The 490,325-nt window shown below is 42.3% G+C and overlaps 13 protein-coding genes and 5 long non-coding RNA genes across 40 annotated transcripts; 9 read left to right on the plus strand and 9 right to left on the minus strand.

The window, feature by feature from the left end:
- Positions 1 to 389: 389 nt before the first annotated feature.
- Positions 390 to 31,816, minus strand: LIMS2 (LIM zinc finger domain containing 2). 3 transcript variants are annotated; one of them, XM_027464492.3, is made up of 10 exons: positions 31,657 to 31,816; positions 20,079 to 20,238; positions 19,219 to 19,285; positions 18,673 to 18,793; positions 8,179 to 8,328; positions 7,191 to 7,341; positions 6,285 to 6,377; positions 5,392 to 5,440; positions 5,130 to 5,205; positions 390 to 4,364 (listed from the first exon to the last, which is right to left on the minus strand). In XM_027464492.3, exons 1-10 carry the CDS (start codon positions 31,665 to 31,667, stop codon positions 4,217 to 4,219), a joined length of 1,026 nt encoding a protein of 341 aa, XP_027320293.1. In that variant the 5' UTR covers positions 31,668 to 31,816; the 3' UTR covers positions 390 to 4,216. The 3 variants fall into 3 exon arrangements, with proteins under 3 accessions (XP_027320293.1, XP_005029833.1, XP_071898560.1); XM_005029776.6 differs by lacking the exon at positions 31,657 to 31,816 and adding an exon at positions 31,023 to 31,186; XM_072042459.1 differs by lacking the exon at positions 31,657 to 31,816 and adding an exon at positions 25,915 to 26,101.
- Positions 10,021 to 18,220, plus strand: GPR17 (G protein-coupled receptor 17). 2 transcript variants are annotated; one of them, XM_021278816.4, is made up of 3 exons: positions 10,021 to 10,428; positions 12,152 to 12,313; positions 14,910 to 18,220. In XM_021278816.4, exon 3 carries the CDS (start codon positions 14,944 to 14,946, stop codon positions 15,976 to 15,978), a length of 1,035 nt encoding a protein of 344 aa, XP_021134491.3. In that variant the 5' UTR covers positions 10,021 to 10,428; positions 12,152 to 12,313; positions 14,910 to 14,943; the 3' UTR covers positions 15,979 to 18,220. The 2 variants fall into 2 exon arrangements, with proteins under 2 accessions (XP_021134491.3, XP_005029831.3); XM_005029774.6 differs by lacking the exon at positions 12,152 to 12,313 and having other exon boundaries at positions 10,022 to 10,428.
- A 745-nt stretch (positions 31,817 to 32,561) lies between the features above and the next one.
- SFT2D3 (SFT2 domain containing 3) lies at positions 32,562 to 47,041 on the plus strand. The gene is made up of 3 exons (XM_038183897.2): positions 32,562 to 34,032; positions 36,625 to 36,713; positions 40,409 to 47,041. The coding sequence occupies exon 1, from the start codon at positions 32,997 to 32,999 to the stop codon at positions 33,588 to 33,590; it is 594 nt and encodes a 197-aa protein (XP_038039825.1). The 5' UTR covers positions 32,562 to 32,996; the 3' UTR covers positions 33,591 to 34,032; positions 36,625 to 36,713; positions 40,409 to 47,041.
- Positions 36,878 to 103,574, minus strand: WDR33 (WD repeat domain 33). Of its 2 annotated transcripts, XM_027464455.3 has the most exons (23): positions 103,415 to 103,574; positions 86,058 to 86,282; positions 84,651 to 84,719; positions 84,106 to 84,210; positions 83,331 to 83,426; positions 82,698 to 82,849; positions 80,844 to 80,941; positions 55,704 to 55,830; positions 54,517 to 54,671; positions 54,304 to 54,382; positions 53,672 to 53,782; positions 53,126 to 53,220; positions 52,891 to 52,899; positions 52,150 to 52,236; positions 51,770 to 51,909; positions 51,272 to 51,424; positions 49,897 to 50,943; positions 45,125 to 45,227; positions 44,383 to 44,845; positions 40,609 to 40,775; positions 40,386 to 40,478; positions 39,336 to 39,521; positions 36,878 to 37,540 (listed from the first exon to the last, which is right to left on the minus strand). In XM_027464455.3, exons 2-23 carry the CDS (start codon positions 86,259 to 86,261, stop codon positions 37,308 to 37,310), a joined length of 3,972 nt encoding a protein of 1,323 aa, XP_027320256.2. In that variant the 5' UTR covers positions 86,262 to 86,282; positions 103,415 to 103,574; the 3' UTR covers positions 36,878 to 37,307. The 2 variants fall into 2 exon arrangements, 1 of the variants encoding a protein (XP_027320256.2); XR_011811371.1 differs by lacking the exons at positions 36,878 to 37,540; positions 39,336 to 39,521; positions 40,386 to 40,478; ... (4 more) ...; positions 51,272 to 51,424; positions 103,415 to 103,574 and adding an exon at positions 102,951 to 103,102 and having other exon boundaries at positions 52,150 to 52,899.
- A 371-nt stretch (positions 103,575 to 103,945) lies between these two features.
- On the minus strand, positions 103,946 to 107,227 carry POLR2D (RNA polymerase II subunit D). Its single transcript, XM_027463898.2, has 4 exons — positions 107,068 to 107,227; positions 106,061 to 106,241; positions 105,482 to 105,577; positions 103,946 to 104,546 (listed from the first exon to the last, which is right to left on the minus strand). The coding sequence occupies exons 1-4, from the start codon at positions 107,138 to 107,140 to the stop codon at positions 104,468 to 104,470; spliced, it is 429 nt and encodes a 142-aa protein (XP_027319699.1). The 5' UTR covers positions 107,141 to 107,227; the 3' UTR covers positions 103,946 to 104,467.
- A 4,119-nt stretch (positions 107,228 to 111,346) lies between these two features.
- On the minus strand, positions 111,347 to 125,881 carry AMMECR1L (AMMECR1 like). Of its 3 annotated transcripts, none has more exons than XM_027463894.3 (7): positions 125,589 to 125,874; positions 123,813 to 124,257; positions 118,377 to 118,487; positions 117,787 to 117,901; positions 116,976 to 117,066; positions 115,893 to 115,989; positions 111,347 to 114,777 (listed from the first exon to the last, which is right to left on the minus strand). In XM_027463894.3, the coding sequence occupies exons 2-7, from the start codon at positions 124,217 to 124,219 to the stop codon at positions 114,666 to 114,668; spliced, it is 933 nt and encodes a 310-aa protein (XP_027319695.1). In that variant the 5' UTR covers positions 124,220 to 124,257; positions 125,589 to 125,874; the 3' UTR covers positions 111,347 to 114,665. The 3 variants fall into 3 exon arrangements, with proteins under 3 accessions (XP_027319695.1, XP_027319696.1, XP_071898561.1); XM_027463895.3 differs by lacking the exon at positions 125,589 to 125,874 and adding an exon at positions 125,182 to 125,385; XM_072042460.1 differs by lacking the exons at positions 111,347 to 114,777; positions 115,893 to 115,989; positions 116,976 to 117,066 and adding an exon at positions 117,076 to 117,359 and having other exon boundaries at positions 125,589 to 125,881.
- A 469-nt stretch (positions 125,882 to 126,350) lies between these two features.
- On the minus strand, positions 126,351 to 148,009 carry SAP130 (Sin3A associated protein 130). Of its 5 annotated transcripts, XR_005267777.2 has the most exons (22): positions 147,871 to 148,009; positions 147,371 to 147,488; positions 146,972 to 147,207; positions 146,438 to 146,596; positions 145,250 to 145,361; positions 143,684 to 143,808; positions 142,772 to 142,896; positions 142,061 to 142,211; positions 141,764 to 141,854; positions 141,392 to 141,496; positions 140,149 to 140,290; positions 139,763 to 139,884; positions 134,832 to 135,134; positions 133,705 to 133,876; positions 132,385 to 132,489; positions 131,274 to 131,635; positions 129,782 to 130,030; positions 129,356 to 129,481; positions 128,318 to 128,421; positions 127,951 to 128,083; positions 127,528 to 127,641; positions 127,279 to 127,303 (listed from the first exon to the last, which is right to left on the minus strand). XR_005267777.2 is itself a non-coding variant. In XM_072042455.1 (21 exons), the coding sequence occupies exons 2-21, from the start codon at positions 147,480 to 147,482 to the stop codon at positions 127,145 to 127,147; spliced, it is 3,168 nt and encodes a 1,055-aa protein (XP_071898556.1). In that variant the 5' UTR covers positions 147,483 to 147,488; positions 147,871 to 148,009; the 3' UTR covers positions 126,351 to 127,144. The 5 variants fall into 5 exon arrangements, 4 of the variants coding, with proteins under 4 accessions (XP_071898556.1, XP_027319691.2, XP_027319692.2 ...); XM_072042455.1 differs by lacking the exon at positions 127,951 to 128,083 and having other exon boundaries at positions 126,351 to 127,303; positions 129,782 to 130,027; positions 133,705 to 133,873; XM_027463890.3 differs by lacking the exon at positions 127,951 to 128,083 and having other exon boundaries at positions 126,351 to 127,303; positions 133,705 to 133,873.
- Positions 147,589 to 190,428, plus strand: UGGT1 (UDP-glucose glycoprotein glucosyltransferase 1). Of its 2 annotated transcripts, XM_027463887.3 has the most exons (41): positions 147,589 to 148,115; positions 148,865 to 149,002; positions 150,463 to 150,545; positions 151,127 to 151,257; positions 152,233 to 152,345; positions 153,468 to 153,642; positions 154,464 to 154,560; positions 156,342 to 156,420; positions 156,549 to 156,649; positions 157,475 to 157,574; positions 158,680 to 158,740; positions 161,679 to 161,770; positions 162,441 to 162,591; positions 162,863 to 162,982; positions 163,668 to 163,753; positions 164,678 to 164,813; positions 165,556 to 165,687; positions 166,789 to 166,953; positions 167,133 to 167,253; positions 168,051 to 168,149; positions 169,493 to 169,516; positions 170,042 to 170,136; positions 170,800 to 171,006; positions 171,594 to 171,725; positions 172,660 to 172,790; positions 175,322 to 175,417; positions 175,735 to 175,837; positions 176,306 to 176,385; positions 177,131 to 177,320; positions 180,183 to 180,341; positions 181,329 to 181,414; positions 181,775 to 181,859; positions 182,909 to 182,997; positions 183,516 to 183,620; positions 184,158 to 184,242; positions 185,510 to 185,692; positions 186,897 to 187,057; positions 187,538 to 187,652; positions 188,367 to 188,483; positions 188,821 to 188,980; positions 189,437 to 190,428. In XM_027463887.3, the coding sequence occupies exons 1-41, from the start codon at positions 147,604 to 147,606 to the stop codon at positions 189,460 to 189,462; spliced, it is 5,121 nt and encodes a 1,706-aa protein (XP_027319688.3). In that variant the 5' UTR covers positions 147,589 to 147,603; the 3' UTR covers positions 189,463 to 190,428. The 2 variants fall into 2 exon arrangements, with proteins under 2 accessions (XP_027319688.3, XP_071898555.1); XM_072042454.1 differs by lacking the exon at positions 169,493 to 169,516.
- LOC113844426 (uncharacterized) lies at positions 148,433 to 165,663 on the minus strand. Of its 4 annotated transcripts, none has more exons than XR_011811374.1 (4): positions 165,525 to 165,663; positions 160,243 to 160,346; positions 152,441 to 152,580; positions 148,433 to 148,599 (listed from the first exon to the last, which is right to left on the minus strand). It is a non-coding gene; the product is annotated as an uncharacterized lncRNA (long non-coding RNA). The 4 variants fall into 4 exon arrangements; XR_011811375.1 differs by lacking the exon at positions 148,433 to 148,599 and adding an exon at positions 151,251 to 151,786 and having other exon boundaries at positions 152,441 to 152,560; XR_011811373.1 differs by lacking the exon at positions 148,433 to 148,599 and adding an exon at positions 151,251 to 151,786.
- A 25,004-nt stretch (positions 190,429 to 215,432) lies between the features above and the next one.
- HS6ST1 (heparan sulfate 6-O-sulfotransferase 1) lies at positions 215,433 to 398,894 on the minus strand. The gene is made up of 2 exons (XM_027463893.3): positions 397,980 to 398,894; positions 215,433 to 222,422 (listed from the first exon to the last, which is right to left on the minus strand). Exons 1-2 carry the CDS (start codon positions 398,495 to 398,497, stop codon positions 221,714 to 221,716), a joined length of 1,227 nt encoding a protein of 408 aa, XP_027319694.2. The 5' UTR covers positions 398,498 to 398,894; the 3' UTR covers positions 215,433 to 221,713.
- LOC106020113 (uncharacterized) lies at positions 325,584 to 331,113 on the plus strand. Its single transcript, XR_002406463.4, has 3 exons — positions 325,584 to 326,662; positions 326,748 to 326,828; positions 327,973 to 331,113. It is a non-coding gene; the product is annotated as an uncharacterized lncRNA (long non-coding RNA).
- On the plus strand, positions 397,406 to 408,290 carry LOC106020114 (uncharacterized). The gene is made up of 3 exons (XR_002406465.4): positions 397,406 to 397,515; positions 400,652 to 400,698; positions 407,025 to 408,290. It is a non-coding gene; the product is annotated as an uncharacterized lncRNA (long non-coding RNA).
- On the minus strand, positions 401,342 to 437,151 carry LOC106020112 (uncharacterized). 2 transcript variants are annotated; one of them, XR_005267778.2, is made up of 4 exons: positions 436,330 to 437,151; positions 433,836 to 433,908; positions 405,967 to 406,075; positions 401,342 to 403,479 (listed from the first exon to the last, which is right to left on the minus strand). It is a non-coding gene; the product is annotated as an uncharacterized lncRNA (long non-coding RNA). The 2 variants fall into 2 exon arrangements; XR_002406462.4 differs by lacking the exons at positions 433,836 to 433,908; positions 436,330 to 437,151 and adding an exon at positions 429,528 to 429,903.
- Positions 437,152 to 437,482: 331 nt separating this feature from the next.
- On the plus strand, positions 437,483 to 440,232 carry LOC119713032 (PHD finger protein 7-like). 2 transcript variants are annotated; one of them, XM_072042512.1, is made up of 9 exons: positions 437,483 to 437,909; positions 438,116 to 438,207; positions 438,398 to 438,499; positions 438,643 to 438,767; positions 438,882 to 439,044; positions 439,132 to 439,238; positions 439,491 to 439,607; positions 439,812 to 439,936; positions 440,042 to 440,232. In XM_072042512.1, the coding sequence occupies exons 1-9, from the start codon at positions 437,864 to 437,866 to the stop codon at positions 440,134 to 440,136; spliced, it is 972 nt and encodes a 323-aa protein (XP_071898613.1). In that variant the 5' UTR covers positions 437,483 to 437,863; the 3' UTR covers positions 440,137 to 440,232. The 2 variants fall into 2 exon arrangements, with proteins under 2 accessions (XP_071898613.1, XP_071898612.1); XM_072042511.1 differs by having other exon boundaries at positions 438,882 to 439,238.
- Positions 440,233 to 442,591: 2,359 nt separating this feature from the next.
- LOC140003196 (PHD finger protein 7-like) lies at positions 442,592 to 445,479 on the plus strand. Of its 3 annotated transcripts, none has more exons than XM_072042507.1 (8): positions 442,593 to 443,152; positions 443,359 to 443,450; positions 443,641 to 443,742; positions 443,886 to 444,010; positions 444,125 to 444,481; positions 444,738 to 444,854; positions 445,059 to 445,183; positions 445,289 to 445,479. In XM_072042507.1, exons 1-8 carry the CDS (start codon positions 443,107 to 443,109, stop codon positions 445,381 to 445,383), a joined length of 1,059 nt encoding a protein of 352 aa, XP_071898608.1. In that variant the 5' UTR covers positions 442,593 to 443,106; the 3' UTR covers positions 445,384 to 445,479. The 3 variants fall into 3 exon arrangements, with proteins under 3 accessions (XP_071898606.1, XP_071898608.1, XP_071898607.1); XM_072042506.1 differs by having other exon boundaries at positions 444,125 to 444,287; positions 444,375 to 444,481; positions 445,059 to 445,479; XM_072042505.1 differs by having other exon boundaries at positions 442,592 to 443,152; positions 445,059 to 445,479.
- A 2,359-nt stretch (positions 445,480 to 447,838) lies between these two features.
- LOC140003197 (PHD finger protein 7-like) lies at positions 447,839 to 450,708 on the plus strand. 3 transcript variants are annotated; one of them, XM_072042509.1, is made up of 8 exons: positions 447,839 to 448,399; positions 448,606 to 448,697; positions 448,888 to 448,989; positions 449,133 to 449,257; positions 449,372 to 449,534; positions 449,622 to 449,728; positions 449,981 to 450,097; positions 450,302 to 450,708. In XM_072042509.1, the coding sequence occupies exons 1-8, from the start codon at positions 448,354 to 448,356 to the stop codon at positions 450,624 to 450,626; spliced, it is 1,077 nt and encodes a 358-aa protein (XP_071898610.1). In that variant the 5' UTR covers positions 447,839 to 448,353; the 3' UTR covers positions 450,627 to 450,708. The 3 variants fall into 3 exon arrangements, with proteins under 3 accessions (XP_071898610.1, XP_071898609.1, XP_071898611.1); XM_072042510.1 differs by having other exon boundaries at positions 447,840 to 448,399; positions 449,372 to 449,728; positions 450,302 to 450,426; positions 450,532 to 450,708; XM_072042508.1 differs by having other exon boundaries at positions 449,372 to 449,728.
- Positions 450,709 to 453,085: 2,377 nt separating this feature from the next.
- LOC113842274 (PHD finger protein 7) lies at positions 453,086 to 455,956 on the plus strand. 3 transcript variants are annotated; one of them, XM_072042573.1, is made up of 8 exons: positions 453,086 to 453,646; positions 453,853 to 453,944; positions 454,135 to 454,236; positions 454,380 to 454,504; positions 454,619 to 454,781; positions 454,869 to 454,975; positions 455,220 to 455,336; positions 455,541 to 455,956. In XM_072042573.1, exons 1-8 carry the CDS (start codon positions 453,601 to 453,603, stop codon positions 455,863 to 455,865), a joined length of 1,077 nt encoding a protein of 358 aa, XP_071898674.1. In that variant the 5' UTR covers positions 453,086 to 453,600; the 3' UTR covers positions 455,866 to 455,956. The 3 variants fall into 3 exon arrangements, with proteins under 3 accessions (XP_071898674.1, XP_071898673.1, XP_071898675.1); XM_072042574.1 differs by having other exon boundaries at positions 453,087 to 453,646; positions 454,619 to 454,975; positions 455,541 to 455,665; positions 455,771 to 455,956; XM_072042572.1 differs by having other exon boundaries at positions 454,619 to 454,975.
- Positions 455,957 to 468,544: 12,588 nt separating this feature from the next.
- On the minus strand, positions 468,545 to 473,163 carry LOC106019684 (uncharacterized). The gene is made up of 2 exons (XR_001194718.5): positions 473,045 to 473,163; positions 468,545 to 470,578 (listed from the first exon to the last, which is right to left on the minus strand). It is a non-coding gene; the product is annotated as an uncharacterized lncRNA (long non-coding RNA).
- Positions 473,164 to 490,325: the final 17,162 nt, after the last annotated feature.

Raw genomic sequence — 490,325 nt, forward strand, 5'->3', positions numbered from 1 at the left:
GGTTTTTAAATAAACTCTGAAGAAAATCAACCACAATGTCTTTTTCAACACGTAAAGTGAGTATTCACTCCAGATCGATGCAACTTAAACCGTCCACTACAGTCTGTAAATGATCATAGCACCTCATCTACTTTTCATATATGCAATACAAATTGTATGGCAGTATGGCATAACCTCGAAGAAAATGATATCCCTTTTCTGCATATCTTCATCAATTAACACATCACCATTGAAGCAACACATCCAAAACGTAAATTCAACACAACATTGAATCAGATCTGGGCAATCCTCAGAGCTCCTCATGATGTGTAATGCTCCATTGGTCAGCACTGCAATTGTAAATGTACTATATGCAAATTGGTTTACTTTTCTCTGTGTGTGTGCACAGATTTAAAACGTATTACAATTAACTTTATTACAAGAACACAAACAGGTATAGTATTACAGTATTTCAATCCACAGTCACATGTTAGGTTAGACAGTATAAGCAATGTGTGATAAAACGAGAGCTCCACACTGTGCAGAATCTACACTTATCATCAAGGCCTGAACCACGACTAATAGCTGCTAATTCCTTTACTCAGTCTGTGGCATCCTTAGCACTTCATGGTGCTTTACAGACTAGTGCAACTGCATTTATTACGTTTGTCTGCAACCTATTCCTTCACCATCGAACCACTGATTTAACAGCGTCAGTCACATCATCTAATACAAAACACACAACATCTAGAAGCTCTCTGTACAGAAGGCTGAACATTTGCCTACATTGCACAGACTGTTGTGAGAATAAAGGCTGGGATGCAAACCCTAGATAGCAGATTAGTTTGCCATAAAGAAAGATAGCAAGTGATTAACATACCCTTTTAATACAAATAAGCTTCACATGCTGTGATTTTTAAAAGCATAACCATTTTCAAGTGTAGTCAGTGAATATTAGTCATTGTAATTCAGTATAAATATGAATGTAAACTATAAATGTATATAATGAGACAACAGCTTTTAGTCAGTATACACTTCTGAGCCAAATTCAGCCTTGATATAAATTTATGCTCTCCAGTGGTATGACACCTAGGATGAATTTGGTCAGAATGTCTATTTACAGCAATGAAAAAAGCATGCAGCTTATTTCCGACCAAGACCTTGCCTTTATTTAAAAAAAGTAATGTCAGCCTGTCAACACACTAGGCAGAATTTTAAAGTCTGCATTACCTTCTACTTATTTTCTAAAAAACTAGACTCAAAAAGGTAGAGGGAAGATGCACTTCTTTGAAGTATTTATAATTATTTGTCCTACTCCCTCAATTCCACTATCTCACAAAAGGTACAGCAACGTTAATTATTCCATCTCTGCACATGGCAGGATAAGACAGGTAATTGTGAAAAAATAATAATTTAAGAGATGCTATCAGATCGTCACAATATGCTACTTACAGAGATCAATGGCTATGATGATTTTTCCCTCCACTAATTTTGAGAAATGCTCTGAAGGGCAAAATCCAAATTGTAAAGAACTGAACAGCTTATGAAAGAAAATGATATCAATCAACTATCCTTTGAATGCTGAAGCATATTTGGTCTACTGAATTTCTAACATGAGACAAAGTGAGAGCACACACTAAATCTCTACTCGCAGTAGTGATTCCATTTGCCTCTACATGCATGCATTTTCCATTGCTGAACTTGAGTGGCCACTAAAAGAGTATTTCCTACTGCCAGCTAGTTAAACAGCCATTCTGCATTTACCAGTAAACACACAGCTTTGTGTTCCTCCACCATTTTCCCAGGAAGCTGAAGACACACAGCTGCTCAGATTTGGCATTAGGTGTGGCCTGTGACTAAGGTTACCGGAACAGACCTCCACGCTTTATGCTGAGAAGAATCTGCATAACATAGTGAATTGCACCTACATCAGAAGTTTTGCACTTTACTGTGTCAACCAAATGCCAAAGAAGAGGCTTACAAAACCAGTCTTTTCAGTGGCCACATACTACTGCACTAAAAGACATGCTGTTCTTTGTGCCCTTAACTAAAAGACCATTTAAAGGCTAGTGAGAGAACAGGGACAAGTCACATGTTCTCCTAAAGCAGTGACAAAAGCAGCTACTATTAGTGTAATCTGCAGTGCACATTGGTCAGAAGACAACGCAGGAGTTCTACCATCAGATTAAAGCCTATCCCCTCATCAGTGTTACAGTGGATGCAGTATACCCCAGTTAAGAGCTTATGGTAAATTAAGACAACAAAAAAGCAAAGCAGCTGAAGGAAATTGAATTAGGAAAGCCAGTATCTACGAGATGGTGGGATTCTTACCTGCACAGAGTTAAGCAGGATTTCTCACCACTGCTATGACATATCGCTGGTGCAGTTTCATGGGTAGTGGCTACAGCCTGCATGTTAACAGCTATCAGTGCTTTAGCTATCACCTTGTGTAGATCCATTCTGAGCAGAGTATGATGGCACTGAAGGCTATTCTAAGGCAGCTTATTGCCCCCAAGGCAGTTGCGGCTCACACATGCCAAAAGTTAGGAAGCTTTAATTTCTTGCTAACTAATTCACCTGGGGCTGCAGGATGCTGCCAAGGCCCACCTGCTTTGTTCGTTTGACCTACTAAACGATACGCTTTTTGGCAGATTTAAGTCACATGTGGGACAGCAGTCCTCCAGTGCCTTCTATCCTGTTCACTTTGCAAAAAGGGCAGATAGTCTCCAAATATTCATGGAAAGGGATTCTTAGGTTGCTCAGCTAAGTTCAGCAAAGGAAACCACAGGACATACCACCAAAGGTCTCAGTAGCTCACAGGTGGACTCAGAACAGCTCTGCTGATGGCTCACCACTAAAGAAGTACTGAGAATGTTCAAGACCAGTACATTTCTCAGCACCTTAGGTTGTACTAGCAGAGGCAGTAGGACCACTGAAATTGCACCAGCGATAGGGAAAACTATGGAGCAGAAAGAAACTAGGAAGGAAAACAGTACTCTTAAGAGGTACAGATAGAGGTCTGAGGTCCTCTCTTTAAGTACGCTCAGATCTTAAGAAGAAAGTTGACAGGTAACTCTTACTTGATTGAAAAAATTTAAGAAAAATATTTATTTTTTTCTCCATAAAATTGCATTTGCTATCAACTCTAAATATTAGAAATTCTGTCATGTAACTCTGCTTTCTGTATAGTGACCTAAGAGTATATTTTTGCCTTTCAAATAAAGTGAGAAGGACTGGATTTGAAACTGAAGCACTTAAATTAATACCATATTATAAACTGAATTTCACAAAAATTTTTTGCAAAAGAACAACTACAGCTTTAGCCACACTGCCTCAAAAAACGTCAGCTGTGTCAGTGGACAGGACATGCTTTGTGTTGACCACTGGAAGCTCTGGTACCCATGATGTAGTAGAGAACAGACTGAGAAAAATGTAGTGTCAGTTTCTCAAAAAAAAAATTGTCCTTTTCCATAGCCACCTCCTCCTAATGGAGAGCCCACTATTTTGAAGAGGCTGACTTGGTAACTGCAATCCTGTTACTGTTGAACAGGGAAGCAGCAAAGAAAACTTCTTCAGCTTGGTCCTGAGTCAGACAAGTAGGCAACATAGATGCCATCGAGTACAATAACTATTGGCTCCTGGGCTTAGTCAGTAAACCTACAAACCAGAAGCATGGTACAGCATCCATATATGCTCAGGAGGAATCTGGACAATGCCTACTGCATCTTGCATGTAACAAGGAGTGACAGCTTTCAGAGAATTTGCCTGGATATTAAAAAAAAAAAAAAAAGTCTTCACCCAGGGTAAGAAGAGAAATATTTATATTTTAACCCCCTCCAAAAAAAAGAACAAACCACATATTTCTTCCACCCCAACTCTCACCCAGTATTTCCAAATTCTTTAGACTATAGAGGACTGGAAAGAGAAGTACAGTTCAGTTGAGGAAGGAAAGATTGTGTACAGCTCAACAAAGGCAAAAAAAAAGTTATTAGCAAATTAATAACCAGCCTGTAAACTGCTCTTTGTGCAAGTGTTAATAGAAAATTGCTTGAGAAAAGGGATAGTAAAGATGCAAGCCACATTACCAGAAGCAGGGGAAGGTACTACTTATCTTTGGTTTCACTTGTTCTTAGTTCTTTCACTTGTTCTTAGTTCACTTGTTCTCTCTGAAGTCAATAGCTGCTGTGAGCAGCATCTTACGACTGTAAGAGTACAGTCACTAGGCTGACAGACCTGTTTAAGCAGAGTTTAAATCCAGAGCTTTGGGGTGTGCCTTCTTGGATGCCAGCTCCGACAATTTCTTCAGGCGTTTCTTCAGCTCCAGTGGGAATTTCTCATAGCATTTCTTGCATACAGGCTTCATGTCAAACTCCACAAATTTATTCCTTTAATGGAAAGAACAGAGGGCTATTAAAGCACTATTTTCAAACTATATCCCTGACTAAATTAAGTCTTCATGCATCTACATAAATGCAGCTGCTTGCTTTCTACTGCATTTGTAAAACACCTCACCTCCTTGTCTGGTCATGCAAGTATAAAGATCAGATTTTAATCATGGAATGAGGGCCTTTAGTATTGCTAGCTTAATAAGGAGCAAGATTTTGCTATGCATTTGTACTTAACAGCCTAGAATAACAATGTTATCTTGGAATGGAAATGGAAATGGAAAGGTCCCCTTTGTGATGAATTAGAGCTCCTTCATGTGCAAGACCGGTAGGGCCAATCCAGCATAGCAGGTTAAGGGGTTTGAATGTGAGAAAATAAAATGTAGGATCACTTTGTTTTCTATTCCTCTTCTACATATTTGGGTAACTATTCTGAAAGAAAATGTTATGTTAATCTAAGCAATTGCAAGTACTGTCAGTGACGGGAGCATACAGACTTAGGAACCATGGAAGCTACAGGTATTTAGAGCTTTTCAATCTTCTCACAGAACAGCTTCTTCCTTCATGAACAGATGGAAAATAAAGTAGAGAATACATTGAGTCCCAGTTCTGTTGCAGTTCTGAAATCCAAGGGATTGAAAATACCCACTCCCACAGAGAAAAACATCACTGCTCAGTGGGTCATTGCCCTTCAGAGGGGCACTGGCTCATGGCACCCCCAAGCTGATACCCTGCCTCAGGGGCAAACTATAAACACTGACTTACTTCAGTGTAAGCTTGATGTTGCAGGTGGAGCAGGAGAAGCAATTCACACACCAGGCCTTGTTAAGAGCTGATACCACTGCAAAAGCAAAAGCACAGAATAAAAGGAAACTGCCAGATTATTTGAATTCAGATTTGTATCCAAATTCAAATGAGGCCAGATGTGTAAAGAAACACTGGTGCCTTGCAACTGTGGGATTGCAACAGCTGCACTAACAAATAGAAAAGGGACAGCGACCCAAAACAAGTAGGGAACAAATCTTACCATCTCCCTCTATCACGTGGCTGCAGTTGTAGCAGACGTCGCCAAAGAGCTGCACAGCAAAAGAAATAAGAACAGGAACTCATGTTACTGACTACTCATGCTCCCCAAATCACACAGCTGGTGGGAACACTAAATTCTACCTAGTGAATTACCAGACATTGCAGTGGCCCCCAAATATAGCAATTTAAGTCTTCTGAATAACTTTTCATACACTTGCCAAATTTTCTATGTTCATTTGGATCTCATACTACTAAATACTACAAGACCTTTTTTGTTGATGCCTCACACTCTACCACTGTTATGTGATCTTAAAGTCCTGTACATGGGACAATTTGAGTATTACAGGATCTGTAAAGTATGATACTCGTTAAAGACAAACATCTCCTGATGTTACACTGTAAACACCAAAACAAAACCTAGAGCTACTTTCAAAAACGTAACACTTATCTCTTACAAAAGAAAGAGACTAACGAATCTGAGAGAAGAAAATAACAAATTCATAGCTGCCCACTGTCATCATACAGAAAAAATACATTTGTATTGACTGGTGAAACATACTTTTCTTACATGTTAGGCAGCACAACAAAAATCTCAGGCCCACAGAAGTCAGTAATTAACAAAGAAGTCCATACAAATAGCTTCGGAGTAGAATTAAAGGGATTTTAATTGCTACCTATAGTCAGTATTTCTTCTCTCAATGGAACAAAAAAAGTCAAACTCCACAAGACATTTCTATTCTGTTCTCAATATCACTTTTCACATCTACCAAGAAAACCTATTTTTTTTTCAGTTAAATCTCATTAGTTTCTTAATGCTATGTGCCTCTACAAATTGAGATTAAAAAGCATTTGGCAGCCAGAGTGTGTGCCCACAGAATAGATGGCAGAGTTTACCTGGTTATAATGAGTTTCACAATAAGCCAGTCCTTTTTTCTCGTAGTGTCGGTGCCCCAAGAATGGCTTCTCACATTTGGCACAAACAAAATGCTGTGAAAGAAAAATGACACTCAGTGGCGAGCAATATGACTTTTCTATCACCAGGGAAAAATTTGCATAGGTACTGTTCTGGCTGCAAATCATAGCTCAGTAGAGGAGACTTAATGATTTAATAAAACTGGGACTGGAAATTATGAGAGTGAGAAGAAAGAGGAAATATTTAGTCTGTTATTAGTAACTAAGAATTACATTAAAGATAAGTAGAACACTTGCTGAAAGGGAATCACATTGTGTCAATACTGACAGACTTGTGAAATACTATCTTGCTTGTTTCAGAGAAAAGAAACAGGAACATAAAATAGGGTTGGTATGAATGCAGTCCAAATAAGCAGTAGCATCTATCTCACAGTTCAGCCTTGGGAGGTTTGTCACCAAAAACATAAATCAATACAAAACTTCAGAGCAAACTGAGACAACTCAGCTGAAAGTTATAGAAAAAATGACCTGAAAAGGTGAGAATTGCACTGCTTTTGCCTACATTACAAATTCTAACATTGTAACAAACCTTCTAACTAGGGGTGGAAAGAATGTATGTTAGTATATCCAAGTAAGTAACTATTTAAATTTGTTAGTAAGTAAACCCTATTTTGTGAACCATATTCTGCAGGAAGTTTTGCAGTGCAATTCTGATGAACCTGCTATACTCATTCACTCACATAAGGTGAAGACAATCTGAAATATAAGCAATTGCTTCCTGTCTAATTCTTATGTTACACATCATGTAATCATCTACAGCTTCCAAACAGTGCTAGTCCTCTTCCAAAATGGTTCCTGAAGGACATTTCAGATTCAGAGAAGCCTCACCTCAACATGCCATTGCTTTCCCAGAGCATTGACCACTCGTCCCTCAATGGGCCTGCGGCACGCTCCACAGATGGGGATTCCCATCTTGTCATGGCAGGGCAGGCAATACAGTTCTCCCTTCAGTTCCCGGGCCTCAGCCGTCAACTCCTTCCTGAAAACACAAATGCGTCCCTGAAGTAAGAACACCAAGTGAAGCTCCTTAAAGCCTGAGATGATACCTTGGAAGACTAAGCTTGAAAGTTAATATATTTTGGCAATGTTCATGCTGTAAATACTACATCATTAAATTCAGCTAGTGAAATACAGCTATTGTTGACTGTTTTTTTTCTAAATTTTCTTTCTCAGGTTGCTAGATAAGAGAACACACATGGAGTATCATGTTTCCAGCTAGATACTCTGGCAGAAATAATGAGGTGCACTCACATGCAATGATATTGTGTCACACAAAGACTCAAGTTTCTTTGAATGGGATAGCTCAGGTAAAAGGACTATTCCAGCAGTGGTCAGCAGCAACCAATTTACTTTATTCCTCAGCACTGTTACCCATACAAGGGTAGTACAAAGCTCTCTGAGAAGTATCTTATGTCAGACAGGTATCAGCATGATAATAATAGACTGTGCCAGAAGATAGACACACCTCTCCAAGTCTTTTTTTTTCCACCTATCCAGAAATGCAAAATGGAACTATTTTGAGTAGACTGGTAGCAGCTATCTTTGTACAGCACTTTGATTATAATCTGCACACAGCCTTTGATGTAAGTTCACACCAAGGAACTGTTATCATTTTCACTACAGGACAGAAGAACAACAAACAGAAAAATAAAACTGCAGTTCTGGCCTTTCCCAATGTCTTCATATTTTCTCAAATAATTTCTGTTTGTTCAACAATGTGAAGGCAGCAAAGTTTAGGCCTTGGAAAGGGCTGCATTGCTGACTGTACTGTTTGTCTCTCTTCTTTGTCGTCGGGGTTTAGAATACAAAAACATACCCACAGTGAGTGCAGTTGAAGTGATCTGGATGGTAGGAATCGTTCCTAAACATCAGCGGCTGCTCATCAATTATCAGATGGCACTTCTGACAGATGTACTTGCCCAAGCCCTTAGCTTTTTCACGGTTATGGCATGGCCTGCACAGATGCCTGGTTAACAGAGGAAAGAAAGAAAACATCAGGACATTCTTCCTCCTAAAAAAAATGTATACTGCATGCTGTAAGATGTACTTTATGTAACAGGAGAAATATCTTCTGAGGTAAGACTGAACATCGTTTAGTTTAGTATCCTGTCTGTCACACCAGTTGCACAGAAAATAATATGCAGATAGAACAGTCTCCAAGCTATATTTCCTCAGAACACTCCTCCAACAGTCCCTGACTTATATACCATATCATAGATGTTCTACATCTACCGTCACCTGACAGTTTTCCAGGTAGTCCTTCCAGCTCTTCTAGATCCAATCCTTTCTGAGAGGTGGACAAGGAAAGGTGGCAACATCCTCTCTCTGTTAATAACTATGGCATCCAGCCATATCAGAGGCATTACAGGACTGGGGGAAGGGGAGGGGGGAAAGTTGAGGAATGATAATTAAAAACTATTAAACCACAGCACATTGCTTGAATGCCTTTACCATGGCTGAGTTCCTTAGTTTTCAATAGCTCGGACAAACAAGAAGCTATTGAATCCTAGCTCCTCTGTCCTAAGTTTTAATAAAAAAAAGAACTATGCAGTTTTAAGTGGCAAACGTAACTGTTTCCATCTCTTGTTCTAAAACATTATAAGCACAGCCCTGAATAGGCAGATAAGCCGAATTTGTGGCAGTAAAACTTGGGGAAAGGCATAAAAGGGACTTTGGTAAAGGCTGAAGGAATCTAGCAGTTTTATCTCAATTGCTTAGAAGCTCAGGGAAGAAACTGTTTGGTTTATTTGCCTACCGCTCTAGCAGCAATGCTGCAGGCTGGGAAGAGTTTATGGTAAAACAAAAATGAGAGAGGAATGAGTTCTGCTGGTTTCACAATCACAAAACAGAGATCCTGCTTACTTCCTTTCACAGTATCACTATGAGAAACTCTGAGCACTACAGGTCATTCTCAACAGACACCAAACAAAAGGAAAAGTTCAATTGGAAAGGGCGGATTTATGGCTGAGATGGTGGGTTCACTGCAGGGCCCCTTCCAAAATTCTCGTATGATGAATCCCTTACCCTTAGATCTGTAAAATGGGGATCAGGATACAACACAGATGTTGTTGTGAGACGTCAAACATTTGTGACCCTCAGCTGGCAGGCGCCTGTCTAAGTGCTAAGTATCATTATTATTCTCTCCAAATCTGAGCCCTCCTGTCAGCAAGAGTTTCTCTCCAGGGCTGGAACTACTGTCTGCCCAGACGGAGTCCAGAAAAAGCAGACAGCATCCCATTATAAGGAAACATGCAGCTGTGCTCATCTCAGCATAAAGGCATCAATTTTATTCGGCACTGTCAAATGGAGCGTAATTATATGGGGCAGGACATAGGGACCCTGAAGCAAGTGTCCTGAAAGAGCCCCCTCTCCTTCAGCTGAATAAGGTGCCTTCACCCATTTGCACTGATAAACCATTATCAACCCCTCCTCGTTCACAAACCCTCTCAGCCGCCCCATAGACCCTCCTCTATTGCAAGCAAAGGGAAGTGTTGGACAGGCTGAGCTGTTACCATAGCAGCCGCCCCTCTCCCTCTCCCTCTCTGCACTCCCACCATTATGGAATTATCCCATTCTGAAATGTCCTGTTGTGTCTATTAATACCCGACTTCCCCCAAACAATACTTCTCTCCACCCTCCTAAAATAATCAGGGGACTCCAAGAAGTCTGTGTTAAAGGCTGGGAGTTCAGTACTAGCCATTGTAGCTACCACAGGAGCACCATGAACACTGGAATATTCATACAGTATATTCATATCTGTAGCAGCAGCAGCAAACCCCATGCCAAGGGCTCAGCTGGGAAGAAGACTGCTCTTCAGTGCAGGGGTGTCCTCTCCCCTGCTCTGTTGTGTGACTGAGCTGATAACGCACTATCAGAGCTAGAAGGACACTATATAGAGGGGCTCCCTTCTCCACCCTCAGCAACTCTGCAACTCTGTGCTCTTTTTGGATCATCTCCTTGTTTCACCACTGCTGCTTCTTTTTGGTTTGCTGCCATCAGAAGGAGTTCCCTGAGATTTTCCCCAGAAGGACCCTATACTCCACCCATAGGACTGCACTGTAAAGAGGTAAGAGACAAACTTCTGTTAGCAGAATAATGAAGGAACTTTCCTAGTGGCATTAGTTTTAGCTGGTGTCAGCGAGGTGGAAAGACACACATGGAGAGCCTGATGAATGTAATTGAAATGTTTGAAACTAAGAACAGGCAGCGTCTTTTCAGGTTCAAATAATAACATCACTGCTCCAAAACATAAAACTTCTCAAATTTCTGTATTTCATGTCCATCCGTTTGTGCCTGGAAAACTGACAGTTACATGGTGTGCCCTGCACACTCTGCCACTGCTTTGATGCTTATAAGGAACTAATATTTCAGCTGAAGGGGGGGAGGCTCAGCAGAGAGTGGTTTTCAGGAGAATAATATCAGTCAGAACTGGACTATTTCTAACGAAAAGTACTTTCACTGAAAGATAGGAGACACTCTAATTTGAGAAAACACTACAACCGTAAACATACAACGCCACAAACTGGCATATTCCCAAAGCAGAAACTGCTCTAGCTGAGCATGGGAATAGTGATTTCTGAAATCCACCACAAACCTCAACATATACTTCACACTTACCTGCAGTGGACACTGTAACAGAATCTCCAAATTAGCTAGGGAAATAACATATGGTAAGCTAATTGTTTTTTTCTGTTTATTAATTGTTGCATTAATAATAGGTAGAACATCTGTTAAAAAAGGTAACCATGTTGTATCTACCCTGACAGCCTTGTGGATTTTTTCTTGCTTATTTCTGAGCTGAAGAGAAAGAGGCACAGAAAATCTGGTCAGTGTGCTTGCATTTCAAATGAGAAGTGACATTCCTCTCACAGCTCAGTCCTGGGAGGCCTGGGATAATGGCTTACTCCAGAATAGTGCTCTGTTCAGCAACACGTAAATCACTTCATATTCACACAACACCAAGGGTGCAAGCGGACAATGAGCCAGACTCCTAAAGAAGTGTTCTGTCTGTGGAGTCAAAGCCTCTTGCACTATGCTATGTACCTTAGCACAAACTACACATTCTAGGCCGTTTGGGAAAGTTGCTAGTTTGCTGTCAGCACTCATATAGACGAGTACAACAGGTTTTCTAGGACTGAAGAGTACGTATTTTTGTAGGCATAACAAGCAAACAAGAAAGAAAAAGCCTAACAAGTAAACAGTTATTTAAATTGATAGGATGGAATCAAGCAAAACAAAAATGCAGCTTTAAATAACAGTAAAGGGCTTTCTACAGTCTGCAACTACAAATACATAAAAACTTTTCTTTGTATATTTGTAGTTGTCATTTTTGTAATTATTTTTGTAAAGTTGCAGCTTTCTGTTGAAAACCACACAATTCTAAATATAAGCTCAATAATTAATTCTCACATCACATCAGCAAATTATCACTAGCAAAACTTTTTTCTGTTCTAGTGAAGTACAACATCACGATTTTCTATGTCAACAAACAGAAATGTAAAGAAAATAAAAAAACGTGATATAAATTCCTTTCTAACTCAAAACCTACACAAAATCAGAAAGAGACCCTCTTCTCTTTTCTACAGTTTTGAACAGGCAATGAAAAATATCTTCCTTCACCTTCATCTAAAAAGTAAATAAGGTAACAGCAGCCTTCATGTGAAGGCACTCGCTTGCAGGAGACAGAACCAATTTAAATTTTATTATCTGCTCTAAGACTCCCCCTTCTTGCCACTGGCACACTGGGCTTCTAGATAGTCTAACATTCTCCCTTCTCCTCCACCCCACAGTATTTTGCAGTGAAAACATGTCCAGATAGAAATCAATGGCAGAGTCAACACTGACATCACCGAGGAAAAACCCCTGACTTAAATGCCTTGGCTATTCCAGAGCCTGCACTGACAGCTAGCTGAATCTGAATTCCAGAGATCCTCCTCAGGAAACAAGCTCAAGTAAGAACATGGTTGATGTATCAGGCTGCTAAACCCCTAGCATCTACCTTCTGACCAGGGAATACTGCTTTCCTGAACTGATTTAAATGACTGTCATCAAGGCGAGCGACATCCCTGTCATTTCCCCTCACTTCAGCTATTTCAGCTGGTCTAGGCCAACATTTCCTGCTTTTTCAATGGTGTCACAAACCCTATAAAGAGTAATACTTAACCATCAGACCACCTCATCACTGACAAGTGTGTATGTATGTACAAAGACCACTTCATTACATTGTTTACACATGAAAAATAAATAAAGAAAGAAGATAGGTACCACTGTAGATTAACAGCCAGTAAAGGCATACTTCTTTGCTATGCAATATAAAAATACATATTTAAACTAATTCCATCCAGACGGGACAAGTATTTGAGCATACAACTTTAGTAACACATAGAAACCACAAACACTTGCATTCAAAAAATACTTGCAGGGGCTCCTCTGCAACCCCCAGGAAATTCACACAGAAAACAGCAACAGTGAGTTTTCTTTTTTGTACGTGGAAGTAGCAGGAACTGCATAGTAGAAGACGTCACATATTTTTATAAAATGAAATGTTCCCTGGAAAAAAAGTCATCTTTGCACATGCACTTCTAGTGATGCCAAGCTAATAAGTGGTTGCCTTCTCTAGGACTATGAACTAGCACACAACCAGCAGTAGGTAGTAATAACCCAGAGTCAAACCTAGTCTTTTCTGTGCCACAAACATACAGTGCAGCTAGGCAGTGCCTGGAGTAAGAAGGCCCCTCTGTGGCCATGTGAAGAAATTTCATTTTCTAAATTTTCTTTGTTCTCCCTTCTGTTGACTTTTGTCTCTTCAACTCTGAACTAAGCAAAGTGGTCCAGCACATTCATTTCTAACTACTGTAGTTTTCTGCCCACCTGAAAGTGACAGCAGCCGAACAAAAGTCATTAATTACTTTTTCCAATATACTGGTCTGTTCTAATCACCCATTTCAGTTCCTCCATCAGCCACCAATATCCTAATTGTAAATTCTACTGGCAAGTTGGATGCATTGTCTAATACCTTGGATCAGCTGTCTAATGATATAAGATTTCAGCACATAGCACAGCTTTTGCCCAAGACTACATACTCTAGGTAATGATGTCAGCCACCATCTTAAAATGTCAGTCTCAGCAGAGGAAAATGGAGCAGACCGATCTTAAAGAAAAAACATTTTCATGGGTGCCAAAGGTGTCAGAGAAACAACAGAAACTTTATTGCTTCCCTAGGCAAAGCAGATACTCAAGCCAACGGAAATTCTTTCTGTCTGTAGCTTTCACTACTTCAGTGTTTTTAATAATGCTTTTCCAATACTGTTGTATTTGCCACTCCTTTGATGACTGCTAAAAAAGTACACAGAAACAGGAAGCTGGAGTACAACATTGCCTCAGCTTTTTTCAGCTTCCTTAGTTACTTATCCTTTGAATATGAATTGAATATTATGGAGCAATGGTCAATCAGCACAACATACAACAGTGAGCTCAATGGAGGTATTGCTGTGGATACAGCAACACATCTGAGGAATCCAAGAAACAGGCAGTGCTGGGAAGTCAGACTGCCTGCATTGCCCTACCACCTGCACTGACAGATGAGAAATATACAAAAAGCCCTGGGTAGGTGCTCAGAAAAATCTAATCGCCTTTTGTTGATGCTGTTCAGGACCCTGCAGACACCAGGGAGACTGGCAAAGTTGAGCCCAATTTTACCACGCTCCAACTTGGAAAAGCTCCTGGATAAGCTACAGTGGAGCTCAGGCTTTGAGGGAGAAAGAGAGAAAGTTATGCTGGGAGAAGAAGAAAGCTGTAAGGGAAGGATGGCACTTTGACAGTAACTGGCAGCATGGGCATTACAAGTAATCTTTTCTGAATCAATGCAGTGCTTTTTGCTGTTCAAATGAGATGCTGCGACCCACCCAAAAAGTTTCCCTTTATATTGGTTCTCAGTGTGCTTGCCACAAATACAGGACATCAGACTTAAATAATTGTCATCAAAGATTTTCAGGAAACCTGCTTTTTTCCTTTTTTTTTTTTTCTTTTTCTTTTTTATAGCAATACCTGACCTGTCTTCTACTCCTTTTATGAACAGGACTGTTGCAGGTCACCTTACAACAGGTGTGTGTTCAGAAAAGCTGATTCATTAGGATCTCTTCAGTCCTAAATCAGTCTTTCAAATTAAACAGAGCAAGTACTTTCTAGCTAGACATGCAGAACCCACTTCTACTTTTCCATTAACCAGATACATAAGCATGTGACTATTACTCAGCTGATCTCAGCACAGGCTGGTGACAAGCTCATAACCAGCTAGCTAGCTCTTTATGGTTGCTTCTTCAACAGGAATTAATGGGCTGGAATACCAGCTGAGCAGGAGGTATTCAGAATTTTTATATAAATGATTAAACTCAAACTGACATGATCTATAAAATATCTGTATCAGCAAACATGAGACATCACTGCTTTCCAAGTGTTTTGTTGCGTTATGTTCTCCCTCTCCCCTCCTTCTCCCCTCCTACCCCCTGAACCAGGCTTTTTTGTAATATATTGTCTCAATTCCTTCAGGTTTTTCTTTTGTACTTCAAAACTGCGGTGAAAAATGAATGGCCCAGCAGATCCCTCAAGCTTACTTTTCAACTGCTCAAATCAATCAAACTTCTCTTTGGAAGCTTCAGAGCAATGTGGCAAAGAGACACACCTTGAGAACATACTTTTTGCCACTTTCTACTTCCTAGACTTCATCTTGGCTTTTGTTGGCAACGCCCTGGCTCTTTGGCTCTTCATCCGGGACCAGAAGTCTGGCACACCTGCCAACATTTTCCTGATGCATCTTGCAGTGGCAGACCTGTCGTTTGTGCTGGTGCTTCCCACCCGCCTGGTGTACCATTTCTCCGGTAATCATTGGCCATTTGGCGAGATCCCGTGCAGACTCACTGGCTTCCTTTTTTACCTCAACATGTATGCCAGTATCTACTTCCTCATGTGCATCAGCGTTGACCGTTTCCTAGCCATTGTGCATCCTGTGAAGTCCATCAAGCTTCGCAGGTCCCTTTATGCCCATTTGGCATGTGCATTTCTATGGGTCATAGTTGGTGTTGCAATGGCACCTCTGCTGCTCAGCATGCAGACAGTAGAGATGAACAACACAACCATCTGCCTGCAGCTCTACAGAGAAAAGGCATCACGTCATGCTCTTGTGTCCTTAGCAGTTGCATTCACTTTCCCATTTGTTACCACAGTGACCTGCTACTTACTAATCATCAGAAGCCTCAAGAGTGGGAACAGAGTTGAGACACACCTGAAGGAAAAAGCTATCAAAATGATCATCATGGTCCTAATGATCTTCATGATCTGTTTTGTACCTTATCATGTCAACCGCTACATTTATATTCTCCATTACAACGGGACCAAAACTTCCTGTGAAACGCAGCGCGTGCTAGCACTCAGTAACCGTATCACTTCCTGCCTCACGAGTCTGAACGGTGCCTTTGACCCAGTCATGTACTTTTTTGTAGCTGAGAAATTCCGTGATGCTTTGTGCAACCTGTTTTGTGGTAAAAAGACTGTAATATTGCATCAAACGTATGAGGGTAAGACAAATGAAAGCTCGCTAAGTGCTAAATCTGAGCTGTGACTTTTACCGCTGCTTCAACATGAGAACATTGCTCCACCAAAATCAGCAGAGAGTGCAGATATGCAGCATGACAGTCTACCCAAAGTGAAGCTCACTCCTGAGGAGGGAAGTTCCGTCATTTTAATGGAACTAAAATTAGTAAAAACCCCTCTGACAACTGAGATCACATGCTCCTGTCCTAGTGAAACTGCAAACACAAGTACAGTCCTACTGATTTCCAAGATGTGAAATTCATGGCTAAACACTTCAGAATAAGGAAGGGAGCAAAGAGGCTCTTAAATGGACAGCTTCTTTTTTCAAAAGGACTTAATTCCCAAAGCATTCAGCAACGACTCTTCCTATGCACAATGCATACAGCCTACTTTGGAATTGTACCAGCAGTAGAGACCCATTCCTGAAGTAGATCTGCCTGAAAAGAGAGCGTGCTTGCACATTTTGTTCAAGTTGCAAATTCAAAGTGTTTATACATCACAGATAGAAAACTGGTACTAAGTCATGGCAATAAAAAAGCAAAATATTGCAACGCTCCCAACCAGGACTGGAATTCAGATAGTACTCACAATTTTTTAACTGCTTCCCAGCATTCAGAGTTGGAGATGAGCTCTAAGATTCACACTACTACTTCTATCTGCCCTCTGCCATGGCCCCATGTCTTCAGACAGAAGCCAGGCAACATTCACTACACCTTATCTTTTATGTAGCTCCATGCAAAACATCAGATGTCTTGATAACACTCAAACTGAAAAATGGAAGAAGGCAGTTTAGGAACACAGCATTCACCTTTACTAGAATCATAGAATCATAGAATATCCTGAGTTGGAAGGGACCCTTAAGGATCATCAAGTCCAACTCTTGACACCGCACAGGTCTACCCAAGTTCAGACCATGTGACTAAGTGCACAGTCCAATCTCTTCTTAAATTCAGTCAGGCTCGGTGCAGTGACCACTTCCCTGGGGAGCCTGTTCCAGTGTGCAACCACTCTCTCTGTGAAGAACCCCTTCCTGATGTCCAGCCTAAACTTCCCCTGCCTCAGCTTAACCCCGTTCCCGCGGGTCCTGTCGCTGGTGTTAATGGAGAAAAGGTCTCCTGCCTCTCGACACCCCCTTACGAGGAAGTTGTAGACTGCGATGAGGTCTCCCCTCAGCCTCCTCTTCTCCAGGCTGAACAGGCCCAGTGCCCTCAGCCGTTCCTCGTACGTCTTCCCCTCCTACTACATACTATGAACTTGTGTCTTTAAAATGGTGAAGGTGAAGAAAAGCAAATATAGGAAAAAATGATAGAATCATTTAGGTAGGAAAAGACCTTCAAGATCAAGTCCAATCATCGACCTGACCTACCAAGTCTCATCACAAAAGGACGTCCCTTAGCGCTACATCCACATGCCTCTTAAATACCTCCAGTGTAATGAAGTCCCATGTGCCCAAAGGAGATCCTTACCTTTGAGGTGTTTTACATTTATTTAATTTCTGCAATTTATCTAGAAAGACTATTTATTCACTGCAGGTAAAGTAGGGATTACCTTAACTAGCCTCACTGATATAAATTGCATCCAGTGGAATACATCTGGGAATGACAAGTACATCAGACAAGACCAGGTACAATGAGAAAGTGGAAAAAGGACCTATGAGTTTCTGATAGTATTTACTAGCAGAAAGTTTCTATGCTCTAGTGATAAATGTTCGCAGAAATTACGATAGGTGAATTATATTTTGGACAAACACATACCTAGGCGCACACATCCCTCTCCTATGCTTTTAGGAACAAGCTACTTACCATTTTAGGTTTGGTCCATAAATTATGAAACCAAACCTACTTTTTCTTTCGTGAATTGTTTCAATCCTAGCTGCTTTCCTAAAAACACCCAGGAACTCTCCTAGGTGGTATGACAACAGCACAAATTCTAACAAGCTAAGGTGTCAAAAGAAAATCTATTATGCCCAACTCTAAAAACTAAGGCACAGAAGTTGCATGCAGGATTGGACAGAAAAGGGATTGAGGAAATCCCACTGCACAGGATACAAATACAGAACCTTTACCTCCCCAGCATTCAGCTAGTGACAATATAAACTCCAGGAAACTAGTAAGCTTTGTCCAAGACATATGACAGCCAGAAATTAACTGTGAATTGTGCAACACTGGGTGCTATCTGCTAGAGAGTTTTGTTTTCTTAGATTTGTTTTTGTACAGGCTTCCATGTTTTTAGTTTCTTACTTCTAAATTAAATGCATTAATCAACCTCGAGACCTGTTTTTATGTTTCTGTATATGTAAAATGAATAGTTTCTGAAGACCAGTAGAATCTTATGCTGAATATGCTTTGATGTAACCCTCATGTTATTCTCTTGGACTTTTGCTATGCCTTGATTTGCTGCTCTGCAGCTTACTTGACAAATAGCCTACCCAGCATCACATAATCCCTTTTTCCCACTTGCTACCTGACCTATAATTCCTTTATTTTCCAGAGCCTATCCACTTGCTACTAAAATTTGAATTTCTGCTTTCTATGCATTTCATTGAATGAAGAACACTATTCTTCATTCCATTTCCCATCTCCTAACAAGCTACTCCTTATAGCATCTCTTCTACCTTTTCAAGCTTTACCTCCCAGTATACAGTCAACCGAACACTCTCCACATCTCACTACTGTATTGACAACATAGTGACACAACTTCCAGAGCTCCTGCTCTATCTTACCTGCCAGCATTCTTCACAAAACCCAGGTCAGCAAGTGCTACATCACAGAGCTCACAGCGGAAACACTCTGGGTGCCAGTTATTGTTCATTGCCTTGATAACACGCCCAATGATGAACTCACCTACAAAAGAAAAGCAACACCTTGAGATGCAGGCAGAAAACAGTTTTATCAAAAATGTACCACCTTTCATAATTCTCCCCTTTTGAATCCACAAGAACTGCTACATTCTAACTTCAGAAAAAATAATTCTTCCCACAGTCCCAAATTTGGGGATGCCCCAAATCACTGCTGATGATATGTTTTGTTTCTCTCCAGAGTTTCTGCTCCTTAAAATGACTCCAACAATCCCAGCCCAGGGCTGGACAGCACTCAGAGATGGAAGGTTTGCACTGCCCTGTAGCTGTTACTCCATGGTGTTGACAAGGATGCGTATGCTGCAAGGTAGACGCTGCTAAAAGAAGGGCCACTCGCCCCTAACCTTGAGGTTAGCTGTAGTAAATCCATAGCTGGATGAGGCTACACAGATCTGTATTTGGACACCTTACCACATTCCCCACAGCAAGGAGCAAACAGCATCTGAAAGTCATGCTCGCAGTACTTCCGACCTTCAAACTGTAAACAAAAGAGAGAAGTAGTCCTCATGAATAAGTGAACCACGTTCAGTTCAAATAGTTCAGCATGATTTTCCATTGAAATGATTAATTGGTCAAGGTAAGTCACATTTTAGAGTTCTAGTCTCCCTTCTCACCTGTTTTTAAACTCCCAAGTTTTTTCTTAAGGCAACATCCAGATACAGTTTCAGCCTTTTAGTGAATTCATTTAGCAAACAGTTAAATCAATAGCAATGCTCTTACGAAAAAAAAAACAAAAATCTTGAGGTGTCCCAAGATCTTTTCCTAGACTTTTCTTTTTTTTTGTTTCCTCTTTAAATCATGTATTTGGAAGTACTCTTCCTGCATGAGACATACCCACAGCAAATTAAAAATGCAGCACATTTAAAATAATGTATTATTCAAAATATATGCTTGCACAGATTCTCCAAAAATATTTAAACTTTGTTTTTAAATGGGTTCACCAATGTCAGTTGCCAGTTGGAAAAGTTTGTTACAAAATATCTGGAAATAAACACAAAAAATCACTTGAGTCTAATGAAATATTAAGAAATATTTAGTGTTTTCTTTTTGATATGTCTCTTATGCAGAGAGCAAACAAAGTTTTTGTTGTTACTGATGAACAGAAGGAGTATTTAAGAAAAAAGAAAAATAAAGAAACTAAGTTGGAAATCCCTCAAAAAAATATTAACATAGAGGAAAGATGAGAATTCTTATTTCTGCCACAATTTTCACCTAATTCCTTGCCTTACTGATGATACTTCTCTTCTCTTACACACAGTCTATGACCTCACCTCATAAAAAAGTCCATCTGGGAACTGACGAAAGCACTGAGCACAGACAAAGCAGTTTTCATGATAGAGCTCCCCATTGCTGTTCACAATCCTCTCGGCAGGATCAAATCGAGTCTGGCAGCGTTCACATACTGCATTTGCAAGAGCATCAGACATATTACTGGAATAAAGACAAGAGGAAGAACATGAGCAAGCCACAAGCTAACCACGAGTATACTTACACCATCGAAGTTTCCCCAACATCTAGAAACACAACATTTCCATCGCTTTAAACTCCCTTTTACACAAAAAAAAAATAACAATGAGCAAGTCAATTCAGCACTGACATCAGTTAGGAATAATGTTCTTGCGACTCACACAGGGTGGCCAGCTCCCTTGTGGCTAAATGAACTCATGTAGCAGAGATATCTATTGCACACTTTTGGCTGCTTCACCAGTCTTTCACCCCATTATGTCATCCTCATACCAAATATCCACAATTTAAAACAAACCAGTAGTTCTGCGAGCAGCAAATCCAATAAATCCTGAATTCTCAGGATTTCTGGTCTCAGGACGCACACTTGTCAGATTTTCTAACGTGTAGTAAGCATCAACCTCCCACTACAGTCTCCCCTTCACTGTGGGAATTAACAGGGTCTTTCCCCTCTACCAAGCAGCTTATGTACATAAGGTACATTTTACATACAAGATGCATTGAAAAATAATTACATACAATGTCTCTGTCTTCCTGACAAATTAGTTGAAACTGTCAAAGGGTTAAAAATGTCTGTAAAGAAAGTCACCCCCCTGACTGGCTTGGCAAGTATAAGTAACATCAGCTTTTTTTCCTCAGAAAGCAAGGCTAAAAACAAACCAAAACAAAACAAGCACCTCACTTCCAAATCATGCAAAAGCCTGTTTCATCTTTCTCCCCTAAAACGTGGAATCAACCTAACATTTTCCAAAGAGATTTTCACATTTGCCACCATGGTAATCGAAGTTCTCTATATAATAAGAGAACGTAGGTTTAAAATCCTGTATCTCGTGTCCAAAACAGGATGGAAAAAACTATGATAAGGAAAGAGTCTCAGTTGCTTGTTTCGATACAATCCTTTCTTTAACCATTGGAAAGACAGCAATTTTATAGGCAAAGGAATACATGTAAATAATTTTCAGCACATTAAAGATCTCAGAAATATTTTGCAGTAGTTTTCCTGAACCACGATATACAATTTATGTATATACAATAAAAGATGGCTTGGTTTAAAGGCTTTTATTTTTCTTTATTTTAATGTCATAGAATTTATTTTCACGTACTAAGCTATTTAAATGGTTTACTTTTGCACACCTAGAGGTCAGAACCATCCTTGCTCAAGATGTGATAAGTTACTGTAGCAAAAAGCTGCATTTCCATTGTTAGAGCTATTCTACAACCTGACCTTCTGCTTTCCACATCTGTCTACGAAGAGCAGTAATTCAAAAACCATGTCCTAGCTGCAGCAATTCTCCTTCCTCCGGTCAGAGGCATCCCTACAAACACACGCTGCCATTCGTATGCCAGCGCTTTGGGCTCTGAGCACCACTGGAAGGAGCAGGCAGTGGGGCCGGCAGCAGGGCTGGCAGCAGGGCAGACCTTGCTCCTGCCTCCGCAGCTCCCAGGGTGACAAGGAGCAAGGAGCTGGCCATCATTTCACATATGGAGTGCCAATTTAGGAGAAAGCTGTTAGAACTTGTTTCCTTACTGCAATAGGAAGGAGCTTTAAAAAATGGACATGCTCCGGAATTAGGGACCAGCAGGAAATCCTGGAACTTTATAAACTACAGACCGTGGGTTAAAGAAACATTTTATCCTGCCAGAGTAGCAGAAGATTAGGTCAACACAAAAATATCAGTGCTTGCACCAAAGCTGAGAGATTGTGCCTCTGATCTCATCGGCTTACTCTCAATTGCCACTCTTCAGTTAAATCATGCACCAAGTATGCAACAGTACTTGAAATTACAACCTCCCGAGCTAATCCTGCTTCTGTCTTGAAGATTTTGATGCCTGAATTCCAAGCCTTGAGCTAGCCAAAAGCCATGATTAAGACAATTTCACATTTACATCAGTGAAAAAGTTACTCTGGGATATGGGAGAAAACGGAGCAAATCTCAGTGAGTCGCACAGTAAGCCCTAACTTCTAAACAATGTAACATCTGGACAGTTCTAATTCAGAGCACTTCTACGATCCAGTTTACCGCACTGCTGCAGAAACACTTGTGACAGTAGCACAGGGAGGGAATGAGCAACACCAAAAACTTCCTTTCGGTGGTGGTGCCAAGCATGAACACAGAAGTTTGAATTCCTGTGACAATCTTAAGACACTGAGATACGAGTCCTTCCCACAAAAGACAGCCGCCACTGTTCAAAGCTTCTTGCGTTCTATTTGCTCACCAATTTTTTGCAACACAGCGAAATATAAAATCCTCTTCTGTTTTAACAATAAGCGGGTGACACAAAGACAGGAAGGGCTTTAGAACATGACCAGCTCAGCATCCTGAGGCTCTCCCGTCCGGTGTAAACCCAACAAAATAGCAGTGCTCAACAGCACGCCTTCTCATCTCTTATCAGGACGCGCCTTACCTTTAACTAATTCTCTTGGTTAAAATGATGACTTTACAGGAACCAGATAGTGACCATTATAATTAGGAGAGGGTTTCTCACGCTTTGACTTCTCAGAAATATTAGTTGTAAAGTATCAGCATTGCTGGCAAGTTCCAAAAGAAAAATCATTGTATGAAGCAGAAGTTTATTAGAAGACCTATTCTGTGCTGACGCTACAGTTACTGTAGAAAGATTTGAAAGCATTCTACCTTCTTAGATCACTGAAGTGAATATGGATTTATTTTCCACAAACAGCTTCGGACATCTTTTGTCTGTCAAATGCCATGTTCTTATATCACATTCTCTTCTAGATTCTGGAAGCTGGGCCTGTATTACTTCCGTAAAAAAAGGTTGGATTTAACCACCAAGACAACTGGTTAAAATGCTCCAGATTCTATAATGTTACCTTCTTTTTCACACATTTGTCCCCAGGGATGCAGCACTGGTGAGAAGCTGAAAGAAAGGGTTTGTGCTTGGCCATAACGCTGGGGGAGCTGGGCAGCAGTCAGTGGGTGCTGAGCAGCTGCACTGCGCATCACCTCCTTTGTGTGTTCTTTCATCGTCGTTATTGTCAGTATTATCTTCCCTTCTTTTTTTTCTGTCCTATTAAACTGTCTTTATCTCAACCCAGAAGCATTTTACCCTTTTTGGCCAGGTTAAACCACAACACCAAGAAACGTCATGTGTCTGTATCAGGGAGCCAGCAGCTGAGAGAAAAACTGGAGCACTCCAGGCTCCTTCCCATCCTCCTGGCATGGCTGAGCATTTGGGGCTTTAAGTCCTTAATGGTGACAAAGACCAAAGGAAAAAAAATAATATTTACTGGGACAATACCAGGCTATGATTCATTTCACAGATAACAACCAATAAAAAAAATAAGAAGGAGGAAGTGTATCAGGTCACGAACTGCTGAAAAATAGCCCTTAGCTACACTTATCACTCTTTCGAAATCTTTGCTCTGTGGTTGACATTTATCTGGATACATTTTTCAAACTAGCTCAATTTCTTTACGGTTATTATTAATAGGTTATGCGATTTTCAAAATTCAAAGTATTTTTATTAAAATTTAAAATGATTTTTTTAAACATGTCCTAAAATATTGGAGGAAAAAAAAAGCATTCCCATGTATTAAATGTGTGATATGCTGTATATTTGATAACCTGAGCAGAGTTCAATATTTTCAGAATTTCTCCTTCTGCCTTTCAGCATATCTTCTTGACTGCACAGCCCCCAACCTCCCAATGAAATAAACATTATATAAATATATTATAAACATTATATTTATATAATATAATATTTAATATAAATAATAATATTTATAATAAATAATATTTAATATAAATAATAATATTTAATATAAATATATTAAATAAATATAAATAATATACAAATGCAACTTACGTCACAATATGGAGAAAAATCTAGAGCTTCTCATCACTCACTCCTTGACCTACCAGCTACAGCAATTTGCTATTTGCAGAAGACAGATTTTAAAAGCAAAACAATGCCACTGCTTCACACACTTGAGCTGAGAACAGACCTCAGTGTCCATACAGGTGGCCTGCAGGGGAAACCACCAGCAGGCAGACCTCTGCGACCAGCAGCAGCAATGGAAATCTGTCGGTATTCACACGGAAAAAATCCTGTGCTACAAGTACTTAGCAGCCCCCCTCGATGTAGTTACTCGATTCCAGTAACCCCTGACTGATTACTTCAATAGACACACACGTGGCAGAGCCTTCCCCCAGCCCAGGGGAGCAGTGACAACCAAGAAGCGTGCATGTTTTGAACAGGTTCTGCCTCTGGCACACCAGAAGCACCTGTTTATTATCAGGCATGTACCGCTTCACCCGCGCCATGGACCCGATAAACGACTGCTCACATATGTGTTCTGTATGGCCCTTCTCCACCTCCATCAGTCAAAGGAACTACAATGACCATGTTGTGATGGGCATTCACCAGCGCTGGTAAAACACATCATTCTCAAATGGGTTCATCAATTTCCACCAAGGAGCAGCAACACTGCTTTTGGATTACTGCCCTGGGCGTGAAGGAGGGACATAACCCAACAACGTCAAATAGCTGGAAGCAAATTACACGTTGAAGAATGCTGTCATCTCACATCATCTCCTTGTTCTTCTTATCATCAGGTCGCACTGGTTTTGTGTTACAGGTCTGTTTCTTTGCTGCTTTTTCAATGCTTATTTTCTTTTCTCTCACCACTCCCTTATGTGCTTCTTGCTCTTCCTGAGCAGCATCCTCTCCTCTCAACGGGGCTGACATTTCTTTACTGTCCTCCTACTCTAATGAGGGATGCAGGGTTCAAACCAACTGCTCTATTGCAGATAAGCATCAGGGCTATCTCTAGCTAAGAAAAGACTGAAATACAAAACTTCTGGCTGCCAGAAGAAAACCTCCTCTGCTACATGCTCTCCACTATTGCCAGTGACGCAGACTTCACATCCCATACTTCTGCGGCAGCTCACAGCTCTCCCACAATGCAATAAATTACTTACATTTGAATTAATCTGACCAGTGTTAAATATTAATTAATTTCTGCCCAAAGTTAACTTCAATGAAAATTGAGGAGACAATTACAATTTTAGTCTGAAACACAGGAAAATCACCCACTGAGCCGAGCCATGTAGGTGCCTGGGTAGACTTAAGAAGCTTTGTCTGGTATGCTCTAAACAATCTCGAGAAGCAGCTCTACTGGAAGCTTCAGTTTCTGATAGACTGGACTCATTTACAAAAAGTAAAATCAACTAGCCTGCAATTTATGGAATAAACAGACTGCTGAGCCCTAAAAATCAAGGTGCAGTAAAATCGTATCAGCATTTTGAAAAATGACTGCATTTCACAAACAGTGAAAGAAATACTTTATTCTCACAGTACCTAAACACTTCACCATTAACAGGACCAGCCCTGACGCTGGATCTGAACAGTCCTGCACAGTGCTTCCAAATGGGAAAGGTTCTCCATTACTGCTTTCCTGTTATTGTTAAAAACCGAAAGCTTCCTTGTCAGGAAAGTCCTTTCCTTCATAAACCTCTTGGAAATAAAAACAGACTTCATCCCCTCTTGCTGTGTGCATACAATTCCCACTTATTAAAAAAAAAAAAAAAAAAAAAAAGAACAACCCACCACCGAAAATGAACATGTATCAAATCTTGGAAATGCTTTGTCAACACCATTCCCTTCACCTCAGAGACATACCCAGGTCTCCCAGCTGCTGTATCTGTCCTGCTGCTCAGGAGCGAGCCTGTGCCACTTAGCCGATCCTGCCGGCGTTGGTACAGTTTGGAGGATGCCAGCCCCTGCAGCCTCAAGCCAGCCATGGCACCCAGTGCCACTGTGGAGGGGAATGCAGAGAGGTGACCGGAGAGAACACCAGCAGCGCTGATACTCAGTGAGTCACCTTCCTTTGGGGAGTTGCCTTTACATTTTAGAAGAGCTAAAGCAGGATGCATACGCTTCTGCTCAGGCATTGTTTCTTACACTTCATCTGCCATTCTGCTACGGTCTTGAAGACCAGACAACCTCTTTCCTGTATTCCACTGGTAATTACCTACTGAAGGCAGCACACGAGGAGTTTGCAGCAGCAACCAGTTCTGTTAGCCTGGCATACTGTACCTGTACAAATTCCATCATCCAGGAGATGACATTGTATTAAAAAAATCCTCAGTCTTCTCGTAATTAATCCATTTAATTCAAGAAGACTCGCTGATCAAAGCAACAGAGAAATACAGAAACACAAACTCAGAGCAAGCAACAGAGCGAGCAGCAGAGTCATGCCTTCCACTTGGATGAAGCATGTTCCAAGAACCAGGAGAGTAAAGGCTCCTGCTCTGCCGACACACTGCAGCCTGCAGAAGCTGTGTGCTGCGGAGGGTCAGGAAGCAGGCAGAAGGCACATAGTTGGCATTCCAGCCTCCAGAGCTCTCTGCCGGGAAGGGAACTGAGCAGGGCCCTAACCAGGAGCTCGCCCTTTCCAACGCTCCCCCTCTCCACCCGCCCCTGCGAGGGAGATAAAGGATTACAGAGCACAAAGGGCTCTGGGCACAGTGGGCAGGGAGGATAAAAAGAATAAAAAGTTGGAGAATACAGAAGTCAGTTTTAATGGAGGACAATGTGCACAGCTGAATCAGTGTCATCTGATCAGCATCACCATGAAACCCATCTCAACAGTCATCACCAACAAATCATTTTCTGGTAAATTACAAAAAGGGAGGATTTTTGTAGCATGATAGCAAAATGCCTTCCATGACTACAGTTTGGCAAGCTGTAGGAGGAAAAATAAGTAAGAGAAGGAGAAGTGATGAGTTCATAAGTATTAGATAAGTGTCAACCAGCAGAGATCCTTTCTGTTCTCTAAACAAAACCAGAAAGGTTTACTGGGATCCACCAGAAAAGGCACAAACAGAGAACATGATCATTTCAGTAACCTAAAGTCTACAATTCAACCTGCATGTCCTTGCAAGTTTCAGGTCTGACAGCAATCTGCCACTACTGGCTCCTGCAGATTGCATTTGTTCCTTATTCATTCCTATGTTACGGACCAGAAGAATAAATGGAACCTTATAAAATAAAAAACAGAAGATGGAAAGGAAGCATAAAAATATCCTCCAAAATGAGTCATTTTGCTGACCTTTTACAGTGATAAAACACTTTTTAATGCAATATTAAGTTACCTTTTTTACTTTTAATACAAAGCAAAATATCAAGCCACTGCACCGTTTTATCTCCCACAGCCTTAAGCAATCTGGCCAAACCTCCCCTCCCCTCTCAAACACCTAAGCTTTTACCATTCCGGCTGCTACAGAGCTATTTTACTGGTTTTCAAATAGCCAATCTTCCACAGACAACAGTGAGTCCCTTGTTCAAAAAACAACATAAGGGGATTGAAGCAAGGGGGAATCAAAACAATACCCATCCTGTCTTCCATCCCTTCAAACACACATGTGCTCACTCACTCCTATTTCTGCTCTTACTGCTCTGCACATAAATAGGGAAAATGTGAAAATGCGTGGTTTTGGTTTTCTTTCCCTCTTGAAGGATCACTTTTAAGGGAGAGGGTCAATGACAAAATCTTACAGCAGATTATGTTCTGGGCCAAAGCAGAGCAGAAAGCAGCTAGATTCCTTTTAGGCACTAACAAGCAGTTCTCCTCAGGGAAGCACCTCTGTGTCCCCAGGAACAGACTATGAGGGATCCTTCAACAAGTTAAAATGCATCTGGAGAGCCTCAGAGAACAGACTTAGCTGGAAAAAATTATAATATTAAAACCACATTTTTTCCAAACCAAAAGTAGAAATGGCTGCTTATAACTCAGATGAGACATCTATTAGTTTGATCCAGGTACTTTCTATCCTGCACAAAGAACCTTTTTTAAATACTACCAACCTTTATACTCTCACCTCCTCCTCATCCATCAAACCTTTTTACTTGCAATTACTTCATAACATGGAGCACAAGCACAGCAGCAGCTCTCTAATGAATTAAAAAGCATCTAGTCAAAAACTGGCTAATTGTAAATAATATACCCTTATTTCTTACCTCAACTGGATTAGGAACAATCAATAAGCATATCTGTAAATGCAGCTGTTCTTCTTTTGTTGACTGCAGGAAGTACATAGGCGTATCCAGATCCCAATTAGACCAAGCTTAGTGATGACAAAGATCTCTCACAAAAATAATTATGCCCTGAAACATGCTCTAAGGGAACGTTTTTCCTTGGGCTTTTTATTATCTTTATACTAATTTCCAAAGGCAACACAATACAGCACAGGCATTTTTTTTACCTTTATGTTCCCTAAGCAACAGCACAGCAGTAAAGTCTTAATAAAATTATCTTCAATTCTGTTTTATTTCCTACTTTGAGCATTTGACAATGTTTTGCCCACTGGTCATTCACTGCTCCTCTTTCTTAGGAATGATTCTGTCACAACCAACAAAGAAAACTAGGCAAAACACAGGAGGGAAAGAGGGAAACAAAAAAAAACAATACTCAAAAAGGCAAAAACTAAGAGACGGAGCAAACACACCAAATCAAGCAAGATTGATTTGAAGCTGTCTTCATGCACTTAGTTGTAAAGAAGTACAGTAGCATTTGGTGCTAAAGGCACCAAAAATCATATAAATTGCATTTTACTCACCACTGCAAAATATAGAAAGGTTGCTTAGAAACATACTGGTTTTATATGTATGTATATTATATATATATACACATTATCTGTACAATCTTATCAATATACATTATCTTATCAATAGACATTATCTTTCAGAGTTTATTTCAAAACGTAGTTAAACAATATGTAAGTTAGTAAAATTAATATATATTTCCCTAATTTCTTTTGTCCTATTATCTTTTGATCTTAGTTGGAACAGCTGTGTTCAAACAGAGGCTGTTCTGTTTTTTAAGCTGCCAGCATCCCTTTAAAACACAGACTACTCTTGGAATTAGGGGCTGTAACAGCTACTTTAACATCAAGATACAGGGAAGCAAAACTGCCCTGACAAGACATGGCATTCAGCTCTAGCATTTGCAAATTCCAGTAATCTGCTCATCAGAGTTTTCTAATAAAACACATCCTCACATACAAGCAATGTAAGCTCACAATAGGATACACACAGTATTTGGATTTCACTTGCTAAATAGTCACTTATTTTTAGTAATTTCATACTATGAATATATAGAAGTACACATCCTTCTTTGTATTTTCTGAAACTGCATTTTTCCCTAATGCTAGAAATCAGTAAATCAAATTATGGTAGCTACTTAAATTCAGAAGACACATTCTGCAGCTAAAAAGGACGGAACACTTCAAAATGAAAATTAATTATTCACCTATCTTAATCACTAATAATGCATCAGTAATCACAGTACCTAACGGTGAGTCCGTATTTGTTCCTATTTGACAAGAAAAGTGAAGCGAAAAATAATTACGTCTCAGCCCTGCACATCCTCCCCACAGTCTTCCTCACTTTACAGAGCAAAACAAAACAAAATCATCCCCTTTGGTGTGTCAACGGTTTCAAGACTAGAGACACATTTATGTCGTATTCCTGCCTCTGGAAGGTTCCCACTGCTCAATGTTGTGGAGAAGCTCCAGCTGTGAAGCAGTTCATCTCCTTCTGGAACCTCAAAAGCCCTCAACGTCAAAAGTTTCAGAACATGTCTACATACTGTAGGCAGATGTTGAGAACTACCACATAACAAACATCAGACAACATCTAGCAAGAGCTCAGCTCAGTGACCCACGGCTTGGTCTGAGGAAGCCTGTTCTCCATGCTGAGCTCCTTCCCATGACTTAGGTGTCAGACCTACACTGCTGGACATGGTGCTCGCCAAACGGCATCAGTCAGGCAAGGTGCTGAGCCGTGCCAATGTTTCCCAGACACTGAAAACCAAAGGCAGGTTTCGTTTTGCTAAGAAACAGCCAGTCTGAGATGATCGCTCTGTCCTAGGAAATTCACAAGTGTTCATAATTGACAAACTTTCCAGTATAAATGTTTTTGAAAACTTTAAGTAACACTTGCATTCATGCAATTGACTTTTCAAAAGCAAAGCCAAGGCCTGCTCACTTTAACAACCCTCTGAAGTACGTTGGAAGGAAAGGAGACAAATCCTGCGTTACTTTGCAGAACTGTGCACTCTACCCTCCCTGCTCAGCTTCCTTGGAACATTCCACCCAGCCTCATGCTTCACGTCAGAGCTTCTTATGAACACAGTAATAATTTCTTATAACTTAAAAGGCAAGTTTCTGAAGAAGCACAGGAGAAAAGATGAGGATTGCTGTGCGCAGTCATTTCCCACTGTCCCCTGTAGTTGCGTGATTTCACCCGAGGTGAACATGTCATTCTAAACAGTCCCACACCAAAGCTGTATGGGAATAAAGCAAGTTGGGTTTTCACAGACAACACTTCCCAGGTCCTCCCTTTCTGGTCTCTATTTAGGAGCTGCATGGGTACCATGACCTCAGCCTTCCTCTAGTTTTGAGAAATTTCTGTGAACTTGCAAATACACACCTATGTGACACATCAAAAGAACAAAAAGTGGTCATTTAGACAGAGAAAAAAAAAATAACCTTAAGACAGGAGGCAAAAACCAAAGGTTTTTAAGCACGTACCACCACCTATCAACAACAATTTGTCATCACAGACAGCAAAAATAACACTGATCAAAATGATAGATGAGGACAGAACTATTCAGCGCATACTTAGCAACCCACCAAATATGAGACACATCAAGTGACTATAAGCAGCAGCACAATCCAGACATCAAGACTTTACACAAGAGAGCGAGTACTTAGAGACAAACTGACCTGTATCAGGGCTTCTGGTCACAAATAACAGTGCTTTAGAATCACGGTGACAGCAGGATTCAGGGTGATGACTACCTTAGATAAACATCCTACTACTGTTGATATTATTTCTTCATATCTTTCAAGACATTTTACAATAGCAAGCTTGTTTCCAAACTGCTTCATAATGTCTGGGTTTTATTTTACGGACGGGAAAAGAAGCGATCAGACACTAAAGCACTTGTGCGACCCCTCAGAAGATGCGAGCAAACGCTGTCCCCGCTGCTTTTCTCGTTTACATCTGTCAATTCAGGGACATTACAGAGCTCCCCGGCGTCAGACAGCGCGGGAGGAGACCCAAACTCCAGATTTAAGGACTGCTCGGACACGTATCCGCGAGGCCAGCCCGAAGCAGAGGTCACGGAGGCAGCGGCCGGAGGAGCCGCTCGCTGTGCGGCGGGGTCGTGAGGCACCGCGGGCTGCCGGGGCCCGAGCCATAGCGGGGCTGAGCCCAGAACCGCTCCGTTCCCGGCCCCGTCCCACCCTCTGCCCTCCCCCGGGCCGGGGCGATCCGCGGCGGGGCCGCCCGGCTCTGCCCCTCCACCGCCGGCCCTGCGCTCCCGCGGAGCCGCCCCGGGGGCTGCCCCGGCCTTACCTGCCCGTCATGGCGGCGCGCCCGGGGCCCCCGGCCGCTCGGCGGGGCTCGGCTCGGCTCGGCTCGGCCCCGGCCCCGGTCCCGGCCCCGGCGGGCAGCGCAGACCCCGCCCCGGCCCCTGGGCGTGGGCGGCAGCCGCGGCCCCCGGTGACTCAGGGCAGCCCCCCCCGGGCCCCGCGCATATTTTTCCTATAAAGGGAAGAAAAATTGAGCAACGAGGCGGCGGGGCCAGGCCCGCCTCCCGCTCCGGTGCTGGAGGGGGAAGGCAGGCGGCCATGGTCCTGCAGCCGTGACCCGGCGGGCAGTTAGCGCTGGGCAGCCAGGCGGGACATTTTCCCGAGGAAAAAATCCTCCTGCCGGCCGGGACGGGGGTCCCACACTCGTTGTGCTCGCTTCAGACCCGCCTGGAGGCCACCTGAAACGCAGCGAGGCGGCAGCGATCCCCCGCCGGGACCCCGCTCCTGTGGCACCCAGCCCCTGCTGCCAGGGACCCAGCCGTGTCCTGGGCGCCCCAACAGCTCCGGCGGGTACCGCGGTGCTAACGGGGCAGGGAGCTGCTGTCCAAGCCTGCTTTAAAACTTCATCTCGTGAGGCAGCCCCTTGCGGTGTGACCCACCGTTGCCACAAATATTCTCCTGAGCTTGGGGCTGCTGATGGGAACTGTGCTCCCTGCGCCTCGTGGTGTCCGAACACCCCATTGTTCAGCCCTCCGGTGAACATTTAGAATCATACAGGTTAACCTAGCACTTGGTATTTTTTAATACTTTGAGCAGGTAACGGATTGAGTATCTTTAGTTCTTTGTTTAAAGCAGGGTAATTAATGGACTGAGATCGATGCTCATATTTTAACGGTTGGTTGGAAACCGGGTAAGAGGCAACCTCGTTAATTAGCAGCCAACAGTTCAACAGGGGTGGGTGTCGGTCTGTGGCTGCGCACACAGACGAGCTCCCAGTCAGCCCATCCGCTTTTGTCTCCCCCGGCACCTGAACGCCTCACAGCGGGCAGCGCCCGCCTCCTGCCAGCCCCCCCCCGAGGCAACGTGAGGCTGCGGGGGCTGAGCCTGAGGAGCCGCGGGGCGGTGCCAGGCTGCTGCCCACCCGCACCGGCCGCCCCCGCGGGGCTCACCGGGCTCGCCCCCGCCTCGAGGGCTCCCCTCCCGCGGCGGCCCCCGAGCGCCGCCGCCGGTGCCGGTGCCGCCTCAGCGCCTGGCAGCACGGCGCAGGCGCGGCCCGCCCCGCCCCGCCGCGGATGGCCGCGATGCGAGCCCGGATGCGGCCGCCGCGTAAGATGGCGGCGGGGCGGGCGGGCGGCGCGCGGTAGCGGCGGGGGCGAGCCGGCCATGGCGGACCTGGGCCAGCAGCTGCGGGACTACCTGGCGAGGCACCAAGCCCCCGGCCCGCCCGCCGCCAGCCCGCAGCAGCAGCAGGAGAAGGAGGAGGAGGAGGCGGCGGCCGGCGGGGCGGGCGGCTGGCCGGGCTGGGGCTGGCCCTGGGCGGCCGAGACGGAGCCGTGCCTGCCGGGGCTGTCGCGCTGGCAGCGGCTGGCGGCGGCCGGGCTGTGCGCGCTGCTGGCCGCCCTCTGCTTCGGGCTGGCCGCGCTGTACGCGCCGCTGCTGCTGCTCCGCGCCCGCAAGTTCGCGCTGCTCTGGTCCCTGGGCTCGCTCTGCGCGCTGGCCGCCGCCGCCCTGCTGCGCGGCCCGGCCCTGCTGCGGCGGCCCGGGCGCGGCTCGGTGCTGTACGGGGCCGCGCTGTGCGGGACGCTGTACGCGGCGCTGGGGCTGCGCAGCGCTCCCCTCACGGCGCTGGGCGCCGCCGCGCAGCTCGGGGCCGCGGCCGCCGCGCTCCTGGACGCGCTGCCCGGGGGCGCCGCCGGCCTGCGCCGCCTCGCAGGGCTCGGGGGCGCCGCGCTGCGCCGCCGGGTGCTGCCGCTGTGAGCCCGGCGAGGAGGAGGAGGAGGAAGGCTGAAGGAGGACGCCCGCGCCGCTCGCCTCGCCCCCCGCCGGGGGCTGCTCGCGGCTCCCCCCCCCCTTCCCCTCGCCTCACCGCCGTCAGCCCCGCAGCCCCGGCCCCCCCCGCGAGTACCGGACCCGCGTGGCTGCTGCGAAGCGTGAGTGAGAGCGGCGGCAGCGGGACGCGGCGGCCCGGCCGCCCCGCGTGGAACTGAGCGGAGCCCCCGCGGACACCGAGCCCGGCCGGGCCGCGGAGCGGGGCTCGGCTCGCAGCCGGCGGCTCTGGCGCTGCCCCCAGCCCGCGCTGAGCCCCGCGGGCCGAACACAAACCCGGGCACAGCCGTCAGCCAGCCCGGACCCGTAGTGAACACGAGCACTGCGTGCCCATAAACTGCATAGAGAAAAGCCGTCTTTAAAATGCCGTCCAGTAAGTGAAACCAAGCGTGGTGGGGCTGCGGGTCACAACGCCTAGCCGTAGCTGTGAGGGGAGTCTGGCTTGCGTGGCGGTGGGCAAGTGGCAGGTGCTAACATTAGGGCTGCCGTACAGCTGCTGTGAGGTACCAAATACTCGGACCACAAAGGGATAGCTTCGTCTTTCCAGAAGACTTTCTTCTGGATATGTGTTTCTTTTTCACTTTTTCAAACTGGTCAGGAACCGCTTGCTGTCACAGCATGACCTTCAAAAACAGATCTGCTGCTGGTCGGAGCTTGCTTCAGCCAGCATAGCTCTGTTTCAATCCAGAAACCAAGCAGCTGTACAAAGGTGGCTGGCGGTCCCTGGTGAGTGCTTGGTACTTCAGTGCATTGCTGCAGGTAGATGGAGTGCCTGGCCTAACCAACTCCAAGCCCCAGTGGCTGTCTCGTTGAGCGTACGTGCCTCACACACAACACAGAGCCAAACACTGCAATACACGTCCACTATCGCTATGTAGGGTTTAACCTATCAACATAATAGCTGCTCTTAATTAAACCAAAATTGTTAAATGGAAGTACTTAAATGTACATAGATTGTCTTAATAAAACTCTTTGTGTACCAAATGTCAGTATAGACATTCAACTACTGGTCACTTTTTTCCTTAAAAATATAGGTCAGAGCCATCTGGAATAGCATTAAATTAGTTTTCTCACTTTTATAATTCCTAAGCTATAGTATATAAAACTATTCTTATTTCTAACATCAGTATCAAAGTACGTGTTAGACAAGGTGAAGCTGTAAGCTAGCAGGTAGAGTGTAAGGATTCTACATGCAGTGCTGGTGAAAGAACTTCACCTGGACAGGACAGAAGCATATTCCCATTAAATAATTTCATCCATTTTTCAGCAGTCAGACTGGGAACCTTCTGTCTCCTCTGATATGCTGTGGTCTTCAAGATTTTATATGAAAGCTAGCTAATCCAGTTAATCTCTTGACTGGTTTTGCACCTTCCATGGCCACAGAGTATCTCAAAAATTCTACCTAATTTAAAAAGCTGGCACTCATGAAGAATGTAACACCAAGTACAATAAGCATTTTCCATTTTGTCTAAATACAGAAACCTGTGTTGCCTGTTACTAGGTACTTTTTTTTTTTTTTTTTGCAGAGGACTGTAGCTTAATTAAGGGCCAAAAGCTCATCCTCTAAATCAAGTATTCTAACTACTAGCAAAGTCACTTTCAGCCGCATATGCAATATACATAGGGCTTATATTAAAACAAAAAAAAAAAGCTTTCTCCTTTGCTGATGATTAAATTGTCAGCATTAATCATCAAAACCTAAAAGCAATCCTACACCAAAAGCAACCACAGCCCCTCTACAGGTAGAGGTAAAAGCAACGTATTTTTTTCCCTCAAAGGAAAAACTGTCACATCAGTTTTTTCCCCAGTCAGTTCCTTTCAGATTCCTTTCATTTAATTACTGTAATTTTCACATGCCATTTTGCACACTACAAGTTAAAAACTAAGAAAAAAAAACTAGCCATGACCAAATCAAGAGAACAGCATTTTAGCATCTACACTTTGATCTCTTTAAAAAAGGTAGATCGTAAGGACTTAAGTCAGTCTTTAAAAAAAAAATGTGACTGCATAAGTCAAGATAAAATAGCTGCTGTGTATTGCTAAGTTGTTGCAGTGCCTTTGTCAGCTACAGAGCTACGTTGCCTTGTTATCATGAATATTCTAACAGCTTTAAAGTAAAAGATGGTAGATTTAGATTAAACATTTGGAAGAAATTCTTTACCATGAGGGCGGTGAGGCACTGTCCCAGGCTGCCCAGAGAAGCTTGTGTTTGTCCTATGCCTGGAGGTGTTTGAGGCCAGGCTGGACGGGGCTGGGGGCAGCCTGGGCCGTGGGCAGGTGGGGTGGAACTAAGTGGTCTTTAGGGTCCCCTCCAACTGAAACCATTCTTTGAAATTCAAGTGGAGAGAGTAAAAAAAAAAAAAAACAGGTAGTGATAGTTTTTGTTATACTATGTCCTATACTTCTAATTTAGGACCTTTCTGAGAGCTGCCTTTAGAGTATGTCCTTATGTAATAAACTTTTCATTCAGGCTTTAGACATTAAAGGAGCCTGGTGACTGGAGATGATTGATATGAACAGTTTATGGGGAAATTGGAAAGTCGTGGTTGGTAAGCAGCTTTATTATGAAATGGGGGAAATACAAATAACTTCTGCTCATCTCCCCCCCAGTAAAACTAGGGAACCATACCCTAAAAGTATTTGGAAATGTTAAGATGAAAGCCATCGACTATCAAGGTTTGCACTTCAGTATTTGAATGGATCACTCTGCTGGACACCCGTATCTTTAAGCGATGTATGCTACGGCCACTGTAAAACATATGCATCCATATTAATCAAGCTCCGAAACTTCTTCCCCAATTCCTTTAAGTGTAAAGTGTTTTGCTCCTGCGAACACATGTATTTGACTCACCCAGATGAAGTGTAGAATGACTTGTCATGCTGTCTTGCTAGTGGGCCAGGTTATAACTCACACTATGTTTATGACAACTTTTTCTAAACGGTGTTCCACGTTTTTCTCTTTCAGGGTGATAGACTAGCAAGCAGCGGTGATTTCCTGTGTTTTGGAATTTTAACGTCAGCACCACTTGTTTTCATAGACAGCTGTGTCTAAAGGTGAAAAAAGTTCTCTATACATGATAAACCAAAAAAATAGGAATAAGCTATTAGTATTTTAAACAGCTGAGATTGCAGGAGGTAGTTCTGTTGTTCCATCTGATACACAAGTTTGCTTAATGATGACACTTTATAGTAATAGGTGAGTAAAGAATCACACAGCGTTGACTTTTTTGTTAATTTTTGCACAAATTACATTCTGTATTCATACAAAAAAAACAATGTAACTCTTCTGACAAACTGTACATATAGAAACAAGTTTCTGTCTGGAGGTGAACTGAAATCTGTGGAGGTGCTCCATGTCTCAACACTAAAAAAAATTCCAGCTCTTCACAAAACAAAGTAGGTAAAAGAAGGTGAGGAAAACAGGGATGGAGAGGACAAAACAGAAAGCTAGCTGCAATACTGCAGCTAGTAGCAGTTGGCTGATCTAGGAAAAGACCCTTGTTAGGAACTAATTAATGCACATTCAGTTATCCCAGTTAAGAATCCAGGTTTGTGTTGTTGCAGGGTTACTTTCTCTTTGAGTCCATAGTAGCAGTCTATTTAAATATTGTCCAGCAAGGACTGGGTGTGACCCAGTCAAAGCCTCTTCTATCGGCCTCTTCCACCACCCCTAGATGCTCCTCTTCTTGACTGACCAGAGTTCATGTTGTTTCCTCTTCCCCAATTACTTCCACTCCTTCCTCCTCTAGAAGGGTTATTGCCTCCTGCAGGTCCTCCACCAAAAGCTTCATCTCTGTGGAATCCATCATGATGGTCTCCATCTAAAGAATTAGACCTCCCAGATTTTGGCACTCTCTGTGATGGTCCTGAATTGCCACGTCCTAAAAATGAAGCACAATGTTACTGATTTTGAAGTCGAAGCCATACCTCTTCTCAGACACACTGTTGCTTAGGTAGCTCTCTGGTGGTACAAACAGTCAGAAATTGAATATAGTTGAGACCTACAGTTTTTTGCCTGCTCCCTCTATCCATTTTTTTGTTAAATAGATTCAGTATCTCCGTGACAGTCCAGAAGATGGACAGCAATCAAACAATTCTTTGGGGATTATAAGAGATTGTCTGATATGTCTGATATGTCTGATCTAGTCAGCAAGTACTTAAATAAGTCAGATCAACGATAGTCATAGTGTCCTCAAAACTGCCAGGCATACCTGATTGTTATCCTTCAAGACCATCTGTGGTTCTTTGTATGTGTTTATTGCAAAATATTTTTTTTTCTCCTAAACACAACATTGCACTGATGGATCAGTTGAGGTTGGTGGTGAGAACAATGAGTAATGTTACTGTTAGATTCCTTTTTTTTTTTTTTTTTTTTCTAGAAATAATGGGAAGATGCTTGATTTTATTACTATGTGTGAATATAAACTACACAAGCTCTTACGGCCAGGAACGTCAGGATTTTCTACTTCTCATAGATCATTTTAGTACTGATATGTAAGTTAAAATCATAATAAAAACAAACAAACAGGTCATTAGCCCAAAATAACAGAAGCAATGTTTTCAAAAAATAAATGGTAAAAGTGCTTTATGGACATACACGCTATGGCTAACTGGGAAAACACAACGTTCTGTTTTGAAAGGAAAAATGGTGATATAGAGGGAGTTTACCAGTGGAGTTTTACTAAGAACATCTATGAAGTAATGATGAAACCTGCTGTTAATACAACATTGCAAATACAGTCCACACAGAGGATTGGCATACACTCTAAACTAGATGAGCTTCAGAACTACAATAACAGAAGCAGGATGACATTGAATGGCATCAAAGGCAAAGCTGTGCAGCAGAGGGCTGACAAAAATGTCAACTGTAGGCTGGCAGCTCAACATTTGGAAGCAACTGTAAAGGATCAGGGTTACTAATGGCTACAAAACAGTGGGTAATCAATATAAGGACATTATTTAAAAAGATAACGGCAATCAGATTTATAAGAAAAGGGGCCAAGAACTGGTGTGGGGCTAAGATTATTTTGGAAACTGTCATAGGCTATGAACCAGCTCTTAGACTCAAAAGAAAATACTTCGTGGGTTGCAGTAGCTAACTGAAGAAAAGTGTCACGTGAATGTTCAGTAATAGTTAAAAAGTCAGATGTGATTATCAGGAGCTATTAGGAAAGAATGGAGGAAATACAATAAAACCAAGTGAACTGAAGAAATTAATGGTTAAACCACATCTTAAATAGTGTGTGCAATTCTTTGTTACCCCATTTAAAACTGAAAAAGATACAGGCAAGGTAATAAGGATAGCAAAAGATACAGAACAGCGTTCCAGAGACAAAAGATGAGCAGATCAGGGCTCTGACATGGAGAAGAGCTAGTTCAGGTTGGAAACATGAAGTTTGATACAGTAAGAGGTGACATTCAGAGATAATAAAGATCAATTAAAACGGAAGACATCAATGAATTAAATTAGTGAATGACAGGCTTCAAACAAGAGAAAAGCAGTATTTTACTTTTAAAAATTTATTTAAGAAAACACTCTGCAACATTAAGTTCCAGAGCTGCATCTGTGTGTTGTGTATGTCAAGAGTTTATGCTTCTTAAAAAAAATCTGAGTGAGACTACTGTTGAAAAATGTGCCAGTGTTACGTAAGGTTTTCAATATAAGGGACTTTTTACCTTTGCCCCTCTCCTCTGGGGGTCCACCTGGAGCATCCATTTCTCTGTGGTCAGAGGTCCCTGGTCCATCGTGCCAGGGACGTTTACGTGGTGGCAATGAGGCCATGTCCATGCCCTGGAGCGAAGAAGAACGTTCTCGGTTAGCTGGAGAATGCCCGTCATGAGGAGGATGATCTGGACGAGGACCTGATCATGAGAAAAAACAGGATCATTAAGTAGTGTTCATCTGATCATTCTCTCTCATTTTCAGAGGCAGTCATATAAATGTACACACTTTCCATGCTATAGGGCACAAAATTTTGAGTTAGAATTGCATAAAGCTTCCCCCACCTGCTAAAAAGGCAAACAAGCAAACACTGGATAAGTAAAAGTTGCAAGAAATCTAAAGATAAGAAAGTTTTAAAAGACGATGAGGAAGAAAGAAGTGAAGGATTTAAAGCTTTCTTTTCAGTATATTTTCACGCATTTTAGAGATGATCACAAGTTCCTTTCACGATTCACGTGTCATTTGTGCTCGTTTTTTCCATGACATTCTAAATTTCAGTTTTGACCCTATATGTAATTATATACGTTCCTTTAGTAACACAAATATTCATATCAATATGCTGTCACATGTTGCAGCTAAAAACACTATTTTTGCAAACAATAAAGACGATGGCATCAAAGCAAAAGATTCCTATTGGCATTAGTATATATCTCAAAAATCTACAAGTTATGCCTCAGTCACCCACAGGTGAAAAACAACATGCAGCTTTGGACTGTGTAAGATTTCAACTTAAGATTTTAAAACCACAAACATTTTTTATTCAGTGAGACTGCTGCATTTAGTGACAGTAAAATTGTGGACAGTTAAGTGTTTTCTAAAGTTAGAAGTCCAAGGAACTACCTTTTGTTTCTCTGGTGATAAAAGACTAACAGTGAGCATAAGTACAGACAAAATAGTGACATTTTTCTTGAAGTGATTATGTTTTAGAAGTCTAGTCTATTATTAGAAGCAAACCTCAAGTTTTTTTTTTTATATATACATTTGTTTAATTTTTTTTTTTTTACCTGGTTCTCTGTTTCCATCCCAGGATTCTGGTTTCCGCCCACCTTCAAAGCGTGGAAATTCATCGGGAGTAGGAAGTAGACCCTTCCGGCCCCCTGAGCAGTAAGAGATGCAGGGAACAAGAATGAGAAGAGACATCGTATTAATGAAACTACTGCAATTTGCCCAAGAAATGTCTTTGGTTCCTTATCCTTGTATCTCAGTGTGGAAGAACGTTCCCCTCACCTCTAAGTGCACCACGACCTCGCCCCCGAACACCATGGTCCCTTCCTCTTGCATTTTCATCTGGAGAGTCAAAAGTGTCATCTGGCCCAAAATCTTCAGGACCAGGAAAGCCATCTCTCCCCCTGGGTCCCCGGCCCTCATGTCTTGAGGGTCCTCCTCTTCTGAAGCTACAAGAAAGAACATGGTACAAAGGTGGTTTATAGGCAGAATTTACATGGATAATCTTGAGACAGCTTCAGCTTAATAATCCTTTTCTGAACTGTTTCACTTAATACTTATAGCACCATACAATCATTCAAATAGGATTTGTGGGTGGAAAAGTGCTTATTTTCTGCCCTTGAGAACTTTGTTTTAATATTTTTCCTCATTTTCTTCTGCTGTGTCGTTTTTTTTCACACAAGAAAAAATATTGTCAAATATATTGCATTAATTTAATGAAAAGGGAAACAAAAAATCACTGAGTGATGATAGGTATAAGGTAAGGTAAGGAAAAAGACAAGTGAATTTCCCTTAGCTGTGATGGTCTTACTTTCCCTTCCCTTTTACTGATAAAAGCAAAGTGAAAAAATGCAAGCAATGAGAGTCGAGGCTACAGTGAACATTCCAGCATAAATTCCTGTTGATTTTGGACTCTTTCGCTAGAACATTATCTTATTCATCCCATTCTTAGAGGATTTTTTTTTAAAGTTTACAGATTCAGGAAATGATTCTAGACTGTACTTGGCTCTGTAGGAATGCTGATCGCTGAGCAGTGTGCACAGTGGCCTTTACAACCTCAAGAGCAACTTATCCAACCGCAATAACAAATAATTTTGTTTTGCAAAATGTAGTTATGAGCCTGAAGTCAGTAATATCCTTCTTGTAAGTACCACGGCATCTTCAGTAATTTGATAGGACTGGGTTCTGCGTCTCATCTGAAATCAGTATAGTTCCTCCAGCATCACACTGGGGCTTTAAACACAGACCTTCAGAGAGGAGAACGGTTCCTTCTTAACTGTCAGTGCCACTTCAGGTAAGCCTACAGATGGCTGCATGAATGCTAGCAGGTCTGGCTTTTACAGTACCAGTTTAAACACTTGTAGTGCTTGTCAGACTGCATACATGCTCTGTGTATTACTGCGACTCCCGAGGTGTGCAGTACCACCAGCTGGTAGGGCTCTCTCAGGTTACAGCTCAGCTCCTACAATTTCTGTGCGAGCACAGGGGGGATGTTTAGGTGGCGCAGGCACAATATTTTGGGAGTCCTCACAGTGCACTCCCACACTGTTCCTGCCCACCCCTCAGTGACAGCAGTGATAATGCTGAGCTCTCTCTTTCCCCGTTCACACTGATGCCGCCCCCCACCTCCCCTCTTCTCCCAGTTCCACACTGGCCAAACTGCAGCACCATAATATTCAGGTGGTCGTGGCTTTGTGCAGCATCCCCTTCCCCAGCTCATTAACGACACAGTGCATCCTATTACAAGCAAAACTTTAGATACTTTTATTTAGAATTTTAACAACATTAACCTTTTAATTACAAATTTAAATATTTTAACAGTAGTCATAACACAATACAATATTTTTAAACTTTTACATTTTTTTTTAATTAAAAACAATAGGTCTGTCTCCACCTCCCAGAAAACAAACACAATACAGAAAGGAGGCTGCTGTGCCTGTACAGCAACAGTGGATGGAGGGAGTGCTGTATATGGACAATGAACCATTTTACATTAACCTGGATTATTTGTGAAAACAAACTGAACAGTTTCAGGTACAAATGGTTCAAATAACCACATAGCAATGTTGTTTAGCCTTGAAACAGCACAGTCCTCTAGATACTCTTTAGAGGGTCTCCCATTTTTAATACTGACTTGGTGTGATTCTGCTTAGCTTGTAAATTACCAAGATTTGCAACACGAGGTCCCATGGCTACCAGGAATAGGGCCTTGCCTTTTATTTCCAGGCAACCTCATGGACAAAGTTTAGCTCTGAAATCTATCATGCCTATGCCTGACATAGCCACAGCTCCTAATATTGTGTTTTGTATCTCCTTTTTCACTTTTTTATATCAGTCACATGTAAAACCCTGCCTTGTATAGGGCTCAGTTCCTGTTTGACTGCTCTCAGATCTTCTTCCTTGAGGCCTAGGACCTTAATGTACAGAGCTATACACTGCAGATTAGCAGGCAGGAAGAGGCAGGTCTCTGCGGTAGAAGCATCGTGTTGATAGGCACAGGTAGAGTAAGAACAGGACAGGGATGAAAAGGACGGGAAATTAGAGAGAAACACACATACATACACTTCCCTCTCATGCTTGATCAAACCAATTACAATCTAAATTCCAAACCAAGTCAGCTAAGTGTGTAGCTGGGGTTCTTAGGTTCACTTGAGCATCTGCAGTAAATGGCATCTAATTCACCTTCACTCAGATTAATTCATTAAGCTTGTAAGCACAATAAGCCTTTTATAGCCCTGTGCTGACTCTCTTTAAACTAAATGGTCTGTACCAAACACTTGCACTGTGACAAACAGACTCTTGTTAGTTCAGAAGTCAGATTCACAGGTCAAAACATTCCTGGACTCTCTTCCTGAAACCTTTTTAAAATCAGGATAATAAAAAAAATACTTCCCAGTCCCTACACATTTCCAATATAAGATCCAAAAGTCTCTACTGAGCTTCTAAAAATGTCGTCTGCTATGTCTTTTAGAATTATATAATGCAGACCATTCAGCTTGGATTCTATTTTAACTTTTGTTTTTTAAATGGCTTTAATTGTTACCTTCTTTTAGTTACTGTTCATTTCTTTTCATACTCTTCACACAAAAGGAAGGTACATCTTTACAGAGCTAGGTAGAAAATAGCTAAAAGAAGAGCTGTATAGATGCAAAGTAAAAGGAATGTAAGAAAATGATTAAAAAGGCAACTAAAACACACAAAATTCACATTATGTGGAGACCACAATATATTTGTACAAGTACACATTTTTATACATGTGGAGTTGGTGGTCAGTGAGAGGCTTAGACCTGGGAGGCCAAATTTAACTCCATTAAACTAGCATAAATCTGGAGCAATTTCAATGACAGGTAATCTTGCCAGCTGAGTAATTCCTCCATATTTACAGTAATAACTAGAAGCAAAGTCATCCCTTTGTGATTTATTTGGAAATTGCGAGCAATGACATGGACATTGCTATAAACTAGATTATTTTTGAGTTCTTCGTTTGGCATTAAGAAATCAGTCAGAAAGAGAAATAAAATACCTACAAGCAAAAACATGAGAAAATAGTCTCAACAGTCCAACAGATGCTGTAGCTCTGCCCCTTATATTTGATAGTAGGATCACTGTTCCTGCTCCTTACAAGTATATTACATCTCATTCTACAGTCTCCACAGTCATCCTGTGGTTTGTGACTGGAGACAAGTCTCAAATTCCACTTCTAGTGTTCAAAAGTCTGTCACTTTAACCTTCAAGTTTCCTCTCAATTTTCATCAAAACGATCTCAAATCTTCATCCTGTGTCACTGGATCTTCTCTACAAATTTCCTCCCTTCTCTTTACTTACTGTTTACAGACACGGAAGCTGCTGTGTACAATGACCATTTTTCAAGTTTTCTTCTATTACTGAATGATTTTATGGACTCTATACTCAGGTATATTAGAGTTTTCATTTCCTTATTGGTTTCCAGTTTATAAATCTGAAACAGATAGACTCCTTAATGACAAGGAAACCAGGAAAAAAAGAATTCCCTCCATTCACCCCTTACCCAAAAACAAGGAGTTGACATATCCTTACCTCTCATCTCGTCTTCCTCGGAACCGTGCATCCTCAGGATCCCGTGGATATCTATCATCTGAAGGTCTCCTTCCTTCCCAAGCACCAGGAGGGCCACGGTTTGAACCCCCTCCTTCAAATTCCCTGTGATCAGGAGGAAAGGGAGGCCCAGGTCCACCTCGTCTCCATTTCTCATCTTGCAATGGTGGGCCTCCTCTCCCCTCAAATTCCCGTAATCGATGGCCAAATCTCTTATCTGGATGGAAGTCGTCACGGAAGTCATCTGGTCGATCAAAGTCATCATGGAAATCTGGGTGAGGTCCTCGTCTATCTGGCATGCCCCTGCTGTCTCTACCATCACCCCACTCCTGGCCACCTCGAAACAACCCTCTCTCAGGCCCATGATCAGGACCACCACTGTTCTGGTCGTGCCTTCTATCTGAGAGAGGGCCCATGTGATGGTTTGGTGGACCACGGGAGTCACCTTGAGGGAAAAAATCATAGCAGATTTCTGTAATGTTTTCTAAAAATGCTCTAGGATGCTCTAGTTTGTACAGTTCTAGAAAGCATACACCACACATTTCACATTAAACAATTTTTGGGGAAAAACTTTTCCTCTGTATTCCAGCCCAAGCCTACGGAAGCTTCCCTCTCAGCAAAGGCCCTTTGTTCTGCTGCACCCTTTTCTATCTAGAAGCGCTGCACTTCAACAGCTTCCTTTTGGAGAATTACTCACAGAAGAACAGACAACGTATTTAATTACCTTTATTGAGACCAGGTCCTTGGTTGTGAGGGCCGAGACGACCTTGTCCTCCCTGCTGCCCCAGTCCTGGTATCAGTGGTGGAGGACCTGGGTTCTGTCCGTCCTATTAGCATATAACAGGAGAAACCATATGAATTAGCATGCATGAGCATTTTTGCTTTTAAGCATTTCCTAAGGGGGTGAGCCAAATTTATTTGCTTAAACAAAGACCACATCTTCTTACAATAGGAACAGCTGATTTCCCAGTGGTTTCAGCCTCATTTTTCAGAGGCTCACATCACTAACACTTTTCTCTTCCTTCCCTGTCTGAGCAGCATATATAATTTTATAGAAAATTTAACATTTCAAAGACTAACATTTTATCCATGACAACCAAAGATGATAAAAGCTCACGTTTTATCTGCCTGTTCGAAAAGACAAGGGAACTGTGTATGTTTGTTTGAAAAATACAAGTACTGTTTTTTATGCTATTATAAAGCTACATGGACCAAAAGCTTGCTTTGGAAATGAACAAAAAAAATGGAACAATAAAACAATAAGAATATTAGCAATGTTGGGGTGGGGGAATAACCACCAACTACTGCTGGTGGTATCAGAGAATCTCTGTTCTAAACTTGTGTAAATGCTTAACATGGAAATACATGAGTTTAATTTTTAATGTGGTGGTCAATTTTGTTTTTCCTGATTCTAAAGTTAAAATCAAAAGTATTAAAACCTTTAGGATGCTTGGCTAAGCACAACGAGACAAGTTGTTAATGGGTTATTAAGCAATGGCAGGTCTAAAAGCAGAAGCTGCAGTCACCTGCTATTCTCAGGCAGAAACACAGTAAGCAGAGGTTTGTGGAACTTTCAGCATCCCAAAGAAAAACTAAAGTAGATGTAAAGTCTTTGGTTATTTTTATCTTCTTTGTTTGTTTGTGGATTTTGAAGGATAAGGTAATGTTCTTTAAATTCCATCACTGTTACGGACCCCTGAAAGATTTCTCTGCAGGTACCAAATTACGCTGGACCCAATATGAAAACATGGCTGGGAAACAACATGGTTGAACTGTCTCATTCTGCCTTTCAGCAGGAAAGGCCAGATAAAAAGTCAACACCTGGGGACTCTGTTTGACTGAAACTAGAAACGGGCATGTACACAACTTACTGCCTAGCAATATTATCCAACAATAAAAATGTATCACTGAACAAGATAGTTGAAATGTGCACGATTGGTACGCAAAACCTTTTATGTTGATATCACCAAAAAAAAATTCCCCCTAAATCACATACAAGAGAACCCTAAACACAGAGTGTTTTTTCCTAAAACATTTCAAGTGAGAGATTTAGACTTGGCCTTTATTTTGGCTGGTAAAAACCTTCCAGATGCAGGCCATTTGCAAATACACTGACAACTACACTTCCTTGTTGTAATTGTACTGATTCAGCTCTCCAGGAATCGAAGTTAAATGATTTTCATGGTCTGAACCTACTTTTGAGAAATCCTGCTATTTGGGTGTATTTTTGTGTGCTGCAGAGTAGCAGGAAGTTCATTTGAGCATGTTTCCTATCATAGCTTGAAATGCCATTTTTATATACTGCTTTTATATTCTTAAACTTTTATATTGAACTGCAGTATAGGTGACCAAAAGCACACAAACATGTACTACAAACATCACCTCTGCATTGAGTATTTTTGTAATGCATTTTGGGGGGAAAACAAAGGCTTGTTTCCAATGTTTATTAAAGAAAAAAGCACACAACTTTCCTAGGGAATGAATGACAACTTGAGTCCAGAACAAACAAAATGCCTGTCTAGGAAAGATCCAGCTCTCACGGGGCTTCTGCCATTCCTGACCAAAACCTTGCTGGAGTTTTATAATTTCTGATGTATTTAACATATGTTAACTAACAATAAAGTCTTGAACTTCTTAAACTGTCACTGTTTAACCAAATCATTATTTCTTAGTACTCGCTACAAGAAGTTCACTAGCGTTTGCCAAAACCCTCTATTCCAAGCAAACTATGCTTTGACAAGATAGACAGAACCATCACAATGCATTTTTACATGCTTTTAATTTTAAAATACATTATGGGTCCCAAAATTGTTACGGAAAACTAACTTGCACAGCTCGGAAGGACGGACTGCACCCAGAGCTGCCACCAGCCCCTGGAAGCAGCTGTGTTTGAGCTGCCTCCTGCTGCTGCACAGCCTGATCGGGGCTCCCTGGGGCGTGCTGAGGTTCTGCACAGTGCAGGTAAGCTGGAGAAGCAAACAAAACTCTTCCACCTTAGTGGCTTGTCTGGCCTCTGTGTGCAAAGAGCACAGCCACTTCATGACAGCTAGCTGTAGTAGTTAAACGTATGCGCCCAAGGGGGAAAGAATGTTTTGTATTGACCCAAAGAAAAAAAAAAATGCATTTCAACTAAAACACAAGTTCCCAAAGTTTTCCACTACGTGGACGAGACTCACCTAAGCAGCAAGTGAGATGCACGTCTAACCAGAAGGATTAGATATGGGACAATCAACTATTCTGAATTAGCAATAGCAAAAAAAGGCTCCAAAGTACTTCTGCCAAACTGGCAACACTCTGTATTTATCTGTCTGCATTTCAGTACCAACGTGCCCGTCTCCAGAACACAATTTTGCCATATCTCAGTCAATTTCCTTCTCAACCAGCTTTCTGTTCCGTTAGGTATTTGCAGAAAGTAGCAGATCCCACGTTCAGGAAGAGATGTGCATCTTGCCTACACATCTGCAGTAAACCTCTGCAGGTAACGGTGCTATCTTATCCAGAGATTAACCTTTACAAATATGCAGTAGTAATTTCACAAGCCCTCGATGAAGCAAATAAATATTCCTACTCTGCTGTTATTGCAAAGGAAGGTCAGTAATTTGTACAAATTTACAGGAGAGAAATATCAAATTTAGGACCAAAAAAAAGTCAAAGCTTACTGTTAAAGATTTCCAAGGTAGGGAACTACCATTATATTCATATTACACAGAAGCAAACAAGACCAAAAAACCTGACAAGAACATTATGATTTTTAAAATCTGTCCATTTTCTAAAGACATTAGCCTCCTAAAGCTAAAAGGAAGGAAAAAATGGTCAACTTTTTTTTTTTCTTTTTTTTAGTATTAAGACTTCCAGAGAGCAGTATTTAGTGAAAATAACTGTTCATCTGTCACAAGCAACTTCCTGAATTCTGACCCAAGTGTTAACAGCAGGGTCAGATGAGGACAGCCCAACACATGCATGTAAACACACACATGCTCTGTGAGGATTTTTAGACAGAGAAATTAGTCCCCTTAGGATAACAGCAAAGCCCACAACTGGTAGCATGCATTAAATGAGTAATACTTGTGGGACCAATTCCTGTTCTTTTAACTTGGATGTTTCTGAAACCTCAGTGACACATTTACAGATGTCCCCAGGAAGTTATTGCTGATACGTCAGAAAAAATACTCAAACGAATACACAATTTGTAGGCTACTCTGATCTCTGAAGTCCAACCACTGACAAAGTCCATTTCAATGTCATCACACATTATTGTGATTGGTGCTGGACTCCACACAAAGTATATCCACATCTGTCCAAAGCTTTAGCTAGAAACCGTTCAGTACAAGTTGAAGAAGTCGAAGAGTTATTTTTGTTTTAAAAAAATCCACATTACTCAAAATCGTATAAGTAGATTTGTTTCTAAACATCCCCTTCAAAATTCACCTTAAAGCTGAAGATAAACAAGAAGTTTTAAATACAAAACCAGCGCCATGATAACAGGGAACTTGTAAGGAGCAGTAAGTACAGTAAGCTCTCTGTATCTCTGGTGATTACGAGATGGAATAACCCTGTAATAACGGTGCTGAAGAGGGCACAGCAGGTTACACATGACAGCACCTGATGGGCTGGTGCTGAACCAGACTTAATCCCTGAAAATGTAATCAGTGCCTGTACAAACAACACTTCTCCAGTATGCCAGGTGAGCTGAGTGCAGGTACACTGCGGAGCTGCTGAGCCCTGCAGGAGCTGAGTGCCGTGGCAGCACCATGCAGGGCCACCTGATGGCCAGCACAGCAGCTCCAGCCCAGTGCCCACCCCGCCAACCCGCTGGTCCTACCCATCCCTGCCCAATACCCGTGCCCCCTCTCCCTGCATTCTGCAGCATGTGGTGCAGTAACAAGCTCAGGTACGCAGAGCCAATCTCTTAACTCGTGGCCCAGAAGGTATAAAGGTGGCGAAACAATTTCTACACCAGTGTAGGAAGCAGGATAGTTATGCTCCTGTGCATTTAGTTTGAACTGGAAAGCTCAACCAGACCTACGCTGATTCCAGGTGTGTCAGCATCTATAGTAAATTCATCCCATAAAGTACTCTGGGACAACTCAGAGTCAAAAGTAATTTGTTTTAATTAACACATTTCTTATGTTCAGTTTGCTTAAATTCAACCTTTCTTAGTGCTTACCTACATCCCTAGGAAATTCCACATTTAAGACAGTTCAGTGTCCTTAAACTAAAAAATCTGGAGTTTCTCTTATGGTTACATTTTTCCTAACAGATACTGATTTCTCTATCAGCATTTCTAGTAATCCTTTTCTCCCGTTACCCCTGCTGTTTCCAAGCTCCATAACTTTTTTCATCATCATTTAGATTCACCCGAGGCGGACCTTGTTAAACGGATCTTGTAAATCCATTTAACCTCCAGACCCTCTGCTCCTGCTCAGCATTTGTACCACATGACATTATCGTTCCTACACTCTGAACACTCTCCTTGTTATACAGATTGACACATACCTGATTAAACGGGGGACGAGGCCCGTCACCCAACAGAGGCGTTTTCTGCTGCTGGAAAGGCAGAGGGCCCTGGGAAGGGTGCGGCCCCCTTGAAGGATTCGGCTGTCCCTGAGGTCCTTGCATGTTTCCTTGAGGCCCTACTAAAGAGCCTTGTGGAGGTCCCTGCTGGCCTTGTGGACCTGGTGGCCCACGCAATTCTTGTGGCGGTCCTAACATTGTACCTTGAGGCGGGGGTCCCTGTAGGCCCCTCATCTCCTGGGGACCATGTCCTAGTAAACCACTTTGCATATGGCCTCTCATTTCTTGCGGATGACCCATCATCATCCCTTGTGGAGAAGGTCCTTGGTTATCTCTGGGTCCTGGTGGACCCTGCATCCCTCTTGGATTAAGTCCCATCAGAGGCCCTTGTGATATAGGACCCTGCATCCCTTGAGATCCTGGAGCTCCTTGCATGCCATGAGGAAGAGGTCCTTGCATTCCTCGGGGACCAGGTGGCCCTTGCAATCCTTGACCACCAGGTGGACCTTGAGGACCCAGGTGACCTTGTGGGCCAGGTGGACCTTGCGGTCCTAAATGAGTCTGAGACCCAGGTAGGCCCTGTGGTCCTAAATGGCCTTGTGGACCAGCATTACCCTGTGGACCTGGAGGCCCCATTGGCCCATGAGGGCCAGGATGTCTCTGCATTCCTTGATGTCCATGTAAATCCTGAGGCCGTGGCATTCCTTGTGGAGGCCCCTGGGGGCCTGGAGGTCCTTGTGGTCCCATGAACCCTTGAGGACCTGCAGATCCTTGATGTAACGGAGGACCTTGAGGTCCCATTTGTCCTTGGGGTCCTGGAGGCCTGAATTGTCCTTGTGGACCAGGAGGTCCCATTTGAGGCATATTCATTGGCATCTGCTGAGGTGGAAGGGGCTGCTGAAATCCTTGAGGCATCTGTGACATTGGGCCTTGCCCTGGAAAAGGCTGGGGTCCATGAAGAGAACCTCCTGGAGGTGGTGGCTGCACTTGCTCAGCTTGTTTTTGTGCAAGTCTCTCAATCTTCAATTGCTGTCCAAAAAAGAAAAAGAGACACAGAAAATCAACTAAGCACAGAAAAACATGAAACAACTAAAAATCAGAAGCAGCTATCTCGTCCTCAGGAGTTTGGAAAGATTTAGTACTGTCCTCTTAATTAACAGAAATACAACTACAGAGAGTCATAAACAGGTATAACTAACTGAAATGTGGAAACCTTACTGGTGGCATCATAGCATCGTGCACTGAATCCAATTCTCATTCAATTAGACACATTTGAGAAAAAGTGAAAACAAGACTGTAAAAGCAAGCTACACACTTGGTGCTGAGCTCCAATGAATAACTGGGTTTATGTACTTACCTCCAAGAGTTGTGGGTTTGTGTACTGAAGTGCTGCCATTTCCTGTTCAATCTCTGCCTGTGTCTTCTTTTTCTCTTCCAGCTTAATATCTTCCTTTCTATCATTCAGTGGCTCAGGTGGGGGAGGCAAAGGAACTTTATTCTGCATCCATGCCTACGCAGAATAAGTAAACTTAATACTAAGGAATGCTACACATGTAATATAACATAACACTGCACTGGGAAAAGGTATGCCAGAATGCTGAACATTATGGATATCCAGAAGCTGAAGATTAGGCTGAATAAAACATCCATATCTTATAAACTTTTAAGGTACAGATACAGGATATTTAACAAAATATTTTATCCTTAAATAATCATTTAACTAATGTGGCAAATTATTTTGCACTGGATGTTGATACAAGAAATTATGTCAGAAATCCAAACACTCCAACAGCCACAAACTTTTTGAAGCTGGGATTGTAAGTGGTTCCAGTGTTTGTTGCTTATCAGTACTTACCTGCTGAAACTGTGCTGGTATTGGTTTTGCATAGGGCACTTTTTTCTGTGGCACCTTTTTTTGGTCCTTTTGCATTACTTCCTCCATTCCCCAATCCAGTCCTGGGATTGTCATTTCAATGTCATTGGACTCATCTTTCCCTTTAACACCAGGAAAGACAAAAGGTGCAATACAGGTTACAGAGTAATCTTGTTATTCTCCTTACAGTTTATTTAACAGAAGAGACCACAAGGTTCTCAACTCTTCCTTTCCATTGAAAATATGCAGTTAAGAACCTCAGAAAACAACAGCTGTGCTACCCAATTATATGAAAGGATGAAAGAGAAGTCAAACAGCATCTGGATGGCTCAGGAAAATGCCTCCCTATAGCTGCTACTTACCCATCTGCTCTTGCTCCATGGCTATTTTCAATTGTTCGGGTATTCCCATCCCAGGGATAACTGCTAGACTGTTGGGTTCCAAATCATCTACAGGAAAACAATAAGTATTTATACTTCAAAAACTTTTTCATTACGTTATAATTTAAATTCTTTCAGCTTCTCACATTCTCACCATTATGCATTTCACAGCTGCTGGGTCAGTTTTTAGATCTCATACATTAATTACAGATATTAAAAGAATTGACAATTCAGATTCATAAAACACCCCAAAAGAACAGACATTATATACTTTTAAGAAAAGCGATATTTAGCGTAGGGGGTCTGAAAAGGAAATATCATCTCATACCAATTCCCATTTTTGCAATAACAAATGCATGTAGTTTAAAATTTAAATCAGATTAAAATAATGCATTTTAATTGTCATTCCCAAACCCAAAGGGGCAAGTAATAAGAAACGTTAATAAACAGATGCAATCCTGGGAATTAAAAAAGGTTGCTGAGGCAATGCTGTAGAGCTGGGCAACCCTGAGCAGCACAAAATTACAAGAATTCTTAAAAGGGAGGAGGGTAAAATTTTAAAGATTTGAGTCAAGTTGAATAATTTGAAAGGTCTTCCTGGTGTAGTTCAGGACTGAGGAAAGTCTTGCAGTCACATGAAGTTTCCAAGAAGAAAAGTAATCTGGAGACAGCGCCAGAGGGAGAGCCAAACCTCCTTTCTGTGACTGACAGAGCACATCTTACCTCCTGGAGCTGTGGAATAAAAGACAACAAATTGTTGGAGTAGTGCTTGCTGATAACACAGAGAATGAGATTATTTATGTAAAAGAAAAAAAAAGATATCTTTATCTAGCTAGTCACCAATACTATACTGTCTCATCACCTTACCCAGAAACTGCACTCTAATGTTAGCTAAATGCCCTAGGCTTGTTCCTAACCCCAAACTCTCTTTTCTCCATGCTCATGGAAATTGCCTTACCATACTCCACACCATCCTCTGACATTCCAGGCAGCAAATTCAAGTTGTAACGATCTCTCATTTTATCTCCAGGACGATTTCGAGTCCAAAACTTGCTGTTGGTGAAGGGAAATGATATGATCTCAGTAGAAAGTCAAGAACGTTAAGTACTTTTAATGTAATTACTGCTTGTTTATTTAAATTTTAATTTTTTGACTATACAAGGGTTCAACTCTGCCTTATCAAGTTCAGCACTGCATCTGAACTCTGAGGTTCAAACAAAAAAATCCCAACAATTACCATATCGAACTGTATAGAACTCACACAATCCCCAAACCTTTCATTTCTTAAGGCTTCCTTAGGTGAAAGGTAAGTGAGACAACACTCTACCTTTTCATGTAAAACACATCAGTGCCTTCCCACTTAAATAAGTTTCTTTCTGCTTCCCCTACAGGTTGTGTATCAAAACCAACCTGATCTGTTCTTGCTCACCAATGTCATGCACCCTTCCAGTTTCTAAATGCATGTACTTTCCCTTAGATCTTTTCTTTAAATACTTTGAAATACCTGGTGTGATCATTTGAGCCTGAACAGAGAATGTGTCCAAGGGGATGCCATGCCAGACTCCAGATCATTCCTTCATGGGCCATTTCCATTCCACCAACTTCCTTCTCAACCCTGATGCATCAAAATATCAATCATGACACACATGAATATCTGCTACAGATACAATATAAAACTTTTGCTATTCAGTTGTTCCTATTCCTCTGTCCCCTACTTTGCTAAAAATTTCAATTCTTTTTCTGTTGCATGTACTTAGCAGATAATTCAGTCATCAGATTTTTTTTTAACTGTATATATATATATATATATATATATATATATATATAATTTTGTTAACTGTATATTTAAAAGCAAAATTACAACATCTCATGAGAAACCCTAAGAAACTAGGTACTTCAATCATTCATCACCCCCTCAGCGAAAGACTACTTTCTGTATGAGCTATTGTATCCTTTAAAATATAACTGCACAGAACAACTTCAGAAGTGAAGCCTATTCACAAACATCCTCATTGACAGAGCAAAATTATACCATACACATGCATTCAAAGGTGAAAAGTATATTTTATGCTTGGTATAATGGCTTGCACATCTGATCAACATCTTTTCCGATACGCTGGTAAAAATGCCACGTACCCAACATGCCAGAACAACAGAGAGCCATCAGACCCCCCACTGGCAAACAGCCCTTCATGAACAGGATGCCAGGCCACAGCTGAAACACAAAATAAGCCACAATCAGAAAGTACAATGCAAGAACTCCTAATTCATGTAAATCAGGATCTCAAAAACTTTCATTTTTAATCCAAACTTACTAATAAAAATTCACAAAACGTAAGAAAAGCTGACCTGTAGCCTCTTTCTTATGACCCCTGAAGACCTGAAGTTCTTCTTTTAGATTACGAATATCAAAGAGCTTGCAGAGATGGTCACGAGAAGCAGTTAGCAGCCAGTTGCCATTCAGATTCAGTTTCACCTCCATCACTGTGTTTTTATGAGCATGTCTGCAAGCACAGAAAGAAAAACACTGTACAGAAACCAGTTTCTCAGATAAATCAGACATGATTATTTACCAGTTGCAAATATTTAGGTCGGCAATAAAGTAGTTCACAGAATCACAGAATGGCTGAAGTTGGAAGGGACCTCTGAACATCATCTAGTCTAATGCCCTCGCAGAGCAGGATCACCTAGAGCACCTTGTGCAGGATGGCATACAGGTGGGTTTTGAATATCTCTGGAGAAGAGACTCCACATCCTCTCTGGGCAACCTGTTGTAGTGCTCTGTCACCCTCCCAGTAAAGAAGTGCCCCCCTTTATTGAGCCGGAACCTCCTGTGCTTCAGTTTGTGCCCGTTGCCTCTCATCCTGTCGCTGGGCACAACTGAAAAGAGACTGGCTCCATCCTCTTGACACCCTCCCCTCAGGTATTCAAATATATGTTAATGAGATCTCCCATCTCCTGTTCTCCAGGCTAAACAGGCCCAGTTCTCTCAGCCTGTCCTTGTGTGACAAGTGCTCCAGTCTTCTGATTGATCCTCTTAGGAGCCCTTCTCCAAACTTCTGGTACTTCTATGTCCCTCTGGTACCGGGGAGCCCAGACCCGGGCAGGCTTTGTTCAGGCCACTAAACCAGAATACTACAGCTTTCTGTGCAAAGGCCCTAGGCCTTGACATTGTTTCTTTGTATTTTAGAGTAATTGGTAGAATTCAGTTACTGTTCATGTTTTTACGGCAGCACAAGAAATTTATAATCTGCCAGTTAAACACATATTTCATTTGTTTTTCAAATGGGAACTGTGTGACTAGGAAATCCATGAATAAAGACAAAGTCAGTTTAAAGAAGGAACATTTAAGTCATAATTTTCAGAGTTCAGACTTGATCTAATCTAGATTTTCTGGCACAGCTAAAGCACTAGCTTTCTATTTGAAGCAATTTTGTACGGCTGAAAAGACACGAGGCAAAAAGCTAAAAAGAGACGGTGGTTTTATGCAGATAGCTTGTACTTGAGCAAAGCAAAGTCTGTGGACATGAACTTACAGAGTGGCAAGACTCTGGCCAGTCTTTGGATCCCAGAACTTGATCGGCTGTTGGCTATCTTTACTTCCTGATACAACTAAACCCTTTGTTGGATGCCAGTCAACACATTTCACATCTGCTCCGTGTCCTGTTAATAATATAAAAGCCATTCATTTAGAAATTTAATTGAAATTGAAAAGGCACCAAAAATTAAGGGCTTACTTAATATACTTAATATAACTGTAATATAAAACTAAACAAAAAAATCACACAGCACAGTTCACAAAACACAAATTCAAGCTAAAGAGAAACTCTCCCAGGATAGTTAAGTAGCGCTAATCACTGGGAGCATCTTCTCAGATTACAGCACATAAACCAAGCTCACTTCAACATAAGCATTCTCTACGATATTTCTGCTGAAACTGGTATTTTGGGGGGGGAGAGGGGGTTGGCCCCATACTATTACACAGTATTTTAAACACAAGCTGAATAAGCATTTCCATAGAGGTGTTAAAGGAAAATACCCTGTGACACTTCGCTTTCTGTAAAGTACTGTAGAAGTGAAAGGCAAGCATGTACGCGTTCCCATCCTATCAGTACTACTCTTTTGTCATTCTGTCAGAAAATAAGTAAAGAAATTAAATCATGGATCTGAAAACTAAATTAGCACATGATGAAAAGAAATCCTATGAGATGGAACCTGTTATCAGGCCAAAAGGATTCAGGTTTTTCTAACAGTCAAGAGTTGGGAGAGAAAAACCCTCATGATATCATTTCAATTTACACTGACTGACTGACCTTGCCAGAGAATCTGTGCTGCTCAGGTGATACAAAATCTGTCACGAAGAAATGCCTATTACTGCTACACAATAAAATGAGGAGATTTCTGAGCTGGAATATAGGAATTGACACAAGAAATAATGAATGATAATTTCTTTCTCTAGTATCTCTCCATGCCATCCCACTTCAATAGAAAACCAACAGCAACAGTCAATTCCAGAAAATGAGGCAGCATGCGATAACTAAAGAAAAAAGCAAGGTGAGAAAAGAAGGGGCGTCTGTAACAAAGAGGCACTGAAGTCATAAAACAGAACGGAAAAATGGTATGGAAAAATGGTAGCATGTTGCATCAAAGCCGAACAGGCCCTATCAGACAGTTCTTCCAGGTGCCTTCCTTCAAGGTGGAACACGTAACTTGAAGCAGCACAACCTTACTCAATATAGGCCTCAACTCAACAAAACATTAGAAATTAATTACTTTAATTTTCCTGAGGGCACAGAAAAGTCCAGCTAGGAAAAGCATTGTACTTCTATCTTACAAGCAAAATTTAAACACACAAAGCACACTTTCCATGAAGTGAGTGCAACTTCTCGACCCAAGAAGAAATGGATCCAACTTTGGTGAACATACAGATAACAACTTCAAGGACTGAATGGATTGAAAGTATGGATGAAGGAAGCCAATTCTCCTCCCCCAGTCACAGCAGGCAGAATTGGCCTCCGAACACGCTGGTCTCAGGGAAGGGCAGGATCCTCAAGCTGCAAAGACTGTACATGTGCTGGTCTTTCCTACCAACATAGGGGCACTCCCAGAGGTATTGTTTCTTCTTTCTCTCAGGTTCTTCTGGTGCAGAAAGAACTAGAAGGTACTGTCTGTCTGGATTTGCTCTGGCTAAGTCCATTTCAAATGAAACAGGAAACAGAAGGCTGAGCAAGTCTTGGTTCTGTGTGTTTATTTGGGAGGAGCAATTCCACCAGTAGTAAGAAAGAACTTTCCCTTAATAGTGGAAAGCAAATTCATGCTTGCAAGTTTTCAACTGACAGTATTTTGTGGGTACCTGGTATCCTGCAGCCCCCAGAAAGACAGCAAGGGCAAGAACAGAAATGTTCTATTACGGTTTATAACTGGCTGAACCATATGAAAATCTGTTCAGACTAGAATACTCTAGTAATATCATAGATAAGAAGAAAAAAAGCCAGGAAAAAAATAAAATACTTGCCCATATGGACATGAATTTCATTGGCCTTGCTGCTCCTGAAATAAAGAGACTTAGAAATGGAACAATGCTTAGAGACAAAGAGCTGCTCTCTGCTTGGTGAGACTGCATCTGGAAAATGAGTGATGCTGGCAGAAGGCCATCTCTGGATAAAAGCTCACCCTGTGCAATGCCTCCTTCAGGCTTTTCTTTGGAGATCTAACATGAGTTAAGCCAATCCAAATACGTATCCCAGGGAAAGAAAGGCTCAGACTGAGCCTTAAAGTTCAGAGCCACTCTTTGAAACAGAGCAACTGATGCACCCATCCTGTAAAAAGTTTCAAAAGGGAGTGATGATGATGGGCAGTACAGGAGTTATGAGCTTCTTGGAAGCCAGATTGGACAGTTATTGCATATCAGCTCCAAACCACAAAGTTAAAGGGTAGTAACAAAATGCCAAGACACTTGGAACCTCCAACCAGAGCAGCTAAATCAATAGGTACTGATCAGCAAGATTTAACCACCAGCAGCTTATGAAAATTGACCACAGCGACCAGAAGAAACCAAGTGTATCACTTGTGGAAAAACACAGCCATCATAAAGACAGTTAACCAGAATTTTCTAGAGATCAATCTTTCAACCAGCGGGCTTTGTATTATAGCAATAGTAGGGAAAGCACAGGACCCTCCTTTTTTCACAATGATCTATCCTGCCCACAAGAGAGGCACCTTGTAGACCAAGTCCTGCCCTAAGTGGGATCAGAGCAGTGAGCCAGACTCACCTGTGGTACAGAATCCCTGTGACCAAGCACCACACTCTGAAAAAATCATGCAAACCTCTGTAGTTTGCATTCCTTACTTGCTGGCTCACACAGCTGGCTCTGTAACTCCAGCAGCTGCATAGACATCTCTGACCCAGCAGAGCCAGTGGGCCAGGATAGGAACTGCACCATCTGAACAGCGCTTCCCCCACCTGTACCAGGGACGCCTGCCAGAGCATTTTCCTATCTTGCAGGGATGCTCAAAAGACAAATGAATTGAAGTGTGGGAACTGTTTATAAATCATGATAAGGAAAGGATTATAAACAACTGAAAGAAGAGGAAGACTGAAGGTAAAAATTTTTGATAAATTGAACTCTTTTAAAATCATGCTGAGAACATCTGAGTATAAAACGATATGCTAACATTTGTCAGTTTTAGTGTACTAAAGCTACTCAAAAACCTAAATTCTGCAGAAGAAAATCAATGAAAACTAATGTGTTAAAAATAAATATATGAAAGAATTTTCTCTAATATTTTTTCATATACATAAGTTTCTGAAAAAAGTAACTGTAGTCACAATCCAGTTAGGTAATTAAAATACTGATTGTTAATACTTCTAGACTACTTATTTGAAGAACCGTTCTTTAAAGAACTCTGAACAGACACTCTGGCTGGTAGAAAAAGAGTATCAAGACGTGACAAGATCACGTATAATAGGTTTTGATCAAATCCAGCAGGACACAAGTATGAAAAAGTGCACAGAAATTTAAGACCTTATTTTGTTCCTTCAACCTATTTGCTGCATGTATGACTTAGTGAATTCTAGATATAGTATAAAAAAATCACTGCTGCAGACCACCGCCTTTTTATCAGCATGTAAACAGATCCATATATTTTACAATACAACTGTGTACAGATACCATATTTAATGGTGTAGCTCAACTTTTTCCTCTACCTCCTTTCCCCTAGGAATGAGCCCCGTTTCACCGGCACGTAAATGGGCAAGCAGACGTTATGGATGATGCTGTAGGATTTCTAGATCCTTCTCAGCAATTTTTAGATGTTTATACACATACTGAGGTGACTCTACCTTAGAGCACCTTCCTGTACTTTTGTAACATTCAAACACAGATGAACGTTTCTAACAGCATATATTTTAAAGAATGAATGTAGACGTTTAACTGCAACAATGCTGTTTCTTTCTTCCTTAGAATTTAAAAAAAAAAAAAAAAAAAAAAAAAAAGCTCAAAAAGCTCATCATTCTCATAGGCTATTTTAAATGGGGGTGAATAGCACTGCATACCCTTTACTTGAATTAGTCAGACTTAAAGTTTTTTCCTCACCACACACATCAGTGCTCCCTTTCCTGTAATCTGTACCCCTGAAAGAAGAAGCCACCCCTCAGAGGAGCAGGCCCTTCATATGGGACTATTTCCAGGGTGTCCACAACAGAGCACAATAGAAACAAGACCATCTGCAAATCAAAGACAACTGAAAACAGCCACGTTAACAACAAGATGTTCTGTTCTCTATATAATTCCCTTAGACTTTGTTAGTTGCTTCCGGATCACTATCAAATTAGATTATTCTGCTTATTCCATTCTTATGGAAGGCTTTTGAAATTGTATCAGGCAGATTCCCTGCTTCCGTGCACATCCCACTTAGGACCTGAGCACCACTTCGCTATCAGAAATGAGAATACTACTCTTAAGTAGCGTTTAGCTAACACCGGCCAGGTTAGCAATAAGGGTAAGGATATTTTAATTCCAGGAACTTCTGTTCGTTGTCCCGTCACGTTATGAGAACTACACACCCCCTGAAAGCTGCCCTGTGAGCAAGGTGACCTCCTGTTCTCCACTCCAAATAGGAATCCTGGAGAAACCCTCTCCATACACAGCATGCCTTCTCTTTTTAGCATAGCGTGGGAGGTTGATGAATAAGAAATTAAACGAAAAGGTCCTTTCCGCCTGCAACAATAATGCTTCAAACTACTTTTAGATCTGTGTTCCCTAAAATTAAATTTTCTTTTCTGAACACAGAATCTGCTCACAGAATCTTTCTCTAGCTCTCTACTAGGTTATAAAAATGGTATCTGGAGAGACTGATAGAGCTTTAATCTATCCATAGGGAATGTCTCCTGTATTGTCAATATTTCTCTAGACCAGCAGCCAAACAGGACATAGTCAAGTCTTGTTCACAAAGCCCATTTTTACAGTTCTATAATCATACTGTCTTATTTTCAGACAAAAGTTGTTTAAAACAGGATTTTATTATTTTTTTGGTAAGCTCTGACGAAACATGTGCGAGTAAACAATAGATTTCCCAGTTCGACCCTACTGAATAGGTAATCAGACTCAAATATGAGAAGTCAAAAAGCCCCCAAAACACAGTTCTGTAGATGAGTTTAGAATTTGTATGTGCTAGTGTATGTGCAGCAGGACTTAACACCACTTGGTGAAGAGCCTGAATTCTGCAAAAACCTACAACAGTTAGCAAGAAAGAGCTTGAACATAATGCTAGTTATGTGCTCACATAGTGGCAAACGCACGGCAAAAATCCTGAAACCATCTTACGTTAAATGCAATTACCAGCAATGGCATGCAGGAATCTGAATTCTTTGTATCAGTTGAAATTCAATGACAATGTCTTAAATAGGGATTTATACAGAGGGGGAAAAACATTTAGGTCCCAGTACATATGGAAACTGGGTCATGCAGAGTTCTGTCTTCAAACAAGGGACTACTCACATGTTAAAGGGAATGTTTAAATTCTTCAGTGAAGGCAGAATGCTGGGCAACTTCCAAAGCTAAAATACTTTGCTTTGAACAGAAACAAAAATTATGCAACTGAAAATGTCTATTTTAGATCTTGGGGGGGGGGGGGGGGGAGGCGGGATTTTTTTTGTTTTGTTTTGTGTTTTTTTTTTCCCTAAATTATTGAATACACTTACAGTAAAATGTACAATCATTATAGAGACACCTTTCCTTTTAAAGGGATTTGCCTTTTTTTTTTTTTTTATTTTCTGAAAATATTTTTGAGCATACCACATCCACACCCAATCAAGTCACTTCCTGTGTATGTTGCAAAACATATGGAGACAAAATAAGTGTGAGAGCAGGTTGGGCAATATCTCTGGAAGTAACGGGAAGAGCATCTGTAACACACAAAGAGCTGTTTAACATTTTCATAGCAGTGAGGACTACATGACTGTCCTCAAAGTACGCATGTTTTACAATTTCTAATCCTAAGACATAATTAAGTTTTATGTAGATTTATCACAGAATTATTATCAAGTTGTTTTAGTTTGTAAAAACATAACATTTTCACTCATTTTGTTTAATTGGTGTTCAGATTTTCAGCTTACCACTATTTTTATGCGCTTAACCAAAAAAATCATGCATAACATTAAGTGGATCTCTGTCAGAGTTTACCTATGTGATGATGCTTCGAAATGCAGCACAATGCTTAGTGGAGTGCAACAGTCACGATTTCTAATAGAGAAGTCATCATCAGTTTTAAATAGGAAGCAGCCAGGAAGCTCAGAACTAGCTAAAGAGAAATTATAGGAGAAATAGGACAGAGTATAAAAGGGAAAGATGCGCCAAATGACAACTGTCCGACACCTTATTCAATAAATACGTTAGTGTGGACAAAGACCAGTTTTTCAACAGCGTTAGAGATAAAATATTTATGAAAACGCAAATTGGATTTTACTTCACGCTTAGGCACACTTGTCTGGGACAATTCCCACGACATTTCTTGCAATTCCTTTTCAGTTACTCATTAGAGAATCAATAGGGCTTCTTTAAAATTAAAAATATAGGACAGTATACTATTTTTTTTCTGGTTACTATATCTGTAAAGTAGCTAGGACAAGATGTTTTCTGTTCAAAAATTAGCCAGCCTACTTCGAAAGCAGCAACACACTTGCTTTTCATTGACAGAAAGCATTTATTTAGAACAGTATTTACATTTAACGGTTTTAAAAATAAATGTACAAGAGACATTAAAAAAGGAACAGTAATTATAAGAGAAATTCTCATCCTTCTTAACATAATCAGCTCACAGGAGCCAAAAAAAACACTCCCTCATGGAGAAACTGTCCCACAGTTTTATACTGCTTGTTTTCTGGCACCTTCCTTTCAAGTGCCTGTTACTAGCCACTGGATCTGAAATAGTTTGCACAGCATCTAACGAGTGTTTGCAGTCTGAAGCCATCAGACAAGATGGCTCTCCTGTTTAATACTACATTGCAGTTACTACACAATGTCATGCAGGAATTGTGTGAGTGGAACAGTGTCTAGGAATAGAACAACTGGCAGGCCCTCAAGGAAAGAAAAAGTGCAAGCTTGAGAGATGAAAAAAAAAAAACAATGATTTTGTTGATCGTTAGTCCACAGTTTCCACAGATTTGTGTCTTTTTGTTTGGGCATAAAACAAATTTGCTGGGCAGCATGTTTTTTTTGTTTTGTTGTAAAAACACCAAACATATCCCAGAAAAGCATGAGCTTTCACTATAAAATGTCCCTAGTGAAATCCTCCAAACATAAACTACACAGGTGTTTTTGGAGTATGCTGGTAGTGTGAACCACCAACTTCAAAAAGAAAATGAAGCAATGTCACAAGTCTAGAATGTCAAATACTTTGAAGCTTCACGACAGTTTACCTCAGAAGTAATTACTCCACTGTTGTTCAGAAAATGCACTTATAAAAAAAGGGGAATGTACTAAAAACTGATGCCTAATAAGCGAGGTAAATTTAAAATGCACTGATCCAACAGTAGCTACAGTGTTGTTGGGGTTTTTTATTTCTTTTTAAATGCATAGTTAAGACACTTGCTCATCACTTAATTACTACGAATGTTTACCCACTTGCTGCCAATCAAAGTGTCAAAATCTCCAGCCTTTCCACCTGCTTGTCAAGCCTTTGCCTGTTACACCTGATCTGTATTAAACACACCCCTAAGGAAAGTCTGAAGTAACACAAAGAAGGAATGCCAAAAAAACAGCATTGATTTAGACAAAATTGTAACTTAACTTGAAGCTATCATAGAAATTTTTTTTGGATCCTAAAATCCATCAAGGCAATTTAGCAAAAGTAGGGGAAAAGAAGGAAACTAGGGCACAATGCAGAATTTAGTACCAGCTGACCTCAAGCTCTGGACTCCGACTGCAATTTCAGTCAAGGACATAAGCAGTAGAGATGGAATATTTAGTTCCAAACTCAGGGAAGAGAAATGTATTTCCACAAAAGCTAACAGTAACCATCAATAACCATTTTCTGAACTTCTTTTCTTTAGCATCCTGTTAGCCCTCTAAATGTCTGCTGGCAATTATGGCTGTCACAAGAGAAAAGCAGAGCTCAAATACCTAGTTTAGAGGCTAATCCCAGTTTCAAACCATTGTAATGACCAACATGAGCAGACAACGTTCTTAGCAAGCTGCTAAAACCAAAGATTAATTTTGGTGGACCACAGCTAAAGAGGTGGTGAGAAGTTTTTATCTAACTTCATACACCCTTGCTCCCAAGCAAACACAGAATCCTTTAATAAAAATGCCCAACCCAGAAGGACTACCAAAGTCTTTCAGTTAACTTGATCTTCCTTGTTCGAAAGAATAGGTTTCAATGTCACTTATGGCTAACACTACAGGGCAAGTTCCTACTTTAAATCCCATTGAGAGAAGAGATACTACCAACTCCCTCCTCTACTAGAAAGATTACTTTTAGAGACAGCGACAATCATCTGGGCAGTCACAGAAGAGGAATGCTTGTTCAGGTGCTTTTCACTTCAAGGAACAGCATATATACACAAACCTTTTTTCTTGCCAACAAAAAATCAGGTAAGCTACATTTGATATAGCAACTTTACCAATATAGAACATCCCGTAAGTACAAGACATTTATAATTTTATGCAAAGAAATAATGATTTTAGATAAAAAAGAAGTTAGGGAACGTATCTTCTTTGGTTCTAGAACAAATACCCCATGAGCAACTGCTCTCAATAATAAGTGAAGAGCTGACCCAGGGGTAAGGTGGGGGGACAACAGAAGGACGGTCAAATTTGGTGTAGTCTCTAAGAAGGAATTTACTGGTTTCAGACAGAAATCCAGGCAATTAGCAAGTACAAGAACTTCAAGAAGGGATACACAGAGATCATTTAAAATGCTCTTTGCACTCTACACTACCACCAGGACTGAGCAAACTAGGAAGCAGCAGGTCTACTGAAGTAAACTGGCGGCAGAAAGCATTGCACATGACGTTGGCCTGAGTTAAAAGCACTGTTCTTCCTATACAGAAAAAAAGCTGAATAGAGTGGAGAATTCTCATCTCAAGGGCAAGGGACCAATTTTAAAACAACAACAACAAAAAAGAGAGAAAGGGCTGTAAATTATGAAGAGAGACAAACACTCAAAATGAGCAGTGTACCAGTAACAAAAATTAGAAAAAAATGGCATGTAACATATGGTGACTTACAAACACGTCTGATCCGTTACTGAGCTTGGGGCTAACAAAGAGAAACAAGGAGATTAAAATGGAAAAAAAAAACATTTTCAGTGCAAAAATGTAATTAAAATGCTGGAGCAAAATGATTTGAATAGTGTTGCAGGAACTTGACAGAGCTAATAGCTTCCACTGAAATTCCGAGCAGCAAAGAAAAAGCTGGGCTCACAAGAGATAGAAACAAGGATTGTTTTGTCATTGTCTTGCTTCAATTTTCTGCATTATTGATGCCCTTTTACCTCCTTTTATTTTCCTCAGCTTTCCTCTATCACCACTACGTCTCTGGACTCAGTTCTCTTTGCAGCCCCCTATTAGTTATGAAATCTTTTGCAAAATCTTTTCCTCTTTCGGATTTAAAAATTACACTGAAGTCCCTGTTTAAGCAGGGGAACCCAAAACTTACTTATCTTCTAAAAATAGGTCCCCTAATTAAGGGACTGCTGTGTAGAGAGTGTGGCTGTATAAATATAAATGAAGCTCTATAAAACACCATGCACACCCATGTACCACTTTAAATTCCACAAGCACATGAATGGATCAAACAGTAAAACTCTGCGTGTGATGGTGCTGAAAACTTACCAGGGATTTTGCACGATAAAACCTAACAAAGAAAGGGTGAGATGTCAACAGGAAGAAACGGGATAAAACGATCCAAAGAGTACTTAAATAATTCTGCTACATGAAAATCAGGAGAAAAAAATGGAGAATGTAAAAGACCACATAGGTGGTTATGAGACAGAAAGGCCAAGGGGACGCATCAATTTAAATAGGGTTGCAAACAGCATTGAAAACAATTAGTGGAAAATGCTGTTTTTCAGCTGACATCAGAAGCAATGTGAACAAAATCAGCAGAATTTGATCTTAAGTGCAGGGGAAAAAAAGCTTTTCTTCACGTAAAAAAAAAAATACAGGTGTGAAACAGATTGCCTATGATATCATATTAAGAGACGGTTCTTTCAAGATTGGAATAAAGGATACAGCAATTAAATAAGCCCTACCACACCATATTAAATACAGATGGATTGGATGCTTCTTTGAATCCTACGTTTCTTGAAATGACTACAGGTTAGATTTTATTTTTTAAACGAATTCTTTCAAATAAATAACAATAAAAAAGACATTTGTTTTGCAACCAGCATTAAGTGTGTTGTTTCCCTCTGTAATGCAGTCTGTGACTGAATCTGTATTTGAATCTAGAGGGGCACGTACACAGTAGCATGTTAAAAAGCTCCAAAACAAGCATAGGAAGAATGATGTGGAGGTTTGCAGGACAGTATCATAAAAACATAACAATTACACATATATAATAAGTGGATATTCTTGTGAATTAAGCAGAAAAGCCTTCAATTCAAAAGCCACATCTACAGCTGGGGAAAATAACTCAGGATGTTATTGTATGCTCCTCCATGGAAGTACCAGAAATATTGTCTTGATCTTTTTTTTTCTTTAAAAAAAGGCAGGGAAGAAATTAAATAATTATACAAAATATGCAAACCCAAATGATGTGGACAAAAAGAAGAATCCAGGATAAAGAATGTCCATCTATTTTTAAGTGCAAGCATAGGAGAAAAGGAAGAGATTATCTCCTCATCAATGCTGAGGAAAAAAAGAAAACTTTTTTTCTGAAACATTCATCTTGCCTGCAGATTTTTAACTCAGGCATCTTTGTTACAAGAATAGACAGAAGCAATCATATTAGTACTAAAGATTTTTATTATTCCTATTCTGGAAATAAAAGTTGAAAATATAAAAAAGTTATCTATGGGATACGATTACTTTTCGGTTTTTAGAGCAGTACGTTATATGAAAACACTACCACAATAGCTAGACCTCAACCATGCAAAAGCCAACAACAGATGTGTTTAAAAAAAAAAAGTGGGTTCAAACCACGAAAAGAAAATGTGAAGTAGATAATCAGTTTAAAATAAAAGGCTAAACATAACAAGTGCTTACTGCATGGATGTGATTCAGAAAGAAGTTATTTCTTAAGGAATCTAAGTTACTCTCAATATTTTTGTACCCGTTCTTGAAGTGTTGTTTTTTTTTTTTTGTTGCTTGTTTGTTTTGTTTTTTAAATCTTACATGAAGAAATGAGAAAGTATATATAAAATACCTTTTCAGACTCAGAAAGGTACAAACCAGTCCACGTAATAAGAATGAGCTGGGACCATATATGAAAGTAAAGACAGAAGCAAAAAGGCAGTACTTTTGGAAAAAATGGAACACATCTGCAAAATAAAAGAAGGAACAAAGTACGCAGGTTAAGAATGTAAATAGTGAGGGAAAAGTCATCACCAGGAAAAGGTTGCTAGCCTGGCCCTTGAAAGGAACTGATCTGTGTTCTTCAAATAAAAAACATTTTACAGTACTGCCTGTGCTGTGTACAAATACTCAGGCTGCGGAATGGAAAAGTGCTGTATTACTCTAAGGAGTCTGGACTTTAGAAATCTTCTGTAAAATAAAGTTATTGATAAATAGAGGTAGTGACTTCACAAGAGATAGTTAAGTCTCATCTCCAGTTATGCAGATAATTCTCCATACATGGCCCCATTCAAATGCTAACAGAAGTAGAGACAAAAAAAACGATCACTTTCAGGGAAGACAGCATCACTTTTGTTTTCGAACAGGCTACATTAAAGTATGACATTGATAATGAAGTAACCACAGAGGAAACTGAAAGAGGTATTTCTTGGCAAAATGATGCAAAAAGATGACAGCTCTGCCAAAATTACATTTTGATTTTTAATATATTGGTTAATACAGCAACCCTGTACTTGGGAGCATCAAAGTGCATTTTAACCTTAAAAATTATTAAAAAAAAAAGAGGAAGCTTTAGCAGGTATAACCCATGTCAACAGTTTATTTTCAGTGCAAGTTAAAATACAGTTATTGCTTTAATACACAGAATACACCTTCATTAGACTAACCTCTGCTTTTGGATCACATATTCCCTTGTGAATTATCTGCTGCTAGATGCAGTGTTACAAGTGTCAACGTGTCATGAACATGGTGACTGCGACACAAGCACTACAGTGGAGGAAAAGGCACAGCAGGTTCGGAAATACCTGGCCTTAAGGAAAAGTTTCTTGATCTATTGGAGACTGGGCTTTAATTATTTGTATGCCTTCAGCAGTATCCTAACCTCCCCAAGATAGCACGAAAGTGAGGTTGTTTGTGCCTCTGTGTCAGTGCATCTTTCTCACAAGGAAACACGGGGGGCTAAGTTCTTAGAGTGAAACACGCAATGCATGACAGATGCATCCTATAGTAAAATAAACAGCAAAAAACATTATTCCTGCTACAGTGTGCAAACAAGTAGACTTTAAATAAAAGCCTGACATACCTCACAGAGTTTTTATGAAGAGATTTTTATTCTAAGTGAATGAAAAGAAACTTTTTCTGAGGGACGGATGTCCTACATGATTAATACAATTTACCACTTTCCACTACCAGCAAATTTATTCAGGCTGGTTGGAACTGGAATTCCATTTACCCGCCATCTGATCAGTAGAACACATTCCTTAAACCAGCAGGATTAGCAGCTGCTACCACACAGATGTCCAATTCACAGTAATTGTCACCAGAGAGTATAGACTATATAACACATTGAAAACATTAATTTGCTTTTCACTCCTACACGAGTCCTCTTGTCTGTGCAAGGATTGCAAAGAGCAGATGTGGCAGGAAAACTATTCTGATGCTCTTCATGTCTACTAAATTAAATATTAATTTCTAAGATTACCAATCTTATTTACTAGTACTTCTAGTAAATAATTTCTACGGAATAAAATACTATCATTAGAACCTTTTTTAAGTTTCAGTGAAGTGCTATGGCTTTCTAGATGCTACCTGATGTAGCTACAGTGATAATACCTGATAGGATGGAGTTCTGCAGACACCAATGCAAGTTCAACCATCGTGCAGAACAGAGATTTAATTACCAGTACTTCCATCTAGACTTACTGGGCACAGGGATCATCATGATGAAAATGTAGACTGAAACATATACAGTTAAGTGCTCGTAGGCAGGAAGACTGTATATTTTCTCGAAGAATTCCTTGATGCAGGAAATGTAAAATGGTAGTTGGAGGGAAGCACACAGCATGTGAAGAAGCCTTTGAGCAAGCAGGATTTTTTTTGCAGACAGGAAGCAGCAGTTACATATCTACAAAAACGGCAGGACAGCACCTGCTATTTAAAGCTGCTACCGTTCCAATTTTTGTAGTGTGAACACAAATTCTAAGTTTAAAATTAGCATTAAAAATTCTGATTACGTTTTTGTAAGTGCCTGGTTTTAAATCATCAGCAAGCGTAACACATACTGCAGAAATGCTTACATAGATGACAGGAATTATATTTTTTCTCCACTTCTTTGGAAACAAGTAATATTCCTGATAAATTTTGAATGGTGTGAAAGAGAACCTACCTTTGCCCAGAGATCTCCAGACTACAACTGTGGAGCATAAATCAATCTAACATAATAAAAAAGGCATCTGAGCAAATTTAGCTTTTTATTTTCCTAGTCTCGATACCACATGCTTACTTTCAAGTGTCAGGAGAACAGGGACTTCCCAATGGAGAAAGTGATCTACAGAAATGCACATTCATTCACATTACTGATATTTCTAACCACTAGAATAGGGAATAGCAAACTAATAATGATTATGGGACTATATGCATTGAGAGAGAACACTTTATACATTCACCTTAAGTAGGTGCAGTTACTGCTAGAGAAGCAAGATGCAATTGTTGCAGTGAGAGTTTAAGCCCACAGAGTGAGATCTGCTGGAAAAAGACAACACTCGGTGATTAGCAGCTATGTTAGCTGACCTAAAATTAAGCAAGCTAGAGTCCTTAGGACAGATGTGAATTTTTTTTTTTTTTTTAGTTTTTATTTTAATCTTCTTTCCTAACTATAATAGCTGGTCTAATTTTTAGTGTTTTTTCTGCCTATGCATCCTGTATGAATAAGACAAGAAGACAGGCCTAAAGAAAAAGGCAGGATTCTTATTGACCAGGCACAAACAGCCAGCAGTGACACACTGCAGCATACCAAACAGCAGACCGTGCCAATCTTCAGAAAATAGAATCATCACGTACTATGTTGTGTCCAAATGTGTCTGGTAGCTGCCCACAAATTATCTCATGTGCAACTGTTTGTGTAATTACAATTCAGAATGAAGAATTACATCTACAGATTTTGATGTGCTTATTCCTTTCTAAACTCATCTTTAATAAACCATAAGGATTCTTGCACTTTCTTCACATGGCACTTCAAATTCAGTTTCTTTGAATTTATTATTCCTTCAGAAGCATGGAATTTTTGAGAAAAATGTAAACACCAGAGTAAATATAGTTTGAACTTTTCAAGTGCTTGAAATAGCATGTTTCAAGACAAAGTAACTTCCGATTTCCTATTTAAGATAATTTACAGTCTCAAAGTTCTAATATTTTACAGTCTTTGTTAATATGCCTAAACATGAAAATCAAATATTTTGTCTTGGAGATATAGGACAATCAGGACTTGGGATAGTGTACTAAATTGGTCATGACCATTCTTATGTTGTTGCTCAACAGAAAAAATATACTTAACACCCATTTCACCTATTCATAAAGAATGATGTTTACAAACATACGAGGTCTACTTATAGCTCCTCTGCAGAACTTAGAAAGATGCTCTAGAGAAACGTACGTTCAAGAACGGTAATAACAAAGTAGATTGGCAAAATGATGCTCATTCAGTTTAGAGTAAAGCAGTATCTTTTTTTTTTTTTGACAGCAGTGTATTTTACCTTTGCACATATTTTAAGGCTTTACAACACTGTATATACAATATATTTCAGGAGTAGATAATTTGGACACAAACAAGGAAGCAGAAAACTAACATTAAAATACAAAGTCTGCTGCTGGGTAATATTATAAAGGCCAGATCTTTATAGATACTGACTGAAGTTAGGTATGTATATAGTACAGTGAAATAAAACTAAAAATTAAATAATTAGGATTTTTGTTCCTTTCTTTCCCTCTGTTTTGCCAGATGGAATTCAGTGTCATAAGATCAGAGTATTAAGTCAGGTTGGAAGGAACCTCAGAGTTCTCTAGTTCAACCTCCTGCTCAAAGCTATAAAGTCAGAAGAGGTTGCTCATGGTTTTATCCAGTTTCATCTCGAAAGCCTCTGTGGACAGAGACAGCACAGTATCTAAAATTCTACTAAACTTTCATTACACCAGTAAGAGAATGCAAAAAACGTGAAAAATCTCCCAAGATAAAATGGGATTTTAAATGTGCTTTCCACTGGACTGGATGAGGAGATATGTTTTGTGTGTGTGTGTGTGTATACATTTTAAGAACTACTAACTAATCTAGAATACTTATTTCTATAATGGCAACATACTTGGAACATCAAATGAGTTTCAGCTCAAACTTTAGATTTGTATTTATATGGTAAATTACTTACCTGTGAATACCAATTATACATCAAGCTGTGCTACGTATCTCTAAATATAAAAGAACTGTGGAAGTTCTCTTTTCAAAAGAAAATGTTTTACTTTCATATGAAATTGGAATTGGAAATGAATTTTCCACTTCATAATGAATTGGAAAAAAAATGAGCATCTGATGAAAAATAGTTCTCAATGAAAATCGGGCCTTGTGTTAAACCAATATTAATGAAAAAGTCTTGCTATGTAAATTCTCAACCTGAGAAGAGTAAATACTCATCAAAACCACGCCTCCCTGAAATCTTGAGGCATGCAGAAAAATAAACCAGAATAGGATCACCTTTGAGAGGACAGAAAGTCAGCTATAAAGAAAATTTCAAATGTACTTTATAAAATAAATATTTACACTTGATTTTCCCTATCATTGTCTAGAAATTACTATTAATAACAACAGAGTCTACATCCTGAGCTACATTTTTCCCCCCGTTTATCTTAGACTCTGAGGAATAGAACATTTATAGTTAAGCTAGTTTATTGAGCATTATGACTCTGTGTTTACAGGAAGTTGTTTTTGTTTGTTTGTTTTTGTTTAAGTGATGGAAGTTTAAAAAGTAAGATTTTAAGGCAACATCAGATGTTCTCTCTCCATCATTCTCAACAAAAAGGCAACGCAAATTGTTATTCCACATGTGGTAGATAGTAAATGTTCATCTGACATCACATACCAGAAAGCAGGGTTTACTTTTTACTAAAGTACACTTTTTCCAATTTTAAGAAGGCAAGGGAACACACCTATCAGCTTTCCTGAATGCAAATAAGTTTACTTTGAGATTTTGTGAACATGGTAGGAACATCTTGTTTGTTCATATTCCAGTCCCCTGTTACTGACAACTTCCAGTTTCTCAGGTCAGGCTCATATTTAAATAGTAATCGTATGCTCCTTTTCAAAGCTTATTTTGGTGAGCAAAAAGATACATAGTATGAGTGTTAAATGAATGGTCAGAACAGGGTATTACATAATATTTATAAAGAATCATTTGATATAACCTTGTATCTTCCAAGACAATATATGCAAGATACTTGCACCCCTTGCTTGGCCACAGCAGAAAAATACTCTGAACTGATTCAACCACTTCCTTATGTGGCCATAGCTGTTCTCTGGAATATCTCTACCTATCCACTTACATATCCTTACTAAAACTAATTTATATACAATATGACAAACATTAAGAAGATACATTTTAAAGAAAAATACAACTAACCTGTGTTTTAGTAGTATCATACATAAACCAGAACTTGAAGGACTAACTATTGTATGAAAATATCATATTGCAGAACTAGAAGTATCAGATGCTTTCATAAAGATAATAATCACAAATAATAAGCTAAACTCTCTGGAATTGATGACATGTTCTATGAAATTTATCATATAAGAAAATATTTTTTTTAAGTTGTAGCTTTCTCCTATACGGCTGAATTGCTGATCCTTAAGACTGTGCTTCTTTGGAAGCTGACACTTAACGGCCCCAGCATTTAAGTTACAGAAAAAAAGTGAAAAAATACTTTTCTCTATCAAATTTGAATTTATAAAATTTCCGTCAGTTACTTTACCTGCAATACACATGCACACACACACTTCCAGCAGTAGAAATGAAAATATTTTCCCCTCAATATTGCTTTCATTAAAAAATCCTTATCTGGAAGTAGCAAAATTAAATAATAGTTTGGATTTTCACTGTAAAATGAATTTGTCACTTGGAATGTTGAGGCATTCTGCTTTGAAAAGAAATGTTGATTATGTTTGCATGCTTATTCTAACCAATCACTTTTTGCAGAACTATGCAGCACGCGTGTGCTTTGTATATGTAGCAAATGAAGCAATCCTGAGCAGGCCTTCAGTCTAATAATATTAGATATTTTAGTTTTAAAGCTGTTAGATCAACAACAACAAAAAAAAGAGAATCCTCACCACTTCTTGGGGAGTGATAAAAACCTTAAGTTTTGAATCAACCTGTACTGACAGCTTTGTCTCTTTACAGCTAGGAGCCATGGCATCGTTTGCTAAAACAGTGCTCCAAACTCATTGCCAAAATGAGAACAGAATGTGTTCCTAACTGCACTCACACTTGAGTCTCTCAAAGTCATGACACAGAACATAAAATTTTAAAGATATTAGGGAAAAAAGTATGTGTATGTGCACTTTTCATCCTTTTTTTTTTTTTGTTTCTCCCTTCAGGATTCTTATTAGTCCCTTTCTCCTGGTCTGCTCCATAATCCCATTTCAGCATGCACCCCAATTTCAGCTTTGGCTCTGTGTCTTCCTATAAATGTAACATGACGAGCAGAACTGTTTTGTTTTGTTTTTTTTTCATAAGAACATAAGATCAGGCAAGCATGAAAGAGAAAAAAGAACCACTGTATTTTAGGGAAAATATTTCCAAGCTTTCCCGATCTTCTGGTGCCTGGCTGTCCTTATGAACATGTAATGTTGAGTATCCTAACTAAAATACTACTCATATAGTAAAATTTGAACTCTCTTACTACTAAAGTCAGAATATTACTCAGAGATTAATATACTAAGTAATTTAAGCATGCAATTAAAATTACATGAAAGAAAATATCAAAAGCTTGGTAAAATCTATGCTTGCCTGGATACACAAAAGCTTTTGAGTACAGTAACTACAGGATGGTTTAAAAAGTCTGTTTAACCTCCACACACAATAAAAAAAAAATAATCAAGAGGCCTGCAAGGAAAGCTTCTATGCACTGATGAGAAATTTTTTTTTTTTGATGACCTCTAACATTTCTTCAGGAATAGCAAATTTCTGTGGGAATCTATTCTAGATTCCATTAAAAAAAAAAGTGCCTAATTTTGAGTACATATCCATGTAAGATTTTATCAAAAGATGAGTTACAACACTTTTGTAAGAGTAACTCCAGAGCATTCTGTTTCTGCTGAGAACCTTTAATAGGACAATTACTATTGAGAGTAGCTAGAAGGAAGCTACCATCCTGAACGCATACAGGCTACATTCTGTTCAACAATTACACTTGCGCAGAGGTATCAAAAATGTTTTTATCTTAGTATCAGTATTTAAATGCCTATACAGTTTGGGATTTTTTTCATTAATGTAAATGAAATCTGATTAAAGTGTTGCTTTTCCTCTCAAAAACCATATGCAGAACATTAGGATAAAACACACCTGCAGCAGTGGTTCACACCATAGATGAGATCCTGAACACTATGCAGGGTGTTGTGACATATGTTCATTTTGAATGGTCACTACAGTATTTACATTAACAAGCTGCAAGAAAGTTTTCACCTAGTCCAGTATTCACCTACCCTCTGTAATTATCAAACACACAAAACGAAGTAGATGCAAGAAACCCTACTGATGCAATTACATAACTTCTTTTACAAGCATCTGTTATCTCAACCGTGCTAAGACTTGGCTGTTCTGTGAAACATTAGCGTTCTCCCAACATTCCCTCCAAGCTTAACAAAATAGATTAGCAAATAAAACCTTCTTTTAGTGTGAAATCTGCCCTTGGACTTGATGTGACAGATTATGCAACTTTAAACTTCAGGATATTTACCAGGAGGAAAAAAATCATTTCAAAGATGAATCCAAAATAATCTCATTCCCACACACAGTGCCTCTTCATTCTTGTAGTACGAAAATATTGACAGAAGTATCTGTTTGTTTGTTTTTAAAAAAAGCATTGTGCTGTGGTTTATCTTTCATGATCTCTAATACATCAATTGAAAATCCTTTATATTGCTTATTTATGAATTTATTTTTTTTTTGGTAACTCAATACTAGATTCTAGATGAAAATCAGAACTTTAAGACTTAGAATGTTATACTTAAACCATAACATAACTCAGAACAGAACTGTAATAAAGACCAAAAACTTACAGGCTTGTCAGAGACAGAAAGCCCCAAGGGCAGTCTTTGATATTCTCACTTCCCCTGTAACTGCTGTAGGATCAGAGCAAAAGCATCATGAAGCTACCCCCTAACGACCACTTTTTCGTTATAGAAACCAATGAACTCAAGTGTAGTTGATTGAAACAAAGGGTTTTGTTCAATCTGGAACACTTTTTAAATAGAAACCCAATAGAAGCCAACATAGCAGGAAGTTTCTCAACTCTCAGAGACACATTTATGTTCAATACAAGCAGAACTCGGTATTTCACTAAAATCTCCTATAGAGAAAACCAAGATGTTGTAGCATTGGAAAAGCGCATTCAGCGATAATACTGAGTTATGAAATGACATGAACATATTTTAGTAGCTTCGTGCCAGAAGATGTTTGATTCTTCCCATCTACCATGTGGACTATACCCACCATCCTAACAAGCATCAGAGTGATTGAACTCAAGAAAGTATCTTTATTCACACTCCAAATCCCTAGCGCTACTTAACTCTGGAAAAAGAGTAAAGAAAAGAGACTAGGAAAATACATTTTGCTTGATGACTTCCACTGATGAAGCCAGAAATTGTGTACAGTATTTCTAACTCAATCTCACAAAGGCAACTGAGAGGTTTCCTAATAAAATTAAAAAGTGAATGGCAGCAAACAACTGAGACTGTGTCAAGAACCTTGCATAACTCCAAAAAAGAAGCATCAGGGCTGGCACTACACATACAGCTGAAGTGCCCAAATATGTCAGATGGAGCAAAAATCATCTGATCACTCTGAAAAGAGACCCTCACATCACAGAGTCATTATTAACATCCTACTGAGATCCCCAACATTATTCGTGTCTAAAACACATGAAAAGTTTGATGCACAGCTGTTTGGAGTGTAACTGTACCTCAACAGACTTAGCTGCAACCTAGTTCCCACTCTCATCCCATCCCAAGATTTGCTTTGGTAATGAAGATTCACAAAGATCAAAGACCTAAAGTGTAACTGGCATACTAAAGCCCAACAACAAAGAAGAGTTTTAACTGATTCTATACTCACATTTCAAATGTATATATATTTTTTTAAGTTAAAAAATTGAAGGACTTGCCTTCTCTACACAGTATCAGCATAAATGCATTTCTTGAATTTAATGGGTTTTCTACCCCTACAAATGTAACAAAAACAGGAAAAAAAAACTCATATGGAAGAGAGGGAAAAAGAAATCGATGCTATTTTCATCTTTTCTTTCACATCATCCAATGGTGTGAAAGAAATCAAATATAATGTTCTATTACATGCCAGGAAAAGGTAACAATTTGAAGCTACGCTGCTTCCAAGGCTAAGAGTTAGCTACTAAAATATGTTTAATATTGGAGGACTAATATGAAGATATGGTTCTGGTTTCTTTCATCTACTGAACAGACCTCCAAAATTTAAGTACAAGATTTGCCATTTCAATAAGGTAGCAGATAGCAAGAACTATGAAGAGATCCTTCACCCTTCACAGTACAAGATACTTAAACAATTAGAGACATTACATGATACTTCATTTGTTTATGAAGACCCAAAAAATAGAGTAGAAGGGAGGAAGGAAGGAAGAAAAAAATTATAGCTGTGGAGATACCTTTTTCAGATATTGTGAGCAAATGAGAAATAATATAGTATAGCTATTTCAAGTGTGCATGTACACAACATACATGTTATTTTGTTGGTAAAGAGATCTACTTAAGCCAGAAAACCTTTGAAGCCTGAGAACATACAGCTAACCTGGACTTCAGAATGAGAACCTTACAGTTCTCCCAAGTACCCATTTCAACTGGATGTTATGTGCAGTGTGAAGGAAAGAAGGAGTGACAATGAAATCGACAACATTGAAAATTGAATTTGTAGCCTCCTAACCAATGGTTTCATGCTGGGAATAATTAAGAAATCATATGTTCACAAATAATCTACCTAAAATGTTTTCAGGAATACAAAAGTACAGACCCAATGCCCAGAGATCCCCATCCATCTGTCAAGTCGCTGATAACATTAATTTCTTAATAAACAGAAAGGGACATCAAGCTTTCACTGAATGTTTTTTGTTTGTTTTTTTAAAAAAAAAAAAAGTTTCAGGTGTAATTAGCACTATTAAAAGCCGTTGACACAGTTCACACAGAATGGGAACTGTTTACATGAGTCCTGGCATTAACTTCACTGCAGTTGCTTAGACTGAAGATCGAACAGTGTTTTGTTATGTGTCATTACAGGAAATGCCCTTCAGAGCCACAGACTATTGACAGGAAAACAACATACTGATATTCCATTGACTGCTTTATATGTCCTCGTATTTAAAAAATAAAATAAAATAAAATAAATTCAACGAGTTAGATTCCTACCAGTACTTTTTAGGAAGTACACCAAATATACTTGTTACCATCATTTTAAAATAACATTATAGAAAGTAACATAGCCAGAAGCTACTGCTGCACAATTAGAATAAAAGCTTTGCTTCAATAGAAAAGACAGACCACAATCAGTTTGAGGAGAAACAAGAAGGTATGTGACTTTGACATGATGCCATTTCCCCCACCTTCAATCTCTTTTAAGGTAATTCACTTTAAGATGACTGACTTAAGGATCCCCCAAAGAACGGAAGATTTTTATCCTATTTACTTTTTCATGTTAGTAAAAAGTCGCTTGATTGATTTGCACATAATTCTAACAAAACAGAAAACCCCATACAGAAAGCCATGGTGGTAGAAACAGCAGGAAAGCAACATAAATCAGTGAAAAGCTAGGCAGCAAAGGGACTCTAAGGAAGATTAAAGAAAAAGGATCCAGAACTTCTGGCATTATGCATGAAGAACAAGACAGGGTGCACTGTTTGTTTTCAATTTGACCAAAATGGAAGCTGGACAGGTAAAACGTTCTGCCTCATGCTGAAAACGTCTTTAATGAGTGATTTAGCTCATATGTATTATTTATTAGCTCGTTGCATAGCCTACTACAGAGAGCTGAAAGAACTCCAGCAAAACCTCTAAAACAAGAAGTCCCACATAATTTACCACTTCCAATTTGTTTTCTCAACCCTTAGAAGTTATGACTAGAATTGCTCGTTTAGACCGCTTTTGAGTAAAGGGAACAATTTCATTGAATAATGGAAATAAATTGTATCAGTTGATTCCAGTGCAAACTGAAGTGTCTATAGTAAATCCGCAGAATATTTTCCTTTCTATACCAAAGCTTATCCCACTACCTTTAAAATTCTTTGTAGAATTGCTTTAAAAGCATTCTCTAGCATTAAAGTTCTTAAGTCTGCTTTTATAAGCTACATTCTTTAATTGGTTGCTAAGAAACAGAGAAGTACAAAGACCAATATATTTGTTTTATCCTTGAGTGATACATTTTCTTCTTTTGTGAAAGTGACTGCAAATTGACAATTTCATTTGAATTTGTAATTGAGTGACATAACCTGAAGAGTACTACAACATACTAAGTGAAGCTTATCTGAACTATACTGTAGTATAACTTAAACTTCACAGCATCAATATTAACCAGAACAGCTGAAACATGGTTTGTGAAGGTAATAAAAACTATTTATCAGGGTATTTGATATAAACACTTTTTGTACATAATGTAATATAGTGAAGTTCCACCAGAATTTTAATTTGCAGATCACTGTAACTTTGGAAGGGCAATTACAAAATAATTTAGATTTTTAAGGCTGTACTAAGCAGTGTATTACCTAAAGGCAAAATGCACGTGGAGAAGCAAAAAGCTGAAGATCAGTTTCTGAAAGCCATACACACTAGACTCCGAATAATTAACGAAAGTATTTTCCACCAAGGAAGCTATTTAAGTGTTTCCCATACAGCTCTCTCAAATACGTTTTCTGATCACTTAAATAGTGCTAGGGAATAAAGCCAAAACTAAACTTGTATGTTTTACAGAAACATCCCCCCCACACTCCCCAAATACCCAGTGTATGTGTTTGTAGGTTGTTTCTTTTTTTTTGTTTGGTTGTGTTTGTTTTGTTTTTTGGTGTTTTTACTTGGCAGACCTTACTTATCTAACAGCAGAAACAAAGTAACCTGGCCTGTCTAATTTTATCCAGAAATGTGAAGTCTTGGAAATATTTTCAACTTATATAACAAAGTACACTGCTTCTACTTGTACAATGTACCCACAAAGATTTTCTTTAGAGAGCTGTTTTGCCAACTAAAAATTGTAGATGGTAATATATATGAACTACAAGACATTAAAGCAAAATTCTATTTAAGATGTAGTCACAGTGTTCAAGTACACCATGTAACAGAAGGAAACGTAGTGTAAGTTCTGTTTTCTATGGTGTAAATTAAATGCTTTACTCCTTCTACTTTATACAGAACATTAAGAATGTAGCAGAATTTGAGTTTTTTGTAATCTTGACAACTCTGCGTGCAGGCAATCCCCATTTCCTCCACACAATTTAAATGTGTAGTTAAGTACAAACCTGGAGGAGGATACAGAACATGTATAGTGCAGAATGACTTATTTTGTAAAGCCTCAAGGAGAACGTCCCAATACTGTTTGAGTGCTTTTGGAATAATGAATCTAAATGATGCCACCTAGAAATTTGCTTGGTAGCTCCTGTAAAGAACACATCTACAGTAATGCCTATACACAGCTTCCAATAGAAAATCATTGTTGCAAGAATGCTGGAGCGCAGTATCTTTTCCAAGTGGTGGTGTTTGAAAGTAGTGCATTAGTAAAGGAAGAGCTTAAGAGTCAAGAGAAAGAGATCTATTTCATAAGAGAAAAGAAAAATCCTTAGTTTGGGAAAGCAGTGAACAAGCTCAAACACCTACAAGCATAATTCCATGTTTTTATTGCATATCTTCTTTGCAGTTTATCTACATGCCTACAGTCCCCAATCTCAAGGTACCCTTTTATATATCCTCCTCCTATATACCTTTGACATCTTCTGCAAGAAAGGAATAGCTGTCAAAACCTATTTTTGCAATTCAGTAAGACTGCAGCAAGAGAGGGAACAAGCTCTACACAATCAGCGGAAATGCACCAGAAGTTAGTGTACACAGATGTTGGACTGAAAAATCCTTTGCATGTGCTATGCATGATGCAATCAAAACGCAGTTGTTTTCTCTAAGCTCTCCTCTTAAGAACTGAGAAATAGTGACTACCTTGCCTCCACGTAAATCAGAATGAAAGGCACTCCCATGAAAAGCATGGAATCCTCAACATGAAAATGTGTGCTCTGAAGGAAAAGCGGTCACAAAGATTGAAGCCTGGAGAAAGGTAAATGTATTGCTGATCTAGAAAAGCAACAGGGGTAGAAAAATGTCCTTCTATCCACCCCCATCGTTAAGAGTTTAAGTGGACAGTAAACAAAGTAATGTCGTTGTGAACTGCGGGTCTGAGCTTAAGGCACCTACAACAGCAGCCAAACAAAAAATTGTTTGGAGGATTGAAGATAGGGATGTAAAACAAAAATGTAGACAAGCTGGTATTTCTGTACTGTGAACACCTAGTTAAAAAAAGGTTTTCCCCCTTCTGAAATACCCCATCAGTACTTTTGGTACACATACCTCGAAGAATTCTCTCCTCATGGCAACGTAGAAAGTCCCAGATTCTAACAGTGCCGTCGTCAGAGCATGTAGCAAATTTATTATCCGTGGGTGAGAAACTGTTACATGAAGACACACAGCAGGGGAAAGAAGTCAGCATTTAACAGATTATCTATGCTTCTCAGACAGGGCAAAATTATACTGTAAGGTGTTATACACTGAAAGATGCATTTGAACATAGGGACTTTTAAGTGAATATGGTGCCTGCCACTTCATCACAAGACATGAATTTAGCATAGGATTACTATTGCACTGCAGTCCCCGGTGAAATGAGAACTCCAGAATTTATTCTTAGCACCTTCCTACCTATGACTGCATATAGTAGTGCCTTCTCTGCAGCATGAGAAGCAATGCCAATGACTTGGGAACTGTCACCCTAGATTTTCATGTTTGGCAATACCAATAGAAAGTGACACTGTGTAGAGGCACAGGAGAACAGTTCTTGGGAAAAAACTCTTCGGCCACAGTTATTTTGCAGCAGAAAAGCAAAAATAAGGGAAAGCTGGTCATAGGAAAAAGCTAGTTGGAAAAAAACAATATATAAAACAAACATAAAACTCATTGTAAATGGAATTTGGAAAAATATCCCTTCTATTGCCAACCCCATTGACACCCTGAAAAGATTTCTACAGACACAGAAGCAGCTTCCAGACTGAGCAGTCAACATCTCTTGATGGAAGTCACTGGAAAAGCAAGGAGTTATTTAGCCAAGTGATTAAGGCCAGAACATCCCCAGCAACTGACAGCACTCACTCCCTTTCTGATGCAGTGAAAGTCCGTGAGAGAGCCCTCTTGAAATCTTAGGATCTTTATGATCAGGAGAGAGCTTAAAGTAGAGAAATTCAATGTATGGCCACAATATAGTCAGACAGTAACTGAATCCAACATAAGCACTTTTCATAACCAAACTAACAGAAAATGCTACACCTATCAAAGAAAAATGGTGACTTTAGTGGAACACGTTTTAGTGGCAGTGAACCTTTACCACCAAGGGCCAGCACCTGAACCTGAAGAATCACTGCTTTAGCTTCATTTGGGGTCTGCAGCTTCTCTTCAGGCTTACTTTAAAAACAGTTCTTCTACTTCCGTATCTTATTAAAGATTATATGCAGGTTTGCTTTAGAGACACCCTTCATTTACATCTTACTGATAGTATCACTTTAGATTCCATTTTTTTTATATGTATAGACATTTGCACATCTGAGGCATCAACACTGAACCAAAGAGAATATCCTATGGTCTTCTTTTCAATGGCTTGCTTACAGTTTCAGGCTTGAAGAACCCATTCAGTATTAACATTAGACTTCTGTATGTGGCAGTCTGCGTTGGTATTTAGTATTACTGGAAGTCTTGGCTTCACCAAGCCAAGCAGTTCTTCACTTTATTTAGTGTTTTATTATTTTGTGAGAACTATGCAGGTGTTTTATTTCTGAAGGCTTTATATTTTATTCAGTTACGTTATTAAAGACTGAATTCTTTATTTGGAATGAAATTGTTGTCTTACACAGTGCGTATAAAAAGGAATAACTGATACACATCGTCACCATATAAAAATGAAAAGAATACCAGTGCAAAATGCGGCAGACAAATACATCTCTAACATATTGCAGAGGCGGATACTGGGACAATACTAGTTCAGAAAGGTGCCAGCAAAACGGTGAGAATGTGGAAACAAAAGAAAATATTGTGTTTATGTGGTGCAGGAAGTTTCCCAGAATCTGACAGAACCCATGCATTTCTTCACCCAGAATACACTTAGAGAACAGTCTAATCATCGCAATAGGTACTACAGAAAATGGTATATTGTGTATAAACCTGGCCTCTCTAATCGCCTCCTTATGTGCCTGGAACATCTTGACGTTGTTCATGTTGGACTGCCAGTATTTCACATATCCCCCATGGTCTGCTGTCAGCATCCACATATCATTGTGTGACCAAGTCATAGCCCTTACTGGGCTGTCGTGAGCCTGTAAATTCAGAAACAAAACATCTAGCAAACTTGTTCAAATACTGTCTGACCCAAACAAACATCAAAGTTTTAACAAGTTCCTACTTAAACTGATTAAACAAAAAAATGAAAACAGTAACGATCCAGTGAGATTCAATAAATTCTTGTTGGGGGGAAAAAAACATTCCCTTGTACTGTATACAACTGCCCTCTAAATAAAGAATATATACATATTGTTTCCAAATTATGTTGTTTTAGTATGAGTAGTGAGTCCCTGAGAACAGTTAGTAAAGCATACGGAAATGGAATGAGAAGCATCACAGTCTGACATAAGGTCAGAGCAAAATAAAAAAAAAAACAAAAAACAACAAAACACCCTGAGGCTCCCATTACCACACTTAGATCACTGGCCCACGATGAGGAGCAGGTGAAAAGTTTTTCCCCAAAACATGCTCCGGGACCTCAAGGAAATGCACAGAGACCTTGACAGATGAATTTACCTGTAATATTGTTTCAAAATTGAAAGTCAGTCCATTCCACAATGTGAACTCTCCACTAGATGCACCAGTAACCAAGCGTCTCCCCTCAGGAGTCCACTGCAAAAAGAAAGATTTAACTGTGCATTTAACTGTATTTATTTAATAATTTAAAGATTTAAATTTTAAATTAAATTTTAAAGATTTAACTGTAGCATTTCTTCACAACCCTCTAAATAAATCTTAAGCTTCTTCCAGGGAATTTCAGAACTACTATTTACTAAGTGATTGGCTAGTGAATGCAAAATAGACAAAAATGTAGAAACCAGAGTTTTTGAATTTTGTAACAAGAGAACAAAGCTAGCCTGCTGTCGAACCACCAACAACAATTTAACCAAAGAGAAGAAACAGTTTATTGGCATCAACACACTCCTAGCAGACAATACTAAACAATACTGTTGACATAATGGAAAAGTTGTTAAAAGATGCTACAGGAGTCAAGGTGCACAAAGACCTAACTGCCTTTTATCTGATTACTAGTCCCCAAAACAATCCGAAAAAAAGATTAAATGCACCCCAAACTCTGAAAGAAGTACTTTGTACTCAGACCTTACCATTTAGTTTCCTAAAATCCACCACAAAAAGCCTATAAGTAGGCACAGTAGTCATCCGTGTATCCTACATTAGTTTTATTTGAAAATGCTTTAACTGATCTGATCCTTTGTTTCTCTCTGCAGTTAAGAATATCACGACCTTAAAATTAGACAATACAACTAAGTAAATCCAACACTATACTCACCCTGACAACAAATACTGGGCATTTTACTTTATTAGTAGATGTCCGAACAAATTTTGTTGTTACAGCATTCATAGGGTTGTTCAGCATTCCTATGGGAGGGACCAACTACAAAAAGAGAAAGAGATTTAGAAGTGACATTTCTAACTAGAAGGAAAGCATGCATTCTCAACACCCATTTCTAGAAAAGCAAGTTTTTCAGTTGCAGGAATATTATCAGGAGTAAGTCCGTGGAAGCAGACTGTATGAAACAGAAGTCTGTATGATTTACCATTTCTAATCTGCAGAACAAGCATCTTCAAGAGCAATGTACTGAGCTCATTGTGTTATGAGAGTTTATGGTCATCAATTAAAAGGCTACCCAATTGCAGTTTCTCATGGACAGATTTCAACAGAACAAAATAATGTAAGGAGAAGACTCCCTTCATATATTTGAGACCTCTTGTGGACAGAAAGATAATCTCAGCTGACAGGCAGAGTTGCTCTGATTTTCTGGACCAATTTTATCTACAGAACGTCATCAGTTTCAGAAGAAAGATTTTACTTACGTCATTATAATATCCTGCATCAGGCTGGATTGCTCGCATATCTCGCTGGTCTCTCTGCCATACTCTATTCTGGAAAGAAAAAAACAACTTCTAGTTCATATCACCACTACTTCACTATTAAACAACAGAAAATAACGTGTGGACAGCCTGGTTGGCAAATCCCAAAGCACAGTGGCCTAAGCATCAAGTAAAGATAACATAGCATTGAAATGCAAAAAACTTAAAAGACCCAGTGATAAAAATACCTTGTGTATGTTAAATTTGACATGCCAACAACAACTTTTTAAAAGTATTTTACATAGTCATTAAAATCGGAAAAGATCTCCAAGATCATCTGGTCCAACCATCACCCTACTATCAATGTCACCCACTAAACCACATCTCCAAGCACCACGTCCAACCTTTTCTTAAACAGCCCCAGGAACACCCCGACACCACTACCACCCCAAGCAAACCGTCCCAATGCCTGACTACTCTTTCTGAGAAGAAATGTCTCAGAATTTTCAACCTACCCCCCACCCCTTTTTTTTTTTTTTGGGAGGGGGGGCATTCCTAAAATATTAAGAATGTTTTAATATTTGGTATTTAAACAGATCTTAAACAATAACTTACAAATTTAAGTAATACAAAAATCTTTGAATTGTTAACATCTACAAACTACAATCATGCACTGGCCACAGCAGACCAAATTCAGTTCATCACACCTTTGCAATGTTGCTGTTGAGATTTGAACAATTCCTCTATCTGCAGATTTGATTCTCTGTCTTCTGAGCTAATGGTCAGCATTTGTAGAGTACATCTTGATCAAAAAATTTTATTTACGAAGAAATGTATACCACCCCATCAGGAAAGCTAAATAATCACTTTTCACAGAACCACTGCTTCAGAAAACTTCATTAAAGTTGCTCTCTGTCTTTTAGGAGTACAGAATAGGATTTTCAGAGACCACAGTTCAAAACAGTGTTATTTACTAAAATGAAAATACATTTTATGGTGATCTGGTTTTGGAGGACAAAGGGAAATGGTTTATTTCCCACTTCAAGAACTTTTTATTTCAAAATAAAAGAATGATTACATTGTTTACACTGAGTTGTGCCCACCAAGAACTCAGAACATTGCACAAGACATTCATATGCACTCCCAAGTTGTAATTCCAAGACAGACAATGTTAAAATTGATGTTTCCAATTTAACTGTAAATCCAGTTGCGTATATGTGCAGTTTTATTAGGAATGACCAAAAACGTGTGTTCACCCTGTACCAAGTTTACAGGCATTTGTCACTTAGTTTGAAAATGCAGCAGGAGATATCTCAATATTCCAGAGTGCTCTACAGACATCTGGAAAACGGAATTCCACATTTCATGAAGGAAAAATGTTTTTCAAACAAAACCAGAAAATTAACCAACCTCCAAATATTTAATTACAGAGGGATTGTAGTCTATAGTCTTTCGGTTCACAGCTTTTCGCATTCGTTTTCCATCAAAAGTAAGCTGTTGCATTGCTTGCTGCTGTGCAAAGTCAGGTCTTTTGTAGAACAACTGCCGAGGCGCCTGGTGCTGGAACCTCGGCATATGGAAAAATCGGGGCGGGGAGCCAATTTCTGTGGCCATGGCTGTCTTGTTTCTGAAAGACTGAAAAAAGGAAAAGAATAGGTTACTACACAATAATGATAAAGCTGCAGTATTAATACTTCCAATAACTTAAGTATAAATAATGCTTCTACCCAGTAAACAGGACTTCTTTAAGTTACATTTGCAGCGTTCTCTGAACAAGTGTTTTTCTTCCTCTGTGTCACATATCACTCACCTTAAAGTGATCAACTTGCTTTGAACAAGTATTGAGAGGAATTTTGTACTGCAACTGATCGCTATTAAGTCTCTTTTATTATTGCTTAACTGTGCAGGAAAAGGATGTCCTCAATAAGAATAATACAGGCAAGAAACAAGCAGCTCCTTCCAAACAAGGTGACACTTCAGATTCAGTATACAGCAGGAAACACCATGGTACTTGCCATTTAAACTATTAACAAGGAAAGAAGTTTTAAAGGACTGCCCTAAAATCTTACTCTAGGATGCAAAAATAAAATTACATTTCCTTTACATAGTTTATAATAAACACACCACAGATCACTTTCTGCCCTAAGGTACGCCTTCAATGCCATTACTGTAAAATAAATCAATGATGCAATTTTCAAGATGCTCTAAGAATAACCAAATATCGCCCCTGTTGAGGTTTAACCCAGCCAGCAGCTCAGCACCACATAGCCATCCACTCACTCCAACTAACCAATCCCAGGTGGGATGAGGGAGAGACACAGGGAAAAAAAGGAAAAAAAAAAAAAAGTGGGTTAAAATAAAGAAGGCTTAATGAGACAGAAAAAAAAAAGGCAATAATAAATAAGAATAAAAATAATGTACAAATCTAGTGATGCAAAATGCCATTGCTCACCACCAGCAGCAATACAGATTTTTTTTTCTGACAAAGAAAAATTAGCCTAAAAGTAATTTTTAATTCTGTAAAATCTCCAAGTGATACCATAGCAAGCTCCTCACAGCTGAAAACTACAAAATACAATGTTTTTAATGTAAATACTGACTTCAGATTAAGTATTGACACATGCTGAACCAGTGAAAACTCAAACTTAATTTTCAGCTAGCAGTCCTCTTGTCCCCAGGTTGTAGTTTGGCATTAGTTTTAAACCAAAATAAATTGAAGAAAGCAAAAAATGCTGAGAAGCCTTACTTGCACAAACGCTAACATGCTTACACAGAGTCAGCGCGTGTTTACTAACAGGAATGAAAATGGAACTGGTAGAATTCAGAACAAGAAACTGAAATCTGCTTGTACGCCCATGAATGCAATTTCCTGTTTAATTAAAGTACTCGGACCCTCAATTTGAGGGAGCTGGAAAGGTATTTCAACCACTGAGCATACAGCTTTATCTTACCTTTTTTAATCTTAGTAATTGGAAAATGTTTCAATTTTTTGAACAGCGAAATAAAGGTCAGAGACGCGTTAGATATAAAAGAGGGTATGAAATAGCGCCGCGGTGCAGGCTGCCCTTCCAACACGCGGTTGTTGGTATGGGGCAGGGCTGACACTGCACGGGCTTTGCAAACCTACAAGTCACACGCTCCTTCCTACTGCTGACCGAATGTGCGTCAGGTGAACGGCAACAAGCATCAATGACGACATCTGGCTGTTAGCTATGAAGACAAAAGTCTGAACTAAAATGACATTTCCTTAAATGAGGTCAAAAAATTTAAGACCGTTGGCAGGAATAGCATCTTCTATTAGACCAATTTGTGTACCTGGAAAAAGAACTTTTACATAAACAAGCCTTCATATTTGCCTGAAAGCTGCTCAGGAGCCAGCAGCCTAATAAGATACAGCGTTTGGAGATAGACCTAGTAACATCCCTGTCACCACACCATTCCTGAAACATTAAGCTCCTGGCATACTTCCTGCGTGAGAAAGTTCTGCCAAGTACCCCAACACTATCTCAGATTCTCCTACAACTCTTAGGAAAAGAAAACTAGAAAAAAAAATCCAGTTCTAACTACTCTCAAGTCTGAAGATACCTTTAAGCCAGAAAAAAAAAAAAGTAACTTTTCAAACCCACACAATATCTGTATTCCCTTATAGGCAATGGAAAAATGAATTTCAAGAACCAAGAGTAAGAAGGCAGACACACACATGCTGCAGCTTCCAAAACACTTTGATCAGGTATTTGCAAGAAGACTTTATATAAAATGCCTTCTTAGAGAAATGCTCCAAAGCAACAGGTTAATTCACCCATCACTCTCATCTTTCAGAAAAACAGATCTCCTGAAAAAAAATCTCTTTCAAGTGTAGGTAAATAAACATTTGCTATGTGAGCCATTTTAGACTGGACATTCCCAAAGCTATTGCAAGCAGACTCTGGCTTAGATTGTTGCAAACACCATTCACTTAACAGGAGTATCAGAGGAAACAAAGGTTTATGGTTATCAAAGACATGTGAATGTTAGTTACACCTCTTCACACTTAGGCCCTGCTCACTGAGGTCGTGGTTGTGACAAAACCATGTGACAAAACACAAGATGACGCAGGATTAAGGAAATTAAGACTTTATGTTCTTTTTTAAAAACATGTTTTCTCCAGCTTTTGAGATCACTGCCTCCATCACAGAAAGCTTCCTACATGCAGTTGCAAACTGTATGAATTTACAGAAGGATTTAACCCAGCTGCTCATAATTATGTCCTTCTAATAATGCCTCAAATATCATGTTTTTATTCACATAATATTCTTACACCCAAGTCATCTTTGCATATGTCATAGCTATAGCGCGCAGGTGTGTGTGTATATACACACAGCGAATGACGTTTCCACAGAAGTTTTAGAAATGAAAGGTTTTCCTGTGCAGTCAGTTACCAGATCAACACGGAACATTCACCTCCAAGAACTCCTACTTGATCCAGACAAACACAGCAGTTTAATATTGAAGCTACCAGTACCCTAACTTGTCTTGTGCTTCTGAGACCAATGTCTCTACAGTCTCTCCCTTAGCTTGCTTGTATCAGCTAAAAAACTGTCTGTAAAGTTAAACTTTAAAGGAAAACACTTTTGCAGTATAACAAATAGTGAAAATTAACTAATTATTTGCATTGCAATAGCACATTGGAGTCCAAAATATGATTCAGGTCATTCAGTGGAAAAAAAAAAAAAGAAAACTTTTATAGAACTAATTCAGCTTTCCCAGGCAGAAAGTACAAGATAGCCCCACAGTGCAAAGTCAGCATTAACGAGTCATTGTTCAACACATCAGTAATGCCCACTTCCTTTGACTGGAGAAACGTTACTAAAAGGAAAGAAAGCTGCAGTTATACATTGTAGGTTTAACAGCTGTGCTTGTCCAATTTCAAAAATCCTATGATGAATAACCAACACCCTGCATTAAGAAACCCTTAAGTATATCTAAATAACAAACATCAGACCAAGTCCAACACGTTATTCGGTGCTGAAACTTTGCAAGCGAAGGCATTCCAAAACATTCTCCCTTTTTTCATACTTTGAAACAACATTCATCTCTGCTCTGGAGACCAGCAGCGGGCACTTCCGTGTCCTGCCCATTCCTGAAACATTCATGTTATTTCTGGGAAACCTCTTGCTAGATCTCACCATCCGGTGTTCTTCCTTACCTGGGAATCTTCTTCCCATTGTAAAGGAATTATGTGGAGGAACATATTCCTGATGCATGCTACTCCCGCCATCTTTAGCAAAATGTTTCAAGTTTTAAAGACCAAAACCCCAGATACGTTCACACCGCTCATTTTACTCTCCACTACATAGGAAAGGAGCAAACCACCACGGCTAAGGGCTTCGAACTGCGAGACTCATCGGCCTGTCTTGGAAGCACAAAATTACCGGGGGAGGGTTAGATAAAAAAAAAAAAAAAAAAAAAAAAAAAAAAGATTCTTTGTTTTTGCAAGTCATCTAGTCTTGAAGCAAACTGTCTTCCTAATGGCTTAAATTACCTGAATTAGGCATTCTGAAAATAGTTCTTCTTTTAAAGAGGGAACAAACCTCAGTAAAAGATTAAATCAACATTTTTGCATCTCCCCCACTTCATTCGCTGAAGCAGATACGCTTATAGTCTACAAATGTTAGAAATACACATTACTAGAAATGCTGAAAAAAAAAAAAGCATGAACAACAACTTCCACTACACTTTCCTGAAGATACACTGGGAATCTGCTTAAAGCAATTGATCCAGCTGCCAATGAATTAAACTCTCCTAACAGAGGTAACTTTGATTCTGCTCCATGTTGCAATTTTTCTGAAGAAAAGATTGATCACATCTCCTTCACAGTACAAAACAAAATTCCACAGGGGAAAAAAAAAAAAGAGGAAAAAATATGAAGAAAAAAGGATGCTAACTTAAAGAGCTAATAAAGAATATGTTATTTTGACCCATTCCTCAAACTACTTTGTGTTTCAATCTCCTGTTTAATTGGAAAATTCTTCATTACATTTACGGTATAAGAATTACCCAAAGTCTGAAAAGTGTACAAGTGTGTGAGGCACTCAAGAATCTCAAACAATTTAAACAATACTTTTTATTACCTTTTAACGGTAACATTAAAAATAATAAAATAAATAAAATAATAACACAAATATAACTAATTCATAGTTAAATAATTAAAATAATAGAAAATATATTTTTTTCATAATAATAGAAGTAACATTATGTTACACGCAGGCTGAGCAATTAGTGGATTGGGAGCAGCCCTGAAGAGAAGGACCTGGGGTTGGTGTTTGGGGAAAAACTGACCATGAGCCAGCAATGCGTGCTCGCAGCCCAGAAAGCCGCCCGTACCCTGGTGTGCCCCAACAGCAGCAGAGGGCAGGAGGGGATCACGCCCCTCTGCTCTGCTCTCATGAGATGCCCCCCCTGCAGCCCTGCATTCAGCTCTGGGGCCCAGGAGGCCCCATGAGAACGTTCAGAGGGCAGGAGCACCTCTCTGTGGAGCCAGGCTGAGGGAGTTCGGGTTGGGCAGCCTGGAGAAGAGAAGGCTCCGGGGAGACCTCACAGAAACCAAGAGCGTAGAGGGAGCCTGTAGGAGAGCTGGGGAGGGACTTGCACGGTAGAGTGCAGGGACAGGAAAGGAGTCACGGCTTTGAACTAAAAGAGGGCAGATTTAGATTACATACAGGAAGAAATTCTTTCCTGTGAGGGTGTGAGGCCCTGGCCCAGGCTGTCAAGAGAAGCTGTGGGTGCCCCATCCCTGGCAGTGCCCAAGGCCAGGCTGGATGGGGATGGGAGCAGGGGTCTTTGAGGTCACTGCCAACCCAAACCTCCTGTGTTGCACCGATTTGCAGTTCTACACCTCGCTGGTGTCTTTCCCAGGAGTTACCGGCTATGTTAATCAGGAACACAAAAGTAGTTCCTTAACAGAACATGACTTTTGACAAAAAAAGAGCATACAATGCAGAGGTAAGAAAAGCTTGCAGTGGTCAGTGACATGCAACAGTACAGTACAAGTTTGCCCAACGTAGCCCCATGGCCATGCAATGACATGCTTTTTAAAAAAAAAGACAAAAAAACCTACAGTAACAGGAGAAAATGCATAAAATTCCTGTCCTTTGAGTATTTTTAAATCTCACACCAATTTTGAATAAAATTTATAAATTTTTATTATAAATAGAAAAAAATATTTAAAATAAAATTTATAATAAAACTAAATAAAAGTGTCCCTAAAACATGAATCACAAAATTGAAGACAGAAATAGTGACCTATATCATAGAAGACTGCTTTTAATCAACATTTTCACAGGATTTCCCCAGGGCTCTGCTGCTTTTAAAAACCACTCGTAATACATAGAACAGAGCAGTGAGTGAATACTTCTATCTGTAACAAGAACTTCCAGAAGAATGGGGTCTGAATTCAGACCATACAAAGTGGGGGCAATGGATTTGGTAGCTTTCCCAGTCCTGGCCATTCTATTCCAACAGATGTAAAATAATAAAATATCTCCTACATCTGCATGAAAAAATACGGAGGTTGATAAAGTCACCATTGACCAAGTCAAAATTTATTACTCTGCTCTAAAGTCTTAACAACCTCTTCCTATTTGGAGAGGCCTGAAATATCTGTTTCATACACAACCCTGAATTTACTACATTGACAGCTTTTTCCCCTTCATTTCAGCTCCGTATGCACACACCCCAAACACATATAAAGAAATGATAGAGTCTGAAACGATCGAACACATAGCATTTCTAGCATACAAAAAAAAAAAAAACACACATACTGTGAGCAAGACCTGGAAAAATACAATTATTTTGATGGTTTTGATTCAGAAGATTTATTCTCTGCAGGAGGAGAAGCAGTGTCAGCATTTGATTGACAAAAGGAAGCCCTACACCTTTCAAGTTTTACATCCAAACACACAAACCCCAAGACTCTCTGGAACACTGGAGAAAGCATGCAAGCAGATAATCTGAAATGAAGACATCTAAAAGCCCAAGGGAGAATGGGCTACAAAGGGAAAAAACTTTACAGACTGGAAGTGTCTCCCAGGCTTTGTTAACCTGAGGATCTTGAACAGTTGAGTCTGCTCAGCCGCACTTAACTTACATGTACATGTAACAGTTCCTTCAAAATCTGCATTTCGAGTGATAAGTAAATACCAAATAACCAAGAAGATCATAGACGTAATTCAGCTTATGCTCAGGCTAACCCCCTGACTCATTCTGTACAGACATGTCATTTGCAGAAGACTGGTGCATAAATACATTATTAAAAAAATCAAAATACTTCAGTTCACTGGACTCTAGAGACATCTCCTGCTTTACTGCTTTGGCCACAGGAGAGAAAACTGCTTCCCTAAGTCAGATGCCCCAGAACAACTCCCTTTCTGCACCCCACAAAAGGGACTCACACAGGAAGTTTCCTGTCATGCACTTCAAACAAGGATGGATGTTGGCAAGGCTGCACTAGACTTCAGCTAGAAGATGCACAGGATTTGTTTTGCTCCTATGGTTTCAATGTTATTGATCTGCTAGTTTTGCCATAAATTAAAATTGACTTGCAATACTTCAATCAGTTTTAATAGTAAAACAACATTCTTCCTCTCTGAACTACCAATTAATTCCTTTAACTTGCCTTCTACGTGGCATTTGACAAGAGCTGCATTTAAATTATAACCCAGTCTGTCTCTTTTACCACTGTGAGTCACTAATACAATAGCAATTCATCTTAACTGGCTGCAATGCTGTCCAGCTTTGTTCTCATGCACACGTGGTTTACCGATGCTGCTTTGCTCTGAAGCTTACTTTGCTAGGAAACAAAATTTGGACTTTTATATCACTTAACACAGGATGACAACACTAAAAACAGCAAAGGAAAGACAAAAGCACAACAGGCCTCTTTCATGCTTGCTAACCCTAAGTATCAAGATATTCTTCTTCAGCTAGGCATTATATCCGGACTTGCTGAACTAATGATAACCTTAGCAAGAAACAAATTAAAAAGACACAGCTGGGTCTGCTAGGAATGCACAAGAGCACAAGGCCAGGACCCCGAGGTCTCCTTGCTCATCTTCACAAGGTTTCTGCTGCCCCATTCCTCAAGCGTTCCTAGGTCTCCCTCAACTCAAGAGCTGTCTAGGTATGCAAACTCCCAAACCACCAGCTTGTCATCACCTTTCCTTCTCATCTCACGTAAGACTGAACTGGAACTTTTCTGGATTCTAAAGACAAATTAGGATTTAGGCACCACAGGAAGAAATACAGCCACTGTGCTTCTATTTGGCTACACAGCTCCTGGCAAGAGAGACCTTAATAAAGGCTCAAGCCCTCATTTTATAAAACACACAATCAGCAGAGAGCAGGAAAAAATAATGAAAAGAAATCCTACAAAAAGTCCTCTGAGAGCTTTATGATCAGTGCAGGGGAAAAAGAACCAGCGGGACTACAGCAGTTTGCAGGACAAAACACAGCAGCTGCTGCTATCTTTGATTCAGGAACAATCTACTGAGATTCAGCTGATAAATGAAGTCCACATCATGTAATGACAGTCCGATGCTGTTCTCACTATGAAACAGAACCGAACATTTTAAAAATATTAAACTTGAGTATTTGAACCCCTAAGAATTGCAACTTCAATGACAAGAAAATATCGAAGATTTATTTTTTTTTTTTTAAAGACTTGGGAATTAATAAGTTGGAACTTTTTACAATGATTTGTCCTTCAAAACCTTTCTCCACTGAAGAGTTAGCAAACACACCCATAACTTGTACAGCTTTTACATAAAAGCAAATGCTAAAAGCAAAGAAAAAGGATTACGGAAATCTACGTGGTGACCCAGAGAACGCTCCTCTTTCCTTCATGTTACTTGGCCAGTCTTCTGCAGTGCTGTTTGTCATACCAGATTCTTTGCCAAATAAAAACAGAAGAACAGCATATTAAATTTCCATTACTAAGAAACTGAAGTCCTCAAGAACAGCAGGAGGAAGCAAAACAACGCTATCATTTGTAATCACGTGAAGAAAAGGTGCATTTACAGAGGAAGTGAGAATCATGATAAACTCAACTAAAAGCAAAAGATGAGATTTTTTCAGTAGTTATTAACTGTAATTAAAAACTCTTTTCTACCTCTCTCTCCAAAAAGATTTTGTACTTCAACAGAACATTGCAAGAGAAAAGAATTTTATTTGTCTATTTTAATGCTCAAAATCATTCCCCAGCCATGTCTACACCCTGGCTAACTCACATCCAGGAGCAGAGACCACTGCAAGACAGAGCCCTCATCTTCTCAACACATCCTTACCTCGTGAAGCCAACACGAGAAGATTCTAAACACTGCTTCTGCCACACTGCCGAATAAATGCCCTGTAACATGCTGGCCCACCGGAATATTCTAGCAATACCCAAGGAGATTTTTTCAAAGGTTTTTGATTCTCTTGATGAAAACGTATAGTAGATGCACACAAAAAATACATCCAAGATGCAGAGTTGTTTTTGTCCCTCCCCAGGCCGAAACCCAGAGTTTGGAGCAGTGAAATAAGCAGGAAAAAATGCAAATTAATACCTTCAGTTGCTATGCCCCAACACAGCTATTGAAGAAACACATTTAGTCAAGAGTAGAGGAACTGGTGAGAACAGTTCAAACTTTACCAAATCATGCAATGTTGCTAAACAATTCCTACAGACCCTGCTACAGAAATTCACACCCCACGCTGCACTGTAGGGTTAACTTACTGGTGAGTCAGGGAAAGCCAGTTTAAAAACAAACAAGCAAAAGAAAAAAAAAAAAAAAAAACACATGACAACCAACCAAAAACACCCTAAATTATGGAAACAGTGCAAAAAAAAACACTTCTGAATTATTCTGATCAAGTCAAGTTATGACCGTGGCATTAGTTACATGGATAGAGACAGAACTGCAGCGCTCAGTTTCCCATTACCTATTCCATTTAAGATTTAAGTCTAGCATATTTGTAAACTTGTGCCAGTTTGCTGTGGAAGGTCGATGTATAAACCCTGTTTGCTACTGGCTGGGCTAGAAACTATCTGAAGAAGAAGAAGCTGACCATAGCAAAAAAAAATAATAATAAAAATAATTGTAATCTTCTGTTCTGTGTGTCTGCAAGTCTGCATAACATTAGTTGAGCCCTTCCAAGCAGCTTGATTTGAAACACGCCTGTTTAAAAACAGCCAACATGGAGATTCTCCTATCAAGGAACCCTGAACACACTTTCTACAGTGATGGCTGATGTATATACCACGTACTTGCACAACTGAGCCCCCAAGTAACTAATTTCAGGTTTTTGTAAGACTTTTTTTTGTAAATATTTTTGGTATTATACAATCCTGTCATACAGTTTAAACTAAGTCTCAGGTCACTTATTTTCTATAGTCACTCTTTCTCAAAGAAATAAAAAGAGATGACACCCTTCAAACATGAATTTAAGACTTCTGACAGCTCTGGCAAAGTCAACTACGCACTGTAGACTTTCTTATTTTGTTAAACAAGACATTTAGTTTTGCTAGCTCAGCACAAAAAGAGCCAGGCCCAGTTCATGTGGTTACATTATAATCACTTGAACGAACAGAATTGCATCGTTTTTACTGAACACTAAATTCAGAAACAAAACCATGTTAACAAATGTGAATTAGAAATACGTTTTCTTTTAGCTGAAATCACACAGGCATCATCTCATCCAGATGCCCTTCCTCATGATTCACAAATCCCTGTGTGTGATTACAAAGCCTGTACGTGACTTTATGTACACGGCTCAACCACTGTATTTAAGCTTCTCTAGTATAGTAAGCAGTGTTTACCATTTAGTGTTGGTCAATAGAAGCACAGACATTCATCTTCTCCACCAACACATTTTTTGGTAAAGAAAATGCAATTTCACATACATCAGTTGTGCACAAAGCCTTTAAGGTTGCCAAATCGCAATTCCCCTCATTACAAGAAGAATCAGGCTCCCCATGAGAACAGCAGTTCAGTAAGAGAACACATCCCCAGAGAGCCACAGGTCAGCAAACTAAGTTCTCCAAAGGTCTAAAATCCCTTGGCATTTCTTTCCTACTTCATATCACCTGCCCTGAGAATATAAACTAGCTCTCCTAGCAAAACCAGCATCCCACTCAGCAGTTCTAGGCCGGTATTTTCATCTTACCATCCTTATATACTCAGCAGCTTTACTGCTCCAGGCTCTACACAAGATATTACCAGAAATAGATCAAGCGTGCTTATGAGGCTCAAATTTGTTGAGACAGAAATATTTGCATCCACCAACAGAAAGAGATTGCAAAACATGGTTTGAGGACTGGCTCAAGTATGAGTTTAACTCCCAGCTCTACAATTTGGGAACTGCACAAACATTTGAGAATGAGTATGCTGTATTAAGGCTTAGAGCGCGCAGCACTTTTACTTGCAGTTTTGGTCAATCTATGATTTTTCTTGCTACAAAATGTGAGCAGTCTCTGCAAAGAAGCATAACAATTTGCTTACAAACGTGACTAAAGAAAAAAAGGCATTTTGTAAGGAAATTAATTTTATTGAGTTTGGGGGAAGGAGAACAATGTGGAAAAGCACAACTCCTCATTTTGGTCACACAAATTAAACGTGGCGATAACTACTCTGTCAACTTCAGTACAAAGAGCCTAGAGAATTGCTTAGATCAAGTTATGTCATGACCTGAACCAAACCTAAAGCTGCTGACACCAAATCAAGTCCTGCCTTGCCCCCAGCTGCATGTTCCCGCCCTGTAATACCCCTCCTTTAATCCAGAGAGGATTTGTGTGACCAGACTGGCCATCCCCTTAAGGAACTACTGTGTTGAGAAACCTTTTTTTGTTATCATTAGTCAAAACCCAAAGCATCTTCTCAACTCGCTAACAGTTCCAGGAATGCCCCTACAGACAGACATTTGATGAGGAAACAAATGAAAAGGAGGAGCAGGGGAAGTCAGTGCTGCAGGCTGCAACGCCAGCTGGGCTGACAAACAGCCCCAGGACAGGCCAGGACAGCACAGAGCAGCAGCAGCACCACGCAGCCACCAGGCCAAGGCACGCACTGCATCCCCCAGTGCCGGGGCGTTACGGAGCCGATCCAAAACTCCTGCCAGCTCCTGCCAGACTCAAATTTGTTGACAAATACTCACACACCCATGGCAGAATGCAAATCGCTGAGTTGCCAAAGCTTGCTAACGAACACCAGAACTAAACCAAACACAGAAAATCCTGTGGACTGCTTGTTATGCATCAAGTCCCCGGCCTCCCTTTACACGGGAGCACACTAACATCTGCTGCATGCCTCTTTTTGATTTGGGGAAGTGATTCAAAGGAAACCTCAAACAAGCGTTTAAACCAAAGAAACACTGATTAATTCAAGTGCGTGCTTTATATTAAGGCTGCACGCTTATCATGAAGCACATAACAGAAGCTCAGTTTGAAGCCATCTCTACTTGTGGTTGCAGAACCCCTTCGGCTCAGGCTGCTGCCTTACTCCACTGGGGGTAGTCACTTTCGGATAAAGTTACAGGGGAGGGACTACACAATCTGAAAGCCAAGTTTCGTGACCAACTGTCTTAAATTACAGCTTGCTACTGCACTGAGATGTTTTTAAGCATTTAGGGATGCATTTTCAGAAGAGCTGACCGAGCTGCTGTATTAGTTAGAAACATGAATAGCGCAGCCTGCCTACCAAGACACAGTCACCGCCACTCAGTACAGCAACAGCCAAAGCTACTGCAGAGCCGGATGGTTCCCAGCAGCAATTCTTTCCCTACTGCCTCAACTGCTCCAAAGCCAGCATTTATAAGGTGGAGGCCAAAGCAGAAAATGGAGACAGAATAGAAGTTACCCCAAAAAGCCTCCCCTTCACTCACAGGGATGCTCTCCCTGTGCAGCTTCTTGGGAAGCTGCATGAACTCTGGAACTAAGAGAAGAGGCAGCAAAGCATAATTTATTATTTTTAACTTTTAAATAAAATTTAAATGATTTAAAAGCACTAACAATTCTCGGTTATATCAAATTCACAGCTCAACAGAATGCATTTTCAAAGCCACAAAAGCTTATATAAAATAAAGTTTATTATCCACTATGTATCATTTTAGCAAAGATTAATTAAATACTGTTCTTCATATCAAAATGAACTCACTAATTAAAAGTAAACAGAAAAGATGAAGTGTTTAGTTTGACGAACAGCATGGAAAAAAACATATTTAAATTAAAAAATTAAACTGAAGATAAATTTGTAAGTCTGTTAGGAAAAAATGTACCAAGGTTGCTTGTTGCAGTATGCAAGCACCCAGAGAGGAACAAATCATTTCATTTATGACTGAAAAATATGAAAAAAAAAAAAAATCATGTTTTATGCATTTATATAAGCACATCCATGTAATTAAACAACATGTGTGTATAACAAGTGTTACCAGGGTTATTCAACAGTGAAGTTTAATACTGTAGAGTAAGTCTTTCTTCCTGCAGGAGAGAAATTTTGGTACAAATAACAGCTACTGAAACTGCTTAGAACAAAACAAGCCCAATTCCTGGCAAGATTTTGTTGTATCTTCCTCAGTACAATTCAGTATTAGTAGGTTTTCCCATATTGTGGAAGTTAGCATTTATTCTTCCTGAACAACAAGGTACCTTTATGAACATGAGATTTTTATTTTACTAGTAAAGACCATCTACATGCTCTTTGTAGATCAGAACCATTCTTACTACACAGAATCGTATTTCTTTGTATAATGTGAGGCAGAGTAGCATTGGAGGAGGGAACCAGTAACAATACCAAGTAGCTTCCTTTCAAAGCATAAAATAATCCCCAGTATCCCTCCATATTCAGAGCATGCATTACAAATAACTGTGATGACTCTAAAATAAGAAGGAACTACACCAAAACCATAAAACAGCTCAAGGGAATGCATCAACTTTGGTTGACAAGAAGCTCTACATGAGCCGGCAATGTGTGCTTGCAGCCCAGACAGCCACCTGTACCCTGGGCTGAACCAGCAGCGCAGCCCCCAGGGCAAAGGAGGGGATTGTCCCCCCCTGCTCTGCTCCTCTGAGATCCCACCTGCAGCCTGCACTCCGCCCTGGGGCCCCAGCACAAGGACACAAAAGCATTAGAATGAGGCCAGAGGAAGGTCAAAAAGATGATCAAGGGGCTGGAGCACCTCTCCTACAAAGACAGGCTGAGGGAGTTGGGGTTGTTCAGCTGGAAGAAGAGAAGGCTCTGGGGAGACCTCATGGCAGCAACCTGCCAGTGCCTAATGGGGGCTGCAGCAGAGCTGGGGAGGGACTCTGTGATAAGGGGCATAGTGATAGGACAAGGAGTAATGGCTTTAAACTAAAAGGGGCATGTTTAGGTCAGATTTATGAAATAAATTCTTCCCTCTGAGGACGGTGAGGCACTGGCCCAAGCTGCCTCAAGGAGCTGTGGCAGTACCCAAGACCAGGCTGGATGCGGCTGGGGACAGTGGGCTGGAACCAACGGGGCTTTGAGGTCCCTTCCAACCCAAAATATTCTGATTCTGTGAACATGGTAATAACAAACTTCATAAGTTTCAAGTTTTATGTCCAGACTTATAGTTAAGCCATTCAGAGGTATGACTGTCTGGGCATGGTGATTAGTGTTTTGTTTTTCTTTTTTCCCTGAAGACCAAGTCCCCTTCAGACAAAAGCAAGAAACTTGAAATTAACAAAAAATAAGAAAAAAAACAGCAAGGAAGGGCTGGAAGACTTGACAATGTCTCTAATCACAACCTCCACAAAAATGCAAGCTCCTACTATGCTTAAACACACTCAGGCCTTACCTTTCCCCACTATAAACGTCAATTTATATTACCCTACCGCAAAACGAAAAGCCATTTTAATCAGTACTTCCCATCACAGTATACGCCGTGTCTTTATACCAAAGGTGTTATCAAAAGTAATACCACACAAGAGAGTCTGGCTTGCTTTCTTTCCTGGTAAGTACATGCTTGGTATCCCATTTCAAGTTTCACAACAGAGTGACTGGTCCACCCAGCCAGAATGCGGAGAGCAGGTTGAACCAGAAATGGCATTCCAGCAAGTGTCGTTTCTGAACACCAGTGGGCAAGAAGGGACTGCGGGTACATTTGGTATCATTCTAAAAGCCTGGGACCCTGGGTTCTCAATGCTGAAGTGAAGTGAGTAACACAAAACCAAGAACTGCTTAGTTACCAGAAGTCTACTTCTCTGCTCTTACTTTCACAGATTCTCTAGGTAAAAGAAAGTTTCAGCAATGTTAAGGTTTTAGTCTTTTGGAAGATCTTCACCATATCCTCACCCCATTATTAAGCTCTAGCAATATTTACTTTAACTGCAGTTTAGTTGTCAATGAATTTTTTTCATTAACCATGCCAAACTGCACACCTGTTTTTTTTTCCTTTACATTAAATTCCCATTAACAAAATGATACGATAACAGCAAGAAAAACATGGCAAATCAACAACAAACTTGGGAAAATTCACAGACACGCTACAGACAGTTTTCCAACTTGTTTTTTAGAATATTCCTGCACAAAGATATGACTAGCTTCCTGAAAATACAAGCTAGAGTAACATTTGGGCAAGATCCTAACTATTTTCTGTTTCAGTTTTAATGAACAAACTACAGAAATTCCCTAGATATCAACCCTGCAGCTAGCAGATGCAACAAGTGAAGTATTTTGCTCCGAACTATCTCAGTGAAAAGTTAAGCTGTATTCTTTTCATGTCCCTACACAACCAAGTATTCTCCCTGTTTTTTTTCACATCACTCAGAAGGCTAAGACATCTGCCAGGGATGGAAACAAAACAGAAACTTTCTCATCTCCTTTGATCAAAGCCTCTTTTTGCTGTCAAAAAATACCTATATTTCAAGTTTAATTTATGATCACGTTATTACTTCCTGTGCTGATCTGCTGCTAACAGGAAAAAAAAAAGATGAGAAGTTTTCCAATTCCCCATTTTAAAACACAGCATTGTTTACTGCTGCTTTTTAGCTGACATTCTTTTACAACTTGAAAGAGCAAGGATGCAGTGAGGGACCCTTCATGTAACTGAGGGAAAATTCTAGTGTCAGATACTACAATTAAAATGTTTTAGCAACTCTAAGAGTTTCTTATCAGATTAAATGATATTTAGATACTGGCCCAGGCTCCCCAGTGCAGCTGTGGCTGCCCCATCCCTGGCAGTGCCCAAGGCCAGGCTGGATGAGGCTGGGGACAGGGAGCCCTGCCCAGGGCAGGGGGCTGGAGCCAGGTGGGCTTTGAGGTCCCTTGCAACCCAAACCATCCTATGGCTCCATGACAAACGTCCACCAGTTATTTTCACACAACATTCTGTGTAGCTCAAAGAGATGCCCCTCTGTGATCTGTCAGTGTTTTTTTTTCCTCAAAATTGATGCCCTTAATCTGGTTAATTCCATCAACTTCTGAAACAGTCAAATGCCCGCAGGTTAAGTCAAGTCCAGCTTCTAAAGTGTGGAGCAGATTGGCAGGGAACTCCAAAAATGCTAACAGCAAATCAATCAAAAGACACAAGTTGTTCTTACTCAGCTGAGTACGCTTAAATAAAATGTATTTTCATCACAGTTTCAGAGCTTCCCCTTAGGAATACTATAGCATAGCTGAATAAGATGATAAGAACTAGATTTAAAAAAAGTATTTTATTTCTTATTATAATCCAGATGATACGAGAACACTGTAGCAAACTGCTTAGAATTAAAAGTCAATTTTGCTGGCAAATAATTCAGGAGGAAGGAACCCCAAGTATTTTGATACAGTATTGTCTACATACTGCAAGCTTTCTGACAGAGGTGGATGTGGTAGCGCCTTTCTTACAGGAAGCATAGAAGCATTTCTGAGTTAGAAGAAGTATAAAAGCATAAACACGGGTTACAATAAGAATGAGGGACTAACAGCTACACAGAAAAACAGGTTCCCAACTGCTGCTCAAAAACGGTGATTAAGAATCTCATGAGGTACAAAACCAGCAGAGTACAGAACTACTTACCTATGACAAGTTTTGTAAGACAAACGCGCTCAAATGAGTATCAATACCGCAAAATATTGTATTTCAAGGCATACAAATATCCAATCATAAAAAGGAATCTAACAGTAAGCAAGAGAGAATTAACACCCACTTTCAAGAAGGTATAAAGTTTAGCGAGTTGTCTCTGGTTGAAAGAAGAGAAGCAGTTTTTGGCAATTACTTGAAGGGGTTATCTACGTTTACTACTCATTCAGACTGGCAAATTACTGATAGAGCGTGCCACCACACACTTACCAAGCCGACCCTCCCTTCCAGAGCCACAAAGTGCCTGCCACATGGGGCTGTACGCAGCCCACAGAGGCCTGAGCTCCCTAACTCGCGTCTCCAAGCAGTCCCAGCCTGGCCCCAAGCCTCAAACTCGAAGCAGAGGAAGAAGCGGCGATGTTTAGAGAAGAAAAAAAAGGGGGGCAGGAGGAGGAACCGAGGAGCGGCAGGCCCGGGAGAGCCACGCGCGGGGCGGAGGCCGGGCAGCAGGCGGGAGAGGCCCAGCCACCAGCCCCCGGGCCCGGCAGCAGACCCCTAAACCCCCTGTACCCGTGGGCGCTGCCCGGCCCGGCCCTGCCGTGCCCGCCGCCCTCAGCGCCGCTCCCGGGGGCTCGGCCCCTTCCCCGCGCCTGGGCCGCGGCCTAAACATGGCGGAAGAGCCGCGCTCCCAGCCGCTGGGCGCCGCCGCCGGCCCGCCCCCGAGCCGCACTCACCGTCCCACCAGCGTCGCGTCCGTCCCGTCCCGCCCGGTCCCGTCCCGTCCCGTCCCGGCGCTCTCCCGTCCGTCCCGGCCCGGCCCCGTCCCGCCGCCGCCTCACGCGCCCCCTCCGCGGCCCGCCGCCATCTTCCTGCCCCCACCAGCGCCGGGGGCGGTGCACGCGCGCTACGTCAAGACGCACGGCGGCGCGAGAGGCCGCGGCGACTGCGCATGCGCGGCGCTGCCGGACGTGCCGGAAGCCGGCCGCCCCGCCCTCGGGCTCCTTCCCCGCGCGGGTGCAGGCGCCAAGCGGCGCGCGCGTGCGCACTGCGGTGGGGGCGGGGCTCCCGGCGCGCAGCCGTGGCCCGGGCCGCACTCGGCGCCCTGTCAGCAGCGGCGCCGCCGCCATCTTCCCTCTTCCCTCCCGTCACCGCGGCTTCCCCCCCGCCCCGAGAGTTTTTTTTTCTCCTTCCAAGCTACCGTTTATTAAAAAGGCCCTCGTAATAAAACCAGGACGCACCATCTCCCGTTCATAAAGCACAGGCCGTTCATTAGAAACGTCTTTTAATTTACACTGAACAGCAATACAAAACCAGGGAAGCTGTGAAATTCCACCTTCCCGATCGATTAAAAAAACATAGAAGCTGACTCTGCCCATCCCTCAATCTTCCAAGAGTCAGGTCACCACGAGTCAAGAAGCAGCGTCCCCATCTCTTTTGGAAGGTCACAAAAAAAAAGAAGTCACATCTACATTTCTGCTAAAAAGCAGAAACACGTAGAACAATCCCAAACCAGGGAGAGGGGCATGGAAGAAACAAATACTTGAGCCACTAAGACTTTTCAGGTGCTTTGGCCCTCACAATACAGCAGTCCTTAACCAAACACACATGGAACAAACCAAGAGGACTAAACTTATCCCAAGTTTGAGAGCACCCGCACGTGCTGGTGCTGGAGTACCCTTCATCCACAGCTCCCTCGCTCAGCCCAGGAGCTGGATTGGTGCAGAGGGCTGAGAAACAATCATAGCTCTCAGATTTTTCTGCCTTATGTGGAAGGATTGAGGGTTAACTTAGTACTGGAAGCTGCGTTTAGTCTGAATGTCGTCAAGAATCTGCTGTAATTCCTCATCTTCAAATCGGCCCTCCAGGCTGCAAGATAAAAACCAATGAGGGTTTATTAAAGGGTTTTGAAGTAGCCTCCCCGCTACCCTCTGTATTAATTTCAGATACCCACGCAATGCCCTCGCTGTAGGTGAGAGAACTGCATCCTTCCCAGAACTTTCTGCTGAATGATTTCAAATCATTGTATCAAAAAGGCAACCCAGGTGCTGGCTTGAACAGATCTCTAAATGAAGCCCACGTAGCCTCAACCTCATCAGTACAGACTTACTATGAAGAACGCAAGGAAAGAGCCTCAGGTTGCACCAAGGGAGGTTTAGATGGGATATTTGGAATAATTTCTTCCCAGAAGGGGTGGTTAGGCATTGGAATGGGCTGCCGAGGGAAGTGATGGGGTCTCTTTCCCTGGAGGTATTTAAGAAACGTGGATGCAGCACTTAGGGACATGGTTTAGTGGTGGACTTGGTAGTTAGGTAGATGATTGGACTTGATCTTATGGGTCTTTTCTAACCTGAAAGATTCTATTATTCTGTGAAATCTTAGCATACAAGGAAGAAAACAGTTCAGATGAGTGTTTGATTTCCTCCTCTTTCTGAGGCCATGAGGTAACAAATCAAAATACGATACTGGAAGAAGTTTCTGTCCCACCTGTACATTACAGAACAGTTCATACGAATGCTCTGTTGTTTGCTCCAACAGAAACAGACAAACAAAACACACATAGCTAAGTGGGCTGAGAACGACAATTTGAGCCATTGACTCATTCCAGTAAATTTTATCTCAAGTGCTTTAGGGATACTTAAAAAGTTTGCTTCACTGTCAGATGAATGAATAGGTGAAGAACAACTCAAGACAGAAAGCTTCTCCATCAACAGAGCCATATTTAAAAGAAGGTATCTGTCCATAGCAACCTTTAGATCACAGGAAAGTATAAACCAGTCCTTTTGCAATACATAAATGCTCACCTAGGAATCAAAGCTTTGGCCTCCTCAGCTGTCTCAGGACACAAGTTAGCCAAACACGCCAGTTCAAATTTATGGAGCTTTTTCTGGAGTAGCAAACTGTAAAGGAAGACAACAACTTGGTGAAATTACAAGACAGAAATATAAAGAAGCATAATACAAACCAAACAGACAACAAACTACCATGCTTATGGCACTGAATTCAAGGTTTTTTGTTTTGCGTTGTGATGTTGTTGTTGTTTATTTTCCATTAAGAAAGACATTACATAATTTAACAGGAAAAAAAATCACCACCATGGGAAACCCTACTTCCCCTAGAATTGCTCTACAAACAGCCTAGAAAAGCCTTCCATTTACTGAAATCTGCTGTCAATCTGCTATCAAAGCAGTTCAAAAGGCAGGACCGAGACCAAGTACAATTCTACATGAAGAATTATGATAAAAGGTCTTGCCTTTCCAGAATGACAATATTCAGATTTATATGAGTCCAAATCAGTAAGCACCACTAAACTGTACTTACATAAAACAAAATTACATTTCAAATTCACCAATATAGTCTTATACCCTAATTCTTCCACTCACCTACGAACACTGGCAATGGTTTCACGGTTTTTGAAGCGGCTGAAACGCGCTGTGTAATTCAAAGTTTTCATGAAGACTTCAGAAAGCTCCTGCTCATCTTCTGCACTCTCATTCTGTTGCTTACGATGCTCAAGAAGCATGTGCACTTCTGAATTTAGAAGAGTTTCCGCAGTTTCAAATTCTGCATTTGAATAAATGAACACCGGCATAAAAACAGGTAAAGCATGGATTAAAAAGTCCACTAAAGGGAGTTTTGTATGTAATTGAGCTTTAGAAAATAAGGAAATAACAGCGTGCTTCGCTGTAATCGTGCAAGCCCTTTTGCCAATGATTAGACAGAATTTCTGAAATATGTAGGTATAAATATAGATTAAAATTACACCATTTTGCATGACTACCCAATGTGTTTGTCTTTTTGATTACACATTATACTTCTGCAGCCACGGCCTCCTGGTTTGTCACACTTACGCAACATGTTTTTTTTTCACCTACTTTTGGCAGAACTTAAGCGACGTGTGACTTGGCTTGGGCATGAAGTATGTTGAAGTGTATTATTCATGAGTGACACCTATGGTCTTGGAGGGACCACTAACGAGTTTTGAAAGTAAATGGGAACGCTGCTGAACGTTTTTAAAGAGCTTGAAACGTTGATCGACCCGGTAAAATTTAGTCCTATCAGAAAACCAGGGGGGGCATCCATCCCAGGGCACCCTTAGCATCCTTTCATGAGAGCCCCCAGCTCGCAAGGCTCTGGCAACCTCTGGTGAGCACGGCCAAGGAGGAGATTTTAGATTACAATCATGTGGGAAAAAAAAAAACTCTTTCAGGACGATATTCCCCCCCACACACACACACCACTCCCCCGGACCTTAAGCAGTAAATACAGCTCTGGGGTGGGCTTACACAGGATAATTTCCTGAAAATAAAATAAAATTCACAGCCGGGGGCTCGCCTCCCTCCCCCACCGCCGCCTCCCTCCCTCCCTCCCGGCCCGGCCGGGCGCCCACCCTTGGGGAAGACGAGCTGCGAGGCGTCCTCCTCCACATCGGCCGTGCGCGGGTCGGCGCCGCCCGCCGCCATCGCCCCGCGGCCGGCAGCGGAAGCCCCGGCAGCGGAAGGGAGAGCCGCGGCGGGGCGGGCCCGGCTGAGGGGGCGGCGAGCCCTTGTGCTTGCCTTTAGGAAATAACCCGAGAGCTCCAAACTGTGCTGGGCCGTGCGTTAGAGGCGGTGCAGCGGGGGGTGTTTGCCCAGCGAGGCGGCAGCTGCGCCTTCAGCCCCCTCAGCCCGCAGCGCTGTGAAGCCAGGAGCTGCAGGCGCCTCTGTTTGGCTTCAGCGACGTGAGGAAAAGTGTAGCAAAACGTCTCCTTAGGAAGGCTGCCCACACCAGAATTTCTCTCTGGGTCGGTGTTAAATACACCCGAGTTTGGGAGGAAGGAGAATTGATAGCACACTTTGGGTGGGAGGTCACTGTCTTCAGACCGCCCAGAACTAGTGTATAGACCTCAAAAATGATAACGAGGCTGAAAATGATAACGTGTCTCCTGATGCTAGTCATGGGAAGGCCGCCGACAAAATAACCAAGTGGTACTTTCCCTAGGGAGCTCACATGAAGGCTTAAGACTTACAGTAATCATCTTACCAGCCCTTACAACGTTGTCCTGTGCCCTTAAAGAAAGGCAAAATCAGGCTGTTGGAGACTTGATCCTGAAACCACTCCTTGTGAACTTGCAGCCATGCCAGGTGAACTGCTTCTTGCGTGCTGCGAAAAGGAACAAGTTAAGTGTAAACTGGAAGAATATTTACGGGATCAAAACGTTGATCTTTAATATTTGCTAACAGAATATTCGAGCATGGCAGAGAAACTGATAGAAATTTCCTAAGTGGTACAAATGAGGACAATAGAACAAAAATATCTCAGGGAACATCTGGCAAATTGGACAATTTCAATTACGTTTACAAGAAGATAAGGAAATCCATGCCAGACTGAGGAAAGAAGCATTTAAAATCACTTGGAATCCCAACGGCTTCTTAATAACCCATCTACTCAGAACATCGTGGTCCTCAGAACAGTAGGTAGCTTGCAGAAGCATAGGTTATGAATTTCACCTTTGTTTTTCCCCAAGGATCTGGTCTACTTAAGTATATGAAAACTAAAACCATTAAGGGAAAGCCAGATACTTGAAGAGTTTAAAGGTACAGCTAAAGAGGCTGTCATAGAAGATAAAGGTTCATTGTCTCGGATGTGTTTGGCTAAGGTCTCAAGAGTTAGACAAATAAGAACATTCCTGAATGGAACCTGATTCTCCTCCACTCCCCTGGCTTTTTTTTTTTTTTTTTTTTTTTTTTTTTTAGAATTTTAAAAATACACTTAAAGAAATGCACAGTACATACCGTTCAGACTCTGCAACTAACCAAGCATAACAGAGTACCAGGCTTCTTTATTTTTTGTAAGTAATGGCTTCTTCCTCACCTACGCTTGCTGCCTGTTTTAACATTTATAAAATAAATTGAAAAATGTGCATAAAAAGTAAGATGCGCTAGATTAAAACAAAGTGAATGACTTTAAGAAGTTTCATGCATGCTGACCAACCACATCCTAAAAATGAACCGAGTAAAAAAAAAAAAAAAAAAAGGAGTTGAACAAATCTTGTTTATCGTGAGCCTGCTATTGAATATTCCAGTGCAGAAAGTACTGACTGTTGCTGGAGGTAGGATATGAGACAGTGGTTTGTTAGATAGACCTACCATGGTAATTTCTTAATTTCCTGAATTTGAAAACACCCAGTAACAACTAACTACATGGATACAGATCTTTACCAATCAAAGCAAAACAAGTTTAGCTAAATATCTCTGTGAGGTAAAATGTAGGAAGAACTTGGAACACAGATGTTCCATTGTCAGTTTAACTGTATTCTGCAATCTTTCCTTCTGACTCAACAGCAAAATAAAGCTCATCTTCCTAGCTATTTTTTAAGCTTTGTACCCATAATTTGCTATTTAGTGTGATGTGTCAATGCCCCTAACTTTTTTTTTTTTTTTTTAAATTTTATTAGCAGTGATAAGATTAGGATATTAAAACCTTAATCTCATTGTCATCAGTATTTCTAATGTGCTAGACTATCAAAATCAATGTGGAGATAACATCACCTGCTTAGAACGACAGCTGCTATCATAGTCATTATTGCACAAGATTTACACGTTTGTTTTTTTAATGTGTTTTTAAAGTATAACTAAACAAGTTTACTTTTTCACATAATTTCACCTTAATTTTTTACTCCTTTTAATATTATATATAATATAATAATAAATACATCTAGTACATAAGGAATACAAAATTGTATTGATACCCAATAATATGATGACAATAAGCGTCTGAATGCAAAACTGTCTTTTGCATGATTTGTTACATTTTTAAATACATATATAATGATATCTAAACATGCTGTCAACTGGTTGTATAATGCACAATTTATGTTAGAATTAATCTGTTAAAAAAAGTGGCCTCACTAACTACAAAAAGAAAAACAATGACAGATCAACAATCTGGATAGCCGTCAGTTTGTAGCATTACATGCTTGTTTTAAGGAAAATGTAACAAAGGTCTTCCAGGCTTTCAGTGTCGAGAGTGATCAGCAAACAGATTCACAGCTCATCTTTTCCTGGATTGTGGCAAAAACGGTTCAGGAATGTTTCTGCTCTATGTACCGTAAGTCAGTTTGAGAGCAATACTCGCAATACATAGCTCAGTATACATATTAATAGAGTTTATTGAGTCACATGGGAAAGATGGGAAGGTCCTGGCTTTAATTTTTATCTTTGAGATGTGGCATTTCTCCATCACAATTAGATAGCTCTTAATATAAATTCCGTTCCTGCTCTCCCCCATATAATTTATGTTTGGAATAAAACATCTCACGTGTTGTTCATTTGAAATATCTTACAGAACTTTCTCCTAACCTTTCTGCAATTTGCTTCCAGAATGAAGCACACGCTTCTGCCTGACCTCATCTTCACAGTGAGCTGCTGAGTGTTATGGCAGTCACAGAAAGCAGCATGCGCACCAGAATCTCTGATGAAAGACACTGGACAAAGATTTGACGTCTGACTGATTAAATGTGACCCCCCCAAAAAAAATGAAGGAAAGAAAAACACAGATGCCATTAAAAATATATACGAAAATAAATCACTGTATTCTAGTTAACAAAGAAGCTGATAGGATATAATTGATAGCATATCTGGGCACACAACTGTGGATGTTAGTTTTATGGTTGACTTCAAAATTTGCAAGTCACCTGGAAATCATGCTAGCTACAGATTCCTTCTTAACCCAACACTTGCAGTGCATAAGAAAATTATCTTTACTAGTATCAGAAGTATAATTAAGGAAAATACATCTTTGCACTAACTAAAATCTTCCAAGGAAATCTAATTGCTAAGTTTTATGCTTTGGAGTTGCCCTGAAGTCACTAAGTTTCTTGGGCATATTTAAGTCAAAACTGTGCTCCTTGTTAGGGCATATATTTATGTTGCTGGTCTTAATCTGTTCTTCACTGGTACCCAGGACTGCATTTCCCAAGAACCACAAAGGTGAACTGTAGGAGCTTTAACTACACATCTGCCATACGACAGAAATGACCAATAGCCTGAAAACGTATGGAAAAACATTTAAGTCAAAGGTATGTGCAACAAAACGTGCGTGTGTCTCAAATCAGTTATCTTGTCCCAAAGCAGCCATTAAAATACTTAATAAGAAACTAGAAATATGTCTTTCTTTTTAATTTTATTTTTTATTTTGAAGATCGCTTGAGGACAACAACCTGTAAAGTACAGATAATCTTTTTTCACTAGCTCATTTTAAAAGACCAAAACCAAGTCAGATTTAGAAATCCAGGATTTGTAGAATGCTAAAGAATTCAACTTGCATGTGCTGTATGTATTTCACCCTCATGACAATGAGTGGAGTTATTGCCAAGTGAACTTTATCTGAGGATACAAAGATTTTGCTGTATCATGAATCATGCTATACTAATGAAAATATTTAAATTTTATTTTTAATTTTCCTATGTCTCTTTACTTTCTTACAGTGAGCCTGCCATGATTATTTTTATGCTTCCAGGCAGCTACCATTTCATTTTTTAGCAACCTCCCTTGTCCTGAACGTATAACAGCATTTGGAGGGCGGCTTGGTGTTTGTACAGATAGCATATTATTCAGCTTGCTAGATGAGAAAGATTTCATTATGTCGCATAAATGCTGTGAGAAACCATTCAAAGAGGACAGTACAAATCATCTTTTTTCCATTATGATTTATTCTCTACAATACTTCATTAGAGGATAGAGTTCAATTATTTACACTCAGAAGTTATTATATAGGTAGGAGGCAACCAAGTGTAATACAAATAATTGGTCTGACATCTCTGCACTGAAGGTCAAAAGAGGTCTCCTGCTTTGAGGAAATAAATTAACCAAAAATAACCCAAAACAAAACAACATGTAGTTTCCAAAATACAAACAGAAAACAGCACTAATAGTCAGTGAAGATTGCAGATGTTTGTTAGTATACTATGAAAACAAATTATCCTGTGCAAAGGTTAAAATGAACTTTTAGATTTCTTACAGATTTTTCTTATAAATTGTAGATATTGTGATACTTTGACCATAAAACCTTCCCAAACTGAAGTGATCTCAGTTGAGATTGACAGTTGAACATAATAAAAAAAAATTAAGAACCTCACAGTGGAAACATTCCAACACTGACAGACTCCAGTGATCAAAGACATTCTTCTGTATTTACTGTAAAACAAAGACAATTCATACTTGCAGTGAGATTATTTCTCAGCTGTGGTTATCATGAGAATAAGCCCTTCTAGACCAAAAGGCACTTGCTTCTAAGGATGAGATAAATCCAGATCAAACCAGGTGACAATTGCTTTGAGGAGTATTTCTAACATGCTGTCCCAGCAAAGTAACCCCAGAAAAAATTATTAAATCGCTGGGTTTTGTGGCCTCCATCTTGAGGCCAAAGTACATTTTGTTTCTAGTTCACTTCTTTCATCCTTATGCATAGCTGCCATGTAATGATCTAGAAATGGGATTATTTCCTGAGACCACCTGTCCTTGTCATACCTTTTTTTTGTGAGCTAATTTAACTATTGACACACTTTTTTTTTTTTTTTTTTTGCCTGATTTTAGAGCTGGACCCTTATGGAACTAAAGCTGAGAGGGCCCGTTTCTTAGGCAGCAGACCAGTGGTTCTGATTTACTAGCTTCTCTCCTCACTGCAGCAAGACAAGAACACAGTACATATTTAGAGGTGTTTTTGTTTTTTTGTGTTTTTATTTTTTTTAAACAGACTGAGCAGGGAAATGGAAGTGGGAGAGGATAAGGCTTCCTCAGTCCCAAACCATCTAGCCCGCTTCAAGCTCAAACCAACCAAGTCACTCAATCGTAAAATTCTGTTCTTTAAAAATGACAGCTAACCCTCCCCACCCCACCCCTTAGTCATCCCCTATTCAAATAAAATTAAATCAGGAAAACACTATACACTGCTGAAGACACAGAACAGGGCAAACAGTTGAAAAAGAAACAATAGTTGAGAAGCCCGGCACTAAATGCCTGCATGACCAGTCTCACTGAGCGTGCTCAGGGGTGAAGTTTTAGCACCATTTTTTTTTGCTCTTTTTAAACCTTTTAGAAATTAAATTCTAACATAGAACACTTGAACAGTAATGGGTGTAGCCCTATGTATCATACTGTTTGACAGCTGAAAGGTGAATGGTATGTCCAGAGCTGACCCCACCCTCCCCCATCACTGCAGGGCACCTGGGAGAGTAATTACAAACCACTCAAGTTTGTAACAAGACCGATTTATTCTCAGCAGCAGGAAATCATGAAACAATCCCTTAATCTTCGATTGCTTTTCAACAACATCACAAGGGAAAAGTGGCAACTTAGAAGAATGACCCAGTACAGGAGGAAAGCTGGGTCGATATTGCACAGTTATCCAGATTAGGACCCCCTCCTTTCCCTCACGTCTCTCCTCCAGCAGCAGAACACGAAACCACCACCAGGCAAAACTGCACCGTCCTGTTTGCTTCTCTAGGACCAGCAGCAGCATGCAGTTCTGAGCTTTCTACCAGCCCTACTCCCTGCCACGCCAGAAGAGAATTTCAGGCTTGGAAAACCAGCCAATTTAAAAAGTCATCATTACCACACACAAGCAAACTTTAAAAGACATATGCAGCCAAACAGCCACTACTCTGCTATGCACTTGTATCTTTTCTCCTCATCATTGCTAACCCTCCAGGAATTTGGAAAAAAATATATTTTGTAGTCCAGTGACCTCATTGAGAGGGTGTCCCTCAAAGAGGCTGCAGAAATAACTGGATGACACACCTTCCTCCTACAGTACTTCTTGCAGTCCTCAGTGATAGGAGAAGTACAGAGTGCACATGAGTTCCATACAGTTCGGGCAGTATATGTTTTCCTCACTCATTGCCTTGATGTGGTAATGGAAAAGCTGTATAAGGTAGTTTACCAACAAAACTACAGTTTTATTCCCCAGGCCTGCTATAAACTAGAACACTGACAATTCTCACGATCAGAAGTCACACTAGAGAAAGTGGCTGTCCTATCAAAAGGAAGGTCCCCGAGACTGTTTTCTTAAATTAAACAAATTTCAGTCACTTGTCTCCCTCGTATGACTACAGTCAATTCCTTGCAATCCCCTCCCCATCCCTAATCCAATCAGGCTCTGTTACAAATGTTTCAACACAAAACTTGGTAGTAACAGAGAAGACTGTCCAGGGTATACTCTAGTACCTCGTCCTTCACATGCACAGCACCACATTTTGCTCTCCTAGAGGCTTAACAGCATTCTATTTCATAGCAGGCTACATTACAAAGCACTGTCTAAAAACCCAGCAAACGGTTAACCAAAAGGAGTTCTAGAGAATTCAACCTATGGTGGAATCTGAGAATTACAGCCTTCTAGGGTTTATTTAAATATTGGATTCATCTGCAATACCATCCAAAGGTTTTTCACACCTTGAACTGTTTTCTGTCCGTGAGGATGGGGTGCTATCCAGATGTTCAACCCTCCCCATATGATGTGTGGGGACTGCAATCAGCTCTTGGTACACAACAGATACCAGAGGTTAAAAAAATTAAAAAGAACCTAAAAAATGTTTTGTTGGACTCCGTTGCCCAGGCTGCCAGGGGAATGCTCCTACTTGATCTGGGGGGTTCCATAACCAACAGCTCGAGGTTCTGGAGTGTCGGTCACGCACAAGAACAGACCAGTCTCAAGTGGCACTTTCACTCCTAGAGGTCTTCTGCACCTCGCGACAGTTCATAGGCATGGAGCCCCGATCCAACTGAACCCCCACGCGGAGGGAAGGCTGAGATAAGGCTTGGGCCCCAGAAGTTCTGTCATGCTCTCATCTTCCCCCCAGGTCAGCTGGAAGGCAGACTTGGCAACGGAAGCTAGCATCATAAAATGGTGCAGTAATAGAAGTAACTGGACCAGGAAGAGGAGGCATCCGCCCCAATGATGTCGTAGCCGTTGGCAGCAACTGGGGGGTGGGACTGGTCATGCAGCCGTGTGTCAGGAGTAATGATTGTAGAGGGGGGGGGCATGAAGAGTGCCGTTCTGGAAACAATGCTGACGGGAGGCCATGTATTCCGCGTAACTGATTGTCACCTTCTCACTGCGGTACCTGCGGACACAGCAGCAGAACACGAACCGTGAGCAGACCGCGCAGTTTGGGCTCGGCAAAAGCCATTGATCCTACATCAGCTTCTGGATCACAGCTAACAATGGCAAAAAGGCCCCCACTGACTTCAAAAGGTACTTCGTTTGCCATCGCCTCATGTGAGAGTTTGGGTAAGTAAACTTTTAAGCTTGATTTAGCTTTGGTGTCCCAAAAGTTGAGCCCTATTCAAGGCAACCATAATTAAGAGGACTCCTGAAGTGGCATATGGGAAACAACTGATTAATTTGTATTCTTTTTATCTACTTCCTGTGGAACAGGGAGGAAAAAAAAAAGGACATGAGCTTGCTGGAAGCTGAAAACTCAACATTTCAGAGACTAAATAACCAGTATTTAAGTACTATTTGCTTTTCAGAAGATCTTCATACTTGAAAGGCTGGTGAAAGCAGATAGCAGAGAGTTGGGTAAGAGGAGGTTTGTTATAGCATACATGTGACTAGGACCATGATATCGAATCAGAATTCACAAAGTCCCTTCTGAGAGACCAGAGATTCCCAGAGGTGCTTATAAGCATACTACACAAGAGGTAACTTCAAAGTGAATTGCACTAAGTCTGTATTACACCTGATTTTAATGAAAACCTTTCTCCAGAGGCAGGGAACAACCTGATAAATTAGGGTGTTTAGGGTGTTTCTTTTAAACTAACATAAAGAGAATTGAAACCTATGGGATAGCTAGGGGTATAGAAAAGCAAATTATGAAAAGCAGCCATATTTGAGAATGGCTTGGTTTTAAGACAGCTGTCACCACAATCCACAGATCAGCACACTGAGAAAAGGAAGTCCGTTTTAAACATACAGAAAAATAAGCCATTTAAACTTTAGAGTGTTCTGCTTCATTTGATCTTTCATGTGGATGATTATATTAGAAGACAGTTACACTTCTCGCTTTGATCCTGCACAGACTGAACACGTTACCAGCCTAACACATTGAATTTATGTGTTTGCCCTTCAGCCTACGCCTAGCACGTGACAGGAGCATGAAGACATACACCAAGCACAAACACCTTAAATTACCCACAAAACACTATAAAATATAAGACAACAAATAAATCACCTTACCTGGTGAGCTTAATCGTTTTCCTAAAATCATTGGTAATGGGAGCCTTAAAGCCACCTTTCCTGAGTAAGGAGTCTATGGTCTGGATCTGATCCCAGTCTATTGAAAAATAAAAGCAAGGGATGATATTCAGCATAAAAACGATGTTTCAAGAGGAGAGGAGATGCATTAAAAGGCCTTTAGAGAAGCAAACTATACAGGAAACTGAGCTTTAGAGATACCAGTGCTGAACTGGACAAAATGGCCTTTTGCATGCACACTGCCTGCACATGCTAACCCCTTTTAGCTCATACTGAAACTGCAGTGGTCTATAAAACAGAAATTTCATTTTCTGTTTGACCTCTCTTCTTACAAAGGTCCGTGCATTGCTGTTATTGCAGGGACCCCAAACCGTTTCATCACGTGCCACTCAGTTTTAGCTCTTTAAGTCTCAAAATAAGGTAATACTTAGCTTTACATAGACAAATTGGGATCAGCCTGATGCTCTAGTGATAGCACAGTGCACTGCTATGTGAGAGATCAGAGTTAAAATTCCTACCTTAGTCTTTTGCCCCAGAGCCAGGAGGATGCGACCACTCCACTCTGCTAGGTGGAGGAAAGGAGGCAATATTTTGAGAAGTTACCATGGTGACCGCTACTATATTTGAATGGGAAGTGTGCTCCAGAGGGGCCCTGTTTCCTGCCCTCATCTGGAGGATGCTACTTTAGCAACAATGAGGAGGAAAGGGACTCTCCTGTTGGTGCTGTGCAGCCTGCAGTTATCCTAGTTGGTGGGAGAAACATAGAAGAGGAAAGACGCAATGCTAAATGAAGCTGGAAGATCCATAGTTTGAGATCCTCTATTTCTTAAGCCCTAAAACATTTTTTTACACTACGATACAGCTGGGCATAGATGTGGGATGAGACAGGCCAGATGAAGACCCAACAGCAGCTGTATCAGGTGTCAGTTATCCAGATTAAGTCTGGTGGATCCATGGCACTACTATGAGGAAAGCATTACAATCCAAACCCAAAATCCACAGATTTATGTTACCCAATTCTGTGACACAACATACTGATGTGGTTAGCTGTCATCTCAAACCCACCTTGTTCCTTAGCAACCTCAGGTAAATATGTGGCTGTGCGTTTGACACCTTTCTCATTGATGAACTCTATTCTGATCCCATGGATCCCAACCTATAGATGGAAATGAACAGCCGAATAAGAGGCGTTTGCTATGACTACGTTCATGATTGATTTGTCATTCCCGCAACACTGTGTACTTCTCTGTCACTGGCCAGTTTGCCTTTCACCTGGATGAAAGACATTCTCTTCCCCGCTCTGTCCTGGCCAGACAGGTCTCACAAGCAGCAGCATAAAGGAACCTCTGCCACCTTTCCCAGAGTCTCCCTGCCACTTCTCCTGACGTATGTCTTCTTCGAAGTCTGACATTTTCCATCTCTTATGCTGGTCCAGCCGGACAAGGATCCCTAAACGAGAGTCACGCCTAACTTAGCCCAACCACAAAGTCTACTAAATCTTCCTTGAACTAAGTATGCCTCTGTGTACAACGTCCTAAAATTATCTGTAGTCTTAACTACTTTTTACTCCCAGTTTGTATTTACAGCATCAAAACACTTCCCAGGATTTACACAGGTTTACATATACACATCTAAACCTATCTCCTCTTGGACCAAATTCATTAAACACTTTCTTGTCTCATTGACAAGATCCCCCCTCAGTCAAAACCATACTGTTAGCCCATCACCTTCCTCCCTTCTTGTTTCCCAGCCCCATTTTTGCTGTTCCCAGCTTGACTACCCATACCCCCTGGTAACGAAGGAGACACATCACTATGTACTAACCCGAACCCAAACGGAACGAGTGATGCAGAGTTCCAAATGCACCTGTTCTCACCTCCCAGTCCAGGTAGTCACTGGCATCCTCAAAGTTAGTGAGGAGGGAGACAGAACAGAAGAGTTTGGGCAGCTCCTCGCGGGTCAGGGGTGGAAATCGGCTGTCCTTAAGTGCACTAGGGGAAGAGAAGATACATTGCCTGAGACAAGTGCCCGATGAAACTGTCAAATGCTCAGTTATTCCCTAGTTGATTATGCCTCCTTGATTATATTTGCTACTGCAGAGAAAGTGATTTCCATCTACTCCTAATCTAGTGAACTGTAACATGCAAACATTTGTACAAGCTTCCTGACACTGCCCTCCACTTACTGCGGCTGGAGAGAAGTTACGTGCTACATAAGATGTCAACACTGCTAGGACGCAAGACAAACCCAACATTAGCTTTAAAACATCAAATTCACTCGTCACAAATATGTCCTGCTAAATCCCAACATGTTGCCTCACCCTGTCACACAATTCCCGTGTTTATCTTACCGTGAAGCATATTACGTTTAACTACATCAGTCCAATAAAATATCTTAACCTTGAACCCTTACAGATCCTCAGCAAATTCAGCAAGTTCAGATTTATCTCATTTTCAACACAGTTACCTGGTTAATGTGTATTCCCTGAGTCCTGAGTGAAGATTCATGGCTGAAAAGGTCCCGATGCAGCCACGAAGCCGCTTGTCTCGCCCCGTCTTCCACGTCACAAAGAGTGGACTGAAAAGGCAAAAAAAGAAAAATGCTGTAGTCTCTAGAGATATTTCTTGGTTAAGGAGAGACCAATAAGGTCTAAGAGAGCCTGTATGCACACACTTGTTTTCTCTCCTTCTCTCTGGTAAAACCCAGCAGGCACGTCTTTGCACCTGCCATCTAACAATAATAAAAAAACACACACTCACAAATGGTAATAAACAACATTCCTCCTCACACCTTTTCAGCATACTTCCTTCTCTCCACCAGTACTCTGCAATGTCTCCAGCAGCACCCTCCTTGCCAGTCTGCACTGCTTTCTGATGAGTAATAGTTATCTGACCCTACCCATCACCTCCGTGAATCATGACCTCACTCAGCAGCGTCCAATAGCTTATATGACAACTGAAATTAATACAGCCAGAAGAGATTCCTTATTTATAGTACTTTGGAACCTGAAAGACCCCCCTAAGCATTCTACAAACCGCCTATTATTCAGGTTTGCAATGATAGCTTTGGTTTTTTTTTCTTCTTCTAAATGTGTAAAAAGCAAGCCTGTTTTTTTACCCAGATATTTCCATGAGGATCCAACTTCTGGGTCCATCCCTAGCACTCAGCTTATGTTCACATCTCCTTCTGCTTACCCTACATTTGATTTACATTTCCACAGATTCTCTCCTGTTGAGCACACATCCGAATCACTATACCCTTCCTACATAAACATCACACAGATTGGCATTTCCTGATCTACCATAAATTTACAGGCATAACACTAGATTCTCAAATTCAGCAGGCTGATTTCAGTCTTTTAAGCCAAAAGTCACAATTAAGTCCCAAGAAAACACGAGGCTCAGAAAAACAGTATTCAAAAGAGCTCTGTGGAGAGATAACCAGATGAAGAAGATAGCAAATATTAAGGGCAAAAAGTTCATTTTTAAAGAAGTGAGTGTAATTGCAAACAGCTGTGGAGAAAAACAGTAAAGAAAAGACAATGGTGGCTGCAGCTCCACAAAAAATGTCTGAACATCTGGAAAATTGTGCAAGGCAACTGCTGATGCTGATCTAATTATAAAAACAGGGTAATTGATCTTCCTTTTTTGGATTACAGAGTACTGAATGGAAGAAGCCGTCACTTCGAACCCAGACATAAATGAGAAAGTTGGTCATTAGTGACAGCAAACATCAGTCTGGGGATTTCTGTGGAACTTTAGGAGATAAATAATACGATAGAAAACACACAGCGTTAAGAAAGTCATGTTCTGAAATTAAATAGTGGCGAAAGTTCTAAAACGTGGAGACAGGACTGATTCTACATCAGAGCATAGGCAATCACTTTCCTCAAATTCCTGAAGCCCGTGTAAGCAATGCATTTTTGCAGTAAACATTAACAACACCAAGAGGTTCTGTTCAGGCAGCAACATCAGCACAGAGAATGGACAGTTCCTCAAACACAGGCAGCAGAGCTTCTTATGCCTACGTAATCAGAACATCATCGGCATTGCAGTGACAAAGCAGTGCCCAGTGATGTTCCCCAGAGCTACACAGGAATTACAAGACTGGATCACCGCATAAATCCAGCGCTCAGGATCTAGTTACCAGCTGTGACCAATGGCAGCAGTGCCACCCAAAATAGCGACCAGTCTGCCAGTGGTAATTGTGAAGTGCTTTGCCCACAGAGGAAGCAGAAACATTCTTCAGCAACTATCAGCCACCTTATGGCTCCTTGACCAAGACAGAGGATTTACTGTCCTAGTTTTCCAACACCACTTCGAGGCACTTTCAGGATATCATCCCTTTACATTCTCATCTAGCTACCATATGTTGAAGGAGAAAACAGAAACAGAGCGTATGAAAACACATTGGAAAGCTTACCAAAAAAAGATACTAAACGTACAAAGGAGATTTCTGAGAAGCTTTACTGTCACAAGCTCAGTGAAAAAATAGCTTAATCTAATTAAAGTTTTGGAACCATTACTTTGCCCAAATAGGAAGGGAGAAAATGAAAAGCCCTACTGATGGAATACAAATCTAGGTAAGTTCCTTCTTTTCTTGGATTCATCTTACAGGTTCACATTTCCAATTCACCTCTTTCCCCTTACAAAAAAAAAAAAAAGTTTCCACTGAGCTGTGACACAGCTTCCTGCATCTATAATAGAAGAGATATTACCAGAAAGGACAGGATAATTGCATTCAGAAGGCTGTCATATTTTAAAAGATCTCATTTGTAACATTTTTGAATGTGGTCATAACAACTGAGGCATAAAAAAAGTGTAAGATTTCATACAAGTACATAAAAATTCCCTATTAAAGTTTTTCACTGTAGAAGAGATGTTGCTGCTTTATCTCAGGAATAAATTCACTTAGCAAATTACAAGTCCAGCTGACAATAGGGCAATTGTTCCATAGACCCTCCCAGAAAAGTGCATTTCCCTTATGCTTTAAGACAAGTCACGATAATCTTTTGCCCACATTCACCCAAGACCACTTCCCAATACTCTGCAGTCATATCCTGGTGAGCTGCTGGCAACCATTTCCCTGCAGCCACAACATCCTCCCTGGGTCTGCTCAGAGCTTGTATGGCTGAGCATAGGCGAGCCCCAGCAACTAAAAGCTAGCTTCTCCAGCTGCAACTGCAAGGGGCATTTAAAGCAGCAAAACATGATTTGTTCATACCAGCATTTGCTTATACTAGGGAAAAAAAGTTACGGTACAGATTGTATAGGGTAAGTGTTTGTTGTCTTGCATGGCAATTAGAAGCTTGCACGGTATAGTTTTAGTATCAGTTAAACTACTACTACTGAATAAACCCAGCAGACTGCTGTACTAAAACAGCAGAAGTAACCAGTTCAATACCTGCATGTCACTCAGGTTCAATATTGTCATTTTTTCAGTAATGTGAATAGCAAAGGTACTGTTTTCTTCAATTACCAAGTTAATTTAGGGGTAACTCAGAATCTTACCACTTCTATACTGGTTTGTGAACCTCGTGGTTAAGACACGCGTGAGGCCCTCCGCTCTGCAGGCACAATGCTATCAGCTCCACAATGATCGTCAAGACTGCTGTCCACGTGCACATCCTCTCAAGCTGGTAACTGGAATTCAGGGTGGTTTTCAAGCCATAGCCCTGTAGCTTTAACATTATCACGCTGTTTATGCAGGATCCTGGCCATCACTACTACTATCTTTAGGGTTTAACAACAACTGAAAAAAATAAGCTATCTGAGAATTAGGTCAGAAGCCTGGGAATCTTTCTGTTCCTTCCAGCATCTGTCTCTGTCCCTCCTGAGAGGCTTCTGGTATATATCTGTTTTGTTCAAGCATCTCTTACATCGACATTTATAATGCCACAAAGGACAACAGTACAAATTATCTATGTATTTTCACTTTGCTTACTCTCACACATGAGAGTAACATTTGGCTTGAAGTTCATTACCTTACCAGCTCAAGCGTGACAAATCATCCCCATGCGCTGCTCTACCTGAGAGCAAACCCATGCCTTTCCCTGGGGTACAAGCAGCTACGTGCTATGACCAACAGCACGGATGCCAAAACACAACAAAATTCAGGCAGGCGTTTGACCAGATGGGGAAGAAAAAGGAGGAGCTGGTCTTGCTTTGGAATTATGACTTTTTTTTTTTTTAAATTATCAGCACAGAAATGCCCAACAAACAGTTTTTAACTTTTCAAAGTTGGACACGCAATTCAACCAACCAACGTTCCTGAAATTAGGCCTTTCTAGAAACTAGTCAACAGGAAGTGCAACAAAATCCTGCTAGACGTTTGATTTGACGCCAAAATAATGAAGCCATATAAGAATAATCTCTATTACTGACTAAAGAACAACAACAAAAAATCTTTACATTTCAAGCAACCACATAATAAACTAATGCATTATTTCCTAAAAGGAGCATAATTAGTTTAGGCCTGAAAAGCATCGGTAGAAATATTTCAGCCTAGGGAGCCCCTGGAACTATTCTGTGTTCCAGTCCAGAGCATATCTCCATTCACTTGTATTTACAACGTTAAACAGCTTAGCCCGCAGCAGCATTCAGAACATGAATCCATAATCCTGCCAGGATAATAACCAATACACAGCCTACATCCGACTGCTGACAGCCAGCAAGGTGGGGAAACATTCAACACAAGGAAAAAGTCCTTGACCTTCTTAAGCCATTACTCCTTTGCATCCATTTAAAAGTCATGAATTTAAATTAAAGAGGGAAACAACTTTGTACTTTATGTGTTGTTCTGGAGGTGGTCCCTAGAGGAGCATCAGAAGGTCTGTCTGTCATTGATCTTCCCCATGCAATCCTCCCACCACACATTTTAACAACGTTAACATTTTCACACTTACACATTCAACTTTCAACCAGACATTGGCTGCCTAAATCTCAGTCAGCAAGATGCCAGGTAACATTTTCATACATCCTGCTCCTCTCTTCTTTTCGTACACACCTCCTTTCTTCATCTCGGTATTGTCCTTGAAAGTCAGCTCTCTGTTTCTCCCTGCACAGTCCAGCTAGCACCATCTCCAAAACACATTTTCACTTCAACTCCTTGCAAGTGTTTCGTTCCCTTCCCTGGTAAATCCATTAACTTGGGCAACCCAACACCCTGGGGCGTCCTTGCCCAATTCTCACTAGCTCAGCTGTTGTTTCAGGATCAGCCAGGAACTCGCTTCAACTTCTTACTTGCCCCCCTTCCTGCTTTGCTAGCAGCAGAACATCTCTTCCCCTGTCCCGTTACCACCAGTGCCCAGCTTAAGAGGCAGAACCCTCTTCAAATGAATCCTTTTGTTCTCTCATTTTCTGAGAACTGCCTGATTTCAGTTTCTTGTCTGTTTTTCTAGCACACTTTTACAGAAGGCAGGTGCAGTTAATTACTTGCAGAGCGAGGAGTCCGTTGCAAAGCAGAGAGCCAACTTCTGCAGAGTATTACCACGAAGCAGGTTTGCACTCCCTGACAAAAGCACGGACTGTCTCATGCAACACATTAGGCCACAAGCTGAAGAAGCACCACACTTCCTCATACATTTGCTTAGCTCTCCTTCTGTAGAGTGGTGTTCTCACTTGAACACTGCTCTTCAGAGCTCCAATCATCTCCAACAAATGTAACGGAGCGATTTTACTCTTTCATGCACTCACAGCTATCCTTTTTGTTTCTGGTAGACCAAGCAATAAAACTTCCCCTTCCTCCTCCCCCTCCCTTCCCTTCCCTTCTTCTACAGGAAAACTCCCTGCCAGTTTTCCTGTTCCCCCATGGAAACCCTTCTTCCCCCCACCGCTGCCCTGAACCAAAGCAGAGCTCTGGGTGCTGGTTTCTCTGCTTTCCCCCAGAGATGGATTTACTCACTAGGGGTCATTGGTAAATCGAGGAAGTCGTGGCTGAGGGAAACCGTAGAGATGACAGTAGAGTACATCAAAGCAGTAGCAGCACATCTCCGCTGTCACCACCAGGTTCTTGGTGCTGTTGGCAGTTCCATTGGGCCGAGTAAGTGGGCTCAGAGCTCCTGAAGTGGGATTCATTCGAGTAATTGGGGAATTTCCTGGGCCCAAAGTCAAGTCAGATACGTTCTCCCTTCCATTGTTTGCGTCTGTATGCTGGTGGTTCTGAAGAGGACCTGAACTGGAGCCTGGTACCGTCGTGGCCTGATTCCCATGACTGTGCGTTCCACTCCCAGACAACTTGGGCTTCTTTACCCCACAACAGCCAGCTGCCAGCTTGGGCTCAAGTGGAGGAACACAGCGTCTTTTTCCCATCCTGCTTCAAAACTTGCTTCCTGGAGCACTGCAGAACCCTGGCAAGGAGGAGGAAACAAACAAAACGAACAAAAACAATACACAGAACAGTTACAGGTGCAAAAACAGCAGCTACTTCCTTGCTTCTGCTAAGTTGCTGGGTTTGTTGCAATAAAAGAGGAAGAAAGCCTTTGCAACACACAGCTTTTTTGCAACATGCCTCTAAGACAGAACACAAATCAATCCAGTGAACAAAATGTGTGCTTTTACACATAAATTGAAGGAGTGCATACACAGCCTCAAATCATGCTTTAAAGTTATCAGCACAGCTTACTGAACACTTGGAAAACAGGCACCTCATCAAACAGACAGAGCCCACCAACAAAACAAACCACAACCAGCATTCCTGTAAAGGAAACGGAATTGTGGAAAAAAATGAAGAAAAAATAATCTGGACTATAGATATGGCCTATAGATATATCCCATTCAATACTTCCTGAGAGCACTTGATCACTCTTGCCTGACAGCCGCACCAATGACAAAAAACATTTAACCACTGCCACCGCATCTCCCCTCCTCGTTCCCAGCAGAAGGGTAAGAGCAGCTCAGAACTGCACCTTTGGGCTTGGTCTCTCAGGGGGGCTGCCCTCGCTGTAGATGTGGCCCAAGCAAAACCCAAAGGTGAGCTCCGAGCATTGGAGCAGGGCTTTCTGAACAGCTGGGCACTGCCCAGGAGCAGAACCTACACTTAATTCCCCTTCCAGCAAAGTGACAGAGCCCAGAGGAGCGCTGCCCAGGTATGCGGGAGAGGGAGGGCTGAGGACCAAGCAGGGCTGGGAGGGAGGGAAGCGGTGCCAGCAGGAAGCAGACACGTGAATAAAACAAAGCAGCGCCGCGTTCTGCCTGCAAAGCGGAGAGCGCTCCTCCATCCCTCACAAAAAGGGCTGGGAGGATGCGGGGGGGGGGCTGGTGCTCACACCAACCTGCGAGGGCAGGCGGGGGTAGGACCCGGAGCGCCCCGCTGCCGGCCCCGCCAGCTCCCAACGCGGCCACGGAGCCGGCCCCCGGCTGCCGGCCGGCACCAGGCCCCCGCCTCGGCCCCGGCACCCAGCGGGCCGTGGAGCCGCCGGCTCAGCCCCGGGGCAGGGCCGCAGCCCCCCCGGCCCCCTCCCGCCGCCCCCCGGCTCGGCGCCGCCCTCCCGCCGGGCCCGCTGCGGGGCTGCCCCCGGGGGCCGGGCCCCGGCGCCGCGCGGCCTCGGCGGGGCCCAGCCCGGAACCGGGGAGGAGGAGGAGGAAGGGGGGGGGGGTGAGGGGAGGGCGCTTGGGCCCCGCTCCGCGCCCGCTGCCTCCCCGCGGCCCCCTCAGCGCCCCGGCCCCGCCGCTCGCCCACCTCCTGCCCCCGCCCGGCCGCCTTCCTCCTCCTCCTCCTCCTCCCGAGGGTCCCGAGGGCCGCCTCAGCCCAGCCGCCGCCCCGCCGCCGCCTCAGGGCGCCGCGTGCCCGGCGGGGCCGCGGGCCGGCAGCGAGGGGAGCGGGGCGCGGGGCCGAGGGCAGGTCCGGAGCGAGCCCGGCCGCCTCCTGCCGCCCGCCCGGCCGCGGGAATGGGCATAGTCCGCCCGCCTCCCGTCGGCCCCGCCGCGGGCAGCGGGGGCGCTCGTTCCCCCGCGCGGAACCATAGAGGCGGGCGGGGGGCCCGCCGCGGCTGCTGACGGGACCAAGGGCGGCGGGCGGGGAGCGCGGCACGTGACGGAGCCGCCGCTCTGCTATTGGCGCGCAGCGGGAGGGCGGTGCCACGCGCCGCGCGGGGAGGGGGGAGCGGGATCCCCCCCTGCGCGGGGCTTGGGCTGCCCCTGAGGAGCGCGGGAGGGGGGGGGGAGCAGCCCCCCCACACAGCCCGGGGAGCGCCTCAGGCTGAGGGGAGGGCGCCTGAGAGCCCTGGGGGAGGCTGGGGAAGGGATGGGGATAAGGGAAGTGAACCGATTTGGTAACTTTTACCACAAAACAGCACCTCTGCGTTCGTGAATCGAGCTCCCTGCCCCAGTGCAGCACACGGGGCTGGCTGCTCCACACAGCTTTCCCCTCGCCCCTAGGTTTTGGGGTGGAGGTTCCAGGGGTAAGCAGCCCACGAGGATCAAGGTGCACAAAGCGCTCACGTACAAAAACGCCCACGTCCTTTATTAATGGTTTCAGATGTATGTGGTACATACAGGTAACGTTACACCAGCTACGGGAAGTACGCTGCCGCCAGAGGTACTTCAGGACAAGGATCCCAGAACACCAACATGGACACACACACGGACACTACAAAAATCACTTGGAAATGATTTCTCCCCCACCCCCTCTTTTTTTTTTTTTTAAACTCCATTTTTCAAATTGACAGCTAGGACTTGTGAACCATAGGAGACTGAGCGTGGCAGATCTCCCAGCGTGGTGGCACGGGCTTAAGAAGGCTGCTTTGGACACTGGAAGGTCAGAAGAACAAGAACTGAATGGGGTCACTGAACGCAGTGTCACCCTGTGCTTCAGAGCACGGCTGTCTGGGTTTGGCTCTTCTTGATGGCTCCTGCAGAATCTACTATAGCTGCTCGCACACCTGGTGGATACTTAACCCCTACGCTGCAGCACAGAAGGACAGCACTGTCCCCCACACGCTGCAGCACTAGTTCCAATTAGTAGGCACTGACACATCAGGAGGGTTAAACAAATGGGACCGCAAAGACTAGAAAAAAAAAAAAAAAAAGATGAGCCTGAGAGAAAAGTGTTGTTCATTATGACAGATCACTGACAATCCCTTCAGGTCACCAGGCTTCACGTGTCCATCTCTTGTCAGCTGTTCCCTAAACTCAGCCATTTTATTCAGATGCTCTTCTTAGAAATAAACCCAAACTACAAAAGGTTTCAACTCCATTCTGTACACGTTCTCCATTTCCAGAGTCATTATTCTGGCTTTAGACCTTCTCCTTTCGCTTTAATTTGGATACCTTCTTGACAGTTCCATTCTTGTTTAGAAGCTTCAGAACACGATCCTTGTGATCCAAGACCTTCAGCATCGAGTCTCGAGCCTCATTGATTTGATCCATCACAAGTTTGCACCTCTGCATATTCCCCTGAAATGAAATACTACTGTCAGTAACAGCAGCTAGCCTAAACAATTGCTCTTCCTTTTTGTAACACCACCTTTAACTGATGATGCTTCAAACACAGAAAGAGTACCTCTGTGATTTAGTTATTTATTTATTAATGACTGCTTTAGCACTCATTAACCACAGCAGGATATTTTGTAATTAAGGCTAGAACAGTTCTTTTGTGCTGAGAGGCCATGGGAACGTACCTGTATGAGTTCATTGATTCGATGCAAGTCATCATCAGTGGCTGCCTTTTTCTTAGGAATGAGTCCCTCCTGTAGGGTAGTCAGTCTCTCATACACGTCATGCTCCAGGTTGGTCTAAAAGACATTAGCACTTCATGAAAAGGTTCGCCACTAGGCCAGAAAACGTTTGCCCACATTAAGAAATCTACGCAGATATGATGATAATCTGTTCCCCTCTCAGCTGCTCATGTTAGTAATTCAGAAGATGGAGCCTCTGATGTGAAGTGTGGCAATATTCATTCGTACTAACATTCTATTTACAGGATTGCTCCACTTCTGAACAAGTATGGAACCTAACCAGAACTGTTTCCCCTCTCTCTCACAATGCTATTCCAGGAATGCAGAGGTTTTGGGGAGTTTGGTGCTAGAATGCAGAGCACCTACCTCACCCCCAACCTGAAACAGAAGCATCCAGGAATGTGGATCAGTGCTGCCTCCTCAGATCAGCCGCACCATCCCAAACAGACGCTTCTTCAGACCTGTGCATCAGCAGGAGGGAGTTGCCAATTTTGATCATCTGTACAAAATACATCAGCTCTTATGTCTGGAGCAAAATCAACACTAAGTTTCCAAGCCACTTATGCCACATTCCTGAGAAAGGGGAAAGCGCATCCCACTCCCTTTGGGCACTACACACCAGCTTATGGTATCCCAGTGTCAGATGAGCATGTACTGAGCTTGTAAAAACCCTGTCTTACACAACTCCGTGCTCCCCCGTGCTGTAGGTAGCAGGCGAGTCCCCTTCACCTACCAGCTGCAGCAGCTGTGCCGCACAGAGATGGACCTTCCACCCTTGCGCACGACAGGATACACCCTTCTGATTGGCAATCTCCTGGAGCATTGCTTTCTTCTCTTCTGTCACCAAGAAATGCAAACTTAGGTTACACAAACTTCACGAATTCACCAGGCCTCTGTTCTCAAACAAAAAACTTCAGCCTAGCTTCTGCTTTTTACACATCCTAGTAAGTGGAAATAAGCAATATTTTGATTGGGGAAGGACCATAGCTACCCATCTGCCCCATATCTGAAGGCTGCTCCCGCTCATTAACAGGTTAAATACGTTTCCAGAATTTTTCTTTTCACTGTTGAGGAGTGTTTCCCTTTTTTTTTTTTTTTTTCCAAAAACGTAGCGCTGTTTCAAGTATCCTGTATGGAAGAGTGGGTGGTCCATCCCATCCCACTGAAATACATATCCACTCCCTCCTTGATGTCTTTAGATAGTTGCAAAAAAGCCGTCCACTTAAAGAGTCTAAGGTGAGCTAAATAGCATAAAAAACAGTGTCTGATCTAATTTTTCCTCTTAATAGAGCAAAAAAGAGATTTAAAAGCCCACAAGACTCATCTGTTAGTTCAGAAGACTTGTTACTTGAAACCTAGAATTTTTTTATTTTATTAAATTGGCAGGTTTGTTAGATAAGAAGATGATCTGAAAACTAAACCGGAGCGTGTCACCATAGCATATCATTTAAGAAGTCCTTTCTTTAGTAAGTTTCTATCCTTCTAAATAAATACATTTCTCAATAAACGTACGATCTTAGACAAAATTGTCTAATTCTATATAGGCTCCTTCCCTTTCTTTCTTCCCTGTTTTGAGAGAGATTCAGGCAACAGCTAGCTAATGAAGCTATTAGCTCACTTGATCAATCCTTGTTTTTCCCGATTGCAAGGAACGCAATTTTTGTGGCACTGCTCATCAACGTGGAGGAGCCAGGAGTGTTTTTCAGACACCAAGTGTGCTGAAGCCGCTCGCCCCGCACGCCCCAGTGTCCGGTCGGAGCTGCAGACTGACCTTTCACGCGGACGTCGCTGTATCTCTGGAAGTGGTGGTAAGCAGCTTTCCAGGGATTGCGGTAATGACGAAGCAGTGTGATAGGCGGCCTCGGGCGCACAGGGACGTACCTCACACCCTCCTCATCTAGAAAAGGATTCAGGAATAACTGCGTTATTATCGTTAGGCAGGTGAAAGCGGGAGATCAGCATGACAGTAACTGTGAGAGAATATGAGGAAGCACCACCTCATACAAAATGGTACTCTCCATTTTGAAAAAGGTCATTTCCCCTGAACATCACTATATAGAAAACACTGAGGATCAGATAGTTGGATTCTGTATTAGTTGCATTTTGGAAGCAGAATGACAGAGTGCCTTTATGAGATAAGGGGAAGAAAGAATACAGACATCCGAAGAGGAAAAAAGGTTAGCAGAGATGACATTACCTATATATTCCTTTGGAGGAGACTTGCGCTTCTCTGCCTTCACCAGCAAACTTTTGGCAGTGGATTTCTCATCGTCGGTACTATTTGTTTCCATCATGTCCCCTTCCTCTGTGGAGATGACATGCTGCTGCTTGCGGGGTTTCTTCCTTGGGGAGGCACCAGGTGGCAAATCACTTGGAGGCATTGAAAGGTTGTTGGCCAGCAATGCCAAAGATGGAGAGACAGTACTTGTGCTCAAAGGAGGGACTGCTGAGAAGAAAGAAAGGAAAAGAAGTCAAGCTATCAGCAGCATAAAGGTAACACTGACATTGCCTGAGTGCCATCACCACCACTATTTGCTGTTTCAGTGCATTGTGAGGAGCGCGCATTCCATTGTAGATGCGCTTCAGCTCCACACCTGTACAAGGGCAGACACTAAGCCAGGACCAATCACTGGGACAATGCTTGTACCCTGAGATCCTTACGTACATGGACAAGGACATGAAGAATGAGAGCAGACAGTTCTTACTCAATTCCTTAATTGTAAAAACTTTTGGAGTTGAACGCTACAAAAGAGAATCTGTGCTAATGGTACTGCAAAAAAGACATCTTTGAATGGACGTTCAGAGCACAGATCACAGTCAATAGCAAGTGCGTTCCCTTTTCAATGCAAGTACAGGGCCAGATGCAGTCAACTCGGGACTGCAGTACTCTCCTTGCAGGAGTTCTTGCCCTGCCAAGTCAACAGCACTGCGTCAGCAGGTTACTGCACACACCAACAGGCCTCTCAGTCTGGCAGCAGAGCGGCAGGTAGCTGGAGGGAATACTCCTTGACATTTGCAGGGAAAAACTCGATCAGCCGTGACTGAGACAAATGTGCTGCATAATCCACAGCAGAATTTCTGGCATGAGATCTCTTAACCAAAATTAACTGTACGGATTTGTATTATATTGGCACTACTGATAACTGTGTTTTAAGCAAGCAATTCGCACAGACTCTTTGGAGCTGGATCATTTGAACACGAACAAAACAGTGCCGACACTGAGTGATTTCACAGAAGGTTAAGGAGAAGGCAAAGAAGCACTCTGGGAAAAAAAAAAAAAAATGCACTCGCCAAGTTGCTACCCTGCAATTCTTAATATTTGAGACAGGAACACCTCAGACATTGCAATGCCCTTTCTTCCTAGGAGTTAGAAGATGATCTGAAGTTTCAGCTTAACTGTCAACCAAACCTTTGCTTTCCATTCTATTCAATGGGCCACTAAGACTTCATACTCTACTCATATAACACTTCATACCTTGATCACATCACCTAAACCATGTCCCTATTCTCTACTGGAGAGCAGTGGGAAGACAACTGTGAGAAAGAAAGCATAAAAGAACTCTGTGACTTGTGTTATGTACTGCCACGAAAGAGAGGCAGTTTTATTTTCAGGATGGTTGTGTTGAAATCCCAAGTTCCCCACTGCATCAACAACAAGAGAAACAACTTGATGCTTAGCAGCAACCTACCAGATACTGGTCGCATAATGTCCATGGGTTCTACTTCCTCTTTGATTTTTATCTCCGGTACTGCAGGCCCCAGCACTGCTGAAAGGGCACCGCTCATGGTGGATGGAGGAGCAGGGGCAGCCACAATTGTGGTAGAAGTCGGTGGAGCAGCTGGGACGGCTCCTGGAATGGTGGACAGAGCTGCTGTGGGCTGTGCGCTGGGGCTGGCTGCTGCGATGATCGTTGGGATGGCAGAGGGGGGCTGCTGGGAGGAAGGGGGCACCGCGATGGTGGGCTGCTCACCGCCCTGGTTAGACACTGCCTCCATAGACACCGTGACCGGAGTGGCCATGGACACGTGAATTTCGGGTTTGGGCTTGGCACTGTGAAATTGGAAAACAAGCACAACAAAGTGAAGTTAATGGCATCGCAGTCGTGACCTTCTAGCACACTGAGCCAAGCCAGATTCAGACTACTTCTGTTTTCCTGCGCCAGTAAATAACACCTGGCTCAGTAATGAGTGCAGTGACAGCAGCAGGTGTCATTACCTCCAACACATTTTCTTCCCCCTCTGTGCCCTCTAACCTTTTGTTTTGGGTGCTGTTTTCTTCCACGCAGTGTACAAGCAAAATCTCATGACTAATTCCAGATAGCTTTGAAACACTCCAAAAAGGAGCACGGCACTTTTGCAGTGCAAACAAGAAGAACTTTACCCAAAGCTGCACTGCCCCTCATCCACTTTGTGGGAGCTCCCACTGTGGCTAATAGTTTTAAAACAATGAGCTATAAAGCAACTGGACACAAGCACTGAAACAGGGTAGAAGATCCATTTAACTTTCTTTAGGATTAAATCCCAAGAAATCTAGAAAAAAACTTTAAAGGCCCAGTCTTTAACACAGCATGGTATTTTTTGTGTTACGTCCCTCCCACCTCTCGAAAGCTCCTAAGGACATCGTTTAAAAGGTTCCTGCCTCAGCTTCACAACAGCAGAGTTACTCAAGGCTGTTCAAAGTTGTCACATGGACAAATACAAAATAAATTTCACAAGAGAAAACGCTTCAATACCAACCACCAGAAGTCAAACACACACAATAAAACCAGTACAACGCAGCTGGTTGTCTTGAAGTCTTACCCAGCAGGCCTTGGTGATCCAGACGTGCTGCGCATAGCATTCTCCACACGCGTGCTAGCTACTTCAGGTGGCTGAGGTGGAATTAAGCTTTTCCGGACTGCCAGCCTGTAAGACATGGACAAATCTAAATTCCCACCTCTCTGATACAAAGGTAAGTACCCCTGAGAGCAAAGGAATCGACCCAAAAAACAGGAGAGGAGCTGAGTGCAATGACCCAGATACAGGTCTGCTACAGAAAGTCTCAGCTTTGAACCGAATTAGTCTTTACGTTTTACTTTCTTTAAAGATAACGGGTTAGTTGATCTGGCCCAGTCTCCCTCACGTTTTGGACTCCTCCAGAAACGCCAGGGCATGTTACTGAGACTGCCAGGCTCCAGGTGTCAGGAAAAAAAGGGAGGTCTGGCCACATCAGTGCCTTCCACTGCTATCACAGGTCTGAGCAAACTATTGGAACTAAACAGTGCTCAGCCAGGCAGCTGCTTTGCTTAGCTGGACTAGGCTGCATCAAAGCCTGACTCCAAGATCTCCAAACCCTGAACAGGGATGTTAGACAGCACAGTGCTGCATGCAGAAAAGCATTTTAGAGGCTGTTCTATCTCCTGCAGGGCTGAAAGTGAAGCTGTTGTCTCAAACAGTCAGCCTCTCAAATAGAAAAATTCTTCAGTGATCTACCTCTGCTTCTTTCATTTATGCTTCAGTTTTACAGCCTGCACCTTTCCTGCCTTAGAAAAAGGTTTCCACCCAAATAAAAAAAGCAATTTTAGTCTCATAGGACACATCAGTTCCCAGCATTTTCAGTTGTTAGTCAGGAGGAAATGGATTGTTAACTTTAATGCTGTCTCCTGCCTCTTTATTCAGACATTCAAAATCAAACTCTGAAAATATTTTGTGTTTTCTGGCTTACGTTAATTCCCCCACCTTTTTTTTTCCCAATCAGTTTTCACAGCAGGGTACTAATCCTGTCCTTACTACCCATCCACAGATTCTTCCAAGAAAAGCACTGAAATCAAAGCACAGATTTCTAATTTTAGTAGACTGAGCTCTTTGGATTTGAGGCTTTCTGGCTTAGATTAATAAAAAACACTTTCCTTCAAAAGGTCACTTGCAAGAGCTAGAGACATCTTGTTACTGAGAGTAAGAGGAAACGATAGCTTGCCCCAGGGGAGAAGAAAACATGTTTCACAGAGCAGCAGGTTACTCACAACCACTGCTGACTGAATAACCTGCTAGAACTTTTCTTATCTACAGAAAACGATTCCATTTAGCTGGACTGGATTGCACAGAAGTTATCATTTGTGTGTCACCTTCAATCCCACTCACCCATCTGTAGTTGGTTTCTTCCGGAGGATGCTTGGGCGCGGGGAAGAGCCCTGGGCTGGGGCACTGGCACTCTGGCTGTGGGTTTGAACAACTGTAGTTGCTGCAGAAGCTGTGTTGAACGTGTTGCTAATAGGATTGGCTACAATGGTGGCTCCATCCGCCAAGACTACTGCTGGGAAGGACAGACATCGATATGGGAGAGAGAACAGATAAGCAGTTACAGAACAGAGCAGCAGTTACTTAAGGAAGTGTGATGACAAAGGAGGTGTCTGCAGAGTACGTGCTGCCTGTGCTCCTTTGACTCCCTCAACCTTTACCAGCAGTGCTTTCACACTACTTCATAACCAGTACCTTCACTACAGGCAATTTGGTAACTAGACCAGCTGCCAGGTAGAAGGAAGATACCCTGTCTAACAGCTGTTGCTACAGAAATACATTGTCCTGAAGAAACAGAAATGGCTAGGGAGATCACCAGCACAGGTGGGTCAACTGGCTAACACTCCTGGCAACTGGACAACTCCTGGACAACGCAGCAACTTGTAGGTGAGCACTGTGAGCTGTGTTTGTGTTCTGACCTTCTGCCAAAGCCTGCCCGGCCAACCAGCTGGTGCTGGGCAGCTGGGGAGGGCACACGACACCCCCACTGGCACCGCAAACAGCGCTCTGCTTGGCTGCCACATTCCCTTGCTTCAGCAAGTCACCGGGACTCCGTCAGGCCAATCATTTTTCATAAAATGCGTTTTCATCACAGTCCAAGACCAATTTACAGACTGCTTAAGGCACCTAGCCATGTTTTAACTGCTCAGGTGATCTAACACACAGCTGGCGCAGTTCCGTAAGTGTTACCTACTTTTCAATGGCTCTCCCCACAGGGCCTTACTAAAGGGAACCGTTTAAGCTCAGGCACTGCCATTCTTTTTCCCACTGAAATAACCTATCCAACCCCACCCGCAGCTCTCCCTGGTGCGCTTCGGCAAGAATGACCTTCCCTGAGGTAAGAAGTGTTCTCCAGGAGAGCACTGGGACGAACGTGCTTTGCACTCTCCCGGGGACACAGACCCTTGCGGGGTGGTTACAGACCTGGGGTCACGTCCTGCCACCTGCAGGCTCAGTGTGAGGGCACTCACCCGAGGTCTTGGGGTCGGCCTGGGGCTGCTGGGCACCGATTGGTGCTGGCTGCAGTCCCTGCGTGCTGATGGGTGCAGCTGGGTGCAGTCCCTGCGTGCCGATGGGCGCCGGCTGGATCCCCTGGGCGCCGATGGGTGCTGGTTGGATCCCTTGGGCACCGATGGGCGCGGGCTGGATGCCCTGGATGTGCCGGGCGTGAGAGGCATCCACGGTCATCAGCTGCATGGGGTTGAGGTGCACGGTGGAGGCCACCCCGACGCCAGTCTGAGCCGTGATGGCCGAGTTGGGCGCCTGGGCTGACACTGCAAGCAGCAACACAGACACCTCATCACTCCTAGCACGGGTTGCCGCTGTCCCCCCCCACCCCTTCGCTCCAGTATTTACTCTCAAAGACTATTTTTCTTTTAAAAAAATAAATAATTTGCCAACCTGCTTGAAGCAGTAGTGAATTTGAGAGCGGACAGGTCAGGTTGTCTGCCAGAAGAATTCAAAATTACTGTTTATTTTCATTCCATATTGCAAGAGAGAAAAGATCGACTTTAAAGTTAAGTTGAAGTTACATTTCCATACCCAGCCTCAGAAATCACAGAATAACACAATTTCTAGGTTGGAAGAGACATCAAGATCATCGAGTCCAACCTCTGACCTAACACTACCAAGTCCTCCACTAAACCATATCCCTAAGCTCTACATCTAAACGTCTTTTAAAGACTTCCAGGGATGGTGACTCCACCACTTCCCTGGGCCAGTTTCTTGAGGAGAATGCTGTGGGAGACAGTGTAAAAAGCCTTGCTGAAGTCAAGGTAGACCACATCCACAGCATTTCCCTCGTCCACCCAGCGCGTCACTTTGTCATAGAAGGAGATCAGGTTCGTCAAGCAGGACCTGCCTTCCATAAACCCATGCTGACTGGGCCTGATCGCCTGCTTGCCCTGCAAGTGCTGCGTGATGACTCCCAAGAGGATCTGCTCCATGAGCTTCCCTGGCACTGAGGTCAAACTGACCGGCCTGTAGTTTCCTGGGTCTGCCCTCCGGCCCTTCTTGTAGATGGGTGTCACATTCGCTAGCCGCCAGTCAGCTGGGACCTCCCCTGATAGCCAGGACTGCTGATAAATGATGTATAGGGGCTTGGCCAGCTCCTCTGCCAGTTCTCTCAGTACCCTTGGGTGGATCCCATCCGGCCCCATCGATTTGTGCACATCCAAGTGCCGTAGCAGGTCACCAACCAGTTCTTCATGGATGGTGAGGGCCACATCCTGCTCCCCATCCCCTTCCACCAGCTCAGGGTACTGGGTATCCAGAGAACAACCGGTATTGCCACTAAAGACTGAGGCAAAGAAGGCATTGAGCACCTCCGCCTTTTCCTCATCTCTTGTAACTAAGTTTCCCCCTGCATCCAGTAAAGGATGGAGATTCTCCTTAGTCCTCCTTTTTGTGTTGACGTATTTATAAAAGCGTTTTTTGTTATCTTTAACGGCAGTAGCCAGATTGAGCTCCAGATGAGCTTTGGCCTTCCTAATTTTGTCCCTGCACAGCCTCGTAACATCCTTATAGTCCTCCTCAGTGCCCCACCGTTTTTTCCAAAGATTATAAACCCTCTTTTTTCTCCTAAGCTAAAGCTGCAACTCTCTGTTGAGCCAGGCTGGTCTTCGGGCACGTGGACACAGACCGCTCCTGCGCCATTAAGATTTCCCTCCTGAAGAGCGCCCAGCCTTCCTGGACCCCTCTGCCCTTCAGAACCACCTCCCAAGGGACTACCAACCAGTGTCCTGAGCAGCCCAAAGTCAGCCCTCCAGAAGTCCAATACAGCGGTTTTACTGGTCCCCTTCCTAGCCGCACCAAGAATAGTGAACTCCACCATTTCGTGGTCACTCTGCCCAAGACAGTTTCCAACCACATCTCCCACCAGTCCTTCTCTGTTTGTGAAGAGAAGGTCTAGCGGGGCACCACCGCTGGTAGGTTCACTAACCAGCTGTGTCAGGAAGCTATCTTCCACACTCTCCAGAAACCTCCTAGACTGCTTCCTCTGGGCTGTGTTGTGCTTCCAGGATATGTCAGGGAAGTTGAAGTCCCCCATGAGAACAAGCGCTGACGATTTTGCAACTTCTGTCAGCTGCCTGTAGAACTCCTCATCCATCTCCTCATCCTGGTTCGGCGGTCTATAGCAGACCCCGACCAGGACACTAGCCTTGTTGTCCCTGCCGATCCTAACCCAAAGGGACTCAACCTTGTCATTCCCAGCCTCGAGTTCTACAACATCGAAAGACTCTCTAATATAGACAGCCACACCGCCACCCCTTCTGTGCTGCCTGTCCCTTCTGAAGAGCCTATAGCCAGGCATTGCAGCACTCCAGTCATGAGACTGGTCCCACCACGTCTCCGTGATGGCAACCAAGTCGTAGCCTGCCCGCTGCACGATGGCTTCCAGCTCCTCCTGTTTGTTACCCATGCTGCGTGCATTGGTGTAGATGCACTTCAGCTGGGCCATTGCCTTATCCCCTGGCCTTGCCATTGTTCGCCCTGGCACAGCTCCAACAAGCCTTGTTTCAGCCCCATCCCCCTTCTTACCTAGTTGAAAGCCCTCTCAATGAGCCCCGCCAGCTCCTGGCCCAGGATCCATTTTCCCCTAAATCTGTGTACTATTTTTGCTCACTATAGCATTTATTAACTTTTTTACACAAGGCTTTTTAAGTATCAATACTTGGTGTTTTCCCAGCTTAAATTACAAGTCTAAATCAATTTTAGAAAGAAACCTCCTTTTCAAGAGAGTCTTTCACAGAGCTAACTACATCATTTAGAAGACCAGCATTGACTGTACCAAAGCAAGTGGCAAGGACAGAGACTCAAGTGTAAGTACCTTAAAATAAAGTCTACTTCTACCCCTCCTTTCCCTGGCCACATAAGCAAAGTAATTTTATTTGTGCAGCTGGACAAACTTCTGAACTTGAGTACAATCCTATCTGACTCAGAACAGGGCTTGTAATTATAGACTGTATCTCACAGCTGAAACAATCATGAAATCTTTGCAGCAAAACAGTGTTCCAAGCGATGCACCTGCCTTGTAAGTCCAATTCATTCATTTGGATTTACAGCTCTGAGCAGCTTCGATTCCATCTTTTCAGATCTACTGTGAGGCATCCTGCTGCGCTCCTCCCAGGGGGCACTCAGCAGTGATGCTGGGCTACCTGCAGCTCCTGAACCCCCAGAGTTTCAGTCATTACAGAACAGTAATGCAATTTCTACAGAAGCACACCAAAATCAAGTGCTAACTTGCTAACAGTGGGCTTGCCTGCAAGCAGCAGCGAGCCTTCTCATCACAGACCAAGCTGGTTTTGTCACAGGATTTCAACAAGAAGTTCTTGTGCTAACAAGCCACTCCAAAAACAGCTGTCAAAAGCCTGAAATACAGCACCAGGTCCCTAATGTGACTTCTCTGTATTAATTCTGTCACAAGTGCATGTTATGTGAAACAATTGTTGCAGGACTGTCTATCCAACAAAATCATTTCTGAAACTATGTAAACACAACCAAGCCCTTGGAAAGCCCGGGGTCTTCTCAACATCCTTCCTCAAAATACCACAGCAGTACTCCTTAGAGCTCAGTGATCTTAAAAGTCTGCACTAAGTTCTCCAGTGGCTGCCCTCAGCAGGGGGTTCAAGTCCCTCCTGACACTCGGAATTCTCCACTTTGAGGTGTCACCAGTTACTGCCCTAATTAGTATTGTCAACTGATGCTTCCAATCAATTTAATAAACCAAATGTCTCTGTCAGTGAGCTACTGGTGAGCCTTCATCTTTTTAGAAGTCAGTATTATCCTGTCATTGGCCCAACATGCTAGCAGTAGCGGAACTCCTGACAGTCTGCTTTGAGGTCTTGCACAACATCCCTGTGGCAACACTGACACTCCTCCAACATCTGTCCCTGCTTCCTGATGCCCTGCAGCACAAAAAAACCCCTTTCATCAGGGGCTCTGTAACCACCCAGTCACTGCTACCAACACCAAGTACCACCACTTACCCACATATCCTCCTTTAAAACGACTCCAGCCAAAGCACAGGAAGGTACAGAGAGGCCCCCTGTCCCTATCACAAGTCATTTAATCATCCTGGAGCCTACCTCAAACCCAGACAGGACTTACAGTCAAGACTTGCAACTGTAATTTCAATGACAATTTCCAACCTCAATGACAAAAAACAGGCCGCAGTACTGCACCAATTCCCTGTGCATGCCTTCCCATTCAGCAAATGGGATTTGCAGCCTCCATGTCCTTCCAACTCCCCTCTGTACTGATCAAGGGTAACGTGCTACCAGCAGACACAGATACTCCATAAAAATCCAGATTTGGGATTGTGGTAATTACTGTATCATAGAGAACTGTCCTTAGCCACTCAGTAAGGTAGAAGTGCTTCAAGCTTTGTCTCAGGCAAATAATTTAAGTCTGGGATGACTATGTAGCCAAAAACATGTATCATGTGAGCCAACCTGCAAACTACTGCACCAGTTCAAACCTGTTACCCTGCCTAGTTCTTTTAAACAGAACACAACTGCTTGCAGTGCAACTTGTTCTCTCAATTTTTGGTTTATGTTTCTCAAACTATGTATTTAAAGATGAGGGAATGAAGACGCATTAAGAGCTCATCTGTTTTGGAGGAGTTGAACTGGTTTTGATCTGTGAAATCAGATCAGGAGAGGCAAAATATCTGGATATCAAACACAAAAATCCTGGGAAAATGATTATTAGCTATGCTTAGTAGGCCTCTGAAGTAGTTTGATACTCCTTATGTTTTCCCTTCAGCCAACAAGAAGTCAAAGACTTTGCGACAAGCTGTCAGAGTCGAGCACACAAACCTCTTAGCTGCTTCCATCCCTAAAGCTTGCACATGAACCAACAACGGAACAAAAGCCCTGGCTTGCCCCAGAGCTCCTCTTACCTGGATACTGGCGAATGGTGGACACGGAGCTGGTGATGGGGGTATAGGTGTGCGCAGTCAGGGGATAGGCAGAGGGCGGGTACGTTGGTAAGAAGTACTGGAACTGGACAGGCACAGACTGCCTGTAGGCATCAAAGAGAAAAAGCATCACACACATCATTTCAACCGTTCATCTTCAACCCCTGCCTTGGGGCCACTTCCTAAGCTTTGTATCTCATCTGTTGTAAGCTATCAAGTATATTAACTCTCATGATTAATTCAGAACTGCTAAATCCCTTGCAGGTTTTCAAAACCACTTTTTTTTTTGTATATCCTAACCCAGAAAAGCAGCAAGGCACTCAGAATCTATTCACACTCTCTGGTTCATAGAAATGTTATCTCCCTACCTGTTGTCGTTCCTGGTTTCCATTGCTACTGGGTTTGGAGATGCCCGGTGACTAGAGAGGGGTATGAGGTTACTCCTTTCTGCTGTGTAGTCAGACTGGATGCGGGGAGAAGTATGCGTGATTTGCTGAGGAACCACTTTAGCTGTGCAAAGACAAACACGTAATCAGTGAACAAAGGACAAATTGGTACAGACACTGCAAAGTTGAGACTAGGTCTCTTAAAAAGAAAAAACACCCAACCCCACTCCCAAGGTATCCCCTCTCCCCAGTAATTTCCTATCCACAGTGATGACATATTTTCTCAATAGGAAGAATGAATGTGGGAAACTAAGTAAATCCACCTCTTTCCCCCCCTCCCCCAACTGATTTGTACCAGAATTCAAGGACATTATAAATGTGTATGTTAAATGCATATTTAACTGTTATTTGGTAGAAGGCTGAGTTACTCCAGAACTCAATTGAAGTTATATTTTGTTCTTAAACAATCAGCTCTATCCTTTCTGTTGTCAAGAACTTATTTATCTAAGTTTTCAAAGCAAAGCTTGACAGAAACCAAGGGAAATGAGAAAAAAAAGGTAGGAAAGTACACATAGAGACAAAGAAACAAAACACCTACAAAAGCTTAACACTGGTGTATCAAGATGGAACTTCACTCCTTGGAAATTTACAGCAGGGAAAGATATTAAAAAAGTTTCAAGAGAACAAGAACATAAGGAGGTGGGCAGGAGAACGGAGGAGATTAACAGCGGAAGCTTAAGCAGTTCTGTTGGAAACATCTCAGGCAGATTCTACATCCAGGCAAATAGTTTCCACATTTTTATACTTGAGCTGTTTTACCCTCAAGTGAAGGCGTTAACACAACCTGACTGGGCTATAACCTGTTGCCTCCAAAAGCATAGGAAGCAACTTGCAAAAATCAGCTATGAAAGCTATACTCTATCACGAAGCACCTTCAACTTCTAGTACATACAGTGCAGGTTCTGAAATGCCAAAAGACCCAAGTTTGTCTAAAAACTCAATTAAGTTAATGAGCCATTTTATTACTTATTCCTCCTAGAGCATCTATTTCTTCCTGGTGTTAAAAAACAAAAGCTGTGCCACAGCAGACTTGTTAATTAGTTTCTCCCAGCTTGTACTGATTTTCTTCCCCTCCTTAATTTGCCAATATACACAAACACTGATAACGTAAACAGTAAAATTGAAGCATTAGTTACACCTTCTTCTTGGAACCAAAATCACTCACCAACTGGGATGTTTGAGGTTGTGACAGCTGTAGCATGGGAAGAATGGGAGGGCATTGTCATGGTGACAATGGTGCTTGTAGGTGCTTGGGTGTGAGAAACAGAACCTAAGAAAAAATAAAAACACAACATACAAGATGTTTCTATGGAGTCCAATCACACAAGTATATCTATACTATCTATACCCAAATAAAGAGAGCAAAAAACCCAACCTGGACAACCCCCTAAAGAATTCAGCAATTTATCTCCTGAACAATGACCATGCACATCCGAATTCTGTCTTTACTGTAAAGAAAGATTCCCGCAACACTAACTACGGGCCATCTCCAATGAGGAAAAAACAACTCCCTCACAACAGCATCATGAGAACTCACCAGCTGTGGTTGCTGAAGCAATGGTATTTGTTGCTAAAATAGGTGCCACTGTTGCTGCTGCCACTGGAGTACCAGTACTGAAAATGGTTTTCTATTAAAAAAAGAGAAAAAAAGCTTCAAGTTAAGAGACCAGTACATTTTAATATTTACTTAGATTGGAATCACATTGCACTGACTATAAAGAATGTTAATTTCTAACCCATTACTCTTTTCCCAAATTTAATCTTATCCAGCCACATGTAAACGAAAGATGCCTGACAGCAGCCCAAGGGCTTCCCCCCTCCTCTTCCAGTCTACCTGGGCCATGGTGTGGAGCTGAGGCTTCTGCGTTCCGATAGCCGGGTGAGACGGCAGCGTAATGCGAGTCGCCGTGTCCCGTGGCTGTGCGGGCCGCTGAATACTGATAGCTGCAGAAGGAGGATGCTGCTGGATAGACAGTGTGGGTCGGCTGCAGAGAAAGAGAAATAATCATGAAGATGACCCTGTGGATACTGAATCCAAAAGACAAAGTGCGGTGACACCTGGCTTTGTTCTCCTCACTGAGAGCAGCGCTGCTATCAAATACATGGCAAAGTGACATAGAAAACTCAAGCTACGCTGTTCTGTCATCAGGCATCCACCCTAAGCAGCTCTGTAGAAAGAGCTTTTTCTGTCATGGATGCTTTACAACATTTGTGTGTCATTTCCCACTGTGTTTTCATAAAGAAGATAGGCTGAATTAGCCACAACTTCTAAAAGAGAAACTCTGCTTTCCAGGAAGCAGCAGCTCACAACTGATTTGTTAAGCCCTTTCTTTCTTGTAAGGCAGAGCAACAGTTTGCATTTATAGTAATTTTTATTCACAGAACTGAAAGCATTTGCACTGTACAAGCATTACTATTTTTGTATTATATCATCCCACATCCAGAGAATAATCAGCTTGCGATGACTAACATGTTTCCTCTTCCTGCAGCCTCCGTAAAGTTAGAGCACTGTAGGTTTCAAAGAATTTGCCTTCAGCATCTTTACCTGAGGGTTGACTCTGTAGCATGTGCTGCTGTTGTAGTTATGACAGGGGACTGAGCTCTTGTGGCTGAGACAGTCGCCACCACAGCAGGAGGAATAGTGCTTGAAGTCGTCACAGGCGGACGAGACTACAAGAACAAACACAAAAGAGAGATCAGAAAAGAAATTCTACAATTTAGAGAGTAACTCAGAATTACTTGACTAAAACTGCATTTTCTAGATTTTATCACTCAGTTTTGGCATTCTAAAATGCTTCCAGTCTTTCTGATTTGATCTGCAAGCTCCTTAGGAGATCCATTTTGATTTTTAAAACATGTACACTAGAGGGAATCAGTGACCAGGTATGTATGAATATAATGCACGACTTTCGAGCATTTTTAGGAGAAAAAAACAAAGGTCAGTTCCCTTCAGAATGGAAATAAACCCTGTACTAAGTATATTCATGAAGTCAAAGATGATTACTTTGAGGTCCTTAGTGAAATCATGAAGTAAAGATATTTGACCCTTGATCCTTACCTTGAACACTAGTACTACTGCAGAGAGAAGATACCTACAATTTTTTCCTTACACACGTACATAAGCTGAGATACCCAGCAGCATATTAAGGTGATTTTTTATTCTATATCAATACAATCATTTAAGAATAACCCTCATCTGCATAACACATTCGGCCTTTCAGAGTCTAAAAATTGTGTAGATCTACAAGAAGTCTTCTTCTCACTTTGTTATCACATTGCAAACGGTTAAAAATCAAACAAGGATGCCTAGTACCAACTCTACAAAGGAAATAAAATCACATGACTAATGCCTCATCCTAGGAAACACATAATGACAGCTTCTGTATCACAAATTGGTGCCAGGAAGAATTCAGAGCAGGTGGCTAGTGTTCTGCAGAGCTGTCTGGCTGCTACCTGCCTGGATTGGTTGATGAATGATGTGCTGAACCGCTGGCTGAGCTGTAGCTGCGTTTGGCAACTGTGAAGCTGGTCTCAGGACTGTAGTTACTTTAGAACTGGACATCACTGCAGCAGCCGCTGCACCTGGGAAGCACACAAAGTGTGTTAAAATACCACATACCCAAATGGCTCCCCTACGACTGCAGAGACAGGCTCTTACGTTAGCTACTACATATTCCAGTTTGAACATAGTTCACTTCAGTTGACTTTGGTTTACATATAAGGCTTGCAACAAAAATACTCGAGATCCACAAAAGTATGTGGGAAGGGCAGGCATTTTGAGTGAATTGGGTTTGTTAGTGCTTCTCGTTCCCCTATAATAACCTCATATTGTAAATCTGATCTTCTTCTATTCCTAGCTATGGTAGTACAAATAGTATTAGTACAAATAATTTTAACAGCTGCATTAGTGGGCTAGCGTGTAAATAAGCCTAATATGCAAAACCAACAACAATCTTCCTGCATCTACTGAAGTTCAGAAGAAAATACATGCACAATAAATAGAAGGAAAACAAAACAACAATAACAACAAAAGCTTGTAAACCTGCAACAGCACAGAACTGTGGTTTATTTGTCTATGGTTTGCTGACTGCTGATCATACAAAATAACTCTAAAAGGTAAGTGGCCTTGAAATCATTTTATTGTCTGGACTGCCTAGCTTCTGTAAGTGTCCCTAATTTAAATTATTGCCTCAAAAGGTAGTATGCAAGCTGAGAGAAAGAGAGAAGGAGCAGAGATAAATGAAAATAAAAAGTTTGTGTTTCTTGTCACATGAGAATCAGGTGAACAAGAATACGTTTTAGTTCAGCTACAAATACATTTTGTATTTAATATGAAAGGAAAAATATAAATGGTACATTGAAATTCAGATCAGTTTAAACTTGAACTGGAAATCCAACCCATGAGCCTTTGAAAAGTAAAACTGATCAGAAATCAGAGCGTGCTGAATACAGAGCTTCTTTTAAGGGGCTGATCTGTTTTCTAAGCCATAGCAACCAAAATCCTGGGAGACAGGAGCCTGCCGTTAGTATCAGCACTAAACCCGAGGGCAAACAAATGCACACAAAACACCAGCATGTGCAACTGCATTCGTGAAAGATCCAGTGTCAGGTGGGTGCAAGAACACGCTTCAGAACTTCAACTGCTCACGTGCCACTGAGAAGTGGTTGGTCACAGGTGAGCAATGCTTACTACCAAGAGTGTGACATTTTGCACAACAGGCCAATCTATACCAACGTGTATTTTTCCCTGAAAGTGTTCACTATTAACAGCACAGAAGTAGAGTAACTCAAGTGCTGCCACCTGCCAGCATTTTAAAAACTGTCACATACTGCTGCCTTAAACGACTGAAGGCAACATAATGCTTAAAAGGCCAGCAGTTGCCTCAAGTCCTATTTGTGCTAGCAGCCTTAACAGCTGGAATACTGGCTGTGTTAGCAGCAAGGAGACTTTCAGAGAAGGCCAGGTGCACTGCCCCCAAGAGGTCCCGCACAGACAGCAGCGACAGCACAGCTAGATCTTTACCTCGGGGCAGGTGAGAAGCTCCAATGTGTAGCGGAGGCCCAGGAGCACTACTTCTGATGATAGACATCTGTACATTGGTAGCCATGATATGGTGCAAGTTACTGGGATGGCCCTGCAGAGTTAAAAGAGAAAGAAATCCAGAATAAGACATGAGCTGCATTCATGAAAATTCATGGGCACACTATCAGCATTACCACATAAGAGAACCAAACACAGAAATGAGATTCCATAGAAATACATGGTGTACAGAGGTTACATGCACTACAAGTGAGCAGAGAAAGAGTGAGATGTTTCTACGGGATGAAATTAAAGACAGCTGACACTGTTCATGGAAGACATTCACATTTCAGAGATCTGCTTTTCTGGCTGGCACTTGGATGAGTTGGCAGTGACACGCATGTCAACCTGAGAGATGTCCATTCTGTCATTAGTGACTCCTAAGGCACAGATTCATTCCACCTTGCCATTAAAGGCAAAAGAATAGTGGCATCCTGGCAAATGCTGTGACAAATTAATTCTATTTTCTAATAAGGCTGGACTTCCCATGGATATTAATGAAGATAACAGCCCATTCTTAGCCAGCCAAACTCAAATCCACTTAAAGGTACTTTGCAACAAAGCCCTGAGACTTCAGAGGGCTAGTGATGAACATTTTGGCACACCGGCTTTAAATTACAAGGACTGGCTCTGCACTCAAAATTAGAAGGGAAAAAAAAAAATCTAAATCATTATCTACACACCTCCATGCCCCCAAATTCTGTCACTAGTGGTTTACTAAGAACACACTGCAGAACTGAACTGCTCACCAATATTTTCTGGTCTGCTCCCAGGAAAGCTAAAGAACGCTGCAGTAATGAATCCCAACAGGTTGTCTATACTGTGAATGCTCCAACTAACAGGGAAGCAGCAGGAGCTTTTGAGGAAAGAGTCAGCTGCATAACAGCTTTTGGATAGGTTTCTGCTATTTCAGCCTCACTGTGCTATGTCAGTCAGATGGTTACAACAAACCGGCAGCTTTCTAAAGAGCTAGTGCTAACCGAGGCTGAGGTTTAGTGCTCCAAGCACAACTGATCAACAACCAGTGCCCAGCGAATCGGGAAGTCTGCCCGCTGCCTTCCCTCCTGCTGCAAGAGCCCTACTTTTACCATTGATCTGACCTTGCAGGGAGCTGGAACAGAAGGAACAAACCTGTTGTCCACTGATTGTTGCCACAGGAATTGTCGGAGCCTGCGGGATGTTGCTTTCCATGGTGACAGTGACTTGCCCAGGAACCTTTGTAGGAGCCGAGAGAGTGGATGGTGGAGCAGGAGCAATGGGCCGGCTGGGCATGGTGGGCTTCAAGGGAGGCTGCAAGAAACACCAAGGCAGGAGCATTAGCAACTCCAAGCAACAGCTCGGTATTAGAAAGAACATTTCTGTGAGTGACAGCCCAGAGAGAAAGCCTGCTTTGCCTGAGGACAAGCATAGTCAGGTGTTTGAAAAATAAGGATGTTGGCTGTTCAAAGCCACTCCATTTTCACATGGGACAAAGGGAAAGAGTAAGAACCGAAAGCAGCGAGGCTCTTGCTATAATTTACATTTATATACAATACCTAGCACTTCAGCAATTAAATACAGAAATACAGATAGGGTTATCTCGGAATTACTGTAAGGGAATAAATAAACCAGAACCGAGCTCCCCTTTCCCTACTCAAACGCGCTTTCTCCCCACGCCCCCGTTACCTTCATGAGCCCGTCGGAGAAGGAGAGGGGCACGGCGGGGCTCAGGTGCGCCGGCGGCGCCGTGACCGTCACCGGGGCTCCGGGCGGGACCGGGTGGTGCTGGGCCAGCATCTGCACCTGCGGGTAGGGCCGCACCACCACCGGCTCCTGCTTCTCCTCGCGGGCGGGCAGCGGCGCCCCGGCGCCCAGGTGCTCCCTGGGGGCGGCTTCCGCGTCGCGGCCCGGCTCATCGCCCGCTGCGGAGAGAAGGGGCTGAGGGCACGGCGGGGACACGGGCACCGCCCGCACCTCCCCCCCAGCACCCCGAGCGGGCACCGCGGGCACGGGGCCGCGCCCCACCAAGCCCCCAACCCCAACCCCCCTCCGCCCGTTCCTCCCCGCCCCCGTTCCCCCCCGTACCTGTGCCCGGGGTCCCGACGAGCCCCGCGGGGCCGCTGGCGGGGCTGGGCGGCGGCGCTGGTCCCAGGGCTGCGGGCGGCGCTCCCGAGCGGGGGAACTGCTGCGAGCTCATGGCCGCCTGCGGGCACCGCTCCGTTACCGCTACGGCGCGCGCTGCGTCACGGCCCCGCCCCCCGCAACCCCCGCCCCTCCCTCCGCGCCCCGCCTGGCCCCGCCCCCCCGCCGGAGCCCGGATGTTCCCTCAGCGGGGCCGGGGCCGGGGCCGGGGCCGGGGCCGGGGCTGCCCGCGCCTCACACCCGGCCTGGGGCTGCGCGGGCGGCCCCGGCCCCAGCCCCGATCCCGGTCCCTATCCCCGTCCCGGTCCCGGTCCCCGTCCCCACCCGCAGACACCGCCGCCGGGCGCGGTCCCGGCTCGCCCCGTGCTCGCCCCGTCCCCGCCGCGCCCCCTCCCGGCCCCCCCCGTCCCCCCTCAGCCCCTCCCCGCCCGCCGCCGCCTCACCTGGCCCCGCTCCGCGCCGCGGCCCCGCCGCCGCCGAGCCCCGAGCTTCGCTTCCGCCGCCGCCCTCGGGCGATTGGCTGCGGCCGGCCCCGCCCCCCGCGCCGACCCCGCGGCTCATTGGCTGCCGCCTCCAGGCCCCGCCCCTCGCCCCGCCATGGCGGCACGGCCGCGCTGCTGCCCCGCCCGGCCGGCACCGGAAGCGCCGGGCCCGGAAGCGGCGCAGGGGCGGCAGCGGCGGGCGGCAGGTGCGGGCCTGAGGGAGCGGGGAGGGGGGGGGGGCGCTGATCGGTACCGCCTGAGCCTTTGTTAATTTGTCACCTCCCGGCCTCGGTGACGCTGCGCTACCGGGAGGTGCCCGCTGCCTCGTGCCGCGCACACACCGGCCGTGCGGGGCTGGCAGGGGGTGACAGGACCGGGGGGAGGGCTCTGAGCTGAAGGAGGGGGGGCTGGAACGGGAGGCCAGGAGGGAATTCTGCGCTCAGGGGGCGGGGAGGCGCTGGCACGGGCTGCACCGAGAGGCTGCGGGTGCCCCAGCGCTGGAGGTGTTCGAGGCCAGGTTGGATGAGGCCCTGGGCAGCCTGGGCTGGTGGGTGGTGGCCCTGCACATGGCGGGGGGTTGGAACTGGGCGATCTCTGGGGTCCCTTCCAACCCAGGCCATGCTGTGAGTGCAGCACGTCTTAAAGCCAGTGGCATACAGCATGTGTGTCCCAGCAGAGAAGCGAGTTTATCTGAAAGCACAAATATACAGGAAGCTGCAATCAGCTTAGCTTCAATTGTAGCTTAGGGGTCATGTTTAAAATCTTTGCCTCTTTTCATGTTTTCAATAGTATGTTTGATTTTTGTTAGCCTAGGTAGGACCCTGATTATTCAACTGATTTATTACATGAAGCAGGCCACTGAATCTTAAAATGCTTTAATGTCCTTGGATATGTAGGATTCTCTACTTACAAAAAGAGACAAGGCAAAGCTAACTTTTTTCCTCATCTTTTTTAGGCTTCCCTATAAAATGGGAATACTTGTTGCAGTTCTTGGAATCTGGTTCAGCTCTTCACTTGTAAAAGGGGATTCTAAGGCTGTGACAACATCGCTAACTACAAAGTGGTCTTCAACTCCTCTGTTACTTGAAACAAGGTAAGTGCATTGTGATTTTCATTTGCAGATCAGTATGTGCTTAGAGGATAAAATAATATAATCTATCTGTTTTTAAAAACTGTAAACTACATTTTTAGCGTTTATCACGAGGTTATTGTACAATGTCTCAGCTTAGTTATAAGCACTAGCATCAGCTGGCTAACTGTCCAGTATGCTGCAGAGGGCTTTGCTTCCATTTCATGTGACACAGACCTGCTGCTGTGTTCCCATGGCTGTGTAATGTCAACACTCTTATATGTCAGCCCTTGAGCAGCAGTCAGAAAAATCCCATTTGCTTCTTCCTGGGTACCTTGACATACCCCGGTGTCCCCAGGGAGTTGCTGCATTTGGGGCAGCAATTTTCGTATGAAAACAGGTGGATGTTGATGGGCTTCACTTAAATGGGCATGGCTCTGGGTGACAAGACAGGGGGGTCCGAGGTGAAATTATTTTTCTGTAATGTTCTCTTTAGAAATTCTGTTTTAAGCCTGAAGAATACTCAAGCAATACAATACAAAGCTCAGGTGTTAATGGCCAGGATTAAAGACCCTGATAATGTCAAACACTCTGCTGGAGAAAACTTAGAGGAACTTGGCAGGAAAGCTCTCCCTAGAAGGCTAGGAAATAGCAAGCAGTAATAATGTGCTGAGGACTTCACTTGTAACCTAACCATTAGGAAAGACTTCAGGTAGGATTGTTCATCTGGGCTGAACTCCAGAATGACAGAGCACTGCAGTGCCGAGTTCCTTCTGGAGCTTGATTTACTAAGCCTGGCACTGTGGTTCATTGCTTAAGTTAATGTCTGTCACGTTAGGTGAGAATGTCTTGAAAACACAAGCTACTGTGGCAGCTAGTGGACTCCAAAGCTTGTGTCATAACATCCTGTAGCGCATGAAGCATGTTACGAGTTTAGACTTGATAAAGTATTTGTTGTTAGCAAAGTTGAGAGAACTATTTTGCTGTCTAACACTCTATAATCATATACTTAATATATGGGGAATTATGTCACGGTCTGAAGTTGTGATTTCTCCTATTGCTCATTTAAAAAAAAAAAAAAAGAAAAAAGGAAAGAAACACCTACAAAGCCAGTAGTTCGAATAAACTATAGGTTATTACAACAAAGTAAGCAAAACTGTATGCTTCTCATAAAAGATGGCTAGTGAAGAAATACATGAAGGAGGAAAGCTGCCAGAACGTACGCCACTGCTAGTGGGCCTTGAGAGTTTAATAGATGCTTTGCGAGGAGGTTCTTTCATGTAGTATGTGTTTGTCCTGGCCTACGCCTACTAATTGCTTTGGTATTGTTTGCTTTTCCTGGTCTGCTTTTTCTAGTAACATATGCTTTTCTGATATGGATAAACATACAGTAGGAGCTAACTTTCTGTAATGCTGTACAAAGTATTAGTATTGTAACTTGGAGAAATCTGAAAGGCCTGGCTATCTCCTCTCTTCTTGTTCAGTGAATTTTTATCAGAAGAAGGTCAAGAAAAATTCTGGAGCTTTGTTGAAGCCAGTCAAAATATTAAGACACCTGAACATGATGGTAAGCTTTCATAACGTTTTTCTTGAACGATGACTGAAAATTGGGACGGTTGAAAAATAAACCAATAAGTTTTGTCTTCCATTGGATTGTTATAATGCTGTACAATCAGGACTGATTTCAGTAATGTTTTTATTGTGAAAGTGCCCAAGGCTTTTGGGTATCCATTTAACAAAAGCAGTAGATAACAAGCCTGAAATGCATTTTACTCACTACTTTGTCTCAGCATTAAGCATAAAACATCATTAATATTTTTTGTCTATGTTTCAGTTTCTAAACTGAATTACTGAACTCCCATGTGAATTACATGGGAGTTATTTACTGTTCTTTATTGTCTGCCTCCTCCCCAAGTCTGTTTACTTAAGAATCTGTATGTGACCATGCTTTCTCATGGATCTCTATTGAAGTCAGCTCTCTTCCATCTGTTGAACTGGTTGTAATGAAAATTAAGGAGGAAGAGTCGAATGCATGTTTACAATTAGTGTCATGGGTTTCTGTTAGTATAAATCACAAGTAAGATTAAAAGTCCCTCTTTAATGGGAATATGGTATAGAAAGATGACTGCTTGTATTCTGACTTTGCAGGTAGCAATTATTCTTCTTACCATGGAATGCTGAAAGTAGCCTGCCAGAGTTTGTCACCTTTGCAGCAGAATTTGTTGAAATTTTCCTTGTCTTTACGCTCTTATTCTGCAACGGTTCAAGCTTTTCAACAGGTTAGTGCAGCACAGGGGAAATCCTCAAATGTTTTGTAGAGCGTTGTGTAAGGCCCAGGAAGGAGGTATGTGTTACAAGACATTTCAGAATATCAAAAATCCTGAACTGACCGGTGCTTTGTACACTGGAGCTAAGGTATGTAGGTATATGCTGGTTTCATTGTGTGCCAAATGCGAGTCCATCTGTATACAGTCAACTAAAGAATTGGGATTTTGAAATGTTTGTATATCTTTGGTACCCTCTGCACTAACAAATGGGTGAAGATTTTTTTGAGGAAAATCTTTACAGCTCTGCTGATGCTTATGGCACCAGTGATGTTCCCGTTACTCAGTTTTACTTAAAGATAGTAACCCATGAATATGTAGTTCGAACTTTTAGAACCTCTACCTGACAGATGCTTATACTTGGTATTCCTTTTTAAACTTGGTTCTCACACAGTTTGCTGCAAGTTGTCTCCTAATATTATGCTTCATTGGAGTAATGTTAGAAGACATCTTCCTTTCTCATCTTGAATCATTTTATTGTTTGCTGTTTAACAAATATAGTGGTTTCTGATATGTAACACCAAAAAAAAAATCACCAAAAACCCACACACCACAATTGCTCACCTCACATTTTGTACCAGAAACTATTACTACAGCTAATAGGCTTGGAAAATAATATTTGTAAAAAGTTAGGACTGAATTTAAGAAGAGCCTGACTGAATTTAAGAAGAGATTGGACCGTGCACTTAGTCACATGGTCTGAACTTTTGGGTAGACCTGTGCGGTGTCAAGAGTTGGACTTGATGATCCTTAAGGGTCCCAACTCAGGATATTCTATGATTCTATGATAATTATCAGTTTTGTGATTTTTATCTTGTCTTTAAATTGCACAATAAATGGGGAAGACAACCAGTTGTTACAGAGTTATGCTGTTAACACTTTTCTAAGGGCAAACATTCAACTTACTTTATTGCAAATATTTTAATACAGATAGCAGCAGATGAACCTCCACCAAAGGGCTGTACCCTGTTTTTTGCTGTGCATGGGGAGAAGACATGTGAATTTGAATCTCTTGGAAAGCTTTTACAGACTGCTTCAGAAAGGTATTTGTTTAATTTCAAAATATAAAATTATCTCTTAACTTAACCTAGATAGACTCACTGCTGTAAAGAGGCTGTAATACACTGGTAGTTCATACCTTCTTTGGTTTTGATTTATCCTCTCCATTTCTTGCACAGAAGTGGTAGTCACTTAGTTCTTGCTAGTCAAGATGGGATTGGCATTTTCTGGTCCCTTTCTCTTTCACGGCATTCTTCCTCTTAAAAACATATGAAAGTGCTTGGACAAATTGGAAAAAATTTGTTGAAGGACAGTAACAATTCTCGGAAATGTGTAAAGTCTTTAGAATGTAGGGAGAACAGAAAGATATGGGCTGCATTTTAAAATGATAGTTAATCCATTCATAAAACTATATCTATTAAAGCAGCATGGTATTTTTTTCCCTATATAATTTTCTCAGTGTTAACAAAAGGAAAACTATTACCATGCAATAAAATTCAAATTCAGATTTCTTTACAGGATGAAGAACAAAATTTGAGTGTAACTTTTAGTAACAAAAATAAACTGTGAAATATAATTCCTCCTAAAAAGAAATCTTGGTGGTTTGTCTTCATAGGAATCTTGCTAGTTCTGTTTTTGAAAAAATAAGTTATTTTTGTTAATATGGAAACATATTGCATCAATAGCTCATAGGCTGTTAACGCTGACTCACTGGGAATATTTTAAATACTTCAATGTATCTGAGACGTGGTTTAAAAACAGAAGTTGAAAATGGTCTTCTCATTCACTTTCTTATTTGTATAGTCAGCCAGGGACAGGGTCCTCATGATTTTGAGTTCCTAGAACATGTGCTGTGTTAGCCTTTTATTTCTATACAGAACTGAATCAAAAAAAAATTAAAGGAAGTAGTTACCATTTTTTAAAAAAAGTATCATATTAGATTAAAAATAGCACCTAGCTACTTGTCTTTTCATATGTCTGTTTTTAATGAAGCTTTATCAACATGCATCAAGTGCTGTCAACTGTGATAATACGTGGGAGTAACTTGACATGTATTCAGCGAAGACGAAAACAGCTATTAAACATGAGAAAAAGAAATGATGAATCTTGCACTGAGTAAGGACACAGTATGAATCACACTGATAATTTTCCATGTTTACTCTTAGGCCAAAGCCATTTCTGTTCAAAGGGGACCACAGGTACCCAGCGTCAAATCCTGAAAGTCCCATCGTCATACTTTATGCTGAGATTGGCACAGAGGAGTTCTACAGATTCCATAAGCTCCTTGTTTTAAAGGCTGAGGCAGGAGAAATCACTTACATCCTCAGACACTACATTGCTGTAAGTATATTTGCATAGCAAAAGTTTGATTCTTTTAGATTTACATTTACATAATGCATTGCTGCTTGATCATAATATGGAATACTGACATTATTATATCATTGCATGTAGCTGAGGACTGGAGACTATTTAACGTCTCCTGATTGTTTAAGTAAGAGAATCGTTTGGTTTTTACAAATGCAGAGCTAGTCTCCAGATAAATTACAGAGTTTAACCTAGAAAAATGTTGTTCTATCAAATAATAGTCAGATATTTCCACAGTCAGGCCACTCAAGTTACTTGATATGAAAAGCAGAGATTAACCTTAGGGTCCAATTTTCAAATGAAAGGCCATTTTGTTACAGAGCCACTTACCAATCCTAGTACAACTTGTCCCATTTTCCATCTCCTTCCCATAACCACTGCTAACCACTGGATTGATATTTAACTCTACATTTTAAAAGCTCAGACTTCTATTTGACTTTTTTCTGAATATTGCTTAATGGTGCTAAAACCTTCAGCAGAGCAGCTAGTAGCCAGACTTGAATGCAAAAAAAAAAAGTTACTTCTAGTGACATCAGATAAAATAATCATACATTGCATACACCACTTTCCTTTTTAAAAGTAACTTGTCTATCCTTGTCATTGTGTGGTAGGTCTCGGTACAGTTGTGTTAGTACAGTACAGTACTGGAGAATCACTCATGTTTGTTTCTCACTTGCAGTTATCGGTTGGGTCTAAAATGGATATGAGCTTGAAATTTCTTAGCTTTAGGAAATGGCAGCTTTTAATTTGTAGATCAAAACAAAGAGTGGCAATGTACTGTTTGCTTTTGCTTACAGAATCCCAGTAAAGAAAAAGTCTACCTCTCCGGCTATGGTGTGGAACTGGCTATTAAAAGTACAGAATACAAGGCCAAGGATGATACGCAGGTGAAAGGTGAATTCTTATTTTAACTACTTTAATGTGAGCATTTTAATTTTATGGGGATATATTTATATAAATATAGATAGATTACTTATAATGTGTACGGGATATATGGGGTTTGTATATATACATTCATATTTACAGGGATATTTAGTTTTATATATGAGTATATATATATATATGTATGTCTGAATTGCAGATATTCGTCCTTCTGATCTGAAATCACGAAAATCACTGTCTTTCTCTTTTTGGGATTACATTCTTTGAATCATATATTCGCGGAGGCACTTGTTTTCCTTATTTCTGAAATGCTGGACAGAACAGTGTCATGACTGCACTAGATCTTATTAATGGCACTATTAATACAACTAATTTTGCACCAGATAACCAGATTTCTTTGCAGATGTACTGCACTTCACTTCCTCTACTTCCAGTTCCCTTAGCTTATCCATCCTCAGAGCAGAATGTTTCATGTTGTTCTTTGGAAAAACAGAATGCTCTGTAGGTTTTTTTGCTTTTGCTGCTCTGTAGAGCACTGATCTGTTTTTCAAACTCTAATGCATCTGCCAAAGCTATTTTATGGTGTGTGTGTGTATTCGTATATGAATATGTATTCAATACATATTCATACGTATGAATATGTATACACACACACAAAGGTAAACAGAATTCTCTGCTTTTACTTATGACTTAAAAAAAAACAAAAACAAAACAACACTTTTTTTTTTAAAGTTACAGATAACAGCTGTGAAGAAGAGAACTTAGATTTTGAACTGAGTTTTGCAGTTTATCCAGCTTCTAGATGCAGATCTAATCTCTGACTTAAAATATCTTATCATGGACTAGAGTATTGACAAACAGAACTACTGGTCTTTATTTTTAGAAAGATTTAATTTTGAGAGGAACGAGAATACTAAAGCAGATGATTCAACTTACAATTTTTGTTACCAGTGTTTAAATTTCCATTAATACATTATCAAGTCATGCAAAAGTGCTGATATTGCTTGTAAAATAGGAGGTTGGAAGCCTTTGTCTCCAAGTGTCTATGTGAAAGTAATTCTGGGGAAAAGTTTCTTATCTGTAAGTTTGTAAAGTTTTACACCAGTATCGATGCAGTGATTAAAAATGCTTTAGAAAATAGACAAACCATGTGGATAAGCTGCAGATTAGAGGTGTATGGTTTTCATCAAACTCCTGTCTGATTCTGGTCAGTCTCTTATGTGTGCCTGTGCTGTTTCTGCATGTCCATAAGCAAGCACTCATTCAACAGGTTGGGACTTTTTGATTAGACTTGAGAATGAAACTTGTAGATTGGAGCTGGTTTGTGTCCACCTAGTTAAGAGATTGTGTGAGTCTTTTGCACTTTTTGTTATTTTTGTTATTTAAGCCCAGAATTGGACTTTACTCAGATACTGTTTTTTATCCTGTATTTTGGGGCTAAAATCAGGATTATGCTCCTGATAGGAGTTTTTCACTTACTCTGCAAAGCTTTCATGTCATGAAAGCTCCTAGGCCCCAGTGATTTCTTCTGCAGCGCCTAAATCTCTGAGTCTCTGAGATTTCCATTTAGTTTAAGCTTTTGCTTCTAAGCAATCCAACTAGGTTTTATTTCAGCTGTTACAGTGTTAGTTTGTACAGTTAGTGTGTCCTGGATACGGGTTCCAAAGTGAACCTGAAACTAGGCTTTTTTCTTGTCCTCAGTTACTACAGTATCATTTTGTTGAACTTACCAAAATAGGCATGAAAACTATTTCTGAATAGTTTGGTAGTGTTTTCCTTCTCTGTGTTTATAGGCACAGATGTGAATGCTACAGTAATAGATGAAAATGACCCCATCGATGAAGTTCAAGGATTCCTTTTTGGGAAACTGAGGTAAGACTCCATTGCTGGGTTAGCCATATGTGTTAGCAGCGTACTTCTTCATATGCTAGTTCCTTCAAATTAGTAGCAGACTTGCTTACAGGAAACCCCAGAATTGCTTTACCCTTATTCCTTTTTAGGCAGTTGTATCCTGACCTGACGGAAGAGCTGAAAGAACTTAGAAAACACCTCGTGGAGAGTACCAATGAAATGGCACCTTTGAAAGTATGGCAATTACAAGGTAATCTGTATGAACAGCTTCAATACAGCATTGCTAAAACTTAATGTAAACCAGTCTTCCCGTGCTCTATAAAAATGAGGCCAGTAGTGGCTGCACGCAGTTCAGAGAACTTGACTGTAAATTTCTGCACTGGAAGCAACCAGCTTTCTAAAGCTTCTTTACAGAGTCCTGTTGAAATACCTTTTGAAAGATTATTTCGTGGGACTTCTGAAGTGCAGTTTGCTTTCTATATTTTGAAGAATAGAAAGCCACTTGTTCTTAAACTGACTAAATGCAGAATAGCAAAGGAAATGTAAAGTTTCTTTCCACGATCACATCCTTGGTGTGGAAAGCTGAGATTTCTCAAGACCAAAAGAAATCTATTTCAAGAGTCTCTGCATGCAGCTATGACCTATTTCCTTGCAAATCATCAGTAGAAGTCTGTGGAAGGGTTGTTCATCCTCTGAAAAAAAGTAATAGGAAATACTGAACGTGTGTTGTAGCCACAGTGAATTTACCTATATCCAATCAAGTGGAATTTGTATTTCCAGCTTGTGAAATAATTCCCTAGGCCCCTTCTGAAGGGTAGATCTTCCTACCCAGACCAAAAAAAAAGTGATTGTCTAGTCTCATTGAAGCTACCTGTAGGTGGTATTGGTTCATACTGAAAGGATTATTTATTTCAAGGCAAGTAATAGAAGGGAAGAAGACAAAAGAATGTATCTAAAGGTGCAGATGAAAAAGTAAATACTTTTTTTTTATGTAACCAATGAGCAAAAAGGTTGAAAGCCAGAATTAAGATGACTGCAATAGCATGTTTTCATTTTATTGTTGTTTCACCTGTAGATTTAAGTTTTCAAACTGCTGCACGCATTTTGACTGCTCCCCCTGTGGATGCTTTGATGGTCATGAAAGATCTCAGTCAGAATTTTCCTACAAAGGCCAGGTAATTCCAATAATGAATACTTGGAAAGTTGTTTTTTTTTCACAGCAGAACATGAGACGGGCAACAGTGGTTGGGTTAATGTCTGCATTTCTATTTAGCTGAAAGCAAACACCGAAGAAGGTTTATGCAGAAATGTTCTTCAGCTTATGATTACAGTGAGGATCTTAGTGTTTCTCTTCAGCAGTTGGTGTGGAGTAGTGCAAAATTTGACAGACATAAGCTGTTGGTGTGAAATGCTTCTGAACCTTTTGTTTTGAGTCCTCAAGAATTTATTGGGTAGGATTTCCATTTGGTGTCTTAAACTTAACCTTTTCACTGGATCCCACTCTTTTGGGATTCATTTCAGCAGACAGCCCAGTCAACTGTGTCAGATGTTGATGTGCAATTCCACTGTTCTTTGCACTTTGTCAATTTCTTGAAATTAATTTGAATGTGCTCAGGTAATTCAGTCATAATGTGGCCTGCCCAACCAGTGAAGAAATAGATTTCTTTTGATAGATTTCATGACCTGGGTTGTAAAGATGATGATGTAGGAGCTGCTCCTTTTTTGAGCAGATGCAGATATACTTGAGTGAAAAAAAAACAAAACAAATTCTGGTCTTATCCCCAGAGACAGATGTTATGACTGTACTGTTGATAACTTCTTAAGGTGTGGATGGTCTTGTCACTTAGCTCACAAATATGACCAGAAACTGAACTTGGCCCTTCTGTGACGGTTCAATCTCTAGATCCAATATAAGGAAAGGAATGGGAGCCCACAATAAAGAGTGAAATCCCTGTATTTTGTGCTGTCAGATTCCACCTCTATCTTTCTGGAAGCTGCCCACTTTTATTATGGGATTAATGTGAAACTAGACATGGAGTCAAAAGCTTGTCTTTCCTGGTACAGTTGGCATGTGAACATTGGTTTTATGTTCTATTGAATTATGTATATATTTCAGGAAAAAATGCTTGGTACTGCAAAGTGCAGGTTCTTCTGATTGTAGCTTTTTATATTAGAATACTAAATATATTGAAAGTACAAAAAGTGGGATAATTAGATATCTAATCTATCCATTAGATAAACAGAAAGATGATTCACAGCATCATGTTTTTATTTCTGCAGAGCCATAACGAAAACAGTTGTTTCCTCTGAACTTAGAGCAGAAATTGAAGAGAACCAAAAGGTAATGCTTCCAGGAAGTAATGTAGTGATTTCGCACTTATATTTTAATATAAATTCAAGCTTTGATAATAATAATTTATTAAAAATGTCAGTTTGCCCCAAATATTGGCATGCTGTTTTCACATGCAATTTTGTCTTAGTATGCATTTGGGAAGCAAAGAAGGGGCTCAATTTTTCAAACATGGGTTAAGAACATAATTTAGGTTGTTTACCCAGATATGAAAATGCTGGTAAAAAATTCTTTGAGTAGGATCAAGAGTTTGTTGAGGAAAGATGGCATGGGTATTTTGTTCTTAGAGCTGCCACTGTAATAGTTCACAGTAGTCAAGTGCTCCAACAGTTATTTGGCAAGCACTTTTTAATATATATGAAAGGGACATTCTGAACTTAGAATCTGTTAACTGTATTTATTTACCATTATAAAATGAACTTCAAATACAATGAAGGTAACACTGGGGAAAAATGTTCTATTTGTTTTTCTGAAAACAGATGGCTTAGGTGTTCTTAGGATATCCACATAGACAGTCTTAATCTTATAATCAGGACAGGACTGCATCAGTAATGAAGTAGAAATGTTGATGTCTGTCACATTAGTCCTTGCTTCTTGTGCAACCACCCCGAGTATGATGCCCTTGTAGTGATGGCTTGTTAGCTCAAAATGTTGATATGGTTAATACGTTTCTTGTAGTACTCTGCTATTCTTTCAAGTCTTTGACATTATATTTGCTTGAATAGTACAACAGATGTGTAAAATCTGAATGTCACAGCACTGCTCATTCTGGTTCACAGTTAAAAAAGAGGTTTTCACTAATTTCAAGTTAGTGATTGTTAGTTTTGATTGTATCTTGAACTTATCAAAAGGAACTGGATATTAAGTGTGGGCACTTTTTAGTGAAAATTATTAGAGTGAAAAGGTAGTTATGTTTTTGGATTATTTTAAAATGTCTAAGGTTAATGGAATGTAGCTTGTTAGAAAGCTATTGCTTTAGAAGTTTTAAGCACCTTTTAATAGGTTTTTGAGGATGCAGATTTCTCATCATGCAGTTTGAGATGGTGCTTAGATATCTGAATTGATCAGCGTTTACAAGGAAACAGCATAATAAATAGGAAAACTTCTGTCATGACTTAAAATGATCCACACTATTTGGAAGAAATGGTCCTAACGCTGTTGTTTTGAGAGTGAAAATAGTAAAGGAATAAAAATTTAACTGTTATCTAAATAAGTCTACATGTGTTTTGAAATGAAAACAAATGTTGTGAGGGATCTGTGGAGGTCATTGCTTAATGTTTCAACAGCTCTGTTGTTTATTTGGTGTTAGCAAAGCACTGAAAAAAATAATGCTAGGAAATCTTGTAATTGGTAATAAAGCAAAGCCAAACAATAGATTTTGGTATATTATCTGTGCTGCTATAAAATGTAGACAGTTATGTCTTTGTTTAAAATCTGATCACTGATATTTCGCTAGTCTCATAGTAAATGCAAAATTACTGGAAGCTACTTACCAGTCCCCTGAGATTCCTGTTCTGAAAGAGAAATCCCTTGTTGTTCAATAGCAATAAAATGAGAAAAGAAGGGATGCGGTTTGACACTGTCGTCTGGTGTGGTTCTGGAAGGGACAAAGTATAGAATGTAAGTGCAAGTTAAAGCTACCTGGTGGCTTTTCTGTTTTGTGCTAGATCAGACTGGTCCTCAGGTAACCCCCCATGGTTTGGTGGATGCGGTTTCATTCCAAATACATCTAGGTTACCAGATCCAGATCTGGCTAGATCTAACCCTGCCCTTCAAAGCTATTCTTTGCATGACTGTCGGTTTGTGTGGATATTACCTGGTAGTAAAGTTCACTGCTTTTAGTAAGTTATAGTTCAGTATATAATTATTCATAAAAAGGCAGAAATTAACACTGCATGTACTCAGCTCTTCTCTGGGAGCTTTTATTATTTAATAAAATATTTAAATTCTTCCAGACTAGATGCTGCTTTCTTATTCTTGGTACTTTATTTGGTACTTTGCTATTCCTCCATTTGCTTTGCTCTTCTTCATGATATTAGGCTTTTTAATGTCCAAATACTGTGTTTCTCCTTCAGTGTTCATTGTGCCTCTTAAGGGAATTTTATAGCTGATACTGCATAGCAAGAGGTACTGGAAGGCAACAATGACATTTCTAAGTTTAAAAAAACAGTATTTTTTTCTTGCTAGAGTTGTGAACTTTGCTTCGGGAGGACTGTGTTTTATTTAACTCTTCTGGTTCAAAGTTGTTCTCTGTGGTGGTTCATCAACTCTGCAACAACTATCTGCTCAGTTGGGGTACTGCTTAGAGGTACTTGGAAGAAATTCCAGTGTATTCATAAGAGTTTTCTGTTTGCGGGATGCCTGATCTTTGGGAGATCAGACTACAGAAACACCTCATCTGCTTTTCATTGATGACATATCCATTAGCCCGTGACTTAGTTGGTACCTTAAACACAGTAGCTAGTTATCCTCGTGAGTACCCTTCAATAATCCAGCATGTAAACATCTGGTTTTCTCAAAACTAAGCTTTAAAAAACTAGGATAGTTAGCTGGATGCTATTTGTCAATCTGCTTTGTGGGCTGTCAGCTAAAAAAATATTAAATGACAACTCTCAAGCACTTCTAATGATGTAATCTGATTTCTTTAAAAAAAAATATCTGCTCAGGAACTTTCCAAATCTGCTAGTGAGTCATGTAGAAACAAATAGAAGTCTCATTTGTGTGTCTATGCGCTAGATAGCTTCGATTGTGTCTTCTGGTATGAGTGTGTGCACAAAGTCTTTATAATAAAGACTGTAGTTGGGAAGTAATATAATGCAACTTGGAATAATAATGGAGATAAAATCCACAGTTTTGACACACTGAACTCCAGTAACATTTATTCTATGCACAGCGTTCTTCTAATGCCCTTCTTTCTACTTTCTTTCAGTATTTCAAAGGAACATTAGGGTTACAACCGGGAGATTCTGCTCTCTTCATCAATGGACTACTTATTGATTTAGACACTCAAGACATATTTAGGTAGGAATGTCTTCAGAAAAATTGTATCATTTAGAATCTTGTATACTGCTTGTGCATGGGTAGTAAAGTCATTTAGACAGTTTTGAATCTTCAAAATGTCTGCATATTTAGGTTAGGTTTAAAAGTTAATTGCTGGAAAATGCAAATCATGTTTCCTTCCATTATGCAAATGAGTTTGTTTTACAAAAATGTTGATAAGAGAAGCGCAATACCCAAGAATATCAGAATGGGAAGTCACATTTATATTGTTGTTGTGCTACGTCCTGTGAACAAGTAAGATTTTGTTTTCCAGGGACCGTCTTCAGATTTTATTCTGAAGATAGTAGACTATTTGATTCTCAAAGAATAAGTCCATGTACGTTTTTAATGTGAAAACCACCCTATATTTTTTATCAAGATCTGTTTCAATAGTATGGAGTTGAAATTACATATGTCTCATGCTTTACTTATCTTTATTTAATGTAGTTTTTTTTCTAGAAATATAATTGGGTGACTAAAGTTGTCTCAAGTTCCTTGGGATGGTTAGAAATAGGTGAAAAATAAACAAGCCTATAAATATCAATAAACCTTTGCACTACTACTTATACCTTTAATCTGTTACTCTTAGGGTACAGCAAGTTATTTGCTGCATCTTTAAAATTCATATATTTTTTTTTAATTTTCCTTCCAGCTTGATTGATGTACTACGCAACGAAGCCCGTGTTATGGAAGGCCTGCACAGCTTAGGAATTGAGGGTCTTTCCTTGCACAATGTTCTGAAGTTGAACATCCAGCCATCAGATTCAGATTATGCTGTGGACATCAGAAGCCCTGCTATTTCAGTGCGTGTGGTTTTTATAAAGAAAATATCTTATTTGCCTTTGAGCGGTGCATTCTTAAGATGTCAGGGGAACTTCTGTTCTTACCTCGATTGCAGTGAAGAAAAGAGAACAGTATGGATAACAAATGTTGTGTTTTAAATGTAATTAGCTCTTCTCAAAAGTTTGTTTTTATTCGTGTAGTACTCAGTATATCATCTAATTATAAAATATTTAGAATCTCAGGCTTGAGCAAGAAGAACAGTCATTTAAATGCCTTTATTTTTTTTGTTAGTGGATCAACAATCTAGAAGTTGACAGTCGGTATAATTCCTGGCCTTACAGTGTGCAAGAACTGCTGCGTCCCACATTTCCAGGGGTGATCAGACAAATCAGAAAAAACTTCCATAACTTTGTAAGTAGTATTCTGACTAGAAATGAAATGTGCTCATGGGTGTTGTGTGTGTTTTGTTGCTTTTGTGTTGTGTTGTTTTGTTTTTAACATCAGGGACATTAGCTTTGGGAACTTAACCTATGTGTACTCTGGATTCTCTGCCACTTGAGATATCTCTTAAAATATTTTGTTTTACTGTACTATTGAGCTATGACTGAAATTATTGCACATGATTCTCTGGCATTTATTAGACTGGTTGAGTGTATGCCACTTACACATCCACAAATTGCTCCACTGGTGGAACAAACTATCATCTGACAAGGGAGAATTTGTATGCATTACAACTTTGCAATACCTGAAGTTGGTTCATGAAATGGTTCATGAAGTTGGTTCATCAGTCCTCAGCTTAATCCTGGGTGTCCTTTTTGTCTCTGGGCAAACCGGTTATATTTAGATCCAATAAAAAGTTAGTGAAATCTCTATGGTAGCTCTAGAAGGTAGATGGTAGAGGACCAGCTTGTATGGGATATTTTCGGTTATGATTCTGGATTTCTTAAAGGTTTTAGGAGAAACTCTGACTTAGTGGGTCTCATCTCTCTGTCAGTATATAAAATGAGATTGATAATACTGCAACAAAATGTGAATTAAGAAGAGTATCTTGACTTCTTAAGGGAATAGAAACCTTTCACTTTTAATTTATGGGTAGGTGCTGATAGTAGATCCTACTCACGAGACCACAGCAGAATTACTGAATGTGGCAGAGATGTTCTTCAGTAACCACATCCCACTGAGGTAATTAACTGTCTTTCTGCTTTTTTTAATGTTCATTCTTGTAACTTCTGCAATTGTAAAGTACTTACTGCTAGAACACTTTAGGAATGTTAAATATCTAAATATCACAGAATCACCTAGGTTGGAAGAGACCTCAAGATCACCTAATCAAACCTCTGACCTAACACTACCAAGTCCTCCACTAAACCATATCTCTAAGCTCTACATCTAAACATCTTTTAAAGACTTCCAGGGATGGTGACTCCACCACTTCCCTGGGCAGCCTGTTCCAATGTCTAACAACCCTTTCGGTAAAGAAGTTCTTCCTAACATCTAACCTAAACCTCCCATGGTGCAACTTCAGCCCATTCCCCCTCGTCCTGTCACCAGGCACGTGGGAGAACAGACCAACCCCCACCTCGCTACAGCCTCCTTTAAGGTATCTGTAGAGAGCGATAAGGTCGCCCCTGAGCCTCCTCTTCTCCAGGCTGAACAACCCCAGCTCCCTCAGCCGCTTCTCATAAGACTTATTCTCCAGACCCCTCACCAGCTTTGTTGCCCTTCTCTGGACTAGCTCGAGCACCTTGAATATCTTGTATTGGTGTCTGGGAACGGCACTTTCTGAACATTTTCCTTAAAAATTCTTAAATGTAACTTTTGCTACCAGAAAAACAAAGTTGAATAAAAACTTCTTCAACAGTCCAAAACAAACTTAAAAGCAAGTACTATGGATGAAAGAGAGATGAAAGCAACATTCTGATGGACTCACCATTAGAGATTGTATGTCGTAATGTTGATTCCAGGTCACACTGCTCAAAATCTTCTATTTAGTCTATTTAGGGAAAAGCCTTTGCTTAAGATGATGATTGTATTCCACAGTTGTATGAAGAGTTGATTATTTATTAGTATAATAGATTCACATTACGGGGGTTTGTTTGATTGCAGGATAGGACTAGTCTTTGTGGTTAATGACTCAGAGGATGTTGATGGACTTCAGGATCCTGGTGTTGCCCTTCTTAGGGTGTACAATTATGTGGCACAAGAAATGGACAATAATTATGCTTTCCAGACAGTCATGTCAGTAAGTATTCATTTAAAATGGAAAAAGGTATTTTTAATATTTTCAACATATATAAGATTAGCGTGGTAAGTTTTTTTCTAATCCTACCTCGTTCCTCATTCTGCCATTGAATTCTGAACTGCTGTATATCTTCAGTGTAATATAATTTTTATCTTGAATAGCTCCTGCTTTGTATTTTTGCCCCATAAAGTGATAAACATGTAGGTACTAGCAAATGCATTTTCACTTGTGGTTTGACTGTTTTAGAAATCTATAAGCTGGGGCGTACTGTAATATTATACTGCTGGTAGCTTCAAGACAATGACTTCTATTCTCAGTTTTGTTTCAATATAAAATTTTAAGTCAAATAAGCAAAATCTTGTGCTTTCAAGAAGGAAACATAATCAGTTGTATATTTTACATGTGAGGCTTACTCAGTTGTTCATGAGCATGTCTTGAGTTTAGAAGGGAAAAGTAGCTCTTCGGATATGCTTACATGATCATCTCTTTTTCCAAGCCCTACTTTTGTAATTAAAGATAAATTTGAAGAATAGTCATTTGAATGACTATAAGGTAAAGCAGGATAATTTTCACAGCTATGAGTACTTCGTAATTTCTAGCTTTGTACTTAAATGTTATTTCAATGGATAACTGTGTTTCAGCAGAAAATGTTTTGCAATTCATGTTAATGTTTTATGTCATTACTGGAATACAGGTGGTAGGTCAGCTTACCTGTAAACTTGTATTTGTATCCCCCTTCCAGATATATAACAAAGTAAAAACAGGAGATCAGCTGAAAGTGGAGCATGTGGTTAGTGTTCTTGAGAAACAGTATCCTTATGTGGAAGTGAACAGCATTCTGGGAATTGATTCTGCCTATGATCAAAACAGAAAGGTAAGAATTTAGGAAATAAAACATTTTTCACCATTTTGCTTCAAAGCTGTTATGAATTTATGGTTATGTATGTTTCCTTCATGCAGCTCTCTTATTTACTAAGCATGCATCTATTAAACTATCGAACTGGTATGACTTTTAATAATGCTTAAAGTGCAAACTTCAGTGCAAAGGTTCAGTGCAAACTTTTATAGAATATATATATTATATTATATTTTGGATATCTACTATATGATTCCTAAAATCTCTGTAGTACAGGAATCAAGATAACTTTCTTGTGACTCATAGATCCTACATTCATTCTGGCATGTAGAATTTAGTAGAGTTTAAAACTGCATCAAAAAAAATTGAGGCACTGAAATGGTTCATAAGAAGACCAAGGAGCTTAACGTTTGGGAGGGACTGGTGTGAATTTTATCTATTATCATCATCAGTATTTGAATACTGTATGAAACAAAGCAATGAAGATGAATTCAAAATGGTCTTCCTATGGTGAGGCATTCAATAATCTTCCTCAAATAATTTCTTTAGGTTATTTTTAGGGTTGATCCTTTCCTATGTGGAAAAAGTTGGGAGAGCAAATAATATTGGATCAATTTTACATGATGATGAGACAGATCTTATTTGGGATTCTATATATAATATATGTATATTATATTCATATAAAAATTCTAGATGAATGAATGAAAATTCTGTCTCCAAGAACTTTGTAACACTTAAGATACTTGTGTTGCAAATACCAATGCTCGCATAGTTCCATGGGAGCTAAAGAGGAAACGCAGGTTTCATATTGTCCATTTTTTTGCTATTACCAGAATATGCTCATTAGAATCAATTTGTCTACACTATGAACTTAATGGGATATTCTGCTAGTCCGCTGCCTAGTTACCTGCACTTCCATAGTATAAAGCAACTCTTTGCTTTGAAATGCTGAAAGACAAGGCCATCATATGCATGTAAGATATAGGAAGTGTTTTACATAATGCTGAAAAGACATCTTAGTGTGTTTAGAACAGATATTTGTGGATATTGCATAGTAACATTGTGAACACCTGTAGTAACAGGCTGACATAGTAAAGCTACTTCCTTCCCTGGATTTAGGCAGCAAGAGCTTACTACGAGCAGACTGGTGTAGGTCCTCTCCCTGTAGTGCTGTTCAATGGAATGCCTTTTCAAAAAGATCAGCTGGATCCTGATGACCTAGAAACTGTGACGATGCACAAAATCCTGGAAACCACAAGCATCTTCCAGCGAGCTGTATACCTGGTAGGTGCTGAGTTCAGCTGTGACTTTTGAGGCAGTTTTTTCCAAATTATGTTTCTCTCTGAAGTCCGTAAATATGCAATACACAGAACAACTTAACTTGCAAAACTTCTTCTATTTTTATTAAGTTATGGCAAATATGTGTGTGATATTTAAATACCACCTTTTTTTCTTTTCTTCAGGGTGAATTATCTAATGATCAAGATGTGGTTGAATATATCATGAACCAGCCTAATGTTGTTCCAAGAATTAACTCAAGGATCTTAATGTCTGACAGAGAGTACCTAGATCTGACAGCAATGAGTAAGGGATGCTTTTAATTCAATTAAACTTGAAATACCTGTTTCAAAGACATTTGCTGTCCCAATGGAAAACTCTAGTGGCAAAGCATTAACAGCACCCCAAGTAACATTCTAGTCCTGATGTTGGGGGAGATGCTACGTACAATAATAGCATCAGTATGTACAAACTTCTCAGAACAGGAATTTGTTTTACTTCTATACAGATCTTTAGGGGATTATGACTATTGAAATTGTGGAACACTAGTAAAAGTCAAAAACAGTACAGTCATGTACTCTATATATAAAGCAACATTTTGTTTCGTACTTCTAACCTACTTTTGAGTTGAGCATGACAGTTATCTCTGGAATTACTTAGGACTGGCTGTGCCATATATTTTAGCAGAACTTCTCATGGATAAAGTATTAAGTAATAACACTGAATGCATGCAGAGACTGCATTATAATGTCAGGACTGCAAATACAATTGTTCAACTACCTTTCTTGAAAAATAGTAAAAGCAATAGGATTTTGAATGTATATTGTTTAAATAAATTAACCTGAACCTAGTGACACTTAAATAATTCTTTCAATTAACTTCTACATATAAAAAATGCAATGTAGTTATTCATTTATGACACACAAAAAAATACATTCTTAAAGTTATTATATATTAGTAATGGAAATTAAATCTAAAAAGCAGTATCACAGGGGACAAAATGTGGGATGTGTTCTTACCATTTTCATAATAGTAGTCCTTTTTCTGTAATTTTACATGGAAATTGTTTGCTTTGGCATCTAAATACTTTTTCTCTTTGTCAGATAATTTTTTTGTGGATGACTTTGCTAGATTTACCACGTTGAATTCCAAAGAGAAGACAGCTGCTGTAGCAAACAGCATGACCTACTTAACAAAGAAAGGTAACATCTGCAGTGGATTATGAACCCAAATTTATTCTTGCATGTTTCCAAGCATGCATACAGTACTCAAGACACTCACTGAACCTTGATCAGGCCTGTGGACAGCGGTACGATCTAAGTGTTAAAAATAAACACTTTTATAGGGCTTGACATCTGCATAGAACAAAAATGTTCCCATCTGTAAACCCAGCCTCCTATTAATAATGGAGTCCCACCCAACCAGCTCTTCCTGCATTGCATAAAACCATCAGAAACGCAGCAATGTTAAGCTCCGATCCTCCAATTACACTGACTAAAAAAATATAAAGGGGGACTATAACTCTTTTTCCTAATTCAAAATTACTAAAAGGTGTATTGATTCAAAAAAAAATAAAATAAAAAAAAATTATTGCCCATTATATAAGGCAACTGCCAACCTGGTCTGTGCTGGTTTTATTTCCCCAGTGCACACACTGCTTTTTTTAATGATGGTATCGCTTTATTATAGGTATACCTGTGTCCCCTGTTAGTCTTAAAACTCTTCTACACTGCTTATTATAAGAAATGTGTGCACAGATATAATACAGAGTTTAATCAGGCCTTTTCTGCATTTTTGTTAGAAATCATAAGTAAGCTGCTGTCATTTGAACCAATTCCTCTTGTTCCTGCCTCTCTTCTTTACTTAGGCTCTCTTAAATTTCCCCAGTACTACTTCAGCCAGCTGCATGCGTGGCCTTAAGTGTTCCCACTGCTTCTGTCTAGTATTTGCCTTTGGTTTGTGTTGCCACTTAAACCTGAAGGAGTTTCTTGCTTTCTCTTTGTAGGTTATTAATTAAACCTCTCTCTCTGCATGCTCCTTTAAGTATGTATTAGTTTGCAATCCCATGGCTTGACAGTTCTGGGTCAAATAAGATACTTAATAACTGGTATCTGATTATAGTAATGCTGTAGCACATTTATTTTTTAAAGATAACAATGAATTTATATGTACAGATGGCTCAGCAGCAGAACTGAAATGGTGCTGTCTTGCTAGTTTTTGAAGAGTGAAGATAACAAACAATTCAAGTCATAATGGCACAGCTTTTTTTGCAAGTGGTCTTAAAAACAATACCTTCATGGGGTGGTGTGTGACTGCTATGACTAGTGCTGTAGTACGGAAATAAAGCATCAGTCTATCTGGTGGTGAGGAGGTGTCAAAATTTATTCTGATAAAATTAAGGTGAACCTGCTGCTTGCTGGAACTGAGCTTCAGTGATTCAATTATGCCCAGCACAGTGCTGCGACTTCTTGATATGCATTAGGATTACTGTCAAATTATTAACGCCTCTTTCCTTTTCCTCTTTTCCTTTCTGCTTTTTGACCAGGAATGTCTTCCAAGGAGATCTATGGTAAAACATGCTTTAGCATTCCGTATGTTGTTGTTTTGGGAATTTTCTGGTTCCTTTGTAACATTGGCTTTAGTACCAGCAAGAAATGAAGAAAGGTGTTTAAATGCATGTTTGGTTCATCACTTTTTTTCTTTAAACAAACCTGATTTTCTGAACTAACAGCTTCAGTACAAAGAAGTGATATATCTGTACCCTAGTTGGAATCAGTACGTTATTTATAGGTTCCTTTTATAATTTCTAAATTAAATCGGTACCAAAAATAAAGAAATCCAGTTTAGAAACAGTCATGCATGCTGTCCCATGTGGGTTTTCTGAATGAGGTAAATGAAATCTGATATCAATACTACTGTTCCTCTCTTGTCAGACTTTTTAGCTTAGCCTTCTCCACTTTTTTCATATATCTTTTTACGTTTTTTTTGAAATCTTTGCATGTGCACCTTGTTTTTCCTCCAAATAAAGAAAACCTGAAGCTTTCCTTCATTCACCTTCAAATATTCCCCCTGCACCCCCCCTTTTTTTCTGCAGATGATTCTTTTGTTAGACCAGTTACTTTTTGGATTGTTGGTGACTTTGATAAACCTTCAGGAAGGCAATTGTTGTATGATGCCATTAAACACCAGGTAAGTAGTATTTTCACTTGCACAGATTAGAAGTGATAATAAAACAGTGGAAAGAGGCTTGAAAAACACAAGTTGTGCTTCTTCCAGTTTTATGACCCTGGGGAGACCGGTTCTCTATTTTCCAGCTTAAGGGGGCTGGAACTTCCCTGACCTTCTTGTATTAGGACAGAATCCCCTCACGGCACTATGCTAATACAATAAAGAAAAGATGTTCTTTTAGGCCTCTGGTTCTAAATTGAAGGTGTCTGTGTTTTTGTTTGGAGATTAACATGAGCACTGCTCTCTGCTCTTATTTGTTCCAGGAAAGTAACTGAATTACAAAAATATGTAGCTTACTCCTAAATCACTCTTTTGCCAGCTCTCTGAGTGCTGGCCGTGGTCCTAAATCTCTTGTGTAGCACGGTATTATCTAGAAGATATCACAGTGATGCCTGTAGGTAAACTAAATACTTAAGTAAAATTAAGTATTAAAAAAAATAAGTTAAATTAGTTCATTCAGCCTTTTAACTTTGTGCTGTTATTTGCCTGATTTGAAATCTGGTTTCCTGGTTAAAATAACTTTTACAAACTTTTGCTATGGAGTTTATTGTCTTATAGACTACTTCTCATTTAAAAGAAAGATGAAACCTAAAACTTTCCTAATACGTGTTTGGTTAAACACAGAAATCCAGCAATAATGTTCGAATTAGCATGATTAATAATCCCAGTGAAGATCCAAACAGCAAGAACACGCTTGTCGCTAAGGCCATTTGGGCAGCTCTACAGACACAAACATCAAATAATGCCAAGAACTTCATCACCAAAATGGCAAAAGAAGAAACTGCGAAGGCTCTAGAGGCAGGAGCTGACATCTTAGAATTTGCTGTTGGGGTAAGCATGTCTGTTGGTGTTTACAAAGGTAGGGTACTTGCTCATCTAATGAATTTCTTATTGTAGTATGTGCAGTTAAGGTAACAATCGAGTGTAACATTTTTTGCATTGCTCTGAAAGTTTGAGCTTACCCAAATAAAACAGTCCATCTAAAGATGCACATGAAAGCTACGCAACTTGAAAAAGTCAAAAGAATGCAGATTCAGGAATCTATTTGTGTGAGTGGTTTCTTGGGGTTTAAGAGAGAACTTCAATCTCATAATCTCTTTAAAAAGCAGAGAAAAAAATTGCATTTCTCAAACTAGCCTTGAAATATTATGCAAGGATCTCTTAAGAACAAATGAATGGAACTACTGGCTTAATTAGCAACAGCTGCTAGGGTTGTGGCCCTTCACATCAGAAATTGTGATAATGTTTGATGATAACTGGCAAGAACGAGGTTTAAGACCACAAAATGAAGGGGCCTAGAGATAAATCTTAGCAAGGCATTAAGATATTCTTGAACATGAACAAAAAGATGTATTTTAAGAAGTGTTCAGAGGGGTATTTTTCTTCCTATTTCAATGACAGGTATTCTTTTCTTTCAGGGTATGGATACCAATATTTTCAAAGAAGCCTTTGAGTCTCCTAAGGTGGATTTTATTCTGTCCCATGCTATATACTGCAGAGACGTTCTAAAGCTGAAGAAGGGGCAGAGGGCTGTGATCAGCAATGGAAGGGTGAGATCAATCACCAGATGGTGAAAGAGATTCTACATGTGGGAAAGACGCAAAGGTTGAGTGGAGAGTTTGCCTTCTTTAGGCCACTTGACTGCTTCCAAGTTCATTTATTCAGACCTGCAGTGACCTCTTCTTTGTACTGTGTACAGTTAGCTGTTGGTGTTGCATACAAACTCAGCTCTGTCAATAGCAGTTGCACTCACATTGGCAATGAATTGAGTCCAGAGGCTGAAAGGGATGATAAATTTGAGTGATTGTGGTGTGATTGTTCATTGCTCAACGTTGGTGTCTTGATCTCTTCTACTACCTCTTTTTACAAGAGCCACTTAGATTAAGCAGATCATGATACAAGAGTATTTCACTACCAGTAATGAAACCTGGCCACATACCAATTCATTTTTCTTCTGCCACCTGCTCGCTAGCTAGGTTTGGGGGGGGGAGAAAGTTCCAGTGGCTGCTGTATACTCTGTGTTCTTCAGTGTGTTAAGGATTTTAGGTGATGGATTGTGGCATTCTAGTTCTGTCATTAGCAAAATAGTAAGGATTGTACAGGTAAGCTTTTAGTCTTTTGAAGGCTAGAGGAGTGAAATTTGCTGGAGTTTTTCTGGACTACTGCAATTGGCCTGGTGTTTTGTTAACCCTTAAAGGCATAATATTGCATGTATAGTTTAATAAGCTATATTTTTGCAAATCAAGCACTCAGTGAAAATTCTAAGCATGCAATTTATGACTTTGGGATATTTTTGTCCTTGTCCATAAGTAGATAGAATTCTCTTAAACTTTGTGGCCATGGACATTAATATTTGCCTGAAAAGTTGACAACCAACCAAGGTTGGGCTTGAGTATTTAATATACCTATGATTTTTTTTCAGTGTGGCCTTTACTTAATAATGCTGATCCCACTTTTTTTTTTTTTTTTTTTTTTTTAATAAAGATCATTGGCCCATTAGAGGATGGTGAGATGTTCAATCAGGATGATTTCCATCTCCTTGAGAATATCATACTAAAGACATCAGGACAGAAAATCAAATCTCAAATTCAGCAGCTGGGATTTGAAGAAGACCTGTAAGTAAACATGAAGAGATTGGTATTCTGATGAAGTGCTTTTCTGCAGCCTAGAGAAAGCTTCTACCAAGTACACACTGGATAGGTGTTATAAACTAACATGTATTCATATGGTCATGGCTCAGCTGCTCAGATGAGCAAGTCAGAAAGGACAGAGATGTAAATTGTCTTGGGTTTAAAGTGTTTTAGTGACTTCTTTTGCAGTTCACAGAATAGTTCATAGAATCTTGTGTAGGTATGGAGCTGCAACTGTGTCCCCCAGATTCAGGAAGCTGTAGTGGGAGTAGTAGCAACCCCTAATACAGTTCTGTGCTCAGAGTTCTTCATTCTTGATTTGTTATCTATATCGAGTAGCGATCTGATGTGGCTGCATGTCTTGTAATGAAGTTGAAGGAGCTGTGCTGGTTGAAGTTTCACAGACTAGCAGAAAGAAACTATATGCTCAATACAGTAGGAATTTACCATAAAACTGTTCATGTGAACATGAAACTGTAAATGCATTGGTTGGTAATCATAGAGGTAGTCCCTGGATCACAGCGACAGCCTGCTGTGTTACCTGGAAATGATCTGTTGCATGAGGGAAAAAAAAAAGATACAGGTGGATTGAAAAAATGAAGAGTGAGGGTGGTGGTGCATTTTACAGGGTCTGGCTAAATTCCTTGCTTGTGTGCTGAAGTTTCATTTGAGGCTTAGGAGACTGATTGGTGACAGCTTTACCAGAAGAGAATCTGTCTATATGCAAAGGAGAGTTGTTTACTGCCGTGGTACGTGTTATGAAGTGGTATGCATTGCTACATGTTCTTACATTTATTCTTGAAAATGCTTTCTTCACTGGATTATTGTTCTGCTTCTCTAAATGGAACAGAAGCCTAACTTCTTGTTAATATCAAGGCCTTCAGACTTATCGTGGGTTTTTCTCCCAGCTAAATCTTAACTGACACACTGCTTTAAACCATCTACCTCCTACATACCAGGCTTTCATAACTCATGTAGGATTACTTATTTAAAAGGAGAAAGAAAGGAAGAAAATGAGATACTGGAGTATGCTTTCTGAATCTGTTTGTAGTTCAGCTACCTGCTGCTGGCTTATCAATATCAGAAACAGTTGAGTAATACATTTTGCTGTCAGTGAGAATCAGAGAATCACGTAAACTGCTTTTAACTTTTTAAAGAGAAACAACAGAAAAAGAGGTAGAGGTGAAATGGTGAAAATCATAGTTCTAGGTAATTCTTACAAAAAGAACAGAGGCAAGGTATTCAGAGGAAAGACATCTTCTGGTTCAAATCTGAAGCCCATAAGCACATGGGGGTGGTGGTGGAGATGGAGGTTATCACTAAGGTATTTTCCCCATTTAGCATTACATCTTTCTGTGATACTGCTTGGCTGTTAGAGGCCAATCAGGTATGTTAATCACAGAATTGAAGGGGTTGGAAGGGACCTTCAAAGACCATCAGGTCCAACCCCCCTGCCAAAGCAGGTTCCTTAGAGCAGGAACCTGTGAAGCATATGGTCTTTTGTGCAGAAATCTTCTGAGATTCTGAATCCTAAGAGGATGGGTTTTAACAGTGTTCCCAATGCTTTCACATTTGTTCCTGTATTGGAAATCCAAAGGGATATAATCCTTTTTGGATAATAGGGTGGGAGAAGATATAGTTAGAATATTGGGTAGTTTTGGACAGAACAGTCTTCTTTTGTGTGTGTTTTATTTGAATGCTGCCAAGGTTTTTTGCAAAATTTTGAGCTGATCTGCTGCATTGGAAAACACCGTAGAACCTAGCAGACTTCACCAGCCTTATGTTTTTGGTATGAACAATTTAAACAGCTGTCAGTATAAATCTTTGAGACCGAATTAATAAAGGAAAAGCTGGCAGACCTTTAAGTACAGTATTGCTTCTTGGTAAAGCTAAAGAAAACTTATGGGAATAATAAAAAGGAAGAAATTGTCAGAAATTTATTATATTTTAATGATAGGACCCCTCTGTCTTGAAAGTTTCTCTATTTCTTCTTAGTACTTAAGATTTACAGTACAAAACAAAAAGACTGCTGTGAAATGATCTGAATTTCTTACAGGTCTAAGAGAGGTTGGTGGAGTTAAGGGATGCAGTGTCTGCAGCATGGTTGACACCTAAAATGCCAGCTGCTCTGTATTTGCTAGTTAAACCCTTTGGTACCCTTAGGGATGAGAAGACTGCAACTCATTTAAATTATCTCACCGGTAGGTTAACCCCTACATATGTTTGATTCTCCAGAGCTACTTCAAAGAATCATTGGAGTAAAAGGAGGAGGACAGTAAGGACACCGTATTCTGGAATAAATTGTGTTTTCAGAAGCACTGATCATCTATTCCATACGACTGTTTTTCTAATTAATTAATTATAAATATGTGCAAGCAAGGAAATGCTTTTGAAGAGAGGTGGTAGAACTTTTAGTTTACGTATTCAGTTCTGACTTCTTTTGCTGCTAGTTGACAGAAACATAGTAGGTACATGCATTTTGTGAATAGCTGTAAACTTCTTTTTTCCTTCTTCAGTGCTAGTGACTTGGTAATGAAAGTGGATGCTCTTCTCTCTGCTCAACCAAAAGGAGAGGCAAGGATTGAATATCACTTTTTTGAAGAACGATACAGGTATAGGATTGCTAAGCAATATGCTCTTCCTTGTCTTTTAACATTCCCATGTTTTTAAGTTACATTTAATGTCAAAAAAAAGTCCAAGTAGCAATAGGGAACTCCCCAACAGTTTTCAGAGCACAGTCAGATTTCATAAGTTATACATCTGTGTACTTATCTCTGTACATGTGTATGTATGTATTTTCTTCTATATCTAATTTCAGGAGATAAATAGCATTTGGAAAGTAATCTGACATCAGAAGGAGACGTGTAGTGTTTTTGCTGTATTTATCCAATATATTTTATAGCTTAACATTGTTTCTTTTTCTGTTTAGTGCAGTTAAACTGAGACCAAAAGAGGGGGAGACATACTTTGATGTCGTGGCTATTGTTGATCCAGTTACCAGAGATGCTCAAAGACTTGCTCCTTTACTTTTGGTATGTATACAGTGTTCTAATGTGTTTTATGACAATTTCAAAAAGTTCTCTCCAGATCTGTTTTGCAATGTTTGTCTTCCTCCTTGACTCTGTAGTGACCACTGGCCTTCCCATAATGCAGCTGAAATACATAATGCATTATCGAAACTCCTCCGCACTATGCTAACAAGATCATGCTTAGATATCTTCTAGTCAGCGTTTAGTTTCACCATTTTAAGTTCAGTTTGCAACAATTTTTCTTGAGAAAGGAAGTCTCTGCATCCCAAAACCAATGCCTGGAGTGTGAGGAAGCATGTAACTGATCTCTTAGCTGCTTGTTTTAAGTAGATGGGTGTGGTGAAGCAAATAATGAAAAGGGATGATTGAAAAACAAGCAGGTTACATGCCTTCTTGAGAGGTCTTGTCCAGGAAAACATTGGTCAGCGTTCCTAGTTAGAATTTTAAGGGATGTCTCTTTTGTTACTTCAGGTTTTGAACCAATTGATAAATATGAACCTAAGAGTGTTTATGAACTGCCAGTCCAAACTTTCTGACATGCCTCTGAAAAGGTAAGCAACACCATTCTGGGGTTAAAAACAAAAGAAAAAAAACAGACACCTGAAAAATAGCCGTATGGAAGCATGTGCTTAAAACAGTGCAGTTGGCAATGACTGTTTGGAAGACTTGTCCCAAGTTACAGTGTAGCCTGTTTGAGCAAACCACCCCTACCAGGTTCCACAACTCTGGGCTGTTTCTCCCAATCCTCTACTCCCACCCTCCCATCCAACCACACCAAAACCAAACCAATCAACCAAACAAAACATCCAAACACGATCCAACAACCCTGAGAAAGAGAGAAAGGTAAACCTGTTGGAATGTGCAAGCACAGAGACATGGTCAGATGTCCTTTGGAAGGTCTCATTAACTGCTTTCAACTCATTTGTACAATGACATGATTTCCCATAGAGAACATAGTATAGAGAATATAGTAATTTGTGGATGGCATGAGGTAGTTCTGGTGGTTTACAAGTTGGGTGGGTCTTTCTATAGCTATGAGCAAGGGTAAATAACTTGCTAATCTTATTGGCTGAGTCGTGTAAGCATTGGTTGCTCCTTCAAGATAAATTATGATTGTTCTAAGCATGATGCTTTGGACAAAGCCTTACATACACATCAGGGAATAAAAATTCCATATTGGGCTTCTTGAAGACATTGGAGCTCTGGAAAAACTGATGATGTCAGCAAGTTCAAACAGTGAAATGTATGCAGAGTATGGCAGAAATATGTTCTGAAATTATCTTTCTGAAATTTCAGCTTTTATCGCTATGTTTTGGAGCCAGAAATTTCTTTCACAGCGGATAACAACTTTGCTTCTGGACCAATTGCCAAGTTTTTGGATATGCCTCAGTCTCCACTGTTCACTTTGAACCTAAATACTCCTGAGAGCTGGATGGTGGAATCTGTCAGAACCCCATATGACCTTGACAACATTTACTTAGAGGAGGTATGTGAAATCAGCACGTTACTATTGTTGCATTTAAATATTGTTGGTTTTCCAGGGGGTATTTTTGTAATGGGAAAGGTTTTTAAAATTTTAAAATGATAATAAACATAAAGGCGTAGATGTTAACACTTATACGTTTGCGGACCCCTGAAAGTTTTACGTGAGGGCTGCAGATAAAGCTTGCTGGCAAATTGCTGCCCTCTGATGCTCACGGATGTCTGGGGACCACAAGTTGAAAAATATTGTAGGTCTGAAGCAGATCCTACAGACATGCTGTTTTGACTGTACATGCCTGTGTGTGTGTATAGCATTTCAGAACGTCCTGAGCAAGAAACAAACTCTGTTGGTCATCTTAAATTACAAATTAAAAAAACGTATTTCTGATTGGAGCTCTGTACTGCTAATATCCTAACAAAAAATAAGACACTTTTTTTTTTAAGCTTGTCTTTAGAAATGCTGAAGTAAGATCTGAGTCTTGTTCCAGTAAGTGATTTTCTCTTACTTTTCCTTGCTCTGAAAAGCCACCAAACAATTTTTAGCTACTTGTTCGTTTTCACAGCTTTCGTTACCGACAAACACTCTTGTGACCCACAAAAGAATTTGCAGTATCAATAAAACAGTGGAACTGATGCAACAGAAATCCACTCAACTGTAATAGTGTTAGGAAGTGGTTGTTATTAGAACAGGCCTTGAATTAGACTGTTAGCATACTGACCTGGGCAGTGTGCCCCTGTGCTTAAGGATATGATGAAGAAGAAAATAAAATCCAAGAAGATGAAATTAAGTATAAAAATGGTGGTAAAAACAAAGGAAGGTAGGGTATGTGTATGTACAAATTGATGATTCTCATTTAATCTTTAACGGGATAGATCATTCAGTGCTAACTATTAACCTCTTGCTGTTAAAAATTAACTCGGACTTTAATAGTTTTTAGAAGTTCTAAAAATAATGGGTTCATAAGTGGTTACAAATGCACTATGCTGACCTGTTACAATGTGCACTAAAAACACACATTAAAAGTTAGAAAATCCGTAAGTGATGCAAAGTGTAAAATTTTGAACTTCAGGGTGTGAAGTGAATAGCCTAAGGAGATGGTTTAATATCATTTTTCCTTGAAATAAGCCACTTGGTAGCTGGCCTTGAAAAACTGCATATATGGAGAGTAAAAAATATTGTATGCAAAAGATGTGACAGCTCTGGAGGTTCAAGTCCTCTGTTTATCCACAGAAAAGTGTGGTGTGGGCAGTGGCAGGACAAGCATCCTCACACCAGTGTGCCTCCTCCATGAGCTGGAGGAGCCACCTCTAGAGGTGAGAGGGAAGCTCAGGCTCCATGCCCCAGCATCCTCCCACACCTGCAGCATGGAAACCCACCTGCTGCACGTGTGACAAGATAGTCATACTCCTTATAAATAGGCCTTCTGCAAAGCAACAGCGTGGACAGCCTTGTGGTCGTTACAAATGTGGGTTACTTCCTCATAGAATATCCTACTGTTAGTCTCTCCTTACTCTTGCATCTCTGGTAGTGTTTGGGGATCTGGTGCAGTGCAGTGGTGGACTCCAGTGCTGCTAAGCCTGCATGACTTCAGTTGGAAGTGTAGGAAATCGGATTTCTTGTGGGGGAGTTTGGGAGCTTTTGTTGTTGTTGGATGTTGTTTTTTTTTTATTATTAAGGTCTGAGACGAAAAGCAAAACAAAATTGTGTAAAGCCATAAATGAACTAGCAACTGGCTGATACAGCCATGCATTTCAAACCTCTGTTTGTTCCCCTCTCTGCCCCCACAACTTAGGTGAATTGAAGCTCAGAGAGTGGGGGTAGCATATGCAATGAGAGATGATGGTTTGTGAGCTTAGACTAATATTTTGCTTATGTGGTGTCCTCAGGGTAAATATGAATATAGCCTGGTAGGGAGATAAGATCACCTGTCCAGTTGATCAAGGGAAAGCAGCTGATGTGATTTTCTTGATTTCAGTAAAGCTTTTGACACAGTTTCCTCTAGGATTCTACTGGACAAAATGTCCAGCATACAGCTAGACAAAAACATCATACGATGGGTGAGCAATTGGCTGATGGGCAGGGCTCAAAGGGTTGTGGTAAATGGGGCCACATCAGGCTGGCTGACAGTCACTAGTGGGGTCCCCCAGGCTGGACATCAGGAAGAGGTTCTTCGCTGAGGGGGTTGTCTTGAACAGGCTCCCCAGAGATGTAGACACAGCACCAAGCCTGTCAAGAGTTTAAGAAGTGTTTGGACTGTGCACTTAGTCACATGGTCTGAATTTTCGGATAGACCTGTGTGATGCCCAGAGTTGGTCTTGATGATTGTTATGGGTCCCTTCCAACTTGGGATATTCTATGAGTCTGTATGCCTGAAGCGATTTGTTCAACTTGACAAGTGTTTTTTTATTGGCAATTTTTGTTTGGTGTAAAAGAAAGGAATCGCTCTTTCTGACGATACCCCTAGCACATTGTAAGAGTAACGTAGAGCAAAATAAAACGTTTGTTTCAGATGATGATAGATTAGATTAGCTTTATAGAGGTTTTGATTCAAAGTTCTGAAGCCTGTCAACAGGCTTCTTGTGAGATCGATCACTTATTTGAATAAATCCTACAATAACTGTAAAAAGAGTTCGTAAAATAGAGCAACAGTCCTTCACTTCTGTTATCCTAGGATCTTACTGGTTGAGATTGAGAGTTTTGATCAGGGACAGTCTTACCAATACATGGTATTTGTCTAATAGAAATACTCTGGTAAAGTAAAGTAAGTGCTAGTTGATTACTATGGCTATTATAGATAGTAACTGAATCACTAAAAAAGAATAGCACTCTACAGCTAATGCTGAATTCAGCAATATCTTCTTATAGGTGGATAACGTTGTTGCTGCAGAATATGAATTGGAATATCTGCTTTTGGAAGGACACTGCTATGATATTACTACTGGACAGCCACCTCGGGGACTCCAGTTTACACTGGGAACTTCAACCAATCCTGTCATCGTAGATACCATTGTTATGGCCAACTTGGTGAGCATTTGATTGAAACTGGCAACAAATAGCTTGGGTTCTCCAGTCAGCACAATTCCTCACGTTAAACCATTAAATATCTTTTAGTATGTATGCTGGGGATATATGGCATTACTTGCATTCCACAGTTGCTTGCAAATATCAGAACCACATCATTCTTCACACTGATGTCTAAAACTCCGCAATAAACTTGTCTGTCTCTTACCTTTTAAAGATGCACTTCTTTCCCTTTAGCTTGCTGAGGAGGATATTCTAGAGTATCTTAAAATTATGCCAATATCTCTAGGTAACCTTTTTCCAGGACAGGTCAGGCATGCCTGTGGGGTCAAAGAAAAAAAAAAAGAATGGGACACTGAGACGTTGCTACAAATGTTTGTATATTTTTGGTTTAATAATCTACATCACGAAATAAAATTCTCAGATCTGGAACCTGAAAACTGAACAAGAAATGTATATAGTACTGGAAATTTACATTGTAATTTTTTAGGTTTTGCAGAAGGGAAATCTTGAAATATACAACCTGCATTACTACTTCCTGCTGTAGCTGAAATACCAATCTGTATAGCTTCACAATAGATAAAAATTATGTTTTTAGAGGCAAACCTTTCACAGGCTGCTGTGTAATTACCAACTAGTGTTTAGAAATTAGCTCATTCCTTCTGCAGAAACAACTTTACAATTGTGCTGTTCCTACCAAGACACTCTGAAGACTTTTTGTCATCTAAAAAATGAAGCTGGACCTTTTAATAATTGTCTTTCTCTTTCAAAAAACTAAGGATTTTGAATGGAACTTGTAAGTTTTGTGGTGTTACCCACACCCATACATGCTTACTTTTCTGGGTTTTAAGGCCTTATGGTTATATTAGTCAGCTAGCTTACAAATAACTATTTCCAGATATAACAGTGGGTCAAAATACATGACTTACAAATCTGTTTTTCTGCATTTGTGTTTTCTGGAAATTGGCAGATACTCTTTTCCCTTTACAGGGTTACTTCCAGTTAAAGGCCAATCCTGGTGCATGGACTCTAAGACTGAGAAAGGGCAGATCTGAGGATATCTATAGAATCTACAGGTAGGACGGCACAAGAGATACCTTGATATTTTCCTTGTTAAACTTCTGAATTAGATATATGCATGCTAATACCTGAATCTAACAGTTCATTTGCCAAAGTGTAATTGAACTGAACAGCAAATAGCATTTTGTACTGTACGTAAGTTGAGATGAAATAAATGAGTTCCTTTACAAAACTCAGTCTGTGTTCAAATATATGTATTTGTTAATCTTGTTGCATGTCTCAAACCTGTCTTACAATACTAAGCTTTAATAATATGTAGAAAAACATGTAGAAGAAATAAAGGACATATTTCTACTTTTTAGTAAAGGCAGTGTTTTCAAAAAAACAAACTAAAAGTGATTTTACTGTATTTTCAGCCATGATGGCACAGACTCTCCACCTGAAGCTAATGAAGTTATTGTTGTTCTCAACAACTTCAAGAGCAAAATTATTAAAGTGAAGGTGAGTATAAAAACTGGATTTGCTCTTAAAAAAGACTCTTTGACCAGTAGTGGGGGAAGAACTGTTGAGGGCCTGATGCTCCCTTCCTACAAGCTTACATTAGAAGCAATTTGCAAAACGTTCACATCGCAACACTTATAATAGAGGGAATTGTCTGTAGACACGGCTTTGTTTCTTTTGACACAGGAGAGAATGACATGTAACTGCTGTTCCTTTTGGATGCATGTGAGAAGCAATTATGCTTAAATTTTACTGACTCAGTTATGCTTATTACTTATTTAAAAGACATGACTGTTTTTCTTATAAAAAGTGTAGTTATAAACATTCCATGTGTCCGCTGAGACAGTATTTTTTGTTACAGATAAAATTTACTCATCTGGTAATATGTTATCTATCAATCTGATAGAATAGGTGAGGATACCTTTTTATTAAAAGGCAATTTATTTATCTACTGTCTTTTAGGGTTGCCTATTATATAACAATGTAGCTGAAAAGCTTAATGAGGATGACTGGTAAATGATGGTTGTGACACATCTGGTTCATGCTTCCTCACAGGATTTACTTGTGTTGGAGTAATTCCGGGATGTTTTCTTTCTTTTTTTCCTTTTTTTTCTCCTTTTTTTTTTTTGCCTTTCCTTTTTCTGTCACACCTACTTAACTGCTTGGGAGTTTCAATGGCAAATAATACTTTCTAGAAATGGAAAGTGATGTTGAGGTTTTGTGTTGTTTTTGGGGCAGTTTGCTGGTTTATTTGATTTTTTTTTTTTCTCTGCTAATTTCCACCAACAAGGATGGTCACTAAATACCTCTTAGCAAAGCATTTTTAACGATCTAGACTAACATGCCCTTGGTTATCTGAGAACAGCTTTGGAATCTATTTTCAAAATGTCAGTTCACTACCAAGCTGTTTCTCCAGACAGCTTAGGTTACCCATCAGCTAACTGGACATAACTGAAATGGATACTAACAGAGCTAGTGTCACAACAACACTCCATAGCTGTTTGCCCAATATCTAGTTCCGCTCACTAAAGCAGTGATATGTTTCACAGGTTCAGAAAAAACTAGACATGATGAATGAAGATCTACTAAGTGATGGTACCAGTGAGAATGAATCTGGATTTTGGGAATCTCTCAAATGGTAAAGCTAATTCAACAATAACCTGCAAGCCTCTTGAAACTGGAAAACATCTTTTTTGATAACACAGCTAGTTCCATGATATTTCATATGCATTTGTTAAGACAGCTTGAGTTTAGGGCTTGACTCATCAAAGCCGTGCATCACTAGCTCCCTGTCTTTCATAGGACCCCTCTGTTTCTAGAGAACTGAGATTACTGCTGTGCCCTGCTTATATTCCCTTACCACCTGTGCTACAGGGAAGGCTACAGGAAGAACTGTTTGTTTCCAAGAGCTGTATCTCAGCCAGGAATCTTTCAATTGAATAGGCGGTTACATATAAGTTACTGGGTCATCCACGCTGGTGTATGCAGTGCTCTGCCTTGTGGACTGTGATGTCCAGACTGAGGAGGAGGACACCAAACCATGCAATTGTACTATATGAAACAAACACCATAGGGATTTTTAATCTGTTACACTCTTTTCTGTATAGTTGGGCCTTAACTATCTTGTCTCTCATATAAACATATTCATCCTTTCAGGGGATTCACAGGAGGACAAAAGAATGAAGATGTGAAACAGGATAAAGATGATGTATTAAATATATTCTCTGTGGCTTCAGGACACCTTTATGAAAGATTCCTACGGTTAGTTCAGAATTTATATTCTGGGGGTCTCAAATGGTAAATGTGCACTGCTGTTCACAAGTAAAAAGGTTAGAATTTGCAAAAATATTAAAAAAAAAAAAAAAAAAAAAAGCTCAAGTCTTTTTTTTCTTTTTTTTTTTTACCTCTGCTGTATTACAGTAACTTTTGTCTGCCTGCTATGCAGACATTCAAAATAGACATAATTTAATAGATAGCATGTTGCTGCCCTAGAAATTTCTCCTTAGAAAATAATTAAATACAGATACTTTGTTAAGAAATTTTAAGTCACAGTTGCTTTGGAAGAGAATCTGAACTTCTGTTCTCAACACTGTGAAAACCAACAGATTTTATATTTTAGATAAAATTAAGCAATATCTAATAGGGTGAAGCTACCCACTTTTTCTTCATGCACAAAGATCAGTAATCTCACATACTATAGTTAGTCTAGTGTAAAATAGCAATTTGTACTCTGTTAAGCAGCTGATCTCTAGCAGGTGGTAGCTATTCCTGTAAATGTTTTATTTTTTCTTTTGATAGCATAATGATGTTGTCTGTGCTGAAACATACCAAGACTCCTTTAAAGTTCTGGTTTCTGAAGAACTACTTATCGCCTACATTCAAGGTTTGTTATTAATTAGAAATTTATTCTGTTGCAGAAAAAGTAAATAAGAAAAATGTTTTGACTTGTGCATCATACTGTTATGTAAACAGTATGTACACTTTCTTGTCTCGTATACCTTCTATTTTGACAAAGCATAGAACTAGCTTTTGGAAATAGTGGGCTCCTGTTGAAGGTAAATATTTAAGAGAAAAGCATTTACTAGTAAAATGATACTTGAAAGAGTTTGAACTTTTTTTTTTTTTTTTTTAACTCGCATGGTAATGGTATAGACTTTGAGATGAAATTCAGGGCTATAAAGATTCATCTAATACATAATTGTTGAAAGAGCATAGGAAAAAAAAATACCAGAGAAGCAAAGGCTTACCAACTAGGTATGGTGAGAGCTTCATAAGGGAGTTATTAAAACCATCTTTTCAGACTGACTGGAGTATGCGAGTGGTGCATGCTAGAGTGCTACAGGCTCCAGAGGAATGTAGCTGGAAATACTTAATGTTGTCTGTGATACTTCATGAATCAAATAGCAGAATTCATACCATAACCGGGACATAAAAGAATGTCAAAACTGTGTATTTCAGGAATTCAGAACTTTTAACATGTAATATTAGGAAGCAGCCTTTCTTAGAGAATCTTGCCAGGTCATGAGCTCAAGGGGAAATAATTAGCAGTGTCCCTGTCACTACAAAAATGGTCTGTGCTGTGACTGCTCTTGGGGTGGTACCCCCTTCCCTTGCTAACAGTCATGTTCTACCAGTATCCCTTGGCTAAATGTGTGCTCTCCCACTGTGAGAGGAGGCCTCACAGATGTGAATATCAACTGATCAGATCCGATAGTGGGACAAGTTGTTCCAGTAAAGGATTTTTCCTGATTCTTTTCTCGTTTTATTATTTCCATGTACTGCTTTGTACAGTTCTAAATAATAACTCTCCCATATTTGAATTCTACAAATTGAGTAATGCATTCTTTTAAACTGATCTATATGGATCACTATAAAATGGCTTATAAGGAATTCTGCAGTGAAAGGATGCCAAAATAGTTGTCTCATGATCGTTGGCTTTACAATCTATATTGATTGTACAGTTTGGGTTTATGTCATCTGTCTGAAGTAACTGTGAAACTGTAGTTATTCTTTCTGCTATTAAATTTCTTCATTCCAATGTTCACTGACTTACTATGGGACTTAAGTCTATTTCTTGTAATGCACTTTTATTTCTCCTGCAGTGTAACAAAGAACTAAGATAAGCTACTTTTTTCCTCCTCCCTCTGCAGGAGTTCATCCCATACATGGCAGAGAAGTATAATTTCCAGTATGAGCTTGTCCAGTATAAATGGCCACGCTGGCTTCATCAGCAAACAGAGAAACAGCGTATCATCTGGGGTTACAAGATCCTCTTTCTAGACGTGCTCTTCCCATTAGCTGTTGATAAAATCTTATTTGTGGATGCTGATCAGGTAACACAGAGGGTGGAATTACTTGATCTTTTTCCTTTCTTCCTCTCTAAGAGTAGTATATTCTTGAATACAATTTCTGTGTTGTTACAAAGGTTGCAAGTTTGGGCATTTCACAGGCATGACTGAAGGTTGATTCTATAACTATAGTATGCTTCAGTATGTTTTTTTCCTGCCTGTTCCCAGAAAATGTGTTTTTGTTGGCCTGTTTCTTACTTTTCTCTGGTTCCTCACTCACTTGCTGTTGTGATTCCAGCTAGTTTGCCAAACAGATTCTGATTTTACCCTGCCTCTTCTCCAGTTCCAGTTCTGTCTGTTCTCCCAGGCTGCAGATCACTTAGCACACACAGTGTTTTCCTAAGTCACCAAACACCCTCCTCCTCCCACTCCCCTGCTTTTGACTTGGCCAGATCTGAATGGCTTTCAGAGGAGTGAGAAACTAATTCCCTGGAGCATGAAGCCGTGCCCTGCTGCAAAGCAAACAATATCTGTTAAGGCTTTGTGTGCGCTTACTGCCTGAATGGTTTGAAAGTACAGGGTGCGTGTGCAGTGAGAACTGCCAACAAAAATTACTTCCAAAACTTTTATGAAATTGAGAAGTATGGATTATCAACATGTAAATATGAAATACCTTTGGCATTTTGGCATAGGTACATCATGATCCCATGTCAGTTAAAACCATTACAACTCATGCTTACGTATCACCTAGGTTAAATTCCAAGCTATGCTGTTCTCAATTTATCCAGTTTTTGCTCTGTTTTTAAAAGATATATTAATGTAGATTGTTTCTGCTAGAGTAGTATTTTAAGAGTAGTATTACTGCCACAGTGTCTGTGTCAGAAAGACATTAGAAAGCCTCATCTCTGAAGGGTTTGCAAACTTTCAAGAGGAAAGGAAACCAAAGGATCATAGCAGAGTTCATTTATAGTGAAAATTTTTGTTGCTTGCTAAGCAACAATTTGGCACTTCAGTTGTCAAGCAAACCCCTATCAGATTACTTAAGTTTAATTGATCCAGCTCCAGTGAGACAGTGGCCTTGGTGCCCTGTTTTTGTACTACATATGCATAATGCAGATGATGGTAGAGAAGAGTAACAGATGATTTGTCTTTTCACTGTTAGCTCCGTTTGAATTCAATCCTAACCAGCATTTCAAAATAACCCTTGGCAGGCTTCTACAAATAAAAATAAAATGTCCTTTCCCTTCAGATTGTGCGCACAGATCTAAAGGAATTAAGAGATTTCAATCTAGATGGTGCTCCTTACGGTTATACTCCGTTCTGTGACAGTCGAAGAGAAATGGATGGCTACAGGTTCTGGAAATCAGGATACTGGGCAAGTCACTTAGCTGGAAGAAAATACCATATCAGGTACTGAAGAGTTATTCCCCCCCCAAAATGCAAGTGGAAAGCTTTTGCTATGAATTAGAATTAGCAGAAAACTAGCTGAGGTCCACAGCACTGCAGTGAACCATTTTTTGCTTACTGTTGCTTCTTTAAGGTTCCATTGCCTCTGGTCCATTGGAAGCACTAGGGACACTGAAGTTATTAAGTATGATACAGCTTTTACAGATGAAGAACTGAAGTGTTAACTAAACAGGCATCTTCATTTGTTAATAACAAATGTTGGAAGAAGGGACTGCATGACAACAAAGCTAAGATAGATTTGTTGAGTATTTTTTTGCGTACGTGCCATGACCTTAGTTAGAACTGCTTTCCTTCCTTATGTTAGATAATCTATTGGTGGCAGTATATCAAATTGTTTTTAACATTAAATCTCAGGGTCTACTGGTGCTGCAGTAATTTACGTGTCAGTCAAATGTCACTGCTAACTATGTCATCTCCATGTAGTGCCCTGTATGTTGTGGATCTGAAGAAGTTCAGAAAGATAGCAGCTGGAGATCGACTCAGAGGACAATATCAGGGTCTTAGTCAGGACCCTAACAGTCTGTCTAACCTCGATCAGGTGTGTATTTAGTTCATTGTACATACGCATGCATGTACTGTGATATGATGCCAAATTAGGACCTCTCCTGTCCCGGCCAAATATCTACCGAAGCCAAATGCCAGTGGCAGTCCCATTACTCCCTGCCATCAAATGAGGCACATGTGCATAGAACCAAACATAGATGGTAGGCAGAAACAACAGCTTCCTCTTACCTGTCTTCAGACTGTCAGTTTTTCCAGTATACTCCAAGGTAAATATGTAACACAGCTGAACTTTAAGAAGAATGTATCTGAATGTTTCTTCAGCTCTGCTGAAGAAACAAAGTTTCTTGAACTGTCTGGCTCCAAGTGGTTTACTGTGTACTGACTTGATAATGTCAGTACAAATACGATATAAGGAAATAAGGCTTATACTGTTATGCATGGAAAAGTAACACGGCATTTTTATTTACTTAAGAATGGTCTTCAAACTCCAGTACACGTTTGACACAGGTTTGCTCTTAAACTTAAGTTCCAACAAAGTAAGATTAACAATTGTATTTTTCAGTTTCGTATTTTTTTCCAAATGACTGGTTGGAATGAAAGGTTGATTTATCACTTTTCACTTGTCCTGGGGAAGAAACCTCTCTACTTACAGAAATCACAAAACTTTTCAATGCTGTCTGGTGGGACAGTTGTTCCCCCAGCACTGCACCCTGTGGAAACTGCTGCTAAATCTTATTCTTCACAACAGGATTTGCCTAACAACATGATCCACCAGGTGCCAATTAAATCACTGCCACAGGAGTGGCTTTGGTGTGAAACATGGTGTGATGATTCCTCAAAGAAGAGAGCAAAAACCATTGATCTAGTAAGTACAGTATGGCTCCCTCACTCTTATGTCACAATAAGATAATGACAAATTTTAGGGCATTTCCCATTCTCAGATGTAGGTGCCTCATCCTATATTTTTACTTCAGTGTTTTCAGTACTTCATTTTTTCCCCTTTATATTCAGTATTTTTCTTAGAGGGGTGGCGCCATGAATTTGTGAAGAGTCTTTACACTGTACTCTAGCTGAAATACTGGTGTGTACTAAGTGTTCACTAACAACAGATTAATTCCACCAGGGGGAAGCATTCCTCTGTTCAGTAAATAGAGCTTATTTATGCATTAAGTGTTTGAACAGTTTGTGTGTTTTGTTTGCAGTGTAATAACCCAATGACCAAAGAGCCCAAGTTGCAAGCAGCAATGCGTATAGTTCCAGAATGGCAGGACTATGATCAAGAAATCAAACAGCTCCAGAGTCTTTTCCAGAAAGAAAAAGAAACAGGAACACCAGCTAAGATGTCAGGACAACACACACAAGGTAATCTTTCTGACTGTCTTCCTTCTGCTGCAATCTCCTTCTTACCTGTTTGGACTGGGGTAAAGCCTGGTGCTCATTCACTGTAAGCTTGCACCATGTAAAGGCTTGCATGGAGGATGTGTTAAATTGTGTTAATTGCCTATTTTAATGGCACAGAAGCACTCTGCCAAGTCAGGCACGTGTAACTTGATGCTGAAACCTAGAGAACAGAGAGATCTATTTCTTACTTTTTTCAGTTCCATTAAAGATCCTCCCTGTTCCTGCAATTTTATGAACTTGGCCTTATCTTAACCCTTAATTACAGTGCCATTATAGATATAGGGGAATTAATTATTCTTCAGTCCCAGATAACTTTGCGAAGAACAAGTGTCTGGGGTTTGAATATTAAGTTTCAAACCAATTTGCAAATTAAGGAAGCTGGAAATGGAGTATTTATTCTTCTCTCCTCTTCTACAGATCAAGCAGCTCATGTGGAATTATGATCCATGGAGAAAAACTCAAGTTAGACTGTTTCATAGACAATTTTTATATTGAAAGCTTGTTTTTTTCCGGTATGTCTGCAAAACTGCTGAATAATTGAATGGGATGATGTATGCATTTTTATTACTTGCCTATGGGTTAATTTCTGCATATGAAATAAGATCTGGATTGCTGGAATTAGCATTACTGTTTTTTGCACCTGTGGTGGCAATGAAAGAGCCCATGATGGAGTTTAGCATTTCAGAATCACAACTTCAAAATCCACTGGAAAAGCCACAGCCTGTTCCTTCAGCTGTTGCTACCTCCACAACTGATGAAGATCCTATTAGCCTCAGATCTAACTTGAGAGCCTGGAAAATGCAGACACAGCAATCTGAACTAGACTAGAACAATCTGAACTGGCTAGAACGTAAGTCCTAACCTCAACTGGTGGAGTTAATTTTTCCAGGTAACTTTAAAAGGCTCAGAATCATCAGGCCTTGAATTGGGATACTGTTTCATCTGCAAGTTTTCAGTCAAAAATGCTTTCTCAGATTTCTTCAGTATGCCTTTCATTTTTTATCAAATTCAGCATTACCTAGTCACCATTTCCTGTCATCTTTTATTGCCCAACTTTTGAAGGTTGGGCTTAATGTAAAGCTATTGCAATCTATGTAAATGCCCATCCCAAATACAAATGCCTAAGCTTACAATGTGAGCAGAACATTAAATCTGACAGTTCAATTAATCCTAGCCCATCTGACTGGAAATAAAAGTGCCCTCCTTCCTTCTTGCTCAAAATTTAAACCGATCTGCAAAACTGATAGGGTTTTACTATTTCTGTGGTTCACTGATTCATGAATGTTTTCTTTTGTTTATGGAAAAAATCTGTGGAAGTTTGGAAGCTTTTCATCATGTAAATTTCTTTATTTTTCTTTAAACAGAGATGTTGTCACATGAATAAAAACTTCGGAGTTCTTAGGTCTTCAGCTTTAGTTCACATTCAGTCCTTTCATCCTTTTTTTTTTTTTTTTGCTTGCACACATTCTCCTAACTTGATTTTTGGGTTTTTGAATATTTTAGTTGCATTTTTTTTCATTTACTGTACAGACAAGGAAACAATTTGCTCCTAGGATAAGTTATATTGGGCTCGTTTTGTAATTCATAGTTGTGGTTTAATTTTTAAAGATAACTGCAATAGTTACTGTTGTACAAACATACCCCTTAAAAATCCTTAAACCCTGCTTCCCTCATTCAGTAAGGTTATTGTCTACTCCCTAGAACACTGAGACATGGAAGAGTTGAAATACAAGAATTAAACTAGCATTTCTATTCTAAAATAAAACGTAGCTCCTTATACCTTGCTTCGTTAGAAATCCAGATTAGGATCATTTCCATCTCCTATGTTTTTATACAGGTAAGCATTCTGTGCTGTAAGAGCTTCACACTAAAGTCAGGCTTATTTTAAGATATTTGTCTGGAAATACTGTATTATATGTGATATACATGTTTTGGAGGAATCTGTAAGACAGCAGTTGTAGAGTTCAAACTGTTCAGAAGGGCAATGCCTCAGGATAGGCAGCTTAAGAAAATGCGCAACTCAGTAACCACACTCTTAAAGAAGATGTTGAGAAGAAAGAGGGTCCCTTATATGTACAGCACTGTCACTGCTGAACGGGTCAGTAAACTAACCAGTCATGCTGCATGCACATTTATAGTAAGTATTGAAAATGGCCTTTCCACTACTTTTCTGGAGTTACCAATCTCCCTCTGTTGAGAGTGACTGCTAAGCAAATGTGAGAGGGAGATATCAAACCATGAACTGAGTATGAGTTTTCAGCTTAGGTATCTTCCGCTTTGTGGGGTTTTCAATTCAAGTAGTCTCCCTGATGCTTTGTAAGTTACACGTGGCTCATGCTTGCTGTCAGATTGTTCTAGTTAAGGCTAAGCAGGCTTGCACTAAAATTCTTTCTAGTGTAGAAAACAGTGACATGTCTGCCAACAAATTAAAATAATTCAATATTACGTTAATTAGCCTGTTTTAAAGAGATAATGTAACACTTGCAATGCTCTTCTTTCTGTGTTCAGCTACAACCCACTTACACCATGCTGGAGCACATGGAATGGCACACAAGCAGGGGACAGCAGGGGAGGCTTATATAGGATGGATGGTGTGTGGGTAGGGGAAAAGTCTGTCCCAGCACTCAGAACAAGGAAATTACAAGTTCTTTACAAAACAAGATCTTCTGCTATCAAACACCTTTGGCTTCACTTTTGTCAAATATTATCTGAAGCTAGAAAATACAGTAACCTCTGAAATCTAGCACAGTATTTTCAAGGCCTTGTTTGGAGTTGGGTAGGAAGAAAATATTTTTTTAAATAAATGTCAGTTACAAAATTATCTTTTTTAAGTATGCTCTCCTCCATTTTAATAGTTAAGGTATGTACTTACTTAAACAGCCATGTCACTACTTGTTTTTTTCTTTTTAGCAAGCTATAGCGAGGAAGAAAAATTCTCTAACAGAGACCATACTCTTCTGTTAATTTATTTTTTTTATAAAAAATTAATAGAAATAAGAAGAAACCAGACACATGTATTGTGAGGTTTTGTACATTTTGCTGTACTAAGAGTCCTGTACCTATTCTTAAGTACATTATAAAATCCACATGGTACTAGTCATTGTGAATGTAAACTACTACAGTTTTTCCTGGAAAGCTACTGTTTATCTGCACGCAAGAGTAACAATGAAAGGAGGATATTCACTTGTTTTAGATCTGTGCGTATGCTTGCTGGTAGTGCTCAACTGGGCCTTAAAAGAAAATCTTCAGCCAAATAAATCCAAAAAGCATCTTATTCCAGGATGATTACTGAAATGGAGCTATTTCTGATCATGCCACTGAGGGCCTGTTCCTGTAAACTTGTAAAACTTACAAGAAATAGAAAATTGAGGTTAAAGAGGTTGCAGCATAAGTTTGGATCGGCAGTCTAGAAAGCTACTTCTGTGGTAAAGTGATGATGCTGTTTCTCATCTCTGGCTCTAACAAGTTTGTCCTGTTGGCGAGATGTTCACACTAAAAACCCCACATTCTTTTAAAAGGAAGATGTCCCTGCCTTACTGGAAAATAAGTAGAGAAATACTGAAGTATGTTGTTAAGCTATCTCTTCATTGAGCTACTGGTGCATTTCTTGTAAAAGAAGGAAATGAAAGGGGGTGGGATTTAAAAAAAATAAAAAGTAACAATCCAGTTGTTTTTTTAGGAATCAAATCCTTTATAAACCATTTGGTCTCTCCACTTCTGTAATCTTTTAAAGAATATGCCATACCTCTGTGGCACCGCTACCTAGTGAACCAAGACAGGGGGAGTTACTCTCGAATGAATACTGAATGAACCTGAACTGAGGTTGCAGGGAGTTTCGTAGCTCAGTGACAACAATAAGATGACTAACAGAATAAATTTCTGTTCTTTACCTCTGTCTCTCATGTCAATTATTTTGGTTCTCATAACTGATGTTTTAACGGCATTACTCTCAGTACGTTTTGTTCACTTACTCTTGTATTCAGCTATGGTACTTTCTAAAATGATTATACAGGAAGAGTTTTAGAGTTCCTCTTCCATGCTGGTCTTGCTAAGAATGGTATTAAAATAACACTTAAAGGAGACTACTGAAAAAGTCTTACATTTAAGGTTACCTTACATTAAGGTAAAGTGTTTATTTTTCCAACTTTACCTACTAATAAAAAATTAGTGCTTCTAGGTTAGTTTTCTAGTTTTATGCTATTAAATTCATAGTAAACAGAAACGTTACTGTTCTCAAATCGTAATTTTTAAAACTGCAAAGCTGAATCTGGATTTTATCAACTCTGAAAAACTCAGGGAAAGCTAAGAAAAGGCTCCAAAACAGAGTCTTTGTTTATCAAAAAACTGAAAAGTAGACGGTTTTGCACAGAAGGTGCAGTTGAATGTCAGAAATGTGTATTTGGTCTTGTACAGTAAGTTGTCTGAACTTGCAGAGGTTTGGAAAGCAAGAACAAATCCTAGGAGACAAAGCAGAAAAGGAAGCAGCAAGAAAAAAATATGCCACATGTAAGCCCCTCCCTTTTAATGTTTATGCAAAAAAAATATATATTTATGCAGCAGTGAGTTGCTGTAGCTGCCCACCATGTCCTGCCTGCCTCTGGACCTCTTGCCACATGTGCAAGGCATTACTTGTGTGTTCAACCTGGCAGTTCACTTCCTCAACAGTGAGCTTAAAAGTAATTTCCAGCAACTATAGCTCACTCTCACCCATAAGCAGAGCAAGCTTTGCCACTGAAAGACTTACTGACTTGCTCTGAATTAATGGCCTGGGGAGACTCAGTTATCCCATGCGCTTTGTAACAGCACTGTGTGGGGATCCAGCCCGCCCCGTGCTGAGGCCACGGCGCTCAGATACAAGATACAGTAGTTAGGATGCCCTTATCATCAGGACATAAAAGCAGTGGCAGGGATGCTCCGGTGCATGTCTCCCCCTCACCTCCCCAAGCCAAGAATCCTCTCGCTCACTGGTTTGGCCTGCCCACAGGCAGCACACACAGACATCCCTGTCCATGCTGTGTGCACTCAGGTTTGCTCTGGGTGCCACAAGCCTCCCTGCCCCATCACCAAAACTTTTCGCCTGTACTCAGCTTGATGTCCTAATACCCAGCTAGATATATGGCTCATAACAAGCCCTGGAGGAAGGGCTGTTGGCTTTAATCCTGTTGTAGCAGACACCTGCCAGCTGCATCACATGAGGAAACCCCATGAATCAGTAAGAGTAGTTACAGGAACATCTCTCTTAGAAGTTCCTGCTGGACACTGACAAGCTTGTCTGGTCACTCCAGTACCACGTGGAGGTGAGTGGAGATGCTCAGAGTGTAGGTGCAAGCCTCAGGGCTGGGACTTGGGAAGAACTGAGCTCCCCCCACCATTGCAGATCCACCCAGCTGCTGCACAGTTCCTCACTCACACGTCTCACCAACTCATAACCATAAAATGTTTTGTGTCTGACAAGTCCAGCCTGACTTGCAGTCACTGCAGAAATGCCTGAAGTGCACCCCAGGAAAGGAATTAAACCTGTGCCCTCTGGAACAAAGACTCAGAAACATGCCAACTCCTTACCACAGCCACTACAGGAGCAACGCAAAGCACAGCTCCCTCGAAGGCAGCTGACCTTCCCACACCCTGCAGCTTCCCCACAGCTGCCTTGAGTCACCACAGAAAGGTTCATCCTGATGCTGTATTTACGTATAACACTTCAACCTTGGCTAGCGTTGACGGTGTAAATATACTAACATTCAAGCCAAAAGAATTCAAGGAAATGCTCTCTGCATCTGCTCTGCCTTCCTCTTAGCCATATACCTGTACTTAGCCAGTCAAAAGCATTGTTGGTGGATTCTACACTCCATCTGTTTTGATTCAACATATGGATCTTTGCTGACTTGAAGATAATTAAAAGACTTCTCCCCCTACTCTCCCTTTCTGTCTGCAGCGCATATGCCAGCTGCTTGTTGGAATCCAGATAATTGATGAGCACTCCCTGATCAGGAAACTCGAAGAGAATCATTTCTGACTGCTAGGGTTTATTGCTGACTGGACTTTATTAGGATTGTTGCTAAGACATATTACCTTGTGCTTGGAATACATGGAATTTGTTCCTCATTGGTCAAATTGGGGTTTGATGAGGAATGAAAGCCATGTTTCTTCTGTGTGAAGATCTGGAATAAAGAATTCTGAAATACACTTGGTAATGGCACAGCAGGGTCCTCTTGTGTGTCTGGGCAGCTCAGGGAAGAGGCAGTGATCAGGAAGTGCTCTGCCTCTGTAACTGCTGCTGTTACTGCACCTCGGCACAAACACGCTGGAGGTGAAGGACACTCCTGAGCACACTGCTGAGCCTGCAAAGCAGGGGGGAAGCACCCTGGCACCCACTGGCAAGCACTTAGCTCATTACTGAGCTCTCCCAGCTTCCAGGGATGGGAGGGGACTGGCTAAGACACACACCCATCTTTAGGAGAGGGCAGGCAGTTACCTAGCTGAATGTCATGCACTGTGTCACCAGCTTCAGAGCTCACTAGTCCCATCTCTGTTGGATGCTGTTGTATTTTTTCACTACTGCCCCTCTACTAACCACAGCCACCCTTGGTACAGCACACACTCACAGCTCCCTGCTACAGCATACCACAAAACGGAGAAACAACTGCTTTGTTTGCTTAAATCGGTTCCCAACAGCAAAGCCATGCATCTCTTTTTGTCTTCTTTTTTTTTTCCCCCCTTCCCTTTTCTGGGGAGAGTTTCTGCCATTCAAATTTGCTACATCTTCTTTCTCTGCTGAAAAGAACATCTCTAAGATCTTACTCTGTTAGATCCAACATTTTCTCCACCTGTGTTACTTACAACAAAGAAAGTAAGGACTTCAGAGTTCAACGCAGTACCTTCATCCTTTAAACTGTTTTCTTGATATTTTCTGGTTTGCTTGGTTGATTTTTGATTTCTTAAATAAAGAAAAGGAACTTTTGGCACCAAAACTGAATATATTATTCCAAGTATTCCAGGATCAATTTCATCAACACTGCACAAAGAAAAACGTTAGCATGTGTATCCACGCTCATTTGCCTTTTGTATCTTCCAGCACAACAGGAGGCTTTCTGCCTGTCCTACTGAGAATTTCTTTTGAATTGCTTGTCTGCTACAATCACTAAATCCTTTTTTTTTTTTTTTTGACTCAAGAATGTAGTTTCCTATTTCTAGGAAGTCCTTGTGTGTCTTATTCCTAGATGTGTAATCTCTAATTTGCTTTACTGAAATGCTTTTTTTTTTTTTATATATTTTTGTTCCCTTCCAGAAAGAGGCCCCAAGAAATCTGCATTGCTGTGTATGATTCACTGCCGCTAAACAGCTGTCACCACAATTACTTCCAGACCTTTATGAAAGCACTGAATAGTACCGATCACTGCAGAACCTTTACAGGAAAAAAAAAAAAAAGATTCTGAAACACCTACTTGATAGGGATTCCCACTAATTATTGCTACTTTGTTAGCAGGTTCTTAATCCTTTTAATGCATGCTCTAGACATTGGCTATATGATAACATTATTTTGGAGCAACGAGGTAGGCTCTTGTGAAGGATTTATATATGCATTTGATGCTGTTATTAAGCCCAAACCTATCATTCCTCAAAGTCGCACTTATTGGATGAGAATTATATTCTGTAAAACCCTCTCAAGAGTCATTTCTGCTCTCAGGACATCACTGATGTCCCAAGAGCTTCCCCTGTGCTGTGTCAGACATCTGGACCAGTAGCCCTTTGCTTCACCTACTGTGGAGCACCAGCCTTATCTTCCGCAGTTACCAAAACCTAACATGACTGGGTTGGTGATTTTCCCATCCACCCCCTCAGACTCTTCTTAAATACCAGTCACTGAGTTTTCCCTTCAGGAGAAAAAAAAAGAAAAAAGCTTAAAATCGTCAGCTGCTTTCCATGTATTGCATCAGACCAATAAAGCTAGGAGTGCTACCAGCAGAGGAACTACAGCACACCACTAGGACTCTTTCTACATACAGCACACACACAGGGAGTACCCTGGTTTTATTTTTAAAATTGCCACCCTCACCTAGTAACAAATGTAAACGGGTTAAGAACTTTTCTCTCAACGTACTACTTCTTGTCCCTAAATTGAACGGCATTTAAGATCCGTTCAAGACTCTGCTTCTCTCTCATTAAATAAGGCCTTATCAGCTGCTATACTGGCAGCCACGAAGGCCAATTAATAGACATGCTGACCGAATTATGCTCTTACCCCAGCAACGTGTCTCTAGCTGAGAACGGAGGCACGCTGGCAAGGTTATAGGAGAAAACTCTTCACTGCTGTTGATCTGTCCAGACCCACGTAAGAACACGCTGTTTTGTTTTCACAGGCCATTTGACTTGCATCTTTTTAAAAAAAGAAAAAGTAGGAGGCTTTATGTCTGCATTTTAATTTTGTGCCTCAGCACGGTGGACTGCTGGCTTGAAAGGTACCACCCGAGTCACCAAACCCGGTACCTGAATGCCACAACTGTTATTGCAAAAATCCCCATTCCCAGATTTACCCAGATCACTTTAAATTGAGGTTTAGATTTCTTACTCCTCCATCCCACTACTGGGAAGCTGTTCGAACCTCAGCACACTGACAGTAATGGAAATCATCTTCCAGTTGCCAACCTAAGCTCACACATGGTAACAGCACACTCATCCTTCCCCTCACGAGAGCATTTGTTGTTAACTTCTACAGCTTTTTTTTTTTTTTTTTTTTTTTTAATCCCTGCAGCCACCCCACTCCTTTCCATGCAGCACTTTTACCTTTTCTCATTAAGAAACAAGCCAAATTCTTTCTCCCCAAAAGCTACCTTTTGGTAGGTGACCCAACTTTCAGCTGGACGCTGGTTACTCAGGCTGACACTGGTGGGCTCAGCGGTAGCTCTTTAGCTGCGTTGTCCCTTTATCGCTACACTGCAGGAAGGCAATCTCAACAGGCTGAATAATGAATGACCTTATTAGCAGATTCTTTGACCTGTAGATGGAGCACGTGCACTGCTGAAAAGAACCACAAGAGCCTACTGACCCCTTGCTAGCAATTCCCAGCAATTTTTATAAATCGGGAAATATTTGTCCCATGTGGCCTAGTGTGACATTCAGCTAAAAAACAAAAAAAAAGTACAAAGACAGAAAACTGGAGCTTGGCAAGCTCTACCCAAAACAGCCACAAAGAGGAAGAACTGTCATGCCCTGCAGCTGCACTGCGTGCACGTTAAGACACGCAATGAATACCATCTACGGGAAATACTGCTACATTTGCTAGACTTTCTGCCATTAAATTATAAAGGCTTTTGGTGAAGTTCAAAAACAGTTACCTTGAAAAGTCTAACTGCTTCCAGGAAAAGGAGCTGCCAATAGATCCACTTCTGGATCTGTTGTTGTTGTGTTTAACATAAAACAAAACAGAGACCACATACATGCACACAGTATTTATTAATAACAAAATCCCATGGAGCCACTTCCATTTCATTTATCATCCACTTCCTAGTGTAACTCAAGAGCCAATCTATTCATTTAAATGAAGATTACCCTGCCTTTTTAGTACTACACTAGAATTAGGACACCTCTTTTACAAAAATTGGTTGATTCTAGGAGAAATGGGCTGGAAACACAGAAATCTTCACACTAGGTTGAGCCAGGTTTATTTGGGCCACTGTCCTGTGTCTGATTATGACCATCACAAGCTTTTTGATAAAGTGGGCAAAAAATTATGTAGAAAGTAGTTTAGAAACCCCCAGCATAGTTTTAAAACCATCTTCCTACCTCCCACTGCATCAGAATGAACTTGGACGTAAAGGCAGAAGTTAGTACTTCTTACAGGAAGATCACACTTCCAAGAGATGCTGCTTTCTCACATTCCACTTGGAGAAACACTTTTGCCTGGGTAACTCATGTGAGACTCACATAAGGCTCTATAAATGAAGCATACATTTTCAAGGCTTTAATTCTGTCCACTGATACTGATTTGCTTTCTTTTCGAAAGGCTTTGTGAACACCAGAAATACAGTGTTAAAGCACACAAAAGCATGCTGTGACTGAGTCCTGTCACAAAAGTACACGCCATCTGAGTCATACATGAGAGCTAAAGGTATGCTCTTTCTACGCTTTGAAGTACATTTTTTGTCTGCTTTCCCAAGTACCTGGCTGTTTATTTTTCTGGACAAACCCACTGGGAAGCAAAATATGATTTTTCTCTTCCTTCGAAGTTCTTGCCTCCCCTGCTTTCCCTCTGCCAGACAGCTAGTACATGGGGAACCTATGGCAATCTTGGACCTGCGGAGCATTGGCATTGCTCCTGATTGCTTAGCACTGCTGATCAAAGCAAGAATTGCATTCTAAAAGCAGGAGAGTGATCTGAAGACAGCTTCAGCCCCAAACGCAAGTGGAATATTTTAACCTCTGGAACTTGATTTTCAGCAGAGCCCAAATGTTTCAGGGATGAAGGTGAAAAAGAATGAAATCTTAGGAAGTTCCTGTTTGTAAGGACCTCACCTTGCAACCACCTATGAGCTTCATATATTCATTCACATACTGTGAATTAAGCTGTAAAGCTTAATGCCCATGTAGCGGAAAACAGGAGAAAAGCTGCACTTACAGGTCAGTAGCTGCTTGGCACATTAACCACAACACTGGCCAGGGCACACACCATGCAGAGATGCTCCCAGAAATGCATTTGCTGCTAGTAAACAGCCCAGAATTTGAGAAAGTAAGCCACCGCTTTGGCTACTTCTCAGTATCCTAAACTTACACTAACTGGTTTTAAAGCCCTTGAATTAGGCATATTTTTTGGCTTATTACCACTTTATGCCAAGTTATACTGGGGAAGCACAGTGACGGCCTTCTCTTCTCACACCAGCCCTACCATCAGGGAGATTCATCAGCTTCTGAGCAGTGCTCACCTGGGGCCAAGGGCCTGCCAGATCCCAGTGCTGTCCTGCCAGCGAGGTGTCTGGGGGTGCCCCAGGAGCAGGGAGAGGACACGGCCAGGACAGGGGGCCCAGGTTGGCCCATGGGTGTCCCGTAGCACAGAACCTTGTGCTCAGCCAGAACGCTGCACTAGAATTTGGCATCATTTGTTTTTCCACTTTTCTTTTTCCCTACCCTCCACTACCCACCCCTTCCTTATTACCCTGCCTTTATCTCAGCCCACAAGTTTGATATCCTAGCTTTTATGTAACCCCAGCATGAGCATCACATTCAAACTCAGCCCCAAACTCCCTTCTGTTCAAATCTTTAGCTTCCTGGGATTAGGGGTATGGGGAAAGAGGTATATGCCTGTACCGCACACAACAGGAACCCACATTTCAAAGCCTCTTTCCAAAACATCATTTGCTGTTTACCCCAGCATGCCCATGGAGAAGAGGACGGATGTTTCACAAACTAGTTTTCCCATGCTTCCTGCAGCAAGAGTTCAGAGACATAAGACTTGCTCCAAAACAAGTGCTCTGCATGGTCTCAGTCTGTATGTCACAGGAGAACAAGTAAATAATTAGAGTTTTACTGAAATCAGTAGGTAGGCCACTCTGATGATAGAAATACAAAGCAGAAAGAGGGACAGGAAAGAATTAATTTATCATCTGATTAGAAAACAATAAACAGCCTTCTCTAACTAACCTAATGGCAGGAGGCAAAGTACTAAATAGCACAGAAATAAAAAGGATGCAAAGAAAAACACTGTGGTTTAAATGATGAACTCATGACCTGAAAGCAGATACATTATTTATTTCAATAATTTATGCCCTTTTTGATTCACTTTTGGCTCTGATTTGCTGTCACTGGTGAGTTACAAGGTTATTAATAACACATAACAATGAATAATGTATTCAGTCACACCAACTGAATTTTGTCTGTTTGTATGGCCCAGTGAGCATTTAAAAATTTATTACACTTGAGACTTTTTCTGAATGGTAGCTAAGACCTGCATACACAGACTAGTTCAAACCTATAAAACAATAAAAAAAAAAGTCTTAAAGTAATTTCTGGAGAAAAAGCAAACATGAAAGCAGTCAATTGCAAATTTCAATTCAGCTGCTGTGAGTACAGATCAAGGCACCAGAATTTTGGAGAGATTTCCATGCAGAATACCACTTCTGTCATTCAAACAGTCTTTCAGAGCCACAACTTGCAAAACTTTACCAACTACATGAATTTGTTACAAACAAATTGAGTGTATTACCCACACAAATTACACAATCCACTGACTTCCATTCTTTTTCTTTGCTTGAAATGGCATTTCATGACAGTGAAAGAGCAAGTGCCATTCATTTAAAGGCTTGTCCCTCTCAATACCATCCAACCTCATCCAATGTGCAAAATACCATATTCGTTCACATAAAAGCAACATCGTGTAACCATACTTGGCATGTCCAGAGCCAAAAAAAATAAATAAAAGAAGTCAATTACACAAGAAGAACATAAAACAGAGGCACATCCTAGCTTTAGAAGGTGAAATTTGGACTAAAAAACCCCACCAACCTAGGATTATACCAATCTCTTTTGCTAGTATTACCAAAGTTGTAAATCAATCTCATCTGAGCATCTCCTAGTGTGTAGACTGCAGGAGGGAGTAACGTAGGTACAGTCTGACCTGATCTAGTTCAAGTATGGTCCCAGAAATGGCTGGCTTCAGCCTCCTTCCTTTCAGCCACAGAATTAACTGCACACCTTGAAAGCAAAGAGGTTGATCCAGCTGATCTGATGAGAATAAATGCTTCTTTTGGGCGGTGGGTTTGTTTTCTGACAGGCCAGCTTACCAAGCAGGCTGATTCTAAGAACACATCATCACCAAATAAAATACAAATAAAAGAGGTAGGAGAAAATAAATTAAAAATGTGTATATAATGGAAGGACATTGTATATAATGGAAGGTGGTGAGCTGGGACTAAATTGTTATTTTTTTCAGCTGCTGAAAGTTAACATGAAATTATATGCAATATAGAAGCAAACATTTAAAGTAAAAGTAAGCATTTAAATGAAGCCAGCCTGTGGTTGTTATTGAGAATACAAATGAACTTGTTGATGCCTGAGCCAAGTTACTGCATTAACAACTGTTAGTTCCATTAGAGCTGTAAATAAACAGTCTACAAAAAATGTCCTACAGACTACCCTGGTGCTGTGTGACACATTCACGTTGCTGGTATTTACTGAGCAATCCCCACTTATTATTTAAACATGCTTGAATATACTACAGCAAAGTATAATCACATTCCAGAACTGCATCAAGTCCCTGCAATGAAATGCAGAGAGAAAGAATCCTAAGCTAATTGCCATTGAACTGTGAGTTAATTAATGAGAGCAGCAAATGATAAGATCAAGCAAAAGACTGCCAACAAATTTCAAACTTAACAACTATGACACAGCTGCATGAGCCTGCCGAACCAGTATTTATTTGGACCATTAAAAGCAAAGTAAAGTAACTTAACAGAGAACCAGGGTCCTGCTGTTGATTTAAGGTCAACAGAAAGACAATTTGTGACAGAGATAAATGCCACTTACCCGCTAGGAGAGGAGTGCTGCATCAACAGGCATAAGCCTCCAGGCATTTTCCGAGACCAGCTCCAGAAGAGGTGTCCATTTTCTCTGTTATCAAAGAACCTGTAATGAAAAACAGAGCTCAGTCTAATCAGTGGTTTCAAGGCAATAATTTCACACCACTCAGCTGAAGCAGAACTTCACAGCTCATCAAGTAGCAAGGGGAAAAATGATTTTTGTCCTAAATGAGTTTCTGCCCCCCAGTGAAGATACCAGCAAAAAACATGTCATCGAGTCTTATCTGAGGCCTGGCTAGTGCAGAGGCCATGCACAGGAAAGGATTTCATCACCAAACTAAACACTCACACTGATCAGAAACTACGAATTTTCATTTTCACTCATCAGCACCCCGTCAGATACTAAAGTACATCATTCTGTGGTAACAGCCTGTGTACATATGCTATTAGTACAGGACATCCACGCGGTCTGTCCGCAACAAACAGAGCACACGCTCACCTGTAACACAGCACATGAGAGCCTGAGCTATGTCTGCTGTCTGTACCTCATGCTGCAGGCACAGGGACACACCTCACCAACAGCTGTGCTACCTGAAAACATCCCCAGCCCGTGTTTATTTTTTCTGCAGTTCAAACAGCATCAAGATGCTCACGGAGAACACTTCAGGCAAAGCTTGCCTGGTTATGAGGTTTCAATCACTCTGTTAAGGCAGAGGCAGGTTAGGGAGCTCCATGCAAAGCACTCCAGCCCCTAGGCACTCACTCGTGCAACCACTCCCTCGGCAAACAGCACCGGGAGGTACAGCCAGCTCTGAGAGCGGTCAGCCACGGCCTTCACTAGGATCCTGACACCTCCACGGTCCCACCAGTGCTCAGCAGACAGCTTGTTGTTGCTGTTGTTTAATCTAAACCCGTAACATTAAAACTGGCCATGGCTGGGGCTGGCGCGCTAATGGGTAATATGCTTCTGAAACGAAAAGCCACAGATGACAAGAAGCACAGCCCTGCAAAGCCCTGCATGCTGTAGCTCAGTCATTCAGCATGCAGTGCCACATGAACAGCGGTACTGGAAGTGAAATACCCCTCCCTGGCTGTTCTCATCTGACAGACTATGGCATAAGCAGAATCTGCAGGTTCTGAGATTCACAAAGTGCACCCGCAACGCACAAGTCTGTTGCTTGCAGTTAAGCAGCTAATACACAACCATTTTGGAAAATACCAATTATTAGCCTGTGCAAAATGAAGTTGCGTACTACTGCTCTACACCTTTTCTGTACCAAAGGTAGCAGCCAAGCTGTAGCCTTGCTCCCATTACTATCTGAAAACAGTAGGACTATTTGGAGAAAAATAGAAAGCGCACAATGGAATTCCCTGAAAACCATGGGCACGGTGCTAGCTTGTCTCTGTAACACTAACACTGTATTCCTTCTTCAAATCCAGGGCAGGGCCAAAAGCCACATGTTTGGCCAGACTCCAGGGAGGGAGGTCAGGACACTGCAGGCATCAGAGAAAACACCGGGCACTGAAGCTGAGAGAGGGGCTTTGCTAACCCCAGTCTCTGCCCATCAGCCCAAGACAGGCACTTCAGGTCCCTCACCCACCTCCTTACTCACACCAACTTTCCTGCACGTGCTGCAGTTTCAACAGCATGGCATGGGAATTGGCTGCAGGGGCGGGAAGGGTGAACACACAAGCTGAGGTTTCAGGCACATCGTGAAATCTGAAAAGGCCAGGAGATCCACACCCGCTCCTAGGCTGATAATGACAGCTGCTGCTGTGGGTCCTGGAAGTCAAAGCTTGTGAGGTGTTTTGTTCCATCCTAGAGGCAGGGAGAGGCAGTTTTCCACGGAGTGAAATCATTCCTGAAAATTTAAATGCTTTTTGGATCAGGACCTTAGTTTCTAAGAAACACAAACACTTGTCTCAGACTGTTTAGGAAAGCAGATCCCAAAACCAAGTGAATGAGAGAGAAGAGCCACTTGGGGCTTCTTAAACCTAGTCCAAAACACTTGAAATAACATCCATGTGATGCACAGAAACAGTAACTTTTCCAGCTGAGCTGCACAGAAAATAGAGTGAGACCACTTCTGCTATCTAAGGCCGCTTTCTATCACTGGCTGAAGATGAACTGTGCAGAGCATGACATTGAAAAGGTTTACCCAGGCTGCGTGCCAGGTACTTTTCTCTATACGTAAGCTTCAGACTACACTGATGAAGGTTTTCAGACACCCTAAGTAGACACATGGATTTAGGATTTCATTTTCAGGACTGGACTTGCACTTTTTTCCTCTACCACGTGGCTCCACACACCCAAGTACTTCAGGAACAGCACCACAGTTGCTCAGCAGCTTAAGGACGGGCAGGCAGGCCTCCAGACATGTTACTCACTCAATCTACTTTCTACATTTTCATTTCCTTTTCTCCCCTCCCTCCTTTTCTGGAGCAGAGCTGTTTTTCTCCCTCTGAGAGAGGGGAGCAAAGAGGTGGTCATGCATGCAAACATTCAGCAGCTGAGTGTGTGTGCCTCCCTTAACTGTGTGACAGGGGCAGCTCTGTCAGGACCTCAGAACTGATGTGCTCACTGATTGTGAGATGTCGCCCTGGGAAAGGCTCTTACACCTGTACCGAGTCCCTTCAATGTCCAAAACCAAGAAATACTCATTACAAGTCAAAAGTATTTTATATTCTTTTAAATCCTTGTTCCCGTTCTTTCTATGGTAGGGGATCAAGATAAAAGTTGGACGCAGCCTTTCACAAGCTCATGCAGAGTTCCTGAAGATTTCAAGTCCTGCTTCAGAGCGCAGCACCTCTTGCTGGCCTCTCAAACACACAGCTGAACACCAAGCTCTCTCCAGCTGCAACAAACTCCCTCCTAGCATTATTGTGGGAAATGCTAGATCTGGACAGATCCCTCTTTGGAGCTCCAAATGGAGCAGGTCACTTTCCTTCTCAGCAGCACACTTCTGAACAGGGAAGCATGAGTAATTTCCCAGCTCTCTTTGTGTTTCTGCATATACGTACTGATGTCCCAGTTGGACAGAACACTGTGAGGACCGAACACAAGCCTCTGTGTTTTCAAGTCTGGCAGCAGCCAGCAGGTATCGATACTTCCTCTCAGCTCTGGGGGAGAAGTCCTCGCTTCCTTTTTAAGTCTTCAGCAGAAACAGGTTTGTATGAAGCCAGTGGAATGGGCCCAGAATATATTCCTGAGTCCCAAAACACTCCTAAGCACAGGAGCACTTGCTCTTGTCGCCACAGGACTGGTGAGGCATAAACACAGCAGGTATTGCTGGGGCAGTGCCAAAGGGAGAGGCGATGGGAAGAGACAGCGTTGGCTCCAGCAAGGGATGGCAGGAGTGGCCCGAACCAAGCTGTTGCCTTTGACAGCAGGTACAGCTAATCCTTGCTTAAATAAACCCTGGCTCTCTTCCACTCCCACAGGATGCAGGCACAGTTTACCTCTCAGAAAATTTACTTATTCCCCTGACTTCTCTACAGGCTCTGGACTGGTAATTCCTTCAACACTGCACTGCTGTGCCAGACCTAATAGCGACAGGAAAGCATGGGGTGATTAAAGGAGCTGAATTGGGGCTGAACAGCAACAAAACTAAACTCTGAAATGGAGCAAGAAATGATTGATTTGTAAGAAGCAGCCCATGGATAAGAAACTCAGAGCAAGCAGGTAGCTTGCAATGGGAATGATGTGCTGCTGAACACACCACTTGGAGTGCTGGGTGTGCTGATACCTGTGAAAGCTTCACACTCCTCACAGGGCAGGTGCAGACACCAGAACAGATTCAGATCCTCTCTGCCATTCGTTCATTTGCAACTCAATACCTACACAAGTCTAGCTCTGCACACTTTTTATTAGTAGCCACATATGAACGTAACTGAAAACAGACCATGTCTGAACACGGACTTTACGTAAAAAAATGTTGAAGCCATCCATTTTCTGCATCTTTGTAATGAAACCTTGCTGCTCAGGGTCTGATGCCTGCAGCCCTCTCCCCTCCTGAGCTAGAGCTCAGGCTTTCTAACCCTTTCCTTCCTTTCCTTTCCCTCAGCTGTCTTTTCCTCCTCCACTGCACCACCTTCACACTTCTTGCTCTGAATCTCAGTGCCAAGCACAATTTTACTTCCCAAACCACCCCATCACCTCTCTCCTGCCCAGCTAGCAGTATGGCCCTGGGTGTTGGGTTATTGTTTAACTGTGCTATCTCCACTGTTTTCAGCCCTGACTTCAAAATGACATTCTTCGCCCTTGCAAGCTCTGAATCCCTAGGATTTAAGGATTCATGCTGCTCATGCACGTGCCCAGACCTGGCCTGCTCCAGCGCACGAGGGATGCAGAGATGCAGAGCGCGAAGTTCTGACAGCTGCTGAGGGCATCAGCATCGCTCAGGATGCAGGACAGGGAGATGGGGTGAGCCCTTGCACTTTGAAGGAAGGTTACATGGTAGAGAGCAGCTGCTGTTCATTTCCAGCTCCCCGAGATGGGCCAGTTTTAAAAATACTCCAAAATAACGAAAATCCCCCAGCAATTCTATCCTAACAAACAGAGGATGTCCACACAGACAGAAGGCTTGGAGCCAGGGCATCTGCTATAGAGATGGAGGTGGCCGCTGATACTTAGCTAAGCTCTCCCACAGATTTCCAAGGAAAATCTTGGCCATTCCCCCACAGATCTCCCTGTGCTCTAGCAGCCTGAGGCGCTGTGCGTGGTCTCACTGCCCACAGCAGCCTTGCCAAGCGCATGTCCCCGTGTGCCTCAGTGAGGCAGCTCCTGGGCAGAAGAGACCAACACCACCTCCAGCGAGCGCTGTGTGGGGAGCAGCCATTGGTGGCACCCAGAAAGATCTGATTTTAGGTCAGAAACTGGTATTTTGTCGTGTTCTAACAGCCCCAAGATAGAGCGCAAATCCAAATGCATCCTTCTCTGCAGATAATTGCCTATAAAATGCCAAGCTGTAGTTTCAGCTCTTTAGCTGCACGAAACAGAACCTTGGGAAGTTTTAATCAATGAAAAGAAGCTAGTGTATTACATGGTTATAAAAAACCCACCTCATAACACGAGAAGAATTTGGGGGGAGAAAGAACAGACCATCTGGAGATAATAATAAATCTGAAAAGAGGCAGGAATTCCAAAATCAAAGACAGGACTTCATTATTCTAGGAGAAATGACTAATTAACTGGAGAGGAAAAAACTCGTGATTCATGCACCCTGATGGGGTTTGAGACTTCAGTCTCCCTCATCAGTGTCATCGCATCATTGTACTCTCAGAAATTATAACTCATTCCCTGCTCTGTAGATCAGGAAAGCATGATAGATTAATTTGAACAGGGTGAGAATAACCGTAGTGAGAAATTTTGTGTTTTTACATACCCCAATAAGCCAACTTTAAAAATACTTAAGGAAAATTTTTTGATGTTAGAAACATTTTTGAGGTCTAAACATAAGTCGGACTACAGCCAGCTTTTCTTTATTCTTAATGAGATAAGTTTGCAGGTCCTTACACTGTTAACAGTGAGAAATTCCTAATCTTACCTTACTGTTAATGCAAAGATAACTGATGCTGCCATAGCCCATGGGTGTGGTAAAACTAATTCTCCTTTCTGCTGATTTAAGTGACAGCTTCCTGAGGCAGGGTCTCATCTTGCTCGGAGTTTTCATGGCACAGTGCAGGCATGTATTATGAACTACTATACAACTGTTGCAGGATTTTGAAATGATACATGAAATCCTACAGCATTAACTATGTATATATAAAATAAAAAACCATACCACCACCAACAAAAAAGAACACCAAAAATTGAGGGATGCCTTTTTTTTTCTTCCTTTTTAAGCCAGCAGCTCCACAGAGAAGGGAGACAACTGAGTTCTTAGAGGAGAAAAACACCCCTCCTACTTCAGTGTTTTAAGAAGGTTGCCCTGCAAGTCTTTATTATCACACACCAAAATCTAACAGTATGAAGCACCTTGCGAAACAGAAGAGGAAGACTAATTTGGCTTATAACCACTACTCACATTTAAACGGGAGCTAGCTGACATGGCTGACAAGTTAGACGTGCCTGCAGTAATCAGGGTGGCAGGAAGATCAAGATAGAGGGAGGGTGAGAAGAAGTAGGCAATTAATCAAGACAACCTTCCAATTCATTTTATCACAGTGCATGATCTCTGCCAGCAGTCTGTGTATCGGCCTGCTTTGGCATATTTCCAATTAACTGTAGATCCAAACTTCTCTGTATTACCTGCTTTATGTATGGCATGGCAGAGTGCCCAGAGCACAGTAGCTGCGGACACTTTGGTTCCTGATCTTCTCCATTATCCCACAGCCCAACCAAAACCCTCCTCTGTTACCTTCAGGTAATACACAGAAGAAAAGAAAACGAAGGATTAATGGATGATAAAGGGTCCTCTAACAATGACTGGATAGTGTGCTGCCTTTCTGTCACCCTCCTCCTTACACAGAGCAAGGAAAACATAAGGAAAAATTAAGCTTTGTTGGCAGAAGCAAGGAAGAATTCTTGGTTATCCCAGCCTTGCTTTCCAGAAGGTAGTAAGACGCTTTTTGGGTATAGTTCAGAGCATGTATGAATCTGTGTGCTTCTCTACGAGGGCAAGAAGGAACAAAAGGTTAATGAACTCGCTGCAGTTATTTAAGCTACTGGGTAGCAGTACCATTGGCAAGAAGTTGCTTAAGTTGTGTTCTCCCACAGAGCCTTTTGCACTGGATCTCAGGCAGTGAACTTTCCATATGTTTACTGACACCAGGGTCAGGAAACAGCAGCACATTGCACTGGGTTTCAGTGACATTCCCTTCGCTGTCAACACAGAACCGTGGGAGATGTTTGGGTTCCCTCCTGAACTTAGTAAGGAAGACATGGTCTGCTGAATATCAGCTAGTCTGTCTTTATCCCCTTCTGCTCATCCTCTCCCATCTTCATCCTCCAGCTTTTGAAACATTTCAGCATCATTTCAGTCACAGAAATTTCTACTTCAATTAAAGAAACCACTATATGAGTGAATATATGGAAATGCAGAAAGCATCAGACACATTACAGGCAAAACTACCAGTTCTTCCTACCTAACCCACAAGCAAAAATGTAAAATAGCTCTTGAGATTCCCAAAGTGAGGAAAAAATGAAAAAAGTAAATATGCGGATTTGTTTCTAATCCTAATCCTGCAGCAGATTTCACTGACACTGTGAATTTTATGTGCCTTTTTTTTTTTTTTTTAATATACCTCCTTTCTCTTGTTAAGATGACCGAAAGATATACATACACAAAACTAAGAATGAACCTAGAGGAGAAAGACCCTAACAAGTGACTGTTCAGAAACAACAGCCCATTTGATGTCACTGAAGCCTGCTAGCTGCCACGCAAGCAGAAAGCTTCACTTACTGCTGTAGTTGTTCCTCCCAGTACACTCTCCCAGCAAACGTGTGGTTTGTTTTTCTTGTGCAAGTCCTTAAATGTACATATAAAAAGTCGAAGCCTGTGGTCTAAAAGAACTATAAGCATTGCTTAAAAACAAAAGAGAAACTAAAACATCCAAATAAAACTCCATGCATAGGTCTTGTATGTTCCTAGAATGAATGATGAACTTAAATGCATTACTTACTCTTAAAGCAATGGAGAGCTGATGAAGCATAGAATAAAGAAGGACCCAACATTCCAGAAGAACTGTATGTAACGATAACTTCCATATGTTTATATAGATAGGGAACAGAGAATCCTCTGAAGGCTTATTGGGGAGTCACACAAACATCTGCAGAACATAGCTGTCAGGCTAACAGACATCTCCACTGGAGGCATGCTTGTACCACAAGCAATCCATGCCACAATTCCTCAGTTTGGGCCAGTGTTTAGGACTCTCCTACAGTTTTGCCAGCAGAGGTTTGCCCCTGTCTTCATGTGCTGCCTTGGCAGAGCTAATTCAGCTTTGTCCCTGTGCTGGAGAAGGCAGCTGTGCTACTTCCCCTGCCTTGCTTGCTATGGCTCGCCTTGCCATGCCAGGGCACCTGCACCCACCAGAACAGGCTGGCTCCAGGCAGACAGAGTCAAAACAGCCCCCACACTATTCGGGTATTGCAAAGACAAAACAAGAAGCCTGACTACTTGCTCAGATTGAATGCTGCTTCCCAAAGGCCACTGACTTCTCTTTTGACGGCTGACCACCAAGAGCTACACACCAGTCCCAGTCCATCAGGGCCAGGTCTTCAGTCAGCACTCTGGCTCCTGATTTTCCATGCTGTCTTTCAACAAGCCTTCCAAGCAAGGAGGAAATTAACGTGCTTCACAACAGGGCTCAAAAACAGTGCAGGAAAAACCATGCAAGAGTTGTGATAGAAGATCCTTCTAATTAGCTAGGTTCCTATCAAGAAATCGCTCCTCAAACAGAACCATCGCCTCCACTCCCAAAATAACTGAATGTCAGTAGTTTTAGCTACTTCAGAAGGGGACTAGACTTGCCCTCAAAGCAGGTGACCACACACTACTGAATGTGCAATACTCTTACAATTATTCCACATCTGAAGAATCCAGGACACCTCACCAGACTCACAACAGGTCTTCCAGTCCAGACAGCCATCTGTCTCTCCCAGTGGCACCGTACCTCACCTGCCAAGATCCAAATTCTCCATTCTTGGAGCAAATCCTCCATTACTACTCTGGAATTGGGTGCTAAGCAGCACAGCTGGTCTTAGTGTTTCCAGGAACGTGAAACATTCGCCTGTGCATTAGCCCAGTGAAATTTAATAGCCTACAAGAAGATACGGCTAATTGGCACGAGTTTAAAAATTCCTATTTAGCATCAAAATATTTGAGATTAAGGAAACAAAAGAACACACGATCAGACGATCAGCAGTAACATGTACTGATGGGGGCTGTTACAGTAGGCAAAACATCTGAGCACTGACTAATTTGGCTGCAAGCTCTTGTTCTGAAAACAATGTCTGGTAATAATAACATGATCCCAAAGAAAGGATTCTACAGGGAAGTTATTTACTCTCTCACAAAGGCCATATGATTTATACATGTTGTCACTGCCTATGCCAGAAAATTGATGACTGATTACCACCTATTCATTTCAGTACCTGGTATCCAGCCTGAATTAACCGGATTAGGCCACATGGAATTTCTTTACTATTTACAGAGAAACTGGGTGTAACATTTGGTTTAAGTCAATACAAGGAAGGAGCTTTTAGTCTGAATCCAGTAAGAACTAGAATATATTAAAGCAGCATGAATTAAATGCTTATTATTTGTCATTACTACTCATTTATAACACAAACATCTGGATTCCATAACCATAGCCCAATAAAATGATATTAGTGGGGAGAGCAAAATAATTATATAAATACCATCTAGCTTGTTAAACATTTGCAAAGCACTGCAATCACTCATCCATTCCCAGCTCCTGAAGCACATTATTTGGCTTTTGTCTTGTTGGCTGGGCATTGAATCCTAAGTGTTGGTAGTCCAGTTCTGCAACTCCCAATGTGCAGGCACAGGATCCCCTATTGAGATATTCCACATCCCCAGTCACTGTGGCCAGACCTTTGGGGTAGCAGTGCCAGGGAGCAGGCAGAGACATGGAAGCAGCACACATCAAAGCACCCAAATATGCTACAGAGTATGGTCTGCTTAATATTAATTTCAAATGGCAATTTTATTCATATTAGGCTTGTAGATTATGCTTGCAAAATATGAATATGTTTAGTTTATTTTCCAAGTCACTTACTTCTCAGATCAATTGAAGGATGCAGGGTTTTTCTAGTGAAGCCTTCATCACTTGCAACCTCTGACAGTTTTAACAGACGTCAATGGTCTACTAAATACTGCTCAAATCATGACTATTTCATTGACCCCTCCTTTTAATTTGAAGTCTATGAAATAATAATTACAGTAAAACTCAAACTGATTTATTATTATGGCTATTTTTTATATGTAGATAGATAGATATAGATATATATACACACACTTTTATGCATGTGAACATGTCTTGGTTTCGCTCTGCAGCAGAGAGGGTCTGAACTGATGTGCCCAGGTTAGCTGTGAACATTTCTGGAGGTATAAACTCCAGAATTTTAACGTACCTACTATATGTAATTTTTTTAAATCCCTACTGTACCACTTACACATCATAAAGTGTTGTGAACTATCATGCACAGTGCTCTCCTGAATTGCCCACTTTTACAAAGTCCATAAAAACATAGTCATTGTTTGATATACATTTAATTTTAAAATCATCTCCGCCCCTCTTTCTACTCTTTGACAAAGAGTCTGTTCAGCATTATGTGGATCCAACCAAAAATGCTTAATGAGGACAAAGGAAGCTGTACTACCCAAAGAGCAATTAATGCAGAAAAACTTTAGCATTACAGTTTTTAAAGCAGACTTGCTCTGCTTTTGCTCCTCCTGGAGACTAAGACAAGAAAGATGCTATTAAAGAGTTAAAGTAACTCCGTGTGAGTCCGTGAGCCAGAGAAACAAACCACAACCCTCTGACAGGAGCTCAGCACCACCTCCTCCGAGAGGGTGCTGTCAGGATCGGCTTTTCCATTCAGGAAGAGCAGGCTGTCACCTGGGGCGGCAGAGCAGCTCGGGGCTGCATATTGTTAGACTAGCAGCAGGATGTAAGGGAGGGCACTCTCCAATTAACCTGAGGCAGCACATCCCCCAGAGACAGGTGCTGGATAATGTACAATGACCAAACAGAACAGGAACATTCTGGACTTGAGCATAAGGAAAGCGAATAATCATCACTGCAACCAAGGCTCCAGCAACAGGAGAGAAAAAAAAAAAAAAAGGCAAACAAAAACAAGCAAAAAGCACTCTAGGGAGCTCTCCCCTCAGCAAGTAATATCCCTGCTTCTTTTAATCCTCCTACAATGGTGTTTTTGCTGCTTTCTCCATCCCACACCAGTTTTTCCTTGCAAGAATCCAAAGTCCTGCCCCTTCCATCAGCTATCCTACCTCTTTTTTGGTGTTCGAGGGCTGATCAAGAGGAAAAAACATTTGAAAGGTGGTGCAGAAAGTGCAGGAAGACCACCTGCGAACGAGAGCATTTCACCTGCAGACTTTGCGTGACTACCAGCACCCTCCAGGCTTCAGGGAGAGGAGGGCATCGGCGGCAAGGAGCACCCCGCTCACACGGGGGCCATGACACAGCACGGCGCTCCCTCTGTCCGCCAGCAGGAGCTGTGGCCCTGGCCCACTCCCAGCAGGGCTGGTTCGGGTACAGACGTGCCCAGCCCAGAGGCAAACACACAGAGCCCACACCACGGCACCTTCCTGTGGCCCCACTGTGTGGCTGTGCCACAGGGATGGGACAGGGCTGCGCTTACCGGCACGCTGAGGCCACCACCATTTTAGGGCTGAGAGGAAAGCAGGCAGCAGGCACTGGGGTTCTGGCTGCTTCTGGAAGTTTCCACGTGGCACCCCCTCTGCCTGGGGCTTTGTGCTTTGGCCCCAGGGGCAGGCAGCCCACAGCTCCTAAATGGAGGCCTAGTGGTGAGGCATCGGCTCCTTGCCCTGCCACATGCCCCAGGGTGTGCGGCAGCCATTTCCTTGTGCATGGGGACCGAGCTGCCGGTACCCTGCAGCTGCCATGAGCCCGGAGCAGCCTTTTCAGAATGCTCATGAGGCACTCTGTCACTTAAAACATACCTGAAGAGCTGCTCTTGCTTGTCCAAGATAAATAAGATTTGGAGCTGCAAGCCCAGTCCCTTTGGAACTTGTCAGCCTCCATCATGCGGCCCCCACCTGTGTTTGAGCTGCGTGATCAGGGGGAGGACTCCTTCAGCAGCCAGCTGTGAGGAAAAGAAACAGCTGAGTGGTTCAATCTAACAGTTCAGCTGAGGAGCCCTCACATGGTTACAGCAAAAGGCACCAGGCTTCATCAGAAGGCTGCAACAGACTTGCAGCATGACCGTAAGTTAATTACTGCAAAGTTTCTGGGCTTTGGCTTCCCTCTAAATCAGGGCAACAGTATCAGCACGCCAAGGGGAGGCTGGCAGTGCTGCAGCACGCAAAATTGGGATCTTGGGAATCGAGTCTGCAGCAGTAGGAACTGATGCAGTGCTTTGTGCCTGCTAGCAGTATTTATAAGTTTCACATGGCTGGGCCTCCGCTGGCTTGAAAGGGATTACTGCTGATTTTCACAGGTGCAAAAAAGAAAACCCAAGCAGCACAGCTTGGAAGGTATATATATAATGCCTCTAGTTCCTCCAGTGTATATGGTAGAAACTGTAGAGTATAATGATGCTCAGGTAAAATCATATTATTTGCTACTCTTGCATAAATAAAGTTTAGGTAGTCTCATTTAGGAAGTAGTAAAGTATTTGTAATTCTCCACTTTCCTATCCCCTAACTTAATATACTACTTTTACTATATCTAAAATAGGTGCAGGTCTCCCTACCACGATTTATTTCAGTTCTGTAACTGAAACATTCAGAGAATGTTTATAAATTGCATTTGGTGAAAGTACTTCTAAACATGAAACAAAAAACACTTCCGTTAATTACTCTGTCATATTTGCTGTAACAACCACCACTCACTGCCAGCAAATCTGTAAACTGGCGTAACTGTGAAAAAGAAAACTAAGAGGACTGGACAGTATTAAAGGTAATTAATTTAAAAATAATTTTTAAAAAAAAAGAAAAATATAGGTTTTAGGAGTTTTCAGGTATTTTTATAACATTGGCTCACATGTAACAATAGCAATAAACATGCTCTGCAGTTCCTGCTAGAATATTTCTGTTAAGACTCTATTGTTTTAGTAGACGGCAGATATTCTCCATAAACTCCACTGGCAGCTGCATCTCTGTAACACAGGAAGGCAAGACATACTGCACTGAAACAGCATCCAAAGGCCAATGCAATGACGACACACACAACAGATGCTCAGTTTTAGGGTTTATTTCATCTGCTAACATTCATTCTTGATCTAGACAAAAGCAATTAGATGATTATTTTCTTAATCTATTTTTTTTTTTCTTGTGGAGGAAAAGAAAAAACAATTCTTTTAACACTTTTTTTTTGTAAGATGTTATAAATAAATATATAAAGCTTTAAGTGTTACTTGGTTCAAATTGAACAGTTGTCGTTTATTTTTTGTTAAGTTCCTGATGTGGAAAAAAAAAAAAAGTGCAAACCATACATATTCAGCCTAATGGAATGACTCCAGCCACAATCATTTCTGGAGAAGCTGAATCTGTTTGATCTACAATATGGAGGATGGAAGGTGGGTGGGGGAAACAACTTACTATATTTTTACCTTCAGCCACATAACTCCTAGCAGATAAAAATGGAGTTCCCTGGTAGGTAAAGCATACAAGAAAGGGGGGAAGGAAGAAAAGAAAGTTCTGCCTACATTGCCCTTTCCCTTTCTTGTGCAGCACAGAGGAAAGAAGAGACAATATAAGGAAAGCTTTAGACAAAAACATGAGAATGAAAAATAATATCAGCAGGAGGGACTGGTGAAAAATCCTACGGCTGTTGCATGTTTGCCTGGCAGACTACAAACAAACACAGAGAAACTTCACGTTGAGAGACAGTGGGGATTTTTGTCTTTTCCTTATGAAAAAAAAAAGATGGAAAGGGGCAATAAAAATAAGTTACATCATATTCCAATATGTACAAAACAAATCATGCTCAGTAAATCATTTGAATATAAAATTATTCATTATTGTACAACTCTCTCAATACAGTCTGCAGAATAGACAACTGGGGAAAAACAGGGAGGGGGAACTGTGGGGCTTTGAGGGATAAAACAGACTAATTTGCAAATCATGTGGCTTTTTTCAGCTTGCATGAAAAATTACAAAGAATACCATCACCTGCAGCTGGGACAATACAGGCTTTAATATCCACGTGCTTATCAGGACTGCATTAATCTTGGCAAGAACTGTAGATGGGACAAAACAAACAGCCACAGATAGCTCAGACTGTGTGCGCAGACACAAGCTCCACTGCCTGCCTGCTGGTTTACCTGGGACTGCTGCTAAATGACCTGTGCTTTAACAGCCTGGCTCTATTGCTGATCAGGCACTGAATCCTACAGTCACTTCTGCCACTGAAATATGAGCTGATATAAAAGCAAAAACAAGAACAAAAAGGTGACACATCAGCCCTGTGATTCAAATCCAGCAAATACATTGAGTTGCATTCCAAGCTATAGCCTTGGAAATACAACATTTAGCATACTCTATGTTGCCAATTGCTGTAGCGCTACCCAGTTTTGTAATAATTCAGAAAATTCTGTGGGATAGGAGGGGTCTGAGTACCTCAAAACATGAATGAGAAGCTAGAGAAGCTTCCAGCCCCAGGATACATATCTACGTCAGGCCCTGTTCTTTTACAGTCTGTCATTACTTCCTGTAGCTGTTCAGTGGTCTCTGTGAAGTGGTTTGATGAGCTCAGTGACACATCCACTTCCTAACTGATGTGCGTTCACACTGCCACCGAGGTGGTCCTTCTGCCTCGCTCATATGCTCACTGCTCTTTCTGCTCCTACTGGACAACAATGGAAGAAAAAGCTTGCTGGGATCTTCCTTCTGCTGCTTCCATTTCCACCCCTGTTTTGTAGGCAAGTACAGGACTATTGGGTGCAAAAACATCAACCTCAAATGCCCTCCATTTACTCCAAAATGCTGGGCATGAAGGGTGAAACTCAAACAAGCCAGAAATTCACACAGATCCTTTGCTGAGAATTTTTTTTTTTTTTTCCCCAATGACTTTGAGCCCAGTGACAGCCTGGGTCTACAGCCTTACAGTCAGTTCTGTATTTGTGACCTGGGAAGGGTACAAGGTGACATCTGACTGGGAAACTTTTGAGTAGGAGGCAAACTCCTTCAGTACAACTAGCTGGAATGAGACAAACGAGCAATAAAATGCTTTCTTCTGCAACAACACCTACCAAGCAGTCAAGTTCATTGTTTAGGTGTCTAAAAGCAAAAAAGACCTCTTCCTTCTTAGCACTGCAGCATATGTTGTCCTTTCCACCTTCCTGAAGCAGGAAGGGAGTCTGCTGGCAAATCCCCACTCATGGCATCACCCTCTGTTGCAGATGTGCATGGGTCTGCACAGCGGAAGGCAGCAGAGGCTAAGAGCTATCATCTTTGGCCTGGTACCAGGTAACTGCTTATCCAAAATGCTCACTCACACTAGTATTGCTGGTTCTATAACCCCTTAGAAATCCCTTACACAGTCCCAGCTCTTCTAAAGGTTCTTCATGGGGTGTCCCTGGAACACAACAGAAACACTGTGGGGATAGACATGCATCCAAGTGTCCCAGGACTGTGTAGAATCTGAATTCAGGAGGAACCATTTGTGGTTGGATGAGATGATCTTGGAGGTCTTTTCCAACCTTAATGATTTTATGATTCAAGCTCAATGAGAGACTGGTCACAACCTTGCACCTGCCTTCACTATACCCATCACTTGCCTCTCCTGACCTGGATCATGATGCATTGAGTGGCCCAATGGGGAAACACCTTATGTAGGGAAGAAGGTGTTGGTGTGTCTGGAAGTCACAGGAAAAACATTTTGGGAAAAAGGGGCACATATTGAACAAGGATGTACTTGTCTGGCCACTACTTCTGCGAGAGTGCCTTAAAGCCATTGTTCTCTGTTCATTTTAAAACTACACATACAATTTGCATGTTGTTGTAGCATCAAATAATCCGTCCTAAACAAAAAATAAATTGTACCACTTCAAACTGTAGTACATAAAAATCACAAAAACAAACAAACAAACAAACAAACAAAAAAAAACCCTACATTCACATTATGTTAAAAAAGTTCCCTTAAACCCACTAGAGGAAGAAAATCATGCCAGGTATGCCCTGCAACCTATGCTCTTGCAGACAGAACTGAAAATAAATCAAAGTGTGGCATACAGCCTTAAACAGACCAGCACAGCAGTCAGGGTGTGGGATGGCTTTTGGGTTATTCTCTTCATTTCTGATATTCATAGTTAAAATTTGTTTCAAAGTGTCCTATACTTCTCATACTTTGGAGTACCTCTTTACAGAGAGGCCATTTGCTTTCTCAATGTACAGATGGAGAAACTGAGGTATTGGCCAGGAACCGGATTTGAATTTACAAATTCCTGCCTCAGTGCTAAGCTGAGGTCAGACCTCCTTTTGTGGGTTGAAGTGAAACTGTTAACAAGACTTCGCAGTTTCATTTCTTTTGCTTGTTACTGTAATATATTACAAAGAAAACAGAACAAGGTCTTCCACTAACATGCTTCTAGGGTCAGAAGCTGCCTCTGATTTAGAGAACCCTGCAGACAGATCCATTAAAATCCAGCTGGTTGCTCAGAGCCCATAACGCAGAAACAACTCAGGCAAAATGGGCCCAATTATGATACTGGTCCTGATCATACACAGTCCCATTTACTAGCACCCTTTGGTAGATGAGAGCAGAATTTGGCCTTCAATACAGAATGGTTCTCAAAGTCAGTACTGGCATGTGCTGTACTGCCTGAGTGTCCACAGCGTGCCCTCTTCTGGAGCCGCACCGACGGGTGCTGTGAGCATGGCTTAGCTGCAGTAACTATTTGTGCACGATGGAGCTGTGACACAGAGAGCACACTGAAAAGCCTTCGGGTAAAGCTGGAAACTGTGCATATGAAACAGTTGCTTTTTATATCTAGCGTATTGGTTTTGTGGGTAAACAGCCTGTAAAATTGCATTTTTAAAATATAAACGTTTTCTTTAGTTACAGCAATACATAAAAGTGCTGGGAACTACCAAACATAGCTCCTCCCAGTCTTGGAAGTCAGAGATGAGCAAATGGATTTGTAATACCTTCTGCCCCCAAGCCAATAACTGAAAATTGCTTCATATTGCTTCCCACATCTCAGCTAGGAACAAACGCTTATGGCCAAGCATATGCATCTCTGGAAGCAGGGGCCATTTTGTAATAAAACCTTAAGGACAGTGACAACCACCAGCAAACATTGGTAACAGGCGAATGCACGAGTAACAACATCTCACTGTGCTTAAAGATGACCGTGTGCTTGAGCACTTTGCAGCACCAGGATGCAGACCTGACCAACATTCATCTGAAATCAGCAGGATTCTTCAACTTCATTGGACTGTGGATCAAGTATGTAACAGGATTATTTGAACCCAATGTGCTGTTTGTAACTTCTGTTCTTAACTTTTTAGTCAGCTTCACTCTTCTGGAGAAGAACATCTCCAGAAGCAAGGTGTATACCTCGGGGTGTACACAGAAGAAACAAGGCAGCTCCTGTGCTTAAGGTGGCTACCTCCTTTGCAAACCTCAGTGTGAATTTGAAACTGTTGGAAGCAGGGTACAGAGGCAGAAGAATTAAAATACAGAACAAGCAGCACTGCAGTGGATTTGTGTGATTGTGTGATTTTTAGAGAGATGCCAAAAAATGACACACTAAAGCCAAATGTATCATCTCTCTGCCTCTCCTTCTGTGATTTCAGTGCCATAATTGACCCGCAGTTACCATGGCCTTTGAAAATCAAATCATATTCCATTTGATTCATATTTTACCCTAGACAATAGCTGGTTCAGGACTAACAGGCTGAGTAATAACGGGGTGAGACATGAAGCAGGCAAAAACTGCTTCATTTCCATGCTTCCAGACAAAAAAAGAAATGCTTGCAACAGCAAGAAAATAAGCCATACTTTAATTTGTTGAGTGGGAAGAGGAATTAGAGAAGTCATTGTTGCTCTTTGACTCAAAAGTCAGTAAGCAGAACTTGGTTAGACTGTCACCATACTGGAGGATTAAACTTACATGGGTCCCTAAAAAACAGCATTAAAAGAGAAAGAGCTCTGCTTTGAAAGTGGTCTGAGACTAAAAAAACATTATCCATGATTCTCGTTTCCAGTTTTTTGAACACAGCTTGTTCGTTTAAAGCAAGAGCTGCAGAGCAGGCACTCTGCCAAAAGACAATGTGCACTGTCTCATAATTAATTCAGACCCATAGTCAGAAATTTTTACAGCTCTGGAAGAGAGCCCCATCCTGTTCCCACTTAAATCAGTTCTAGTGACTTCACTGAAAGCAGGCTTATGTCCATTATCTCTTGACACAACCAAGTAAAAAATAACTTAATAGTACAGGTATGGGTACGTCTGCATGCTTGTTGCAGTTCAGCATTTCACATAGCAATGAACAAAACAAAATCACCTCCTCATCATGTTGCCATTAATGACCGATTATTTGCAGGGTCTTCCTGAAGACTGTCCTGGAGCCTTGTCCTGCAGACTAACAAGGAAGTATTGCTATTTCACTTGTTCTCCCTTTCTCAGTATGCAGGATAAGGTTTTCATTTGTTGTTAGCACATTATACTGATGAAGGCATGAGTGGCAGTTGTGTAGGGTGACATTATGGCATGGGGCTGCATGTTGGAGCCTATGTGGAATTTGGTTGGCTTTGAAATTGGTTTGGGACCTGTCTGTGAAACAAATCTGGGAGCTCTGTGCAAGAACTCCCTATTATTTTTATGAAGTTGCGTATGTATATGTGATACCAGTGCAATGTATCAAAACCACTGTGCTAAGTCCGTATCCTAGGCCACAGTCAATTTGATTTAATGTTTCTTATCCTCTGATGTTTTTCTTCTTTTATTCTTATGGTGCTCTACTTTCTGGCAGTGGCTGCCAGATGAAAGTTAGCGACTGCCCTTGTGCTTAGATCACAGCCTGACACATCCTCAATTTAGTCACTGTTATCATTTACTTACAAACAACGCAATTCCCATCCCACCTCCAAAAACACCCACAAAATAACACCTCAATTTCCTTGTTTTTTAATGATGTATCTTTATATCATTACGGCTCAGGAGACAAACAGATTTAAAAAATCCTACATCTGACATTTGTGTTTGAATTGTGAGGATAAGAAACATTCTTTTGTATTTGGCCTTAAGAGTGGGTAACCGCATTTGTGCATTTTTCACCTCTGTATTATAATGTTGACTGTTTTTTTATTTTTATGTATTTATTTATTTTTTTAAGAATCTCACCGGTCTTGTAAGAAACAGTAAAAAGACCCTATGTTTAAGGAAGCAATCTATCTTCTGTTTTACAGACTTGCTTTTAAATAAAATATTTTTCTGTTGTTTTGAAATTTTACTTCCATGATCTTTTATATGGAAACCCTAGAGTATCATTAATATAAAAGTCTGCCTAGGCTACCACTTTTCTATAATATGGCTCATGTAGTCCTCAGTGGGCAAGCGTCCTTGCTCCTCGGTCTCTTCCTTGGGAAGTGCTTCATTGGACCGGTGAAGAAGCCTCTCTTCCCGATTCTTTATCCTCTGCTCCATCCTCTCTAGCTGCCGTTTGTACTGGTAGCGCTGCTGGAAGAGGTCCTTTGCATAGTCATAGAGCTGCATGTCCAGGTCATTGAGCTCCTCAATCCTCCGGATGGTGTCATTATCCACCTCCACCCCTCCTGCCCTGGTGCTGTTGTACTGCATAAAGGGCCGGATGAATTTCAGATTAAAAGTTCTCTCAAACAGGTACTGAGTCTTTCTCTGGAACTCTGTCAGGCCAAAGAAGGCCATGTCTTTGAGGTTCTTTTTTGCGCTGTCCAGCAGGATCTGTGCTCGCTTGTTCTCTGGGATGAAAGACATGTTGTAGCAGCCCACTAAGCTCAAGTCAGCCAACATCCTCACCTGGCGGTTGTTGGCCAAATTATACGGGCAATCCATGAACTCCTGCAGTGTGCAGCCTGACCAGTCTGTGCCTTCATAGCATGACGGCAGCTCTTCAGGAGTTGGCGTCCTGCCATCACACATGTGCAAGGAGGTCTTCCAAGTAGCTCCTCGTTGGACATGACGCCATTCGCTGAGGTAACGAGATACAGGGTCTCTCAGCAGTGTGATGTAGTAAAATTTTCTACAAGAAGAAGAGAAAATAAAATTAATGCTCTGCTAGCAACTAGAAAGACGCTTGGAAAAATGAGATCCAGAGTAAACATAAAAAAGAAAAGGGTAAATCGACATCGGAGCACCCATTCCACTGTACTCCTGGACTATTTTCTTCTTGCTATCTCTCATACTAAGTACTGTGTGCAACATTAGATCCATGTTTCTCATCTTCATTGCCCACCGTTTAGTCTTGCCAATCAGTATCTCTTTCTCCAGTGCATTCCTTTCTAGCAATGGATTGCAAAGTCAGAACAAATCAGCAGGATTCAACTCATATACCAACTTCAGAGAGCAGCTGCAACTTCAGAAACTGCCTGGCCTTTCACACTAGCACATACTCTCTGACTGAACCAACACCTGCTCTGCAGGACATGCCCATAACTGCTCTGTTTATGAGCTGGGCTATCATTTTCGCTTCAGGTAGCTGCTGACCAGGACACCTACTGCTTGACTGATCTGGCTGCCAGGCTGAAATCTGGGAGTCTGCACTTAGTAGCAGGACAACACCACAGGAACGTAAGTGAAAAATAAAGATAAATCAGGAATGCAATATGCTTTGTAGAAAAAGAAGGTGTGAGATGACACCCAGAAACAGAAACAGTGGAAAGAGTTCATTGTTTCAGATATGGTGTTATCCATTCAAATTTAAGAGAAGCTTTTGATACATGTGACTAAAAAGGGTGTAAAAGGAAGACAGTCAAGAGGAAAACTGGTAATGAAACCCACAATGATCCGAGCAGTCCCTTGAGCTGAAAACATGACAGCTGCTGCCTACAAGGAGACCACCTGGCTTTGGCTCACATTGAGCCTGGATAAAGTTATGGGATTGATAATGATGGCAGTTTGCAATGGCCCTCTCCAGACAGAGGGAAATGGGATATATATTTTTTTCCTTAAATGTCTTGGGACCATCATGTCTCCAAGTGTTTCTAGAACAAGGAAATACCTTCTCTAGTTGCTGAAGTTGGCAAGGAATTAAATCCACATGTGCTCCCAGTGCATGGGGCTGTGTGACACTGCACAGACAAGAGCATCACGCTTTGGCAGGGTAACACACACATCTACAGGCTACTGGAAATACTTTATATAGGGGGTAGCAGCAGAATTATTTCCCCATCAGAAATGCGTCTTTGGAATGCTGATATGGCTCTCTGCCCTGCCAGAAATGCTTGAGAGAACTGAATGTGATGGCCATTATGAGAATACTGCACAGTTTTCTAACTGTGCAGTTAGGAAATTTATTTAATTTTTAACTATTTTTTTAATTTAATTTTAAAAATTAACAAATGTCTGCTCTGGCTAATATTAATGGACCCACATTTTCCTAACACCTTCAATATTTTTCTTCCCAGAAGTAACCTAAATTACTGCAAAAAGAATAATTTGATTTAAAGAAAATACATCAATGACATTGCCCGGGAAGTCTGATTTTAAGGAATGCTTGCTTTCCCAAGTTATTATTGATTTACTGATGGTTTGTTCCAAAGCAGGATGTTTTGGTCTTTTCAACAATGGTGATGGGTGTCAACACAGGCTCCAACTCCTCTCCTCTTTTCTGCCTTCATAACTAGGACTGCTAAAAACATTTGCTATTTTTGGAAAGTTTTCCGTCTCTCTTCATAGCAGGGGTATCACACTGTCTAGTAATACTGTCTAGTACACTGTCTGGCTACAGGGAGGGGGGAGAAAGAAGGGGAGCAGAGTACATAACAGAAACATTTCCCTTAAATTTATCTCATTTTCCTGCATTTACACTGCAGCCTGTAAGGGTTCAACTACCCAGACTGAGTTGCAGCTATGAATTATATAGAGAGTGCTAAGAAACCTCTAACAGATGGGAATAAAATATGACAGTGGAAGGAAAAGGGAAGCAATGATGAATGCCAGATGTTCGAGTGACAGACATTGATGCTAAACACTACCAGCATTTTTTTTGACTTGTGAATTGCACTGGACTTTTTATTTACACCAATGTAATCCAAAGGTTGCATTTTTTCCTGAAGCAGGTCTAAGCCAATTTTTATTATGCTGCTTATACAAGCAACTACAAGTTTCACCTAAGATCAGGAACTCATTTGTGACACATCCAAAGCCACAGGAGGAGCTGATTCCTGTTCAAGCGTGCCGTCTATAGAGGTATGGATAGAGGAAAAAAAGTTTTAGTATCTGCATTTTGTTGACCCCCTTTAAGAGTCTGTTAGTAAATCAGATTAACAAACATCATACAGAACTTTTAGGATCCATTGAAAGAGAGACAACTTCAACATGAACTGTAAAAAGGTGAAGAAGCCAGTATTTCTTTCTTCAGACCTACACTATAAAAGCTACTGTTGAGGTGATGCACTGGTAAATATTTTCCCATGAGTGAACTCTCTCCAATATTCAATTTAGTGAACAGAAAACACAGAAAACACAGCTCTTTCCCAGACCTGTCACATAGAAAAGTGCTTGAAGATGGGAGCTGGCCTACTAATACAGAAAGAAGATGTATCTGGAATATATGCAGCACAACTGGGCATCTTGAGGTACTTTGGGAAGTCATCCCAAAAGGGTATAAAATAAAAGTATTTAGAAAAAAAATAACAAAACAGAGACCACAGTGCAAAATAATAGTTTAAACTGCCTAGGTTGAGCTGCACCACTGACATACAGAAAGTTGTGCTCCTACAGCTGCATTCAGCTTTCTAGAAGGGCATTGGTTTCGGAGGCAAAGGTTCACTCAGCTCTCTGGGAAGCAACAGCACATCTTTAGGAAGACTGGAGCCTCGGGAACCAGAGAGATAAGCCACTTGAATATTAGGTGAATGACCACGGAAGTATTCACCCAAGAAACTCCTTAAGATACTTAGGTTTCCATTCTCGAACTGTAACTTGGGAAATGCAAGAGAAAACTTATATATCTCTCTAGAGTGCATCCATTAGCAGCATCATTATTAACATTGTGAGCCAGAAAGTCAGGAGAACTTAGCGCCAGCATGGCTGAGAACACAGGCAGTGCTGCTTGTCAGCAGTGGTTTGATATTTATGAGGAACCACATGACTAGTAAGTTCTCTTTTGTCATCAGAGATAAAATAAACCCATAAACTACATGGAGCTGTGAGTGCCTCTCCTTTCAGCATGGTGCCCCAGACAGCTACTTAACTCGAGTATTCCTGAAGACTTATTTCAGAAGCATGGTCTTCTCCTACTCCAGATGGTTCCACTCAATACTGCCTCATAAAAAAAAAAAAAAAATCAACCCCAGTTTGGTCATGCAATGCCAACTCTCACGGGCCTTCCTGGAGTTAACAAGTTTGAGAAGGAAAATGGACATTCTAGTGAGTAAGATATTTCCTTTCTTTTCCTCCCTGTGAGAAGCTGGACAGAACAGCATCACTACTCCTGTGGGCTCCTCTTCTACATATCCATGGGGTTGTGAACCCCAGAAGAACAAGGAAAAGCAGAAGCTAATGTCACATCTCTGCCTTTCCTTGCATTATCCTTCCTAGGGGTCCCACTGAGAAAATCCACCTGAAGCTTCTTGAGGCCATTTGCAACTTCAGAATTGCAACTCTGATGTGTATGCAAGCTGCACAGCTTTGTCTGAAGAAAGAATCACTAAAATATTTATTAAACAGAGCAAAATGTAATCATGTTTTTGGTAAGCAAGCCTGTCTTAGAACTGAAGTTTCACGGAGAAAACAATGCAGTATTGCAGAGGACAAGCAACCTTGCAGTTGTAGTACACAAACGAATTCAGTGAACTTGAGTTTAAGGATCCCTTCTGTCAAAGTTACTCTGTATGCCCCTGACAAATCTCTTTCACTGTGCCTCCATTTCCCATGTGTCAAGGGCTGATAATGTTTCCTTTGTCTATTTTGCCAATTTGAAACATAGCATCTTTTGGAGCAGGAACGATCTCCTTCAGTGATTATGCAAAGCCCCCTGCTTCAGCACGGATTGAGGTCAGATGACAATAGTTAACTGAAGGCTATTTTCATGACACAGGCATCAGGGTAGTGCTGTCCTACAGATTTCCCACCCTGGACCTCTCATTCCCTTCTCACATCGCAGCACAAAGCAGCCTCAGTTTGCCAGCACAGTGTTTTGCAGGACCATGTTGCAAATGCAGTCACTGAGCACACCTGTGTTAAAAATACCGTGCAGAGATGAGGGAGTGGTTGAAGCCCCTATATTCTGCCCTAATTCCTGTCAACAGCTTCCTCAGCTAATGAGGGGGAAATGAAGCCCTCCTTCCTGTAAAAACAAAACAAAACCAACCAAAACCAACACTCCTCTTTTGCTAATAACCAGTCAACATAATTCTGATAAAGCAATAGATTCTCAATACATACTACTGTCTTTCTTCAGCTCATTTCCATCTACTTTTTCTTACACTTTGTGATACACCCTTCTTCCTTCCCAGTACTGGGCTCTGAGATCTGCCAAGAATCGCTTATTTGACTGTGCAATCCCCTGTTCTTTGCTGTGATTAAATGCTTCCCTCCCACACAGCCAAAAAATCTTATTTTTTATTTCTAAAGGTTCTTCACTGAGCTTTCAAGTGTCCCTCAAAGGAAAAACAAAATCAATAACAAGGCCTTCCTGAGTACTGTGGTAGCCTTCCATCAGATAAAGAGCAAAATAATGATAGCCACTTCCAATCATCCATGCTTCATCCTCCCTGTTGGCGGGGGGAAGTGGAAAGGAGCTGCATAGGTCAGCTTCAACCATACAACCCCAATCTGTCAAAGCACCATGCCCTCAGGCTACAATTTTTCCACTGCTAAAAAAAAAATACAGGAAAAAAATATCTTTCTCTGTCCTTGCTGAATTAAGTGAACTGAACAGGGTGCCTGCCAGCTCGCAGGACTGAAGAACATTCTGTTTTATTTAGACAAAGTAGTAATATCAAATTTGTGGCTGATTTAAGGCATCTTTGTAAGCCGAGCCCATGTATTATGCGCTTCTCAAATCATTTGTGCGGGTCCTTCTCCAGCCCATCTCAGCTCTCTCTGTGCACAATCACCAGAACAACATCTGCCTCCCTCCAAAAACACGAGGAGGTGCACCGACCTGCCTCTGCAGCGACACGCGAGGGAAGGAGCGGGGCGGTCAGCTCCCATCCTGAGATCACTTAAACTCTTACCTTAAGGGGGTTATTAGTTAACTGCTATATCCCTGAAAATGGACACTGCCTCCTAAAGGAGTAGTTTCAACCAGAACTTACAGGTAAGTAGTGAGTTATGGTGATTCAGGCACCTCAACCAATGGGTGAGCGGAGAGTGTGGCAGATGGAATACAAGAATTTTAAATTTGAATTATAAAGTCATGCTAAATGCTTCCTAAAGGTAACAGATGTACAGAAATCTGCCTTACCCTTCTGCACAGTGCCGTGAGGTGGCCTTCCCGTGGTGTGGGACCGCGGTGCTGAGGAGCGCTGAAGAACCCCACTCAGCAAAAGCTGCCCAGTGCCTGCTTCCTACCAGCGCCCCGGGCCTCCACTTACCGCTGTTAAAGCCCAACTTGGAAAGGCTCCACGTACTTCCATTTTTATTCTACAGTCAGATTTCTGGCATAACAAAACACACTCTCAGTTCGAGATAGGAATTTAATATATGTACAATGATTACTTCCTTTGGTAGCAAATAGCCCTCATTTTCCTCAGTCTATTTCCTCTCATCTGGTGTTCATTTAAGACTCTTCCTGTGTTTCATATACAATAAACTCTTCAGCCCTTTAAAGTCATAGAAAACGAAGGACTACCCAAAACAAATGAAGAAACAAATAAACAAGTCTCTTCTGTTCCCCATGTTTAACTAAAGGTTGCCACACAAAACAGCAAAAGCCAAGAAACTTAATAGCAAAGCCAATCCTCCAGCACACAGACTATGTAAACACATACTTAAACGTTTCTCTTTTCTAGTAAACGAGGGGAATGTCTATACAGCAAGTCAACGCTTGCTTTGGTAACTGGGTTTGTTTTGCCTGGTTGTGTTTGTTTTGCCTGATGGTCTCCGCTCTTGGGACGCAGCTGTACTAAAAGCTAACATGTTTTGAAAGACAACAACCAAGCCCTGCACCCAGGGACTCCTCGAGGGTCTGATTTCACCGTGGGCCAGCTCCAGGCCCAGCAATGCCCAGGCAATGATGCTGCTTGCTCACTGCGACCTGGCGGCCAGCAGCAACCCTAAGACTGCTTCAGGAGCCGGAGGAGAGGAGAATGCCCTCATGCTCCAGATGAACCCGCGTGCTTTTCTTCCAGCCTGAAAAATGAACTCTCACAGACTCCCTCAGCTGGATGCAATCCAGCACAAGGGTTTCTATACGCAAAGGAGTGAGTTTCAGCAGGTAAAATGAGGTCTGTTTCAACCCGGCTTCCTCTTCTTGTGAAGGAAGCAGAGCTGTGGGAAGGCTACACCTCTTCAGAGTTATATGAGTGTCATTCTGCATGAGGATGCTCCAGAAACTACTCGAGTGCTTCTCCTAGCCTTAGGTATATGCTGAGCTGCATCTAACAGGTCACACCAGCTCTGAGAAGCCGATAGTAACTGAGCTGCACCCCCGGCCCTGTTAAGGACACGGGGGAGTAAGAAGGGCCTTTCTCCCAGGCTGGTTTAAATGTAACTTAATGAGAACATCTACTCCTCCGTCCTCAGTACAGGTGTTTTGAGGCAGATTCTGGAGCCTGAGGCAGCCCCGGCAGAGCTGCCTGGCTTCACAGCGCCTGCTGGGAGCTTTGGGCCCGTGTAGCTGAGGCCCGGCTGGACCACCAGCAGCCTGCACAAAGCGCCCCTCTGCTGCTGGCGGCCTTCACGGGCCGTGGGCAGGGCAGCCTCGCCTGCTGCTGGTCCTGTTCACAGCCCCTGGCCACAGCATGCTGACACTACCAGGGGAAAAACAGGGGAAAAATGGAAACACGTGGTCAGCTCTAACTCCAGCGGCTGCAAGACTGTCTGAGATTTCAAGTAGATCTCTACCACATTATAGAATGCAAATGAACCTGATATTACTCAGGACTGGTCTTTTTGATTTAAATGGCTGTAGAGACAGAATCTATTACACACTTCTACCATTTAGCAGGAATTAAAACGCATTATACCCATTATATGCACACTTAAAATACCAGTAGTATTTAACACTGGGTTAAAAAGATAATTTAACTGTGAGTAGGCACACATGAAAAGCGCCACCTTTTTTTTCCTGTTTTCTTCATAAAATGTGAAGGATTTTGAATGCTTTACAATCCTAGCTGACACAGCCTTTCATCATGCAGTGAAAGGTCACGCTGCAGTGCCAGCCAGGGAGAGTGAAGCTCCTGTGTGTGTGTACCTCTGTGTATAGGACACAACACATCTTTCTTGCAAACACGGTAGAAAAGATAACAGAAGCTGACAGTGAAGGAGACAAAAGAACAAGCAGCGGCTCAAGTATTTTACAGAAGAATAACCATCCCTCAATCAGAACAACTTGAAACATGCTCTCCTTTTGGTCTTTGAAAGAGAGGCACAGGCTGAGTCACAGCTTCAAAACCGCCAGATCGATCCCAACAAGATCACCAGGGCCTTCCTCAGCATGGTGGTGGGGAGAAACTGGCAGAAACAATACCAAGGAAAGCTGGGCTACCTCCTCCAGCTCCAGAGACTGCCAAGTGTGCAGGAGCCGTGTGCTGGATCTGGACACCCTGCAGTGATCCAGCCTTTATTTTGGAATCTGATAGGAATAAAAATGCTGGGTGTCTGCACGTGCCTCTGAGCATGCAGTAGCTGCAGCATAGTAACTGCTTCATATGAAACATCTCTGCGCAAAGCTGACCTCCAAAGAAAGGTTAAAAGTGCAAAGAAAATAGTTGGAATAGGTACATATTCCTTTTACATATATATTCTTCTGAATTACAGTGGCAAAAGCTGCAGGGCGGGAGTGAAGGAACGAAGGATGTAGGTCAGCCCCAAGGGCAGACAGGTGGAACTGCAGTTTGTTTGAAAGCTGGGAGGAGACATGGAGCCTTGATACCCACTTTGGGAGTGGCGGCATGGCATAGAGTATTCCAGATTGATGAGATACATGATAATAAAAGGGAGTATTTTATGTCTGGAATCACATGCAGCATCAGGATAAGCATGGTTGGATATTAATTCCTTTTAAGCCATCAGAAGCAGACACTTTAAGGGTCACTGTCTCCACACATGTGGTGAAGATGCACTTCTACCTTAGATCTCAGCATTGCACAGTTTTGATACTCACTGTATTCATAATATACTGCTCCACACACAGCCCTAGCTCGGATTTGTTAGCCATATACCTATCACTAATAGGCTTTTACTGAGAAAACAAATATGGCCCTATCACCCTGGTGTCTCCTGACTATTTTATAACCAATTAGCAGAATAGACACAGACTATATGAGTTTTAACAATGTCTCTGCTTTTCAGTGAAATTGAGCTGGTCTGTAAGCACATGACATCCCTGTTGCACTGTCTCTTGCAAATAAGTTAATCTAAAAAAAGATACACGACTTGTTACGAGCCTTTGGAATGAACTGCCAGTTCATTTTTCAAAATGACAGATGTGATGAAAATTGGCCAAAGGCTTGAAAAAAAAAATATGGGGGTCACGGTGAGGAGAGCAGCTGGGGGCGGAGAGGAAGGCATTCCTGAGCCCTCTGGAGCCTTCGGCTCCTCTAGGACCCATTAAAAGCTTATGTTACTTGCACCGCTTATAAACAAGCGCTTTCTTCTGCCATCATAGCCTTTCTCATATCAAGCGTTTAGGAAGTGTTGACTGCTGTCTTCTAGGGAAGCAAGGCACCAAAAAATTGTGGCAAGTTACAAATCAAACACCTCTTATATATTTTTATTATTTTTCCCAAATTAATTTTCCCAAATTTCAGGAAGTTTGTTGTGATTCTTAAGTGACCTTTGCAGACCAACTAATCAATAGCACATCTGAATGGTGACTGACTGCACTGGTAAGTTTCACTGCCAGAAAAATTACATCAATACTGGCAGAGGACAGACAGCAGAAATGTGGACTGCAAGCCCATGACTATTTTTTGCATTCTTTTCCTTTTATTATTACCCCTGCTGTCATTTAGGTAGGAAATTTTGGGATGAAAAAGCATTGCTGTTCTCCATAAGGAAAATTTTTACTCCCTTCACTTACTGAGTCTATCACAGAGGCTTTCATTTTTACTGGTTTTAACATTAGACAAAATACAGATTCTAGTAACAGATTACAGCCATATTTACTATAAAATAATGTGTTGGAAGGATACTTTACCCATTCATTTCACTTTCTTTCTGTTAGACACACTGAAATCAAGCAAGAAACAAATCAACTGCTGGAGAGGAGAAATGAGAAATTCATAATGAGACACTGAACTTTTCATCTCTGTGTCAAAGATCAATTTGCACCAGATAGGGTGCATAAGATAGCAGTTCTCTTCTTATCAGTAGATCGTCTACCAGGGCAAATGCTGTCCCCTTACAAACTGCCAGTACAGGCTGCCGTACTACCAGGGAAGCTCAACTTCAGTCTCTTCCTCTTCCTCCTCAGGACAGAGGTGCACTAGTACTGCAAGGAAATCTGCACTGTTACTTACTACTGCCTTTGCACTGAGAAATGAGAATGCCAGGGATTCAGGCTTCCCAAATGTCAACACAGACACAAACAATGGCACATTTTAACTAATGAAGTAGGATTTCTGCCTTTGATTCCCACACACTTCACAATGCAGAAGATCAGAATTCTCCACAGGGAAAAAGAAAACCAGAAGCAAGCTGAAATAGTGCAAGGACAAAGCAGAAGTACCTATGCAAAATGGGAAGATATTTTATCTGAATTAGTTGCAAACAAAGCAGATGGGTTGGAATTTGCATTTTCTTTTGAACTGTAAGTCAGCTTCTTCCATGAATCACATGAGCTCCACCAGCAGCGAGGTTCAAGAAAGGTTCGTGAAAAGGGCAACAGCATGACAGACAAGAGGTACTTCTCCTCTAAGAGGACTGAATTATAAAGAAGCCATATAGGAAGATTAAGGGAGCAACAGTAGTCAGAAGAGCAGATATTGATTGCTTATGCAGGATAACTGAATTCCTTGGCAATTGTATGCCTCAGCCAAAAGGGATGCAGCATTTGTGTCAGGCAGCTCCAACTGCAACACAGGCACCCGTGAGGTGCCCACAGATACATCTTGTTCCAATCAAAACTTGATGGATGACTACTTCCATCAGTCGGAGTGGGAAGGCCTGAGAAACAGAATCAGTACACAAAGACTATTGAAAGTAGAATGGCATGCCCCAGACATAGAAGTAAACATTATAGCTTTCAGCCGGCCGGGGTACCTCAACAAGCAACACATCCCAGAGAAGAACGGCGCAAAGAGCAGCACAACCACTCCTGCAAGCTGCTGCAAGAACTTGTTTCTGAAGATCTCTGTAAGCCACGGAGGGCTGCTAGCGAAAGGGAACAGCTACTGCCCAGCCAAGTAGATCGATGTCAACTAAACACGGCAGGGCACTTAATGGCATGAGAGATGACTGGTCCTAATTCCATTTACCCAGCTCCTTCTTAAAATCAGTGAGGGAGAGGTTCCCACACTGCTGCTTTTCCTGTGAATAGTCACGTTAGTGGCTTACAAGCAGCACCAAAGCTCCCTCATCTCAATTAACTGGCTCTCCCTTGCACAGGAATAGCAGATGCTGTCAAGCAACAAATAGATAATCCTCAAGAAAGCAGAGCTACTAATCAGTCGCTTTTACATTTAAGATCATTTGGAGTTGCCACTGCCTAATGCTGTTTTTCTAATTAATTGCACTGGAATGCACTTAAGCAAGCCCTGGATCAAAGAATCAACTGCACAGATTGAAATAAATCCTGTCTGTTGCTAATGCCTTGGAAATGGATGACTTGCTAAGCATTCAAAATCTGGGATACCAATGGTTTAAAACTACAGATAGTGTGAGATTCTTTCAAAAGAACAGAGTTAAGAATAAAGAGGAAAAAGCTTCCTTCTTTTGCCTGTAAAAGAAAATTAAACAAAGGGAATTGTTCAACTACTTTATTGTGAAGTTTGTACATCTTAAGTTCCTTATTCTCTGCTTTCCTTGCACCAGAAATCACAATGCAGAAGTGTCAATTTCAATTGCAGAAAACTCTATCATAGTTATAGATTTATTTTTTTTATTCACTTTTATGAAGGGTTGAAATCTTTTCAAAATAATGATAAATAAAAATGACTGGGGATGGATGTGTTACCAGTTGGTGCAATAAATCACTGTCTCCTTCTGCATGAGTCTCTCCCATGGTTTAGAATATCATCAGAATGCCTTTGATTGATTTACAATTTAGTAATCCAGCCATCATCATCCATAATTCTACAATAAACCATGCCACTTAATGTAGCTGTTACAGATGTTCAGAAGTTCATTCCCTGCCTTTTAAGAGGTGATATCTAGACAGCAGCTGCAGACACCAGGATTAGCTGGGGAAAAAAAAAAATCTGTCTTCAGCACAGTAAAACATCCCATTTTCTTGTAACAATGCCTTGTCTTTAAAGCTGAAAGACATGCTGCCAACCTTGATATATCCAGGTTCAGTTATTAAATATCTGTATGCATACATGCATACCCCTTGCTGTGGCAGGAGTAACAAGATGCCTAGCTTCTTTCTAAAATACGTTATTTCCTGGGAAATCAAGACACTACCAGAAGCCAGATGCAAAGAATCCATGAATGGCTATGCGGTGAAAAGCAGCTGATCTCACACAGACCACGGCAGGACCCAGAAACCTACGATGCACTGTGTTCTGCTGGGGCACAGCATCCAGAGTCAGAGCTAGGGAAGGGCTCACAATTTGCTCGTAGCAGCAGTGCAGAAGCCGGGCTGAGGCAGGCAGGAAGGGCTGCAGCTGGACAAAGTTGGCGCAGTTTGTTATACTTGTACCGTAACCGATACCAGCACTTCCTGAAAGCACAACTGGAGATTTCATGGGCATCATTACTCATTTTTTTTTCACACATTACTGATCTGAAAACAGTAGGTTAATTCTTGCTTTCAGCTTCTTTTGCTTGAGCCTGCAAACAGCACAGCATGAGCTGGCCTGCAATTAACACTTTTGTTAATATTGCTTCTTAAAGAATAGGAGAATCCATAACATGCACAGAACTAGGTGAAGATATTTTATACCACACAGCTCCAGCAGTTTCCACTAACCCCAGCAGCCAGAGTTCATTTAAAGAAAGCACACAGAAAAAAATCCAATAGGAACTGTCAAAGTGATGGTCTAGGTCACAGAAACAATTTCTCTCCTAAGCGAATCACCATACTGAGGAAGCGAACAAAGACTGCAGAATTCATTAGCTGAGCAGCTTTGGAAAGGACTGCCCCAAATCCACCAAACAGATCAGCCAGCATCCTGTGTCTGACAGTGACCTGTCCCAGGCGCTTCAGGGAGAGGCGCAAGAAATACGGGGTGACAGGAGCCCTCTTGTTTCCTCTGAGCTGGAATCTCACAGGCAGACTCATGCTTTAGCTCTTCGGTCGGACATTTGAGCCTTCAAAACTTCAGCAAGCACAGGCTTTATCTAGTGGGTGATCCCTCAGATCAATACAGGCTTAAGGGTTGGCAAGGCTGAGATAATTTAAGGTCCAAAGCTACTGTGGGTATTTTGCAGGGACTATACCCCTGGCCTGTGAAAAAGGGTTATCAGACCCCAGCAAAACACAGCTCCTTCTGCCCCTAAGGGTGATATGTGAGACCGCTTGGCCTGTGGCTGGCAGGAGCACTTAGGACTAGCAGAAAAGCAGCGATGTGCTGAACATGACTTTGAAAAACAGCTTTTGATTAATAAATCCTTGCAAAATGATTTTTTATTTAAACAAAGGCCAAGATTATTGCTTACCCTTGCACCCCAAGTTCTTGTGTCCTAGCTAGCCGAAAGGCTACCAGCTCAGCTCCCCCGCGGCTCCGCTGTCCAGGCACCACATTAAAACCAGCATGTGTGTGCTGCGGCCCCCTGAAGCATCGCCTTCAACGGAGAAAAACCCTCTGCGTCTCTCCAAAGAAAATGCACAGTGGGTCTGCTTCTCCTGCACCCACTGCGGCCTGGGAGCACCCCCACACCCCAGCAGAGCCGGGTAAGGAGGTGAGAGCCTGCGGGAGGCAGCGGGGCTGGCTGCAACCTGGCTCCCGCTAGGTGGCTGCTGCCCGCCCGCAGCTCCCGGGTGAGGAGCTCTCCCTGGGGCAATCCTTCCCTTTCCTTCTCATTTGATTTAATTGCGCTGGTGGAAGGTGGGACAGGAAGCTGTGAGTGCCCTCGGCTCCTCGCTGGGGCTCGGGGCAGCAGAGCCATGCCCGCTGGCAGCAGCCAGGGCCTGGTTGCGGCTCGTGCAGGAGCTCAGCACCAGAGCCTCCTCGCCAGGCCAACCCCTGCACACCCATCTTGCCTTCCACACACACCTGCAGCACTCGCCACTGGTGAGTGCTGCATTTCCAATTTAATCGCATATATTCACTGCTTACTGAAACGCTGCACACAAAGTGCCCCCAGCCCGTAGGTCACATTGTGTACATAACCACGGGGCACTTGGTGTTGTGTGGAGACATCACAATTTTGTACCTATTCAGCCTTTTGCTCAAGTCTCTCCCCCAGGCTTGACTAAGAAACTTCACCTCCAAAGAACCTGCAGAGGATTTTTTGCCCTCATAGGCTTCAGTTACATGGAAAAGTTTTTCTGGCATAGCTGTAGCTGTAAGTAGTAAATAATAAAAGAACACTGTCAGCCAAATAGCAATGCCAGCAAAAAAAGTTGTGGGTAGCTATATATACAATTGTGGGCATGGCTTATTCTGTCCAGAGAAATGGGTTAAGTTATAGAGGCAGAGGAATGCTTGCCAGTGTGAGTTCTCTTCCAGAAGGGGTTTATCAGCACGGTTCTACTGAAATAATCACATTGTGAATGCAGGCATGTCCTTAGTCTCTCTGTCAAAATAATTATCACAGAGAATAAGTTTCTTGTGTTTGGTAGATTTTGAAATACAAATGTGGCAACCTACATCCCTAAACCATGCTGGGATAAGTCTCTGCCCACTGGGATCTGCTGGGCTGTGGCCATGCCTTCTTTCAGATAAACCAGCAAACTGCTGAGCTTGGAGAGGCTTTCAGTCACCATCAACCTGGGACAGATGAGAGCTGGTGATCTTGTTTTAAGAGGCTCCATATCCCGCAGCCCTGAGCCATTCAATCCCCTGACTGTCTCCTTGCATAAGAATTTATTTTTCTTCTGAGTGTTTTGCCAATAGGAGCCGGGGGGTCATTGCAATCCATTTCTTTGAATACCCTGTGGGATCTCAGCCTGGCGTATTTCATTTTCTCATCCCAAAGAGAGGGTGTGTAAAAAAAAAGAGATCTGGAAAATGTTTAGCATCACAGGAACTGCCAGCAATGCTTCCTTTGTTTGCTTCATTTAGGCTGATGACTTTTTTTTTTTTTTTTTTTTTTTTTTTTTTTTTATCATCAGCTAGCTCAAAAAGAGAAAAATTACATATCTCAGGTGCTGGGGTTCAAGTTCCTCCTGTTAGTCTTTCTGAGAAGCTGGGATGATGCTTGTTGTGCATCCTGTTATTCCAGTCAGCCTGGAGACAGGTGCCAGAGCTGGCATGAAAGGCATGTATTGGAGACACACAGAAAGCCAAAGGTAAATTCCTCCCACTCCGCACTTGGGCTTGGTGTACCTGTTACTACATGCATATCCTCCTCATGCCACACATAACAAAGACGAAGTAGAAGCAGCAGTTCAGAGGGACAGAAAGGGGATTGCTAACCCAGAAAATTAATATTGAAAGAATCAGTACAGCAAAGATTTGAAATGTTCACTCTGGGAAGACAAGGTCTTCCTACTGGAGAATCCCCTGAAGGGAGGAACAGCAGCAGTAAATTTGAAAAAAAAAAAATCCAATCACATACTCTATATTTAAAAATTAAAAAGACTACCAGCTGCAATTACATTTATGATTAAAAGATCTAACAGAAGCATATTTAAATTCATTAACTTAGTCCACACTTTACTACTCAGGAGACCAGCTGCTCCTGGAATACAGGGCAGCAAAATACAAACTACATCTTGCTCGTATTTGATCAAAACCTTTTGGAAGTTTCAATGATCTGGCTGTTAACATCTCTTAGGTGATAATTAGGCTCTAGGGGCAGCAAACATTGTTTGGGAGAGAAAATGCACCGTGGAAACATAAGTAGTGGAGCCTTCTGCTTTGCTAAAGAGCCAGTTATTCTACTATATACAAAAAAGGCAGGCAAGGGCAAAATGAGGCCATTTTCAAACAGGGACTCATTTTGGCTGTGTTTATCAGCAATCAGCAGATGCTCACCTCTGTGTAAACAGTTTACTTTAGGTTTTGTTCATTTCTTGCAACACATGTTTTAACCAAGAGATTTTAGCCCTTCCACACTCACTAGCATGGCTCCTCCGGAAAACAGACGCCTCGCGTTTTTTCCATCACTGTTTGACAGCTGCTTGCTAGCAGGTACCAGCTGGGGCTCAGCAGACGCTTTCCCCAGTTCCTGTCCTCCCAAGCAGAGCCCCGCTTCCCCCCAGGGATGCCGCAGGGCCTCTCACTGCAGGATGAGGCAGCGGATGCGGGGCAGTTTTGGAGGTGCCGTGAAGAGCCAGAACCTGTCCGTGGCCCTGAAGCCTGTTAGCGGGGCGGATGCATGAGGACATTCTCTGTTTGTCCCAAGAGCTCACTAAATTAACAGCAGAGGCACTGATTTACTTCCTTTCTATTGTTGCCATGGGACCTATTTCCTTGTGACCCGACAGGAAGAGACTTAATTAAAGATAACTGGGTATTTCTATTTATGGTTGGGTCTGACATATCTGAGAGATGTCTTTCTCTCTCTCTGTATGCTATATCTGTTTTTGGTCTCCTCCATCCTGCAAGACACAAAGCTCACCTCTTCTATATAGACACCTTCCTTCTCAATGGCCTTTGAAATAAAGTTGACAGTTTGAGACAGAGAGCTGGAGTCTTTCCTGTCCTTCTTGCACAGACCCCATATTCAAGTGCAAGAAACACCAAAGGACACAGTTGGCCTTTAAGGCACACAGCTGCAAGTGTGCCCGAACTGTCAAGCAGATGTTTTACTCTTGCATGTTGGTCATGAGCCACTGCAGCAAGCTCTGCATTATGGAACTGCTTGCTCTCCTCCCGAGCCTCTGGGAAGTCACACCATTCCTGGAAAGCTGCAGTTCAGCTTGAAAACAGCAAAGAGCAGCAGATTCATATTCCAGCTATTAGTACTCCACAAACAGCATTTCCTCCCTGTCTGCAAATGTAACTGAAGTGCTGGGCTTCTTTCCACACTGCCAAGGAAGCCCTTGGATATGCACAGGCTACACTGGCACTGAGCTGAAGCTACACTTCATTTCTCCTTTGCTGCTGAAAGACTGCAGAGAGCTATTTTATTTTGCTTTAGAATTCACATAAGGCAGCTGACTTCCATTGACAAAAACTCAAAAGCCAAGAATAATTCAGGTATCACAGCCACAGCTTCAAAATGTTCCCTATTTGAGTGCTAGTCTGTCAACAGCTCACAGCTGAGGGTATGAAGGTGAAGCTTCCTGTAGGGGCTGGAGAAAGATGCTCTTCCGTGATTCATCAGCCTTCCCTCCAGCAAACGAGGATACAGTGACAAGATTAGTTGGAGAAATTGTACTGTGACCAAATGCAAGAGGAAAATAGCAGAAAAAATATGGAAGAGTATGGAAAAATTTACTGGTTAAAAAACACTTGGCAACAACTTTCAACTCTGAAACTATTTTCAAGTAGCTCAGCTCTAGACATGTGGCTCTGGACGTGTTTCCATCTTAGAATTAAAGGCATTCTCAGTTCCACACCCTTATGAATAATAACTACATTTTTTTTTGTTAAATATGGAAACATCGTATGTATTATATCATGTCTTAAATACATTTGAAGATTCCCCTCATTGCCACATTTTTGGGACAATCCTTAATACTGCTCCAAAAGTCAAAAAAGTCCATGCTCAAGTGCATCCCACTACAAAATAGCTTTCCTGATTGGGACCTGGAATTCAGTCCGAACTGAAATGACTTATAAAAAAAACCAAGCATGTTTCATACAATACATGTTCTGTGCACGTGACTTGGAAAATAGTAGGATTACGTTTTATTGAGGAATTTACATGAAACTGTGAGTTAGTTTTTCTCTTTTTAGAGTTCTTGCTCTCAAAGAAAAGGGAAATATTTGCATCTGAGAGTACAATGCCTATAAATACCATGGACACACAGAATTCTATGGATGAAGTTTCCAGTGGCACTTACAGAAATTGGGTACCAATAGCCCCTTGCACAGATAGATGTGCCTTATATCGTTCTCACCATCTAAGAGTCTGTAAGGCCACTATGAGTCTTGAAATTGGGTGCTGAAGATGGTAGATGGCAGATTTATGAGTCACACTCCAATTTTTTAACCCAAAGAACCTTAAAAAGCTTTTACCACCCATTCCTTTCATCTAAAAGTTAGTGGTTATCCTTGACAGCAGATAGCTTTGTCTGCACTTTTATTTATCCCCAATGAATAAATGACTTGTCTTTAAACAAAGATTCTCATCTGTCTAATCCTTAAGAAGTATCAAATATTCGCAGAGAAAAACTCAGAATGATCCAGATGACAGGGTGAGGAGGATGAGGAAGGAAGAGAAGAAGAGCTTGAGATGAGTTGTGATTAAATTTGTTATATTTAAACTTGATTAAATTTGATAATTACATTTCAAAATTACTTAAGAGTATTGAACATAACAGCCTTGGGTTCACTGTTGGGTCAGTAGGGTTGTAAAACAAAAGGCTTCCCTTTTAAAGAGTTAAAATTAAAAAAAAAATAGAGATCTTCTCTTTTAAAAACAGTTCATGCAGGAAGGGATGTTCTAGTTGCAAATGACACAATTAATTTGCTTTTTGTTCAATATCTGGTTGAGGTTAGCTGCATTTGTCATCACCCAAAAGGTTTGTTTTCACATGCATATCTATGATAATCTTTTTCTTTATGTGAATAAGAGTTTCACAGGTCTTATTTAAAAAAAAAGCATTCTACTCCAAAAAGAAGAAACCAGAACTTCTCAGATGATAACCGTTATGGATGAATTACAAACAAATCTGGCCTAGCTGCAGGCTGAACGCTGTACACCTCAGAGTCAATTGTCACTTCTAATACACTGAACATGCCTCTGCTCTGATGGAGAACCGCTGTTGTTACACATGTTTTTCTGGGAAACGGTGCTGACCTCTCGCTGTTCTGTCTGCCTGGCCTGTTGTGCTCACCTCAAACTGTTCTAGCCACTGTTGGTTTCTTGAAATCATTTTGCCTGCCTGACTCTTAAATCAGAACTACTGCATGCACCCTACTGCAAAATTTTCATAGAATCATCAAATCATGGAAAATCCAAGTTGGAAAAGACCCATAAGGATCATCCAGTCCAACTCCCGGCACCACAAAGACCTACACAGAAATGTACATTACCCAGTAATCACACGTGATTTTGCCGTTGTGCCCAGACTCTTATTTAGAAGAATATTCTTTAGGAATGCCAGGATCTTATATCTCCATGTTGTCGCAATGCTGGGCCTTTCTCAGACAGTGACAACTAGGACTCCAGTGGTGATATCACCTTCCAGCAGAAAAGGGCAGATATGATCTATTGAGAATGTGTGGACCCTTCCCAATTCATGTTCAAAGGCATGACTTTTGGAAACTATCAGCTGGAGCTGCTTTGCTTTCTGTGCCCCTACCACTTCTCTCAGGCTGTTAGAACCAAGAACTCTTTATCTAGGAGGCACTGACCCATTTGTCCTGACTTCCAGGGATGCCCCAGCCACCCCATGCTGTGCTTTCAATGGGTTGGGAGTAGAGCTGGGGGCTGCTCCAGGCAGGTCCCTTGTTAGCTTGACAGAGGGATGAGGCTATAAAGGATTGCCGTGGAACACACAGATCCCAGAGCTTAGACAAAGGCTGAGTGGCTCATATCCTTTGGAAGGACAATTTGTGGGGGAAAAAAAAAAAGTCATTGTCAAGACTTGGATAGGGAGACAAATACTGTTTTCTCCACAGAATTATGTCTTATCTGCTGTTATTCCAACATCAACCTTCTGTGCCCAGTTTGTTGCCTGGGACTCTGATGGTCTCATGGCCTTCAGCAGAAGCACAGGGAACTCGCAACTGTTCAACAGCAGCCAAGACAACTAAACACTTCTCACTTACTACTTCACTATGAAGCTAAAAGGTAGCTAAAAGCCCTAGTAGAAAGTCGATGCCTCTTATTTGAATCACTGCTCTGCCACGACAATATCAGTCTCTCAGTCCATTCACGTGGCATTTACCCACCCCAAATTCCCTCCCATCCACATATACAGGCAAAGTGGTTTTTATACTGTTGTGGCTGGTGGTTATAAAAGCCAAAAGATTTATGAATTGCCAGATTCATGCTTTCAGAAAATTTGACTCAGGCCCCTGGAAAACCACTGGACCAGCTGAAAAATTCCACCACAATAAGCTGACCTCATTCTGTTCAGCTCCAAGCACTCTGGCACTGGAGCCCAGGATCCTTCTAGCTCCGTGTCATTCGCTCTTAGTAACTACACAAAAGCTGCAGGAGATGTCCTCTGCCAAACCTCCTTCTCTCACAGCAGCGATGCTGCGGCTCAGTTCATCAGCAAGCAGTCATGATTTCTGTTAGTTGTGGCCCAGTTCTGCTCTATTTTAGGATTTCTAGAAGCTGTTAAAAACTAATATCCTCTCACTCCCTCCTCCTAGAATCTCATTTATCACTCTGCCTCCTGCACAGTTACAATTATCTATCTCTTAGCTGGCAATTTCTTTCCTATGATATAAATTTTGGATGACCCTATGGGTTTGTAAGCACATGGGTGCAATGGACCAAGCTACAAAGTGACAGGGGAAGATGTAAGCAATTGGGACTGCTAGGTAACAGGGAATTGTGCTAATCAAAAGGAAAAAGAATCGTAAATAGGCGGAGACAAAACGTGAAGATCCTCATGCAGCAGCACCCCAACAGCACAGGAGCAACTTTGTGATCTGTCCTGCCTGCAGAGCAGTTCTCTGAAAGAGGGCTATGAAATACCTTAGCTTATTAACAGACAGATTCGCTCTCCAAGTGTATTCAGTGTCACGTCTGCTGACTTGGGGTATTTTTAGTTTATTTTTGCAACTGTTGGCACTACGGTCACCGTAATTACAAGAATGTCAGTTGAACTCAGCTTTGTTTTGTGTCTCAATTAGAACTACTGTTAAGTAAGCCTGATAACCAAGTCCTGTCCCCACTTGTTTAGCCACATGGTGGTGCAAAGATGAAAACAATGCATTTAGTTTACACAGGTGAAATAAGAATAAGAAAATAAGAATTTTGGCTCACAGTATCTGCACAATAAACAATGATACTTAAGACAGTGTGGCTTGATGATCAAATACCAGGCTGTGTTTGTTGTGCCAACGTAAGAAGTTCTACCTGCAATCTTATTTGACTCACAAATGATTGCTAATCTAATTTATAGATATTTTTACATGAAAACAAATGCAAACTGCAAGTAAGATTTGAAAGTGAGAATAGGTGTCTGGAAAGGAAGACAGCTCGGGAGGAAAGCCAGCTTTCCAAAATCACTGTACTAATTAGACTACATTGTTTCTAAATGTCAGATGATGTCAGTTACTGAACTCTTTCCACATTGACAGCTCAAATTTGCACAAAGATACCTGGAAGATAGAAGTATGCATGCACAACGAGGAATTTAGCCTCTCCCAGAGCTGCTGTTTCTCAGGCTGATTGCAGCTCTTTCCAAATCTAACAGGGGCTCTTTCTCACAAGTGGCACCACTCCTGATACGCTGACAACCCAATGGTTCACAAAGTCAGGAACACAATGCTCACGGGATTGTCATTTGGTATGAAGCATTTGTACACTGGGAAACAGAATCAAACACCATCCTGCTTTTTCTCCACGCACTGTGGCACATCCACTGCTACAATCTAAAAATGCAAAGCATGGGTCAGGCAAGGGCTGGAGGTAGCTGCTGAATGCCACTGATCCTGAATCTGCCTTATGTCTAGTAAGTGGCAGAGGTACAAAAGTTGTTTTAAGTTTACAGGCTGTCAGTGGCTCCTGTGGACCAATAAACCAGCAGGAAATCAGTGGTAGCATGTAGAGAAATCCACTCTGATTCTCTTAAATTAACACTGGGGAGCCACAGTAAAGGCTCCAGGGTGTGACAGGGCTCCCCTCTACACAGACAATAATTCAATGATCAGTTATACTGCTGTGAGTCCCTAACCTGGTATCAAGGCAGACCAAAGGTATTACCAGAAGACCTCTGCCTCTGTATGGAAAAGCAATGGAAGGCACACACTGCATAGCCCACCTGGTCCAGAGACCCCACATAGTGCCTAACAGACTGATTATATGACCAAACACCACTGAGCTTCCCATTTCATGTACAGTTCACCATCTTGCTTGCAAACAATCAATATTCCTTCTGCTTTGTGAGCACATGCACACACACAAAAGCAAACAAACAAACAAAGGCAAATTTTCCCTGCTTCTCATCCGATTACTGAAATCTTCCTTGCAGTTCACTAATTTTCCTCTCTCTCAGGTATGAGCACTCCCAACAGCAGGCTTCCAGAAGCAAATTAGGCTAGCTAAATTACTGGAAGTTTACCAAAGGAAAAGGAAATAAAGACCTCAAACACCTTGTGGACTTTTCTCTCCCTCAAATCAGTAGCTTGTTTATTCTAATAATAATAAAGCAGGCAGAAGGATGTAATTAATGTCAAGCACAATTCATTCCTGTTACTCTGAGGTACTAAAATCAAAACCAGAAATCCTGACTTTGAAGCGACATACACACAAAAACACACAAAAAACTTTTATATGTAAGATTTTCTAATTTAGCAACATCCATGTGCAATGTGAGCTGCTCAGCAAATTGAGCCAGGAAATACATTAACTGGAAGCTAATTTAGGGCAGAACTATTTTACCTCATATTTGAAACAGTTCCACCAGGTTATTTCACTGCAGAAAGGCTGAACATTTTGGAGACGAGAATGAGTGTACTAAGGGAAAGGGAGAAAGGAGGAGATTTTGAACTGTGGGTTTTCAGCTAAAATGGAAAGGAAGCTATTTCTGTTGAAACGGACTCTCTCCCACACCCGATTAATGGATAAATCCTGTAAGAAAAATGACTCCGTCCCAAGGCAGACCCAATTATGTTCTGCATTAACCGAAACATATGGGAACATTTCAGTATAAACAAAAACTGCACTGTATGAGCTTTTTTTCTCTGAGCTTTCCAGTTCATTTAACCCTTGCTATGGTGCGCATTAAGTACAGCCTGAGATTACTGGTGTAACACTCCACTGAGTATTTTTTGGCTGAGATAATGCAGCAGTAACTCCCAGCTTTTATATTGCAGCACTGGAAGAATACTTGCATTTTGAACACTACAGACCCTCTTCTTTATGTCAGATTTTTCAGCTGTAGGAGGTGGATGTTACAGTGGGCTCCCTGAGAGCACCCATATCGAACAAAATCCATTATTTTGAACGGAAGGATGGTACCACTTTAAATGCACAACAATGATGATCCTAAATGCTATTCATGGTTGCTTAAGCTTCAAGATCATACGGCTGCTTTTGAAAACACAAAACACTCATACTGAGCAATCCCTAGTTCTTACTTGTTCCCTTTCCTAACTGTGCCCTGGTCCACCCTCACATTCCAGCCTCTTCGTGCATCAGCAAACACCAGCAGCCAGCGATGAATCACCACGACTCAAATCTTTGTGAAAGGTTATGCACCGCTGGGGTTCCAGAGCAGCCCAACTGGCCCGGCCCTGCAGCAAGGCAGCCTGCTTCAGTCCTGCTCTTTCATCTTCTTGCTTTTTCTGCTGAGATCAGCCTTGTTGAGGTTATCAGCTGCAATATCCCATTTTTGTCACGTGGATGAAGAGCTATCAAGACTTAGACCATTTTCCTACATTAACTAGTCTACCTATGCTTCAATACTAATATTTACTGTTAGCTAGTTTACTCATGTTTCAATCATGAAACATTTGTTTTCTCTTTTGAGAACATATTGACATTAAATTAGATAATGTACCTCCAAACTCTCATTCCTTGTGACTCTGCTAATACTGGCAAACACCATCAGCTTGGACAAAGCTGTAATGAAAAGCTCTGTTTTTATATTTTTATGCTCTGTGTGTAGCAGTAAAGAAGCTTCCTAAATCAAAGCAGAAGTTCCTTTTGCCACTGAGAACAAGGAACGATATCGCACAAAGTCAGCACCACGGTACTGAGTGACAAGAAGCACACCAACTTTCATTTCCTGACCAAATCCAGCAAAACCAGGAACTTCTTCATCTCACTGTCATTCATAGAAAGAAAAGCCATAACAGACCATTGCAAATCTTAGTTTTGACTTCTGAATTACATGGGCTGTTGAGCTTCTATGACTTAATTTTTATTTGAATTCAGTATATATTCTTGAAAGAGTCTTGTTTCAATTTAACAATTGTCAGCAATGCTTAACTGACAGTACAACCCCAGTTGAGTCTGTCTACCTTCAACTTTCAGTTAGACTTCTGTCTCCTAGTCTACTGCCAACTCGCCATTCCCCTCAGAGACTGCAAATCAATGACCCTTTAAGGTTAAGCTTGAACTCAACAGACAGCACTCTGCAGTTTTCATCTTGAGGCCTGTTTCCTAGTCTTTTATCTTTCATGTGTTTTTTGTTTGTTTGTTTGTTTTTTTAAATGAATCCTTCCCTGTTTATCTGCTGCCTTCTCCAGCTCTGGGCACCAGAACTGAGGAGGGCGAATGCTACACTCAGAGATGTAAGAGCTACAGGGGCAAGTCTTGAGTACCCATAGTACAGCTCACACAGAAGGATCCTGGCAGCAGAACCCACCAGCATCCCCTGGGCCATGTCAAATGTTGTTCCGATGAGCCTCAGGTTCCTGTGCTTAGGATATAAAAGTGTTCATAGACTGATACCATTTCAGCAAGCATTTACCATCTCAAAAAGAGTGTAAGTGAAGAAACCATACAGATGAAAACACTGACACAGCATCCTGTTCTGTCAGACTGAGTAACAAGAACCCCAAATTGCTCACAACTGAAAATAAGATGCTACAGCAATTGGTTTCTGGATCGGGAGTTCAAATCGGATGTGGGAAAAGGACAAAATGTCATTATCATCCAGCAGCCACTCATGAGCATCAGTCATTAGAGGAACACAGGACTTTGCTGACAGGCGATGGCAGCTCCCGCTCCCATTTTAGTGACAGCCACCTCTGTAAGAAGGTCTGGATAAGTGAATTAGAACTCTGAAACCAAACAATCCTGGGGTACAAGATAACTTACAGGATGGCAAGAGAAGGGCAATGACTTTACTTATAGATCAGACTGTATAAATGCACTTTGTTAAAATAGTGATGGGAAGCAGTTAATGCTTAGAAGCCTGGGTGTAAGTTCATCCCAGAGGGCAGATACCCACAATAACTGCTACCAATGGCAGTTTCAGCAAAAATGATGATACCTCTGCACATGGTTGTCAGTGAGAGGCATGACAGTGGTACCTGCTGAGGAAACCTGGGGCACGGCTACTGGTGCTGCTCCAAGCCTGGGAGGCCAGAAGCCCACAGGCCTTGGTGAACACCCAGTTTCAGGGTTTTGCAAATATCTGCTTTGGTGATTTTAATTTGCCTGATAGGGTGGAGGGGAGGTCAGGGTGTAGCTGTGCCCCAAGCAACTCCCATAAAGATAACTTTATTCTTGATTTTAAAGAGGTCTTTCATTCCCTAAGCAAATGTCTTTTTCAAGCAGGAAGTAATGTGTGATACAAAGGAGGGTGCATGTTCTGTCTTGAACAGCTCATCCTGCTTTGACAGCACAATGACACAATGCAAGAGTCTTCTTCCTTCTCCCTCTGCATGCTCTGCCCTCACACTTTGACTCCCTGAGAGGTTTTCACCTTCTTTTTCCAAACACGTTTTTCTCTTTGTCCGTTTCTGCTTTCCTAAGTAGAGCAGAAACCCCGTAACTCAAGAAGAAAGCTGTCAGACTCAAGGTGTGCAAGTCATCTACAATGTTGATGCAGTGATTTTGGTTGCCCCCTGATCACCACTGCTGTCAGTTCTGGCACTTCCCACATGTTTTGAGATTCACTTTCAGATGTGTCACCTTGGCTAGGGCAGGCTCCTTCGTAGCACCCAGCCTCCTAAAAGTCTCAGGCCCCAAAGCACTGCTGCTGTGGAAATGCCTTGCTTGGAGTGCAGACAGAAGGGCTGGCTGCCCTACTCCCCCTCTTCTCCCACAAATGCACTTTGCACTAGGATGAATGGAGGAGGAGTTTAACTTCCCTCGGTGACCTTCTCCACACCTTCTGAGCCATGGTGTAAATCACAGACATACAATTACGTGCAGTTCTGAGTGAGCAAGCATTTCTCCACAGCAAGTCAGGCTCATTCTAGGTAACAGGAGATATTAGGAAGTTAAATCCTTCAAACTACTGTTGCAAACAGCAGCACTTGACATGGTGACCTGAGACTGGAATAATCTTGGACTCTGATCTAGTTAAACATCCTTGTCTAATAACTGCCTCAGGCTTCCAGACTACAAACCTGGGAAAATAAAGCAGTGTTACAGTAGGAAAAACGCTTACTTGTGACATTCCTGGCTAAGAACCTGCTCACCTGGAGCTGCCAGGTCAAGCAGGCAGGCAGGAAGAACCGCGGCAGTGATGGCCAGGCAGGAATGGACAGCTCAGGCTGCAGGTCAGCTCAGAATGAAGCCAATTGCCCTTCCAACGCTCTCTGTACTTTTGTTTAGCCTGTTATATCTGTGCATGCCGTACTGCTGATGGGAGTTGGGCATGTTGTATCAGGCTTGCTGGGCCTCATGTCTACGCTTACTGCCCGGTTTGAGGAGAATTTGGATCAATTTTCTGGAGTACGCACAGGAAATCCCTGGACGGTGACATTTGGAAATGGGGTCAGGAAAGTCTGTTATCTGCAGGGCTGGGAGCACACAACCCTGCCTGGAAGCAGCATGCTGCCAGCACAGTTGTGAAGAGAACTGCAGGATAAGTGAGAGGCTCCAAGCAGAGCTGTGTTACACTTGAAATGATCACTAGAGTAGGAGAAAGCTTAAGACCAGCAACTCTTAAATAAATATTTAAAAATAAGCAATCTGGAGTGAATCAGTAAAGAAACTGAGGCCATGCTCAAGACCTGAAGAGAATTACTGCCAACAGGCCATGCTTCCCATTGGCGCAGGCTGCCTCCCCCAGACTCTGCCTTTCCATGCCGGGGTGCTCCTTCCTCTGTAAAATCCCACTTCAGCTGGTGAGCCCTCTGACAGCTGCTCCCAGCCCTGACTTAGTGTCTGCCCTGCTGTCAGGGCCAGAATTGCAGAACTGGAAAGCAAAGTGGCATGGACACATGCCACTCCACTGACCTCCAGGGCCCTTCAGAGTGGGGGTCTCCAGGACAGCACTTTCGGCTTCCAGCCCTGCTTTGGTCTTATGCGGACTTCAGTCAAGTGCCATGTCAACCATGGGGATAGGACAGAAAAATTAGAGCCTTTGAGGTTCATTTACTGCGTGAAAGGTATAATATTCAGCGTTGTTAAGAGACCTTTCTTTTGCTTTTCAACAGTGGCAGCAGTTCAAAAAGACCCTTAAAAATTCTTTTTGCGCACCGTCCTAAGAGCTGCAACTATAGACACCCGCTCCTGGACAGGATCCAGAAGTGTCAGCAACAGCCTGAGGGTTAAGTCCCTTCCCTTCTTATTGAAAACAATAGTCTAAAGCTCACCATGAAGCTCTTTGTTCCACATCCTCTACAATGAGGCCAAATGAGACCCCAGGGCATCCCACAGCGATAATCCACCCTCATGTAACTTGCCTGAGGGTCTGTGAATTAACATTTGCAGTGACTGGGTAGGTAAGAACTTTCCTCACAGCCATTATGGCACCGCAACACCCGTCAGAGCCTTCAGTATTCCTAGGGTGGCCATACATTGTGCAATGTTTTTTACAGCCTTTTGCCAAGCACACATACATTGGTAGAGATCCAGTATTCTTCCTCCCACTTCTTCCATGTTTTTCAGGTCTTCTGTCAATTAACTTTCTTATAGATATGCATACCACTTCAAAGTACATTTTTAATGGAAAAAAAAACCACAATATTTTTAACAAGTCTTTAGTCTATAATGGGCATGAACAACCACCTCCTCAACAAAACCCACGAATCTTAATGTTGTTGATTTAATTTCTTGTGACACACTTGCAGTTGCTGTAATTTTGCCTCTGGCACTGGCATCCAGACACAATGGTGAGTCATTGACAATTCCATTTCAAGGGTTAAATTTACATGTTTTACATAATGAGTACACACTTTTTTTTTCCATTCCCACTAATTAAATGCATTGAGTCTTCCATGACTCCACTGTCACTATGTAAATGGAGGCAACCTACCATTGTTGAGCAAGGCACAGGGCTACCGGGTCCAACCCTCTCTGTCAGTCACTCTTTGGAACACAGCCAGGCCTTTGCCGGGCTGCGGAGATGACCCAGACACTACAGCATGCATTTCTGGACCTCTGAGAGGGGGCAAAAGTATAAAGTCTGGAAAAATAATAGTGTCTTTAGGATCTGTCGGAGACCAGGACTGTCTCTGTGCAAGCTGGGAAGCGTCAGGATTTGACTATTTGCCATGTGCCGATTACATATAACAGGGCTTACTAAAATAATATTCCCTACCTTAGCTTCTGCTCCTTGTCTTCAGCAAAATTCTGTGCTCTGAAGTTGTCAGAAAATGTGCAGCCCTGCCTGCCCACACCTGCACATTTCTAAAGTCCTACTGCAAGAATTTCTCCTCCCTAAGTGTCCTGGTTCCCAAGGAACTGAAGGCACTGAAAAGGCATTAAAAGGCAGCAAGCTCTGGGAAGGAGCGGTTTGGAGATATTTCACCTCAGGCTTGGCAGACTTCCGAAAGCAGCAAAAAACACAGTCTAAACCACAGACATGTAACACAGCTATAGAAAGAAAACACTGCAAGCTCTCAGGGAAGAGACAAAGTCTCTGCCTCTCTTTGTACACCTATCACTACATACTCTGATCTTGATTGGCATCCTGTCTCTCTATTGTTATTTAAACAAGCAGATCTATATGTATCTTTAAATTCACTGAGCCCCATCTTGGCAGAACAATTCTCTGGAAATCCTGTGTGAAGGGAAGCATCAAGTGACCTTGTCTGGCTCCTTGCAGTCCTGGGTGGATTTGCCGCTCCCAGGCTGCTCCAAGGTCCCCTTTAACCTTTCACTTGCCACTCGGTGGCACTCAGCAAAGCCCTGGCAGGGCTGGGAAGCAGCAGGAGGGAGACAAAGCACAGCATGGCACGGTGGCACTGCCTGCAAGACACTGCAAGGGGGCTGCTGAAGAAAACACGAACCTCTGCTATTGAGAGCATCCCTACTTGCAGCCAATGGTTAGTGAAGACACAATATAAAATGTACTTCTTAATTGGACTTCTTGCTCTCCAAATGGCCACTAATTATTTTGCCTCCTTACTAACCTCTTCCCCAGATGGCTTTCAAGCTGTATTTCTGGACCTCAGATACATGTACAATACTGACTTAGGAAATAATGATCTTACCTTTAAAGTAATGAAGAAGAAAGGATCACACAGCAATATCAAAGCCATCGAAAGACAAATCCAGGTCAAATGAGAAAAGGAAGAAAGACAGAGGGAAAAAAAAAAAAGTTAAGAGTTGTATTTCACTATGAGCATGCCAGCTAAACAGGAAAAGACATTTTAATTCAATTTACTTTTCTTTCTGAAAGCAAATGATTAAGTTAGAACAATGGAGTAAATGAAATAGAGTTACACAAAGTGCTTCTGTCAGTGGATAAAGGTTTCAAAGATGGATGCAAATAATTTTTCATCAGCATTCCTTCATGACACTGATTTGCTGTCATCAAAGGAGTAACAGGAAGATCTTTTATGTACTATGAAATTTAATGCAGACACATACCATTCTACTTTCAAAGAGTAAGTATAAGTAATGGATGCAGATATAGAGGAAAGGTATGGTATGTATCAATATATCTGTCTGCACACACTTAACAACATTACCCCCTTGGCAAAGCTCCAGTTCCCAGTGGTACAAGACCAGCCTATTGTACTTGGCACGTTATCTCAAAGCCCTGTGCGCAGTTTTAATAGCCAGTCACTTTTCTCTGTATTAGCACTATACTTCCAGCACTCAACCAAGGAAAACGCTTTGGAGACCTGTTAAAACTAAAACAAAATCCGTAAAACAACAAAAGTTCAGTGCAATGAAGGGATAAAAAGAGGAGGGGAATAATGACTTGTATAAAAAAAAGAAACAAAGACTGTTTTAAGGTCAGAAATTCTGGGAGTTTCCTGAGGAATTTATAAAGGATACTGAAAGATTGCTAGTGCTGCTCAAGGAAGCAAGCAGGAGGCTCAAGTCATTTAATTGTCTGTGTCATTACTGCTCCAACACATGGTAAAGGTTTTGCCTTAACCATCTGTGAATAAAGGAAAAGACCCAAGCAAGATGTGTCCCCCCAATCTCATGCCTGCTGCATACAAGTTTCATGAATTTAACGTGTTTTGTTTGATTTAACCCATTCATTTTACAGGCATGCTTATACCGCTTTCCATTTTCACTGATAATTACAACTAGAATATAAGTTTTTAAATGTTAAGAGAAATCTTTTTCTCTTCAAAAATTGTATTTGTATTTATACAAAAAACTTTCATAAAGTGGTGTTAATAAATTTTTAAATTTTTTTCCAGTTGAGTTCTGTTGCTTGAGCTTTAATGGAACATACACAAAGAAATGTTCTTGCAGAGAACTTACGGTTGTAATACAAGGAAAAACACCACAGAGAGAAACAGAAAGCAACTATAATGTGCTGGAGGAGTTCACCAAATGTGTGTCTACCACGGTGGATGGAGGAAGACCTGCGCTCACTCTGTCCATGCCAGCACTGCACAAATATGTTAACCACACACGGTCCCGCTTGGTCTGGGCTCTGGCTGCTCAGAGCTCCCTGCAGGCTCAGAAGGCCCACTTATGGCCACAGCCAAGCAGCCACGCTGACTGCAGGGGGGCAAAACCACCCAGCACTGGGTGGCACCGGTTGTCTGTGATTTTGGCATCTTGGCATCTCTGCACTGGCTCCGGTTCAGTAACAATGTGCTGTGAAACTCACCTCCTCCCCCAGGCCAGCCCTTGGTGCTGAGAAGCCTGCCCTCAAGTCCCAAAACACGTGTGGGGATGGGCGGCCAGACAAGTCTCAGCTATGACACTGTCTCTCACTCATCATGAGGTTATGATGAAAATCAGGGCCTTCTGCCAACGCATTTCTGCAAGCAAGTTCTTCCATCCACCTTTCTTTCTGCTCATGCTAAAAGACAGAGAGGAAATGAAATCTTGGATAAAGTCACTCTGCTGAAGGACCCAAAAGGGTGGAGAGAGCATGGCTCTAAATAAATGCCAGCTATGATCTCATTCCTGAACATCTACTGAACAAAGACGAATGAGAAAGGAGTGAGCACACGTGTCACGAGACATGTTTTTCACTGGGTTCATACAGTCACAGAAATAAGGAACATGAACTTTCACCTTCTAGACTTTACAGGATGCCTGTTACTGTCTTGTTAGTCATCAATATATTGAATTCACTAAGTGAACTCCCTTTTTGGGAGGGAAAGCAGAAAGAATAGAGGAAAGCGATGCAAAAAACTCCCAAACATCTTAAGTGGAAGAGCAAGGTCTGAAAAGCAGGAGAACCCATGGGATCCAGAGTTTGGGCAGAGCTGCTCTGAGGCCTCCTTCCTCCCTCTGAGATCTACACCCAGATTTCTTGTATCTGGGTTAGAGAAGAACTGCTGCTTCAGCTAGTCCTCTGACACCCACAGAGACTTTTGCAAGAACTCCAAGATTACTTATCTTTTCTGCTGTCTTGTAAGGACTGTGAGGCTCCATTTCCCAACTGAGTGCTGGAATGAACCATTACGCATGTGTCCTGCTGCTGTTGGGGGTGGCATGCTGCACAGAGGTCAAGGCCACTTACTCTCTGTATTTCTCGATCCCCTGATGCCCTAAGGTGCACTATTACGGCTGCTCTATAGGAAGAGCAGAAGAAAGGAGCCCTGCAAAATAACTCTAGAAAAACAGACTTCTTTTTAGGTGAAGACATAGTGCTTTGCATCTTACCATGCTGGATTGTAATTGTGGGCAGTACTGCACTACTGGAAGCTTAAACATAAGGACAAATCATAATTACCAGTCTTTATTCCTGTTTCAAATGCTAGATGAGCGTTTATTTATTTATACAGGTAATAATGTCAGCGACAACTTCTTGACACTTAAGAGCGTCTCCTGCTGCAGGGTCACAGCTAACCTCACAAACACCAGTGGATGTAGTCCTTCAGCATCCTTGAGAAACAGGCAAAGACTAACAGTTCCAGTAGGTATGAAAACTGAGTAATACAAGATCCGAAATTCCTGTGACACAGGAGGCAGGCAGTGCAGCTGGGCTGTGGCAGGAAAGCCCCACGCCCCAGACCTGGCCTCGGCAGGCTCCTGGAGCAGTGCTGGTTGGTGCCGATGCCGTGTGCTGATGGGGAAGGGGCAGCAGGGCTGTGGTGGGGAGCTCAGGAAGGAGGGAGGGATGAAAGTCCTGCTGCCTGCATGCCCACTACGCACGGCTTCCTCCGGCTGCTGCCTTGGTGATGATGTGTGGAAAGGGCCAGGGGAAGAGGGGAGCAGGAGCCCTGGGGACAGGCAGCCTGATCTGCTGGGTGGCATCCCGGCCCATGGCAGGGGGTCGGCACTGGATAGTCTTCAAGGTCCCTTCCAACCCGATCCGTTCTGTGACTCTGTGAGGCACTGCATGAGATGCAAATGAAGTAGCTGGCAGACAAGAAACGGGCAGCTGTACCACCAGTACAGTTCAGGCTATTTTCAGCACCATCCCTGCGTTAGCTTGGTCCTGACACACAGGCCAGAGCAGGTATTTATACAACAGCCTTGATCTCAAGAGCGTGACCATGAAGACGGTTGAAACATCAAAGGGACTTTTGCCCTTTTTTATCTTGAATGGCACAGTACTGATGGAAATATGTTCTATTGCTAGAGATGAGCTAAAGATAACGCTGTTTGTATGGAATTGGACATGCACTCTGTCTTGTGCTTGCTCTTAAACACGAAAGAGCTGCTCTCTGTCTGCTGCACTTCTTTCCTGCTGAGCCTGGGGCAGATTCCAGTCATTCCAAAACCAAAAACAGTTCTAAGGGTCCAAGATGCAAGCACATCAAAACTCAGGTTTCCTTTTAATTTATTTCCTTTTAGCCTGTACTAACGTGCACAGTTCCTCCTATGAGAAAAAAAACAAAACAGCATCGCCCGGTAAATCTCCTTCCAGGGGTCAACGTGAGAGCACAGAACTATTGTCCAGGGAGAACAAGATTATTTGCTTAATTCAAAACCACTTCTTTTCTCATTAGCTGGCAGAGAATGGGAAGGGAGTAGAAAAACAAATAAATATAATAAATTTAATAATAGTCACAGGGAAAAGTTGAAATGAAGTTAAATAAATGAAGTTTAATAATGATTTTTAATTACAGGGGCTTTCATTTCACTTTTCAAATGGATCTTGCCCTCTGAAACCTCACTATATTTATGAAATAATGAATAATTCAACACAGCTGCACTTGACACTTTACACACCACTGACGCTAATAGCATTGGTGTGATCAATCTGCAGAATGTCTTTCTTTAAAGTTCCTACATCTGGCTGTTAATACAGTTGTGAATCATGATGCCTTTTGCAGTCTCTTAAGTTTGTTTAGAGATACATGGAAGCAGAACTGAACTACCTCCTCAGCTTCTGCGTGCTGACTTACCCGCGCTGGTTTGCACCATGCATCATTTGGGGCGGGGGATGGAAGCATGAGAGTGGTCTTGGAGATAACGACGGGATGGTAATATACTGGCTGTTAGCTTTGGGCAGGGAGAGGAGAACACTCAGGAATGTGCCTGTAGGAGACAAGTGCTTAGATGTGCCCTGACATGCCAGCTGAACAAGTGAGAGTTTTGTCTCTCTTAGGACAATAATTTCTGGAATCTTACAAATGACAAATTGTTCTTAAGATCTGAACAAGGGATGAAAAGCAAGAGGAACTGCCTGCTCATCTACCACAAAAGAAGTCTGCCCCAGACCCTTTTCTTAGAATATCCCATCACCATCAATGCACTAAGAACTGGTTGTTTGCATTCAACAGGGACAAAGCTGCACTTTGCTGAAGAGGGCTCCTCACAGGCTGGCGGGATGTCAGCAAAGCGCCAGGGATGTACAGATCCATACACATAAAAGAAATGAAGAGACTCCCATTAAAAAGCAGCAACAACATAGCAACCTCCAAAAAACAAACAACAAAGACATTCAAACTTCAGAAGAAACTTTTGCAGTGAGTGACAGAACTGTCACCGAGTTTCATGACAGTGAGAGAGGATATGGCTTTAAAGTTCTGCCTTAATCAGAGTGAAGCAGGGGCTTGAGGGAGTAACACCTGCACTTCATACTACTGTTTTTAAGGAACTGTAAAATTACTGCAAAATTGTGTTATGTTACATACTAACCCATTTTTTTTTAGATCGCGTACTCTTATTTCCATGGGATTACATTCTGGGGACAAACTCAAGACATGTATCATTTATGTACATAATTTCGAGGACAACTGAATTTACAGACATTACAGACATTCAGAAACCATACGTGTGCTGTAGACAGTGGTCTGTAAACTGCTATGCAGTTGACTAACTTCATTTGCATGATTCGTTTCACTAGCAAGTTAACATGCAAAATGTTCTCATTCATTAAGACTGACATGATTGGGGTGCCCTGATGTAGCCACAGAGGGAAATGGGGTGGGATTGCATTTCCTGGGGTTCAGAAACTACTCACAGCTTATCAGCAAAATCTGTTTTTTCTTCTCTGCTTTGACATGATGCTTGACTCTGAAATGTTGTTTGCCACGCAGAAGTGCCAGAAGCAGTGCTGTATGTACATACATCATTTCGTGGGTCCCTTCCAAAACCACATTCCACAACTACCAGGTGAGGAGGAGTTCAGCTTTCTTTCATATCCCGCTTGTGGGAAATCCCACAAGTCTTCAGTTTTGTTCAAACTCGGTCACTCATCCCTTTCAACTCACTCTCCTGACAACTAAACAGAAAGGCCCTTTACAATAACCTGTACACTTACCTGTCAGTCACAATTTTAAAAGGTATTCAATCAGTAATGGCTTTTTCATTTGGGCCTAATGCTAGGGAAAAGCCACGGGTCTCTCAGGAGACTTCAGTTTTTATTAACCATTTGGAAATTTAGACATGTTAATGTAATTTGGAAAAAAAATATATTGGAAGCTTGTGCTCTCATTTACCTGCCAAACCCAAGAAAGAAGTAGTATTAATGCTTACCAGGTAACAATAAAATCTCCTTAACGACTACAGGAAAGAAATCTGTGCTGAGAGCCCTTAGGCATGCTGGAGGGGAGAAGAATCTGCTTTGTGGTGCAATCTCTCAAGAAGTCCCTGTGGCTGGCTCGGAGGCTTTGTAATGTTTCCCTGTACCCAGCTCAGAGCTATGCCCTGACATGGAGCAGAGATTGTGGCTTTGGATCCTTCCTTAAAGCCCCCAGCACTGGACCACCAACTCCAGCAGGGTACTAGGAGGGAGAACAAAGCACACTGCCCACAACATTTTGGATTTAACTGTTTGCACTACTTTTTGCAGGATGACATGCTATCAAAACAGAATTTCACCTGTTGCAGGGCAGGAAAACAATCTTGCTCCCAAGGTTTGGCAGGTGAACGCAAGAAAAGACCAGATGACCTCCAGAGGTCCTTTCCAGCCTCAGGTGCTCTTTGCAAAGGTTGGAAATGTCTTTCTTTCAAAAAAAGCAATAAAAAGCAGGATTAAAAAAAAATAAATCTGCTTCTATAGAAATTGGTGTTACATTTGCAATTGGTCTTATTTGTCTTCTGTGTGAAGTCATTGTTAAAATCTGGTGGAATGCTTTGAATGCATGTAAACTACACACTAACTGATGATTCTATCATTAATTAGGGTTCTTACATTATTACGGCTTGAGTTTGTTATTTATATCTTTGAAACCAGTTTTAAATGCTAATAGCAGAAATAACTTTTTGGAATGTCCTCCATACTGAAATACTGTATCGGGTACACAGGCCCCCTCAAGAGCCAATGTCAAGAATCTCTTTTCAGGCAGGGCTTTAATCTTACAAAACCAGAGGTGCTGTTGTGTTTGCTAGCAGTTATTCACCTGGTGCTAGAGCTGACATCTTGCTAGGCTTGTGCAGACCTAAGTATTAAGCAAATCCCAGCACCACATCTCTGAAGTCAATGAGACAGCACAACGTACTGCGGTCCTGTGACAGTTTAAGTGCCATTTCACTTACAGAGACAACACTTGCTTTCCAGGAGGGCAAACTTCTGGAAAACTGCCTTTGGCTGCAAGTTGAGTACATGAAAACTTCCTTGGGAGGCAAGCTTTGGTGCTGCATGCACCATTTAGTTTCACTGCAACCTGATTTTTCCTATCCAAAGGGAACAAAAAGCAGAAAATCTTGACTGAACAGACTTTGTTTCTTTTTTCTCTTTTGTTCAAAAGAATTGCTGATGTCAAAAAATGTCAAAACATAATTAGAGAGGTCTTTCCTCTTCTTCTGTATGCTTTCTGACAGTATTTAATCATTACCTCCCAAATTACTTTCAGAATGATGGCAAATAAATTGGGGAAAGAAGTGCACCCCGGGACATGCAGCTGCTGGGGATAATGCTGAAGCCTGAGCCGTGCCCAGGCTCTCTGGTTTCAGTGGGTCTTTCACACGTTTTGGCACCCTCCTGAGAGGTGATGGATGGCTCAGGTGAGGTCTCACCCCATTTTGGTATTTCAGTAGAGCCCATCATTACACAAGCTAAATGGTCACTGGTCCAATGTACCAACAGCAAAACAGACTCCACACATGCCTTAAATGTTGAGACATAAAAATGGGATGAAGGACATTGTCTTTAAGGAAACAGCAGGTTACAGCCTGAAGGCAGCACTAATGAAAAGATCAAAACCCAAACCCAAACCTATCAGTGTCTGATCTTTGACTGCAAGGACTCTAACAAAGAGCTACCCTCATAGGAAGAGCTGCCACACAATGTAGCTTCCAGAAAAACTAAAATGAAAGCACTAGCAGGAATTCGTAGCTAGTGTCAGCACTGTGTGATTGATGTGCTTTGATCACATGAAGCGGAATAAGAAACTCTGTTTTGAAATAAATTAACAGAAGATAAAGCACCATGTAGTGCTCCATTCTGGGTTCAGCACCTTACCGGACTGTATTCTGCATCACCTCCAAGTGAGAGAAGATGAAGTTGGCTTCCCCCTACTTTTATTTTTCCCACCTGGAGGCGGAGGTTGCTGCAGGCAGCTGCAATGAGCCAGCACTTGAGGGATTCACTTCTGGCAGACAGCAATCCTTGATACCACTGAGCTGGTTTCCAGCCATGCCTTCCCCCTTCCTCCCCCCAGCCCGCTCTCTGGGCTAGCAGCGCTTGTCACATCCCATGCATCTCGTTAGGCTGGAAGCACTTGGAAGCAGTAACTGTCTTGTGAAGTACCTAGCCCATCCAGGGTGCCATATAAATCAAAACAATCACTTCATCCGATGGAACTTTGTCTTCTGTCGCTAAATGGAAATGTCAGGGAGAAAACCATGGGGAGAGAGGTTTTGTTTTTTTTTTCCACACCACTGAAATTGCCTGGGCCTGCAGGATGGCACGTAGCTTACTCTTATGGGTTGCTAAAACTCTTTTCTTTCCTCCTATCCCTCTAGCGAGTCTTTTTCCTCATCACTTGCAGCTCTGTGCTTCAAGCCTTCCTCAATGTCCCTGCCTCTGAAGTACCCCTCAGAGAAGCCAATCCTCCCGAGAGACTCAAGGCGTGCAGACGAGGGGCTCGGGGTGGGACAGTGGCCCCCGAGCTGCCTGCCCTGTGCTCCTGGCTGCCCGGCCCCTGCAGGTGGGCTGCCTGCACCCCAGGGCAGAGCAGTGATGCTTCCCATACCAGGCCTGGGCTGAAGGAGCTCTGTCGCACAGCTCTCCAAACCTCTTGATTTTGTAAAGCAAGGGAAAAGTTATCAGCTGGCCTACTGTTACCGCAAGGATTGTGGCGCACAAGCAGAGGCTGCATTTTTCCTCCAGATTTCAGTGAGAATTTAGGCAGATTAGATCATCCCCCACTCCATCTTCTCTTTTCATACACATGTACAACTGTGCCTGGCCACACACTGGAAAAATTAATAGGCTTGCCAGCCAGCTGACAGCACTGTACAACAAAACTTGTGATCTACCTCGAGGTTGTCTGGAATAGGGCAGTTTGACTCTCCAGTTTCCAGATATAACAAGACAAGGAAAAGACTGGCCTGTTGAGGAAGCAAAGTCTGGGGTATGTCCTGACAACACTCTTAGAAATGCTAACTGATGAAATGACAGACTGCTCAGGTGGAATTCCCCCTTGTGGACCATTTTTTAGGCAGTTTCATCGCCAACTGGTCCCTGCAGAAAGAGATCATTGAATCATTTTTAGGGATGGAGAGCACAGAAATTGTTTAGCTGTTTGATGGGACACTCCGAAATGCACTTTACCACCAGGAGAATTCAGGAATTGGGATCTGTTTTCATAGATTTTTCCAGGATATGCACCCTCGTCCTACCATCTCTGACAAATTACAGGCATATCACGCATCTTGTTTCACATACTGAATGCTTGCAGGCAGAAAAGGGAATGAGGATTCCCATTCTTCCACGTATTGTCAGTCAGGAAGCAAGCCAGCTCTGCACAATTAGACTCTCCTGCTAGGGAATGCCAAACATCAGATCTGACCTGCTAAGTGGCCAGAAGAGTGAGAAAGTCCTGAGGATTCTCAAAAGATGTTTGCAGAAACAAACACAGAACCTCCCATTTGTTTGCTACAGGATTTCCATCTGCCTCTCCCTGTATCTGCATAGTGGACAATGCGAGGAGTCGAGTGTGCTGCGTTACTACTTTTCCTTATAAAGGCTTCTGGGTTGGTGAATGAGGACACTACGACATACGTGAAAGGAAGAGTGATCTGCTGGCACCGAATCATAAATTTTCTGGAAAGTTTTGATGAAAGTTAATGAGAAATACATGCAGTCATGGTCAGATTAGCCAATACTGACTCTCTTGGACTAGTTACCAGATGAAATCATGCCCTGGAATGCAGTCTGCTATGCCAGAAACATTATTTCTTTCTGGAATTCAAATTTTCAACCCAAGAAACAACCACATACTGTCTAAATTGTAAATACCAGACAAGATTGTCACGTTTTAAGCATGTACTGGAAGTTAAAGGAAAAAGGAAAACAAACAACCCTTATGCCTCTTTACCTAGCTCTGTCAGTTTATCCAAATATTCCTTTCAGGGTTGCAAAATAAAAGGCTAACACCTTTAAAGACCTGGCTGACTTCCAGCACTGACAGAAGTCATGCCTGGCTTATTCTGCTCTGCTGCCATGCTTTCTTCAACCTGAGGGGTCTTCCAGCATGGCACCAGTGGGGAACACATAAAGAGTGAATTTCACATAAAGAGTGAATTTCTCTTGATCCTGACTCAGAGAAACATCAGAGCTTATCACAGTCCCATCCCCACTTGGAGTAGAGAGCCTTTAAGCAGTTAAATAAGGATATTGCACAGGGAAGGTGAAAAAAATAATAATCATTTTGCTAATTGTAGAACAAAGAATACTCAGAGAAAGCTGGTGATTCTGGATCTATTTTTTTACAGATTGCTGGGAAACTGCCTGTGAAGCACACTGCAAACAACAGTATGCTATTTCTGGTCACCTATTCAGAAAAATCAAAGCCCAAAGGTTTTCCAGGTTGTTCTACATCTATTTGCATGAATGGGAAGTAATTTACAGGTCGAGGATGAGAGGTAAGAAGGAAAGCAGGGAGCAATCAGGCTGCTGAAGGACGTGCCAATCCACACACCATGAAAATGCTCCCCTGTGCACAAATGGATATGCTGTAATTCCTGTCTTGCATTTACAACCCTGTTGGCTTTTCCTGTATTTGGGAGAAAGCTACTAGAACATGAACACAGTGGGGAAATCACCGATATGGGTCCTACATCTGCTTTCAGTATGGTATTTGTTTTATGTGAACACAGTCACAGTGTACAAGTTAAAATATGACACTTCTCAGTGGGCATGCAATATTCAGAGGCTGCCAAGGAGTGATGTGGGGCATGGGGCAGACCTGTCTTCCACTCTCTTGTGCTTGGTGGAGGGATGGGGAGAGCAGGGATGTCACTGGGCTGTGGAGGAGCACATGTATTGCTGCAGGAGCTGCATGGTGGAAAGATGTGCTGTGGGGAGTTAGGCTAAGAGAGTCTTTGGGGTTTCCACAGAGGTGGATGGAACTGACCTGCGAACATGTGAAAACCCACAGCTCTTTCTGTGAGACTTGCTTGAAGCCAGTGAGAACTGTGAGCAGGGGTAAGGCAGCCTGACACAGCATTCCCAGTTGCTCTGCCCTGGCCCAAGTCAGCTACTGTGGCACTCGGTGGAGTTTTATCAGTTATTTCAATGGGAGGAGAGCGATGCCAGCACTGAATGTTACTTTATTTCTGGCTATGCCTTAGGAGGGACAGGTCATTCTTTACATTTACCTCTCTGTATTACAATAAAGCACTGTACAAAGGCACTTAATCTTCACTTGGGCCAGCAGGAGCTTTTTGCACTGATTGGTATGTCAGCGACGTGCTGTCTCTGATACTGAAAGGCAGTGATTTCCTTGCAGCAAATATGCATATATGTCATGCAAGCGATGTGTTCGGAATAGGGAGACAGTAAAGAAGGAGAAAAGGGAGCCAGCAGCAATCTTGCTTATCTGTGCTGTGCTGTGCTCACAGTCCAGGAGAACTGATATCTGTATCGCTGAGATACAGCCTCATTCCTCTCGGGACCGCAGTAACTATCTTCACATGGAAAATAGCTAACAACATGCTACATATAAAAGAGCTTGCCACAACTGATCCTCAACCGCTCCACTTGAAGACTATTAATCTAATTTCTTCATGATTATCTTTTCAGAAATTGGATCCAGCTGTTCAGCAGTCTTCAGTGGGAGGTTAATGAATATTGCTGAGCTTGCAGAACATAATGTTGAGCTTCAAAAAAACTTCTGGGTTCATTTTTAATGAAATGTTTTAAATTCTTGGCTTTTATCTATTTTGCAAGCTTCAGAAATAGCCCTGACACTCTTTTAAGTTGCTTACTTGATATTTTTTCTAAGAAGAAACTCAAAACACATGTATTAAAATGCATCATACTGCTGCCCTTTTAGCCCACACTGTACGCGAAATTCAAAGCCTTCCTTATCTCATTTCCATGAAAAATTGATACGGCTCCAATATTTCTTTGCGAATAAGTAATACTGCGAAGAATCTACAAAAAGTCCTATTTTCTTCTGAGTTCACAAGGGGGAAAAAAGGAAAAATAATAATAATAAAAAAAGACTCTTGGAGGAGTAAGGGGCAGGGATCATACATGGGTGATGTATTCCCTCAGCGCCACTTCTGACTGCTGCTAGGAAGAGGTGGCTTTGGTTGGATGCACCATGGCTCTCCTCAGCCTTCTCCCACACTTGCCCCTTCACTAGTGTGCAGTCTCAGGAAGCCTTGCCTCAGCATCCTTCACAAACAAACTCCTCCTGCTTTTTTCCTCTTCCCTGCTGCTGTTTTCACAGAAGGAGCTAGAGACACTGGGAACATGTTGGTTCAGTGGCCCTGCCCCGCTAAGCAACATCCACAGAAAACATTTGGGACTTTGCTTTGGCTCTGGCCTCCCTTCCTGGACTGCATCTCCGGCAGGGCCCTCTCTTCCTGAACTGCTACCAAGAAAAGAGCATTAATTGGCTTCATTATTTAGCCTTAATGTAGAATGCTCACCACTTACACTGATGCTTGCCAGGTCTGTGATCAACAGCTACTTTTATCTTGCACCACCACACTGCATTTTTCCCCCAGGAACAGGAAGGCAGTAGCGTCCTGCCCTGACTGAGCACTGTGCTCCTCCCAGCCCAGGAACTGCTGACGTGCACGTGCCATGCAGCACAGGATCTCTTGTGAAGATGTCAGACAGAAACCTTCGAGTCCCCACGCCATACGATACAGACTTTATCTTTAAGAGACCCTGACTAGTTTGGGTTTCTTTCTCACTTCATGGGTGACTTCTGTGTCACATCTCCAGCGTGGACTTGTGCCACATAATTCTAGTACCCAAAAGTTTACCAGTGGGGTCTAGTTATTCACCTGTAAGTATATCGTTAATATTTCATCCTATTCATCTCATCGAATGAAAGAATGGTTGAGCAGCCTATCAGACACTCTTGACTCAACTCTGTTTTAATTCTCTGCTCTCCTTCTCCATTGCAGCACTACCTGTAAAGTTCAAAATGAGCCCTAATGGGTGGAGACGAGCTTCTGTACAAGCAGCAGCCCTCCCTTGCTCACCTCTGGGACCTTCTCCTGGCACAGCAGCAGGAACAGCTGTGCTGTTCTCTCAGACCAACTTTTCATGGAGCCGTCTTGCCAGCCTTACACCCCTACAGAGCCATTTTGCCAAAGAAGCCAGGAACAGAACTAATCTATGCTCATATGTATTGCTTTTGTGTTTTCCAGCACTAGGCATTTGCAGACAGACCTTTGTGACAAGTTTATTCCTTCATACGTTTATATCCTAAGCAAATGCTAACAGGATAAATGTGCTGTCTGCTTCAATCCCTGCTTGCCTATTTCTCTCCAAAATAGTTCTGCAGGATCTGAGTGCTCTCTATGGCAAGCTGCTTGTCTGGTATGTTTATCTCACAACGAAACACTGGTGAATACAAAAATGACACGCTACCTTTTTGCAGGAAGAAATAAACTGAACTTCAGTCTGGCTTTGCCCTTTGCTGTTTAAAATAATAATAATAACAACAACAACAACAATAGTAACAACAATAATAATAATAGTAAAAAAGAATATGTACTTGGTGCACAGTCCCAGTGACTTTTAGGCAAATCCACTCTTGCATAGATCTGCTGTACACAAGAAGCATTTTTACATCAGTTTACTATCAACAGGAAGCAAAATGTTTGAGAAATGCCAGAAAAATGGCTTCATGAAATCTTGCAGCCTCATAAACTAATGCTTTTAAGCAGCTAAGCATGGGAAATGTCTCAAATGAAACTAAGCGATAGCTCACTGTCAGATGCGCTGACAGGACAGCGCAGTGCCTCAGCCACAAGAAAATCCACCCTGCTATCTGGTTAAAAGCTGCACTAGGCTAATTATGAATCCAGATAATAATTGTGAGAGGAAGATGGAGAGACTGTTCCTTGCAAGTTGTAAAATGCCTTTATCCCACAAGAAACTCCTCTTGCAGCTCTATGGACACATGGCCTTGCATTCAAATGGCCTGATTTCCAACTCAGGCTCTGTGGCAGGGCTTTGCTGGCTCGCTCAACCCTAACTTGTACTCTGTCTTTTAGAAGTACAGCTTTCATCACCAAAACCAAGATGTGAGTGGAAATGCAGGCTATCAAAAAATAAGGCCGAGATTAAGAGCCAGCTTTACACAGCTGCCTTTGGAAGAGTAACACTTCTCATATTCAGACTACAGGGTTTGTGCTGTGTTGAGCTCATGCTGCATAGCACCACGATAGATCTCATATCTGGGGATGTACCATCCTTTTCCTAGTTTGCAAAGGCCACATTTTTAACTTGGAGTGCTAGAGGGCAACTGTGGACTTCAAAATATTGCAAAGATTTGCAATGGAAAGGTCTCATTAACTTGTATTGCATTCTTGCAAATTGAGAAATGCAGCTAAAAATGCCTCTGTACGTAATATTCTCCTCTGCAATACTCAGGATATCTGTACCAACTGCTGTAACAGTACTTGGCACTGCAAATGTAGGCTCCCATCTCGCAGTGTGATTGCTGGATATTGTGGTATTATAAACATTGGCAAGGACATCACAGGTGGAAAGAGACTCCTCATATATAAGGCTTAAAAAGATCTTAGCACTAAATTGACATTTAACTACTCTGTAAGGTTAATAAAATGCCTCACGAACGGTATGTATTTTAAGACCAGCTCTGACACTCGAGAGCAGGCACGCACATTTTTAAAGATATAATGTACACTTTGATTCCGAGTACACATAATGCTTTCTGTATAACAGAGTTGACTTGTCCTCCACAAATATTTCGGAGGTAACTTCAAAGGCCAATTGGAATTTCTTCTATGGAAAATAGGCAAACTCTAGGATTACACAGAGGGAGCGCGACCCAGCTCGGGGGAAAGCTCATGAAGTGCCAGGCTCTCCTTCCAAGGTCACAGGCTCGTGTCCAGCCTTGATGGATGCTTCTACCTAGTGACTGATCAGAGCTCAGTGTAAACTGGGGCACTCTAATCCAGTCCCTAGGCAACAGATATCCATATTAAAAAACAAACCCTTACACAACGTGGTGGACAGTAACCAGCAAGGCCAGGAGAGATGCAAAGGAATGAGGACATGCAAATTAATGACCACTTTGACCTACATGCATCCTCATCATCGTAATAGCTCAGCTAATGTTCTTAAAAGGGCTTCTTCATGCCAAAGAAGAAATGCTCTGCTTAGGACTGCAGGGAAAACAATTTTTCTTCTTCCCATAATGAGTTTACATGGAGAAGAAGGGAACCCACTACACCATGCACCAGCATTTTCAAGGCAATGCTTCTCAGCTGTCCTGCATTTAGACAGAGGAATGACTTACACTCCTTTTGGCCCCAAGGTCAGCTGAAGTAGCTCCCACCACCCCTCCTACCCAGTGATGCTTATTTCCACCCCCAAAACACTGCTTTCAGCGGTGCCAGAACAGCTGTTTTGTGGGGCTGAATGCTGGGCTTGATCAGGCAACTGAGCCCAGTTAAAAATAACCCAGCAAAGAAGTGCTGCCTCAAAAACGCTGGTGCACGCGCTCCCTTCTTCTGGTCAAACTCCACTAGCTATAGTATTGCATCCCTTTTGAAGATTAAAAAACAGGCTCAGAATAGTTAAAACTGATACCCAAGAGACTCTTCTAAGAGAAGACACAGAAATACCACACTACGGAGTATCACAGTCCATCTCAGCACAGGAAGAGTTTATTAAACCTCCAGGGCTACATATCGAAGCACAGACACCCACACAACTCCCACTCCGACTTTGCTCCCTGTTTCAGAGGTTTGCTATGAAATCCTGTGCAGGGCAATGTGACACCTGATGATCTGCTGTGAGTAAATACACAGCAGCCAAAGTGACCACCCATGGGACCTTGAGCATCTCCATCATCAGAGGTTTTAAGAACTTGTTTGATAAATATCTGTCAGGAGCAGTTTAATTTGAATTGATCCTGTCTGGGGAAGCAGGATGGCCTAGATGACCTCGTGTCCTTTCCAGGTCGATCTTATGCAATTCTGGTAAAAGCACAAAGAGAGAAGCCTGATTCTAATCCCAACCCTGGTGATGACTTTCTATTTGTCTTTGCAATTATCACTGGCTTCTCAGACTGCTCTACTTGCTAGAAAGCAGGGATTAAAGCACTTCCTCATTCACATGAACATATAAAGTACATACACAGACAGAAATACATACATGATGTGTATTGCTGGCTGTACTTATTTATATCTACAACCATTTATCTAAAAAACATACACGTATCATTTCTGTAAACAAGAGTCATTGCAGACAGTCATGAAAACAGCAGATGAGAATGAAAATGGAAAAGAAAAGCATTAAGGGTAGAGATACCATAACAGTAATTCCAGAGCTGCTAGTCATGACTGCTATTTTTACAGCCGGGATGGTCTACATGTCAGACTAGTCACATTTTTCTTACTACACAAATGAGCGGTTACGACTCCCGAAGCCAGAACAAATAACTGACTGCCATGGTGTGTTGTAAGCATCACGTTCCAACACATCACGTGTATCACTGGTACGCCTCTTCTGTGCCAACATGTGCCAAACTGAGTAAAACATAAGGTCTAAAACAAAGGAAATATTCTATAGCGTGTGTTGTACTGAGAGAAACCACAGGAAAGGGCAGACATTCACATCAAAACTTCTGCGTAAAGGCCACAGAAGGCAAAAAAAAGCTAGCTGCAGCTTAGCAGCTGCTTTTCAGTTAATTCCTGAGCAGAGTGCTGGCTTGAACTGAACTAAACCAACAGCATGCAGCAGAAACAGAAACCAGAAGGATGTTTCTTGGCTTGACTGTTTAGCTCTTCCTTCAGTGTGCCCCATGCCAGCAACCGAGTGGTAATAGATGGTCTTACGTATTACATATGAAATGTAGTTTGCAAAAATATTTTTTACATGTACAAGTACACTGTGTCGGATTCATACATAGCAACCAGCCTCCATTCTCACAAAATGCAGGGTAGCCAAACCTAATAGCTGCTTGCTGAATTGCGTTCATTATATCTCAAAATATGCTGCTGCTCATTGAAGAGGATGCATAAAGAGGTATCACAGGCACATTCATTGGGGCCAGCTGAGAAATCTGCTGTCCTGCGTGCATCTACATACATTATCTGTGACTGTGCAATATCTGAATATGTATAGACAAGTTTTAAACACCATATAACTACTACACACACACATTTCTGGGGAGATTAGACGTCTGCTCTCAAGAAATGACAGAAAATGATTGGGGAAAATTTATGAAAACTGAAATAATCACCATGCAAATCACCAAAGTGGGTTTGAGATGCAAAGGGATTTAATTCATCAATTTGCACAGATTAGGCAAAACTGAAATTCACTGCATTAAGAGCTCCTATTTATTTCTTAAAACCTTTCTTGGCTAGGAGCCATTAGGTACTTGTAAAAGATTGGAATTATTGGTGTTTGATGGGTTCTCCTGAAAGGATCGGAAGGGAGAAAACGTCAGATTTGAGTCATTAGGATCATCTTCTTTTAACTTCTGTATTTTACAAAAATATACTTTTAAAAGCATAAATAGATGACAAATTGCCTAACCATCACCTAACATGATTCCTGGCCATTTTCATTCTCAGCAAGCATGCTTCCAGGCAAACCGCCTGCACTTTGCAAGTGTTCCTCTTTATTCACACTGACACATACCATAGGCTTAAAGATCCATTTTACAGACCCTTTTGTTTTGTCCTGTCATGTGAACACTCAACAACTCTTCCATAATAGCAAAACAGCTATTACACACCACTAAGCTAGCTCCCCTTCCTTTTAACATAACGTAAGCAGGCAGGCTTGATTCCATATGAAGGATGAGCCACACTGACAGCAAGCCACCGTTCATTAGGCTGTGTGCAAATCTTCCTCAGGCAACACCTGTCAATATTCCTACAAAGCAAGCATCAAATCTTCCCTGCTCTTCTTATCCCACACCACTGCTATTCTCCCCCTAAACATCCCATGTTTTGATGATGCTGCTTTTACCAAAACCAGTGTGGTTTCTGCAGGATGCTTCTTGGAAAAGAGCTAAAATCTTTCTAGCCGATTTGATTTACCTAATCTCTGTTTTTATTGGGCAAGAGATTAGCACCCTAACACATTTCATTAATTCTGTATCAGCAGACCCAATTTGCTGATTGACTGAAGTTATTTGATTTGCAAGTGTTGAGGAAAGAAATGCTTCTGTTGACCTTGTAGTCCAACAGAGAAGAAAAAGAGCGACCTCTGAGACAGTTCTACTACACAGAAAAATGCCCAGAGTAGCCAAAGCAGTAATTCATGCTCTTAAAGGTAGTTAGTTTTTTAAATTACACTTGCAAAGACCTGCCTAATCTTATATTTTAATAAACCCTTTACTCTGTCTTCAGTACTGCTTCTTCTCGAAAACCATGACTAATGGCACTTGAGAAATAGCCAGAACTCAAAGGGCCTGATCCTGCAAAAACTGATCTTGGTAGGTGAGATGCCTTCCAGGAGTCATCACGCACAGGATTGTGTGTGAGAGTCGGGTAACTGCTTATTCCAGAAAAGTTGGCCCAAGTCTAGTTTCTTGCATTATTTTTCCTCTCCATTAACCCATGAACCTGAAAAATGGTTTAAATTGTTGCCTATTATGTCCAAATACAGGATTTCTTTATGTTGCCAGAATTTTGTAAAAGACTCTGAATGTTTGGTATGTCCAGATTAGACCACCAAATTCCAATGTAACAAACTTAAAAATCCTATTGCAAACAGGCTACACATGATTTTAAGATGTTAACTCCTCTACAGTTTCCTCATCTATCTATGACGCATTAGAAGTGCAGCACTGTTTATCATAGTTTATACAGGCAGTAAAAGAGAAATGGCTAAAAATGTGGGTGAGACGAAATGTGTTTGTCAAGAGCAGTATTAGCCATAGACAAATGGCTGAATAATTCCACTATTTTGCAAAACAAACACGTTAACCTTTTCTCCTTGTTTTATAATTTATATCAGGCGCTAACAGTGACTAAAATGTACCTAAAATTTGTTTGGGTCTTTAAGGGTTGGGATGAAATGTGCACAGGACAGTATTTGAAAGCAACGCACAGTGCACTTGGCATTGATCAGATAAGGACCAGTTCTGAGCAGTTTCTTGCACTGCTGGAGGCTCAGATCTATTCTAGAGATTGACATGACTAAAGCATCCACATAGATTTTATAAAATCAGGCAATAACATAGAAGGAATCTTGCATGAAGTAAAAAAGGTTCTCTTCCTTACCTTGAGAAGTTGCAAAGATACCACATGTGGCTTGTACTTTCTGGGATGAACAAATGAAGTTTAAATGATAAGGTTTTCTGAGTTTTCCCTTTTATTTTTATTTTTATTTTTTTCCTAAGCTTTCCTTCCCAGATACTTATAATACAGATCTTCCCTACTTTCAAACATCATGCCAATGCCAGAAATTGTGACAGCACAAGAATCAAAAGAATGAAAGCAGAGTGACTAAGACTCAGTTTAGGCTCTTTAAACGTTCTAATATTTTGTTTAAAACTCCAGTAGTTAATGAGCATTATTCAGAAGGGATGTCCTCGTTAGCAATTCAATAACACTACTTTTTCAGTTATCAAGCAGGATCATACCCATGCTTGAATACCTAGGAGCAAAAATGGGTACAAGCCTAGAGCATAAGAACGTTCTTTGAAAAGGTCACTTTTAACAGACATTCCAGAACTCAACGTAGTGCAGCTGTGCTACCTCTCCCAAGAGTCTAGAATGCTTTCATTCCTTTTAAATATAATTCTAGGGAACTAACAGGCCTTATTTTCTCCTCAGCTTTGCAGAGACCTACATGTTGTACTTCGCTGTCAGTATACAGGTACTCCAGTTTTAGGGCATGAACAGCATCCACATTTGGACATATATTCTAATTGCCTATGAGGGGATAACAAACTTCCTAGCCACATGAAAGAGAAGCCTACCTCTCTCTGTTAACAATATAAAAAGCTTGAAGATGGATGCTGTGCTGTTACTCTACCTGTGATGGTCCAAAGATACACATCAGCCCCGATTAAGAAAAAGTTAGTATGAACACACATTACTGTGTTTAAGCACCTTCAGAAACAGGGACATTTTGGGAATTGCTAGGCAGAATTCAGTTATGATTTACACATGCACAGTGCATTTGCAAATTTCCCCTCTGCTTGCTGCCCCGTGTAACTGCAGGTGCTGGCTGGGGCCCACCAAGGCCCTGTGGGTGCAGAGCTGGCAGCTGAGGAACCAGCTCACTGCCCAGACCCCGTGCTGCTGGCAGGGAGCCTGCTGACACCTCTGCCTGCTCCCTGAGTGCTGAGCTGCCTGCCACGCGTCTCTTTTTGCACTGGGCTTTGCGTTTGTCCTCACCTTTTTGGTTTCTCCCTGACTAACACTTCGCAGCCAGCAGGGATGGCTTGCAGGTTTCCCTGTCTCCCTCCCTTCAATATCCCAGCCCAGGCAGAAACTCTGTTTTCTTTAGTGCTTAAATCTCCTTCCCCAAAGTCCACTTAACTCACCATGTTAACACCACTAAAATCTATTAACAGCATTATTCCAAGGTAGAAGTTTGCTGCACATTTCAACTTCTTTGCTCTAAAAAAGAAATCCACCCATTGTTGGAGGGAGATGACAGCAAGTATTTTCAAATAATCACAGTATTTTGAAACTCTACAGCTTTTGGAAAAACTGTAGGCATGAGAATGACTGGTACATAACCAGATCACAACTCAAGAGGAAAAGAGCATAGGATGCTTGAAACCACATTTCAAACACAGGAAACAGACTTCCCACAGCAGGACAATGAGACCACAGTCAAACACCAGCAACAGGGTACTCTTGAGTAACTGCCTTAACCTCTCTGAGTGACAACAAAAAATAAACTTAAAAAAAACCAACAGGTGGTGGGGGATGTTAGTTTACACTGCGATAATGTAGGGATTCAGAACAGAAGCTGGGAAGGGCTGCATTCATTCATCTTGGAACAGCTGAAAGGAAGAGTGAAAAATAAGCAAAGGTTTTTCTAGATTTGAGAACCCTCTCACTGTTCTCTGCAAGCTCACATGTCTGCTCTCCACTATGAAGTATGGGCAAAAATTATTAAAACAAACAAACAAACTAATGGAAACGTTCAGACAATGCCAAAGGATTGTTGTTAGCTGAGCAGGTCTCCCTCTGCTCCATATGCCATTTGGGGACCCTGCTTCTGGAGCTGCTGCTGTTCCCCTGACCTGCAGAGCTGCAGCTGCTCAGGGTTCTGGTGCGGGCCTGCAGCGCTCACGGGAAGAGAAAGCCTTGGGAGGAGCCGGCAGATCTTCCCCTTGCTGCTCCTCGGGAGCAAAACAAAGCACTGCATTTATTTGTTGTTCCTCTGCAAACAGTCGTGCTGGGGGATGCAAGGCCTTGCCAGAAACCTTGCTGTCACGGCTTTTCTGTTCCGTAAAAGAAAGCATGTGTACTTGTGCATGTGTGTCCACATGTGCTTGGATGGAGAGAGAAGATGAAGTAATGATTCCCCCTGCTTCCCCAGGCCAATTAACATTCCCTTGGAGGTTTTTAATTAAACTGAATGTCCGCCCAACAAAGAAGGCAAGTCTGGGAGGTTGACATCACACCTCCTTAAAAAACACACACAGACACACCTCCCAGATAAAGGCTATTTATTATCTACTCGAGAGACTCTCTGGGATTCCTTCCCCTCCTTTGGCCTCTCTATGGCCAAAGAGTCCCTTTCTTATCTGTCTGACAGGTCCATACAATGCTTAATTGACTTGCCTGGGGTCTTGGTTTTTATTTCTTTGGGGGAAGCAGGGCCTGGGGGTGGTGATGGAGAGAGATCCTGTCCTTTTTGCTCAGAATGAAAGGACTCCCATAATAATGCCATCCATTTGCAACCATGACCCCCTAGAAGATACTGTGCAGACAACGGTTTTCCTCACAAGGTTAGCGGGAGCTGGGAAAAACACAGTATTGAATTCTCAACTACTTTGGCTTTTGTTTTCCTAATGCTATTAAAAGTCTAGCGTTCAGCAGACTGAACTCCCCAAACACTGACGCTGGATTTCACAAACACCAAAAGCTTCAGAGAAGTCGGTCCTGCTCAGCTAGAAGCATGGCTGGCTGCAAACACACTTTGGACAAGTAACAAGAATCACCGAGACACCCAGAATCCCACGGCATGAGCAGTGGTGTGGCCATGGGTAAGCAGCAGGGAAAGCTCATGGAGCTGCCGGCATGAACATGACAGCACTTCAGCCCCAAGTGGCTGTGCCACCGCTGTTGTGCTGCTGAGGAGATACCTTCTGTTCCTTCCGAGGAGCCTGGGACTGATGACATTTTTCCCCAGCAGCACTGGATGGCAGCATGGACCCTGTGAACGGCGGCTGACGAGAGGCGCGGAGCTGCCGCAAGGCTCTTCCCTCACATCTGGGGACACTCGGCCTCACCCTGCTGCAGCCCCACACCGGGCCTCATCTAATGTCTCACCAAGTGAGGACGGCATGTCGAGCCTTTATCCTTAAAAGCACATCGAGTCAGCACACAAGTTGCAATCCCAGCTTTTTTTTTGGCACGTTTAGGGAGGCAACTCCACTCACTAAGGTGCCAGTCATACCCCAAAGCCAGTACGATGGCAAGGAGCAGCGAAGGGCAGGGCCTCTGCGGCAGCTGAGCCGCCATTTCAGCTCACGAGGCCTGCAAACACGTCCTGAGCCATGAGGGGCAGGAGGCAGGGGCCAGAGGCAGGACTGTAAGATACTTCCTTCACACGAAGGAGCACTGCAATATATCACAGAATCACAGAATCATCTTCCGTAGTGATTACATGTATCAGTAAGCATCCCCCACCAGGCTCCCCTCTGCAACAGCCACTTGCAAAACTTTGCCCTAAATCCAGCCTTGGTGGCTGCATGTGGGAACACACGTCTATAAACCAACCAAGGCTGGCTTCAAGCAAAACTTGGTGAAATCTGGTCGCTGGAAATCTGACTGCTAGAAGAAGAGGGAGGTTTCTAGCCATGCTGGCTGGGTCTGGGGACGGGCAGCAGCCCAGCTGATTGCCATGTTGCCTCAAGAAAGCATTTTGCCTCTTAGCCTGTGGTAGTGAGGTTCGGTTTTGCCAAAACATCCTTACTGGATCCACAAGTGAATGCTGAAATGATGCAGCAGAGGAAGAGTAAATGAGCAAGGGGGGAGTGCTGAGGATGCCTTCCCTTTCTTACCCCTCAGAGCTTTAGGGCAGCATTTTGGAGAGGCTGTTGACAGCACAGGGAGGGAGCTATGTGCTGCCGCAGGGAAGGTGACGCAGAGCACTTGCCATCTGTGCACATCTGTGAGCATCATGGGCCCTTAATACACCCTTGGGCTGGGTGAGGGCTGTGCATACTGCCAACTGTATGAAATAAAATGCAGGAAATCCTCCAGAGAAAGCCAGGAAAACTGGGATCCTCACAGCTGCTTGCCGTTCAGAGAACTGGCCAGTAAATAGCAGTTTATACTGGAGAGTAAGAAACTGTCCCATGACTTGCACTTACCGAATATATTTAGTGTCTATTTGTTGAATTAAAATAGATTTCCATAATTAGATAAAAAAATTCCCCCAAAAATGAGAGAGACAGGAACTGTCTGAGTGCATGCTAGAGAAATATCCAGATAATGTAATAAAAATGAAAGGAAATAAGCAATTAAGAACTAAACCATTTCTCTAATTCGACAGCTTAGTATCTCTTCTGTCTTGTGTTCTGAAATTAAAAGATGCTGCTCTTGCATCCCACCAATGCTTTCAATGCTGTTCTCACACAGCAGTGTAATTCAATACCCTGGAACTGTGTCCCATGCTCACAGCTGTACGCTGTGTGCATATGCTATGCAGCATGTTCCCATGTATTAAAGTATAGCAGAGTCTTTATACGGGTCCCCATCCTCACACAGTGGTTTTTGCACGTACCTAAAGGCAGACAAAGCGTACTGAGATCCTCAGGTGACAGCATTCAAATGCAAAGAATAATAATTATAAACAAGTCCCTTTCAAGAGATAAATGCATCATATATTGTATGTTTATATATTAATATATTATAATTAATTCCCTCTAGCACTAATGCTGGCTTGGCCTGGAACCAAAGCAGCTGTCTTGGGGGATTCTCTGCATGGTACTCCCTCTTAAATACACTAGAAGCAGACACTTATCCACTTTTAGGCCTTTTATAATGTTTGCATGGACAAAAATAGAGAAAGAGGCAAAGACGGGAGGCGTGGGGAGAAAAGAATAAAAACAAAAAAAGAAATGCAGCCTGGAAGTCAGGAAAAGCGAGTTTCCCGCAGCACAGCTCCAGGGGTGCTTTCTAAGTCTCTCAATAGTGATTCAGAGAGCTGGCGCTTATTGGAGGAAACCAGGCTAAAGAGATTATCTGAGTTTGCAATTGTATATCGGTTTGGTTATTTTACATGCGGCTTCTGATGTCCATTTCTATTCCAGAGACGGAGCTAAAAAGCTCGGCTTTGTTTGCTGCAGCTTAGAAAAGGGGATGTGGGGAGGCAGCTTTATCAATACCGCAATACAAAGAAGTCCACATTCTCTCCAAAGTCCAGTGTTGCCTTTTTTTGTAACTTGGCCTTCCTCTGCTGGTATATCAAATCTACAAATTTCAAAATATTTTTCACTGTACACCTTAATGTCTTGATATTTAACCTCTCTAGCTGCACCTTGACCCTGGCCAGGGGTAGGAGAGTTTGAGGATCCAGCCACAGTGAAAACAAGTACTTCAAAGAAAGACAAGAAGATCCTTACAGATAATGTGGCAGCAAATACAGTAAATGAATCAAGAGTGATGCAAAACTAATTTTGCACCAAATTAAGTATGCAGCCCTGCTCATAATTTTGCAGAATGGAAGGAATCTTAACACTGAAAATGTTGAAGTTCTCAAACTTTAAGGAATGTGAACAGATTGGCTGACCTGCTACAAATAACTGTAACCTAAGACTATGAAAATAAGTTGCCTAAGAAGAAGGGGACTCAAAAGAAACAGTCTTACAGGTGGAGCTAAGAACTGACTCCTGCAAAAAGATTTCTGTGTCAGAGAAGCATCCTCTCTTACTACCTAAACATTAAGATACATCTGCACTAAGTGCAGCAAGTGGATATTCCAAACTTTCTCACATTATCTGCAGATGGGTTACACCTATCCTTAGCCTGATGTTATGATTCTGTGGGTATCTTAATCTGCCTTACCGTGTATCCTGTGGTTAAACTAGTTTCATTAGAGGTGAAGAGTTCACCGTTTCTGAAGTTTCTCACCTACAACCATTTCCAACTCTCTCTGGCCTACTTTTCCTAAAAGCCTCAACTTACAAAACAAAACCCTTACAACCATATAAAGCACCCCGAACCCTACTAATAGGGCCTGTTAGCATTACTGTACACCCCAGGCCTTTGAGCCAGTCTTCCTCACTCTGCAGGATGACAGCTTCCTTGCTGGTCTGGGTTTGTTCATCCCTGCGTGCAGAAGGCTTGGCCTCTAGATGAAAATGTTAGGCATTACTAAAGGTCTGCTATTTTTCATATTGTTCAGGGCTGTCAAATACCTTCAAGTACGTAGAACAGCATTAATGGGGAAACGGATTTCATGGACTGTCCTGTCACATTGTTTGATATACATATATTAAACTAGTGCAAGCTGACTTTGTCAGTAACATGTTAGTCTGCAAGATGCATCCACAGTGCAAAGAGTCCTGTAAGATACAGAGAGATTAAGGCCACATTGAATAAACAAGGATAAGTGGAAAGTCCATAAACCTCTCTTTGTCTACAATCAGCTATTTATGACACTGCAAATTGAAGCAGCTGTGCGAGAACCACCTTATATTTGGAAAGTCGGGCATAGCCCCAAGTGCAACAGTGACAGTACCCAAAGGACACGAGGTGATGATTTCGTTTTGGCTGTTAGTGAAAACCAGGTGTCCCCGCGTGTATGACCAGTTCTAGTGCTGCTTCGAGGCTGCTAACCACATCCTCACAATTTCTCTTAATGTCCAGAGCTGGATAATTTCTTCGTATTTCAGGACATTCCCCAAACCTTGCATTGATTGGTGCTGATATTGCTGGCTCTCCCTTACAGCATCAAATCCAGAGAGGGTTTTGAAGCACCTTGCTCAGCATTAGAAAGAAAATGGGGCACAGATGAGAACTGCTCAGGTAAAAAAAAGGAGCATGGGCAGCAACATGGTAGCAACAAAAGAATTAGAAAGAACAGCTGCCAACTTCTCAAGGTGTTTACCATTTGTTGGAGAGCAGAGATGCAGCCTATAGCTGTTGTCAGCCCCTGAGAGCAGCAGTAAAAAAGAAGTCTATAGCAATAGACTATAAACTAATTCATACATCATGAACGCCAGTTTCAGGCACAGCTTTCCAAATCTTACTACAGCAGCAGATCAATCTCTGGGACACAACTCTTTAAGAAACCAGGGTTCGTTACCCCTGCTGCTCACAGAGTTAATCCTGTGCAAAAGCACCTGTGCAAAAGGACAAAGCCTTTCACCCAAGTAACATCCTCTAATTCTGTCACTGTCGTCTGCTATAAATCACAGTGCTTCATTGCATCTTCTTCACCACACAGGAAAAAATACTAACTTCCACTGAACTCTCTGTTCCTGGAATCTGAACTTCCTCTGCCTAGCATACCCTGCAGATTAAGCTGTTCCACAGTAGGTTGTGTCAAACTAAACTAATACAGCTCAGATCTTTTTGGATCTATTCCTATAGCTGCAACTAAATTTAAACACCGGTCAGCATCATATCAAGCACTAATCAGAGCCTTCCCTTTTTTTATTTTAGGAAACTGTATAGAATTTTGTCTGTATTTGTCAGGAAATTTCCAATCTTAAACCTTACATCTGCTAAGGTTTATAAATCTCCCCATGTCATCCTCTTCTGCTCCTTATTTCTATTTTTTCTCTCTGTGCTTGTGCGTGTTCGGAGAGCAGTGCTGTTATTATTTATGGCACTCCTTATCCCCTCAGCAGTGCAGACATTTTTATGACTCATGGCCACATTCCAAAGCACAACGTGAAGGGGCTTAATGGCTGTGACAGAAAACTTTTTAGATATCACATGTGTGTCAGTCTAATATTTTAATCATTCCTTGCTTTAGGTACAACACTTTGCCCTCTAGGGTTTGCTGGGTTACAGCACACTGATACATGTTTCAACAGCTCTTTGCTTCAGGAAGGCTTCATCAAAATTTATAGCAGGGCAGTGCGATATCCAAAGGCCCAGTGCACTCCGGACAGGGGCACGAGCAGGCATGAATCTTGCAGCACCTCCATCTGCATCATCCTCCCTGCCTTGCAGTCAGGTCTTTTTGCACAGGAACGGTTAATAGACCTGACTGAGCAGTTGTTTGCAAATTTGTTCCCATTCCCAGTACTGCCTATTAAAGTGAATTTACTAATCTGCTTGCAGCCGGTGTTCCCGAGATGACTGGGATGAGGGGGTCCCCACACGGTGTTGGGTGGCTCTCCTGGGTCCCTTTGTGAAGTGCTGGCAGGGAAGAGGCGGCTGAAGGGGGCTCTGGAGAAAGAGGCACTAAAAGCCGGGGCCAAAGGAAGGGGGTTCAAGGACTTCTGGTCTAGGTGATGCTGCACGTGTCTCCATTACTTATGAAGACATTAAAATACAAGAAGACTAGGATTAAAAACCTGTCAGTTCAAATAGAAATACAAAGCACAGCCTGAGTGAGATGCCCTGGAGCTGCAGGCCAGGCCCGATTTGACCCTTTCCGTGCTATCTGGCTATTCCTCTACAATGGCACCACAGTTCTCTCAAAAAGTGCCTTTTAAAAGGCAACTGAAACCGTGGAAAGCCTTGGGGCACAGATACATAGCCCAACCACTGCCCCTTCAAAGAACTGAAGGCAGGCTCAAATTATACCAGCCGTCTTTTAGGTGATGGGGGTTGCTCCTCAGAAGTAACCAAAATGCTTCACATGCATTATTCCCTGCCATCTGCCCAGCCTGCCACACTGAATAATTCTGCTCTCTTCTGAAAGGTTGGCCTTGATTGTGCAGAGGTGAGGCATGAAAAGGAGGATTAAGTCTCCTGACTCAAACGCTTTGTAGGAAGGACTGATCCAAGGTCAGGCACGCACATCTCTTTCCAACAATGCCCAATGGAAAAAAGGGAACTGCAGATGAAGAGAACTGGCCCAGAGAACCGTTATCTTTTTTTAACCTTATAAAAATAAAACCTGCACCAAAATTAAAATAAAATATGCAGGCAGGGCAAAAATGTCTCTGGAGCATTGGGAATCATTTGAGCACATGCTTCAGTATCTAATCAAAGCCTAGCCCCAAGGAGAAGCCTGAGTACAAACCATACCCCTCAGAGGAAAGACAAGCATGTTAAGACAGGCCCTATTTAGTGAAGACCTTTCCAGAAACTAGTTCCTGGGGCTGCATTTATCCCAAATATGCTGATAAAAAATTGCACTCACAAGATACTGTCAGCCTTGGGATGCAAGCACACCAATCTGCAGGACCCCTGAGCATCAAAGCTCAACCCTGCCGCTCTTTCTGCTGAAGAGCCCAGTGCAGATTCATGTTTCTTAAAGAGTATTTAAGAGACAAGCTCCAAAGTGAGAACCTAACACATCACGTATTTCAATATTAAGTAATACACCCTTCAATACAAAATAAACAGAATCAAAAGGACACTGTTAAAACAGTACAGAACAAAGGAGTTTTACCTTTCTCCTGTTTTTAACATCCCTGAAATTCAAAAAAAACCTACAAGGATATCATAATGACCACGCCTGTCCCCTTGCGTCCTTGCATGTCAGCCTCTGCCTGTACCTGCAGACCTTACAATTCATTTAGTCTGCTTTGGTTACCCCAGCTCCCGTGAACACGAAGACAACGCCCATGCAAAGCAGCTTATTGCACACATCGCAATGCCTTCCTGACCCAGAGCCCCTCATGGTATACAATGAATATAGCAAAATTCAGCATTGAGTAACGAGGTCTCTTTACTTGTAGCTCTAGGAGCCTACAGGGAACACTCCGGACTGGACCTCAAGGGGAGAGAGCTAGGGGCAAGGACTAGCAAAGGCTGACAAACAAAAGCCTTTCTGGGTTACTGCTTGGCAGCAAGGCCTTCAGCATAGCTGCAGTGCACCTACTGCTCAGCCACTGAATGTGACAGAGAAAGACCTGGTCTCCACAGGGAAAACAGAAACACCTCCAGCCTTGAAGGGACAGAGAGGGTTGTTGTGGCCCTCAAAAGAACATCAGGAATGGGCCATCAATCTGTGCTGCTCTCTGCAGTGCCTGTAGTCCTTATGAAAAATCTCCATTGAAAAAAAAAAAAAAAAAAAAAGCAATTCTTACAGCAGGAAGACTTAAAGAAATGCTGTGTTGCAAAAACAGCTTCCCTCCCTCCCTCCTTCCCTCCGGAGAGAAGCCTGTTCTTCCCAGTCTCGTCTCAGATACGCCCTTTCCCTGTGCTGCCTCCGAGACGAGATGCTTCTGCCACCACCGTCTTGATGCAGAGAAACCATCTCTGCCAACAAATTGTCAGAGAATTTCAGTCTTAATAATCATCCTGCCCTGCACTTCAGCCTGATCCACATCCCAGAAGGAAGATTAATCCGCTAAGCCTCTCAGCTCCTAGAAACGATACTTACAGGCAAACAGCTATCCCCAGTCATTCTCCTCCTCAGATGATAATCAGAAAAATGTCTGTATTTGGCTCACTATGACAAGCTGATCTCAAACCTCCTAAGGAGCACAAGCTTGTTGGCTCTAGGGATAACCCTGCTGGCCACTCTGCTGTAGCCCAGCAGCCGAGCAAGAACCAGGCAGGCCATGCAGGGAAGGGTTAATGCAGGGACTATATAGGCAAACCCGGAGCTCAGTGCTCATCCGCAGCCAATCCAGCCTCCGCAGGCACCTGTAGGGTTGGGTAGGGTAATCCTTCAGCTCTTTTCTTCTCCCAGACAGTACAATCACAGGTGCTGTTACACTCACTTCATCACTATTAATGCATTCTTTTGATTTGCAAAACGACACATAGATGTGTAGACATCATGGACATCTTGGCATCTCTATGAACTAGAATCCATTTACAATTAAGCTGGAAGCTGGATCACTTGTTAGGAAGCCAGCTAAAGCTTTCCCTATAAAGAAATCAATACCTTTGAAGCTTCAAACCACCACACCTCAGTTTAGAATAAGTATTTTGTAGAGGCTTTGCAGGGGATGAGAAAAGCAGTGAATAAAGACATGAAACGTCACAGTCACAGCATTTAAGAAAGAATTTGGTACATTTTTTTCTCTTTATTTTTTAAGATTTTCATTTTGAGCAATTCTCTAGAAATTATGCTTTATCCTACAGACTTTATGCTTCTTTTTCTTACTTAGACTGTAAACCATTTGAATGATGAACTACATATTTTTTATGCTTATATAATCCAAGCCACAAAGATATACCAGGAACTGAAGGTAGTAAATTATCTTTTTTTTTTTTTTTTCTTTTTTCTTTTTCTCCCCCATATGTAGGTAATATACATGATTTCTGGCTGAAGAAAATTGCCTTTTGGTACTTTATTCTCTCCTGGAATCAAAAGGGGCTAGAAGAAGAAAGGACAGGCAATAAAATACACGCAACACAAACAATTTGTGATAGGCTATGGCTGCTTCACATTAAGAAGAGGTTAATTAGAGCAGTGATATAAAGCAGGCAGCAGTGGAAACGAGAAGTAGGCCTGCAGGGAGAAGAAATAACTTGCCCAGCCCTGCTAAGCACTCACCAGACCTTAAGCAGAGAGGCTGCACAGCACAGAATGCCAAGGAGTTATTTCCTCTTAAGTCTTCTTAAATCTTCCTCTAGATTTGGTCTCAAACACACAGTACAGCGGGCCAAAATAAGCCCTGACTTTCTGGGAGGGAAGGTGAAATAGAAACGCACAGGTAGCTCGGGTTTTCCATTGAAAGGCATGTGGTTGTTCAGCCTCACCTACACCTAACACTGTATTTTTGGAGCTGTGTGTTGTTTTGTTACAGATTTAGGTGTTTTACACATTTTTGTCTGTCAATGAACGTCATCCTGCACTTGCTGCTGTTTCCCAGAGATTCAGCAAACATCTGCATGGAACCAAAACTACGGAGGAAGAGATGCCCTCTGTTTGACATGTGTTAAGGGAAGCCCTAGGAAGAAACTTTAGGCACCACACTGATGCAAAAATGGAAACCAAAGCAGATGTACATGGCAATAACGGGAATGTAAGAATTTACTGTTCATGTTAAGATAAGCATTTCATAACTAAGGAAGCTGGGAAAATGGCACAGACATCACAGATTTTCACCTAAATATCTGTGGAAATAAACTCTTTTCTTTCGGCAGCTCCATTTTGTTCTCTCTCATTTGGCCAAGTGCTTAAAATGTTTAGGGATCATATATTGTGTGAAGGCCTCAGAGCATACAAGCCAGGCAGGTCATTCAGGAAAACTGTGAGCTCGCAATTTGCTCTAATTAATTCATTTCTTTGTAAATCACTCTGTAGAGCCTCAATTACTTCAACACCTTCCTAATCCTGCTCTCCGGCAGCTTTCACAAACTCACACCTACATTTTGTAGTCTTAACAATGATCCATTTTACAGAGATGTGGTTAATTTCTAACATATTCTCCTACTCAAATTGGGCTCTTTTAAGGATAAGAAATAAAATAAAAGGTCTGTGCTGTAACTAATCCTTCCACCCTTCAAAAATAAAAATCAACTCAGCAAGCTCAATAAAACTAATGGTAAAAAAACATAAGCCTGGAACAACCGAGTTAAACAGAAGATTTTATAACAAACCCTCAGCCCTCCAATGTTGAAATTCAACTACACAGGAGGGCTCCTTTTTTCTCCTCACTTTTCTGAAGGCTTTCTTGATAAAGTTCTGTGACAGGGCTAATTCTGTATAACTAAAGTGCGCTAATTGAAATGCAACCCATCATTTCCTTCTAGGTGATTTGTTCTTAATATCTGTTCTGCATCAGGGTTTTGATACTTAGATGCACCCACTGTGCCATTGGGAGGAAGGAAAAAAACCACCCTATTAGCTGTAGCAGAGATGATGAAAAGCAGAGAAATTAAAGGGGAAAGGAGACAGAAGGCTTCCTCTCTTTAGTCAAGGCCATTCCATATTCCACATGACTCACTGAGGCTGGGCCAGCGCAAACAAGTTGGCACTTGGTGCCCTGAAGGAACAGGCTGGCATTTTGGCACGCATCCTTGAGAGACAGCCTGGGTTTGGATCCCATCCTTGCTCTCCAGCTGACACCTGACTTTGGACAGAGCTCAACAGGAAGCAAGGCATCTGGAAAAAAGCCTGCGATTCCTTATCCAGGGAACAATGAGAAGCTAATACAGCAGCCTAAATGAGACATGACTCAATTAATGAGAGCTGATGGGGCTAATGACTAAACAGATGGTATTCCTAAAAAAAGATGAGGGAGGGGGAATATAGCTGTGGTAATCGACCTGCTGCAGCTTACATGGCAACTCTAACGCTGCCTCTTGCAGAGCACTGAAACCACTGAGAAAAAAGAGAGCTGCTTGCCCCAAATGCAATGTGGAACAAAACAGAAGAGGGAACTACCCTGCATACCCGGACTAAGACATCACATTCCTCCCTCCTGTACACAGAAGATGATTTTACCATAAAAGGCCCCAATTATAGTCACCGATATGCTGGCAGAAATTTTGTGACAACCTTGATTTCTATCTCTCCATACACTTGGTTCTTCTTTCTGTGGCGGACCACAGCAAAAACACCTTGATAAAGCCTTTCAAACACAAAAATGCTTAGAAATGAGATGGTTCGAATTAAGGAGCTTCTAATTGCAGATGTAGAGTGGTGGTGTTAGCATCTCTGTGTAATGGTAGCTTGGGGACAGACAGACTGTACCCTCGTGAGGCAGTCATACATCCTTGGAGCAGCCCTGTGAAGGTCTGGCTGGACTTGATCCCACTTACTATCATAACTCGGTTGATATTACAGGTCTAATGTTATGGGCCACTGGATTGTCAAGGCGAGTCAACATTAGGGGTAAAGAGCAGCCTCTCCTTTCTCATGATATGTCAGGTTCAATTATATTTGTGACATTTTATCATGGGCCTGAGAAAACGTAACGAGCACAAACCCACAAATCTGATCAAGACACAATGCTTCTGGCTCTAACTAGAAGCCCCCTTTTAAGCACTACCCATATGTTCATTCGTCAGCTATTCTTCGATTAAGCTGCTGTGATCAATACATCCAGTGTCGTTAAAGCTTCCTGCGGATTAAATATGCCACTGTAGCATGTCTGTTCTGATAAGAGGTTTTGCAACAATGGGCCCCTCCACGGTGGGTGCCAGCAGGAGGGAGGAGGGAAGGTTCATCCTGCTCAGCGATGCGTTATGACTGACAGGAGTGTCTGCTCTGGGATGAACTTTTGATTTCCTCCCCTATACGCTGAGATAGCACACAGCTGTCTCCCCCCGCTAGCATCAGTCTAATGGAGCAAGCATTAGAGGCAGTCACATCTTTTCAGATGGTTGTCATTTAGAAACAGGCTAAAGGAAAATAAATAAATAAATAAATAAATAAATAAAATGAAACTTGCTATTCCTGAACCTATAAAAATACTTCCCTAAAAACGGCGGTGCCCAGAGCATCCCTTTCCCCACTTAAGTGACATCTCTGGATTTGACACTCTCATGCATGACGTTTCACACAGGCCCTGGAGGGCACCCTGCTGCGGTTGCTGGCAGCCCAGAAGAGCCCGTCCATAAAATAATCACCTCCTCCAGTAAACAGCCCCATTACATCAGGTATTTTGTGCACAGGAGGAATGTCAACAGCGGTGAACTGTTAAGTTCTAGCCAACAAGCGCATGGTATTTCTGTCTGTAGCAGGGGTCTAGGATGTCTGTGAGATTTATAGTTGAGCTGTACAACAGCATTTTTTTTTTTCAAGGAATATTTGAATAGCTGTCATCCATCCCAACTTCCAAATGCAATCATCTATGCCTCATGACTAAAGACAGCCTGTGACAAGAAACTGTTTCAAATGCAAATGGCCCTACCAATTGCCACTAACATACTGGATGGAGTAATGAGTAATTTTATGGTTAAAATGGGGAAGAGGGCTGCTCCTTGGGGATGACCTGGAGTGACCTGCCAGGTGCATGAGATGCTAAAGGAGAGAGGGATAAGACACTGCCCTCGCACTTCTCTTCAGCTCTGACCTCAGGGACAGCTCAGGGAAGTTACAGTGTGGATCCAGCTCATGTCAGTAATTCCTAGTGCTGACTTTCAACCTCTTCTTTCAGTAGGAGAAAAGAAACAGCAGCACTCATCTATCTTGTCTTCAGTTATTTCTGACAAAAGAACATTAAAATCTGCTCAATAAATTCAGAAAGATTCGGGGCTGATGTTGATCCACTTTAGGAAAGAACAAAAGCAAATAAATAAAGTCAAAATTTCTGCTTATGTTTGATACTGACTTTTGAATGGGTGCCCCAAACCAGCCAAGGCTGAGTTGGTTGAACCTTTCTGCTGACAGCAAGGAGCAGGGCACACCTGCCTCTTGGTGGAAGGCGTCCACAGAAAAGGAAAATGATTGTACGTGGGGGAAGGAGGAGGAAAAGAAAGCTCTCGTAACAGTCTGAAATTACAGACTGTAATGCAGGATTTTTTATTGTTTCAACCTTAATTACGCTAAACAACTAGATCAACGCTAATTTTTCTTTCTAATAAGGAAACGGAACATTTTCTGTGTTTCTTTATTCCTATTCAGACTGTACCACTGAGGAAAAGGGTCCTCCACCTCCACAAAAGCACATGGTGGCACAGAGCATGCCAAGCCCGGTTGAAATCAGCTTCTGCAATTCAAAGCAAGAAAGCATCACTGTAAGGTAGATAAACCTTTCTCCTAAATTAAACTGCAGAATCCCCTTCAAATAAACAGCACAGTTGCTTATACTGCAATGGAAAGAATGATTTACAAATACAGCAAATCTTTGGCAAAAAGCATAGAAGGGGATTCTTAGGCAGAAGCACAAGAGAATTAAACTGAACATACTGGCACAGCATCAACAAATCTTTCAGAGAAAGGCTGACAGTCCTGCACAATAAATATGCTCCCTCTTCATTACAAGCCTGTCTGTGAGAACTCTCTCCACTAAAAGCATTGCTATAGCGAAGTTCTATTTATAGCAATCCTCATGGCAATTCCCTACTTCTCCCCGTTCCTACCCCTTTTCAACAATAGTAATGAGTCTCTCTCTTGGATGGTACTAAAACAAGGGTGAAGGTACTGTCTGCTAATTATAAGAAAAGGTATGTATTATACTGAAGGACCAAACAAAAGGTGTTAGAAATAGTGACGTTCAGGTTTGGTGACTGTGAAGTTAGCTCATATACATATAATTTTTCATGATTTTCCCCCCTCCTTTTATTATTATATCCCTTTTCTGGAGCAGAACAAGCCACAAGGCTGCTTATTGCACTCCAGGGAGAATATGTGCAAGTACGCGTCATCTTTTGCATGTACTTTAAAGTGAGTTTTAAGACAGAGTTTTGATGGATTTGTCAGATCCTGACTGACAGATGCAAAGTCCATGCTTTTCGCTTCATGCAGGAACAGGTGCAGCAAAGACAACAGCAGCACAGCATCGTTTCAGCTTCACCTGAGCTGCTGAAAGGCTTGTCTATCTGAAAGCCTGGCCATTTTTCAGGGTATCCTGGTTAGTCCAAGAAAACAAACTAACTACCCATACAGCCCCTTTTTTCTTAAATGTTTTGATCTTTATGGCCATAACATTACCACTGCTGCAACTGATGTTGCAACATGAGAGGCCGTGCCTAGCCAAGGGAAGGTGGTTTGTGTTCTGCAGTTGCTCAGCCCTTGATCTCTGCAAGAGCATGGCAGTTGTGAAAGTGGCAGGTGGCAAGGGACTTGTCTGCAATTCCCACATTTGCTACAAAATGGAGCACTTCTTGATCACTGTCTTTTTAATGAGCAGTGAATCATCCCATCCAGGAGTGAAGATGCATGCATGCAGCAGGACTCTCAGGATTTCTGCTCTTTATTCTCTCATTTTCAAAATCAGATTCCTCCTTGCAGTCATGCTTTTTGTATGGGGTTTCAATTTCTGGGCCAGGGCTGCCTGCATTTGATGACTGTGAAGAGAAAAACAGGGTAGAGACACCATTCCTGTAGTTCTGACCTTTAGGCGTGGGTTTTTCAATTGCTGCAGGAAAAAGCAGTGGAAACAGAATTCTCATTATTTTTGTGCCCCAGAATTTACACTTCTGAACAATGATTCTGCTGATACACAGAGGTTGCTGTGCTTTCAGTTTGCTGGATGCAGCTCCATTTTTAGTACTCCAATGAAAGCAGCTGTGTCTAAATATCTTTCAGCCATTAGCCATTTCCCCTAAGCACTTTACCCTGGTCAAGTGCTGCTCCCTTTGCCCCTGCTTCCAAACATGCTCATGGACCTCACAAACCATCCCAAACCGCAGAAGGAGCTCAGCTGCACAAGACCAACCCAGGCTGCATAGGAGCAGAAGTCTCATTAGCCAAAGGGCAATGCAAAAACCAAAAGCCGAAAGTGAGCGATTTTAAAGGTATCTTAAGTGTTAATACATTGAGACAAGCCAGCAAATAGCTGCATTTCCTATGTGTTTCTCCTGACTCAGTTTTCACTGCGGTAATTCAATTCAATTAGGATCTTCATAATTTATCCCATTAAATTCAAATGCAACCAATATGCTCTAACAATACGTAAACCAAGCAAAGTTTTCACTTTCTTCACAGTCTGGTAAAGGCAGGTGATTGCTTTTACCTGAAAGCTCCTGTTTCCAGGCTGATACTTTCATTACACAATTTGAAACTGTGAATGATTTAAGCTTCACTTCAAGCAGCAGAAATAGCCTGGTGACACCACCCTCCCTGACTCCAGCTGCAGCATTAGTTTATTCTTAGATACCGGTTACAAAGACCTAAGCAGGTGAGTGTATGTGTCATTCAAAGGAAACTGGCCAAATGCCAGGTAGAACAGTTTTCAATGTCCTTTTTCCATCCAGTGGATTTGTAAATTTTCCAAGAACTTCTGTGGTCTTATAAGATTTCGGTTTTTAAGCCATACTAACGTCCACAGAAACAGGCATGTGATATTCAAAACAAAAACCCAGAACCTTCTGGCGTGTGAACAATTTGCCCTGGGGAGCACTGCTGTTACTATTATATGGATTTATTTTCCACTTATAAGCAGGAGAGAAGGCATGCTAGTGCACAATTTTTTCTTTCAGTTAATGGAAAAGAAACTATCATGAAAGAATGAGATGTATCTAGATACTGACCATGCACAAAATCAGGTCCGTTTGAGTTTTGTTTTGGAGTTTAATGAGAAATTATTAAACAATAACAACATTTTTCACTAAAACACTTTGGAATTTCTTATCGCTCTCATAGTAAAGAAGACTCCTCAAAATTACAGCTTTTAAAAGTTATTATTTTTTACCAAGTGACAGTATTTAGTACTACTGCTTACAGATGATAGGATCTGAAAAGTAATTTCTTCCACTTCCCCAACTGTATGGGAAAAGTGGCCTTCTGTGGCTGTCCTAACTAAAACCTGCAGTGTCAGTCCAACAGTAAGTGACACATGAGCCTCCAGCTGTGAATGGGATTTTCATTACAGATTTTCACTTCAAGTGCTGAGTTTAACAATCATGGATTTAAAACAGAATCTCAGAAAATGGAAAAACACACCCAGAACAACACATACAGGATTAATCAACGTGAAAACGCTCCTTTGCTCAATTTCTTTTGACACTCCACAGTTGTGAATTTGCAACCATAAAGAAAGGTGCTATATGTAATGTTACACCTTTAGGTATTGTATCTCTATTTTCTATTGATGTACGAACATGCTACATTAATCTTCCTCCTTTTATTTCAAATACTATTCCTTCTATTTAGCATCTTAACTCTCTAAATGTTTCTTTTTTTCTGCTCCCTAACCCCAGCAGGTACCACTCCTCTGGATGCAGCTCTGGGCCTGCTCACATGGAATAAACAGTTTGGTCAATGAAACCTTCTGAAATGCTGATAAAAAATGGGATTGCATTTTAGTTTCTATCGTGCTTCAAAACCTCAGGAAAAAAAAAAGAGCATCCTAGACAGTAAAACCTGTTAAGAAAATGAAAGATGAAGATCAGCAATAGATGGAGGCTGCCCACAGCTACTTGGCACAGAACCTGAGGGCTGTGTTAAATGCCGCTTCTCAATGGGGCAGCAGATGTGAAAATGAGCAGCACTAAGGGTAAGGCCAGCTAAAGCTGCCTCCCCCCCATATAAAATGCAGGAATTTAAAATGGAAGGTTGACTTCTTGTATTTAATCTCTAACCAATTCAATTTCCTGAAGAGTTCCTTTGAGAGAGGTGGTTAATAGGAAAGATGCTATAGAAATAAAGAATACAGTTGATTGCATATGCAAATGTGTGTGTGAATTTTTTGTTGGGAGGGGGATGTGCAGCTGAATGGGTTAATGATAAAAGTGATTGCTTGTTTTCTTTTTTTTTTTCCTCTTCTCCTCCCAAGCTCCACAGCTGAACGCAATGGGATATGAGTGAGGGAAGGATGGTTGGGGACAGAGATTAAGAAGTACAAAGCCATTTCAGCTGCTTAAAATATTTCTGGCAAGCCTGATAGCACTGGTGGCAGAGGAGCTCAGCACTGCCATGAGGGAGGACTTGACTTCAGACGTGACTCTGATGGAGAGCGCCTTTTCCCTCAAAATGTCCACTTCAGTTATTTGGAAATCATACAAAGAGCAAGAGGGGAGCATGCCAGTGAAGGGAGCAGCGCGGGTTTTCTCCGCTCGGGCGCTAACGGGAAGGATGCCTATGTTGTGAAAGGCTGGGAAGAATAAAGGTTCTATGTGCAAACAGAGAAATAAAAAGGCAGGAGCCCCAGCCCTCCTCAAGCAGCGAACCTTCCCTCCTTTTCTTTTCCATGGTATCTTTGGAAGCTGCTGCTAAGGCACACTGAAAGGGGGTTTTGTCAGCAGCCGTCTTGGCAGATGTCTTCTGATCCCCTTTGGAAGCATTTCAGCCCTAATACAGCTGTCACTTTCCCCCCGCTGCTCAGGCAAAAAATAAGGCAAAATATAATACTAATAAATTTTTGCCTAACTGACCAAAGTGCCACTGACAGCCACCCACTGGGGACTTTGGCCTGCACGGACACCCTGCTGACCGAGAGTGGGGCCCCAGGCTTTAAACTGCTTTCACGCCGCATTAGCAGCCTGCCTGGCGGAGCGGGAGGAATCCTGCGCTCCCGGCCCCGCTCCCCAGCCCTACCGGGAGCTGCCGCCTGCTCCTACCCTTGATCCCCGTCTGGCTGGGCGTGGGGGAAACGAGCCACACTTCTTGACGCAAATGGGAGGCAGAGAGAGGTGAGGAAGCACCTTATGTCCTCTCCTTCCCTCCCTCTCCGCCCCCGCTGGATCTCAGGCAGATAACAGTGAAAGCCAAGGCCCATCTGTGGCTTCCGAGCAGACTTTGTCCCAGTTCCTTGGGCTCATCCCTAAGCCTGCTTTATGCTCCCCGCAGTTTAATGTATCCTGAAGAATTGCCACTCCATCACTGCCTCCTCTCCCATCCCTCCTTGCTCCCTCCCCTGGCTCAGGCCCGGTGCCTCTCCCCTGATTACAAATTCTTCACATCTCAATGAGCATATTTTCACAACCGCTTAGCTCGGAAATGGGCCCTCCCCCCTCCGCTTCACATCCATCCTCCTGCTGAATAAAAACCGGGCTGGAGCAGCTCTTTTCGCCTATTATTTATTTAAAAGCTCTCCATTGCATTTCATACCGAGCCATCAGCGCACCAGGCTGCCTTGGGACAGCAGCACATGACACGCACCAAACCGTCACGTCAACATTTGCAGTGCATTTGATCATCTTCAAAATGCAACTCATCTGCCTTTATTCCCTCACCGTATGCCATACAGAAAGAAGAGGGACAAGTAAGAAAGATGAAGAAAACATTTTCTTGAGGATTATTCACCTATTCTATTTTTTTTTTCAGTGCTAGTAGGAGAATACTGAAGGCCTGTATTTTTAAAGCACAGAACCCATGAAATTACCGAGAGCTGCTGGTTTGTGCTCAGCACCTCTGCAAGGAAGCCACCAGTTCAGCAGGACCCCCCTGAGCTACCTTTACGTACACCTATTAACATTTATTTGTGGCACAACAGTGCCGAGAAAGGCACAAACCCTGCCTCAGACAGAATATACGATGCTCATGGCAGCAGCTCCTGAGGGGGCTCAGGACAAAGCTCTCCCACCGTAAGACCTGGCTTCCCCCTTTGTTCCTCCGTTCTCGGGCACGGGCTGCAGGATGTGGAGCTGGGCTGGACAAAGCCAGCTTGTCCAAGGGCCCGAAACCCTGCTGCATGCTGGGTCTCACCTCCGCTTCACTTTATGGTTTCAGTTTTTGTTCCTCGGGGAACCAGAAAGCATTTGGCAGCCTGCAGGGATGAGTACGCCCGAAGGAGACGTTTCACAGACTTCTGTGCTAAATATTTAGCATGTGACTGCCTGCACAACAGGGGACTGGACCCCACAGCTGAAGGGATCATTTTCAGTCTTAAATTCCCAAACAGATAAAGAAGGAGAAGGATGGGAAAGAAAATAGCAACTTAGTGATGTGAAGTGACTTGCTGAAAGACCTGGCAGATCAGTGGCAGAGCAGGGAACACAGGTCCCAGCCCTGGTTTTGAAAATTTCCCCTCGAAGGAGGCTTGCTGCAGTTTTGGGAGGGAGGCTGGGGGGGCTCGAGCACAAAGGCATCAGATCCTTCAAGGGTAAAAACTCCACTAAATGTGGAAATGCCTTATTTCTTGAAGCATTAGAAAGCTGTGAAGGAAAAGAGTTTTCTCTGAGGCATGAAAGTCCTTTGAGTTGATCCACAGATGGCAGATCCATTTAATTCCAACAGCCAGAGCCAACCTGAGCCAGTGCCTGACCTCACCCCTCACTTCCTGACAGATCCCCCCATCTCCTGCACGGTGAGAGTGGCCTTGAGCTGAGCTGAACTGGGTCTGCAGGTCAATAGTTCTTCTTATTAAGCACCGCAAATCCCATTCTGAAGTTGGAGCAGAAACAGTGCTCAAAACCTCCTCCTAGGATTCACTTAGTTAACAAGTCACTCCAAGTAGGAGAAACCGAGCTGCTCGTCTCCCTCCCTCCTGCTGCCTGACACCGATACAAAGCACCACTCACGGACAGGTCCCAGGTAAATCCCAGATTGCATTTCTCTACTTCCTCAGCACTAAGGTTCTGACAAACTTCCCCTGACACTGGCAAAACATGGCATTCACTGAACACCAGCACAGCGCATTGCTCTCCGCACATGAAAAATGCAACTCTCAGATTAGAGAGAACTGCTCAGTACTGGAATAGAGTAGTACAGCTTCCTCCCATGGGCTGACAGTGTCATTCAATGTGCAGAAGAAATCCTGCTGAAAACGCACAGGATTTGTCCATACACCTGATGCTTAAGTCTTAAGACCTCATTGTATTCAGGACACATATGAGCGAAAGGGTATTATTCTGAAAATGAAGTCTATTCTAACATTTCTTGCACACAGAACAAGACTGACAAAAAGAGGAAAGATCTATAACTGGTTTGAAAGAATTGAGAAAATTTATTTTGTGCTGTTATCGAGGTGGAAGAGGGAACCCGTACGATAGCCTGTACTTCCACTGTCAGGAACGCAGTAACAGTGATCTGTTTTCTGTCCCAGTTTTGGGGCTGATTGAAAAGCAGGCAACTCCCTATATTCAATTACAAGCAGCACTACGGCTGCCTCAAACATACATGAAGTCAGGCTGCTGCTTGTAATTCAGGTACTCTTTGTATTGTACGTACCGTGTGCCATATACACATGCGATAGGAGAGGAAGGCACCTGAGGCTGCTGTTTTTGAGCTGTGGCCCTGTGACAAACCCTTGGAACAGAGCGTTGGGGCTCCCAAGCTCCATACAGATGTTTTCCCTGATGAGCCCAGTTGTAAAGCACAAAATCCTCAGAGATCTGTAAATTAGCTTGTCTCACTGAAATTTATGGGGTGATGTAGGCTTGTATCAGTGGGGGATTTGGCATACTCTGCCTGCAAACAGTGCAGGGAGGATTACCTACCCCTGTAAGTAAGCAGTCAATATAAACACAAGGCCACAGAACTTCTCAAATGGGGCTATGAGCTATGCAGGGTATGACTATCAAGGGCCTAAGTCACTCAGGCACTTCTGGAAATTTCATTTACCGAGCTGTATACTCCTGCATCGTCCCTAACAACATGGACTGCAGAGCGAAGCAGGTGGGAAGTGTATTAAGAGGCAGGGTTTAACAGGTTTAAAAAGGATTAATAGACAGACTGACACTGAGAGGCTGAGGTTCATGAACGACAGTGCCACACCGCATGACATCACAAGGACTTTTACAAAAGCAAATGAATAAATACGCTAAAATGAGGCCATACATAAACCACGGGCTGCAGCTGGCACAGCCTTCTGGAAGGGTGAGAAGATGTGGGCCTGGGAGGGACACAGCCGTGCCAGCAGAAGCCCCTCTGTGCAGACGTGTTTATACTGGCAGAACCTGCTTCTGGTTGGAAAGCTCATTTCATGTGTGTGCACTCCAGGGAGAAGTGTTACTAAAACAGCACAAAGAACAGCTTTGCCAGTACAGCTGATTCCACTGCAAGAGCACGTTGTCAGTATGGTGCTTTTTCCCCGGAAAACGCACTTCCAGCATAGCTTTCTTAGCAGTTCTCAGGTTAACTAAGTATTGACTCCAGCTTTCACCCAGAACTCGGACACGACTTGAATTTGGAAAGTTAGAAAATGCTCCTTTGAAATAAAGGACCTCAAACAATTTTGCCCTAAATTTGCAGGTAGAGCTCTGCATCTCTGACCTTATGAATTGCTGGCTATCTTTAGCAGCTGTGTGATTAATTAGTGCTAAATATTCAGGAACATGTAGTGACAAACTTAAAATGCATAAACACAAGTGCCTGTATCATGGAAGTACCAAAGGCAAATAATGAGGCATGGGACTTAGTTGGGGCAAAGGAAGGACTGCTGTCAGGATGTCAAGCCTATTTCCTTATGAAAATGTCCAGGTAAGCATTGAATCAGACTGCTGTAGTGCCTTGTCCAATGCAAGCACTTTTGTTTTTTGATTTTTAGTCAGAATGGATTAAACTTGACACCAAAATGTAGTATATTGCTGTCTGAACCCCCAATTTCCTTGCAAATAAAATTGCAGGAACTCTAAATAATGTTTATCACATGATAACCCTTTGAAACGGGAGGCACTCCTCCATCTAGCCTTGCAATGGAGAACGAAGGAACAATTAATGCGAGGGTATCTATGGACTACTCCAAATATTGTTCCAGGTCTCATTATCTCTCCTGGATTGAGGGGAAAAATGCCATCAGCCATCAACTACGAAGCATTCCCACTGAACATGCAGAAACTCAGATTCATTGTTAGCTCATTAAATGTGCTAATGTTTGGAAAGGTTCAAATGGGCTTCTCAGGCTTCAGTCCAGCAAGAGATCTATTCCTGTTGCTTGTTAGATAATTGTCAATTAATGAATTTAAATGCTTTGTGACAGTCTAAATGAGGAACTAACAGCTCCTCACAATCCAATAAACTCAGGTGACATTAAGACATATTGAAATGTTTTACACAGTACTCCAAGTAAATGGCAATGGGGAAAACACTTAAAACTGTATCTTAAAATTGTATGATCTCAGAGTTTTTGCATGGACCCATTTCATGGCTATAACCACCAAGAAAGTGCCTTCTGAGATGGCATGCAACACTTGAAAGTGACAATGCATCAAGCAAGACTATACAGACCTCTTGCAGCTCCTTAATCTTGCTGTACAGAATGTTTTAAGGACTTGTGAGTTACAGACAAATCATTTACAATCCAAACCACATGCCCATTTTGGTCTATTTTTCTTTGCATTTTGTAACAGTAGTTAGTAACAGGCATTTATTTAGAACTAACCAGCACAGGCCTGAAGAGACCATATAGCACCTGCCACGTATCTCTGTTCTTTAATTCTGTGATCACTTCCCCCACCTCCATTTGATTTCTGATCCAGCGCCAGGGCAGGAGCATGATACACAGAAAGCAGACCACCCTATGCATCTCTGTAACAGCTACAAGACAGGTAAGTGTTTTGCTTGGGGTGCTGGCCGAACATGCAGTTTCCCTAAATCCATCAAGAAGTCCAACTTCTACAAGAGGGAGGTGTGGTAGTTATAGCATGCATGATTTGCCTGGAGCTTGCCACAACTGACAGATGTCTGGTGTCAGCTAGGGAGAGGGTGAAGGGGAGGATGACTTCTCACTTCTCCTTCCCTAGGGGAGCTCACTACTGTGTGAAGAGGGACATATTCTGTACTTCCCAGTCACTCTTCATGGTGAATTTACTACCTGACAATCAAAAAGGAAGGACTAAACAATGGGGGAAGCATAGTAAAAGAGAGAAGAGGGGAAACACGCTTGGGCTTCTGCTATTAAAAAAAAAAAAAAAAAAAGTTACTTGTATTGGATTTTAGATTTTGAACCATTCACAGATAGTTTCACTGAATGACAAAAAAAACAACCTTTGGGATGTAGAAATGGAAAAGCAAAATGGCAGTGGCAGTACTTGCTGATAACTTAAAGCTCAGAAAACAGTCCGATGGTTTAGCTAGTAGAGATACATGAAAATTCTGGGAAAAAAATAGACTATTTCCTGTACCTGGATCAGACCTTGTCTAAAGGCAAACAGAGGTCTGAAAACAGACTGCAAAGCTGCCATAAATTCAGTAGTTCCCCTGACATACAGTATCCTGTGCTCCTGCAGCATATTCTGTATTTCATTACAGTTGGAAACTGGAGAGAAAACATGCCACCGGACAAAGAGAACTAGAGAACACACTGCACTTTGGCCTCAGTGGATATGGGTAAAAAATTGTCAATCCTGTCCTTTCTTCCCCTCTCTCTTTTACAGAGAAAGAAGACCAAATGACATACCTGCCTCCACTAATGCACATAGACAAGCTTCAAGACAACCAGTAAGCATTCCCATTTGGAACAGCCACAGGATGCCACATCCACGACATCATGGAGATGGGTTGGCAGAGGGGACAGGCATTGTTCCAAACTCTCACGCTTTTTCCTGGTATGTCACCCTAAGCAGATGCCACTGGTTAACAGGAGCAGGTCCGTGTTGCCAGTTTTCAAATACTACTGTCCTCCAGGACCAAGGCATGTCTGTCACCTTAAGCAAATTAATGCATGTTCCAGCAGCCTCCTCTGCTTCAAATGCTGTAAGAAAGCCAGCTATCTGCCTGCTGAACTCTAAATGAAGATGTACGATTAACGTCCTACCAGCCAGTCAGGAGCACTAACAGCAGGCTGTAATGGTTTATTACCTCTCTGGAGGCTGGAATCAGAAGAGCTGATATTCCCAAAGCTTTTACTGACCTGCTGGGTGACAACAGTCCTTCAGACCCTCCAGTTCTTCATTTCTCCTCCTGCCTCTGGCATGTTTCCTCACTGTTTCACACCAAAGGTTAGCTGTGCAAAGACTCTCCCAATGCACCCATCCATCGGGATCACTTCTTGCCTAGTCTGTGGTTGCCTACTGCAACCATTAGCATAAGCATAACAAGGGGGAAAACCACACAGAAAGTTTAGGATTATTGAGAATGGGATGTCTGGAGCAAATGCAATCATCTTTCTTATGTAGTAATATAAGTACCACATAACACATGGAAAGTTAATACAAAAAAAATAAAATAAATCTCAAAGCAACCAGATACAGGACTTTGTAGGCTCACCAGGGACCAGGTAGCTGCAATCATGCTGTGGCAGGGGCAGGGGACACTCCACTGAGGTAGACACCAAAGCCACCCCAAATCAGCTAAAACAATGCAGCACATTCATGGCTACGAGCAAATGCTGGATTAGTCCTGCCATCTGTTCCTTGGGAAAGGTGAATGTGCTTACTGAGGAAAGTTCTTGATTTTAACGCTGTCTGAGTTGCTGACTGCTGTGACCTGAGATGAGCTATGTGATTGATGCAGCTGACAAGGCTGTAAAACTGGCAAAAAGCCCATCTCAGAAACAGTTGCTGAGATGAGACTATCAAGCCAACCTGATTAAAGGGGGAAAAAAAAAAATCAAGGAAGGAGAAGCAATTCTGTACACTTCTCTCTGTCCAGGCATACATTCTTGAAAACAGAGTTGCTGGTTCACTCACAACAGGGCACAACAGAAGTGCTGCTGCTGTACTTGCAAACCCCAGCTCATAACCTTTGTGGCCCCAGAAGAAAAATGGAAGCCAGTGAAAAAAGCTCCACCAACCCTTACTGCAATCACCAGAGATTGTGACTGCTCAGGTGCTGCTGAGAGGTGCTCCTAAGGGCCCACAGCTGCACCAGGGTGTCCGTGATGGCACAGGCCTGCAGAGCTGGTTGCCTGGGCTGATACTTGCTTAGCATCTCTGCGAGGTTCAGGGCAGTTATGGCCCCAGCCAGCTCCAGGTGAGTGCCACAGCGTGGCTGAAACCCCAGCGAAATATTTGCTCTCTAGAGCACTGTGCTCCTGCCCAGGCTTTCGTACCCATTGGCTGAAATTGTGACTAGAAACTTGAATTCCCTGACTATTCGTAAGACTGATGATCAGTTTCTGTCTTCTACTAACAGCAGTAAAGACTCTCAAGTACTGATGCATCATGACTAATACTTCACATTCCAAAGCACATAACGTAACATGAAATTAAACTGGCTTGACTCTTGGCTTACAAACTACAGCTAGAGCTCTGCAGCACCCTGATGCTACAAACAATGGAGGATGCTTCATGCCATTTACAATCAGGATTTCATTCTGTTGTAATGCATACTTCTTTCTTTGTATTTTTGGAGACATTTTTGGACATCCCCAATTTCTAGCTTCAGAGGGGATTTCCTTCAGCTGTGAGTAGGCATGTCACAACCTTCCTAAAAGTGACTTGAATTAAATACAATTACGTTGCAGATACTTCACAGATGTAATTTTATGTAACATCTGCAACAAAATCCCAGCTAATTATTCTGTAAACTGCCTTTGTTATTCCCCACCATTAGGTAGCAGCTGAGATGAATAGAGGAGGCTTGCACTTGGTCAGATCACTTCTGGAACAGGCTTAAGTCAGGAGTTCCCCTGGGGAACAGAGCTGGCCATGTACAAGGAACTCTCTGACCTCAACAGGAAGGTCAAAGACTTGGTGAAAAATCATGAGACAACTCCAGGTCTAACAGGTTCAAGCACAAGCTTTTGTGCTCACATTCAAACCAGTCACATTTCTGTGCAAAACAAATCCTTGCAAAACAGAAACAACTGGCAGTACTGCCAAATCCCACCTTTCTCAAAGACCTAATAATAATAAAAATGCAATCAAAGCGAACAGCAATATGCCCCCCAATAACTATCTATTTTTTAATACTCAAGCTGCTCTTCATAAAAAATAAAAATTTCTAAATTTTGGTCTTTAACCTATAGATGGAAACATTGTGAAATAGAGCTGAACTGAATAATAAAGCCTCAGTTGCACCATCAGCCACATTTGTGTCTAAGAACCCTCCTGAGATCTGTTTCACCATCCTTAAAAAATGTTTGCTAGTTTGTATTTGCTAATCAAGTTCATTTTAAAAAACAAAACAAAACAAAAAACTTTTATTTTTTTTTAAAATGACTTACTTATATTAGGTTAGAAAGATTAAACAACACCCCAAGGCAGGAGAAAACTCCTAATAGTCTAAACAGTAGGAGCAGGATAATTAGAGGAAAAATATATCTGGGGCTGGAGAAAGACAAAACCGGGTCATATCCCTGTCAACAACTTGCTGTAAGAGTCTGGGAAAATTGCAGCAGTGCAGCTTTGTATTTTTGCGCTGATACTGATGGCAGCAATAGAAAAAAGAGCTGTTACAGGGAATTGGGAAATAAAATGATTAATAAGGTGTATGTTGGTAAAATCAGATCTGTGCACAAACTGAAGAGTGGGTCAGTGCCTGGCAAGGAAATTCTCAAACTGATAGCCCTCCATCCTTTTAGTAATATACCAAGGACAGAATGGCCTTTCTTCTCCTGACTTGTTTGGCATCTTCTCAGAAACACTCTCTCAAGAGAAAGAATACAAGGACGAGAGAGAGATACAATATCAGAATAATTTAAACTTTTGAGAATTATAAGTAATGGGCATGATTTTCTACGAGCTAGTACAGTTTATCTCAGCTGATGTCAAGGGAGTTATAGTGGTGCAAAAGGTACGATGCTGAGTCCACGGCTTTGTTCTGATGGCTTACAGTGTTCATCTGCTCTCTGGGCAGTTCAGCTCCCAGCACATCCAATAACAAACTCTCATTTTTGCTTTACATTTCCCTTCCCTTTCTTTTGAGCAGGAAGCAGTGATGTGAGCTAGAAAGACATGGATCACTTCTTTGCTTGTTTCACTGGACCATCTGCTAATATTTCAGGAGAACGTAGTGCTATTATATGTAACTGCACAACTTCATGTATTAATTTTGCTTGGGAGCCTATCTGAATCAATTTAGCCTGTTTTCAATACGATGCTGCCAGCCACTGATACTCTGAAGGGCTAGCTGTAAATACTTTTCAGAATCTGTTTTATGAAATCAGAGTGAATGCCATACTTTTGCCTGGGAAACAACGATTTGCAAAAATGCATTCTAGAGGCCTGAAAGAGGTTTAAACAATGCCAGATGTGAATGCCTTGTTTTAGCCAGCGTACTGCCAGGCACTTTCCAATCTCAGTAATCGTCTTCAGAGCCACAAAACCCACAGGATAAGGAAAAAATCACATTGCATATTTCTGTGAAAGACAAATGAAAAGCAATGTCTGTGGTCCATTCATTGAGGAAAGTCTGAAGAGCTGCCATTTTCTTTTCTCTTAAAATCTTCCATACCACCACATCCACAGTCAGGCTTAAGTGTTTCCATAAATTAATTTAAAAAAAAATTAATTTTGGAGTCTAGGCAGAAAGGACAAGGAAAGAAAGAGATGAAAGCACACCTATACCGATTTCTAATTTAACAGAGCATTTTTAATTACTGAGAAGCAATGTACAATAACGGCAAGACTGTTCCATCATCCTGTCAACTCCACTGAAACCCAGCCTAGCTTTCAGGTGGCATGTTTAACTCAATGAGAACCTACAAGTGAAGCAACTGTGACATTTGGGCATCCTGTATCTTTTTTTGATAGGACAGTCATTTGTCTTCAGTTGGAACCTTGAAGTATAAAACCATGCTGTGGTTGAACCTTCCAAGCTATGCATTTTTCCTTTCTCATGGGGGTGGCAGGGGAAGCCAGCCAGGCAAGGACAGAGGGACAGTGAAAGATAAATGTTGCAGTGTTTTTCTGTTTGGACCTTCTCTAGGTTCAAGTCCTTCTAGAGTGAGCTTTGTGGAAACCTAGCAGCCTTGCTTTAAAAGGGCACAAAGCATTTCCCTTTGGAAGAGAAGCTGGACACCATCCATCTCCTAGCAAGAGGGGTTTAAAGTGCTGCTTTTTGCAGTGACCACAGTCATTGAAGTACAGCAGGCTCTGAAACTGCAACAGCAGCTGGAACCATGACAGTACACTTTACTCAAGCATCCTGATTTTCTTCTTTAACCTAATAAAACACTTATATCATCATATAACTGCAAAGGAAAAAACAAAATCATCCCACAATGCAGGCCATTTATCCATCACGTGTTATCCTTTAGCTACATGTTCAAGTATTCAGGCCGAAAGGGTACTCGCAAGCTCTCCTCTCTCTCCCAGCCACTAACAGGATGAAAGGACCAAAGCTTGGTAGGAACACATTTTGCTCTACAGGCTGCTCAGGAAAGGCCACCCACTAGCATATCTGGACTCCCACTGAGCCAACATGGGTCTTCAGTGCAATGAGCTTAGCGAGCAAACCTACTCTGTCATTTAGGCATCTTTTCAAGATAAAATTTCTCTTTCCCTCTACCCTACATCATCTCAAGCTTTGTAAACCCCTATGCTTCTTGCTCCTAGATGTTCTTTTATTTCTGTAGTTTGCATCCAAAAAAAAAAAAAAAAGGCCAGAATAAAAGCAAAAAATTGAGAGAATATGGAAGTGATACAGCCAGTTTAGCTGTTCTTAGCTCACTGTGATCATAAACATAGCTCTCTATCTGTTCAAAGGAATGCCACAAAAAAATAAGAAAACAGGGAGTAACTCTGCCAGTAAAGGCACTGACAATTTCAGGTAAAAAAAAAAAAAGGCAATTTGATTTACATAAGCAAATTCTTTTCAGTAATGTTTGTATTCTAAGTGTATATCTATAAAATAAAACGCATTAAGAAAGTATTACTGTTGTATAACTAATGAACCAAAGAAGAAAAATATTTATGCCTTGGAATGATGTTAACTGCATTCCCACTTGAGTGTGTTATGGTACAATTACTTGCTTATCATTTCTCAAATACCTATTACAACGTATCTTCTGTCAGACACGATGCAAGTGTATTATTTGGCTGAACAGCATCATAATATATTGAAGGAAGCCACAGGAATTGTTTTTCAGTTTTCAGAACAGAATGTTAATTCCCTTCTGTCACCAGCTTGCACCCAAACTGATGAACCAGAGCTATCTTCCCTCCCCCCCACAACCCACCTTGAAGCAGCAATACCTTGACCTAAGAGATCAGTTTCAGAATGCTACAAGCCATTTAAATAAAATATCAGAACTATTAAGCAACTTTTAACATGAGGACTTGCTACTGATACAACTGTATAATAGCTGCAAGGCCGGCAGCAATTCATATGTCACTTTAAAGTAAATAAAGCAAAGAAAATGCAGTGTCTTCTGTAATTGATGTATGTTTTTTTTTCACTCCTTGTATGAATTCTAGAAACTTAGGCCAACAATGCTAAATTCACTTAAGAATATGTGCAATGTTCATCTGAGCTGTGAGTTGTGAGATGTAGAACGGTCAGTCATATTCAGGGTTAATAAAGTCTGGCCGAATTTTCCTATTAAAGGCTGTGAAGTAGATCTGTAACATTTATGGGATCCCCTCATACACACAATTACATACGTACAACAAAGTTTAGTGTCTAAACCAGCAAGCTTAATATTTCACTTCAAAGAGATGTCAGTACCTTTGATACGGCTTTACACCGAGACGGATGACGTAGTGCTACTCTGTCACTGTACTTAATGCAGGCTAAAAGTCAGCAATGTTGGATACTAGACTGGGAAAGCAGAAACTGCTTATAACAACAGAAATGAAAAGCTAAATAAATATAAGAGAGAGAAAACACCTTTGATATATCTTCTGGTTTTTATGCTAGATTTTTTTTTTTCCTGTCTTCCAGGATTCATGCACACAGTCTTCACCCTGCTATAACGCAACTTGATTTCTTCCACCTTGAGATTTCTGTTTTTCTCAGGAACTGCATTTCCTTACTAATTGCTAAGACAGGAAAAAATTACTTCAGTTTGGTTTGTTTTCATATACAGGGCATTAAAACACCAGAGACTGGAGAGTGTTGAGAAGCTGAAGAAAAGAAGGACAGGGAAAATTTCAAGGTCATTGAACTATATGATTGTCAGTGGGTTTCTAGTGTAGCAAAAACAGAACCTGCTTTATTTATTTTTAATGTAAAAGTTGGTTGTAAGTAAGGACTGTTCTTTCTAAACATGATTTTTATGTTTTTAAACTTCCCAATTACAGCTGACAACACCTCACAGGCATGATTTCCTAAAAATGGCAGACAATTCTGAAGATCTTCCATGTGTTACAGCCGGCTAGTTTAGAGAGTTCACATCTCATTCAAGCCCCAGCACTGAGTTCTTATTCTAACATCAAGCAAAAGTAAACCAGACATCTATTCTTTTCAAACGTTACCTTTTCAGATGTCTATGCATATAAATACATTAACATTTTTCAAGAAGAATAATGGTACCGTTAGTGCCACTGCTACTTGATCTTTCCTGCACTTAAATAACTTTTATCATTATTGCTTCTTTCAAGAACCTTTTACTGAGCATCATCCAAACAGGAATACATCGCTCAACTACTGTGTTGGAAAGCCTGGTCTTTCCTTTACAACAAGAATTTGAAAACAAAAGAAAACAAAACAAAATAATCTACTGTATGAAACCATGAATTACCTTTGTGACTTTTTGGTACACAACAGGCAAGCTGTGTGCCAGAGAAGCCTTCCTTAAGACAATGTGAATCTGGTGATTTTGTGTCACAGTTTTTCTGTAACACCATAAGTACATCAGTTCCTCTCCTCCAACACATGTATGTCACCTGTCTTCAGCTGCATTTCAAAACACCATGTTTTGTAAACTAATTTAACATCACCTATGGAGGATGACAAGCTATTTCTGAAATCAGTTATTTCACAATGATGACTTATAATTGCTGTTTTGTAAAGAATGTAACGCCTCTTCATGTTGGCGATGGACTTGGTAGCACAACTGACAATGGAGGATTAAACTAGGGCTCACAATATCCCTTGTGCACTGGAGAGAACAGCAGGCAGATAGATACTTCTAAGAGTATTTACTGCTAATGCTACATAAGCTACCAAACCTCCTCACAGGCAGAGTCCACCTGTCCCACATAACTAAACAAAACCAGAAAGATTATTCATTAATGGCAAGACTGGAAGACAGCATGTGAAAACCATGGCAAAGGAAAGCAATGAGCTCTCACACAGCCCCGTTAAGGGATGAGGCACCTGGGAAAGGAAGTATTATGTTGCTGTAAGCAGCACTTAAAAATTAAGGTCAGAGGCTTCATATTCTGACCCATACTCGTGTGGCAAGTTTAATTTTTACCTTGAGCATTCTACTTTTGTGATGCTCAGGAAGTCACTAAACTGAATGTAATTGGAAGCTGGAGAACTATTAGAGAGAAGTATCACAAACGCTTGTCCTGTTTTACTCTTCCCTGGGCTACCAGACTAGACGGATTTTTCCCCAACCCCAGCACAGATGTTTATACTCTTTTTCCTTCAGAAAGGATTGTATCCCATGTTAACACAACTTAAGATCCATGTATACCTGTGCAAGTGTATTCAGATTACATGTGCGTATATGCACTTGAACTTACCGAGCTAGATTACTTCAAATACTACTTTTATAGACACAGTTCAGACCTACAGCTCACATATTTGTGTGATCCATATGTAGTACATATAATATTGATAGTATTTTGTCATATTTCAAATTTTAAGACTCTATCATGCACACAGGTTTTAAAACATGCAGTTTACATAAATGCTTTTAAACTTGCAATTACAATTTCCTTGGTTGTTCACTTAAGTGGCCAAACAACTTTTAAAATAAAGGGAATTTTCTAATTTTTTTTTTGGAGCTGTTGTATCATTTTGTAGTACTGTATTAGCCAAATGCTTGAAAGTAAACACTTCTAAACAAGAGCCAACGTAGATAAAATTACGACTGGTGAATACGCAGTGGCACAAAGACAGGTATGGTATCTTTGTAACGTTGGCACAGTCACATTACCTAGAAGAGGACAGGTACATGCAAAAACATAAGGTTGAGAACAAGACTGATTTTTCAGCAGTTGCATACAAATCACCGTGAAAATAATTTGCAGTACTGACAAGAGTAGTGGTGTGGGAGATAGCTGCAACACCCTCCAAATGATGCAGTGATCACTAGGGAGCTCCAGAACAATTAAGAAGCTCTTTGAGAAAGTGCTGCAGCTCAGGTCACAAGGAGTCCAGGAGAACCTTGAGACGTTGTATCCTGTGCTGCTGAACACAGCTGCAATTGCCCAGGCTTCAAACGTCTCTCTGCTCCAGTTTTAAGATTTCACAGACCTCTTCTGCTCTCCACACATCTTCAAAGGTAGGAGAAGAGGAAAGTTTTCCAAGACTCCAGAAATTAAATATTTCTTTTTCCTCTTTCTGTGTATTTAGTAATTAGCAAAGGCAGAAATTTGGGACAGATTTTGAGTTACAATAGGCTTACAACAAACTTGTCAGCAAACCTTTTCTGGAATTGTACTTCTGATGAAACATTATTTATTTTACATTTAAATCCTACTCACATTTTGAATTACACTTGGAAATACCTCTGTGACTTCCTATGGAGGTCTACCTCATCGAAGGAAAGCAGAGTTTAGAGTTCCTTCACAGAGAGTTCTGATTTCCAGTGCTTTTAATTACAACATTGGCAGTAAGTGTTGGTTTGGGATTTTGTTGGCAAGAGAATTGTGTTGCCTCACTTCTCTGTTTCTGGGTTAAACGGGAAACTTGCCTTTTTTTTTTTTCCTTTGTGCGCACATACACATGTATGTGTAACAGTTCATCGTTTGGGAACATGTATTTATAGAGCATTGAGGATCATATCTTCCTCATTATTACTTCTTTCTCCATGCAATGCATTCCTGAAAATTTACTTGCAATATAGCAGGCACAATCAGGGGAAAGTGGAAAAAAAAAAAGAGAAACATTGATAATGGATATTTGCAAAATAGATTTTACACTTACCTACATGTTTCAGTTCAAGGAGGAAGACAGCAGAAGATCCAATAACAGCAAAAATGTGGAAGAGAAAAGAAAATAAAGGAATTACTGTTAATTCAGAAAAAGGAATAATTAGATAGAGCAGCAGATTCATATACTGCATATAACTTAGCTTTATACAAGCAGAAGTCTGACCACCACACCCACCATTTCTTTGGAAACTAGATCCCATCCACTGGACTACAGAAGGGATAAACTCGCGGCAGAATCATGCCCCTGGAGTCTGGACAGGGAGTCTGTTTGATGTCTGGGGACACAATCTGTTCAAATGTGCTAAAACTGTTGAACGTGGCAGTTTCCTTCTTATATCACAATAAAAGCCTGGTCAAAGTATTTACTTTCCTGAATACAATTTAGGTCAGCACTATCCTCAAAAAGATGAAACTTTTGGCATATCTTTTTGTGTTCTAGTAATTTTAAGGAAAAGAAAAAAAGCAGAACAAAACACTTTGGCAGGAAAATGCATTGTTTTTTATCCCTGAAGAGGGCCCTTACTTGTCTGTTTAAAGGGCTCTGTGCTCAGAGAGAATTAACGTTTATTTACCATCAGACTGCTTTCAAGGAGGCTGAAAGTTCAGAGGATTTCTCCCCTTCCCACTTGATGAATTTTAACAACACTGGACAAAACCAAGCAGACAGAACCCTGTTTTCTAGAAAATCCTCTTCTCCCTCCCTCCAACCCAGCCTCTCAACATAACTGAGGAAAACGCCCAGATGAAAGAATACGCTTTAACTAAGCCCTCTGTCTCCAGGACCCAGGCTGAGGTTTAGCTCCTGCACCATACACAAAGAGAAGCCATTAGAAGCCCGAGGTTACGGGAAAGGCACTGACAGGTTCCTTTTAATTAGGCTGAAAACTAAGTTGGTGAGAATAGCTTGTCTGTATCAATAGCCCTAATTGACTGTTCTGAAGACAGACAGAGCGAATAAAGCAGGGGGTAATTATTGTCTGTGACAGTTTGATTGACAAGCTTGTCCCCTGGAGGAGAATCCAGAAAGCCTATTGTCTATTGGAGCCCCCAAAATAAAGCACTCACTTTCAGAGGGCTCCATTAAAAAACACACTGGAGGGCTGGGAGAGTTGGCATTCGTGTTAATGGCCTAGCAGAGATTTCAGACTGAGTGTGAGCTGAGGCTCAGGTGTGTTCACTGGGGAAGGGAGGAGGAAGAGGCTGAGGAGGAGAGGGCTGTGGTTCTGCCCTGGGGAAAAGAAATGAGAACCAATGACAAAGGTACTGCTTTGCTCTTCTTGCAATACACCAAGAGATTAGAAGGCAGCAGATTTTCAATTCCACATCATGGCCTGTCTTGAGAAAGCACTGCCTGAGGTCAGCTAGAAATAAATAGAAAGCAATTGAAAGGGATGATGCTGTCCAATCGAACTTACCAAACGCAGGAGACATGCTACCTGCTTTTGTTTTCCAGACTGCCAATCACAAGAACGCAGGCCATGCTTTTAAATGGTTTCTTAGAAACCGTGTTGAGCAGCAGCTAACAGCCCCCCGTATTACTGTGCTAACTCCTGGGCACTGTGTAGCAAAGGTATAGGTCCTCAAAAGACAAAATTTGGCAGGACAGAAACAGGATGGAGAAAGCATCAAGTAGAAAGAAACCTTCTTAGATCCTTCTAGTAGTTAGGTTTGAAAGCACCCACCAGAGACACCTCAGTGCTGCCCATCAGATCACCCCCTTTCAAATTCCTGTCTTGTACACTTACAGAAACAGCACTATGGAAATGTTTCTCTACCAACTGGTGACCACATTTGTTTGCCTGCTTTGAAGACTAAACGCTTAGTGCACTGCAAATGAAAAGCCAGTACAGGGGAGGCATGAATTTCGATTTGCTTAACTATTTAAAAGCAATACTCCTACTTCTTATGCAAGCCTGGCTGTTGGCATCCCCAAATGCTTCAATCCAAGAAAAACAAACTTCAAAAGATAAAATCCAATTCACCAAGCAAGATCTTTACCCTTGTAGGCTAGGCTTTGGACCTACAGAAGTGATTTGGGCAGCTGAGTGCAGCCCTTCAGCCCTCTCAGGAGCAGGCCAGGCAGGCTCCTCCTGGAGCCTTCCCCTGCTCCTGCCCAGCCTTGGGGCACAGAGCTCCCTTCTCAGGCAAATGCTGAGCATTTAACGCTTGTACAAGTGAGGTAGGGCACTTCCTTCCCATTTTCTGTTATTATTTAAGACCTAAAATACTTCAAGATTTCAAAACATGGGTAAAATTTCTCAAGGTTTTCACTCCTAAATGTGCTGCTGTAAAAGCAGTGAGCAGGAGGAGCTTGGAGCCTCAGGCAGCCCCTGTTACAAAGCCCACATTCCTCCTTTACCATGGTCAGACCAGGACTTCAGTCTTCCAAAATCAAATATCCACGGAGAAACTGTCTGAACTTGTCATTCACTAATGCAAAATTTCATCCTGAGACTTTCCTCCAGTTAAGGCTCAACAGAGCCGTTCATTTCAACAAAATGTTTCAGTTTCCGCACATGGTTTGATTTCCTCATTCTGTTTTTGATGACACTTTCTTAAACGGCTCCCAGTCAGTTTGGTAAGAATAATCCTGCTGTCCACACCAGTGAGACAGATGATTTGGGTAGTTGTACTCAAGAATGAGCCTTCGGACCCACCAGCGTGCGCTTTCACTGGGAGGCCCAGGAAGCAAGTACCAGAGTGCAACAAGGCAGGTACTGCATATTTAAACAGTGAGAAAGGCCGAGTCTAAGAGTTTTTAATCTAAACATCAGAGACAACAGATGAATAGGGAACAGAGCCACGGGGTAAAGCAGGTTGCTCAAGGACTTAAAAGCAGGCCAAGAGCAAAACTTGCAAAACCCCCTGCATCTCTTGCCCTCGTGCTCAGGGAACAGCCACTAGCTCAGGGGTCAGCAGCCATCCAGAGTCCCACGCCAGACAGTTTCTGTTTCACAACAGAAAGAGACAAAGCACGCTGTTTTGTCTTTCTCTTCTCGCACAGCGGCAAATTGCTTCTGTGAGCAGCAGCACCCCTGACCTCTACAGCCACCAGCACAGTGGGGTTTGGAGCTTCCTCCTTCTGGGGGGAGATCCATTCAGGACTGCTGGCAGCAGCCTGTCTCCAAGGGAAGCAGCAGCCTCCTGCTCCTGGCTCCACGCTCCTGCCTGCTCAGGTCCCACTGAGCAGGGGACAGGCGCCTGCCACCCATGTAGGTTGGCTGGCACAAAGCAGGGCTGGTGCACATCTTGGGAGGCTCTGCAAGCGTTTGGATTTTGGAGCCATATTCTCTAGCACATGCCAACAAGGCTTATTTGATGCCAGATTGCCTCCTTATTGTCTTTAGAAAGAGTGCCACAGGTCAGTAGTCCCTGCAGTAGAGACCAACCTCCCAGAATGCGGACCCAGAGGAATAAAAAATTATTAAGTCATGAACACAGGTCAATTTATACAGTTCAGTTTGCCTGGAAGGTTAAAGATGTTACTTCAAGAGCTGGAACTGTGCTTAGAGGTCATTGCCCAAGCACACATTGCAACAGCATGGCCACATAAACCATATAATCTCAAGAGACATATCTGGAAAAGTCAAAAGGTTAGTGAGCATTGCAGTCTGGGCCTTGACAAAGGAATATCAAAACCTCAAAGCCTCCTAGGCCTCAGCTCTGGAGAGTGTCTTTCATTGGTAGAGCTTAGGCTGAACTCAGAGGAACGACTCTGAGCTGCACAAAAGAATTTTTTTTGGAAGCCAGTGACCAAATCCATTTACAAGTTTCATTCTTGCTCACACCATAACAATTTCATTTTCTAGATCTTAGACCTTTGCTGCACATACATGGAAAATAAATAAATAAATAAATAAACCACACTTATTTCCTGGTTTAAACCGTTTGCCAAATTTAGCTGGATTTTGTAGATAATATTGATTCCCCCAGCCACCAATCATACTTGGCCAATTTATTGTTCACTGAATATTTTGCAGCCATCTGCATACAACCAACTTGAAAGAAGCAGTTTGCCATACTGAGAATGTCGAAGTGAGAAAACACACCTCAAAATAAATCACAGGCTTGGTCTCTACAAGAAAAAAAAAAAGTAGTTTGAGCAATGCAATCAGTACAGGGAAGAAAAAAACAAAACAAAACACACAACCAAAAAAACAGTAGGTAAAGCAACAAAATGCATAAAATATGCAGACAGCACTTACTGGCCACTGCCATGAACACAAGCCATGACTAAATCTACCATTAGGCTCACAGCAGCAGCTTAAAAACTTGGCCAGGTCATTACAGCCCAAGTCAGAACAGCCAGACTCCTAAATGATCTGGTCTGCAGCCAAGACAAAACCATCACGTGTCTTTAAACTGAAGGAATAGCAGACGAAAATCCCAGAATTGACAGCAAATTCACTGTTGACATCTTTCTGCCTTCCAGACGAGGTAAACACAATTCGGTCTCCTTCCAAACTGCATTTTTGAGACTAGTGCAATGTAAGTGAAGTCCCATTTAAAAACCATCCTCTTGCAATTTACTTTGCTGTTGGCTAATTGCTTAATGAACAGACCCTGGCTTTAGGCATTGCAGTGTAAGCTGCTAGCACCCTGAGCCACCACTTACCACAGGCGGGCCTGGAAGGCCATAGCCTTTTTCCCTTACACACAGCAAGTGCCACCTGTCACTAAAGGTACATATATTCTCAGCAAATCTGTAGTTTCAGAAGCACTGCAGACATTAAATCGTTACTCAATATGCTAAATAACTCAGACACTGCAAGACAACAGATGGAGCTGAGATATTTTGGTGTCCCAAACCTTGGCTTTGGAAAATTGTCTGCAGTTTGGTGGGATGGTGAGTATTTTAGGTAATAAAATGGACTGACACAGCTGCTCCTGAAGCTAAGAGCTTTGTTTGTTTGTTTGTTTTTTGTCTACTGTTGGAGATAAAGAGCCAGGCTGCGTAAAAAGACTAATCTCCCTTAGAAGGAAGGCTGAAGGATACATAAATATCTTCACTGCCCAGCAAAGGACACTGGCACCTGAGCCTGGAGGCAGTGAGTCTGGATGATTAGGCTGCTTCAAAACGATGCATAAGCCCCAGTGCTGCAGCTTTTCTGTGGGTGGAGAAACAGATGGCTGGGTACAGGACAAGCCTCCAGCTCCGGAGCAATGAGATTTTCCCAGACTGGACAAGGGAAAACTTCATCTACCAAAGCAAGCAAGGAAGCAGCAGGACTTGCAAAGGACAGATTTCCCCTGGCACGGGGTTTGATTATCCCATGTCGAGAGAAGTGGGAGCTCTACCCAGAGCTGCTCCTGAGGCAGAGGCGTGTGTCCCGTGTGGACTCATTAATGTCTAATTATGTAGCGGAGCTTACCCCTAGCCCTCCCCTGGAGGGGGGAATTAATTTACGTCTCTCTGCTTTGCCCAGGCACCTATTTTCACTGAATTTTAGGCTGAAATTATCTAGTGGATACAAAAGCTTTTAGAGCAGGAGTGATGAGCATAAAGACAGACGATACAATCACTTAAGCTCCACTCCCTCAAGAAACCAGGCTAAAAACGGCTCAGGACGTTTTTCATCACCAAACTCCTATTTACTGATCATTTCAGAGTTATTATCATTAGTATTACTTTTTGTAACTATGATAAGTAAGCATAATTGGTGGACCCAGGATTGAAACGTGGTGCACACACCAGAAGCCTGAGCTTGGGGGTGACCTGGGCAGAAAGCATTTCAAGTATGAAGGCTCCGCTAATTGGAACCACACTGCCGAGCAGAGCCAAGCACAGCAGCTCTTCCTCCTGCCAAAGTCACCAGGAAATACTTTTCTCCTTAACAGTTTCTGAAAGGACACACTACTAATGACTACTGCTAATTTGTACTGTAAACACCCAGCCCTGCAAGCTAGAAAAGGACAGATAGCTCTGCCTGTAACTGGGACCCAATTATTCCTCCGGACGATGTGTAAGGATGCAGGTTTCCACGTGTGGCACAGCAGCTGACCCTATAAACAAACAGTCACTGCTGTCTTGCGTGTGCTTCACGCTTTGCATTTATTTGTGTCTTTTAGCTGCTGGCACTGTTAAAGTAGATGCTGTTGTGAATTAAAACCAGCCCATTGCTTCCCTAGGCTTAATTAGGAGCTAGGCTGTATATTCTGGCACCAGCAGTGTTTTCTTTTCAATTAATAGACTTAACAGGCAGCAGATGCCAGTGTCTTCCCTTATCCCCTCTCCAACACCCCATCCCTATTTTAAAATCATTGTCAATGATTTTAAAGAGACTGCTAATTCAGATACCGCTTCTTGGATTGAAAAGAGAATAATCGTTAAAAAAATAAAAATACAATCCCATGTACCATTTCAGAGCTGAAAGACAACAGTAAGCTCCCAACTTCTCCAAACTATAGAACCGCTGATGAGCATTAAATAAGGAGAATGTCAAGTTAAATAACAGTGCCAACCACTACAGTCCAGGACTAAACTTTTTATTTATGTGTGATTTATCAATAGGTCCAATGGTGGGGCTGACCAGGAATGAGAAGTCTGAAAAGATGGAAGTTAATTTTTCTTATTGAGAGCATTCACACATCTGGACTTTCTTTCCTTCTTTCCTTCCTTCTTTCTTCCTTCCTTCCTTTCTTTCTCTCTCTCTCTCTTTCTCTCAAGATGCAAAGAGCAATCAGTTACTTCTCTTACTGGAAAACAGTAAAATTCCAACCAAAAATACATCAAGTTTCAGGCTTTTCTACAGCCATTCCCTGGTGTTGGGACATTAACCTGTGTTTGTTGTAAACATCAGTACTGTAAGTATAGGCTTTGAAAGATGACTTAAATTTGGTTTAAGTTTACACAAGAGTGTAGAAAGCTGAAAAATAAGAGGAAAGTAAGGATTTTTTTGTGGACATTTTCAACTTCTGGCTGGATTTCTTACAAGAAAACACCTTCTTTGGCTCCTTTCATTTATTGTATAGTCTTATCTTCAGGCAGTAATTACTGGGATTAAGCTAATGAGTGTGATGCAGTCTTTCCTGATAGCCTGGGAGACAGCTATCAGCAAACCAGAGTAGGCCAAAGGGATGCATCTCCTCTTCATAAAGGATCTTAAAACAGTTCAAATCATGCTTGAATTTACCACATCATCTCCATAATACAGATAGCCCTGGCCAACCTAGTGAGATCCTTCCATTTTCAGATAAATGCTCTTTCCCTGGTTTTGAAACAAACAAATGAATTATGTAGTTAGGGGGGTAATTGAGTAATTGGTTCTTGGTAATTGAGTTACAGTGTTGGGGAAATCACTTACAACTCAGGATGATGAGGACTCTGTCCAGGTTAACTGGGGTTGCAAGCAGGTTTCAGCTATGCCTGATAATAGCACTGCCTTTCTGCCAGGCCCAGGCAGCAGAGTATTTCAGAGCCATGCATGAATCACATGTAAAACCCTGCCCATGGTCTATTGGGTACAACTACCTTTTAAATCTCCAGGGATAATCATCACGAGGTTAAAGGTTGTTTTAATAATACCAACAAGCTGACAGCTGGCCTACTCCCCTTTTTCCTTTTCCTTAGAGTAAGAAAGGAGGAATATATCACCGCAGCACATAAGCGTCAAAATCTACTCGTTGAATTGCAGTGCCCTAAATCAGGGCATCCATTTTACAACAGTGGGCCACAACTGCTCAGCAAAGCACTCCTGAAACCTGACCATGTTTAATGCCTGAGGACATCTATTTGTCCCAAGTGCAGCAATAGATTTTGTGATGTCAAGATCCTTCTTTTACTAACAGATTACACTCTCCTTCTGCTAAACTGCTTACCACATAGCTCTTGGACAGCAGCTCTGGTAGTACCCCACTCAGTCAAGTATACCTGGAAATAGATTGCAACATACTGCAATATTCAACAGGCTCACCTACCCTGTTTAGAGTTCTTAACATCTATGAAATCGCAGTTCTCACTTCTGAGCAACACATTACAAAGGGTGCGGTGTCACCCTTTTCCTGTCTCTTCAACCCAGGTCAATATTTGTGTTCATTTCATGGCATAGAGCCAGGAAGAAATAGGAAAGGAACAGTTTGTTTCCTTTAATCTGAAAAAACTTCCCTTCTCTTTCCATTAAGCAGCTGGATCAGATCAGGTTTAAGAGAAACTCCTTAATTAATTCGATAAGATTAAATTTAATTTAGAAAAAGCATAGAAGCTGCCCAAGGGAAAATCTCCCTCTCTCCTCAATAACCTAAGCTGGTTCCAGTTCTGTATTCTCTTCAATGAAAACTGTGAACATGAAGGACAGGGTCATGTAGAGTATTTAAAAGGGAAATGTACCATAATTGTTGCTGACGTTAGAATTATTACTCTTATTCAAGGAAAGTACTGAGCAATTGCAAAGATAGTAAGTCAGTTTTGCAATTTAAAAATACTGTTTACATCCAAACTGTGCTCTCCTAATGAGGATAAGGGAACTGAGGAAGACAAGAAGGAACTGCTGTGACACCAGGTTAGAGAAAACTGAGTCTGTCCAGGAAGTCACTCTACATCATTTAATGCTGTCTGGCTTAGGCATCCTAACTCAAGGACTTTTATTTGATGTTTTCCATTTGACATATGTTGGTTTGGTTTAGAAAATGCAACTTTGTCTAGCTTAGGTTTACTGATATTTTGCCTGAGATCCCTTAAGAGTTCCTGTTTTGGAGCTGTCTGATGAGCACAGGGATGCTAGAAGAGACCCTGTGACTTACTGCCCAGTCTCAAAGCCAAAAGCTTTAAATAAAATCCCCCAAAATGCCTCAACTGACAGAAACATGAGAGAAAGGTCTTGAGAAAGATCCTTTGGCAAAAATCCATTTCACCAGACCAAAGTGACTTTTGTATAAGCAAGATTAAAGGAAAGTGTTCACTATAGCATTTTCATTTTTGTTTGATAGAAGTGAGATGGACTTTACCTTCTACCATCACTGCTAACACAGACCAGCAATAGGTCAACCATTCTGTCTCATCAACCTCTGCTTTTCATAAATGCTGGAGCTGGCAGCAGTCTTTCTCCCTCCTTTACACCTCTGCTGTAAGCAAACAGGAATAGGTAGATATAAAATAATAGTGATGAGAAAGGACAAAGGGATACCATAAAACCCTATGCATAAGGTTATCATGACAGTATCCAAATTATTAAAAAAAAATATTCTTAATTACTCTCCTGCATTGTTGGAAATGAAATATCAGGGATAAAATCCATGTACTCTTCCCCAGTTGAATTCTGCTCCAAGTAAAAAAAAAAAGTGTATAGACCCAGCAGAAGACCAACAACACAGTGATGTCCCACTACAGCACCAGTTAGAAAACACAAAAGGAACTTACATAGAGATTGAATCATTAAACACCTGCTAAATTCTGGATTTTGTATACTTTTTGGTAATATTTTTGCTTTTTTTTTTTTTTGTAAAACAGCTTCTGTTTTACATAATCTGCCAGTTTTGCTGTTAGTACAGACAAAAGAATTCAGATAATCTTCTACAAGAAAGTTTTAAGATGGAAAAACAAATACAAAACCAGAAAGGCCAACAAAGAGAAGCTCTGTATGAGACTTTTTGAAAACCTAGCTTCTAGAGATCAACTGACTCCAAATGGTTGGTATTGTTTTAAAATATTGGTGCGTAGAATGAGGTGCTTAGGGATTTCACTGAATTTAGACTGTCGCAACTAATACAATTTTTCTTACTATAATGCTCATCTCAAAGATAAGTCAACTCCATTTCTCAGCTTAAACAGGACCTTCTGGGATCTGGTATTTACATGCCATCCAGACACAAAAACCAAATGCCACATGATTGTATGCAGTGAAATACAGGACTGCTTAAATATTATTTAAAACAACAACAAAAAAAACACAACCACCGCAAACCCCTTACTTATATTTTTATTACATTCATTGTTGTTCCTAGCAGTAACTAAATTTAAAGGAAGAAAAAGCACAGCACTCGCATTATACATCACCGCTAATCATGCCATCATTTTATCAGATGCGAAGCATTCTTGCCCAAGAGACACTGTCTCTTTTCTGCCATAGATCTAACAGTGGGGACTCTCATAATAATACAGAAATACAGCCATGAATTCCCCAGATGGGAATGCAATATACATCCTGTTGCCACACGGGGAAATGCATCTGGCAGCTGACTCATACAGCTTGCCATTAAAAGAAAGTCCAAACATCTGAGGGCATGCAGGAGAGCTCTTTCTGGAGCAAGCAATTTCTTTCCCCTGTATACGATACCATCATTACATTGTTCTCATTGAGTCCATTCATCAACTTGAAATGAGCACATCTCTGCAGTACCCCAGCATAAGAAAGACTGCTGAATTTCAACTAGTTTCTCTAATAATACTCCAAAAAAACGTACTGAAGTGAAGAAACCTTTCAGACATCTCCCAAGTGCACTTAATGAGACTGTTCTTCACACTCACCTTCTTGTGGCAAAAACTGTAATTCCTCATTCCTGCTGTGTGATTTAAACACGCTTTAACAGGAGTATTTAAAGAACTACTGAATCATCACGAACATCTCAGAAAATAAGATCTCCATGCCATACAGATAAGGAATGTGCTTTGATATTTTAGCCGATTAAATTGCTGTCATTGAAAGCTTGTCCTGCTTTCCCATGCGTATCAGTTAGGGTAGCAAAAGATATCATCACTGTCTTTGAAACTCATACACTCTTAGACTTAAATCACTCTAAACCTCTTCCAGTTGCCTAAAAAGAACATTTGAAGGAATACAGTCTAATCTAACATGTCATCTGTCTACTCCTCAGCTGTAAGAAAACCTCACTGCAACTTCAACTCAGAATTTGAACAACTGAGTCTGCAGCTTGACAAGTTGTTGTGCGCCCACTGATCAGCAGTAAATGGCTGTGGGCATGCGCTGAGCTCCTGACAGACATGCAGTACAAGTTCATTTAGTTCCAAGAAAAAAAAAAAAAAAAGTAATATTTAACTTCTTAGGATACAGGAAATGGGTAATTATCTTTTAATTTTTTTAAAACGCTGGATTAGATTTTCAAAACAAGTCAGTATCCAAAAGCTCTTGCACTCTTCAGAAAGACGAGACCTTGTTTTGTTAACTAAATGTAAAGGCCGATTTACTCTGCTTCTGATATTTTTTCCCCTTCTCCCCATAACATAACGGACATTTGCCTAGAAGTATGACAATGTATATGAAGCTCATTCAACTCGTGTTTGATATAGACATGGTTTAGATATAGAACTCAAATATGCATTTGACAAATATGCATTTAAATCCTAACTGCTTCTTATGGGTGACATTAAATAAAACCTATAATGCTGAGGAAAATAAGTAATAAAAGCTAATATAACAAAGCTTGTGTTTTTGAAGTTTCTATTGCTAAAGGAAAACAAACAGCAAAACCACATGTGGAAGCACAGAAGTGAAACTGTGTGTTTTAGCATATCTAACTAGAAATTGAAGACCGTATTTTTCAGAGAAGTCAGTCATATTATCAATTTTCACTCCAAATTTAAAAAATACAGTATCTTCAGGGTCAGGTATTCAGCTAGTTAAAGAATAGAGTCTATTAGAAAAAAATCCATATTGCCTAACGAATAATGCAAACGCACCCCTCAAAGGGCATGCCATGAGATGAAAGAAATCCAGCCTTAGTTTTCACTGTAGCCCTTGCAGTCATATTCTCATGTCATAACAGAGAACACCCCGAAGCATGTTAGCAATGCTGAAGTTCTGCAAAAATGTAAGGTTTGGACTTGCTAAGTTCAAAGCTAGGCCAGGATGCTGCTAATTTTTCTTCCATGTGTAGGTTTTGTAGTAATTTCTTCAAGCCCAATATATGTTCTGGCCATCTGAATCATCATCTTGGGTTAAAAATGCTCTTAGCACTCTGTGTAACCACCCCAAGTCTTTCATTTCACTCTGCACTGGTGATAAACAGAGCAGTGCAGAACATAATGTGTGAAAATTTACATCCCATCAAATTAAGTGGGTGCTTGTTTTCACAGGACACACAAAATAGATTCTGATCAACAAAAAATGTTCCTATTTTTCATGTCAGTAGTTGGACATTCACGAGTTAGAAGTTAACCACCATTTTTTTTTTTTTTTGAAAAAGAAAAACCCTCCAGAACAGCAGCTACTCATAAAACAGGCTACATCAGTTTCTACTGTTCATGTCTCTCCCATTACAGATCTGATCACTACAGTATAATAAGTACTATCTGCATCAGTCTAGCTTTTTGCATCTTTTGGGAGAACTATTCTAAAATTAATTGATTTCATTGTCAGGCTGTTTCCCTTCCTTCCTCCCAAGATCCTCTCCAATTTTCCTCTTCCTTGCCTTCCTGTTCTGACTCTTATATAAATCAATCTCCCTCTTGCGTAGCTCATGTTTGTCTTGAAGCTGCATTCCTCTCAGCCACTAATTTTGTAAATTAGCAAATAAAACTATAGGATTTCTCTGGCAAGAATTACTTTTATATAAACCTTGAGTGTTGACTGTGGTTGTGTTGCTGATTAGGACCAAAGCACTGGCAGTATGCATGCCACATTCACCTCTACACGTTTCTGCTCAAAAACAGAGCAGAATCTTCTTCCAGATTCCTCAAGCTGAGCCAAACCAGAAAGATACATCCTTCATGTAAGGTGCCTAACTGAAGCCAAAGCCTGCAGAGATATGGTAACAAGCAGAAAGAAATTCTTCTACAACATACCTCACCATGCCGGTACAATATTCTTCTAACCAGTGGTTGAATTGGAGTCCACCATATGGTGAAAACTGTTCACCCAACAGAATACTTGAGCTCTATTATCAAACTTGCCCTGTGACAACCAGAACAGCGTGACAAATTTGTGAGAGGCCTCTGTACAGAAGGTAGAGTGAAGTAAAAGAACACAGGATTTTACAGGATAAAAACCTAGGGAAGGGAAATAGATGGTAGGTTTAGAACAAACGCTACTAGAACACAAAATTTGGTAAAAATAAATAAAGAAATAAATCTTTGGTCAGTCAAGAACACACTGACTCAGCGAGCACTGCAGCCCCACTTCTGTGGGCCCTGGATGAGATGATACAAACCTGGAAGAGAAATGCTCCTGTATAGGGTTTTGCGTCGCCACTGTAAAATGAATTGTTCTGACAGGAGATCACTACAGATGCTTATCTACATTTAAGTATGCCCCTTGAGCAAGCACAGAGTAAATGGTTCTTTATAGACATAGTTGCTGACAAACCTATTCTTTGGAGGAACCAGAAAACCAACCCTACCCTATTTGAAGAAATGCGTGTACACTCTTTATTAGCTACTCATAAGGACAAGGTAGAAAGAATTTCCTTTGGTGTTTGTTTTGAGCTCTGTATTTTAAGCAATATTCTTTACATTGGTTCTGCTGACCTTGATGCTTTTACATTCATGATGGAGTTTAAACAGAGTCTGAAGATAAAATTCTCTCTTTGCTCTCCTGTTCCTTGTTCCTGTGATATACAGAATTGGTGAGTACCGAGCATCTCTGTACTTATGTCTTACAACCAACCTGTGTGACAGCCTTTAGATAGTAAGCCAATATAAATGCGTACATCATAATCTGCTTCTATTTTATAGCTGCAATTCATACATATTCTTTGGGTTTAATACTGTTCAGAGTAAAATATTGTGTATTATCTGAATGGCAGATAAATAAGCACAAGAGGATACAATTTATCTAACATTTCCAGTGCAAATTTCATGAAATCCCCTCTAAAAGAGGCAATTGCAGTAACACAGAACTAAGAAAGAGAATGTCCTGTCACAAACTAAGCAATAGGAGGCACAAATGGGAGACAAAAACTCCCAAATGAGCTTTCCAATGCACAGAAAGGATACTAGGTTCAATGCGTGATGAAATTTCCACTAAGTTCAATAGCATTCTTGCTGGCATTTCAAGAACTGGAAGTACAGAGGAATACAGCAACACACCTTATGACCAACCAACTTGGATCACTTCTCCCAAGCAAAAAAAATGGGGAGCTTCAGGAAGACAGATGGCTAACCAAACAAAACTCTGACAGAAACCGACTTCTTGAACACACATTACTAGCAGACGGGTATCAAAATACCTGCAAGGATCTGTGACCCAGCTCATGCTGTGATGGATCAGCCTTCCAGAAAAGAGACCCAGGCATCACAATGGGCAGCACTCCGGTCAGTTTGCATGGACACAGAGGACACAACTAAAATTGATAGCAGTAAAATACATGCCCAAGTCTGGGGAAGACAAGAATTTGTATGTATAAACTGGCTAAAGGTTACCACAGATTTGGAGGTATTGGCCAGACCCTAACCATATGTCACACGATAAACAACAATTATTCTTTAAAACAAAACAAAGACAATTTTGAGATAGTGGCTATTACTGGGCCTTAACAGGCAACTGATAACAGCAGCATCTTGCTCGTCCACTAAATTGCCAGACAAAACCATCAGTTGCAGGGAAATGGAATACTTCAGCTGACACTTATCTGACTCAGATTTATAGGTCTGTAAATTAGGAAACCACCTGCAGCCAGAAATGCAATTCTCTACCATTAAGAAGTCTCCTGCAAATACACTGCAATGCCAATAGCAACACTGACTGTATAAACATAGCCAAAGGATTCCTAAATATGCTTCATGACAGCATGAAAAACAAACAAAAAACAAAATTCCAGGCCACAGGAGGTTCATCTCCTTACTTTAAAAGGACTCAGTAGGTGCCAGGATCCTCTACCTGCCTCGTCCTCTCAAGGATTTCTCTGCCAGCACCACCACTTCCAAGAGCCATATGTAGGATCTTGTTGCAGCGTTGTGTACCTAGAGGCTAATACAAAAACTTGGAGAAGGGGGTGGCTGGTCTTCAGTATGTATTTATACAATGACTTACGATACAGGTTCTTGGTCTGCAGGCACTATGGGAGACATCTACTCAAGTGAAGTAAGGTCAGAGATTTATCATCAATCAGTTTGCCTCTTGGGGTGTTACAGGGTACACAATATAAGACTGTAGCCCTAATCTAATGTTCATAAGGAATTTTTCCTTAGCGTTTCCTTAGTTTCCACTGTAGGAAAAAAAAAAAAGGCTGCATGAACAGTAGCATACTTTAGCCTTGAACTTAAAAAGACCTTTTTTCTCCAGCTAAGAGGGCATCCCTTTGAACAAAGATGAGCAGAAGGATCCAACTCAGAAATTTCCTCTCATTAGCCACTGTGATTTCCTCTTTCCATGAGTAATGTATTTTCCCACAAAGATCAGACTGTTTGTTGGAGCAATGTTATTAACAGACATCCTTTGGGGTCTTTTTTGTGTGTATTTTCCATTGTTATTCTTCACAGTAACAAAGCTAATTTCTAAGCATTAGGATATGTTGTCTTTATAGCTCAAAACTGACAGATGCTCCATGTTAAAAATAAACCTTGGTGCTATTCTTGTGCTGTACTTACACAGAAATTAAACTTGAATCAGTAGTTCTTTTAACAAGACACAAGGAAAAAGATGGACTGTGGTGCTGGTTTAGGGGATTCAGCAGATAGCTGCTGCTTCTCTTTGCAGTCTATAAAATACTCATCTGGATATGCTCTTAAGTTGGAACTGCTCAGAGTGCGGTATAACAGCAAGTAACTGAAAAAGGAGCTAGACAGACATCTGTTGTATGAAATGACATCCCAAGTGATACGAGTGAAAAAAAAATCCCACTTGCTCCAAAGACTGAGCAAAAATGGGCAAATAAAAAACCTGCACCTGTGTGTCTGAAGAGATGACTGATGAAGAGCTAGACTCAAGGCAAGAGACTAGGTTGTGCTTTGCTCTTGTGGCACCTGGAGGGGCTGTGGGTGAGCAAACAGCAACAAGCTACAGACATCATTCAAATACTTCTAGCTTTGATGTTATGTACAACTGGGGTCACCACATTTGTTAGAAATGCAGGACAAGCTCTACATCTTTCTGAAGCTCAGGCTCATCTGTCCTATGCAACACTTCCCCAGAATGGTATATGTACCCCACAAGGGTACAAACCAGCATGTTGCTCCACTGAGACGGCCTGATGCCTACGGAGCACGTTTGCAGGAGATGGAAGCTGACAGCTTCTTTGTTGAAGCTGTGAGCCAGACACTTAAAAGATGTTGAGGTGCTAAGGATGAGGCAAAGAACAGTGGCTTTCATCCAGCTGTGCAAACAGGTGTGCAGCAGGAGCACACTCTCCTGCCACTCCAGGTAATGCAGTGAGCACAGCAAGGTACACTTCTTGGAAGCTCATGAAAAGAGTAAGGAAATTCCTTCCCAAACTCATTCCTGGGGAGCACACAAAACCCCCTTTCCATGGAGAAATTAACCAGTATGTTAAGGAGAGATAGTATCAAAGATGGCCAAGGCAGTATTAGAAGTCTTGTGCCATTTCATCCACAAGCATGGATGAGAATGGCATAAAGGCCATCACTACCTGGATTCACAGTTGTTCCCAAATGAAGTCCTGAATCAAGTAGGGACAAACCCAATGATTCAATGCTTATGGGCAGAAAACAATGCTATGCCTTCCAAGAACAAAGCCACCTTCTGACTTGTTAGCCTGCAGATCTTTTGTTCAGCAGAAGTAGCACAAAAATGTGAAAATCTCGCCAGAACGCTCGCTGATAACTGATATGGATTTCGTTCCATCTAAGAGCACACAACTAAAAAATGTATTTTAAAAGTTACAAAAAACAGTTGATTGTCCCACAGGGAAAAACAAATTCCAATATTGTCAACGGTAAGCAATGATAACAAAACTAGTAAGGTTTATGAAAACTTACAGTGCATCTTCACTTGCCCTAGCAGGGCTGCAGTCCAGCTACATTTTTGCAAAGCAGGTGGTGATGGAATTACTGCTGGTCAACATGGAGCTTGACTCAACTGCTCATGCCAGTCTGTGCCCATAATCTCTATCTGTGTAAGTATCCAGATAATACTATTTCTACTATTAATAATGATAATAAAAATACCTCCCCCAGATCAGGCTCAGCAAGAAATCACCATCTGAAAGCATTTCAAATGCTGTCAACCATGAAAATCAATCAGCACTGACAACCTCAGCTGAAACGGGGCTCACTGAGGCTGTTTTCAGCAGCATTGGAGAGCTGCCAGCCTAATCCCCTTGCTGTAAATACAGGGCTGTGAGTGCCTCCTGACAAGGGAGAATGAGCAGATTACATGGGGAGGTAACAAGCTTGAATTGCACCATATAATGAATGGGGGGCTGGTGGAAGAAATCAGCTGCCCTTCTTACTCCCAAATTATTTGCTATTGAACAAACTTGTGAAAGTTATCCCTACATGCATTAGTACAATCTTATGCCAAAAATAAGATGCCAGTTGCAAAAAGCACATACTTTCACCCAGTCAAACAGAAAATAAGCAACATCCAAGTTCTTAACTTCTCTTGGCTTTCCAACACCAGCCTGATCTATGCACTCGATGCTACCAGAAAGCAGGTTTGCAGTGTGATGCCAGGAATTGCTCCATCCCAGATCCAAGGCAGCGCCAAGGGGCTGGCATGCTCTGCCACCTACTCTGATAAGAGGACACTGCTGAAAGGCTTCACAGCAGCATCCTCCAGGCTCTCACTTTGGCCACCCAGGAAAATCTATATAAAGGGAGCAGATGGGTGTGTAATCAAACCGACTACCCGCTCATACCTTTTACCATTCAAGGTACTCTTAAATGAAACTGGCATTTCTAAGTCACATTTGTTCACTGTTTCTTATGTGACTCCTCTGAAATGGAGCTCACTTGCCACTAATTTAAATCCCATTGATTACTTAGTTTTGTATCATTCCATACATCCCAGCTAGGGCTACCTAAACATATTTAGACCCTTAGGCATTACTAGTGCTACGATGTGAGCCAGCTACTGCTCCCTCTCACACATGCAGCTGTCGATCTGTTGTGCAAATAGCTGGTGCTTTTTCTCCGAGTAGCATCCCATCAGCTAGAAACTGCAGATGTTTTAGAAAGCTTCCTCCTTGCTTTAAAAATGTCAAAGGAGTCTGTATAGAGGTCTACGTGCTATTGAAATCAGTAGTGCATGCATGCAGGCATGCATGCTCCATGGGTTTTTGTAGAGAGTGCTTAATTTAAGTATCAACACCCTCAAACATTCTCCAAATTTTTGCCTTTGTTGTTGTATACCAGAGCTTTATAATTTTAATTGCTAGTGTTTTTTTCCAGAAACTTCATGCCCTTGAACAAAGAGGTGAACCCTTCAAAACACTGCTTTACGTATTAGTTCTTACCAAACAGCTGTTCCATATAGTATTCATGTCTTATTATTCATGAACTTTCGAGTGACCCCCCGCAAATGTTAAGGACACAGCTGCTTTCTCCACAGCTGAAAGGGTGTTCCTGCAAGAACAAGAATCCCCCTTATTACCTGGATGTTCATTATTCTCAGTTGCTCATTTCCTACTTCTAGAAATTTACATTATGCTATTAGAACAACGCAACAATATCTCCTTACTCACTCACTACCAATTCTAAAGTGAAAATAACTCAAATGAGCTATTTCCAAATAGCTGTTTATCCAAGCTACTCTGTGAAATAATGTCATGCTTGCTTAAATCAGGCTTGAAAATTAGTTCAATCCCCAGCGAACATTGGCTTCTTTTAAATCTTATTTTTAGCAATGAACCACTGATTAGCCCTACTTCTGAACAGCGCTAGAAAACCAACCAGTACACATGTAAATATTGGTGATGAAAGCAAGAGAATTATAAACTGATTCAGAAATTTAAAAACAACTTGACAATTTTAACTAATTTTAACTAATAAAACTATTTCCTCTGATATTACACCCTTAGTGGACAACATTATCCAATCTTTGTAAATTAAATTTAGTATTATATCTTGATACCAGAAGCATTATCCAATCTACCTACAGGGCAAATGGATTTATGTGACAGATAACACAGCAGAAAAAGTACAGGCAATATGTAAAATTTCAGTAGGAGCAACATATTTTTTCCATCTTCATCAAACTTGTTTTCACACTTAGTAAAGCCTTCCACATTTGAAAAGCTTCTCTAGTACAGAGACCATCTGAGCAGCGAAGCTGATCCTTGCTCTGCCTGCATGTTGGGAAACTTAATACACAGATTCTGTTTCTCACCTGCTTTTTGGTGCACCTCAATGTTTTCAAAGTGGAAACTGCAGATTCAGACAAAAATCTGCCTCAAAAAGGAAGATTTGGTGGATGTATGGGTGGAAGGATAGCTCCCTTAAACACATGTAACAAAAATAAGAACGGTCATTCCCCTTCACAACACAAGAGCACACAGAGAACAGCACAAGGATGCAGGAACTGTCCCAGGAAATATGAGAATAGGTGAGTAATGACACAAAGTTTGCAGATGATGATAAACCAAGACGGGAAAGACAGAGAATTTCAGAGAGTTCTGGAAGACCTCACTAAGCATGTGAGCAATAAAAGGACAGAAGAAACTTAGAAAAATATTGAATCACGCACATAGGATAACGTAATCCTAACTTTTTACATAGGCAGTGGTGGACTACAGATTGGTCACTTCAGAACCAAACCTTGGGAGCTAACAGGACTGCAGAATAAAAATGGTAGCTCATTGCTCAGCAGCTGTCATAAAAAAGCAAAGAGTGACACGAAATATTAGGAAAAGAAGTAAGAATAGAAAAGCAAACACGGAATAGGAACCATGATGGACTTAGGCACAGAATACAATTCTTATAATCTGAAAAAGGAATCAACTGAGCTAGAAAATTGTTTCACCCTGACACAGAGATGACATAAATAGGGACATGGAAAAGGCCTAGTGAATGGCAAGTGACACGGAGATGTCCTGAGGCCGTCCCCTGTATCTTCCAGCAAAGGAACTGGGGGCAGGAGTGGGAAAAGGAGCGAGAACAATGCTGAGGCTCAAGCTCAAGAGGAGGCCGGGCTGTGTGACTTGGGCTGCTGGCTGGAGAGCAGGAACCTGGTGGGGCATGCTGCTCCCATTAATCAGCTGGTGCAGCCCTGGGTGTCAGCAGCAGGGCTGACAGGGGAGCCAGGATCTAATAAAACCCTGACAGGCTGAAAGGGAGACTGAGCCTCCTGCCTGTCTCTCTCTTCTTTGAAGTGTGGGGTAAAGGTTGGGGGAGAACAAAAAGACACTGATGATTGATAACAACCTAATATCTTTGCACAGCTTTATCAGGCTTTTTAACTAATGACTGAGGCAATATCACCTCTACAAAATCAATCATCATGTCATAGAAGTCTGAAACACTACAAAATTAAGTGCCTGCCCCAGGGATATAGAGCATGTGTCATGTTTAAAGTGAACCTAATTCCATTGGGGGTCCCTGGATGTTATTTTTTACTTTTGTTTCCCTAGGAGATATTCAGAGATGAAGAGACATGGCATGAGAATCCAGAATTTGTGCCTTTCCTTAAAGAAGTGAGTCAAGTAAATTCAGCTGCCTTTAACTCATCAGAGTTGAATGCTTATCACACAGAAGTGAAATCAGTGACATAAATAATATAATCACAAACACCTGTGAGGGAACAACCCTGCAGAAGTTGTACAGGATGGACGATACAACCTAGCTCCTTCCCAAGGTGCCTGGTAGTTCCTCAACAGAAAGGCAAACAAACCCCACGTATTAGATTCTCTGTCCTCAGAGGGATCACTACAAACTGCCTCTTTTTTTCAACTTCAGCAGCATGTGTCTGGGAAGCATCTGTTTTGAGCCACCATCCTCAAATGCAGACAAAGAGCAAGCAGGTGAAGATGAGCATGTGGACCATTTGGGGCATGCAGTGCCTCTGGTTACGGTGTTGTACGATTCAAGCCTGGACTTCTCCAACAGGTGCCTGCAACACTGCATACTCCTTGGTCGTCACTGGGAACCCTTCCCCTTCCCCATGAGGCTGCACTGGGCCATCGATTGGTAAGTTATTTTCAACAAGCATTTTTATTCTGGAGTGCTGTGGTACTGTTTTAGTCTGTTGCTCAAAGTTGCAGAGTTAGAAATAAGATATTGAAATTTGGTATATATTTTTAAGAGGGGAACAGGTAGGAAATCTTAAAGATGTGATTGATGGAAGTATGAAGCAAATTACAAATCAATTCCTAATTTAGGTCTCAAGGAGGCTCTTCTCCCTGTTTTTGAAGTTGTATTTTATCTGCTTCATTTCTGTACAAGGAAGAGAAAAAGAAACTCCTCTTGCATATTTCCTTACACCCCCTGAAACCTCCTCCTGCTGGTAGAAGGAGAGCAAGGGGTACCAGGAGCGCACAGCCTTTTGCGCATGCATGTGTGCAGATGCATCTGTATCACTACCAGTCTCCACCTTCACTGCCAAAATGCCAAAATTAGGCCTTTGCTTCCTTGCCATTTAGACAAAACCCCACATCCTGATCTCTGGGAGGCAGAAAACATTCTTTTAATTTATGAAAAGGAAGATTTTTCTTAAAGTGGGTCAGACACCTAAAATTGTGATTAAGGCTTAGTTTCCTAAGCGATTTAAATGCTTCAGGAAAAAAAAAAAAATCATATTCTAGTTCTGGCTTTTGTAATCCTTGACTGCATATTTACGTGACATCAATCATCATTCTCGACAGCTCTTGCATACTGTCAGGTGAGATCATGACAGCTTTCCCCTTACAGCCAGGAGGTAGCTGTGCGAACCAGAACAGGAACTCTCAGCCAGGGCCTGAATTTTAAACTGTTTATATTTTGGTCTTGTTAACAGTCATACTAACCTTTTAACAGACAGATGTCCTGCCATGTACCAATTAGTTGTAAAGGTGTTTTTTTTTTATTATTAAAAAAAACCAACAAACATAACAAAAGCATTTGAGCCTCGTGATTCTTTCTTCTCCTTCCACACAGTGTGTTATTCAGCCCCTCCCTGTTCACATACTTTCCAAGAACTGTATTTAGACAAAATATATAAATAGCATAGTTTTCATATACTTCACGGAAATATTCTTCATCTGATTGTGAAAGTAGTTCAGATGTGATTTTTTTTTTCTTGCCACGAAGTTATAATGTGTAATTTGCAACATCACTGTTGCTTTTATGACAACAGATGGTGACATCAAACATGGGATCATGACTTCACTATAGGATCAAGAAGGATTAGCTTTGCACTGCGGAAGTTAAGATCTACTGCAAACAGATAGCTGCAACAATTGCAAAGAGAATTTACTGCAGGGTACTTTATTGGTCGTGTAAATGTTCTTGTTTACTCCAGTATGAAAATCCCTTTAAATCAACCAGCTGTTTGTAAATTAAGCACAAATGGATTAGCTTTAAAACAAGCTCATGGATTTAAGATGGGGTTTGCACTCACCCCAGTTCTGAGCACATTTGGGCCTACAGGTTCCACCTTTGCTACAAAGAAAGCAAGCAGGGCATTGCAATAGCCTTCCCTCACCAGAACCGGGAGGACGTTTACCTGCTTTAAACAGGTTACAGCATGAGGGGAGCAGGTAGACTGGTAATTTTCATTGAAAATTCTGCTTTAAGTATCTGAAAACCTTGCGGGTACAGTTATTTAATTCCATGAGATTCTCCTTCTTAAGGGAGGACGCTTAAAGTGATGAATTCCCTGGCCTTTCACCTTTAAGTCACTGAAACAGGACCAAACAGAGGGTCCCTAGCTTTGAAGGCCTCTCTGGAGACATCTGTTTATTATTAACTGTCCCTAGCAAGAGCTAACTCTTGGTAGCTTGATATGCAGTCAACAAAGCAGCTTCCCCTAAGGAGAAATACGGAGATGGATCTTCCCAGGACACAGCTGAGTCTGCTGGTGGGATATGCAAAGGCACGTTTTGAAGCTGCTTTGAGGACTCTTGCAGGTGGGAGAAGAGACAAAAGCCCTGTTAGAAGCAGCAAGGGAAGGCGCTGCCCCTCGGGATCCACCTTTACAGAAAGCTCCAAACCGATCCTGCTCCTCTGACAGGTGCCCAGGAGCAGGAACTCCACAGGCAGATACTGCTGCACAGTAACAGCCGGTTTGCTACGTACCTGCACTGGACGGTACAACTGTTTGGTTACTGACACACATCTTTTCATGGCAGTGGATGCCGAGTCCTTTCAAGAAGTGATATTTAACTTTCTGATGAGCATTACAATGAATTTGAATTCTGCTGGACTACAGCATTCTCTGTACCTCCACAGATGATTTTTATTTTGGAACTGTGCCAGATTCGACAGCTTTTCTGCCTCAAGAAGCACTAAGTTCACTGCTGTGAGCATGCCCCACTGTTGCACGGCCCTGCCCTGAGAGAACCACCATCACAGGCTATAAAGGTAATTCGGATTTCACGCCCAGTCACTCTCATGCCTCTTTGTTGAGATGCCAACTAGGGTACAAAATTCTGTTCCACTCTCAGAGTTCTCTTTTACATGGACACATCAATTAGACTACCAGTCCTCTTGCATAAAGCAGATTATGTTGATTAGCACAGCCCTTAAGGAAGGGAAAACTTTGAGCAATTCTCTGAAGAATTACAAGAGAGCAATAACTGAACCACGCAGGAGAGCCATTTCAAATCTCACAATCCATTTCCTTAGGTTTGGAAGTGCTCTCTGGTTTCACTGCTACAGCACTCATCTTTTCAGGCTTCGTTGGGCTATCCTTATCACTGTTAATAACCATTAATTTATAATTAATAGGAGACTCACCTATGTAAATTCATGCATTTTTGCATATGCATGGTTAATACAAAGTAAATCAGGAGAACGATAGCACAAGGAGCACAGTGGATCCTGATGTGGTGGGACACTTCAATTACATTCATTTCCATACACATTTAGTTTGAAATGACAGTTTCTCTGACTTCCTTCTACACATACTTACGCGATAATGAAAGCTCTTTCGGACTATGTTGTCACCTACTACTCTTCTCCTGTCGCTTCTCACTTCCACCCAGCTTCCCTCATGGTCCTGCTGAGACCAGCTCCTGTCTCAGTAGCACTATCTGATATTGTTTTCTCCCAGCATACTTCTAAAAGGAAGCCCAAGTTTTTTCATACCTACAAAGATGTCAAAGAGAACCAAAAAACATTTCACCTCAAAACAGCAATTGTTTAGTGAAATTAACTGAGAGAAAGGAAAAACCCAACAAGCTCCATGCTGCAGACATCTGGTGAGCCTCAGTCACAGCAAGCAAACCATGGTGGATCACCCTCTCCCCTCACTCCTTGCCTGGTCAGACCTTACACCAGACATTGCTTTATCCTATACACAAATTTGATTGAGATTGCTTTTGGCCAAGGGAATCAGTGCCTCCTCTGCCAGCTATAGGCAGGCTCCTGAAGCTGAGCAATGGCTCCACCTAACACTGCCACTGAGGCTGGAAATAGCGGTGAGAATGCAGAAGTGCACACTCTGCTCGTGTGAAGAAAGACAAGAGAAGATGTGTGTGCTTGGATCTTTTAGGCACTGGCTCAGGCAAAACAAGGAACAGCATCACCAAGTACATAGGTAACATGAGCTGAAGGCTAACTCCAGGAAAAGCTAACTTGCAGAAACATATTTTGCAGCCATTTAAATGGCTATGAGACCTGGAAGCATTAGAACAATCACGTAAGTATCCCCCATATGGCTGGCAGGTTCTGGGATGAGCTGTGTGCAGGACTCTGATCCTATTTATCTCTAGGCTCTCCTGCCTTGTCTTCGGTGCTCTTCAAAATGACAGCTCTTGCACAGAAAAGCCAGAAGGGGTGAAGGACAAAATCTTTCAGGGGAGATCGAAGAAACACACTGCTAAAACCCAGTCCTAATGGAAAACAGAAACGAGCAGTTACAGGAGAAAGAGGCAAAGTATTTCATCTGCAAGGTGCTGCTGGTGATGAGCAATGGTCGGCAGCAGTGTTTCTTTGGCTATGTTTAAATGCACTCTTGTAACCTTTAAGAGGGGCTGTGGCTTTTGGTCTTGCTAAAAAGACATGTTCTGTTGGCCTTCCTAAAACGGCTCTTGAAATGAACCTGTTGCCCTGCATTTGACCCAGTTCCTCTTACTTCTCCCCAAAAAGCAATGCTCCGAGTCCTGACCAGCAGATGAACCTGGGGCCTAGGCTCACTTGGGTCCACCTTGTACAACACTATTTGAGCATGAACTCCAGAGGCTTAGATCCCCATTCATATTTTATATCCCACAGTTGTTTCCTCTCCTCCACCCCCCCGACTCTTGCTGCCTGGTTTTAATGCACCACCGAGTTTCTTTACAACCCCCCCTCAAACATATCTTGTTGTTTTTTTTGTTGTTGTTGTTGTTGTAAGAAAGCAACGAGGTGAGAAGCAAAACTGAAAGGCCTGACAGTCCCAGCTTCCCACTGACATACTCCCTTGTTTACGTCAAAAACTAGGGGCTGGAAGTGACAAGAAAGCAGCAGAGAGTGGAAGGTGCACAGAATCATTTATAAGGCAGTGGTGACATGACAACCTTCAAAAGGCCAGAGCTGATGTTTGTCAGGCCAGGAGGGTGGGATTGCATTAACTTGCATTTCATTAAGAAAAAAAAAATACTCAAACTATCAAGGGGTCCCATGTGGCTGCTTCACCACATTTAATTTAATGTCTTTCCTCTCCAGTGACCAATCCACCCCCCACCTTCTTACAAACGACGTCTTGTGGGTCTTAACCTTACAAGCGAAGATACATTTGACCCATTAGTTACCCTATTTAAAGGCTTTTGTTAACCTGCAGCAGAGAGCTTGAGCCATGATTTTACATTGCGACTCCAGACCATGGAAGCAGATGGTGCCATAAAAACCCACCTCCCTCTACTCTATTTATTCAACTTCAGTCTTGTAATTGACATTCATCCTTTACGCACCATTTTGTAGGCAACGCGTTATTCCCACCGATTTTGAGCTAGGGCAGCAGGATTCTGAAATGCTGGTCATGGGGAATGCTTCAGGCAGTGTATGTGTTTGACGCTGAAGCTGGTGTTTCTGGCCTATTTTGGGGGAAGAATGCCCCACATGTCAAAACCCAGACTCCAAATGCAGAAGCCTCCTTGAACAAAAAACTCCATTTGCATTCGGGGCATTTAGAAATGAAATAAAAGACAGAAGACTATTTAACATAAAATACAGCCTTGATGCTACAGTGCCTTCTATGTCTGTTTTTATTTTTAAGCTTCCTTTTCTCATTGCCCAGAACCAGTTTCTCCACCAAATATATTTATTTTCTCTTTCCAGAAAGAACTGCAGGAAAGATAATAAATCCTGGCTCTGTCAGCTAGGGAAGAGGATTTCCCAGTAAGCTGCAAAGTTCACAACCTTCAAAATTCATCTCTTAGGAGAAATGCATGACTCAGAAATAAAGTATGTGGAATTAAAGAAGGGAAATAAATCCAAACATGAGCAAGTCTCTATTTTTCATTACTTTTCTGAAAAGAAACTGGAAAGCTAACAGAGAAAAAAATAACCAAGCAAAACAGCAGCCAGTACTAAGGAGCCATTAAGGGGCATCAAACATACTCGTAATAATAACAAATGATCTGTTTAGATATCCAGCCTTATTATGATCAACGAGTCAAATCACTACAGAAGAGATTTCCAAAGTCTGATGTTTGATTTTCAGAAGGAAAGAAGAAAAATTAGGATTGTGAGTGGATAATAAAGCACTGAAATTTTAAAGCAATGTTAATGCTGTTGCAGCTCAGCACCAGCAGAACATAAATTTTTCCTTTTGTGCTATGGGATGCTGGCCCCAAATCCAAGGAGAGTGGTGGCTGTCTGAAAACAGGCTAGAAGCAAGCTCCTGCCCACTAGGCGCTTGCTTGCTGAGCTCTAATACAGTGACATGTACAGCAATAAGCTTTTATTGATTTTACATTTGGACCTGGCACAAACACTCAGGCAGTCTCTCTATAGGAGAAAAAAAAAAAACAACACATTATGTGGGAGTGTAGGAAGAACAAGTCTGGTGTTAAAGTAGCAGAGAAACTGAATAAGTACTACTTCAACTCTTCAAAATTAATGAGTTGTTCCATTTAAAAAAATGAAAAAAATATAAAAATTAAAACATACAAGTGAACTAAAGGACAGTAAAAATATTAGAACACAGAAGAAGCTACTGAAAAAGGTTATTGGCTCAAATTTGCATTTGCTCCAACAAACCACCTTCCTTTGATCAACTCTTTGTTCCCTTGTCAATCTGGCTAGGCTGCGGATGTATTTCCATCAGCCCTGCCCTACCCATCTCCCATGTGAATACCTGGCTCAGACACCGCAGGAAGACCATCCTCTGAGTATTTCTCTGCACAGGCATGCCTTGTGGGAAAGTCAGCCAGGCTGTCACATCCTGGCAGAATGTCCTGGATAAATAAAGGGGTGCACTGAGAAGCACACTAACTTGTCTCTGTGGCTTTGTCCAGATGGAGACTGTGGAGAAAGACTGCACTCCAGCAAGGATCGGGTATGTTCTGCAGAAACCTGGGAGTTGTCATAACCAAAAATCTCATGCACCAAAGAGCCAGCAACGTCTTCAGCTCTCTACAATCTGTGTAAAGTCTACAAGATGCCTTTGGCTGCTTCCCAAGTTACCGAGTAACCCACTCCATGGAGTTCAGCGGCAACAGAGCTCCAGAGACCACTTGGCCCTTTGGTACCTGCTGCTAGGACCAAGCTGCCACCTGCCAGCAGCTACAGCAGAGCTTATGTAGCCACCCAACTCAGGTAGAGGAGATTTTCCTGTACGTCTGGATCAGATGCTATCCTCAACATGTGAGTCCCAGACTGACAGTGTGTCTCATAGTAGGAAAATCAGTGGTGATTGCCCCAGCTGAAAAACCCAACAGCTCATCTTGATAAATCATTCTGTGGAAACTGGTTACCTTGGACAATTACCAGGCAGCTAAATGCCCACAGGTGGACAAGCACATTAACGGACCCTATTCTTGCCAGGAGTCCCACTTTTCTCCTCCTCGTGGGGGTCACAAAGCCAGGCCTGGACCCCGCAGATGCAGCGATGCAGCTACAGCTGTGGCAGGTGCAGAGTGCTCATTTGGAAGGCTCAAAGCCATGCAGAGATTAATGACCCACAATAACAACGCAATCAGCAGCAGAGGTATCATAATCTCTCCCTCTTTTCTGCACACCATTTATAAAAGCCAAGGCAAGGTGTTTAATAGCATGTGGGCTCAAAGGGCCATGAGATCTATAGTAAGTGAGGCTATGTGCAGCTGGAATGACAAACACTGCTAGACCTGAGCCTGTTATTCACACGGCTGCTGCTGCTAGGCAAGTGAACCAAACAAGGCATACACACTTTACATGACTGCATGGGGAGATGAAAGGTACTGAGCCTGAAAGGGGTGGCATTCAGCACCTGCATTTTTCAAGAATCATTGCTTGGTGTCTTGAGGACAGACCTTACCTTTCCCAAAGAAGCCTTCTTTCCCACCCTTTCTGCCATAATTTATTTCAGTTCACACGAGCTGGTGATGGAAAGACCACAAATTTGTGATGTATAGACAGTATGCTACAGGCTACTAATGGGTTATTAATAGAGCAAAAATTGCTGCAGATTAGAGTGTATAAGCACACTCCCTAATTGCAAAGCAAAACGTGTATCACACTAAGTATGGGGTACTTGAAGTGAAGTACACGTCCTCGAATCGCAGTTTTCTTTCCTCCACTCATCAACTTGGCAAAGCATCACAGCAATCCATAGAAAGAATCAGGCAACAGTGGGGAAATGCAGTGAGAGGGTTTTAAAGAAGAGGTAACACACTGATAACATAATCCTGCTTCTATTCTGCCAGGTAATCTGGAGTCTTGGAGCCTGTGATAATGTGTTTTATACTAAGCAAATGTTTGGCATTCCCCGCTGACCTGCAAGATTAAAGAAGAGAAATGGATTCCAGTCAGAACTGATAAAGCCCACCAGAACTGGCCAAGCCAGCAGAGGACTCCGTTTTGCCCTCAAAGCTGGAGAGATCATATCACGTAGAGAGATGCTGTTTCCTCTCTCAGGACTGTGTTTTGTCATTTTGCATAAACAGAAGTGGCAGGGGAAAAAGACTTAGAAAAGAAGACAGGAGGAGAGCTTGGAGAGTTGTTGAAGGCCCTCAAGAGTCTCTGCTCCCTGGAGACTCAACTACATAAATTTTTTCTGGTAAATATTTGCCCATCCAGTTCTTTAACTTGGAGTAAATTCCCCTCTCCCCCCCCAAGAAACCTATTGTAGTGTTTGACAAAGCTTCTTTTTTCTGATATCAGCTCAAGTTCTCTGGCTGAAATGTAAGCCCATTAATTCTTGGATCACATTTCCCAAATACTAGAGCATGCAGCACCAGCCCTCACACCATCAGCAGAACTGCACTGACTGTTACTGCTGTTGCCTGTGGATGGTCTGCGCGTTGCCTCTCCTCCTTCATCCTAGCCCTTGCCTGTTTGTCTCATCCCTGAATAAGCTGACAGGTTTCAGCAGAGGCAGTCATTAATTGTACGGTTTGTTCCATTCCTAGCACGGGAGCTAAAATAATCAAGTCTTTTCAGCACCAACACAGCATAAATGATGCATATCTCCCTTCAGAGCTGTATCCTGCCCAAGTGCTCTGCCTGCTGTCTCTGTGACACACGGTAACAGGATCCTAGCACGGGCTTGGGCACCACTATTGACACCAGACGGTATGTACAATTCCCTCTTCATCCCAGTCCCTTGCCATACAGCACTCAGCTCCTCAGAACTGCTCCATGCGTGGGACAGGCAACGGCAAGATGTTCCAGTTATTTTCAAAGGAAATATTTTCTCTCAAATAACATAGAGCAGCTTCTGCTCTTCCTAACCACTCCATTAATAGGAGCTACAGATCTTTTTCCATTGGCTCTAACAATTGTTTCTGGAGCAGTTGGTATGCCATGGGTATTCAGGCTGGCTGCCACAGAACAGGGTGCCTCAAATGACAGAAGCCTGTGATCAATCTCCCCATCTCTCCCTACGCTTTCAAGTCATCCCTTGGTCACCCAACAGCCTTCCTGCTAGGCAGCTTCTGGGAGACAGGCCTCAAAGGGTGCTTCTAGAAGAGCAAACAACTACAGATAACAAGTGGATACTATCAAGAAAGTGCTGGTAATGAAATATTGGTTGCTTAACACTACAAGAACACGTGGGGACAGAAATTCAAAAAGCTATGTCACCTCAGCTGTAGAAGGGAATGTGGCACCATGAGATTTGGACAGCTGAGACAAATGAACCTGCTGCTACTGCTTGAGTAGAAAATGCCATGATGGCACGTGACACAGCATTTAGCTTTGTTGAAGGAGGCACAAACCCTGCAGAAGTACTGTGTAAACGTGCATGGTTAATGGTACATGTTCCATGTGTAAGTGTGATGTGTTGGGGTCCCAGGTGGCAAACTTTCTTTGGTGAAGACAAAGTCCTTCTGCTCTTGCTGTTTCTCTCAGCACAGCACCACAGATGTGGTTAGTGCTACGCCTTCTTCACAAAACTTTTTTTGCTTGGCACAACAGTCTTGGAAAAGAACCATAGCAGTGCTCACAGATCTGCTCCAGGAGTCATTTGTCTCCTTGCAGGCAGCTGGCCGGCAGCTCACGTTTGGTTTTGCAGTGTAACCTGTGCAGGGAGGCAGCCCACCCCACGTCCCCCTTGCAAGAGGGCCCAGGCAGACGCACATCTGCCCCTGGGGCTGAGCTCCCCTCTCCTCCCTGCCAGCCACCCCAGCCTTGCACCCATGCCCACATGTGGGGAGATGTCTGCCGGCATGCGAGGCACTGCCTGTGCTCTGGAGCAGCCTTGCCATCTGTTTCTGTGAGCAGGCACTGCTGATGGGCTGGGATTTCTCGGATCAGATTTCTTAACTGGTCTGTCCTCATTTGCCCATAAAGGCAATGTTTACAGTCGAGCCCCCCTTGGGAATATTTTCCTTTTCCCTTTTTATTTTCCTTGCCACACAATCACACATAAGTGAGTACGGTAACTAGCCAGCTTCACTGCGCGCAGATGATCTCAGTGTTAACTCCACAAGGATCTGTTACCTACATAACAAATTTAACAAGTAGACTGTCCTCTGTACTTATTCTTTTGCAAAGCATATGGGATTCCACATTATGCATGTAGGCTTTCCATAACTGTAAAGTGTTAAGTGATATTTCTTTCACCGATACCCATGAAGGAAAGACATCATGCAACTGTATTCTGCAATTCAAATTAATTTCTATCAGTGCAAATCCACTGCGGTTCCATTAAAGTCAGTAACTAGTGTATTACCTCACGTAGGAGTAAAGTGCTGCCCTGGTATGTCAGTACTATGAGATGCTGCATAACTTCACCAAAAATCCATCAAAAAGTTGCATGCTGATTACAAGTAAAGCTGTTATCACCTGAGGTCATAGGTACCTAAGTCAGTTTCCCCAGCCTGTCTCAATTACATGTCTAATTGAGATTAATAATCTCAATGCATGCTAGTATATTCTTTATGATTTATAGATCCCAAAAAAGAAAAGAGAAAAACAAACAACAAAACTGAAATTTTAGGTAAGACAAGGTGGCCTTTACACAGCCATCATTTAAGTAACATTGCAGAATTTTCCTCGTCAACTGCAAGTTTGCCAGTGGCATCACTTTGGTATTACTCTGTTTTATCTAGAAATATTCTCCTTGCTCCAGCAGCGAGCTGCAACCCTCACTGAGGCAGGAGGCCTAATGAGGGCATTGTCACAGAGAGTCTGGGAGGCCACCGTGTCCAAACCTGGAGCTGAGGGTGCTGCACCAAAGATCAGCCTGTGGAACAATAACGTGATAGATTGCAAAGACTGTTTTCTAACCACAGCAGGAACAGACAGAAAATGATTCATTATGTACAAAAGAGGAGAGAAAGTGAACAAAAAGAAAAACCAAAAAACCACAAAACCATACAACACAGCAACATTCACTTAGAGTGCAAACACTTACCTAAAATGCATCAAATGGTCAGGTTGGGGGACGTCATGGAAACATGAAAAAGAAAAGAGGGAATAAATTAGTTCACAGATGTGCAACTCTAGTTACCTTAACGATGGGAGCTAAGAGCACCCCAAACAAAATCAGCCCCAAACTTTATTTAAGTGAGTAGAGCTTAACAAATTAATTTTGCTCAAGTGCTGCCTCTTTGCTATGCATTGGATGTCATCACTAGCAGCAGCATGATGAGTGCAGGTGAGTTGATATAAAAATCAGAGACATAACAAGAAAACCACAGTGTGCTATTGACAGAATAAAACTGCACCTGCAGGGCTTGTAGAAGCAGCCCACCTAAGCCTGTGTTTTTGCACAGACTCAACATAGGTGGCTCACAAAGGCCTGACTCTGGCTTCAGATCTCTTTGACTTCAGCTAAGCAGTTTTAGGAACTTGATTCCTATTGAGCCCCTCAGTTCTTAGCTGTGCTAAGCCTGAAGCAAATTTCAAGAGCAGATAATCAGCAGGGAAAAATAAAACACTTTAGGAAGAGAAAAAAAGAAAGGAAAATGTGTAATCTTCAAAACATCTTTATTTTTCAATTTTAGTTTACTTAACTGAGGCTCCTTTTGCAGCCAACAATATTTATTTAACATCATCTAGCCTCATTCTTTCATTCCATTCCACGGAAAAAATGTTAGTTCGTAAAGATTTTGAAGGGGAACAGTCAGCACAGAGCTACATTAGCTGTGGTAACTCACAGTAACCCACATTTCTATTCCAGCCAATGTCAGTTGGGAAAACGCTATGTTGTATTTAATTCAACTATACACACATGGCTTATTGCATAGCTGGGGCTACGTTCTCTAGGGTCAGAGTTTGAAACCAGCCAAGCTAACTATGACCCTCTTCCCCTCAATCTGAAGGCTTCCTTCCCTCACCACTAGCCCACATAATACTTGGTGTTATAAGCTGCTGACGAAACAAATATTTGCCTTGCTTTCTTAATCTAAACATCATTTACAAATGAACAACGTGAGCAACTCACGGCAGAGCTAGGTAAATTGCAGATGCTCCTTCAGTACAACTCGGTCTTTATCAGCAACAATATTTTAGTCACTGTACGGTTCTGCTGACATAACTCAGTACTGATTTGCAGTTCCAGACCTGCTGCCTCATTAAGGAGGATAAATGTACCTTTATCTTTACAAGCGAGCACTTCTGCAGGATTAGAGCTGCAGAGGTATAAAGAAGAGAGATTGTTGCTGGCCGCCTTCCGCAACGTATTAGAGAAACCTATATAAGATCCCAGAGGCAGACAGTAATAGGCATTAAGATTAGAGGTATGTGGCATTGCCAAGGAATCATGCACGCTCTCCCGGGCTGACAGATGCAGTAGGAGCAGTAACGAAACAAAAAGGACATGAAGGTAGTTGTAGGAGATGACAAACGTATACACTGAGAACTTTCTCCCAGCTTAGGTTCTGACTTCAATAATTACAGCACCACAGAAAAATAACGCGGCTTGACAGCCATTGCAACCCCTCTTTCTGCATTTCTGAAATCCTAATTCCCATTGCCTGAAGAATGAAAAGCCCTCACCCCCAGATCCGATAACCAGGCTGCTATGCTATAAGGGAGCAAAACCGAGTTGGCATTCTCCAGTACAAGGACTTTCCTGAGGGGGGCAGGGAGGAGGCAGCCTTTTCTCCATACCTGGACCTTGGTTGTGTGTGGCAAGCAACAGAGCTCCTCACTTTGGCTTTTACAGGGGTTTTTACTTCAAAGCCTTGAGCATGGAGTGACAGAGGAGTACAGCTCAAATAATTATTTCGTAGCTCAGACTCAAATGATATCATCACTTGGCTTTATGCAGAGTGCCCCCTCAATCTTAAAAGTGTTTAACGCTATATTGTCTGTCTTCTCTGGTCAGGAATGAAGAAAGCAAAACACAGAAAGATCTGGGTGGGGTCAGAGCATCAGACGCAGGAACAGAAGTCATTGCAAGGCCAGCTAGCAGAGGGACCTGTTGGGGCCTTACCCCAGCAATCCCTGTACAATCTGAAGAGCATAGAAACCATTTCCACAAAAACAAAACAAAACAAAAAAACAACATTTTTCTAAAGTCTTGATGACTTTCACTGCTTCTAAAATAGCCTAACATTTCATTGAAGTAAAACCATATGGTAAATGCTACATTTTTTTCAGATTACTCATAAATAGGTTTGTGTGGGATGAAACTACACTGATTCCTTTTAATTGTCACTACAGATATTTAATTTTCTATTACATATGAACCAAGTTATTTTTATTGGATATTGATGGAATTAGTTTTCTTCCAATATACACTTAAAAAGCATTCAGTATTCTACTGTGAAAGTTACCATAATTAGTAAAAAACAAAACAAAACAAAAAAACAGATGTCAAAATGTTAATAGGCAATAAAGGCAATTCAGGTAATAATGGTGATAAATACTTATTTAAAATAGAATCACTTGTAAGTGCAATATTGGGACATTTGTTTTACTAAAAAGTATTTGCAGAACTGAAGAAAATCTATGGATGTAGCATGGTTCTGCAATACGTCAGCCATTCCATTTGGCCTCCAAAAGCAACAAGCTGTCTTGAAGGACTGGAATTTTCTTTGCTTTCCTCAAGCAAAACAAGCACAGACATAAACCTGCTGTTACTGAAATCAGTAGTTTTGACTTCAGTGGCTGTAGAATTAGATGAAAACCTCCCACTTTTTAAAATCCCATCCTGGGTTAAGTGCAGCTTGTTCTTCAAGAGGAGGGCAGGGCATACCTCAGAGAATTACTTCATTACAGAGCTGTTTATTTCAGAAAAAAAAAAAAAGAAAAAGAAAAAGAAAAAGATTATTTACAGGAAAAGTTGGTAAAAATAGTGCTAAAGTGTTTTTCTTCCCTTCAGGTATATATTAGGATTAAGAAAATAGCTCTGTAATGAGAATGGGAGGACTAAAAGGTTTGCTTTGAAGTGGTACGGCATGGCAAACACAGCCATGTCTAGCTATTAGAGCACTAGATCATAAAGCACAAAGGTTCCCAGGTCGTTGTCCTGTTGCACAGCTATAGCAGCATCATTTCACCTTTCCATGCCTATTTTCCTCCAGTTTTAACTGCAGGCATCTAAAAGCAGGAATCATCTGTTATCAACAGCTTCTGTGATGCTCAGAAATAAAAAGAGGCAACATCACTTGTGGCATTTTGTACCACCAGTTTACAATGATGTTACAGATTCCACTCAGTATTTCTTCTCCCAGTCTGACTACAGCAACAGACACACTCTGGCACAGCTGGAGCAAAGGAGCACTTCAGCAGCCAGCTTTGCCTTATTTCAGAGAATGTCACTGTCCACGGAACTACACTCCTACTTCAAGGGCAAGTAAACTGTGTCCTACATTTTTTTTTCTGTGGTTTCAAAATGCTGTTGCTCTCCCCCCCTTCCCACCAGCCTGGTTTCTCTCCCAGCTCTGTAAACTACATTCAAAGTAAGCTTTTTTTTCTACTTCTGTTTGTCAAGTCCAAACGAAGGAGAAGTCTTTATTAACAGAGATGTCAGCTCCTGAAAAGTGTTTCTTCTGTGCATTCTGTGGTTATAAAAAGCTTTCTTTTTATAGGTCTGCCTGAGTTTTCCATCCCTCGGCTGTCTTCACTCTACAAAGCACTTTAGTGATAAAGCCTGCATTCGGACACGGATGATCTTTAGCTAAACATCTACTTAGGAATCAGAAAGTATCACAAAAGGTTTAGAGGTCAATAGGTATGAAAATCTAAACAGGCTGTGAACTTCTGTGTCATAACACTTGCATCCAGCTCTAAAACTTGCATAGAGAGCAAGTAAGGAGTCTCAGCATTGCCCATACTGTGCTTCCTCAAGCACACCTAGGTCTCACTCTCATTTTTGTTTAGGAATTCGAGAAAATTCTCAGCTGCCTCCAAAGGGACCTGCTGCTGCCCGGAGCTGAGCCAGTAAGTGATGTTGTTTGTGCCTCCGTGAGAGCAGATTTAAGGAAGGGGAAAAAACAAACAAACAAACAAAAAAACCTGCCAGACAACAGCAGCTGGGAGAGAGGAGTGAGAAATGGCCTTGCGGGCACCAGGAAAGGAGAAGAGGAAGGAAGTTAAAAATAAAATCTTCTTGGGAGTCCCCTTGCCTCACAGGCAGCACAGGAGACACCACTGCTGGTGGAAGAAGAGGCAAATGGAAGCTCTGAGGGCCGGTGACGTTCATGACACACTCAGGGGGGCTGGAAGGCCTGCTCTGTCACAATCAGTGTCCAATAGCCCACACCGGCCGCAAAAGTGACTGCAGTCTCAAAAGTTTTTTGTTCCAGTATCTGTGAGCCAATTATGTGTGCATATCAGCTCTGCCAAGGGAGAAGGACAGGGAGCAAGGACAGAAGTGCTCCCTAAGGGTGCTGTTAGGATAAGGTATGGCTACGGTGAAAGGGGAAACATGGAAACACCCCTGCACGAATAACCTGCCAGAGCACCAATGCCTGCAGCAGCATAAGAAGCACAGACAGAAGAAATCAATGGACACCTGGGAAGATAGAAACAAGAGAAAAAGTCAGTTTCTTTCAAGTATATACAAAATAGCCTAAGCAGTCCCCAGACTTGGTGACAACACCTGATGTTAGGTGCACATTTACATAGGACTGAAATTTGCAGACTCCTAAAAATACTTCTACGTCAAAGGGATTTTCAAAGTGATTTATTGTCCACCTACTGTCAGAAATGAAAATGTTGCTTATAAAAATATTGTCCCATGCATCAGCAACAAGAAGAATAACACAACCTTGCAGTCATTTCATTAAGGCTTGGGGGTAAAAAAAACAAACACAAACAGCACCAAACCAACAAACAACTGTTTTCCATGCCATGGTAAACTCAGTTTGAACACACTGACAGAGTGAAGCATAAAACAGGGTCAATACTCCCTCATGCCTTCCATTAAACTCAGAAACAAACTTGAGGGAGATTGATCTTGTCCTTCAGTAACAGTGACAAAAAGGATACTAAAAGGTCCAGATCTAAATCTCCAAAGTTAAAAAGTATCAGTATCCCAAACTTTTGATCAGTAGACAGTGGCTGTAGAAGCCTATCTTCAGATGCTCAAGGGGAGTATAATTTTAGCACCTGCTAAAATTTGGGAAGGTGCCTCCACTGGCACATCTAAAACATTTTAAGCTTAGCTCTGCAGTACAGGAGCCTGCCAACTGTCTGTAAAGGGTAGCACATTTTTATGCTACTGTGTAAACAAAGTGACATCTTTCTGAACATTGGTACAACTCAGTAGATCGTATATCAGCAAAGCTCAAAGCAAGAGCAAAATGACAGCTGCCTTCTTTGTTGTGAGAAAGTACCCCTAGAGAAGGATTTTGCATTGGCTTCAGGCATTTTCCAGGTGCACACCGACACCTCTGCTTCCTCCCCAGCAATCCACACCTTTTCACTCTGTTAGGCTAAGCCCACTCTGTCCTATACAAGCACATGCAGATTTAGACCTGGAGGTGCAGACCACTGCAAGATAACGCTGCAGGGAGAGACTCCTTTATCCAACCTAAAATTTCTGAAAAAAAAAAAAAAAAGTACGTTTGAGCCAGAGGAGCACTGTTGCATAAGAAACTTGAAAACAAAAACAATTCTCTGTCAACTTGAAATGCCATGAGATGTATTTTATCCCTGAGGATTTCATTTGCTGAATTTAGAGGTAGAAAGCTCCCTTACTTTGACCTTGCTTCCCAGCACTTCAACTTGCTGGCTGAGAGCGGTCCTGGCCCACAGTCAGATGACAGCGATGCTTTTCCTATCCCAGACTGCCGAAAGCATTCCTTCACACCCTCTCCACGTGCTGCAATGAGACACAATCCCAAAGCACAGTTCTGGATCCCAGCATAGGGGAGATTTATCTGTAACCGACTACAGAATACATTTTTGCCCAGATGTGGGCATTTATCTCAGGGAACCTTCATTTATTTTTTTTTTCCTTACCCTTCTAGGAAGAACCTGAGACTGACACGAGGCAGTTACACTCTGATTGTAAAAACTGCTAAACCTGGAAAAGAGTTTTCAGCCCATGGCCACCACACAGCAGGGCAGGGACTCAGTGATGTCAGGTCCCTTCTCCAAGCTCCCCTCTCAGCAGAGTTAATGGGAGCACACTTTGGTTCGCATACGAACATTTTCTAAGCCCTGAGACATGCTACAGCTTTCCTCCTGTTTTCTCTCCCAGCCAGTCAGAAAGGTAGACATTTAATCTCCAGCCTCATTACTTGTCCTAATGAAATATCAGCAGCAAATGCACAGGTGTTTAACTGCTGTGGAACGCCTGCAGATGCCAGCAATCCCTCAGGCAGGGAAATCATCACAGTCAACTGCCTTCGAAAGGTCATGACGGCAGCACAAGGTCATAGGAGACCTCTGACCTTCATTTGCAGCACTCAAGGAGCTTTAGCTCTCCCTCGCTTTGCTTTCCCAAGCACAGAATGCATCCCCTCCTCTCCCCGTCCCTCTTTGGCAATGCAGTCTCTCAAGGGTTCTTCTGCATTATTCAAAACAAGTGCAAATGTGTGACCTAAGGGAGACCTGACTGGGACCTAACAAAAGAGAGTTACAAACAGCTAGACCGCTCCTGAATGGAGACACAGCTCTGCCTCCCTGCCTCCCTCCGCTCTCCCCAGCATTCCCGGGAGATGCTGAAATGTTAATCTGCATTACAAGCCCCAAGCTCACTGAAAGCATCCTTCTTCCCAGTGCACAGCAGTGGGCGTGATTTATTGCTGCTCTCAGCCCCGGGGTTGTGAGCCACAGCACTGGCTGTATGCATGAAATGGTACAGAAACTAGTTGACAGGAATCCAAGGGGAAAGGACATACGAAAACCAAGAACAGAAAAGAGAGAACAAAGGAAGAGGAGAGCAGCGTGCTAATCTAGTCAGGTACCTGCCACCTCCACCCCCTTCGCTTTAATTAAAAAATTAAAGATCTTCCAACTGCCAAAATCTTCTACCTGGCTTTCCCTTCCTGAAAGAAGGAATGGAAGGACCTAGAGAGGCGGGAGAAAAGCACTGAATTCCTGCATTTTTTTCCCCTGCTATAAGCCACCACACAACAAAAAAAGCCTGCAGATATTTGGACAGCTAGAGACTGCCTTTGCAACTGTGCAATATTGTTAGAAAGCAAGACAAAAAGGAAGGAAAAATACAAAGAAACATTTTCAAATAAGGCAGCCAGAGCTGTCTTTTTTTTTTTTTTAATAAAAAAAAACCATCTGTAGTCAGTCACAAGCATAAAAGTATTTGGCAAGTCTCATCCTGCTCCTTGGTTGCTGCAAAATCACACCACCTTTTGGCACAACTGGCAGCTTCTGATGAGAGCTTGATCAGGAAGAGCACTGCAGGTCACAGAAGGAGCCCGGTAACTTGCACTTAAGAAGCCTGGCTCAAATCAGATCCCTGTAAAACCATGTTAAAAAGTAACTACTAGCTGACAGTGCAGGTGTTGAAGCAAACAAAACTATCTTTAACTCCGGTAAAACACTACAGTTAAAGCCATGAATTCCAGTTTCTGCTCATCTGTATCTGTCTGAAAAGTTCTCTAGGTGACAATTTCTTTTAGTTTCAGCTTAAATGTGGAATTGCGTAAGTTTACGAAATCAACTGACATTATCCAAAGTAGAGGAAGACTTGTATCTGTAAGTCACAAGACTTGAAACTAGGCACAAAAGTCAAGTGCTTGCTTTGGAGTAAACACAAAGTCTGGAGAAGAAAATAGTAGATTGTAATATAAAGCATTTGAAAACAAAGATGTCAATGAAGAGCCTTGAGGTTCACGGTGGTGGACTTGTTTTCTGGTACTCCAGTTTTTATTTGGAAGCATTTTTAGCTCAATTATGCTGTAGCCTGTTGTTTTTTGAGCAAAAAGGTAACCTCTTTGGGCCCACCTCGTGACGCATATTGCCTTGGGACTTGTCTTTTTCTTTGATATCTTCTCTTGCCACAGAGCTACATGCCTGACACTTTAAGGCACTGTGAAATCCTTATGGGTTCTTTGTACCTCTCCCTTCCCAAAGCCAGAAGGATAGGCTGTGCTGTTGTTGGGGCTGCACAGTTCCAGGATCAGAGTGAAGGTTTCAGGAAGCTTGGCAAAGATCAAGTGCTGAGGGATTGCTCCAGCCATACAACATTTGAGCTCATTTCCAAGTTCCTCCCTGCTTTGGAGTGTGCTATGCTGCAGCCCACCTCGCCTCCAAAGACCGTGATGATCTTCTGGTATGAGGAGCTGCTCCCTGTCCTGGAATGGCCAGAGATTAGCATCTGTAAAAGCATCTTTGTTTTGTACTTGCTGTTGTAAGACGTGAGGATATTCAACCAGCTTTCCCACAGCTCCTGCACCTGAGCTGGCCGGGTATGATGGTGTGTGGGTGCGGGCATTGCGGTGGTAGAAGCCAGTCTTTATACAAATAAATAGGTGAAATCTCACCTGCCTGGGCTTCAGTATTTCCACAGATTGAAATCTATTTTGGGCAACCACTCAAAGAACAGCTACAGATGATACTAAAAATGCTCCCGTAATGCCAGGGCTTTCACTCGCATTCCAACTCTGACAGCTTAATTAAAGGTTTAGCCACCAAGGCCAGTTTGTTAGATTCTCTTCAAAAGAACTACATTAGTCCTGAGCTGTATAGATGGCTGCTGGACACTATAGATGGCTGATTTCCCCCAAAAAATGGGGCTGCCAGAACGGTTTTAAAATTCTCTCCTCCTCCCCCATTAATCCTCTCTACAGCTCTTTTTCCCCTCTAAATTTCACCATCTCAGTCATTCATCAGTAGAGAGAAAGTGGCTCAGTAAATTATTCTCAACTCCAAACATGAAGCTTTCAAATGTGAGCAAATTCCAAACCAGTCCTGAACTACCCTGGAGTTTATCATAGGTCAGGGCAGCACCAGACAAAGTATGGAACAAAAAGGTCTGAACTCCGCATTCCTGGGGAAGGATACTCCTTCCCTTCTTCTTCTTTCAACAAACAGAACTCACCCTCAAAAAATCTCTATTTCAGGAGCAGAGATAATAAAATAATTAAAAATTTAGGTGATGAGTTGCAAGAACAGTATGCTGTGCTCTGTAAAAATCTGATCTGGCTCTTCCTTTTCCTCCTGGGAACAGGCACACAGGCTGACAAAACACAGCACAGGTGAACACCATGCAGCTGAAGTTCACAGACTGCACCACCTGGTTAAATCATCTCACAGGCAGGCAAAGCAGCAGAAAATATGTTAAGTGTGCATAGGAGGAATTTTTTACCTCTCTAGCGAACTTCATTATGCTGTTTCATACTGAGTTTAAAAATATATATATACATATATATATATAATCTGCTCACTTTATTTGCTTTTATTTCAGGTTTTTAAATACCTCAGCTTACCCTTACCACCTATGTTATGAAATGGCAAACTCAGTTCTAGATCAGAGTAGTAGATGATTGGGTTTAGATATGCATACTTTGAGATACGCCAAGTTTACTTTTAAGATCCGAGGTTTCAAACTAAGGACAAAACAGGAAGTGGTTACCTACAGCTAGCTGAAACCCAGGGCAGAACAGTGACAAACTGCGGGGTGAAAAGGTTGAGTTTCTAAATGCAAAATATTCTCTCTTCAGACTAAATACTTTTTTTTTTTAGTTGTACAATATCCATCACAATAAAGACTGTGTACACAGCTGATACTTGCTCACATTCAGCTCCAACTTAGATGTCTCTTTATTATCTGCTTGCTGTCACTGTTTAAATGCATATCTTGTCTGCCTAAATCACGTGAGGACAACACAGGCAAGTGGAAAAAGGCATCTGTAACCTGTGTCTTTGACTGCCACTAACTTCTCCCATTGCTCTTTCCCAGCCACATCACTTCTCTCTGTCTTTTCTCTATGCAATCTGGAAAGGCTGTAGGGCTTGGGATGCAGCTCTTCTGTATTCACACAGCACCCACCAAGCCCCCACTGTCAGAAAGAACTCCCCATCAGCCAAATAAACAAACTCCTAAAATGCAGCATATAAAGCATGGTTTTAACCACAAAGACCTTAAAATAATGCAGTTCTTGAGTCAGCTCTGTGAGCAATGGTGAGCACAAGCAAAGGAAGTCCTGGAGAACTCCAGGTAGCTCATGGTTTTCTCTCCTTAAAGTCCTGCTCTCCTTAGGCCTGAGGCTGCCCAGGTGGTTCCCAGTCTAACAGAGAACTCTCCCCTCCCCTCCTCCTTCCTATATGTACTGTGAAATCCCACTTGCTAAAGACAGATCTCATATTTTGCTTCAGAAAAATGCTTCTCAGACATTTTTTCTTTGCAATGTACCACACTGCAACAGTTCACAAGGAAATCTTTTCCCCAAAAATTTAAGCATCCACAGAGAGGCTAAATCCAGCTTTCTCACAAAACGTCCACATTGTGCCTCTGGCAAATCCCAGCTGGATGTTGGCTGGCACTACACCACTGCATTCTGTATATTTCTTTATAATTTTGATATGTAACACATATTTGCAGAAATCAGCAATATGACTAAAAAACGCAAGGGTACCTCATTTATTCTTTATTTTTTAAATTTAAATCAAGCAGGAGACTTTTAGGGGAGGAATATTCCCCACCATTTGACTCCCTTAGCATGTACCAAAGGATTCATATTAGAATTTCTCTGGTAAGCTAACACCGAGTGCGTTTCAACAAGGAAAAAGAATTCCCTATGCCAAGTTCACTGTTCCTTTTCAGTCCAGCAGCTCCAGTACTATTTTTCTAGCTAATGCTACCTATTGAATTGATCCAAACTGCTGTATCAGATCATATGGTCATTTTGAAAGTTGTCTCACATGTGTTAAGGAACTGAGACAAACCTCAAAGATATTGTTTTGGCATGAGAATTGTTACTGTTACTGTTGGCATGAGAACCTGAAGCAGAAAGTTTAGGAGCAAAAGCTTATGTGTGAGATAAAAGGGATTGCGAAACTATTTCCAACCCAATCTGTGTACTGTTTCATACTTCCTGCAGAAAAGTAAGCCCCTCCTTTTGAGTACTGATGTTGACTTCTCTGTATTGGCAGCTGGCACAACTGTTTGAACCTAAGGAATGAAACAGATATAACAATATCCTGAACAAATATGCGATTAGGGAATTAATTTATTTGCCAAAGATGGCAATTGTATCAATTCTAGCCAGCAGGTGCTGCTCTGGCAATAGGGAGGGAAGTTAAGAGTTATAAAAGCCACATAAAAACAACTGAACCAGGTATAGACAAAAGAAACATCATATGGATACATAAAAATGTACAATTAAAACTCTAACTGCTACCTGAAAAAAACAGCACAGTCCTATTGTCATTAATGCTCCATGACACAGTCAGATGCTGTGCTGTATCACTGCATCTTTACTGGCTAATTACACAAATAACATCAAGATTACTTTATACCATTTTCCTCTCTCCTCCCAAGTTCCTCAAAATTTGACACTAAAATGCTCCCAAAGAAATTAAAATGTCAGCAACTGAACAGTAAATAGTTTCTTGCCCCCACTCAAGTAGCCTAAACACAGTAAGTAGAGGAGAAAGGAAGGAGAAGAGACAACTTTTTTTTTTTAAATTTGATGAAAAATTGCTCATCATTTGCCCCATCCCCTTACTTCTGTAACCTCTTCTCTTCCCAAACACTTCCAATCCAGAGGGAAAGCATAAGGAGCTTTCTGTTCATGGAATATTTATGGACCTGGAGACCTGGGGGCCTTGAAAAGAAGGAAGATTCATGCATAATACAAGGACAGAACTTGCCACATGAAAGGACGAATATACTGCACTGGCATACTGAAAAAAAGAGGTAGAAAACCCATTAGAAGCAAAAGACATGGCTTACAAATTGTCAATACGGGGTAAGGAAAAAATGTCAGAATAGGTATCTAGCATCCACTGTACCAGAGTGATGACATTTCCTATTACAACATATTAGCTGATAAATGATCGTGCTTATTAAATTAACCTTTCCCCACTAGCAGTTGCTTGAAAAGTTCCATCCTCTTAATTACAAGTAGATTAGGAAAAATAAAAAATAATCAGAAGTAATTTATACAATGGATAAGACGTCAATTCTCCCATTTTACACACTAAGCAAAAAAGATCAGCCAACAAGCCTTGTTCACCACCTCAGTGATGAATGCTACAGGACCTGATCCACAAATGGATCAAGAACAAAAGACATTTCTTCACCCCATCCTTTTATCTTCCTGTGCTTTCAGTTGCCATTTGCTTACTCTGTCGTCTTCATGGAGGCATTCAGAGCCTCTTGCATAATTCCAGCCTCAGCATGAAAAAGCATATAAGCAATATAGATTTTTAACCTCAGTAAATAAGAATATAATATATTTCAAACATAATGGGGCGTTTCAGATGACAGAAGTAGAGGTGTGGATTATAGACCAACTGGAAAGCCTGCCTATAGAAACAGAATAGACACGAAAGTCTCTTCTGCAGAAGTCACAAGCTGATCAACACGGAAAAAGGAAAGCCTATTCCTGCTTCTATAAGGAAAGACGAGGTCACTCAGTTCCCCAACTCCTTTCACCTACTACGCTGTCTGTGGAGGTCCAAAAGGAAGAGAGCAAAGACTTCCAACCATAACAATCTGCACGTGACCAAAATGTGTGTGTAAGACTCTTCACTGCATGAATACAACCTGATGTCCTTCAGTGCTGTTTTAAAGAAACTGCTACACCCCTGCACATCTCTTCCCAAGGACTTCCAGCAGGGATATTTTCAAAGGAATTTTCTAGAAAACATGTAATGGAACTGTCATGGTATTTATTTTATTTTATTTTTTTTTCAAATTGTGGAACCTCTAACAATTTTTAGCAGGACAGACTAAAAATTTTTAAATGTATGTAAACTTCTCCAGGCTACTCAGATTCACTTTCCTCAGTCTCTTCCACAGCCCCCCCAAAAGTAGGCCAAGGTATACAACGGGAATGACAAAGCACGTGAAGCACGTGTCATGCTTTTAAGAGATCTATCGTTCCAGATGCAATAGGAAACTGCAGAGTCCTCAGCTGTGCTTCATTCCTTCCCTCAGAAGCTTCCCAGCACTAGTTTCTGAGAAAGCTGCAGGGCGAGCAGAATATGCTGTTCCCTCACGGCTTGTGCTGAGTTCCATGTCGTGTTAAGAGAGGGCATGGGAGCACAAACAGAGTTAATAAAAACACCCTGTCACCAGGCCTGGGAAGAGGGAGCAGGCAGGGTGTTTTTTTTTTTTTTTTCTTTGTTCCTGTTTTTTTTTTTTTTTTCCAACTTTGAGGCAGCAGTGAGAACATGAAGGCAACATCATCATTTCAACTTTCTCTAAAAATAAAATTAGAGCATGCCCTTCAATTCTCTTTGAAAAGCATCTGAGTTCAATAAACTCTTTTATCAGGATTAGAGGTGAGGCTGAAAGCAAATGGTCTCTTTTAGCTGATAAAAAAATGCATTCCATTTCTCAACCTCCCCACCCCCTGGGCCGAGAGTTTCATGCATATTTGACATGTTTTCCATCTAGACAGCAATACAGCATTTCTACCCACTTTATTTTTTCTTTAAAGTGACTCAAGTGCACAGTGCTTCTTTCTGAGGGCCAATTTATTTTTTAATTGTGTCTGAGTACTCAGGGATTTTTATCTTGACTTCACATGTTTTAATTTATTTAAGAAAAAAGAAAGGTACGTGTTATGAACAAAAGGTGTTTGTGGTAAACTAGAAAGCATGTATGGGGTTTTTACTTACTATTTATAATTATCATTACTATCACAGCAGAACCCAGAGAAGAAAGGCCATTCCTGGCCCAAGGCACCTACAATACTTTAAAAAAAATAATTAAAAAAAAAATAATGGTGAGATACAGAACATGTGTGCTCAATGGAAAACCTGGGAAGAGGGTGAGGTTGCTCTTCCCGTGACATTAGACAAGTCAGAAGAGAGCTGGAACAAGTGGCAATGTGAAGCACTGCAATCACACACTGCAATTTCTAACAACCTGCATTAAAGTCCTGGTGTCAGCCTTGGGGACACAAAAGCCACAACAGACAAAAGTTCCCCTGAGCTAATCTATAATGCAATCAAAAAACTTTAATACCTTATTAAACTATAATAGATTTCTGCTGCACTTAACCATTTGGGTACTTCTGAGGTTTTTAAAATGCCCTTCATATCTGCTTTAACTTTTAGTTGAAGTGGTCATGCAGTTGGACTGTGATCTCTGCAGGTCCCTTCCAACTGAACTATTCTACCTCTTCAAAAAAAAAAAAAAAGTGTTCACTACACTAAAGTGGAAAGAATTCCAATTTACAGATGCTATGCTACTGCTCAGAAAGTGTATTTATTGGTTTGAAAGGAAAACAAAAGCATGATGAATTTTCTGAAGTTAGTACGTTTGGGTTGTACTTACAGTGATCACTTTTGGTCACTAATGAAGTGCAAGGTTAAGTTTCAACACGTGTGTGGTAATGACAGCAAACACAGATCTAAGCACAAAGAAAGGAACTGCAGCAGACGCTTAGAAAAAAGTAAAAGTAAGCAGAAAAACGCTTGCTAGAGCATTTCCACTGTGATAATTGTATTCATTTTCTCTTTTGCTATACCATACTACTTTTAAAAAAGCTGTATGACATTTAATTTTAATGAAAATGTTATCACTATCTTTTGATACCTCCTTTAAGTAAATCTATACTTTTCTATAATATTTTTTGTTTCATTTTTTCTTTCAAGTTGTACAAGAGTAACAATGTGATTTTTAATCTTAACCCAAGTTTGATAGGCCATGAATGTAAGCAAGATGTAACATCTATGAAAACACCAAACACCTTGCTTTCAGCAGAAGCCACTCCTCTCAGTATGTATGCAATGCTGTTGAGCTACAAAACACACGGCTACAAGCTATTATCAATTCAACTGATGCTCATTAGGTTGTTCTCTCCCTGGACCAGGGCTATCTGTCAATTCTAAAAAGCACAAGTGACTAAGTACCTGTCATACATATGTCAAAAGCGCACGTGTCTCTCACTTCTATAAAGCTACTCTTAAAAATTAATGTTAAAATACAGTGTGTTCTGCTCTTCCACACAAATTCAAATAAACCACTTGGAATTAATAAGTTTACCCCACCCCTCCATAATAATTTTGGAACAGGAACTCTGATACGCTCCTCCTGAAAGTTAAATTTTGCAGAGTCTCTCCAATGAAACAGTAACCTACAATAGGAGGAGCTAAAGTGCAAAAGTTGGAAATCAGATTAAACCACTTGAAAATGTACTACGCAACCATGCTGAAGTCTCTTATTTTCATAATAATACAGTTGTGGAGCTCACAGGGCCACCAAATGTTACACTCAGATGACACAACATAGATAAAACCATCCCCATCAGGTGCCAATCCATTCTTTGTTCCCAAAGCTATCTTACTTACCCTCAGGCAAACATGCAGGAAGTATGAGCCACATGCAAGCTAGCCTCAATAGGCTGCACCAATTTTCATTACAGCTTTCTGCCAACACTTTGCTTCTGCACACTGAGGCTTGGAAAGAAAACAGTTTGTACCTCACAAACAAGCAAATGCAATAAAGCAATTAATTTCAGAACAATGAGAAATTATGCACAGATATAAATGTAGCTGTGGTTCGCAACAGCTCTACCTTTCCTGTTATTCCCCACATCTTTCATCCCTCTATCCTATCTTTCTCCAAGAAGAATTTTGGATTCTGCTGTTAATGACTTTCCAAGGGAACTGCAGCAGATGCAGAGAGCAAGCGAATTGTGTATTTCCCCAGTGAACAACAGCTGGATGTGTTAATCGGTTGCTTAGGCTGAACATTTGAAAAGCTCACGTAGGAGTCAATGCAGTGGCTCCAGTCTACTGTTCAAATTAGCGACTTCGTGTCTAAGGATGGTGGTTTTCCTTTCCTACAGGAAATCTGTCTATGAGGGCTAAAGTGTTTTATTCTGGTCTAAAATCTCTTTTTGCCTGTCCATGAAGCGCCGCTGCCCTTTGTGCCCTGTCACACACACAACTTGTACAAACAGCCTGACTCTCCCTCTGCCTCCCCAAAGGTAGCACAGAAGCCTTCACAATGATTTGCTTTTTGACATCCTGCTACCTTACACTATTAAGGGTTTAGCATGTTCATTACTCGATTTGTATTAAAAGACTTCATAAATGATATTAAAAACAAAGGTAGCAAAACACGGGGAAGAATGTCCTGTGGGCCTCCCACCAAAACAAAGGTTAAGATAATCCACCTAATATAACCCATGCTAAAATCGTGCCCCATTTTACAAAAGCCTATGTATTTATGTCTAACTGGCATCTAATCACATTCTACAGCTACAGCAGTTATTTTAACAAATAAAAATTACGCACATGCCCTGTCTAGCACCACTAGCATAGCAGAAGCACTTAGTATGTGCTTTTGTTTGCAAAGGAGTTCTTCCTGAGACAGGGAGGGCTCTTCTTTGCAAGGAAATTTGTCTTAATGTATGCAGGAGTCAGTTTCTCTCCCCTCTCCCCTTCTATTGCTCATTAAACGGATAATTTCCTTCTATAAACACTACAGTCCACATAATATGCCAGCATATTTGAATAGATGACTAATGAAATAAGAGCTTCCTGGTTTTACAGCCTGACAGATGAAACCTGAACCCAGGGCTCCCAGGAGCCAGCCCTTGCTCAGGGCCTGCGGGGCACCGCCTGGCAGCATGGCCGACCTCTCCATGCACATGCCGCTTCCGCAGGCTGCTGGTTTCATCAGAAGCTGCTTGTACGTGGACTGGAGAATGTAAATCTTTCCCACTTCGTTGGTAGAAGGATATTTGGAGATCTCCAAGGAAATCCAGATTCCCTCTGCAATTTACCTCAATCATACCCGTTTCTCATGGAAGCTTGCCATGAAGAGATCCTGTCGAGGAGGGTTCCCTAGAAATCCACTGTGGTTTCCTAGGCATCAAGCTCCCAAAGACTGAGCCAGGAATTTCAGTCAGCCTTGCAGCATCTAGCTTATTTTATAGAGAAACAATCAGGTGGGAGCTAATAGTTGGCTAGGAAAAATTAAAGAACAAGAGGCAACTTGGCATTTTGGGAAGTATCCATATGACATGCTCATAAACCAGCCAACTCCTAGATGGAGTTTAGTTTTATTTATTTTTAAATATGTTTACAGCTGGCTGACCTCTGAAAGGGAAGACAAAGAAGGATCACTCAACAGGGTGGAACATCAGAGCGCTCCTTGCCTACACCCAGGGCTGTGGGAGGGTGCTCCAGACAAACACCTTTTATAGCCATTCACAAGCAATTGGTACTCCAGTGCTCCTGTTCCAGTACTGCTGTTCTCTCTTTGCTTCCATTTTAAACTGAAGCTTGGACATTTTTAAAAGATGTCTGAAAATCAAGTAATTCCCAATAAGGTTAAGAATGATGGCATCTCCTGTCTTTAGCAGCAGAGACCAGAGCAAGTATTAAGGAGCCAAACTCATTCCTATCTATCCAAGTTGTTTGAAGGTGCCTTCATTGTTGTCTGGGCTCCTCTACAGCCTAAAATGGCACAGACTAGGTCTAAACCTCAGACATCTGCCAAACTCTCAGGCAGAAGATTCTGAAGAAAATTAATTCGGATGATGTAAAACACAAGAGCTGTGAACAGGAAAAGGTAATAAATTGCACTGCTTTCTAGCTTTTAGAATCTTTTGCATTGAACTTTAGTTTCTCCCTCCACACCGATTTTATTCATACACACATGTAAATATATATTTGTTCAATAATGTGAAATTTAGGAATATAACAGCAAGCATGTGCAGGAATAGAGATATTGCAAGTTAATACACCAGAGGTTTTAAGTTAGCTTTCCTAGCACTCCTCTCATAGAATCACTTTAGCTCTAAACTTGCAAATGGATCTATGCAGCTAGGACCTAAAACTGCACCACAGCCTAGGGTAGCACTGAGGTCCTCAGACATGCTGACCTGGAACATCAGGGATTGTGCCCATTCCTTCCTGGGGCAATAGTTAGCTGTCAGCATTAGATGGGCAGCCACCACATCCCCTGCTTACAGCAGGGAACACAGGGATGACACCCGAAGTTGTTTAAACTGGAAAATCACAGCCAGCATGAGTGGAATTAGATCACTTCCCCATTTATGCAAAGTGTTACACCATCTGTTCTCAGGAAGGATATTGATAAAACAAGCTTACTTTCACAAAAGGTCTGTAAGAGTCTTAAGCATTATGTAGGGGGCACTGTCACCTAAAGAAATCAAGTACCGTATCTTGTACCCACAGAATCTATCTGGGCAGGCTCGTATGGGGTTCAGTCTCCCAGTGAAGTGCCAAAATAACGATCAAAACTCAAAATATTAGGCCTTAGAGTCTTTCTAAAGTGCAGATCATGGAAACTGTGAGCTTAAAAAGGAAATAAATGAACTGTAAAATCAGGGCCATTCCTGCTGGGCAGTTTCTGGTTTCTGTTGTCCAGTCCTTCATCTTTCAATACAATTTAAATGTTTGGCTAGCTACTCAGACTGATGAAGAACACTATCAGCTAAAGACCTTTGCCTCATTATGCAGTTAGAGCCTCAGTCAGCAGAAATAGAGAGGCTCAAGGAAGAAAAAGCATTTGTAAGCTTACTTAAGATATCCCTTAACCTGAACGCTTTTCTTTTTTCCTTTCCCCAGTAGCCCTAGAAACTTTTGCTACTTATTTTCCATTTATCAATCATTCTTCTCCAGCCAAACCTACCGGGATCAGTTTATTTTGTTGCCCGTTTGATTCAAGAGACTGGCTGGGGATAGCTCTCATCTCACGCCTGGCAACACTACATGGCTGGCGCTGACTGATCTCTGAATTTGGACTGCCTGTCTCTGAAGTGCTTTGTTTCAGAGAAGCTATGCTATAGCCTTCCTGAACCACAATAATCGAATCATGGAATATCCCGAGTCGGAAGGGATCCACAAGGATCATCGAGTCCAACTCCTGGCTCCACACAGGTCTACCTCAAAATTCAGACCGTGTGACTAAGTGCACAGTCCAAACGCTTCTTAAACTACGACAGGCTTGGTACACTTACTATATCTCTGGGGAGCCTGTTCCAGCGTGCAACCACCCTCACAGTGAAGAACCTCTTCCTGATGTCCAGCCTGACCCTCCCCTGTGGCAGCTCGACACCATCCCCTTGGGTCCTACCGCTGGTCACTGAAGGGAACAGATCAGGGCCTGGATCTGGATCCAGAACTCAGACGTACAAACAAGCCATTATGCTTCACACATTGAGTTTTAACCAAATCAGCACTGTTTTCCTGTTGCTTTTATTTTAAAAGCTCTGGATCACCACTCAAATCAAAGGCATGGGAAAAAAAATTACTGTTATTGCAATGGGAGCTGCACAGAAATCACCACAAAACCAGCCCAGAGCCTAGGAGGTTTAACAGGCCCTGACTTTCAGGGCTTGAACATTCACATCAACATGGCAACAACAGGACTACATTCAGTCTCTACAGTTCCCAAAACATATGTTTTGGGCAAAAACATCTTTCAATAAATAATCTGTGTTCTATGCTGCATGTATTACCAAATCAGAAATCCCGTATCTACTGTGTGGAATACTTTTTTTTTTTTGAAGATGATTTCTACAGTTCTATTAGGGAAGTGAAAATGCATCATAAAGATAGCACATTTCCTGTTTTAAATACTTTTCTTGGGAATTATCCTTCAAAACATATCTTGTAATTTTGGGGATTAAGGGATCTGCCAATGCATCTATCAATTGCTATGGAAAAATTTTATTCCCTGGGTGGGTGTGTTCCCCCAGAGGCAGCTTACCATTCAATAAGATAAAATTTCTGAAAATTAAAACTGCCAGGACTGGGGGTGGGAGGGATATGTAGGGCTCACAATTCCCCCACCCACCCCCCTTTACTCCTAATATTTTGAAAAAAGTCTTCCCATTACCCTGAAGATAAATAATCTCTTGGCCTACTAAACTTGTATACAATAAAGGAGAAGGTAGAGAGCAGCTGATTTCCGATTCTGGTTAAAAACAGTTCTCAGTAAGAATTCTGTGCAGAAGGAAGCAACGAGCTAGATACTCGTCACAGTTACAGACCTGGAACTCTCTACACTCAGCTGCCATAGAGAGAGTAGCCCTACCTATACACCAACATCACTTGCACTCAAACAAGAGAGCTGCAGCACGTGAAGCAGTTTTGCACCCCCCACCAGAAAGGAAGAGCGTGGCCCCTCTGAAGCCTTGTGAATGCAGCCACTTACCACGGTTAAGCCAAGGCAAGGAAGCGTGCTCATGCTTTCCACATACGGGCTGCTAGAGACGCTAAAGAGAATAAAGCTTGCAGAACTGTCAGTCCCCTGCCTTTCCGGAACTCTACATTCAATAAACATCAGTTTTAAACAGAGTTGGAAGAGGAAGGGGAGATAAGCAGGTAACAGCATGTAAATTACAAGGAAGGAAGGAATGGAAAGGAAAGTTCATAGAAGGAAATTTTAGGGTCTTCATACTCTGAGAAGTGACATTTGTGCATACCTTTGCTCAAATAGCAAGAGATCACCCATCTGATCAAGAAGGATGGAAGAACAATAGAAAGTCTATTAGCTGGTGGCTGTGGAGCACCACGGGTCTATTAGCAATTGACTGATTAGCCTGTCAGGTGAGAGTCTGACTTTCTCAAATCTCATTTTCAGTAAACTGTTAAAAGTCGATACAACACAGAATGAAAATTCAATTCAGGGTAACGGAAAAATAATGGCTAATTATTCTTTTACAGCATCATTGATCCTTCTACATCTCCTTCAGTATTCTTACTCCACTTTTTCCTTTGTTATAGTAGACTATTCATATACAGATCACCAAAAAAGGCAATCTAGGGAAAAAAAAGGACACCAAAAACAATTCAGCATGCCCAAAATCATGTGATATAAAAACTTAACTACAGATAAATGGCTCTCAAATGTTACAGATTTTCTGCAGAAGAGTAAAAAGTTTACAGAATCAGTAGAAAAATGCTTTATTTCAAAAAAGTTTGTGGGACAATTTATCTTAAATTTGCAGAATACCAACTCTGAAACACAATATCTCAGTGCAGTAAACAAAGTAAAAACATTTATAAAAGCTAAGCAGACACAATGAAGTAAAAATTCAACAACTATAACTGCCTGAGAAGAATTTTGTCTAACAAAAGTTAGAAAAAGTAGGGATTTAGACCAGAAATCCAAGCTGTAGATAAAAATCTGCCTCCGTTGTGAACAAACACCTTTCAGCACACTTCTGAAGGCTGGAATTCCTTAAGCAGGGTTAGGATGATCTTCATCAGCTCCTTTACATTCAGATACTACTAGAAGAAAACCTCCAGTTTTACCTGCTGTGCTAATGACAATACTGCATGCAGGGGCAGGCCCAGCTCGGGAGGCTCTGGACATGCTGCAGATGAGGTGAACAAGAGAATGGCCAGGGGGTGCGGACATTTTAAATTGCCTTTTTCATTTGCCTGTGCAAAGAGGGGCAGCACACCCAGGAACCGCAGCCATCTGTCACACTGTTGCCTGCCATTACCAAGATAGATTAAACAGATGCTGGAAAGGTAACAAAAATGCACACTGACAAAACCAAGAGCCCTGCAGACATCTCTGGGCTCACAGGTTCAGTTTTGCTATGGTAAGTGATTGTGCACAGGGGAAAAATTCAAAGCAGACTTTATATACTGCCGATTTTCTGAGAATACCAGCAACACCAGCAAGGAGCACATCCAGGGAGGTGTGCAGTTTACATTTGGGTTGTGTACACCAGCGTATTCTTTGTTCTTGCAGAACCAAATGTTCCAGCAACATTGCACCAACTCCTACCACAGCGTTTTTGAACAAATGGTTGTGTTACTGCTCTTGGGACACAGCAGCTGAAAACAGTTGGTGTAGGATGAGAGCAGATAACCAAGATTTTTCCTTCGATGCTTCAGCACCATACTTTGGCCTTTCTCTCTACTGTGTTGAGGCAGACATTTGCAGGACCTTGTGTAAAAATCAGTGCTGTACGTTAGAGAAAAAAATATGTATTTATTTATCAGTGTGCTTTCTTTTTTATTTAAATATCAGCTTCTTTCAGCAACAATGTTTTGAAGTGTGGTCCCCAAACAGTTGGGCAAGTACAACCAAGATAATGGTGATATGGCACGGGATAAAAAAAAAAACACTGCAAAAACTATATAAGCCAACTGAAGAATCCCTGTGGCATACCTTGAAGTTTACTTGTAGTGAAAACAAAAGCAGAGGTATCAGTAACAGGGTAGTACTGACTGCAGAAACCTCAGTGTGAGCTACAGAACAACCTGATCTCACTGCTAAGTAAGATGCAGGTGCTTTGTGCCAGGCACCTACACAAGGTACTAGGACAGAGAAATCAGGCACTGCACAAAGGCGCCTCGGCATGGGACACAGCAGCATGGTGGCTGCAACGCAGATGTACCCACAGACTAGGTCTTTGACCATGGCATTTCACCTGCAGGACTGCAGGAGGAAAGGGTACAGAAGAGGAGAAGGAATGCTGAGCAGCAGTCCGGAACTTGCATATTCTCCAGCTTTTACTGTCTCACCTTTGACACAGTGAAAACAGCTTATCATTGGCATGCAAGAGACTAACACAACCTGGTATTAACTCAGCCCAACTGAAAACGATGTGAAAACATATAATTAGGCAAAAAGAGTACACGAATGAGGAAAAGAATCCAATATTGATTACAGTAGTGCCAGAGACTCAGAGGAATAAAGTGGGCAATGCACATTTTTAAAGTGACAACAAGACTAAATACAGGAGCATGGGGCCTGAAATCTCCCCAGCCTGCAAACTAATTTGAGGATGTCAGGCCAGGGAGATCTATTTCTGATGTCACAGAAATTAGAAGATATCTTTAGAGCTTTTTATTTTTATTTTTTTTGGAGAGAGAAATCCTGTGAAAAGCAAGTTAAAATGATTTAAGTATTTGTTTTCCAAGCCAAAGATAAAGATTACAGAGCTTCTTCTCTTCTCCTAACACTTCCAACCAATAGAGAACCAAAAGGGATGTCAAATACCAGCAGTCTTTCAAAATAAGCTCTTTGCCAAACATGCTTTGCTTCTAAATAACACATATCACATTCAGGTCCAAAGAAGAACAAACTTCTAGAACCACACCACAAACTTACAGGCTGATGATTAAAATAAATAATAATAAATCAGTCCAGGTTTGGTACACCTTATCAGGGTAACTAGGAGGCTTTTTTCTGAAAGACTCCTCAGTCTGAGAACTCTACAGCCCATGCAGTCTCAATTATCCCTTGTCTGAAAGAGGCCTGCAAAGTCTGTCCAAACACAGAGGAAGGACCCTGATACGTTACAGAAAGACTGTGTCTTTCCAACAGGCAGAATTTCATTGTCTTGTCTTCTGACACTATTCTCTTTTTCGCTGAGACAGAAGTGACATTGGATGACACAGATTCCTATCCTGCAGGCACAGCTTCCTTCCTCAGTACAGGGGGGGGGGGTAAATGATCATGGAGAGAACCAAAACCTGCAGACAGGACAGAAGCACTTCACACTGTTTAACAAGCATTTAACTTATCTAAATAAATGTGTTTTTTTTGTTTTGTTTTGTTTTTTAAATTGTTATTATTTAAGCACGGACCTACCTAGCAATCAAATAAACTGCAGGATCTGCAATCAGCACCAGTGACGTTTCCCCTTTAGGAAATGCTGTTTCTTCAGAGTACGTACACAGATCAGACTACCGTTGTGTTTAAAAAGAAAGCCCAAACCAACTCCTCAGCCCAACTTGCCGGCTAAAGCATTCAGTGCTTACTTCACACTCTTTTCCAGCACCTCCAAACATGCAACAGGCAGGGAGTGACTGTATCCCGCCTGCATGGGGTGAGTAAGGAGGGGGCAGACTGAAGTACTGAGCATCAAGCTGCTTGTAGTAATGAGTAACATAAATCCTGGCTGTGCCCAAAGAAAAGGAAAGTGCAGCTACTGAAGCCAGGGGATACTGGCTCTTGCAGTAAAACATGGGTGTGGTGCAGGGATTTAAATCACCCAGTTTCTCCCCCAGCTCTCCAAGAACCAGCAATTCCTACTTCACAGCCCGGTATCCTTGGCTAACAGAGTTGTTTCCTTCTGCCTGTTCTGCGAAGAGCAGAGAGTTTCCAGATGCAAGGCAAGTACAAAGCCCCAGGCTCAGAGCACTGAAGGAGGAGTTGGTGGGACCAGTGAGCTCCCAAAACAGCCGCTCAAAGCCTTGGCACAACCCCTTCCCTCCCTGGGTACACTAACGCAGTGATAATGCAAAACCAGGGCTGCACCAGCCCAGGCTTGGCTTAGTACTGGAGGTTTGGGTTTGTACACGTATATGCCAGACATCAGAAAAGTTAGCTTTGTTGGAGAATTATCCCTGCTCTCCTCAAGTTCATTCTCAAAAGAAAGAAAATGCATTAAAAGCTTTAGAGTGAAAGGCAGGTTTAAGTTATTCTTCACTTCTTTAGAATTGCTGTTTGCAACTCTGTGACAAAGCTTTCTACTTGCAGCAAGGCATTAACATTTTTAAAAATCATTTGTGTTCCTTTCTAACCATGTATCCTCGTGTTCTATTCTAAGGGTGCTCACAATGACTTGCTGTTTTTGTTTTTAACAAAAGAAGACAGACTGATTACTTTTGTTTTGATGATTATTCACCAAAACAGAAGAGACATGGACTACATAAACTTTGGCTCAGGCGCTGAAACTCAAACAGAATTAGCTCTACTTCATGCCTGCCAGCATGAGAAGCGAGCACAAATTCAAAATGTGCTGGTTACTCCCAGTTTCCTACTCTGTGCCGGCCAGCCTGCAGATCATTAATCCCATTTACAACGAGGAAACTTTGAGCACAAGGAAGCATAGATAGGTTTGTCAGATTGGGGTCCAGCACAGGGGCCTCCTCCGCATCTGGACAGAAGAGCAGCAACGTCCTCCTGCCCTGCCCACCCTGCATGCCTGGGGACCTGTATGGACACCCACAGAGCTCATCCGGGAAGAAACGCAGTGATACTGAAGCCACAGACCTCTCATTTTACACTTCACAAATGGTTAGGGTATTTGCTGGATATGCTTTGAAATAATTATTTTTAAAAGAGAGACTTCTTCCCTCAGAGAAGAATTTTCTGATAATTGTGCCTTTTTTCTTTTTTAACTGATCATTGTGTGTTTTCCAAGTCCATTGGCATTGTTTACTTCCCCTAAAATTATTACCAGGCCCACAGATATGATAGCTGGATGTTTTTGTAATATGTTTTTCCACATTTTTGTGGGTTGTTTTTCAGTCCCTTGGCTCTGAACAGTTTTGCTGTCACAAACCACACAGATCACAGCATCTCCCGTTCCCAGCAAGAGGACAACCTGGCTCTCATTGAAATCTATGGGAGCTTTGCCACGGATAGCAATGCATGTGGGATCAACCACACAACCCTTCGCAACAACAACAACACAAACATTTTCATGTCTGAATCACTAATACTGGAATAAGAAGAAACAACTTTTTTCTCCTGCTAATAGTATGGAAAAATCTGAGTATAATTGCAATTCAGCTGCTGCCTGAAGGAAGGAAAACAAAACCCAATGAAGCTTTTTATTTTATTTGCTGTTTACTGAAAGGATGAATGATCCATCTGTGCCTTCCTACTCCATTTAGGAGAGGTGCCTAACACTGGTAAAGCATCCATGAAATTCCTCTATATATTGTGGACAGTATTGCCCTAAATCTTAACCACGTTATGCAAATACCCCACACACTTTCTAGGCTGCACACTGCCGGGGTTCCAGTAATACTGAAAGCATTTATCAGTAGATTTAATTATATCCCCAAATACTGTATCTCACTGTCAAGTTTTGATTTCAGCAGTCACAGCAGTGCCCTAGGTAGAAGAAGTATCTTTGATCAAAAATCCAGAACCTAATGGTGATTTTAAGGGCAAAGGAAATAGCCTAACATAGTAATTCCATCTTTCCTTTCATCAGCACCTCCATAGCTCACATTTGCTGTGTCTTTCTATTTGCTGGAGGCCACATACACTAATAACATACTGAAATAGAAGTGGGCATTTTGTTTATTCAGGTAAGACCCTGGCACCAGGATCATGACCAAGCACCAACACCGCTTCACTGACTTGTACTGTTCGCATGCTTCAAACAGGAAATGAAGCTACAAGAAGCACTATTGCTATTTTAATTCTATTAGTATAAAGCAGTCAAAACCAGAAAGGTTACATCATTTATGTATTAAAAAAGACACTAGACAGCCAAGGATCCCACGCATCATGTTCCTGCTTCCTATCAATGTACGGGACACAAGACAGAGTGAGCCCTGCTGCCCACCCTCTCGCTAATACTACCAGACAAACTCACACTGCTGCCAACCGTGCCAAATCTGCCCTCAATAAACATAACACTGCGCAGGCACCAGACACGTGGCAGAGGAGTCCTCGACCTTTGCTACAGGAAAACTTGCTGACTCAGTTTTCTGCTGTAATTCCTCTGCTCAGCAGTAAGGAACAGTAACTTTAATGATGGGATACCTACTTCAACTTAAAGCAAACGAGAAAGTAGCTGTTCTCATCTTTTCTTTCTTGCCATTTTTCTCTTTTGAATCATCACCTGCTCAGCTGCAAATACAAACACCCAGTAAGCAAAGTGTTTAAAAGAAAGCAGAAGAAAACTCGACCTGTAAAATAGTTCTGTTTAAACCCAGCTCCCAATGACACTCAGCTGTGTCAGAAAAGCAGGCTCCTCTTTTTATGTGAGCAACAGGCAGGACAATCTGTGATCAAGCAATGAATCAGACATGAATGAAGGGTATAAATTCTCTTGTATCTTCAATGCCATTTAATCTTTGATGAGGCTGATGATGCATTTTCCTGATATCACCCAATCGTAACCTCCAGCAACACAAGACCTTTCTCTATATCCAAGGTAGGGAAAGGATGTAGTTTAGACTGCAAGACGTCAACTTTTCTTTTCACCAGTGCATGTGGTAACCTCTGAAAAGAATGAACAGCAGTAATACAAACAATAGGCTTTTTTGGATCATGATTTCAAAGATTACCACCACAGATTTACTTATCTCTAGAGACTATTCAGTGGGTGCTTAGCAAGACACCTTATGTCAAGAAATGCAGTTGCATAACAAGACAAAAAGGATCTGCTCGAAGTGGAATGCAGCCACATCTGCTAGCAACACCACACAGACTCTGTGTTCAAGTCTGAAGTACAACTGCTCCTTTCTGCAGCCCCTTTAAGTGTGTTTGAGGTCGTGATTCTTTTCAGAACAGAGAGTTACTGATCATAAGGGCTGCTGTTTCATAACCAAAAAATCAGCTTGTTGAATTATTTCTTATAATTTAAGTGGCAAGGAGGCAGCTGGGATTTTTCTGAATCAATGCACATCTCTTTTATAAACTCAGATTCTCTTTGTAAAGCATTGATAAAAAGCAGGAAGCAATTTCTAAAACTTTGCTTTCAGCCTATTATTTTTCACTTTCAAGAGCAAGTCTTTCCCAGTCCAGTGAGGAGGACTCACTGCAGAGCTGCAGCAGCAAGTGAACTGTCAAAACATGTTAATTCAGTGCTCACAGCTATATAAACTGAGAACACAAAAAATTCAAGACAACCCAGAAAATTCCAAGACAAAGCCAGTTACCTTTCTTTCTCACAACAAAACAAAAAACAAAAAGATATTCCACACAAAAAGGTCACTGGGTCAATAAGATGCTGGAGAAAACTTACTGCATAAGCGAGATGATAAATTGTCCCATTACTTGAAGTCCTGAATTGAATAAAGAAATCAAAGATGGACACTCACGTACCTGTATGGCTTCTGTTGTGTGTATTCATACTTATGCAAGAGGCACAGAGTTAAAATACTGTATTTTTAGACACTGTAATGTCCGATGGAAAAAAGACCTTAATTAAGGACTCTTATTTTTAAACATGCATTTCTCAACTGTTGTGAGCTGATATCAAGCTTTTAATGTTAATTCCAGGGCCAACATCTAATGCCTTTTCCCCAAGCAGACATTATAGTATTGTTTCTTCCCAAAAAAGCATTACTACACTCATCCATGCAAACATTTATGTACCAATACCGATGCGTCAACTAAACAACCTGTTGACTGACTGGTAGCACATTGTTGCTGTGTCTCTGCATCAACCACCAGGTGCAAGTTGCTCATTTGTTTCAAGTTATTCAAGGCTGAGCAGTGACCACACAGTTAAAGCCACTTTTTCCTCATCATCATATCCATCTACCAACAGGCAAAGAAACCCGTAGTTTTGTTACAGTTACAGAGAATAGCCCCTCTCTCTTTCAGAAGCTGCCTTGCCCTCCAGAAAGGAACCCAGATTTGCCCAGCTCTCTAACAGGGCACAGTGTGGTGCAGTTGTTCTGAATTGGAATTTTTCAACAAGTTCTTAATAGCCAGTTGGCACAAGAGAGCTTGATTTTCTTCGTGATGCTGGCATTCCCTCCTGTTGCAGTGGCTGTTTAAGAATCCTCTGGTGATGCTGTATTAAGATCTCACGCATGGTACATTAGCCCAGTGACTCTGCCTTTGGGATACAAGATGGCACAGCACATTCCATCTACCACAGACACTGCTCCAGTAGGTGGAAAGAATCATTGTCAGGAGCATTTGCAGAATGGTTGCACTGCTCCACTGTGCCTCATCTGCCTGCTTTATCAAACTCCAGGTTTTCCACCAGGTAGTCTGGACTGCAGTTGTCCATACAGAGACAACTAGCTAACCACAAATAAAAATAAGGTAAAGAATGAGAAGGAAGCAAACAGCGCAGGTGCAGGCTTCATTCCATGTTTGTATTTACTGTAGAGATGGGGCTCCAGGTTTTGTTTTTGCTTTCTTCCCCCTCTCCATCTCCTTTATCCACTGTTTCAAAGGACCACATTTGGTGAAGGTTGTTCATTGCACGCACATTTGCCCAGAAGGTAAGCAGTGATAAGGGCTGGTACGGAGCGGTCGCCTTGTCCCCTTGCAGGATAAGGCACTGCAGACTGATTCCCCAGCCTCAGGTTAAACCCCCAAATCTAAGCTCTGAACTAAATTACTTCTGCATTGTCAAGAGTTTTATGAATATTTTTCCAGAGCTCCACAATCAAGATGCTACAGAAATATTTAGAGACACTTGCTATTCTCACTCTAGCATCACCAACAGCTTTTACAAAAATACATACATTATACCTCACACTTTGTGAGCTTAGTCACAAAGAAAAAGCAAGGCAGCCTCATCTCCTCTAGGGCCCTTTCCTTTCCACCATGCTGCCTCTTCCTGACTTCTTCCGACTTACTGCAGTTTTTCTCTCAGTGTAACAAAATTTGGCATGAAGACATGAGAAGTACAGGAAGATAAGCTGTGGTGGCCGATGTTTTTATAATGCTGCTGATGAGTAAAATTAAAATCAGACTTCAAATGTATCATATGCCACATGAAATGTATCAACTTTATTTGTGCAGGACATGTTTTTAGGACAAAACAGCACCTCCTCGAACAGCTGCTTTTCAGTTGATCATTCAAGATTTTCTATGCAGCGAGCAAACATGGCTAAACCAATTCCTCATTGTTGGGAATGGGAAATTAAAGTGCTAATAATGAAAGAATTTTCTAAAACACAGTTTGGCAACTTGTCAGGGAATACATCTAGTGCATGTTCAGGGTAATTTTATCAAATTAGTCTTACTTCACCATTTCCTCTTTCCCTAGTCATGTAATTACAAACATCACACAGCAGACATTAAAACTTTCTTCTATAGTAAATTCAAAGCAAAACCAACCCTACCACTGAAAATTCCACACATCACTATAAAAACCTCAACTCCTCCAAAAATATTATCACAAACACTATTTTTACCATCTGGATGAGTTTACCCCTCCCAGTTTGGCATAACTCAATTCTGAGTGAGCAAATCCTGTTCATGTACTTTTTTTTTTAGAATGAGATTTTCCAATTTAAAGTGAAATCTTTACGTTCAAATGGAGTTGTCTAGCCAGTTAGAGGGTCAGTATGTACTTACAGAGCTCATATATATAAATATATATATACACATCTACATATATACATATACATACATAAATGTATACATATATATATACACACACACACCTTACAAGAGAATCAAGTGGCATAAAAAGGAAAAGAAAACGTAAGTCAGCAGGACCCTACATGAATATTTAAGAGGCATCCCTGCTCCCTTGGTGCCAATCCACTTTGAGAGGAAAAAGGAGTTTAGTTTAAGGGACGGTACCTGTGCTGTCCATTCTTTTCTGTTCCTCTTTTGTTTTCCTCTCCTATGTATGCAGTAAGAGCTGGAAAAATCTATCAATTCCGGATGAGAATGGACCTACTAGAATTCAAGTATTTACCATAGGGGAATCAGGCATGCAGTGCTTTTCTCCTGCAAATTATCAGATATTCCCAGCATAGATAACATTTTCACCTCTAAGCAAGGCCAAATACCATTGCTGCTTCTACATGGGATGCATCCATCTTTTAGCTGAAACAACGATCAAAAAATACACTCACAGTGCACCAAAGATACTGAACCCTTCAGACTTCCATGCTGAAGTTTTAACTTAAGATACTATTCACACAAAGTCACACGTGCAAAAATACCTGCAGAATTTAAATCTCATTCAATACTAGTATAAATCATGTAAAATACCACCACCTATAAGCACTGAGGCTGCAAAGCCAATTTCTATTAGTTCCGGTTCTGATCAAGCCACTCCATGGAAGTGTTCCAATTGTTTGTACCACATAAATTCCCTCTGTCAGATACCTAAACGTGTTTGTTGTTCACCCCATTTCAGCGGAACGTGTCATGCTAAGCCAACACACTTGGAGACACACAGAGGGAAATGGTATATCAGCAACGATTTCTTTCAGCATGGGACAAGAGTGGTGCAAAGTGCAAACCAATTTAATTTAACAGGAGGGATTCACATCACGGCACGCAGTTGTCCATTAACAGAACAAACCCCTGTCCCCCTCCCTTCTCCAGTTGGCAATTGCAGCAAATCTTCCATGAAAATACATTTCCTGTAATGTTCTGGTCATGCTCGGCAAGAGCTGCAACCCATTTCCATAAAGCCACCATGTGGAAAATTGCCTTGGCTGTTAGAATGGACTAATGCAAAGGAATCTTTCCCCTTTTTTCTTTTTACATGTTGAAAGTATCAATACTTTAAAAAAAAAAAAACAAAACAAAACTCCAGTTTTGAGAATATGAACGGGTCACCTACCAGCAATAAAGCAGAGCCCTCAAACTAGAGAGATGGCAAATCTAAGAGCTTCACAGAAATACCAAATAAATTTAAAAAACCTTCAAGTATCACTTACAGTGTGTTTACAGAGCAAATGGACTGAGAAGAAAAGACTGAAGAAATTTTCCAAGAGCAACTCTGCTCACAGAGGGTAATCCTTGTGCTACTAATCAAACTTCTACGGGATTAGTTCACCTCCCAGAAGTTAAATCCCGAGTCTGCAGGCAAGTGACTGTGTATCCCAAGATTAAGTCAGATGGTTAAAACAAAGGAGATGCATCAAGGTTTACTGGACTCAAGTCTTGTCCTCCAGTACTGCCTTCACCTGTTGCAATTCACTCTTCAGCTTTCTGTGTTCTCATGCAGATCCTGTTCCTCACTCTTCTGTTCCTATAAGGCTGATTCAAACCCATAATCCTTATTCAAATCAAAGCCCTCCCCTATACCATTTCCACACGTACGAACAAAACAGACCTCTCTTGTACACACACTCCCTTTCCTCAGCTTTTCAGGTGTGCTGGACTAAGGGGAGTCACCCAAATTTTGCACAGGGCTCACCCCACAGCTTGTGCTGTCCAGAACCTATTGCTGCTCGAGGTGCATCACCCAGATGTGAAGGAGCTCTGCAGGGCATTCTCTCTCCAACTCTGGAAAACCTCTTGAACTGGGTGTTACAAGACTAGAAGCAGACAAATGAGATTGCCTGATCTGGAGAAATTTACAAGTGGATTTTGTGGAAACAACTGTGTGAAGAGACACCGGTAAGGAAGGCTCCTCTCTTTGGAATCAGGAGACTCTTAATGTGAAAGATTTCAGTAGCACTGATTGATCTTCTAAACTGGCAAATGTAAACTTGGAGGCAGAGCCCTGCACTGACACCACACCTAGCTCTGTTTTTACCACTGACACCACCAACTAGTTACCTGCAAAAAACATTGCAGGTAACTGCAAACAGTTGGCTACTATATGCCTTTCGTATGCAAAAAATAAAAGTGCTATCATTGTGCTGAGCTAAAAAAAAAAAAAAAGAAGAAAAAAAAGAAAAAAAAAAGCTCACAAAGCTCACATTGATAATCTTGAAACGTAGAACAGCAATGGTACAACTGCCTAGAAGGTGTGAAAGAGAAACAGTAATGAAAACATTCAGGAAGTTCGATATAACCAAAATGAAAAGCCTGAAATCTCTGGCCACGCACTGCTAAAAATACATTCAGTGGAAGCTTTGGTACTTCTTCAAATCAGGCAAAGGGATCTCAAGTTGAGCATTAGATTGTAGATATATTAAAAATAAGGACTTCTTGAAGATATAGGGCTTGTGTCAGAAGCCCAAGGTCTCACAGAACAAAACAGAACAGAAAATAGGTCCTATTAGACTTTAATCCCCAGATGCTACTCTATCAGTAGGTCAATTTTGGATTACTCTACAAGAAGGAAAGTTAATTACAAAACTTCAGAGCTAGTCAAAGGAAAATATGAAAAGGAGATGAAATAACTATGATTAAAATAACCGATAAAACACAGAAAAATAGATACTTGTGAGCACATAAATCCTTTAAAACAAACATTTTGTGATACACTTCTTGACTACCAAATTCTCACGGCTGTGGTTCCAGGCACAAAGCTGTGTCTAGGGCAATACATCTAAAAATACAACAATGAGCTTTCCAATTTTTCCCTTACTTGTCACAGGCAGAAATGAAGAGTTATCTCAGCTGTATCTACATGAACAGAAAGGCTACATTATGTTCCTCTGTCTCTTGAAACTTCATTGATTTCTTTTCTGGAAAAAGAACTCCATCATATTACAGCCTTTATTCATTCTTGAGAGGCAGCAAGGGAAAGAAACACACAAGGAAAGAAACAGGAGCATCAATCAGAGTGCCCTGTATGCATGTACGTTGACCACAAGCAGAAGGGTGCAGCACTTCGTGCATGACTGTAAAGGATTACTGCATATGGTTAAAAGACATCTCTCAGAATAAAGAAAATACAGTTAGAAAGGTGAATGAGAAAATCTACACAATGTTGATTTCCTTCTTTATAATTTTTGTTTCTTTTTGTCAGTCACCATGCAAAAAATTTGCAGGCACAGGGTCAGTGAGCAGCTAAAGTATCTTCAAATGAAAAGCCTAACCTTTTTTCCTCATCTGTGCTTCCTGTAACCACTCTGTTACTTGTCTCCCTGATTTATGATTCGCACACTGCCACTGTGATTAAAAGCATGACGGTTCGTTTGCATTTCTACTTAGGCTGATTATTTTTTTTGCCCTTCCTCCAACTTTAGACGAAACCCTGCAGATGACAGGCCTAAAGGTCCAATACTCATTTAAAAACCCATGTGCCACGAACAGGAAGCTGCCCTATAGCAAGAGCTCTCCAGCTCACCTACCCCATCCATTTCCAACACACCACAGAGCTGAGAGCACAAGCTCTCCATAGCTGACTGTGGGGTTCAGCACTGACCACTGGGATTTGACTGGGATTATAAGTAAGCCGGACTCAATTTCTTCTCTGTTTAGACTTGAAAATCTAAATGAGAAGACATCTTTAGATTACGGCCCCTACAACCCTCCAAAATGAAAACAGCTGTGAGCTTTGGCTATCTGATAAGCTATTAGCTACTTCTGAAAAGGCTGCCTCCCAGTCATGCTGGCAACTAATATGGGGCAGGAAAGTCTCTGGTTGTCTCTAGTGAAACAATTACTTAAAACCACTTGGGTAGAACAGGAGAAACTGGATTTCAACAGGAATGAGGTTCCATCATCTTTGCAAAGCAGAATACCCACAAGCAACAAGAGGTAGGTTCAGCCTGAAAAATAAAATTCACATTACGTAAAAGACTGTTAACTGTCAAATTTGTCACATCCCAGCAAACACACACCACAATTAAGTTATTGCTGTGAAAACACAAAACTGGAAACACGATGCCATGACCAGGGTCAGCACCTCCGTTCTCTATTGCATGGATTTCTCCCCTCTCTCCTGGTGCAGGTAGCAGCATGGCTTTTCCTCTGCAAAAAATCAGCCCACAGCTCAACCAGCATCTGTTCGCTGCTAGGGTTAGTTGGGTCCAGCAGAGCAGTTAAGATTTTTGAAGGACATTTCAGTTCTGGAGCTCCCAGCTTTTACCTCTCTGTAAAAAAAGCCTTCAGCTCTGAATAGATCAATGTACTCCAGCCTGCTATTCACAACAGTTTTGCAAATGGCCTGCAATACCTGCTGCGATCTGTGCCCCCAAGATCCTTGTTGTCTCCTGCCCACTTCCAGTGCTGATAAATACACAAAAAAAACCTCATGGGAATACATAAAATCTATTATTGGGTTACAACAGGTGAAGAATTAAAGTCAAGAGGCACTTCTTATACAAAGTGTATATGCATAACCATAGTGGCAAGCTTTTGAAAAAAAGGTCGTCAGGTTTGCCAGTATAATCAGAGCATTTTGCAAGAAAGTCTCTGAAATAAGACATGATTTTGTTAATGATTTTTTAAGAAACGTTATAAAAACAGACATCATATTCAGTTTCACTGCAACGTTCCAAAGCAAATCAGAACGTAGCCAGGACTCCACTTTGCTCTGGACAGTGAAGATTACAGCTTCTCAGAAGCTGCTCTAAGTTTTTGATACGTTTAGGAAAACACTTTTGGGGCAGAAAACATCAAGCCAAATGAGTGCTTAGATTCCTGTGTTTTCCACCCCCAACAACCTGTTGTAGCTATGTGGTTATCAAAGATGAACCATGCTTCCTGGAAGGCTGAAAGAACACTGTAAGCTTGCGACTGGCTGGCTGCTATTTTGTTTTTATCTTCTTTGCATCTCAGTGAGTTTACATCTGTTACTGCACCACTGGAAAATGCCAGTGCTCCTGAGCAGGAAGAGATCTGACACAACTCACCAAAGCAAAATGCATTGTCCCACCAGGTAGCTTGTAGGTCCAGAACAGTACGTTAGCTACTTTTAATGCCAACATTTGTTATACATATTTTCAAGGCTATTATAAAGACTCTTCTGTATACAAAGTGCACCCATTTTCAGTCAGGAAGAAGTTATCACGGGTAAAAAAACAGTTAATATAAATCTGACGTAACGTTGGAAAACTTTCATGATGCTGAACACCACAGTAAAAAATGCATACGGTCCTGTTCAGACATGTCCACCAGCTCATGCCTACAGAAGGGCTTAATATTCGCTAAAGGTAACAAGAAAAACACACTGATTTTTTATTTTATTTTTTTACTGTTTGGCTGAAACAACAAAGTTACCTCTTCTTTCATAATATCTGGACTTGTAGAAGCTTTTTTTTTTTTTTTTTTTTATTAGGGTGGCTATCGGGATTAGCATCCTTGCTAAGAACATCAGTCCCACTACATCAGCAGTGTTACCGATTGCAAATTTCTGAGCAGGTCTCACAAAATGCTTCTGCTTGACTCACGAATTGGCTCACAAGCACCTATTGCAAGGGCCTGGCTGCCCTTCCTGAACAGCATATTTATGATCTTGATGCTTTTATGAGACATGGCACTCTGTTTTCAACACTTCACTGAAGAACTGATCAAGGGACACATCCAGACAGCCAAAGACAAAATACAGTAACAAGGCCGGGGGGGCTTTTTGAAGCAGAAATTCCATGAAGAAAACCTGACTTCTTTGTAAGAAGTCCCAGTCATTTTTACTGTCCTCCATCAACCTAGCAACCCATACAGTTTTTTCATTTTTTTAACCCAAGATGACAAAGACGCTACAAGAAAATTTCCCCTTTTCACATTTTTTGTTCAAAATTGAAAAACAATCCTTTGCTATCATCATGACATGCCAAAGCAATGACACGTTTCCTCCTGTGACCACTGTTTTTCTCCCCTACAAGTAGATTATTACTGGATGACACATCAAATGTTAGAAAAATGCCATCCAAAGTAAGAGCCTAAGTTCCAGTACAATATTTCCCTTGCATTGGAGGAATAGCAGGAACTTCAGCTTGTATTGCACTAGTAATTTTTTGTGGTCACAGAATTCCCATGTATTTACAGATCATGGCATTTCATAAACTTGTGAAATCTTCTGTGCTCTTTTCTGAAGTAAAACACAATAATTTCAGCAGAAATTGCAATTTCATTATGTTCAACTGACAAGCTCAGGCCACATAACTGACTTCACACACACAACACAGGCTTCCTTTCCCTTTGATTTATGACTCTATTTTTTTCAGTAGAAACAGAAACAGAGTGCATGTCTGTGGGTACATTTCTATTTCCCCCCCCAACTACTAATCTGAAATCTTCACCTGGTGTACCTGTTATTGCAAAGGTAACTGAAAATAACTGCAAAGCTGCAGTAACAGGACTCATGGTAGTCTAATGCTGCAACCAAAAAGCAACCCTCTGCCATCAGGACTTTTGACAGCAAATACCTACACCCCCAAAAGGCACTGATAATTGCAGCAACAGTATTCTGATTGAGCTATCTCATGTGTTCACGCGCCACTAAATCATGCTCTCTTTTACATTTTATTTTCAGAAAGATTATGCCAGAAAGAAAAGATTAAGATGTCTTTTTCAACTGTAAGTTACTCCAACCATGTATTTTTTGTTACGTAATTTAATTTTAGACCTCTTTTTTCATTCAAGAATCCATACATGAAATAGAGCAAAACAAGGCACTACTCCCAAGGTGGCTCTCCCCAAGCATCTGATGGGTTACTGCTGTTCATTGAGCTCACATGCAGTGATTTAAAAGTCCGTCTCAAATATCACTTGAGAAAGATAAAAAAATTCACTACACAGCACACAACAGTGGAGCAATAACCTGTGCTACCATTCGTTTTAGACAATCACTCAAACAGCGAAAACTGTATCACAGCTTTCCATGCAAACAATTGCTTTGAAAGGAAGCTGACACAACAGCCAACTACTGAAAAGTGACAAAAAGCAAACATGAAATTTCCACTTCCTCGACACATGGCTTCGTCACAGAAAGGGACAGAGTCAACAAAATAAATACTCTGGCTGCATTCTGCTTTTGAAACAGGCTCCGATGAAACAAAACAGACTTCTGAAGACCGCATCACGTCCCACATCTCTGCATTCCCCCTGCACATCTGGGAGGTGGCACCCGTCTTGTCTGAGAATGCAGCCCTGGGACATGGAATTGCTAATGCAAGCCAACTAAGACCTCAGACATGACATTTTCAACATAACAAAAGCATACTTGCAAGAACTATTACATGCTTCTGTTTTTTCGTATACCAGCCTGAAAATCCCCAAAACAGCAACGGAAGATGTTTCACATATTTAAAAATCAGTCTTGTAACTCTGAGGTGAGGAAATGGAATGATGGTTGTAAAGGGTTTAACACACAATGTCGAATTAGCTTATTAAGATAATATGTTGTTTCCCTATTACTGTTTAAAACAAACAAAATGAATCACCGAGGTCTTCTTTCCCGATGCAGCTGCATGGCATACTCGCAAAGATTTTGCATGTTTTAAATACTGAATCAGCGGGGAATAAAGAATGCCACCCTTAAATGCTCTGCTTTCCTTTCTCACTTCACTGTTCCTCCCCAAGCCCCTTAGAAATAACTACTGGTAAGTGTGGTCTGCGTATTTATACCATTCACCCACTTCAAAATTCTTTGCTCTAGAGCTACTGGGTACTGCTTTTCAGTACGAGTCACCCAGTAACCAACAGCACACAAGGGAAAGTGGACAGAAGTAGATGCCATGACTGATGGAGGTAGCTCATAACCAGAAGTTGGGTTAAAGCATTTGTTTTAATTATTCAGTTTTCTCTGCCAGCTTGTTTCTCCTGGACTCCTACTTCATCCCCCAAATCACTTCATATTTCCTTCTGGAATGAGAGTTTTGTAAAACTCTTCTTCGAAAAGGACTACTTTCATAGCTTACACTCAACTCCCTTGCACTTACCATTTTTGAATTTTTAAGTATCAACCCATAGAACTGATCTTCAAAGAACCATTCAACAGTACCAAGTGAAAAGATTTCCAAAGGATATTTAACGGTCAAGATCCCCAAATTGTGGAGTTTTGTTTCAAATAACTTTTTTTTTTTTCTTCCACTAGCAGCTAATGCACCAGCCAGCAAATGTCAGCAAAATAAAGGTAACAACCTGGGTTTATAAGTTTTCCAGTGTGACTCAGCTACAGCTCAAGCACTCTCTAAACTAAGATGGTGAAATCAATAACCTAATTGAAAAGAAGAAACAATAATACCTACCTCTTCCCCCCCTCATCTCTTTCCTGTAGTGGTCTGGAATCTCAAATGCAAAAGCTTCAAGTACCTTTCTCCTCAGTCTTTTGGCTGTAGCAGAAGAAATGTCTTAACAACAAAGGCCTATAGGGAAGATGTAGCAGGCAAATAAGAATTACCTGTCCTTTTTTTTTTTTTTTAAATCCTGTCATTTCATAGGAAAACTCCCAATCTTTCTTATTAGCATTACTCGTTACTTACAGCACATGGGTCAAAAGCTTCAAAGCTTATTGCTTTACTGGAACTGAGAAGATATTTACCAGGTAGCCCTGTTCGCTTCTGAGCATCCTACTATTCCAGTACCTATTCCCTTCTGAGTATTCTACCTGTTCCACTAAGTGGTAGTTTCCATGTTCACATGTACAATTGATTGACAAAAGATAGGCCAGACAATAAGAAATGGCAACGATTTTGGACAGCAATAAAGAAAATGACCTTAAAGCAAGAAAAAAGGAGATGTATCCAGGATTAAGGGTTTGACCATAAGAGATACTCAGAAGTCTTCCAGGGCAGGAAAAAACATGAGCTTACTGGGATTTTGGTGGCATAAGTCCAGGACTATTCCCAGTAGTAGTTTTGCTTAGAAACATAATACCAAGTTAAGCTGCATATTTTACGACAGTCTAGGAATAGCAAGTAAATGTAGTTAAAATACAAATTAAAATATTTCTTGCAATTCACTATTAATGTATTTGTTTCTAAACTGCAAATGTAAGGATGGTAGAGGTTTAGGAGAATTTTATAGTTCCTGAATATGAAGTTGAAAAAAACAACACAATAAGCAACAGTCCTTGTTATGGCTTTTTTCAAGAAATAATCACTTTACTGCCATTACAAAATAACACTTCTTAGCTCTAACAATTTATTTGCTACACTATATTTGCTTACTTTTTAAGAAACTAAGATTAAACATATTGATTTTTAATATTCTATACAAAGCTTAAAAGAGTGAAACAGTCCCAAACTTAACCTCTTTAATATAAAAGATCTGTTGAAACCTCTGTCACTATTCTGTGATACTCGATTTATCACACAACAAGGTTATTCTGATGTCATTAATAAAAAAAAAAATCTATCAGTTGTCATAAACTGGTATCTGTTCCATTTTTGGCAAGATGCATGCCTTTTTTTTTTTTTTTTTTTTTATCTTCAAGAACAAAATGTCACTGCTTTTACTATCAGAAACAAATACCCAAGCCTCCAGGTGCCTTGTTTTGCCACTTCTGAGAGCAGACAAACAGAGCTCTGCAGTGTGAGCTACAGACTAAGGCCCAGCAGGTAGCCTTAGTACATTTTGAGAGCAACAATTCTTGACTCAGTTTCAGAGCAAATTAGGAAATACAGAATTACTTTCATTTTGCGAACCATCACCTTTTTTTTGACAGATGGAGAAACAAAGCACATAAACTTTACTGAACTGCCTGATGTGAAGGCACTATTTAAAATGGAGCCCAGCAGGTTGCCACTGACATAGCCTTGGAAATACTTGTCCCCAAAGACACAGATAGCAGCTTTTGCTTACAAGTAGTATGGAAAATTTCCCCACCACACCATACAGGTAGCAATGTGACAATATCCACAGAATCAGATTTCATCCTGTCTTACCACCCTCAGTTGAATCCCTCCAAAGCACTCACAGTTTGGATCAGTCCCTGTATGCTCTGTTAAAGACTCATTCATGAGCCTTCCTTCTATTCTCTCCAGGAGGGAAGCTGTAGATGTTTTAGCTCATTTTAGTCTGAATATATACACTCATTTGGTTATCGAAATATTAGCCAAGGGTGATATGATAATTTTGTTCCAGTGACAACAAATGACTAGATTAAAACAAGACATGACTGCAGGCATCAAAAGATGCTGCTTCTTTTTGGAAATCTTTTCCTCCTGCACCCTCCTCACTTGTTTCAGGACTGTCAGCCTTTTGCAAGCAAAGAGCCAACACTGCTAAAATACTAATGATGAGTAGGGAAGCTGCTCCTATTTTCAACTTAAACACAACTTTATGTATGTTATATATATGCACAGCATATAATGTGCCTACTTTACGTTTTATGACTTTGAAATAAAAATAAATGTAGTGGACTTTTACTGCGTACTTGTGCTGATCGCTGAATGTCATAAAATACTTTGTTGGGCACAGCTTTGGAAAAATCAACAACTAGGCAGGTACCAGCTGTGTAGCCCCATGGCGCCAGGCAGTCATGCTCCTTATTGCCTTCTAAACTAGATGGGCACAAAAAGATGGATCCAGAAATTCCATGAAATCTACACTGGGACAAATGGAATTTAGTGACATTAAACTCCTTTTACAATAACTCCTACTCTTTCCTTATTTATAACAAGGTTACTCCATTGGCTTCAGCTAATTCATGTCCACTTCTGGGCTACTTAAGTGAAGTTGAATTAAACCCTATAAATTCTGGTGTCTCAAGGAAATGGCTTGCAATTCACACAGATGTGCTGCACTGGATCTCATTAAAACACATTTGAGAGACGCAGCTCTTGAGTTACCAACATACCAGTGCTGCTGAATAGGCTCGCTTAAAATAAAAGGCAATGCTAGTTATTTCCAAAACAAAACCAAAATGTACTTATTAAAATACAGAGAAAAAGGCAGTGGTAGCTTTATCCTTTCTGGAGTAATAATGCAAAATTTGGATGTGCCTCCTAGGAGGCAGAAGAGGGGGCAGAGAGGGGCATTCTGCAGCCTTGCATGTGGTATGGGGTTTCTCAGTGCTGGTAAAATGGGTGCCTGAGGGGGCTGATCTTCACTGATGGCACTATGTACCCGTCACACAGATGCTGCCCAAAGCATCTCTTCCTCCTTGAAATGTGAAAACAAACAAGTGGAAAATAACAAGGAAACCACAGGTCAGCTTCCTATTCTTTAGTGTTGCCAACAACTTCCCGATTCTTCCATCTTTGTTCCTAAATCAGAGACATTTCAGCAAAGGAAGAAGTGGACATGTCTGCTGGGAGTTGAGAGGGAAGGCGTGGTGATTGGGCAGCTTTGTCATCATCATGGGTTCTCATGGCCTACTCTTATTTTACTTGAAGGCTGTATCACTGCACTGTTTCCCAAAAAGATCAACACTGCCCTATTCACTGCAAATTGGACACGGAAAAAGCCTGGTCTGCCCCTCCTGCACTTGGATAAGGAAGAACAGAAAAGAATCATTCAGAGCATTTTGTCAAGGAAAATAAATTAATTCCCAAAACTCAGAAATTGTGCTAAGTTAACCCCTTTGTGCAGCATTTTTTAAAATTTTTAATTATTTATTTTTTTGTCACACTCACCCGAACACCACTCTCATGAGGTTTCTGGAATCTCTACAATCTTTTAATTTTCCTTCCACTGAAAGGTGGAGCCAGAAAGAGAGGCAATACTAATCCCAGCTTCCACTTCAGTTACTTGAACCAATTTCCAGCAGACGGCTGGTTCCTTTACTAACTAGTCTCTCTGCAGATGGCCCAGTTAGGTCTGGCACAGCCAAGTAGCAGCACAGGATATACGTAGGAGAGAAGGTAATAGGGCACTTCCCTTCTAAATCCCTTAAATATGTACCATTGATGAAGGACACCATAAAGTAGGGTGAGGAAGAAGAGAGAAAAAACAAAACAAAACACAACATACTTGTCACCTAGAAAACATTCCTCTATGGCATTACTTTCATCACTGGTCCTCGTGGTGATTTTGGCCCAGGCTGGTCAATGATCTCCCAAACAAATTTTGGCCACAGCTCAGGAATTAGCAATGGTCTGGGACCACTGCCACCAGCCAGTTTACATACAGCCATTTGGTTTGGAAGGGCAAGGGTTTTAGATTGCAGACTTGTGTTGCTTTATGCCAGTTTGCTATAGTGAAAAAGAAATATCTGGGAATTTGTAAGTCACCATTAGATACTTTACAGTGCTTTACAGTGATGTCCTGCAGGAGTTTTGTAGAACAATCCCTTTGAGGGTGAAGTTAAAACCGGTATCAAAGAGAACCATTTGAAAATCTGAGAGTAACTCCTGAAAAAAAAATATTTTAGAACAGAGGTAAGGAAAGAAACAACTTTCAAGAGAAGACAGGGAACAAAATCTGTTAATTTTCAACAGGCAGGTCACCTAAAGGAAAGATACTCAAAGCATCTGAATACCTCCCAAGGAATTACATATCCGATTTCTGTTTAGCGTGGTAGGTTTATTTGTACAGTTTATATGTAAGGTTTAGATGGTACTTACACTAATTTCCACATCTGTCTTTCTTTTTAAGAACCTAACAGCAACAGAAATAAATGTTTATAACAGAGGAGTAGTCAGGACCAGGCTCAAATTTATGAGGTACCTGTCAATTTAGTTGGAGGTATCTCTGAAGCAGTTTGTGCCCTTGAGTTCTGAAAGGACGGCTGACACCAGGACGTAGTTCAGCAGGAGAACGTGAATGCTGTAACAAATACTGATAATGCCTTCTGTACATAGTCTGAACTGTTCATAGATAGGACCATCCAAAAAAGCTTCATAACAATTTGAGTCATTGCATTAATATCCATATAGACAAATTAACTCACACAGCGGATACTGCAAATAAAGTTGCAAAAAACTTAGTTTCAATCCAGTCCAGTTACACCCCACAAAATGCACAAATCCTTACGGAAAAGGCAGCATGCCAAAACAGACTGTGCTGGAACTAAAAACGCTGCTCTGTTTTGCTTCCACTCCCATGCTCCCATTCAGCGCACACTCACTGTGCTCTTGAAGCGTCAGTGTGAGGGGCAAGAGGCAACAATTGGCAAAATGCACAGATATGCTGTCAGCGTTTGGTGGAAGCATGACCACCTTTCCAGAGCTCCTTGCCAACATCATTAAACCAGGCCATTACAGACTTTTTTTGGACAAGGTTTCTAATAATGCATTTCCTGCCTCACTTCCTGCCAAAATTTAGAAATGCAAGTCAACATTCTGCAGTTATTCAAACACGCTTCGTGGCATGGCATAAAACTTTTCATTCTTTTTTTTTCTTTTGCAGTAATGTGGCTGATTAACTTAACTGTGTGTTTCCTGCTACTGAGAATATCACTGTATCTTCTCTTATTCAAAAAAAAAAAAAAAGCAAAAAAAGAACAAAAAAAGCAAAAACAGATCAAATGAATCAAAAAACACCAACAAACACACACAGAAAACCAGCCTCCTACAGTCTTGAGGAACATCTTTGTTGTTTCTTGCTGAGGACTAATTGCATAGAGAAGTTTGCATCTGAGCTGCTGAACTTTATGCCTATATACCATGAAATGACATGACTAAAGAGCAGAGAAGCTGGGCAGCAGTCTGCACACCTACGGCAATTCTTATAGAGACCATCCAGTGACAAGGAGGTTTCTCTCCAAAGTCATTGCTTCACTTTTGCTTTTTCAGAACCTTTAACGTTTTGCATTATTTCTGTCAAAGCTTCCCACAGCCTAAACCTCCCACATCCTTCTGTCAATGGAAACAGAAAGTTGGATGTTGGCAAGTCAAACCAAGGAAATAACCTATCTGAGACTGCACCATACAAATTTAATTGAATAAGAGTGCAATGCCACTGAAGACATGCAGAATTAAGCCAGGAAAAGACTAAAGGCAAACGGAGATTCCCGGCCAACAAACTAACATACCTTCCAGTGTCCTCTTGCCATCTCCATTTTCTACCAGGATGCGATCTGGTGCAGCACATAAACCAAAGCAGTGTTACCACGCAAGGCCAGACAAAGATTAATTACACCAGAGCCTGTCTAGCAGCCAGCGAAACCAATTGCTCTGAGCTAAGAGTTTGTGTGAACAGCCTGCCCTTTTTTTCGGTCAGAGACATCAGTGCTTTTCTGTCCAGTCCAGATCAGATCAATACAACAATAGGGCCCTTCAGTTTGACACCTGATCCCCCAACAGCTGGACGAGCTGCAGTGCAGCTCAGGAGCTCTCCCACTAGCACACGAGTTCTGAGCAGAGCACTGGGAAGTTCCTAAGCCTACCTCTCCTGAGACTGAACTGCATCTGGTATCCACGCTTGAATTTCATCACTAAATTATTGAAACCAACACCAAACTTTTCTCATAAGTGACCAAGAATCCCATCGCAGGTTCACTTATCTCCATGGCTTCAAGCCAAATAAACCAATCCCATCTATCTCAGGTTAAGAGCTAGCCAAGTGACTGCATTTGTCACTCCTGCACAGCTCCTACCACTGGTAAGACCACTGCAGCAATCAAAAGAAACAGCAAATACTTCTGACCCAAGAATACAGCAGAGATGCTCACTAACCTTCCCCTGCGATCCCGACGTCTCGATGTAGAAATATGGTTCCTCTCAATCCAAACACAGGAGGTTTTACATAGTATTATTTGGAGGTATGCTACCATGTGAATTTATAGCATGCTACGTATGTCAAAAAACACAACAAAACCAACATGGGTATGTTTTTGCCCCTCAGTAGGTGTGAGTCAACTTATCCATCTCCACTGAGGGTGAAACACTGCACCCTTACTGTGGGAGAACAGGCACCAGGCTGGGCAAGCAGAGCTGTAACTTGCCAGGAATCCACACCCTCACCTTGCACCGACTTGTTCATGGCATCATACCTCCAGCAGCTCCTACTTCAGAGACACCTCCCTTCTTCTAAACATGAACTCTAATTAGACATAAACAGGAACCAAAACTTCACACTCTGATTATATGAATTTTGAGAAACCTGAACTCCATTTTTGAAGTCCGGATCTATTTTTATTTCGGTTGCTAACACAGTGTCTCTTCCCATCTTCCTGCTATCAGAAAGCTACTCTGGCTTCCTGGGGTAGGTTACAGTTCAGAGTCATAAAAACTTCTTCAGAGCTGTAAAAGTTGCTCTGCAACACTGCCATTAGAAAAGAAATGGAAAATAAGAGCATCCAATACCTGCCCAAGCTACTAAAGTGACTTCCAGGTGTGATTACATCCAGAAGTTTGATTTCAAAGGATGTTTTTTTTTCTTTACTGTTTTTTTTTTTTTTTTTTTTTCTTACTCCCACTTCGCATGTCTGTGAAGCAATTTCTCTAAGGTAAGCTGAAGTTAAACATTACAGGTCCCTGTATCCAAGGACAAATTGGTGATAAAAGTTTGGACACTCCTCACAGAACAGAATTGGAGTGACACGGTTAACAGAAGTCAGGATTGCCATTTTGACACCGCTCTAGACATGTGCCAGCAGTCTAACAGTGGCATGCTCAATATCTGCATCCCATTCTACCATCACTTTTATTTACAGAGAGCAGAAAAGCACTTTGGTGTGATAGCAGAGGCTTGGTAATCAAATCAGAAATCATCAGAGGGAGACTTACAACCTCATGGACAACTCAGCCATTCACATAGCTCAATTCATCTAATTCAATCTTAGGTGCTCAACTAAGACTGCAAAAGAAAGAGGGTCTATTTAGTGCCATATTGATAGCTGCATTTGTAGAGGGGACATCTGTCACCTAAGAGCTGCACTGAAACTACCAAACAGATGGGTATGAGCTTTTAGCACTGTAAGTATGTTCTGCATTGATCTAGTGATCTGGGGGCAAAAAGCTCCGTGTATCTCCTTATATGACCTCAAGTCGCTGGTCCCATCTCTCTCTCTAATAAGTACAGAACTTAGAAATATGTTGTCATGCTTATACTCTTCCTCCCTTTCCTGCAAGGCCATCAGCTCAGCTCTGAAGAGAATGAAGAATGAATTGCTCAACACTTGCCTGTAGTTTTCCCATACAGGCACAGAGGTGTGATTTAAAAGCATGGCTTGAAAGCACGTGAACTTTTATAGAGTTTAAAGGGAGCTTAAACAACAATGTCTTTGTTTCAACTTGCATCCTCCACCAGGGTGAAAATAAAAAAGATTATGTGACATGTAGTGAAGTTCTAGCTTTAGCCATTAGTCATGTTTAAATGGGTTATAAATAGGAAGGGGAAAGAAAAGCTAATAACCAGAATGAATTGGTGTAACCAGCTCCTTTTCCGAGTTCCCTTACCACTATAAACACTTGTTCAATTGTCTTCTGGAACATGAAGCCTGTATTCTTAATTGCAAAAATCCACTAAGGTTCAGAGTTGCTACTCACACCCAGTAACTGGATTTGTTTAAAGGCAGGACTGTTTGTCCTTTATCCTGTGGGAAGTTGTTAACGCCCAGCCATTTCCCCCTTGTATTCGCCCCTCACTGACCCCAGAGAGACCACTTTGCATGAAAGAGGTTTTTTCTTCTTCTTCTTTTGGAGACAAGAGGATTGGAGCAGTATACACTACACAGTAAATCCTGAGATATACAATAACTTAATAGCTAGCACCTTTGTGGAATTAGCTAGTTTTTGGTCCAATCCATGCTAGATTTTTTTTTTTTTTTGTGCAAGTTACACAACATTATTTTCAGGATAATCCAAGATGTCATGTTTCACACAGAGGTACAGCAACCTGTTTGGGTTTAATGCATCTATTTCAACTTGGTTTGCTTTAAACTTCTACAAACATCCCAGCACAAACACAATTCCCACAAAAAGGAGTAAACAGGTATTTACATTCCTGCGTATGGAAGTCAGTAGACTTACGTGCAAGAAAGCTATTCTCTGACCCTTTCTGCTCTAGGAAAAACTTTCAGAATCTCTCTTACGCCAAACAGCATATTTGACAGTACAGTTGAAATACATAACTGTTCTTTTTGTTCTCACGAGCAGCTATTTCCAGATTTGGGATTGGCCAGGCTTCAATCCAGAAAATACGAGTTTTCATGACAATCCCCAAATAACTTCAGAAGTCAGGAAATATCCCAGTTAGGAAAAGGGGTGGATTCATCCTGCCTGAAGTATTTGGCAGGCCAAGCATCCCACATTTCCCAAACGTTCAAGGAATCCATCCTTCAAGTTCTATAAGATTTCCAGCTGAGTTTTATGCTGGCAACCAGTGCTTTATCACAGCCACCCACTATCCATGCAGTACACAGGAGCAACTATTGATCATCCGGCAAGTTTTATAAATTGCAGCTGCACCCGTTCCGTCATGATTTATATTGTCATTTTTGTCCTACTGCACCTCAAATACCAATTCTTCCCCCTTTGACACTAGCTAGAGCACAAAAAAGAAAAAGTGCTCTCACCAAGAGGGCCTTTTGAGAGAAAGCCTCAGGGGGGAGTTATTTCCAAATAGAAGTAGTCAGGCAGTGGACAATTTGCAGCAAGATTTACTTCTGCATTTGTTTCAGGATATTTACAAAACTGTTTCAGAAGATCCTTACTTACCTGAGGGACAGGAGGTCTTCTCACAGTTACCTCCTTACACAGTCCAACCCAAGCTCCCTCCTTTGACAGATCCCAAGACATGGAAGGCAGAACTGTAGATCCCTGCCTGTGGTGAGGCGTAACCTACTCGTGCCAGCACATGGATGAGCACTCAACACACGTGCTGCCGTCCTAGATTTGGTGTAATAGCATCATGGCAAGGCGTTCAACTTTTGCCTGTTTCTGCATCAATATGAAGAACACAGTGTCCCAGCATGGCTCTGGGAGAAGCGGTTGTACTGCAGAAGGTACAGAGCATGTACACATCGCATCTGTATAGTCTTCAAAAGCAATTGTCCTTACATGCCTTTGCTAGGTAACAGCTTTGTCATCTGTGGTTTCAAGACTGCGAAACTAATAGGATACAAGAATTTCTGCACTTTTGTGCAGGCAACTTATTCCTAAGGAGCTCCAAGGCGACACATCCAATAGAAAATACAATGAAAAACCAACTGCTGTTAGAACACTTCAGGTCAGTTGGCAAGTAGTCCTTTCGCTGGATATGAAAAGGAAGAACCAAAGCGCTCTGCTGCCTATTAGAGATGATGGCTCAGCTATTCACAAATACAATACCGACACCCATACATAGCAAGAAACTGCCACTTTCATGCAGCAAAGGAGCTTGCTGCCACTGCTACTTCCTTTGCACACTGTTGTTGGCCAGTCACAAAGGAGAAGCTCTCTTAAAGGCTCGGGACAGGGAGCGACACACGGTTCCTCCGGGTGCCCCAAGAGGAGCAGCCCCTGCACGGGAGGGTTTAGCTGTATGGCAGGAATATAAAACCTGTGCTGAACAGCAACAGCTCGAAGCACCCCCCAACATGCATCAGCTTCTGTTTTTGAGTAAGCTAGCTGAGCAGTGTGCACAAGCCAGTCTGGGCACTGTCAAACGCAAAAACTTGTCTGAGCAAGCCGGGACAGACAGCCGTGTTAAGAACAACTTCTGCTCGGCTCCCTGTAGTACCTAATAATATGAGCAACAATCCAGTTTTATAATATGCTAATTACACGCCCCTGGCTGGGCCTTCTGCTGGGATAGAAACGGGACAGACAGCTTCCTCCTGGTTTCCTGTTGGTGAAATCCTAGGCAAGTAAACACAACTGTTTTCATCAACCAGTTTCAAAGGTTCAGACCAAGAAAGTGTGTTTCTCCTGCCGACAGCTCCTGTTCTAAGCACTGAAGAAACATTCCAGGCAGCTACAGCAATATTTCTTCACAGGCACCACCGTCAATGGCAGGTTAGCACTTACAGAAGAACAGCTGGTATGGGCTTCATCCAGAGAAGACTTCGGTGATGTTCAGAGATAAGGAAGCTCTCGGAAGACCTGACAGATACAAGAACCTGAACAATGGGCCATGACAGCCATACAGATTCAGCACCTTCTTGATCAGTAAGGATACTTCAGGACACACAAAAACAGCCTCCTTCAGACAGGAAGGGTCTGATTCTTCTTCCTCACGCACAACCATGTCTAACCACAACGATGTACTTACTGACCACCTCACTACTTGACCACACCATAATTTGTTTCTCACACTGGGAAAACTGAAAGGATTATGTCAGACTTCTAGGTCACGGTCATTGCAAGATAATCCATTTCACAGCAGTATTCCAGATTTTTGAAACTCCCTTGAGCTTTGACTGGACTGCCAAGAAAACACGCTTCTCTTCTTCAATGCACTGCTACATCACAGCAGCTGCTATAAGCCATTCAGACTACCTGAAGACAAATCCTGAACATTTTCAGTTGACTCAAGGCAGCTAAGATGTTGAAAAATAGCCAGTGCAGAACTTGCCAAATAATTCCTCTAAGAAGTAGTAACCTAAAACATATTATAAAAACATGTTCTTAGCAGTTGGTAGTTAAAGATCTAAGCATGTTCCAGCCAGGGATGAATGTCTTTAACACTTACGAAACTACTTCTCTCACACGCTAAGGTATATATATTATAAACACTCATACTAGACTCTTCAAGTATTTTTCATGCATGCTGTTCTTCAATATTATTCCTTTAAACCATTGTGCATGCTTTTAGCATCAAGTCCCACAGAACTCACTAGGCAAATAGTTCTGGAGAAGCACATGCCCCTTCAAAATGGACAAGAAATTCAAACTATCTTCATTAAGATCAAAGACTACGGTTATCTAACAAAAAGCTTTATTGTTAACTAACATACCATCTGAAACATGAAAATCCTAGTTGACACAAGGCATATGGACTTTCTTCTTTTTTGTTCTTCCCCATCCTCAGTCAAGGACTGATCAACTCCTTCTATCCACAACCTCAGATCCTCCTTTCATAACCAGAAGTTACGTAAAACTTCTCTTGTGATTTAACAGCTTTCTTATATTCCCTTTTTGCTGCAAGTCACACCACATGCATCCTTGTGAACCAAACCTGAGTTCGTGTTAATGAAGTTGTGGCTGCTGATTTTCAGTCCCTTCTTAATGTATCGAGACTCACGAAACCACTATACCATTGTTAAGTGTTTAGATACTGCAAAAGTTACTTTTAAAATCAAAACCCATGTATCTTGTGATTTTTATCATTTCAGCATTCGGAACGTTTTCCTAAAAATGAAAACAACACTTGTATAATTTGCTAGCCCACTTGCCTACTTGGAGCCTGACTGACTGCTGAGTATTCCAGGTTGAAAACTGGTACCTGGGTAATACATAGCAGCTGCTGGAAACAGACATTTCTGATTCTAAACATCTGCAATACAGATACTTGCTAGATATGACTGGCTCCAACAGTAGGAATCCTGATACACATAACATATTACAGTTGATAAAAACACAGGACCTCACTATGTGAATGGTGAAATTAATAATGAATTCTTAAGGCAGGTCTACAGCTCTATTCGAGTCAGGCTATATACATACTAGAAAGACGGTACCATTTTTAAACCTATATGGAGATTAGTCATAAAGGGAAATTAAAATCTCAGGGCAGAAAAAAGGTGGAGAGACTTTATTTTGTACGTGTTGCAAACAGCAACATTGACCACAACACTACAATCAGTGATGCGAACTCCACTCAGATGCTTGGGACTAGAAAAAAGTTCAAGTTCCAGACTTGTCCCTCTAGAAAAAATGCTAAGGCATTCCCTGATCTGAAAGGGTTCCTAAACACATGTACTGAATTTCTTGCACTGTAATACAAAGGATGAGGTATTTCCTTTAAGGTGGATTTTCATCTAAGTGACCCCTATTGTACTTGCTTCATCACAGGAAGAAACCATCCAGTCTTCCACCTTGCAGAAATACACAAGTCACACCTGTCTCTCCTCTTTCAAAAAGACACAAAAGAGGTACAGGTAGCAGAAAAGAGAAGGAAGCAAAGAACAGCAGAAGGTAATCCTGTCTTGATTGATTTACGTCACGTTAACAGAAGGGATAGTTGACTGATTATGATTATACTGAGATTCTTGTGCTCCTCGTTCTTTCCCCATCTCCAGTTGGAAGGCAAAAGCTGTCAGGAAACTGATAAGTCAGCATGCTGCTGCTGTTTGTCTTAGCTATGAGGCATTGATTTTTTCCCAACGCTTTGATATAGGGTCACGGGTAACCTAAGTAAAATCTTTACCGAGAGCAACAGGGTCAGGCAGCAAGAGCTGTTAGTTTAAACAAAAAAAAAAGTCAATTCTATTTTTACAGTATTTGTTTGGATATTTTACTTTTCTAAGAGACCTTAGAGAAAAAAAATATTTTTCTTCTTTAAGCTTCTTACAGTAAAAATAAGAAGGAATCATGCACACTTGTCACAAGATCTTCTTTCCAAACTCCCTGATTATTTCCCTGTAAACAGGTATCTTATTCGTGCATCTAATTAACATAAGAACTGAGGCTAAAATTTAGAATAACTCCAATATATGGAAGATTTTAGAAGGTAGTGCTTCCACTGCTTTAACATTTCTCCAGAAGTCAGGCCCCCTTTAACAGAACTGAAATTAGATGCTGAAAAAATCCATCACCAGGCATTGGGAAACTCTAGGCAATGTTGTTTGGCCAGAAAATCTTAAGTTCTCTTGCTAGCAGTTCAGTATTAAAGTTATTCTTAAAATTTACCAAATTTTCTGTTTGAATAAAAATGCAAAGGTGGTTCAGTAAACTCGGAGAGCTTTAATGTTGTATAGAAGACCTCTGTAAAAGGAATGATGATGTTTCCATCTGCAGTGAGGTGCAATCAAAGAACCTCTGCTTAATAGTGTTGAGATTAGTTGTACAGCAAAATACAGAATCAGACCATGAGAAGTTAATGGCAAATCTTCATTTTCTTGTTTAAATTGGCAGGAAATTGTGATATATTTCCCCTATAAATACATAGGTGAGCTATTATGTAGAATTTATCATTAACAGGGTGGAAGGGAGGAATTACAGAGTGAAGTAGTAATAGTTTGTGGTAAGAAACCAGTTGGTTCTAAAAGAGACTGCCATTGCATGGGAAAGGTCTGTATATTAAAATGTAAGTCTGAGATTCTTGGCAAAATCAGCTTTAAGACAGTCCACTTAAGAGTTGTTCTAGGTTGTAAGTGAACATAGTAGCAGGTGCTATTTATTACACATCTCATAGCAGTAGCAGTACACTGAGATATACACTACATAAGTAGCACTGCTAAGAAGTTCAGGAAAACCAAAGTTTTTCAAGCCCTGTCTGGATGCATCAGTGGAATGTTGATGCCCCAGAATATTGCATATCCTTAGCTCTACTCAGCAGTTTGTAGGGATGAAGCAGCATTCAGTGTAGCATACCACATATTTGAGGTGAAGCACAGAAAGGAGAACATGCACATAATTTCATACAAGTAGAAACAACAAAGCCATAAAAAGGCTACTTTTCGCCTGACATCCTCTCTCAGCATGGTTCTCTCCTGAAAACACTTGTTCTAGTTGAGAATCTCCCACTCTTAGAGCCACGCACTGGTAAATAGCTCCTCCTTTGGCAGTAACACCCAAGACTAACTGAAGCATCCTCTTCAGGTCTGAAACTTGATACGCTACACTACAGAAGTATTTAAGACTCTTGGCATCTTTATGGTAATAAGCTGTGAAGGACTCTTCAGATGGATTCTCAGACTGGACTTTCAGCAGAGTATTCTGTTATGGAAACAGCAGAGGGGTGAACAAAAATTCATCAAACAGCTCTTAGAGAGACTGCGTCACTGTGAATCCGTACTAGTGATTAAGACTTCCTCATTAATTCCATTAGAAAAAGTAGAGATTTTTTGTTGTTGCTGTTTTAAGGTTCACCCACCGTTTCAGAAACAAGAGAATTTGTAATTGGCTCCCTCAGCTCTGTGTTCCTCCCGTGCTCTATACAGCCTATCATCATCTTTGCTGAGGAAGGTAGTAACTTCTTCCGATGTTTAAGTTATTATTCCCTTCCAATCACATCAAGCAAGTCTAAATACAAATATCAGCAACTATCACATTTGTGATTATTAGGAATTAAATACCATGCTGTATTTTTGCTTGACATATACAATTTCAGTCAGTAATAGAAGAACTGTATCTGTTTTCTTCCTAGAAATACAAGCATAAACTAAGAGAAGCTTTATGGAGTTAGACCACGCCACTTTCCTTTTCTAAAGCAAATAGAAGCCCAAGAGTTCACTACCGAACATTATTTTGAGCATTACTATCACATACTTGGTTAAAGTTAGTGGCAAATAACCAGCAGTTTAAAATCAGACCATGTGCAACAAGCAGAAACAGTGATCCTGGTTCTGTGACTGACCGAAGGCAATTGTCCACGGTGACGTACAGTAAGGAGGCAGAGCCTGTGGTACTTCCCATAAGCCAGCTATTTCTAAATGAAATTCAGTTCAGGTGCATTCCTTTTTACTTCCAGGTCAAAGTAACTAGCCACAAACCCTTTGACTAATCTTTATCATGATTTTCCAGCTGTCTCAGCACGTCACTGTTGTGACTAACACTCCGGGCAGGGACGCGTGGACTCTGACAAGAACAGGAAGTGTGGGCCTTGCTTACAAACATGACTCAGGGCACAACACCAACTTCAGCTCTGAAATAAACTCACAAAAAAAGTTCTTTCCTACAATCCTGGGCCTGCAAATCCTGAAATATTTTCTGGAAAAGAGATACCAAGTTACACTCCTCCAGTTTCTACAGCACACAGCCAAAAGCTTCTGCTGAGTGCTGAACAAACCCATTAGGAATCTAACCCCGCAAATCGATGAAAGATGCCACAAGAGGAAGCTAATCTCTTCCTCCTTCCTAGAAGGAACAGATGGCCCAGAGGGAAGGCAGTATTGTAATAATCTCCAAGTTATAATCTGCTCTAGCAGTGTTTTCTTAAGAGATAGTATGACCTCTACCAGTTCACATCCTAATATCCAACTTAAGGCCTTCACCGATTGCCTGCTGGGGAGAGGCCTCAATGTACATATCCAAACATGCCCTCCAAGCCACGCTAGTAAGCATGCAGCTGTTCTATCAGGTGTCATCAAATTCACATACTTGCAAATCATACGTTATTTTTCACCTAAAACCCCTACAGTACTAATGAACTCCAGTTTTCTTAAATCATTTTTTTTTTTTCCCCAACATGCAACAGAGATCCTAGGGTGCCATTGCTCAAGATCACGTTAGTTTGGAAGAGAAACACATGCACTAAAATTGCTCAAAGAGTGATAGAGAACGGGCCCTCTATTTGGCATTTCAAACTCACAAAACAGGACTGTTCAGCAGAGCCTTGAAAACTTCTGGCATCACTTTGTGTGGGAAACATTGTGGTCAATGTCACAGACTGTAATTTTTAAGTAACCAGCCTCAAAAAAGTCGCGTGAATGAGTGTGATGAAATGCATCAGTTGTACATTTACAATAGACCACTCCTTTAAGACAATGGGAGTGTACATTTTTCTTACATACACCATCCAATTCAGTCATTAATTTCAAGCCAGCTCTTTTATAGTAGTTGTTTCTGAATTATTACTTGGAAAAAAAAAAGAAAGATTCTTTACTCAGAAAATAAAAATGTAGACTATTCTAAGTGGGGAAGGATAAAAGTAAAAAGGCAAAATATATCTGCAAACTTCTAAAGCAGGAAAACAAAATTACTGTATCATGAACGGATTTATTTAAAGAGCAGTGAAATATAGCTAAATGCAAATAGGTATGCACAATCAGGAAAATAGACATATACACTCAAGCATGGACATACCTAATGTCACATCCTCCTGCTTTGCCAACAAAATGGGGAAAAAAAAAAAAAAGAACTAAACCTGACACAATACATTAGCAAGAAGTCTCACGCTTACCTGAAGCTTAGGCAGCCATTTGCGGAGTTCCAACTTTCAGCTACTTTTAGTTACAATGTCAAATTTAAAGACTTTTACCACAAAACTATCTGTTGCTTCAGAATTGTTTGGCTAGCTTTCAGGGTGAACACAACCAAGTTCAAGAGACGTGGTGTTTTGTATCAGACCAACTGGCTTTAAAATATTCCACATGCTAAAGATTTAAGGGAAAAATCAGGCAACTGAAGACAGGTTTACAGATTGCTTGGAAGCATCAGTGTAAGAAAAATTAGGTTGAGACAAACTAGTGTGTAGGGAAGGACACCCCTTGCAATCTGCAGACAGGTATTTTACAACCCCCAGCACACATAGCTTCGCAAAGAATGATAAGCCTGAGCTTTAAGAAGTGCTAATATTATAAAAGTGATTTGGTAAAGCCTTTCATTCTCAAACAGTTGGTCTCTTGACAACGTGTCTCTGAAGCTCCTAAGCACACATATAATAAAAACCTCATCAAGAACAGATCCCAGCAAAGGGACAGATATGTGGTTGGAAGCTGTGAAAGTTCACACTTCAGAAAAAAAAAAAAACAAGCTAACGAACTGCTGAGCCCTGTTAATTGTTTCTTTAAAAAAACCACCACAACCAACAAACCAAAACACAAGCTGTAAATAGAATCTAAAACTTGGACTGATCTGTTTAAAGCAGGTTTTATAACCTGTCATAGATCTTTTAAATAAAAGTATTTCGATTACAATTTTCTTGTTTCTAAAGCATCTGAAATCTGGATAAATAATACTAAAATTACAAGCACACGCATGCTCTTAAAAAAAAGTTACAAAGAAATAGTTCTGTCAATTTTCTTGTCCATAGACTACACTCCACATTCAAACTTCTGATAGACTTGCACAGAAACACATACACAGCCAAGACTAAGCTATTATATTAAGAAGTTTCCTTTTTTTAAAAAAAAATTATGAAATCCACCTGGCGCTTGAACCAGAGCCTAACAGAAGGCAGCGCATGCGCATGAGCGGGACGAGCAGAGCCAGCAATGCCCTTCCAACACCCTGTCAAGTACACGGGCTCTCCACAGCAACAGGCAGCTTGCACCACATGTATTTTTAAAGGAGCTGTATGCCTTACAAGAATACCATGTCTTCTGAAAGACGCCAACTGAGACGATCTTGTTTTCATGAGGCAGAAGAAAGCAGTAGGACAGCAAGCAACAAAGCCTTTTTTTCCCCCCCTTTGAGAAGAGGTGTGAGAAGATGCACATTGAATTCCTTAAACATAATTTACGTTTTATTGTTCCTACAGCACAGCTACATTAGAGTCAAGCTCACGCATGAAGTGTCCTACAAGGACAACTTCAGACCACCAAGCTCTGCTCCTGTGCTGGGAGCACAAAGAAGGATGCAGCCAAATGGGCGCTGAATCACATTTCCTCCAGGGGCTAAGGAACCTTTCCAACTGTTCCGGGGGCTTTCATTCAGTCCTTTAACAGCAGAGATGGACAAGTTAGCAATGGATCACTTCACAGATTTCACTAGCTCTGGAAGTCAAATTAAAGAACTGAGCTGACAGAAAAGTTTGGCTTTTTTTCAGAATCAACTGAAGAGATTGTATCTCTTGCAATTTTAAGGTGCCTGTGTTGAGACAAATTTAAAGGAGCAGTTCAAAGAAAATGCTTAGCCTCTGTTTTCTTAAATCACTGTGATGAGTCAAAGTACGTATCTCAGTATATTTAAAAAAAAAAAAAAAAGTTTTCTCCAGCAGTTTTTTAGGCCTAGCAGTACAAGGAATGAATAGGACTTCATTCCCAAAATCCTGGAATTTGCCCTTAACTAAAACCATGAAGAGAACTGCAGCCAAATTCACTGATGCACATAGCCAGCTTCAGAGTTCCTCAGAGTCCCAAGTTTTACAGCCACCAAACAAATCAATCTCTTTCTTTTACTGGCTGTGCATAAAACATAACATTTGCTTCAAGAAGAGCTTGTCTAGAAGTCTTTTGAATACAAAACAGGAAAAGGCACTGGTGGTGCTGGGGAAATGACACAATAATATATTTTTTTTAAAGCGTGCTGACCTGTTAGAGCTAAAACACCCATCCCTGGCTGTTTACTCTATTAATCCAAAAGAAAGAAAGAAAAAAATGCAGTCTTTGGCAATCTAGGGCTCCTAATCATTAAGTCTAACACAGAGCAGCAGAACAATAAAAAGAGCAATTGCATTGTAAATTTATGTACCATGCACAGGTTATGGAATGTAGTGCAACAGGGCACTGTGCAGTGATAAAACTGCATTCCTTACAAAGTTAACAGCTTTAAGCTCATGATTTGTACATGTGGGCAATACTGAATGACCTTCATGCTTTCCAACACTCACAAGAAGGCAGATTTATTTGCAGTCACAAGTCAGCTGTTTTGTTTTGGGGGATAAACATATAGTTGGAAGAACAAAGGTTTAAACTTAGCATTAAGCAGCAAATGCAGATGCCAGTGCATCAGATTTAAAAGGTGAATTTGAAGCCCATATTCCAAAAAACAGAGTAACATTAGCATCTGTGTAAACTCTGACAGAACGGTTGTTTGATGCTTTTTTTTTGGGGGGTGAGGGGGGGAGGGAGGGGGAAGGAGTGAGAGATTTTCATATATCAGTTCCATTATACAACAGTAGCCTCTCTAACATTTGCCTTAAAATTTAAGAAGTCCTGTTTCACCATAAGACACACAGTGTTCACAATGCATAAAGTTGCACTGCTCTTAGTTCAGGGGACATAATACAAGACTAAGTGTTTTCTGACCAAGAAAATCCATCAGACTATTTTACGCAAGCACTGCCTGTCTCATAGTCTTAATTTTCTTAGAAATGAAAATTTTTTTTGCAGAAGGTGGTCACTGAACCGGACTGCAGTATCCTAAGAACACTATTATTAAAACAGCTAGCAGCTGTTCATTGCACCAAAACCAACCCCAGTAGACAGTCAACAGTAAAATGTGGCTTTTTTGTTTAACAGACCAAGGTGATAACCTTAGATTATCTAAAACTTCCACATCATAACTGTTATACCGCTGAAAATGAAGTCCTAATATAGATTAAAGGGAAGTAAAGAGACAACATTAAGCAGAGCTATTTCTGGATATGCAGGGACATAAGGGAACAGCACAGGAATCATTATATTTCCTGCATATCCAGAAATAAGACAGTTATGAAGGCTATGGCTCCTGACGTTCCAAAAACAAATGGCAAAGAAAATCTCATTTACAAGCATTTGCTTCTGGGTTTGGATTTCCCAGAGTTGCAGTAAGGAATTTAATTGTTACTTCACAACCTGAAGTGCCCTCTTCTCAGGTACCTATACAAAAAAAAAAAAAAAAAAACAAAACAAACACCACACCACAACTGCTAAACAGGATGACACAGTTAAATACTGAACACAGAGCAGGTTTGAGTACAAAGTTACCAAGGGAAGCACACAAGGCTTTGAGACAATCTATAACACTACACAGGTCTTTCTAAAAGGTTAATGGTTTGCTAGCTAAGTGCCAAGGTTCACAAAATGGGTATATATTTTTTTTTTTGTTTCTTTTTTTTACATGAGATTTGAACTTTGAGCATTTTTCCTCAGAACGCTAGTAAAAGCTCAACAGCAATCAGACAGGCTCGGGGTACTTTCCTTAGAAGTGTTTTCAAGCACTTTGTTAATAAAATAAGAGACCAAAACAAAGCCTAAATTAGGCTCAGCCCTTTAGATATATGCTTCAGTTTGCTGCTCCTGGGTCAGGCAGCATGACAGCAGCCTGAGTATAGTACTTGGATGACTAACACCAAAACGGGTTGAAAGCAGCAGCAATCATGACAGAGACAATAAAGACCCCAGCAATTGAGCACCACAGCTCCAATGAAAGAAAAATGATTAAAAATAGCTTCAAAAACGCAGAGAAAACACAGCTATGATGCTAAAAGACACTTTCTTAAAGGTCACTTTTCAGTAAAGGGATTATGTGTGGTACTAACAACACACGTATAAATAAGGCATATGGCATATGTTAGGATAAGATTTTATATACATTTAAGAATGGAACCTCAAGGCAAACAGGATACAAAGTGCCATGATAAAAACAGACAAGTTAAGGAAGGCGTGTGTGGTGTTAAGAAAGTGATCAATTTAAAAACAGCAACAAAAAAGCTAAACAAAACCTCCTGCAGTGAAAGGCACAAAGGCACCCCGAGTTATAAGAACATAATCTTTGGCGATTTTAATATAAGCCGCTGTCTTTATCAGCGTACTTCAAACAGAAAATTCCTCTGAAGCTCATCACGTATGAGGAGACCAAGGTAGAGAAATAATAGGCTAAGAAGGCAGGAACACACTGTGTGTCCAACAGGGAGGCACTGGTGGGTGCTTTAGGACAGCTCTCCCACTCGCCTGCTGCACAGATGAGGGGCCACAGGGAACAGGTACGAGTATCTTCTTTCCCTACAGCAGGTCTCTCACCAAAATTTACAGGGAGAAATATAGGAATGGGTGTTTAGGGGATGTTTCTGCGATGCACAAAAACCCATCAGGCAGATTAGGTGCATGTGTGTGTGAGGACTGTGAGACCGGTGTGCACCTCAGCTGCACCACAGCAGCTCCAGGTGGAGGGAAGGGACACGCAGGTCAGGGCAAAGGAGATTACAAAGGTATAGTGGGTGCTAGAAGGCGGTGAGCGATGAAAACAAGGTGTTTAGAAACGAGCATAAGCGGCACCAAGATGTGTGTTTGCCAAGGGCTCTGTGGGGACCTGGTGCAGGGCAGGGGCTGAGGGCAAAGCAGCCAGGACGCCGGAGGGAGGGAAGGTGCCAGGCACAGGCTAGAGGAGAGCAGGGCAGGGCAGGGCAGGGCAGGGCAGGGCAGGTGGGGTGGCCTGGGGGCCCGGTACCTGGGCGTCTTGGCAGCGGCGCTCTCGCGGCGGTCCAGCACGCCGGGCACGCAGTTGGTGAGCTCGGTCCAGTCGGCGTGCAGCCCGCAGCTCCAGCCCGTGGAGAAGCGGGAGAAGAGCCAGGTCTCCCTGCGGTTGGGGCGGTAGCAGGTGCACTTCTTCTGGCCGGGCCGGCAGTCGCAGGGCACCTCCAGGCGCACGTTCTGCACCAGGTGGCGGCCGAAGGTGGTGCCGCCCGTCTTCTGGATGTGCAGGAAGACGATCACGTCCTCGCCCTTCATGTCGAAGGCGAGCTCCCGCTCCAGCTCCCGCACGGGGAAGTAGTACTTCTTCACGTAGTGCGGGTCCGGCGTGGGGAACAGGTCCGGCTCCTCCGCGTAGGAGCGGCCGCTGGGCGACCCCAGGCTGAGCCCCGGCCCCACGTACTGGTACAGGATGAGCATGAAGCACACCGACACGGCCACGATCAGCAAGAACTTGCTGGTCCTCTCAACCATGGTCCTCCCCGCACGCTTCATGTGTCACCATCTCCCAGGGCTGCCGGCGCTCAGCAGACGGCGGCGGTGCCGGGGGGGCGGGCGGCGGAGCCGGGCGCCTGTGCCAGCCGCCTCCCCCCTGCGCCCCGCAGCGGAGCCTCCCCGGGGGCGGCCGGCCGCTCCCCGCCTCGCCTCGCCTCTCCTCTCCTTTCCTCGGCTCCTCGCCGTCCCCGCCCGCCCCGGCAGCGGGGCAGGGGCAGCCCGCAGCCAGGCGCTGCGGAGGGGCCGCGGCAGAGCGGCTAACTCGGGCGGAGGGGCGGGAGGGGGCGGAGAGGGACCGGAGCACAGAACCAGCCCCCTCCCCGCCCCCCGCCTCAGGAAGCCAGCCCCATCCCGCCGCTGCGCCCCGGCCCCGCCGGCCCCGGCGCGGCAGAGCCCGCCCGAGCCCGAGCCCGCCCCCGCTGCCGGTTGCGCTGGGGCCCGGCCCGGCCCGGCTCGGCTCGGCTCGGCCGGCAGCGAGCGCTTCCTGCCCGCGCCCGGCATGCACAGCGCCCGCCGCCGCCCGCGGCTCCGCCCGCGCCCGCCCGGCCCCCGCTCCCCTCACGGCTCCCCTCACGGGGTCGGGGCGGGAAAGTTTTGTCAGCGCCCTGCCTCGGGCTGAGCGGCCGGGCGGCCTCGCACCCCACGGGGACGCTGCCACGGGGCTCGCTCGCAGTGCAGGAGCCCCAGCGGTTAAGCACAGCGCTGCCCGGCAGCTGCCAGGTGCAGCCCTTGCTTGCGGCAGTGCCCTGCGTGAGGGGGGAGTGAGGTGACAGCCACCACCTAGGCAGGAGTCCGTGTCGAGTTAATAATAGGAGCAAGTGCCAACTTCTAGCAAAATCTCCAGCTAAGATGCTGCATCCCCCGTACCTGCTTCTGTTGGTGACAGTTGTTCCCAGTACTCTAAGTACTCTGCCTCGATTTTTAGCACCCACCCTTAAAAAAATCCCAGCAGATAATGCTTTTTAATTCAAGTTGCGTTTTGCAACAAGACAGCATGTGTGTAGATGAGCCATTGTTAAGCACTGTGTCAAATTTTAAGGGCTTAGGAGGAAATGAGATCCCAGATTTTCATTTGAACTCCATGACTGATAAATCTGCTAGATTTGGAGATGGCTGCATCACTCACGAGTTGTGGAGCCCCAGTGAGTTATGCAGTTCTTCCCAAACAAGTAACGATAAAATGTTTATAGCACCCAAAAGCATCATATATTGTGCTCATACCATTTTTTTGTTTGATATTTCCCTCTTAAAAGCCTGCTTCTGATTCGCCTCTTTTCATGTAGGCTACTAACTCCAGAAACAATGATGTCATTCTGATACACAAAGTTTGGCAGCATCCAGCAGCCTAGTATGAACTCAGTTTAAAGGTTTGAAATTTATATTTTGATTTGGGAAATACAGGCATATATATATGTGAGATTTGTATACATTTGGGCTATACACCACAGTACAAAAAAGCAGTCCAGATTTTAGTATTGCAATGTATTTGCCCATGGTTGTAAACATACAAATACTTAGAAATGCCCAATATGGGCTATAAAAGATAAACGTACCACAAAGGAAAATATGGAGAAACAGTTTTCTTTGCTGCAGCACCTTCCACCCAGCAGTGTGGAACAGCCAACACAGTGGAAGTGGTGGGAAGGCATGTGTCTTTCTGATAAGCGCCCACACACAAGAAGTACAAGGCATCCTGCCTAGGAGATGCTGCTAAACCAAAGCTCTGGGACCAACGCTTTCATTTTTACCGAAATGCTGTGGAATCCTTCCTTGCTAATTCTGTGTGGCAGAAATGCTGGTATTTCAAAGCTGCTTACTGCTATGACTCGCCTAAGATGATCACTTAAGCAAATACTTAAATCAATCCTTATTTTTACTTAAGGTAAAATTCCACTGAAAACAGTGACAAAGTAGTTCTTTGCTACACAGGGAATTACACATCAAGTGCTGCATCCATGCTAATTTAGACCTGGGAAGATCTGAGCAGAGTTAAAATAGCACTTCCACTTCAAACGGGGGAAAGAGATGGAAAATTAAAATAATAATAATAAAATCATGTTGTTACTGTCACCTCTGCCTGCTTATTCTCTGAATTTAACTAGACCATGCGTTTAGCCATTACTGCTCATCACAAGATCAATCTTTCTCTCGTAGGCCAGACCTCACCAGGCTTTCCTGTGTCTCATCTGGGATTCATCATGGTAAGTCTGACTAGCTCCAGGAGCAGACCTCTGTTTCCTGTGAGGCAGTGAGAGTGACAATCTGCAATCACTGAGACACCTAAAAACTAAATGTTTATGTAGAATGAAAGTGTTTTGGAGGGGAAAAAAAAAAAGTTTGTATTATTATCTTTAAACCGTGAGCACACATTTCAGATTTCATCTCTCTGCATTCTTCTAGGCAAATGCAAACATAAATCCCCCCCTTAGCCCGCTGAAAAAGTTCTTCGACCTTTTTGGTGTCTGTCTGATCCTTTGCACTGTAGGCTGGACAAATAAGTTTTGCAGTCCATTCCTGTCATAAATCCTGCCCCCATCTGTTTAATGGCTTAACTTTCAGTCATTCAACTGTACGCTGGGATCCACTGTGTCTCTTCCCTGTTTGTACAGCCCCTGTTAAGTCACATGGAAATTCTCTTACTGCAGCCTGCCAAACGTCCCTTGTTCCTCAAGCAAGCCTCAGATAGTGATACTCCATCTCAGAATTCGTAACATTTTACATCACCTTCATGGCCAGCACAAAGGTTATATTAGATATACATTTAACACTCACAAGCCATCTGTTTAAAAATCGTGCAAAAGCCTGAGGTCACCCTGGCATCGACAACTGAAGGTCATGTTCCATTTCAATCTGAACTGATGCAAGTTGGATTTTGGAGTGGCTGGAAAAGTAAATCCCATCTTAGGTGCTTGGAGATTAAACCTCAGCATGGACTCCACGTGTTTTACCTTGTTTTTCAGCATGGCTTCCTTTATTCTGTGCTTAACGCTAGACAGAAGACCAGTTTTAGCAATGTCTCAAATTACTCATTTATACTAACGTAAAACTGAGATATCTAGCAAATTTCCACTCCCAATCTGTCAGAAAGAGCAGAATCTCTCCTAATACAAGCAAATTCAAAGACTGTGTTTGGCTTTTTCAGAGGAGTCCAACTGATACAGGACTATAAATTCCATTGATTCTCAGTGATTTTCATATTTCCAAGTCTCTTCAGGTACATTGGAAAGGTCTATTGTTTTTGTACATTTCCTCACAACAGTCTGGATCTGTGGAGGTATTAACTTTCAATTTACACTTTGGAAGAAGTCAAACTGAAGTCAGGCTTATGCTAGTTATGTCACCTAAAGTTGGTCTATATTCAACCATTTTCCCAGTCAAAACCAACCTAGACAGCTAAGCAGCCACTCATGACTTATTCATGGTAAGATTCTGCTGGGAGTAAGATACAAAGATTAGAGATCTTCTTACAGATAACAACACAAAATATACACAAGTTTTGCATAGCAGTTGAAAAGTGTTTTATTGCTTGCTGCTGTCCACTGGATGCCTGAATCTTTAGCTTAAGATCTAATGTAATATTTTGCTTTATATCCCACGGGGGCTATGCTTTCCCTGCCAGGAAGCTGTTAAGTAGTAATTTTGCTTTGACTTGGAGCAAGGAGAGCCAATGCAAAGCCATACTGGCTTACAGCAAGGTGCAGTACCGTGTATTCACCTGGGAGTCCTGAAGGCCTTGCTCTGGGTCCCAGCACAGCAGCCTGTCCCTTCCTGCTCTTTCCAAGTAATTGCAGAATGCAGGGACTGAGCCTTCAGACAGCTTAGCCTGCATCCACACTGTTACTGGCAGCAAGAGCAAGCCGTATCTATGCTCAGCACTTAGACCTGTAGGATGGGACAGGTCTGCTCTGGGGTAAATTACTAATGCATACCTGAGCTTGAGGTTTATGTATTTGCAGCTAGAAATCAGATGAACAGCAACATCTGAATTAATAATGAAGTGAAGACAAACCTAGATATAGTGAGAGTGGACAGCTTATTACACAAAACCACCCATGAGAAAACAGGAGTAGGAAATGTGTAAACCACATACCGCTTCTGCCACCAAAACCTCAATGAAGTACTTATCTCAGAGCCTAATAAATAAATACTAGCTTTATTAGGCAGGGGGAGTCTAAAGGCTTCTTGACACTGAAGTTCCTGCAGTTTACTGCAAACTAGTATAACACAGCTAACCAAAGCAGAAATAATCCTCTTAAACACTTGAAAATCCTAAAAAATACCTCAGTAAAAGCACCGAAATAGTTCTACTACTCAATATTATGGAAAAAAAAAAGAGTATATTTATTTTGTTTCCTGAGGAAAAGCTCCCTGTTCCCCCAAGTAGGTTAAAGCAAACCATTTACCTTGTTCATTCCACTCTGGATTACTTTTCCCCTGCTCCTTTGGCTGATTAGGAAAAGTGGGCATACCATTCTCTCATTTGCCTTGGGGATATGCATGTAACACAAACCAAGTGAATGGTGAGGAGTCACAGGATTTAGCAGTTGGCCTGTAATACCAATACTTAGGCCTATGGCAAAGTGTAGAACAGGGTTTCATAAAGCGTAGAAATGGGGTTCATAAACTTATTTTCCTCATCCACTGCTGTTAGCAGCATCAGGAGCCGTTCCCAGCCATACACATTTGCACAGAGTGGCAGTGCTCACACACCATTTTCCTGTGATGTTTGTACTCCTAGTCATAAACCCATAACATACTGGAAGCACTGGTGAAAAGGATGTATAGCTTGGGTGCTAGCACCACAGGTTAGCCAGTGCAGCACCGAGCTCTTACAGCCAGTGATCACTGCTCCTGGAGTGCAGCACAGTTCTGTTTCAGTCAAGGAGCAGATACCGAATGATGCCAAACTTTACCAGACCAGGCAAATCTCGTTTTGGTTCCAGGGTCTTGCACTACTTCTCTAGGGCCACTGGAAAAGTTTCCTGTTTGCAAGAGACCAAAGACAGTCTCAGAAACATCGGCAGAAATTTGAATACTGAAGCCCCTAGCGGCCAACCTAAATGCAGGGAAGTCTAACTTCAGCACTGACAGAGATCAAATCTGCATTTTAGAACTGGGACTGCAGCTGAAGCATATATAGTTTCTAGGGTATTAATCCATCGAAGGGAGGAGTTTGTTGACTCATAAAGAAGGCACAAGATGTCAGCTGCTCCTTATTCAAACTCTTTTTTTCCTACTTGCATCACAACAGCTGCAAGATGATGAGGTCTGGGACGGACGGAAAGGATAAGCTTATTTGTTGGTGGCATATTATTAGCATTATTACCCATTTGTATATGGAGATTAAATAAATGTCAGGAGAGGTTGATTTCTACAAGATTTGACTTCCCCCAGACTCTCTCTAATACAGCAGCTGTCCACTGTGACATGCCTGTTAGCAGAGAGAAAGTATAACCATTTCAGCCTTGCACTGTGAAACCCTCAAAACACAAATGGGACACAAACTTTTGATTTCTGGTATGGATATTAATCTCACGTATCTAGAAAGACTAAGAAGGTGGTCCCTCATCGTGGAAGGAAGTCAGTGCAGTCAGCAAAATTTCTGCATGTTGACTAACTACAGACAGAGCAGGTGTCTAGACGGTCAGAAAATGGAGCTGGAGTCAGTTCTGTATGAACAGCTTAAGAGCCTTCTGCAGTGAAACGAAGCTTAAGATCGGCTCTTGGCCAAGCTTACTGGCATGCAGATTTTTTTTTTAATTTTTTTTTCTGTGTGGCATAACAACCTAAAGATTATTGGAAATACTTTTTTCCCCTCTCTTCATTAAAAGCTGCCATGTATTAGGAATAGACTTGTCTCTGACATAAATGGCCTGTGAACACATACCCTGTTTCTTAATGTTTTATCCCGTCAGTTCCTTGATCTTGATCAAAAAACTGACAACTCAGTCTGGAAATTGCAATTCTAAAACAAACGTGCTTATGGGATTTTGACTTGATCTCTCTGTATGATCCTCCAGGGAAATAACTAATTAGAACAGGCATTCATTCTTCCCTGCTGATGTAACATTATTGGTGAACAGACAAAGATGGGATGCTAAAGTTCATGAGAACTGAGAGAGATGCACAAAAGTAACTAACCACTTTCCCCTGTAAGCCTCAGGTAAAGAAGCTATATATTGAAGTAAGTAAACTGAAAGCTATACAATAAGCTGGCTCTGTAGCAATCATATGCTTACATATGTGCAGTTAACTGGAAATGTGTACAATTCAGCTTTGAAGGCTTCTAGATGAAGTCAACAATGTGAAGGTTGCAAGGAATTTGAAGCACACTGCTTAATGGATTAAAAGAGAAAGAGAGAGAGAGAGAGAGAGAGAGAGAAAGAGGGGAAGGGAAGGGAAGGGAAGGGAAGGGAAGGGAAGGGAAGGGAAGGGAAGGGAAGGGAAGGGAAGGGAAGGGAAGGGAAGGGAAGGGAAGGGAAGGGAAGGGAAGGGAAGGGAAGGGAAGGGAAGGGAAGGGAAGGGAAGGGAAGGGAAGGGAAGGGAAGGGAAGGGAAGGGAAGGGAAGGGAAGGGAAGGGAAGGGAAGGGAAGGGAAGGGAAGGGAAGGGAAGGACAAGTTGTGGATAATCACAGCCTCTGCTTTGTGTCCACAGAATTAGCTCTTTCAATTTTGCTTCTCCTACACACAACATAGCAAAGAGTTGTGGAGTTGTAGACTTGGCAAAAAAAAAAGTCTGAATACTTTCTGAACAAATAAAAGCTGCTGGCTCAAAAATCACTTATTGTGGAAAAAAAATGTGCAGGAATAATAAAAAAATAAAAATCTTCCTTTTGTAATATTCAGGGCACTACCACAAAATTATCTCAGTGGGAAAAGAAAGAAATGGGAAGAAGTTGCACAACAGCTGCCTCTGTGCAGCAGGAGCTGTGTGGCTGAGAACCAAGAGATGAGCAGGAGCAGCCTCCCTGCAGTGCTGCCGGCCATGCACATGGGTGCCAGCACGCTCCGGCAGTGGTCTGGGTGCTGGCAGAGCGCTGGCACTGCGACCCCTGGGGATTTCCTGCAGCTGGGCTTCTCACCACGGCTGCGATTTCTGGCATCTTACTGAGAGAGTCTGCATAACAGATACCAGGTCAAGACTTGAGATGATGGGGAAAATTCAAGAGGACTGCAAGATCAAAATTAAGTCCTCTTAATTTATAATTAGAGAGAAAAGCTAACACAAAAAGAGCCCTGGAGATTTAAGTGTTTTTAGGCCACAGAAACAAGAAAATGGGAAGAAAAGGCTAAAAGGCCACCTGGCAGACAAGTTCTTGGCTAAAATGAAAACTGTGGGTCCAATGTCACATTGCAGGGCTGTAGTGTGAGGCTGCTTTCCTGCACTGCCTTTCAAGCTCACTTTTCTGGGTTGCTCACTCCGAGGCAGTACATCACCGCTTTCTGAACTCTGCCACCCAGTGACTTACCAGAAGGAGAAGACAAGTGATCTGGCCCACACTGTACTGGTAATGGAACTTTAATTGCATCAGACAACGCAGCGACTCCAGAGTGGATCAGCAGTAGCAGATCAGCATCCTGATAGAGGCACAACGGGGAAATAACTGTAGAACCAGCACAGCCTCTGGAGTGAGGGCTTATGTATTTCAAGCTCGATCTACTTAAAAAATTACCTGTAGTATATCATTTTATTTATTTATTTCATTTATTTTTGATTTCTACACTGAGCATCAGTGGTAGCTGGTGGCAAGGAGTTTTCCGCCTCTCCAATTTTTATTTAAATAAAAAGCCCTTGAAATAAGCATAGTATCTATAGTATCATAGTATCATATACATAGTATCTATACATAGATACTATATACATACATACATATACTATATGTATGTATGTATATATATACTATATACTATATACTACTATATAGTATACTATATATACTATACATATAATATATATACTATATATATATATACACACTATATATACTATATATAGTATATACATACTATATATAGTATATAGTATGTATATACATACATACTATATACTATAGATACTATGTATAGATAACATAGTATAACATAGTATAGATAACATAGTATAGATACATAGTATCTATACATGCAGTACACTGGTATTACAGTTGGCTGGAATGAAAGACTCATATGAACAACAAGAGGAAAAGTAAAATAAATTTGAGCCTACTAGTGTATACATATCAGAAATACCATAAAAATGTATTACTTTGTTTTAGTGGTAGTACAGAAGCCCCAACTACTCTTTCACTGAGTCTCACAAGGCAGGCAAGCATAAAGTTGTCTGTGGTTAAAAACAAAACAAAACAAACAAACAAACAAGCTAACAGAGTTACACTGAACTTGTGCTGGATTTTGTTCCACATTTGATTCCTAGACACTGGCATTTTCAGTTATCTGATTCCTCCTTCTGCCACTACAAATCCAGTTACGCACTTCTATTTAAAATGTGCTGTAATAAAAAATTTCCTGCCTCATTCTCCTTTGTTAGGAGGAAGAAATCTTACAATCAACAGCTGTTCACAACCAGAATTACAGGAGAGAACGCCACGTTGCTCACTGAGAGGATGCAGTGCTACCTTCTTTTTATTGTACCACTTTTCAACCACTGGATGATGCTGGATGGAAACAGGAGAAATTCCAAGACTTCTTTGTCACTGACAGTAAATGTAACCTAAGCAAAAGAAGTCCTGCCAATTTCTGCATGTTTTAAAGTACACCAACATAGTGCTGTAAAACATTTATCAGAGAAAAGAAAAGAAACAGAATATATGGATGGTAACTTCTAGTTAATTTACCATGTTTTAACCTCTCACTTTTATTGTACAACTGTTAAAAAGAGTTTTAATGTTACTAGGGCCTTTTCTTTTAATTAGCTGTTTTAAGTATCTTCTTTTTCCAAGTTGGTAAATTTTTTTTTATCGTCAATCTAGTTCCTTACTTCCTTGTACTGCAGTGAGGATTAAAACTTGTAACAGAGACTGCCTTGTTCGAGGCTTTGTTGGAGACAGTGCAATGGGCCTGTGCTGATGACATGGGGCTGTGCTCTGCACGCTGCTGTAACACGTGCTGTGTCATTGCCCTTTTCACAGGTGGAGCTGATGTGCATATACTTTACCCTGTGATAAAAAACTAATGTTGCCTTCCTTAACTGAAAGAGTATTACTTCCTAGCAAAAGGGAACACTTTCTTCTTGTTTATAAAAGTGTTGTAGGAATGTCCTTAGTTAAAAACAGAAAAGCTGAACTTATGAAAATATGGCATGCTTTTCAAGGAAAATTACTTTTTCAAATTCAGCTTCCTCGATTTGCTGAGAATTTTCATGAAAAGGCTACTGAAATGGGAGACAAGAAATCATTTTTAACGCTGATGGAAACAGATACTTGCACAGTTGTGCTTCCCAAAGGAACTGGACAAGACAGTGTTTAAGCACTTCCTAACAGTATGTAAGAGATTGTTGTGGAACAAGACTAAACTTAAGGGAAAGGTGTGTTACGGAATGGAAAGGGAAAGATTTATCTTTCTAACCAAAAAATTAAACCTTTCCAGATACCTGTCACTTTGGTAACCTCCTGGAAGACAACTCCTGAGAGCACTGAGATAAGAACCTCTGAACAGAAATGTACTGTTAATACCATTCTTGCAATGGAAATGACATTAAGTAAAATGAGTTCTCGTAGGCAGGATATTGTTCAAAATAAAAGTATTATTCTTTCTAGTTGGTGCTTGGCAGTATAGTGAAATTTATTAGAACAGTTTCCAGTGTGGATATTCTTCTATAATAAAAATGATTTCTTTTTGAATAATGAGTTTGCTTCAAATGCAAATGCAGAGTAGCTTGCTTTGGTATAACATCCTCTTCCCCCCCCCCCCTTTTTCTAGACCTGTGTTGAAATTCTTACTGTTTCATTTACTACCTATATATAAATATGCTGTTAGCTTGTTTAAGAAGTAAAGGAGATTATAGAAGTGCTCCGTTTTTAGGGAGAACCACTTTATGAATAACACATCTTCTGTTTTAAGAAGCATAGCCCAGAGATTGGGGCTTTGTGTCAGTGTTAAACTATTGCATCAGTTCAGAAGAGAGACTGACATTTGGCTAGACATTTGCATTACTAAAGTTTGAAATTCTTTACTATGAGGGTGGTGAGGCCCTGGCCCAGGCTGCCCAGAGCAGCTGTGGCTGCCCCATCCCTGGCAGTGCCCAAGGCCAGGCTGGATGGGTCTGGGGGCAGCCTGGGCTGGTGGGAGGGGGCCCTGCCCAGAGAAAGGGGCTGGAGCCAGGGGTCTTTGAGGTCCCTTCCAACCCAAACCATTCTGTGATTCTATGATTCTGTGAAATGCAAAACAACAGGAAAAAAAAAAAAAAAAAAAGGATGTTTAGAAGTAAAAGCCAAGCCGGATAATTACAATGCACTTTTAAATCAGAATTTCCTCTGCCCCTGCTGCTGGCTTGGTTACCAGTGGACTTTCTATTTAGGAAGGAGGGTATGGGGAGCAAGGTGTTTAGACCGTCTAAGATACAAAAACAGAATGCTGTATATTGAAGCAAAAGCTTTAAGGCAGTACAAGTACACTTCTCCATGGCATCCCTTCAAGGAATATGTGAATCTTTCTGCTAACTACTGCTGACACCTATGAAAAGAATGTGAATGTTCTCAGTGAAGCAGAAACCAAAAGAGGTTGTGAGTACCTCATTACTATTTTTCAGGTAATCTGGCAAAAACATACTTGCAAAAATTCCACGTCTTTCCTAGAAGTAACTTAAATCTTGGAGAAGGTTTTGTGCTGGTTTTACAGAAAGTCAAATAAGTTGTGGTTAGTACTTTGCTCTTCTTAGCCTGAAGGAGCAAACAATTGCCTGCTGATAAGGTCAAGCCTCCGTGTAGTGTTTTGTTGCTACTGAACTGGCAAGAATTCCTCCAAATAACTGTGTGCAATTTATTTCGAGAGAGTCAAGAATTCTGCATAAAAAAAAAAAAAAAGAAACCAAAGGAGAAATGTAAATGTATGTAGACGGGCAGGAGACCATTTTCATTTTGATAAACAACAAATTCTGATAAGCAGAGAATGAAAAGTTGAGGTATTTTGTTGCCACAGCTTTTATGCAGCTCTGCAAAAAATATGTGAAGTAACTTGGTATAATCCAGGCTTTCCATTGTCTGCATGAAGCATGTTAGGTCGCAGTTGACACACGGTTACAAATACGCTGCCAAAGTGGATGCACTCCAGCAGCACAGCCGTGTCAGCAGCTGCACGCCCTGGACTGACAGTACCTGGTGTCCTCTGCCAGTGCAACCTCTGACAAGGAAGCTCAGCTCCAGGACAAAATAGCCCAAAGTGCACATGCTCCAGCACCAGGATTACAACAGCAAATTGAAGTGAAGCCATCTAGAGTGTCATCTCTTTGACGACAATATTGGTTAGATCGTAAAAATCCCACCTTTAGTAGCATTCGTGTAGGCATACTGGTAGCCTGAGCAGATGAGCCCCTCTGGCTTGACAGCAATGTTCACAGATTTTATAGCAATTGTACTGAAAACAGCTGTGGAAGGCTAGTTCTCAGACACAGGTTGGCCTAGCAGCAGTTGGAGGGCAGCATACACACATATTGTCCCAGCAATACTGTTTTTCTGGCAGAAGCCACAGAAGGAAAATGTGCTCTTTTCTGGCACCCTCACACTGCTGAATTGAAAGATGTTGCAGAGGGGAAGATCAAAATGGGAAAAGCAAAAATCCTCTTTCATTATCTCTCCTCCAAGGTCCCTCAGGATGATTTTCTGCAAATAATTGTCATTCTATGAATGTGTTTGGTGCAAGGTACAGATATTAACTGTACAGGAACTGTAGGAATAACTGTTATGGTTTCCATACCTAGCTGCCCCTCTCACTTTTACCCAATATTTTTGAGAGGTATAAGCTGAACTGTAGTAACTCTGTAGTGGGTTTACGTGGCAAGGTTTTGGTACCAGAGGGCTGCAGGGATGGCTTTTGTGAGAAAAATCACCTGCCCATGTTAGGTAAGGGCCAGTCTCAGCTGACTCCAAAGGGACTGGCTCTGCCCAGAGCCGAGCCAGTAAGTGATGTGGTTTGTGCCTCTGTGAGAACAGATTTAGGGAAGGAGAAAAAAAACCTGCTGGACAACAGCAGCTGGTAGAACGAGGAGTGAAAAACAGAAGGAAACTGAAGGTGAAGAAGGAGGGGGAGAGGTGCGCCAGGCACCAGAGCAGAAGTTCCCCTGCAGCCTGTGGAGAGGCCCCTGGTGCAGCAGGCTGTCCCCCTGCAGCCCATGGAGCACCACAGTGGAGCAGGGCTCCACGCTGCAGCCCGTGGAGGAGCCCCCGGTGGAGCAGGTGGCCCTGCACTGATGGAGGCTGCGGCCCATGGAGAGCCCCCGCAGGAGCAGTCCCTGGGCCGGAGCTGCAGCCCGTGGAGAGGAGCCCAGGAGCAGGGGGCCGGGGGAGCTGCTGCCCGGGGGGGACCCAGGCTGGAGCAGTGTGCTCCTGAGGGATGGAGCCTGTGGGACGGAGCCATACTGGAGCAGTTCTCGAGGAGCTGCTGCCTGTGGGAAGCCCACCCAGGATCAGTTCGGGAAGGACGGCACCTGTGGGAGGGACCCCACAGCACAGGGGATGAGAGAGAGTGAGAAGGAACAGTGGAGATGAAGTGCTATAGACTGACCATAGCCTCCATTGCCCTGTTCCCCTGCACTGCTCAGGGGGAGGAGGTGGAAGAGAGTGGATGGGGGGGAAAGAGTTTTTGGTTTCTTTCCTTTGTTTCTCACTTCTCTAGCTTGCTAGTAATAAGCAATAAATTTTACTAATCTCCCTGTGCTGAGTCTGTTCTGCCTGTTACGATAATTGTTAAGTAATCTCCATGTTCTTATCTCAACCCCTGAGCCCTTTTCATCATATTTTCTTCCTCTTTTCCTTTGAGGAGGGAGAGAGAGATCGGTTGTGGTGGAGCTCAGCTGTCCACCTGAGTAAAACTACGACACTCACAAAACGGTAGGCTGGCATTGATTTTATCCTCCCCTAATATGTCAGCAATCATTTGCAATTATTTGGGAGCTCGTTAAATAACAAAGCTTTCCTGCACCAGGGTGGAATAGGAGCCTCTGTGGAAAGCATAATATAGGCAGCTGAGAGAAGAAATTATCATAACTCGTCCTATATAGGCTATCCCCTTAAGAGTTATAGCTCCAAAAGATGAGTCTAAAACATACAGCCATTTACCCTTAGGGAAAAACAATTTGGACAACTTTTGTGACATGCTGGAGAAATGAGATGGTAATGTTAATAACAAAAATGAACACCATGCTTTCACTCTAGATAAACCGTTAAGTGTTCTGGACACCATCTGAAAAAAAAAAAATCTTGTGGCTGATATGTGCCACTCTCCCAGGACCAAGGTAAGGATACTGATGCTCTGCAATGTATTGCCATCCTCTCAATAGATACATGTTAAACCATAAAAAGACCTCACTGTAGATCCACACGCTAACAATTCTTCGCAGAAAATTTCAACATATATATTTAAAAAATGTAATGTGAATATAGGAACATCTTAAACAGGCTGATATGGAAGCATGCAACCACTAGCAAGTGATAAAAAAGCCCGTTTTTTGAAATGGGTTTAGAAAAACATTTGTTCATGAGAACTGAAATCTATTATCAGTAGCTTATGACCTTGGCTAATGGATGATTATCACAGTAACAGACCAGAAACTTTTCAGAAAGTATCATATAAAGAGAAATATTTGAACTAAAGCCATATCACAATGTACTGCCATATCCTTCTCTGCAGTGTGGTATGCTTGATAATCATTGGATGTCATGCCTAAGTTTACTAATGCAGGACAAATTTTATGAACTTTGGGCTGTAAGGCATGACATGTGCCAAAATATTGGCCTGAACAACTGCCCAAGTCCCCGATTTTGTGCTGTTTTGCCATAGTCCTACAGGAAGCACAAACCCTATGGTTCCTGCCCTATAGCAGCTTCATGCACAGGAAATGCAGACATGTATAGATGTGCACTTAGCTTAAGACACTTGAATATCTAATCTTTTCAGTTGGCAACTACTGGAACTCGCTGAGAAAAACATCATGAAAGATTCTCAGAGGTCACTTCAAGAGAAGAGCTAGTTCCAATGAAAATAGATTTGTATCTGTCCCAACTGAACACAAGAAGTTTAGGATATAACAAGACAGGTCAGAGTACTATGAACTACCCTGGCCTTTACAGTATGGTGAACTACACTATTGGACCCAAACAGTCTTTGATTCAGCATTCTCAAAGGTAAATTTAGTTTTCATGAGTCTAATTGAGATGCAGCAAGCTTGTTTCCCCTTTAAACTTTTAATATTATCACACTATCCTGAATAAGAAAACAAAGTTATCCCAAATTAATAGACCTGTATGAACAAAGCCACCCCCCAAATAGTACCACATGTTTATGTTAAGCAGCTGGCAATCATACAGTTTTACTAAGTTTATATTTTACTATTTTTCCTTTATAAGTACTCATTCTGCATTATTTAAAGTCCTGTCATCTTTTGACCTTGTTCTAATCTCTCTTCAATTCTATCTGTTAAAAGAACAGAGAGTTCTCTTTTGCTATCTGGAGTTTTGCATCACTACTCATTTTTAATGGTGCATCCTGTTGATATATTAAGTTGAGAACATGAATCAGTTGATTCTCTATCTGAATATTTTTAGCATTTTCTTAGCAGCTCATCTTATTCCAGACACCGTGTCTAAAAGTCACTGAGATTAGGCTTTTAGATCTTGCTCATTTTTAATGGGTTTTATATTTCATTAAAATTACAAACTCTCCTGCTACAGAATTCAAATAAATATGCCCTGCTGGTATTATAAGTAAATGCATGCAATGGTATCTAAATACTGTGTATTCTTGTGAATGCTAGACACTGAACAAGTCATTGTGACAGGGTCTCATAATATTGGATTCTTGGGTCCTTAGGCTTTCCTCATTTCATGTAGGTTGTAGCACTAGCCTCTTCCTTGTGCTCTCTGGCTAGCACCATAGGCACAAACTCTTCCTTACCTTCACAAAGGTAGGGCTCTGCTGCCTAGATGGTAGTCTGCTGCTCTCAAGTAGCTTAAGAACTCCATTTCCCAGGACTCCAAGCCTGTGAGCACTTAGGATTTTCTGTTGACCTCGAAGAGATCAACAGGAGATGTTGAAAGAACAGGCACCCAAGATTTGAAAAAGTTTCAAATAGCCACCACGTTCCCTTGTTTAAATCTGCATAACTAATTTGTCACCAGTTGCCTACATTCATTTACATTCATTTCTTTCCTGCTCTTCTATATTCCCTGGCGTTGAAGAGACAAGGCTCTGTTGGAAGTGAGTAGTGCATCTCTTCCCAATAATGGAAACTTCTATTTTTTTCCCCTATGCCACCAATTTTCTTAAGCCTTTCTAATTAAATAGCACTTTATCATGAACAAACATTTGCATCTTGATTTGCAGACTTGCTATATCTGTAAACAATTCTTTCTATTCCAGTTTCTTATAGTTTCAATTCCCTGTTAACATTTCAGTCTTACTTCTTTGGTTGGGTATTGATTTACTGCACTCCATACTTTAGGTTGCATTCCTTCCTTTCTGACACCTGACTGCTTTACTTCAGCCTCAGTCATTTCTTGCACACTTTTGGAAGAGAATCAGGTTGAGGCTGGCCTTTTAGCAGTGTTTTGATGAATGAAATATGACTTGCATTTCACACTTGATGCAATTTAGCAGGCAGCAGTTTGAGATACTGGCAAAGTTGGCAATAAAATGCCAATTAGCTGTGACTTAACACAGTGTATTAACACAGTGTTTGAAATACCCAGTATTCTCCTACTATTCCGTTATTGAATTGCATCCATTTAGTCCCATTATACCCTCTTGATAAAGAGATTATGCAGTCCTTTCCTTCCTTGTTCACTCCATGGTTCTCAGGGGGATTTCACAGGCTCTTCTGAGCGCCACGCTACTGTAGCCAGCTGTTCTGATACGAGAGCCAGCTCATTTAAAGGAACTGTGACATGAGAGTGCAACCTTTTAGAACTTTCTTACTGTGAAAATTTTGAAAGAATACTTCTTAAATTCACTGGCCCTCTCTTCTTGAATGACACTCCAGGTCAACAGCTGCCTCAAGTGAAAACTAATATACTTTAGCAAGGTACTGCTGAAGTGACTTCTAGAAGCAAGGGCCACCGGGTACAAATATCTGTTTACTGTTTATTTACTGTTACCAGAGATCATGAATCTGCTGACTAGTGGTGTGCAAGTCAATAACCTAAATCAGCAACCCATATGTAATGCTCTGTTTTTCATATAGGACGAGGTCAGTGATCTTACTCAACCTTTTTTTCAGCAGAAAAGTATTTCCAATAGGGTTTAAAAAGTAAGAGAATACCAGAGGAGTCTGATATGCCAAATCCCTCCAACACTACAAATTCAGAGGGGCAAATTTCCTTTCCCTGAAAGCTTTTGATACTAGAGAGTTAGTATCCACTGTACAAGGAAGCAAGAGGAAAGACCCCAGAAACACACATACACAGTATTAGCTATAAATAATCCCTGTATAATATCACTTCCATTTGGTCTAGGTTTATGAGTTTACCAATTACAAAGTGTGTCAAAAATGTGACTAGTGGTCACAAAAGTTTGAAATGCTACCGATTCTGGGCCTGGCCCAAAAATATACCAGAGAAATGTATTAAATTAAAAGGCAAGTGAAGAAAGTATATTTTTGCACTTGGAACTCATCAATTCTGGGATGCCAGACAGATTCTAGTACTACTTAGATAGTGAGAAAAACCTGAGAGAATTTGGATGTTTTAATGCATCGTGAATCTTAAGGAAACACAAATTTATCGGTACTGTCAATGTTAGTATTTTGGTTTGGGAATAGTATTAAAAAGATTATATTGACAAAGATTTTTAAGAACTTTTCTTCAGATGAATACTTACAGCAAAGCATATGTCTAAAAGAGATTACCACTCTCCTAGAAACAGTCAATAAATTAATACAATTGAAAAAAAAAAAAAAGAGGAATCTACTTGTAATTCTGAGTATAGAAACAGCAGGAAAGGCACTAGAATTCTGCAACATGGTTACATTTTTGCTTGTCTTCCTTCTTAGTTTTTCTATTTTTAAAAAAGAGAATAGCTTACTTCAAAAACATGTTACAAGGATAATCCAGAAGAGATTTTATGACAATTACTGAGGTAAGAAGTACATAGTAAAACATCCTCACGTTGGAGGGTGCTCTGACAAACTGACAATCATGAAATTGAAGATTCAGCATTGCTAACAGTGAGACTGGAAAGGTCATAACACTGCAAGCTGGCATAACTTTCATATTTGGCATCAGGAAGGACTGCCTCCATAGCACATTTGTCTAGCTAACTATTGATTTGGTTTCTCTGATTACAAATGGAACCTAAGCTGACTACAAAACAATTAAGAGTAAATGTGTATGAAAGGAATTATTTTTTCTCTTTTTGTTTCTCAGACAGTTAACTTGATGTGATGGGAATGAATTTGATTGAAAGTTTGCCACTGACTTGGAAAAGCAGGCACCAAGACCATAAGTTGCCATTGCTGACTGAACTATGAACTGTGAAAATAAGAGTTTCCATTCTATTTCCCAAGCATGAAAATCTTTGCCATCTTTAGTTGCCCTACAAAGAAATACAAAAAAACTTAGGTATGACTTCTGAAGAAAATACTCCCCTATTACATCTGACCTTTGTGTAGTCTTGCTGAAGCTGTACTGCTTAACGCAGTCTGTTTGTCCCTTTAATTACTTGCTTAAATACTAATGCAACAGTCTAATGGAAAAGTTGTCCTGGATTCTCAATAACTGCCTGATCTGAAAAAGGGTCTAATAATGACGAAGACTAAAAAAAGATTTGCTTTTGAATTCTATCACCAGGAACTAATGCTTAGTGCTATTCTACTCAGAGTTTGTATGTACTCCTATGCTACATGAACGATTTATCTGGACCAATAACACTTTGTTGCTGTTGTTGTTCTGTGAACAGCAAAACTAACAAAGCCTGGTTTTGTACAGATTTGTACACTATGTTTCTGAATTCACCCCCTGCTTCACATAATTCCCATGTTTTTAGCATGCTCCCAAAGCTTTCTGCCTGTCTCTTTCACATCCCCTATCTGCAGCTATACAACATCTCAGCTATGCCGGGGCAAATCAAACTACTATATGCATATCAGAATAGATAAGAACATGTGTGTACATACCAGTATATAATGGTATAAATCAGAATATTTAATATTCAGTTTAGGAATGTGCATCTCAGAATGGCAGAATTCAAGCTACCTGGCTTTCCCACGAGTGAGAAGTTTGTCTCTTTCTGATATATAGCTAAAGACTTTTCACAAAGTTCGTGTTGTCAAAGATATTTCTTATGTTCAAAAGTTAATTGAAATTGCAAGGAAGGCAAGAACAGAGGCAGTAAGATAGCATAAAGAAACAGCCTGACATTTAAAAATGTGGCATAGATACACAGGTAGCATAGGTTGTTTACTCTGACATTATACCTCAAAACAGACATAAAACCAGACGAACTAGTGTTACAAAATGATCTTGCAGCTGCCACTTTTCACAAGGCCATAAGCACCATGCAGCCATTTTTTAGGCATTTCCTACCGGTATTTCCTTAAATTCAAACTGCTAAGCTAATGCTGCTAACCAAGATAAAGACAGGCACCTGAAATCCCTCGGTTACAATGTGAAAGAACTACTTGCAGCTAGCTCTCAATCTTTTCCCTTCCTTTGTCAGTCAGTATTCAGACATTTTATGAGAGGTGTCTTGCAAAACGAAGGCTCTGGTTCTAATGATGTCAAGGACTGAATGATAAATTTAGGTGGCCAATGAGATGGGTAATGCCTGTACCATAGTTCTACCTCTTCAGTACAGAACAATAAAAAAGAAAATTAATTGGCAAGCTATCAGGGCTCTTCTTCAGAAGACAAGAATCTAAATATCTTAGAGCCCACTACTTTGTAACTGGATTATGGGAGGAAAAAAACCCATTACCTTATATCTTACGGATTTAAAATCTAAATACTTGTTTTATCAGTTTTCTTGCACATTGTAAATCAACTTTTTACCCTGTATTTTCTCCATAAGGTGATAAGAACTTTCAGCTGTTACAAAGAGCTAGTAGATTTTGCATAGCTAACACTTCAAACCAGTTCCATGGAAAAGATGAATCCACATGCTCAGCTGCAGTAAACCACGATATGGCCTCCACATGTCATACGTTCTCCTGTGCAGTGAAGGAAGACGACTCAGGTTTCATGTTTGGCAACACAAGTAGCTTTAGATTTAAAATACTTCAAAATTACTATTGGTTACAGCTCTGTGTACCACTAATGCTTCTGCTGTGACGAAAGACCTGTCTTCCTACTTGATTAAGGAGACATTTGTTGCATGGAAAGGATTAATTTGTTACATCCTTCACTGTTTCTTTACTTTGATGTTCCTAGGTTTTGTGAGAGATATGAAGTTAAGCATTTAACTTCCATTTCGCAACCTTTAACCACTCTTAAGACAAAGGTTTAACTGGTGGTTAAGACAAGGATATTACTTCCTTACCCTTCTGACTAGCATTTACTCACTGCCTCCATTAACTTGTTCCTAAAGGTACCAGTTTAGGCTTCCTATATCATCTCCCTACATTTGGAACTGTTTGTTTGTTTGTTTGTTTTCCTCTTTAATTTGATTTTCTAAACCAAACCTCTCCAAACCACATTCTGGGTCACTGTTACCAAGAATAACTCAGAGAGCAGTTCATACATGTAATACGACCAATTTTCCTCATCACTGCTTTTCTAATGTGGAAGAGAAGCAAGCCAGTGTTGAATGCAAGATGTATGAGTGTGCTTGGATAAGAGAGGACAACAGCTATTAGCAAATACTCCTTAGGCCAACACTTCCACTCTTGCAGAGCATGCAGCCATGAAAAATGAAGAATGTGACCAAAAAAAAAGCCAACAACATTCTTGGTTGCTGCAAATAACTTTGGATGGTAGCTCACAGAAAACTAGGGAGAGAGGAACACAGTGGGAAAAAGGAGAGACAGGAAACAGTAATGGCATTTTTGTCATTTAGGTGCATTAGGCTGTTACCTGTTGCTATTTAATGATGTTGGTAGTACTGCAGTATATGTTCTGTAAATAAAATCTTCTCCAGCTAAACAAAAACATTTAATTCTTCCTTCCACCAAACACAGAATATAAAGCAGACAAAGAAAAAGAAAAGGCTTGCCCTTTTCTAACAAAGACCTAGATCTAAAGTGTATGTGTAACCTAAAACACTAATCAACAAAATACAAATCAGAATGAGCTGACAAAAAGTTGGCATGATATGTTTCCCTTGGCCTTTTAGGTTGTCCGAATTTAAAATCCGCAGATGGCACATCCCTTTGTTTTAACTAATGACAGTTTGCTCAAATGATTTTAAATCTATGTGGAGATCTGTCATGGCATTTGCGCCTCAACTGCAATGAAAACCCAATTTGGGTTGTGATTGTAAAGATGTAAACATAAAAGCATTGGGACAAACATTTCAATATTTTAACTGTTTATTTCTGTAAGAGGCGCTCAAGAAGACAGACACCATTTTTCAAACAATTATACTGCAGGTCCTGCCACATTATAGTGTGGTTCTCATGCTTATCTGAGATTTACTCAGAATGTAAAGAATGCAAGAATGTCACTGAGATGGCAAAAGGCAAAACAGAAAAAAAAAATCAGTTTTAGGGATATTTTTTAATCCTTGTTAAATGCTATTTACCCTTTTGTTTCACCTCTCAGAAAGGTGTCACATTTCTTTTTGCCTGTGTTTAAGATAGAAAAATACTTGGGATACATACTGCACTTTTCTGATCCTAGTTTCCAGAATGCAAGAAATAGTGTTGGCTGGGTGGATTTTAGTAATGAAAACTGAAGTGGACCTGCCAAAACTTTTAGCTTGTTAAGTCTGCTACTGTCTACCTTCAGCCACTTCAGCCACTTCTGGAGAGGCTTAACAGTAACTATTGATCTCTGCAATAAAGACCTCATTGAAGACACAACTTGTGATGCTCAGATGTGTTGGTATAAACACACAACTCTACCAAATGTTTGCTGTTAGAATTTGAATTGGGAACAGGAACAGCATCACTTCTTTGGATATTTATGGGAGACATAAGAGCATCAGCAGAATACAGAATCATTTCAGTATCTGAGTATCTGTATCTGTATCTGAGTATCTGTATAAGTATCTGAGAGCAGAAAGGGAGGAATAAGGTGTTTTTCCCCCAATAGCTAACTTCCATGTGTTCAAATATTTGGTTGTACAAGATATGTCCTACAATTTTGCTAAATTTAGCTCATTTCTTTGGTCGTATTTACCAAAAATCCTTAGAGAGGAATTAAGATGTGAACAATTTACAAGTAACTTCTCAATATATCCAAAGTTGAGGTTTGTTCTGGTTTATCTGTAACTCTTGTCCTTGTGAGCATTGAAGTCTCAACTGATACCTGTTTGTAAATATATACGATATATTCAAGTTTCACACATGTAACAGAAATATACAACATTTATGGAAAAAGAAACTAGCAACAAAACAGAGGACATTGCAGCTAATAGAAACAGATGTGACAGTTATTACCCCAAATCCTTACAGGGGCAGTAAACTGTAGGACTGCTGTCCAGGATTTCCTGGATGGTGTTTGCAACTTTGCTTACATTTTCCTTAGGAAAATGCCTTTGTTTTGGGTACAGAACACCAACATTAAGCACTTGGGCCCATTCTCTCTACCTCCAAAGCAGTTTTTGATGGCAATCTGGTATGTCTGCTTGATGCCTACAGACATGTGGAAGAAACATTTGTGAATCCCAGTGTGGGACTTCACATTAAGAGACAAACAGCTTTGAGCTTGCAGCGCATTGACAGTGGGCAGCAGGCAACATCTGAGGAGCCAAGAAACTAAATGTTTCATAGCTACCTAATCTTAAGGACTTCCAGGGACTTTGCATGCTCTGCACTCTACATTATTATCTCAAAGTCCCAAATCCAGCATCTGAAAGGGAAATATTCAAACTTCTTACATGCTCTTCCATCACTCAATAAGTTTTTGTATTTGCTGTAGAGCCTGATAGGTGCTCATCATATGCAAAAATATTTTTGAAGCACCCTTATTAGCCTGTGTGGTTATACGGTCTTTTGAAATCAATCTCTGCAACTATTCTGTCAGTATCTAAGTAGAGGTGGAGGTTCATAAACTGCCCCAGCCTTTCAAAGTTGTAGCAGGGGTTAATAAAACTTGAATAAACCTGATTACTATAGCTAATACCTGGACAGTAGCTACTCTGTGCAGTTCCAAAATCTTGTGGGTGAACAGCCACGGGCAACAGTAAGGTGCTCAAGAACCTGATGCAGCCTACAGGAAGTGCTCCTGGTATTTTGTTGTGATGATCTGTCTTTTGTTTTAGCAACAGACCTGTGCTGCCTCCATTCTATGAAACGCTGTGTCTGCTTGTAGTTATTGAAGGTAACCAGAGGATGTTATAATTATACAAGGTTATCAAAAGATGCTGTAGTATCAGAAGCAAATTCTAGCTCAGGGAAATGTGCTTGACACTCTTCCATTTCTCTTCCTGCAGCGCAAGACAGCCCTGCTCCATGATACACTGCGTTATAGTACAGTCAACTGCTCCATCCTCAGATACCTTTTAAAAAACGTATCTTCCCCAAGAGTTCTTGTGAAGGTCCATACATTGTTTGCATCTATGTTCTGAACCAAGATAAAAGATAGCATGTACGTATTTCACCCATATTGCACAAAAATGAAGTCTGGTTAGATACTGAGTTAGAAAGTTGTGCCCAGTGACAGGACAAGAGGCAATGGGCACAAACTGAAGCACAGGAGGTTCATGCTCAATATGAGGGGGCACTTCTTTACTGCGAGGTGACAGAGCACTACAACAGCTTGCCCAGAGAGGATGTAGAGTCCCCTCTGGAGATATTCAAAACCCACCTGGGTGCCATCCTGCACAAGATGTTCTAGGTGATCCTGCTCTGGGGGGGGTTGGAGTAGAGGAACTTCAGAGGTCCCTTCCAACCCTGTCTGCCCATTCTCTGAAAGAATGACTGGACTGATTTAACACTGTCACAGCCATCCCAATTGTTATCTCTTAGCTGCTGTCTTGAGAGAGGACACCATGTCGTCACTCTTCCAACATTACCTTTGCCTTTTAAAGTGTGTCAGCAATTCTTCACTACTCTCATCTTGGCTATGAAACATAGGACAACTGAGCTATATCACTTCAGAAAAAGTGTGAAAATTCCAGCTGTTTTCTCCCAAAACATGCTTGACCTCTCACAGAAGTACTTTGCTCATGCTGTAGCGTGAGCGATGGGGCCTGCTAGCTTAAGCAAGAAGAGTGTCTGAAGAATCTGAACCACCTAGAGGCCTGTGCATACATACTCTTGGCTGAAGGCTGAATTTGGCTTTTGGATAGGTTTGACACGTCTGATATTTACAAATCACCCTCTGTAGATTGGTTTCTGGCTCTTCTACTGCACCTAATCCAATGCAATATGCTATTTAAAGCATGACCTTGAGCTGAAAGGAACATCTGCCTTCTCTGCACCAAGACAGCAGTGCAGGTGGCAAACATACAGGCAGCGAGCTGCTCTTTATCCTGAACCCCACAGGATATCGCACACAACCCCCACACAGTTCACAGACATCTCTGCTTCTACCAAGTTTAAAAAAGTCTGGAATGCAGTCACCTGGGGCATTTGGTGAACCTATTCTACCAGCTCCTCCTGGTGGTGAATAGCAAGTAAAGCTCAACACAACTTGCTTTTAACTTAACATCTTGCTCTGAGGAGAACTTAACCAAATCTACTCTCCTCACACTTTTCTGGTAGTATCTCAAGCATCAGAGCAGCCCCTTCACGTGCCAGTTCTGACTGTAGCCTCGAACTATCAAACAAGGGGTGCTTAAGACAGACTTGTAAATCTAGGACACAAATTGCCAACCGCCATTCACCACATACACATGCGGCCCACCCTGGCAGTTTTTTTCCTTACTTTTTAACACTGCATATCAAAAATGACCAGTCAGCCTTATCTTTCACCTACTACACATTGTTTGCAAAATCTGGATGTAGGAGGGAACTGAAAATACTACAACAGCTGAATGCTGCCCAGGAAGCATCAAGCTGGAAGAGGCTGTGCTGGAAGGTACCCCTATACACTTACAGCATATCCCCTCCATTTTCAAATCACTGAAAACACGGGACAGGTCCCTCCATGATGGCAATGGTGGTATTTGAGAGGTCTGCTGACAGAAACTCCTTCCACTGCAGAGAGAATTTTTACAGCCAGCAAATTCAGCAGCAGTGAAGTGACCACACTATGCCCCACACACTTTTCCTATGCAAAATCATCCTTTCCCTCTCTGCAAATAGTAGTTTTTTCTGCCAGCTGTTCAGCCTCAATGCAAGAGTGAAACAACTTCTGAATGGAAGAGGTAGATTTATGAAAGGTTTTTCTATAAAAAAAAAAAAAAAAGAGTAATTCAATTAAAAAGACTAATGATGGATGTGTGGCTAAAGATATTCCCAAACTGAGCATCTTTTGACCTCTCTTGGCTGCCAGTTTGGCAGCTAAACAACAAAAACAAACCCTTCCTCCAGGCTAATGGCTTTAGCAGTCAAAACCTAAAAAGCATCCATGTCCTTCACAGAATCCTTACAGCACACACCATGGAGTGCCTAGCTCAGCTCTACACACAGGCTTGCAATCCCTGGTCTTTGAGGCTAAGGAAGACATTGCACAGGGGAATGCTGCAATTAGCCATGAAAAACCTCTTAGATATGATGGCTCAGTGCATTTCACAGTAAATTTAGCAACTGCTCTGATTTGAAACCACTGGCAGACTCATACACAGTATAAATAACAGGAGAGCACCATGTACTTTTGCCGTGACCCACCTCTAACCCAGCAACTGAATATGTTAGGAATCAATGTCATACCAGTTCTCATGCAAGTGACCTCAGAGTAGAGTTATAAGCTTACAAGAGTTTGTTTTGTTTGTCTGTTTTTAATCCTTACAATGATTTGAAAAGATTCCTATTACCTCAACATGAAATTCTTGCAAATATTCTATCCCACTGTTGAGGGAAGGAAGAAGCACATTAGCAGTAAATCCATATGACAGTATGTACAGTGAGAGCCAACCTAGTCTTCTTACCTGGTCAAAAAGTCTGTGGAGACAAAGGAAGCTGAACTACTTTGTATTTCCTTCTTTCTTGTCTGCCAGGGAATTTGAGTTGAATTATTTTGTAGTGTATGTAGTGTAGCAGCTTTGCTGAAACTATTGCTGTACCATTTCAAAGAAGCCATCCATTTAGTCATTTTGAAGATGTTTACTTCATCAGTCCTCTAAGGATGTTAGGGCTTGGCCTCACCCATCTTATTGCTTCAGTAAGCCAAGATGAAGAAAAAGGAGAAAAAGAATGAGGTGAAGTAAGCAAGGAGACAGAAGGGTGTCTTTCCTGTGACACTACGTTCATGATGTACACACTCCTTAACAAGCCTTATCACCTGCACAGCTCTGTACCACTTACGTGAGTTTAAACTTACCAGCTATTCAAAGCTGAGGAAATCCCAAATCCCTTCAAAATAAGAACAGGAGAATGTACCACTAGTTATAGACAACACAAAGGCTCTATGCTTGTTCACTGAGAACATCGTGGCAGCTCTAACAGGACCATAAGTATTTATTATGTATTATTGGTATTATGCACTTCAGCAGTCTACTCAGCAGACAAATAATCAAGTCTTTCATGCCATCACAGGAATACTCCAAATTTCCATATGAACGTGGGGAAGTGCATTACAAACCAAGAATTTAAGAATCAAGAGAACACAGAGCTTTGTAAAATACTCATTGAAGTCCTGTTCCGTTCACCAGAATAGAATGAGACTTCACAGCAAGTCTGGAGAGCTCTTCTGATGGAGATACTGTATCTATCGTGGAGCAGTAGATACTGGAAACTTGAGAGTAAAGCAACATGAACATTGCATATGTAATAGATTCACAAAACAGACGTTGAATGCTGGGTGGGGAGAGAAGAGAACCCTACAGTGGAACTGGCATGGTGGAACAAATGGGTCTTTTTCTTCAGACCTTTCCTGTACCTTTCATGTCTTACTTACTGTTTTTTTAAGTAGCTAGGGTTCATAATCCTATTTGGCATGTTCTGTTTTTTCTTCCATCTCACTAAAGAAGAGAAATTCTTCAGATCCTAATTCACAAGGGAAGGGAAGCAAGTCACCATCAGCGTTTCCTCAAGTGTTGATTAAACAGAATGGAGAAAAAGAAAGGGACTTCAAGCTATGCTCCTCCAAAAAGACCAGTGTTCATTGTTACCTCTTCTTTGTTCAAGACATGGACAACAGTGGCAGCCTGTGGAAGATCAGATGCATCTTGTTTTTTTTCTGCACTAGCACAGCCTGCCAGTACTTCTGCCTCAGTTTCCCTCATTTGGTTCAGGCTCTAAATCATTTTCTGAGTTGACTACATCCTCCTCAGAGAAGACTTCATTATTTTAAAAGGATGAGAACAGCCCAAAATAAAGCCAAGACATATGTATTCTGAACTTTCTGATTTCTGTCCTTGGCTGATACTTCGACCATCACGGGAATTACGAAGTGTCAAAATAAATAAATAAATAAGAAGATGGAGCCCTTTTGCTGGCAAGGCTGAAGTAGCTGGTGGTTGTCAAAGCAGTCAATCATTTTCTGACAGCTCTACATCTGACAGAAGGATTGCTTGGCCCTAAGTCTTGGCAGCTTGCTGTCCTTTGCAGTCAGAGTTGAATGGCTGTGGAAAGCTCCCCCTTCCTATACACAATCAAGTGCTGTTCCCTGGAGGAATCTCAGCTGCTACACTTGTTCATGCCTGTGCTCTAGTACAAAATGTAGCAAATTTAATTGGCATTCTAGCAAGGGTAGAGTAAAACTACACAGCAGCTAAAATGAGGAAAAGGGAAAAACCTATAGGGAAACAGGGAAAAAAGGCTACGCTTTGCTACAGAAACTGATGCTGATCTGGAGGCACTTTCAGGATATTAATAAAAGAAACAGATGCCAACTTTAACAGGTAGGACCAGAAGTCAAGCACAACTGCTCTTCTTGCTAGTGTATGGCAAATCAGGGAGAAAAATATTATAATTTTTTTAAAGCAAGCTGGCAGTTTAGCTTATTAATTTATGCAACACTTTCTGGTATACTGGAAATATGCTGACAGAAGGCTTGTGCCCAACTTGAATTCCTCATGCTAAGAGTGAGCAGATGCAGTAAGGGATGAAAACTGCAAAAAGTATGGCTGTACTGAAATCAGGTGGGGCACAATGCCTCCTGGTAAAACTTTTAACTTACTCCCAAGAAAGAATGGCTGAACATATTGGAAGAGGTTTATTTTCTGCAAGACAATAAAAATACAGTTCTAACTGCACCCATTTTATACTACACAGAGTATTTCCTGAGGCTCTCGCCAACCTTTCCTTTATTTCACTTCCTCTTCTTCAACCAATAAATCATCACAAATCTCATCTCCATTTGTAAGTCCATTACTGCAGCCACTGACTCTCAGCTGAACTGAAGGTCTGAGCTATTGAATTATACCTACCACTACATTTCTACAAGCACAGTGCCTCTTTCTTGGAAACAATTTTCCAATTGATTTTGAAATCACCTTCCTGAAGCTTAAAAGGCAGGCTGACCCGAAGCATGTTGTGTAGTGGTCTCCTGGTAGGGGTGTTCCCAGACAGCATCCCTTCACTGAGTCAAAAGAGGAATTTTATGTGCTGACAAGAAAGGAAAGGCAACAAAAAGAAATGTGAAGGAAAGAGAAAGTCAGAAAAACAAGAGGAAGTTATAACTGGTAGGGGAGAAAATCTTTCATTTTTCATATATAGGCTACACTTTGCTACAATCAAAACTTGAAATTGGACGTCAGTATCTCAAGGAATGAAGAAGGTGGGAAGAGAATGAATGGATTTGATCAAGCCAAGTTATCAGCAAACCCAGTTGTACTAATCACATCCTTAAGGTTCTTTGTGGCAGTGCCGCACAATAATGTCACATCCTAGGGATGATATTTCTACGTACGGATGATTCATTATTATTCAAGTACTGAATCTGTGAGTCTCTGAATGAAATGAAATGTTCAGTCTAATTTCAGGACTAAATGCTAATGGCCAGAAGATTTTTTTTTTTAATTTTTTTTTACTTATAATAAGAGTATCATCCAGTTAGAAATGAAAGCTTTACCGAGTAAGAAAATATAACATGTTTGCAAGATTTTCTGATACAACAGTTTCTCCTCCAGAGAAAGGAAGAAAATGCGTGTAGAGCTTGGTTTTAAATGTAATTACTAGCTGAGCAAAATATGAATTTCAGATGCAAAGCCAGGCTCCATGTGCCATCAAAAACTCAGCTCTACCATCATCAACCAAGTACAGCAAGAAAAAGACAGTTAACACTAACTCAGTTCACTTTTCACACTACTGACTTTCTTCTGCCTTGGAATTGCCTTGCTAAAACATGTTTTGGGGTAACCTTAAACTATATTCTCAAAATATGGACAAGGTCTTCCTCTGTACTCTGTACCATTACAGCTACCTGAGTTTCCCTATTTTATTCTGAAAATTTCAGAGCAATCATACTCAATTAAAACTGTTCAGTTGTTATAGAGGAGCATCAAGACTACTAAATGATTCTACACCTTAAGAAAATCATTGTCAGGACATGGATACTTGAGCTTCCAAAAAGGTCAGGCCTTTATACAAGAAATGCAGGTCACTTGGTTTGACAGTTCCACATTACTGAACAGACACATCAGCCATTCCAGATTATATTACCTTTCCGAGGGTCTCAGTCATTCATTACTTTTACTTAGAGGTTTGGACTGAACTACTGTTCTGTTTACTGATGAATTTAGGATGTGAGTATCCTCAGAAAGGTCCATACATGCCATGCTTCAGCAGCTCCCATTCTGCAGATCTGCCAAAACAGGGTCAGTGCTCTCTCTGGCACTAGGCAAGCACTACACTGCTGAACTTGATATTGTATAGACTCACTTTAGAACAGAATAAATCTTGTGGTTAAAAATTAATGAGAACAAAGTAAATGACATCTTGTTATCTGTTGTCCTTCTGTTATGTTGAAGCATCTTGTTATTTGAAAACATCCCATTATCTGTTAACCGTCAGTCAGGCTGAGACTTGAGATAACTTGAGTCAACTGTCCGTTATGTCTTGTTAACTGAAACATCCTGTTATCTGCCGACCCTCAGTTAAACCGAAAGCCAACTCAGCATTTGGAAAACAACTGATTAAGCAAAAGGTGAAAAGTGCATCACGAGGAAGACCTACGGCCTTCCTCCCAAAGACCACTGCCCACATCCCGAAGACCCCAGCCCACAATTTTTGGAAGGCTTTGCGCAAGCGCAAGGACTGATAAGCTAATTAGCATACGAAGCAAGAGTAGTCGGGGTTAGGTAATGAATATGTATAGGTGCTAATAGAATATTCATTGTTTCGCTGTATAAATATGAGATAGTTTGTCACTTCGAACATGCACAATAGGCGGAAAGATCCCCCGTGCATCCAGCACTGCAATAAAGAATATACCACTTAAGGAAATTTCTGTTTTGATCTTTAAATCAACTAACCTAATAACTTTGAAGATACTTCAATTCACAGAAGCACAATGAGAACCAACATACTGGGGAAAACTTCTATTTATTTCAGCTGGTTTTCTCTGCTTCTCTGCTCACCTCCCTTAGCAGAAGAATGTACAAGAAAGATGCTTTAATTCCCCAGAGTCCATTGCCGCTTCCCCATTTTCAGATTCCTGTATTTCATCACAGTTGTTACAGTTCCCACAATTTCCACATCCAGTTTAGTGCTGAGAGCATCAAAAACATAACAGAAGGACTTTGGAAAGAGTACTTTGGTGCATGTGTCTAGCATAATTGAGATTTAAAACTATTATGTCACAGAATACATGATTAAATTTACAAAGAACTTTTTGTTACATTTATCAAATCATGTTTGTGCCCAGAAACATTTCAGCAACAAGTAGCCCAAAGTAATTCCACATGGGAAGCAAAATGTGCATTCCAGTATGTTAAAACTCACTGATACGCTTTTTAGGGGTACAATGAGCTGTCTCTCACAGCTAAGATAATGTTCAAAAATACCTGACCAGAGACAACAAACTAGAAGTTGCCTATATAGCTAAAATACCCTATGCCATGCTTAAAGGGTAAGTACTTCTATCATGAGTCCTTTGCGCTAAACCTGTTCACTCTTTTAGCCAACTAATTCCTGTTTTAAAGATAAGGCTCTGCTAGGAAACAAGAAGTGTAACTACTTTTACCCAACTGAAAATCATCTTAATTTTCTACCTACCCTCAATGAAGAAGGGAACAACTAAGGGCAAGTGTATCTTTTCAGGTAGACTTCATCCGATCTTTTCTCCCACCTACTATCTCTGTCCATATCTGTTTCTGGTTCCACTACTGTTAGACTCCCCCACATTTTATTTTACGGTTCTCATGCTGCTTGACACCTGTCATTCCTTGCTCTTACCCTCTTTCTCACAGTGGTTCTTCACTGTTGCTTTTGTTTTCCATTTCTCTTCATCCACCTGCCCCTGCTTTGAAAAGTTGTTTCATTGCACACATTTCACAACAACAGCTTTTCTCCTGAAGTGAAATCACAAGCCTCCTCTTTCTAATACAACCATTTTCTTCAGTGTTAGCAGTACAGAAGACTCAAATCTCTTGGAACTCTACCGAGGGGAGGAAGAAGGGAAATGGTTTGGGCTTCATTCCCTGAAACATAGGAAAGTTAATACACTCCTTCGGTACTTACAGTAACACTGCAGGTCTGACTGCAGGCTGCAGCCTCTGCCCTCTTGCTCACTACGTTCTCCTTTGTTGTTACACTTGGCTAAAACGACAAGGATGAGTGAGAATCACACCTCGAGCAGCGTTAGAGCAGGGTAACGCGTAGTGGGCACGCGCCTAAATTCCCCTTGGCTTCAGCCGCTGAGCGCCCCCCTCCCAGCCCCTCGCCATTCCCAGGGGCACCCTGAGGCGGGGAGCGCTGCCCGCGGCAGGCCGAGAGGTGGCGGCAGCGAGCCCGGCCCGGCCCCACCGCGGCTGCCGCTCCGTGAGGCGCGGGGCGCTGGGAGCCGCCGGAGCCCCAGGCTCCCGGGGAGGCCGCAGGGCCTCAACCCCGCTCTGGGCGCCCGCAGCGGGGCCTCCCTTCGTCCCAGCAGCCCGGGGCAGAGCGCTGGATGCCGCTCAGCCCCGGCGCAATAAACGTGCATCTCCCCTGGGGGGTGAGGCCTTGTGCTGTGGGCGTTCAGCCTGCATCTCCCTCACCCTTACCTGTCCCGCAGGGCGTTGTGCAGCCTGCTCGCTTCACTGGGAGGCTGGAGTGGAAGTGCTGTATTGCTGTCCTGGCCAGCCCCAGAGATGCGCTGCTGCTAGGGCTGCCTCATGCCGGCAGCAGATGTCACCCTGATTTCCTTCATGTACCACAGCACAGTCTGAGGGTTCTGCTAGCACCCTGAAATCCCCCTGAAAGCCTACTGCCACCTGCCTCTTCCGTGCACTTGCTTGTGCCCATACATCCTTAGCTACAAGGCTCGGAGGGCTCACTTGTCCAGCCTTCCACCTGCTTTGGGGTTCAGTATATGCTTGGACAACTTGGGGAGTTAATCTCTCGGTTCATTCTTGTCCTCTGAGAATAAGACACAAGTATGGAAGAACTCAGAAGCATCCTTTGCATGCCCCATTAGTTCCAAATTCCTCAATAATCATATTTGTTCATGGGAAACTTACTCTTCTTACAGCAACTTTGGCAGAAGTTGATTAAAAAGAGATATCAAGAGGCTTGTAAGTGACATTAGGATCTGGAAAGTTGCTATTTTGTAGTAATTATACTTCCTTACAGTACTGTAAGGTTATTCCATTCACTGCAGAATATTTGCTATTCAGTAAAACAAGAAAAGCTTTTCTATACTGTTCTTTAAGCCTCTACCTGCCTAATTTGAGTAAATTTTTAAATGGTACAAGTGCAGAAAAGTCAAGATTATACTTGATAGGTGATGCACATTAGCTGGACACAAAAACAGATGCCTCTTCACTTCCTATCATGAGCACCATCCAACACTGGACACTTAAGGTATAGCACAGGAAGAAAGCAGTGTTTCCCCACTGTGGTATTATCCTCCCAGCTTTCAGCAGTTTCTGGTATATCAGAACCTGCCTCAAAAACAGTCTTCTTGGGAAACTAAGGCACCAAGAAATGTAAGAATTCTTTCCCAAGGTCTTGAAAAGAAAATGGAGAATTGTTTTCAGAGCCTTAGAGTAGCAGTCCATGATACATTGCACTTATATTTTGAAAAACTCACGAGGAGAGAAGTCACGATGGCTGCAGACAGTATGTCGCTCAAAGGAAAGGGATGTGCTAATCTTAAAACTGTGAAACCTATTACTGCTCTGTAGGGGCAGCCTTATTGTTTTTGTATCATTTTGCACAACAGGTTCCAAACACAGTTGACTGCTAGGACTGACTTCTAATGGGCAAGATTTTCCAGAAGTAATTTGTAGAAGTGTCAGAGAGAGGCTTGCTTCATTTGTCAATTATTTAGATTAAACATTCCCAGTGGATGTAATACAGGATGAAGACTACAGACCCACTCTGAATAAGAGCACAAAAATACTTTAGTACTTGGATCTTTCCAACCACTCTGAAGAAACATAGCTGGGGTCTCAAGAACTTTCAGCTTTACCAAAAGTAAAATTAAGTTACATTTAATCCAAAAAGATACATAAAACTATCAGGCCCACCATCTCAACTGATTTCCCCCAGACTTTCCAAAAACATTGATAATGCACATGGTTTCCTGTGACTGCACACAAATCTCCAGCTGTGTTAGTCTCTAGTTCCGACTTGGATAAGATAAAACAAATGTCACTATTTACCCCTGCATGAAATAGGCATATACTTCCTTGAAAAAGTCAGACTTCTACAGGACAACGAAGAATGAAAAAAGTTTAGGTTCCTTGTTTCCAGGCCAACTAACACAATTTTTATCGATTCCATTTCACGAACCTATGCACCCTCCCACATGCGTACACACCTGCACCCTTCTTTTTATAAAACCTGTCACAATCCAGTGTTGCAAGACACCAACCTTTTATTGCATCCTATGTCTACTCTTGCAGGTTTACTATCTTTGTTGTACTGCCATCACAGCCACCATATATTCTTTCCCCTTTTGAGAAGGTCTGTCACTGAAGAGTTAATTCTGTCATGCATCATTGTCATGAACTGGAAAGAGTGAAGTCTGTGAATGACAGATTCTAGAGGTTTCTGCAAGATGCAGATCAGGTGAATATTCTGGTTAAGTTAGCACCACACGTTCTGTAACAAGCCTCCCCTTGGGAACTGCAGCCTCACTTAGACTTGTAGAGACTTGTCTTCAAGTATGAGAATTTGAAATCTAGTAAAAAAATTAACCTAAAAATAATACCTTAAAAATCATAGATGCAAAAGTAATGCAAACTAAAGAGATGCAAAGCCTGCAGAAATTAAGCTATTATAATGCCAGGATAATTATCAATCCCTTCTGAAAGTCTTTAAATGGATTATCAAGAAGAGACGTTTCTTTTTATTGCTATCTTCAGTGATACTTTAATATCCTTGACTTGCCCTTAAATATCAAATAAAGGCACTCTGATTTATGAGGATTAAAAATCTCTTTATTTATGGTATCGCAGTGGTTTCACAATAAATGTAACGGCATGTTGCCAAGGAATAAAAGCAATTTCAGTCATACTCCTAGGTGAGAGCTACCATTGCCTTTTAGCCTTCAGACTGGGCAAAGCAATGGACTCCTTTTATGAACAGGTGAATCAGGGGTCAAACCAATTAGCAGATAAGCTTTCATTTAAAAATGAAAGTGTATAGAGTCTTGTGAAATGAAAAATAAAGCTTTTTCTGTTTTTCTGTCAGTTATTGCAGTCGATTTGAGAGAGATTTTATCAACAAGAACACTACACTGAGGTGGTGAGGTGTGTACTGTCAGTTTCTACCCCTGCTTAAAAAATAAAGGATTTATTTCTTCATATAACTCAAGTGTGTCTGCCAGGCCAGTCACCACAGCACTAAAAGAACTGATTATTATGGCAGTGCTAAGCTCTTGGTAATTGGACAGAGTAAGACTGAAAAAACATGACAGAGTAAGTTAGAAGCTTATCAGAGATATCAGGAGTGCGGACAGAAATACACAATTATTCTTTATAGGAAAGCTCAAACCCTATGTTGTAGCAAAACATTCACTTGTATAATATGCTTCCTACCCTGGAAAGCATTTTGAGAAAGGTACAAGGAGAACTCCAAACCATTTTTCAGGAGGAGCTCACAATTACCCACAGCATGTTTTATATGCTTTTAGTCCATGTGATCTAACTCATTACTTCTTAGAGAAGGTGATTTGTCTTAATTACTTCAACAAACTGAAGATGCTCAATGTATTTTTCTAGCACAGTTTATACGAATTTCTTTGTCCAAGGGGCAGTCACAGAGAACTTTGTTCACCATGTTTTTCTGAAAGTTTGCTATTGATTTATTCAAAAAAGCATTGGTAAGAAAGCTGAAGTTACCTGCAAGATAATTAGCAGGACAGCTTTGCTAGCAATAAATTCAAGAATGTATTTTTTATTGAATACTATTGAGCACATCCAGCAGCCATGCAATCAAAGCTTGAAGGCTAACCTCCCTGAAAACCACGGTCACCGGCCTAGAACATAAGCAAATTCTAATCCTCTTGAAAATGGGGATTTAGTAGCCTAAAAAACACAGCATAAAACAGCTGTATTCTAGTTCAGCAATTTCAGAGTCACATTAAAAGGGATTACATAGAAGAGCTGAATTATGCTCAAGTGCTCTTAAACACATTACAAAATTTTACCTTCCCTTTTGTGTTTTTGCAAAGACCTTGATCTACACCCATGCTTTGGGTTCTACAGGCTCTTTCCAGGCCTCCTCCTAGATATATTATTCTTTTTGCTGGATAAAACAGTTTTTTTGGTCTCGCAGGATAACACGACTGTTAAGAAAATGCAATACCTCGCGTGTGTGGTTTAAATTACACTTATTACTTACCAGTACCTTCCACGTATTCTGTGTTGGCACTCATGCTTCAACATGCACTGGATCCAGCATGTACTAACTCTTCCTGTAAAGTAGCCCGAAATAATGGATCAATGATCATACTGAATGCTGCAAGAAACAGTCTTGATCTATTCACATTTCAGTAAATGGTTTAAAAGTTATTTTGATTGCTTTTAGTCTTACACAGCAGCCAAAGGCCATGTTACTCAGAAACTCATCATAGCTATAGCTGCTCATACATGGTTACCCCATGCCTGACAAATCAGGAGCTTAGTCAGTGAAAGCATGAGTCCCTACACAGCCCTTCCTCTGTCTCTATTCCAGTATTTTCACTGCGTGTAGGCATTTATGGTTATAGAGATAGGAAAAAATTAGTTTACTATTATTACCTCCCAGTCCCACAATGAGTTTTGAAGTATTTGGAAGGTATTCCTTGATATTAAGACCTTAGGCATAATTGGATTACATTTTATTTTGCATGCATTTCCAGCATTTGTAGTTCTGAAGAAAACCGATGTTTTGCATATGCAGAACAGGCAAATAAGTTCAGTGTTTGGAGTTTTGAGCTTTTTAAAGTGATCTCAAGATTTTTCGCACAGCTTTCCAAGAAATGCAACAATTTAGGCGAAGGATAGCCTTTGGAAAACACTAAGGCTTTGTCATTAATAGATCTGCAGTCAGCATATGAAGTGCTTCCTCTGTTTCTGGAGAGAGAGATGTCCTCCGCTCCAGGGCCTCCCATGAATTTCCTGGTGCTAAGCTGGTAGAGTAAGACATCATAAAAACAGATGCAGTTAGGCCCTCTAAAGATTTCACAAAAGGGACTTAAAGTTTCATTGCTCACAACAAAATACTTTTATCTTTGTGACACACCAAAATTCAGTATTGTTGGGGGTATTGCCATAGCTGTTCAATGCTACAAACAGGCATTTTATGGCAAGGTAAGTGCAGACTTTGCAGCCAATGAGATGTGCAGCTGCAGGAAGCTTTCACTTAGGGTACCATAGGCTTCATCTAGAGTGCAGTGCAGTCAGTGAGGATCCTTCAGTAAACTCACGCTAATTCCCATGAGCTAGATCACAACAATAAGGACTTAGGCAGTCCTTTCTGTTTCCTAGGGGAAAAAGGTAGCATTTCCTGGACCCCAGTGTTCTACTCCTAACTACTACACTCAAATTAATTTTGAATATGAATGAATACAGGACCAATTGCAAAAGCCAGCTTGCACAAAGGAAGGGCCAAGAAAGCTACCAGCAACAGTCCAGAAACAGAAAGACAAATGGTATGTGTGAATCAGCACAAACAATGCCAAGCAGAAGAGAGATGGTAACATGCCAAGTGTCTAATGAGATTTCACAACAGAAATTCATAACAATAGATAAATAATTCATGATAGACCTAATTTTATCTCCTTTAGAAGGTTTTTCTTATGAGATATTAAAAGCTTAATGATATAATGCTACATTACAGCAGAAACTGAATTGTTTTATACAATGGAAGTAACCATTAATGTACTCTTACAGCACAGACTGTAGTAAAGCCAAATATGCAACTATTCATTACTTCCATGCAACAGCTTTCCTCATGATTTCCAAAAATCAAGGTCATTGAACTACTTCTAGATAAGTTCCTTCTGTGTTTTAGAACAGGAGGCGTATCACTTCACACACAACATCCATGACACATTCATACTGACTTCTGAAAAAGAAGGGAAATGGCAAGGAAGTAGACCTTGGCATTTCTAATGAAATTCTAATGAAATGCTTGATTCACTATTCTAAAAGGCTGCATGAGACTAATTCTTCTTGCACCGCTTCAATCTGTTTTGGAGAGGGAGCCATATTAACAGAAGCATCAGAAGGCACGAATCACTTCCTAGACCATTGTGCTCTTACCCTGCTGCAACTCCTGTTGACCAAGACTAACAAATTACATGCTATAGACTTCAGTCTCCACTGTCCACCTTCACATTCACAATACATTTAGAAATCGGTTTCACAAGTTATTTATAACACCTGCTGCATTCATACAGTGTTTGCAATAATATCCTACCTCATCTAGCATCCTTTTTATTCCTTACACTTGGATTCTACAGAACTTTTTTTTTTTTTTCCTAAAATGAAGTATTAAAAATAGGTTTCAAGAATTCTGTTTTGGCTGATTCTATATTCCTGATACAAGTTCCACCAGCTAAGTTGATTATTCTCTTTCTCCCCAACTGTTACAAGTAAAATATATCTAAGCCTATTCTGCCTTTGTCTTTTATTTCCATTTTAGTTATGCTTAGGTACTTCTAGCTCCAATAAGAAACTCATTATTTAACATAAAGTCATGTTAATGTCAATGACCTTTATAACAAACACCTAATATTAACAAAGCAATCAAAAAATGATAATTTTACCCTGATTTTTAGAAGTTAAATGTCAAATAATTTTTAGCTGATACAAAAAGTCAAAATTTTGGTGTAGTGCCAAGTGTATCATACCATTTGATTTAAGCATCTATGAAAAAATGCTCTTTTAAAGAATTTCCCATTGAAACCCCAAAAACAAGTCCATAGACTTCAGTGAAAATTTCCCACTGACTTTAATAGTCTTTGATAAAAGGCCTTATAGTTTACAGACTCTCTCTTGCACATGGCTCTAGTCAGGGCTATCTGCTGATGTAATTCAGGTGTGAAAGTGGCTGCAGCCTAAGAAAACTGAACTTCTTCATTGGCTAAGCCTGGGAGGATGTAGTGGGTTTCTGTGGCAAGGTTTGGGTAGCAGGGGGCCGTAGGGGTGGCTTCTGTGAGAAGACTCCAGAAGCTGCCCCATGTTAGATGAGGGCCCCGCTGCTGGCCAGAGCCAAGCCAACAAGCAACGACTCTGGGAGAGCGTATTAAAGACAGGGGAAAAAAACAAAAACCAACTAAAACAAACATGTCTACACAGCAGCTGGGAGAGGGAAAGGAGTGAGAAACAGCCTTGCAGGCGCCAAGATCAGTGAAGAAGGAGAGAGGAGGAGAGGTGCTCCAGGCACGCAGCCCAAGTCCCCTGCAGCCTGTGGAGAGGCCCCTGGTGCAGCAGGCTGTCCCCCTGCAGCCCATGGAGTACCACAGTGGAGCAGGGCTCCACGCTGCAGCCCGTGGAGGAGCCCCCGCTGGAGCAGGTGGCCCTGCAGTGACAGAGGCTGTGGCCTGTGCAAGACCCCTGCCGGAGCAGATTCTGGGCCAGCCCTGTAGCCCGTGGAGAGGAGCCCATGCAAGAGCAGGGGATGGAGGGGGAGCTGCTGCCCGGGGGGGACCCAGGCTGGAGCAGTGTGCTCCTGAGGGATGGAGCCTGTGGGACGGAGCCATACTGGAGCAGTTCTCGAGGAGCTGCTGCGGGTGGGAAGCCCACGCCGGATCAGTTTGGGAAGGACGGCACCTGTGGGAGGGACCCCACGTTGGAGCAGGGGACAAGAGTGACCGAGAAGCAGCGGCAGAGACCAAGTGCTACAGACTGACCGCAGCCCCCATTCCCGCATTCTCCTACGCCACTCGGGGGGAAGAGGGGGAAGAGGACGGGTGGGGGAAAGGTGTTGTTGTTGTTGTTGTTGTTTCCTTTTGTTTCTTTGTTTCTCACTTCTCTGCTTCTCCTGCGGCCCGTGAGCCATCTCCCTGTGCCCTCCTCACAAGCCACGAGGGTTTCTCCCTCGAATTTTCTCTCCCTTCCCCAGCTGAGGAGGGAACGAGACAGCAGCTGGGTGGGCACCTGGCCGCCAGCCTAGGCCAAGCCACCACGGCCATTCACGGGGATGAAGAGGCTGCACCGTGGGCTTGGAAGCCCAGGGGGTGTCTGTGAGGCTGGGGGAGCTCCTGGGCCCTGCCGCATCATCCACCACTCCATGGTCTCCTAGTGACACGGAGGGAGCACTATGACACCAGTGACACAGGCGAGTCTGGGGGGGACTTTGCGTCTCTGGTGAGCGCCAGGCGTGGAGGCAGCAGCTCCTGGCAGCGAGGCGAGGCCAGGCGAGGCGAGGAGTTGCTGCGCAGCATGGCTGCCGGAGAGGAGGAGAAGGCCCCTGAGGCACAGGAGGACGGTGAGAGCAGATGCCCCAGCAGCTCCCTGGAGGTGGAGGGCCCTGAGCACCCCCTGGGGCTGTGCAGAGCCGCTTGGGCTGTGGACACCCGGGGACGCCCTGCCAGGAGCCCCCGAGCAGGCCCTTGCGGGCGTCCCTCGGGGACACCTGCCAGGTGCTCAGTGGGGGGATGCTCTCATCCATGGCTGCCGCCCTGCCTCCCCCAGAGTGCGTGCTGTGCCACCGCTCGGACACCAGCTTGGATGGCTGCGGGCCGATGTTGCAGGTGGACGGGGTCTGCGCCCACGTGCACTGCCTGGTGAGCTCCCCGCGGCTGCCCGCGCCTTTCCCCAAGCCCTTGCCTGGCACCTGGAGCCCACAGGACTGTGGCATCCCCAGCGCGCTGCTCGCTGGCTGTCACCTCCTCCTGCTGCGCTGCCAGCACAGCCTCCCCACCATGGTCCCTATCTCCTTGCCCTGAGCAGCTGCGGGGCTTTGCTCTCTTCCAGTTTCCAGCCCAGGGCCTGTACCAGCGAGGCGCTGAAGGGGAAGGAATCTTCGGATTCCTCTGCGCGGATATCAGGCGGGTAGCGGGTCGGGCAGCTCGCAAGGTGAGGGCTTTTTTGGAGCAGACGAGGCTTGTGGCAGCTGAGCCCAAGCCCTGGCAAAGAAATCCTCGAGGCTCTGGACAAGCTCCGGGCAAGTGCCAGTGGCCCCGGCCACGTCCCTGACGGGGCTGCTGTGCTCTTTGCAGCGCTGCTGCGTCTGCCGCAAGAAGGGGGCCACCGTCGCCTGCTGGCAGAAGCGCTGCTCGCGCCGCTTCCACCTGCCCTGCAGCTCCCAGCGGGGCTGCATCTCGCAGTTCTTTGGGGACTACAGGTACGAGCTGCCCTAGCTTGGGCTGCAGCCCCCTCAGCCTGCGCCCTGCAGGCAGAGTCCCCGGTGTGGCACGCGTGGTCCCTGGCCTCACTCAACTCTTCCGTCCTCACGCAGCTCCTTCTGCTGGGAGCACCGCCCGCAGCAGAGCGTGGAGACGCTGCAGGAGGGGCACACCACGTGCATCATCTGCATGGAGGTGGTGGAGGACAGCCTCTCCTACACCACCATGGTGTGCCCCTCCTGCAAGCACGCCTGGTTCCACCGCGGCTGCATCCAGGTAGGAGGCCCTTCCCTCTGCCAGCCCGCAGGGACACCATGCGCCCGCAGCGGCGTCCTGCTCACACGGGGAGTCTCTCTTCCACAGGGACAGGCGCTTCGGGCGGGCCTCAGGCACTTTGCGTGTCCTCACTGCCGGGACCGGGAGCGCTTTCTCCCTGAGATGCTGCACATGGGAATCCGCGTGCCCAACAAGTGCGTTCCTTCCTTCCTTCCTTCCTTCCTTCCTTCCTTCCCACCCCACTCAAGGCAGGAGAGGGCACAGCCCCAGGCCCTAATCCCTCCAGGCAGACTGTCCCCAACAAAAGGGGCTGCCTGCCTGGGGGACAGGAGGATGCTGGCCTGCCGCCAGGGATGCCCCTGAGCCCTGTCCCAGCATCAGCACTGACACTTGCTGAGTGAGTGCCCCAGGAGCTCGTGACCTTTCTTTCCTACTTTCTCTTGAAGAAAGCCGGCTTGGGAGCAAGACGAGGAGGAGGAGCCGGCACTGCCGCAGCTGTATGGCCGCTGCGATGCCAGGCAGTGCCTGTACAGGGGAGGCCGCGAGCAGTGGCAAGAGGAAGGGTGAGCATCCACAGCAGCAGCTCCCCGGCTGCTGGGGGCTGTGAGCCACATCTCCAGCAAGCCGTGCAGTGGCTGCTGGGGCTCTGCCCAGGCACCTTCCCCTCTGCTGGGGCGCCGTGAGCAATGCTTCTGGAGCCTTGGGGGCCTTTGTGGCGCCACTGCCTGCTGGGCTCTGCGTGCTCACCAGCACAACTTCTTCCCCAGGCCCTGGCAGCTGCTGCTCTGCTCCTCCTGTGCCGCCAGCGGGACCCACCGCCGATGCTCCGGCCTTGGGGACACCACGCAGCAGTGGGAGTGCGCTGGCTGCGCTGGCCCGGGCACTGGCACTGGTAAGGGGCACGGCGTGCTCAGGCTCGGGGCGCCAGAGCCCTCCGTGCCCTCTGCAGGCCAGGCAGGGTGGGCACATCCGCTGACCTTCCTGCCTCCCCTTGCAGCTCCCAGCTCCTCACCCTCACCACCGGAGAGGAGAGCCGGCCGTGGCAGGGTGCTGCCCCAGCGCCACAGCCCCTACAGCCGGCCACAGCCCTGATCCCGGCCTGGGGACAGATGCTCCAGGGGGAGCACAGTGTGCTGCGGCTCGCTTGCATTTGCCTGTACAAATAAAGTGGTTTTGGTTTTTTGTCTACATGATTATCGCTTCTTGAACACTCAGACTAAGACATAAATACACGCAAAACACCCACCCCTCAAAAAAGAAAAAAGAAGAAAGGAGGCACTGCTATTTAACAAAGCAGACCTGACCACCAAGCAGGAAGCTGACCCCCAGTGCTGTGCTGAGCAGAAGCAGAGCCTCAGCACGTGGGCACTTGAACAACTCGGAGAAGAGTCAAGGCAGAGACAGACCAACCAAATCAGGACTGGAGCACAAACATTTAGCCCAACACTTTTTTGGTTTTACTATCATTAAAGGAATATATTTATTAAAGAATAACTTAAAAGTGGTTGTGGCCTCGAACTACCTTCTCCTACCAGAAGCTGATGCTCAGCCTCCGCTTTGGAAGAAGGCTCTAAGCAGAGTTACCACCCAAAGACAGCAATATTCTCCTTTCAGCATTATGGATTGAAATACGGTGTCCTGTGAAGGGGCTCCAGCGAAGAGAGTTCAAGCCAAACAAGTTGCAGCAATGGTCTGGCTGCAAATAGAAGGATAGATAGAAGGTACTTCATCAATATAAGCCTCCCCGCCTCCCATACTGACACAACACCTCCTGGCTTGCTCTGGAGGCCAGCCTCGCCTCAGCTCTCCCTTGCAGTCACCAGCCAGCCTGGAGCTTCCCCTACACAGGAGGCCACAGCCCCTTCCTTGCTCAGGACCACCCCCAACCACTCCCAGCTGCAGAGGAAAGGGCCAGGTGCCCACGAAGACACACCAGGTTCACAAGACTACAAGTGCCAGGCCCAGCCCCATCGCAAGCACAGGTCTTTGCAGAAAAGGCTCTTCTTGCTCTTCCCACCACTACTAACCCTTGAGAATGCTACAGGGAGGCAGAGGATGCCCAGAAAGAAGGAAGGGACAAGAACACGACACTGCTCGGGCCTGGCTGAATGGCCGCGCTTTGGTTCAGGTCCCTGCAAAACCACCGGACACACAGTGGGCTCGGGCTTGGAAGGCACCTCTGCAGGTCACCTGCTCCAACCCCCATGCTCAAGCAGGGCCACCTGCAGCCACGTGGACACTGGGCACCACTGAGAAGAGCCTGGCTCCATCTCCTTTGCACCTTCTCTTCACATATTGAGATCCTTCAGCCAGATCCCCACAGGCCTTCTCCACAACGAGCAGTCACGGCTCTCTCCAGCTCTCCCCAGAGGACAGATGCTCCAGTCCTGCCACCAGCTTGGCTGCCATTCACTGCGCTCCCTCCAGTAGGCCCATGGCTCTCCTGTCCTGGGGAGCCCAGAACTGGACCCAGGCCTCCAGCTGGGGCAACTCCAACAAGCCTCGGGCTCTCCAGCTTTCCTCCCCAGGGCCTCAGCTTCAAGCTTCCCTGGCGCCAACTCCAGGAGGATCCTGCCAGGCCATTTCTCCGGCCTGCCCAGGGCCCTCTGGAGGGCAGCACCACCCTCTGGTGCATCCCTATCTCCTCCCAGCTTGGATCAGCAGCAGACTTGCTGAGGGCACGGCCTGCTCCGCCCTGCGCATCATTCATGAAGAGGCTGGGCAGGACTGGGCCTGGACGTGACATTGTTGCTACTTCGTGTCCCAGCCTCGCATCTCTAGTGGGTTTCTGTGGCAAGGTTTGGGTAGCAGGGGGCCGTAGGGGTGGCTTCTGTGAGAAGACTCCAGAAGCTGCCCCATGTTAGATGAGGGCCCCGCTGCTGGCCAGAGCCAAGCCAACAAGCAACGACTCTGGGAGAGCGTATTAAAGACAGGGGAAAAAAACAAAAACCAACTAAAACAAACATGTCTACACAGCAGCTGGGAGAGGGAAAGGAGTGAGAAACAGCCTTGCAGGCGCCAAGATCAGTGAAGAAGGAGAGAGGAGGAGAGGTGCTCCAGGCACGCAGCCCAAGTCCCCTGCAGCCTGTGGAGAGGCCCCTGGTGCAGCAGGCTGTCCCCCTGCAGCCCATGGAGTACCACAGTGGAGCAGGGCTCCACGCTGCAGCCCGTGGAGGAGCCCCCGCTGGAGCAGGTGGCCCTGCAGTGACAGAGGCTGTGGCCTGTGCAAGACCCCTGCCGGAGCAGATTCTGGGCCAGCCCTGTAGCCCGTGGAGAGGAGCCCATGCAAGAGCAGGGGATGGAGGGGGAGCTGCTGCCCGGGGGGGACCCAGGCTGGAGCAGTGTGCTCCTGAGGGATGGAGCCTGTGGGACGGAGCCATACTGGAGCAGTTCTCGAGGAGCTGCTGCGGGTGGGAAGCCCACGCCGGATCAGTTTGGGAAGGACGGCACCTGTGGGAGGGACCCCACGTTGGAGCAGGGGACAAGAGTGACCGAGAAGCAGCGGCAGAGACCAAGTGCTACAGACTGACCGCAGCCCCCATTCCCGCATTCTCCTACGCCACTCGGGGGGAAGAGGGGGAAGAGGACGGGTGGGGGAAAGGTGTTGTTGTTGTTGTTGTTGTTTCCTTTTGTTTCTTTGTTTCTCACTTCTCTGCTTCTCCTGCAGCCCGTGAGCCATCTCCCTGTGCCCTCCTCACAAGCCACGAGGGTTTCTCCCTCGAATTTTCTCTCCCTTCCCCAGCTGAGGAGGGAACGAGACAGCAGCTGGGTGGGCACCTGGCCGCCAGCCTAGGCCAAGCCACCACGGCCATTCACGGGGATGAAGAGGCTGCACCGTGGGCTTGGAAGCCCAGGGGGTGTCTGTGAGGCTGGGGGAGCTCCTGGGCCCTGCCGCATCATCCACCACTCCATGGTCTCCTAGTGACACGGAGGGAGCACTATGACACCAGTGACACAGGCGAGTCTGGGGGGGACTTTGCGTCTCTGGTGAGCGCCAGGCGTGGAGGCAGCAGCTCCTGGCAGCGAGGCGAGGCCAGGCGAGGCGAGGAGTTGCTGCGCAGCATGGCTGCCGGAGAGGAGGAGAAGGCCCCTGAGGCACAGGAGGACGGTGAGAGCAGATGCCCCAGCAGCTCCCTGGAGGTGGAGGGCCCTGAGCACCCCCTGGGGCTGTGCAGAGCCGCTTGGGCTGTGGACACCCGGGGACGCCCTGCCAGGAGCCCCCGAGCAGGCCCTTGCGGGCGTCCCTCGGGGACACCTGCCAGGTGCTCAGTGGGGGGATGCTCTCATCCATGGCTGCCGCCCTGCCTCCCCCAGAGTGCGTGCTGTGCCACCGCTCGGACACCAGCTTGGATGGCTGCGGGCCGATGTTGCAGGTGGACGGGGTCTGCGCCCACGTGCACTGCCTGGTGAGCTCCCCGCGGCTGCCCGCGCCTTTCCCCAAGCCCTTGCCTGGCACCTGGAGCCCACAGGACTGTGGCATCCCCAGCGCGCTGCTCGCTGGCTGTCACCTCCTCCTGCTGCGCTGCCAGCACAGCCTCCCCACCATGGTCCCTATCTCCTTGCCCTGAGCAGCTGCGGGGCTTTGCTCTCTTCCAGTTTCCAGCCCAGGGCCTGTACCAGCGAGGCGCTGAAGGGGAAGGAATCTTCGGATTCCTCTGCGCGGATATCAGGCGGGTAGCGGGTCGGGCAGCTCGCAAGGTGAGGGCTTTTTTGGAGCAGACGAGGCTTGTGGCAGCTGAGCCCAAGCCCTGGCAAAGAAATCCTCGAGGCTCTGGACAAGCTCCGGGCAAGTGCCAGTGGCCCCGGCCACGTCCCTGACGGGGCTGCTGTGCTCTTTGCAGCGCTGCTGCGTCTGCCGCAAGAAGGGGGCCACCGTCGCCTGCTGGCAGAAGCGCTGCTCGCGCCGCTTCCACCTGCCCTGCAGCTCCCAGCGGGGCTGCATCTCGCAGTTCTTTGGGGACTACAGGTACGAGCTGCCCTAGCTTGGGCTGCAGCCCCCTCAGCCTGCGCCCTGCAGGCAGAGTCCCCGGTGTGGCACGCGTGGTCCCTGGCCTCACTCAACTCTTCCGTCCTCACGCAGCTCCTTCTGCTGGGAGCACCGCCCGCAGCAGAGCGTGGAGACGCTGCAGGAGGGGCACACCACGTGCATCATCTGCATGGAGGTGGTGGAGGACAGCCTCTCCTACACCACCATGGTGTGCCCCTCCTGCAAGCACGCCTGGTTCCACCGCGGCTGCATCCAGGTAGGAGGCCCTTCCCTCTGCCAGCCCGCAGGGACACCATGCGCCCGCAGCGGCGTCCTGCTCACACGGGGAGTCTCTCTTCCACAGGGACAGGCGCTTCGGGCGGGCCTCAGGCACTTTGCGTGTCCTCACTGCCGGGACCGGGAGCGCTTTCTCCCTGAGATGCTGCACATGGGAATCCGCGTGCCCAACAAGTGCGTTCCTTCCTTCCTTCCTTCCTTCCTTCCTTCCTTCCTTCCCACCCCACTCAAGGCAGGAGAGGGCACAGCCCCAGGCCCTAATCCCTCCAGGCAGACTGTCCCCAACAAAAGCGGCTGCCTGCCTGGGGGACAGGAGGATGCTGGCCTGCCGCCAGGGATGCCCCTGAGCCCTGTCCCAGCATCAGCACTGACACTTGCTGAGTGAGTGCCCCAGGAGCTCGTGACCTTTCTTTCCTACTTTCTCTTGAAGAAAGCCGGCTTGGGAGCAAGACGAGGAGGAGGAGCCGGCACTGCCGCAGCTGTATGGCCGCTGCGATGCCAGGCAGTGCCTGTACAGGGGAGGCCGCGAGCAGTGGCAAGAGGAAGGGTGAGCATCCACAGCAGCAGCTCCCCGGCTGCTGGGGGCTGTGAGCCACATCTCCAGCAAGCCGTGCAGTGGCTGCTGGGGCTCTGCCCAGGCACCTTCCCCTCTGCTGGGGCGCCGTGAGCAATGCTTCTGGAGCCTTGGGGGCCTTTGTGGCGCCACTGCCTGCTGGGCTCTGCGTGCTCACCAGCACAACTTCTTCCCCAGGCCCTGGCAGCTGCTGCTCTGCTCCTCCTGTGCCGCCAGCGGGACCCACCGCCGATGCTCCGGCCTTGGGGACACCACGCAGCAGTGGGAGTGCGCTGGCTGCGCTGGCCCGGGCACTGGCACTGGTAAGGGGCACGGCGTGCTCAGGCTCGGGGCGCCAGAGCCCTCCGTGCCCTCTGCAGGCCAGGCAGGGTGGGCACATCCGCTGACCTTCCTGCCTCCCCTTGCAGCTCCCAGCTCCTCACCCTCACCACCGGAGAGGAGAGCCGGCCGTGGCAGGGTGCTGCCCCAGCGCCACAGCCCCTACAGCCGGCCACAGCCCTGATCCCGGCCTGGGGACAGATGCTCCAGGGGGAGCACAGTGTGCTGCGGCTCGCTTGCATTTGCCTGTACAAATAAAGTGGTTTTGGTTTTTTGTCTACATGATTATCGCTTCTTGAACACTCAGACTAAGACATAAATACACGCAAAACACCCACCCCTCAAAAAAGAAAAAAGAAGAAAGGAGGCACTGCTATTTAACAAAGCAGACCTGACCACCAAGCAGGAAGCTGACCCCCAGTGCTGTGCTGAGCAGAAGCAGAGCCTCAGCACGTGGGCACTTGAACAACTCGGAGAAGAGTCAAGGCAGAGACAGACCAACCAAATCAGGACTGGAGCACAAACATTTAGCCCAACACTTTTTTGGTTTTACTATCATTAAAGGAATATATTTATTAAAGAATAACTTAAAAGTGGTTGTGGCCTCGAACTACCTTCTCCTACCAGAAGCTGATGCTCAGCCTCCGCTTTGGAAGAAGGCTCTAAGCAGAGTTACCACCCAAAGACAGCAATATTCTCCTTTCAGCATTATGGATTGAAATACGGTGTCCTGTGAAGGGGCTCCAGCGAAGAGAGTTCAAGCCAAACAAGTTGCAGCAATGGTCTGGCTGCAAATAGAAGGATAGATAGAAGGTACTTCATCAATATAAGCCTCCCCGCCTCCCATACTGACACAACACCTCCTGGCTTGCTCTGGAGGCCAGCCTCGCCTCAGCTCTCCCTTGCAGTCACCAGCCAGCCTGGAGCTTCCCCTACACAGGAGGCCACAGCCCCTTCCTTGCTCAGGACCACCCCCAACCACTCCCAGCTGCAGAGGAAAGGGCCAGGTGCCCACGAAGACACACCAGGTTCACAAGACTACAAGTGCCAGGCCCAGCCCCATCGCAAGCACAGGTCTTTGCAGAAAAGGCTCTTCTTGCTCTTCCCACCACTACTAACCCTTGAGAATGCTACAGGGAGGCAGAGGATGCCCAGAAAGAAGGAAGGGACAAGAACACGACACTGCTCGGGCCTGGCTGAATGGCCGCGCTTTGGTTCAGGTCCCTGCAAAACCACCGGACACACAGTGGGCTCGGGCTTGGAAGGCACCTCTGCAGGTCACCTGCTCCAACCCCCATGCTCAAGCAGGGCCACCTGCAGCCACGTGGACACTGGGCACCACTGAGAAGAGCCTGGCTCCATCTCCTTTGCACCTTCTCTTCACATATTGAGATCCTTCAGCCAGATCCCCACAGGCCTTCTCCACAACGAGCAGTCACGGCTCTCTCCAGCTCTCCCCAGAGGACAGATGCTCCAGTCCTGCCACCAGCTTGGCTGCCATTCACTGCGCTCCCTCCAGTAGGCCCATGGCTCTCCTGTCCTGGGGAGCCCAGAACTGGACCCAGGCCTCCAGCTGGGGCAACTCCAACAAGCCTCGGGCTCTCCAGCTTTCCTCCCCAGGGCCTCAGCTTCAAGCTTCCCTGGCGCCAACTCCAGGAGGATCCTGCCAGGCCATTTCTCCGGCCTGCCCAGGGCCCTCTGGAGGGCAGCACCACCCTCTGGTGCATCCCTATCTCCTCCCAGCTTGGATCAGCAGCAGACTTGCTGAGGGCACGGCCTGCTCCGCCCTGCGCATCATTCATGAAGAGGCTGGGCAGGACTGGGCCTGGACGTGACATTGTTGCTACTTCGTGTCCCAGCCTCGCATCTCTAGTGGGTTTCTGTGGCAAGGTTTGGGTAGCAGGGGGCCGTAGGGGTGGCTTCTGTGAGAAGACTCCAGAAGCTGCCCCATGTTAGATGAGGGCCCCGCTGCTGGCCAGAGCCAAGCCAACAAGCAACGACTCTGGGAGAGCGTATTAAAGACAGGGGAAAAAAACAAAAACCAACTAAAACAAACATGTCTACACAGCAGCTGGGAGAGGGAAAGGAGTGAGAAACAGCCTTGCAGGCGCCAAGATCAGTGAAGAAGGAGAGAGGAGGAGAGGTGCTCCAGGCACGCAGCCCAAGTCCCCTGCAGCCTGTGGAGAGGCCCCTGGTGCAGCAGGCTGTCCCCCTGCAGCCCATGGAGTACCACAGTGGAGCAGGGCTCCACGCTGCAGCCCGTGGAGGAGCCCCCGCTGGAGCAGGTGGCCCTGCAGTGACAGAGGCTGTGGCCTGTGCAAGACCCCTGCCGGAGCAGATTCTGGGCCAGCCCTGTAGCCCGTGGAGAGGAGCCCATGCAAGAGCAGGGGATGGAGGGGGAGCTGCTGCCCGGGGGGGACCCAGGCTGGAGCAGTGTGCTCCTGAGGGATGGAGCCTGTGGGACGGAGCCATACTGGAGCAGTTCTCGAGGAGCTGCTGCGGGTGGGAAGCCCACGCCGGATCAGTTTGGGAAGGACGGCACCTGTGGGAGGGACCCCACGTTGGAGCAGGGGACAAGAGTGACCGAGAAGCAGCGGCAGAGACCAAGTGCTACAGACTGACCGCAGCCCCCATTCCCGCATTCTCCTACGCCACTCGGGGGGAAGAGGGGGAAGAGGACGGGTGGGGGAAAGGTGTTGTTGTTGTTGTTGTTGTTTCCTTTTGTTTCTTTGTTTCTCACTTCTCTGCTTCTCCTGCAGCCCGTGAGCCATCTCCCTGTGCCCTCCTCACAAGCCACGAGGGTTTCTCCCTCGAATTTTCTCTCCCTTCCCCAGCTGAGGAGGGAACGAGACAGCAGCTGGGTGGGCACCTGGCCGCCAGCCTAGGCCAAGCCACCACGGCCATTCACGGGGATGAAGAGGCTGCACCGTGGGCTTGGAAGCCCAGGGGGTGTCTGTGAGGCTGGGGGAGCTCCTGGGCCCTGCCGCATCATCCACCACTCCATGGTCTCCTAGTGACACGGAGGGAGCACTATGACACCAGTGACACAGGCGAGTCTGGGGGGGACTTTGCGTCTCTGGTGAGCGCCAGGCGTGGAGGCAGCAGCTCCTGGCAGCGAGGCGAGGCCAGGCGAGGCGAGGAGTTGCTGCGCAGCATGGCTGCCGGAGAGGAGGAGAAGGCCCCTGAGGCACAGGAGGACGGTGAGAGCAGATGCCCCAGCAGCTCCCTGGAGGTGGAGGGCCCTGAGCACCCCCTGGGGCTGTGCAGAGCCGCTTGGGCTGTGGACACCCGGGGACGCCCTGCCAGGAGCCCCCGAGCAGGCCCTTGCGGGCGTCCCTCGGGGACACCTGCCAGGTGCTCAGTGGGGGGATGCTCTCATCCATGGCTGCCGCCCTGCCTCCCCCAGAGTGCGTGCTGTGCCACCGCTCGGACACCAGCTTGGATGGCTGCGGGCCGATGTTGCAGGTGGACGGGGTCTGCGCCCACGTGCACTGCCTGGTGAGCTCCCCGCGGCTGCCCGCGCCTTTCCCCAAGCCCTTGCCTGGCACCTGGAGCCCACAGGACTGTGGCATCCCCAGCGCGCTGCTCGCTGGCTGTCACCTCCTCCTGCTGCGCTGCCAGCACAGCCTCCCCACCATGGTCCCTATCTCCTTGCCCTGAGCAGCTGCGGGGCTTTGCTCTCTTCCAGTTTCCAGCCCAGGGCCTGTACCAGCGAGGCGCTGAAGGGGAAGGAATCTTCGGATTCCTCTGCGCGGATATCAGGCGGGTAGCGGGTCGGGCAGCTCGCAAGGTGAGGGCTTTTTTGGAGCAGACGAGGCTTGTGGCAGCTGAGCCCAAGCCCTGGCAAAGAAATCCTCGAGGCTCTGGACAAGCTCCGGGCAAGTGCCAGTGGCCCCGGCCACGTCCCTGACGGGGCTGCTGTGCTCTTTGCAGCGCTGCTGCGTCTGCCGCAAGAAGGGGGCCACCGTCGCCTGCTGGCAGAAGCGCTGCTCGCGCCGCTTCCACCTGCCCTGCAGCTCCCAGCGGGGCTGCATCTCGCAGTTCTTTGGGGACTACAGGTACGAGCTGCCCTAGCTTGGGCTGCAGCCCCCTCAGCCTGCGCCCTGCAGGCAGAGTCCCCGGTGTGGCACGCGTGGTCCCTGGCCTCACTCAACTCTTCCGTCCTCACGCAGCTCCTTCTGCTGGGAGCACCGCCCGCAGCAGAGCGTGGAGACGCTGCAGGAGGGGCACACCACGTGCATCATCTGCATGGAGGTGGTGGAGGACAGCCTCTCCTACACCACCATGGTGTGCCCCTCCTGCAAGCACGCCTGGTTCCACCGCGGCTGCATCCAGGTAGGAGGCCCTTCCCTCTGCCAGCCCGCAGGGACACCATGCGCCCGCAGCGGCGTCCTGCTCACACGGGGAGTCTCTCTTCCACAGGGACAGGCGCTTCGGGCGGGCCTCAGGCACTTTGCGTGTCCTCACTGCCGGGACCGGGAGCGCTTTCTCCCTGAGATGCTGCACATGGGAATCCGCGTGCCCAACAAGTGCGTTCCTTCCTTCCTTCCTTCCTTCCTTCCTTCCTTCCCACCCCACTCAAGGCAGGAGAGGGCACAGCCCCAGGCCCTAATCCCTCCAGGCAGACTGTCCCCAACAAAAGGGGCTGCCTGCCTGGGGGACAGGAGGATGCTGGCCTGCCGCCAGGGATGCCCCTGAGCCCTGTCCCAGCATCAGCACTGACACTTGCTGAGTGAGTGCCCCAGGAGCTCGTGACCTTTCTTTCCTACTTTCTCTTGAAGAAAGCCGGCTTGGGAGCAAGACGAGGAGGAGGAGCCGGCACTGCCGCAGCTGTATGGCCGCTGCGATGCCAGGCAGTGCCTGTACAGGGGAGGCCGCGAGCAGTGGCAAGAGGAAGGGTGAGCATCCACAGCAGCAGCTCCCCGGCTGCTGGGGGCTGTGAGCCACATCTCCAGCAAGCCGTGCAGTGGCTGCTGGGGCTCTGCCCAGGCACCTTCCCCTCTGCTGGGGCGCCGTGAGCAATGCTTCTGGAGCCTTGGGGGCCTTTGTGGCGCCACTGCCTGCTGGGCTCTGCGTGCTCACCAGCACAACTTCTTCCCCAGGCCCTGGCAGCTGCTGCTCTGCTCCTCCTGTGCCGCCAGCGGGACCCACCGCCGATGCTCCGGCCTTGGGGACACCACGCAGCAGTGGGAGTGCGCTGGCTGCGCTGGCCCGGGCACTGGCACTGGTAAGGGGCACGGCGTGCTCAGGCTCGGGGCGCCAGAGCCCTCCGTGCCCTCTGCAGGCCAGGCAGGGTGGGCACATCCGCTGACCTTCCTGCCTCCCCTTGCAGCTCCCAGCTCCTCACCCTCACCACCGGAGAGGAGAGCCGGCCGTGGCAGGGTGCTGCCCCAGCGCCACAGCCCCTACAGCCGGCCACAGCCCTGATCCCGGCCTGGGGACAGATGCTCCAGGGGGAGCACAGTGTGCTGCGGCTCGCTTTGTGCATTTGCCTGTACAAATAAAGTGGTTTTGGTTTTTTGTCTACATGATTACCGCTTCTTGAACACTCAGACTAAGACATAAATACACGCAAAACACCCACCCCTCAAAAAAGAAAAAAGAAGAAAGGAGGCACTGCTATTTAACAAAGCAGACCTGACCACCAAGCAGGAAGCTGACCCCCCAGTGCTGTGCTGAGCAGAAGCAGAGCCTCAGCACGTGGGCACTTGAACAACTCGGAGAAGAGTCAAGGCAGAGACAGACCAACCAAATCAGGACTGGAGCACAAACATTTAGCCCAACACTTTTTTGGTTTTACTATCATTAAAGGAATATATTTATTAAAGAATAACTTAAAAGTGGTTGTGGCCTCGAACTACCTTCTCCTACCAGAAGCTGATGCTCAGCCTCCGCTTTGGAAGAAGGCTCTAAGCAGAGTTACCACCCAAAGACAGCAATATTCTCCTTTCAGCATTATGGATTGAAATACGGTGTCCTGTGAAGGGGCTCCAGCAAAGAGAGTTCAAGCCAAACAAGTTGCAGCAATGGTCTGGCTGCAAATAGAAGGATAGATAGAAGGTACTTCATCAATATAAGCCTCCCCGCCTCCCATACTGACACAACACCTCCTGGCTTGCTCTGGAGGCCAGCCTCGCCTCAGCTCTCCCTTGCAGTCACCAGCCAGCCTGGAGCTTCCCCTACACAGGAGGCCACAGCCCCTTCCTTGCTCAGGACCACCCCCAACCACTCCCAGCTGCAGAGGAAAGGGCCAGGTGCCCACGAAGACACACCAGGTTCACAAGACTACAAGTGCCAGGCCCAGCCCCATCGCAAGCACAGGTCTTTGCAGAAAAGGCTCTTCTTGCTCTTCCCACCACTACTAACCCTTGAGAATGCTACAGGGAGGCAGAGGATGCCCAGAAAGAAGGAAGGGACAAGAACACGACACTGCTCGGGCCTGGCTGAATGGCCGCGCTTTGGTTCAGGTCCCTGCAAAACCACCGGACACACAGTGGGCTCGGGCTTGGAAGGCACCTCTGCAGGTCACCTGCTCCAACCCCCATGCTCAAGCAGGGCCACCTGCAGCCACGTGGACACTGGGCACCACTGAGAAGAGCCTGGCTCCATCTCCTTTGCACCTTCTCTTCACATATTGAGATCCTTCAGCCAGATCCCCACAGGCCTTCTCCACAACGAGCAGTCACGGCTCTCTCCAGCTCTCCCCAGAGGACAGATGCTCCAGTCCTGCCACCAGCTTGGCTGCCATTCACTGCGCTCCCTCCAGTAGGCCCATGGCTCTCCTGTCCTGGGGAGCCCAGAACTGGACCCAGGCCTCCAGCTGGGGCAACTCCAACAAGCCTCGGGCTCTCCAGCTTTCCTCCCCAGGGCCTCAGCTTCAAGCTTCCCTGGCGCCAACTCCAGGAGGATCCTGCCAGGCCATTTCTCCGGCCTGCCCAGGGCCCTCTGGAGGGCAGCACCACCCTCTGGTGCATCCCTATCTCCTCCCAGCTTGGATCAGCAGCAGACTTGCTGAGGGCACGGCCTGCTCCGCCCTGCGCATCATTCATGAAGAGGCTGGGCAGGACTGGGCCTGGACGTGACATTGTTGCTACTTCGTGTCCCAGCCTCGCATCTCTAGTGGGTTTCTGTGGCAAGGTTTGGGTAGCAGGGGGCCGTAGGGGTGGCTTCTGTGAGAAGACTCCAGAAGCTGCCCCATGTTAGATGAGGGCCCCGCTGCTGGCCAGAGCCAAGCCAACAAGCAACGACTCTGGGAGAGCGTATTAAAGACAGGGGAAAAAAACAAAAACCAACTAAAACAAACATGTCTACACAGCAGCTGGGAGAGGGAAAGGAGTGAGAAACAGCCTTGCAGGCGCCAAGATCAGTGAAGAAGGAGAGAGGAGGAGAGGTGCTCCAGGCACGCAGCCCAAGTCCCCTGCAGCCTGTGGAGAGGCCCCTGGTGCAGCAGGCTGTCCCCCTGCAGCCCATGGAGTACCACAGTGGAGCAGGGCTCCACGCTGCAGCCCGTGGAGGAGCCCCCGCTGGAGCAGGTGGCCCTGCAGTGACAGAGGCTGTGGCCTGTGCAAGACCCCTGCCGGAGCAGATTCTGGGCCAGCCCTGTAGCCCGTGGAGAGGAGCCCATGCAAGAGCAGGGGATGGAGGGGGAGCTGCTGCCCGGGGGGGACCCAGGCTGGAGCAGTGTGCTCCTGAGGGATGGAGCCTGTGGGACGGAGCCATACTGGAGCAGTTCTCGAGGAGCTGCTGCGGGTGGGAAGCCCACGCCGGATCAGTTTGGGAAGGACGGCACCTGTGGGAGGGACCCCACGTTGGAGCAGGGGACAAGAGTGACCGAGAAGCAGCGGCAGAGACCAAGTGCTACAGACTGACCGCAGCCCCCATTCCCGCATTCTCCTACGCCACTCGGGGGGAAGAGGGGGAAGAGGACGGGTGGGGGAAAGGTGTTGTTGTTGTTGTTGTTGTTTCCTTTTGTTTCTTTGTTTCTCACTTCTCTGCTTCTCCTGCAGCCCGTGAGCCATCTCCCTGTGCCCTCCTCACAAGCCACGAGGGTTTCTCCCTCGAATTTTCTCTCCCTTCCCCAGCTGAGGAGGGAACGAGACAGCAGCTGGGTGGGCACCTGGCCGCCAGCCTAGGCCAAGCCACCACGGCCATTCACGGGGATGAAGAGGCTGCACCGTGGGCTTGGAAGCCCAGGGGGTGTCTGTGAGGCTGGGGGAGCTCCTGGGCCCTGCCGCATCATCCACCACTCCATGGTCTCCTAGTGACACGGAGGGAGCACTATGACACCAGTGACACAGGCGAGTCTGGGGGGGACTTTGCGTCTCTGGTGAGCGCCAGGCGTGGAGGCAGCAGCTCCTGGCAGCGAGGCGAGGCCAGGCGAGGCGAGGAGTTGCTGCGCAGCATGGCTGCCGGAGAGGAGGAGAAGGCCCCTGAGGCACAGGAGGACGGTGAGAGCAGATGCCCCAGCAGCTCCCTGGAGGTGGAGGGCCCTGAGCACCCCCTGGGGCTGTGCAGAGCCGCTTGGGCTGTGGACACCCGGGGACGCCCTGCCAGGAGCCCCCGAGCAGGCCCTTGCGGGCGTCCCTCGGGGACACCTGCCAGGTGCTCAGTGGGGGGATGCTCTCATCCATGGCTGCCGCCCTGCCTCCCCCAGAGTGCGTGCTGTGCCACCGCTCGGACACCAGCTTGGATGGCTGCGGGCCGATGTTGCAGGTGGACGGGGTCTGCGCCCACGTGCACTGCCTGGTGAGCTCCCCGCGGCTGCCCGCGCCTTTCCCCAAGCCCTTGCCTGGCACCTGGAGCCCACAGGACTGTGGCATCCCCAGCGCGCTGCTCGCTGGCTGTCACCTCCTCCTGCTGCGCTGCCAGCACAGCCTCCCCACCATGGTCCCTATCTCCTTGCCCTGAGCAGCTGCGGGGCTTTGCTCTCTTCCAGTTTCCAGCCCAGGGCCTGTACCAGCGAGGCGCTGAAGGGGAAGGAATCTTCGGATTCCTCTGCGCGGATATCAGGCGGGTAGCGGGTCGGGCAGCTCGCAAGGTGAGGGCTTTTTTGGAGCAGACGAGGCTTGTGGCAGCTGAGCCCAAGCCCTGGCAAAGAAATCCTCGAGGCTCTGGACAAGCTCCGGGCAAGTGCCAGTGGCCCCGGCCACGTCCCTGACGGGGCTGCTGTGCTCTTTGCAGCGCTGCTGCGTCTGCCGCAAGAAGGGGGCCACCGTCGCCTGCTGGCAGAAGCGCTGCTCGCGCCGCTTCCACCTGCCCTGCAGCTCCCAGCGGGGCTGCATCTCGCAGTTCTTTGGGGACTACAGGTACGAGCTGCCCTAGCTTGGGCTGCAGCCCCCTCAGCCTGCGCCCTGCAGGCAGAGTCCCCGGTGTGGCACGCGTGGTCCCTGGCCTCACTCAACTCTTCCGTCCTCACGCAGCTCCTTCTGCTGGGAGCACCGCCCGCAGCAGAGCGTGGAGACGCTGCAGGAGGGGCACACCACGTGCATCATCTGCATGGAGGTGGTGGAGGACAGCCTCTCCTACACCACCATGGTGTGCCCCTCCTGCAAGCACGCCTGGTTCCACCGCGGCTGCATCCAGGTAGGAGGCCCTTCCCTCTGCCAGCCCGCAGGGACACCATGCGCCCGCAGCGGCGTCCTGCTCACACGGGGAGTCTCTCTTCCACAGGGACAGGCGCTTCGGGCGGGCCTCAGGCACTTTGCGTGTCCTCACTGCCGGGACCGGGAGCGCTTTCTCCCTGAGATGCTGCACATGGGAATCCGCGTGCCCAACAAGTGCGTTCCTTCCTTCCTTCCTTCCTTCCTTCCCACCCCACTCAAGGCAGGAGAGGGCACAGCCCCAGGCCCTAATCCCTCCAGGCAGACTGTCCCCAACAAAAGGGGCTGCCTGCCTGGGGGACAGGAGGATGCTGGCCTGCCGCCAGGGATGCCCCTGAGCCCTGTCCCAGCATCAGCACTGACACTTGCTGAGTGAGTGCCCCAGGAGCTCGTGACCTTTCTTTCCTACTTTCTCTTGAAGAAAGCCGGCTTGGGAGCAAGACGAGGAGGAGGAGCCGGCACTGCCGCAGCTGTATGGCCGCTGCGATGCCAGGCAGTGCCTGTACAGGGGAGGCCGCGAGCAGTGGCAAGAGGAAGGGTGAGCATCCACAGCAGCAGCTCCCCGGCTGCTGGGGGCTGTGAGCCACATCTCCAGCAAGCCGTGCAGTGGCTGCTGGGGCTCTGCCCAGGCACCTTCCCCTCTGCTGGGGCGCCGTGAGCAATGCTTCTGGAGCCTTGGGGGCCTTTGTGGCGCCACTGCCTGCTGGGCTCTGCGTGCTCACCAGCACAACTTCTTCCCCAGGCCCTGGCAGCTGCTGCTCTGCTCCTCCTGTGCCGCCAGCGGGACCCACCGCCGATGCTCCGGCCTTGGGGACACCACGCAGCAGTGGGAGTGCGCTGGCTGCGCTGGCCCGGGCACTGGCACTGGTAAGGGGCACGGCGTGCTCAGGCTCGGGGCGCCAGAGCCCTCCGTGCCCTCTGCAGGCCAGGCAGGGTGGGCACATCCGCTGACCTTCCTGCCTCCCCTTGCAGCTCCCAGCTCCTCACCCTCACCACCGGAGAGGAGAGCCGGCCGTGGCAGGGTGCTGCCCCAGCGCCACAGCCCCTACAGCCGGCCACAGCCCTGATCCCGGCCTGGGGACAGATGCTCCAGGGGGAGCACAGTGTGCTGCGGCTCGCTTTGTGCATTTGCCTGTACAAATAAAGTGGTTTTGGTTTTTTGTCTACATGATTACCGCTTCTTGAACACTCAGACTAAGACATAAATACACGCAAAACACCCACCCCTCAAAAAAGAAAAAAGAAGAAAGGAGGCACTGCTATTTAACAAAGCAGACCTGACCACCAAGCAGGAAGCTGACCCCCAGTGCTGTGCTGAGCAGAAGCAGAGCCTCAGCACGTGGGCACTTGAACAACTCGGAGAAGAGTCAAGGCAGAGACAGACCAACCAAATCAGGACTGGAGCACAAACATTTAGCCCAACACTTTTTTGGTTTTACTATCATTAAAGGAATATATTTATTAAAGAATAACTTAAAAGTGGTTGTGGCCTCGAACTACCTTCTCCTACCAGAAGCTGATGCTCAGCCTCCGCTTTGGAAGAAGGCTCTAAGCAGAGTTACCACCCAAAGACAGCAATATTCTCCTTTCAGCATTATGGATTGAAATACGGTGTCCTGTGAAGGGGCTCCAGCAAAGAGAGTTCAAGCCAAACAAGTTGCAGCAATGGTCTGGCTGCAAATAGAAGGATAGATAGAAGGTACTTCATCAATATAAGCCTCCCCGCCTCCCATACTGACACAACACCTCCTGGCTTGCTCTGGAGGCCAGCCTCGCCTCAGCTCTCCCTTGCAGTCACCAGCCAGCCTGGAGCTTCCCCTACACAGGAGGCCACAGCCCCTTCCTTGCTCAGGACCACCCCCAACCACTCCCAGCTGCAGAGGAAAGGGCCAGGTGCCCACGAAGACACACCAGGTTCACAAGACTACAAGTGCCAGGCCCAGCCCCATCGCAAGCACAGGTCTTTGCAGAAAAGGCTCTTCTTGCTCTTCCCACCACTACTAACCCTTGAGAATGCTACAGGGAGGCAGAGGATGCCCAGAAAGAAGGAAGGGACAAGAACACGACACATCAGTGGAGCAATTAAGGAAGCATCAAACCAGAGACGTCTGCAGAGGACAGAAAAGGTCTGTCAGGAACCATTCAGTCCCTCCTTCCCTCAAACGAAAGAGGAAGCAAGAAAAACGGAGGAAAAGCTTCAATGCAAGAAGACCTTGCAAATCCAGAATGGCAGCCTCCTGGCAGCCTCCTTCACAGCTGCCCCGCTGCTCGGGCCTGGCTGAATGGCCGCGCTTTGGTTCAGGTCCCTGCAAAACCACCGGACACACAGTGGGCTCGGGCTTGGAAGGCACCTCTGCAGGTCACCTGCTCCAACCCCCATGCTCAAGCAGGGCCACCTGCAGCCACGTGGACACTGGGCACCACTGAGAAGAGCCTGGCTCCATCTCCTTTGCACCTTCTCTTCACATATTGAGATCCTTCAGCCAGATCCCCACAGGCCTTCTCCACAACGAGCAGTCACGGCTCTCTCCAGCTCTCCCCAGAGGACAGATGCTCCAGTCCTGCCACCAGCTTGGCTGCCATTCACTGCGCTCCCTCCAGTAGGCCCATGGCTCTCCTGTCCTGGGGAGCCCAGAACTGGACCCAGGCCTCCAGCTGGGGCAACTCCAACAAGCCTCGGGCTCTCCAGCTTTCCTCCCCAGGGCCTCAGCTTCAAGCTTCCCTGGCGCCAACTCCAGGAGGATCCTGCCAGGCCATTTCTCCGGCCTGCCCAGGGCCCTCTGGAGGGCAGCACCACCCTCTGGTGCATCCCTATCTCCTCCCAGCTTGGATCAGCAGCAGACTTGCTGAGGGCACGGCCTGCTCCGCCCTGCGCATCATTCATGAAGAGGCTGGGCAGGACTGGGCCTGGACGTGACATTGTTGCTACTTCGTGTCCCAGCCTCGCATCTCTAGTGGGTTTCTGTGGCAAGGTTTGGGTAGCAGGGGGCCGTAGGGGTGGCTTCTGTGAGAAGACTCCAGAAGCTGCCCCATGTCAGATGAGGGCCCCGCTGCTGGCCAGAGCCAAGCCAACAAGCAACGACTCTGGGAGAGCGTATTAAAGACAGGGGAAAAAAACAAAAACCAACTAAAACAAACATGTCTACACAGCAGCTGGGAGAGGGAAAGGAGTGAGAAACAGCCTTGCAGGCGCCAAGATCAGTGAAGAAGGAGAGAGGAGGAGAGGTGCTCCAGGCACGCAGCCCAAGTCCCCTGCAGCCTGTGGAGAGGCCCCTGGTGCAGCAGGCTGTCCCCCTGCAGCCCATGGAGTACCACAGTGGAGCAGGGCTCCACGCTGCAGCCCGTGGAGGAGCCCCCGCTGGAGCAGGTGGCCCTGCAGTGACAGAGGCTGTGGCCTGTGCAAGACCCCTGCCGGAGCAGATTCTGGGCCAGCCCTGTAGCCCGTGGAGAGGAGCCCATGCAAGAGCAGGGGATGGAGGGGGAGCTGCTGCCCGGGGGGGACCCAGGCTGGAGCAGTGTGCTCCTGAGGGATGGAGCCTGTGGGACGGAGCCATACTGGAGCAGTTCTCAAGGAGCTGCTGCCGGTGGGAAGCCCACGCCGGATCAGTTTGGGAAGGACGGTACCTGTGGGAGGGACCCCACAGCACAGGGGATGAAAGTAATCTAGAAAAAGCAGTGGAGAATAAGTGCTACAGACTGACCACAGCCCCCATTCCACTGCCCCACTTTGGTGGGGGGGGGGTGGTCGAAGATGGCTGATGGGAGTAAGGTGCTTTTGGTTTCTGTCCTTTGTTTCTCACTTCTTTGGTTTGTTACTAATAGGCATTGAATCTGACTAATATCCCTACTCTGAATATGTTTTGCCTGTCATGATAATTGTTGAGCGATCTCCTTATCCTTATCTCAACTCTTGAGCTCTTTCTGTCATATTTTCTGCCCCGTCCCCTTTGAGAAGGTGGAATAAGAGGGGCGGTGTTGGAAGTCAGCTGCCCACCCACGTAAAACCACCACAGGGGAATTGCTCTAAAGAAGGAAAACTGTAGTGTTTTGTGCCTTTAGTCTTGCCTCTTGCAGGAGAATGAAAAGTAGACAGGGATAAGAGGAAATTGGTTGGCCCAAATCCAACTAATCCCTTTTATTTTTTGTCTCATGTACAATATAAATGCCTTTTTGAAATGCTCTAGGTCAATGTTTGTGTGTATGTTTTAACAGGCTACTCAGATCTTCAGATCTATTTCGTAATTGTACCCAAGACTAGTGGATGCAAACAGGTATGAAAAATTAACATGCTGCCAAAGCTAATAAAATAAAATCCTATTACTTTCTGCCTGGAAAAAGATTTCTTCAGGGTTACTACTAAGGATAGAGCATTAGAAACAGAAATATTTAGCCCATTTTGCACAAGCTGGAAATCATTTGCAGTTCATCTAGGTCTTGTCTCCATCCAGAACTTTAAAGAACCATATGATTTGTTTTTAAAAAACAAACTTTTTTGTTTTTGGTTGTTTTAAAAAAAACCAAACTTTTCCCCTTCTTTTTTTTTTTTTTTTTAATTTAAGTCAGACTGGGTTAGATTGATTTTGACATAATCTTTATTAGAGGCATGGGAAATTGAGGGGCATTAGTTACTGACCACAGTATACCATGTTAGAAACGTAGCAAAAACAGGTGATACTCTTGGTATTTCAGCGATACGACAGAGTTTAATGCTTCAACACTTGTTACCAAAATTACTTGCAGTTAGAGCTTCTGGTGGTGACAGTTACATCCCTAGAGATATTTCAGCATGAATATAAATCTCAGGTTGAAGAGCTGGATATATGACAAGTTAATACTATTACTCTGAAAATACAGTTTTATATCAGTAGTTTTAATACAGTAGTATATAAGTTGCATTTGACTTGCAATGGTCTCATCAGCAAGGAAAGTTTTCAGTATGGGTGCACAGCCTCTTTCTGTAAATACTGGAAATTACACATTATTTGTATCATCACTTCTTTTCCTTAATCTGTTGAGTATGTGACAACAATTCTTTCCAGTTCAGATGCACCATTCAACCTAGTTTTTTTTTTTTTGGCCTTTCAGACCTCTGCTTAGCAGCAATGATGCATTAAAAGAGTTCAGTTGCTTAAAAATGGCCACAGTTATTTTTGTGGACCTTTCCAGGTGTTTTTTCTTTCATAAAGGAGGAAAACAGAGAATCTAGCATATAGTTTGAGCATGTTTGTTATAGTAGCTGGCTGATGCAATGAGCTTTTAGGAAATTCACTGGTGAGCATTTCAGGGCAGTCAAGTAGATTTTCTATAGCTGCCTGCTAGAATATGGAAAAGGCCAGATCTTCACCCATGCAACTGGTAAAGCAATGGCTGACACCTCAGATTTAATTTCACAAAAATTAACTGGTTACATTCATTGTTTTTAAAAGGAATTGCTTCTCACCTTGTGTTTGAAGGCAACTCATTCCAGAGATTGCGGTACGGACAAAAGACTTATTCTGGAACATTTACTACAGTTCAACTTTCCCTTTTAACATCTCCTTCTCTGCTATTAACAGTCTGCAAACCTCCATGTTTTCCTCTTGTGAGAATAGATGCTTGCCTTTCACAGTATTAGGAAGTGTAAATATTTCGGCTACCCATTTGTACTGTGGAAGACTTGATATTTTGTTATACTAAAGGCGGCTGAGATGCAATGAGAGCAATTCTGGTGGATAACCTGGTGGTAAGCCTTTTCTGTCATCCGTGCTTGAAAGTAAAGTTCAAATGTCATCCATCTGAATGCAAAAATTGCCTACAAGTATATTTTCTATACTTCTCTCCCCCCCCTCCCCGCAATAACCAGGTCCAACAAAACACCTAATCTAAGACAATGTCATCTACAAACTGTAACCAATGCATCATCATTATCGGTGTTTTACAGCATTTCCCTTAAACCTGCAACAAGCAGTCCTACACCAGCCCCTGGGTGCCACTACACCAGGATTCACTTGAACTTATATTTTTTAGAACAATTAGTCTTTAACCAACCTCCAAGAAAATACTTATCTCCTCAAATGATGGCACAGAATGAGAAAAGCAGTAATAATAGTTATACAGGAAACAACTCCTAAGAGCACTCAAATTATATCATTAATTAACAGCATTTGGTCCATTTCACCTTCCTAATTCTGCTTACATTACCTAAAATTATGAGGTACATACCAAAAAACATTGAAAGGTTTTGGTAACATTAGCCAAATTACCTAAAAGGTTTGAAGGAAATAACTCAGACATGAAGCACTAAATACATATTACTTATTATAGCCTTTTGTGAAATATGATATAGTATACCACAAGAGAAAAAGGAAGTCTTCAGAATGTGCAATGTGAGAGAAGCAATACATGGTTATTGCCATAGCCTATTCCAGATATCTCCTAATATTCAGAAAGAAAGCTGGAATACTAAAAGAGTATTATATGTTAAACCTTGAAAACTGCTGCTTGCAGTTTTCCTTTCCCAAGTCAGATTTCTACTTAAAAAGTAGCTTCATAATTAAAGTGTTCCCTGTCTATTTTCAACCAAGTCAAAATTCCTACAGCAATTTATTTTTAGTGATAACTGGGCATAAAGCTGCTATTACACATTTATTAGACTAAGACTCCTAAATGGATGTTCCAAAAGGGGCTGTTCTAAGGAATAATATAAAACCTAACATGAATGAAAATAAAATACAAATATTTTGAATTAAACACCTTCCAATTATTCTTCCTAGAAGATAAAAAGCCTGACTGCAAAAGCATTTCTGATATGCTGTAACTACAAGCTCTTCCATTAAAACAAGAAACTCTAAACAAATGCAGAATATTGCATTTGAACAAGAAACTCTGTTCCTGGAGTTATGCTTATTTAGCCAGCAACCAGAGGCTTTTCTGATCTTTCCTGTGGATTCATGGGCATAAGATATTTAGTATAGCAGCTTAAAGAATGAAGTTGAGAAATTAGGACATGCCATTTTATTACATAGGATGAAACATTTGTAAGGAATCTAAAGTCTTCTGCTTGAGGATATAAGGCAAATACTAACAGCCTGTGGGTTAGAGGAAGTTTATCCTGTGGGCAAGACAATCAGTAATGTGTGAATAGACATTCATTTACCTGCCTCTCAAAACACTAACTTTGGCTTCTGAGCACTGTAATGGGCATGCAGGCCAACTGTATACATCAAGGTGTTCCATATCCAGCTTTGTGTACTCACCTTAATTCTAAAAGCAAAAAAACCCAACAACAACAAAAAAAACAAAAACCAAAACAACAACAACAAAAAAAAACCACAAAAAACCAAACCAGCAGAAATCTCTTTTAAACATTTAAAACAGTAATAATATTAAAAGAAATTACTTCCACTTGAAGCTATTTGCAACAAGAACTGGGCAGTCAGTGTGCAGTGAGTATCTGTTCCCTGGACTAATTGTGACTGGTATGCCCTTTTCCTTTTGTCCTTACCCTTGTTCATTCTGCTTTAAGCTGTAGCCTACCGCAGTTCCTTGCAATGTCTGAACACCTCCTGATATAAGAGGAAATACCCACTGAATGCTATCTAGGTGTTACTACAGACCATAACACACTTAGCATTCAGATCACGTACAAGAGAACAGGCAATGATTTTCTTCTCTAATGTGCAAATCATTTTTAAGAACACTGGTTTAGCTTTCCGCCACTTTCAGTGGAAAGTAAATTCCACTTGCCAGACTTCTCACAGCTATGTCTTTTAACAACAGCATCAAGACAACTTTCAAGAAGAATATTCATCCTGGATCACAGCACTCAAGATCATAGCTTCTACAGTTAGCCAGCACAAACTTTGCCTTGTTATTCAGTTAGAAGATACTATTACAAATAGTGAGCAATAGCTAAGACTGATGGCAAGTAATAGTTGTGCAGTTGTGGTATAGTCATTTTGTTAGAACGTAATCATCTAAGCTGCCAATTTAGCACTATAAATTAAAATGTCTTTGGTCAGCCAATAGCACCAGTGCTACTAGGGAGACTGAAGAGGACCAGAGGAGGTTTTGAAACAGGAGATGCTGCAGTTTGTTTTGGACTCCAATCTTTGTGAGACTGACTGGTTTACAGCAAAAGCTGTGCATGGTTGCATTCCAAAAGGAATTATCTTCTAGACATCATTCATGTTGCAGATACTATTTGATATGAATAGTCATGTGATAACATCAGACTTGGAATGTCTCTTCTATCCCAAAGAGGACACTGACATAAAGAGAATGAAATGCTATCATCTCCAACAGCATCCGCCTTACCCTGATTCACTACAGAACTTCAGCTGGAATTCTTCTGGCTTCCAAGTAAGTATTTAAGCCTGTCTCAAGGAGGGAGTTGCCTAAAAAGTCTAAGGTTACAATTCTAAAACCCAAGGAAAAAAAAAAAAAAAATAGTTCTTCACAGAACATACAAGTCTTCAGACAAGACTAGTCCTCTAATATCCATCAATTGCAACTGTCTTACATCTTGCAGTCCTGGTAACAGTCCAAGCACTAGACCCCAGCTTCCACTTTTTTTCCAATGACATCATGAAGCAAAACTTGATCCTCAGAAATGCTGAGAGCAGATGGATGTCTTCACAAGCCACTGCTACAAACTTACCTATTCACAGGAACAGAAGCAAAGTGTGGTAAATTGCCTTTGCAGACAGAGACTAAGAACTTGGTCTGGTAGATGCATGTGGTGGTAGGGAACAGGTGAAGGCCCTTATAACACTGTAAGAACATTAAATTCAAAAGAGCAGAGAACACTAAAATCAGACTAGGTAGAGCATGGAAAGCAAAAAAGATTACTTACGAACCAAGATTTTGAGAACATACATTCCATGTTTTGCAGCTGGGAAATATCCAATTCCATGAGTCTTAAAAAATCACATACCAGGACTGTAGTCCAAGTCCCAAGGGTATCAGTGGAACCTCAGCCATTTCACAGGGGCTACTCACATAAGTAACGCTGAAGAATCAAGATTTAAGATACACCAAGACCATGGAAATAACACCTGTGATACCGTTCTCCTAAAGTTATACTAGTACCACAATTACAGTGTTCTACTAAATTCCAGTGTTCTACTAAATTGCCTTTACTAAAGAAACTGCAAGCGTCTGTCTTAGTTACTACAGATAATTCTATTCCATGGCCTTTTTATTAGTATTTATAATTCAGTTAATAAATACCTTATTTCTCAACCACTTCCTTTTTTTTTTATCTGAATAAAGTCATGACCTTTGGGAAGAGTAGAAGTAAACATAGTTTCTACTTCTGCATTCTACTTTCCTGCTCTGTGATGTCCCCAAATAAAGGTATATTAAACAAGATCTGTCCCTATCAAAAATATTCTCAAAGCATGGTTAAAATAAAACTATCCCAGAATGAAAACAGCTCTGACAAATCTACATTACAGTTGCAGCAAAGTCCTTTGGGCACACTACTGCACATTGTGCTGCTTGGGTGGTTGAATACATGAGAATCAAAACAACCCTGAGGTAGTCTATTATGGAGCAATACATGCCTTATATTGTGTTTTGTACTCAGATGAACCACACAATTATCAAACTAACACTTCATTCACTTTATCTCATTGAACCTAACCTATACCATTTTACAATTCTACACTTACTTGAGCTACTTCAGCTTAATAGTAAATTAAAAACAGAAGTTTTATGAACTCCTGTTTTGGCTAAGAAAGTAACTTGTTTTTGCCTGCTGTAAGATTTGCAGGTTAAACACTCTCATTACTTTTGTGTGTGATGTCAGCAGGACCAGCTGAGTTAATTTAAGGATTCAGTATGTAGAGAACAAATCTCCACAATTGTTATTTTACTGCTCCAGAAACACTTATGGCTTTTCTTCCCTTTGTACATGGATCCACTGGATCCTTTATAGCTAATCTTATAAAGGACTGAAACCTAAAAATATAGTGAATTGGAGAATTAAATGCAAAGTTTGGAAAAAGTGTAATTAAGAATAACATCTACACCTGGTAAAACTGAAGTGCTAAATATTTTGACCAAACGGTGTTTGGTACCACTGCTTATTTTAAACTAAAGTTTCTGTAGATTAAAAGGCTTATTTAACTGGCTAAGAGCAGCAACAGCCTTGAAAATCTCCACAAGCAAGATAAACTGTTATACTAATAGTTCATTTCAATGAAATTCATGGCATACTACTCAAGGCAAACACTTCATAAAAGCATTGTTTTTGCATCCATATCTGAATCACAACCAGTCTTAGCTGCTACTAGAGATTTTGGTCACCTGTGAAGCTGTAATATATTGCATGGCTTTGAGATTTCCCTTTACATTTTGACTCTTCATTCTTCTTTGTTCAAGTAATAAGTTTTCTTGTCAAAGGGAAACAGGAATATCTTGCTGGACATTCCAGTAGATAGATTTACTTTCTTCAGGTAATGAGGATTAAAAAACTATTTGCTAAAACATTTTACTAACACAAATGCTTCTGCATCTGTGTCCAGGTAGTCATATAAATCAGAATGATGTCTTTTCCTGGAAAGCATGGCACATTGGACACTTAACAAAACACTTTACACGCTACTTTAAATTTATTAGCTACTTTCCTAGTATTGCTGAAAGAGAAAGTCACTGTCTGAAGGTCTGTGTTCGCTCCATATATGCCAAATAGATCTTTTTCTTTCCTCCCAAAGGGTACCATTCCCAAGGATTAGCTGTTTCCTTATGCAATTATACAGTAGAAAGCATTTATACTTTATAGTAACCAGAAATTGTTACGATCCTCAGGCAAACACTTACTAAAGAGGGTAACTTCCCAACTATAACAAGCTCTGGAAGTGAGATGTCATTAGCTGAAGCCTTGAATCCAGAGATGGACAAATCCAGAAAGAAGGTGCCTTTAAACAGATGCGTTCTACCTTTCAACTACTTAAAATTCATAAAATATTTCCTTAATGTATAAAAAATGAATATTTACTGCTTAGGTATTGTGGGAATATAAATGTTGCTTTTGCAGAGTTACATTGTTTAGAAGGAAGGAATGTGGTATTGTGATGCTTGCAGCGATAAGAAAGCTCAACAAACAACCTTGTAAAATGCAGACAACCGGACTCCTTAGAGCAATTAGGATAAAATCACAGTGTTAAGTCAAGTCAGATAAGTGAAGAAATATTACCAATTTAAACAGTAAAAGTGTCAAAAGAAATTTGAAATTTAACAGGCCAGCAACTGAAGGCCATGCATTGTCTGTGAAGCATCAGATAGATTGTGAACCTGGATTACTCACTCAGTGGGGAAACAGGGGAGGGTCCTGTCATCAAAAGGTATATAAACTGTGTTTTGAAACTAGTAGGCGCGGTCTCCTGCTTGTGGGGTGCCCGCCATTGCAATCGCGAATAAATTACTACTTCACTGAGATCCTCGCCTGAGCCTAAGTTATTGGCTACGGAGTGTTTCTCACAGGTATCAAGTCTGCTGCAAGATCTGTGAGCATCATTAGTAACTGTAAATACATCCTCCTGAAACATAAAGGATTTACTCTTTTAACAAGAGTAGTAGTCATTTGCCCTTGACTTTGGCATACGCAAAAGTTGATTTCCCTTTATGGGTAAAACTTACCGAGGAAAAAGGAATATAACTGGTTCCACATGTTAAATTTCTCAAGTTTCATCTAGGCTTTGACTCTTTAACTGAAGTCCTGAATATACTAGCTGTCAGGCTGATATTAATGATAAAGCCTAATTAGAAGGGAAGACCAAACTGACTGACTTCAGTCAAAAACTCACCCCCTAATGCTCCAGTAGCACCACTAACTGCACGTGCAAGGACAACACAATTCACAATCACCAGGTAAGCCAGTAACCATACTGGAGTCTGCCAGTGTCAGTTCTGGTGCCTACACATCCCTGCTGACTCTTCCTTTTTCTTCCATTTGCACATCTGACTTGGTGCCATGCTCCACAAGAGAAGCTTTATCTTTTTTTTTTCCCCCGTGTGCAAACTAGAAAGATTTTTAGCTATGAATTTTTGAAAGTTAACCAAGATATTTACTTAGTGAAGATTTTATCAGCTTTGCCTTAATTGCTAGAAGGGAATAACTAATGATAAAAATCATATGCCTTATTAATATATAAATAAATTATGATAGCAGCCTTTCTATCTCTCGGAAGTTGGCTGAAAAGCATATTGTCATGGCTGGATGGCATTTACTTTTCTATTTGTCAATATTTGTAGAATTTTATTACTTGCCGTGCCAAGTTTAAAATGGCTAATGGAAATATTAAAATGGAATTAACCTAACTAAATAAAACTGGTTTGGTGTTATTTCCCTGGAAGTGACTTAATGTGCTTTCCAAAACAAAGCACGGGGGAAAAAGTGGGTTATATCCAAGCTTACAAGTTGTTAATTTACTTATTCACTTTCAGAAACTTTGTTTTCAAAGCAGAGGCCAGTCATAGTGCTTTATAAGAACTGTACCTCAAATATTTACATTTTTATTTACACAGAAGAGAAGGTTAAAAATGGCCAGAGGGTTCCCAGGCCCTCAAACTTATCAAATGTTCTACTTCAATTGCCACTGTACTATTGCTCTTTTCCTAATGGCCCATGCCAGTAACATCACTGCACTGAAATAAGTCACTGCTACAAAGTTTTGCCAGCCTTACAGTGTTAGCCGTACATGTAAAACACACACTTCTAGTTGATATGAGGGTGCTAACAGAACTCCAGCAGTCAAGAGAAGACCTCTGTCAAAAGAGGAAACCTCTTGTCAGGTTAGTTTTGCTGTCTGCAGTGACAGCATAAGTCGTCATACAAGTCAACGCACACATCATCTGTGGGATGAATACAGCTCTCATTTCCTGTACGGCATTCCACCATCACAGCCACAATAGTTGCTGTTCAGAGACATTAGTAGCTGGAATATTGCTGGGCAATCCATAAAAGAATCAGAATAAAATGATTAAAAATTAGTGCATGAAAAGTGTAAAGGTAGATCAACTTTTGAAAAAGATAGAAACCAGCATATGAATTAATTTATTAATTCTTATTTTGCTTTTAGCCAGTTAAATAATATGTTGTTATTCTCACTTCATAGATAGGACAACGAACAGACTAACGTGGCTTTATCCAAGGTCCTTTGACACTCACTGGTAGCTACTATTAAAACAAGCTGCAACTTTTCCTCATTTGCTGATTATAGGGCCGTATTTCTTCCTGCCTTCATTATCTTCAGTGGCACCCTTCATTCTTTCTTTAGAATGTTCTATGCACCAGGTCAACTGAAAAACTCAGACTGACAAATGAGTTGTGTTCTGCAGGCAACTGTGGTATCAGTACACTACCACGGGATGAAATCCGTATAGTTTGTGATTACTTCGCTGTGAAGCAGTGACTAAGATGACTGGCTTTGCCTCATTGTCATCTAAAGCCAGTAGTGGCTTTAAGGTCTGTAGCATAACTGAGTCAACCTAAGTATGATAAAAAAGATCTGCAGAACATGGATGCAAAAAGCCAAGATGCTTATCCATATCCAAAAACCTGAGTCTTTCAATGTCAACTTACATTACATAAGGGTAATAGGATAACATGATCCTTAGTCTAATTCTGCTTTGCAATTGCTTGCAAAATTATGCAGCTCGTGACAAAGTTCAGCCATACACATTTTTTCTGATTAAATCTCATTGTTAGCAGTGTAGCACTAGCTGGGTAACCTGCTAGCACTGAATGTATTAATGCAGCAGTCTTCTTCATTCCAACTTTTTTATTTTTCTGTACCGTGAATTGGTACATAAAACATTTCATGCCTACACTGTTCAACAGACTCCACATTCAAGACCACATAACACAATTCAAAAGTTAAAACAAATGCACTTGAACTCAGAATGAAATGCAGTGGTTGGTTTTAGTTTGTCACCACTCTCCCTTGCACATTTCCTTGAAGCATCAGCTCTTCCTTATCAGGGATGTCTACTTGCAAAAACACTTGCCACGCTACTGTCACAGCAAAGGTCACCTCCAAAATTACACATGGCTCTAGGATTAAAACCTTGAATCCCAGCACTTGTATCAAAAGTATTAGAGTGATACATTGCAAAAATGTAATAGCATATAATGATCTACTATCTGCAGTTAAATGTTATCATTACATGGTCACTATGACAGAAAGATCTCAAGTTAACAGAGCCATGCCTCCTGCAGTTACAAGGAATTACAGGAGTGTTGAGCTTACACTAAGATTTATGTACCGGGTGTGGCTTTCCATTCAAGAATAATTCTTCTCAGAAACTTATGAAATGTGTTGACAACAAGTACTTAAACACTTCAATAAACTACAGTTTTTCCTGCAGTCTCCTAGGCTATGATTCACTTGTTCAGCCTCAATGCTCCAATATTGCCAACTGCAACGCAGATCTTGGTGTTGTGGTACAGTTTAGGTACATGCAGGTATAGTCTTGTGTGGATTAGCTTCTTCCACAGCAAAAAAATATTCAAGTCCCTGCTCTGGACTGGAGGACTTTCGTCAGATTGGGCCAAACCAGATGAAAAAACACCTCTTCAAACTTATTTTCTATATGCCAGTTCAATATTATAACAACCTAAAGAAAATACCATGACTTCTTTGAAAAATATTCTGTTGGTTTTAATTCTGACAGGACAGCATCATTTTTTTTTTTTAGCTAAACAGTCCATACAAGATCTTTAAATTGATTCCTTTAAATCAAAATCACAGAACCTCTTCACTTAGGAAAATTTTCTAATGTTAAAATGATTACATTTATAAGTACTGTATCCAAGATAAACATTAAAGGTATTGTCTGTATAAGCCAGTGAATTTGCGCCAAGAATTCAAAAGATTAGCTGAACCTTGACATCTACACTGCTGCCAGTTTGGTGCCCTAGGGTCCATGTGTTTTCTCCTTCCAGGAACTGCTCCAAATACTGAGGTTTTTTGTTTGTTTCTTTTTAAGCATGTAGGTACCATCAAGACGATTTTGTGGCCTTCATATTTCCAGGGGATTTGATTCTGCGCAGCTCATAGCCTGGAACACTTCTCAAGCTTGTCATTATGAGCCTTCAGGTCTTCCTCCCTCTCATCAACACGGAGGAGGTATACTGACAGCAGCTCATTGTCATTCCCATGTGCTTTTCTGATTGCCTGAAGTGCTATTTATGCACTTCCATTATCAAGTCATCCTTATTCGTCCTGTTGCTTTGCCATCAAATTCAGAATCTTGTCACTGACACTGATGAGTGATCTCCTTGTTTGCCTGGCCATTCCTTGACAGCTCTAATACTGTTGCACTTTTTCCTGACAGATTGAGGAGGGAAAAAAATGGCTAGTGCCCTTGAAAATTCATCAATTTTGTTTTCTGTCCACAGGCTTGCACATAATATCATTGTGCACTGTTCCTTTTTCTTATTATTGTGCCAAACTTTATTTTACACTTTTGTAGAGCTATCATCCCAACCAAGGAAATGGCAAGTGAACTTCACCTTCCAACTATCCAGCATTTTGGTAGTTTGGGAAGAAGATGAGGAAGCAATGAGCAAAGACACCCAATAGAAAGACAGCACTGCAATAGGTGGTATTCTCTAGCCATCTTTCAGCCTGATGCCATGCCGCAATACATTATAAAGGCCCAGGTATCAGAATCAGAATGTCTACTTCAGGCACCTAAAATGGAATCCTCTGTGACAGAAGTGTCTGCATCTTCCTGCAGACTCCAAAAAGAGCAATGCCTGAAGTTCAAAAACACTGGCCAAGGGATGTTTGCCTTAACAGAATATTTTAAAGAATAGATGAAATTGGAATATCACATAGAATGTAAATAACATCTCAACACTCCAGAAACAGGTAAGTCACATAAATAACAAAACCCCTTCTGCATTTGTGGTAGGGTAGCTCAAGGAAAGGGTAGTTCGACACAGTGACGAGTGCCCTGAAGTGCGGTTCTACAGTAGCCAAGGCTGGACACGATTACCATTTTCTGAGATGATCTTTTAGGTTCATTCCTTAAGCTACCACTTTTGCCCTAGAAAAGTTATTTCCCACAGGCCAAAATCTTGCTGTTTCACACATGAAAATGGGTAAAGCCAGAAAGACTGCCGAGTGCATGTGGAAGAATCACACAGACAAATAGAGCAGTATGCAGTAACATGTTTGTCTGTGGTTCTTCCAAGCATACACAAGTGCAAAGTTGTAACACCTAATGAGCAATGACAAATACTGCAATACTTAAACCAGAATAAGGCATTAGACATTCTGATTAAAAAATATAAAAGTAGTCACAAATCAACAACAAGTAACTAAGTCTGTCTAATCTCAGTATTAAAAAGATCACATTGATAATATTGTTGACATTCATTTCAGAGTGCTACTTTCAGTTCTCTCTCTAACAACTTAGCCTTTGCTCACGTGTCAAGGTGAGCTGCCACTTTTGATGTAGGTACTTTAAGTCTACCATGTGTTAATTCTATTTTGCAGTTCATCAGTAAGTAATTTTGCTAATTTCATGTCAATCCAAAGACAGCACCTATATATAAGTTAGCACAAACACAGAAAATGATCTTAACATGAGAATGAGGTGCCCTGCATGCTCAAAGTTTACTGCCAAGAGCTTTTTATAAGAGGTACCTCAAATACCTGAGGAATCATATATGCTGTTGAATTATGCTTAGCCATCTTGTTCTGCTTACATACTGCAGACATTGCTGTTGAACTCTCCTCTAGGCATGGAAAGCATCTTGAAATTTCAAAGGCAAAAGTAACGTGTAAAAAAGTAACTTGCAAAACATTGGTTGGCAAGATTGATACTGAAAGTAAGACAGCTAAGTTATCAGTTCTGTGTGCATGCAAGACATTCAATGAAAGAAAAATAAAATATGGTTGATTCAAACAAGATAATCTGGGCATTTTTAAAGAAAACTGAGGCCATAGTTTCTGTAAGTAGTCAGGCAACAAACTGGTTATACATATTCAAGACTAACTTTAATAGTTAGACTATATTTAATTATTTTATGTCCTGAAAGGTTCAATGTTTGTTTGTTTTTTTTTCCTCACTATTCCTTATATTGAGAAACAGATCTTGGATTTGCTATTTTATAGTAAGTAGCTGGGAGGAAGACTGAGGATTTTTGTTACTGCAAAACTGGCACACCAGTTCTTTGTGAAAGGTACTTGCTCATCTCATCAGATATCTCGCGTACTAATTAAATTGATGGATTATTGGACAGGGAGAAGTCTTCAAAGCTGTTTTAGGAATGCTGGAGGCATTCTGTAGAAACAGAAATGCAAACAGCTTGATGGTTAATGGGATACAACTAAATGCACAAGTAGTATGTTACAATACTGCCTATGGGCTATTAGAGAACCTTCCCTCTCCCCTAAAATACACATATTAATGGTGATACATTAAGGAATGTTTCAGCACTTCATCGTGCAGCTAGCTTATTCTTTAGGAAAGTCTGTTCTTTAATCACATTTATTTACCATATATTCGCTTGTAAGCGGCACTGACATGACATCCCAGCCAGGTGTTACTTGCATATAGAATCAAATACCAAGTCAGGTATAGTGCAATATAGTGCAAACACCAATTATTGCCTCCAATATTCTATTAAAATAAAATAAATACAAAAGATATATAGAGAGAGATGTCCGATTTACCTGAAAAAGAAAAATCCTAGCCAAAGTGTTACTTCTGTTTAAGCATACACGCAGTTTGATACCATGGTGCCCAAAAAGTATTTAGCAATACCAGAACCATATTTGAAGTATGTGAGAAAATAGAGACCTGTGCATTCTGGCACAATGCAACTATCTGACAATTTCATATTTAAAAGCTCCACACAGCTCAGATAAAATAAAAACACTTCCATGTTCTCACAGTGCTCTAGAGCATGAAGTCAGATTTCAGTGCTGACCGCCACATAATGGAATGGGACACCATGCCCTCCCTTCCACCCCCACCCCTCAAACAGGGCCTCAGGTTCTGGGAGACTTAACCACACCAGCCACTTAGTCCCTAGCTTCAGTCTTGCTAACTCATAGCAAGGAGAACTAAAACAAGAAAAAATTTCTAAAGTTATTACGCAAGAGACTTGTGCTCAAATCACAATTCCTACGTGAAATCTACAATCACAAAATGTACAGTATGTAGGGTTACCAAGCATCTTCATATTGATGGAAAGAAGTTAGAGGAACGTATAGCATACTTGAGTCTCAAAAGATCATGACTTACCGAATGGTTTTGAAGTCACTGACCATAATGGGACATCAGCTTTCTGGTTACCCACATACACAGAAACTGTTCCTTGCAGCTATGACCTTATGGTGGAGAAGGAGCAGGATTCTGTTACCCGGGGAAAAAACAAAAGGTAAACTTCATACATGGCAGTAGAAAAGGGATAAAAGTTGTCAACCCTGCTCTGTCTCTGAACACTGCTAGGACAGACCACCTTTACAGATTCTGAGCAAGGCAGAGGCATGACCAGGTAAGCCAGTGCAGGGCACAACTCACATCACTGCAGAACAGTGTCAGCTTATACCACTTTGCAGTTCACCTTTAAAAACTTTACTGGATGCCACTTGTCACTCATCACTAAAACATTTATTTCACAAGGATGTAAGCCTTGACACCACAGTGATTTAGACTGAACTGAGAGAAGCAGCTCAAGGCTACACAGCATTTATGTCACACGACCTCCAACAAACATGTGCTAGGAATGCATTAAGAATAATCACTTCACTAGTACTTTGAAGTTTTTTGTTAGGCTGCGATTGTGATACAACACAGCCACTAGATGATGATAATTGAAAACAAATTTGCTAAACATGCTTTTGCTAGTTCTCCTCTTAGAAGGACTGATAAATGACAAAGATTTAGCTGTCAGCAGATATGCACAGACAAAAAGTTGCAACGGTGTTAGAAATTACATACAATGAAGCTGGAACCTACTTCATGCTTTCAGCTAAAACCAAAACAATTTCAGATGGTGATGGCAATTTGAAGTCACTTATTCTCCAGAACAAATTTGAGCCATGTATTTGATGGTATTCAGAAGCTTAGTGTGATTTTTCTGACCTCGTTTATGAACAATGGCAGCACTCCAGTTTAATGAAATGAAGAGAAATGATAGAGAAGCTGCTATACTGGACTCTGTCATTTGTAGGAAATTAAGATAACGCAATTACTATTAATGGATTTAAAGTCTGGCAAGTCAGCCCTGTTAAAAAACACACCCATCTAAAATACCAGATCAGCACAGAACCTGTAACCGATCACTGTTCTAGGAACTAAACACCTTTTAAAGTTGTTTTTTAAAAACGGAAGGGGAAATATTGCAGAGTATGTTTTTACTACAATAATTCTTGTAAAGAAAATGTGACAAAGCCTTGGTGTTCCTTGACTCACTAACACTGATTTTATTCACATGCATGAGGCAATACCAGTGTCTAGCTAAATAAGAATGCTCTTAGGTCAAATTCGCTTTCCATTTTACAGTGTGCAGGAGCAGAAATCATTACAGGAGAGAAAAAATAGCTGCTTCCCAAATGCCTGACCAGTATGACTGCCCTCTGGATGGCTGTAGAGTCCTTGCTACCAGGAAGTTAGAAGTATGCCTTGGTGCATTACCTACACGAAGGCAAACTGCATACTTCAGGAAAGGCTCGTATGACTCCACCGGTAACGACCCCAGCAGAGACAGAACTTATCTGGCAGAAACATTACTTTGACAGTACAGTTAAACTGTGATTTAGAGACCACATGCCCAGCTCTTACTGCTAAAAATTTACTGCTGCAAGTGGAAAGGTAGCCTGCTGCTACAGTATTGCGGTACTGTGTACTGTAATTGTGCCTACTTCAGCAGGACACAGGCTGGTGACTACTGGAGAAAGCTTCCACTCAAAGCTTCTGGCTGGCTAGAGAACGGACCTGGTATGTTTGCTTTAAAGCAGGATCTGGAACAGCTGAAGGATGAGGTCGAACAAATGCTTTAGAAAAAGGCTTAGATTGCTCTTGGCACCTTGCTTTGGAAGTGCATTTCACACAAGCTGTCAGCACAGGGCTGTGCGGACATGGGTACCTATACGTAAAAAGCAGGTATCACCTTCCCTGCTCAGGCCCCCAAAGCCATATAGTGGTTCACAAACCATTGCTGGTGTTTGGCACTGTCTCATTGATCAGAAAGATAGATGACAGGCAGGAACAAAATCAGGACTATTTATGGTCAGGAAACTGTTTAATATTAAACATTTTTTCCCCTTCTCCCCCTGGGAAGGACAAACATTTCTGCTAAAATAACTTCTGGGGGAGCCTTGTTCTTTTTAGGCCACTAACAAGCTTCCTCCTAAACAGGTGAAATTCTCATTCACAAGGAAACCTTCCTCATGCTCTCCAACAGTACCAAACAAGCAATCAGGGCCACTCTCAGACAAATAGACTAGAGAAACTGCTGACAGCATGCTGGAAGAGGAGCTTTCAGCAAAAAGCAGTATTCAGCATCATGCCTCTTCCAAAGTTAAAATCATCAGCCAAGCAAATTATATTTCTTTAAACCCTGTTATTTGATAAATTCTTAAACTAGGTATACATGAAAGGACAGCCTGATGCCTAGAATGAAACCAAAAGGTATCCTTCCTGATTGCTTTTATTTTTAGTTTAATTTGTGAGTACATCTATTCCAAGCAGATTTAACATAAATCATAAGAGGCATAGAAGTCATTCCATTCACACTGGAAAGAATTGATCTCTAATACCATCTACTTCAGGATACTGCTTATTAAGAAAAACAAGCTACTGAGGACTTCTCTTGCATTAGTAGTTTTATCACTTTCCTACAAGCAGGAACAATGGATTTTTACTAAGCCAGATCAGTCTTTAAGAAGTTGGCTTAATTTATGAAGACGTTGTTTTTTTTCCCATGATCTAGAACCTACAGAGCCATCCCAGTGCTTTAATGACCCTTATATACACATTTTGTTACCCTTTACATAGGATACTACTTTGCATTGACTGTAAAGTAAAAATATACAGTCAAGCAGGTACTGAGAAACAGTGAATCCTGCAGTGCAAGACACCCAAATGTTAGTTACTTATTCCTGCTTATCTGAGCCAGCTGAGGCTTCAGGAGAGAAAGTAGCCATATTCCATTATCTAGGTACTTCCTTACTATTTTCTGCTAGTGCCTTCTGAAGAATATTTTGACCAGGCCCTGGAACCAAGAAAGTTAATATTCCACAAGAAAGTTGGACTGGAGTTTCATTTGTTGATTCTCAATAGGCTTTGCTTATCAAATATTCTCATTTCAGCAATTTCTACCGTTTATGGCAACACAGTTCTGTATTACAATAAACCACTCTTCATGGTTTAAGAGAATATAAAATTAAGCATTAGCCAGGAAATATTACTACTGCTACCAGACATCTGTCAGTGCCACATGACCCAGTTTGGAATAATCTTTCCCTCTTCTCCCACCTCCCTGATTTTCATGGAGATTTTGATTTTCAACTCACATTGGAGTTACTTTTTATTAAGTTCTGGGACCTACAGATAAGCAAACTGGGGAATTTCTTTTTACACGTAGCCCTCAGCATACTTTAACCCATTTTGGACACAAATTATATTCCTAATGCACAGTGCTGGGCTGGTCAAACTTATCTGCCATTGTTCACGGAATCAAATACTCAAATGTAGCAGTCTTCCTTTCTCAGCCCTGCACTATCATACATACCCAGTCAGCTTCCACAGGCAGTCCCACTGAAAGTGAAGTAGGGTTGGCTTGTTTGGAGCACAAGGAAACACTTGCCAAGTCATTAGACATCTTCCTTGATACATTTAGCTTTTTTGATCTCACAGGTAATCTGAAAAGTTTTAGAGGATTTTTTGTGGTTATGTAGAAACTGTTACTTAGGGCAAAGAAAGCCCCAGGCGAGCTGAACTGAAAGAAAAACTGAATTGAAATGCCTTTTAAAAGCCCTCCATCAATCCAAATGTTGTGGATGATGAATCAATTATTTCCACTAATCTACACATATATATTGTATAGGTTAGTAAAATTCCATTTGAATTTTCTGCAAAATACAAGATAGCTGTTGCTGAAAGTAGCTCAGCAACAGCAAATTTTCTTGACTTCATAAACTCTAGTAACTTAAAATTACGTACTTGTTGAATTCATGGCTCAGTCCTTTGTGACCATCTATCTTTTCCAGGGGGACTCCACTAAAGATTTTCTGAGTATTTGCCTTACTGTTGGTTTATAAAGTGACTACAGCACACAGATGTCTTTCCAAACCATCCAGCTCCTCCTTTCTCCCTCAAATAGTCCTCCTCTTTGATTTATTCCCGAGTTAGTTTCTCATAAGTAGTTCAGATTCCTAAAACTATACAGGAGACCAAGCACTGAAGAATGCAGCTACACATACCTCATTGAGACAGTTACCCAATATCCTGGGCATCACTGAAGATCTCTTTAAGGATATACACATTAAAAGATTCTTGTTGCTTCTGTATGACATTTTGGGTAGGGTTGTTGCAGTATGAAATTATGGGAGAGCTTTCTGTGATTTCTCAACCAGAAAGGTTTGGTAGGTGTGGCTTACCTCTAATTTAGCCCCCATTGAGTTCCCTGCTTTTGATTCTCACAGGGGACTTGCGGAGGCAAGAAAATTAAGTCCTTATTAAAGCACCAGGTGTATTTTTTACTTGCTGTTCTTCAAACAAAAAAGTCAGAGGCTCTAATTTTACAGTCTAATTACTTTATCATAAAACAGTATCTGGAATTCATGTGTTGGGAAGTAGGAGAATAGGTGGGAAGACACAGGTATGAATGATTTCTCTAAGTCAATAGATCTTTGAGACACTTCTACGAGACGCAGCACTCAATAGATTTTATTCATTATACTGATACTGCATCTGTGGCTCTAAGAGCAAACAGTACTTTAAAAAAAACTTTCTCTGACAGCTGGTATTTAAGTCTATATTTGACCAGTAATTCTATATGTTTGCCAAAATACAGCTGATTTACAAGAAAACTATTGAATTTCAGTATCTGATTAGCAGAGTAGCCTATTCAAAAAAATTACAGCTTGGATTTTTTTTTTTTTTTTTTTAATATTGAGTAATAGTAACTTGTGATATTGCCTATGTTTTTACAGGATATGTTAGTCTTTGGGGACTACAATAACCCTTCTTAAAGTATATACTTTCAAAATCACTTTGGCATTTCTCATACACTAGATAATACAGAATCAGGCAACGAGGTATGAGCTTCATTAAAGAGTTATTAAAACTGCGAGTGTTCACACTCAAAACAGGGACCGTACAGTTACTCAGTTCTTACAACATTTATCCTGGTTTACATAACTAACTTGAAGGAACACAGTTTGTCAAGAAGAAGTAGTACGGTCTACACAAAGTCATCTCCCTGCAGCACACTAGAACAGCCCTGCTCACTGACTGCATGTTGTCTGCTATTAACATTCTGCCCTATCTGTGCCCAAAATTACTTTGTCTCCTACTTTTGTGTATTAACCAAAAACCACAGTAAAACATCGTAGCTCAAGCATTAAGACATTATATAATCACAATTAGAGTGCTGATTCTTTACTGACAGGTCTATTGCAGAGCTGTGAAGTACAGAAGATACCAACTACAGAAGTTTCCAGGTGACAGAGTAGCGATTTCTCTATTGTAAGACACTTAGTGCTGATTTTTTCAAGTCTTCACAGCACACAGCTCTTCCTTGTACGATTGATGCAGACTTGCTGGATAAATGCACAGCTGAAGTCATCAAGCTAGTATTTTTTCCTCATTGGTTTTTCTAACCCTCTCATCCTGAATTAGTTCTAACACCAAGTTGAGCCACTTAGGACTAAGCTGGCACGATGCTTCTCTAGGGTAAAATACTACTTTTCCAAGGTCATAGGCCTTCATTGTGTTAGAGCAGAGGCTGTAGGCCACATGCAGACTTCCCTTTCACATAAATGAAAATACCTGCCTTTTTCACAGACCCTTCAGTCTGAAGGTTGTCTTTTTATCGCAATTACTAACCAGCCCATAAACCTACCCATGGACCAGGCAAGGCAAATGTGTTCCACCCGCCTTGTCCATCAGTACATGCACGCCCCTCTGCTAACGTCAGCAGTGAAAGGGGGAAGAACAGGGCTGTTTGTCTTCGGTTGATGTCCTCAAGATGTCACTAAACCACAGAGCCACTGCAGAAGAGAACTGATGGCATGCTGCTTCCTACATGACAAAGCTTTCTGCGAGTGGGGGGGATGTGGAAATTTACAAGTTCTAACAAGCAAGGCTTTGCTACTGCCCCTTTGCAGTGGTCTCATGGTTGGCCTCCACCATCATGACTGGAAAAAGGGCAGGAAAAGGGAAAGGCAGAGAAGCCAGCCAGAACTTTGGCCAAAGACACGGAACAAGAGATACAAACCAAGGCCACAATAGCATTCTCAAGCTTATAGCCAAAGACCCCACACAGCGTTCTTTCTGCCTTACAGAAAATTTCTATTTTATGTCAAGGAGTATATCACTTAGCTTCATATTAACAGCTCACTAGGATTTTACAGAAGTCAGGAATTTCACTTTCCCATTTGGCATGACTGACATTTCAGAGCCAGCTTAACTTGGTTGATTCCCGTCTGACAATATGGAGCCTTTTCCAGCAGTTACTGAAAGGATTGCTATTTTAAAATGCAAAAAAATACATTAAAAAAACAATATTTAAGCAAGCAGAATATATATATGTGATATAGATCTTTAAAATCCAATTTAATTGCCAGTATTCTGCAACACTTCTATCAAAAAGTGGGAAGATACAGTTCCCAGCAAGAGGTACTATGCTGCACTTAACCTAAAACAAAACCCAAGAAACCTAACTTTCACATGGATCTAAAATAGCTCCTCCAGAACAGCAAGGGCCAGCATTAACATTTTTGTACTTATGCAACTTAAACTTGTTTCTGTAATCCTACAGGTGAAATTAAATGACCATCCTTTATAACCCAAGCCCATCCAACTAAAGTACAGTAAGTTATATCATCTCAGCATCCAACCTGTATCAACTGTAGCACCGCAGATGCAAAGACAAATGCGATCTAGGGAAGAGCCCTGAAGAGTCTGTACATACCTTTTGTGCAAGGTATGCAACACTAATGTGTTCAGTTTAAGATTTTCTCTTTGTGCTTAATGAAGTTTTTATCTTATCCCAAGCTATTGGCAAACTCCTGACACTAGACAGTCACTGGGAGCTCACATGGAGTTATTACTTTTAATGCATATATCCTTGAAAAATAAGTTCTCTTTGTGGGGTTCCAGCCTTTAAGTTTATTACTTTTGTTAAAGCATTTCCAAAGAGCAGCTCTAACTTCAAAGGCCAGTGCTCTCTGAAGGGACCTGGCTCTGTACGTCACCCATCTAAACTACAGGGAGTTCTACTGGCTGTGGGAAGCAGAAAACTGAACTTGAGTTTCAGCACAGGCTTTTCCAGCACACGAAGCACAGACCTCTCAAATATCTGACCACAAATCTGATGTGAAGCTATCAAGTCTATGCACATTGCCCAGCTACAAGGCTTGGAGGCTTACAATTTTAACTAAAAACAATTTAAATGTATTTTTGGGTCTGCTATCTTGAATTCTAATACAGTAAGTAGATACTTTGAGAAAGGAAGAAACTGGAAAAGTCATCTGTAAAATAATAGTAGGTTGAAGCAGGAAACAAGTGTTTTTCCCCTTTTCCCCTTTCTCAAGCCCAGGTAGGCAAGGAATGCAGTTACTTCACTGCATAGCATTACTTGGGACAGTTCTCTAATGGGAAAAAAGATCTTATTTCAGTCTCCCAGGAGGGATGGATGCAAACATCTGGTTATTATGTTGGAATCTATACATAATGCTTAATTTTCAATACCTCCAGGCAAACAGCATCCCAATTTTAAGAGTAGTATTTATATTCCATCTTCTTTCATTCTACTTGGTAAACAACTTTTTCATAAATTTTCCTACACTTCACTTTGCAAGTAGATGAGTTTAGGTAATCTTCCTGCCTTTGGGGAATTGTGGTATGCAGTAAAGTGGCAACCAGCCACTTCATATGGTTTTCATTGCCTTCAGTCCAAACGACCCTGCTCCATTCTATTATGTGAGCTAAGAGAGCTAGAAGAGAATTTATATAGCACAGATATGAAGATATCACACAATGTGTAAAAGGAAAAGAATTTAAGAGCCAATTTGTTTTTAGTTTTAAAAGTCCTTATTTGTTTCTTCTAGGTTCCATATAAGGTAGTTATTTACCATTATGCAGTGACTATTTTTGGTCTGATGAGAAGAGCCCTTGCCAGCCCTCCTGGGTTCTCATTCTGTCTGGGTAGCTTCCCTAGCCAAGTTCTCTGAAACCATGAGTTCATAATAAATATTTTTTTCCTAGCTGCTTTACAAATACCATCATCACTATAATCCCATAGAAACACAAGGTTGGAAAGGACCTACCAGATCATCTAGTCCATAAGACTTCTGAAAAAGCTTCCAGGAGTACCATTTGGCATATTACCCATCAACAGAATTTTTCCAAAGCTTCCTGATCATTCATGAGTGGACCCTATATTTTAACAATTATGGAGATGTGTACACCACAAATCAGGGCTGCTGCCTACCTCATAGCACAACTAGGGATAAAAAAAAAAAAACAACAAAAACAACCTGCCCCTCTTCCCCAGCTTTTCTATTACTTGACCAGATCATACCCCGCATTCCCAAAAGGAAGTATGCATGCTTGCATTTGCCAGGAATCCTCCCATAACAATACTAAAGAAGCAGCACCACTATAGCAACTCTGCAAAGCCGATACATAGCCAGTGTAATCTTCCTTACATAGAAGGAAGAGCTCTTCTGTAATACAGAGAATAGTAGTAGACAGTAGCATCCAAATACAAATTAAGATATTTAGTACTATTAACTTTATCTCTTGGATTTTAATCAGCAATCTACTAATATAGAGACAGAAAATTCATGCTTGCTTGTTTGCCAAGAGCTGGTTTATCTTGATTTTTCTCATTCTTAAAAAGTCTATTAAAGTTAGGACTTATCTAAAGAGATGGATACTGTAGCAGATAAAGTTGAGGTAAATTGTTCACCAGTAGACATAACTTTGCTGCCTCCAGTTTGATTGATCCAACCACCGTTGCATCCAAAATACAACTCAGATTTGAGAAGATGCTCCTCCTTTCTATGAATAACGCCTTGAATAAGCTTTCCAAGATATCTTTCAGGCTGTCAGCAGTCCTTATACTTGCCATTTAGTAGCTGTACTGCTGGCATGCCATCAGCAAGAAGTGCATTCATCTTATTAAGTAACTTCTGAAAGCCCATGGTCCGTTTTCCATTCCAACAGATTCAGAAAATTCAATTAAAAATTACATTCACAACAGAACCATCAAGACATTGACATACCCCCTTTCTGCTATGAGTAATAGCCAGTGTTTCAATTTTTCAACTTCAATAGAGACTGGAGTTTTTCAATTTCAGTGAACTTCAGTGAGATACAGAAACCCTCTGCAGCAGATTGGAGATGAAATAATCAAGCCCATATATTTTGCTGATAACACTTCACTTCAGAAGTCTCAGGTGAGTATTAGTTATTTACTAGAAGTCAATCCATTATTTAAGTAAGGCTTTTTCTAGCTATATTGTGTGGTCCTGTAGCTGGAAACATATAAGTGAAGATTTAAACATTCAGAAAGCCAATCCTTTGTGAGAAATGAGAATCCCAGTTTCCAAGCTCTTAAGGTGACAGCCTAAAAATATATTTCTTTTTAAGTACTACGAGGAAGATTGCCATGACCTTGTTCTTGTCAGCATGCTATTTAGAAATAAAATCCTGATTTGCAAAGTGTCAGATAAACACAGCTGTGCACATGTGCTCACTTGATTACAGACTGCATGCACAGCTTTGTTTACATGGGCCAAATCAGCCTGAAATTGCACTTGCAATCTTCCATCTCACCAAGTCAGCAGAGGCTTCGCAGGGTCTGCTGCTGGCTATGAACTGCCATCATGGACACATTTAGCTTATTTTTTTATACTTGGATATCCATACTTCTCTTGTGCTGATACTATCCTAATAGTTTCTAGCAAAGTTATAAGGGCCATAAATAAAATATTTGAACAGAGATGTAGAAAATGACCCTTTAAAAGGCTGACTGTTGCATCACTGAGAGTTGGTCACAGTTGTTGTGTAGCAAGTCTGTTGCTAAGTTTCTGGTCCGGTTCCCCTTCCACAAAAAAGCCAGTACAAAGTCCAAAGTTTTTTTTTTTTCTCTCCTGTCATAGTTTTCATCATCTCAGAAGGGGAAACTCAGTAGTAAAAGGATTGCCTCACTAAATTTATATAAAGCTTCATAACCTACCTTGAGTCTATTTGAACAGGTATTCTTAATTAAAATGATGTGCAGAAGAAACTCATGAAAGCTTAGCTATGTCTGCACAGTGTTCTTTAAAGGGTACAACATGCTTTTGAGCTAAACAGTCACCATACAGCACAGAAATTTCCCTTCTAACTCATGCAACCTCAAATCCACCCGAGAAGCAAACAGCTTCTTCATCATTTAAAACAGCTAAAAGCTTTATGACAGTTCAGGTTTTTGCACAGTTTCCCAGCAAGGTGATGTTGTTCTGAATTAAAAGGCAGGCAACTTTCTTGCTTGTGCACAAGCAGTTAAATTCAAGACAATCTACTCCAGCCATTGTAGTTGAGGACACCCTGGCACCAGCAGTGATTTCCTAGTTCTCTTCTGCACAAAAGACAGTTGTTCACAAGGGTCTGGAATTACATGAAAACAGGTTTCACAGAAGAATGAGACTAGGAGAGAGAACTGAATTTACCAATTGCCAAGGAAGTTTGCTACTTCAATCATGATGCTAAGATGCTTCCCTAAGCTCTCTAAAGGTTAGGTGCCCAATTTCCAACCTGCATGATAACTCTTGGACAAAGTTACCAAGGAATTTAAGACACAGCATAGAAAAAAGAACATTCAGCCAACTGCTGTGCCCACCTGCCTGGCAGCAAGTCTGCATTCAACAACATGCACACGGAACTGCTCCTTTTTTTCCCATGGAAAGGGATGGGACTTTAGCCTTTCTTCATGTTTCATGTTACTTGTGCATCATGCCTGATTTTCTATAGTTTCTGTAAGATGACTCAGGAAGGTCCACGGTCAGGAAGCTACAGCAAAAAGCTTTTATGCATCAAGAGAAACAGATTCTTCAAGGTACTTACAATCAAAGCATACTAAAGAAGGTTGTCTCATTTTTAACCTTCCCAAAGTATCTACTTCTGAGAAAGGTCTCTTCTGTAAAAGAAAAATACTACCAAGCTGGGCAAGTGGTCTCAGGAGGTCAAGAAAAATATTGACCTTCTCTTCAAATTCCAGAGACATGAGGGATCTGAGAAGAAATGCAAGTTTTTTCTTCTAATAAAAGTTACACAAAGGCTCCCTTCCTGCAGTGGCCTGCGCCAGAGATTCCCCAAAGCAACTTCACACTTGGCTGTGGCTCTGTGGAGAACTATCAGGGCAAAGGAGGCTTACACTAGCTGGTTAGCTTTCAGCTGTTCTGATGCATAATTTCTTCTAATATATTTCCATACGCACAGATTTAAATGCATCCAGAAATTACCACTTGAACAAACAAGTCTCAGAGCCAGCGACTCAGTACTGTGAAGGCAGCAGCAGCTTAATCAGCTCAAGCACAGAATGAAATTTGGCTCCCATCCCTTTCACAGCTGCATGACCTTTCCTGCCCAGCTCATGAGCATGGAGCCTGGGAATGGGGAGAAATGTTGTATGTGAGCAGAACACAATAGGAACATTGTTGGAGCTCCCATGAGGCGACAGCATTTCGGAGTATGCTTATATGCACAGTCTGAGTAGACATTAGTGCTCACTACTCTATTTTTTACCATGCTTTTTTCTTTTAAGATTTTAAACCAATAACTAGCAATAAAGACAGATTTTGGAGTTAAGATGTGTCAGCTCCCACTTTCAAACAGTAAATGATTCAAATGAGAGTTCATATCAAGAATATTTACCTTTATCCAGGGTACTCATTACAGCACAGAAAGAAGTGTAAGCTTAAGTTATTAGTAAAACAGCAAGCTTTCAAGATCCTTCTTCGGCAGGAGGAATAGAAGTTCCAGCACTTCAGTTATTTCAGGAACTGTAAGACCATATATCAATTGAATACCAATAGGGTCACAAGTATTCCCATCTCAGTTGGGAGTATATGGGAGAAGCTGTGTTTAGGGGCAGCTATAGAAGGGATCATTTGCAGTGAACTTACAGGTACAGCAGAGGCCGGTCACCTTTTGCACAGATCTCTGCAACATAGCCAGACTGGATATTCACACTTAGTGAAGTAGATGGTGACCCAGTGGTTAACGATTTACTTCAGAAGATATTTTAAAGCAATAGTTATTTTAATGTACTAGTTCACTTAACTTCCAAGCAGGGTTTTGGGTAAGTGAAGCAGCTTCATCTTCTTCCTTCAAAATTTAGGTGAAAACAGAGCATTTCAACCATTTCACATTTATGCTCTAGCTCTACCTGAAGGACGCTAACCATTGCTCACAGCAGGATCTAGAACCTAACAGATCAAGTTATAAAGCTTGGGAAGAAAAAAATAGTATCACTAGTTAAGATGACCCCACCCCATTAAGAATGACAAGACTGTTTGATTTTTGTATCAAGGAGAACTGTCTTTTAGACTTCAGACCAGAAATTGACTTAATATTCAGAAAGCTGTTTTTACAAGAATTATTAATAGCTGTATGTTCTTACCCAGTTACAATAAATACTGCCTGCTGGATTTGGAGACTTGAAATAACACGAACTTTAAAGTTCACACACTGGTATAGGATTTTTTGTGCCATACAGTCGGTAGCTGATGCATTCCAGTTGATAGATTCTCACTGGTCACTAGTGAGGAGTCCTATATAGAACTATAATTAGATTGAAGAAGGAGGAAATCCCCCCAGACCAAAGTTCTGCAGGAAAAAAAAAAAAAATTAATGAGGAAGTCTGATTCTATTTGTTTAGTCTACAAGAATGAGCAGATTTTCTGAACTGATCACATTGTTTTTTCATTGGCACTTAATAGCCCTATCATGTCCAAAAATACAGGTTGCCATTTTAGGTGTTTACACAATTACAGGAATTCTTAGCACTGAACAAATACTCTGGAGTTCATACCATAATGAAAAAGGCTATCCCCTATCTTTACTGTTCAAGACTCCCCCATTTCTCCAGTGAAACTACTGGTCCACTCCTGGAATGATTTTTTATTTATTTATTTTTAACTCTGCAGTGCCATAGACATATATTGGAGATGTGCAAATTCATCATTTATTTTTTTTCTTTTATAAACTGCTGATCAAAACCCATTTCACAGATCCCAGGATAACATTCCATACATTTTGGTTCTTGAACTACACATCCACGCTGGTATGACTAAAGCTGATTGGAAGAGGAAGCTGGATGGGGGCAGGAATGCCTGCTCTTCTTGCTTTGTGTGAGCAAGGAATCACACCTGCAGGAAAAGCAGTTGATTGTTTCAGAGTTAGTGGGTGGCTCCTGTTAAATCTGTATTCCTTGGGGAAGATACTAAATCCCTATCCAGGACAGCAGCAGCAGGTGGAGCTGCATTGTTTAAAGATGAACTCACAAAGGGAATGTTGCAGAGTTTGGCTCTTGCAATCCTTTTCTGTAACTGCTTCCTGGAGCTATTCCAAGCTTAGCTGCTGTATATTTAGCTATGGGCATGACCACAGGCAGGCAGCTCGAACTACGAATTGTTGCAGGTCTTCAGATGGGTCACAGCAGAGTGGGTGCAGACATGAGGATGCTGCAGTATCATGACAAAGCAGCCAGCAAGACCCAATTATACCTTTACACAGAAGTCTCAAGAAATGCAGTGGAAGTGACCTGTGGCAACAACTTGTATCCTGCATAAAAGGCTAAGACAACAAAACGAGTTACAAAGGTTGAAACTACATTTCCTGTACGTGTACAGGTTGATTTACAACACAAAACTCGAACTGGACACAGAGGGAGAGCAGACAACAATTCAGACACCTCATGAATACATCCTACCTCCGAGAAGAGGCTCAAAGCCAGGTAAACGGCCCCAGAGTACAGCCACATCATAGTATATCAAACTTGTCATTATTACTGCAGGTGTTAAAGGTAGCATCACTTTACCTGTGATTAGCTGCTGTTTCAGACAACTCATGCATAACCCAAACCAGCCTGAGATGACAGTGACATCAGGAACACTGCAGAACAACTCTGTTCCAGGACCACAGCAACAGAGGAGGCCGTAAGTCCCCTTTAGACCCTTTCGGCTGCAGTTACTGGCTGGAGAAGTTACAGCTCATATTCAAAACAGGACCTGCTCATACTATCAGAGTGCCAGGCTGCAAGCTGTTAAAAAATCTAAGATGTTCAACTGGAATACAGCTTTGATAAAAGCAAGATGAACTCCTAACCCTGAAGGGCAGATGTACTTCCACACAAGACTTCTCTGAAGCAGAGTCACCTCTCTGAAGCGTATTAGTCACACTAATACGTTAACAGGAGATCCAGAGACCTAAGACTGTACTGGTTCTTAGTCCACTGATGATTTATTCTGTCCATGATTTCAAGCTTGTTCCATAGCCCTGATACTTTAAAAAAAAACAAAAAACAAACAAACAAACAAAAAAAAAAACAGAGTTAAGGAACTTACGCTCCAGAAGACCTACAAAAACAGTTCTTGGGGTGGAACACAACTCAGCTGTTGCCATTTGTCAGAGCTGAACACTGGGACGACTGAAAACCAAAGCACAAGGGAACTGCTCAATTTTGTTGTATTTTTGAAGGTCACTCATCTAACCTGAAGACTTGAACAGTGCAATGAACTTGCTGTATTTCTGTTCCAATGCCTGGACCAATACAGGGCTCTACTAATACATCTTTAACTCTCAAGTCGATGGGTCTCCACTTAGATACCCTACTACAAAAATGGAGTTTCAACTATTTTCATAAAACCTATTTCCACAATTTCCTTGGAATTAAGGGAATACTACCGAGTGATAGCTGTAACACAGCTAATTAACCGGGATTTTCTGCCAGCACAAATGTCAAAACACCTGATACCTCAATTTTTGTCTGTCCTCCACAGCTATTCAGCAGGTAATAAATTTAGAGAATTGAATTTTAAGAAATAATATATTTTGGATTCCACAACTTAATGCATCTTCATGCTATTATTGCTTTTAGTGATGAACTACTATTGCAACAGTTACACACTGTGCACCTTAAATATATATATGCCTATTAAAAATGAATGTTTTTATAACTTCTTAGTATTTGGAAAATGTAGCTCATATTACTGATACATTTTGTTTCAGCGCTATAACATAGGTTTGGACACCAGAACTATGTCACCAAAGCAGTACTAGAACATCCTTTAAAAGTAAATGGGGCAAGCCGCTACCTATCTCTGTTCTCTATACTTTTCACATCCTAAAGCAGGATGTTACTTGTTAATTTACCCTAAGTTATTCAAAAATACATGTTTTTAAATATTTTGAATTAACATTTAGTTGCACTTACAGCTGGGCATGTCTGTCAGTACTCTCCTGAATACAGGTCTACTTATCTCACTACAGGAAAAAAAAAATCTGCATGGTTCACAAAATCACCTAGGTTAGAAGAGATCTCCAAGATCACCAAGTCCAACCTCTGACCTAACACTAACCAGTCCTCCACTAACCCATATCCCTAAGCTCTACATCTAAACGTCTTTTAAAGACCTCCAGGGATGGTGGCTCCACCACTTCCCTGGGCAGCCCATTCCAATGCCTAACAACCCTTTTGGTAAAGAAGTCCTTCCTAATATCCAACCTAAATGTTCCTATTATACAATTTAACAGGAAGTACTTCATCAGCTTTGGGTTACATATTTCTAATTTCTCTACTTTTCCAGTGGGCTGACTGAACTTGCCCATAGTTACATACAGAAAATCTAAACCCAAATTTCTAAACTTCATAAAGAGGTATAGTCAAAAGACTGCCCTCCTTGTTCTCTCAGAACATGTACTAAATTTATTATAAAATATTTTAATCAGTACATTGATATGCAATGTAGTGAAAACCAGACATATATATACTGCAAGCAGTTGTGGTTAAATAAAATCACAGGAAGGAAAAGTCACAGAACCTTTCTTCCCACAAAGTACTGGATATCACCAACTCGTATTTACAATTTCTTTTCAGGCAAAGGTAAACAGAACAGAGCGCTGAAATAGCTCTTCTCAGACAGAGAAGGCTTACAGCACTTTTTGGACTGAGTATGATGCAGCTATAGACAGATAAAGGGGACAAATGAGGCATTAAGTCTGAGTGCTCCAGTGGTGACCTGTCCATTTTGCGCTATTTGTTATGAGGTTAGCACGAGGCTAAACAGGTTAACCTCTGATGTGCACGCAGCATGCAGGGTCTACTTCCTAACATCACTACATCTGCCCAGATAGGCAAATATTTCATGTCATGCCAGAACATTTTCGGGACTCTTCTGCACTGTCACGTTGACTTGCCCATGAAGACAAAGCAGAATTCCACCTACGCTTGTTTCACCTTGCTTCGAATATTCCACTTCGCTTTTCCCTGTTCTTGTCTTTTATCTTAACCCTACATGGTGTTAGATGAAAGAGGGTCAGTAAAGAGAAAGAAAGCACAAATCCCTCGCTAGGGTATTTTATGGTTTCTTTTGGCTAGCAGAACACCACTAAGGAGCTTGATCACAGCTCAAGATCAAACCATGCACCTATTTAGGCAAATTTACTCAGAATCTCCACAATATATATTAATCATTAGAATTCAACCCGTGATCTGACCGCACAAGGAAGTCTATCTTGAATTAAAAAAAAACATAGGAGAAGAGAAACAACTTCTTCATGCAGGTAATTTCGATCAGTTTTGCTTTTTCTATTTAAGTTTTCAAGTAGCTCTAAGTGCAATACAGTTCACAATGATCACCTACAGCTATCACATAGGTGCGTGGAATATTAAGCTGCTTCAACATTAACAACCTCCAATGTTTTGTTTTCTTCAGGATTTAACTTGTATATTTAACAACAGGCAGCTAGTAAAAGGGTTTGGGGGCACGTGACATGTACTTTAATTCCCCTACTTAAAATCAAGGAAGCTGCCCTACTACAAACCTTTGCCTTCAGATGGCAAACTGTCCCTACTCCTAACAATATTAAAGCTTTTAAACCATTCCACCCTGGAAAAATCTTTCCAAGTGAATAGTTAGGTTTTTCTTCACATTTTAGTCAAGATAAACCGTCCATCCCTTCACAGAAAACAGACTCTGTAGTTTGCAAGTTTCACAGAAAGATAACAATGCTTCAGCTGCCAAACTAGGTTTTTAATCCAGTGACACTCATTTCTAGATAAATCCTACTTCAGAAGAGTGAT

Source organism: Anas platyrhynchos, chromosome 9 (assembly GCF_047663525.1).
Source record: "Anas platyrhynchos isolate ZD024472 breed Pekin duck chromosome 9, IASCAAS_PekinDuck_T2T, whole genome shotgun sequence".
NCBI lineage: Eukaryota > Metazoa > Chordata > Aves > Anseriformes > Anatidae > Anas > Anas platyrhynchos.

What these genes read in the sequence shown, in the direction of transcription:
- LOC113842274 (XM_072042572.1), top strand. Translation starts at nt 453,601, where the DNA reads ATGGCTGCCGGAGAGGAGGAGAAGGCCCCTGAGGCACAGGAGGACG. An exon ending in CAGTTCTTTGGGGACTACAG is followed by an intron (nt 454,505 to 454,618) that starts GTACGAGCTGCC and finishes GTCCTCACGCAG; the next exon opens with CTCCTTCTGCTGGGAGCACC. An exon ending in GAGCAGTGGCAAGAGGAAGG is followed by an intron (nt 455,337 to 455,540) that starts GTGAGCATCCAC and finishes CTTCTTCCCCAG; the next exon opens with GCCCTGGCAGCTGCTGCTCT.
- LOC119713032 (XM_072042511.1), top strand. Translation starts at nt 437,864, where the DNA reads ATGGCTGCCGGAGAGGAGGAGAAGGCCCCTGAGGCACAGGAGGACG. An exon ending in CCCTGAGGCACAGGAGGACG is followed by an intron (nt 437,910 to 438,115) that starts GTGAGAGCAGAT and finishes TGCCTCCCCCAG; the next exon opens with AGTGCGTGCTGTGCCACCGC. An exon ending in GAGCAGTGGCAAGAGGAAGG is followed by an intron (nt 439,608 to 439,811) that starts GTGAGCATCCAC and finishes CTTCTTCCCCAG; the next exon opens with GCCCTGGCAGCTGCTGCTCT.
- AMMECR1L (XM_027463894.3), bottom strand. Translation starts at nt 124,219, where the DNA reads ATGGGAAAAAGACGCTGTGTTCCTCCACTTGAGCCCAAGCTGGCAGCT. An exon ending in CGATTTACCAATGACCCCTA is followed by an intron (nt 118,488 to 123,812) that starts GTGAGTAAATCC and finishes TTGCCTTTTCAG; the next exon opens with TCCACTCTTTGTGACGTGGA. An exon ending in TGAGGTTGCTAAGGAACAAG is followed by an intron (nt 115,990 to 116,975) that starts GTGGGTTTGAGA and finishes ATTTTTCAATAG; the next exon opens with ACTGGGATCAGATCCAGACC.
- WDR33 (XM_027464455.3), bottom strand. Translation starts at nt 86,261, where the DNA reads ATGGCCACAGAAATTGGCTCCCCGCCCCGATTTTTCCATATGCCGAGG. An exon ending in CTGTTGTTCTGGCATGTTGG is followed by an intron (nt 53,783 to 54,303) that starts GTACGTGGCATT and finishes TTGATGCATCAG; the next exon opens with GGTTGAGAAGGAAGTTGGTG. An exon ending in CCCAGAGGAGAGGGGCAAAG is followed by an intron (nt 37,541 to 39,335) that starts GTAAAAAGTCCC and finishes CTTCATTTTTAG; the next exon opens with GACGTGGCAATTCAGGACCA.
- HS6ST1 (XM_027463893.3), bottom strand. Translation starts at nt 398,497, where the DNA reads ATGAAGCGTGCGGGGAGGACCATGGTTGAGAGGACCAGCAAGTTCTTG. An exon ending in GCCGCTGCCAAGACGCCCAG is followed by an intron (nt 222,423 to 397,979) that starts GTACCGGGCCCC and finishes TTCTTCTTGTAG; the next exon opens with AAAATTTTACTACATCACAC.
- LIMS2 (XM_072042459.1), bottom strand. Translation starts at nt 26,036, where the DNA reads ATGGCTGGCTTGAGGCTGCAGGGGCTGGCATCCTCCAAACTGTACCAA. An exon ending in TCCTTGCTGTGGGGAATGTG is followed by an intron (nt 18,794 to 19,218) that starts GTAAGGTGTCCA and finishes TTTCTTTTGTAG; the next exon opens with GTGAGTTCATCATTGGGCGT. An exon ending in TTTGTGAAGAATGCTGGCAG is followed by an intron (nt 8,329 to 18,672) that starts GTAAGATAGAGC and finishes TCTGTTAACCAG; the next exon opens with GCATCTGTGCAGGCCATGCC.
- LOC140003197 (XM_072042508.1), top strand. Translation starts at nt 448,354, where the DNA reads ATGGCTGCCGGAGAGGAGGAGAAGGCCCCTGAGGCACAGGAGGACG. An exon ending in CCCTGAGGCACAGGAGGACG is followed by an intron (nt 448,400 to 448,605) that starts GTGAGAGCAGAT and finishes TGCCTCCCCCAG; the next exon opens with AGTGCGTGCTGTGCCACCGC. An exon ending in GAGCAGTGGCAAGAGGAAGG is followed by an intron (nt 450,098 to 450,301) that starts GTGAGCATCCAC and finishes CTTCTTCCCCAG; the next exon opens with GCCCTGGCAGCTGCTGCTCT.
- LOC140003196 (XM_072042505.1), top strand. Translation starts at nt 443,107, where the DNA reads ATGGCTGCCGGAGAGGAGGAGAAGGCCCCTGAGGCACAGGAGGACG. An exon ending in CGGGTCGGGCAGCTCGCAAG is followed by an intron (nt 443,743 to 443,885) that starts GTGAGGGCTTTT and finishes TGCTCTTTGCAG; the next exon opens with CGCTGCTGCGTCTGCCGCAA. An exon ending in GAGCAGTGGCAAGAGGAAGG is followed by an intron (nt 444,855 to 445,058) that starts GTGAGCATCCAC and finishes CTTCTTCCCCAG; the next exon opens with GCCCTGGCAGCTGCTGCTCT.
- SFT2D3 (XM_038183897.2), top strand. Translation starts at nt 32,997, where the DNA reads ATGGCGGACCTGGGCCAGCAGCTGCGGGACTACCTGGCGAGGCACCAA.
- UGGT1 (XM_027463887.3), top strand. Translation starts at nt 147,604, where the DNA reads ATGTTCCCTCAGCGGGGCCGGGGCCGGGGCCGGGGCCGGGGCCGGGGC. An exon ending in GCGGCAGCGGCGGGCGGCAG is followed by an intron (nt 148,116 to 148,864) that starts GTGCGGGCCTGA and finishes CATCTTTTTTAG; the next exon opens with GCTTCCCTATAAAATGGGAA. An exon ending in GAAAGTATGGCAATTACAAG is followed by an intron (nt 156,650 to 157,474) that starts GTAATCTGTATG and finishes TTTCACCTGTAG; the next exon opens with ATTTAAGTTTTCAAACTGCT.
- GPR17 (XM_021278816.4), top strand. Translation starts at nt 14,944, where the DNA reads ATGAATGGCCCAGCAGATCCCTCAAGCTTACTTTTCAACTGCTCAAAT.
- POLR2D (XM_027463898.2), bottom strand. Translation starts at nt 107,140, where the DNA reads ATGGCGGCGGGCGGCGCCGACCCGCGCACGGCCGATGTGGAGGAGGAC. An exon ending in GCAGCTCGTCTTCCCCAAGG is followed by an intron (nt 106,242 to 107,067) that starts GTGGGCGCCCGG and finishes ATTCAAATGCAG; the next exon opens with AATTTGAAACTGCGGAAACT. An exon ending in GCCAAAGCTTTGATTCCTAG is followed by an intron (nt 104,547 to 105,481) that starts GTGAGCATTTAT and finishes TTTATCTTGCAG; the next exon opens with CCTGGAGGGCCGATTTGAAG.
- SAP130 (XM_027463888.3), bottom strand. Translation starts at nt 147,482, where the DNA reads ATGAGCTCGCAGCAGTTCCCCCGCTCGGGAGCGCCGCCCGCAGCCCTG. An exon ending in AGCTTCTCACCTGCCCCGAG is followed by an intron (nt 143,809 to 145,249) that starts GTAAAGATCTAG and finishes TGTGCTTCCCAG; the next exon opens with GTGCAGCGGCTGCTGCAGTG. An exon ending in CACCATTCGCCAGTATCCAG is followed by an intron (nt 135,135 to 139,762) that starts GTAAGAGGAGCT and finishes TGCTGCTTGCAG; the next exon opens with TGTCAGCCCAGGCGCCCAAC.